Source organism: Dermacentor andersoni, chromosome 2 (genome assembly GCF_023375885.2).
Source record: "Dermacentor andersoni chromosome 2, qqDerAnde1_hic_scaffold, whole genome shotgun sequence".
Taxonomy (NCBI): domain Eukaryota; kingdom Metazoa; phylum Arthropoda; class Arachnida; order Ixodida; family Ixodidae; genus Dermacentor; species Dermacentor andersoni.
In genome coordinates, this window is record NC_092815.1 from 165,847,343 (window position 1) to 166,360,531 (window position 513,189).

Here is a 513,189-nt window from a genome sequence, read left to right on the forward strand (position 1 = left end):
GCTTTTTCTTTTCACGTCGCCACTGTGTAGACGACCTTCTGCGACGTCTGCTCGGCGAGACACAGACACCAAACCATTTAGGAAGACTCACATGGCCTGCGTCCACCTATTGCACCGGAAGTGTAATCCGATAGCTGTATTAGGACTATCGGCGTTACACTGCCTCCCGGATCAAATCGTGCCATAAACCACATTAGAACCATTGTGAGGGCACATCGGCCGACAAAATCGCGGCTCTTGCTTGGACAGTCCCCGTAATTGGCCCAGTTTGGCGTTTATATTTAGAAAAAACGCAAAAGGACAATGACGACAAAGCAACAAAGAACAAGCGCTCGTCCTCTATTTTTTTGTAGCCTTTCTCCTTTCCAGATTTTTTGAACATTGAATCTACCCCAGCTCGCCCAATTCGCCATTTTGCTGCACTTCAGTGTAACAGTGTCTGCGGGATAGACTAAGTTTTCATTGCACCGTTTACGGGATTGGCCCAGTATACTGCTGCGCTTGTGTGCGGGATCAGCACAACTTGTATTACACTCTGTCCTGGATTGACCTCATTTACTCGGTAAGAAACCGACGAACAGTCAGGAAATTTGTGCAGGGGGATTCGCATATGGCAAGAAAGACTCGATTAAACAATAAGCGAAGGCGTCTATCTCGTTGACCCCTCTGAGCGCATGAGTCAAGTGGCACAACTGTACACAATTTTAAAGCATCCTTACAACTTATACAAGCGAAATACCCGTAATCTCTCAGTACCGCGAACAGATTTTCTACTAGCCAGCAAGCAGTCTTTATATTGAGGTTATTGAAATTAATTCGCTAGCTATTCAGTGTGAGTACGTTGCCAATTTTGTACGAAATGCATGAGCCGAATTCAGCACTCTCATAGCCCATAGTCTGCGCCGCGCACGCTACCGACCTTGCAAGTACTACCAAGCGCAAACGTTGCGCAAAACCTCGCTGAAGAGTGCATCCAGCGTCCAAGTGGGTAACGAAGACGTGCCGTCACTTCTCCGCCCAGGTTGCGGCGATCCTCATCATGCTAGAGTAGGCAGTCCTTCGTACACACCCTCTCTCAAACGCAGGGCGTAGGATTGTGCATAAAGGCTGCCTACGCCAGCGTCTTGAGACGCATGGTAGCTTGCGGGGCCGTATTTCTTCGCTCAAGAATCAGTTACCTTGCATGCTCCGCCGAACCAATATGCCCAACCCGTGTTTAGTTAGAACGCCTACCCAAGACTTCAAGCGCCACCATAGACCTTGATATCGCTGTCAATCGTTTACCCTTGAGGCGACCCAACCAATCTTTTCTTTTTTTCTAACACTTTTTAAACAGATTCGTCGCAGAGGCGCGGGAGATAGGCGAACGCACACAAGAAAAGAAAAAAATATAGTGGTAGCAAGCGTAACTATTCTGTTTGACTTTAAGAACAAATTTTTCATTTTGGTACGCAAACCAAGCAAAGGTGTATCCATAACAAGAGCTTCGGCGGATTGTGGTAAAGATGACAAGACTACAATAAAATTTACCTTTCCTTCGTATTTCTTTCTTCGTACACTTTATTGTATGTAAAAGCTGAGCAATGTGCAGAATTTTTTCACTTTTTAATGTAGTAAAGCCGTTCATTGCATAATAATTCATCTCCCTTTCGGACATAGGTTATAGCTTCCCTACTTCTTCCTGCTTTGCAACACTTCTTGTTCTCTATTTTCTTTCCAGCTTACTGGCAACCAAATACGTAGACGGTTGTCGCGAGATGGGTACTGCTTTAATTTCTTTTTACTTTATGGAATATTGCATAGGGCGCTGCAGGATATTCCTGACCTTCAGCTTTACCAAACAACTCTTCTACAGTCTACCCGGAAATGTTTGCGCCTGTTTTATTCGGGAGATAGCCGATGTCCTAAATTATCTTCATTTGGCTGAGGGTAGAAGAGGGCGAACACAGTAAACTCGAGCATATTTCTCACATACTAATCAGTGGAAAGTCATTGCTAACAGGTATAAACAACCGTGATGCGACGCTGTCAACCAAAATAAAGGAACATATATTCTTTTGTCACTGCGTGAAACGCATTGAAAAGAGAATGTATGTTGACGCCACGTGTTCGGGGAGCGGTACGGTCGCACTCGCTAGGGTCGCGAAAGGCAGCTTTTCTAACCCCAAATCCAAAGGATTAGGACAACGACAAAGTGATTGCGCTGGCTAAAATGTCAGTAGCACGGACACCATGTTATTTGGGGGAACTTCACGGTGCTGCCTGTCACCGTAATCCGCATGGGGGCACAGGAAAACCGACTCTCGTGTTTTGGGGTATTTTGGGAACAGCACGCTGGGTTTCGGGAAAGCTGCGCAGCCGTCAATTATCGTTAATGAGCAGCGGACCGAACGCGGCACCGGGTATGCGCTACAGTGAAAGACCTTTAGCATCCGAAACCTTGACAGGCTGCCGCCAACGCCCGTCATGGGTACCAAACAGACTTCGGTACTATGCAAGAAACAAGACATAATTTATTCAACAGCCTAAGCCTGTATATTTATTGTGCGTACCCGTGTGTCATGCGATGTCTGCCGATTTCCGCATTAGTACACGCCATTACCCGCCGCATAATTTGTGGACTTCGCGAGATTTAGCTTTGCCGGAGCATTTTGCTTTGGAATGACACGCCTTTCTACTATTTATGTACAGAAACAAGTGGTGCCGTGAAAAATACGAAAAGGTTCTAATAGATATATTAAATTACATTGCAGCGTGCTTACTGCAAAAGTTTGTCGTATTTCTGAATGAAATAATTTTGGGGCTTTACGTGCCAAAACCACGATTTGAATATGAAGCACGCCATAGGGGTACTGGACTAATTTTGACCACAGTTGACAGGATACACTGCGGCCGGGATTTAATCCCTTGGCCTCGTGCTTAGCAGCGCAACACGATAGCCGCTAAACCACCGCGGCAGGCCTTAAGTTTCTCTTGAAAAAGGGTAGGCAATACTTAGGTAATAGTAAAGCCGTCTTTATTCATAGGATGGCCCGAAGGCCACCTGGGAGGGGAGTAAAAATATCTCCCCGGGCACATGTCTAGAGCTGGAAGTCTGAACTGTCCTCCTAGATGCAAGATGGGAGTGTGCCAAATCAAGTTCCGTTCTGCCATGTGTGTACGCTGCTCTCATCTCGCATCTTGACTTTCTCCACAGTCAGTGATATTCTTCCACGAGCTCATCACCTTTATGGCAGAAGGATCTGCTAATGGCCATTAGTAGGTTACACCTGACATGCTCTTTCGCTTCCGCATTTCGTTGGCGCGAGGTGTTAGGGTCTCCTCCTGTAAATGTAGCAACACAAGTTTCGCCTGTTCGCCGATGACGGATCCAGTCGACGTTAATCGGCGCACTTGTAACCTATCACAAGATAATGCAAATCGCCAATATCACGACATGACCGGCACCCATTTCGGAAAGTCCAGCAGTGACTTCTCATACTCCAGTGTTTGCACAGTTACACAGCAGTATATGAAAACAACTGATGTAAGTATTAATGTGATCTGTGGCTTTAACGACATAAGGGGGAAGAGACTCTATTTCGACCACCGGCTACATCAGCGCGTTGCCGTCAGTAAAACGCGAAATCACAATGAGCGAGGTGTGCTTTGAAGAACAGCAAATAAATTAACTTCGTCTGAGCGAACTTTAGTCAAAGTTTACGTCCTGTATACGTAGTAACACTAGCGCGACTTTCTACAAAAAGTGCTTCAAACGACTGTGATGTACCGATGAATTAGGGTGCCGTAAAAATTAAAACCAAGGGACAGTTAAGTTTTTTCCGACCTATTGTGTGCTTCCGCATTTGCATTTGCCTACGCGAGTAATATATATTTCCTTACAAAGACTCTACCTCTTCTCGCATCGTTCCACTCTATTTTGGAACCCGAGAACGTGCCTTGGCCCACAATATGAACTATAAAACACGCATAAGTTCTCATCGCTGCAAATTTTACTTTGTCCAGATCTACAACTGGCTACGAGTTGATCGGCGAGTGTTAAGGGAGCGGCAAAGGAAAGACGACACAAGAAACGTAAAGTTGACGTTACGAGGGTTGACGTGATCAGGTACAAGATACCAGTTGGGCGAGCAGGGGGAAGAACAGTGTCAAGAGGACAAACAATGATATGTTATGGTATCTCTGCAATTTCATCGTCTGTTCGAGTTCGTGGTCGCATGTTATTTATTTAAACCTGCATAGGAAACCAAAGTCCTTTGTCTAATAGCATAAGTAAGGAGGCTACTGACACATGTCCCTCGAGCCAAAATATTCCTTCAGCTTCGAAGCTTTCACGCGCGGTTGCATTCCCATTGCTGTTTACGACGGTTATCTTTTCAAACAACGGCACACAGCCACAGTCCCTGCAGTGTAAAGCTAAAGGACTTACCACGTTTAGCTTTGTACTCTCAGAGTGGCGTATTTTTATGGAACTGGCCTGTATATATATTTTAAGGCATTATTATCACAGCGTGTGATGAAGATATACAGATGAAATTTTATCAGCGTTACAAGCCCTTGGTTGCTAACACGTATGACTTGAAGTCAGCGCAAGGGAGACAACGAGCAATATACCAAGCACCCAACCCCCTTCAATATAGCTACAATATTTTTCTGTTGCATATCATTTGAAATCACTTTGACTTTTTGTGCAAGATTTCACTGCACATTTAAAACACTGACTTGATTAGACTTGCAAGCAAAAAACACAAAGCATACGGACACTAGCATTCCTAATTCTGATTCAAAATCTTTGAAAATGTTGACATTCCTCGGTCAAGATAGTTATTATACCGAAAAATTGATTGGATACAAAAGGTGTGCCTATAGTAAATATAAACAAAAGAAAGTGAGAAAACAAGAGAGTTACAATAGAAATAAGTTCCATAAATCAATATACTGAATTAAGATAAATATATCAGGTGTTTCTACAATACATGATTCGCTGACAGTCTGTTCTTTTTAGGATCACGTTCACTTACACTATAACCAGGCTACTAATTGCATTGTTCACTGACAGACGGCAAGAACGAATGATTAAAAGTCATGTATACAAGCGTTGTATTTACTTCCGACTAAAGTTTTGGGAACACACATAAGTTACACGACGCATTTTATTCCGTATACTTGTTGATGGGTGCAATATAGCTTCCTATTTTGCCGAAAAATGCGAGACTGACACGTGGATGCTTCGCAGGCACTTTGCAGCATGGATTTGTGCTTGCCGGTAGAGTGGACTGACAGTTCATGCAGCCAATAGCCGAAGCAAAGTCGAGTGTATGCAAACTAGAGGCCGAGAAGTCCTTGCTAAATAAATTTGGCTCTACACAATTTCCGCTCTGATTGGACAACGTTCAGTGACATTAACAATGCTTGTCCACAGCTTCACCTCGCTTCCTCTATACGTTGTCCACCAAAAGGCTGCTGCTCGCGCTAAGCTGCAACAGAGAAAGCCTACACAGAACTGCATGTAACATTCGTCTGTGGTCTGTGGCTAGGTTCTGCCAATCCAGTTTGCGAGCTCATGGCAACAGAAGCACTAGGTGCGACCACGTATAGGAATCGCGCCAGTGGCAGCGTGCACTTTCCGAAATTACCCTCTAACTGGAGCAAGAGCAGACACATTTTTCAAAGCAACGCCAGCAGAGAACAAACTACGCCAACGTCGTTGCTTGTGTGGCTGTGCTTTATCGAAATGCCCACGTCCGTCTCCTCTCGTTCAACTTCATAGCTTTCGCCGCAAGTAACATCAGAGAGCCACAATCGTGTGCTGTGAAAGCATTTTCAAGTCCATTGGTTCTCTTCTTGTCTGCTAGGGCACGTCCGCAGTAGGAATAGGCACGACGTGTCTAGGATTTTTGTTGTAGCGTTGAAAACGGCACGAAGTAGGGGTACACGTGGGACAAGATCACGCAGGAAAAGACGCACAAACAGGCACGCGCGCATGTGCGTTTGTGTGATATGTTCTATTTTTCGTGTCTCCTTCGGGCAGTTCAGATTAGTTTTGAGGCAAACAGTGGGTAAAAAAACACGCCAGAAAGTCGGATATAGCGGTGACTATGAACTGAAAGGCCTTTTTTAAGCCATGGTATGTGCCTGAATATATACGGGGCAAAAGCATGGAAGACATCAGAACTCCATCTAATAATTTTCATCCAGGTAGCTCACTTCACACCCATGCCACATGACAGGTTTGACCACCTTTCCCGACTGTGGTATTATATTTAGCAGCATTTGCTTCAACAAGAACACTAAATCACCCAGCATACCATCTTTAATGTGAGTGTACAGCTAACCGCAGCAACTTTGCTATGAAGAAAAGCTTTTGCAATGCCCGAAAGTTGCTATAGGGTTTTTATTTGTTTTTCCTTGAACTTCTACTTTACGCTTCCAGCTTTCTGGAGTTTCACTTTCTCCTTGTTGTGGCTGCAATCCTTTGCCCTTGTGTCACTCAGCGCGTTTCTACTTAGCCCCGACCATGGTGTCTGGAGTAATAGGCACAAAAAAAGTGATGAGTAACGAGCCGGCAAATGAAGAACAGAATATCAGAATCACGTTCTAGCGTCAGCGAAGATCTGTAAATCTTGAAACAAAATTTTGGAAGAATGAATGAATGAAGGTTTGATGTTCTATGGCGCAAGGGCCAAGTATGGCCAAAGAGCGCCATGTCCGTGGTAATGAGTTCGCAGTGTGATCATGACTTCTATGAAGTTGGTGTGACGTGGCTATAGAAGGGCCTTAAAAATGTTAGCGATAAAGTGCGTAAAATCGGTATAATAAGATTATGGCGATGACTTATAAGTGTACTATGAACATTAAGATGCATTTAAAAAGAATGATACGATGTGTAAAAATATATCAGGTGATATGAGATATGCTAGAGCACTACTGCCTCCTTAGAGCCCTTGAAACACAAGGGCCTGGAGGCATGTGCTATTCAAAACAATTATCGCAGCGGCATCCTCTGGAGCGAGGATGCTCTACGAATTGAATGGGCTTATAACGTGTAGAACTACATCCTTTAAGAAGTCGAGGACTGCCTTGGCGTTAAAAAGCGGTTCCTTACCAAGAAACATAGCCGGAAGTAGAGGGATGTAATAACGGTATGCAAGCGGAAAATGTTTCTTTCAGGTTCGGCTTTCCGACACTCCAAGGGGACATGGAGGACGGTCAGCCTCTCACCGCATCTACCACAGGATGGAGGTTCACTTCCAGTGAGTAGAAAATGATGGGTCCCAAATGCGTGTCCTATTCAGAGGCGACAGAATAGGACATCTGTTTCGCTGGGATTTTGTTGGGGAGGGCCCAAAACCTGACTGTAGCTTTATAACGTGCAGTTTATTATTTATTTCTGCGTCCCACATACATTGCCAGTGGTTTAGCAGTTTTTTTCGTATGTAACGATTCATGTCTGTGAGAGGCACCAAAGCAGTATTATTAACAGCAGGGGGTACAATTGACATGGCCATCTGGTCTGCCGGAACGTTACCTTCGATTCCCTTGTGGCCAGGTACCCAGCATATAATGATATGCTGGTTAGATAGATAAGCTTTGCACAGGTCGGAATAAACCTCAGTAAGTACAGGATTTTTCTGTTTGTAGGGTGACTTTAAGGCCTTCACCACACTTAGGGAGTCTGTATATATAACGGATTTTTGGAGTTTTGATTTCCTTATATGCTTTACAGCCGACCATAATGCGTAGGCCTCTGACGTAAAGATACTTGTTTCTGGGTGTAGTACATCAGATTCCGAGAAGGATGGACCGACGGCTGCATAGGACACTCCGGCATGTGACTTGGAAGCGTCTGTGTAGAACTCTGTGCACGAGTGTTTGTACTGAAGTCGTAGGAAATGCATTCTTATTTCGACCTCTGTAGCGTGTTTTGTGACTTTTAGAAAGGATACGCCACATTCTATCACCTGCCACTCCCAAGGAGGTAAGAGCTTGGTTAGGTGCATTAAGCGAAGCTCGAGGAGTGGGACATGCATTTCATCGCTAAGCTCCTTCACACGCAGCGAGAAAGGTTGTCTTATAGACAGACGGCTGCGGAAAAGTGTAGCACACGTCATATCGGTAACGGTATTAAAATATGGGTGTTCAGGATTTGAGTGCACTTTAAGGAAATATGTAAAGCTGATGTATGATCTCTGCAAGTGGAGCGGCCACTCACTCGATTCGGCATATAAGCTTTCAATCGGGCTTGTTCTGAAAGCGCCAGTGGCTAGGCGGATACCTAGATGATGGACAGGACCCAGCATCCTTAGCGCGCTCTGGGCGGCAGAGATATACACTACGGCCCCATAATCCAATCGTGACCGTATTAGGCTCTTGTAGCTATTCATTAGACACTTTCTGTCACTACCCCACGCAGTCTTAGATAGAAGTTTTATTAAGTTCATTGTTTTTAGACATTTTTCCTTCAGATATTTGATGTGTGGAATGAAAGTGAGTCTATCGTCAAGTATAATACCTAGGAATTTGTGCTCTTTGTTCAAGGTATTTCTTGTCCACACAGTTCTAAGCAAGGATTCGGGACCAAGCCTCTCTTTCGTGTAAAAAGAACACAAGAACTTTTGTTAAGATTGATTTTAAATCCGTTTTTCTCTACCCATTTTGATACTTTGTTCAAACCATGCTGTACCTGTCTGTCGCACACTGCGAGGTTACAGGATTTAAAAGCTATTTGAATGTCGTCCACATAGATAGAGTAAAAAATGGCCGGTGGTAATGAAGCACGAAGCGTGTTCTTCTTCACGATAAAGAGCGTGCAGCTAAGCACGCCTCCCTGGGGTACACCGCTTTCTTGTGTAAAGTACGTGACTGTACATTGCCGACTTTTACCCGGAATGTTCGATTGGACAAATAGCTTTCTATTATGTTTAGCATATTACCATGAATGCCCATTTCTGACACGTCTCTCAAGATTCCGTAGCGCCACGTTGTGTCGTATGCCTTCTCCATACCGGGGAATATAGATAGGAAAAACTGTTTGTGTACAAATGCGTCACGGATGTTTCCTTCAATACGTACGAGATGATCAGTTGTGGAGCGGCCCTCTTTGAAGCCACACTGATAGGGATTAAGCATTTTGCTCTGCTCAAGTAAATGAATGAGTCGCCGATTATTCATTTTTTCAAATACCTTACAAAGGCAACTTGTGAGGGCTATCGGACGGTAACTTGCCACTGAGGAAGGGTCTTTGCCTTGTTTCAAAACAGGGACCGCAATGGCTTCTTTCCATGCGGTTGGAAGGTATCCCACAGCCAAAATAGTGTTAAAAAGTGCGAGTAGTGTAACTTGCGTGTCATTGTGTAGGTTTTTGATCATTTCATGCATTATTCTGTCAGATCCAGGTGCAGAGCTCTTGCATGCGCTCAAGGCAGCTCTAAACTCTGCAATACTAAAAGGACGGTTGTAAAGGTCCATTCTGACGACATTTTCTGATGAAAGGCTTACATTCTTCTTTTTGTTTGTATTTGAGAAAGGATTGTGAATAATTTGTTGAACTTGACACGCTCTCAAAATGCCCCCCAAGTGAGTCTGCCTGGTCTTGCAGTGTATCGCCCTGTGTGTTTACAAGAGGGAGTGAATATGTTTGCCGCCCTCTAATCCTATCAACCCCGTTCCAGGCTTTCGCCTCATCTCTAATCGAGTTAATACTCGATAAAAACTTGTGCCTACTTTCTCTTCTGGCCTGTCGGTGGGTTCGCCTGCCTTGGGACTTTACTTTTTTAAAGTTGATAAGATTCTCTGCAGTGGGAGAAGCGCGTAGCAACCCCCACGCCTTGTTCTGTTTCTTACGGGCGATTCTGCATTCGCACTTCCACCACGGTACACGTCGTTTGAATGCCAAACCACCCACTTCGGATACGCATTTTGATGCGGCATCGATTATGAATGCTGTAAGATACTCCACAGCAGCATCAACTTCTAAAGAAGACATGTCAGCCCCTGAGATGCGAGTGAGAATTCGAAATTTCTCCCAGTCAGCTGTATCTATCTTCCACCCAGGAGCTTGTGGATGATATTCGTTTTCTTTAGATGTTCTTAGCAGTGTGGGGAAGTGGTCGCTCACGTAAGGATTGTTCGTAACTTCCCATTCGAGTTCGGGCAGTATAGACGGGGAAACTATACTAAGATGTATTGAAGAAAAGGTTCTGTTCGCTAGAGAGTAATATGTGAGTTCCTTCTTATTCAGCAAGCACGCACCTGAAGAAAAAAGTAACTGTTCAACAAGACGATCTCGCGCGTCTATGCGACAGTCGCCACACTGGCAGCTCTGCGCATTGAAATCGCCAAGAACAACATAAGGTTCTGGCAATTCGTCTATAAATGACTGAAATGTATGTTTGTTTAAATTGTAGTGTGGGGGTAGGTAAAGCGAGCAAATGGTGACGAGCTTCTTTAGAAGAACACCTCGAACCACCACTGCTTCGAGGGGCGTTTGTAGCTGTAAATGCTGACACGAAATACTTTTATGTATAAAAATGGCAACGCCGCCTGATGATACGACAGCATCATCGCGATCTTTGCGAAACGTGACATACGGTCGGAGAAAGTTCGTGTGTTGCGGTTTTAGGGGTGTTTCCTGTAGACACAGCACTTTTGGATTGTGTTTTTGGATAAGCTCTTGCACATCATCAAGGTTCCTAAGAAGACCTCTGACGTTCCATTGAAATATTTGTGTATCCATTTTGGAAATAAATAGGTGCTGTGTATACGGAAAGAGAAATATTAATTACGGAGATTTCAGACATTAGATTACACAGCTCTTTCGAGGCCCTGTAACCGGGGTTTTGCCCTTTCTGAAGCGTTCGAGGGAGCGTCGCTGCTCCTTAGGCGCTTGGTGCGCCTTGAGCATAGGTGTAGTGTCCATTGCCTCTTGTGAGGCGTCTGACACGTGCTCTTGCGAGCGAGAAGTTTTCCGAGAGAGTCCCGCCTTGCAGGGCAAGACCCCTGCGCCCAACAGCCCGGAGGTCCATGGGGCTTCCTGAGAGATTTGGCTACGCCAGATGTTGACAGCGCTGGACGAGGCCGGGGAGGTTGGGGCTGTCTCGGCTGCGCCCACCTTCGGGGTTGATGGTCCCTTCTGCTCGGTTGGTGGAGCAGCGCTAGCTGCGACCACCGTGGGGGCAGATGGCGTAACTGCCGACTCACTGCTTGTGGGTCGGACAGCCGCCGGAGGCCGTTGTGACGCTGCCCCCTGACGCGCCACTTCGGCAAAACTTTTCTTTGGCAGGTATGCAACCCACCTGCGTGCGTCTTTGAACGATATATTCTCTTTTACTTTTATCGTTACAATTTCTTTTTCCTTCTTCCAGGAGGGGCACGACCGCGAGTACGCGGCGTGATCCCCGTCACAGTTAGCACAGTGGAGAGAGTTCTTACAAGCTTCAGTGGCGTGTTCATGGGCACTGCATTTCGCACATGTTTGGCGGCCCAGGCAGCTCTGCGAACTGTGGCCGAAACGCTGGCATTTGAAACATCTTAGGGTATTTGTCACATATGGTCTGACACGGAGCTTGATGTACCCGGCCTCTACAGACTCGGGCAGAATACATGAATCAAATGTGAGTATTAGGTGCTTCGTTTGAATTTCTTTACCATCCCTTCTCATCTTAATTCGTCTGACATTGACAACATTCTGCTCTCTGAAGCCCTCCAAAAGCTCAGCCTCTGTCAGCTAGAGTAAATCATCATCCGAGACAACGCCGCGGGTGTTGTTCAGAGTGCGGTGTGGAGTTAATGTCAATGGAACATCCCCAAATGATACTAGACTGGGCAACTTTTCCTATTGTTTCGGATCATGCAGCTCTAACAGGAGATCACCACTTGCCAGCCTTGATACCTTGTAGCCTGGGCCAAGGACATCACTTAAGGACTTGGAAACTATAAAAGGGGAAAGTTTCGCACTTGTTTATCAGATTTTTCTGAATGGATCACATGGTACCGTGGGAAGTTCGGGCTTTGGCGTCCAAAGAACTGGAAAACATCTTCGGTGCGCCCTCTTTTCTGAGGGCGATCGGGATCGCGAGGAAAGGAGCTAGCCATAGACAAATTTATATTTCGGCAATAATGCCAGCCACCCACCGTGGAGCCCTACAAGGGGACGCTACAGGGACTGTATGAACAGGTCCTGTAAACGCCAGCTGTACGTCATCACTATAAGCAAATATGAAATAAGCTAGGTTGGCTATTCACACAAGGTTAACTCTTGCTGCCTGGAATAAGTAGAAGTAATCGGAAGCTAGGAGAAGCTAGGAAAGATGAAAAGTAAGAGAAAGACGAAGGCTGGAGGGAGAGAGAGACAGGAAAAGGCAACTACCGATTTGCCCCGGGTGGGTCAGTCCGGGGGTGCCGTCTATGTGAAGCAGAGGCCAAAGAGGTGTGTTGCCTCCGTCGAGGGGCCGTTAAAGTACAAACACCCGGCATCGGCTCAACCCCCAGGATCCCCTTTTCCCCGGACACGGCTAAGCCGCGCATGGTTAGACGCGGGAGGGTCCAACCCTCATGTGCTCGGCTACGTGGTGTGGCAACACACCAAACGCCTGCTTACGCAGACGGCCCTGCGGGGTTTTTGATAGATGTCTACACGTGCGTTGATAAATATTAACCTATTTGCCAGGTACCTCGCCCAAGTTTACAAATTCTAGTTTTGCAGTTCTTCATATTTGTAGTTGCGTGGTCTGCGCAGGTGGCTCTGTTGCTCCCGACATTTATATTAAAGAATTCAAAGTACGAAACCGCTCAAGAATTCGTATTTTACAGGCTGCTTCATTCAGATCATCTATTAAACTTTGCACGCGCTGCATTGAGCTCCGCACACACTAGTTTGACAGAATTTGTCCTTATACTCGTTCACGAACAGACCCGAAAGTTCTGGTATCCGTTGTTGCTTGGCGTACAAGGAGGTCTTACCGTTGCTGTACGTGCACTGAGTTCCAAGCCCTTTTATCAAATGAACCCTTTTGACAATTGCCATTTGTTGGGCGTGTTGGTAAATTGAAAGCATATTTAGCGCCAGCAAACAAGGACGGAAGGGAGACGACAACACAATGCGCTAACTTCAACAACTTGATTTTCAGGAAGTACACCTATATAAACCATGCACAGTGGCGCCACCTCATCCAAATCTTATCCATCCAAAAAAGCCGTCTCCTTATCTAACAGGTCGATTGAAGGGGCACTAACACACGTGTCTCTATTCCGCCAGATAGCCTGCGCTTCAATGATCTCTCGCACGTCTTTATCTTTATGCTTTGCAAGAACCCGACAGGATTCATAGACCGGCGCACAGCCGCATTCTTGACAGTGGGTTGACAGATGACCGATTTGCTTATTTTTCACAGTTTGGCAATGTTCCCGTAATCGGTCATTAAGACATCTCCCTGTCTGTCCGATGTATTTCTTCCCACAGGACAGCGGAAGCTCATATACAACACTTTCTGCGCATCCCACTGGCGCTTTCCGATGATTCGTAGAGCACCCGGCAGCTGGCTTACGGTACGGGTCTGTTAATCGACATATTTTTGCCAGCTTTTCTGGTGCGGAAAAGACCACTTTTGTGTCCACCCGGCTAGCCATTTTCTTAAGTTTATGTGCCGTTCTATGCAGGTAGGGCACTACCGCTACCTTCCTTCTACGCTCCGTCCCTTGATTTGCCGTGTCCTGAATTGTGCTATCCGACCTGCACCTTTTTAGCAGCCCCTCGACGACCGAAACTTGCACTGATTCCGGAAACCCTGCTGCTGATAGCCTTCCCGATTGATCCATAAGGCTCGTATAGATCTTGTGGTGGCAAGACTTCTTCAGAGCATTTCCAAACATAAGTTGGCAATGCTCCTCTTGACGAGCTTCGAGTGGGCTGACCTATATGATAACAGGGGCTTATTAGCTCTAGGTTTATACTCCCAAGACGTGTGCCGTTCCATGAACTCGAGCTGAATGTCTAGGAAGCGCAGCACGTTATTGGAGGGCTCTTCAATCGTGAGAGTAAGTGGGCTAAGGCCTGCAGAAAATACTTCGTAAAGCTTGCCTACCGTAAAATGTGCGTCAGGTTCAAAAAGAACGAGATAGTCGTCAACGTATCTGACAACTTTAACCACCCTGTGCTCCGACAAGGTACGGGACAGGATTCTGTTATGGTGAGCTAGAAAGATGTCACTTAGTATGGGCGCCAAACATGAACCGATGCAAACCCCTTGCTTTTGAATGAATATGTCGTCGTTCCATGCTGCATATGTAGAGTGAAGGTAGCAACTAAGCATGTCTAAAAAATCTTGAACGGACAAACCGGCTGAATTTTGGAACGGTACCACGCCATACTCGTCTATGCACTCTTCTACACAAGTAATTAGTTTCTTTTGAGGCAAGGAGTAGTACAAGTCCTTTATGTCAAAGGAGCAAGCTGATAAGCTTTTGTCAGAATTTCCTTTCAGGAAATCTACGATTTCTGCAGAGCCCCTAACCAAAAATGGGTCGTCAATATTAAGAATTCGCAGCTTATCTTGCAAGAAAAGAGCGAACTTTTTCTGCCAAGAACCTGTTTCTGAAACTATTACCCTTAATGGGTAATCGGGTTTGTGCGTCTTCGCACTAAACATAATTTGAAGGCAACCAGACTTTGCGTTGTCAATTTCACGAACCAAGTGACTAAGGTCTGCCTTCTTACAAAGACGCTTCGCTTCTAGCTTGATTTTTCGGAGAGACACATTACTACACTGGTCGAACACAGAGGCAATCGCAGAGCAGGCTTTCGTATTAAAATCACCTTCCTTGAGGACAACAAAGCCACCTTCCTTGTCCGCTGGCAAAACACACAGACCATTTTGCCTCAAAAACGAAGTTGCGCGCTTAACCGGTACACGTGAGACCATCGGTTTGTTGCGCGAAACCACATCGACCCCTTCAGAGATACATCGATTCACTTCACCTTGTGGGGCGCACTTTGAAATCCTTCGCACAATGCTCAGAAGTTCCGGTGCGCTCAACCTTGGTTCTACGGCGAACTTGGGGCCAAGTTCAAGAACACCTTCAACGTAGTCTGGAAGACTACGTTGAAGGTGCCCTACCACCATGAAGTGCCCTACCTGCATAGAACGGCACATAAACTTAAGAAAATGGCTAGCCGGGTGGACACAAAAGTGGTCTTTTCCGCACCAGAAAAGCTGGCAAAAATATGTCGATTAACAGACCCGTACCGTAAGCCAGCTGCCGGGTGCTCTACGAATCATCGGAAAGCGCCAGTGGGATGCGCAGAAAGTGTTGTATATGAGCTTCCGCTGTCCTGTGGGAAGAAATACATCGGACAGACAGGGAGATGTCTTAATGACCGATTACGGGAACATTGCCAAACTGTGAAAAATAAGCAAATCGGTCATCTGTCAACCCACTGTCAAGAATGCGGCTGTGCGCCGGTCTATGAATCCTGTCGGGTTCTTGCAAAGCACAAAGATAAAGACGTGCGAGAGATCATTGAAGCGCAGGCTATCTGGCGGAATAGAGACACGTGTGTTAGTGCCCCTTCAATCGACCTGTTAGATAAGGAGACGGCTTTTTTGGATGGATAAGATTTGGATGAGGTGGCGCCACTGTGCATGGTTTATATAGGTGTACTTCCTGAAAATCAAGTTGTTGAAGTTAGCGCATTGTGTTGTCGTCTCCCTTCCGTCCTTGTTTGCTGGCGCTAAATATGCTTTCCTTTTGACAAATTCCACATGCCTCGAGGCTTCAGTGCCCAAGAACAAGGGTGCTTTCACCGCTGCACGCTAAATGTAGCTTATGCTAATTTTGTTAAGCTCACAATTCAGTATACAGACTCGTCAGTGGGCTCTATTTATGGGGTTCCTGTGGCCTCGAAGGATATTTTATGTTAAATCTGCTACTGCTTCTCCGAGATGCCATTTGTGAACGCCGCAGTCTAACTTGGAAAAGCGTAAAGTTCTCAAACCATCGGCAGTATTAAGTGCGTTTACCACGCTACAAAATCCATCCTGGTTTTTCTAAGGCAAACACGTTCTGATAATGCTTTGTTAATACCTTTAGTACGTATACGCGCCCATGGATATGCTTAACTGTGTTTTTGAGATGACGGTATATATCAGGTATTTCACGCTTCACCTGCATGCCATCCGCCATACTTACATCTTAATTTTCTAAATACTATAAAGGGAGCATCTGTTTTTTACACGTACATATGCACTTCGCCAATTCTAGTGACAGCATTCGTTAAACAATGGAAAGGAAGGGGATTCTGTATTTCGGACTTTTGAAAGCTTCTTTCTTTATGATTTTGTGAGGCATTATTTAGCAAACATATCAAACATAGCTTTTTGTATGTCCTAATGTAGGTTCGCCCATAAGAATACACCGAACCCCTCCTCCCTCTGTTCCCCCTCTCCGCTGCGTCGCAACGTTGGGTCCCTCGCGCACGAGGGTTGACGGCGTGCTTCCTGCCCGCTTTCCTCTATTTCGCGCGGCCGAGGTTGTGCCGCCTACGTCGGCTCCCCTCACACGCCTTCACTCGCACATACAACGTAGGGCGCGCGGGGATCGTGCTATCGTCCTAGGACATTATACGGAACCTCACGGCGGCGACTGCCACGACGACGATGACGAAAATGTGTTTCGAGTGTACATAAGATATATATGGGAATAAAACTAAAAAAGAGTGGTTAAAATACTCATCCTTGAGGAAAGCTGCGTGTTGCAATATAAGTAGCAGACGCTTGGCCATTGGTGTTAAAACATAATCTGTCAAGAATATAATCGCCCGAAATTGACAATTAAGGAGTCAACAATAAAGTGCGCAAGCTCGATCAGAAGACGTAAATGGCTGACTACATCAAAAGTTTTGCTGAAGTCACGGTAAATAGCGTCTACTTGTCGCTTTTAGATGACCGACGCGGATTTATGTATCATGAAAGTTCCAAATTTCGGATAATGGAGCGGCGAGTGAGACTTCCATGCCGATTCCATGCAAAATACTGTGCAGAGCAAGTTCGAAAATCTTCGACGTGCCAAAAAGAAGAGAAATCGGGCGATAACTTGAGGCATCGGTTTTACAGCCAGACTTAAATACAGAAAAATACAAGCAATTTTCCACGTGCGAGGAAAAGGGGAAGTTTTCATAAAGTTGTTAAATATATAAGTCACTACTGGGACAAAAGAGCTGCCGTAAGGCTTTCGAATTACGGAGGGGATGCCATCAGGGCAGCAGGATAGTGACAACTTGAAGCGCTTAAGACACTCGCCGACGAGCTTTTCTTCAACCAACACAGCAATAGATGTAGGTACCGTCGTGCACACCAACGTTGCGACCTGAAGCTTTACATAAGGATGAGGAATGGGTACCAAAACAACCCGCAATTGCTTCGACTTCCACTCCGCTAGAGTTCAGCATGCGAAAGCACTCTCCACATTTACTGGAGAGCTCGCCGATTTACTTCCAAAATTCCGCCAGCCCCTTGCAGGCGCCATTTTCCAAGAATGTGATATATGAATACTGGTCCCGCTTGTAGAGGCGTTTGCAGAAGGTCGGAAACGAAAGAGGTATTCTGCTGTTCACTCATAGGGCACAGGACTTATGGATATTCGGTGCGCATGATCGTTACACTTTAAAGCAGTTATTAGTTCAGGTGACAACCAGTGAGGATACTTAGAGCGTTTCGCTCTTTAGTGGGGAACGTATTTGCGCATAATACTTAAAACAAGCTATTTAAGTTGAATTGGTTATGATCATCGGTTTTTTTCTGCAACCACTGACTAATCGGTGGCGGACCAGAAATCATATGAACTAGCATAATCAACACGCTTCCAAACCAAAACAACATAATTCATTTAGGCCAATGGAGGAGCTCTGCCTGAATGTTAACACGGATGCAGTAACCTTTAGTGACGGGTCAAACGTATCGGGACTTACGAGAGAAATGTCAGAACTTGAGACGTTTATAACTTGGACATGTAACTTGCCACGGAAATTGTCGAGCAAGTTATGCTGCTGAAAGGAACATCACAGAAAGTCCAATACCAGGCTGAATTTGTTCTTTATGTAATCACTACTGTGAAATTATATGAGCGGGTGTCGATCAATTCACGTGTAATCAAATTGCCCCTAAGAATTATTCTGTGATTGCTGTGGGAAGATACGTCACTTTCAATAGCAGAGATTACCTCGTCAAAAAAGACAGGAAAAATAATCTAGCCAAATTTACATATGTAAACTTTCTATGTCGTTACGCTGAACACACCTCAGTGAACTGTCAACAGCATTCAATTCGCTGCCACATTTTTAGAGCGCAGCTCTTAAGCACCCGACCCTGCCGCGAGTGTCGGCATCATCGCTCGTCGTCTTCGTAACCTAGCGAACGAGCACAGTGAGGGATAAAAGCGCGAACGCGGGGCGCGGATGGAATACGGCGATAGCGAAGAGAGTGCAAGGAGGAAATCGCAGTAGGAGGGTATGGCGAAAGCGTGAGAAGAAAAGCCTAGTGCCGCGCAAGACGGGCTTGGTGACGACGATGGCTACGAGATGGTGTCAGAGTAGCCCGTCTCGTTCACAGAATAGCCAGTTCACCGATGACCCCAGCGATACCATATATGGAAAAAAAGCGCTGCATGAGCGGAGGTGTGTCGGCGGGCGGCTGCTGTTACTCGCGCCCATGCGTCATCCACGTGCTGCTTCTCGCGATCTCTTCATTAGCGAGGCAGTCGCGCCGCGCTTCACTCCATTTGCATTCTGCTGCATGATACAGATTTTCCGGGCCTGCCAATAGGTCGCGAAGTATAAACACGTATACAGCCGCTCTCAACTTTTGCATTAGGGAGTATCGAAATCGTCGGTACATGTTCTTGTATATACAATGCAATCCGCGCATGTGGCAGAGGAGGAAGGTCTAGAACAAAAAGAAATTATATGAACAAGTCTGAGGCATTCTTATAAAAAAAAATAGGCTAAAGCGATTATTGCAAACACTTGAATGTACGGTGCCTGGTTATTTGCGCAGATGCACTGAAGTCCCTGCCACGGCGGAAGACATGGTAGTGTGAAGTGAAATTTCGTGTTCAGACTTTTTCCACCAGAGTCCAGTCCCGGGAAAAAAACTAAGGACACCAAAGTACTTCTTATGGGTTGTGAATGCGAAAGCAATAATGCGCAATTGAGCAACGGGGCGCGGTCCTTCGAGTTTTGCGCGGCGACTAATGTACCATAGCAGTACGTGCTGCCCCAGCCAGGAAGCAGCAGCAGCAGCAGCCTGCGGTGCCATCGCGGCATACCACCGAAGCACCGTTGCGCATTGGGCGAGGCGTCGCGGCGTTGCCCTCACCCTTCGCGTAAAATTTGGCGCGCTAGCCCTGCAGCTAGGGCGCTATAACGTAAAACTATTGCAAACTTTTCTATTCCAATTCTGCAGTCAGCCCTACGTGATTGGTTAATACCTTTATTGGACCACCCCCACATCGCCTGGCTGTCACGGGACTTCACGAAAACCTCGATTCCTACCCCTCTGATATGACGTGTGCACACTGATTATGCATGATTTCACCGAACGAAAGCAAAATAGTTATTTCTTATTCGACGCCTTTTCGCCCTTAGCCCTCAGCTATTGGTCAAAGGCTTTCGGGCTGCACCCACTTCACCTGCCTGTCACGCGACGTCACAAAACCGCAAAAAGTCACAGCGTCAAAGTGATGTGTACGCGTTGAAGATGCATTCATATGCCGAACAAAACTCAGTTTCCTTCTGAATAGCCACAGGCTGCCCCGTTCCGAAAGGCATAAAAGATGGCTGCCGCCTATCGCCCAGGCACTGGCTACTCGCACCTACCGGAAAGCATGGGTTTATTTACGTATAATAAATCTTTTTGAATGGCCGCGTAACGTTTTCGAGCACTTTCGGCACGTTTACGACCTCGTTTTGCCAACTCTTCTTTGCTGAGGATCCGTTTCAGCGGCATTCTTAAGCTTCCGTTGCATGCCGCTGCGATTTTCGACCAGCCAGCGCAATTTATTAAGGGAAAGCCAACCAATCGCAGACGCCGGTACCACCCTCTTCACATCACATCATCACTTTATTACCTTAACAACCCCGGTTAGGGGGTATTACATAAGGGGTGGGTTTACAAATCAAGGTTACAGAGAGTGATCTTCATGAGGAAAAAATGTAGTTAAGTTGTCCGCAAAAGTTGATGAACACGTGATGGCTGCAATGTCACGGGGAAGGCCATTCCAGTGCACTGCTGTGCGAAGAAAAAATGAGGCTGCAAACGTAGTGGTGCGAGCACGTGCGCGTGCGATTGAGTAAGGATGGGACGTACGGGGGGATGTGCGCGCCGGTGGGATGATATACGGTGTTTGATTGAGCGGACTGTGAAATAATTTGTGAAACAAACAAAGATAGGCGATGCGGCGACGCCCAGAAATATTAGCAAGATCAGTTTTAGGTTTTAGGGATGATATGCTTATGTCGTATGAATATGAAGAATGGATGAACCTAGTGGCACGATTTTGTACAGATTCTAGTTCGTTTCTTAAGTATGCCTGGTGCGGGCTCCAGATGGGCGCTGCATATTTTAGTTTCGATCTGATGAGTGATTTGTACGCGATAAGTTTTATGTCTGATGGTGCGTGACGCAAATGACGCTTTAAAAAACCGAGGAATCTGTTCGCGGATGATATGATGTTGCTGATGTGTGCGTTCCATGAAAGGTCAGAGGATAAGGTGACGCCTAGATATTTGTATGATTGAACTTGTTCGACAGTAGAGTGGGAGATTAGGTATGAGAATGATAAGGGATTAAGTTTGCGATGAAAGGAAACGAGCTTGCATTTAGTAGGATTAAGCTTCATTAACCAAAGATCACACCACTGTTGCACAAGGTTAAGCTCATGTTGGAGTGCAGTTTGATCAGAACTCTTTGTAATTGTGCGATAGATGACACAGTCGTCGGCAAATAAACGGATATGGGAGGATACATGTACAGGCAGGTCGCTAATATATATGAGGAATAAGAAGGGTGCGAGTACAGATCCTTGGGGGACGCTCGATGTTACAGGGAGGGAGCTGGAACGGCTACATTTAATTGAAACAAACTGGGAGCGTTTGTTAAGAAATGCTACGATCCATGTGAAAACGTTAGGGTGCAAATTCAGCTGAGAGAGCTTTAGTATAAGGCGTTTGTGTGGTACTGTATCGAATGCTTTTGCGAAGTCGAGAAAGATTGCATCGGTCTGAAGGTTGAGGCCGAGATTAGAGTGTAGATCATGAAGAAATATGGCAAGTTGGGTTTCACAAGATAAAGATTTACGGAATCAGTGCTGGGAAGGATGAAAAAAATTGTCCGCTTATGAATTTTCACTGCAGTGGCTCGGCCCCACCAAATCCCTCTCGACTTGAGCGGGCTCCTCGCCTCTTCTCAGCCAATTAGATAAGACAAAGCGCCCAGCGTAGGCAATGTTATTCGTTTTTCAAGCAAACAAAAGTGACCTCCTATGAATGAGGAGAGCGTTTTATTGGTCTGTTCAGACAACCCTGCGGGTGACCGCCCGATGCTTGCGTCGGCGGTCACTAATAACTCAAATTTGACGTCAGGAGATTCGAATAAAAACATGTTGGAATAGTTTTACGTTATGAGGCCCTAGATTCCTTTTTATTTGTTTTTATTTATGAATACTGCGGCCTTGAACACAAGGCCATTGCAGGTGGGTATACATATTTGTACATTAACATGTTGAAACAGAAATGAAATAAAGTTCAGTGTTTGACGGAAGCCCGTCTGGTCGGGATGAAACATGGTTAAAAGGTAAAAACCCCGGGGCACTTCGCCGACCAAACAAAGACTTAAAAGAAAACAAGACGTTTCGGCTCCCACACGGGAGCCTTGTTCACAGGTAAAATAAACGAAAGTGTTTGAGCAGCTCGCTTAAATAGTCTAGAACATGTGACGCAGGCAGCGCGCATACACTGACGGCAGATTGCCATCGCTCCTGTTCAGAGTGTGTGGCGTAGTCTGGATCATGAGGGACTCAAGATAAAGGCGTCGAGATAGCCCTTTTTCCCTGGCAAGGACACGTGCCTTCCCCCAGTCGATTGCGTGGCCGCTTGAAGTGGCATGCTCAGCCAAGGCACTGGATTTCACATTTTCTTTTTTTTTTTGACGGCATAATTGTGCTGTTTAAGACGCCTTTCAAAGTCACCAGTTTCGCCAATGTACACGTAGTCGCAATCCGCGCATGGGACAACGTACACAACACCTGGGAATTTCTCTTTTGGTAATTTGTCCTTAACATTGACGAGTGATTGCCGTAGTTTCTGGTTAGGAATGTGTGCCACTTGAACATTGTATGCACCTTGGGTGTTGGATCCCGGTCAAGTTGAACATACGTATTCGTGTCTTCTAACAGCGTCAAAATCTTCTGGGAGTAGTCGACTTTGTCCAACAGAACTCCAGACTGCGGGGCCCCCCTTCTTCGCCCCTGTCTTCAGAAGAGCGTTAAGCGGTGAAGAGGCTTCGCGGCAACTGCAAGGTCGTGATCCTTCCCGCAGACAAAGGGAACGCGACTGTTCTGTTGGACAAAGTCGACTACTCCCAGAAGATGTTGACGCTGTTAGAAGACACGAATACGTATGTTCAACTTGACCGGGATCCAACACCCAAGGTGCAAAGAGACTACCAGAAGCTTTTGGCCGATGTCTTTCGTGTGGTCCCCCCTGAACGCAAGTCACTGTATTTTAGATTACTTTGTCATAATGGTTCGGCCCCTGCTCTTTATGGCCTCCCCAAGGTTCACAAGCCAGGCGTTCCCATGCGTCCAATTGTAGATTTCACGCGTTCACCCCTGCACAAGCTATCAGGATTTTTACATCGTGTCATTTCGCCCCTCGTCGGACAACGTGCCACTCACATACGCAATTCCTACGACTTGATGGACAAAGTCCGTGACGTCGTACTGGACAAAAACGACATCCTGGTCTCCTTTGACGTGAAATCGCTTTTTACTAGTGTGCCAACGGAACTGGCCGTGGATGTATGCAGTACCGCTCTGGAGTCTGCTGCCACTCTACCCGAGAGATCGCCCATTGATGCACCGGACCTGGCTCGGCTGTTACAGTTCTGTTTGTCAAATACGTACTTTACGTTCCAAGAGTGTTTCTACAAACAGGTCCACGGAACGGCTATGGGAGCTTCCATATCGGTAATCGCCGCTAACTTGACAATGGAAGCACTTGAAAGTCGAGCACTCGCTTCGTTCAGCCCTGCTCCGAAGGCATTCTTTCGCTATGTGGACGACTGTTTCTGCATCATTCATAAAGAAGCAGTTCAGTCGTTCACTTCACACCTGAACAGCATGGAAGCAGCGATCCAGTTCACGGTAGAAGAGGAAGTCGACGGCAAGCTTCCGTTCCTTGATATGCTGATTGAAAGAAAGGGGCCTACTTTGTCGTTCGCAGTTTACAGAAAGCCAACTCACACAGGACGCTACTTGCACTTCGCCTCCTTGCAACCTGCTTCTCACAAAAGGGCAGTGGTTTCGACGCTCCTACGACGCGCGGAGAAAATCTGCACGAGGCAAGAAGACTACGCAGCCGACGTAAGCGTGTTACGGCGGGAACTATCAGCCTGTGGTTACCCGTGCTCTTTCTTGAATGCTGTCGAACGACAAATGGCACGCCCGCAGTTACCCCATGCTGCCTCTAGTCAAAAGCGCGCCGGAATACCCTATATCCCGTCCACGAGTGAAGCTCTAAGCCGTATTCTGCGTTCATACAATGTTCAAGTGGCACACATTCCTAACCAGAAACTACGGCAATCACTCGTCAATGTTAAGGACAAATTACCAAAAGAGAAATTCCCAGGTGTTGTGTACGTTGTCCCATGCGCGGATTGCGACTACGTGTACATTGGCGAAACTGGTGACTTTGAAAGGCGTCTTAAACAGCACAATTATGCCGTCAAAAAAAAAAAGAAAATGTGAAATCCAGTGCCTTGGCTGAGCATGCCACTTCAAGCGGCCACGCAATCGACTGGGGGAAGGCACGTGTCCTTGCCAGGGAAAAAGGGCTATCTCGACGCCTTTATCTTGAGTCCCTCATGATCCAGACTACGCCACACACTCTGAACAGGAGCGATGGCAATCTGCCGTCAGTGTATGCGCGCTGCCTGCGTCACATGTTCTAGACTATTTAAGCGAGCTGCTCAAACACTTTCGTTTATTTTACCTGTGAACAAGGCTCCCGTGTGGGAGCCGAAACGTCTTGTTTTCTTTTAAGTCTTTATTTGGTCGGCGAAGTGCCCCGGGTTTTTTACCTTTTAACCAGAAATGAAATACATTCAGGTAAAGGGAGGGGGGGGCTTCAACAACACACATACATAGCAGAAACTTGTTCATCAATGCAATCTTTTGCAAGAATCTAATAGAACAATAACTTAAATACAGGATTTACAAGCACCGAATGTGGCTTAACGCGCACACAAAAAATCAAATCCCTAATTACTGAATATGCGCCTCATAAAATAATAAAGAATTCTGAATCACTACACTGTCGGCTAGATTGTTCCAGTCGGTTCTAGGAGAATAGGAATATTTGTAATAGTTAGTTCTTGCTGATAATGGTTTTACTGAAAGAGAATGGCGCATGCCTGCAGTGTAACTTCTGAAATAACAAATTATTTGTGAAGTGCCAATACTGTAGGGCCCATTCCCCAACTGGAGGAATAATTTCAAGCGACAAATACGATTCCTATGAGTAACTAATGGTAAACCGCTTCTTCTAAGAAGATCCGTAATGGATGCACGTCCGTAGGCTTTATAAATAAACCTCACTGCTTTTTTTAACCTTGTCCAATTTGTAAATGTTAACTTTAGGTAAGGGGTCTCAGATTACAACAGCATATTCTAAGACTGGTCGTACAATAGCTTCTTAAGCAAGTAAGCGAGTTTCAGGGGTAGCATACCGTAATTCCCGCCTTAGAAAGAACAGTTTACGAAGAGCATTAGCGGAGGCGGTATCAATATGTTTACTCTAAGAAAGGTTATTAAAAATCCAGAGGTCCAGATGCTTGTAGCATGTGACTTCGGAAAGTGCGTGGCCAGTAATAATATACTGGTAACGGAGAGGCTTCTTTTTAAGTGTTATTCTCATATATACTGTTTTATCAAGATTTATTACCGTTTTTCACGTGTCACACAATTTTTTTTTTTACTTTTTCAAGATCGTTGTTAAGCCTAGTTTGATTCTCAGTAGAACTTATTCTTTCATAAACGACACAGTGATCAACATTTAACTTAACACGGATAAAAAGATCACGGACAATATCATTTATTGAAATAAGAAACAAAAGCGGTCCAAGAACAGATCCCTGGGGGACTCCGCACTCGACCGGCATGTTCTGGGAGTGGGCATGTTAAAAAGAAACAAACTGACGCCAGTTTTACAAGTAAGCCTCGATCGAGGCTATTAGCTTGTCATTTTTTATTATGAAACGTAATTTATGAATGAGCTTTCTGTGCGAAACCGTGTCGAAAGCTTTGCGAAAATGTTGCATCAGTTTGTTTGTGTTTGTTAGTTGCTTCTGAAAAAGCATGAATAATCTCTACCAGCTGTGTACATGTCGAGTATCCCCTTCTGATGTCATGTGGAACTTTTGATAGTGCGTTATGTTCTCCTAAAAAGTCAGCTAAATGTTTATGAATAATATGCTCAAGTAGCTTGCATGCAGTAGAAGTAAGTCAGATTGACCGATAATTTTGTATACATATTTTGTCACCACTTTTATGTAGATGTTTAATTCTTGCATCTCTCCGGTTACCTGGTTAAGTACCTTCCTGTAGCGACCTTCTGATTATCACACAATAATATTTAGATCACCATTTAGAATACTGCTTCTGAAAGGCATTGGGAATGTCAACTGGCCCGGGTGATTTCGTCCCATGAAGTTTTAGCAACCGGTTACACTCCATTTCCAGATATTATAACATCAAGGATAGTAGGTAAAGAGAAACTAAATGGTGGAAGATGACCATTGTCAGCAGTGAAAGCAGTTTTGGACAGGCTGGTAAAGGCAACGTACTCTGCAATATCATTCCGTAAACAAATGCCATTTATTGGAAACATGCCAGTTGAGCTAGAATTTGGAGTAATCACCCTACGAAATTTCTCAGACTAAGTTTTCATAAATGATGGGAGTTTTGTACTAAAATGGCTTTGTTTATCAAGTGCCATCTGATTTTTCAATTTTCAAGACACCTCTTCAAGAGGTGTTCAAGGATGCTCGCTGGTAAGTAGCGGTGATTTTGACGTTCCCCATTTCGCCAAAATTGGACCAATCAATTAAAGTTTAGGACTGTGCAAGCGACAGCTGACTTTGCCCGTTTCTTCGGGCGTTTTAACCAACGTTGCAAATGCAACAATTCTCTGCTAATGCAACGATTGCGATTACAGGATTTCTTGGTTGTTTTTTTAATGAAACGCTGAACACATTCATGAATAATGTTTTTAAAGACAAGCCACAAATTAGGGATACTGCAGGGTATGTATTTATAATCGTCGTAATGGAAGGCATGTCAATAATAGATTCATTATCTGCCGGTTGGAAATTTAGAAAGGTTTTATTACCCGGTAGGCGAAGATATTGTTTAGTGTCAATAAAACTGCCTTGTGGTGGTCTGATATACCAGTAGCAACACCGCAGGAACGCATTTTCTGCAATGTTACCATTTAGAAAAAAGAAATCGAATATATATGCTGAATTCTGCTGGATTCTTATACGCTCATTTACAACCTGCAAAGGATCCAAAATAAATACCAGGTCTAGCAGTTCCCTCTCCATCAACATGAATGATTGGGTTGAAAAATTGGGCCAATCAAAGTTGGGGAAATTGAAATCACCGGCCATAATTATTCTGTCTTCTGCTTTTACATAATATTGAAAATATTTTTAAGTGGTAAAAGATAGCGACAGAAGAGCTCGGAGGTCTATACACAGCTCCAAGAATATACCTAATATTATTTGAATAAATTTTGCAAAGTATGCCCTCGACTCCTGTGATGTCAGGTAACCTCATTAGTTGAAACAGTGGTTTAAATATTACAGCCACTCCTCCACCTCTCCTGTCGCGATCTTTCCTAAAAACATTTTAATTATTTGGGACAAATTCCCTGTCATATACATCTTCGCTTAACTACGTCTTAGTCAGCACCACAACGTCATGGTCATGGTCAAGTAAGAGACCCTCCAATTCAACCACTTTGTTCACAACACTACAACAGTTAAAATTTGAAACTGACAAATATCCTGCTTTCGATTTGTTATGTCATTTAGCTTTAAAAATTCTATACCGCTTTTTTCCCCTTGTCCCAGGCGAATAATGACCCGCCTACACCCAATTTATCAAATGTTCACTTTATCTTCGCACCTTTCACCCTTTCTTCTGCAGAACTTTCCTATAGTTCCTTCCTTGTTTGATGAACGCCAAGACAGAATACCTCGGAAAGTGATATTTTAGAGCCCTTGAGCTGAGGGGGGACATGCCTTCAGTATCGACATTTTTTCCGCAATAATCCAGAAACCTCGCAATTACGGAACGATAACCACTTTTTTTCGTTGCATATTTTTTTACCAACCTGTGGCACCTTTTGCCCGTTCTGCCAACGCCTCCCAGATAGCAGAGGTCCTGAGCACTTCGATCCATGACATCATGAATCGAAGTCCGACTGACATAGAATCGAATGGGGATGCTCGCTGGTAAGTAGCGGTGATTTTCACGTCCCCAATTTCGCCACACCAGGCTTGACAGCGTAAATTTCACTTCAAGTAGCATGACGTCACAAAGAAGAGTACACAGGCTTGCTACCTAGGAGGCGCTGGCTCTGCTCCATCGACGAGCGCTCGTGCTGAGAGTGAGGGTGGCGTGGAGTCACGGTGACACCCTCTTCTTTCGCACAACAATTCGCACACTTCAGGGCTGCAGATTCCTCATTTCGCCCTCTCTGCTTCGTCGTGGTGCAGCTCATGACGTGGCGCCGCAGACAATGGGAACTGCGTCGATGCGAGCTGTTGACGTGGCGTTGCAGCCAATTGCAATTCGAGTTTAAGTGGCGTTTTGCTGCTACAGACGACGGACGCGAGCTTTTTTAGCTCTGTAGATAACCTAACACTTTCGCATCGATAAAAAAAAATTGGAAAATAGACGAACTGAAAGTGCAGAAAAAGTTACGTGCTTTCGTGCTAAGCCCACGAGCGTGTTGGCGAAAGACGTGTGAATTGCACACCACTTTGATCCTTGGGGGTTTCTCGGAAGCATGAAGCATGCCGTTGTGTTGCACCACACGGAATGGCTTGAACACGCCTACCATTAGTAACATTGGCGGGTCGTTCAGACGCTTAAGGGCTACATCGTCGACGGCCTTATCGTCGCCAACGTGGAACGAGGCAACCTAATTATGCTTCGTTCCAGGCAATGGGTGGTGCTCCAATGTTTGGGAGGTGCACAGACAGAGCAGCAGACGATGTTCCACCAATAGTAACCATAATAATAATAATAAAAATCTTAATATTATATGAATATTTTAAATATTTTCCTAAGAAAAAACTACTTCAGTATCACTGCCACACCACATCTTGTTTTCAGGAAAACAAGGAAATGCATGTTCGTGATTCGATGCACATTTCATAATGTGTATGCTTACTTGTGCTTATCACGCGAGGTAAAGTAGAAATGTGTACCATTGTTGCTTTGAAAGGCTAATAGCCCAGAGAGTTCTGAAGACCATTTGAAAAGATTTTAATATGATGCGTGTTTCAAAAATATCTTGCATGCATTCTTAATTGTTCTAGAATGTACACTGTTGTGTTTATGCATACGATATTGGGTTCTATATTACTGTTGAAATAAGGCAAATACATTTTCCCCAACACTTTGTCGTGATATTTCCTTCGTACGTGCCCTGTTTGCTTTCACTTTACATTTCAATGCTTTACGAAAATTTTACAATCTTGCCCTGTTGCGGCCAATATGGTCATCAGTAACCGCAAATAAGATGAAATATTGTCCTTCTGCAGTTCATGATCATACGTTGCATAAACACGCGAATCTATGAGTTTTTATGTATGATGCGTAAATGTTCAGCTGCAGGGCTACACACCATAGCCGATTTTTTTGTAAAGCAAAACACATATTCCATAATTAGTCGTGCTGCTTACATGCTTCCGTTTTCACTGGCCGCAGCAAATTTTTTACACCGCCGCAATATATTTTCTTCCATTAGAATGGTTTGCATTTCGTGTGGCTTATTTTATTGGTTAGTGCCTGCCAGTCCCAATCTTGTCTTCAGACTGCCAAACAATATGATGTGGACAACTCACCGGCCTGCTGCGGTCGCATAATAGCTGCAAAGCCAACAGCGAAGGAACGAACAAAGTGCGACAAGAGAGCAAATAGAGACTATTATGGTGCTCAGAAACCGAGGCGGAGCAGCGGGGAAAAAGATGGAAACAGAGAACAAGAGAAAACAATGACGACACAATAGGAAAACAGACCTGGGAACATTATCAGCCAAGACCTCCCTAAGGGCTCTCGTTCTCTTGATCTCTCACTGCTAATGATCGTTCTCGGAAATTGTTTGCGCCAATTAGTGGCGTTGATACAGCAGTGACCCGAGGGTTTCGGCCTGCTGCCCTAATTGCTGATACTTCGGTGTCTCTGCCATTGCGAAGATTGGGAACGCTCAGCTGATAAAGAGTAAAGAAGGGACGAAAGGAGGAACAAAGCAAAAGATATGCGAAGCGCTCAACAATTAAAATGTATACATGTAGGTAGATAATGGGATAAGCGCTGGTATGTGCACGGTTTGGTGGTAGTGAGATAATGAGTGTCTTTATGCGAAGCCATACTCTACTACTCAGGTTACAGTGGGAACTGCGAGAATTTAGAAATGAGCAACAAGAGAAGTTCGCGGTCATTTACGAGCTACCCATCGTCATTCCATCAAACATTTTAGTATATCTGTATGGAATCGCAAAAGGCAAAATCGTAATGATGTACATTGTGAGATACGGTATTCGCAGCACCTAATGTGACCTGCTGAAAATTTATTAAACAATCAAATGAGAAATAGAGACAGCAACCGGTCCATTTAAGCATGCTTGTTTGTGCGAAGAATAGGGAGAAAATAAAGCACCTACGCAACAGTCGCTAGTAATCATTCACCAGATTTACGTGCTCCGTCTATTTTGTGAACTCTGTGTGTTCTGAACTCTGTTTCTTCTTAACATGTGTATTCTCAGTTTTCGTACCACATGTGATCAAGGACAAGCTGATGGTTAAAGTTGATATGAGTGGCGAATAATTACAATTATCTTGGTCACTACGGCAGTCGTTAGGATAGGGTTAATTGGGGTGTAACTGGAGTGTCAATATTTACACTGTCACTAGAAATGCCTGCGCAATGAGCAATCTGCGTTAAGCCAGCTTTCTAACTAAGTCCGAGAAGCAAGATTCTTCAAATTATTTTGCGTTTCCAGAGATTTTTTTTCTTTGGCAATGAGCGAAGAAAAAAATAGTCAGGGCACGAAGTACTCGAGCTATATATTGAGGGCACCCTTTATATGATGGCTCACTAATCTCTCGAGTCAGTTTCCTCCTTCCCCCGACTTCTGCCACCTTAGAAATTCCCAAGGCTAGAGCACGGCAGAGGTCACTAGGATTATGCCCAAGTAAACCTACAGCAAGAAAAATTCGCGCAACTAGAAGGCTGAACCACGGTTTTGGCAACAGCGAATAAGCGGTTCACCTGAATGCTCAGCAGCGGTTGAGAAACAAAGGAAGGGCAGGAAGGTTAACTAGAACAAAGTCGGGTGTGCTACGCTTAATTGTACAAACGAATTTCAAGAGGTATGAAGGGAGAATAATGGCGAGCGATACGAGCATCTGCGAACGAAATTCTGGGGCAGCTCACGTCAGTACCAAATCCTATCTGGTCGTATGGATGTGTGAGTCCCCCTTAAGAATAATGGCAATGGAAATAATGAGGCGCACGTAACCCATATCTTCAACTAGTTTATCGCCCTTTCGATTTGCCATCGCCGCCACCGCATTTATACGTTTGTAACGCGCAAGTATCGCTGATCTAGCGGCCGGGACCTATATCGCAGGGCTGTAGACTACAGCAAGTGAACTAGTACTCTGGCTACCTTTAGCACACGCGTTCCTTGGGAATACTGTCCAGTTATTTTTTGCTCTGACAGTGGTTTCGGCTTTGCAGTGTTTCTCACGCAATACACAATACCTTCCTCTACATAATATAACACCTATAGAAGCGCAGAAGGCTTGCGAATGTTTCTTCATAGCCGCGATTGTCGCTGGCAGATATGTCGATCCATCCAATCATAAACGAGCATGACTTGGTAAACGGAGGACGAAGCCATAACTGGTAAGACGGCTTTTTTTTCCACACCATTATAGGTCACCTGGTACGTAGATTTTCAAGCCAGGAGTGGCTGCTTGTCCACACGTGTTCCTTCGGGGTGATGCTTCACGTGTCAAATATGGCAGCGTGCAACGCACTTGTGGCGTGCATTCGTTATAAGTTTGCGTGGGCCATTTACGTAGCCGAAAGCGTAGTAAAATAAATTTGTTGTGGTCACTTCTTTCATTGACAGCCAGATGCAATGCGTTCTGTGCATGTTTCAGCAGGGACATTAGATGAACATGGTAATGAAGAGACAAATAGCTATCTCTCCTACCTATAGGACTATGTTACAACTTGCACAAAGCACATATTCGCTACCCAAGAAATAAGATTATACCTGGCTGACTGACAACTTCCGTTGTTGGTTAAATCTTGTTACAGTGACTAAGTCGTGGTTCAATGCGCTTAACAGGGCATCCAAACTGAATGGCTGCATATATTTATTCAACAGAGCAGGTGATGCATTGGAGGAGCAGCCAGGTTCGCAATGCAGAAAGTTGCAGAATCGTGAATGAAGTTACCGTACTTGCACCAGTAGATGAGGCACTGGACTTAGAAGACGATGATACTATATTATAACAGGATTTCGTCTTCCGCCGGCAAATGTCGCAAAGGTTTAAATTTTATTCATGCCTTTTAGGAATACGCCTCGTTCAACAGGTACGTTGACCTTGGAGGGATCTTTATTACAAAGAAAAAATATCTGACAAAAAGAATTTTAAAACAATTTATTCAACAAACTTGCGTTTTTATAATGGCATTAAAACAGCCACCCGAGTATGGTTCACCAGGTCAACTATTTAAGACATTTTCATCACTAAAGGAAACACGCATGTCACCAAGGCAGGTACAATTTGCTAAGATAATAGTGATCACGGCCAGGTACTCATATGGTACATATATTCAGCGCCAGTAAGCAAAGCTGCTTGAATGCTAAATTTCATTTAGCAAACTCTATCCCTGAGGGCACTTCATCTATTTCGATCCAAAATTCAAGAAACCAACTGGGATTCCGCTATCTATAAAATGACTGCAAAAGATGCGTTAAACGCGTTCATCAAGCTCTTCAGTGACAGCTGCTTTCAGATGAAGTTCTCTATACTCTTTAACCCTGAAATTATTAAGTTCCCGGCAGAAAAGGAATTGTACGAAATGTTAAATTGTTTTAGTCCTTGTAATCGAATACCACCAATATTTTGCGCGAACGGTGAAATTTCCATGAACTTCGTAATATGTTATGAATTTGCGATATCCTTTACTTAGGCCAAAAAATCTTGCACACATATTGAAAGAAACATAAATGAGTATGAGGCAATGTCTGGCTTCAGCTGCGAAAAACTGTTTGTGTTACACTAAGGATGATCGTAGATTTAACCAACGGCGGACATAGACTTTTTGGCAATCTATTACTTTTTAATATATTGAAAACAGCTGGCATTTTCGATCAGACAGAAGTTCGCAGATGCAAATGAAGACGAGCTGTCTGCCTTGCGCCTTGGTCGCATCCTTGGTTGCTACGTGTAATTTTTAATAAAATATTGACAACTTAAATCAAAAATTTGAAGCAAACAGTCACCATATTTTAAGTTCTTCTTTTCAATGCAACAAACCTTGTCAAATTTCGTGCAGTGGTTGCCGAGAAAAACGAATTCTCATTTTACATGTTTTTAGATAGGAGCGCCTGAGCTAAAGCTTCCTCTAAAGCCAGAAAAGAAACGAACAGGGCAAACCTGAGAAACCAACGCGAGCAAATGGACACGGAAGCTTTGAATTACCCTTGAGCTGACGCATATGGTCACAACAAGAACATCCTGTACATCAAATTTGCGATAAATGTACAGGCGAATGAAGATAAACTTCTTTGTAATATAAAGCTGTGAGTGAAGCTTACGATAACATTTTCCAAGCTTCATCGGCGTGCTCACATTGTCGTGCGTAATAAATAAAGAATTACGTTCCAGGAGCGACTTTATTGTTCAGTGAACCCCACAAAATTGGCAGTAAATGATAGAGTACTATCATGGACTACCCTATCAGATCGCCAGTCGAGGCATTATGCGTCCGCACCAGTCGAGTATGTGCATCCTAAAAACATTTCCTGTACTCGTGAACGCAGTTCATCAGATTGAAGTTTATTGTTTCATTTGTGGCATACAGTAGATGTCATGCAGAATGAGTTTCTACAGCGAGAAACTGCAGCGTTACCTTTTGTTATTGGTTACATAATAATATACAACTAAAAAGGCGTCAATGGCGGGTAGGAACAAAGGACAGTTACACAATTTGTACAATTTTAATGCAATAAAAGATATGGCAACACATCATAACATAAAAATGTACATAATGAGCAACAAAATGTTTAAAAAATAAACTTTTTTCACAAGCCAAATCGTTGTATTCTATATTAAACGTACTCATCCTTAAAAAAATGGCAAAGATATAGGTATTGGGGGACAACATTCAGATAATACCTATAAAAATAAAGCAGTTGCAAACTGAACCAATATCTGTTTGCTGTATTCTGTAAGAGCTTTGAAAATATATATTTTATTGTTATTTGACATTTTCTTTCTTTTTCGAGCAACGAAGCGATGTCTTATAACTCTATGCTGCTGTTGTAAAAAAAAACTTATTCGAAAAATATTAACACATAAGAGTTCAGTATTCCCGTGGCATCGCAGCAGCGGTTGGTGCAATTACAAAATGCAAAGTGTTGCACGCGCAAATAGGTTTCAATGTGTATGCACTGCCTGCTGGTATGACCGTAACAATAAAAGTTCAGAAATCTAAGAACAAATGGTGAAGGAATCTAGCCCTGCAGATTGGCCGGGCTCGAACCAATAGGTTTCTTTACCGCTTTCGCATGCAAACGAGATGTTTACACACCACTTGGCGAGCTGAGCTTGCCGCACACGCTACGGTACTCACTTCCGATGTGCAAGACGCCGCAGCAATACGAGGACAGATAGGAAGGGAGACAACACAAGCAATGCCTAGCAGTGGCTTCATTGAAGCAAGGCAATATAAATCGTGTACAACCTCACGCAAGCGTGCTATTCTCATTTTAAAGAGACTGATAAACAAGAAACCTTTCTTTTTATAACTTCATCAATAGTAGACTGCTATGAATCGAACGAAGAAACCGTACTCCATCAAACATTAAAATGGCGTTCCCACTTTAGCTCGAAAAAAATTTCTACACTTCAAATCTGGTATGCACTTTTCAGGAAACTGATTTCTCGTTAAAGCTTCTAGGGCGAATCAATCAATCATCTTTATTTATCATTCATTCATTTACAAAAAATGAACATTAGTACAAGAACTAAAAGCTGCTTTTTTGCAGCTTGACAAAGTTCTTGCCCATATCCATGACAACGGGGACAGAAGAATGTTTGTACACTTTAGTGTGTGCAATGTACAAATGTATAAGCATAAGCGAAATGTACAATCAGTGATACAAAGCAGTGTGCTAGTCAATACAAATGACATATATGATTATACAGTATATAACAGAAATACATAATATATTTTCAACTGCTGAGATATTTATCATATAACGTTTTCTTGACATGCAGAAACAGATAGCGAGTGAAGATCTGCATACATTTCTTGCAGGTGACATCCTATATGCGGAAATAGCGTCAAAACGAAAAACTACTTAATTTAAAGGAGGTAAGTAGTGACTTCCCTTAGCCAAAGTAACGTTAAAAAAAATAATAACTCAGTTTGAATAAGGAAGTCTCGTATTGTTTTCCTAGTAATGTCAGTTATCTCTATACCGTTTTCATGAAGTTTATTTAGTAAGGATGGCACGCGACTGGATAGACGATTTAATCCATAATTTCTACGGGAGAGTGGTAGCTGCCATCTCTTTCTTTCCCTAATGTTATAGGATATATCTGTTGGTTCTGTTAGGTTGCACAATCGCAAGAATGCTTCATTATTATACTTAAAGTAGCTCTGGTATTTTAGGACAAGGTTAACGTCATAGAAAATTGCTAGACAAATGATATTATACTTTGAAAATAATTCAGATGTAGGTGCGTCGAATGGCGCGTTTGCAATATGACGAACAAACAGTCTTTTTTTGGAGTAGTAATAATTTACTGATATTTTGCTTTGACGTGGTACCCCACACAAGGTGGCAATACATTAAATGTGATGAGAATAGTGCGTTATAAAGGATCAGCTTAACTTTAGATGGTATCGTCTCACGGAGTCTACAAAGCACGCCGCAAGCTTTGGCTAAACGGGATGCAATAAGTTCCACATGTTCATTCCACGTTAGTTTTTTATTAAATATAACACCCAAAGTTTTAACGTTAGGAACAACTTCAATTACTTCAGAACCAACCTGCAACAGTACGTCTTCACTCAGATGTTTTTGTGGAGGTGCAAAAATAACACCTTTTCGTTTTGTTGTATTTAATTTGAGAGCGTTAACCTTGCTCCATTCGGTCAATTGTTCCAGTGTGATATTTGCCAACAACGAGAGATCGCCGATATTGCGAGAATGAAAGAAGAGGCTGGTGTCGTCCGCATAAATGATGAAGTTAGCGTCATTAGAAATGTTGACAATGTCGTTAATATATATATATATATATATATATATATATATATATATATATATATATATATATATATATTATATATGCGTTAAGAGACAAAGCCGGCAATATCATTACTAATATGGATGAGATAGTTCAAGTGGCTGAGGAGTTCTATAGAGATTTATACAGTACCAGTGGCACCCACGACGATAATGGAAGAGAAAATAGTCTGGAGGAATTCGAAGTCCCAAAGGTAACGCCGGAAGAAGTAAAGAAAGCCTTGGGAGAAATGCAAAGGGGGAAGGCAGCTGGGGAGGATCAGGTAACAGCAGATTTGTTGAAGGATGGTGGGCAGATTGTTCTAGAGAAACTGGCCACCCTGTATACGCAATGCCTCATGACGTCGAGCGTACCGGAATCTTGGAAGAACGCTAACATTATCCTAATCCATAAGAAAGGGGACGCCAAAGACTTGAAAAATTATAGACCGATCAGCTTACTGTCCGTTGCCTACAAAATATTTACTAAGGTAATCGCAAATAGAATCAGGAACACCTTAGATTTCTGTCAAGCAAAGGACCAGGCAGGATTCCGTAAAGGCTACTCAACAATAGATCATATTCACACTATCAATCAGGTGATAGAGAAATGTGCGGAATATAACCAACCCTTATATATAGCTTTCATTGATTATGAGAAAGCGTTTGATTCTGTCGAAACCTCAGCAGTCATGGAGGCATTAAGGAATCAGGGTGTAGACGAGCCGTATGTAAAAATACTGAAAAATATCTATAGCGGCTCCACAGCCACCGTAGTCCTCCATAAAGAAAGCAACAAAATCCCAATAAAGAAAGGCGTCAGGCAGGGAGATACGATCTCTCCAATGCTATTCACAGCGTGTTTACAGGAGGTATTCAGAGACCTGGATTGGGAAGAATTGGGGATAAAAATTAATGGAGAATACCTTAGTAACTTGCGATTCGCTGATGATATTGCCTTGCTTAGTAACTCAGGGGACCAATTGCAATGCATGCTCACTGACCTGGAGAGGCAAAGCAGAAGAGTGGGTCTAAAAATTAATCTGCAGAAAACTAAAGTAATGTTTAACAGTCTCGGAAGAGAACAGCAATTTACAATAGGCAGCGAGGCACTGGAAGTCGTAAGGGAATACATCTACTTAGGCCAGGTAGTGACGGCGGATCCGGATCATGAGACGGAAATAATCAGAAGAATAAGAATGGGCTGGGGTGCGTTTGGCAGGCATTCTCAGATCATGAACAGCAGGTTGCCATTATCCCTCAAGAGAAAAGTGTATAATAGCTGTGTCTTACCAGTACTCACCTACGGGGCAGAAACCTGGAGGCTTACGAAAAGGGTTCTACTCAAATTGAGGACGACGCAACGAGCTATGGAAAGAAGAATGATAGGTGTAACGTTAAGGGATAAGAAAAGAGTAGATTGGGTGAGGGAACAAACGCGAGTTAATGACATCTTAGTTGAAATCAAGAAAAAGAAATGGGCATGGGCAGGACATGTAATGAGGAGGGAAGATAACCGATGGTCATTAAGGGTTACGGACTGGATCCGAAGGGAAGGGAAGCGTAGCAGGGGGCGGCAGAAAGTTAGGTGGGCGGATGAGATTAAGAAGTTTGCAGGGACGGCATGGCCGCAATTAGTACATGACCGGGGTTGTTGGAGAAGTATGGGAGAGGCCTTTGCCCTGCAGTGGGCGTAACCAGGCTGATGATGATGATGATGATGATGATATTAAACAATACTGGCCCTAGTATACTTTCTTGGCGAACGCCCTGTGAAATTTCCCGGAGACGCGAGTCTTCTGATGAAACCGAAACGAGTTGTTTTCTGTGATTGAGATACGATTGTAAGAGTTTAAGAGAAGTGCCCCTAAACCCATAATGTTCTAGTTTAGTAAGCAAAGTCTGGTGATTTAGCCTATCAAATGCTTTAGAGCAGTCCACGAAAATTCCTAGTTTTAGTTCCTTATGTTCAAAACCATTTAAAATGAACTCTTTTTGGGTTAGCAGAGCCAATTCAGTTGACATTCCCGCAAGGACCCAAATTTTTTATTTGATATGACGGAATGTTTATCACAAAAGGACTTTAGTCTTTTACAAATAACTTTTTCTAGTCCCTTGGATAGGACACGCAGTACTGATACTGGCCTGTAATTTGACAGCTTTTGTCACCGGATTTAAATAGGACTGTAACTTTCGCTTGTTGCATTTTTCTAGAAAAATTCCAGTTGACAGTGATAGGTTAAAAATATGAGTAAGTACTGGGAGCAAGAGATCAAGCACAAACCTAATAGGTCTTCTTTGAAGTCTGTTCACATCGCGGTATTTACTACTTTTTAGTGACATGAAAATTGCATAAACTTCATACGTATCTGAAGGTTTAAGAAAAGCTGTATGTTCGTTCCGTGCTGTGTCGTGAGTACTTTTTTCCAGACTTGTGTAGTAATCATTAAACGCATTTGCTAATTCTTTGCCTCTTAGCGTTCCATCTTCAACTACAAGTTCAAAGTCAACACTATTGTGGACATCGGAATGCAAAAAGCTTTTTAATTTCGCGTCATAATAGACTGCTCCCATTACTCACCTCTTGAAATAGGTTCTCGTAATGCAGCTATTTTGCATTTCGTATAAATTTCGTAACATAGTTCCGGTATTTCCTAAAGCCTGCAAGATCATCAGGGTTTCATGTTCTGACAAACTTATGATACAGTGAATCCTTCTCAAGGATCGTTCTAAGGCATTCGTCATTAATCCACGGTTCCTGTTTTTTAGTTGACTTCTTTACTCTTATATTTAAAGGAGTTGTCATACGCTTCCTTAAGGGAGCACATGAGTTTATCACATGCATCGTCAGCGTCCTGACATAGAAGCACCGAAGTCCAATCAATATTATTAATTTTTTTGCCGGAAAGTGTTTAGTATGTTGTAATTAATTTTCTGGAAAACAAATGACTGAGACTGACGAACTGGTTTTGAAGCCTGATGAAGCCTACAGAACACTTATATCGGCAAATGATCGCTCATATCAGCTGCAATCACTCCCGATTTGGTGGTATCTTCAGAACAGTTAGTGATGAATAGATCGAGTAGTGCTTCAGATGTATGACTTACACACGTAGGTTCTGTAATAACATTCCACCAATAAGAAGAGTGGAGGAGTAGTTGTAGTTCTTGGAATTGCGAAGTACTTTGCAAAAGATTTAACATTGAAATCCCCGTCCACGAAAGATTCATGTCGTTTAGACACACGAAGCTGAGAATCCTTTCAAAGAAGGTAATAATGTTATCGATCTTTCCATCAGGTGGGCGATACACAACCAGAAAAACGTATTTTTTGTACTGTAAGCTTAAAACTTCATAATCTCGCGTTATAGTAGAAAACTCAGGGATCAAGGTGCAAGAAAACTTATTCGATACTCACTGCAGCACGCCGCCTCCGCGACGGGAAGGCCTGTTTAAGAAAAAAGATTGATATCCAGGTAGGTGAAGAACGTCACTCTGTTGCTGGTACCAAGTCTCAGTAACCATTATCACATTAAATTGAAAAGAAAATTTGCTTAAAAACTTGGAATACTTATCGCACTTGTTCATTGCAGATTGCACATTCAAGTGCAAGAACGTCAAGTAGTTGCACTCGTGCGGCACTACAATGTCAGCAGGTGTATCCATTTACTAACAACAGATAAGATTAACGCGAACAAATAACAACAACGAGTTTAGCTAACAATGGTGGCACGTTGCATTTTGTCCAAGTCTGATTCAGACGAAATACGCAGGACAGGAGATGTGTCTTTCTGAAGTGCGAAAATCTTTCCGTTCTTAGCCCATGCGAAACGCCAGTTTACTTCTTTTTTCTTAGCAATGGCCATGCCTAGCAGCTTCTCGAGCTGCGGGCAGAGGTGCTCATTTATGTAAACAGACTGGTTGTCAGGAAATTCGATCTCATTCGTAGTGAGCCTGTGCTTCCTGGCCTTATTAAGGACTACATCGCGTTTAGCCCTGCTCTGGAAAACCACCACTATGATGGGATCAGAGTCAGAGTTTCGCGCCGGAATTTGGTGGCAGACTTCAATGTCCTCTTGTTTTATGGTCTCCCCGAGAACGTCGTCAACATTTCCAAGTATGCTTACGAGGCTCTCGGACCTCTCCTGCAGAATTCCTTTCACTTCAATATATTTATTTCTAGAATACTGCTCTTGTGCAACGATTTTCACAGCGCTTTCCTGCACATTCTTTTTCGACGCCTCAATTTCTTGCGCTAGCACTTGTTGTGTTTCTTTCAGTGCCACATTCTCATTTTTTACTTTACTGCATTCTTTCTTTAGAGCCCTAATTCTTTGTTTATAAAGTCCATGCTGTTCTGGAGCTCTCTTAATTCTTTGCGAAATTCGCGCTTCAGGTCAGCAATTTCAGTGGTCATAATGCAAACGTCAAAATCGGGACAAAAAACAGTCAACACAACGAGGCAGCACAGGCAGCAATGTACGTAACAATGCACTTTGAGAAGAATCCGAAAATTTCAAACCTGTAGAAATAAGCAGTACGGTTCAGAGTGTGCACTGTTTGCTGCCTCCGCTGCCAAGTGACTGCTGTGGTCGTCTGGGGGTCCTTTTAATGAGATCTAGGCAGTGACGACAAGGTCACGGGCTGTACGTTGATTCGGGATCCAGGCGGCGACGACAGGGTCACGTGGTTGTACGTTGATCCGCTTCTGCACTGTCAGTGCTGCTGCGCTCAGGACGCAGGCGCCAAAGATGCCCGTGACGAAAATCCCGAGGTGATGCCCAGCGATAGCTCCGAGAAGGCCTGTAGAAATAAGCAGTACGGTTCAGAGTGTGCATTGTTTGCTGTCTCCGCTGCCAAGTGACTGCCGTGGTCGTCTGGGTGTCCTTTTAACGGGATCTAGACGGTGACGACAAGGTCGTGGGTTGAACGTTGATTCGAGATCCAGGCGGCGACGACAGGGTCACGTGGTTGTACGCTGATCCGCTTCTGCACTGTCAGTGCTGCTGCGCTCAGGACGCAGGCGCCAAAGATGCCCGTGACGAAAATCCGGAGGTGATGCCCAGCGATAGCTCCGAAAACGCCTGTAGAAATAAGCAGTACGGTTCAGAGTGTGCACGGTTTGCTGCCTCCGCTGCCAAGTCAACGCCTGCCAAGAATGTCTTTGCCCCTGTCTTTTTGAGCCAAATTACGGCTGCAAATGCGAAGTCAACATATTCATTCCCAGCGGTAGACCTTTCGCGGAACAGCCCGGCCTTTTCTGCCGGTAGCTCAGCGGCACGGCGTTGTTGTCCGTTATTGAACATGGCGCATGTGCTTTACACGTCCATGGCGTACGAGTAACCAAATGTGATTTGTTTTCTATGGAGCCATAGAGACGAACGTCCGTCGAAATCCGCAGGGAAATGTAGCGCACGTATGGGGGAAAAGTATCTCGCTTTGAGCATTGTGAGGTGGCGGTGTTCTGATTCACATGTAACAAGGAAGCCACGACACGAATCCGACGGTGGTTCCACAGTCAGCCGGACGAATTTAGTGCTGCGACGGGAGAAATATCTGAACAGGTGTGGGGTTGATGTAGAAAGTAGTGTAAGGCACGTAGAATAGTACTTATATATGTAATTACCATTATGTATGCTATTTTGGCGAATAAAATACTGGCCAAGACTTTCTGATGCGCCCTCGTATTTTGAAGGTTTATTGCTAACACATGAGGCACCGCGCTTGTGATTCACGTATAAAACATACGCTGTTATCTCGCATTCACGAAAGCTGTTTTGCACCCCCAATCGCCACAGTAACATAAACATGCTTCTTCATTGATCTCTAGCGGAAATTGAGTGTTGGCTACGTGAACGTTGAGCTTTCTCTAATATCAGTCTTCATGCAGTATAATGGAAGCGCATAAATAAGACCGCTGGTACACTTAATATGAGGCGCTGTGTGCTTAATGACCCAAACGTCCCTTCTGGCTCGTTCCAAGTCTACTTGTCTTTAAAAGTGCATTAGACTGCTCGCGGCCGAGAATGCAAAACCAATTAGCACAACGTCACACACTGCTGCTACAGCAATATTGAAAGGCCACTCGAGCATCTAGTTTCGGCGTTTTCCAGTCTTCCTGGCTACGTTGCAAAACGTCGTGTTGAAGAATTGTATTATATCATTAAAATAGGCGCTTCACGAAATGCTTCGCTTAACAGATTCCAGCGCTTGTTGGATACGGATAATTTTGGTTTTTATCATATTGTCCGCAACGGCGCCTTTCTTTTTTTTCCGAAGAATTTCTCACTAGTGGTTGTTGTGCTTCGCCTACTGTTTCGTTCTCTCGTCCTGTCCTGGCGAAATAACTCTCTCAGGCGCTTCTATTTTCATTTGATGAAGGCGATGGTCGAGATGCACGGGTACTGTATTTTCGATGAGGGATAATGAGCGTAATGGGCAAGGATACTTGTTGAATGTTGTTTCAATAACTTCGAATGACAAAATTGCGAGCCAAGGAAGAAATACTATCGAGAGCCCAGTTTCCATAGAAAAGCACCGCATTGCTTTGAGCGGCGGTCTCCTCAGTTTCCGAAGGGGTCAAACACCCACCAGCAAGTCGCCTGTACAATGTCTTGTCTTGCTGTTGTGTAACACATATAGTTTTTAAACTGGATATATGATTTAGGACAGCCAATTCAATTAAGGTAACCTGTCATTGCCTGCCATCGGGTGTTTTATCATTTAAACAGCAACATCTTGAACTTCTTCGCTGTTCCGAAGCATATATATTCCTGCAATGTCCTTTAATATAGACCACCACAAACAACAAGAACTACAAAGATGACGACAAGACCAACAACAACATTGCTGCTTAGGTTCCAAAAGTTATAGGGTGGTTATCATCTTCAATAAGAATTACGTCTCTTCCCGTGTTAAGCATCCCTTACCGTTAAAAGACGTATTAGTTCTATGTGCAATGTGCCGTAAACGGAAACGTTTCACAGAAACTCCTCTGGGAGTTGTCTAAGTATGCTTAAGCATTGTGCCACTTTCTCATCTCCACGCAGCCCAGTGTCACTACCAATGTTACAAAATTTGATCCGGCCAGTCTAAACTACAGCGCTGCCACGACAAGAACCAGTGCGGACAGCGGCACAAGTTCGTGTTAACAAAAGTTGTGACGTCATGCTCATGACCGGTGGGGTGAGATAAGTAATATGGTCGCGACATAAAATTCGAACTAGAGCATGAAGGTGATATGGCTTCTGAAAAAAAATTCTGGGCGAGAAATACTTGGAGGAGTTGCCTGTGACTCAAGATCGAAATTTTATTTAATTGAAGACATTCTTGCAGCACGATTGTAGTTTCATAGAATAAGACGATTTGAGTTAATTTAGGTTAGTCCCTGTAATGTATTAGGATTTCTTGAAAGTAGTCCCATAAGGCATGGGGATATTTTAATTTCGGTTGTAAAACGGTTGTAAACAAGTAAGTTTAATGGATTTGGAGAGCAAGAAATGTTACTGCGGAAGTATTACAGCAAGTGGCTGAATTTGTTTATAATTTATTGCACAGATGATTACAGGTTAATTTCGACGTTATATGGAAACCCAAGTACTTATATGAACGTCTCCTTTCTAAATCGACGTTATTCATATAGTACACACGCAGGGTATAGTATGATAGGAATACTGTCATAACTGTAGACTTCCTTATGTTAAGTTAGATTCGCCGAAATCGGCACCGATTGGGGACGCTATTATTGAATTGAATTGGGGTTATTGATAGGAAAGACAGAGAGGTCGACCTCAGCTAGTGCGCTCTAGTCTGCTACTCTGCACTGGGGAAGAGGGAAGGGGAGTGAAAGTACTGGGATGGATGATGATAATAAGAGAAGTGGTGAGTGCTTATGTACATGAGACAGTTGTCTTGCTAGAGCCGCTCGTCGAGCTTGGTGTCCTGCAGAAACTTCAACAATACTTTTGTTGCACGTATTGAAATTGCAGTGTCAGGCCATGGGCCGAGGATAGCTTCCTCCGACAGTGGTTGCCTGCCAACGCTGGCTAAGACACTTTCTAACGTCCTTCGCTCCAGCATATATGCTGGGCAGTCGCACAGTAGGTGTTGCAGTGTTTCAGGCGTCTGGCAGTGATCACAATCAGGGCTGTTCGATTGGCCGATGAGGTGCGCGTAGCGACGGGTGAAAGCAACGCCGAGGCGAATCCTGTGTAGCAGTGATGTTTTGCTCCCTGTAAGCTTCGGGGGCAAACAGAATTTACCGTCGGGGTCAATCATGTGCAGACGTCTGTGAATGTTGTCATAGTGGGCTCTGTAAGCTTTTGTAAGGTCCTGCATGAGTGCCTTAATCATAGAGTTGGTGTCAGGTCGCGAGTAGGCAATCCGTACTTCATCAGAGGAAGAGGACGCCGATCTTTCCTCACTGTCAGCGAGTTCATTGGCAAAAACACCACAATGACTTGGCACCCATTGAAAGGTGATCACGTGGCCACTTAACACGGCACTGTGATGAAGTTCGACGATTTCCAGCACGAGCAGGTAGTATGGTCCGTACTTTAAAAAACATTTTAGCGCCTGTAGCGCTGATTTGGCATCGCACAATATCGTCCATTTATGAGGTGTCTGCGTTCTCATAAAACGGACACCCTCCCGTATTCTCACAAGTTCCGCTGCCGTAGATGTCGATTTGTGATCTAATCTAGATCGTTGAGTAATTCCAAGCTGTGGGATGACAAATACGGCCGTTGTGGCAGATGGCGTGACCGAACCATCGGTATATACTTGTACAGACCCACTATATAATGTAAATATATGGGACAGGGTGAGCTGTTTCAAGCCAATAGAGGAAACGTAAAATTTCTTCATGATTCCGGGTATCTGAAGCCTCACTAGTGGTCTTGGCAATGTCCATGGAGGTGTTGCGGGGAAATCGGTGGCCTGGAATCTTGCAGGTATAATACTCGCGTGACATGCAATAGCTTTAGAAAAACCGCAGTCAAGGTTAGTGCTTGGGAGTGTTGACAGTGGATGGTGTGGGTGTCTGGTTAGCAGGCGAAGATAGGTTCGCACAGGTTCACAAGACTTGTATATGTCGATTGGACGCAATTAATGTCTACCTGAAGCGGGGCCATGACACGATCGTTTATTCTGCAGAGAAATAACAAGCGAACATGTGCAAATAACACGTGTCAGACATTATTGCTGAAGGTAAGTCATTATAATATCTAAGGAATAATAGAGATAGCAGGACGAAGCTTTGTGGCACTCCGGTGTGCACGTCCCTATGAGGTGAGTTAGGACTATTAGCGGTTACGACCTGCGAACGATTCCCGAGAAATGGCTCAATGCACATTAGAAGGTTAACATTAAGATTTAATTTGCTTAGTTCATAAAATACAACATCATCATCATCATCATCAGCCTGGTTACGCCCACTGCAGGGCAAAGGCCTCTCCCATAATTTTCCAACTGCCCCGGTCATGTACTAATTGTGGCCATGTTGACCCTCCAAACTTCCTAATCTCATCTGTCCACCTAACTTTCTGTCGCCCCCTGCTACGCTTCCCTTCCCTCGGAATCCAGTGAGTAACCCTTAATGACCATCGGTTATCTTCCCTCCTCATTACCTGTCCTGCCCATGCCCATTTCTTTTTCTTGATTTCAACTAAGATGTCATTAACGCGCGTTTGTTCCCTAATCCAATCTGCTCTTTTCTTATCCCTTAATGTTACACCTATCCTTCTTCTTTCCATAGCTCGTTGCGTCGTCCTCAATTTAAGTAGAACCCTTTTCGTAAGCCTCCAGGTTTCTGCCCCGTACGTGAGTACTGGTAACACAAAGCTGTTATATATTTTCTCTTGAGGGATAATGGCAACCTGCTGTTCATGATCTGCGAATGCCTGCCAAACGCACCCCAGCCGATTCTTATTCTTCGGATTATTTCACTCTCATGATCCGGATCAGCAGTCACTACCTGTCCTAAGTAGATGTATTCCCTTACCACTTCCAGTGCCTCGCTACCTATCGTAAACTGCTGTTCCCTTCCAAGACTGTTAAACATTACTTTAGTTTTCTGCGGATTAATTTTTAGTCCCACCCTTCTGCTCTGCCTCTCCAGGTCAGTGAGCACGCATTGCAGTTGGTCCCCTGAGTTATTAAGCAAGGCAATATCATCAGCGAAGCGCAAGTTACTAAGGTATTCTCCATTTACTCTTATCCCCAATTGTTCCCAATCCAGGTTTCTGAATACCTCCTGTAAGCATGCTGTGAATAGCATTGGAGAGATCGTATCTCCCTGCCTGACGCCTTTCTTTATAGGGATTTTGTTGCTTTCTTTATGGAGGACTACAGTGGCTGTGGAGCCGCTATAGATATCTTTCAGTATTTTTACGTACGGCTCGTCTACACCCTGATTCCGCAATGCCTCCATGACTGCCGAGGTTTCGACTGAATCAAACGCTTTCTCATAATCAATGAAAGCTATATATAATGGTTGGTTATATTCCGCACATTCCTGTATCACCTGATTGATAGTGTGAATATGATCTATTCTTGAGTAGCCTTTACCGAATCCTGCCTGGTCCTTTGGTTGACGGAAGTCTAAGGTGTTCCCGATTCTATTTGCAATTACCTTTGTAAATACTTTGTAGGCAAAGGACAGTAAGCTGATCGGTCTATAATTTTTCAAGTCATTGGCGTCCCCTTTCTTATGGATTAGGATTATGTTAGCGTTCTTCCAAGATTCCGGTGTGCTCGAGGTCATGAGGCATTGTGTATACAGGGTGGCCAGTTTTTCTAGAACAATCTGCCCACCGTCCTTCAACAAATCTGCTGTTACCTGATCCTCCCCAGCTGCCTTCCCCCTTTGCATAGCTCCCAAGGCTTTCCTTAGTTCTTCAGGCGTTACTTGTGGGATTTCGAATTCCTCTAGACTATTCTCTCTTCCATTATCATCGTGGGTTCCATTCGTACTGTATAAATCTCTATAGAACTCCTCAGCCACTTGAACTATCTCATCCATATTAGTAATGATATTGCTGGCTTTGCCTCTTAACGCATACATCTGATTCTTGCCAATTCCTAGTTTCTTCTTCTCTGCTTTTAGGCTCCCTCCGTTCCTGAGGGCTTGTTCAATTCTATCCATATTATACTTCCTTATGTCAGCTGTCTTACGCTTGTTGATTAACTTCGAAAGTTCTGCCAGCTCTATTCTAGCTGTAGGGTTAGAGGCTTTCATACATTGGCGTTTCTTGATCAGATCTTTCGTCTCCTGCGATAGCTTACTGGTATCCTGTCTAACAGAGTTACCGCCGACTTCTATTGCACCCTCCTTAATGATGCCCACAAGATTGCCGTTCATTGCTTCAACACTAAGGTCCTCTTCCTGAGTTAAAGCCGAATACCTGTTCTGTAGCTTGATCTGGAATTCCTCTATTTTCCCTCTTACCGCTAACTCATTGATCGGCTTCTTATGTACCAGTTTCTTCCATTCCCTCCTCAAGTCTAGGCTAATTCGAGCTCTTACCATCCTGTGGTCACTGCAGCGCACCTTACCGAGCACGTCCACATCTTGTATGATGCCACTGTTAGCGCAGAGTATGAAGTCGATTTCATTTCTAGTCTCGCCGTTCGGGCTCCTCCTCGTCCACTTTCGACTATCCCGCTTGCGGAAGAATGTATTCATTATCCGCATATTATTCTGTTCCGCAAACTCTACTAATAACTCTCCCCTGCTATTCCTAGTCCTAGTGCCTGTGCCATATTCCCCCACTGCCTTCTCTCCAGCCTGCTTCTTGCCTACCTTGGCATTGAAATCGCCCATCAGTATAGTGTATTTTGTTTTCACTGTACCCATCGCCGATTCCACGTCTTCATAGAAGCTTTCGACTTTCTGGTCATCATGACTGGATGTAGGGGCGTAGACCTGTACAACCTTCATTTTGTACCTCTTATTAAGTTTCAGAACAAGACATGCCACCCTCGCGTTAATGCTATAGAATTCCTGTATGTTACCAGCCATATTCTTATTAATCAGGAATCCGACTCCTAGTTCTCGTCTCTCCGCTAAGCCCCGGTAGCACAGGACGTGCCCGCTTCTGAGCACTGTATATGCTTCTTTTGGACTCCTAACTTCACTGAGCCCTATTGTATCCCATTTACTGCCCTCTAATTCTTCCTATAGCACTGCTAGACTCGCCTCACTAGATAACGTTCTAGCGTTAAACGTTGCCAGTTTCATATTCCAACTGTCAAAATATTCCAAAATATAACATTATGGCCCAAATTGTCAAAATCTTAAGGAAACCCTTAGTAGATGCAATGGTCATAAGAATGACGGTCAAACAGATTGTGCAGTTTGGGAGTAAACGTTATTGATATAGCGAATCATGTGAGAATGATTTGCAAAACTCTTTACAGCGTAAAAATGAATTACACTTCGAAAAGCCCGCTAGCCATGATGTTCACGATGGCCCTGATTGTACAGGCGGGACCTGTGTGACGGAAGTTGCATCCACGAAAAGCGCATTGGTGTGGGAACCATGGCTGAAGTTGAAGTCCGACAATGGTGAAGCACGGCAAGTCGGGCTTTAAGGAGCAGAGGAGCGCCAAGCAAACGCAAGTGGATGGCATAAACGCAATGCATTCTGAAAACGTGCTGGTTAAGCACAACGGTGCCAGCGTTGATCCCGTGCCGACTTGAGTTATGCCCACACTTTTATCGACTACGCTGCAGTGGTAGAATGAGATGGTAGACCTAGTTGCCAAGTGCCGCCAAGTATCCGCTCAAAGTTATATTGACAAGAAAGATAGCTGTTTTAATGGTTGCTGTCTTGTAGATATCTTATTATATGTTCTGTGCGTACTTCTGATGATTTAATAACGCTGATGCCGAATAAGAGGCACAGGCTCCGATGACAGGCATCTATATTATAGGCTGAGATGAAATAGGATGAGAGGTATCTACATTCAAATGTGTTATCGTTTTTGAAAGATCGACCTGAATTGGTCAGTATATATCCTCATCACTGACAGCGAAAACAGCTTTTATATGCCGGGCATTTATATCCCTATATGAAAAAACATAGAAGAATTGTTTCGACAACTGTTTACTGTCTTGTCTTTTGACAAAGTGTATTCAAGGAAGTCCTGCTTAAGAATGCTTCACCGATGCAGTATGCCGAATTCAGTTTCTTCTACCAGCAGTACATCAGTAACTGTATAATAATGCTACAGGTCACTTGTCCCCCTATAATAACTTTGCACACGATCGCCATAGAGTTTCCTGCTTGTGCTCTTAATAAAAACATTGAGAAGCATGACGGGATGAAAGCTGAAAATAGTGCTCTGTCATGCTTCAAATGTTTTATGCGTATGATGAAAAACTGAATTCCATAAGCTTGCAGCATTCCAAATTATATTGCAGTGTGTTTAAGGACCAATTCGTCGCAGCTCTCTGTGTTGATAAGACACCAGTCATCAGTTGCACAGTGCAAGCAAGGACAATTTGAAATTCAAAAGTTTAGTACCAAATTGTCAGAGATCTTAATTAAAGAAGGAAACTGATAAAAACAAGGAAACGAATGGGTAAAATGTGCCGCTTCTCTACATGTTCAGTTATAACTAATGTGTAAGAAGTACTCTCAATGAAGTGATCACTTAGAAAGGCATGAAAATATTCGATTGGATTCATAGATTTTCAATGAATGAGATGGCAATGTGCGTTAATTGGCAAATTGAAAGGCTCTGCTCGCACTAATATAGACGCAGCATTTCTGTTCTTTTTCGTGAAGGCTAAGTTTGCACTTGGCGTTTTTTTTTAGTTGTTCAACACGTCCAGTTGTAATACTTTATTTCATTATGATTGTAACAAATGAATGAAGCTTTATTTTCCGTTGAACAATGAAGAAGGTTGAGGAAAAGCCGCTTCGAGAGGGCTTGAGAACCCTCAACTCCCTGACAACATATCACAGTGAGACAGCACAGCAAAATACACAACAAAAAACTAATATTAAATAAAGAGAATAGACAATAACGCATACATATGGTGCAGCATGTCAACACATACGATAAACACCGCTCTCACATCTGTACATTTATAAATACACAAATCTATAAAGCTTCCACTGAAATTTGTCAACAAGAACTAAGCAATGGCAATAACAACATAAGATTACAAGTTTAGAAATGCTGTAACACTTTAAGGCAAAGAAAGAAATACAAGATATCCTGTAAAAGTGCTTCGACATTGCACTCAGAACAAATAGTAAAGATATAAGTAAATAAATTACTTAATAATATTGCAGCCTAATCAGATTGCTTAAATAGTAATTTGCCTATGCCCCAGATACAAAATTCAATAATTAAGCAAGGCAAATTATGGTTCACAATGGCAGGTAACCATTTGCCCTTCCATGCGTGGAAAGGCAAACCGGAGCTTTTCAAGATTCGGTCCTCCGTGTCTCATAGGCGGAAGCACTTCTTGTTTACTGAAATAGTGAATTTAGAAAGAAGTTCCTTTCCCTAAGACTTAAGGAATACGCACGCGTTACCCTCTACTGATACACACCACTAAACTTTAACACGTTGTATCTCTTGGAACAAATTGGACGTGCGCTTGCAATAAGCGAGCTTTGCAGTTACCCGCAGGATTCTTTTTTAAGCTTTCATTATCTAGGATAGATCTCTGAATCAAACATTGCGCTTGCACAGCAGAGCAAGGAAGAGGAAAGCTGCTTTATGCTCTTGTGATATTGTACGTCTAGTAAGTAACGCTAAATAGAGTATCGTAAATTAATTTTCCATGTTCCTTAAATGTAAATCAACTTGCTGCACCACGAAGAACACGAAAATAGCTGACAGCAATTTATTGCGGCCCGATTGTATGAGGCAGATGCAGTGAAAACGGGAAGAAAATGCGAAATGCAAGTAATACGGGTTTCGCACGACGCACTGTTATTTGCGCTCAAGGCCGATCCGATTTGAATTTCTCGGTCTCTATTGGTTCTCTTGCGCAAGCTGCGCCATGGAGCCAATCGCAGTCGAGAATTTCAATCCGGATTGGGCTTGATCGCGATCGAAAGTGGTCGGGTGACACCCACATAATGTAGAATATTCGCAAATTATTCGCGTGATGACAATAACTTTACACAAGCAAAACACATACACGACGTGTTGCAACTAGCCAGATAATGAAAAAACACACTGCACTGACACGCCAGCAATTTGTTTGCTTAAAATGGGATCCTTTAGGAAGGAAAAAATATGAGGCTTTTTCCTACTTCTTCTGCGAAGGTGGGTTAATTAAGGTAGCAAAATTATGTGAATGGTTGCGTGCCAAAATAAAATGGCGGCAAAATGATTTGCGCACGCAGCAACATCCTCATCTTGAATGTGTAGGCCAGTGTGTCCGTCATTAAGCAGCTGAAATTAAGCACTTTGTGTTGGGGGTCTTCACCTGCTGTCTTCGAAGCCTTGCAATCGTCTTCTGGTACGTGGAAATTTGTCTTTGAATATGCATGATCTCCTGTGGCTGTAGAGTGTTTTATGAGGAAAGAGTGGAGATTCCTGCAACACGTAGAATGACAGGCAGAAGGTAAGCAATACGGGAGCCTTCAAAGCTTTACCACTGGTTAGATCCTACATTGAAGCTGCAGATTTCATCGAACTATGCCGCCTCTGGTTAGGCGGGGGTGGGTCTTTTACGAAAGCTTACTCATTTCCTATCGGAATGTCCGCCACACCGATCCGAGACTCGTGCAACTGTGAAGAGAGGATTGAGCACGTGTTGTGTTTTTTCTGATCTCTATGACAGCTAATGTGACGTTTATCAGAGGGTGTTAAACCGATTAGATAACAGACCATGTTCGGAGACTAAGGTCCTCAGACTATGGCCCAATGCGTCTCAGGCTTACAAAGTGACGCGGGCACCGCTATGTTTTATGAAAGTGACTGGCCTGAGTGACCAATCATAGGCGTGAAGTTATGGACATCCGCTTGTACTCACACCGATCGTGCCTTCTTCCCTCCCCCTCCTTTATTTTTCCCGCTAAACCCCTTCCCCTGTGCAGGGTAGCGAAAACCGGACGTGCGTCTGGTTGACCTCCCTAACTTTGCTTCCTTCCTTTTCATCATCCTTCATCATCCTTCAAAGCTCTAGAATTGAGATGCTGCGTTCCTTCGTGTAATGACTTTTTTTTTTTATCTAAGGTCAAGGAAGCACTGTTATAAATTCTATGAAATAACAAACTTTCAATGGTAAGGACTCCATGCACAATCAAAACACGAAAACACGTATCATTAGCCCCATACAAAACAGCTAACAGCGCTCGAACGCACATATACTACTACATAGGTTGAGAGAGCCTGCATTATTGCCTTACTGCAAATATTGCACGTGTACCACTTTAGAAATAGCTAAGTTTTTTTGCAATAATTGAGCTCTATACCTTTTCAGGAGTCGCTGCGCGTAACCTAGACCTCTCTGCACAGAACGGCATGTGCTCATAGGCCGCATTCTTAACGAACTGTTTTCTTTTCTAACTTCGTCATTGCATCGAACGTGCCTCGCAGCTCGGATGCTGCCGCGTCGCTGTTATCGCTAGCATCGTCACTCATTGCTGCGCAGATAAAAAAAAAATGGGAAATGAAAGTCAGCCAGAAATCGGGCAGCAGCTGGTTATGGCTTCAAGGCAGCCGTCACTCGTTAATGCGGCTAACAGTGACATAACGAAATACAAAGATAATAAGTCGTTGACTACGTGCGAAAGAACTTCCTGTGGCCTTACCATGAAACGGTAACGAAGCAGTAACGCCAGACGCTGGTAGAAGAACCCAACAACGATGCTCTGGTGCATTTTACAGAAAGGGCCCGGCGACGGGGCCTGACTAGGCCGACTAGGCTTCGCACGTGCTGGGTCGTGCCGCCTATCAAACTGGTAGCCGCAGCCGCAGCCACACTTTTCTTGATATGCTCTGCCACCTAGCTGAATCCGCGCAGCTCCTTAGCTCGGCCGCGAAACGGCCCGAGTGTGCACTCTTGTCGTTTACTATATTGCTCTATGCCAGCCAGACTAGACTGTGGAGCGTCCAATTTTCGCCGATGTAGCTTAACTGCGCCAAGCGTTGATCGCATCAGCATTACGCCTGACTATACCGCATCTTTACGGACTGGATTCCAAGGGAAGGGAAGCGTAGCAGGGGGTGGCAGAAAGTTAGGTGGGCTGATGAGATTAAGAAGTTTTCAGGGACAGCATGACCACAATTAGTACATGACCGGGGTGGTTGCAGAAGTATGGGAGATGCCTTTGCCCTGCAGTGGACGTAAACATGATGATGATGATGATGATGATGATGGTGGTAATGATGCCGCATCTTTAGCATGGCCAGCCATCCTGATGCGCTCCTCGAGCGGAGGCAGAACACATCGAGGCCCTGGTGTTGATCGTAGATAACTATATATACATAGAAAAGTGGCTGTACTCTGAGAATACATCGCATTAAAGGAACAACGTGGGCGCGCAAAGGCTTTGTCACAGCGCACGAAGCAGCTAACAAAGTGTACTAGCGCTGTGTCTAGTAGACGTGCGGGACCTGTTCGCTGATACACAGGAGCGGAATATGAGCAAGCAAAGCAGACGGCACGGGCGCTGGTTCTCCACATTATTCACTGTACGTCACTTCCGCCGGGCTATAATGGCGGCGATTTTTTCAGTTTCAATATAAAGAACATCAGTTTTTGCAAGGTCTTTGATGCATTGACCTGTACTTAAAGCATAAGATCTTGCACAGGGGATGCTGCAGCTGCCTTTTAACAGATATGTCATCTGAACATTGGGCATGATTCTTATCATAAGTAGCGCCATAAATGTTTTCTTTTTCAATAAACACTTAATAAGCTCGACCATGTAAAACAATAAAGGGAAATAAGCTGAATGATTCTACGAGTAAATGTAATTACACTTCTTGGCTCTTCAATAGGGATTTGTGCGACAAAAAATTCGCATAAACTCTTTTCTATGCAGAAAACGCCACAGCAACACCATGCCGTAGTGCACGCGCATCTCCATGTCCTTCTGCGAGGACATAGTAGTTGTAACTTGGGCACCATCGCGACGACAGCGGCGCAAAGAAGTGGTAAAATATAGTCATAGGAGGCGAGCGTAGTAAAATATTGCGTAAAAACCTCGGGTTACAAAAAACACGCCGCAAACCTAAAAGGAGTAGTTTATACGGAAGAGGTCAACGGATAGGAAAACTCAGCGAGCGGAAGCCTAGCGACCACAGGAAATCCACGTCATTAATTTTACCTAGATTCGTCTGGCTTTGCATTCTCGGCACGGCTTTTCGAATGCAATTCTTTCTAGCGTCACCTTTTCTCTTTCATTTCAGCCATTATCGCTTTTCTCCATCTCGCACTCTCTGGTTACCATGACGGCCCAAACTTCTTTATTTGAAAGGTGACAAACGTTCCCAACTGATGTTGCAAGAACGTCTTTATGTTGCATTTTCTTGACTTCATGCCGCTTCCTATGAAAAAAATTCAGTGGGGGTCGTTTATATTTCCAGAGGGGACTAAAAATAACGGTCGTAAATGCCAGAAATACAAGCATAAAGGTCAAGAAATAGTCGGCAGAAAAGTTTTTTCGCCTGTCAAACTGTATCCTATTGCAGCGTTAACATATGTGCATGTTTGATGTCCTTCCATAGACGAACCACAGACGAGAGCTGTCGCTCAATGACAAGCGCTAGAAGAGTTCATTGTTGGGCTAGCTGGTCGTCCATATTTGAAGTAGTAACTTAGTGCGAATAAAAACACGGGAACAAGAAAGACTGACAAGAAACACAGGACAAGACAGACGCATTGAGTTAGTACTTCAGATAAGAGAATATATATATGTACTATCCTTCCTTCCATTAAACAGCTGTGAGTAGCGCTTGTTCTTGTCCGTCTTTCTTGTCCCCGTGTTTTTATTCGCGCTAAGTTACTACTTCAAATATGACAAGCGCTGCTTGCACGCTCGACATGGCACTCGGTGACACCGGGCAGAGTGGTGAGATGCCTCAGTGCAAATAATGTACACTGGCTCCCACGTGATGGGATTGTAGCTAGCGTTTCATAGGGGCCTGCAGACCAATTATGAGTCTCTAAAGTATTAAGTTTGTAGCGATAATTAAGACGGCAACAACGAAGGCAACTTTGTACACTGAAAAATCTTGTTCAAGCTGTCTTCATTCGGCGAATGCGGTGCTGCTAAGAATGTTTACTTGGTCTGCTTAGTGGAAGTGGCATAGGACGTCTTCATTCCCCAAATAGCGCGGGTGTGGTGCACCAGGAGCAGTGTGAATGTCGGAAGTAAGTCTACTGGTGCTAAATAGATACCGACAAGCCAAGTAGATTTAGTGCTCTACCGATGTTTGTTTGGTTTTGGGTGTGCTTTTAATGCCAACGGCCACTATGAAAGCCATTGACCAATTGCGCACACAGCCGCAGCAAAACGTGTAAACTGGTGTAAAATCCGCGGATTTAGACGTGCTAACAGCTCCGGTACTTAAACATTAAAATGCATGCTGTAGACATGAAAGAAGCACACATGGCGCACTTAAGTTCTAGACCCAAAAAAGTGCAACTGTATATGCCGTGATTCAACAATTGTTTCATTCATTCATTCATTCATTCATTCATTCAGTTAATGCCTACACACAACGCTGCGGCTATGAGAGCTGCCGTATTAGAGGACTCCTGACTAATTTTGGCTTGCAGGATTTTTTTTAAATAGGTGGATTTCTTGATTTCTAGTTGCTTTGCTAGAACTCCACTGCGGTGACACGCGAGAAATAAAATTTATAGCTGCTTAGAGACAAGCAGCATGTGCATAATTACTTATAGCTTTGATTCGGTGACATTTTACTTCCGCACTAAGAAACGAACCCTCTCTTAGTGCGAACTTAAAAGTTCCAATTGCAACAGGTCTCAAAAAAAAGTTACTTTCCACACCAAGAATCGCACTTCCGATACGACTCTCTTCTCTGAGCCTTCCTATATGTCTTGAGCACTTGCATAACATAAGTGATAGCGGCGCATAAGATAATAGAGGTCAGCGCCTCAATATCAGAATAACCTTTTATGTGGAGCAATATTTGCTTGTTGTTCGAACCCAGAACTAGCAAACTACTGTTGCCGTATTGCTCTGCGCATTCAAGATTAGCCAAAAAGAGCGTTGTCAATATTTGCCTATTATACTGAAAAGTTAATTACGTTTTGCAACTAGTTAAGTTTACTGATGAATAGTTAATGAAACTAAATATCAATAAATATAAAACGACATACTCTCGCCATGGTGCTGTTTCTACGTTTTCCCATAAAATTAACACCTCTACTCTTTTCTCTGTCATGTCTTACAAATATTTGGATGTTTACATTACTAATAATCTTTCACGCCAAACTCACATCGAATACGCGAGTAATTCTGCAAACCGAACCGTTGGATTTCTCCGTCGCAATTTTTGTAGCGCCCCTCTGGCCTAAAGCTCAAATTGTAGAAAACACTTGTAAGATCAAAACTACAGTATGCTTCATCTACAGCACGGCTAACAAATTTACTCAAAAAAGTTATTCAAAACCGGTCCACGTGTTTTACTGCGTGTGATTATTCCAGAAGTGCAAGAATATCAGGCATCAAAAACTTCCCTAATTCTGCCAGACCTGTCATCAAGAGGGAAAGTCGCCTGGTTATCTCTCTTTCACAGAATGTATTTGACTCATCCTGAAGTGAAACACGACTTTGTTGTACCACTTCTTTACGTATCACCGCGAGTCGAGCACAACGCCAAGGTTGAAGTCTCAATTTGCCGTACAAACCTTTCCTAGCATTCATTTAGCAACTGAATGAAACCGCTTCCGCACCTCCGATGCCAGTACTACAGATCATTCATCTTTTCAAGCTGTTTTCTCTAAAATTGTATAAAATACTCATAAACCACTCCTCTCTTTAACACCACTAAGTATTGACATCATTTTAAATCAAATAAACACATTGTGTAAGCACACTATGTACACTAGCTTCGTACTGCATATTCAATGTGTTAAGAGATGCGGGCAGATCAGGATTGCCTCTTAAAAATGCCTTCTCAACACATCTGAGCAGTGCAAGGAAAATAATGGATGCAGAAAAAAAAACGCATGAAAGTTGCCGCTACAGCTCTTTATAATCATGGAATGACTCTTATATTAACAAAATCAGCCAACGAGCGACCGGTACAGTCGTCGTATATGCCTCCGTTAAAGTTGCGCAGCTTTGCAGACTGGCAGTCCGAAATGAGCGTTATAGCTCGTTATGGGCGTTATGGGCGCACACGTTATGGGCGTACAATGCCTAGTTTGCTGGATCCTGGTGTCATGGCGGCAGGATTTTGATAGGTCACACGGGCATATGCTCTTCGCTCAGCCCTGTGGTGAGACGGCCGTATCACCGAGTTATGCTCCTCTAGCACCCACAAGGAAAGCATAACACGGCCCGCAGGGGAGATGACAGGAATCTGTCATTGCATTTTACAAGCTCTTGGTGCAGGTGCAGGTGCATTAGTGCAGGTTCTTTCTACAAGCTCTTGGTGCAACAATGCATATTCGCATTGTTATTTGTCATAGTGAAGAACCAAGAACACTAGGAGCACTAGGAGCCAGATGAAATAATCTGGAGCACCATATTTCTGCAACGGCTCCAATTACGTCTTTGGACAAACTGATTAATACCGACACTGAAAGGTCGGCAGCGGCTGCACACCGTAGCATATTATGTTGAAAGCTTACTACTACGTCCGACCATAGCGGCAAATCATAGGGCATTAATGTCTGGCAGTAGAACTGTAAGGGGCTCCATCGTGAAAGGAATGTCATCTACTAGTTCATTCGCACCCACCGAGAAAAACCACATGGCATGATGTTACAAGAAACGCTCACACATACGGTCACCCCACCAGGCTATAAATCCCATACCCAGTATGGTGATGAGAATAGAGGCATGATCACGTTAGTCACTAACATATGTGCGTTCATAGACCACTATCTCAATCGTGAATCCAATAAGGCTGAACACTCGCTCATTGAATGCATCACCAGCGGACAGTGCAAGACCACTGTATTTATACTTAACATATACAGTACCCCCAAAGACCTCAGGCAAAGATTCGTGGCAGTCATCAACATGGTCACTAACAAGGCCAAGACATTCCTACTCCTGGTAGCCGGAGACTTCAACGCTCCGCATCAAGCATGGCGTTGCCCACAAGCTAACCACAGGGGCGTTGACCCATGGCGAGCCACAGTCAATAATAACCTCACACTTTAAACAGAGCCGACTTTTCCGACCAAGTTTGGCAGCTCCTGCACTACGGATACTACACCTGTTCTCTTCTTTATACGGAATGTAGAGGCCACCTCTTGGTTCAACCTTCGCGTGGACCTAGGAAGCCCTCACAATATCCTGGCCACCTCCGCCAACGTAAGAAGTGGTGACCTCAAAGAGTTCACTATTAGAGATAAGGATTACTTTCGAAAGATTAGGGAAGGGCGAGCACAAACACAGGACTCAGCACTTGGCCTAGAGCAGTGGGCTGAACGGTTAAAGTAAGATGTCAGGGGGCTACAAAGAAAGTGCAGACTGAACTGGAGGTGGGCAGGATGGATAGTCGCATCACTTATCTTCTAGAAGCTAAAACATCACAGGTAAACATATGCAAAAGGCAGGAACTTAACCGAAGGCTACGAAAAACGCGCAGCTCAACAAAACTATGGGAGAGCACTGCCAAACCCTGAGCAGACAACAGTGGAATGAGGGCTGCGATTCAGTGGATGGCCAGATGAGAGTTGGAGCTAAATGGAACCTACTCAAACATCCGCTCGATGACACCAATACCAAGTCAAAGCATAGACAAGTGATAGTGAAGGTTCAACAGGAGACACCAGAATCCGAGACAGTAAATACTGTACTTGAAAGACACGCTCGCAAGTGTCTGCCGCTGGGCAACTCTAGTGACGAAGACTATCCGCCTACAAAGGCTCATCTTGCCCCGAGCTAGATAACACCTTCAAGTCATGCGAAGTAAGAGAAGCCCTCTAGAATATAAATGGCAGGTAGACCCCTGGTCCTGATGGCATCCCCAACCAAGCCCTCACAAACCTGGACGACGGCTCCATAGAGCGGTTAACAGAGAAGATCAATAGAATGTGGGAACGAGGGATAGTCCCGGAGTCCTGAAAAATGGCCTCGGTCATCCTCCTTTCAAAGACTCGAAGACCCCCGAGTCTCGCAAACCTCACATCCATTTCACACACGTCCTTCGTGGGGAAGGTGGCAGAACATGTCATACTCAATCGCATCTACAAGCACATCGAGAAACAATGATTGTTTCCATACAAAACCAATGGCGTTTGTCCGGCCCTGACAGCGCAGGACGTGATGAAACTGATCAAGTGTCAAATCATTGACAACACCACAATATATATAAGAGACGTAGACCTGGAGAAGTCCTTTGACAATGTCTTCCATTACATTCTGAACTCCATCTCGGAGCTCAATTTGGGAGAGGCCTTCCACAGATACATAACATTTTTCTTCGGGGATCACAAGACCATGCTGAAAGTCGGCGACCTCAACGCCGACAATTTCCGTTTGGGCCTCAGAGGCATGCCACAAGGAGCGGTAGTTTCACTACTGCTTTTTAAAATTGCCATGAAAAAACTACCGCAAAGGCTCTGCAACATAAAAGGGATCGATCATACGCTCTACGCTGACGAAATCACAACCTTGTGCACCGGAGGAAGCGAAGGAGATGTCGAATTAAGCTTACAGGAGGCTGTAGATCAAAGAGAGATCTACCACTAAAATGCAAGGCTTAGACACTCCCGGAGCAAATCCGAGCGCCTCCACAGGCCAGTCAGGTGAGGTCCCAAACCTAGAGGCTGGAAACCGCTGCCTGAAATAGACACCAAACTCTGCACTAAAAGCGGCTTTACCATTCCCAGAGTGAGCACCATTCGGGTCCTGGGTACGTTCATCAAATGCAAATGCAGTAACAATACGACATTCAACAATCTAACAGCCGAGAGTGAGAACATGATCAGGATCATCAACAGAGTCTCGAAAAGGTGTGGAGGCCTTCAGGAAGACAAACTCCTCAAGTTATTCCACGCCTTCCTCATGAGTCATATAGTTTGTGTTAGCCATGCACAATTAGTATATCTCCCAGAAGAACAAAATTGATACGCTCATCAGAAAGAGTTTCAAAAGAACACTAGGCAGTCCGTTACGGGCAAGCATGGACCTCATTATGCAAATAGGAGTGCACAGCATATTGGAACAGATTCGAAGCCCAGGAATCTGCCCAACTGGCTCACCTATCCTGTATATTGGCTGTAAAGATTCTGGGGGTTATTGCCATCAACCCTAGTCTCATCAAAAAAAAAGAAGTATCAAATCAGAGAAGATCAAAGGAACAATATGCGAGTCGCACCGTTTCCCCGTAATCTTCATCCTCAACACAACGTAAGCAGATGCAGGGCAAGAGCCCTCGCCCTCCTCAAGGGTACCAAAGACAATACCATAGTGCTTAGTGATTTCGTTCAAAGTAGTGAGAGTGTCTTAAAACTCGAGAAACCCCGGACTCTGAGCCTGCCCCCGCTACCGCGCGCTGGGTTGTGCACTTGCTTGCGAGTGAGCGATGGCATTAAGAATGGGCAAGGAGTCGAGAAGTGAATCGGGGACGTGTGCCGGAAAGCACGTGATGGTTTGCGGAAAGATTATCTTGTTCTTGAGAATTTTGTGAGCCTCCTCGGCGATGGAACCTGAAGCGAAAGCCCTGACCGCCGATCTCGAATCCGTGAAGTTTTGTGTTCTGCTGTTATCTGGGAGGTGGCTATACCAACTGCGACCTGATCCACTCTGGATGGTGTTGAGTCCTTCAGGGAAACTGCGTTCAGTATCTGTCCCTTGTGAGTGACTAGGGCAATGGTGAAGTTAGACGACTGTCTATATTGGGCTGCGTCGACAAAACATGCCGAGTATACTCGGCATGTATTGCGCCAAAATGATTGCGAGCAGCACTGCTCATAGCAAATCCGCCAAGAGCTTCATTCCTCGCACGTTTCTACTTCTTTTTGTTCTTGTCATAAATGTCTTGGCACTGAACGGCTTTCAAAACTTACTATGCTAAATATTTCGTACCTTATAATGCATAACAATATTGATTTACGCACTGAATAAATATTCCTGAGCAGACGTCCGAATCCTATGAAGGCAGAAGAACATAAGGAGTAAAAACTACACTAAGCTTTTTTTAGTGATGGTGTTTTTGTGTATGCGAAAACTAAGCTCACAGTAACAATGCTCCGGTCATTGGAAAATTTTATTGCTTGATCCAGCTTAGCATGTAATGTAGGTCAGTGCCGCTGCCATGCATAATAATGACGCATATAATATAGTGAAATAACGTTCACTGAAAGCTGATGATTTCGGTCCTGTTTGCTTTCCGGATTTGCAACATAATATAGGGTGTTTAAATTGACTCCACGAGGGCAACAAAATACAGAAAAGCAAAAAATAACAACTTGTTCTCGGTAAAAGAATACAAGCTTATATGACAGAAGGGCACATACTATCTATACGTTTTGACGGACGCTAACTATAAGATTTCCCCTTTGTAGCTCTCATTTAAAATGGCGGTGTCCCGAATACCTCTCGCCGTGAGGCACAGCAACATGCAAGCCGCACCAGGCAGTATAGATATAAGGGCATAACTTTGCGATAGCCTTTGCACATTTATCGGAGCGTCAAGTTACCATCCTGAATGTCAGAGGTCTGATACGGACTGTGGCGACTTGTTTTCTGTACCTTTCTTTTATATCATGCTTCGCACAATTTATTTATAAGAGACATTATTATAAAGTTAGGCTCCACGGCGGATTAGAGTCGATACTGTTCTACTGTAGGGAAGAATGTTGGATGTCCAATTTTCAGTGGTAACAGCATTCCGATAAAGATGATTGGCAGACTAGCTATGTAACGCGTATTGGATGCACGTAAGACAACCTCAGTCTGTCTATGTTAGCCCCAGTTCCTCCAAAATCGCATGCCTGGGGCGTGAAATCCCAGAATTCAGTTGCGGCCTGATGTGGTCGAAATATGCTCGTCAAGTTCACTAAAACATCTCTTTACAGCGTGTTGATTTGGGAGGTGATTAGTGAATAATGGTATATTATTTACAACAGATGGTAGCATTTTTTAAGTTGTTATGAAAACAAGTAATATGCAGAAGTACGCTATACACGCGGCTGTAGAACGGATACAATTTGAAAAGGCGGCAGCACAAAAAGACACGGACGGAGACGAAACAAGGATGACCGCTTAACTTCCAACAACTTTGCGAATTATTCACGAATATATGCATGCCACCTTTGTAAATATGTACCAACACGCCCAATTCGCCACAATAAACGCATACAACTATGTGCACAAAGCGTTTGAAGAGTGTGTGCTGAGGTTGGCCTATTGCAGTAAAGTTAGGCGTAACTCTGTCACTATAGTGACTATACAACCAGTGCGTAACCAGTGATGACTAAATTCAACAAGTGTTCTGTAAATACTGGATTGAACACGCGCGCTACTACGTTCAAAAACTCAAATAAAGGGTATCCTAGATTGAAATGAATGGTTCACACATGAGCGAAATTTGGTCGATACGTATGTGTCCGTATTTTTTTTATTTTTCCTTGTGATGCCATTAAGCTTCAACTGCGCTGCACTGTCTGGCACTAACTCAATCACCACTCATATCGACACAAGCCTTCATCATTGTTTGAGTCATCTAATAATAAAAAAAAGTCGCAGATCCGCCCAAAGGGCGAAGAAGCATCGATTTCAATATAAAATTAGCACACTGGTATACGATGTAAAGGTAGTAGATTTATCGGCCGCATAATCCTCTAAAGATAAGCGTACTAACTTAAACAAACATGAACACACCTCACTCGATGACCGCGAAAACTCGCTGTCAGAACGCTGAAAAGAGGAAGCGCCGCAGCAGCCGCGAGTGTCATAACCATCGTGCTGCCTCTCACATCAACGCAAACTAAGCCGCAAAAAGACAGCGCGGGGCGAACTCTGGGCCCAAAGCAGATGGCTTTCAAAATACAGTGGCCCGCACCGGGGCGCACAGCTACGCAGCCGCCGCCGGAGCAGAACGCGCCCCCCTCCCTTCCCTGCATCCCAAGGGGTGCGCGCGACGGAAGACGGCGCCCTTACTCTCCGTTTTCAACCTTTGCATGACCGAGATGAAACCGCCATCACCGGCTCACTCACCACCGCACGCTTTCACTCATCCATAGAGTACGGCGCGTGGCGACTATTTTATCACCCTTGGATTTGATACGGAACTTCAGGGCGACGCCGACGGCAGAAATGCACTTCGAGTGTCCATATAATTGCAATCGCCATCAAACTTCCTTTTTCTCATTATGTCGGTTAAAGTTGTCGCCTTTATTGGCGCCGGCTACTTCCCTTCGGAGGAGAAGCGAAACTACAAGCATAAAAAGAAAGAAGCGGCAGTTTGTTTACAGGGGTCTAAAAGGACCTGTCTTTTCCAACCGCGCTTTAACACAAAAGGCTGACGTGATCAGAACATGGGATTGAGACCAAGGCAGCCACAGATTAATGTGACAAAAGGAAAGAACCACGTTATGCTGCTCGACTCTTCCTTAGGCAAGGCAATTATATGCGCCACTTCGTGCGTGCTTGGGACGGAGAATTACAGCCGCGGCAACGGAAGCAATAGAACTGAGTGTGCTCCAATTAATAGGCGGATTCTGTAATAAACGTGGGAACAATTCGGTGATGATGTGGCGGCATGAGCTATGAAGAGACCAGCGCGATCAACAGGGTAAAAGACCCAGTGCGGATGAACAGAGGACGAGCACTTAGGTGGTCCCGCCTATTGGCTATCAAGTCCTGCGCCTACCTCAACTCTGCAAGTAACTACTCAAGTAGGGCGTAGAGTCTGGCGTTGAGAGCAGCAGAACGCTGCAAGCGGCACTAAAAGACCAAGCGTTCATGCTCTGCCAGAAACGTGGCGAGAAAAACAATATACCTGAAAATCTTGTGAGAAGGAAGATTAGTCACGAGCACTTTATTTAGAGTTCGTAATATCACTTTAACATATTCTGACTTACACAATCGACTTTGAGGTTCATGTATAAACATATTTATTAGAGGAAACGAGAATTTTTCCAGACAGTTGTGACATCTCGTTCAGTCTCAAAATTGATGTCTCTGGCAGGTATCATTCCTTGTTGCGGCAGGGTTCCGACTGTAGTCCTCAAAATCTGCCGTATTTAACCTTTTTGGGCGAATAGCAGCATGAAACGACCATAACAACGTCCGTCCTTTCTCCAAGGGACGTACATTGCCTTATTTGAGGTGCGCATATGCAATGACCAGCAACCAAAATCCATCAACTAAGAATATCTTATTCAAAATGTAAGCGTATTATTATGAAACTCAAATAACGGATCTGTAAACCAAATCTCAGATATGTGGAAGTGAACTTAGCCAGGGGCGTTTGTAATTATCGCCGTAATGGGTTCCAAAGCATCTTGTTTCTCGAGTCACAAGCACATGAAGACATTTGTTTCCTAAGCATCGAGCGTGCTTGGCTATTTACTTGCGTTTTTATATATCACGTGGTATCTGCACTCGCAAAACTAACAAAGAAAACGAAGAATTTCCATATTATATGGTTGTATATCGTAGAGGCAGAGACCTATCCCGTTTTCTGCATTCTATATATAAGGAGATATACCCTATAGCTGATGTGATTTCCATTACATGCCTAGCCAATGGTGGAACATTTAAGGCATTCGAAAAAGCTATTTCTTGTGCTGGAAAAAGTCACATACGGGGTGGAGATGTGGCAGCCCATGAGATACCAAAAATATTCGTTTCAGTTGCACATATTCAGTCGTGATGTTTTTCTGTTCAATTCATTACATCTTATATATTATTACAGTAAATGTAGTGCATGAGTGGAGGAAGTGTGGGTGGAGAACACGAGGAAGAGGAGAAGGATGTTTTGCCCCGTCTCAGGCTCGCCTTCATTCCTTTTAAATAAAGCTCGTTTCTTTCGTGGCTTAGCAGTTTTTGTGGAGGAGCTGGGTATTTGATCTAATGACGGATCCGGAACCATTTATTCTTCACCGCAGTCGATTACGGATTTTTGATCGCTGTCTACAGCACATGGCCAAATTTGATTTTTGCCCTAGTGCTCTGAGCAGCATTGAGGGTTTCATGACTTTGCTTTCCGAAAGCTTCCTTGAACCGCTGAACATGTTTGCACAAACAATTAACCTATTTATGATTCTAAAAAGCACACAGTCACTTGATCATACGCTAAGGAGGATGAAGGCAAAAGCCTGCGCGCTCACAAGAAATTCATTAAGTTACTGGATGTTCCCATTCGAATGTATTGTTACTTCCTATTACTTGTGTTCTCCCACCAAGGGTAGTGGGTTCGAGTGCCTTAATGAACTCTACCTCAATTAACTCGGCTTTAATTAACTGAAAGACATAGGTCGCGGGTTCAGCTCCACTAATGGTCGCAGGTTCTGTTCACATCAATTTTGGTACCAGTTAATTTTGGTGCACGAGTACCTCAATTACCATCGCCCTTATTACAACCAAAAGTCCTACGTTGGAGCACCTTAATTACCTACCTTATTCAACGCTGATTAACTCCGTAAGTCCTGGTTTAGAGTGTCTTAATTACTATCAGTTAACTTCATCTTAATGAACAGCAAATGTCGTTGGTTCGCCTCCCACCAATGGTCATGGCTTTGGTGCCACTTTTTGAAGGCACACAGTTTTGGTGCCATAACTCTGGACGTTGGTTTTTTTCGGCCCATGAGCCATGTAAGGCTTCCAGCTTAATAATTATGAGATGCTGCAGCAGAAACAGCAGTCATTTGATGTTTGTAAGCAAAGTAAATTTTCTCTTATGGGCTTAAGTATAGAGTGCCGTCGTCTATTGCGTATCGTTTTTTTTTTTTCTGCAGCGCTAGAATCTTTTTTACATAAAAAATGTATGAACTTGCCGTCTCGCATGAACTCATGCATCTATAATTCCGTACCTTTGATGTCCGTGTTTTGTAAGGTCCATATTTATGCTAAGAAACTGCGCAATAAAGATCAATCAACTTCCTCAGGAACAAATACATTGATCAACTGTTGCTGTTGTCATCGCACAACCATACGAATACATCGACAATTAAGCCACCTCAAGCAGATGGAAAGTTATTTTCTGTGTGTAATTGAAACATGCAGAAATATTACGGTAAAGGCAACGAAGGCGGAGAAAAATATAACTGGCCACCAAGTGAGGGCACAGCCCAAATCTTCCTCATCACGCGTGCGGTTAGGTTGAACATAACTATTACCTTCACCTATGCTTCCTCTGGCTGCATTGTCTGTTTGTTCGCATGGTTGTGGCTAAAAATATATATTGCGCCTTTCGAATCATTTTTGCTCGTTGACAAAAAAAGATAATTCGGTTTTCCCTATTTATGATTTGCAGCTGAGTCTGGTTGAAGGTTCATTTCAAAAGCAAGGAAGTCAAGTTCTTCGCATTACAGGAATCGTAGGTTTGTGGAAACTGGATCTGTGCAAACACTGGGGTTTGCTACTGTAGATAATGTCCAAAAGAGTACAAGTGGGCGTCAAGTTACCCACTAAACTCTTCGAAGAGAAAGTCACATGGTGCTGCTTGTTATCACGTGTTACCCATCTAATTCGTTTACGAAAATTCACCGCCACGAGTACTTAACTAAAAAATTTACGGAAACTCATAGATTGCTTAGGTAGGTTCAACGAGAGCTTCGAAAGCTCCAAGAAAACTTCCGTCTCAATATATGTATTGCCTAAAAGCACATTGCAGTGTAGGTCACTGGTCGGTCAAGCAGCGAAGGCCTCACCTAGCGCATTATAAATCAGATATGTTATCCTAGGGCTCCATCCTCCGGCCAAACCATCTCATCGTGATACAAGAAAACAGGTAACTATATGACTGAGCCGCCTTTGATGACGTGCATGAATTATGCGGTAGAACGAACAGTGGTGACTGATGAAGCAGATTAATAAACTTACCCGCGGGGAGCTATAGCGTTCAGCAATCTCCTATCGTGTACCACGCGACAGAGAATGTCTTTAAGAGTAGTTTGTAATGACCGCAAAGGAATCTTCGCTTACTAATGTGATGCGAAGTCAATTGATCACACGTACTTTGTGAATTATTAGTGGAACGGGAGCGAAATATGCAGGGAGTCAGGCAGGTTAAGTTGCTTACTTTGTTTGCTAGAGCGAGAACTACGGCAGAGTAACTAGTTTGGCTTCTTGGTTGAACGTGAAAGAAGGCTACAGCGCGGGAACCGACGCAGCCAAAGGGGGCAAAGAAAGTACACAGACGCAACGCTGCGTCTGTATACTCTGTATTTTGACCACCTGGGGTTCCTTTAACGTGCACCTAAATCTAAGTGCACGGATATTTTCGCATTTCACCCCCACCGAAATGCGGCCGCCGTGGCCGGGATTCGATCCCTTGACCTCGTGCTCAGTAGTCCGACACCATGGCCACTGAGCAACCACGGCGGGTTCTCAACTAATACAATGAGATAAGCAATATTAATGGTGTATACGGGGTGTTCCAGTGAATACGTTAAAGAAAATTTTACAATTGCCTGTATCAGATGGCACAATTCTATTCCATGAGCTGGTCTACTCGAGCAGGCGGACATAGCCTGCACAACAAATTGAAATGCATAATGGACAAATTACCAAAATTTGACTATTAGGTTTTGAACTAATTGCCCTATGACACATATTGCAGGTTCAAAATTATAGCCGGGGAATTCGCAAGGCAGATTCACTTGGAACGAATTTTCGAACTTTGCACAGAAGTGCACTGGCGTTCTCAGACGCTTTCGCGCTTCAATACATAAAGCGACCTTTTGGTAAAAAGGTAAGTGGAACGACAAATGAGTTTTACCGCAACTTTGATGGCCAATTTCTCGTAAATGGTGTCAGCAGCGCCATTCTGTTTAAGTGGATTTGCCTTGCAGTCTCACCCGCTATAGTTTGCAAATTGCAATATATGCGTATGGTTATTAGCTGATAACTTAATTATGCAATTTTTGTTCATTTGTGGAAAAGACATTTCAAATTTTCTCCATCTGATGTCCGCCTCTTTGAGTAGATCAGATCATTTACTAGAATTGCGCTATCTGCCGCTGGAAACTTAAATATATTTTTGAAAGTGTTCGCTAAAACAACGTGCATTTAAATCATGCAGTTTGAAGCACTCGTAACCCTAAATTCGTATATATTACGCTCAGTAAGTAAGGCACAGAGTGAGAGATTATATTTTAGATCCAGTAAAGTACATTCGTTTGTAATTTGGGTATCTCTAGCAGGCTAGAGAAAATTTTACTTGAGACTACGAAGTGTACGCGATTGCAAATAAGCTTCATAAAGATAAACCTAAGCGTCCTAAGGGGGATTTGAATCCGAAAGTAAAAGAAATTATTGCAATCCCTTTTGTTATTTATTATACTACCAATACCTTTTAGTATCGGATATTCTAAGGGGCAGCCTTTGACGAACCATTGATGATTTGTTCTATATATTTATTGGACTCATCAGGACCATAGTGGTTCAGAGAATTAACGTGTATATTGTTCCACTCGTTCGCTTTGGCACAAAGAACAAGTTCACCTACGTTGCAGCGTGGGACGAAAAGGGATAAGTTTTTAGCATGGTTGGCATGGGTCATACGTTGTGACATGAAGCATGACAAAGGAGAGCGGCAAACCTTGTTAAAGAAGATGGAGTCACGATATTATCACTTTTTCTCTGAAAAATTAATGAAATTAGGATTGGATTTCGAACCTGTAAGACCTGTACATCAATATTTATCCGAACGCATGAGCCCAGCCACGCCATTATCAAAATATCTGAGTTTTTAGCAAATTCCTGTGCTAAATATATGTAGTGCCCTTCATTCCTTTGGTATATTATAGTGTATAATAATGTACAGTATAGTGCTAGAGAAATCCCTACTACTGTAGTTGTCAACAACTGAAGTCTCATCTAACAACAAAAATACGTGGGTAGTAAGACCAGACTAGCGTATGCGCCCCCCCTCCCCCCGTGTATATTAATGCGGAAATCTCCCATAATGCAGGCACATGAAAAAAAATTATAAGGCGTGTCTTCCCCGCATTTCACCGGATGACATGGAATCCGGTAGCGTGACCGGAGTCATAAACAACCAGCGGGCGCGTGTTCTCGCTGTGGGAAACATTATGACAGACACGCGCGCAGGGTTTCCCTTGGCAAGATATATCGCGGCGAGCAAACAACGATGCGAAGGCAGATATTACTGAACGTCACAGTGGGTCTAAGTTTCCTTTTTCTTACTGATCAGCAAACGTCACAACACGCCTATGTAGGTATGTTACATTGCTAGCATGATGGCAGAAGATCAACTTCATCGAGTTGCCAATTAACGCGAGTTGTGGGCCTCTCTAGACCGAGATTTGGGTTTATGTAGTATGCAGTTAAAATGAGATTGCTGCATAGCAGTAATCACGAAAACAACAAACTGCGCGATTGCAGGACAAAAAGAAGAAAAGCTGCATTACTGGCTACTAATTGTTGAGTTTTTTGCGCAGAAGGCAATATCATAAATCAAATACCGCACACTGAAGCACAAATCGAGAAAATAAGACAAGAATAGATGAAAACGGTACATTGACCTAAGGAATCAGCACTTGTCAACTGTTGACATACGGAACTGCTCATACCGCGCAAGTGAAGGAGAACTCACGCACTCCTGATGGGCTCAATAAGAACGAGGCTCTGGCGTGCCGGTGGGGTGACGCACCGCGGCACTGCACACTGCTGTGGTACCGATGCACGACAAACACACACGCGCACACACAAAAACACGCGCACACAATTGGCGATTATAGACTACGCAGGACTGGCCAAGAGTCGGGTGAGTTCGCAAGACAGTTCGCAAGATATAAAACGAAACTGGAACACAAAGGACTGAGCAGACATCGTCCATCTCCCCTTATACACCATTCTTATTGAAGAGCGCAAAAGACAGCGACAGCGACGGGTGCACGTACACAGCGTTGAACTTACAATTGGTAGTATTTATTTATTTATTTATTTATTTATTTATTTAAAAATACCTCACGTGCCTCGAAGTGAGGCATAGAGTAAGGGGGGGGGGGGCAGTACATAGAAAATACGTAGAATACATCTATAAACCGTATCTGTTTACAACCTACTACCGCAAGTGCAACCGAGATAAAAAAAAAATTATTTACTTCACAATTCACTAGGGAAAGGAAGAAACCATAATATAATACCAGAGAATAAATCACACAAATTGTTTTAAGTGAAGTCGTGTAATTAGCAAGATAAGAGTGTTAAAATTTTTTTTTGCATTTCCACTGTTTAAATACGGTGGCAACCAATCTCAAATGAAGATGACACCACCTGCAGGGCTACAGTGACTCATGCACAGCTGTGCTCGTGTTTCCTATTTAACTTCAAGAAAGCGTTTTCTTGAAGATAAATAGGAAACACGTGTACAGCAGTCCTTTGCGCTGTTCAAAAATAATTTTACACCAGCATGCCCAAGCATGGGCAATGTCTTTATATATCATCCTTCTTCTGGCAAAAAAGTGACTCTCTCTCATGTGCTCTACAAACCATCGTAATATTGTTACACACGTGGTGTTTAATGCAGAACCAGCTGAATCTGGTTGATAGGCGCGGTTGTTGAAGAGCGGTCTCGCGGCAGCTTGCCTAACGTCGTTCTCTTCTTTCTTTCATCTGGTTGTCTGCGCGGCAGGCGTGGTTCATGACAGCTTGTGACAATATTATAAATAAAAGAACGTTAGTTTCCATGGTAACAATTTTCTAGACCACGATACCAAAATATACGTACCAGTAATAATATTCATGCTGGCAAGAGAGAAAAGCTAGACACGTTTTGCCAGTAGCAGTCAAAGCGCACCAATAACCCAGGTGCCTGCGGACCTAGGCTACTATAGCAACTCTCAGAGTTAGCCCTTGAAAACCGAAAAAATATAAAAATCTCGGGGCTGCTTCAATATTCTGCAGTAAGCTAGCGTAAGCACTAGTTATATTATGCTTCTGGGCATGCTTACATAAAACGCTTTTCGACATGTTTTATCAAGGCACGTTTAGCCACATTTTCTTGTAAGTTACTTGAAATAACAGGAAAATACACAACGCAGCGTAGACTTCATCACGCCAGACAGCTTGCATTTCCTCCCAATCTCCACAGAAGCCGATTTCCTGGACTCAGGTTTGTGAGGGAACGAATTCCTTTTGTGGGAGGTTGTTTTTTCTTAATGGTGTCAGCATTTCGCTTATATATGGAGAGGAAAGCTTCATTCCGGCAATATAGTAACAATGCAAAGAACTTCGTAAAATGCTTCCTCAATGGTGTTTCATCCTAATATAGATGTTTGCCTGACTAGTTCCAAATAAACAACGCCCGGTTTCTATATAGACGATGCTAAACAGCTGGAACGGGAACATAGCGTTTCGAACACATCATAGATAAAGCCTCATCCTGTTTCCTAGCACCAACACTTGCAAGCCTCATTATGAATGCTTTAACTTTGCTGGAAAAAGCTTCTTGATGTGCGCAAGCTCGACTGCTGCTTCTCGTCGATGAGTGTTTCATAGCAGGCCACTGCCATCATCGTTTTCGCTTCAAAATATATCTATTCGAAGAAAGCAGAAATGGGGCTCTTGCGCTTATCAAACGCTTTATTTTGCCTCAGAAAACTACTTATGGATGTAAAATTTTTGGTAAACCTAGTGCACGTATAAACTGTAATGAGAAAACCGGAACTCTGCTTTCGCTTAGAGAGCAAATATTCCTGGCTTTTGGAAGCAAATCTCCGGCTGTTTCAAATCTGCCGTCCCGGCACAGCAATATCGGCCAGTGTCCCAAGCGGAAAGTAATGTTATTTGCTTACGAATACGCTGAGACAACCAGCTATAGATGAGTAGCGGCACTCAAGGCCCGCTGCGCTTTCTTCAAAAGTGTTTTCTCCCTTTCCCAACACTTGCGCCTTCCCATTTAGTTTGCTTTGGGTTCTGTGCCAAATCGAGGGATTTAAATTTCGGCCCCAAAAATCTGCTGCTTTTCACAATGCCCGAGAAAGCAAAAGGGGATTTGGATGACAGAATGAAATCGTTTTAGCATTCATCTTGCCATTTTTCATATGAATTTTGAAAACAATGGCGTGCATTTTACCGCCTCCATATAGTTGCCTTTTTTTTAAATTCCACTTTGTCTCCTGTTTCTATGCTTTAAGCATTCCGCTCTCAATCAGATTAAAGGCTCAGCGCACTTGGGAACAGTCGGTCCGATGTAGCAGCTGCTTCTCCCCCGTGTAACTCTCGGACTTTCTTTCTCGGCAGACAGTCGGCGATTTGCCTGCTATATTAATGTCATTGTTGAATTAAAACAGAAGTTAAGAGTACGAGAAAAAAAAAGAAGCAACAGATGTACATCACTGTTTGAAAGAATTAGCGCTGCCGCGATTGTTCATTTTTATACCCATTGTGAAACTTCACATGAACAGTCAATGACAATCTTGGGATGCTTATTTCGCGTCGCTGTGATACCACAGTGCCGTAACACACATTTAGTATTTGTATTGCAAATAATGAGTAAATATACACGTCAGAATTACGGAACTAATTGTGGCAACTGTCCTTTGGTCTGGTAAATCAGCATTTTCGCCATAGATACATTGAGGTTCATGATGGTGGATATCATCGTCCTCAAGTGAGTAACACAAAGCTGAAAGAACGCTTCATGAATGAAGAAACATTCATCTTGCCCTGTCATTGGACAAGGGAACAACGCATTTTCCGCCTTATACAAAGGTACAGCCGGGGCCCGGGTAAGGCATGTCTCTTGGTAAACCACCTGGACCGAGACGATTTTTTTTCTTCTACTGTGAGGCGTTATTTCTGAGAAACCAAAACGCGTACGGGCTTGCTTTGTAGCCTTTTATTACTGTTTGATGAGCAGCTGCTTGTACCAGATGCTGTCAGACGGTCGACAATTTTTCCTTTCAAGAATCTACCTCCAGCTTCCGGATTTCCGAAAAACTGCTTCGTCGCAAAGTGGGGATATTCGGGTACAGTGAATCGCATTCCGAATGAAAATATTTCATGTCGTTATGACACTTTCCGAGTGGCATGTACAGTATAGACGTCCCTTCCTAACAAAACTGGAGACTATTTCTCCAGTGAATTCCACCCCACCATTATAGGCGAAATCTTAAAAGATTAGAAAGGGCATTGATAGGATGGTAGATGACCTTTATTTGATGGCATTAAGTGAAGCGCAAGTGGCGACTTAAATGAAGTGTTTGCCAGCCATTAAAGGGAAATTATCACGAACGGTTCTTAATAACTCGTTGTGTTACCATCTGATGTTGGCACAAGATAAGGCATGCTAAACACGAAAAACCTAATGTGGCAGCAGTCGACATAAAACACGAAATATTAAGTACATATGGCATCGGGAAAAGCGTCCTGCACGGAAATTGATGTATTAAAACACAATTTATTAAGTGTTTATGCGGGAGGTTGTATGACGCGGAAGAAAGTCGCGTTGGTAGTGGTGGGAATGGCGATTGGATGTCCTGCCCACTACTGCAGCTGAAAGGATGTATGCAGGCGCAGTACTAGCCCAGTTCTGTTCGCTAAAGCTTTTGGTCGCAAAATTTGGCTATAGCTGGCAGCACTAACAAAGCTTCAGTGTGGATGAGCGATCGGGGGCGCTTTTCGGTGAGCGATTTGGGCTGACTGTTTCAAAATGAAACTTCGTGACTGCTTTGAGCTGATGACATATTGCCTTGCAATGTAACATTTTTTTTCACGGAACTGCATGGAACATTCCTGCTATAGATGAAAGGCGTCCAAAAGCTAGTTTCTGCTCTTCATGGTGCTTTTTGTTGGTGTTCGGTTTGCGTTCACTTGTTGGAGCTGTTCTTGTGCAACTCAGCTTTCTCCTATTCTTGTACTGGTTATAAAATGCATGCGTTTTTTACCTTCACGGAAATATATTTTAGCGTATGTAGTGCGATCTCCACGTAACAGAAGGACACCTCAGAAACAGCTAAGGATGGTCGCGTAAGTGCTAACTACAGTCCCAACCACGTTCATGTAATTATAAGCCTAAGTTGAGCTTTGTCGTGCCACATCTTATCGGCGCTTAAGATTTTATTTCCTGCTATTGAGTGATCGCACACCACCTCGTTCATGCTCCTCGGTGTCGCAAAGATAGAGGAACGATCAGCGGATCGCTACAAGCATTCGCTAAAGTGCTGCATTCGGATTTAACAGCGACCGCTTCATTTGTTTAAAACGACGCCAAATGTTTTTTGTAAAGTACTTGTAGCATAATTCGACCACAAAATTTGAGTTATTGTCAGGAACGGAAGGCGCCGCGATCACGCATCGTGCGTTTGACGCGTTGGTGTCTGTCGCTTTATGGCAACGCAAAGCGAAGCGAGTCTCTATAGCGCCAAGAAAATGCATACCGCCATTCGTAATTGCGCTACAGCCGTGGCACAAACATACCATAAAGGCTAAGTTCGCTGTAAACAAGTAACGCACATGTAAACAAGTTGCGGCTAGCAGATGACGCGACGCACTATCCCTACCATCGTAGTTCAGGCATTGCCCGCCAGGCAGCGACTCTGCTCCATCTCGCGTCCAACGTAGAGCGTCTCAGCAAACGTTAGCCAAGCTGTCAAAGAAAAATATATTTGTAAAAGACGGTAACCGATACAATCTGAAGACCTACGGTGTTAGGTCGTCAGACGTATTATGACTGAACACCATAAGTCTTGAAATCGTATCTTGCACTGTGATTCCCTATTGTCGTTTTATTTATTTCTTTTTCAGTTGAACGGGGTTCGGATAACTATAGATGGCACACACGGTATACCAACATGGGGTTCTGAACCGCGCCGGATATTCAGAGACTGTCTCGAACGAACTAGTCCCTTTGGCCGTCTGCTGTCTGCAATGTTCAGTCTGCAATTAGCCTTGGCCTGTCTCGAAGCATATATCCCCTCGCAAGCGCGCATGTTCAACAAGGATATCAAACAACCTGAGCGCTTGCTGCAACAAAAATGTTTTTGAGAGATCACACGTATTGTTCATACACACTTGAATATGAAATGTGCGGGCATCACTGCCCACTAAATATGATGTTTTATCGATGTGCACCGCATATGTGCATATCATTGTGCGCCTGTTTCCGTCTTGTGAGATTTTCTGTCTTGCTTATACAGTGTTTCTGACATATTAGGCTGTATTTATATGTGATTGACTTACGTACTTTGAGGAGTTATGCTATTCTACAGTGTGCCTTCTTCACCTGTGGAATTATGTGCTACTATGGATGTCATTCTGCTTATCGTGTGAAATGAAGTTGGTAATGCCAGCTCTTGCTCCTAGCATGTGCTCATTCGTTCATGTCCAAAACATTACTTCCGTCTTGAAACTGCGATGAACATTCCAATATGACAACTTCATCAAGATAATGAATATACTATTCGGTGGAACGCCATCTTATGAAAAGTATCAAATGTAAGCGTAAATCATAGTTAAGATTCACTTAAGTTTATGCGAGGGCCATGGTTATAAAGCGGAATCGAGAAATGCTGTATTGGAGGCAGAAATAGCAAATAACCCACCAGCACAGAGTCTAGGGAGCTTTGCTCGAATTGTTGTGACAAAAACAAACGGTTCGGCAGCTAACTTCGCCGTTACAATAATTTTTTTCTTCATAATATTCCTTGCTTATCATCACGATTAAGACTCAACCGATCTCAGTAATAACGTTAGGGGAGTCACGCTTGGAATACTTAAACAGCCCTCAAAGATAAAAAAAATTGAAATATAATATTTAATTATTCAGATTGTCTTATGCTTCCTAGTACAGATTATTCTATCGAACGTTCTGGAGAAGCGAATGCGTAAGTCCACTAGGTTTTCTTTTGTCTTTCAAGCTGCAATTTCTGCAACATTTTGATAGCGAGTCAGCCTGCAACAAAAAATCCTTTCTCGGCTCTGTGCGTTAAGTGCTGCTCGCACACAGTACGTTGCGCTTTTATTTATTTCCCTTTCTCAGGGGTATAGCACGCAGCACGTATTCTGCCTTTAATCGTATGTTTAAGCGCGATATTTTGCTTTGCTTGTTATTTAACTCATGGTATTCATTTACTCAATCCCCACGGTGATTTGTAGGTCCTGTGTCGTTTCATTTCAGTTGTGCTGAGAGCGCATGAGACAGACTCATGTCTGTCGCCGCATGATTGCAACGGCTACGTCTTCTTACTACGTTAATAACTAATACTGCATAAAAAGATACGACAGGTATATAAGTTTTTCTAACTTACAATGAAATCTGTGAAAATATGGCGGCACTGCATTCCTCATAATTTAAAAAAAAAATGTGTACGATTCTTGAAATGGCAAACTCAAAGCTGTACTGCGCTGTTTTGTATTCATTAGTATCCCTGGGAAAATTATGTCATGGACCTTGCGCTTATTCTTCTTTCTCGTTATTTACGAAACATGTTCTGAGAACAAGAAATAAAAGAAATACAAGGTGTAATGATATGGTGTCACGTTTAATTGCTCATTTTTACACACACGGCGCTTAGCACGATGCTCTGCAAATTTTAAATGCTCACTCGTGAGAGATCGCAAAAAGACGTCCGAATTTCCAATAAAGCTGCTTTTTTCGAACCGTTGCTTTGAGAATTTCACCTGCTTGTAAACAAACCAGACATCTTAAAACGTCGCCCGCATATAACTTTTTTCGAAACGATTGAGCAATTTTCTGCAAAGGCCTAATCGCATACCAGATCTGCGACTCCCCATGTACATTAGCCACAATGTTGCCCTTATTTGCACAAAATTTGGTGTCAGTGGTCAGTTATCTCAGCTCTTCCAGTACAGCTACCTGAATTTACGTCACTCTTAGAACACACCTACGATGCTTCGGAGTACTTGCCCCCGTGATTTACTGAAAATGCCATGATTTACCGTGGGATGCTTGGCTTTTCATAAACGGCACCTGTAACCTGTCCCATATTATCCCCAATTAAAAACCCGGTGTATTGAGAAGAATAGTAAACTGGGCGATTCAGTACCTCTTCATGGTTGCAGGGGCAGCGCTAAACTCACACGGGAAGAATGTGCTTTGCTTAGTTCTCTCAGTGCACTGGGGTAACTTAGAGTACGTAACACACGAAACGCATGGAATTAGGCAGAAATCGGGTAGTCAGTAATTATTCGTGAGGATAATACCTGTGCAAGAAGCGTTAAACTTTCCCACACATCACCCAAAGCATGGTCTCCCATTTCTACTTATCGTATTTGCACGGTTATAACGCGGACCTCCTTGTGAATAAAAAGTGCGTTGAAATAATCTGCATGCGCGTGACAATTCTAACTAACTTTACTCTATATAACCAATGAAACCGGTTCTTACTGAAAAAAAAAGAAAGCTCAATGCAAGTTAGCTAGCAGGACTGCGAAAGAATGGACGTTGTTTCTTTATGCCTTGGTCTGCAGTCACCTTATTCCAGTTTGCTATGCGTGCGGCATTTATAATACAATAAATGGAACTGAAGCTGACTTGCTGCCGTTGGTAGCGCACGTCACATTCCGATATCGACTATCCGCTAAGATTCAGCTGTGTGGGCTTCTTTGTGTCTGTGTGTTCAATAACGTTTTTTTTTTCAAAGCTACGCGTCCACTCAGCTTTCCGTACTTGATTGTGCGCAGTAAAATCAGCACCATGTTAACTTGTTTTTTAATCTTTGGGCAGTAATATAATTACGCGTTACAACAGAGGGCGCGGTAGAATCGTGCCAATGCGGTAATAGAAACTCGCAGAACGAGGCGCGCATACCTTTATCTTCGGAAAGATAAAAACTGGGCATTACCACCCTATAACGTCTTGAAGCCCTCGTTTAAGAAGTTTGAGGCAAACACTGTAATTTATCAGTAATACACTACTGCAAACTGGTTGGCTCATACTTGAATTTTAAATGTGATGCGCAAGATGCAAAAGAAAACAAAGAAAAAGGACAGCACAAAACGCAGGAACTACACTACGTTTCACACATCAGGTGCAACGCTGTGCAGGCTAGAAATACTTTCTGCAGTGGCTGCTCTCGCACTTAGAAACAGTTCGGTGTCTTTTGACCAATTTTTGTGAAAATGTTCTTAATCTACGGTCAGTTCCGAATGAAAATAAGACTTTACCCTTAGAAGCAGACAAACCATTCGCTCATTTGGCTGCTAACACGTTGTTTTATATTAATTTGCCTTTTGTTGTTTCTTATTTGCATCCCATCACGGTGACCTCTCGTTCATGCTCGCGCGAGCAAACGCCGCTGGCGCCTACCGAATCATACACTGAATGCGCGGAATCATAGAATTTGTAGACCGCACGACTTTCCTAGCTACCAAAGCGTTGCACCTGATGTATGAAGCGGAGTGTACTTCGCTTTGTCCGGTCCACTTTTTTTTCTTGTGCATCTTGCGGTGCAAGTTCATATTTAACGTAATTTATCCTCGCATAACTGCGTACATATGGACGTGGGTAATTGGGTTTCCCCATTTTCATTAAATCGATCTCAGTCAAAGATCTACTTTTCCTAGGAGTGTGTAATAAGTTCTACGCCGTTCGTAAAACATACTTATAACATTCTGGCGCACAAGGATACAAAATTTACCGCGAGATCTGTGTTAAATCTCCGTACTCTGAACTTCGCGGATAAGTCACCCATGACTGTACACTTTTTTTTTAATCAAATATAACCAAAGTAGCTTGTTTTGCTTTCAAAGTACACTGGAGATACCTACTTACAGTGAACCTTATCTGAATGAATGAATGAATGAATAAATGAATGTTTCATGTTTAATGGCGCAAGGGCCAGGTGAACCTTATCTGACGCACAAATATAATGAGATAACTGAGTACTGATTAAGCCAATATTTATAACTCTGACTCACACATTATGCTTAACAGGCCCCCCCAATTTCGTAAAATTTTACCCGCTGGGACGTTCAGTGCTCTCAGGATACTAGGAAATACTGTGAATGTAGGTGTATAACACTTCCCAAAACTTACTGAAGTATTTCCTCAAAAATTATGATTATTCTATGCGCACTTAACTTCGCAGGCAGGTTAGCCAGAACGTTAGTACTATTACCATGAATTTTCTTCCAAGAGACAGTCATAGTTCCCGAAAAATCGCAAGCCCTATGCTCTGCGCCATCCGTAAAGCACATTTATAACGGCCAAATGTGCTTCAGCACGTTGTTTACCGAAAAAGCCATGATGAATATCCGCGTTTTGAACTTCGACTACTCATTACCTTTTACTTGCCCCTCATATTACGAATAATAGCAGGATACTTCGTTTGTCAACCGGGAAACGTACTACAAACCTAGTCTGACACATGAAAGTACTAATCAAATGAGGGTTTAGCAGTTATTTGTAACATTAATAATTAGGCCAGGAACGGGAAGTTTTCTGAACATATCACCCCTAACATGGTCCCATTTCTATACAATGTGAACTACGTGTCGTTTACAGTTCTTCAAGACGCTGTCAACCATGGCCGGTAACTACCATATACAGTTCTCCAGCACTAGTTTCTGGAATCGTTCTTGATAGCTTGCGAAATTTTACTCATAAGGTGCGCCCAAACATCTATAAAGTTGCTGCAAGTTCATTTAATATATACGCGTTAATTTTCATCTATGAACTTTTCACCGAAACTTTGAATTCTGATGCATTACCTTGTGATTGGAAGGTGGGTAAAATAGGGCTGTTGCTTAAATCCCTTGATACTCAATCTGCGCTTGAAATGTAAGCCAACATTATTCACCAGTATCCCTTGTTAGGTCTTTGAACATGTAATATATTCTTATCTAATACTTTTTAACATATCTCGTCAGCATGGTTTCCTCAAGACATTCCCCTATTAAGAGAAAGCTTTAGCTCGGGCGCAACTCCGACGCCGCCTATTCAAGTACATGTAAAACGAAAAACGCGTTTCTCATTTTAATGAAATTTGTTGCATTTCAGAGAAAAGTTAAATTCTAGTGACTGTTGGAAGCGGAATTCGGATTTAGGGCCTGATTTTTATTAAAAGGATATTCAGAAGTTCGGAAGTTCGGAAAATATAGACGCATGTAGTTTGTAAATCAATAGCTCTGCGTCAAAAACAGATATCGCAGTTCTGTAAAGGTCAATTTGTTACGTCAATTTACGTGAATTTGTTACGTTCTATAGAAAGGTTCTGTGAAAGCTGTATTTTCATATTACTCAATTTTTTTATTCATGTGTAACATATCAATTTTGTCCGCTTTAGATGTACTATATGATGTAATTCACAGAATCGTGATATCATTTTTCCTTGCTGAGTTACAGAGTTGTAAGATTCACAGTTTCGTTTTCGGAAAATTTCAATTTTCATATACTATATGCTATACTATATAAAATTTACAATATAAACAAAATATTGGAAACCTACAGTCACTAGATTTAAATTTTTTTTCAAATGCAATAACCTTCGTCAAATTTAGTGCAATGGTTGCCGAGAAAAACGAATTCTCCTTTCGCATGTATTTAGATAGGAGCACCCGAGCTAAAGCTTCCCCTTAAACGCAAATAATTTCCTTTAGCAATGAATTCTTAGTAGCCATAGACTTGGGATAATATGTTGATTGTGCATTCTCAGCTTTTGTAAGGCTTTTGGTCCTGTCTGCCATGAACTATCTTAAATTTAGTAAACTATATTTTTAACCTAACACACTTTAACCTAACTTTTGTTTCACCGACAGCGATTTGTAACTGCTAAGGCTACAATTCTACTATCTGTCTCGTCCGTTCAAGAGTGGGTCGGGCTTCTGAGTTTGGGCCCCTTTTTCTCATTTAAGGAAAATATTCACCTGATTGTATTAACTCTTCGCCTAGGCTCTTTGCAGACGACTTCGTTGTATATCACGTATGACATTAAAGGTTACTTTCTCGAGGAAGTGACTGCTTACAGGTACTTAGATGTTCCCCTTAACTGTAACCTGTCTTGGCAACGCCAGAATAATTATATGGTTATAATGTTTATCCATGTTTCGGTACCTGTGCCGCTACTTTCCAAATGCCCCTTCTTCTCTTAAAGTGAGCCTTTATGCAAATTTCGTTATTTCCGAGCTAGAATACAGATAAGCTGTGTGGAACTCATATATTGAAAGTCTCACTAGTCCCCTTGAAGCTGAACAGAATCATAGAGCACATTTCATTTTCTATAACTAGTCCCTTCTTTCACACGTTTCATCTGTGAAAACAGCGCTACGGCTTCCATCGCTTTCTTCTCGTCGTTAAATTGCACGCCTCAGCTTATTCTGTAAGATTAGATTAGTAGATTAGATTGTAAGATTAGATTAGCAAGAGTTACTTTCCCATTATTCATTCATATCGTTTCGTTTCTTTCATAGTTATAAAATGTTTCTTCCTTGTTGTCATGCTAAACACATTCTTTCATTTCTCACACTTGTAATTATTGGAACCGCTTGCCCACGTCCAGTGTATCTTAGACGAATCCCAGTGATTTTACTTGTGCGAGGGAAAAACATGTTACCTGATACTTGTGCTTTTGTTTGTATTTAATTTTCCTAGTGCCTTTTGTTCACGCTATGGGCCCTGGACGATGACGAATTTACTGAATGCTAGAACGCATCTGTCCCGGCTAGCCAGTTTGCGTCAAATTTTCATCAGTCTCTGGGGCGGTTTCCGCGTCCTGGCTTGAGGCGATGGACCCGGAACGCCCCGCAGGCTCGTGCGGCAAGAAGTATGCGACCGCAAGCTCTTCCGTGACTCAAGGCACCTGGTGAAACAACAGTGAAGGCTCAAGAGAGGCGCCTACTCTCGTGTCCATGGATGCAGAGCCAATTGGTGGCCCGTCTGGCCAGAGCTCTACATTGACAAGTTCCTCAAGGAAACGAGGCACCTGGTCCAGCACCAGCGAAGACACAGAGGTCTACTCAATCACAGGTGACGACTCATCCGATGACAGCTGACAGATGGAGCCGCAGGTCCAAAAGGAGGCTTATCAAGGCGTCGTCACCAGCGAGTATATGAACCATGCAGGCAGGAAGTGAACGCTGGCCGCACACCGTCCTCTTCATGTCAGTTGATTTTTGCGTCAGCCTTCGAGTATTGAAAAGGCAAGCGTTCTCTGCTTTTCTTGAGGGATAGGCGCCAAACGAAATCAAGGTTGTGCGGATGAACGCACGAAAGAATGTTCTAGCTGTCGACACAACCCGTGGAACCACACTGGAGACGCTGAGACAGACAACCGATTTGGGCAACATAAAAGTACGACGGGTCATACCCATGGATGGGGCCAGCACAGTGGTGTCCTGCAGGTGTGGCCTACGGTAGTGACTCGGCAATTTGAAACTCGGACCGGCTAATTCTGATAAAACCGGCCTACAAGGAGCGGCCCTCACACACGTATTCCAACTCGGAAACAGCCGTTGCGTGAAGATAGTGTTTAAGGGGGATTCCATCCCTTAGCACTTTATGATCAGTTATTTCCGACCTGTATGGCGATTTGTCCCAAAGCCGCTTCAATGCCAGAAGTGCTTCAGTATCGGGCATGTTAAGGGCGTCTGCGCGAACCCGACAATGTGCCGCCGGTTCGCGGAGTCACACACGGTTGATGTTTGCCGTGCAACAAACTTTAGGTGTGGCAACAATGGAGGCATCCATGAAGCGACATCTAAAGAATGCCCAAGGATTAAAAAAGGGCTCGAAGTTCTGAAGCAACTGGTCAGGGATAACTCAACCCATAGAGAAATCTCCGAAAAAAATCCGGCATCGACGTCGTCATCGACGGAAACGGTCAAGACAGGGTGGAGTTCATGCACGGCATGCGCCAACGCCATCATCTTCAAATAGAACGCGCCAGAGCACAAGTAGGCCTCAGACTAAAAAGGCTGCCACCGTGGAAGAGTGGCCGGAGCTCACAAGGTCTTAGTCTTCTAAGGAGCCTCCACGCTTGATGTTCTCATCGAAGCCCGCTTCTGTTGGTGAGGTGTCAACAGTGGACTGCCAAATGATTCCGGTGCTGCGATCCATTGCGAATGTCATCAGCGCTATGCTGACAAACATTGACACCTACTCGAAGTGGGCTACAAACATCTACTCGAAGTGGGCTACAAGTTCTCGACGTGCTTAGCCCCGTCCTAGCAAGCCTTGAGTGAAACCATGACTGACAATCACCAGTCATTTTGTAAGGAGGTCAGAGGGAAGTCGATCCTTCAGTGGAACGCGAGAGGTCCAAGGTCTCGCATCGCCGATTTTCGTCAATTTGCTCTCACCAACCGATTTCCAATCATTGTCATCTGTGATTCAAGATTATCACATTGAATAAGACTATCCGGCTACAACACAATATTCTCATCGGTGGGTAGCAAAAGCGACAGCAAAAGTGGTACGGCCGTCGTGTTTATTCGCCGTGAGCTCACTACGTCGTCCATCCGGTGCAACCTCATGACGATAATCAGCATGTGTGCATGACTGCTAAAAATAGAAAAGTCACCTTTGCACTCTTGGGGTGTATCTGTCTCCATCAGGCCGATTTGACACCAAAAGACTAGAATACATCTTAAAAACACATACTGGTCCATGGATTATTATCGGAGACTGCAACGCACGCCATACCATTTGGAGAAGCTCAAAGGTTAACGCGACGGGATGACGACTAGCTTCATTAGTTTCCAGCAATTGTCTTTACCTGCTGAATGACGCGAGTACAACGTTTCTGCGGGGAATAACGTACAGCAGCTGCCTCAATTTTACTTTCGTCTCGCACGGCCTCGCCGCACGTGTTAAATGGTTTTTGGACATTGAAACGCACGGAAGCGACCACATCCCCATTTACCTCAAGATCAAGGGGATGTCTAACACGTATACCTCCACCACGATACTTAGATTGGAATACCTTTAAATCCCAGATTGAGGACACTTGTCACAAAGGCCTCTTTTGTGGACTTCAACAAGCTATCAAGAAAACGGCACACAGTCACGCGCACACTCACGTATTCTCCAAGGTATTCTGAATTCGACCTGGAATTGGAGCGGCTTCCTGCGATTTGCCGTCGTGCTGAAAGAAGATATCAACGCACTAAGTCAATTCAGGATCTAAGGACGGCCCGGTGGCAAAAGAAGATACAACGCCGCATGGATAAACTAGAGACACAATGATGGTCGAAATTTTGTGCGTCGCTAGATCCCAGAAAAGGGCTATCTGCAATAGGGAGAATCGTGCGAGGTCTACATTCTGTTCCGGAACAGTGTTTTCCGTTTAAGGCCTTAGCACTATTCCAGCGCCTACAAGACATTGATGTGGCAGAAGATTTCTGTGCTATGATTGCGGGCCAGCTAACTTGCACATGTTCGCTTGCATTGAACCGTATTCCAGATTGCCGAGAAACATGCATGGATCTGCCTGTCACGACGCAAGAGCTTGACGCGGCGCTCGTCCTTTGTATTCGGTTGTCGTCACCTGATCTGGATGACATATCTTACCGTATGATATGTCTCGTTGCTGAACGCGCACGTAGTGTGCTCCTTAATAGCTATAACGAGTCCTTGCAGGACGGCAAAGTTCCTCAAAATTAGACGATCAGCCGCCTGGTACCGCTTCTTAAGCCTGGCAAGTCTCCCTTAGAGATTACCTCATACCGACCATTTGCGCTGACAAGTTGCGTTGGGAAGGTAATGGAGCGAAGGAGCCTCGCCAGATTTGAGTGGTGCCTTGAACATTACGAAATCTACCCAGATGCCATGGCTGGCTTTCGACATCACCGATGTTCTATCGGCAACGTTATCGATCTGGTCACCTATGTTGAACACCAAAAGACGTGTAAGAAGTTATCTCTCGCAATGTTCTTAGATATAAAGGGAGCCTATGACAACGCTCTTCATGACGCCATGCTGGAAGCATTGGTATCAGTGGGCCTAGGCGGTCAATTATATCGTTCAACAGGCAGTTATTTACATAGGCGGACTCTATTTGTTAGCACCGAAGCTGGCCCAACCTCGCAATATTATACACACCATGGAGTTCCACAAGGCGGTGTCTTTAGTCCCACGCTTTTCAACCTTGTACTCATTGGTGTCGTGGAATGACTTCCAAACATAGTTAAAATATCAATGTATGCCGACATCTTCCTTTGGGCATCTGGTGTGACAGGGCCACAAGTACGCGCAAGGCTTCAAAAAGCTGCGACGTCAACATCGGCGTGCCTAAATGAACAAGACCTCAAGATCTCGCCAGAAAAATGCGCATTAGTCGCGTTTAGCCGAAAGCCAATGAGATCATGCGATGTCTCTATTGACGGTAAAAGCATACCTTATGTCAGGACGCACCGATTCTTGGCGTAATCATTCATCGTGACCTCTGCTGGAGTCCCCATGTGGCCTACCTAAGTAGCGCCTGACGGCTGTTTCTAATGTGTTCAAGTTTCTTGGAAGAAAAGCCTGGGGTACGTCAGTACATGCAATGATGCAACTATACAGGACGAGCTTTCTTGGGTATTTGCGATACAGCTTGCCTGTGCTGACCAACACCTGCAGAAGTAATATCAGTACACTCGAAGACGTCCAGGCTCAGGCACTTAGAGTGTATCTTGGATTGCCGCGGTGCTCGCCAGCAGCTGAAACAATTGCGATTGCTCATGATTTCCCAGCCAAGACCGATATAGTCATGGAAGCCTTCAGAGCACACGTAAGACACCTTGCTCGAGCCCCTGCCCATCATCTAGCCTCACTGCCAGAGGATCGACCACGTGCCTCCTTTTGTGAAACAGCCCTGCCCTATCATGCCTACCTTTCATCAGGCTGTACATCTCCAGCGAGAGTTCCGTTGCCCCCATGGTGCTTGTCTCAAGCAAAAATTCGACTAATGGTACCAGGAATACGAACAAAAGCCCAACTCTCCTCTCCAGCATTCAAGCAGCTTTCACTGATCTTGCTCTACGACGCAAACAACGAGCATCATCTATATACTGACGCTTCAACAGCGGTGAATGGGTCTGCGGGATCGATGATTTTCCTGCAAGAACATGCATTATAAAAATTCGACTATCTCACCAGACTACATCGACTGCCGAAGAGCTCACTGCTATTCGTTGTGCATTTCATGTAATTTCTGATAAACTACGCAAGAAATGGAGCGTGTTCAGTGACTCCAAGGCTGCTCTTCATTGTTTGGTTTCTGCCTTACGCCGCCGACCCCACGAATAACTAGTTCTAGAAATCCGACTGCTACTTCACCACCTCGTCGAGCAAAGACACGGCATCACGTTACAGTTGATCCCAAGCCACTGTGGCATAATGGGCAATGAACATGCCGACGCAACAGCACAATCAGCAGATGAGGAGGGCTTGCAAGACTCCATCTCAGTCTCAAGAGCAGACGCTGCAATGAAAATTTGTGTGCTTGCAAATGAAGCCATCAGAACTTTATATAACACACCAAGCTTGAAGCACACACGTCTACACCGACTGGACCCGTCTCTTTGACTTCAACCCCTATCTGGACTCTCTCGACTCGAGACAGCAGTAGTTCGCCGACTGTAGCTTTGTGTCGCTTACACAAGATCTTTCGCCTTCCAAGTCGGTATGGACGAGAGCGTGGCTTGCAGTCACTGCGGCGGCGAGGAGACCATAGAACATCTACTTTGGCACTGTCCTCAAGGCGCTGGCACGCCTTGAGGACAGGCCACTTTCAGAACAGTCAGTCTTGGAATCCCGACATGAAATCTCGTCACACCAAAAGTCGGTCAAGGCTTGGTTGACTTTTTTACGTGGCAGTGGCTTACTAGAAAGACTATAATTATCTCTTTCCGTCCCTTTTCATTTTTCAGTGCAGGGTAGCAAACCGGATGTTCTAACTCTGGTTAACCTCCCTGCCTTTTTCTCATTTGCATCTTTCTCTCTCTCTCTCTCTCTCTATGGGCCCTGAAGGCTATGGCCGCGTGTTTTCATTTCACGACATGTTATATGGCGTGGACAATCGCGTTCCAAAGGGCACGTTCTAAACGGAGTGCGTGGATGACGCCTGGGTGCAACCACGGCATACAGACATCCGCTCATGCAGTGCTTTGTTTTCATACAGACGACGCGCGCTACTCTGGTCCCATACCACAGCCATCGTCGCCACACAGCCAGTCTTGCACGGCACTACGCTTTTCTTCTCACACTTTCATTCCACCAATAACGAGAGCGGCACCTCATCTTGCCGAAGTCGTGCCGCCTGTGTCAGCGGCTACAACAAACAACCAAGGGAGCGTCACATCGAACTTCAATCGCAGGTACTCGCCATCGCCCCTTGCAGGAGCAGCGATTCCCGCCACATAGACTGGTATGGCGGACTGACCTCAGCAGGAGACTCCGAGGAAGAGCAGAGCTCTCCTCACTTCACGGCACCCTCGGACCCCCCCCCCCCCCCCCGTCGGAAGCGCAGATGACATCGAGGATGATTCCCCTCCGCTCCTCCTCCACTTTCCACCTCATGGTTCCGCTGCACCCTCCTCTTGCGCTTTGCTCCTCCTCTCTTTGCTATGACCTTTCTTTCATCTACCGCTGCGCTCCGCATTCGCTTTCATTCTTCGCGGCGCTCGTTCGCTCGTTTACGACAACGCTACCGACGCTCGCTGTAGGAACAGGGTAATAACAGCTGCGCCATAAAAGCCGTCCTATGGGTAGGACACCTGGAAGTCACACTGAGCTCTCACACCAGGTGACCTTGATCCGTTCTTGCACGTGCACATAATCTAGTTCTTTTTTGAAAGAGAGATTTGATGCAGACCAGACAGTAAGATACCACAAAATTATCACTTTGCAGTGAGGTAATGTAACAGTGAAGTAAAACTTGGTATCAAGCAAAGGGGAGGGGAGGACTGCTGCGTATGAGAATTCTTCCTTTATAACAGAATTATTTGCCGCGTCCTCCTTCACTGTTTAAAAAGATCAGTAATGTTATGTGTACTAGTCTTCTGCTCCATTTGTGAGTCGCATTCTGAAAGGGAAGAATCGCTAGCTGTGTGCTTCATTAGTTGGCGAAAAGCGGCGGCAAGGCTCTTCCGCTACTTTCAACCGACTGCAATTACCTCACGGAACAACACCGCGAACCCGGCTTTCTTTATTTCTGAAAATAGTCCTCTTTCAATCGCTGGTGTCACTAAATAATTCTCAGAACACGATAAGACACTTTGCAAACTGCTCCCAAATGACTTGGGACCCGACTAGAGAGCAAGAAGAATTTGTTCCGCTAGCTCTAAACGAGAGTGAAATGAGCTGCTGGAAGAACACGCATGCAGATTGCATCGTGAAAGCGTGTTAAACTTTGGATGAAACTGCGAAACCACACGGATCAATAGAGGGCAGCTTTACAGTTGAGAAGTAAACAGGAAAAAGGACCCGCTCTACATGCATAAATAATTAGGAAGAGCATGCCAAATGAAACGCTTTCCTTGTGCACGCTGAATACGCGAATCGTAAGACGCATCAGAGATTTATATCAGAGGGGCCAAATAATTAGTCGTGCATTTTTGCAAAGGGGAGAATAGTTCTACCTCGGCGATTTTTAATTTCATATGATCGTTCATTAAGGGAACTACCTTCGTCGCTGATGAACCGTGGCAAAGTACACTAATGCGCCGCATCAAAAGCGCTACGAAAACGTAGGCAGAAGCCCACGGCCTGCCAATTCGAGCGCCGATGAATAAATTGTAAACGTTACAGTGTTGATTGTGGGAAACTCATGGTTTGTTGGCGGCCAATATTTTTCTGATTTCTTAAGTGTTTCTCCTTTCCTCTTAAAGACATGCTTTCTGTACGCGTGCGTGATTCAGGGCAAGTGAATCGTTGGATGCTTGGGGGATACCTTCACTGCCGAGAATTGTGGCGCAACAACTTGAAGCCATCCTATTCTGCCTTTATTCCACTCTCCTGACATCAGATTCACGCAATGCTGGTTGAACAGCCCAAATAAACGCTGTCTTCGTTTATAGGATGTGACTTTTGTTTGCTTTCAAATCGAATAGCATTGCCTACTGCGACAGGTTTTACTTATCTAACTGACTGTGGAGAAGCGAGTTGCGCATAGCATAGGAAAGAGTTAAAGTGCGGCCGAGCTACATCGGTGAAAGTAGATAATTGGGCAAGGAGAGGGGTGCCGGCGCCTTCGACTGGTCCGATTCGCTTAAAATTGTCACTTAAACGAGTTCCCCGCGAAAACGTGTTCGCAGACTGATGTCGTATACGTGCTTGCGTCCTAGTCAAGTTATTGCAACGTCTCCTTTTGTTTTTGTTTTTCTTTTACTTTGCGTTTCTCGTTTTCATTTAAAGAATTACCTTTAGCTGCGTCCTGCCGCCCAATTCTTGGCCTATCTTCCTTAGTGGGTGTGAGCGATGACGTATTGCCACCATCATCATCATCCTCATACAAAAAAAATTATGGAGTTTTATGTGCCAAAACCACTTTCTGATTATGCGGCACGCTGTAGTGGAGGACTTCGGAAATTTTGACCACCTGGAGTTCTTTAACATGCACCTAAATCTAAGTGCACGGGTGTTTTCGCATTTCGCCCCCATCGAAATGCGGCCGCCGTGGTCGGGATTCGATCCCGCGTCCTCGTGCTCAGCAGCCCAACACCATAGCCACTGACCAAACACAGTGAGTCATCATCATCATCATACATGCCGAAAGGGCTCGGCTACGTTATAATGCCATGCGAAATTTTACACCGAAGCTGTTAGTCTCGAGTTGGTCGGGATATTTTCGGGAAATCCTCGCGGAAAATGAAAACATACCTTCAGCGATTTAAAAGAAACCTTCAGCGATTGAAGCGAAAAGTGCATACATTCTTTGATATCACGGATACAACATATATCACAGCATTCGTTTCCATACACAACAAGCGCAACACAAGCATCCAAACCACATCATTGATGATGCGACACTCCTGATAACAATGGGAAGTAGGTAGGGCTCCCCGCCTAAGTTTCCGGGTAAATATTATTGTTTCGCAATTTGGCGCGGCGAAAACAGCTTACGACATAGCGCGTGACGTCACTAGCCTTGCATATATGAAAGAACCAGCCTAGCAACTGATTTTATGGTTGTTGGAGCAGCGCTATGGGAAGGTAAAGTATAGTTATGACTTGCGAAAGCAGAGTCAAAGCGCGCAGCCGCAAAGGGAACATAAACCCTGCCAAAGATAATTCAGTCACGTTGATGATTCCAGTGATTCACCGGTACCCGAAGATGTATGTCCCCATATCCTTAATTCTGTGTTCTGCAACAACTTTGTCGTATGTAGTAAGCCTGTGCTTCCAACTCTCAAGTGTTGCCATTACCCACCTATGAACTTCATTCAACTTCAACCTCTTGGGGTCGAAAATGTAATTAAAGGTCTGAAGTTATCATCAAATCCTGGTGCTGATTTGGTTAACTCGAAATTTCTGAAAAACAGTGTTGTTTATTTTTCTGCTCTGCTTTCGAAAATTTTTCAGCAATACTTAGACACCCATCCGCAACCTGCAGATCGGAAGGTCGGGAAGGTGGTCCCACTTCATAAGTACGGTAGCAAACATTCGCCCCTAAACTACCGCCCCATTTCCCTCACCAGCATTCCTTGCAAGGTTCTTGAACATATTTTGTACTCACATTTAGGAAAACACTTAGGCAATAATTCATTTTTCACAAAAGCGCAACATGTTTTCCCAAAAAAACTTGTCTTGTGAAACTCAACTTTATTCTTTTACTCACAGCCTTCATCTTATTCTCGACAAAAGTTCATTCGCAGACTGTGCTTTCTTTGATTTCGCCAAGGCCTTCGACAAGGTTCGTCATCAATTGCTTCTATTTGAACTTAGTAAACTTAATCTTAATCCGAACCTCTTTGCATGGCTTGAGCATTTTCTCCTTAATCGGTCACAGTATATTGGGTCAAACAATCATATGTACCCGTCTAATCCTGTAGACTGTGGTGTGCCCCAAGGATCAGTTATAGGCCCTCTCCTTTTCTTAATTTACATTAACGATTTACCCAATGAGGTTTGTTCTAATATTTACCTTATCGCAGATGACAGTGTTATACTCCGTGAAATCTCGGACAAATCTGATAATAAATTCTTACATAACGATATGAACGCTATCTCGAACTGCTGTAACGTATGGTTAATGCAGCTTAACGCAAATAAATGTAAATATATGCGTGTAACTTGCAGCAATGTTCCTCCGCCGAACTATTACCTTGATGATACTCCACTAGAGGTCGTAACCTCCTATAAATGCCTAGGCGTCCACAGAACCTCGTCATTTTCCTGGTCGTTGCACATCGACAACGTAATTAAGAACACTAATCGGATCTAGGTTATCTTCGCCTAAAATTTTTCTTCTGCTCCTACATCATTAAAATTGATCCTTACAAAACGCTTATTAGGAGTAAAATGGAATACGCCTCATCCATCTGGGACCCACACCTCGAAACCCATATTCAATCACTTGAACTAATCCAAAACAATGCCGCACGTTTCATTCACAGCAATTGCAGCCGCGCATCAAGCGTCACTGCCATGAAAAACTCTTTTGTTGAATTCCAATAGCGGAGTCGGAGCAGCCGACGGACTCCGCGAGCGCGCACTCGACTCTGGCGTAGAGCAACGCCTCCAAATCCGCGAGTGGAACACAACCTGCGCCGCCGGAGCAAGGCGGAAGCGGTACTTCTATCTCCGAGTTACCCAGGATGCCTTGCGTGTTGTCATTTCCTTCCGCTGTTTGCTCCCAGCACCGCCGCACCGGTCACTTGTCTCTTCAGCGCCGTTCACCTGTTGTTTCTTTAAAAGTGCGGAATGGATATCTCGCCAAGCGTGCAGCAGCTTTTGCTTCCTCGCGAGTCGTGACCGGTGGCGCCTCCCAGCAGACAAACGTGGTAAAGGAAATACGTCACGCAGAGTTCCGGTCCACTCCGCCGATTTTGGCGGAGCATCTATTCCTGCTCCACGGAGTGACTCCCGCTCTGAATCCCCTCTGACTCTCTTATTGAAACACCTTACTCCCGCCCTCACTCTGTCATTGGAACAAACTTGCTCCGAAACGAGCAGAAAAATTTGCTCCGACTCCGCCATTGGAATTCAACATTTGTTGCTTGCTCCTCTCTCAGCCCGGCGTAAGTGTTTCCGCCTTGCTTTATTTCATAAACTATATTTCCAGAATTTTTACCTGCGCGATAATCTTATATCACCTCCTACCTACATTTACTCTCGCATTCATCACAGCCATAAGGTTGAAATCATTCAATGCCGCACCAGAACCTGTAACGAATCAATTATTCCTAGGACCTCTCAGGAATGGAACCACCTTCCCGGCGCAGTTGCCGCAATCAAGGACAACTCAAAGTTTAGTTCAGCCTTATCAGACATGATCGCTCCAGGATACGGTTAACTAATCAATTTTTGGTTAATAACTAGCCATTTGTTGCTCCTTCGTTATTTACTTGTGTATGTTTTTACCCATTCACCTCTGTAATATTTTGGTCTTGAGGGTAGAATAAAATAAAAAAATTAAAATTAAAAAATTGATAGTAATATGATCAGTGGTGGCATGCTACCCACCTAACTTAGCATTACTCCGCTACTACCATTATTCTAAAACAATGAAGCATTGTACATCCCCCTCAGCAGTTGTAGTGGTGGTTTTCAACAGCTTCGCTGGACATTTACGTTCGCTGTGCCAGGATGGCGAGTGCAGCTTTTATTAAACGAAAAGAAATAATTTCTCACATTCATCCGACAACTTCTAGTACACAATGCCCCAGCGATCATTGTTAGCCATCTAGTAGTTCATTGCAATGGCACATTCGAAGTACTTCCGGTAGTAGTTTATCTGCTCCTTGCGGAGCAAGCTTATTATCTTGGCAGAGTGACACTGCCTCCCGTATCTGATAGTCGTCTGAGTGGAAGAGATCCACCTCTACATCCACACCACCGCAATTCCCTTCATGTCACGCCACCCACAGCTAACGTATCACTATGCCACGCCCAGCCGTGAACATGAATCACGGTCTCTCGGAAGAAATTAGTAGCACTTCGCATCGTCAGCTTCAGCTACATCAACCATCACTCTCCGCAAGGATTAAAAGCGCAAGTTTCGAATCTACCAGCGGGGACTAAAGCACAGACGAAGCTTCGCCGGTTAGTGTATTCGAGCAAGCGTTTGACATCTTGTTTCGGCCGCCGGTCACGAGACCGAAAGTTATGCGTTTCGTCGACGATGTCCTTCTACCAGTATACGGATGAATAGGTAACAACGGTTGTTTTTCGAAGTTCGTATTTTAACAGCCTTTACAGCTGTTGATAAAATGCAGTTCGGAAGGCACTTCAGACTGTCCCGATGTGTTGCCACCGAACTGACATCTCCCATGTTTGCGACACACAATTATGGTGGACGAGAGAAGCAGACTTAGATGCAGTGGGACTTCCATTAGAGCGCACGAGGTAAAACACAAACAAGCTACTGCACACCACAGAACGCGCGCGCGAGTTCAGGCCGAAAAGGCCGAGAACGACAAAAAACGCGAAGAATGCTGGGCGCTGTATCGGTACCGGATAGGCGCTAGCCCCCCTCGCCTTCCCTGCCAATTACCCTTGCGGTAGTGCCTCTGTTTCAATCGCAGATTTCGTTCTGTTACCCCCCACCATAGCAGAGTCCTCCGGAGCAGAGTTCGTCACCCACTCGAACTCTGCCATTGTGATTCAATATTATATTCCTTTCTCATCGCCCTCCTCTGTCACATTACCCTCCCCCCCCCCCACGGTTTCCAGCTATTCCAACAATATTTCGACATTGTTCGGCGTATTAATGTGTTTTCATTCTGTACGTGTCACCCTAACGAGTAAGTTTCTGCGGTATTGGGACGTCGCGTGACCATCAGGCAAATTAGGCAGGGCGCGAATAGAATTTCATCGTACACGAAAGGCTAATGGTGACATAGCGTTGAATCGGAGTGAAGTGACATTTCGTTTTTTTTTCGGCCTAATCATGGATAATCAGTCTGTGCATGCATGTCGTCTTCACAAAGGGAGTTCTCTGCGGCTTTCGTGACGTCTAGTGACAAAAAGGTGAAGTGGGCGTCATCCCAAAAATGTTTGACCAATTTCGGAGGGCTGCAGAAGAAAAAGGCATAGAAACATATTGGAACAGCTTTACGTAATAGTTCCCCTGGCTCCCCCGAATTTTGGCTAATTTCGATGCGCTCGTTCTGCAGCTCTCCCCACAGTGTTTGTCTAAATGTACTAGTGCATTCTGCCACCGTCTCCACATCAGGTGAACTACTTCAAACGTCTATAGTTACCTGTATAGCCTGGCGGATAAAAATAAATATATAGCTTTCGTGTTTCGTTTTCTTTCCTCTGAATATAAAGTAACAGTGAAGATTCAATGAGAAATTAGTATTTCAATCCAGCACAAAAAGTAACACAAAATAAAGTGACGGAATGCCGAAGGGTAAATCTGCCGGCATTCAGTGTCCCTGCACTTCGAGCTGCTGAGTAATACAGCCTTTCTCTCTGATCTGCTTGCCTGCTTGCTATAGCTTCCGTGAAACGACTTTCATGAAAGACATAAGTCGCATTTTAGATCCCCTAACAACGAGAAATGTTTGGTGTACTGCGAGCTTTCTTTCCGAGAAATCCTTGCGAGCTTCCCTTGTGATTTTAGGCTTCCTTATCGTTTACAATTTTACCTTGAGTGACGGGAAGTATCTCTGCCGAAGCATCCAACGAAAACACTTTATAGTTTCCGTGTTCCAAAGTTGTTTTGTTTAGATAAGTTTGTTATGGTAGGTTTGGCGTTCCCATCATCTTACATGCCCAATTTCGATGAAGCAAGGGTCACGTTGAAACGCTGCGCTGCCATTTCTCCAAGTGGCTCTGCAGAGGAGCGGTTGCCATTGTTCGGGGTAGTTCCCACTACATGCGCTGGAACAACGTACAAGTATATTCGAATTTACTACGAACATGCTGAACTATGCAGAAAATATTAGTAAACACGAATGTAAAAACGAGTGCATAATGACCACTGTAATCTTGAGCAAGTTCAATTGCAGTGAATTTAGGCTTAGTTACAACAGTAAGTCAACTACGATATTACGAGCTATACGGTAGCGTTTTTGCATCTGCATCAATTTGAGCTGACTCAACAAATGTAATACGTTTACAATTTTTTATAATAAACCATGCGCAGGGAGCATCACTGTCCGATATTCATGGTGTCCTGCACGCATTAATTCAGATCGCCGCTGAAAATTGGTGTCGCCCTCCCACTGCATGTTTTTCATTCGTTCAAAAGTCGCGTAGTCATACTATTGTGTGCGTACCTGGTTTGTGATGCCGAACAAGTACAAAAATATTTGCTGTTTTAATCAAGTCTTCAAAGTTCTCCGAAACACAAAGTTCCAGTCTAGCTGCAATAACACATGAAACACGATACACAATCTTGCGAAGGAACATCTCTTGGTTTTCGGACGCCTCCATTGTACGTCGGGACAAGTATACCATGAGCAATGTGTTTAATTAAAATCAACGAGACCGTTCATTTATTGTCATAACATAATACAACAGTTCTGTAGATTTCCAGCTGCTGTGGAGAGTGAACATGGGCATTACAACATGTTAGTGCTAACTTCGATATTGTTTTACCCTTACCGAAGATAAACGTTTTCTTCGACGGCTTCTGCGAAAGTTCTACTTGCGGGTAAGGCAAGCAACTAACTTGTCTTGGATTCGACAGTTTTCACTATTGGCTCTCTAAGAAAGAACATACCAGATGAGCTGGTGCAGCTCATCTGGTAGGCTTAAGGCACGTTCAAAGGCATTTTCGTAGGCTTAAGGCCAGCCTTTCGCACGCACTCCCTTCTACCACTGCCATCGCCAGTTCTTCCTCCCTGCAGTTTTCTACACCTGAGCGGTACCAAGCCAGCAGATATACGTAGCCCGACATCAACTCACGCGGCGGCGTCGCTTCGTAGTCAATTGTTGCTCAAGACGCCCACCTGCCACTCGTGATTTACGTTGAAGTTAGCATACAGGACTCTGAAACGACCACTGCCTTTTATTTCGCTTGCACAACTGCCCTGAATAGGACGCCCCGGTTTAAACTTCAAGAGCATCCTTGCTCCTTTTGTGGTGAGCTCCTTGCTGTTCGAGAAGCGCTGTGCTCTGTGGCCGCCTTTCCCATGGTGCCCACAGCCCGCATCGTTGTCCGCACTGATGCCCTCCAGGTGACGCGGCTCGTGCGACACGTCAATCGCAGCCCTGAAATTTGTGAGCAGGTCCATCTTCTGGCGTCACGCATCCCGCAGCAAATACCTATCGAGTGGATCCCGCGCGACCGTCTGAGCTTCCAAAGCCGTGCGGATTCTCCGACCCGTCTAGCGATCTCTATATCGCCACTGCCTCAGCTACTACACCTAGATGATGTCACCTTTCTCTTAAGAATAAAGAAGCACCTCCGGCGCCGCCCACGGCGCTCTCATACCTCCGTGCGTGGTATCCCTCCCCCGCGGTCTAACCCGTTCAAAGGAGGTTGCGCTTCGGAGGATCCGTGCCGGGGCTGCCGTCACTCCTGCCGTGACTGGGAAGTTGCCGCACTTTCGCCAGTTACATCCTCGCCCTGAGTGTTCAGTCTGCAAGCCACGCAATGCTGAAGCTGAAATCCACCACCTGCTGTGGGTTTGCCCTGCATGGAAACCGACGAGGCTCGGGCACCTCGCAGCAGCAGTGGGACTTTCGCCGCATAATCCTAGATTACACTGCTTGGACGCAGGCACCACATTATCGATCGCTCCTGGACTTCATTACTGCCGCAAATGCTTTCTTCATTCCTTTAATCGTCCTTATTCGCCCACATCCCATACCCCTGTTGCCCTGAGGCATTAACCCGTGCTTTAAATAGAGACAAGTTTGTTTGCAATAAACAAAGATAAATTAACATAAAATTTCAGATTACTTAGGAACAGCCAAATTCTGGCATCTGTGTCACCAGATCAACAAAGGATAAGCGGTGTAGTTTTGTTTAGCTACAAAGTGTTAGGCTTGTGTGTCGGGTTGCTGTTGAGCCTAAATGTAACTTACGTAAAGTAAAATTGGGGCAGATAGTTAATAATGAGTTTCGCGTTAGGCTACGGAAAACCTAGTTAGGAAAACCATTGGTTACAGATGGAGCATTATTGAGCAAGCATATGATGCCGAGGTGTTATTGTGAGTAAACGTCTTTGAATGACACCAAAGGCTTCGGGAAGCAGAGATTCTGGGCAAGACGATCAAAGAGGCCGCCGCCCATAAGTGTCACAAACTGTTGTAAATATGGAGCGTGTGAAGCAGTTAGATAATAATAATTGACGTATTATGGTGCATATGATATAAAAAGATATTTATTTATCAGGCATGACTGTCACCAGATCCTAAGGAAATATTTAGAGAAACACAAACCGAACGGGCCATGATAGCTAGGTCGCTGTATTATTGTGCGGTTGAGCACGACTTCGCGCGTTCGAATCCCGGCTGCGGCGGCCGCCTTTCGATGAGGGCGGAATGCATAAGCGCTCAAGTAGTTAGATTTACGGGCACGTTAAACAACCCGAGGGGGTCAACATTATTCCAGCTCCTTCAACTACGGCATCGTTCATAGCGGCACAGTTACACTGGGATGATAGAGCCCATCAATTAATCAGTGGAACTCACTAGGTTGTAAGTTGAATCAATCAGTTTCCATGAACTCAGTCCTGAAATTTTCTCGAAACATCTATATATTTTATCGCTTGCATTGAAGCAGGTACGAAAGAAAGTAGGAAGAAATTGCTGGTCATTAAAGCTGTCAATAGGGTTAAGGGTACTATATTCAGAAGGGCGGCTTATGCCCCTCTCACTAAGAATAAAGACATTACCGCACATCTGCAACACATTTTTTTAAACATGGATAATCGCATTCTCTTCCCCTTATATGTTTGCCAGTAATCTGTGGGGCGACTTCTAGGAGTGGCGTCTTTGCCTCGCCTTGCAAAGTCACGGTATCTGGTGTTGTTGCATCTTTATTTATTTATTTTCTTCAATATACTGCAGGCCAATGTGGTGGCCCAAGCAGGTGTGGGTTACGTCCAACATGAATGTACAAAACAACAGACAACAAAAAGCAAAAAAGAAAAAAAAAGGAAAAAGAAAAGGAAAGTTTAAGAAGATTAGAAGTGGTAGTGTATTAAAGAGAACATCCTACATTGACCTGAATGTAGTTTCACTCTTTCTGATTATACATTACCGGTCCGCGACATTGAAAGTACAGCAAAAATTGTTCATCGCATTGCACAAGTAGGACACAGTCCAGGGCGACTATTTCTACCTTTTATTACGGTGAGAACGATAAGTCGCGCTACATTATTCTGATGCATTTCCCCATGCTGTTGCTTCATCTTAGATACTGTCAAGAGAAGCTCAAGCTTATTCCGCGTTGTAGAGAAGTCCTTATACGATTGTGATATTTATTTCTGATGACATGAACTTTGCAGTAACATCTATTACTGTCAGAGTAGTGTTTACATGAATGATTACTTTGAGTGGTATGAGGCGAAAGGTATAGGTACAAAAAGGTTCCACCTCCAAGTGTATCGTATGAGTAGGAAACTGAGATACATTTTTAACTAAAAGCGTTTTTACATAGTCCCAACGTTGCAGACATTAAAGAAAGCCGGTTTGACCCTTTCATGGTGTGATGTCGTCATATGTACGAGAGTTCAAATTAACGCACGCGCTCCAAAGTCGCGCATCTCCACTGCTCCTGTCTTCTCACGTCACCTTTGCTACCAATCTCAACCTAAATGGCCATGTCACATCGCACGGTCTTTTCTTGGAGCCCTTTATCTCAGAGCCACCCAATTTGATTTTGCAGGTACGTCAGAAACTAAATCCAAGGAGGGAATCTTCGCTGCTACACCTTCTGGATGCTTTCTCTTCTACTCATTTTCTCTCCAAAACTGTCTGAGCTCGTCACTTTGCAGCGACGTAGTTCTGTTGCAATGGAAGCTAGCAATGGTTTTGTTCGTTTCTGAGATGGGCCAGGCAGCTCCGCTTCGAACGCGGAGTAGTGGGCTTCCTTTTTATCTCGTCCCACTACATCCCTTATTTTTTGTTCTCCCCCTCTACTATCCGTCCCGCAACAACTCTTGTCGTGTTTTCTCGAATCTTTCGGCGTTGCAGGTGGCTTATTCTCCAACCTATCGCATCAGCCTCGGTCGTAATTACAGTAAATGCAGTTGAAAGATGTTATCTTCTGTGACAATACAAGAAACCTGGAATGTGCCAAACATTTTCTCGCACCGGATAGTAATAGCTCCAGTCAATTGGTCGTATTGAAGGTCTCGATGTTCGTCTTTGCAAAAGAGAGAATTTATATCTGCGGTCTTCAGTTTTCCAAACAGGCTGAGCCTCATGAACTTTGCAGCAATGTCACTGGTAGCAGATGATAGTGCAAAACGTGCCACATATGACTAAGTGGATTTCGTGGGGCAGAGTTTCCGATGCCGCCAACAAGCTGCATGCAGTCTTTAAAATGCATTCTCTATGATTGCGAGAACGGAGGGGTTTCTCAGGAAGGCGTCGCTGAAATGGTATGCGCTAGAGCCCCATCGATTGCACTTAAATTACTAATATCAGCCTCCTGCTGAAGTGCTCGTGCTTGCTCTGACGCCTCGGTCACTGACGAGGATTATTCGGGACCAAAATACATAGATTTCACGTGTCTTTGTGCATATCCTTCTGCGGATTTTTTATCGCTTATTACATTTTCTGCTGGTGTGCAATTGGCAAGCTTTTTTTGTTTGTAAGCATTAACGTGTTTTGTGAGCTTTTTGTTGGAGTGAACATCTGAAGGTGAGAGCGAGCAATCTTTGTTCCAGAACTATAATAACTGCGAATTGTATTCTATTCTGGAAACTGGACCTCCCGTGGGGAAGTGGAAAGGTCCAGTTTTCATTCCACCGCTTATATATCCAGGTTTAGCCTCTGGTCTCTACTAAAACCGCACTTTAGATTTTTATTGCGGGATTCCTTCGCTTCGTTTTTGAAATTTCCTGTTGGGCTACCCCGTTAGTAGGCGTCCCGCAAATCTTAAATAAAACTCATCAGCGGCATCAAGTAAACATCTAAAAAAACGCGCATAAGAGAACAATAATAAAGAGGAACGAGATGTGCCCAGTGACTTTCATTCCATGTAGGCGGAGCAGGTTTATCACCACCCCGCAACTCGGAATGCGCTGTGCCAGAGCATGAAGTCTTGGACGCCAGCGACGTTCAACACAGAGAGGGTTAAGCAGGCGTTTGCGAATCATGGTTGCTGCTGGTAGTAAGCTCGAGTCCATGCAGGTGAATAGGATTATTTCTTTTTTTTATTTTCTCGCCCAGGATCCAAGGATTCTAGCGATGACACCGCCGGACACTGTCGGACAATGCTGGACGTCTTGATGAACAGAAAAGTGAGCTCATAACAGCTAACAGCTATCACTACAAAAAGTTACGCTCTTCGCTTTTTGAATACGTCAGGAAAGAATGTTGCCATTTGAGTATTTCTCACGTTGGCTCAGCTGTTACCCTGGGAGCTTTATTTATGAAATGATCACGGTTTTTAGTTAATCGGAAATATTTTCTTTTAAACGACAATGTTATAACTAGGCCCCAGCCCCTTTTGCAGATAGGCTATGTTATTAGGCCGACATCAGAATGTAGCGAAATGTTTTCGTTGTGTACTCAAAGTCTGCTTACTTATGAGCTTTTCCAGTGAAACTTAACAGCAATTTATTTACTATTTAGTATATTAGTTATTAATTTGAACCCAAATACCCGCACCCCGGTTCCTAGGGCGAAGCTCGAGCCATAGACCAGAATGGTTTGGCACGCACGCAAATAAACAAACACGCAACCAAACGATGCTTTTCCAGGTTGGTTCCTATCTTAGGGTGGTTAGTTATTTAGGCTGGGGGTCGTAATATGTTTACGTATAAGATACCGTCCGACGGTGTTTTTCGACTGCCGGAACGGGCCTGATCGCGTATTACCTTGCACAAGAAGTAACAAATAGTGCAGAAGCAACGTCATGTGCGGCGTCTACTTAATTTATCCTGATGTGGACGGAGAATAGCAATACACAAGTTGAAGCAAGATGTGTCTCTTATCAAATGTATTAAACGCATGAATCGTTAGTCCGCCGCAATTTCAAAGTTCTGGCATACAGCCTATGCTTCCCGTTGCAAGGTTCAATTTTCTCCGAAAGCCGCCTGCCGTTGCAAGCGGCACATCGCGCAGTTTACTTTCTCCATCCATGCCTTTAGGCGCACATAGCTCTGTTCATAATAATCTTCTAGGTTTCGCCATGTGGGCTGTAAAAGAGCCGGCGAATATGCTTCTTGAGGCATAATAGGAATAGAAATGAAGCCATGCAGGGACGCAATTCTTGGAGAATAATGTGGGTTTCTTTCTTATTGCTTCTGCAGCCTAAGGCAAATACCGCGTTCTGTTCTCGCAGACATCTCAAGGGAATAAATGAAGCACTCTCTCAGTGCGTGAAATGTTTGCCAAGAAACCGCGATATAAAAGGCTGCACAGGCACATATTTTGTCATCCACCCTACGCGGCCGTTAAATGAGTTGTCAAAGAGTACAGCAGTGCATAATACCACTGGACAAACCTTGACCTTCCTATTATTACAATTTTCCTGTTCGAATGTACGACAGAATATTGTCACGTGGTGTCATATTGTCACATGTGTCAATATAATACTTCGTATGCGGAACCGTTCGCGGAGGCTGAATCCAATAGACGTTTAGTAAACACGGCAATACAATGCAGGATATAGCGCTGATGTTGCGAAATTACTCAGGTAAAAAAAAAGAAGAAGGAGCATTTCATAGAGCCGCTAGCTGGGGCATATTAGGCGTACTAGTTGGAAATTCGGCATTCCGTAGTATAAAATGATTACGTGTGTTTTGGGCACGATTTGGTAGAATTAGCTGTTTCCTAATGAATTGTTGTGCTTGCATTCACCGTAATTGCACGTTATTTCCGTTAGCCCCAAAACAACATTTTGTAAATTCATTTATTTTGTGTCTCTAACAACTAGTTATATTTGTCACCAAATTTCCCGCCCACGGTATGCCTAATTCAACGGTAATAAGATGCATCGACGCGTTTACTGGACTAATATCATATGCAGTAAATCTCGAGAAACCTGCTTTGGGGGAGAAAAGGCATAACCTATATTTCAATGACAACTCAACTCTTTGCTTCTCTTTTCTAGAGCTTTCGTTTTCAATGGTAGACGCGTGGGGAGCACGGCTTCCTCCACTTTCTCTTTTCGGTCCTCTCATTTGCTTATTGTCGCTGGCTTTTCTTAATTTCGTTCGTCACGATGCTCTTTTATATATAATAACCGCAGCCTGTCTTTAACCCTTGTCATCCAAGCATAGCACCTGGCGGCACGACAAGGCTCTTCGTGCACATAAATCTTCTCAACTGCAGCTTTGGCAAAATGCAAATTTAGTAGCTGGGTACCAACACATTGCGCAATAAGATGAAAAAAACACACATTTTACAAGATTTCAGTTATATTATTGTAGTGCATTTCCCAATCGTCCCCATTCGACACAAAGCACAGGTTCAGATTCTTGTTTCGTCATAGGAAGTATCCTTGGAAGTTTTCCTTTCATAATGGCTTGAGCAGCGATATCGCTCTTTTTTTTTTTTTAAATTGTCATGCTATCCCAGAAATGGCGCCACAGGAACATCAGTCGGCATTTGACGAACAAAAATTAAAAGTCGCAATTGGTTATATCTGGCGAGTAATGAGGGTGTGCCTGCACATTGATGAACTGCATGCTAAAATCTTCGCGCCCTAATAATCCAGAGTGCGCAGGGTAATTATCACATCACGGTGTAGCGTTAATCGTTCGACCAATCTGGCCGCTCGCAGCGCCCACAATCTTTAACAAGCTTCGAGACGTCCTCGTAGAAAGCAACACTGCGAGCTTGAGCTTCAGCTACTAAGCGTGGCACACAATTTCATACCAGTCAAAACACACCATCATCATGGCTTATATTTGGAAGTCATTTCTTTTTGTACTTTAGTGCACTGGCCTGACAGATGTCGTGTATATTCGAAATAGTTAAATGCAGAGTATTTCATTTTTTGAGCTGGACCAGATTTTTAAACATTGCCTATGGCAGATAACAGAATTCGAACTCTTGTCTACATTGCTCAATGAGGCAGCCATTAATTCTACGAGAAATCAAAATGGTCTATTGAATGAGTAACCTAATTACGCTAAATAACATTTTCATTAATTACATTACGCCACATATCTCAATTTACGAATGATATCCGCTGGATTCTCACGGCGTATCCAATTGGAACAAATTCTCTGGATAGCACCAGTTCCGAGATATTGAATTCCAAAATGTCACTCGAAAGGCATTGGTGTTCGAGTTACTTTCGTGCTTCAATCCATAAAACAGCGGTTTCATTAAAAAGTAATTGGAACGCCCATTCATTTGGTCAGGCTGGGAAATTAATATCTCGGTACTGATGCTTTCCAAAGAATTCGTTCCATATTGATACGCCTTGATAACTCACCGGCTAATTCGTAGTTCGAAATATGTCACGTAAAGTAATTAATTTGAAGCTAGTTAGCATAACTACAGTAATTATTCAATTGAACATTTCAATTTCTTGAAGAAAAAATGGCCGCCTCATCCAATAATTTGAGTCAAGGTTTAGAATTGCGCTATGTTCCATAGGTGATACATACAAAATTTGGTGCAGCTAAAAAAGAGCACCCTACATAGAAGGAAAAAAGAGGGAAACTGTTCACCATCGATATCACCACTCCGCATGGGCTGAAAAATAATAAACCATGGGTCACTAGTGCTACTTCCAGTCACAAAACGAGTGACCGTTCTTACATTCAGTTTCTCTACACATGCATGCAATTATCTACACGGCATCAGAGTTATTCTGATACCATCGCTTCTGAAGATTCCAAATTTTCATGTCATTGAGTCCACTTCTAGGAACTTCTAAGACAAAGATGCGCCCAGCAGGTTGTGGTTATTTTCCCCACCATGACCGTAACAAGTACTACATTCACGACCCAATGAAGAACATCCCTGGATACAAAGGACTAGCAGAGGAAAAATAAGGGGTACGTGCGTTGCCGGAGGCAATCAGGCACGTAAGACACTTTCGGCGCGCAATTATGCTGGGCGAGATCATGTTTTCGCCGTGTACCGCCGCTTCTAAAGTCTCGTCACTGGCTCGCTGTTAGCGCTGCAGTTCGAGAAAAAGAAAGCACCGCTAGATTGTGTTTCAGGGCTCACTTGCCACCAGAACCCACTCTACATGCTTCACGGTCTCCAGAGAAAAACCACTTCGTTGTTCTCGGAGGCGAACATTTTTTCGCGGATTCCTTCCAGCTTTCATTTTCGGTTCCTGATGAACTCAGCACTCAAGAATAGAACGAAGTTAACGCGAGCTGAAACCAAAGTAACGTGACGATGCGCAGTAAATACACTGAAAGCGCAAGAAGAAGGTGGAGGATACAAGGCCGCTTGTAGCCAAGAAAGTTCATACGCTACGCCTGTTCGCACGAGCACTTGCCAATCAATAGCAATGCTGGAAACGGAAGCTGGCTTGGTAATACTAAATAGAATTTACAAACGAAAAGCTCTGAGAATCCGGTTAATGAACTGCGTTTCTCGAATTCCGACAGGATAGAAGCGCTGCGTTTAGAAGCGGCTGCTGCATGAAATATAAGTTACTAACTCGAATGGAGCATTCATTTTACGCAGCGGGGCGCGGCAGTATGAGGTCAAGGCAGGAGTTTCTTTTAAGTTGCAGTTGATGACGACGTTCTTCCCCCTCACTTGGGCAAAAGTAATATTCAGAACGTCACGTGTAAACTTATGAACAGCTAGGTATAAACAAACTAAAACACACGCACGAAGGAGAAACGCATAAAAAGACTGCTTCTGCGTGGCTACAGCGCTGTGCTTACAACTCGGACTTTTAAAAATTTTACGCTGTGTTGGCCGCAACTAGTGTGGTCGCTGTATTCATGATCTAGGGTGGCAGAAATTCATCGCACTTCCTATAAGTCATTTAGCGAGAGGATGACGATTGGCACTTTGCGCACTAGCTCATGGAGTGGAAAACACTAGCCGCTCATTTGATATTGCTCTCGGGCTACTTGCACTGCCCTCTTTGATTTGACTTAATACAGATGCAGTTCACCCCGAGTTCATGGTTCTTCTGATTTTACTAGTTTTGAATCGCAGCTGTTGGTAGCTGCCGAGACACAGAGGTGTGCTACCTGATTTGTGGCGCGCCACCGGGCAGGTCGTCCACTCTCGTTAGAACTGCCACTATAGCTTTCATAAGGAAGTGACCTAAAAGTTAGAGGCTGTAGGTTTTTCAAGACACGTCAGCAGCTTTCTCTTGATGAGCATTTTCAAAAAAATTGTGGAATCTACGGGCGAACCCACTCTGTGTGCTACATCTATAATACAGGTTACCAGAATATTGAAAAATAAGTTTCCCATCAGCCCGTGCGCACTTTTCGGAAATAATTAGTGGCCCACAGCTGGCTGCAAAGCTCATGAGTCGCTGCGCTTGTCTCATTGATTTGAAAGTGACGGGAAACGCTTAGGTGAGGCTCTGTACTCGCACAAGGTCAACTAGTGTGGCGGCAAGCGTCGCGCATTCGAGTACTCGATCGCACGTTTCAATCTGCACATTTGAACAAGTTTTGTTGTGTTCATGAACAGCTGCGCACGACTTCAAAAATTGGTACAATTTACGCTGAGTGATCAGTGAAAATGCCCATATGATGGCCCGAAATGTTCCACGTAAATGACTAACAAGCGCAACCATGAAGAGCATAAATGAACATAATAATGAGCGCCCAATACAAAGCGGATTGCGTTTCGAAAGTCAGTAAAAGCTTGCGCATTGCGAGTGACGTTTTCAGTTGGAGTTGAGTTGTGCATTCCCCAATTGCTGTGCATCACTGCCATACTCACTGGTCTGCACATTGACGATTCTATAGCGTTAACATTTTTAGGGAAGTTTACCGTGTTAACGGGGCAGGATATGTTTGTACGCGTATAACCGTTTTCCCGCTAACCTGAGTAACTGTGTAGTCCATGGACAAATGGTTTGAGTATCGCTCTGCCGCGCTAAGGGCACAAGGTTGGAAACCACCGTCGCTCTGAATTGAGCCGCTGAGTATGTGGGAACGTGACACACGTCCCACTCTTCAACGTATTAATCACCGACATCGCTCACGGTAGATTCGCATTTCGTGCGCTAATTAGTGATAATAGCGGTCGCTCCGTGCGCCATACTCAAGGCCCATAACTTTCTTTTGTCTGGCAAGAAGGGTAGCGAAATCAGTACGCTTACAATCTCATCAATGTGCCGTGCTTAAGAGCATCCGACGCGGCAAGATTTTCAATGCACAGCTCATATTTCTGCACTCACTGCGCGCCTTGCATGTCTTTGTTCCATATTGCCGAGATGAAGAAGCGACAGCACTTCGGCAAATGCAAGACTCACTTGCATGCACTACTGAGACAATCCTAAGAGCGCACTTCCTGCAGATCAGATCATTAGAGCGGCACGCATTATCGTAATACGCAAGTGTGTCTTGCCCGTGCCGGATATAGCTGTTTGCCATAAAAAAGAGTTCGATTTTTTAAACGTTAAGAAAGGCACCCGGAAATCAAACATAACTCTCTTTATGGCGTGCTATTTCTTTACTTTCCATTCTCATGAAGTGGCAGCTCAAGTAGCGAACATCTTTTACTGCACTAGATTTAGTTAACATTTTATGCCGATATTTTCTTGATTGTGCTTTAAACATTTCTATTTTCCTGGAGTTTGTTCCTGAAAATGCATGATGTGGACATAGTTGAACTGATCGACGCACTGGGCGACGAGCTCTTTAAATACGTAAACGAAAATCCTCCTGCGAGCCATTTGGGCATATCTAGTTGCATAATTAATTAATTAATGAATATTTGCTCTTGAACGATTTCAACTTGATCCCAGTTTCTGCAAAGCTGCTGAAGTGAATGAAAATGTCTGTTATTATGCGTGTCAGCTAGAACATAATATATTTAATAGCAACGTTAGCTTTTTACTTAAGAGGAAGCTTTAGCTCGGGCCCAACTCCGACGCGGCCTATTCAAATACATGTAAAAACGCAAAAACGTTTTTCTGAGATAACCCCTGGACCAATTTTAATGAAATTTGTTGCATTTGAGAGAGGAAGTTAAATTCTAGTGACTGTTGGAAGCGGAATTTTGATTTAGGGCTTGAATTTTGTTAAACGGATTTTCAAAAATTCAGACGTTTGAAAAAAATAGAAGCACGAAGTTTACAAGCTAATAGCTCTGCATCAAGAGCAGATATCGGGATTCTGTAAACAGCATCCATTAGACCATTCAAAGCGGACAAATTTGATATGTCAGTTTACATCTTACGTGAATTTGTTACGTTGTTTACGAAGGTTCTGCAAAAGTTGTAATTACACATTACTCCATTTTTCAAGGTTCATGTCTAACATATCAATTTTGTCCGCTTTAGATGTGCTATCAGGTACAATTCACAGAATTGCGATTTAATTATTTCTTGCTGAGATACGGAGTTGTAAACTTGATAGTTTCGTTTTCTGAAAATTTGCGATTTTTGCCAAATGTTTATAAAAATTTGACGACCTAAATCGAAAATTCGAAACCAGCAGTCACCAGATTTTAAGGTTTTCTTTTAAATGCAGCAAACCCCGTCAAATTCGGTGCAGTGGTTGCCGAGAAAAATGAATTCTCCTTTTACATGTATTTAGATAGGAGCACCCGAGCTAAAGCTTCCTCTTAAGAGGGTTGTAAGAACAGATAGAAATACCGAATATCGAATACGTAGATCGCAGTCTACTAGTGCCCAGGTAAAATTAGGCAAGCAGACCAGGAGTATGGAGAAGAAATCTGTGGGACGTGTCGCAGGCGGCATGGTGAAAATAAAATAAAATTTTTCTAGCTGGTCAGTGGCGTCGTATGGGCTCTTTTTACGAGGAGGGGGCTTCACAAAAGTTGGTAAGCAATATGCATTCGATGGACGGTAACTTTAATATTATGAATAGATACGCTTTCACATTCTTCCACATAATCGCACTCTTTGCCATAAGTAACGGCAAGAGCCGGGGGATTTTGATGTCTGGTTACATTTTTAACTTCAATTGCTGTTATAACACCTTGCAGAGCATGCAGAAAAAAACATACGGGCCGGCCCTTGCGTTATGCACACTATGCTAAAAGACATGTTTACGTAGTAAAATAATATTACCTCTTAGAAATAGCTATGAGAAGGGTGTAAACTTGAAACCTCATATCGGCATTAACATAGGGCAAACGATGGCGATAATGCCAGTATTTAGTCCGAAGAGCAGTAGTCGCCCATTAAATGCAAATGTGTGCCTTTATTAACATTTCCATATCAAGAGTGTGCCAGCACAATACGTCACAATATTGACTGGTGTATATCTAAGTGCCATCGAAAACCACCGAAAGCATGCCCATACCTATTCCCTAACGCGTGATTGATGGCAAAGTTTACTGCTTATGGTGTATATGATGAAAGACAAATATACTGCAACAGGAAACACAAATAACGACAAAGAAAATACTAAATTTTGCGCAGATTACAGACAAATGTAAAAAAAAAAGAAACAAAGGACGTTCGTCTCTGCATGCATGCATATTTGTTTATGTTGTACACCAGCCACAAGCATGGAGTTTCAGCGGCAACGATAAATTTCCAACAGTACGTCCGTGTTGCGATTTCTTTATGTTTTTCTTTACCATTCTGTTCTGATCGCTACGCTTTGTGAACGCGAACATCATCATCTCGAGGAGGTGCGTTGTTTCGGCCTCGTTTATGCCAGCCGCATCAATCGTACGCAGAACGCCGAAGTTTCCGAGGCGGGACCAATGCCTCACCCGAAATTGCTGCAGAAGTCAAAGCGAGGCTTCCATTTCGAGTTCCACCTATTCGCTCTACCGCCAAGTCAGCCACAAGAAGGCAGATGGAAAAGAAACGGAACAGGTATGTGACATAACAAAAAAGCAGCTAACTCAATAACGGCTTCGCTGAAATCAGCCTGCAGAAGCTATTTCCAAACTTGGTTTCAAATAGAAAGAACGAAAGTAGATCGTTCCTGCTTTGAAACTTGGTCGAGATTTACAACTTCCGAGTGCAATCATTCTTTAAAGTTGTCTTTTTATGTGCAAACTCGGTATAGCTGCTCGAAAACGAAAGCTAAACAATACGCTCACTGGTTCAAAATGCAATTGGGCTTCAAAGCTCCTCGCTTGCGGCAGTTCGCTCTGCATGTGATTTGTAACCGCTCTTACTATGCGAACGAATTCTGTGTTTCTGTAGTTTTACTTTCCCAAACGAACGTCCAAAAACATTTCTTCGTAAATCATAGACACGTAGCCAGCAATGCATTGGAAGCTTTATCTATAAGTGTATTTGGTAGTGGGGCAAATAGTGGCAAAGCTACCGTAGGAAACACTTTTTTAAAAAGCAGAAAGATTGTGCTCAGTTTACGTTTACATTGGCTGGTGAGGACGAGCTCTACTTTAGACCTCAAAGCACTGCCGAATAACTAACCACGCTCCCCTTGGAAAGATATGCGAGGCACCACATACCACGCAAAACCTGTTCTCCGTATGCGGTTTGAAACAATTTAAGTTGACGTTTTCCTAAGCACTCTTATCTCTCTTGTCACTATTTTCTTTGTCGGAATTGAAAAGAAAAGGTAGCAGGCTTCTCCAGATACCAACCAGCATCGTTCGCAATAGTAACCAGGCTTTCAAATTCGATGCCAAATAAATGACGACAACATAAAGAAAGGATGAATAGCTTAGCCACACAAGCACTCATTTGGGTCACTTCTGTTCTTTTTTGAACCAGAGCGAAACAGCAGAAATGTTATGGTTGAAGGGTCGTACATGAAAGTACTTTATTCGTGCAACATCGCCATATATCGACAGTATATCAAAGAGGTAAATGACACATATTGAAAGGTTCCGTTGACTTCCCAAGCATACGTGGTCACTAATTTTTTCGCACTTGCAACGACACCTTGCCAATATGTCGGCTCACGCGTAAGATAACCGTTCAGCAGGAAGACGTGTAGAAAAGCAAACCGAAACCAGCTCCGGCATGTCATTTAAGCTACGGAAATTCTGACATTTGCTCGTGAAATTCATATTGATGTCCTGAGGCACTGGAACGAAGCTGTGATAATGCACTACTTTTATATTGAAAGGAAATAGGTATTTCGTAGGAAGATACGCGAAAAAAAAATGTCACATGCCTTTGTTAATTAGGCAATAAACAAAAATTTCTAAACACTCATTTTTCGTTTCTTAAAAGGGCCATATGAAAACCTTAAATAATGAAAAATAAGTCATAATTTCTACGAATTTTCTAATATCAGGCACTACGACTATATTATGTGTGGCACACCGAAAGTGTGTAGGTCTTTAATTACGTGCTTTTAATATCATAGCTACTACTTATGCAAGCCGCTGTATTACTGTCCCTTGTTTTATCGGTAAACAGGATTAGCGACGTTCCATTTATTTCACGAAAACAGTAAAATCTTCAGTATGATTTCCAATCAAAGTTTAGTCTGTATAGAATAATTACAGTTATGCTGAGAAGTACTTATGTGGTCGTTTCCTAGCTTTACGAGCCTTTATTACGAACTGGGTGGGAAGTTTTCCCAATGTCCTCAAAGAACTCAACGTGCAAACAAGTTGACAAAATGAGTGAGGTGCCTTAGGTATGATGTGCGGATGAAGTTTCCATTCGCTTAGTTAACTGCGTCCTTTGCAAACGGAACCCTCAGCGAGTCCTAAGAAGCATTATACGGTCTTTATTCAATGTGTTTACCAGTATCCTAAGAGAACTTACGTAACGCCACTTTATAACCAGTTCGTTGTGCGTTCGGTCAGTCAGTCGGTCGGTCCGCTGGATACGCCTGCACAGTCAGAAAAGTGTTATCTATCAAAGACGACTATTATTTTTTTATACATATGCAAATAAGAAGCTACAAGTTGTACAATTCTGGTATGGCCAGCCATTGTTGTATTACTTTTTTCTGATGTCCGCGTTGTAGAAGTTACGCTGCCATCCCGTTACCAGGCTCGTGCACCGTGCCCTATATATATATATATATATATATATATATATATATATATATATATATATATATATATATATATATATATATATATATATATCCGCCATTTTATGAAAGCCAATTCGGTGGCCTGAACACGTCTTTAGTAAACTTTCATGTACGTGTCGGGCCAATAGTGTTGTACCACAAGCATAATTTGAAACGCGCAGAAGAAGAGCTGGTCACAACAGCTGTTGTGCGTAAATAAGAGAAATGTACTGGCAATTGGTCTGTTGCCGCCATCTAAGCGCGGAAGCTGTTCTGACTGTATGTTTTAAAATCTGAATTAACCCACTGTTACAAAGGAAAGAGAATCTGGAAACAGAAGAACACGTTGAAAAAGCTTTCGAATTGTTCCCGCTTGAATTTAAACGCGTGGTAAATTTTGAAGCCTGAGTTAGGCCCGTTTAATCGTGAAATACCGTTAAGGGTATGTAACCGTGTTAGACTTGCTTGCATATGAAACTATGTCTCGGGGCTATCTAACATTCTCGTATCTACGGTATCGTCTGCGACTTTTCTGAATAGCAAGTTGACGTTTGTATAAATACTGAAATCACTTCAGCCAATTCATTAGGCTTTTCGAACGACGGGTGTACTCAGTCTTATCGCTATTCCTGGGTACAGGTTCACTTATGAAAGATTTCTTAAGTACTCTTGGCCATTGGCCGGCCGGCCAATGAAACTTATAGTATTAATGAAGCTCGGCTTATAAGTTAAGGAAATAGGGCCGTGAGTCAAGGGTGAGTCTCTGTTGCCTGATCCGTAGACTAGAACATCCTTGCCCGTTTTACAGCCAAGTGGTATAATTCCTGAGGAGAGTGGCTGTGAAAAAAATGAGACATAAATATGCTGCACAAATTGATTTCACATTTTTCAGAAGTTTCGAACTAATACGGTCCGTACCAGCTGTCTATGGAAGCTTCATTTGTAAAATATAGATGAAATGCCTTCTTCGAACAAAGTGACAGCCAGCATGAAAGTTTCTGAGTTAAAGGATGGTGACTGCGAAGTCGCGTCAAGTTCAGTAGTGAAGACAGATGCGAATGTGTTGCTAAATATTTCTGCACAATCATGGTCAGTAACTGCCTCGTGTGAATCGCTCGTCAATGTAATATCGGGAGGATGCGTAGGATTTCAGACTTGCAAGAATGGCTTAAGATTCTTGATTAGTAAGTTTGGTAACCCGATGTGTTGAAATGTGTATTTGGCGTTACGAATAGGAAGTAAGTAGTATTTTAGCATTTTTCGACTTCGAAGTACTTTTCCCATGCAGCAGGTGTATCATTGCCTTTAGCGGTACGAAAAAAAATCGTTTCTTGTTATTTTCAAGTTGTTTTAAGAGCAGGGTAAACCACTGTTTGTTGCGATTAGTGTGAAATGTAACCTTCAGGATCAACATATTAGTGAGATGATTTACTTTGTTCTTGAAAATCAACCTGTTTTCACGAATTAAGCGAGTACGAAATGCAGATTTGTACTCGGCAGAAAAGGTGTTCAGTGTTAAGCTATTACATTAGAGTTGCCCTTATCGTAGAGGCGTATTATTTTATTGGGCGTTTGTTTTTGAGTCGCGGTAAATGAAAATGGAGCATGTATGAATTTATGGACACTGATTTAAGGGAGGTAACTGATGGATGAGAGACTCTCGGGGCTATTGGTTAATATCAGATCGAGGATGTTTACTGATCCTGGCGAGACACGGGTTGGTTGAGAAACTAAATGTGTAAAGTTAAAATTTAAAACGACATCGATGAGGTTTTTCGCTTCTGCATGACACGTTATGGAATTGGTTATGTTTCTCCAATCAATGTCCAGATACACAAAATCACCAAAAATAAGAGTGCGGGCATTTGGGTAAGTGAAAAAAGTTTATCAATGATATTATTCAAATGACGAGGGAAGGCTGGATTAGCTTGCGGGGGTCTATAGCAAATGCCAAGCAGCACTGTTACGTATGGCATAAAGATGATTGATAGAAGCGTTAGCTTGGTTGCACTTCTTATTTATCGGCATTACGTTTTCTTTTTCTAGTTGTTCTGAGAATGGTTCCTGTTTTGAATATTAGAATAGTGATGCGTGAAAAACTAAAAGAAGAACTAACTTGTGGAACGCACAAAGCTTGAAAGAGCCAATCATGGAGACACACGAAGTCCCGGGAGAAGAAAAAGAAGAAGCGCGTCGTAGAACGAAGGCGAAGTTTTAGAAAGGGACGCGGGAAGTAGGTCGGCCACCGGACCGGAAGACGGGCCTTAAGGTTCCGGACCAGAGCCACCAGGGCTTCATACGACCGGGCAACCTGTCAGTGTTCCTGTACTTCGTCACTTCGCCTGGCCAAGGAATGCTACCCGATACCAGCGGACGCCCCCACCCGTTGGCAAAACGTCAGCTGCCGGACTACGGCCCCAAGCATGCGTACGGCTGTCTGGCCACGACGTCACGGGCTCCGGCCGCTAGGATTGTCAAGGTTTCCGCTGCAACGCCTGCGCCTCCTCAGCAGACTGGACGGTGCAGCGAGCCAGCCTCGACGACCCGTCGTTCCACCACGTGATCCGCCTAGGTGAGACCTCCGGCGATTACCACATTGCCTAGCTCTAGCAGTCATGCAGCCGGGAACTGTTCTACCTTTAACTGAACCGCATGCTTTGAGCTAATGTTCTTCGTACCGCATTGTGTTGCAGTCTTCTGTTAAGACTGGTAAAACATGTTACTTATTTATTTATTTATTTATTTATTTATTTATTTATTTATTCAATACTGCGGACAAGAGGACCAAGCAGGGTGAGCAAAACACAAAAGGTTATATACACAGAAGAACAAGATCAAACAAGGGTGTAACCCGTTTTTCAGACAAATTGTTTGGTGCAATTAGCTATGAGTTTAAGTACCTGCTATCATATTTTGTTTCCCGCGTATATTAAGATGTATTGTGCGTGCCAGCCTCCACAAACAACCTCGTCCTTCACTTGGTGCTCGGGGGTTCTGCCTCATTGACACGTTGCCATATAAACGAAAACAGACGTAACTGAACGTCATGCAGCGAGCAACTGAGGCGCACCGCATCCCGATTTCAGTAGCCCACTGCTCTTTCCTTCAAAGTCTAGAGCAATGCTTAGGCACGTCGACGTACTCTCGTAACCACTGCTGCTAAATGAAGCACCCGGTACGTTAAGGATTTTTGTTAGGAATGTTAAGGATTAGGTATGTTTGTGCTTATGTGAACATGCTGGTGGTATATCTAGAGGTGCAGATGGATACAGGCAAGAATAAAAGGTGGGAAGGAAGATCAAGTTTGGCTCCTTGGCTACCCTACACGTGGTGAAGGCTACGGGTGCTCTTTTCAGGTGCCGTACTATCTCAAGGAGGAGTAAGCAGGCGGAGAAATGCAGCGGCATATAGACGATTCCGGTTATTTGGGGGATGTTTGCTGTATCACTTCCGCGCCGAATGAAAGAATGTCAGAAAAGAAAACAGGCATCGCTGGAATCTATGGCTGGAGGAAGGCTCAAAGGTAACGAGACCTGCGGCGCAATAAGGGAAGCGCCACTTCCATCCCCACTCCGTATCGTTCACGTATTCAATGCTCACACTATGGGGTTGTGCAAAAGAAATGAGGGGACGTGATGCCGGAAGTGAGTGCCGCTTCCTCTGTCGGTTCTCTGCGAGACGAAGTGCTAGAGCTGTCCGACGGTCTTACTTGAGCCGCGTAATCAATTTAACGAGCGAGCTATATGTAGGATGGGGAGGCGCGAAACAGAGAAGTAAAACAACGAGGTAAACTCGCAATGTGATTCCTGTCCACGTTAACCGTGCAGCAGCGTTGTATAGTACATGGAGTATTGGTGCACTTGAAGGCTCCGTGGATCACCAGCAATGCGGGAATCGAGAAAGTTTCAAGGGGCATACGTAGTTCGCTGTGTCGGTGGCGAAATGGAGTTGGTAAAATATACGCGATAGTTACGCAAAGTGTGTGCATGGTCTAATAATCTCCACTGAAAGCGCTTTCCTAAAGTTCATACGAAACTATTGTCACGTGGAGTCACGTATGAAGAACGCAGTAGTAATACTATGAAAGACGAGACTAACCTTTAGTGGGCGAACCTGTGCCCACAAAAACAGGCTGCACTTAAAGAACGGCGAAAACGGCGAACGCAGTCGGCGATCGCCAAAATCTGATCAGTGGGTCAAGCGCGTCGGCTTTTATGGATCGGTCGTCGAATGTTCCAGACTAACCGCTGGGATCCGCATGCCCTCCACAAAGTTCTACACCATTCGCGTTGCGCATACATGCAATCAGATTACACAAGGTTCGGCGACAACAGACAGCGGATAGAAGTATCGATAACATTCTAGAAACTTCCGATACATGTAGACGCGTCCTGCGCAGAGTGATAACATTTCTTAGATGCTAAAGGCGCTCACCCGTAAAAGAAAAACGAGTTCACGTGTCACTATGCTTATGTAATCCCCTGCAATGGTCGAACCGCAGTTCTTATCTTTCCATGTAACCGTGAGTTCAATACATTAATCTTGGGACTCTATTACCTACATCTCTGTTAGAAAACTTTAGCCTGCAGTAGGCGAATTAGTGCTACCAGCCTTACGGAATACTAAAATACGAAATTTTTTACAAAGAGATAAAATGGGCTCTGCTTAGCACTAGCTCTCTGGCCTACCATTTTTCTTCAGAGAAAATTATTTATATTCAATTCTTGAAGTACAAAAACACCGCAAAAACTAAATTTTACATTGAGCATGAAGATGTTTGACATCTTACAGTGTTTTCACAGCGGCCGGAACTATAGAATTAATGTAATAGATATTGAGCGGTTTGTAGCAGGTAAACATTCGGTGCAGTATATTATATGGTGCACCATGTAATTGTGTGGATGTGTTTGTCCGTAGGTGTTGTGTGCGTTGTGCGCGTGTGTTGCAGAGGGCAAGCCAGTGCCATTGCGAGAGTTACAGGTTTTGTACCGAATGTCATTTTTAAATAAAATATTTATTCCTATCGCCAGTATTATGACTCACGTGTGAGAGGACATATGTGCAGGGTATGTTGACAGTAAAAAGAGCGTAAAGCTTACAATGGTCATTAGGCTAATTATAACATCAGCCACGAAGAAAATTCCGTATAAGCGAGAGAAGGCAGGCGCACTTTGTGTTCGCTTCAGCTTAAGAAAATACGTAAAGCAAACATACATCCTAAATAATCAGAGCTAAGTTGCCATGAGATATTGAAGAATGAATTTATTCATCCAGAATGAAAGTGTCAAAATATTCTGGGAAGATTATTCCGACGGAAGGCGAAAAATACAATCGATTTTTATTCGCTTACTTTCAGGGCTTTTTCCAAATGCTTTGATAAATTCCGTAATCGTTTTGTGTAATATCCTCGGGCCACGAAAGTATTTCTATAAATAAAGAAATACATTTAAATAATTAAATAAATAATTGTCATTTCTACTGAAATATTGTGTTATTCTTTCCTCTCAAAGAACAGACTCGTAACTACAAAACAAAGCACATCAAAATGGTAGGCAATTTTTTAAAGCGAACTCCGTTTCAATATATTGTTCCAAGAAATAGGCTCATCTAAGTCATTCAAGAAAAAAATGAATATTCATACAGGCATGTCATGTTCAACCAATATGTGCTTTTGAAAGTTTCATGGTGGCACATGCAAAGCAAGTGGAATATTAAAAGACTTAATTTTTCTGGAAAAAAAATATTATGCTAGCTTCCCTTGTTGCAGGCGCAAGACTGCTCATAAATGGTCTTGCATGTTTTGAGACGAAGGAACCTAATGTACAAATATTTATGATGTGTTTAAGATTGTTTGTATTCAATGTTATTACTGGAGATTACACGACCAGGAATAAAACCTTGTCGCAACACTACTTTCATTCCGAGCCTTTAGGGCAGGAATGGTAGTAAAGTCTGTACATATACTCAGATAGATGAAATGCTAAAGGCACTTGCAATTGCAGTTTTCGAAGTGTCCGTTTGTGAAGCACAGAAGAGGCCACGACTTAAGCGAATAATTGCGTAGTAAACTAATTTATTCACAAACTGCTGTTGCTACTTGAACTCTTCTCCGAAGTCCTTAAAGAAATATTTAACGAAGATAAAAGCCTTGCCTCCGATGAGACATTTGGTTAAGCAGCCACGTCGGCGTTTGCAGGGGATGATTATTCAAACTAGTTTCTACATGCGGGCGGCACTAAACAAGGAGATAGCTGACTGCCTCACAGCACGCTCAACAGCCACCCTAATCGCTCCGCAATGTCCGGAGATGACGGTTCGCCGGACTGCGTTATTGCCTCAGCAGAGATCCGGGGGTCCGACGCCGTTCAATTAAATTCGCGTTCATGATTAGCAAAAAGCAGAGCGTTGTTTGCCACGCCGCAATGACAGAATATCCTTTTGAATATAATGCATTTTATTCTTCTTGCGGCTTTCACTAAGATCAGACGCACTTTCTATGGCGTATGTGCACATAACTCAGTGCTGTCCTGCCCCCCCGCCCTCGCCCTGCTTAGACTAATTGTTCAGACTATATACCCGCCAACCGCTCGCTGAGGTGTGAGAGTTCTGCACGACGGTTCTCAGCAGAGATACTTGCCTCATGCTTTTTGGTAATTCCAAATTATTCCGGTACTACGTGCGACCGAATTGCTGAACCACCAACTGATTCGCCGCACAAAACCGTACAGCAAAACAAGTAGTCAATTACAATATTTGTGGGAACGAAATTAGGCCGTGCCGTGGTGAATAATGCACACCCTATTGATTCTCTGAAGCAATTCCAGCGGCCTTATTCTGAAATGATCCACTTCGGCGATACTATAGCTACAGTGATAGTTCGCCGTCAGGCGCGCGCTGATTGCCTGGTTCAGCAAAATCGGATGACGTAGCTCATCCGATTTTGCTTGAACAAACAATCAGCGCGCCCCTGACGGCGAACTATCGCCCAGGCGATAGTATCGCCGAAGTGGATCGATTGAGAATACGGCCCCATAATGGCTGTTTCTGGTCTTGTGCTGTCAGATCTCTCAACTCATTTTCGTCTTCTGATTCAAGGTTTAATTATCCGGCGTACAGTTTTACTCTTTTACGGGGCACCAACGAAGGTGCATTCATCTGCTTGATTTGGGAAGTAAAATAGTATTATCTTATTAGTGAATAGATGAAATAATTTTTCATTTCTTAGTTTTTTGTTAGTTTACCGTTAGGCATCTTGATAGGTGTAGTCTAATAGTTATCATGATAATAACAACAATGCTAACTTATGTGCCCGGGAACAACAGTGAGGCCTTCGTTTTGTCGCAGCGCCAACGGACGAAGATTTAGTTAAGATAAACAGGAGGAGTGCTGTTTCTCTAATAAAGATTGTATTAAAAAAGATCGCATATAGGCGATCGCAACATACATAGAAACCAAAAGAATAAGTGGCGCGATACAAATACGCAGGTTAACAAGGTTCAAAATCTAAAAGAAGGCAAAACAATAAAAAATATATTGCCAGGAAGAAACTGAACCACAAATGCAAAAACCAGAAATGTTTTAGTGTAACAAATTAGGTAGGTCGGCACACGTGCTAAGCAGACGTACGATAGTGAAATCAAAGCCTGACTCATGCATACGTCCCTCATTCATTTAATATAAAAAAGCTTCGATTATTTCCCTAGTTTTCTGACACCTACAGTATGTTTAGAAAGGTTTTCTATATCTACCAACATGGGTGCGCAGCCTCATGTTCGACAGTACACAAATTACCAATTGGCAAAACTAGGGCGGAAATCATTATGGTCGAAATTATCCCTAACAATTGGCTTAAGAGCAGTGTCTTCCTTTTAAACATATACAGCTCGCCGTCGGATCAACGGCAGGCATTCGCCACGATCATGACAAAGGCGGTGGCCCTGAGCAAGGGAGCCCCCATAGTGATAGCGGGTGACTTCAATGCCCCCCACAATGCCTGGGGATACCCCCGCCAATCCACCAAGGGCAATCTCCTTGTCCAGGCAGTTGCTGACTGCTCACTGGAATTGATTACGGATCCCCAATACCCGACGCGAACCGGCACGTCGGTAGTCCGAGACACCACTCCGGACCTGGCGTTCGTCAAGAACGCCCCCGGAGCAGGATGGCAAAATTTGCAAGAGAACCTGGGCAGCGACCACTTCATTGTGGAGATTACCCTAACGATTAGCACAGCCCCTACCAGGGAATTTAAAGTGACGGATTGGGATGCCTTCCGGAAAATACGGAAGGCGGACCAGACCGACTACGATAATCTCGATAGTCTGTTCACAAGACTACAGAAGGACGTACAAGCTGCGACCAAGGTGGTTAAGACAGACCTAAAGGTAGATCGTATGGACGCGCGCCTTGCGCATCTCCTAGAAGCCAAAAACTCCATCCTGCGCCGCTGGAGAACGCACAGACTCCACCGCCGGCTTCGTAAGAAAATTGCGGAGCTCAATCGTACAATTGAAACTCATTCCATCGAACTGTCCAAACAACAATGGAATGAAGTGTGCTCCTCGGTTGATGGGCAGATGAGAACGGGGGGCAAATGGAACCTGCTCAAACACTTACTCGACGATTCGCAAACCAAAAGCAATCAGAGACTAGCCATCGATCGCATAGTTAATAATCAAAAGGCGGCGGGTGTATTTGAACACGTCCTTTTGCAAGAGTTGGCCGAAAAGTATCTTCCGCTGGGCCACTCCGATGACGGGGATTATCCTTGTTATCAGGGGGGAGCGGTGGGGGAGCTCGACGCCCCCTTCACGGAATTCGAAATCTAGGAGGTGCTGCAAACGCTCAACGGTCGCTCTGCACCGGGCCCGGATGGCATCTCCAATAAGCTCCTCCGGAACTTGGACGAACAATCAGTTGCGCTGCTCACTGGGGAGGTCAATAAAATTTGGGAAACGGGCCTAGTCCCCGACTCCTGGAAGACAGCCTCAGTGGTGCTCATCCCGAAACCAGGCAAACCTCTTGCGCCGGAGAACATGCGGCCCATCTCGCTCACGTCCTGCGTGGGTAAGGTGGCCGAACATGTCATTCACAACCGCATATCTAGGCATATAGAAAATAATGAGTTATTCCCTCACAACATGGTCGGCTTTCGGCCGGCACTCTCCACGCAGGACGTCATGTTACTTATAAAGAGGCAAATCATTGATGTCGACACTAGAGACACTCGGGGCATCCTTGCTCTAGACTTGTCCAAGGCTTTTGATAACATCTCGCACCGGTTCGTACTAGACGCCATCTCAGATCTGTGTGTGTGTGTGTGTGTGTGTGTGTGTGTGTGTGTGTGTGTGTGTGTGCGTGTGTGCGTGCGTGCGTGGGTGCGTGCGTGTAACGAACTACCCAAGGACAGCAAGGTGCACGAGTCATGAAAGAGAAAGACGAAGAATAAAGGTAGTGTTCAGGTGACTGTTGTCCTACGTCCACAACCTCCTTCTCGCGTCACACAAGTCGACAGGATGCAGACCTGGGAGCCACCTCATCGGCCTCACATCATCATGCAAGTACTCAACACCACGCCCCGAGCCCCGAGCGCACAGCTCCACCACCGCCAACCAGCAGCATCATGACCGCATCACCGCAAGCCTTAGACATACCCAAGTACACCGGATCAGAGAACGATGGGCCCATGCAAGACTGGTTCCTTCTCTTCGAGCTCCACGCGTCCGCCGCATCATCCTCGGGGAAAGGCATATGGCAATGCCTTTCCAAGGCAAAGGCAATGATTACGTCTTCGGTGAGGCATTTCGCTTCTACCTCACGCACATATTTGAAAACGGTGGATCATGGATTAAAATTAAAGACAAAATGATCAGCCAAGTTGAAGTTTACGACCCCTCTCTTATCCACGAGCTGCAGACACTTCAACTGAGTCGCCGCAATCACACAGTTTCCAGGCAGCGATCATCATCATTCCTAAACAAACCCCTATTTTAACAGATGCTCGGCGAATTTTCCGTGCCAAAATTTCCCCACGAAGAGGACGCGCAGTCGCACGTTTAACATGAACTTGTCATCCCCGATAAAAGAAAAGCCACTGCGCACTAAACGATCCGCACACCTATTCGTTCCTTCGAACCCCAACATTGAACCAGGCTTTACCTCCGAAAATCAGTCAACAATGTGTAGTACGTCTTTAGCAAGCTGCAGCGCAGATGTCGTCGTTGAAGCTTTTGACAGATTCCACCGCTCATCTCGAATGCGCGGGCTACTACGTACTTTCAACTCACACGACTCTTGCATGAATCTTAGGCCGCAATGCATGTTTTACACGATTGAGCACGACGCCACGGCATCGCAGACAAGATGGCTTCTTTTTGAGAGAACATGATCGAGCCACATCCGCTGCGACATCTTCCAGCGCTCAATCACCAGGAATTCTAATCAGCGTGGACACAAACCAGTTGCAGCAACACGAATCGAGAAAATACAGCCGCAGTCAGTTGTTCCCGTGAAACAAAGCCAAATTGCTTACTGCCAAGACAGACACAGAATACGAGTACCCGCACCACCGCATGTAACTTTCAAGGTGAAGATATTTCGGGCAACGTACATATAGAGATCAATGTGCACCGCAACTCAAAAGGCTTCTTCTGCGTACTACATCTCAACAGCCCGCTGCCACGTCAGAAGCTTCGCACGCACCGCGCCGCATCGCATACTGTCAAATTGCAAAAGCGTGCATTATGAATGACATCGCAGGAGCCTCGGAAGAGTCTTGAGAAGCCTGGCAAACTGCGCTCGCCACCAGACAAGTCTCACAAAAAGGAGCAGCATACAAGCCACCCTTTCATCTCCACGTCAACTTGCGAAAGCAATCAAAGGCATATTCCAATAGATACGCTACATCAGCAACTGTCGCAACAACATCACAAAGATCAACATCAACAACACCAAGAACAGTTGCAACGAGGAATACGTCAGTGCGCAAGTCAACTAAACCCAAGGCTGACTCAACAAACACGACGTTTTGCAAGAAATAAACATCGCCGAGTACACCTTCAGCACCATACACCAGGACTGCTTCCACCACAAGGATTCCTGCGATGACGCTGTGCACGGCGACGGAAACAACATGGGCATTTCTCTGGCATACCGGACAAACTAAGATTTCGCCCCACTACTTAGACCACCGAATGTTTGGCGAGAGACTCCGCGTGTCCACAATACATGACGAGTAATCTGACGCCTTCTACATCCGCTTACCCACAGCTGCCATGTGTCCAAACCTTCCTAAATCGGGGCATGCGTATGTCGTCCGGAGTGCAACAGCCAGCCTCGGCCTCCAGAGCTCGGCTGGATGTCATCAGACTGCCAGGCTGCCGTCGTCCATGTGGGAAGTACCAGGGTATCATCGGCCCCTGTTGCTACGGCTCTCCCAGGGGAGAGAAGGGGGTTCATCACATGCTTCCCCCTCCCATGGAGAGGGGGAAGCATGTGACGAACCGTAAAAGGACAGTAAGGTGCACTAGTGATAAAAGAGAAAGACGAAGAACATAAGCAATGTTCGGGCGACCACGTTGTCCTATGTCCGCCACCTCCTGCTGGCGTCATATATATGCAACGCGCACAATTGGTGCAGGTGTGAAAAAGACCCTTCATTCCAGTAAACCTAATATTGCCTAAACCTAAAAAAGAATGATATGCTTGCGCGTTTGAATGATTCTACACAACGCCATTCTAATAGTGGAGCTATTCTAATTAAAACCTTCAATGTCTGTCTGGTGCCACGCAGGGGGCAGGTTCCAGAGCTCACCGCCACAGGGCGCACCAAGGTTAGGAACGTGGCCCCACCAGGATGACAGCGGACCAATCAGAGGGCGTGCTGGTGGAATCGTCCTGGTCAGCTGCCCTATGAGCCAGTGCGTAGGAGACAAAGCACTGGTCATACCGAGAGTTCCGCCACTTGAGTAATGTGGCACAAATATTTGCCGAGCCAAAAGTACACTTCTTTAATAGTTTCTTAGCTTCCTACACTGCTCGCTCGGCCATGCCGTTTGAGCTGAGATGGTATGGACTTGACTGAAGATGATGTCAGCCAACCTTACGAATGACACCATGAAACTGTTGGCTCCTGAAGGGTGGGCGATTGTCGATGCAGAGCAAAAATATCTGCGAAGGCAGAAACCACTTTTCAAAACGATGAAGACTGTAGATTCTCGATTTCAAAGATAAATGAGTAGAAATCAATGACGACCCTGTACTCACTACGGTTGCGGTAGCAAAGATCTGCGCCGATGAGTTCCCACGGTAAACTTGGCATTTCACGGGTCTAACAGCATTTGGGTATTTCTAAGTTTATGCTGCTCCCATAATTCAAAGCGTCGTGCGGTTTCTTCTATGTTACCATTCATGCCTGTCCAGAAAAGAACGAGAAGTGCGCGTGTCTTCGTTTTTTTCTGCTCGCACCTGCACAGTATGCAAACAAGAAATAATGTCACCGCGCATCTTGGTAGGGATAACGAGGTGGTTTAGATGCTTATTTTCTCATTTTTTTTCACTACGGCCATATAGCGTAGTCTATCTAACAGAAATTTTTATAGAAAGTCTATGGACAGTCTATAGGCATTTGTCTAGGAAGTTTATAGACTGTCTATACAAATTTCTTTAGACTGTCTATAGACAGTTTGTATAGTTATGGCTGTACACTTTTCATAGACTAGCCTATAAAAAGTTTGAGTCGATAGGCTGACTATAGACTGTCTAGGACGGTCTATAGATTTATGAAAATTCATGTTTGTAGACAATTGTCTGCAGAATGTCTATAGACAAGTGTATAGACTTATACAGTTCTACGTTTGTAGACTGAAGTATATAGGATGTCTGTAGACAAATGTCTATAGACAGTCTATATACATATGGTCATACACTTTTTATAGACTAGTCTATAAAAAGCCTGATTCTATAGACTGTCTGTAGATTAATGAAAATTGACGTTTGTAGACAAATGTCCGCAGAATGTTTATATAAAGAAGTGTATAGGATCATACAGTTCTACTTTTGTAGACTGAAGTCTATAGGATGGCTATAGACAAATGTCTATAGACTATTTAGAGACATTTTATAGACTTCATTCTACAAAAGTAGAACTGCATACAGTGCTACTTTTGTAGAGTAAGTCTATAAAATGTCTACAGACTATCTATAGACATTTCATAGACTTCAGTCTACAAAAATAGAGCTACATACAGTTCTACTATTGTAGGCTGAAGTCTATAAAATGTCCATAAGCAAATATCTACAGACTACGTATAGACATTTGTCTATAAAACATTCTATAGACTTCAGTCTAGAAAAACAGAACTATATAATTCTATACACATTTTTCTATGACATTCTGCAGACATTTGCCAACAAACATAAATTTTAAGTAATCTATAGATGGTCTATATACACAGACTATATATAGACAAGTCTACAAAGAGTGTATAAGGCCATAAGTCCAGAGCTATCTGTTATCTGCAAGGTAGTTTACATTTTTTTTACATATGGTAGCAAAAAATTTTGAATGTATTTATGCATGTGCATCTGTTGCTTTTCATGTGCCCTTATGCATCAAAGTTTGTAGATTAATAATTCTCCAGAACCAGCTGTACTGTTATATATGTTGCATCAACAGAAAGAATTGAACTGCCGAATAATGCAGTGCAAAAATGGAGAGAAGCGCACCGGCAATGAATCAACTGCTTTTATTACACGATACAATAGATGAATTTCTTAAAATTCATGACTTATGCTATTATGGAAAGAGACTAAATATTTACACTACTTCCCCTTGGCAAGCATGGTCGTCTGGCTGGCCTTGACGTTTGTGACTTGACAAAGATGCTGCAAGTGTATGCTGCAAATAAGTAGATGCAACAATATGAGGCAAAAATAAAAATTGCGTATTCTTTGTTCATTAAGCAGCTTCATAGATTTACTCAAATCATTTAAGTCAATGCTCAATGCGGTTTAAGTATGACTAATGGCTGCTTGTGAATACAAATCAGTACTATTATGCAATGTTTAATTTTATGGCATGATGAGCAATTAAAGAGTCAGAACTGCTGCTGGTGCTACAGCAAAAGTATGCTGCTTTTAAGACAAGTTCATATATGACAAATCATTGTAATAATCCAAAATGATCTCTATATCAATTGCTGAAACAAGGTTACCGAGTTGAAGTGTCTGTGCATTTTTTGGCTGGTAATTAAATATGCCCACGCACAGGAATATGCTCCTCAGTGTGACTGGAGTATTGACAGTATCATGCCAAAGATTGTTTTTATTTATCCTAATGCACATTTAAATGTCTTTCTCATACTCTTAAATGAATGGGTCATTGGCTATAACTTAAACAGAAGGCAGATGGATTAATTATATTGACATTGCTACACGTGTGTGGTATTTTATTGTTTGAACGAGGCGCGTGCACGCCATCACGCGAGAAAAGCGGAGGAAGAACGAACTGGGCTCGTGGTGGGATCCTAACTGGTCACCGCTGCAACCGCTGTTGTAAATATAACCTGTAAATAGTAACAATATGGTGCCTTAGTTTTTTACAGGTAATGAGGCCTCTTGGGCATGCTAACAGGTGTGCAAATTAGGTATACGACATGAGCACCCGAAATACCACGCGAGCACTTTGTGTCATGGCACGAAAGATATGCACCTCCTAGGAAACAAAACTGAAACTGTAGTTCGAATGAATGCTATCACAGGAAATTATTTTTGGCGCTCTCGAAGATGAAAAATTTTTCTAGAGTTTCGAGGTTCAGGACTTTTAGTTAACGCAAGAAAAAAAAAACAAATTAAGTAAGAAATGCCATGTCAGTATGCTTGACTTTCATGTTTTTTTTTCGATAAATGGGACCGATTTGCCTGAACTTTTTGTGAGGTGGAACATATTGAAAATAGATTTCTGGAAACTTTGTATGACATAACAAGACAGCATAACTATGTGATCATTTTAAAATTCCCCAATCTTTTTCCAAGCCTTGACTGGCTGTTCTAATGAAAATTCGCTGGCAATCTATGACGCCTGCAGCTTAAATGCAATAACAAAATTTATTGGTTTAATGCTTGCCAAGTACTGCCAGTCCATAATATTTAAATAAAATGAATAGCACGTCAGTCACTTGACATGCAGTGTTAGATTCAACTGAGTTGAGTCCCTTGTTTAATAAAACTGAGAAGGGCTTGGGAAAGTTCGTAATTGATGGCCACACGAGCACAGCACTGAAGACAAACAAGGACACAGAGACACACACGTAGAGCAAATGCAACAATGTGAGGGAAAACTATTCAAGAAGTTATTCTTACGGTTCAATATTAGTTTTCAATATAATTTCCTCCCATCACTTATGCCTCTAGTTAACTTTGTTTACCTCTGATTAAACACTCCAAGGCAATATGAATCAGTACCATTATGATGTTTCGTTGTGTTACAGTATGATGAGCAGTGATGAACCGTAATCGTCGCCGGTGCCAGCAATGGTACGTTTCGTTCCAAGACAGGTTCATGTGACACACAGTGTACTTACAAAAATAAAAGAAATGCGTGAATCCAGAACAATTTCTATAATAATAATTGCTGAAATAAAAACACCTGGCTGGATTGTGCGAATTTTTCAGGTATTAATGCAATATGCCCGTACCGAACGAACATTGTCAGCATAGTAACTGAAAACGGTAACAATAACGTTAAGAATTGCAGTTTATTTGCGCTTATAACAGTCTGCAAAAAATAAATTGGGGCGTACTGATAAGGTTACTTATCAACTAAAACGTTACGATCTCTTAGGTGTGTTGATAAGGGTAGAAACAGTGCAATGTCCACGAAATTCTTTGAATAATCTCTGCGTTACCTACTAAGAAAAGACCACCAAATGCATAATCTGGCTCTTTTTTCTTTTGTACAGCACATGTAGTATACAGTCTCTCCAAGATGACGGCACTAAATGCTATAGTAATAAAAGCGGAACCCTTATTACGCACGGCAAGGCCTGCGCCAGCAGCTGCCTAGTGATTAACAGCACGTAAACTGCATAACGCCGAAGCATCGAAAGGCGCTTAACGCTTTTCAAATAGCCCGAAAGATAACTTCGGCGGCTAAACTGTTTATAAAATGGGCAAAACAAATCTTCCAACTATCGTCAAACGCAATGCCTTCAGTTTGAAACGTTTAAATGTGCTTCCCCGAGCGACTAATTTATTGTTCTATAATTTTTTCGGCTAAGTTGCGAAGCTGCGAGTGACTGAGCTTATCGCAGGTTTCATGCTCCAAAAGCTTTTGTGGTTGCATATATTTACATTGGGTGAATCTATATATTTCTTAACGTCTCGTTTTTTGCTTGCGGTAGCTTCACAAAATTATTTAGATTGGTTGCAAGTTTAAGGACTACGGTGTTCAGTCATCATAGGTCGGCCGATTGAACACCGTAGCTCTTAAGCCTATCTTGCACCGTGCCTTTTTCGTTGAACAACTTGGCGAAGGTTATCTAGGAGACCCTATATGTATAAATACAAAAAAGGCAAACAAAGCTGCAGGAGGATGCCCATAGTGCATGACCTTGAAGAAAAGCTTTTATAGGCACATACATGAAAGCAAAGTTTTAAAAGCCACATAATGGAACTATTGCGCAGTGCTTTCAGCACCGCGTGTTTGTTTGCATTATACAGCGCTATACGTACATTTTTTTCGCAGTCTGCCAGATGTGTGCCGTGCACAATGAAGCAAGCGGTCCTCTAAATTTTCGGCAAACACGCGATGGGATTAGATGGAATTTGCTAAATGACTGTAAGAAGTTATAGATAACAAGCCCTAAAAAATTTAATTATCGGGTTCTACGTGCCAAATCGACTTTCTGATTATGAGGCACGCCGTAGTGGAGGACTCCGGAAATTTCGACCACCTGGGGTTCTTTAACGTGCACCTAAATCTAAGTATACGGGTGTTTTCGCATTTCGCCCCCATCGAAATGCGGCCGCCGTGGCCGGTATTCGACCCCCCGACCTCGTGCTCAGCAGCTCAACACCATAGCCACTGAGCAACCACGGCGGGTGTAACAAGCCTTGTACAACCTGTGTGCAGAATGCAGGCATTCAGACGGAGACATTACGACTTGTTGCTGCGTCAACCCCTTACAAAAATGACTTTAGACTGTCTATAGAAAGTCTATAGACTTTTCATAGACGACCTTTCCTTTCTATAGATTTAGACTTTTGTTGATACAAAGTCTATAGACTGTCTATGGACGAAAGTCGATAAAGTTTCTATTTCTTTTTGTCTATTCGCAGTCTATAGACGGTCTATAGAAAAAAGTTGATAAGGTGTTTGTTTCCTTTTTGTCTACTTCCCCTCTATAGAATACCTACAGACGAAAGTCGACACAGTCTCTATCTATATTTTTCCATACTTTGTCTATAGACTTTCTATAGACGAAAGTCGATAGGGTTTCTATTTCTTTTTGTCTACTCGCAGTCTATAGACGGTCTATAGAAAAAAGTCGATAAGGTGTTTGTTTCTTTTTTGTCTACTTCCCCTCTATGGACTACCTATAGACGAAAGTCGATACTGTTTCTATCCATTTTGCCCATACTTTGTCTATAGACTTTCTATAGACGAAAGTCGATAAGGTTTCTATTTCTTTTTGTCTACTCGCAGTCTATAGACGGTCTATAGAAAAAAGTCGATAAGGTGTTTGTTTCTTTTTTGCCTACTTCCCCTCTATGGACTACCTATAGACGAAAGTCGATACAGTTTCTATCCATTTTGTCCATACTTTGTCTATAGACTTTCTATAGACGAAAGTCGATAAGGTTTCTATTTGTTTTTGTCTACTCGCAGTCTATAGAAAAAAATCGATAAGGTGTCTGTTTCTTTTTGTCTATTTCCCCTCTATGGACTACTTTTAGACGAAAGTCGATACAGTGTCTATTTATTTTTGTCCATATACTTTGTATATAGACTTTCTATAGACGAAAGTCGATAAGATTTCAATTTCTTTTTATCTACTCGCAGTCTATAGAAAAAAATCGATAAGGTGTTTGTTTCTTCTTTGTCTATTGCCCCTCTATATGGACTACCTGTAGACGAAAGCCGATACAGTTTCTATTTATTTTTGTCCATACTTTGTCTATAGACTCTCTATATTATGGACAATAGTCGACAAGGTTTATATTTCTTTTTCTCTACTCCCGGTGTATTGAATGTCTATAGAAGAAAGTCGATAATGTGTAATTCCGAGTTCCCATACCCCTCGCCCTCTGCGAACGCGATGATATGGCACTGGTTCATGCACGACGGCACCGCAACTCCGGCGCGGCGGGCAAACCGTGCAGACTGCTAGTCTGCGTTCGGTGCAGCTGCCCCGAACGAGGATCGCGGCAGAGCAGGCACCGTCCGAGTCACCAAGGTCTTCCACGCACCCGAAGGCCCTAAACCTGGCTGCTTCCCGGACGTACACTTCGCGAAGACCAGGTGGTGAAGGTCAGATGGTGATGATGTGGCAAAGGTGGTGAATAAGTGGCGAAAGCCGGCAGACCAGGTGGTGAATTCACCACCTGGTCTGCCTCTGAGTTGTCGTGGTCTTGCATGTCTATAGATTAACAATAGACAAACATCGTTAATCTGGGCCCAACCCGTGTACGCTGTAACCAAGCGCAGGTACCGGTGGATAATACGTAGCTGCGTTTGATATAAGCCACTGAAGTTGTATACTGCTGAGATTGCTGTAGAGCCTATTTGTAGACATTAGTATACACATAGTGTATACCTCCGCATTTGTTGGCCACATGATATCATCTACGTAGCCGCTCTCGGCAATCCCAAGACCGTCTTCGCAGTTGTCGCATCACTTTTGCGGCAGCAGAATAAAGAAAGCAAAACGCCGATCCAATTGTTATAATAGATGTTATGAACGCCAGCTTCAGCTACAAGTGGATTCCAAACAGGCATCAAGCTAACAGCAAATACACTCGTAATGTTTGTAGCTGACAACGCGGACTTTGTGAATGTGCGATGAACCGATGTCGCGCATGTGGTGTTCGCGTTGTGCGTCGTCCGATTCTCGAATACATTTCACATTGTCTTCATATCTCGGCTGCGTCACTAACATCGGGCGGTTTTTTGTTGACTGATATCCTGCACTATAAACCCATCAAAGTTTCTCATTCACTTAAAATAGGTGCCAAATTCTCTAAAAATTTAATTAAATTATGGGGTTTTACGTGCCAAAACCACTTTCTGATTATGAGGCACGCCGTAGTGGAGGACTCCGGAAATTTCGACCACCTGGGGTTCTTTAACGTGCACCTAAATCTAAGTACACGGGTGTTTTCGCATTTCGCCCCCATCGAAATGCGGCCGCCGTGGCCGGGTTTGGATCCCGCGACCTCGTGCTCAGCAGCCCAACATCGTAGCCACTGAGCAACCACGGCGGGTGCCAAATTCCCTGAGCCCACCCAGTATTTCGCCGGCGGTATGCCTGCGCAGCCACGCATATGAGTACCTCAATGCTGTACTGATTGCTTTGACCTATCATCGGAACAGAAAATTAGCACTAACATACGTGCGGGCATCACATTTGGCAGTACGCTGGAAGATATGCTACAAGTACGCTGTATTACTAATCGACGCTGGCAATAATGCGTCTGAAACGTCTGAAGGGCCCTGTAACGGCTTTTACAAACAGCGCATTCATGTTAGCGTTCCAGTCCATACGATGCCCACAGCGTTTGTCATACAACCTGCCAGCGCATTTCCTTCGTCCATGAAAAAAAGATGAATAGTGGTGATAAAGATGAATAAGCCACCCGTTCCGGCGCGCATGGCGCGCAGGGAGAGAGAGAGAGAGACAAAAAAAAATGAAGGAGGAAAAGGCGCTCACACTCCTCCGAGCGCGCACGCCCTCGCGCGCGGGGCTCCTGCGCATGCTCGGAGCTCTTACGCATGCGCGGCGGTGCGCCGTCTCAACGAGTGCGCCAGGCACGTAAACGGTTGTACCGGTGTGCGGTGTCTGCCTGAACGTTGGTGTCTGTGTATGCGTGTCATCTTTGTGGCATCACGCGTCAACTACACTGAACGGTAAGCTTTAGCAAAGATGTCTTGCGTCAATAGCTCATGATTATGTGAGCGCATTTCGTAGCGCGAAGCGGCTGCATGTAGCGCAGGCGACTCGGGTATAGTGTCGGTTTGTCGTTGACATGGTTTGATAACGCGCTCTTGTTCTCGCTTCTACTATACGGAATGTTTTACGGCGAGTGAGCGATCGGGCTTGTTGATTTTAGCATTATAGTTTAGGTGCGTAAAGAAGGAAGTACACCACGTTTTAACTTGATACTGTATGTTGTGTATGTTGTGTACAGGCACGTACCCAAGGGGGGGCTCGGGGGGGCCCGGGCCCCCCCCCGAAATTAAGATGCATACCCCCCCCCTCCCCGCCCACGCCACCATTTCTCACACACATTCGTAATGCGCCGCCTAATCAATCTTGAGGCTTGACAGCTATTCGTCGGTCAACATTTTGCTGCCTTTCTCACTGCTTTTGGATGGCGGCAGTTATCGGCGTCTCCTGGGATGTTATGGCCAGTTTCCTCATCAATTCGGTGCTCGCGCGATTAACTCGAGATGTATTTAGTTGTCCCCGTCTATTCAAATGTCACGCCCATCGTTGTTGCTTCGTATATTCAACCTTCCTCGTTTAGACTGATCCAGAGGCCAGGAAAGGGATTCAGTTCGTGGTCAGCTGGTCTGCGTGCACGTGGAGCGAGTTGCGGCCAGAAAAAGTATCAATTGCCTTTAACTTTTCTTGTTGTTCCATTATTTCCTCGAGTGACGGCTCGCCGCGACGCTGACAGATCCTCGGAACAACATACCCGTGATATGGATTAGATAAGGTGGAAAATAATATGATGCGAGACAGCATTTATCATCAATCCCTGCAATAACCATTAAACTCATAGCCAATATGACAGTCACCCGTTAATTTGTCGGGTTTTTCCCTAATTCTACAGCTCTTTTCATGCAAAATTGCCAACTGGAAACAATACTCGCAAGGATTTGAGAAATTAAGCGATCTCCTAAGGGAGAGAGCCAAGGCAACAACCAAACAGGAAGGAAAAGCGAAAATTAACAATTGTAACCACTGTTTATGAAAATATTTATGGATCAACATCTTTTTATTCAAAAAGGAAGTAGAGAAAACGCCGCCGGAAGTGGAGGACAATTCCATGTGTTCTGAATGACGCTTCTACAGTTATCATTCGAGCCGCTTAACGTTGCCATTTCTCTGCTGTGCTTATGTAGATACTTTTCTAACCTTCCGCGGTGGGCGCAGTACGTGTAGAATTGCAGCTTCCTGCGCCATACGCGGTTGTACGAGGCTCGCGGGCACGCATCGTTACGTAGCTTCCCAAATAACAATACGAGTCGGTTGTGGCACTTGTTAGAGCCGTAAACAAGGGATCCAAAACAACTGAGATTGTTCCGCAAATATATATTTCTGTATATTTCTTCCAGACCTAATTCAAAAAGCGCTACTATAGTCGGATACAACTTAAGAGGAAGCTTTAGCTCGGGCCCAACTCCGACGCGGCCTATTCAAATACAGTGTAAAATGCAAAAAACGTTTTTCTGAGATAGCCCCTGGACCGATTTTAATAAAGTTTGTTGCATTTGAGAGAGACAGCTAAACTATAGTGACTGTTGGAAGCGGAATTTCGATTTAGGGCCTGAATTTTGTTAAAAAAGATTTTCAAATATTCGACAGTTTGAAAAAAATAGAAGCAAGAAGTTTACAAATCCATAGCTCTGCATGAAGAACAGATATGGCAGTTCTGTAAACGGCATCCATTAGACCATTCAAAGCGGAAAAATTTTATTTTATATATTATGTGAATTTGTTACGGTATTTACAAGGGTTCTGCAAAAGCTGTATTTCCATATTACTAAATTTTTTTTTAGATTCATGTGTAACATATCAATTTTGTACGCTTTAGATCTACTATTAGGGGCAATTTACAGAATTTCTCGTTGCCGAAAGACAGAGTTGCAAACTTGATAGTCTCGTTTTCCGACAATTTCCGATTTTTGCGAATCTTTAATAAAACATTGACAACCTAAAGGAAAAATTCGAAGCCAACGGTCACTGGAGTTTAAGTTTTTCTTTTAAATGCAACAAAGCTTGTCAAATTTGGTGCAGTGGTTGCTGAGAAAAACGAATTCTCCTTTTACATTACATATATTTAGATAGGAGCACCCGAGCTAAACCTTCCACTTAAATCTGCAATGAAGCGCCGCCCACGCCCTCATAACCGCCAGCCACTGCTCCTCCGCGAGGCTGCAAATAATTCGTACTTCAAACCTTTTCTGTTAACCAAATAAGGCGGTAACTATAAAAATAAAATTATTAGCGCGTAATTTTATACCTTTACCCTCGCCTATTATAGTGGAATGGCGAATGCCTAATTCATTATTGAAATGCAATAACATGCTCGCTTCGCTACAACTATTCGCTGTGAAGTTTCACTTCAGTTGGCAGTGAAGTTTCATGAGTAAAACGGGTTCAGCAGTGAAATGAACTGCACAGCCAATTTTGAAGAGTGAAATGCTCAGATTCCATACATTTTGTCCATGTCTGTTACACACCTCTTTGCTACCGCCGATGAAAAGACTCTTGAAGAATAGCAGACGCTCCGGAGGTATCAAGTACGACGCCATTTTGAAAAGGCCGCATGACAACGATTTTGTTTGTTTCTGTGATTGACTGGCGGAGTAACACAACTCCGCGCAGTCCGTGTGCCTTTGTTGTCAGCTGCTGTTTCTTAAAGTTCTAGTCTACTAAAGCAACATTTATGTTACACGTTCGCTTCTGTACTTGTTCTTGGCAGTTTTATTCCTGCGCTTCTTTCCTGCGCGAGTGCATTTGACTTGGTTCTTTGTTTGCCAAGTAAGGGAGAGGCGTATCGCACACGCGTACCTGTAAAATACACCTTATTTCATTTCTCTTTTGTGGGTTTACGCGTTTTTATGGCGAATGCTGGGCGCTATTCATATATAAAACTAGTAAAGGTAGCCCCCCCCCTCATTTGCACAGAAAAGTTACCTTGGGTTGGGCCCCGCCCGAAAAAAAATCCTGCGTACGTGCCTGGTTGTGTATGTTGTGCATTGTGTATGCTGGGCAGCCAGTGTGGTAGATCTCATTTCGTGGCGCTTGATCCGGCCGCGATGAATGCTGCGCCGCATTTGTAGTGAAATTCTCGTGACACGCTTTACGTATATATCTCGAAATTGTGTTAGCATCAAGAATGTTCAGACAGACACGTATAGTTGAATAACTGCTAACGTACTCGAATGAAAGGCCGTGTTTGCGGGGCATGCATCAGCAGTGTGTGCGCTGCCGTTTTCGCATTGTTTGGGAAGTTACCGCAAGTTAATTTTGGGAAGTTACCGCAAGCAAAACACGAGACTTGAAGAAATATGAAGCAAAAATCTCTAGATTCACCCAATCTATTTATATGCAACCACAAACGCTTTTGGAGCATGAAACCTGCGATAAGCTCAGTCACTTGCAGCTTCGCAACTTAGCCGAAAAAATTGGAGAACAATAAATTAGTCGCTCCGGGAAGCACCTTTACACGTTTCAAACTGAAGGCATTGCGTTTGACGGTAGTTGGAAGATTTGTTTTTTGTCTATTTTTTTAAACAGTTTAGCAGCAGAAGTTATCTTTCGAGCTATATATATATGAAAAGCGTTAAGCGCCTTTCGATGCTTCGGCGTTATGCAGTTTACGTGCTCTTAATCACTAGGCAGCTGCTGGCGCAGATTCGCATTGTGCCAGTCGTGCATGGTATGAAGCCCTTGTCGTGCGTAATAAGTGTTCCGGTTTTGATTACTGTTGCATGTAGTGCCGTCGTCTTGGACAGACTGCATACTATATGCGCTGTACAAAAGAAAAAAGAGCCAGATTATCAATTTGGTGGTCTTTTCTTAGTAGATAACGCACAGATTATTCAAATAATTCAGTGGACATTGCATTTGTTCTACCCTTATCAACACACCTAAGAGATTGTAACATGTTTTAGTTGGTAAGTAACCTGATCAGTACGCCCCCATTCATGTGCATTCTACTGAAAGTGTGGCAAATGTATTCATCTCGAAGTATGAGAAAAGAGACATTGCAGACTGTTCTAAGCGCAAATAAATTGCAAATGTTAACGTGATTGTTCAAAACTGCAGTCAGTATGCTGAGCATGTTCGTTCGGCACGGGCATATTGCATTAACACCTGAAAAATGTGCACAGTCCAGCCGGGTATCTTTGTTTCAACAATTATTATTATAGGAATCGTTTGGGATTCTCGCATTTCTTTTATTTTTATAAGTACACTGTGTGTCACATGAACCTGTCTTGAAACGAAACGTACCGTTGCTGGCACCGGCGACCATTACGGTTGTCTAACTGCTTATCACACTGTAATATAACGAGACATCATAATGGTACTGATTAATATTGCCATGTAGTCTTTAGTCAGAGGTAAAGTTAACTAGCATAAGTGATGAGAGCAAATTATATAAAAAAACTACTATTGAACCGTAAAAATAACTCATTGTATAGTTTCCCCTCACATTGTTGCATTTGTTTTACGTGTGTCTCTGTGTCTTCCGTGCTGTACTCGTGTGGCCATCAATTAGGAACTTGCGGAAGCCCTTGTCAGCTTTATTAAACAAGGGATTCAAGTCAGTTGCATCTAATACTACATGTCAAGTGACCGACGTGTTATTCGTTCTATCTAAATATTATGGACTGGCAGTACTTGGCAAGCATTAAACCACTATATTTTTCTATTGCACTTAAGCTGCAGGCGTCATAGATTGCCAGAAAATTTTCATGAAAACAGCCAGGGAATGCTTGGTAAAAGATCGGGAAATTTTAAAATGGCCACATAGGTATGCTGTCTTGTTATATGTCATACAAAGTTTCCAGAGAATCTCTGTGTTAAATATATATTTAAAACCTTTCACTTCATAAAAATTTAGGGAAATTGGTTCTATTTATTGAAAAAAAAAGAAAGTCAAGCATACTGACAAGGCATTTCTTACTCAATATGTTTTTTTTTTTGCTTTAACTAAACGTCCTGAACCTCGATAGCCTAGAAAAAATTTTCATCTTTCAAAGCACCTTAAATAATTTACTGTGATAGAATTCATTCGAACTATGCTATCAGTTCTGTTTCCTAGCAGGTGCATATCTGTCGTGCCATGACACAAAGTGCTCGTGTGGTATTTCGGGTGCTCATGTGGTATACCTAACTTGGAAACCTGTTAGCATGCCCAAGAGGCCTCATTACCTGTAAGAAATTAAGTGACCATATCAATACAATCAACCCATCTGCCTTCTGTTGAAGTTATGGCCAATTACCATTCATTTAAAAGTATGAGAAAGACATTTAAATGTGTATTAAGCAAAATAAATTACAATCTTAGGCGTGATACTGTGAATATTCCAGTCACGTCTTCTGAAAATATCCCTCTGCACGGGCATACTTAACTACCAGCCAAAAAAATGTACAGACAGCCCAACTGGGTAACGTTTCAGCAATAAATATAGAGACCATTTGGGATAAGTATATTAATGCATCAAATATGAACTTGTCATAAAAGGGAACATACTGTTGCTTCCACGAGCAGCAGTTGTGACTGTTTAATTGTTCACCATACCATGCAATAAAACATTGTATAAAGGTACTGATTTGTATTGACAAGCAGCCCTTAGTCATAGTTATAGTTAAACCGCATTAAGTATTGACTTAGATGGTTTGAGCAAATATATTAAGCTGCTTAATGAACATACAAAGAATACACACTTGTTATTTTTGCCTCATATTGCTGCATCTACTTATTTGCAGCATACACCTGCAGCACCTTTGGGACTAATGACACAAAGGTCAAGGCCAGCCTGGCGACCATGCTTGCCAAGGAGTAGTGTAAATATTTAATCTGTTTCCATAATTAGCATAAGATATGAATTTAAGGAATTCATATATTATATCGAGCAATAAAAACGGTTAATGCATTGCCGGTGCATTTGTTTTATTTTTTTGCACTGCATGATTCAACACTATATAAATTCTTTCTGTTTATGCAACATATATGAAAGTACAGCTAGTTCAGGAGCATTATTAATCTGCTAACGGTAATACATAGGTGCAGATGAAAAGGAACAGGTGCACATGCATAAATACATTCAAAACGTTTTGCTACCGCATGTAAAGAAAAATGTAAACTAACTTGTAGGTAGCCGCTATGGAGTTATGGCCTTATACAGTCTTTGTAGACTTGTCTATAAAATGTCTGTGTCTATAGAGTGTCTGTAGATTAATGAAAATGCATGTTTGTTGACAAATGTCTACAGAATGTCATAGAAAAAAGTGTATCGGATTATAAAGTTCTGTTTTTGTAGACTGAAGTCTATAGAATGTCTATAGACTATCTATATACATTTGTCTATAGACATTCCATAGACTTCAGTCTACAAAAGTAGAACTGTATATATAGTTCTACTTTTGTAGACTGAAGTGTATAAAATGTATACAGACAAATGACATCTATAGACATTCTATAGACTTCAGTTTACAAAAGTAGAACTGTAAGCCTATACACTTGTCCATCGACATTCTGCAGACAACTGTCTACAAACATGAATTTTAATTAATCCATAGACACTCTATAGACTCAGACTTTTTATAGACTAGTCCATAAAAAATGTATGGCCATAAGTCTATTGACAGTCTATAGACTCAGACTTTTTATAGACTAGTCTGTAAAAAGTATGGCCATAAGTCTATAGACTGTCTATATGTAGTGTATAGACAGTCTATACACTCAGACCTTTCATAGACTAGTTTATAAAAAATGTATGGCCATAAGTCTACAGACGGTCTATTGGCAGTCTATAGACTCAGACTTTTATAGACTAGTCTATAAAAAGTGTATGGCCATAAGTCTATAGACTCAGACTTCTTATAGACTAGTCTATAAAAAGTGTATGGCCATACGTCTATAGACAGTCTATAGACAATCTATAGACTCAGACTTTTTATAGACTAGTCTATAAAAAGTGTATGGCCATAAGTCTATAGACAGTCTATAGACAATCTATAGACTCAGACTTTTTATGGACTAGTCTATAGAAAGTATGGCCATAAGTCTATAGACTGTCTATAGACAGTGTATAGACTCTCTATAGACTCAGACTTTTTATAGACTAGTCTATAAAAAGTGTATGGCCATAAGTCTATAGACTGTCTATAGACTAGTCTAAAGAAATGTCTATAGACAGTCTATAGACTTCATAGACAAATGTCTATAGACTGTCTATGGACTTTCTATAAAAATTTTTGTAAGGGACTGACCCAGCCGGGGTTGCAAATTACAGTCTTATGTGCTAACTTGTAGAATTTAACACAGGGACTCTGGTTTGATTCCAAGAGCCACAATTACTATCCGCAATTATGACAGTGCCTCCATCTTCGTAGTGGTACAAGCTCCAACTGCAGATTAATACTAAAAGGTCAATATTTTGTTACACAAGCGTCAACTGAAAACTTCTTTTTCATTGCTTTGTAGTTTGTTTGAAGAATGTCTTAGCGTAGAACAACAGACAAGCACACAGTGGACAAGACAAGCAAGCGCAAGATGCTTAATTGTTTTCGTCCGTTACCACTTACATCTTTTTTTGTTCGATTGAAGCTACGTTTGAGGGCATCATATGAGCACTGCGCAAAAGTTATGAAGTCAAATTAGCAACGAAGTCTCCCGCTTAGCCTTTTAGACCTCCATCGACGACATGAATTTGCCTGATTGAGTCATACGTATGACAGTTGGCTCTATCGCAGTTATTGTATTCGCAAACTCGAGTAGATATAACCTTACGGGCCATAAAGAACAAGCCTTTCGCTGTATATAGGGATAGATTATGCGAGAGTTACGCATTGAGTTCTACTTCACAATATCTTCCGCATCGTACATTGTTTCAGCATGAAGAACACAACATGCCCTCCTTCGTGTAATGATAACAGAAAACTCGCAGTAAGGACTGCAAAAGACTAAGCAAAAAAAAGCAGAGAGAGAGAGAGAGAGCATCGACGCACACACAGCCGTCGCAAAAGACATGGCTGTCAGTCGGGAAGAGGCGGTGCCATACCGCAGCTGTTCCTCGAGTTTATTGGGCGCTTTGGGAAAACATAGGCACCTGCCGTACTCAGTTTGGGGTGTTCGGAAACGAGGAGAAAGCGAATAAACCAGCTTCCAGAATGACGGCAAAAACAAAAGAGGGACGGGTAAAACGAGGCAGCAAAAAATAAGAGCAAGGTTATGCTTGGGGCGCCTGAAACAATGGTGAGGGAGGGGAGCAGAGGTGCTCAGCGTGTGGAAAAAACGTGATGAAGATGGAAGATAGCTTCCAGACGCAGCCATGCCTGCGTAATCAAAACTGCCTCGCCACCGCAAACAACTCGTCCGCTTTGCCTTTGCGGGTGTGTGCTTCGGTGGGTTTATTTGCCTCTGTACTGCGTTGTTCCCTGTAATTTCGGCAGATGTAATTTGTTTCCCGTGCGCACGGAAGGAAGAAAATGCACGTGGCTTCTTTAAGGTGGGTGGGTTTTAATTAACGTACCAGATTGTGGGACTCTGAGGTATGGGGCAGCAGACTTGGATTTTGCGCTGTCGTGCAGGTATGACAACAAAATGACGGCAAGGAAGCTCTTATGAACCACGCGCCAAGTCAGGAAAGCAAACTCCGCCTCTACGAATTTAGATTTTGCCTTTTCTTGGGATCCTAGTTTTCGTACTCCAGTGTGTGCTGTTCTTTTTTGATAAAATTAAGTGGGAGATGGGCCTGCCTCTTCAGGACAAGTGGTGTTGTTACTAACGTTAAATTCAATAAGACTAAATAGGAAGGGGAACGCCGAATAGCCAGTTTAGATTTACTTTCCTCCATCAACAGGTGCTAGAATATATGACCTAATGTCAGTGAGCCTGTGTTCGTCATTTATCAATTAGAAAAAAGCAGCAACGAGCTATACCAGAAAAAGGTTCCTAAAAGAGAAGCATATCCCATGAACATTGCTGCTCATAAATACCCTAAATTCCGAATCTCCAGAAGACATGGTTGGTGATAAAGGTGCAGTTCGCAAGCGCATTCGTTCATAGTGCAGTGCTACAGTGGAAAATGTGCCATGTTTCGCTAGCTCTGTTCGAAAATGTCAAATATTCGGGATCGCCGAACTAGTGTTCTTTGTTGCGGAAAGGGCGACGAGTGGCAAGAACATTGCGAACCAGGAAGTGTCCCTATCACTTTCAGTGTCTCACAACAATTTAACTTCGAGTAAGACGAATTGCCTGTGACGCATTGCACCCAACAAAATTGTGAGCACTAGATCCATTTCGCTTTGTCATATTTCTCGAGAAAAATGCCGTAAATCTTTCACCATGTCTCATATGTAGTCACTGGAGATTGAGCAGTTCTAACGGCAATTGCTGCCGTTACGCTTGCCTAACCCTTTTTTTAGGCTCTGAATAATGCCGATGGTTTTCCTTCGCTCTCATTTCGTGCCCCACTGACATGCCATGCATGCCTTAAAAATGTTGGCAGTGCTTCTTATCATGCCTGTTTTCGTGGAAACCTCCAACATAACGCAACGCATTGAAATCGCTTTCACTGCTTCGCCTTCGTGTTACACTGCAGCGTTTTTTGCAGGAGTTTATTGTTCTATAAAATGCAGAATACAGGCTCGCTCACTCGCAGTCCTTGATTGCTCAAGATCTCCTGCTATATCATCGGACCATACCACGGTACACAAAGTTTCAGAAATAGGGTAGCGAAAACTGGGAAAATCATTTAGGTCAATCATAATTATGGACTACATTACACTGAGTTCTGTTTGCTTATAGATTCCTATGACTCTCGGCTATATTTACAGGTGTCATATCTGAATATGACATTTGATGATGAAGGGTAGAGATGCGCTCACTCGCACTACCTTGTTGGTATATATGGAGGGTCTATAAAGGCTGGTACCAACACACATATTTACAGCGATGTGCGGTGAGATACGGACCGGCGAAAGCCGAACTGGGGTGGACTAGTCAAAATTAACGCTTCGCTTCGAAACTTCAAAGACTGTCAGTTGTTGTGATCTATGAGGGGGGGGGAGAAGGAGGGGGGTCTTCGGCAGGGCGTTCGTAATAGGATACCCCACTGCTATGGGAACGTCATCGGTTCCTTAAGTTCAGTTGTTAGACCAAGAAAAATACATTATGTACAACCTCTATGGTACTTACAGTTTCAAACGCATTAAAGTGCGGGCGCTCCACGATCGGGCTGCGTATAGAGAGGGATAAGGATGAGCAGCGCACTGATGTAAACTAATGAGTCCGAGATAAGCAAAACCTACAACGTGGTCCATTAGATCACTCATCGTAAAAAGTCGCGCGACTTGAACACGGTCGACTGAAACAATACGCGCTCGTAAAAATTGTGAGCTTCAGACGAACGTGTAAAAGAAGACTTCAGCTTTCCTCCATATTTATGCTAAATTCTTGGTTTGTTGAGCGTTGGTTGCCAACCCGCGCTATCAGTCTTCTAGCGGTGACTGTCAGAGAGCGCTTACCTGCGGCACATCAGGAACCTGCTCAACCAGCACTATTTCTTGTTGCTGCGAAATCGGCTAGCGCAATGTTTAAAGTGTGCGGTGGCTGATTATCAGGTGCACATATGATTACGCCTTCAGTTTCGATTAAGCAGCGGCAACGTTGCCACATCTAAGAATTGGTACCCGCAAGAATGCTAAACTGATCATGCTGTGATGTACCAGTACTCAACCTGGCTGAAAACTTTGTCCATTACCTTATTAGGTGACGCAAATATTGCTGACTAGGAGCTCATGCGTTATTGAATAATATCATCTCAGAGCCCCAAATGCATGCAGTTTTCTGGTAAGAAAACTAATATTTAGGCATATCAGGTCCTGCTATTTTCCAAATGGTATATTCATATTCACAGTTTTATTTTCCTAATAACTGGTGCTACTTCATTCGCTCAAGTGTTGCGGCTTTAAAACAGAGGGAAAAGAAAAGTAAGCCAAACGGACGTCAATGCAGTGCACGAGTCTGACGAAATACTGAATAACAATAAAAGAGAAACAACGACCAGAAAAGCCAAAACGGAAGCGCGAAATTCATGCCCATGCACACGAGAAAGTTCGCATATAAGTGCAAACGTGCACTTGCACAGACGCCTAATGCGACTACGACAGCAACGACAAAAGTACGATGGCGAAAGTGATTGCATGTTAATTGGTACATTCCAATTTGTATTGGGCGGAGTAGGGGCGTGGTTGATTCCCCAGCAGTGTCTTGCCGATTGCGGCATTCTACTAGATGTGCTGTATTGGGGCGCGTGGAGCGGCCCGAGCGGTTTAATCCCTCGCCAATTTAGAAGCCCATTACGGGTCCATGCAGTACCAGTTAGCCGCATGACTGCAGTGTCCGCAAGGTGGATTTGTCACAGGGCCGCGATGCACGAGTTCGCGGCGTTTCGCGTTCCTAGTGATCCTGTGTAGAGTTTTGTACGCAGCTTCAGTGGGAAGGAGCTATCAACTCCGCTTTTATTCTTGCAGTCTCTGTGTCGGTCCTTTTCTTCTCCCCCCTTCCCTCCACGGCATGGACCAATGTTCAAAAACATTGAGGGCGCAATCAACCGGTTTTACAATCCTTTTTCGAGCAATCGTTGAATCTATCATTCTGTCGCAGCCAAATTACACTCACGTTAAATAAACCAATCTACCCAGCTATACTCTATAGAGTCTCGTAGAAGAGCGACCACCTTCTATTATTTGGGGCTTTGCAATGTGATGCCCTTATTATTTATCAATTATTTCGAATAATAATTTATCGCTGATACATCTTGTAAAATACATATGCGAACAGAAGCGTGCGGAGGAAGGGGATGCCAAGCGTTTACATTTATGATACAGAGCTGCAAGAAAAGCAGCACATTTGATGCACATTTGCAAGCTGTCGCGGCAGCATCCTGAAAACAATATTCCCTGTATTTCTTTTACCCACATGCCCACTTTTTTTTTACCCACTTTACCATATTGCGGTTTTGAAAAAGTAGCTCCAAGTGACTTAAAGCTTTTTCTTCCGGAAATTAAGCGATTAAGCAGACTATTAAGCAGACTCAACGTACCTGTTAGATTCTACGTGAATTGAAGCTTCTGTGAAATTGTTAATAAGTACCAAAAGCTAAATGCGATTCGTAAAATAACCATTACTGGCATTCTATATAACGCACAACCTCAGGCAATATTTGTGCTTACGCACCACACATGTCACAGTTTTAACGTCTTGCAACGCTTATAATAGCGCGCTGCACCGTTAACAAGCTATACCAAGAAGCAATCACTAGTTCATGCGAAGGAATACGATGAGACAGCAATGCATAGATGTGATGAAGACAGGTATTCATTCGGCATATGACGCAAATAATAGAGCGCAGGTAGCTTATGAAGGCGGCCAAAGTAAGCCGTCGACATCTGCAGGTAGTGAATCTTCTAGCGCATAATTGCACAGTGCCAAGCCATTCTTATCACTGATAAAACATTGGGAAATTGCAAAAAAAACGCTTTAAAATAGGCTTCAATACTATTTTTTTTTTCATTTCGTTTCATTTCTTCATTCGTTCAGAATTGGCTGCCAAACATGGAGGTACACAGAAGGGAATTTTGCATAAACGTCGTGTATGCTTGATTAGCTGTTCCGTGTTATCTTGCGAGTAAGCGGAGCCTTAAATATCAGCGGGCTTGCCGTAAGCACCAAGCTAAGGCTGCGACAAAACAAGTTACTGTACAGATTTTTCATAGCCTCTGACAGAGTACTGCTGTTTGCTACTCAGGGTAAGTGTCGGAGTCAGTTGAAAGTGAGCACAACAGTAAAAAGCGTTGAATAAAAATCAGTACAATTGTACATATTTTATCTTCTTTCATAACGATGTTTAACTCCTGAAGTCATTAGTGCAGAAGAAAGAATTCTTCGGCCAGTCAATGTATTTCGTTACTAGACTCAAGAAAGAAGCTAACATTACAGCGTGTCCTGAGTGGCTCCTGCCTTTTCGTAATCCCCTTCTCCAAATGTTTTTATCTTTTTTCATCTCCAGCTTTTTTGTGTAATACTGTTTTAGGCTGCAGGTCCTCCATTTGATGGTATAGCTGCTTTTACGGTTTCTACGATAGCTCTTGCCAAACTGCCTTTCACCTTAAAGGCAATTCTCGTAAGATCTTCATGATAAGGGACGCTCAGGGCGCACTTCTATTCTCTCGGCTAGCTTTATTGACTCAGACACTTGCTTAGCAAAAAGAAGAAAGAGGGGTAGTTTAGCCTGAGTGGCGCTATTTTTCTCGGGCACTTCCTTTTAGCTTAAAGTTCAAATACCGTTGAGCCTGGTACCATTCAGTAGCAAGGCCACACGCCTGAATCCTTGGAAGAGGGAAGTACGTCACTGGGGGATGCTTACTTACCCGACACGCAGTTCAATACCTTCATATATAACACGACTGTTTGCTGCACATGCGTACGAAGAGAAAAGTAATTTTTGCATACATAGCGTAGTTTCTATCCAGCTCGAGAAACTCGAACAGACAAAAGACGTCTTAAAGATGAATGGTCATTAGGACCACTGCAAGGCAGTGCTGCGCGAGCGTTTGTACTTGTGTGACCTGTGGAATCACGAATCTCTAAAACTTATCGTATCTCATTACAGTATTTTTCCTCTAGGATAACTTTCTATTTGCGAATCTAAGAAAATCGTTTATCTGAATGCCTTACCGCAACTACTTGATCAAAAGAAAGTGGCTTAGAAAGCGTAATGACAAGACAATAGACCAGGGGCGGAATTCACAAAGCCTCTCATTTGTAAGTAGTTTTTACCATTGACCGACACTCTTGCGAAAGGAAGTTGTGAAGCACCTGAATTGGCTTAAATTTGGTCTTACAAACAGTTATAGTGGAAGACGTTCTCGTGAATACGGACCCAGGGCTATAGCGGTGTCACTTTGTCCAGTGTGCTGCAGAGCCAATATAACAGAACTGTCAGGAGCCACCCTTGCGATATTGGCGTCTTCATTCCTTCCGAAATTGGCGTCTTCATTGACAAACCACTCGCCGCAAGAAACCCTACACCGAGCAGCGTCAGGTTGGCAGCAGACGCGTTGGAAGTGATGACAACCACACCTCGGGAAATTGCGAAATTATTTGCAAGAGGGCCTTACGTTGTCACGTAGAGCGCCCAGACACATGACGAAAAAGTAATATCACACGGCTGAAGACGACAAGCCACCTTCTTTGGTGCGTTCATTGAGTCATACGCCAAAAAATGGTCCAAATTGAACGAATAAAAGAGTGAGGTAGTCACTTACGGAAGTAATTCTACACAACCCCTCGCCGAGCTTAAACGAATGAATTTGAGGTTGCAAATAATGCAATACGTTCACCGTCTCAACAAGGCATGCCAGAAGAGTGGTCGTTTATTGTGTTAATGGTAGCATGGCCACACTTGAGAATGAGACCCCAAACGTATCGGCGAAGCAGGCTACCAATAACACCAGACCTAGAAGACACATTTCGCTTTAAAAGCGAAAGCCTTAAGACGAAAGCCTTTCTAGGCTCATGGTGAATTTTGTGTCAGCAGACATGACCGCCGGAGGGTTCGCCGAAGCGTCATCACGCCATATCAAGACATATTAAAGAGAGATTAAAGAATGAAAATGATTGACAGTGACAGTTAGTGAACGATAGAGTTGTAATAGAGATTGTAGAAGTTAATAATGACTCATAATAGCTATTAAGTATTACTAATGACTACGAAATGACCATTAAGTCTAACCACGGCTTGTAATGACCACAATTGATTACGAATGACTGAAATGCTTACTAGTGAGTAGTAATGACTAATAATGACTTAAATGACTTGTAATGACTAGTAATGACTATGAAATTACCGATATGTCTAACGGCAACATGTAATGACTACAATGGATTATAAATGACAAAAATGCTCATTAATGACCAGTAATGACCAATAAGTCTAACGACGAATTGTAACGTCTACAATTGATTTGAAATGACTAAAAATGATTAGTAATGACCAGTAACGACTAATAATGTTTCAAATTACTTGTAATAACTAATGATGACTAGGATATGACCAACGTGTCTAACGACGGCTTGTAATGACCACAATTGATTACAAATGACTAATAATGACTGAAATGACTTGTAATGACTAGTAACGACTACGAAATGACAATATGTCTACAACAACTTGTAACGACTACAATTCATTAGAAATGAATAAAATGCTTAGTGATTACCAGTAATGACTAATAATGACTGTAATGACTTGTAATGACTACTAATGACTATGATATGACCAACATGCCTAACGACGGCTTGTAATGGCCGCAATTGATTACAAATGACTAAAGAAGCTTAGTGGTGAGCAGTACTGACTAAAAGAAAGAAAAGAAAGAGAAGAGGCAAAGAGAAAGAGACGAATTATAAGAGGAAGAAAAGTAGGCTTTCGCCGTTCACCTCTTAGGGAGATTTTAAGAGACCCTGTAATTTTTTTTTTCCTTTATCACTCCATAACGATCCCGAACCAAGCTTTGTAGCCCACCAAAACCATATTAGCGCATGGGCACGCGCTTTAATTCCCCCGTACTATGTTTCTTTATGGAATGACTTGACGAGGAAAGGTGATCTTAGGCAGGCATCATTTTCATGTCACACTTGCCTTTATGCGTAATGACTGCTGGAAAAATCGAAGTACACTCGAGGAGATGAACCAACTTACCGGACATTATCCATATTGTCATCAGGATAATGAGCCGTTGGACGAACCACGCTAGCTACGGACTTGCCCGGCAACTACTATTACTCGGTGTTGCTACGTAGTGCAAGCTCGATTAGCGCCTAGAACTAATATTGTCCACTAATTTAGCTTAATAAACTATCCTGTTGACCGCTCCTTTCTGCTTGTTAATAGTCAATTCCTCTTCCCTGATATGATCGAAAAGGGTGATACTTTCGCACACTCCTTCATAGGCCTGCAAGTCCGCTCTGCTTGAAAAAAGACGATTTCGTTGCTTAACCTATTTTCTTCTCCAACCGCGCATATTAAGCCTTCTTTGAGCAGAGGAGAATAATGTTTGTGGTAGGAGAGGAGAAACTTTTGTTCACGGCTGTTGTGTATGGTGTCACGACGCGATGGAATCAAACCCCTGCAGACTAGGTTCATCGTTGCAGTAAATATATTTTGCCAGATGAATTAGACTATACAACCATTTGCAATATGATACGATGGAGTAAAGCTAAGCAAAAAAGATTGCTTTTAATAAATAGAAAATAGGTTTTTCTTAGATATTTCGCTTCATTTAAAAGAACAAAAAGTACGGAGAATCCTACTGGCAATTTGAAATGCATCCGAAGCCATGATTTTGTGAAGCGCCTAATTAATTACTGTACTAGTTAATGAGACTTGTACAATTGTGCTTATTTTCATCTTATACAATGTGTAATTTCATGCAATGTTTATTCTAAAGCACTACACCGTTCATAAACGATGCCAAGAGAGAACGAAAGCAAGGAGTGGAAAGGCAGGGAAATTCAACCAGATGTCAATCCGCTTTGCCACCTGACACTCGTGGTATGGAAAAGGGAGAATATTTGTAGGGACGAGGAAGAATGTCAGGACTGTGTGCTGGCAAGATATTTATAGGACTACAAACAACCGATCAAAAAGGTGAACGTGAGATACTGCGGTAGGAAAGGAAAGCTTTCTGTGCCACGGGATGCATGTGGCCACGGACCAAGTACCATTGACTCGGATAGCGGTCTTAAGTTTTTCCGGTCTGAAGTTTTCAGGAGAGAGAACCGATGGACGTCGTAGGGACGACAGATGCACAACAAGTGTTCAATGGTTTCATCACACGTGCGCGGGCACCAATTCCTGCCATCGCCCATTCTATTACGACAGGAGTAAGTGTTCGTAAACGCCACTCCCAGCCGGGGCAGCAACTATGCCAAAAAACAGACATCAAACCATAGTCCTGTGCAGTGTGAACTATCGATGCAGCCGCCTCACGAGGACGAGTCTAAAGCTGCAAAAGGGGGGGAGTGACGTCAACAGGAGGGACCCATTCAGCCGCTCGTCCTGAACCGTGTAGCAATTCAACCACCGCCACATATAGTAGGAGTGTGCCACCCGCGTGTCACGAAACCTCCGCTTTCTGCTGAGTCACACCCTGTTGTGACTTTTAATTAGCTGTGTAAAACAGGATTAGAAATGGTGCCTCGGGGATTTATTCCGCTGATGAGGTTGAACGGTGGAAGCGTTGCGACCGCGATCAGGCCCGTGGCTGCTATGCACAGAATATTGCGGAAGAGCGGCAAGACCTCAGTAAATTGCGTAGTATTATTCTAAGAATGCAAAGCTATCGTAGAATTTGGACAATTATTTTCCGATGGCGTCTGCCGCTACATTTAGTAAAGCTTAGCGATGAACGTTCTTGAAGCCTGCTGCTGCGGTATTCCATATAATATTCTCTACAGCCCATAATCTGTCCAAAAGCTTTCACCGTTTTTGTGGGAGACCTGTGTACCATTTAAGCTGTGTCCAATTTACAGCCCGACTCACGAGCGCTATTCAATACTCCTTGATTATACAGCACTCATCGTGTATTTTTCAAAACCATTTGTGCCAGTGGTATTTTAGCTAACATGATACGTCGACGAATTGTTCTTCAATAGCTGGTGAACGATGCTTTCCAAATTACGACAAACGCTACGACTTGATTAGAATGAACACCATTGCTATAGGGGGGAGGGGGCGTAGCTGTATTGAACGAATGTCCCGACGTCGCTATTGACTCGTATAGGCATGTTGCAGAGCGCATCTTATGTACCTGTTTCTAAGGCAAGCTGCAGCTTAATTGTGCAGTTATGGTATTTTTCCCGTGGCATAGTAGAGGCGAGTGAGGGTTATTAAAGTAAAGCTCTCTTCGGCAACCCTCCACAAATATTGTTCACTGTGGCGGTTGTAATGGCAGCTACTGTTTGTTGCTGTCGTTCTTTGTTTTATCCTGCCTGGCCGAAAGACTAACTCACACATTGTGCAGAAGTCGTATACAGTGAACTGGTCTATATGCAGCCTATTCCGCACTTCTTGAGCAGATGTGTTGATTGCGGCTCTTGTGCGTATGGAATTGCGCAATGAAACGACAAGTGGTACCTAAATATTCTCACTCCTACAAACACCTTCAAGCACATGATTCCTTCAATAAAGCTGACCTTTCTATGAATCTCTATTTCTGTAAATGTTGAATTTGTCCTGTACAAAGTGCTTATCCGCAAGATGGCATGATGAAACGGTGGCCGCTCCCGACGACAGTGTAATACTGAGTCGTGTGGGTGAGAAGGGTGGTGTGGGGTATGTTTCCACGTCTTGCTGGTTTACTGAGCAAGCGTGTGGCGAAACGTGTTGCAGAAGATTAAAAGTGTGGTGGCATGTATTTTCAGAGGTGAGAGACTTTTTCTTCTGACAGATTCCAAGACGTGCATTGGATCTTCGTAACTTGTAGTCTTTGGTTCGACGCTACTACCACCCCCCCTGCACGTCAGTGCACTGGAGGGACCCTATATATCTACCACTTATCGCGATCGAAAACCAACGCTACGCGAGCGAAGATATGGCATAGGAAGAACGGTAGAACTCAGTAAAAACTCTTGCTCTTTCTCCTCTTCAGTATCACGCGTTTTCTACTTTATGCTTGAGCAACTCCCAACCAACTACTGCCAATAACAAGCCACAAAATAAACCTCTGAAGCATCGCGAACCCTTTGCCAGTGTAACTCGAAACGCATCAGAGAAAAAACAGTGTGGCTCCCGAAGAACATTTAATTACAGGAGCTTAGATGGAAAGAGGGTGAATTTCATTGAAAGTGGGTCACGCGTGTAATTGCGTGCGCACAAGGTAACGTGCGCAGGACATGCCTGTGGTATAGAACCAGAAAAAAGAAAACCAGACCGCATCAACCATAAGGCGAAGCTCGAGAAATTGAATTAGGCACATCTGCCGGCTATGTATTTGTATTTTACACGAGAAGTTTGTCTCTAACGGATCGAGTTCGTCCGAAGGGTGTAATACGCAGGCTGCAATCTGCATATGCGCCACCATTACGTGCAGTTATCTTTCTTATGCGCTGTATCCGCGCTGTAAGTTGGTCATTATTTTTGGTATTGTCGCCCTAGCCGTTTCATTATCCCGAAGTTATACCAAAACACCAGCTTGGGAACTTTCTTGCTTGATGCAACTTCCCGTTTTCTCTGTCCATTTTTTTTAGGTATGGGCATGAGCTTTTCTGCACGCGGGTGGAAAACACTGCACGTCAATTCTGCGATCAATATTGATTTCTGCTAAGCATACACCGTTTGATCACGCAACTTACCGTGATTCTCTGCGTAATGCAGGGTCTATACATACACCGTGCCACTGTGACGCACGCCATCTCACACTAACGTTTATTTTGGTGCCTTTGCTTTCGCTTTATTTTTCTTGGAATATATGCATGAGTGCATTATAGTCGGAACGAGATTTTGTTTGCCTTATGCATAAAAAGCACACAATTACGTAGACCTTGATAAATCAGTGCCGCCTTCAATAGGCTTCATACCTAAGTGTGCCTGGCGGCGGTGGTAAATCACTAACATCGTTGCTTTATTGAGCTAAATTTATGAAACATTTTAACAGCACTAGTTCGACCGGTACACAGAGCGTACATATATTGGAATACATCCGGCAGAAATCGTGCCAAACAGAACTCAACTGCGCATGCATGCCAGTTGAGCTGTGACTAAGGCACTTTGTTTTTTTGTTTCTTCATTACCGCCTTCGTCTAAGTAGGTAATTTAAGTAAGACCAAAGGCCAGAGTAAATCATTGCAAATCCGTGTATTGGGGCGTTGTCCTGCTTGTTTCTGTGTTTTCGCGTTTTACGTATTCCTTTTCATGCAATGAATCTGCACTGATTAATATTCTCGTCCTAATTAGCGCTAACGTCGTTATTGGCTCCTTTCTTTATGACAAATAATTCAAAACCGTTCTATACTGTGATAACATATGTATCCTACAATAAGTGGCATGTACAGTCAGCTGGCATTACCAAGAGCACTTTCGCCTGTTTTCACAAAAATAAACAGTAAATTTATGTGTAGATATGTTATATCCTTCAATCGCAAGAAAATGTTGTATACCAAGACCCAAACTGCTATAGTTCGTGTATAAATTTTGCGGCAGTGTGTCCTTCTGCTAGTGCAGTTTCTTGATAGATTTGTCGCGCAAAAAAATATATATAATGAAAAAGTGTGAGGCAGAATGCTTCCTCTAATAAAAGAGAGCAAGTTTCTCAGCGGCAATTTGGAACTCATTGATCTTCACTGCAGCCCTTTGTGGCGTAGTGCTATCCAACTATCCAGTACGATAAAAAAATCATACTTTCTGAGTGTTCATTCAGCACGTTTCGTAAACGCCCAGCGACGCCCTCTTCGTCCGCCTCCCATCTCCTACGCTCTCTAGAATTCAAAAACCCAGAATAAAAACGGCCTATAAAGCGCGTAATTCATGACCGGGTCACTATCAAACCTCAATAAGTTCTTCATATTTTTTTCGTGCGAAAGAAAACTAAGGAAAACAACACTTCGGAGGTAATTTTTTTCCTCCAAGGGACCACATATGCTTTTCTTGTCGCAAACGCAATTTGGCTCTATGGACGCATGTCTAACGGACTGTGGAAGGGTGGTTTGTTTATTATTCCACCAGTTTTTCCGGGTTCAACGCCCCGGGCCCCAGGAACCGCAGACTGATACCCCAGCTCTTTGCGTAGGAAACAACCGCACTGAATGAGCAACAGCAAAAACGAGCCACTAGAGGCCCGTAAGCGGACAGCAGTCAACTGCGAATGCCTGTCAGTGCATCCGCGCCGTCGCTAATGAGTCCACATTAATGTATAATGCCGAGCAAACGGGGGTGCCGCCTTGGAGCCTTATTGCGCGTTTTGTCCAGGAGCGAGGCCATGAAGCCCGCAGTGAGAAAAAGAGTTTGTTTGATTGTTTTTTTTTTGTCGTTTTATTTTTCTTGTAGTTCGCTATATTGTTGCTGTTTCGCCTCAGTGTTTCTCACTCTTTTTATCATGTCATTGTGAATGCCATACTTAGACGGGCGCTTTGCGTAATATCTTGCTTTTTTCGCTTGCAGGTAGGTACCGATGTGATGTTGCTCGATCGCGGACTAGTGCCTGCTGTGCGTACCGCGCTACGATGGAGCTTTTGACATGTCTGTACGACACTGGTCCAAGCGAGATACCTTTATTAACTTAGTTGTATCTTTCGTGTTAGTAATGTATCTACGGGATGTCCTAAGGGTATCATTCTATCTACCATCGCGTTCACCGAAGTCGTCAAGCCAGCGTGCTGCCAAACCAGTCCTAATTAAAAGCACGCACTCACCCCTTTTCTCCGAATTTAAGAGGCCTTGCAAGAAAATTTATGTATGCATGCGTGATGTGTGATACATGCATATGTGATGCACTTATGTCCGGTGCATACATGCACGAGCCGGAAGACGCTTGATTTAGCAGACATGCGTATACGAGTAAGTACAATTTTCGCAAAGAAAAATTTTAAATGTCCCACAAGCACGCAATGTTGACCGCCCACAAGAAACTGTCAAGTGGTTTGCATTCGTCCAAGGTATACCGTAACGTATGTGTAAAAGCGCAATCTAGAAACTTAAAATTCAGAAACTGACATCTAACTAAATTTGAGGAAATTTACATGTAAGCGGAAGTATCGCAAAGTCGTCGATTCTTTTACCTAACAGTGTCTAACTGTTGAAATGAAATGTAAACTTTATGACTTATATCGATAATCATTCGCAGACTTCTCGACGAGAAATGTAGTAAATTTGGCTGTATTGAGTGCATTTGGCTGAAATTTACGGTATAACTACAATCGCATAAAGGTACTGCCATTCTAAGTGCATCTAGTTACTGCAATTGACAAAGCAGTCTTGTTTGTTTTTGGCCAATTATCTAATTCTCATTATTAAGGAAACCTACTCGTCTTGATTCGTTTTTTTCTTTCCTCGACTTCACCAGAACTAGGGAAGGACATAGAACTGGCTGAAAGAAAAAGTTGGAAAATCGTGATGTTTAGGAAGCAGATTCATTACATTGTGTGCACTTGAAATGTTCGCAAGTAGCATCCTCAGTCAGCTGTGAAAGCATCGCAAAAAATTAGCTCTGTACCAGTTTAAGGTTGCTGAATTTTGCAGTGAGATCTTACTCCTGTTAATTAAAAACGGAGTTAGTTCGCAAATAGCCCATTTCTGTGAGTCTACACACTACATATAAAATTTAGGGTTTGGTGGAATCACATATGGTCGGCAAAACACATAATCAGAAAGGCGATATGATCCAAGAAATATTTAGTGAAAAATTACCAGTCGTAACGGCCCCCACACTGGAGCCTCGTTCAGAATCTGTTCACGCTTGTGAACAAGGCTGCCGTCTTGGAGACCAAACTTTTTTTCACTTTTTCACTTATTATTTCTTGGCCCGTGTCTCCTTTTTTCACAATTCCTACTAATTTTCTACTTCTGACAGTAGCATAGTCAATGTAGCGTTCAGATCACGTGAGTGACGCTATCTGCACCCTGCTCAAGACAAAAAAATGAACTACGTATATGACGCCTCTGAACCTTGAAAACGCTATTTGATGACTTCTTGGTAAATATGGCAAAGCCTAATAACCTGCACCTTTCAGAGAGCGTTGCAGAGTTCCATAACTTGCATGGTCAGTCGTATAGTGTTCTATATGTAAAATTCCCTTTCTCTTCTGTGTATACCTCGGACACTTGGGCAGAACAACATGCATACAGTTTTTACTATGTACTACTTGGAACGTTATGCAGTACTCAAGCACTGACAGGAGCTTCATGAACCCCACATGGTGCAACATGTAACCCGTTAAGCTTACGTGACATGAACTACCCCTGCTGCTAATGATTTCTTATTATGCTTTTGAAACGTTGAATATGAAGTTTAGTGATAGCCTGGTGACTCAATTTTGTCCATTTTGTAATTTGTGAGCTTTGCAGTCATTGTTTTATGAAAATGGTAGTTTAGAATACAGCTCATGATCAGCGGCCATCAGCCTGCGCTTGCATTACTACAATGCGTCCTTCAGGAATCATATCAAAACACGATATAAACAGGAAAGCTTTCGCGTGTGCCAACAAGGGCGCAACTTTCCCGACACGGACTTTGCAGGTATGTCTTTCTCATCATTGTGAAACGTGGGTGGGCGGATGCACGTCACCTTGGAGATGGTAAGCACGAATGATTTCGTGAAGACGGCATGCCTTGCTGGGCGAGGAATCCTTCCATTTCTCCTTGACTCTTACCAAGCTTAGGAAAACGCTAGTTGACAAAAACTGTCCAGTCTGCAGCACAATCGCATGAGATGTGACCCACCTCAACCTAATCATAGGTGGAAATAGTCTAAGCACATAACAAACACTAAGAAACACTGAGCAAATGACAAGGAAATTGTCAAGTCTAATTGCAGCAACTTCCTCAAAGAGGCACACGTTGCTCACTGTGAGGTGAAACTTCTTTTGCAGAAAAATTTTTTTCTGGCATATAAGTTGCTGTCACTCAATATGAAGGAATATGGCACTGATAACTTCAAAGGAACTTCATATACTTCAGAAAAGAAGTTACGAAATATAAGCAATGCGGTATATGACTCCACTTGAGCATCCCTGCTGTTCCAAAGAGGACGCTTCTTGCAAGTATGTTATATTTACAAATAACGCGTAGACTGAAAGTACAGAATGGAAGAAAATATTGTTATATGTTATCTTCAGGGAATAGCGCTATTCTGTAAAGAAAGAAGTCATACACACAACAAGAAGCTCTAATGCGTGGCACATATACTCTTGCAGAAGAATACATGGTAAACAAATGAAAAACCGCACTCTATTTAAACTACTAAATTTATGCCTCGGTAGTAACCTCAACCGCGTTCAGATAACAAAAAAAAAAAAGAAGACATGCGATTTTTCGCATTACTTAAAGTCTTCAAAGCAATGTTTTGTTGCTTCTTGTTCTTACTGTATTTCTCCATAGTCATTCTACATGTATTGGTGTTTGTGTTACAGATGGATATGGTTTTTTTTTTCATGCCATATTGCAGTTACGCTGTGTATCCGAGCCTGAGCCATTTTCTAATTGTATGTTCCAACTGCAGTATTAGGTAGTGGAATGCTGTGACCTGTTATTGCTCCGTAATTATTATTATTCTGATCTGTCACGTTTGAGTATGTTTGCCTTGCTCACGCTAATACTGGAAGTCAGAGAAACAAAATGTACTTTCGTTCACGAAGGAACGAGCTAGTCCAGCATGCCCTAACTTTTTCCCTCCACTTTTCCCATCGACGCCAAGGCTACATAAAGTTTATTATTATTATTATTATTATTATTATTATAAATGTGGGCGGTGGAAAGAGTCCTTGTTCCGAATTACGCAGACGCAGTAGTTTCGCACGAACGCATGGCGGTTTCACGTGGACGCATGGCAGTGATCGACGCCTGAATAGATTTGCGCTAATTAGATAGCTGCTGCAGACATTGTGTGAGCTCTGACTGCGGTGCCTGAAGCCTGGAAGAAGTTTCACAAGGCTCGCGCATACGAGAGATAAAGAGAGGCAAGAACGACTGGGTGTAGTGAGATGAGGGAAACGCGACGGCCTAAAAAGAACTCTCACGTCAGTGTTAAGAAGAACTCAACACCAATAATGTTGAATCCGGTAAGTAACGTTGACGTGCAGGCAGCTTCATGGAAATCTGAGATTTTTTTTATGGGGTTTTACGTGCCAAAACCACTTTCTGATTATGAGGCACGCCGTAGTGGGGGACTCCGGAAATTTTGACCACCTGGGGTTCTTTAACGTGCACATAAATCTAAGTACACGGGTGTTTTCGCATGTCGCCCCCCATCGTAATGCGGCCGCCGTGGCCGGGATTCGATCCCGCGACCTCGTGCTCAGCAGCCTAACACCATAGCCACTGAGCAACCACGGCGGGTGAAATCTGAGATCAGTTATTGTTATGTCATATATATGTCAGCGGAGAAGTACCTATGTCAATACTGCTGCACGATAATTAATTTCTATGTTGCTCCACGTTTTCTGAAACACAAACGTTATTGCCTGCGTCATATGACACAGAAACAACCGAAAAAAAGTCTTATACGCAAGCTACTTCTTTTTATGAACAATGTTTTTGTTTCGCATTGACTGTCATGAATTACTATAGAGGAGCTATTTCAATGAAGGCAGAAAAGTAGAACTGCACTGGCGCACTCCAGCTTACTGCTCTGCGCTGTGGGAGGGGAATGGGGACATAAAGGTATGATGAAGGATGATGATCATATAAAACAGGGATTCACAACGGGGAAGACAAGTCGAACATTCTGTTGGTAATCAAGACAGCCTATAAATGTCTTTCGGTGATGTCATCGAAGAAAGCCATTCAGTTAAGATCCCGGCTAGAGTCCCTGAATCAAAAGAAACTTTCACAAAAAACGCGCATCCAAAAGGCTGGTATGCGGGCTTCTGCTGCATGAGCACTACAAGTTGAAAGTAAAAAAAAGGCTTTGCAGCACGGAAAGATCTGTAATAAGCGGTTTCAGTGACGCGAGCACATCGACAGCGCTTTTAGCGGGTAGAGTCTGGAGACTAGAGAGAAAAACACGCATTGATTCTAGCAGATGCTGCAACATATTTCAACGCATTCTTTTTCATAATTCATGTTTCCTTGTTTTGCTTGTAGTATCTCCAGCTTTATTGCCTTATCATTGGCTTCACGTAAATGACCACTACGGCACGATAGCATGCCCATCAATATCGTCATCCTCGGCAGCAGCAGCAACAGCAGCAGCAGCCAATTTTTACGCACTGGCTGACTAAGGCCGCACTCAGCGATCTACAATTATCCATCCTTTATGCTAGCTGGTTCAAACTTTATTCTTCATTTCGTCACTCTACCTTATCTTGTGCTGTAATGCTATCTTACTGCGCTTCCGTTCTCATGGCAGACGTACTGCAACTCTAATGAATCTAAAGAGCAGCAAAGGCCACTTCGTGTCAGAATCTGCCGGGGACAACGAATATTAAATATCCCCTGCTCTTACCTTGAGTTCACAATAGGAGTGGTTACTTGCCTCAACGCAGACACAGGGAAATGCAGTCGGGGTGCTTGTACCCCGCTATGCTGTTCTTAAGCGGCTGGGGGGCGCTTCTTTCTCAAGCATTGTTTACCTTGGCGAACGAATTGAGAATCCTCTCTTCGCGAGAATTTCTCTTGTATTTTTTTGAAGAATGCAAACTTTCTCTTGCATCTGAGGGCCGCCGCTTCGTGAGAGACAGGACGATGGAGATATCTGAAAGAACACGCATTGCAATAGGCTGTGTCATGTTTATCCCCGCAACAGTGGCAAGTCACTTCACTTCTACTCGGCTCGCTAACGTGGTCTATCTTGAGACATTTTGAGCACTGCAGAGGCCTCAAAACAATAGGTGAGACATGGTGTACCTCGAAACCCGCGGTGCAGACGATGGTAAAGTCGAAGAAACAAAAATTAATTAGATGTGCCGGGAATTCCCCAAGTGGAGAATCCCTAAATGCTCATCTACGAACTGAAAAGACTCTTGAGGCCCGTATACTTGATTTCCCCATCTATGTCTCCATCTGAAATCACACCATTCGTTGACACCTTACCGTAACTTAGAAATGTAAGGACGAGGATAGCGCGTAATCCCGGAAGGGTCTGTATCATCTTCAGTATTGCAGATTTTACAGCGGAGCTGTTGTACCCTAGGTTCTGGCGGTTCGCATGCGCAGGCTAAAAAGACGGTGGCCACCCCAGAGCTAAAAGAGCTGGCGCATTAGGCAAAGGCGTATGGCCGAGTATGCCCCAGCGGCGGTTAATCGGGACACGTGTCAAAACGCATTACGAGAAAAAAGATGTGTTAAAAAAAGTAAAACCGGAGTAGACACTGTTTAGTACGAACTGCAATTTGACGTCATGGGCTCTATGGGCAAACTGTGCAACCTTTTCTCAGTTCCCTTCCACGCGTGATATGGGTAGGCCGCGTGCTGTGAGGACTTCGGAAGAACAGCGCGCCTACGAAGAGCACCGTCGTGAACAGAAATGGGAATGTGCGCGGCGAAGGCAGGCGGCAAGTAATACGGACGTAGATCGTGCCGCAAACGCCAAGTGTTTGCACATTTGGTTGCATCACCTCTACCGACTCCACTCCCATTGTAGTGGTGGGTTATTTCAACATAGACGTGTCTCGGCCAGACGGAAAGTGGTTCGTGGCGTTTCTCTGGAAAAGTTCGGCATTCAATGTTACACAAACATCAGTGTGGCCACGACGCGTCATCGATCTTCTACAGACCTCACATTGGCCAAGAACCTTTCCAGTGTCGCTACAGTGCCACTGGCCTCATGTAATAGTGACCATAAAGCGGTAATCACCTTGGTGACCAAATGTAAATCCAAGAAAGCAAAGAAAAGAAGATTAAAAATAAGCGAAAAAGCATTGACCACGCAATTTAATAAAACCAAATAGTCTACGTATTTATTATCAACATAGTTATCACAATGTATAGTTTCACTGGTCAGCCACCTTCACGGATTGGATAGGCCCTGAATTTGTTTTTGTATTGTTCTAGCGCCAGGATGTTCTTTCGAACGTTGATCTCGATTTTATTGATTTTCTCAGTGGCCCCACTTCCAAAGTTTTCTATTATAAACTGCCTGTCCAGTAAGTACAGGTTGTGTGAGGCTTTGAGCGGGACGTAAGAAACCACGAAAGATTGATGCTCCCTGGTATTAGATAAAATAAGGTCACTCGAAATCCGGCGCAACTTGTTCTTCAACCGCAGCCCATGGCTATAGTCTATTCGCTTTAAGAGATGCTAACTTCCGGCGTTGAGGTGTCGCATGCAGAAATTGAGCTTGCCCGAGTTTCCAAAGGCACTTCACCCAAGCATGAAAGATGAAGTAGACCCATGATCTTGTTCAGGTTGTCGTGGGAGCGTCTTGTTGCTCATCCTTGATAAAAGTGCTTTGACGAAAATGGCAAAAAGGAACTAACAAACTTCATAACACCAAAAGGACTGGAGTACCGGTGAGCCTTTGGCACTTGTTTCTCTTCCACGATTTCTTCCACGATTCCACGTTTCTCTTCCAAGACACTTACTTTGATGCTCATGAGATCACGCAACCTGATGTCTTTTCTTTCTTTTGAATATTATTCTTTTATTTTTTTTCTACTTCTGCCCGCGCGCCTCCTTCTTAGGTTTGCCTTCGATCCTTCCAGTGCCCAGAAAACTAACGTGTAGGAGATGCCAGCTAACCTCTCTGTTTTTCAATAAACAACTTTCTCTCGCTCTGTAGGAGACTCGCCTCTGCTACCTTGCAAACAGGCGCACCTGAACCTTTGTTCGCTGCAGTAAAGCAAGTCACTTTGTCAATATAAAAACAGCCCTACAGCATTTCCCATGTGGACGAAAAACAATTCAGGAAGCTCGGAGACGGGGAAACTCTCACCATAAGCTTTCGCCAAAGCTATTTGCTGTGTATGCGTTCAGTTATTTATTTGCCTCGAAATTCTGATGGAGCTTCTTCCGGCGAACGGTTTCGCGCCCCCGATGATGGAATTTGATGACACGCGTCAGATACGAGCGACGGAAGCTATTTGTAAACCAAAGTAGTTCCGCTCAGCTACAACCTGCTATACAGAAGCTCCGGAATGACGTCGTCTCCTGACTTAAACAACGACTAAAGAAGAGATTGTAACCAATCACTTTCGCTGAAAAAACATGTGCCACGCGCTGTCGTCGCCCTTCAAAGCGAACGTGCAGAGAAACGATTTATGTATTTATTGTGGAACAACCTCGTGTCACGAGTGCAAGTTAGGATGGCGCACCCATCCTAACAGCGTGACCACCCAAGTATGTTTTGAGCGTCGTTCAACACCTAATGTATCGGCGGGGCACTTGCTTGTACTTTAATGATTTCCAGGTGCTTTGCTACGTGCACACACAGTGTTCCCTGGCTCTCTTCCGCTTTCTTCTTTCTGTTCCCCTTTTCCGTTCCCCCAATCTAGGGTAGCGAACGGCACATTCGTCTGGTGGACCTCCCTGCCTTTCCTCTCTTTATTTTCTTTCTGTATCTCTCTCGTTCAACACCCTGTTTTCTGCTGCAAACAGCACGCTCTAGCTGGGACAGTGCAAGTATATCTATAAGTATTCAGAAAAGATCATCACAACAACAAAACTTGGTTATTTTCTGCGGCGAAAGTAACAGCTACAGGAAATTACAAGGTATCAAGTTTCTTTATTATTCTTGAGTGAGTGAGTGAATAAACTTTTATTTGGTCCAACAAAATGCGTTAAAACGCGCACCCGGCTAATCCCATGACGGGACTCACAGATCTAGTCTGCCTGCCCGATCACGGGCGCGCTGGTCGGCCAGGATTTGGTCCTCAAAGACGGGACTTCTCAGGAGCGCATCCCACTCTTCCTTGGTGAACTTTGGGCCCAGCGACCGGCACTCCCAGAGCATATGACCCAAAGTAGCAACCTCACCACAGGCCACGCAAGAACAATTATGATAAATCTTGGGATATATGCTGCTAAAGGACGCCGGATGTGGGAAGGAGTTCGTTTGCAGGAGTCCGAGTGTGACCGCCTGCGGCCTGCTTAGCTTGGAGTGAGGCAGCGGGAAAACCCTTCTCGCTAAATAAAGGAATTTAGTAAGTTCGTTGTGCGTTATAGGAGCGTCTCTGTGTCCGGGGAGAGAGTCGCCCGATCCGAGGCCAGCGCGGTCGGTAAAGCCACGCGCAGCCTCGTGAGCAGATTCGCTGAGGTTCAGAGGAACCCCCTCAATCGCCTCGACGTGTGCAGGGAACCAAAGGATGGAGAGAATAGAGGTGTTACCGTGTTTGGCGCCTTTCAGAATTTGAATTGCCTGCCGGGCTAGCCGGCCTTTCTGGAATGCACAGATGGCCACTTTCGAATCGCTATACACCATTTCTCTCCGACCGTCTTGCATGGCGAGTGCAATGGCCACTTGCTCGGCCACCTCGGGGTTCGTCATCCGGACGGAAGCACAGTTGATCACTTTGCCCAGCGTGTCCACGACGGAAACCGCCAAAGCCTTGCCGTTTCGGCATGCATCTGCGTCCACGAAGCTTGCTTCGATATTGTCCTTGTTTATTTGCTTCAGTATATTCAATGCTCTTGCCTTGCGATGACCTGCATTGTGATAGAGATGAACGTAGCAGCGCAAAGGGGCGACCACAATCTTCTCCCCTATTTTGGGGGGGATTTGGGTGTTTTCAGCCAAGTTCTTGGTGGGTGCGAGTCCGATCTCCTCGAGGATATAACTGCCGGCCGGCGTGGTGGACAGCCGAGTTAGCTGGGCCCGTTCCTGAGCCTCGGCTATGCGTTCTGACGAATAGCCCGAGGGCTCTCTCGATGAATTTTCTAATGAGGGCATTGAGCTTTTCCCGCTCGGCTCTGAGTCAGTTATGCATTGACACCGTGTAGGTGAAGTGACACAGCACAAAGGAGTTGATGAGCCGAAGCCGGTTGTCCTCCTTGAGGCCACGATGTCTGTTCGTGACCCTTCGGATGAAGCGAAAAGCATTCTCGGTTTCGCAATTATATTGCGTAACAGAGTGCCGTTGCCGCCGCGTGATTCTATGAACATACCCAGGACTCTGACGGTGTCAACCCTCGGTATCGGGTTACCGCTCCGAGTGAACAGGTGAATCTCACTTTCCGAGAGACCGGTTTCCAGCTCTTGGGTATGCGGCCTTTTTCTTTTCTATAAAGCAGAAGCTAAGATTTGGTCGGGGAGCCTCTGAGTCCGATGGGTAGCAGGTACTGCTCCGTGACGTCTACCGCCTCTTGCATGGCGCTTTCTACTTGCCCTTCTCTACCGCCGGTGCACCAGATCGTGATGTCGTCGGCGTAGATGGTGTGTTTGATACCTTCGACTTGGGCCAGATTCCTCGTGGGGCCGATCATGCAGACGTTGAAGAGAGCAGGTGAAATGACCGAGTTTTGCGGCGTGCCTCGTGGGCCCAGGAGCACCTCGTCGGAGACAAAGTCGCCGATCCGCAGCTTCGCTTTCCTCCCCGTTAGGAACGAATGGACGTAGTTATATAGTATGGGGCCCAGCTCGAGGTCTGCGAAGGAGGCCAGAATGTATTCGTGGAGAACGTTGTCAAACGCTTTCTCGAGATCGAGTCCGAGCAGGGCCCTGGTGTCCCTGGTACTGCCGTCGATGATTTGATGTTTGATCATCTTCATGGCGTCCTGCGACGAGATGCCGGCACGGAAGCCAATCATGTTGTGAGTATAGATGTTGTTCTCTTCGAGATGTCTGTTTAGTCTGTTAAGGACGACGTGATCCGCCACTTTCCCGACGCAGGAGGTGAGAGAGATGGATCGGTTGTCCACGTTCGGAGCCTTGCCGGGTTTGGAGATCAGGACGACGTTGGTCGTCTTCCATTGCCCTGGGACGCTGCCGTTTTTCCACGTCTCGCTGATCTTCTCGGTGAGGTATCTGATCAAACGATCGTGAAGATTCCGCAGCATCTTGTTGGTGATTCTGCCGGCACCTGGCGCACACTTCTCCTTGAACGCAAAAATGGCTTGTCTAATTTCCCCCACGGTGAAGTCTTCGTCCAATTCTGGACGGGCTGGGCTGAGGTAGTCGGGAAACCGGTCTTCCTCGTCTCCGTGCTTTACGGGGAGGTACTTCTGCATGAGCTTGGCAACCAGCTCGTCCCGGCAACAGGATGTGGTAGCTTCCTTCAGGGCTCTGGCAAGCGTGTGTCTCTGACTGGATCCGGTGCTGCCCTCGTTGAGAAGATGTCTTAGCATGCCCCAGGACTTGCCGTTACGCATGTGCCCGTCAATCGAGTCACACACCTCGTCCCATTGCTGCTTACCGATGGTCCGACAGTGATCTTCGATAGCCTTGTTAAGCTCGGAGATCTTTTCCTCAATCTTCGGTTAAACCTTTGCCCTACCATCTTAGAAGCAGCGCCTGCTTGGGCTCGATGATATGGGCTAGCCTGCTGTGTAGCTTCTCTACCTCCAGGTTACTGACAATCGTCTTAGTGGATGACTCGGCATCACTCTCGATTCGCTCGAACCAATCTTCCAGGTCTTTGGGGACGGGTGCGTTGTTGCTGCCGCGGAGCTTGCGAAAAAGGTGCCAGTCCGTGACAGTGAATTCTCTAGATTTTCTTCGGGGGACTTCGAAGTGGGTCTCGAGCACGTAATGGTTGCTACCAAAATTTATTGCGGTGTTACTTTACTCGGCTCCCTCGACGTTCTTCACGAACGCCAGATAGGGGGGGGTGTCCCGGCTCACCGAGTTGCCGATTCGGGTGGGGAATGCCTTGTCCGTGATGAGCGTGAGGTCCATTTCGCTGGCGTTCTGTCGCAGACCCCGGCCCTTGCTCGTGTCGTATACGTACCCCCCACTCCGTACGGTGCGTTGAAATCCCCGACGACGACCGCGGGATGGGTGCCGGCCAGTTCGACGGAATTCTTGAGTATCGTTTTGAACTGCTGTCGCGAGTCCCTACGATTGCTGTAGATGTTGAGTATAAAACGCTGTTTCTCAGCTAGTAACGTTGTCTCGTATTGAACAGAACCTCCGCCATGACGTATTCGACATTGAAACTCGCCAGCTTCAGGTCGTGAGACAAGTGTGTAAGCCACCTGTCAACTAACGTGCATACTCCCCGAACTTCGGGCTGCACGGAGACGGCACAATAACCAGAGAGGGATGGGGCTGAGACGACGGTTTCCTGTAATGCTATTACTTGTGATTTGTTAGGTAGCGATCTAAAATATCGCTGCATCGGAACCCTCTTATGGGAGTACTCCCTGCAGTTCCATTGCCAAATTTTGAACTCCTCTTTTGAACTATCCATGATTAGATAAATTGTCTGGGGTACCGCTGTAAGCACAGGTGCATGTAAAAATTTACCCCCATTCTGACGCGCCGATGTGCTCGTAGCCCAGATTTGAGTCCCCGACGCGTTCGGAACAATGACCTGCATCGGAGTTACGGACGAATTATTTGGGATCGCCAGACGCTCGAGGGCGTCCATGCGATCGGCCAGCGCGCATAGGCCTCTCTTCGGGTCTCCTAGGGCGACTTGCACCTGTGCTAAGCCTTGCTGTAACTGCTGCACGCTCTTAGTTAGCGTGGCCAGCATGCCTTTGATCTGATTAGTTTGCGAATCTGAATCTACCTTACTGGAAGCTGCCCTACGCGTGGCGGCCCCGACCGAGCCGCAAGCCGGAACTGGTGCTTCTGTTGGCCGTCGGCGCCGACGCGTTGGCCGAAGCACTGTGACTAATTACCAATTTATTAATCTCTGTCATTTCGCTTCGCACACAATATTACGACCAGCAGCAATATACTAAGGAGATAATCAACATATCAAGTTGAGATTGGTTCAAACGTTAGAAATGCTAGATCCCTTTGTTACCGTCTTTCCTTTACGGGAAGCAGTTGCTGTGCCGTCATCAAACAGCACCTCGCATACCCCACCTTCACTGGCATGCGCAAAACCTAGCACCCGCTATCGCCGGAACCCGCGACTAGTGGTATGTGCGATAAGATATAAATATATGTTTTCTGGCAAATATGTCCAGCGAAAAACAAAACACAAGGAAACATCGAAACTGGAGGTTTTCTCCATACGACGCCCTGCGGCTAGCTCACTCTTTCTTCAGAGAACCTTTGTGTGTGTGTCTATATATCTATATATATATATATATATATATATATATATATATATATATATATATCGCGGTATGGCAAAACGCTTTTCACAAGCGCTATAGCACACTTTCCTTGTCTGTGGGCATTGTGAATGCGACTGCGCCCGGGCGCGTTGCCGGATTTGTTTTCTGCTTTCACGTACGGGTTACGCGCAAGGTGACATGAAGCGCTTCGGGTAAACAGACACGGAAAGTTGGAAAACTGATCAAACCATTTCTGATTTGATTTTCAAATGTACACATTGAAGTCTCTAAGGATGATAACACGGCTAAACCACGCAATGTGCGCGGTCATGATCTCGATATCACACTTCGATGTGCCTGGAGATATTTAAACAGTGGCTATCACAATTCCGTCTTCCCTTCGTATCGCGCAGACATCCCCACAGACGGTGACATTGGTCCTCTTGCGAGTGAAAGGCGTATGGTTGTACGTAATTTTTTTCCTTTGCGTATAAAGCAATGCCTCCTGCTCGTGAGCCCATGTAATGCTCACTGCCCATCGACTTGAAACAATGCATCTTAGCTGATTTATTATTATTATTATTATTATTATTATTATTATTATTATTATTATTATTATTAGGCGTGGAATGCATGAAGCCTGCTTGACCTGTGGACGGATTGGCCAGGTATTGCACAACCTAGGCGAACGGCCCACATTTGAGTACACGGACACAACAAATGCAGTACTGGTTAGAGATACACGGCTTCGCGGTACACACGCCCCCATATTGTATTTTATAAGCTGTATATATATATATATATATATATATATATATATATATATATATATATATATATATATATATGTGGTTTCTACGCCTAGTCGGAGCCAAGGCCGAGGTAGAGGCGCGTCCAAGGTCACGCCTTTTGTCGCCGATGCCCGCCCACCCACATGCGCCCTCTCGCAGGCCGCTGTTGTCGCGGTCCCCCCTTGCTCCGCGCGCACGCCCCCTGGCACGCGGCTACTGGCTTAGCACCTCCTCTCCTTGCTCCACTCCCCGGTAATGGTGTGCGCCACACACACACAAAGATGACGTATAGTGCGGTTTGAACTAGAGAAGGGACGCGCGGACGCCCGCTTAACAGACCGCCGAGACCAAGTGGCATCTATGGTAGGACCGACACTTGGAGGACGCAGACGCGTACTTTCACAAGCACTCTGCCGGAGACGAATTTAGCGCTGCGTGTCGTGTCCGCGACCGCCTCTGGTTCCTATCGTACGTTGTCATGGTGTCGCGGCCCGCGTATGTGTGGCGGTCCTCGAGTGACCGGTTTTCTTTGAGTTCCTTGGGGCATTGTGCCACGCACAGGGGAGAAATGCTTCGCATTCATTTTGATATTGATCTTCAACAGCTTCTTTCTTATTATTTCCTCCAATGCAAGGCGTATTTTTACATGAACTCCAATTTCGTTGTCAAACAAACGAACCTTAAGGCCATCATTAGGTTGTTTATATTGAATGCCTTATGGTGCTCTTATCTACGTTTTGATTTTGTGCACATGTCCTGATTTTATTAAACCACCTTTATTAACTGTTAACTAATGTACTTGTTTATTGTTTTTCTGGTGACCGCGTTTCAACGGCTCATCATCATCATCATCATCATCATCATCATCCTGGCTACGCCCACTGCAGGGAAAAGGCCTCTCCCATACTTCTACAACTACAGTGGTCATGTGCCAATTGTGCTCATGTTGTCCCTGCAAACTTCCTAATTTCATCCATCCACCCAACTTACTGCCGCACCCTGCTACGCTTCCCTTCTCCTGGAATTCAGTCCGTAACATTTATTGCCCGTCGGTTATCTTCCCTAGTCATTACATGCCCTGCCCATGCCCATTTGTTTTTCTTGATGTCAACTAAGATGTCACTAACTCGCGTTTGTTCCGTCACCCAATCTGCACTCTTCTTATCCACCCCCCCCCCCTTAACGTTACTCCCATCCTTCTTCTTTCTATACCTCGTTGCGTCGTCCTCAATTTAACCTTTTCCTAAGCCTCAGTTTTCTGCCCCGTAGGTGAGTACTGGCAACACACAGCTCTTATACACTTTTATCTTGAGGGATAATGGCAACCTGCTGTTCATGTTCCGAGAATGCCTGCCGAGCCCAGCCCATTCTTATTCTTCCGATTATTTCAGTCTCATGATCCGGATCCGCGGTCACTATCTTCGCTAAGTCGATCTATTCCTTTATCACTTCTACTGTCTCGCTACCTATCGTAAACTGCTGTTCTCTTCCGAGACTGTTAAACATTACTTTAGTTTACTGCAGATTAATTTTTAGACCCACCCTTCTGCTTTGCCTGTCCAGGTCAGTGAGCATGCAATGCAATTGGCCCCCTGATTTACTAAGCAAGGCAATATCATCAGCGAATCGCGTTACCAAGGTATTCTCCATTAACTGTTGTCCCCACTTCTTCCCCATCCAGGTCTCTGAATCCATCCTGTAAACATGCTGTGAATCGCATTGGAGGGATCGAATCTCCCTGCCTGACGCCCTTCATTATTGGGATTTCGTTGCTTTCTTTATGAAGGACTACGGCCTCTGTGGAGCCGCTGCAGATATCTTTCAGTATTTTCAAATACGGCTCGTCTACAGCCTGATTCCGCAATGCCTGCATGACTGCTGAGGTTTCCACTGAATCAAACGCTATCTCGTAATTAATGAAAGCTATATAAAAGGGTTGGTTATATTTCGCACATTTCTCTATCATCTGAGTGATAGTGTGGATATGGTCTATTGTTGGGTAGCCTTTACGAAAACCTGCCTCGTTCTTTGGTTGACAGAAGTCTAAGTGTTCCTGATTCTATTTGCGATAACCAAAGTAACTCTTTGTAGCCAACGGACAGTAAGCTGATCGGTCTATAATTTTTCAAGTCTTTGGCGTCCCCTTTCTTATGGATTAGGATTATGTTAGCGTTCTTCCAAGATTCCGGTACGTTCGAGGTCATGAGGCATTGTGTATATAGGGTGGCCAGTCTTTCTAGAACAATGTTCCCACCATCTTTCAACAAATCTGCTGTTGCCTGATCCTCCCCAGCTGCCTTCCTCCTTTGCATAGCTCCCAAAGCTTTCTATATACTTCTTCCGGCGTTATTTGTGGGATGTCCACTTCCCCTAGACTATTCCTTCTTCCATTATCGTCCTGAGTGCCACTCGTATTGTATAAAACTCTATAGAACTACTCAGCCGCTTCAACTATCTTAAACACATTAGTAATGATAATGCCGGCTTTGTCTCTAAAAGCATACATCTGATTCTTGCCTATTTCTAGTTTCTTCTTCACTGCTTTTAGGCTTCCTCTGTTCCTGAGAGCATGCTCAATTCTATCCATATCATACTTCCTTACGTCAGCTATATTACGCTTGTTGATTAACTTCGAAAGTTCTGCCAGTTCTATTCTAGCGGTAGCTATCGTTCACCGCAAGACCCCGCATGCATGTATCAGAAAACCTTCGGTCGTTATCGCTGATTCCATCTGTTGTCTATGTTATAGCCGAACATTGCGTTATCATATTGCATGCCGACGAGATTATTCTCACATATTCTGCAAGGCACGCTAGCATCATGTGATAACGCTGGAGTCTTCGACGGGCCGTGTCTACGTAATGGACGCGCTTAACCTACAAATGAAAATTTGGCGATAAACGACTGTGCTCTCTGCTACTGTTGCGTTTTAAGGGTAATTCGCTTTTTCTGTCACATGTTTACGTATTCAATATTTAGTTTCGTGGGTCACAGTTTTTCCTCCTGCTGTGTGCGTTGTCACTACGATGTGACAATAATAAAATGCAATTTATTTAAGGATCTCGTGCATACGAAGTTATAGGAACTATGACATACCTAATTCATTATTCAGTGATTTTTGAAATGCACCATGGTTAATGCGGCCTTCGTAGTGAGTTGTAGTATGTATGTGTTCCTCTCGTACGTAGAAAATCTGCAGTGTTCATTAGGTTGTGAAGAGAGAGAGAGAGAAAACAAGGGTAGGAAAGGCAGGGAGGTCAACCAGAACAGCATCCGGTTTGCTACCCTACACTGGGGGTGGGGGAAAGGGGAATAGAAAGAGGAAGAAAGGGAGAGAGGAAGCACTGAGTACGTGTGGGAGCGACACCATACACAAGGACACTATAAACGGTCTGTTAAGCCCGTGCACTTCAAGTACCGCACTAGTGCACGAATCGCTTTTCGAGCCAGTGACGGGTGTGGCCACGGTCCGAGTATCTTTGACTCGGTGAAACATCTCGAGTCCAGTCTGCGTAAAGTTGCCCGCAGAGAGAGGCGTTGGACATCGTAGCGAGGGCAGGTACACAATAGGTGCTCGATGGTCTCCTCGCACCCACAGGAGTCGCACATCGGGCTCTTGGCCATTCCCATACGGTAGGAGTATGCGTTCGTGAACGCCACTCCCAGCCACAAGCGACACAACAAGGTTGCTTCGCCGCGGGGAAGCTAGATGGCAGTTGTAGCCGTAGCGTGGGGTCCAGTTTACGTAATCTGCAATTTAGGCCACTTGAAATCCAGAGATCTTGGGATTTCTTACGCGCAAGTTGGCGAAGTTCTCTGGCAGCGTCCGACCTCGCCAAAGGTGTTGGACGCCTCTTGGTATCTTCGTGGGCACACCGGGCAGCCTTGTCAGCTAGGTTGTTGCCGACGATGCCACAGTGAGCAGGAATCCACTGAAATATAATGTGGTGTCCACTTTCCAGAGCTTTCCACTGCACCATCATTAGGTTGTGAAAACGAATAGAAATATGAATAGACAGGATGAGAAGTCGCACCTTCTCTATATGGGTATTTTGTCTTTTCTATATGGGCATTGCGGGAGCATTGTGAGAGGGTGGACCTGAGCAGGATATGGAGGGGACATGGCAGAGTGTTTCTCATAGCCCGTTCGGTTCATTTCATTCACCAGCAATCATGAGGCAATGTTTTGCTATGATATGGAGAAAGTGTACGTGAGTAATAGATGACGTATTAATATAAGTTTTACAACTGCACAGAAAAAAAAAAAATATATATATATATATATATATATATATATATATATATATATATATATATATATACATAAAGAGAGAGGGAGAGAGATGTGGCTTCCATAAAGTTCAAGACGCCGGACCAGATGTAACATATGCAGGAAAGAGACGACGGACCTTTTGGAAGTCAGAGATGTTTACTTAACGCTTTCAGCTACTGGACCAGCCTTCGTCCGAATAATGCAACGCATTACTGTACTCTGACGAAGGCTGGTGCACCAGCCAAAATATACACGACGTTTCAGCGGACCCTTTCGAAAATCTTTAAAAGTTGCCTGTGGCAGATATCACAATTCTAGTTCATGAGCTGGTCTACTCGAGGCGGCGGACAATACTTGCAGAAAAATTTGAGATCCAAGATCAAGTAATTATTAAAAATTAACTAATTAAGTTTTTACCTATGGCCCATATTGCAATTTACAAATTATAGCCGTGGAGCTCGCAAGGCGGATCCACTTGGAACGAATTTTCAAGATGACACCAGTTTCGAGATATAAATTCCCGAAGTTTGCGGACAAATGCATTGGCCTTCCAGTTAATTTCTTAACAAAACGTCGTTTCATGCACTGAAGCACACAAGTAACTGGAACGCACATGCATTTTTCCGCAAAGTTTGCGAATTTATATCTCGAAATGTGTATCGTCCGGAGAATTCGTTCCAAGAGGATGCGCTTGCAAAATCCATTGTTAGAATTTGTAATTTGCAATATGGGCCATACGATAATTAGCTATAAAGTTAATTAGGAAATTCTTCTTAATTAGTCGATTTGGCATTTCAATTTTTTGTGCAAATAGTATCCGCCACATCAACTAGACCGGCATATATATATATATATATATATATATATATATATACATATATATATATATATATATACATATATATATATATATATATGTGTGTGTGTGTGTGTGTGTGTGTGTGTGTGTGTGTGTGTGTGTGTGTGTGGGTGGGTGTGTGTGTAATGTTGTTTCAATAATCTGCGTCAGTATTATTGATGTTTAGAAAAAGCACACAAGAAATGTTTATTCATGGAGCTTTTTGGTATGGATAATGGAGTACGTCAATAACCTACGTTTGAAGGTAGTGTTGTCCTTTGTCTATTTGTGCAGCATGGCGAGCTATAGCTGTAAAAAACTGCGGGCAATATTGATGGCTCGAACATTCAAAGTCAGCGGTATAGTTTAGTAGGCAATAAACTCAAGTTTTCCTACCCTTCAAGAACAGTGAGAGTTCTTTATTCGTAGTCTGCGTCCTGAATGTCTCAAGGAATAGATTTGCCTAGAAGTAACCACAGCGGGTTCAAACAGCAAAAACAAATTGCCAGGGCGAATATAGCATAAATGAATTCTGGGCTTTTACGTGCCAAAACCACGATTTCGTTACGAGGCATACCGCAGTGGAGAACTCCGGATTGATTTTGACCGCCAGGGGAATTCTTAACGTGTCACCAGTGTACCGGACATGGGCGTTTTCGCATTTCGTCCCCATCGAAGTGCGGCCGCCGCGCCCGGGATTACGATCCTGGGACCTCTTGCTTCGCAGCGTAACACCGCAGCCATTAAGCCACTGCGGCGGATGCGAGTAGAACAGGCTTGAAGCTCATGTGACAGTAACTCCCGAGGTCGTGATCTGCACCTCACTGATTTTATTTACAGGGGACATTTGTCATCTGTGCATTCTGCCAAAAGAAAATTAGTGGGCTGGAGCTTGTAGGGTAACAAAGTAACATGGGAGAATGCAAACGACTGCGCAACGATGGATTAAATGGCAAATAAAATCCGTGCCTGCTAGAGGCACGCACGTGATTGGGTTGATTATGGAGCAAAAGTAGTTTGCTGATACTCTAGTTGATGGTTATTTATTTATTTATTTATTCATACCGTTATTATTAAATTTATATTCATATTTACAATTATAACTTATTTATTTATTCATTTATATTTTACTGACTACTCACATACTCACTCACATATGTATTACCTTTACTTAGTTACTTATGTACCTATATAGCAAATTATGTACTCAAATATACTCTGTACTGCTACACTTCAGCACGTCTTGATCAGAAATGGTAATCAAAACAGGGGATAGAGGAATACAACATGAAAAAAGAAAGAGTACAGCCTATAAAAAACATATAGTGAAGTTGTAGGCAGTAAAAACTGGAATGCGATGCACATGTCACGCCTGGCGCATGATAACATAAAAAGGAACTCAGAAAAAAAAATACAAGCTAGGAAAGTAGACGAGAAAGCACTGAGAAAGCACCATTATGAAAAGAGCATAAAGAAAACCACAATGTCTTTTGTTTTAGATGACGCGATAAAAATATTTTTATTTTACATTATAAGGCGCGTTTGTTAAACTAGAAACGGAAGGGCACTCGGCTACATCTCTGGGTGAGCTGTTTCTCTTATGTTTGCTTCAGGTAAAAAAAAAAGATGACTGTTCAAAAATATTAGTTCGGCAATCGAAATCACTGAATTCTCAGTGTAAACATAAAGGTTGATGTACAAAAACAAAAAAAATCGATGTTTTTTCTTAATTTCAAGTTTGTCATAACACATAAAATAAAGGGCAATAAAACTAAAGTGGGGAGTAGGTAATGTAATACTAGAGCAAATGACCTTTCGCGTGTTATAGTTACACAATGGGCTCCAAGAGAAAGAAAGAACTGGTAGAGATTAGGTGGAATGATAACATTATGACATCTGGCAGGCATCATGGTGCTTCCTGATGCCAGACTTGAGTTACTGGAATTTGCCTGAAAAGGTTTTCATCGTGAAGTGAAGAAGAAATACAGGGCAGATGATGATGTCAGTAATAGCCCATTCAGTATTCAAAAAGAATCCCGCGAAAATAAAAGCCGGCACAAAATATCAACGCTATCCCAAACACTTATATATTATCAGCAACAGTGAGCGCCAGTTTTTTTCCCTTCCCTTCGGCCTCTAGGTAACCGACGAAGTAAAACTGGCACAGAAGCATCACATGATACTGAGAAGGTGGAGGAAATAGCTGCAATAAGGACCAACGTCTCGCAGAACGAACCTAATATTCGCAACTTTCGAGCTCTAAGAGTGCAGCGTGACGTCACATTAGAGAATAAGAGATAAAGGAAAACCAAGGTATGTGCCTTTGATTCTCGCAGGGATACGATCCAAAGAGTGGACTGGCATAAATTTCAGTCTATTATGGAAGACCACTGCGACGCCAATCCATCTTTCGACTTGGAAGAGGCAATCAAGAGCGCGGTGCAAGACACTATGCGCACTCTCACATGCTTTTCGAAACTGAACGAATTTGATGTGGAACTAGAACGACTTCGAGCAATCCGACGACGTGCTGAACGAAGATACCGACGTACGAAAACAATGGACGATTTACGGACCGCCAGGCGCACACAAAAGAAGATACAGCGCCGGTTAGACAAGCTCGAATCGCAACGTTGGACTGCCTTCTGTGAGTCGCTAGATCCGCGCAAGCCTTTATCGCAACTATGGAGAACGGTGCGCGGTCTCCGGACACTCCCCGTACAGCGATTCCCATTCAAGGCGCTTGCCCTCTCTCAAAAGAGATCGGAGATTGACGTGGCAGAGGATTTCTGCGCCAGATTATCCGGCCAACTCACAGCTACCAACATTCCATCGCCTTCGAGCAGCTGTCCGCCACCACGTGATCACCGGTTGGATCTACCATTCTCGATCCACGAACTTAAGGCAGCATTAGCTTTGTGTAGCCGCACATCAGCGCCAGGGCCTGATGGAATTTCCTACCGAGCTCTGTGTCACCTGGGGGAGCGAGCGAGAGGAGTTCTTCTTGAGGTGTACAATGAATCTTGGAGAAATGGCACGCTACCAACAACCTGGAAGACAAGTCGCCTTGTTCCACTGCTGAAGCCTGGCAAGTCGCCGTTGGAGCTCTCATCATATCGCCCGATCGCTTTGGCGAGCTGTGTGGGCAAAGTGATGGAGAGGATGGTCCTAGGACGCCTGGAGTGGTACTTGGAGTACCACAACACCTACCCAGATGCCATGGCGGGCTTCCGACGTGGTCGATCATCGATCGATAACGTCGTCGACCTGGTCACCTACATTCAACATGAGAAATGCCGTAAGCGTCTCTGCGCTTCCTTATTCCTCGACGTTAAAGGGGCGTATGACAACGTTACGCATGAAGCCATCCTCTCTGCTCTCGCAGAGGTAGGAGTGGGTGGTCGGATGTTTAAATGGATACGGAGTTATTTATCCATGCGATCCTTTTTTGTAAACACCGAAGAAGGCCATACTTGTCTACATTATAGCTCCCGCGGCGTCCCCCAGGGCGGTGTACTTAGCCCTGTGTTATTTAATATAACACTAATTGCTCTCCTTGAGCACGTGCCAACTGCAGTCAGGCTATCAATGTACGCGGATGACATCTGCATATGGACGTCTGCAGTAACACGCCTACAGTTGCGAGCGAGAATTCAGAGAGCCGCTACACAAACTGTTCTCTACCTTCGTAATCGAGGCCTGGAAATTTCCTCAGAGAAATGCGCACTAGTGCCATTTACGCGCAAACCCATGGCCAACTACAATGTAACGATAAATGGCCAAATAATACGACGGGTCCGATCGTACAAGTTCCTAGGTGTCATAATCGACAGGGACTTGTCATGGAGCCCACACGTGTCATACGTGAAAAAACGGTTGACAGGCATCTGTCACCTCTTCAAGTTTTTCGCTGGCAAGACCTGGGGAATGTCGCCAAGTGCGATGTTGCAACTGTACAGGGTGCTTTTCCTAGGATTTCTGCGATACAGCTTGCCAGCAATAAACAACACAGGTAAAACAAATCTACGCACAATACAAAGTCTTCAGGGTCAAGTGCTCCGGATTTGTCTAGGCCTGCCTCAGAGTGCTTCAACAGTGGCTACGATAGCCATCGCTGGAGATCACCTTGTCAGGACCCACATTGAAATTGAAGTACTCAGGACCCATATAAGGCATCTGACCAGGACTCCTCGTCACCACTTGGCCTCCCTAACAGCGGACAGACCACACAGATCTTTCAGCCGGAGGATAACCGCACATGATGAATCCTTGCCAGCTTGTTTCACCCCGGCTGCGAGACCTTCGATTCCTCCATGGTGCCTCGCTCAGCCAAAAATCAACCTCACGATACCTGGTATCTCGAAAAAAGCTGATCTATCATCGCCAGCCCTTAGACAGCTCACGCTACTACATTTGTACGAGAATTACCGTGATTCTACGCATATTTACACTGATGGATCTGTCCTTCCAAGTAGCTCCGCGGCGGCAATCGTCATACCAGCGAAAGCTACAACAATCAAATTTAAGACGACCAACGCTACAACATCGACGGCAGCAGAGCTCGCAGCGCTCTTTACTGCCCTTCATCACATTGGTGATGAACCACCACATAAATGGACAATATTCTGCGATTCGAAGGCGGCACTGCAGTCTCTACTGTCACCTTTACGACGCGGACCACACGAACAACTAATATTCCATATTACAGAGACGTTGCAACATATAAGTGAAGCAGGCCATGAGATAACCTTTCAGTGGCTTCCAAGTCACTGCGGGATCATCGGCAATGAACGGGCGGATCACGCTGCCCGCTCAGCCCATACTGAGGAGCGCCACGTCCCAATTCCTCATTCTAGAACTGACGCAGCACGGAAGCTCCGCCTACTTGCTCGGCAGTGCACCGCGTCGCAATGGAATGAGCCACATTTAAGAAACACGCGACTGTACTCACTTGATCCAACACTAAGTCTTCGAGCGCCATCACAGCTTCGCCGTAGAGACGCCACGCTTCTATATCGACTTTGGTTGGGCGTTGCCTTTACTAAAGCCTATGCATTCCGCATAGGGATGACCGGCAGCCCAACCTGTGACCACTGCGGCCATGAGGAATCAATTGGCCATATATTGTGTGCCTGCCCGCAGTACAGTACACAGAGGGCACGCCTTCGCCACGAACTTGACCAACTGGACGACCAAGCGTTATCCGAAAAACGAATTCTACAACATCGAAAAGACCTACCGTCACAGAACAAGGCCGTGCAAGCGCTATTGCGCTTTTTGCGATCTACCGGCCTGTGTGAACGACTTTAACTGGAACGCCTTTTGTGTGTGTGTGCCTCCATGTGTGCGTGTTTTTTTTTTTTCCTTTTTTTTGCGTTTTCCTCTCTGTCATCTTTCTAACCCCTATCCCCCATCCCCAGTGTAGGGTAGCAAACCGGAGACTCATATCTGGTTAACCTCCCTGCCTTTCCTTTTTATTCTCTCTCTCTCTCTCTATAGCGTCTCTTTACTTTCTGGGCACGAACCTCTCTCTCTCTTGAGACCATCCCTTCAAACGTGCGTCGCAGAACTAACCGAGTTATATACGACCAGCAAGGGAACAAACCAGCAAAAAACATGCTGGCTGTATTACTAACTGTCGTAGTGAAGTGTGCATTACGCTGGAAAAGCGACACCAGCTAGCGAACTCTGAGTCGGCGCCGCTGATCCTATTACGTCTTATGGCCAGCTTACATAAGTTCTCCGTTTCCCCGGGGCAGAATAATTTGGGATAGTTGGCGTCTTTCCTGGGCAATGAGCATTCGTGCAGTTTAACGATGCTGTGAAGCTGGTCTCAGGCGAAATGATTCGGCCAAGTGCAACCAAGAGCAATGTAGATACGGCCATCGCGGGTGTCATTTGTGGTAGCGGTCAAAAACACCTATGAGCTACGTCGACTCTAACCTGTGCACTAACTCTCGTTACCATTCCAACGCTCCATATACTTAATTAGGAGAGTCCCGCACCGCATCAGTATCATACGCGTGCCGCTAATGAGCTTCCTAGGACTAACGAACTTAGCGTCACACTTAATCCCCATTTCCTGCCGGCGGTCTCTTTGGACCCGGTTAAGCGTCTTGGTTTGGTCGCCTACGTGGTATGAACGACGGATCTGGAGTGAATGTGATACACATCTAGCCAGCTCAAATGTATCATACTTCCTCATTGTAATATGCCTTTCTGATTGCGTATCAAATGTATTACATTTTCCTGAATAATCAAAGTCACTACTCCGAAAAAGCGGATGCTTCTGACATTTCTTAAGTGGTGCGCAGAACTCCACACAAGCTGTTACATCTGGCATGCATAGTGAGACTTCCGTTCATCCAGTGCCACCATCGTCAGTGGCACCAAGAGATCCTGCGCATCTGATTGGCTCAGCTGGATAGCCACGCCTTATTCTGTAGTCAGTACTCTCGGTCCATGGTTGTGCTAGGACACAGGTGGATATTCGCAGTATTTTGTGGCTTCTTTAAAATAGTGGCGCTCTACAGTCTCCCTGAATGCCTATCGCGAACCGATGTGTTGAGAATCTGGCTTTGTACTTTTGATGTGAGCATCTACCATTTTGTTTTTGTTTTTCAAGTATTATTTGTGTATGTGGAAGAGGTTGGCATCACGGATTGTGCTCCTTTTCGCTTAGTGCAGGCAAGGATTAGGGAAGAATATTGCACCGCACCAACGAGGCAAAGGAGCACCAACGAAACAAACATGACAATAATAAATGATCTAGAAATTCTGAATGTACGAATGAAAAGTTAACAGACAGTTCGAATTGGCACATGGAACTTCTCAACACGTAGAAACGGCACCACAACTAATGGAAGTTTCTAAGAGATAAATTCAAAATAAAATTAGAACTCTCCCTTGCCTTTGACCAAGTTCAAATGAGCATATCATACAGATGATAATTTTTAAGGTTAACGTCATTTTTTAAACATCGCCTGTGCCATATTGCCTAATTGTACTTGAGCTGGATTATTCCAAGAGGCGAATATTGCTAGCACGAGAAATCCGAGCAAATATTAAACAAATTAACAAAAATTCCATAATTACCTTTTTAATTCATTAGTTTACGACACTTATTGCAATTTAGGAATTGTAGCCGGCGAGTTTGCAAGACGTATCAACTTGAAATGGGTTTCCTGGATGATACCTCTCTTGAGATAATATATCCCAATCTGTGGGACGAAACACACGGCCGTTCCATGTGCATTTGCGTTACAACGCATAAAATTGCGTTTTGTTAAAAGATAAAGTGGGACAGTGCATTTTTAAGGGGAATTTGATGACGTATATTTTGAAACTAGCGTCATTCTGAAAATTCATTCTAAATAAATCCGCCAAGGAGTTTCACCGGCTAGAATTCCTAAATCGCACAATGCGCTGTAAAGCAATTAATCAAGAAGTTACTTAGTAATTTGGTAAATAATTACTTATGTATTTTGATTAATTGTGTAAGTTATGTCCACCTCTCTGAATAATCCTGCTCAAGAGCAAGAAGTATGTTATCTGCAAGCGGCCATTTTTTTTAAATCGAATAAAACCTAAGGGTTATTGTCCTACATAGTACAGTATGAAGAAAGTTACAAAAAGTTGTGAATATACAACGAATCTTCTACGCTCATTTCGCAGATGCTTTCAAGTGCAGTAAAGGAATATTTTATGTAATATATAATTGATGAAAATATTTTCTTGCTCTCAAATGTACTGTTATTGACTGATACACATATTGACGGTAGTGATCTGCTGCATTGCCCACTGTATGCAAGATTGTTTTTCTGTTTAGCTTTCGACGTAGTGAATTACAGATGTTCTGACAATATGTTCTGTTATTAGACGTGAGGGCGTCGCCGATGTGTTGCACAATCCGGCTGTGCATAGAGCATGACATGTTGAGCCCAATTTATGGAATCTTTCCCTCAGCCAATATATTTCTTTTCTCTTGCCTTAGTGCTTTTGATTTTCTTCACATGTTTCAGCTTCTCGCGTTTCTTATTGTGCTTGTGAGACCATCGACCTAGTGGTGGCCTAAATTCTTAGTCACACTATTTTAAAAAAGAAGAGACTATTCATAAATGTTTCTCCAGCAGATTCGGCAACGTTGTGTTAGTAACAATGACAGTTGAACGAGAAGGTAAAGGTTCGTTTCTTGCAAACGGCGCCACAAAATGACAACGAATATGGAATGACAGAAGATTAAGTAGGACTATGAGTCATCACACGTGGTGATGGTCAGTCACGTATTGCCTTGCTCTGCAAGGAGTGCGGCTGCACAACCGAGTTCAACAGAGCCCGTGTTGTCTCCAGGCTTCATAACCAGACAACTCATGATAACATCGAGGCATGAGGCATGCATAACAAAAATTATTGTGTAATATATTTACATGATAGAGTGTAAACCTGCGACTGAACGAGGACGTAGACAGAAACAGACGCACAGAGACTGCACTAACTGTAGCGCTGTCTCTGTGTTTCTCTTTCTTTCTACGCGCTCGTTCAATCGCCCTTATACACTCTATCACGGATTGAAACCAACTAGCCCGCCAACGGGTTTTAACAAATATATTTCAAACTAATGTGCTGAAAAACAGTAATTTTTTATTTCAATCTCCACTTTTTCTTGTTTCTTTAACCACCTTTGGGTATATGTGGTCCTGCCTTTTGCGAATAAACTTCAGTTAAGGATGATGCCTTTGTTCGTAGTGTTATTCCGTGTTCCTGTCTTTCGTTGGTGCCATTTCAAAGAAATGAACGTCTCTTTGTTGCTACAGATAGAGCTGCATATTTGAAGCAAGTGAAGGAACGGGAGTTTGCCTTGCGCCTTCTCGTGCCCGTTACAGCAGGTGAGAGAGATTGGTTTGCGTAAAACAATCTGCTCACAATATTTAGTATGTTAGTCACTGTGCAACTCAATGCAAATCACAATAGGATTACGTATTCGCGTGTAAGCTTGCTCCAACGGGCAAGTCTAATTTTTACGCTCCTTTTCAAACATGCAATTTCAACGGCCCGCGAGCGCGAGAACATGCATCAACAAAAACGGTAACTGGAAGCGTCATGTTTCTACGCACAAAACAAAACACACAGTGAACCAAGTTGATTGCATGCTGCAACAATGGCATGCTTGTTTCTGTTAGTGGACCAGCTCTTGTTTCACAAGTAGAGCTTTCCGGTAATTAATTGAATGTAGAAGGCACTGGAGTGACAGGCTAACACCACGTGTACTTTTCTTTCAGATTTTCCCGCTTACGTTAGAAGTTCTTGTAGCTCATAGCAAAGAGTATGAAATAAAAAGTAGGTGGAAGCTCAGAAGATATCAAGTTGGTGCAAACTAGCTTTTGCGAGGAACAGGGCCCTGAACGTAGAGACATCGAGAACAGGAAAAAAAAGTTCTACAAACGTAGAAGGGGAAAGGTCACCTTGGAAAACCTCGGGCGGAAATTCAGCCTCTCACTTTCATTCACCTCATTGTGAAATGCTTACAGCAGGCGTGCTGACAGCGCTCTTGTAAAAAGCAAATTACTACACTTTTGCTTTCGACTTGTACTTTCTATATCTTTAATTGCCATGCTTGGAGTGCTGCTTCTGCCCATCCGACATCCCGTGAGCTTAGCAGTGATGGGTTTCCAGAGTCAGTGATGCAGTAAGGGAGCAAACAAAGTGTGTTGCAAGTGCACCTACTGGTCTGGACACATTTATTTATCTTGGTGGTAACAACAGAAGCAAACTGCGCCTCTAATAGAAACATGATACATATAAAGTTAAAGGACACCTGTTTCGTGTAAACGCGGATGGCGTTCTGTCGCTTCCACGCTTGCTCATTAAGAAGCAAAGTGCTTATGCACAGGGTGCTAGCTAACAAGCACTGGTATCCTTTATTTTTTTTCGAAGAGGCAATGATTTTACGCAAGAAATACAAAGAGCAGTACGGAATATTCTCGTGAAAGTCCCATTAATTTTGTCTCCTAATATCTAACTAACTAAGGAAAAGCAATCAGCTAATTTTGATAGTGTTCCAGTCGTCAAAATTGCAAATTAGGTATTGTTGAGAATCTCAGGAGATGTCAGACTTGGACGTTTCTAGCAATGCGCTCATCAAGGGTTTAGCTTTTCTAGTAGAAAGGAAAAGCCCGCGGAATGTTAAAAGACACCATGCAACTACGTATCTACGGCCACGGGGCAGCACAGCTATCAGAAATCTCCGTAGGCAAGTAAGCTGTTCACCTCAGGCTCCCCGCTCAGTGCAATCCGGTTCCGTGATCTTTGGAAGCAATAATTGCTGTCAACTGATGGTGTTCCGTCAAATCAACACACCCGCTCCGCCCAATTCGTTGCGGCGGCTGATATGTGTTGTTATTTGATATTTTTCATTTACCTCATCACACATGTGACATAACGGTCGATTTGTCTGGCATTTATCGACATTCGTACTATTCTGCACATATTTCTGACATTCGATCACCGAACGAAACAAAACGGGATGGTATGTGTAGAAGACCTATCTTGGCCTGCTTTACTGTTACTTCGTGCAGTGTCGTTTTCAATCGTGCATATTATTTCTCAACGGTAAGCACTGTTTTGCAGAAAAATCAGGAAATCCACCTCAACATAAATTGATGATATTGCATGGCAGCAATGCCCACCGTTCTACTGCACCGCGCGATGACGCGCCTGGTGCGGCTCCTGTTATAGCCAGAAATTCGTAACCGGTGGGGGAAAGGGTACCCATATCATGAGATTTGAAGGTGGTGATTAATGTCCTGCGTGCAGGCAGCTACACTTTATGCTGTCTTTCTCGCAGAAAGAGAGATTCCAACAACATACTCGCCTCTAATTTACCAGTAGCAGAGCAGCTACAATAGCGGAGCTTGTTGTAGCTGCTGCTTTGGTTTCCAAACCAAAGGGCTGAAAATTACGTTTGTGACTCACAACATGTAACAGAGCAGGGTGACTCTTAAGTGCTACTCGTGGACTTTAAGAGAGTGAAGTTGCCCCTGACATCCGGGATCATTTCCTTTGTCCCGATTGTGCGTCATATTTATTGCAGCGCTGCGTACAATGCTATGTGATGCTGTGGCAAAGTGTGCGCGCAGAATGATGCTTAGTGATACGCAAATGTAGAGTGAGCGGGATTTGCTATATTGTTTTCCTTCTGCAGCAATGCTATAGCTTATGTCGAATCCGGGTTGAGTCATAGATTTTCAGCCCCTCTTGTGGAACCTGCAGTTCTTGATGAACGTGGACGCTGCGACTGTTCCGTGGGTATATCACGGCGAATGTCAGAATATAATATTTAATTATTTTACTCCCAAATTATGTCTAATGAAGGGCACTTCCTTCGCAATAATCTGGCTTAATAATTCTTGTTTCTGCAAGGACTCGTCCAGGACATTCAAGGGTAAATGTTTTAGGTCGCATCGAAGCTTATTTTTGGCGTTTTCATGCTCAATAATGAAAGATGGATAAAATACAGAACACTGAAAAAGCCCCGCTTTAGCCTACAATCCACTTGTTAACGTCTGTCATCGGGGCACACTGGGCAACTCGTTAGAAAGATGCTGGCTGTTTTTTTTATTGTGAAACAAATCCTATGCCTCTTTTTTGCAAAACGCAGTACATCTGCGATAAAATATTTTTGCTGAAAAGGAAACAAAAGTTGCGTTTATGGGATCGTGCGGAAAGCTGTTTTTAGATAATAATGAAGAAGAGGCCGAGCGGATAAAAAAGATCCAATTGAACAGAAATTAGTTCTGTTGTTGGCCGTAAATATAACACAAGAAAAAAAGAACGACCAGCAACAAGAACACCAACACAACAGTCGTTCGAATGATATATTCTTGCTTTGACATAAAAAAGTACAAGTTATTTTAGATGAGTGGATCTTATAGATCGCAAGAAAAGAGCAGCAACGACACTTTACCAAACCTGCAAGAGCTATGCTGGAACCGGAAAGAAGGAAACTGGGAGTTCACAGTTATTCCTTATGTGCACAACATACCGCTGGCCCGAAAAACGGGGTAAAGCGCTATTACGTGCCCGTGGTATTTCTTGCACCAAATAGGCTCAGCCGCATTTGCATCATTAGGCACAATAGGGCACAGGCCATATCATTGGGTAATAGAAAAGGCAGCCAGAAGCATGTGAATCGCTTTCTCCATTGTGTTTCAAGAGTGGTGTACAAGATTCCCCTTTCCTGTGGCCATAAGTACATTACCAAACAGGCCGATCTGTTAACCTCGGCCTTAAAGAACACAAAAATTCATTAAATGGCGCGTCGTCCTCTCATCTTTCCTTACATTATCGATCGTGCCAGTGTGAAGGCCTCTTCGAAAATGCGCTCATTTCGTCCCGTCAGCGTGACCAAATCCCATGCATAACGTGAGAAGCCTATCATATGTTCAGAAACGCCGCACTGTGCGTAAGCCAGCCATCGTTATTACGGCATGACAGATATTTCAATTTCATTAAACGATGCTGAACACGTGCCTTGGATGTATACTTGCTGTACGTCGTCTTTACATGCGCGATGCATCTATCTTCTATACATGTATACGTTTTCACATTTGCAGTGAAGATTAGTCGTGAGTGACCGCGTGTGCTATGCGTTGCTTTTCTTCGTCCGGTGTCTTTCTTTTGCGTAAAGATTTATAATTATGCAACCCCAACTAGCCGAACTAGCCGTGCGAGAGCTATGATGGTTGTGCGACATATACCTAAATGGCTTGTATTTTTACAGTGTGTGGTGATGTTAATTCTTACCGCTGTTTAAATCACCGCGAGTTCTTGAACAGACGTGGCGTTGCAGACATCGTGTGGCAGCTGCCAGCGGCCATTCATTTTCTTATATCTGCAAGTTACGCGACTTTATTGCACGAGCTTTCCTTCAGCTACGAAGTCGTAGAAGAGTTGGGGAGAGAGCGTAAACTTTATTTTCAAATCAATAAGATTTGAGTCCGGCGTCTTTTTAGTGGGTCTTGGCACCCGCCGCGAACGCCGTTCCGATACCTTGTCTCGAAGCGGCTTCCTCGGCTCGCTGGACGGCCCAGAGTTGTGCTGTCAGGTTTGAGGTTCCAGCCCGAGTGGAGGCTGGCGGTGGAAGAGATGAAGGGGTCGGTACTGTCAGATTTATTTGTTAAGTGCTGACATTCCCATAACATGTGATTAAGTGTGGCAACCTCGCAGAGTTGGGTAACTATCATGGGTTTTTTTCTTCCCCCATCATTCCAAATACAACTCTTATATATACTGAATTCTTTCGTACTTCTTATACCTGCTTTCAATATTTCTCATAAAATCGTCCAAAAAATAGCAACCTCTTCGTATCCGTAAAATTTTATGACGCGGCAATGAGGAAATAGAGGACTCTTTATTAAAAGCGAATGTGATATTGAAGGGCAATTGCTATGGATCGAGGCAGGGCCAAAGCTTACAGAATGTTGGTTTAGTCCTTAACGGCATAAAAAAAACACCTTCGTCGAATGTTATTTTAAGGTCCGCAAAGCAAGATGCACGATTCTAAACCACAACTTTTTATGCTTTTACTTAGTCTTGAATGTAACGTTGTGCTCTCAGCTAGCAAAGAAAAAGCACGTGAGACTGGCTGAGTTGTGTAATATTTCTACCCGGCGTTCTCGCGCACTGAAGCTAGCCGGCTAGAAGTTGGTTTGGCAGATTTACTGTATTTGAACAAATGTTAAGCTTCGAAGTTGATTTTTGCATGCCATGCTTTGCGCGTGGGCTCCTACGAACTTACTATACTTACTTACATGGGCTCCTACGATCTAGTGCATCCAATCCTACTGGATTCAGTGAACTTGGATCCAGAGTGAGTACCTGTCTTTCAGTAAAACATCGTCTTTTCGCATTTGACGGGAACAAAGATACAAATGAACGATGAGGTACTTCGCAGGACGTGTATTTACCTAGAGCAATGTTTTACGGAAGTTAATCAAACCATTTGTACTTTTTCCACCTTGCGGAGCGTGTTGTGCTGCGCGAGATATAAATCTGCCGATATATTCAGAAGTGTGGCGCCTTTTTCGACGTGCAGGAAGGGCTTGGCTTTTCTTGAAGCTCAAGAGCCAAATAAATGCGGCATGCATTGACATCAGAAAAGCGTAAAGATAACAATGGCACTGCATATTATGAGTGAAGATTATTTGAAGCGTGTAAATTTGCTGTACACTTAGGGAGATAAAATGCCGTGAGAACTGCAATATTTTATCACCGTTATTATTCCTACTTCTATTACATTTACAGAAGTTAAGTTGCCTGTTGTTTTTCACAAGACATCATACCTGTTGGCCAACATTTTTCTTTAGAACATCGATGAACCGCAATACTCAACGCTTCTTTTTTAGCATTCTATCTACACAGGGCTCAGTGATAGATCTGCTAGAATGCTAAGTAACAGCGACAGGAAAACATGTGAAAACAATATTTTGAAAGGGTGAACAAACTGGCCAGTCGTTCAAAGATAATTTTTTAGGCCATGTGCGATGAATGATTCCGACCCAAAGTTGATGACTGGGAGAGCAGAGATCTTTTTCTTTGCGTTATAAATCGCACTTGTTTAGGTTATTTTAGTAAAACATGCTTCTTGTACTTCACTGGAAATTCCCCACGTTGTGCACCATTTGTATAAATATGTAAATAATATATTAGAAGCACCTCTCTGGTAATGTTGTCCCTTGGCATTTCTTTAGGTTTATTGCTAGACTGAATATTTGTTTATGCGAGTAAGAGCGACGAACAAGAAAGTAAAAACACTGACCGTAAATATTATACTTATGATTGGTGCGCAGACCTTTCCATTAAAACATCCTGGATGAAAATTGCAGCACTATATTTATGGTAGTGACAGCAGGAATTAGCTTTTGTATTCTTTTTTTTTAATGGTCTCTTTCTTTTGTTTTTTGATGACAAAAAAAAAAAAACAACTCTCCTTGACAATCATCCTGGCGCCTTGTCGAACATTTGTTTGGAAATTGGCAAGAAATATAGCAGACAGTTTTGTGAGGGCTTCGTACGGTCCTTGATTGGACAAACATTTAGTCGCAATATTGTGGCTTATATCGCTAGGCGCAACCTACGTCGAGACGTAAAAAGGCGAAAAATGACAACACCACTACTGCTACCTAGCTAAACCAGGTATTACAGAAAGCAATTTGTGTGCGGGGAACATTAATAATGCTCGCAATCAGTTTTCAATGAGAGCTTCATGATAACGGCAGCAAGATCACAATGTTTCAACCATGCGGCCCTGCTGCCTTCATAAATCTTGATTAAAATCACCTCACGCAGAAAACGCGTTTTCGTTTAAAAAGATAAGGAGAGATACGACTTGTGGGGTAGCTGCGTCAAATTTTAGGAAATTCAACACAGTAGAGAGATCGAGGGCGCCACAAACGAAAACTATTGCCGAGAAAGTGGATTTTGATAATAAGACTTTCTTAGAGGTAATACATCGTCTTGGAAGCAAGACATATGGCGCGTTTTTATAGCCTAGAATTAAAAAAAAAGCATCTCCAGACCAGTTTCCTCACTTGTCGCCTGTACGTTGAACGCACGTAGTGCTGGGACCATTTCCTTTTTATTTCCTACAATCTGGGTCCCTATAACGTAAAACTATTCCAATATGTTTCTATTCCAATCTCCTGACGTGAAATTTGCGTAACCGCCGACGCAAGCACCGGGTGGTCACCCGCAGGATTGTCTGAACAGACCAATCAAACGCTCTCCTCGCTGATAGGAGGTAACTTTTGTTTGCTTGAAAAACAAATAACGTTGCCTAAACTGAGCGGCTTGTCGTATCTAATTGGCGGGCAAGAGGCGAGGAGAACGCTCAAGTGTAGAGGGATTCACCGGGGCAGAGCCAGTGCGCTGAAAATCGATAACCGGATGAAGAGGGTGGTGCTGGCGTGTGCGATTGGTCGGCTTTCCTTTACTTAGCTTGTGGTGGCTGGTTGAAAATCACGGCGGCATGCAACGGAAGCTTAAGAATGACGCTAAAACTGACCCTCAGCACAGAAGAGGTTACAGAATAAGGTGGTAAGCGTGCCGAAAGGGCTCGAAAACGTTACACGGTCACGCAAGAAGTTTTATTATACGCAAATACACCCATGCTCTCTGCCAGGTGTGAGTAGCCAGATCGGCGGCGGCCATCTTTTATTCCTTTCGGAACGAGGCAGCCTGCGGCTACTCCGAAGAAAATTCACTTTTTTTCGGCATATTAATGCATATTTATCGCGTACACGTCACTTTGACGCGGTGAGTTTGTGCGGTTTTGTGACGTTGCGTGACAGGCAGGTGAAGTGGGTGCAGCCCGAAGACTTTTTACCAATAGCCCACGGCTAATGGCGAAAAGGGGTCGAATCAGAAATAACTGTGTTTCTTTTTTCTGTCAAATCATGCATAATCAGTGTGTACACATCATATCAGATGGGGAGGTATCGCGGTTTTCGTGACGTCGCGTGACAGACAGGTGAAGTGGGCGTGGTGGAAAAAAGTTTTTGACCAATCGTGGAAGGCTCATGGCTGAATTGGAATAGAAAAGTTTGGAATAGTCTTACGTTATAGCGCCCCTGTGTACCAACGTTGGTACATGTTGCTGGTAAACATGCAGAAAATTAAGTGACAATGTATTTTGGTGCCAGTTAAATAATTTACTGTACTACCTAACTTCGCTAACTGACCTTTACTAGACATACTGTCTACCATTGCTAGAAAATTAACGCAAAGGAGGAATAGCATTAAAATGCATATATATTTTCGTACTGTTGTCAGTGATATTTCGGTTCAGCGAAACAGCTGAAGTTTGGCACGCAATCAAGCGAGGTGCGTATTATAGCCAAGCACTAATGATTTACAGCAACCAGTTAAAAAAAAAAGCTCAGTTGAGGATATCCGGATTTTTACAGCAGTCAGAAAATGCACGTTTGGCGCTGCGAATACTAGGTACATTAAAATACCGTCATGCAAGCAGCGCGCTTGGTGGCTTTGGCTCGGCCATGAGAGCACCAAACCACTACCTGAGAAGCTAGTGCGAGCCGCGGAAAAAAAGGTGGTCACACTCCGTGCTTTCATTGTGGATTTCGCCGCTTAGCGATCTTATTTCTACTCGACCTTACAATCTCACATTCTTTGGTTCCACTTTTACGCAATTTTTCTTTCTACTATTGTGGAAGCCTCAGATGAAATGATCGTGTGAGGCTTCCCGGAAGGCAAGTCCAATCTGTTTATAGCCGGAACAATTTTTCTGAAAGGCAATAAAAGCCTTGTTTCTCTTTCTTGGGCGTCCTACTGAGAAATTGGAATCACGTTGCCCACTGTCCCCATTCCGTTGATCGCGATCCTGTACACAAGAATTTGTATCATTTCTCTAGAGGCAGGTATCTTTAGCTGCGGACTCCAGGTAACTGGTCGAAAAATAACGAAGGAACAGCCGTAATTTCTCTTTGCCGGCTCTCGTCCCACGCTTGATGCCCGTCTTCGCTTGGCATAGTTTCGTCGCCAGCTACCCCATCATCAAATTCGCAGCCCAGCGAGGGCTGTGCAGTCGGTAGAGGGAACAATGACGGTGACGGCTGCTTGGAAATAGGCGTACAAAACATGTACACTACATGTAGGAATTACAGTATGTGCCTCTTTTGTTGCAATGACACACCCAATTTGGACGACTGGCCAAGAGTAAACGAAACACACTGAGAGGCACATATCGAATGGCTAAATCATAGAAAATTATTCAAATCAACAAATCCTCTGACTGCACTGTTCCATTAGCACATAAGTGTGTTTGGGAGATACCTATGAGCCGACTATATCATTTTTTTCCTATGCAAAACACTAGGTGCGCTTGCACGCACTTATTTAGCGGTGGCCGTACAAGCTTTATTTAAGCCTGTTCCCTCGTGCCTGCATTCGGCACACAAATTTGCTTATATATCGAAAGGAATTCACTCACCATCCCAGCCCAGTGAAAATGGATGTCCAGCAGAGTTGCTCAAAGCCACCACTAAAGCTGCTGCGTATGCGGGGTATGCAAGGCTTTATTGTTCGATTCCTCCTCCGGCCCATTATTCATCCACAGAAGCACGTGGACGTGCTGACTTGCCCTGTGCTTGAATACCACGGCAATACCAGCAGCGGCGCTGCGGCGCTGCTGGTCGTATTGCCATTTGTTTTCCCTTTGCCGCTCCTCCTATTTACGCTACCGCTCGGGAGCTCTACTACGCGTTGCGTACCAATCGCCGTGCTGCAACAACTATCAAATATTTGGTAGGCTGGTTCCTTTATGTATGAAAAGCTAGTGATGTCACTCCCCACGTCGCAAGCTGCCGTCACCGCGGCAGCTTGTGCAACGCTAATCTTCACCGGGAAGCGTCTGCAGGGATTTCTACGTGGTTCGCATTGTTAGCAGGTGCGCCTTATCATCAATTATGCGGTTCGGATGCTTGCATTGCACTTCTTTTTGTTAAAGTGAATGCTGTTCTACATGCTGTATGCGTGATTCCAAAGAATGTATGCACTTTTCGCTTCACTTTGCTCTAGGTTTTCTTTTTTCGTGTGCATGACGCTGCGAAAGATCCCGACCAACTAGAAGCTAATAACCTGTCAAGCCGGTAAGTGCATTTACGGAGAGCGTCAGTCGGTTGAAGTGTACTTTGCCAAATCCAACCATCTTAAATAGAGTGTCACTTGCAGAAGAGTGCACTCCTGTTGGAAAGCGTTCCGGGAACGCACTTTCGTGGCCAAGTGCGTAGTCACGATGCCAACGGTTTCGACGGTACAAAGTGTAATTCGTAAAAAAAATGACACAGAAGTTAATCTTAGTTGTTGAGCAGCTCTTATAATAAAAAGTATTTTCGTTTCTTTTTGGTGAGAAAGACATATTGCTTGTTTTTATATATGATGCAACGTAAAATAGTCACGTTTTCAAAGTTCTCTTTAAAATTTTTAATCTGCATCTTATTTTTAATATTAATCTTAATATGTATCGCCACTTTTCTTTTACTGCGTCCGCTCTGTTTAACACTGCATAGCCTAAAGTTTTACTCAGGGTCCCGTTTGCATTGCCCGTAAGTGCACTTAACTTGCCCTCTTGACAGGGGTATAACAGCTTCGCTGTAAAAGATACCTGTTGAGGTACTGACAACTCAGGAGCAGGCAGCAGCAGCCACGCCAAACCCTCCCGCTAAAGGCTGCTAAAGGAAGTGCTTTGCCAGAGGCAAAGAATTGGGGAAGAATGTATTTCCGGCAGACGCCACCTGAAATTTTATAAATAGCATTTCAAAGCAAGTTGTCATTATAGATCACATGCAGCCTGAAAGACCAATCGTTTCTTTTGGTTCCACCGTGGTGCCTTTGTGGCTATGGCGTTGCGCTGCTATGCATGGGGTCATGGGGTAAATCTTGTTGTGGGGGAAGGAGACAGTAGTACTTTTTATAGCAACTTATTTTGCATGTGCGCCGCGATTTGTGCGCTGAGTAGATTCAGGAGTCTTGGCAAAACAGAAACCAAAGCGAAGAAGACGAGCCTAGGGCAGGTGATACAGGAGCTGGAGGAAAAAGACCGAAAGAAAACAAGTGCTGCGCGGAGAACGTGCGGGGGGCCTCGGTAATTAGCAGCTCTAGCTGCGAAGTACCGCGGCCCGCCGGACGAAGTCGCCACTAGGGAAGATGAACTCGTGCTGTTGTTCCTGCTGCAATCATTTGACCAGAACGTGGCTACGCGGGCCACATGCGGGGCCGGTCCCGGGAATAATTAGGAGACCTACTGAGCGCCTCCTGCCAGGCCACAGCTACATAGGGCCATGTCTTGAAAGAGGTCTACCGAGGCCCTGTCGCCGTGGGTCGTCCCTGGGTCGCGGTCCTCGTGACCTGCTGTTGCTCATCACTGTTGAGACCTCAACGTAGGCAGGCACCGCATATTGTAGCGCAGCCGTCTGCTAGCGACGGTCCGAGCTGTAGCAATCGTGCCACCTCTGCCTCAGCTGGGGTCGTCGACCGTAGCAAGCAACGACAAGCAAGCTGTCCCGTCCATTGAAACTCTAAGACGACGTTTACGGTTTTCCAAGCGAAGCTTGTATTGGCTGACAAATGGCGTTTTCCTGGTCACGCAAAAAAAAACCCGCCTGCTCCCAGAGCGGAGCAGTTGCGGGAAAGAGTGGGTTGATGAGTTGGCAGCTACGTCGGTGCTGAAGCGTGAGTCATTAGCAAGGATTCCAGCTGCATAGGCGCGCGCTCCCGCCGCGGGCACAACCAGTCAGAGCCGTTTCGATTCCGCAGGGGAGGGAAAGTGCAGCAAAGGGTTTCGCGTGCGCTGCGCCGGCTTCGTATCCGCTCAGTTCAATTCAGAAAGCGTATGGCACGGCCACGCGTTGTGCGTTCCCCCGAGGAACAGGCAGCATTCTACGATCGGCAGAAAGAACTCGTCCGTTAAGGGGCTCCCCGTCGGTGCGCCAATCCAGCCGTTAAAACCTCCCGAGCCCAGGCATTCTGACAGCAACGGGAAGACAATCCTGAGCTGATGGAGCGGGCGGCCGAACCAATCCGCCACCGCGACCTGTGGGTTACGTAACCGTGACGAAGGTCAGGTGCACGCAGAACAAGCTTCGCTTACCCTCATTTTCTGCTAGGGGAAGGGTATGAGACTTCTTTAACTCTAGGTGTGCCGAACGTTGATCTGGTACTGCTTTTGTTATCTCACTGTCCGTTCCTGGTTTTGGCGTCGCGTCTGTCGCTCGAGTGCAACTTCATGTTCGACACTGTTTTCTTAGAGCGCGTCCCTCGTGCGCCTGTTCCTACAGCGAGCGTTGGCATGGTTCCTTGGCGTCCTCGTAGTGGGGCGAACAAGTGGAGGAAAGGATGAAAGAGCGGACACGGAGCGCGGATGGAAAACAGGGACGGCGAGGATAGCGCGAGGAGAAAAGCGAAGGGTGCAGCGGAACCATGTGGCGAATAGCGGAAGAGGAAGATATAGCGAAAGTGTGAGAATAAAAGCGTAGTGCTACTCAAGACGGGCTTGGCGACGACGATTGCTTCGAGATGGCGCCAGAGTAGCATACGCCGTCTGTTCACCGATGACACCACCAATAGCACATATGGAAACAAAGTGCTGCATAAGTGGAGGTCTGTCTGCGGCGGCTGCTGTAATTCGCACCACTATTCACCAAAGCGCTGCCTTTCCCGGTCTCCATATTAGCGAGGCAGTCACGCCACACTTCACTCCATTTTCGACGTGCCGCACGAGACCTAATGGCCGCGCCATCCAGTATATCGCGAAATGGAAGCACATGTTGAGCTGCACACAAATTTCGCATTAGGGAGTATCGCAATCGTCGGTGAACATTTTTTCCCTTCTTTGCTCATCATTCGTGGAAAATATAAATTTCAATTTGACGTGCCTCCTAGAGTGTCGTTTGCGTCCTTTCTCGTCCCCGAACACGCGAACTATTTTCGAACCTCCTTAACCATCTCACCGGGAACACGGCGGCAGCTTTCAATTGGGGCAAAATGGAAAACCGCCCCTATTAGGTGTGCAATAAAGAGCTATGTAGTGAAAATTAATCCGGAATCTCCCACTACGGCGTGCCTCGTGTCACATCGTGGTATTGGCGGGTGATACCCCAGAATTTATTTATTAAATTTAGCTTAATAGAGAAGCGAAGTTCTTGCAGACATTCCTTGAATATTTTAGAACTTTCACTGAGTGTCTCCTGTGGTACCCTCGCTTGAATCGTTCACATAATAAAATTATGAAATTGTGTTTGCAACCCACAAAGCATACTGCCTTTTAGTTAAGTATTTACATATGAGACGAGGCAGCAGATGACACTATGACCACGAATTGTTGCATTTCTCTTTTCTGTACTCACCGTGTTGCAGACACAGTGATATTTACCCTGATAATGTCTTTGTTGTATTGACCTACCTGAATCGCAAGCGTTCATTCAAGCTTGTCTTTCGAGAATACCAAGGCGCTGTCGTCCCAGGTCTCTCCAGGGTTGACTCATTCCCTATTCCTCTTTATTGTAATCTTTCTGGGTACCTTGGTACCGTATAGCATTGCTTTCCTGGATACAATAATGCACCCTTCGCACTATGTGCTTGATAAAGTTATTTATTGTTTCGCTAACACTATAAGGACTTTTTCCATTGACGCGATAAGAATTCACTGTCTATTTAGCAGTAAATATGAGAGAAATGTGTAATCATTGCCTGGCACCTGTTTGAGGTCCCGGATCCCGGATAAAAATCCCGTTCACCGCACTGCCAAATGTTGTGCGGGAGCTCAGTTGACCGATATGCTGCCTGTTCGAGGAGCAAAGTGCGACTGACGGTGGGCTGGAGCACACAGCTGTCTTGTACATTATGTATGTATGTGCGTATAAATATTAGTAATGCAATGAAAGACTTTCAACAAGTATGGTGGCAATCTGAAAGTCAACTTGCACTTTATTGTCAACGATTTCAACATGAAACCAAACATAAAGGTAGGGAGGTGAGAACGAACATGTGTGGCACATTCTGCGTATAAATATAATATAGATTAAATACGCGTCTGTCCAGCACAATAAGCAACCGAACTCACGTCAAAACGACACACATGGGTTGCTGGACACATGTGCAGATTTTCTTTATTTTCCTTCTCGCGTTCAACTTCCTACATTCCTGACGCGTTCCTTGGTTTTTAAAGGTTTCACATCACGGGCAAAATCTAACGATAAGCGCGCTCATGTAACGATAACTATAACGTGGTGATGAGAGTGACGGCAACGTCCATGTCTCAACGGCAAATATCAACACACTTGTCCGCACACTGGTGAGGAAAGAAGGGGCACATGGAAATTTAGTCGCCTGCTGTGATCAGGCAAAATAGTCTGGCGAGCTTCACAGACGCTAGGAGATTGGCGAGGGTACAGACCGCAGGCATATAAAAATAACATTTCTCGGACCATTTTTTAAGCGTCGATCATTAGCCATACGGCACAGGCGACGACCTTTGTTGTTCGTGGCAGACGTTTCCTTTCAGTTGACTGTACCACTTTTGACGGCTTCAATAATATACTGCCTTTATGCTCCAAATCTTACGATTACGCTTTTTTTCTTCGCTTGCTCGCTTCAGACTCTTCCATCATAGTTTGTGTACACGACACCTGTGTAGAAGAGGAAAAAAAGAAAAGGACAAGTGATTATCGAAGTGGGTAGCAAATAAGCACAAAGAGTTTGCGGCAACTGATAGCCTATAAATAATGCATAGCTATATGACCTCATCGGGACCGCACATACCCTTGTATACATTATTTTGCAAAGTATTACATTAGATACAAACGGATGTTGTTCGTTTTAGAATTCAAGTGGACAACTGAATTAGCCAAGTTTCGAATATTTTCGGATACCTCTAACAGGCACACAAACTGTCTGTAAGAAGTGGTATAATCATCATTAAAATAGAAGTGTTCCCGAAGACTGTAACCAGGCTTAAGGACAGTCGGAGTTTCCGTTGTGGTATCGTGCCTGCAAGGCGAAGCGACTTCAGTGCTTCATCTTCTACCCTATGTAGATCCCTTGAGAAGTGCAAGAGGGCATACCCAAAATAGCTTTCACGAAGTCATGGTAACAAAAGAAGTATATCTAGCATGGGTGAGTTTAATGAGATTAAATGTTCGAAAAAGATCCTTGTCACATCTTGGCATGTGAAATTAATATCCGCAGATCGACTAGTCGTTGCTTAAAAATGAATTCGGTGTTCCCGGTTATGTTGCACAGACTGTATGTACGAGTACTTTAGTATTATATATGCATAACTTATCTGCCCTCCCCTCACACAACGCCCCACTTACTATGGGTATTTAAGTTGATAACATAATATGAATAAACTTATTGCACTTCCTTACCGTATGACAGAGCTACTACTGAACTGCTTAGCGACCATTTACTGTAGAGGCAAAAATTTCTTAGAAAAAATCAACTACTTCCATCCAATTGAACTCAATCAAAGGCTAAGACATGAGACAAGTTGCACCAAAGTTACACCATGATGTAGGAAGAAAGAAAGGATGCACAAGAACGCGCAAGGGCGTTTCCGAGGACGCGTTATGATGTCAACTTACATTTTTCAGTGAGCAGCGCACATTATGAAGCATTTATTCTGTCTTCTGCTTTACGGTATGGCAATGCGAGCTTGTACGACACGCCGCAAGTCTCTATGAGTATCGATGTGTCCGTGTCACTTGTGGTTGATGACACAGGTATGTACGAACAAATTGTCAGTCGTTCAGCAGGAAAGCTTCCGCGTGTCCGAGTCTCTGAATTTTCAAGGACGAGCACATCTATTTCCGACGACATGGGAATGCACAAGCTACCGTGTCTGAAACAGCACTCGTAGGCGAATCTTTGCAGCACTGCCCAATTTTTTCCAGTTTTCTCGCGGCACACACACACACACACACACTTGAGCAGGGGCCGCGCCTCTTTGGCAGGGCACCGTTTCCACTTGTTAATTCAGTTGATTGCAGAAAAGGACACACGGGAAGGAAGATTCAAATAAAGAAGGGCGTGTAGAGTGACCATACACAATAGCATCAGCTTTCCAACATGTCCACTTTTACTGATCGTAAGTCATCACTCGCGCCGTTCAGGCCGTTCATAACACGTGGTCAGCACGTCCGTAACGCGGTCTAATGTTCATGTTTGTCTCACAACTCGATAAAAAAATATTTAAAAAATGAAATAACCAAGAAAAGAAGCTTGCTCAGGCGAATGATTCGATGAGCGCAGCCGGTAACTTGGAGCTTCTTCATTTCATTTTTGGAGACACAGACTTTACAGGTGCTGATTTCTTCTTATGCAGCGATGAAAGAGTGTCAATGAAAGCGAACAATCAGGCGAGATATGGCACTCCGGTGTGCCTGCCTCCTGCTGGCGTTCTATTGCGTCAATTTGCAGGCTGGGGACAGTGCGGCTGCAGTGCGCCCCTTGCTCATAGGCCGGTGCTCTTCTTGACGATCCAAACTTGGTTGTCTTCCTTCGGGTAAACGGAGGAAATTTGCAGCTGCATGGCCTCTTGCGTACTTGCGGTCGTTGTAGATGGGCAAGCGTCTGTCTCCGTAGCGTCTTTCTTGGCCGCTCGACCTGCGCAAGCGGTAAAAAAAAAAATGAAAAGTTGTGCAAGCCATCCACGACGATTGGTAATGTAAGCGAACGGCTCAACAAAGTTTCGAGGACTACTTGCTTCAGTAAACAGATGATCATCATTAAAGACTACAATTGTTGCAGTGAGGACATTCAGGTATGCACATCCTTTCTTGGTTAGAGAATGGAACCTATAACCAGCGCAACTGTAGCGGTGCTACAACCCTCTCCTGCAACCGCGACAGCGGCAGAGGGTGGCGGGAGAAGAGGAGGCTTGTCCTTCCCGAGCACTCCACCAGAGTGTGTAGACCTTCAGACGCCCTGAAACTCTCGCGCCACAGCCCGTACGTCTCAAATCAGGCGTTCGGTAGAGAACGCGCTCACCTACTCGGTTGTGCGTGAGTACGCTCCCTTTGCAGTGGCGTCTTGGTAGTGGTGGTGAAAGTCTAACACCACCGACCGCCAGTTAGAAACCATAAAAACGGTCGAGAAAGCCAAAAAAAAGAAAAAGAACCTATCCGCATTGAGAGCTTAGTAGTTTTGCCCTAAGGGGCGAATCATTGCGAGCGAAAACAACGTTTAGGTTTGTGCCGAAGCCCTTCAGCCGGTGGTTTATAAACGCGCGGGGGCAAGACGTTTCGGCGACATAGCACGTGATGCAACTACAGCCGCGCGGCAGATTCAGCGTGCAGACAGCTACGAGCTTGTCACCGCATCAGTGTTCTGAGGCATCTCGCAGCACGGCCAGACTAGACTTCGGAACACGTGATATGAATTCAGTCCGACCGTGCTACGAGGTGCCTTAGAACACTGGGGTCGTGCGAATATCATAGCTGCCACAGCTGCCAACAGCACCACGGCGGCGTTACAGGCGTTCCGCGTCGATGGTATAGGAGATAATGCTGAAGGAAGACGACCGGTGTTTTTTAGCTAAATATTTTTTCTAGCTCATTGTATGGTGCACCACAATTTTGCTGCACAGCAAAAAACGTGAGACTGTGCTGGCTTCGCTTCACAGTATTTTGCAAGCAAGCGCACTGCACGTCCCTCTGTTTTGGGGGGAGCTGCTCTCGCGAGCAGCACACTCACCATCGATACCGTGACCGAAAAACCGCGACGATTTCGATGGCGAAAGCCTGCTTCGAGCGTCCGTATCATTGTTACCACAGTAAAATATTTGAAGGAACGTTAAGAAGCGCCAACGAAGCATGTCGAGTTTGTTTAGAAACGGTTTCTGCACGGTGGTGCAGGTTTCTGCACGGTGGTGCAGTTTTGTGTCATTTTCTTTTTGTTCGATATATAATGCGCAACCGAAAAGCGAGATGCTGAAAGAAAGTTCCAGCAATGGATTGGACCTCGCCCACTTTCTCTACTTTCTTCAGAAATTAAGCATGCGAAGTTAGTAATTTTTTCTAGCAATATGGGTGATGGCGTTCGTAGGTAATAAATGAGCATCTAATATACAGCACGATTACTTTCAAGTTTTGCGAAATTATTTAAAAATTGCATGTCGCAGATGACATAATTCTTCTTATTGAGCTGGATTATACGAAGAGGTGGACTTTACTAGCACGAGAAATCGAAACACAAGTTCAAGAAATTAGCGAAAATTGATTAATGAGCTTCTTAATGGCACTGTGCGACACATGCCGCAATTTGCGAATTGTAGCCTGTGAGTTTGCAAGACGCATCCACTTGAAATGAATCGCCAAAAGTATACGAGTTTCGAGATACCATTTCCCAAAGTGTGAGACGAAATACATGCGTGTTCCAGTTATTTTTGTGCTTAGATACATAAAAGGGCGTTCTGTTGAAGTGGACCAGCAGTGCATTCTTACGGCCAGTTTTACGGCGCATATGTCGAAACTGGCGTCATTCTGCAAATAATTCCAAATGAACTTGTCTGACAATCTCACCGGCCACAATACGTAAATTTCAATATGTGCCGCGAAACTAATTAATTAGGATGTTGAGCCAATTTTTGTTCATTAGCTGAATATGTGTTTGGTCTCTCGCGCAAATAATGTTCGCCTCTGTGAGCAATCTAGCCCAATGACTAGTATTACGTTATCTGGGACAGGCGATATAAAAAATGCATAAATATTAGAAAGGTGATCACCCGTATTGCATACTGAACGTGAGCAAAGCACAATTTCACACGTTGGCACTGCGCCAAGTAGAACCAATACGATGACGTAATTCTTCACATACGAGGGTATATACATTGTACCTTTATAACAGCGAAATCAACGGTAACAACACGATCGTTCTACTAACGAAGACAAAGAAATCAGCTCCGACATGAAAAACACCTCCATTTATTGGAGGGGTTGGAAATGTGCGCACGGCCTAGGTGTTTAGTTACAATAAAACGCAGCGTTGAGACATCCACTACAAAGCAAAGAGGCAGGCACATTTGTTTTCGGACCACCATTTCTGTCTGTACCGAAGCGGACGCCAGGCTCTGCTTCCCCCATGAGGCGAGCCATGGAGTATCTCAAGGAGCTTTGCTCGCACCGTGATGCTGAAGGATGCGAACGAAAGGAAAAAAAAAAATGAGGAATACATGCGGCTTTATTGAATGGGGAAGGGCGAATGAAGTACGCTTTGAAATTGTGAGCCTCTTTCGCGGGTCTGTATCTGCTCCGTTATTGTTAATCAGAGAGAGCGCTTTGTTCTTCGAAGCATCATATAGGAAGCAGAATGGACCACCTGTACCATGTCTTCCTTTGTATTTCCGACGATAGAGCGTCGCGCCTCGTCGATTTCTTTGTGTAGACTTTGTTAGAAGCCGGCAGACGCGCTTTAACATGACAATAGAAAGGAAACACAAAGAAAACTGCACCCTTTTCTGTGCTGGCCTTTGATTGAATGTTGTAAGGGGTGCTAGCGAACCATTCTCTGAAGAACGACGCAGGAGTACTTGGGCTCGCATAGGAAACTATAATTTACATTTGAATTCAACAGCATTGTAAACCTGGTGAATTTCAAATTAAGAATTGTGCGAAAGCTGGTATCGCGCCAACTTTCTTTCTCCTTTAATTGAGTGATTTATTTCTGTAATTTGTATTTCTTCAAGTAATTGGTCGGGTCGTTGTTTATGAGCAAACAAAGTCTGTTTAGAAGATGAGCTCCACAAGGGCATACTGCTCAAATCAATGATCATCTTCGCTAAGTGCAAAACATCATTCTACAACAAAACCATCATCATCATCATCATCAGCCTGGTTACGCCCACTGTAGGGCAAAGGCCTCTCCCATACTTCTCCAACTGCCCCGGTACTGTACTAATCGTGGCCATGTTGTCCCTGCAAACTTCTTAATCTCATCCGCCCTCCTAACTTGCTGCCACACCCTGCTACGCTTCCCATTCCTTGTAATCCAGTCCGTAACCCTTATTGACCATCGGTTATATTCCCTCCTCATTACATGCCCTGCCCATGCCCATTTCTTTTTCTTGATTTCAACTAAGACGTCATTAACTCGCGTTTGTTCCCTCACCCAATCTGCTCTTTTCTTATCCCTTAACGTTGCACCCATCATTCTTCTTTCCATAGCTCGTTGCGTCCTCCTCAATTTAAGTAAAACCCGTTTCGTAAGCCTGCAGGTTTCTGCCCCGTACGTGAGTACTGGTAAGACACAGCTAGAACAAAATAGCTATAGCCAAGCAAAATTCAGCGAACATGTCGCTGGGCTATAGCTGGCGCATATTTCTTGAGAGGCAAACCGTTCTCAAGGTCTCCGTTTTTCCATCTCCGTAATAATTCCTATTTCCTTCCCTGTAATTTGCCGTCCTTCTCCCCAACTTCTCTTGCACGTGCTGCGGTCCACGTGCCGGTAGGCCTTCGTCGTGAAACGGCGACAGTGCTTTACACTTTTAGTTTGCTTCACCAATTGTCACTTCACTTCTCACTTCTCACTTCACTGAAATACCACTGTATTTAATACAGTCAGGACGTACCCTAGATACCAAGGTTAGGTGCAGACCTGGCGTATCCCAACAAGCTGGCATAAGCTATACAATCATTCTGCATGGAAAGAGATGCACTGGTTTACCAGCGGCTTCGAGGATGAAGTTTGCTCCAGTTCTCGCAAGCAACTCCCGATGTGTTCATGATGTATGCGCTAACCAGGCGTCATAGTATAGTAATGCATGCTTTTTTTTCATGCGGTTTGAACTTCAAAAATAATAAATTCGAAATTGCGACGCATATTCCCCTGATGATATATATATATATATAAATACCCGGTGTCTCTGCAGTCGCCTACATTCTACCGTGCATCGGGAAAGGGATGACAGATGGAAAAGCATTAGAAGATGTATATATATATATATATATATATATATATATATATATATATATATATATATATATATATATATATATATATAGACGGAACTATTATCAGCACTAGTCAAAGTTATCAAAGCGGCATGAACATGTTTAACAACTTAGGTTAACATGACGAGCCTAATCAGCTTGCTCGATAGTGGGTTAAACCTGTCGAGTCAGCCGCAGGTGCTTTGAATATCATGTAGAGAACAGCTATACCTTCGCTACAGAAAACCCGTACTCTTCTATTTTTATTATTATTTAGGACTAAAAACCTGTACTCACGCTTGTTGAAGAAATCACTTCTTCTCAGCTTCACCACCGCAAGCACGATGAGTGGCAACAGGCAGAGTAGGGCCACACCCACGACCACCGCGAGGAGCAAGACGTTCGAGTAGATTTTCGCCGCGCTGCCTGCATCCAAAAGGCCCGATCCATTTATGAGTTCCAAGATAACAATAACCCATTACTGCTTCTACTGCATTAAACCTGGTGAATAATATGCACTGCATTATTATTGCGTGTATAACCCGTAATAAGAATGCAAAAAAAAAAGAAACCTAAATCGGGGTGCGAGTTATACGCGAATTACCCAATGAAGTGTGGCTTCACGGTAATGTGGGATGCGAATTTCGCGTTTAGATGTGGATTCACGGCAGAACAAATGGGCGCTGCTTTAGGTTCAGGTTTCCCGCCATTTAGTTTTGTTATTCATTAGGGTACCGCAACCTATTCCCAACTTTGCATGTTGAAGATTCCCTCTCCCCTCCATCATAGCCCAGTCTCCTCTTCTTTATCAAACGCCACTTTGCGTTTAGCAGTTAGCGAATAGTGCACGCAGCGTCGGCAGTCTAGTACTCGGATCACGATAAGCTGCTCTCAACGGTCATTCTGTGATAGCGGAAGCCTATGATAAACATGGTAAAAGCAGCGCAAGAAAAAAAAAGAACGGCCACGCAAGAGAGGCGCTAACAGTTGTTAGTTCAGCGCCTGCCTTGTGTATTTCTCTGCCTTGTGCTGCCCTTGTTTTTGCGCTGCTTTTTACCGTGAAGGTAAACCAACTCGCTCAATTTTACACTCTATTGTTGATGATAAAGCTCACACGACGGAGCAAGACGCAATTTGGCTTTCTGAGTGCGTATCACGCCTCCATACGTGCGTCACCCGTGACTGCGGTGCTCCCTTGGTCCGCGCAGAGCGCTTCCTCATACGGCTTGGACGCGTTTCCTCCTTGGCTCATGCGCGGGCTGCTCCGTCTGCACTGTTTTCTTCTCGTCGTGCGAATGCTAGCCTGAAAGCTGCGAAGTGATCTGATTCACGTCACATGTCACGAGACTGATTCGTCCGCGACCACGTCCGTTTTGCGAATTCAGCTTTATCAGCATCACCGATGAGGAGGGGGAGAAGAGCCGCTGGGTGAAGATACGACGTGGACGGGTCGCGCATCTGCGAACGCCAACTTATTCGAAGAATTTTAAAGCTGTTATATGCAGATATTTCCGCGTGTTATACGCGCGGAGTTTTCTTTTTCTTTCCGGGTTTTTGCAACTGGAGAGCCGGTTATGCGCTGTGGCAGGTTAAACGCGGAGAAATACGGTACATCAGAATTAAGAAACTACCCCTAGCCAAATATAATCGGAAAGAACGAGCATCAACACATTTATCGGAAATCTATGTCCTATCTAACAGAAAAATACATAGCCATTGTTGCTCTGGAAACAATCTTCGAATTGGTCTTTCAGAAAAAATGTGCGGCGGGAGCTGGTTACGGAAGGTGTAACAAGTTCATAAACATGTTACTTTCACATCACAAGCATTGAGTAAGCGCACCAAATTTACTAAGGTGTTTTTTGTTTGTTTATTAGCTTACACTGATTGTCTGGTTGAGAAATACGTTTGGCTCGTTCTGTGATGCAAGCGTAACCACAAGCATACATATCATACAGCCTGCAGTTAAGGATTATTTTGTGAAGAGTACAGGTTTGCTTTCGTGCAGAGCACATTTGATAGCAAAGTGCAGTGTTTCTACCGGCTATACTCTTTCTTAGCATCACTAGTGCCAACGAATATGGCACAAGTAAACAGAGGGCGAGCCAAGCAATGAAATTCATGGAGGTGAACCAGATGCACGTTGAGTTTGCTACCCTGCACTTGAGGGAAAGAGAAAGAGGGGGACAATGTAAATGCCACCAGTATTTACGATAATAATAGCTTGGGGCAGCCTCTTTTCCAGGAGCTACTAACAACTGCAGAAACAAATAACTCTTGGACGAAAAGAAATCTTTTTTTTTTTTTGTTTCGGCTTGCGTCAAGTTCCTAAAAGCTCTGAAAAGCAAAAAAAAAAAAAAATGTCATAAAGCGCAAGTCTATAAATGCTCCGCCCCAGATTACGAAACTTGATTACACAATCAAGAATGACGGCATGAAATTTTAAAGAAACTTTTGCTAGTTGGAGCTGAAATAAGTGCTCTCCATTGCTAAAGCAGTGTTTCAAGCTTTTAGAGCTGTTATGATAGCTTTTTCAAGTTTGCTGCAATTGAAATGTCTTTCTGCGGGGTCATAATCTACACCACTACCTGAATCGCGACATAGGATACGCGACAATTTTAGTTTTTAAATTCGCAGCCGTGTATTTATTTGGAAAAGTATGGTTTATTTACGCATACCTTGTGTAAACAAAGGCTTAGAAAATAAATGTTCATGCAATCAGGGGATAAATGCGACTACATTTTATCATGTATATCAGAGTGGTTCCCCTTTCCTAAAAAAGATAGATAGTGTGCAACAAAAAAAAGGGGGGGGGGGAAGGCATACATTCCGCCACGTACTGAATGCTGCGGCAGTGTCATCACATCACATGACGTTGCGTTGTTACCGGTATATGGGCGGTTACACAACAATTAATTGTTTAACAGTAGTACAGTCACGACTTGCTTGTCAAGTTATTCAAGGGAGTTACAACGTGTCTAAACCGTCTTTTTTATTAGCCTGTAATGATATATTGTATATGAAGATCTATACCACGAAATATTATTCTGGTGGAGCCAGTTTACGTAAACTAATAGCTACGCTCTTCCTCATGCAGGCGTAATTCTTGTTTTCGGATTGGAACAAAACCAGAATACTGCATAGAAATTTGTCATTAATCCTAGAGTAGCACGGACCTACCCGGTGATATGTTATATAGCTATGCTACGCAGAATATGCATCGTGTATTGCTAACTGCAGTGACCACTGTAGAAGTTACCGTTCAGGTTCAGACCACTTAACTGACACACACACAATGGCCGAGCTTCATGAAATTTTCTTAGTCGAAATGGCTAACAATCACTCACATACACACGAAGACACACACACGCATGCACGCAAACACGTAAATCATACAGCCCAGTTGACTTGTATCTTACCCGACTTGGTGAGCTTCCCTACTAGAGGCATGATAGGTGGCAGAATGGTGAGCTCGGGGCTGCGGCCGCGCTCATTCACAGCTGATACAACCAGGAAATACTCTACGCCGGGAAGGAGGTCGTGAACCTGTTAAGTTGAAAAAAAAAAATAAACCATGTATTGCGTCTTTTGACGCAGCACATATGAAGTTTCGTTGACATTCGCTATCTGAATAAGACTGTGGATTATGGAGGGATAAAGTGCTGAGTGCATTCATTTCCACTTTTCTCACCAGGAGGACCTCACGGATGAACCCACCTCTCTCTTGAAGCAAGCCCGACACTCACCGAATTTTTGTAGAACGTGGGAGCGTGCGCATCGTTTGTTCCTTTCGTTTAACAGAAGTCGCTGGTTGGACCCACCGATGCAAGCTAACTGAGATGCACCACAACGAAAGACTGCAATGCTAGAACATTTGAAGTGTTCTGCCGGCTTATAGGTAAGTGCTTCACTGAACGCTGCTGGTCTAGTAGCGGGTTATATAAAGGAACAAAAAACAATCAGTGCATTTAACCCATGTGATTTACCAATGCCCGCTTGATTCTTAAGTTTCTCTAATAAGCAGAACCGCGGATGACAGTATTATTTTCCCATAAATCACAATCAGCATTATTCACTGTTGTGGCCCCTGGCAGGCTATCATAGTTAGGGAAGGTGGAGATGGCCACGCGTCGGCATTACAACCAAGTATGAAAATTACATTGCTGGAAATTTCAGATAAATATATCTTTTTTTTTTATAATGCGCTTGGCTTCTGTGGTGTCGGATCTTTGTCGATATGCTACCGCGATACTCTGTGTGAGCCTGAAAAGAGGCGTGTGCGCTTACCCAAAAGTCTGGTTTGTCGGCAGTGAAGTTAGCAGACACAGTGGCTGTCAGCACATCATGCACGGAGAGCACGAAGTGGGCCGGCAGGTGTCCGTCCGAGCCCGCCTGGCACTCAAGGTGTAGCGATCCCTCGGTCTGGTTTGTGATGGAGCAGTTCTCTACGGGCCCCGGAGGACCTGCTTCCAGGCGGGCCGACAATATGGCGAGAAGAAAACGTGAGCGGGGAAATGGGAACAATGAACAATAAACATGGCATGAGACAAGCAATGCGAATAAACATAATAACATGGAAATAATAACGTGCAAGACTTTGAATTCTCGACAAAGGGAAAGTCTGTTTTGCTTTACCGCATCACAATTACACTATTCACGAAAGGGCTGATGTTCTAGCACGTCGCATTTCTATCAGTGACGAATGGTGAAAGGAAAAAATTCTACAAAGACGAAAAAGGAGCAGATTCGCTGTACGATTCCATACGATTCCACAGATTCTGTACGACGCATATGGGTGACATAACTATATTTGTCTCTGCCTGACACGAAGTGACATCGTACCTGAGCCAGCAGTAGAAATTGTTATTGCACGCAAGGTTGCCTGCACCTTTCTCTCCTCAAAAATGTGTTGACGGGCGAACTTATCAGAAGAAATGTGGGCGTCTCTAGGTGGTCAGAAGTTTGTCGCTTCGGCTCTTGGAAGCGAATACTTCTTAGTTGGCTATACGGGCACGTAATTGGTATTGTGCAAAATGCGTCACAGAAGATTAGCAGCCTCAGGTAATTTATATTACCACCTCTGAGAAGCCTGGCTTCGCATAGATCACAAGATGTGCATTGGATTCGCACAATCTTTTTCCGCTTGTTATTAGCAGACACTGCGCTTCACGCTAATGGTTCATTTTGGTGAAGAACCAAACCGCAAACTATTACTTATCCAAAGCTCAGCGCCATGCATATGTTCATAGATTCCTGCTAATTCGTTGAATTTCACACAGACCTCATTTCTAATGTGACAAATTCAGCTTCGACTTTTATTTGTTACAAAAATAACCCACGTAACTTTCACCGCAAGTAATATGGTTGAATTTGCGCATAGAATCGGCGTATTGTTTGTTTTCTTGTTGGGAAATTTTAAGAGCTTAGTTTTCAGTGGATGTCGCGTTTTTCAAGCGCACTCTAAAAAAATGTGTTTGCGTAGCATAGCGCAATATTGCACGGATTTCTGCTACAAAACAGTATTCAGAACCGCAGTATTAAGCGGCTCCTTTGTAGCGATATCTGAATCAATAAATTATTTGAACATTGTATGATACATGAGTTGTCCTTAAGCTAACGGGATCCCTCGATAAATTAAATAGCACAGCTGTCCTTAGGCTAACATAGTCAATATATAAATTAAGAGCAACCGCATCTTTGATGTAAAAACTATCCTTTACATATATATGCCAATTTCACGTGACACAGATAAGACGGTGAAGTTGCGTAAGTAGGGTTGCCAACTCTCCTGACTTTTGAGTAGGTGTCTCGAGTACTGAGTTGACCAAGTTCAGATTGAAAACGTCCTGACTTTTGCTTTCTTTTTCTGAATAAGAATCAATAAGCCGAATTCATTTTTATAATGCATGACAGCTGGGTTGTACATTGGTTTTTTTTTTTTTGCTTTCTGTTATATTGTCATAAACGCAAAGGCCGCTCTGTTTCGTCGCGGTTGTAGTTCTGTTGTAGGATTACGTGGTCCGTATATTTCTGCCCATATTCGTAGCCGGGATAGTTAGGCAACTAGTGATCCTTTCTTGTTGTAATTGGCGACATGGCTGGACAAAAAAATGAAATGTACAACCTTGTTGCACGTACCGACAAAGCTCCTGTCATAGACAGGGTCTGTAATCTTCAACTGCCTGCCTCCTCGCCCCCTCCCCCTGCTATTCCGACTGCGTCCACTCTAAAGCCGGTAACCATACGCGTAAACGACATCTCACGCCATTCGAAAGCGCTGGGGCTCCGTCATATCACTCACGGCCTTCCACGAACGCAGTAGCTGTTGCGTTGCATCAGAACCAGAGCGTGGAGCCAGCATAGCGTGAAATGACGTGCAAAAACTACGGTCTAACAGTTAAAATTTCCGCACATATAAGTTGTTTTCCATTCCAGTAATATCAATGCAAGGTAACTTTTCATTTATTATCAGTGATTATTAAGCTTGAAAGCTACTTTGCGGCTCCCATCTCCGTGTGCTGTATTTATATTTGATATCGAACCCGCCGTCGCCCTCGTGCCTTCCCCTCCGCAAGAAAGCCGTTGCGGAGCTCCCTTGAACAGCGTCGCTGTAAAATACCCGTAATTGCCTAAATTTGCGAGACATTTCTAACGGCAATCGGCTCACTTACAGAGTGAGCTAGCGGTTAGATAACTCACCTGCTTGGACGACATGAAAGACGCACGGCTGTCGCTGCTTTCCAATGCGGTTGAACGCCGTGCAAAGTAGGGTCCCGTACTCTGTGTGGCTGTGAGGGATGTATCGGGCGACGCTGTGCGTGCCCTCCGCCCAGAAGCTCTTGAGGGGCCGCTGTTGGAGCGTGCTGTTGAAGCGCCACTCGAACGTCACATTGCTCGGGTCTGCCTCGACCTCGCAATGCACCTCGACCTCCTGGTGCCGTGACGCGGCATACACCACGTGCTGGTTGGCCTTGCACAAGGGGGCGTCTGCGCCGTCGCCAAGCAGAAATGACAAACAGAAAGTTTCGCGACGTCAAATTAAAGGTCTAACTGTTCAGTCTTACGGCAGAGTTTATAACGCCAAACCAGCGTGAAAAATTGCGGCTAATGCGTACTAATGGCGGCAAATCTATGTACTACGAGTGACGCACACAGCAGACATTTTATCTCCTCGTATTGTTAGTAACTCTGAAGAGAGTTGTTAAATCGATTGAAAAGCGCAGATTTTGAACGGAACACCTTGGATACTGACTGGTTTAGAGGGGTTTCTGCTCAATTGGTTTTAAGCCTAATAATGTGAATCTTAAGGGGATGGGGACTCAAGAGTAAACTTTAAAGGAGTACTGAGACAAAAAATCTTTCCGCGGTTTTCTTTATGTAAATGTCCACTCAATATTTGGTACGAAGCATGAATTATTCGAAAGCGGCAGCAACAACAACAACAACAAAAATGCTAGGGCACCTAAGCACTTTTTATGAGTTACGAAAGCGAGAACAGTACGTGCTGCCCGAGCCATCAAGCAACCGCAGCAGCCCAAAGGCCACCAACTTCCTGCGCGACCAGAGACCAAGGAATCAGCGTCGACGTGCAAAGCCGGCAGGAGCGTGCCGCCGCTAACACCAGTGTGGGTGAGAGAGAGAGAGAGAGAGACGCGGACCGCGCGCCGTGCTTCCTAGAGTGAAGCGTGCTTCCTAGAACGCGCGCTTCACGCGACTTCCTCCCCCCGTGGCGTCGTATCTGCTCTGTAGAGGCGCGCTAGTGACGTGGCGTCGCGCCGATGCCCTCACACCTCACTTGGCGCGCAAGCGCAGCAGCCACGAACAGCGACATAATGCGCAGTTAGCTCGAGCACCACGGGCAACGAACAAGAGTACGCGCAGTGCGTGCGCCACGAGCAACGAGAGAAAATCATGCGCAGTACGGACGGCTTCGCCCGCTCTGATCCGTCGAGGTTCGCTCGTGATGTGGCGTCGTAGCCAATGGAAATGTAGGTGCCGCTTGGCTGCTACAGAGGCGGGCTTTTCTGCTTAGTGGGTTATCTGATGCTTTCGCATTGATATTTATTGAAGCCAGGTTTACGCGAAACTCTAAAAACGTGTCTAGTGGCAAAGTGCAGTGCGGATTACGTCATGAAGGAGGCTATCACGCCATCTAAAGCGAATGGGCGATCAAGCAGTATCGCAAAGAAAACAACAGCCGAGAATGGTGGGTCGAAGGCTGTATAGCGACCGCGCTCCCGTAAGTCGTCATAAGTGTCCCTTCCGATAGTGCGATTTTCTTGATAGTACAGGCAAACCTGCATTCGTCTTTTGTCCAGCCGAGTGTTGAATTGATTCGGCTTTGGGCAGCACGCACCCTGCGTACGGGTACGCGTCTGTGATGTCTGGTTCCACGAGAGCACCACGTCAGATTTCAGTGACGTCATCAAACTCCTTTTAAACAAACGAAGTCTGTGCTGGCTTGGTTGCTGCGGCATTTCTATGGCGAGCACGAGGTAGCGGGTTCAATCCTGGTGAGTGGGCCGCAGTCAGGTGGGGGCGCAAAGCAAAAGCGCGCGCGTACCGTGCACTAAACGCACCCTCCTTTAGCAAAATTATTCACAAGCTTTCCACGACGGCGTCTCACATATCCACTGTGAAGATTCCGGACAATAAACCTAAGAATTTATTTTTTAACGTCGGTGGAATCTTTGCTCTTCGTACACTTCTTAAAATGGTGACATTAATAGGCAACGTGAATAAATATTAGTCACGATACGTTCAAATTCAGCCGCCATAGCGTAATTACTGGGTCGAAGGCTATACAATCACGAAATAGAAACGAGACAAAGTTACTGCTTCAAATATTCTCGTGTACTTCATAGCAATTTCCTCTGAAAATTCTTTTTTTCAAATCGTCTTACGTACTTTTTAGCATCTGTTTATAAGCCCAGGATAAGAAGGTGGTTATTACACTAACTAACCTTCTATGCGTTCCTATCGTCACCTCTAGCAAAATTTTGTCAGAAATACACTCATCAAGAAAACAAAACAGAAGCAGATGGGTTGGCGTCAAAAATAAGGTCAGCCTACCTTATGTAGCCACTCTCAAGAAAGAAGTCACTTTCTAGAAAAGTACCGGAGACAGTGAAGAATTGTAGGAGCTTTACATGTAAGTATAAGTTCGCGGCAGGAGCTACAGTATTGCTGGCTTATACGACCCTGTGGCACACAACCCTTTCTTACCACTTTATAACAAACCCTGCAATGTTACGCAGGGTAACCAAGTTGAGCCTTCGGAGGCTCTCAGAGTGCCACCATCTAGAGCAATGAAACAGCACTGAGACCAGGAATAAAGTTACGTTCTTGCTAGGCCATTTCAAGAAACCTGCTACGCCTGAGCTTTCCATCAAAATCCCCTTTTACGGTCCACTGAGTTGTTTTTTTCTTCTTTTTTATTACCACGCCAAGTTCACCGTCATGGCGTTGAAGGCTTAAGAAGAATGTGCGAGCTGGAAATGGAGTAGGACGACTTCTCGCTATACTCTCGCTAACACAAAGAACAGGAATCCTCGTAAAAGAAAGTCGTAGCGCCAGCACATCGTTGTGCGAAATTTTTACGTTTAGTTCCCCCAACCTCTTTACGCGGGCCAGACTCTTGTATTACAATGCAAAGGGAACAAAGCACATCAGCAACAAACGTATGCGAACCGGCACCTCAGCTTTGACTGATGGCCTGAACTCCGGAAGGAAGTTTCAAAACGCACGCTTCAGACATTTGAAAGGAAGCGCAATGCTGCCATGGAAGTGCTTCTAGACGACGAAGGGAGTTTCTCAGTTTCTCTCATGCTTACTTCCCGTCTGTGCACAGCCAACTGCAACGAGCCGAGAATGATCATTCAAAGTTCTATACAGCACAACCCAAGAAAGAAATAAAATGTCGAGGCCATCTAGCACCAGCAGAAAAGCCTGAATAACTTCAACTGTAAAGTATATTAAATATCTATATAAACAATTAGCATGTTGCTGTGCGTCTATTTTGGTTTATTTTGTACTAATCATTCGATCTAAGCGAGTGACTGGCAGAACATGTCGTTTTGTCGCTATCTTTATATTTTCCATCTTTTAAGACATTTGCGAAAGGTTCCGTACTACCGAATTGTTTTTACATGAACTCATATAAACATTATTTGTTGGTTCAACAATTTATTGCAGAAGGGCTGAAAATTGAGCCTGTTGGTGCATTTCGAAACTCATTTGCAGGAGCGCTAAACGGCGGGAGAGGGACACGGCTGCGCGACATCTTTGATCGATGCGTTGACCGTTTGGCGTCACAGCAAAATGATTTTAACTATTTGCACGTCGTATTGTAGTTTACGTTACTTTAAATAAAAAATGCTTGATAGTCTGCGCTCTTGTGTTGTATTTCCTTGTCCGATCGTGTAGCGTTCCAACATAAAAGTTTCAAAACAATTTGTTGCTTGTGAAGAATATGTCAACTCAATGAATGCCAACATTTCAACATTCATCCGAATATGTCACTCACTCCCGCACTTGCACGAGCCATAGGTATACCTACTGTTGTCTACTTGTACTCTCCTGAATGCGCACTCTTTAAGAGTACCATACAACGTGCCTATATCTGTGGAGTCACGATAGGTTACGATTGCATGAAGAGCTTTAAGCTGGCATGGTGGCGTAGCGGCTATGATGTTGCGCTGCTAAGCACGAGATGGCGGGACCGAATCTCAGCCGGGGGGACCGCATTTCGATGGGGATGAAATACAAAAAGGCCCGTGTTCCGTTAATTGGGGGCAGGTCATAGATCCCCTGGTGGTCACAATTATTTAGGAGTCCCGAACTACGACATACCAAATCATCGAATGGCGATTTTAGCACGTAAAATTAATTCATTCAAGTTCTTTAGCTTCCGGCGAAAAATTCGTAGATAAGACGACTTTTTTAGTCAATCTGCGCTCGTAACGAGACCGCTCAAATCACGAACTAAAATAAACCGCAGCCTTGAACAACAACGCTTGTTTTTTTTTGCTTTGTACACGTCACTTTGACGAAGTGATAGTTCGCATTTTTGTGACGTCGCGTGAGAGAACGGCGATTTGGGTGCAGCCCGAAAGCTTTTGTCCCAATAGGAGAGGGCTAACGGCAAAACAGATGTAGAATTAGAAGTAATTGTTCTAATTTTTTTCACTATGTAATCAAGCATAATCAGTGTGCGCGCGTAACATCAGATTAGGAGTTTTTGCGGATTTCGTGACCTCACGTGACAGACAGACGAAGTAGAAGTGGCCCATAACATGTTTCGTGGAAAGCTTATTGCAGAAATGCAAGAGAAACAGTTTGAAATGGCTTTACTTTATGGCGCCACTGCTATGCACCGGTACATTCTGTTTAACTTTTTTCTATTCAATGGTGCACGCGCGGATTCACTGATACGAAAACAGAAGTGCGTCACTGAAGCCCCTTCTTAGTCGTGCACGTGTTGCTCTTCCAACCGGGCTTTGAGTGCGTAGCATTATATAGCGAGTCGGTCAAAAAATTCAGTGTGAAGCCAGAAAAAAAAACATTTCCCAATACAGGACGATAATGTGCAGTTTTAAGCCCATTGTAGGCGTGGTTCGTAGCTGGCAGCCGAAGTACACTCAGTATAGTAACAAACTGCCCTTTATCCGTAGTAACAATACGCGCGCCGGTGCAGAATATCCTACTAGCCTGTCCACTTTCTCCTTTTTATTTGCGCCACACGTACAAAGGCTCCGTTAAACCCAGGAAAGAAATACCGAAGCCTATACTAAAGGGCCTATGCCTTACCACTGAGAATGGAGGGAGACTAAACGGGACCCCAAACTAAAGGTTGTGCCACTCATGCATTACTTACGCGTGCATGTGCAGCCGTCCCCCCTACGCTGCCTGTGACATCATTAATTGGTTGTGCCGCGCCTAGCATCACATAAACAAATTTAACGGAACCTCCTTGAACGTGAAATATCGAGTATATGCGTATGATTATGAGGAGGTCGACGCCATGTAGCATGTACATGTGGAGTGATGTGAATACGTGCATCTTTCTACTTGTTCCCCTCACGCATATATAAATAATTAATGTATACTACTTCAGAACAGTCGCCTCACACATCATTACCGCTCATAAGTAAAGTGTCAAGTCAAGTGAAGTTTATTTCCAACACCGAGTCGGAGGTTCTTGGCGAAAAGATGTCGCAGACATCTTGAGAGTGCCCAAAGACCCATCAAATAGCAGCAGGCAGATTGCAAAATAATCATCTGAAACGCTGTAGAAAAATGTAGGCATGAAATATAATTCACGCAACGCAACACCTTTAGTGCACAAAATAATTGCATATAATACAGATGTCACAAAATTTTTGTAAACACTTGTGCAAAGGCAACAAAAATAATTTTATACATCAAATGAAATATATATCAAGATAGCAAAGAAAGATGTTGTTCGAGTGGTTCTTACATGTTTAAAAGCATATTTCGCACATATTTCTTGAATTTACATTCTGGTAGTTCGAATTTGGTACAAGTTAAGAATCTGTTCAGTATTGCTGGTATCTCATATTGAATATGACATTCTCCGTAGCTTGTACGGGAAAAAGGAACTGGTATGGATTGATTTCGAAGAGAGTATCGGGGGGAGCTATCAAATGAATGCTCATAAAGCTTGTTTTTCTTTGTATAAAGTAGTAGTTTATATATATAAAGATCACTTGCTCTAGTAATATCGTGCTTTATGAACAGCTGATGAGTACGTAGTTCGCGAGGGTGCCCATTAAAGATTTCAAATATTCTGAGAACCTTTTTCTGCAACACCTCAAGTCTGTTTAGGTTCTGAACAGACCTTTTTGCCCATGCGCGCAGTAAGACAAGCGAGAGTAGAAGTGGCCGTAATGTATAGCTTTCTTCAGCCATAATGGAACTAGGTTTGATAACCTGTACAGACAGCCTACAGTTTTGCCCAATTCAGAAGAGTGCCTTGACACATGGGTATTCCACGACATGTTTTCCTCGAACCAAACACCTAGAAATTTTTGCGCGCGAACGCACTCTGACGTTGTGCCTCGAAAGGAGAATTTCAGATTAATACATGGTTTGTTCGTAGGCCTAAAAACAACGTATATTGTTTTACGTGCGTTTAATGCAAATTTCTTTTCATTTAGCCACACTTTCAAATGCCTTAAATAATTCCTTACAGTAAGTTGGAGACTTTTCATTGAATAAGCACTAATAAAGACATTCATGTCATCGGCATATATAACTAGTTTTTCTGTGCAAGGGATATTACATATAGCATTAATATAAACTATGAATAATAAGGGTCCTAAGATCAAACCTTGTGGAACGCCTTGCTTAAGTTAAATTTCTGCTGACGTTAAGATTCCGACTTTAACATATTGTTTTCTGGCACATTACACATCACCCGCCGCGTGGGCTTAGCGGTTGTGGGGTTGCGTTGCTAAGCACGAGGTCGCGGGATCAAATCCCAACCGTGGCGGCCGCATTTAAATAGGGGAAAAACTGGGGGCACGTTAATGACCCTTTGGTCATCAAAATTAATCCGGAGTCCCCCACTGCGGCGTGCCTCATAATCAATTCGTGGTTTTGGCACGTAAGCACTCCAGAATTGAATAATTCTCGCAACTCAATCTGCACCACACCGACCACCATACAATGGTACGCATACGTGGACCGTTTGCGCTGAGGGAAGTTCGGCTGAAGTTTTTTGTAAACAAGACCACGCAGATAACACATGCAGGGCTAGCGTCTTCCTGAAGTCAACAGCCTAGCACACGACGCGGTCACTAGAGTGCGCTTTGTGCACATGCGCGCACCAGTGCCGATATCTCTGCTTTTCGTCGTTATATAAAGCATTGGCCTACCATTGATGCTAGCGCGATAATTATAAAAATCCGAGAGACTATACATAGATTGAGCTGCAGGTGAAGAAAAAATATCAGATGGTCATTTACCTTGGCTGCTTCTAATCGCTACGGTTATATTTGGACTTTAAGCTCAATAAGTTGATTCCGGTATTCAGCAGTCTCAAAACTGCCCGTGCTTTGCAAAGGGTAGGTCGTAGGGTAGAGTCGGAGGGATGTCGATTTGGCTGGAGCCCTCACATACTGTCGTTTTCTTTCAGAGGTGTAAAGAGGTACTGTGTACTTTATTGTGACTGCTCAATATTAAATTTACAACGTGTTAGTGATTTTTGTAAATAACGTACAACAGATTCAGTGGATTATAGCCAGTGAGAACGCAATAGCCGCTTCCCAGGAATGTGCGATCAGCATAAGTTGACAAGCTAACAGGCAATAACTGATGAAAGCTTGCTAAGCATTAATTACGTGATAGTGCGATGCATGCAATCGCTCTGTGGTTGGATTCTAAGCATGCAGCAGCCCCAGGTGTAAATTTTGGTGTCTGAGTGAGGCAATGGTTATAGATTCATGTGAATAAGGAAAGAGCCCAACACATCGGCATAGCTTCGCAAGCGTTTGCATTCGGATTTCTGCTAAGTTCTATTTAAAGGTACGCAAGATACGCCAGATAGCCGCCCAGCCATTATCTGCAGAATCGGTCGCTCGGTACTCCGGATGACAAGAAAAGAATTATGGCAGTTTCGAAATTCGCGCCCATGGAAGATATTCAAGATTTCATACGAAATTTCATTCCCCAATTAGCTCTCGCGTGTGCGGTAGTTTCATTATATTGCAATTCACAATCAAGAGCAGCGGGAGTCAGAGAACTGGCCAATGAAGCAGCTCCCTTAGCAAAAAATGTTTGATGAATACTGGCTGTCAACTAAAGTCCCAAATCCTCGTGACCACTGCTTACCACTAGAAAGCACCACATGTAGAAGAAACCACGAACACTGCTGTTGGCATTTCTATCCAATTTGATAGTGCAGTAATGTGGAAAGTTGGCCTAGTTGGTGAATATTCATCATACCTCGCTGGTGAAGCGGCGCAATTGACACGGACACAGTGAAGACACACACGTCACACACGTGTCATCTTTTCTTGTGTGTCTTCACTGCGTCCGTGTCAAGCGCGCTGCTTCACCAGCAAGGTATAATAATTTGATAGTGCCTTACTCGATGCGTGCTCCTGAGTGAATCAACAGACACTGTTGCCGTGGGATGTACTAACTACACATCTATGTGCATCGAGTCAACAATTCTAACCGCTTTAATTAGATATGGTTCTCGTATCGCGGAAGGTTTTCATCGGCTACAGGGTGCCCCTAGGCTAGCTTTGGTACAGTGGTTCTCGTAGTTATTTCTTTTCATTTGCCTGCTTGGTAAATTCTGTAGTTAGTGGCGCATTTATTCATCTAGTTAGCAATTTATTTCTTTGACCTACGTTTTAAAGCATCTATTTCCCTACGAGCGGCGCTGTAGTGGTGGGGTTGGGAATAATTTTTCTAATTCCGCATTCACCAATGTGCATAATATTTATCATAATAGAAGGTTCATGCAATGCTGAGGAAAGCTCTTACAGCTTCTAATTGTGATGATTATAATAAGTTCCATGCCCTCGCGCAAAAAGTATAATAAATGCTAAATAAATAATTGTACGTTTAACGTCCTGCTGCATGATCCGCAACATGCAAAAGGAAATCTACTCCATGAAATTGAGATAGTAAATATTTCTATAACGATTTGTAAGGGAATTCATTGCAGCTCTATTTGTACCGGAAGAACGGCACAATGCTGGTATAGGTTTAACAGCAATCAAGGGGTTAGGAACAGACACTTTAACAGAGAATACAAAAGACTACAAGCCATTTTGAGTACTTCGTGATTCCTCCATATGAGAGAAATCGGCTAAAGCTACAGAAAACAAATGTATATCTAGCCTTAGATGGAGATGTCACAATGTAACAATGCGTGGAAACAAATGATAACAGGCGGACATGTAACGGCCACCTCACGCCAACGAGCAAGGACAGCTAGCCTTGCGCAAGAAAGAACCGTAAAGGGGCCGTCACGAAACGTTAAGCAAGATGCCTTGAGGCGCTGCGACACTAAACCCGTTCAACCTTGTTATCGGAAAACGAGCAATAAACTCTGTCCCTCTTATCACCGCACTATTACGGGACCGGAGCTCCCCTCCGCGCCCGTTTCGTTTGGCCGTTCTTTCCCTTTTCGATAATAAAAAACTAGCAGGCTTTCTGCCGTTGTCCCCTTTTTTTTTCACCCGTTTCACATTCCTGCCCTGTAGGACGGGAAGGACATTCGTCCTGAAAGCGCATTTCGCAATTCACCCTCTCTCACGAAATAATGTACCTGCCAAGTACTGCATATGTCCACTTATTACGACGTAAATCATTCGAAGCCACCGAACGATTTCCTCGCTTGCTACATGTGCTGCTTAACAGCGACAGGAAAACTCCACGAAAGGGTATCAAGCCTTTCCGGAAGGCTTTTTCTTGAGCAAACAGCTGGACGCGAGTGTGGACGCAAAGACGTAAATTAAGCTGCGGCAATTTGGCCTTTGAGGCATCCTCATAATTCAATAAAATAAAATTGAATTCTCTGCAAACGAAGGATGCCAACCCTACTGCTGCGCGGCATAACATATAGAAGCAAACATCTATAAGTTCCCAATAGAGCCATATCACGAACAGTAACGCTATGCCACCGCTGCAGCAGCGCCACGCAGTGCATCGGGGCCCCAGTAATTCCTGTCGCCGCTGTTCTCTCTTTTTTTTCTCGTAGCCTTCGTACGGGCATTTCAGCTAGACATCGGGCGATTTTTATCGAGTGGATCGACCTATATTCGTAGTTGACGACGACTATGTTTACCCGTTTCGCACTAGGATGGTTCAACAGTAGCAGAAGGCATAAATTTATCTGGTTTTATACCTTTCCAACCGATAAACACGAGCTGAAACAATGTATCCGGAATATCAGCAGGGCAGCGGGAACGTCTCCAGACGCACCAATATACCCTCGCCCGACTCCTTCGTCTCCCTCGTAACGCCGACCGCTTCTGGGGGAGAAAAAGTCCCATGCCCCAGGGAAGTTTCTGGGTTACAACTGGGGGAGCAGGACACCTAGCGCAGCGGAAGCGGCTAGATCGACAGAACACCAAGTGACGGCGGACGCCGGAAGCCGCCGCTTTTACCGCAGCTAAATTCGTAAACATCTTGGTTCTCTGCTTCCTGAAGGCTCATGAAAGGTGCAGGAAGCCCGCGCATTTACCTTCGGAAGATCCAATAACGCATTTGGTTTGCTTTTTTTCTTACCACTGTATGGCTGTGACGGGTTTGCGCATGTGCGATGGTGTGCCTCTGATGTAGTTGGTATTCAGGTACGTGTTCTAAAAAAAAATTACATTCAGTTTTGCTGCTTCGTTTTGCGTGCAAGAACCTGAATTTGATTTTCAGGCACGTGGTAGTGAGGGACTCCGATATAATTTTGACCACCCAGGGTTCATTAGCGTGCGCCCAATCCACGGTAAACGGGCGTTCATTGCCATTCGCCCGCATGGAAATGCGGCCCCCGACACCCCGCGACCTCTCGTTTAGCAACTCCACGCCGAATCCACTATGCCAATAGTGTGGGTGAGCTACCTAAGCGCTCTCGGAAGCTAGACAGTGCCCGTGTGTAGCACCTAAGTAGGGGCTAGACCAGGACCTCGTCGCAACTTCACGTATAGAAAGCTCGCAGCGCTTAAAGTTCGTCCACTCTTTGCGTGCCGTGCGCGTGCGCACACTTGCAGCAACCTGCGTATTCGTTCTGATAATTTATAAAGGTTTAGCGCTTGCCGCTGCTCTTTCTTCGACCAGACTCGTTGTATTGACGCAGAAAAGTTCGCACTAGAACGTTTTCTTATCTGAAAGCGTGGCCGCGTTTCGGATTTTCTCGCGGAGCGATTCGAACGGCAACCGCGGCTAACGAAGGCGCCTGGCGGGCGCCGCTGCGATCAGAGGATTACTAACGTGATGGTGGCGCTTAACTGAGGAAAAACTGACCCATGCGTGTCAACGCTGTGTGCATTAAACTATGCACGGGAATGTCTTCGAGTCTTCATTACCGCCATTTATTTTTATCCAAAGTTGTACTTCTACGTAACGGAGTAAGAAAGAGGTAAAAGAAAAAAATCTTATACTGACCTACATACAGGTTTATTGGGCGCCGTGCATATTATCACTTGATGCTGTAGAACTTCAAATTTTGACTGGTTAACATCCCTGCCTTCCTGTACTCTTATCTCTCTCTCTATCTCTCTCAAATTAAAAGCGCGCGCAGCTTTATTGTGGACGCCATTAGACGAAGGGTGGCGTAACTGGTCTATCACTGGCAGCTACCTGAAGTGCATTGCGCAAGTAGCGAGAACCGAGTGAGTTGGAATATGCTCATGATATGTCTGTTGTTGCGCTGACAAATCATGAGATACCAGACAGCCTGTCACATAGTGATGACTTCGCTTGTGACACAGTGACGACTGTTGCCGCCGCTGCCCTTGCGTCACTGCGAGGCTGCCGCTGTGCGACAATACACTTGAGGGTTCTTCGTAGACGACACGATTGGGTCTGTATTGCCAATAGTTACCCTCGTGCGCAAACACAATTATTTCCCGTCATTAGAACACAGTTGACAAAGTGGCTGATCGTACATGTTCCGCCTTGAGAAATGGATTGCATCAAATGCGGGATACTATTCGCCGAAGAAAGATACTACGTCCAGTGTGTTAAAGACGTTCATGGAATTCTTACTAATTTCACCAAAGCACATATTTAAACTCTACATTTGGGGAGTCGAGCTCTATAATTTTGCATTTTCTTTTAAGAATTTCAAGCACGTTTGGATAACTCTACAGTGTTCATGTTGGAATAAGAACCAAGCACTGCCAAAAGCATGAGTCCAGAAATAATCTCTTTAGTGGGCGAACGTGTCTTGAGGAAAAGAAGCAACGCTCAAAGCGCCAGTGAACGATGGCACTGGCCGTAGAACTTTACGCACGCATCAAGTACGTGCACTATTTGTACGTGTCCCACTGCACACTTCTCAGTTGTCGCTTGCTTGCGCGTACAATAGAAAATCCTCAGTGCAATTCTCGTAGCACTGGCAATCGTAATATACAGGATCGTTTCCTCATAGAATCAGCGATAACAATGCAGAAATACTTAATACAGAATACAGTGCGTAGAGATAATTGAATGACTGCAATAGTCCAGTACAAAACGGTCACAGGCAGAAATTGAAACAATGTACACACGACAATGCAATGTAGCAAAGGGTAAAGTTTGCCTAGTTAGTTATTGTTTATTAACGAATACGCTCAGATTTACGAAAGGAATAAAGTGATATCCACTCAGCTGTCGCAAGAAGCTACAATATAAACCGATACGGATTTTTGAGATGAGAAACATTTATCTCAGCGAAAAACGTTCTTGCTCGTCCGAGATAAAAGCCGTGACTAAAGCATTTTCGGGCTGATTGCGTCGCCATTCGAGTTAACCAGGAAGCGAAAGATTGCAGGAAGAGGTTGAATTAGTCGACAACTCAAAGCACATTGACGCTGAATAAGGCAAGGGAATTCTGCGGAAGTCTGTGCTTGCAGCTTCTTGCTACAGTTAGCTGAATAACAATTTATCCCTTTCATAATCCTTCATTTGTATTCAGCGGGCTTTAGTGAACCCAGCTGCCATGTTCAAATTCGGCTTCATTAAGAATACAGTACTTTTTTCTATTCGGCAGATTCTGCCAAAGTAAACACCAACTTCGCACATATTCTCGGAATGCTCGACGTTCGGCTGCTTGGTGATTTTTACGATAAAATAAAAGCAATTAAGCTTCAAATATATAAAACAGTATGCGACGAGGTACCGTCGCTCACTACGCTGAAACATTTATAGTTTCCAAGTTGTCACTTGTTCCTAGCTATTGCAATTTTAGAGAAATGTTTACTATACGTATAAACAGATGTTTATGCTTATATGACTGATACCTGAGTTTACACTCTCGAGCACAAATAGCAAGAAAAGTGCCTTGAATAAGCTTTGCTCGTTGCCTATATAGCAATATGCTTTCAAATTACACGCACGAACCTGTAGCCATGAAGCCTCTTTCCCCTGTGAAGTGGTTGGAATATAAAACATAGTGACGTTGAAAAATACAGCGCCAAACCTGTGAATAACTTAAAGGGAAGCTGAAAGGTTTTCCAGAAAAAATGAGTGAACATCTGTACATAATGGTTTTCAACCCTCCGAATTCGAATATCGTATCGAAATTGAGCGAAAGAAAGCGCAAATATATTTTATTTCGACGAAAAATGCAGCAGCGGACGCGCCCAGCTCGCGCGTCTCGTTTCCGCCTGTGATTGGTCGGGCGCCTCGTGACGTCAACTCTAGTAACCGACCGCTGCCGCTACACATGAAGCGCGGTGCCAGGTAGTTTGGTGCTGTTTTTCTGAGACGGTAATGGAAAATTTAGAGAGATTGCGTTTTTCTGAGGAGTTCGGCGTTACTCCCTACATGTGCGAGCCGATTGCGAAGAGCCGGCCTCTCGAAGAAGCAAACGATGCTGGTGCGAGCAGTGCTTTCGACGCGAACGAAAGCAAAGTCTTGGGATCTCCTCGTGTTGGAAATGCTCTTCGGTGAGTATGTTTTTTGCAAATCGATCTAGTGATCTCGCCGATCTTTCGCCGACCTAGTGAGCTCGTTTCCGGTCAAACAACTGTAATGTTGTGTTCCTGAATGCCTCCTCGTGGAACGTAAGCGGGGATGCGATCGTCGGCATTTGTGCGCTGTCCAAAGCTGTCGGCAATCTACAAAGACGGTTTAAACGCGTGAAAAGCTTCCCGGTTCATGCAGTACGTGTAGTGACCTTCATCTGTTGACTACAACGTTGACTACCACTCACGTTAATTACCACTCACGTTGACTACCACGCACGTTGACTACTACTCTACATACACGCAGACGCACCAACAAAGAAATGCAGGGTCGATCGAAGCAGATTACGATGGCACGCACGCAGAAACAAGCGCGGTCAGGCATGGTCGCGGACGCTGCGAAGGAACGAAACACTAGAGTTGACGTCACAACACCGCGGTTTCCGGTCTCCGCTCGCATCGTCAGCGTCAGCAGCAGCGCGCGGCATTCGACGGGGGGCGGAGCTACAGCGCAATTTCAACCGACGATTACGTCACTCCAAGCGATCTAGTGATCTCGCCGATCTTTCGCCGACCTAGTGAGCTCGTTTCCGGTCAAACAACTGTAATGTTGTGTTCCTGAATGCCTCCTCGTGGAACGTAAGCGGGGATGCGATCGTCGGCATTTGTGCGCTGTCCAAAGCTGTCGGCAATCTACAAAGACGGTTTAAACGCGTGAAAAGCTTCCCGGTTCATGCAGTACGTGTAGTGACCTTCATCTGTTGACTACAACGTTGACTACCACTCACGTTAATTACCACTCACGTTGACTACCACGCACGTTGACTACTACTCTACATACACGCAGACGCACCAACAAAGAAATGCAGGGTCGATCGAAGCAGATTACGATGGCACGCACGCAGAAACAAGCGCGGTCAGGCATGGTCGCGGACGCTGCGAAGGAACGAAACACTAGAGTTGACATCACAACACCGCGGTTTCCGGTCTCCGCTCGCATCGTCAGCGTCAGCAGCAGCGCGCGGCATTCGACGGGGGGCGGAGCTACAGCGCAATTTCAACCGACGATTACGTCACTCCTAATTGAAATCCCCCCCCCCCCAAATTTTACCTACATGGTTTATAAGGTTCCCGCATCCGTATATGAGCGTCTTATTGAATTCGACAGACTCTTCAGCTTCCCTTTAACATTTTACTGGGCGAACTGTGCCCTCAAAAGCAAGTTACACTCAAAGCCCAACGACAGCGGCAAATACAGACGGCGATCATCGAAATTTGATCTGCCGGCCAAGGACGTCGGCATTTATACATGAGTCATCGAAGTTTCCAGAGTAATCGCTTGTGTTCGCGTGTGTTCCGGAAAATACCGCACAATCCGCGTCCCGTACAAAATCTGATTACGCAATCTTAGGTGATAACAGACGACGCATAGAAACATCGATAACATTCCACTAAGTTCCAATCACGCATGCGCGTCTTGCACCGAGTGAGAAGCTTAGGTTTTCAGTGGGTGAAATGCAGTCCCCGAGAGAAGAATAAATAATACACGTGTCAGTATGTTTCTTTGTCTCCCGTGCCTAATAATAGTGTTGACGACCAAGAAACCAAGCGGTTAGCCATGGCCCTTTTTATTCTTTATTCTATAGCAGCAAGCAGAGAGTCACTTTAGTTCTAGAAGCTTCCGTACCGTTAGTACTAACAATAATGATCCTATAAAGCACGGGAGCTACATGCCATATGAATGAGCTAAGAATGGCACGCGCATAGTAGAAGTGCTGAAACGACTCGAACAACAAGGGAAGCTAAAGCTACAGATAGAATAGTGTGTAAATAACAAATTCTGACCTTATTAATTGACGAATGTATTTAGAAGAAATAAAGATGAGGTCCATTGAACTATTTTGATGGAAATGAATTTCAAGGTATCATAACATCGATTGACGCTGCTCTAGTTCATTGCCTTCGCTACCCGGTATGGCTGTGGCATTTGCAGCGTATCGGTTTCGAGGGCCCCAGAAATCATCATGGTAAGAAAACAAGTACCGAAAGAGGATGATGACATGCAGTGCATTCAGAAGGCAGAAATCACTCTGGCAACCGGCTCTTGATCCCCTGTAAATGTCACGTGGTAACGAGCACTCATGAATATAATAAACATTATTATTATTATTATTATTATTATTATTATTATTATTATTATTATTATTATTATTATTATTATTATTATTATTATTATTAATATTATTATATTCGTAATTAGTAGTAGTGTTGAGTGGTAGACAAGCACTCACGCTGAACGCGCAGCTGGAGCGTCTCGCCCTGCGTCCGACCTTCGGCATTCGCAGCGCTGCACGAGTACAGGCCCGAGTGGAGCGTCTGCACTCGCTGGATGACCAAGAAGTTCTTGGAGACGAGCACGTTCTCCGAGGCCTGCAGCTCTTGCGCGTTGAACTGCCAGGCCACTTCGTCTACCGGAGGATTGGCATCCACGCGACACTCCAGGTACACGTCGTTGTTCTCCTGGATGTTGTCCAGGCTTAGCTTGGTGCCCAGCTGGAGCGATATCTTCGGTTTGTCTGCAACAGTGGGGGAGAAGAAGTACACGCTCAGCATGCAGACCGACTGAGAGAGCATTCCTTATGTTAATGAAATTGTAGCGCAACACAAAGGATGGCTAAAAACTGGCTAGACAATGGAAAAAAAATAGAAAATGCCTGAGAACCCCAAATTAATGAAGGTTAATGCAAAACCAGAAAGAGAAACGTCTTCCCTCGAATAGTCGTAGCAGTCAACGTTATTGCAATGAATGAATAAAAAACAACAAAGGCCTAGTTCCATTTTCTCTCTGCAAACGTGTGCCTAAGGTAGTTTCAAATTTATTCGCAACTTCGTCATCAATCCCATCATAATTGTCATGCCGATGACGTCCACAAGAAATGTCCTTTCCTAATCTTTTCTTGGCTGACTGGCAAAAGTTCTTTGTTTTCATATACCTCTGCTATATAGTGTAAAACCTTTTAGAAAATGTCCGCGCCAGAATACACGCTCCTTATCCTTGCTAAAGACTTCAATCTCTTTGCTTCGGCTGAAATTTCCAGACAATAGGAAAATTAGCGAACCGATTCGTTTTCATTGCCGTTGAAGTACAATTACTATTTTTTTCTATTAATAGTTTCTTGTGGACTAGTTGGTTCATATTTTAAGTATTAATGTGCACACAAGATGCACAACAAAAGAAAAGGGTCTGCAATGTTCAGTCCTGTTTTCTTTTTCTTGTGCATCTTGCGCAGCATCATAATAATTATATTTCTCCATTCATATTCGTTTTGCAGTGACGGACGCCAATTTGACATTGACAGGAGACTGCCAATGCAACATTTGGTTGCCATCGGCCACAATGACTCACCGTCATTGCAACGACATAAAGTAGTTCGTGTTTCGTAGTCAGGTTTTTGTGCATCATTCCACTGCACGTAGTGGGGCGGGGGGGGGGGGGGGAGGTGTATGTTGCACTTTGGTTTTTTAAGTAGCTAAACACCTAATGTATATCACCCTTCAATATTTGAAATGGAGCCAATTACCAAAATTTTCTTCGCAGCTTGCCCAATAATTCTGATAGCTCACCATATATATTCACATTTCTAGGTCTCAATATATCCGCAAAACTCTGGTACTTCTTGTTAATCCTGACTGCAACATTCCCAACCAATGATGTGCTTTTTCGTTTATTACATACGTAGAGTTATTAGGAAGCTTTTCTTTCAATTTCTAGATAGCGAAGTTTGTTTTCATTTTATGTTTACGTTACTCATACTCGGCATGCATTGACAAGGCGGAATATAACAGCTGCATCAAACTTACTATGTGTCACTGTCTTTCGTTACTGTTATGACAACCTTTATAAAGGTTTTTATAACAATTAGTCATAAATATTCAAGACGTCTTCAAGGCTGGCCAACGCTATGTAATTATAATACTTGCATGAGATGGGGCCCTATAACGTAAAAATATTCCGATATGTTCTTATTCCTATCTCCCAACGTTAAATTTACGTAACTACCAATGGAAGCATGCGGCGGCGACCAGAAGCGTTGCCTTAACAGTCCAATCACTCCCCTCGTTTATAGGCGGTAACTTTTGTTTGCTTTCAGAATGTACAACATTGCCTAGATTGATCGGTTTTTCTTTTCTAATTGGCTGACAAGAGGCAAGGAGCACGCTCAAATGGAGAGGGTTTCGATGGGGCTGAGCCAGCGCATTGAAAATCTATAACCGGATGAAGAGGGCGGTGCTTGCGTCTGCGATTGGTCCGCTTCCCCTCCTTCAGCTTGCGGTGACTTGTCGAAAATCGAGGCGGTGTTCAACGGAAGGTTAAAAATGCTGTCAAAACGGATCCTCCACAAAGACGGGAAGGCATAGCGACGTCGCATGAGTGCCTAAAGGGCTCGATAACGTTATACTGCCACGCAAACATTTCTATTTTATGCCAATAAATTCTTGCACCCGAGCTGCTCCGAATAGACAGTGCCAGGAGGATCAGTGGGCAGCCATCTTCTATTCCTTTCGGAACGGGGCAGTCTCCGGCTACTTAGAAAGAAAATCAGTTTTGTTCACGTTGAAAATTTTAATTTTGTTCACGTCATTTTGATGCATTCATTTCTCGTGGTTTTGTGACGTCGCGTGACAGACAGCTGAAGTGGGTGTAACCGGAAACCTTTTGACCGATAGCAGACGGCTAATGGCAAAAAGCGTAGAATCAGAAATAATTATTTTTCTTTTGTTTGGTCGAATCACGCACAAACAGTGCGTAAACGTCATATCAGATGAGAAACTGTCGCGGTTTTCGTGACGCAACGCGACAGACACGCGAAGTTCTTGACCAAAAAATTTTTGACCAATGACGGAGAGCTGATTGCAGAAGTGGAAAAGAAAACTTTGGAATAACTTTAAGTTATAGCACCTATGATTAGGCGTATGAAATGAAATAGTTAAAAAGAGCAGTACACATATAATTTCATTTTGCAAAGCTAAACCAAAAGCGAGATCATCAATGGTATATGCGTCACCTTAGAAGTTACAGGAAAAAACTAGATTTTCAGCTGATTCTTCACAATGAGCATGTTTACAAAACTTATGGCAGCACATAAGTATTCAGTTGGCGTCGATATACTTTGTGCAACGTGAACAGTGTTCGATGAAGAGGCGTTGTGATCATCTTCAAGCGATATGCAAGTCTTACTTAGTGAACGCAAAACATTTGTCTTCAAGGGACGAATGGTTCACATGCTTGTTTATTTTCCCTATATTAGAAAGTTAGGATTCGCGTACTCTGGGAGCTGCGACTCACACTGGATATCCATGGTCCACGTGTCCTCCTCCACGCTCTCCGTCATGGTCGGGTTCTTGGCGCGGCAGGCGAGGCTGGAGCCATGGTCGTCTCTCGAGGGGGTAAAAGACACCACGCTCGTGGTCATATTGCCGTCCGTCGACAGGTAGACGAATGTGTGATTGAGCTCACTCAGACCCTTCCACCAGGTGACCACAGGCGGGGGCCTAGAGCCCCACACTTCACAGGCAATCTCGGCTGGCAGGCCTGCCGAGATTGGGATCTCGGTACGCCTGATCTTCACCGATGTGGGACGCACTGCGTAGTGAAAAATTTCAAGAGAGCAGTGAGGAAGCGTCACGACGTGCCGCTAGTACATAAGTCGACAATGAAAAAATATATATGCCAATGCGAATTTAGGTGTCGACTTTCGCTTGGTCAAACGACAGACGCCGGCTTTTTCGCTCAATGGGCCATTTCGTCGTTTCGCACGAAACGTACGCCAAATAGAGTCTCTTTAGTGAAATGGGTCGTAGAAAAATGTCAGAAACACGTACTGGTGTTTCGGGACTTGCGTAGAACGCTTCTTCCCAATGAGCCAGTCATCCGAATATTAGGTCATGCAAATTCTAGAACATCAATATGTTTGGTTACATTGGCCAATAACCTACTTTATTAGGTTTTGGCATCATTGGGTTCTTTCTTTTGCACATTAGTTTACGCTATATTCACTTTGCTATTTAGAACCTGTGGGGCTAATGACAACAATGAAACCGTATCTACGCACTAAGTAGCATTCGCATAGCAATGAACTTGGCATGTAAAAATTTGGGTGCATTCATTGAGGTAGCAAATCTTATTTATAATTTTTTTTATGTAGTTCTTGAATCGCACAGCGGTCGGTCAGCACTTACTGGTGGGGAAATTAAATTGCTGCCCTAGCGAAGGATCTGTCGTAGTAGCAGAGGCCAATTTGAAGACCATGCTTTTGTCTATTGTGAACATCGGGAGGTATTGCAACAGCCGAAAATACGTCGTGGTCTCGCTGCACCTTTATGCATTTGCGTCTGCATCTCAGTAATCAGTCAACTTTTTTTTTTCTGCCGGAGCTCTCTAGTTTGTGCTACTTTTATTGTGCGAGAGAAAAAATGTCCAACACAATTCAAAGTCGGCACTGATGCTGCGTCTTTGGCTACCAGATCACACGGAGCAAGATTTCTATCTGATGCGTTTTTCAACCGTTTTGAAGCAGACGACACAGTGGTGGCACAGCACTTCCTGACGTCACACACTACATGTCAGTGGTAGCGATTCCTGTCAGTGGGAGGTGCTTAGATGCAGTAATTTCAAACTGAAATTTGAAGTTAATGCGGGCGTTCAAATGCCAGTTTTTTTATTGCGAAGCAATACTACTTTAGGTCGCACTTCAGCCCGTTCCGTGGCGAGGCGGTGGTAGGCACCATTGGCCTTTAGCGTGACCTCGCTGCGTGACGTCACACCATGTGACCTAGAGTGACGTCACAGAAGCTGTGTAAAACGGGGCCCCATCTCACGCCGTCGCGAGGCGAGGCGGTAGCCACCAACGGCAGCCTAACTCCCACTCCTCTCACCAGGGGCGCTACGGTCGGTGTGACGTCACACCAGCTGTGTAAAAACGGGGCCCCATCTCACGCCGTCGCGAGGCGAGGCGGTAGCCACCAACGGCGGCCTAACTCCCGCTCCTCTCACCAGGGGCACTACGGTCAGAGTGACGTTACACCAGTTGTATAAAACAGCTCCGCTCCTCTCGCCAAGGCAGTCATACAGCCAGATGTTACGATGGTGCCTACGAACAAGGCAGCTCGGCAGAATGCAAAGAGGAAGCATCAGCGAGCTACGGAGACGGAAGAAGAACGAGAAGAACGACTTTCTAAGCGGCGTGCCCAGTATGCAGCTCGGCGACAACGTGCAACCTCCTCTGTGGAATCAGCAGAAGCATAGGAAGAAATTATGAGTTTGCCCGACAGTGAGTCTCCTTCTACTAGTTCAGAACGCTGGAACGCGACTAAACGGCAGAGGCGTGTCCAAGAAACCCCGGAACAGCGGCAGACGCGGCTCGAGAAGGAACGTGCGTTTCGAGAGAAGGAAAACGAAGAGCGACATCAACGGACGCCGGGGCTTCGTTCAAAGCGGCGGACATTTTGGCCCGTTCAGCGCCGCCGATACGCCTCCCCGCCAAGCGCGTCCAGGCGTGTTTCAGTGCCACGTGTCTTCGTGTGTGCGTGTGTGTGTGTGTGCCCACGCTTGTCAAAGCGCGGCAGCCGGGGAGAGGAGCTCCCCAAGAGTGAAGCGAGGAGGTCTGACCACGGCGCCGGCCTGGCGATGCGTCACTACACTCGTCTCAACCTGTCTCTCAGCGTGTCCGTGGCGCCGTCACGTGCGCCGGTGACGAGGCGTTCCTTCTCGCCCTCAACTCCGAGACTATAAGAGCAGCTGCCCCCGGACGCCGAGAGAGAGGCTCCGATTTCTTCTGTCGAGTTACGTGCTCTCCCGTCTCTCACTTCGGTCGACCTGACCGCCCGCTCTTTTGCGATGTTAGAATAAACCAGTTGTTCTGTTACCAGTCGACTCGTGCTTTGCCGAGACCTTCGGATGCTTCCAGTGCCCCAGGCCGCCAGGCCAACGCTACCCTTGGGGCTTGCGACCCGATTGCAACAACGGGTGTCAGCGCTGAGTTTGCAACAACTCGTGCCAGCGGTGCGATTCTTACAGCTGGTTGCCAGCGGTGAGATCGCGACAACGGAGGCCAGCAGCGAAGATATGCGGTTGACTGTATGCTGAGCAGCACAACGACCATCCGGGAGCAGTGCAACGAGCCCTGTGTGATGACTGGTTGCCTGCAGCGGAACGACTGCGCTGAATTCTTGGCTGCGAGGTTTGGTGAGTGCGGGACTTTCTTCTACTGAGTTTTGCCAGGCTTTTGTTAGTGTCAGAAACAGAGCTGGTAATTGTGGTTGTCGTTGCTGCCGGGTTAGTTTGCGGCAAGACAATAGTAGGCAGTAGAGAAAGCAGCATTCAGAGCAGCCATGGATTTGAAGTCGTTGCGCAAACCGATATTGCTGGAGCTTGCAAGAGAGTTGGGTCTGGATGTCTCAGACAAACTCAGAAAACCAGAACTGCTAAGGGCTATTCTCGAGTTAGAAGATGAGGATGACGAGCTGTCGGAATGCCTTGAGACCATTGAGGAGCGGGCAAAAAGACAGGAGCGCGAACTTAAAGAACAGAAAGAGAGACAGGAGCGCGAACTTCAAGAGCAAAAAGAGAAACAGGAGCGCGAACTTAAAGAACAGAAACAGGAGCGCGAACGAAAAGAACAAAAAGAAAAAGAAGAGCGCGACCGTCAACACGCTTTGGAAATGAAGCGTCTCGAGGTAGAGATGGAACGCGCTCGTAATGGAAGTCAGGCACACGGTGCAGGAGAACGAGTATTGTTCAAAATGACTGACCTGATGCGGCCGTTTAAGCTTGGAGAGGACATTGGTTTGTTCCTGGTTAACTTTGAGCGAACGTGCGAGAAGCAGGGGTTCTCTCGGGAAACGTGGCCACAGCGCTTGCTCACTTTGTTACCCGGCGAGGCGGCCGACGTAGTCGCTCGCTTGAAGAGAGAGGAGGCAGAGGATTTCGACCAAGTGAAATCGAGTCTGCTAAAAAAGTACAGGCTGTCAGCGGAGGCGTTCCGTCGGAAGTTTCGGGAAAACGAGAAAGGCAGAAGTGAGTCATATACAGAGTTTGCCTACAGGCTTATGTCAAACATGCAGGAGTGGCTCAAAGAAGAGAAAGCGTTTGGTGACCACGAGAAAGTTCTGCAGTGTTTCGGGCTAGAACAGTTTTATAGTCGGTTACCTGAGAACGTGCGGTACTGGGTACTGGGTACGTGCGGTACTGGATAGGCCAGACGTTAGTACGGTGGCTAGAGCCGCCGAGCTAGCCGAGGAGTTTGTGACGCGTCGGGCTCGCGGAGCTAAGGACGGTCAAAAGGGTGAATTTGGCTCCAAGTTTGAGAGGCCTAAGTTCACGCCCATGAGAGCAAAGGGGGAAACACGTAGTTCGGATGCAAGTGAAAGCAGTCCGACCGAACGTAAGGAGACGGCGGCAGCCGAAGCCGAACGCAGAAAGCGGTTCGAGACGAGGCAAGCGCGCGTTTGTTATACGTGCCAGAAGCCTGGTCACTTTTCGGCGCAGTGTCCAGAAACAAAAACAAAAGTCGTGTTTTTGTCTTTATGCAGCACTGACGAGAACATGAAGCTTCTCGAGCCTTACATGCGAGACCTCCTCGTGAACGGGAAAGAGTGCCGAGTGCTTCGCGATTCCGCAGCTACAATGGATGTAGTTCACCCCTCTTACGTAGAACCCGATATGTTCACGGGCGAGTGCGCATGGATCAAGCAAGCCGTGGAAGCTCACAGCGTGTGTCTGCCCGTAGCAAAAGTGCTGATTGAAGGACCTTTCGGAGCGCTTGAGACGGAGGCGGCAGTGTCATCTATGCTGCCCCCCCAGTACCCGTACCTATTTTCGAACAGGTCCGATCACCTCCTGCGCGAGAAGGGGCTTTTGTTTGGTGAGGCTAGCGTTCAGGCCTTAACCAGATCGAAGGTTCGGGAGCTCGCTGCAAAGGCAGTAGTTGCGGGGCCGACGTTGTCGAACAATGAGAAAGAGTCAGAAGCGCAGCAAGCTGGTATTCAGAGCACGCCCGAACTGAATAAAATTGAGCCTGTAGCGTTAAAGGCACCAGATACTGGAGAGGAAAATCCCGATGCGGGAAAGTTAGGAGAGCTATCTGCAGATTTGCTCATCGCGCCTACGTCAGATGGACTTAATAGGTTGCTAAAAGTCAGCCGGTCGGCTTTGATAGCCGAGCTAAAAAACGATGGCAGCCTAGAAAACATACGCTGCATTGTCAAGGAAGGTGTCGCCAAGAAAAATGCTCGCTTTGTGGAAAGAGGTGGGGTCCTGTACCGAAAGTATCTAGACCGCAGAGGAGTGGAGTTCGATCAGCTGATCGTGCCTCAATGCTACCGTCAGGATCTGTTGCGCTTGTCGCATGGGGGTTCGTGGTCCGGACACCTAGGAGTTAAGAAAACTAAGGACCGTCTCTTGCAGGAGTACTATTGGCCAGGGTGTTTTCGGGACGCAGACCACTTTGTGAAGACATGTGACACCTGTCAGCGGGTGGGCAAACCAGGGGACAAATCGAGGGCGCCGTTGAAGTTGGTACCTATCATTACGGAGCCTTTTAGACGGCTCGTTATTGATACAGTGGGACCTCTGCCGGTAACAGCCACGGGGTACAGACACATTTTGACTGTGATCTGCCCAGCGACAAAGTTCCCTGAAGCAGTGCCGCTTAAAGAACTAAGCTCAGTTGAGATAGTCAATGCACTACTGTCCATATTTGCGCGAGTTGGTTTTCCTGCGGAAATCCAGTCAGATCAGGGCACGGTGTTTACGAGCCCTTTGACGACAGCCTTTCTCGAAAGGTGTGGGGTAAAGCTGTTAGACAGCTCAGTGTACCACCCACAGTCGAATTCCGTTGAGAAGCTCCACTCCGTCATGAAGCGCGTGTTGAGAGCATTGTGTTTTGAACATCAAACTGACTGGGAGCTGTGTCTGCCTGGGGTGAAGTTTGCATTAAGGACCGCGCCGCATGCGGCTACGGGGTTTTCGCCAGCTGAGCTAGTGTACGGTCGCTCGCTGCGTTCTCCGCTTCGCATGCTGCGAGACGGATCACTGCCCTCTCCAATGGCTGCAGACCATCTCTTCCACAAATGGCCGCATCCTGCGCTGGAGCCTCGCTTTGCAACAACATTCCTTTGAGGTGCGTTACAAAAAGGGGAGTCTCAACGGTAACGCCGATGGCTTAAGTCGAAGCCCCTAACGTGGGAATCAGCCTCAAAATTGTTTGTTACTGATGTTTTTCTTCCTGAGGCAGGATTTTTTTAACATATTGCTTTTGTGTAGTGTTTCAAAGTGATGATGTGCTTTCTAGTGCAATTTTCCGATTTGTGGACGCGTTCTGAGTGCTGCTAAACTACTGTAAGGAACTAGGCAGTAGTATAAAAAGGGAAAGAGCCTGGCAGGGCTTAGTGAGGGTTGTGCCGTGCTTGCTGACTGAGCGGTTGAGTTTCGGCGTAGTTCTAACGCTTGCCGGGAACGAGAACAAAAATGTCAACTCTCCCGAAGTCACTTTGCAGTGTCCTGTGTGAACCTGAACGAGAGAACGAGGCCTTCTCTGTGCGCTGCGCTCAAGAAACGCCGAAGGACGACCGACTTCGGTTATGAGCATCATCAAGCGACATCCCTCCGGACAGCGGATGCAGTCCCCTGACCATCGGGATCTCCTTCCCCCGGCGGGGCGGTCTGTTACGTTTCGCCTACGACGCGCGGTATAGCCGGCGCGGATGCAACGGACGCCGGGGCTTCGTTCAAAGCGGCGGACATTTCGGCCCGTTCAGCGCCGCCGATACGCCTCCCCGCCAAGCGCGTCCAGGCGTGTTTCAGTGCCACGTGTCTTCGTGTGTGCGTGTGTGTGTGTGTGCCCACGCTTGTCAAAGTGCGGCAGCCGGGGAGAGGAGCTCCCCAAGAGTGAAGCGAGGAGGTCTGACCACGGCGCCGGCCTGGCGATGCGTCACTACACTCGTCTCAACCTGTCTCTCAGCGTGTCCGTGGCGCCGTCACGTGCGCCGGTGACGAGGCGTTCCTTCTCGCCCTCAACTCCGAGACTATAAGAGCAGCTGCCCCCGGACGCCGAGAGAGAGGCTCCGATTTCTTCTGTCGAGTTACGTGCTCTCCCGTCTCTCACTTCGGTCGACCTGACCGCCCGCTCTTTTGCGATGTTAGAATAAACCAGTTGTTCTGTTACCAGTCGACTCATGCTTTGCCGAGACCTTCGGATGCTTCCAGTGCCCCAGGCCGCCAGGCCAACGCTACCCTTGGGGCTTGCGACCCGATTGCAACAACGGGTGTCAGCGCTGAGTTTGCAACAACTCGTGCCAGCGGTGCGATTCCTACACGCGCTACAAGAACGACATTGTAAGACGCAAGATGGGTCTACCGCCGGACCCCGGGGCAACCAGCGACACGCCGGACACGCAGATGCACAAGTGGGGCAAAGTTAAGATAACCGACGAACGATGGGGGTGTTATGCAGACAACTTGCCCATCTACAACGTGGCCGAAACATACAAGCTACCGCTAATGCATCGTGAAGATGACGAGGAGACGTACAACAAACTGTATCGCATTTTGGACGGGGACAATAACCCCAACATTTATTCGGCGTAACGCTACCGTACTTTAAAGAACGCTACTGCAAGCACCGAGTGGGCATATCTTACGACGCGGAGAAAATTGAGTGTTATCGCACCGTCGGCCAATCGATACTGGAAGATTTTGTAATGGGCACGCTGGTGAGGGAAATGTTTGTTGGCACACACGGATTCGACGGATGACTTCCTCTTAGATGATTCACTGTAAGCAGTAACACTAGCATAATCCAAGACTACCACCAGCCAAACTACCAGCTGATCCGAGAATAACACACTATTGCTTCGCAATCACCAGGCTTAACCAAGCTAAGCCACGGCCGTTTTTTTTTTCTTTTTCTTATTTTATGTCTAACCATAATGACCAGTCTACTTCTATGCAGTTAAAATGATAAAATGCTTAATGGCGTTTGAAAAGCTGTACATTGCTGCTTGTTTGTAAGCTTATAAGGCCCCATGTTGGGGTACATGGCAATGCTTATCTACTCTAAGGACTCAAAGCGATAAAACCATATATCTAAGAGTTACTTTACATTTCTGCTACTTACAAATATGGGCCGTTATGCCACTGAGTGCATCAGCCTATAGAAAAAAAGAAAGAAATGACGACCTGTTGAGCGCATGCGTAAAGAACATAAAATCCTAGGCCACCTAAGCAGCCTTATGAGTTTGAATTCGAAAGCATTAATGTCCAGTGGAACGTTCCTGTGCGGTCCTACGTGTTATGAACTCCTGCTGGGCAAACGAGCGCGTTTAAACACTCGGCCAACGCCTCCTAGATAACACAAAGCCAGTGTACTTCAATCCTTGACGTCATGCTACCTCGCCCGACTGGTTTGGTGCGTTTTGATTGGGCTTTACCGAGGCACACTGAGAACGTAGGCGACAGCTTGCACGGCAAAGGAATACGGGGATAACACAGGCGACCGAAAGCGAGAGCGAGGGTTGCGTGGCGTCGCGGCGATGCCCTCTCCCCTCCGGCAACACCTGGCGCGCTAGCGAGGTAGCAGATATTCGTCTTTGCCCGCTCTGCGCAGTCGCAGCCAATGGGAATTTAGGTGTCGGCTTTCACTTGTCCACATGACGGATGCCGGCTTTTTCACTCAATGGGCCATTTGATTGTTTCGCAACAAGAGTACGCAAAATAGAGTGTCCAAATTGTAATAATGCATGGAGATGTATTGAAAACAAGTCTGAATATCGATTGCTTGATGGCATGTTTCGGTCCTGTTTACGTGAGCAAACTGCAAATTCGCCATCAACATTATGGACCAACGTGAACGCTTGTTTGCTCCATCGCAGTTAAGTAGGGAAGAAAATGTCATATGCCACAGCACGTCAAAGCACAATCATTTTGAAACATGCACGTTTGTAACTTGTATCTGCAAACATCTTCCATAGCAAGGTATCACACCACGAGGGAAAGTAGCGTGTCGCTTGAAGTGCACGCAATGGGATACATTTTTGATCGCTGGAGCTTCTTTCTAACCCTTTACTTCACAAACTAAACAAGTAAAAAATTTCCTTTATCTGCATAAAAAACACAATGAATTGCTTTTGTTTCATGACAAGGAATAGCCGACGCCTTTGCTCAAACGAAAATCCGTTATGCTCTCCGCCCAGAAGGCTTCACGTGCAAAAGAGTTATTCTACTTAGAAATACGAATGCATGCTCTACAAAACAGCTTTGCCAAAAGGAAATTACTTTCAGCTAAACGTGCTGAATCTAAATGATAAAATCGTCCTTGCAAGCTGTAGCACTCAAGAAGTTATTAAATGTTTGTTGCATATTTTACAGGAAAACTCAAGCCTTCGCGTGCAGCAGAACTTAGGAGCACGCAATCTTCAAAAAAAAAACCGGACGGCAAGCAAGAGCAATATTGTGGTGGATGCAAATTGCATCCACCACAATATCAAGAAACGATCAAAGCTATCCTGTCGCAAGGGCTCACTTTCATGTTTTATATTCGTACAATGTCTGTGCAATATTGCGTGCACGTGTAGCTGGTTTTGCAACAGAAGGATTCACAGAACATGTCGTCAGAGACATTTCTCCTTATGAAATTCACGGCATTTATTACTTCATTGCAGGCTAAAAAAAATGCATGCGTGGTGGTCGATATACTGACCGCGAGGTCTTCCAGCAAAACGGATCAATACAGCTCCTTTCAATTAAACACGAACTAAACGTCACATTATACGTAATTGAAGGCCGGATATTGTTTATTCCGTCACGACATGCGTGCAAGCGGATAAGAAATTATCATTATTGCGATCTCTGGTGTATCTGTAAGCATTTCTTTGCTGTCGCAATCGTTTCTGCATAGTAGAGCCATCACAAACCTGCCGCGCCTCCCTCCCCTCTTCTATGCACTTAACGTAAATGCGCTCCGCGCAAGTTTATTTATTTCTGCCTTATGCAATGTGTCATCTCTTGTACGTTACTATCTCATGCAGAGATGGCCTGAGCCACTAAGATGGTCCGGAAACAATGCTTCGCTTTAAAAGCCATTATAGAGTTTATCATGGCCATGGCAGAGAGCCTTGGCCGAACACGCCACCGCTGTCTACTTCAGTCATATTGTTACGGCGCAAACAAGAGTGGCGCCAGTGAGAAAAAGACAATTCGATGTGTCTGGGTGGAACCGGCCTCGACAGCCATCTTGTTTATGCATCGTTATGCCTCTTGTAAACATTGTAAAGACATCCTTGTATGTGACTTCTGCAACGCAACAATATTATCTATGGAGGAAAATCGACCTTTTTCAGACATTATTGCAGAAGTCGTGTTGACAGAACCATACAAAGTCGAAAGACATAGAATATGTACTCCGTTATGAGTGCGATTAGGTTAGCACGCATATCAACACACATGGCATTTTCCTTTCGAAATCCTTTTTTTTTAATATTCACGGCTGAAGAAAGAAACGAAAAACTACAGAGAATAATAGGGCATGAACAAGACTTTCATAAACGGTCTGACTCGGCTTCCACGTATCTGTTACATGATTCTGAGTTATCTATGCCTTGCATTTGACACACGTACAATAGTTATCTTTTCCTAATGTCTTTTTTGTAGTTTTACTAAATACGCCTAGAGATTAAAAAGGACGAAAATCTTTCCCAACAGCCAACAATACTGAAAACAAGTTATACGTTTTCCCGGAGGTTGCTCTTTGCTCACCAGTACGCCATGGGAATCTGTACTGCGCTGTACTCTGTAACAAGCATTCGTACGCTCGAGGCGAACCTTATAATACGCACCAGGCACGTACCCAGTGGGGAGGATGGGGTTTAGGAGGTCCCGCCCATGCCACCACTCCTTACCCCCATTCCTAAAGTGCTGCCAAATCAATCTTGAGAGTTGACAGTTATTCGGCGGTCAATATTTTGCTGCCTTTGTCACTCCTTTTGGATGACGGTAAATATCGAAACCTCCTCGGATGTGAAGGCAGTTTTCTGATCGATTCGGTGCCCGTGCGAATAACTCGAGATGCGCTCAGTTGTCACTATCTAGGAGCAGTCACGCGCATCGCTGTTGCTTCGTTAGTTCAACCTTTTTTTGTTTAGACTGATCCAGGCACCAGGAAAGGAATTCAGTTCGTAGTCAGCTAGCTAGTATGCTCGTGGAACGAGTTGCGGCTGAAGAAAACACCAGTTGCGTTTAACTTTCTTTTTCTTCCTTATTTCCTCGAGTGACGGATGGCCGCTATGCTGGCAGATTCTCGGAACCATACACCCACGTTATGGTTGAGATAAGGTAGAAAATTAAATAATGCGAAATAGCGTCAAACATCAAAACCTGCAATAACCGATGAACCTATAAGCAATATGACTGTCACCCGTTACCTTGTCTGGATTTTCCCTAATTGTACAGCGCTTCCTTTGCAAAATTGGCCACTGAAAACAAGAGGCGCAAGGAGTTGTGAAATTAAGCGACCTACAAAGGGGAAGAACCAAGGCAACAACCAAATAGGATGTAAAAGCGAAAATTAACAAATTTAATGGCTGCTTGCGAAAAGATTAATGGACCAACACATTTTTATTGAAAAGGGAAGTAGAGAAGACGCCACCGGTAGTGGCGAACAACTCCGTGTATTTTGAATGACACTTCCACAGTAATCGTGCGAGCCGCCTGACGTAGCCACTTCTCTGCTGCGCTTAAGTGGCTCTTTTTCTGATTTACAATGGTGGACGCAGTACGTCTAGAGCCGCAGCGTCCTGCGCACTACGCGGTTGTACGGGACTAGTGACCACGCATCGTTACGCAACTTCCCGAATAACAATACGAGTCGGCTTTGGCACTGAACTTGATAGAGCAGTAAATGAGGGATTCAAAAGAACCTGTTATTGTTCTGCAAATATACATTTCTCTATAATTCTTCCGGATCTAATTAAAAAAACGCTACCAAAAATCTTTATCTTACACTTTCGCTTGTTTACGCGTGCTTGGAAGTGTCCTTCCTGGGTTTCTTTCCTGCGCGAGTCCATTTGATGTGGTTCCTTGTTCGCCAAGTAAACGAGAGCTGTATCTCATAGACTTACTTGTGAGATACACCTTATTTCATTTCTCTATTGTGTGTTTACGCGTCTTTATGGCGAATGCTGGGCATTATTCACGTTTGTCCTAGTAAAGGTACGCCCTGCATTTGCATACGAAAGTCGCCTTGGATTGCCCCCCTCTCCCCCCCCCCCCCACGAAAGAAAATCGTGGGTACGTGCCTGACACGCACAAAAACCATCCCATTCGGAGTGTGCCTAGCAACCGAGGTCTTGTCCATGCAATCAAGGGAATGAACCCAAGCGACTCACGGTTGAGGTCCAGCGTGACGGATGTGTCGGCTGGCGACGATATGTTGTTGAACGCTGTGCAGTAGAGCGTCGAACGCAGGTCCTCCCTCCTCAACGAGTGAATGAGAAGCGTCGAGGTGGTGAGCTGTGCTTCGGACGAGGGGCGCACCTCGGCCATCATCCCGTCCGGCATGCCGCTCCACACAAGTGTTGGCTTGGGTTTTCCTACGAGAGGAGAATGGACACTCGGTTACCGTCTGTGCTTGTGCAGGGAAGATGTTCAGCGAGCAGCTGACGATTATTGAATTGGTAATCTCACAGTAACTCCGGAACTCGGTTGCCAAACCCTTCATGAGAATGTGCAGCATATAGACATCAATGGGCTTTCCTACACGGGCCTATGGAACATACCAGCGTAATTAAACCCAAAACCTATGGGTCGTTAAAAGCAATACCTTGCGCATTTAATATGAGCAATATCTGGATGCATCCACGTCACAATTTTCGCGGGCGATGAGCGCCTACTGCAAGAATGTGAAATGTTGAATGTTCCAACTGAATATGCCAGCGGTGAATCCACTTTTCTTCCCGTCGCGTATGCAACGACGGTTGAGACTATACGTAGAGTTATAATTTAGCAGAATAAAGCAGATTAAAGCAGATTTAGCAGATTAAAGACGCTAGCGAAGGAACCAGTTAGTTTGTTCTCACGAAGAATATCTAAAAATAGAAACTCCAAGGTTTACCTTCGATATCTGAGAAGTCTTCTGGGCAACTTAGATTATAGTTTGTGTCTCAAAGAGCACAGCACCAGACAGTGCCGTTTTTTGCAGCCATCTGCTTTCGAATAAGATGCATTTTCTACCCCAGTTCGCTATTTCAACGGCACTTTATTAGAGGCCTTGTCATAGGGACCATACGTCATTGCTGATGGCAATTGACCAGTCTGTGCGCATTACCCTGCGTCGCTCGTTCTGCCAATTATTACAATGACAGGTAGCCAAATGTGTAATAGAGTTTTTTCCAGGTCCTTAAAGAAGACGAACAACTTACTTCCTGGGCTGATACAGTCAAAACACTGAATGATTATTTGTTGCTTCATGCACATCGTTGTGTTCAATAAATATGGCGTTTTTGCGTACATTCATAAATAGCTTACACCATATTCTGTATACCTTCGCAAAATGTCATGTCTTCACATTGCATTCTAATCTCTTAATTTAAGATCATGAAAGCAATTTTTCAAATGAATGGTCACAGTGTTTCATTACTAAATTGTCAATAATTTCATGAACAAACCACCGCATGACTAATCAAGGATGTCCAATATTTTTTTTTTTTTAGTTTGCAGAATCAATATCTGGTTTAAAGTGAATATATTGGCAACATTAGATAGTACTTTATCACAACATACATGAAACACCACACATTATTTTATGGATGCATCATGATAAATAAAAGTTCGCGAAAAGTGGGAGTGCAGGAACTCGTCGAGGCACTGTTCCGTATCAGGTGCCATGAAGTTTAGGGAAAACTTTCCAAATTTACTTGTTCCTTGTGTAGGTTTGCTGTGCGTATAAAGGTTGAAATTACTATTGTTTGCATTCGTGCGGAAACCTCCAATTTTCTTCTATCTAACAGTAACTCTACTTGTGCATCTTTCTCAAGAAAGTATTTACATAAAGGTGAGTTGTTGGCGCGTACCTATCACGTCGCCCAGAACACACCTGGGAAAGTCATGGCGGCATTCACTGCACCAAGTTGTTTTGCGCACAGTTGCAAATAATATCTTCTGGCCATAAGTGATGTTGAATAAAATCGAAGCACCTTAAGCTGTATACGAAGAAGACCGCCGTAGCTCCACCGCCATTTTTGTTATTAACATGCAAGATCAACAGCAAGCAATATTACTCCAAATTCGCCTGATAATGCTCTGATATCTCCTAAAAGAAGGTAATAAGAACGTACATTTACAGTTTTGGCCACAACGCTTCAATTCAATGTAGCTTTCGATAGCTAAAAACTAAAAAAATAAGGATGGTATTTTGCTATTTACTTTTTCTGATAACTTTCTGCAACACAGCTGCCGACCAGTCGAACTAATCTGCCTTTCCGGGTTTCTTCAAACAATGGTTCTTTGCCCCAGAATATGTAATGAAGAGACATCCCACTCACCGCCATAGACGACGCACACCAACGCCAGAGTGCTGCCCTCATTGAACGGACCAATCGTCCCTCGAAGTTCGTTGCCTTCACCGTCTCGTATCACTGGCGGCTCAGGCGGTGCTGCAGTGAAGGGAAAATAAACGAGGCGCATTTTCGGTTAGCACTCTCTCCCGAGGAAACGCAACGAAGCACTTAACGTTGCTTAACACATGTAGAACAATACAGTCATCATCGAATAATTGCAGATTGTGCGATCGCAAGTAAGGTTCAAGTTACAAGCAGTGTGTGACCGTATCCCACCATAAAACCATTGCTCGTAATTCTGAGGAGCAAGCATCGCACTTACGCTTCAAAAATATTCGCCTCTTATCTCGGATAAGGAGGTGCGTAAGCATTTCATGGCCACTCTGTGCGGTGTACAAATATATATATATATATATATATATATATATTCCCTTTACATAATTTTGTTATGCTAGCTAGCTTTCAAAGTGGTAATTCATACCGCGTATATTCATTTCACAAGAGTTCAAGCGAACAGTTATTTCAAGCAGGCGTTATCACGTATATTCTCTTTTCTCTCAATTATATAACATGTTGGGAGGATACTTTCACTATTTAAGGCTTCAACTGCACAATATATAGCACTTATCACAGGTGAAAAAATGTATGCGTCCAAGCATTCGGAAGGAGCGTCAATGGCGTTTGCATTGCTGCGGATACACTTTAATAACTCGAAAAGCCGTCAACATCTTTTACTTTTTACCCAACATTGCTTGCTAACGCCCACTTTACCGAATTTTTCTTTCGAAACCGCCCTTATAGAAAAAAAGAAGAAACCTGACTAGGTACTTAACGTTAACCTGCGAATATCTTCTGTCACCTCTGAGGTTACAGTGCATTCAGAATTTTCAGTTGCCTAAAAAAGTTATTGCTCCCAAACTGACACAGGTCACAACAAACTTCTTTCCTCGGCCAGGCAGATAAATGTTCAACAGGAAAAATGCAGCAGTGCAATGCCAATATCGAAAAGAATCAAAGTTCATCCGTCGCAGCCTATACATATGTTTATATGAGCGGCATCGCTTTCTTCATAAGTCCCAACTCGCCTCTGCGGGGTTAAGGAAGCCCCGACAAAGGAGAGGGAATATTTGAGATCCTGATATGCACCATCGACTAGTATCATATTGCGATGTGGGTTTCTTTTTCACCCACGTAATTTAGTACACAAAGACATGCATTGTTCTAACGGAATGTAACGCGCCAAGGATATTACAATTTATGGCATCCCCTACGGACTATTCTAGGGCTCTTTCGAAGGCGCCATGCTACGTGGCTATGAGACTGGTCGTTAACGTAATACTGACGCCACCTGTACAAGCCGAGTTCCCACAAGTGACTTGAACTGAAGACAGCGCAAACAAAAAAATGCGCGCTAGTTAGACCTTTTCATTCCGGCAGTATTACATTGCTGACAAGAAAACTCACGGGATGGTTAATGATGAGCAAAGCGAGTGCCTAAGCGTTAGCTTCAATGCCAGATAAGTCTTCTCCATGACAGTTCATTCTAAAAGATGTTTTATAGCGTTGTCGTTTATTCTACGACGCATTTCTCCGATGCTCGAGTTCTTAGCGGCTTTCTAAATATACACTGGCAAATCCGAAGGCGGTATGACGACGACGGCACGGCAACAACTGGATGACTGATTCTAAATTGTGGCCTGATATAACGACCACAGCGTTACCGCGAACGCAAGGTGACGAGTGCATGACAACTATGGTATGACGATAGTCGGATGAAGAAGCTGGAATGACCACAATGGAACGACCACAACGGCATCGCGACTACGCCGTGACGATGACGGTATGCCGAGAACCGCATCGCTCACAATTAAGACGACGTTTACAGGAGAAGGCCATCACAGTCAGAATTTAATGATGCAAGCGTGATTACAATGGAATGACCAAGAAGAAATGACGTCGATGGAACGATGACGTGCGTCAACGTGGAGCTTCAACGGTCGTGATACGCGGAAGGCGACACCACCTGGTGGTGTAGAAAGCGCCTTCTGGTGGCTCTCTTGTCTATCTGACCTCTCTCGCTCGCTTTTCTCCGTGGCGAAAGAGTGAACGGCGCAAAACTGAGAAACGAGCTAAGAGAAGCGAACACCTTAAAACAAAAACGATTTTAGTGGGTATCTGTCCATTGAGACTATATTTACATTGTAATAGAGAAACGTTTTTTGTTAAAGATGTACAGAATATATCTGCCGGATATGTTTTCCCAATCTTTGGAGAACGCTTGCGCAAAACCAGTGGTAATCGCTTAATGTACAGTGCTCACGGAATGAAACGCAACTGCGATCATTTAGTAGAACGCTGCATATATGCAGAGAAGTCGAGAGTACCATGTCATGTCGCTAGGAATCTGGTCACCAAAGGTAACTCGGACTCCGCTCTAAGTGTACGCACCAAAATTACGTCGATGTGACACAAACTGCAGCCGGTGGAAACGAAAGTATGGGCATTAGTTAGCCCTAAATTGACGCGTTTCATTCCGTGAGCACTGTACATCGCAGTTGCAAAATGCGTCATGCTGGCGAATGTCCTGCGCACAAACCAGTTTTAGCAACATATAGAAACACAGCCATGAGGTGCACAGAGGCTGGAAAAGAGCGCCAGCTTTTGGCAGGCTCTCAGACATGTGTTTCGATATACTAAGGTAAATATGGCAGCTTTATACACTTTGTTGTAAAGCGCAAAAGCATTCTTTTTTTAGAAGTTTCACACACATACAAAAAAAGGCTTGAAAATGGCTGAAATTAAGCCACCATGTGACGATGAGCAAGAAAGTCGTGCTCGTCACTGTATTACTCCGTCATTGATTGAAGAAATAATGGCAACTGCCAGCGTCGATTCTTATTGGTAGCCTCTCAAACAGCTTGCCTGTTACGCCATTTTCTTCACGTTGTTGACTCTGTGGAGCTGAAACCCGCAAGTCTAGTTCAGTGCTCAGGCCCTCCCTAGTGCCATGTTACGCGCCTATGCTCACCGGCAGCATCTCATTCTGGGTACTTCTGCTTTATCACCATACAGAAGTCTACTCTCATTCATATTTGGCATCTGTTCAGGCTCTGCACCCTTTATTTCGTACTCATAGCCGATGGCCATCGCTACTGTCCACTTTCACTATCGCCACTGGAAAGCCAGACGTTCACACGAAAATCATAACAGTACCCTACAAGAACCAGGAAACAGAAAAGTCAGCGACACCAAAAACACAGTTTACCCTCCCAGTACAATTCCAAAGACACCTCGTATGTACTATGTGTAACTCGCAAGGCCTTCTCAAACATTATTCCAGTGACTCACTTACATTAAAGCAATCTAGGCACCCACCAGTCACCTACAGACACCACGGTGTCAAGAAGAAAACAAGCGTTCTCTATTTTAGTGTCCACCAACTAATTCACGCTCTCTGCGCAGCGTTTCACGTGCACGTTCGTGCACGTGCATATCCACTTCTGCACAATGTATAACGCAGACCTGGCCACCGGTCAAAGGAGACGGTGCTGTTCGATAACATTTACCGGTTATTCGTTCGACGTGAAGTTCTGTGCAAGCAAGCGTTCACTCACATGAATTCGAACAGACGCCAAAACTACCTGGCCCCACTTTTCACAAGCAGCGATTGTTATTGTCACTGAAGCGCGCAGATTACTTCAGTCGAGGGGTGGCGCTGTCATCGATCTTCAGGAATTCAGCTGGCATGTGTACTGGAGGAACTTTCTAGAATACAGTGATAAGCCGTCCAGATCAACAGTGTGCCTAAGTTTCAAGTGCCGCTATCAGCGCGGACGTTCCTTCTTTACTCTATAAGTCAGATAAACCGAGAACGATTTATCTACCGAGTGGTACAATAAGGATGCTTGATAGTCTGCCGCACGATTTTTCTTTCGCTACCCGTTCGTGCCCTTCGTTCGACCCCTGGTCGGTACGCAACAAAAAGGGGTCATGACCTCTGACGCCACTCGGCAAAAAGCAATAATGGCGCGAAATGACGCAGAAGCAGAATAAATGGCGTCTTGTAAAAAATAAAGGCGGATATGGTCGATCAGAGGGATAGTAGCTAGAAGCGGAGGAACCAAAAATAAGGCGTTCAAGTGACGCCCGCTAAAAGGAGAAAGGAGAGGAAGATATCGCCTTCAATTTCCGCTCGATTCTTCCTGCTCTCCACAAGCGTTTTTTGGTATGCTCTTGTGTGGCCTTCTTGATCTTAGCATTTATTTTGTCTATTATCCGCCTCTGCATCGCCTCTGAATTCTCCACTTTCCTTCTTCGCTTGCAGCGCCTTAACGGCTAGGGGTAAAGACCTTTGTCATTTGACCAATGACGAACGCTAATGCCAGAGGTGCGTCGGTGGCCATTTCGTTTTTCCTCTTTTGCCTTCGGCGGCAGATTCGATTTTTCGTTGCACATATTTAGTATGGCTTGCCCTCTTTCGGCATGGCACATTGTTGTTTCAGGAGGAGCGATGACACAGGAGCGACAAAAATTTGGGCACAAGAATTGCAACACCGAAGGGCTCAACTGAATTTGGTCTTATTAAAGTACAATTCTTTTATCGCGAATGATGCAGGTGAAAAAAAGGACGCTAGAAGGAAATATTCCGAAATGAACATCTAAGATAACACTTTTAGGTTTTAAGTCAGAACTTATCAGCGACCGCCACATTCAAGACAAAACATGCGTAGAAAAAGTAGCAGAAACCAAAAGCCGTCTCTTTCTTTTTTTTTTTTTTTTTGATCAGCACAGCATGGAACTCCGCACATTGCGCACAGCCATAAAATTTCGTGAGTTAAACTACGTCCTGAAACAAAATCGAACGCGCGCGTTCATGAAAAGTACACCTCCATCACAATTTTCTGCATTATGCATTTTGTGCAAATAATACGACTTTTAGACCTCAGAGGAACCAGTTTGGGAGGTAACGCTGGAAAGTTATCCTATGCATTTGCAATGCTGTGTGAATTTGCCAACTATTACGCTGCAAAAGGTTACGATTTTCAAGTGTCAGGGGAACTAGTAAGTGAGGCGATACTGGCAATTTATCCCATGCATTTCCAACACTTTGTTACTTTGCGGACATTGATTTGTCGTTTAGCAATTCAAAGGCTCTGGGTGCGGCTTTCTTTCCTTTCGTCCACCAATTGGGCTTGTCACCAATGCACCATAATTCCGATGCCATTAAATAATTTTGGCACGCATTGCTATAAAAGAATAAAACTGCTAAATTACTTGAACCTTATAGTTGGCGCACTCCTTAAAATCAAATGTACAATAAATTGTATTTCGTTTTTGCGTAGTGTAAAAGAAAATTATAACGCATCATCGCACCAGTGTTGTGACTACCGAGCCTTAAACAATAAAATGCTCTTTCACAGATGAATATATGCGCGTTCATTGAGGCATTCTCGGTTGTATACGCCATGCTCTTCTTCAGCACTACCCAGCAAAGTTCCTAGAGTACATCAATTCACCGTTGAACTCAAGCTAAATGATTAATAGCCTAATTACCTGTATAAAGGTCGAATATTAGATGGCCCAAATGTGCGCCGGCGCTTTGCTTGTATGAAAACTGCAAAACTTATGTGCATTTTCGAACTGAAACATACTTACTGGCTCCTTGAGTGCTTCCGTTAATATACTGTACTGTAAAGTACTTCACCAAATTTCCCTTACGGCCGTTACCAACAACGAGATAGCAACGTATGCCTTTGTGTACTTACTGATGTTATTAATATGCAGTCACTTAGATGTTCCTGTACCAAAAATGAGGAGGGCGGTATATGAAATAAGTTTGCAACTAGACATAGCCTCACCAGTAATTCCTTCGAAATATTTGATAGTATAATGGTCGCTTCAATTATTTCAATTATGCAGATATTCTCGACGAACGTATACAAATTTAGCCGTTTAAGTAAGGGAGATTACTAAAAAGAACCGATAGTTATTGACTATTTTTCGAGCATGACTCTGGACAGAGCGCACTGTGTGAAAGACGAAAGTCTTTGACAAGCGTTTGCTGAAGTACTGAGTTTCTAGGTATTCTTCACTAGTAAAGAACCAATGAAAATTTATGCTACGTTATCTTCCGGCGTAGACGTCACCGTGGTATTGCGCTGGCGGGGAAGAGCATTTTCTTTTCTTGACACCTTGCCTTCTGCCGTTTGCACTGTAAGTCGCACTTAACTTAACTTTACTTAACTTAACTTCCCCTAGAGTTAGGATATCACATGATTTAACCTAAAGAGGGACAGATATAGGGTGAACAAGATTTGCTTTTTTACTAAGGATTTCAACCTTTTTTTAATTTTTACGTGAATATATATATATATAAGTTGGAACATAAAAAAAAACATAATTCTTTGTCCATAGCGAAGCGTTGAAGTTATCGAAGAAACACAACAGTGACTAAATGGAGCAGCTAAATAATTTCACGCATTCCCAGGTCAGTTTTATGTTTAAGGAATTGTGGCTCAGAAATATGAACAGCATCACGTTACAACCTGCTGCGAGCAGGTGAACGAAGGTTAAAAGTTTACATAAAGTATAAAAAAGAAAATCTGGTGCTTGTGTCATGCGCATACGAAACCATTAAGAGGAAGCTTTAGCTCGGGCCCAACTCCGACGCGGCCTATTCAAATACATGTAAAACGCAAAAACGTTTTTCTGACACAACCCCTGGACCTAGTTTAATGAAATTTGCTGAATTTGAGAGAGAAAGTTAAATTCTAGTGACTGTTGGAAGCGGAATTTCGATTTAGGACCTAAATTTTGTTAAAAAGAATTTTAAATATTCGACCGTATGAAAAAAATAGAAGCACGAAGTTTACAAGTTCATAGCTCTGCCTCAAGAACAGATATCGCGGTTCTGTAAACGGCATCCATTAGACCATTCAAAGCGGACAAATTCAATATGTCATTTTATATTTTAGGTGAATTTGTTACGTTGGTTACAAGGGTTCTGCAAAAGCTGTATTTCCATGTTACTTAAGTTTTTTATATTCATGTGTAACGTATCAATTTTGTCCGCTTTAGATGTACTATCAGATGCAACTCACAGAATTGTATTATACTTCTTCGTTGTTGAGTTGCAGAGTTGTAAACTTCATAGTGTCATTTTTTGAAAATGTTCAATTTTTGTCAACATATAATAAAAAATTGACGACCTAAATCGAAAATTCGAAACCAACATTCACTAAATTTTAAGCTTTTCTTTTAAATGCAACAAACTTCGTCAAATTTGGTGCAGTGTTTGCCGAGAGAAATCAATTCTCCTTTTAAATGTATTTAGATAGGAGCACCTGAGCTAAAGCTTCCTCTTAAGCCCTTCAGATAACATTTGAAACGATGACGAAGCCCTACGTAGCTAATTATTCTGGTTGGAACCTCTTTTATCTTTGGTTGTTTCCTAATGTCTCTGAATTGTGAACCACTTTTAACCTTGCAAGTTGGCCATTGGTTCAGTGAACAGTTAAAGTGAACTCTTCAAATCGAATTAGTAATTAGGAAAACACCATTTGAAGTAATAATGGCAAGCTTAAAGGCCCCTCGCCAGGTCTGACCATATTGAGCTTACAAGCGCCATGCATAGAATGCGTGCTAATAATCGTGTCTGCTAAGTATTACACTACATCGCTACGCACTACGAAAAGAGCTTAAATTTCAAACCGGGTGCTATTTGCCTTTCTTCTCGCTGTTCACGTATATCGCACAAGTGTTCCTACGCGTATCGCACTGCTGTGAGTTCCTCGTAGGGACACGTGACTTCTAGAAATACTGCGAATATATTGCTTTAATAGACAAACTATAGTATGGAGAAATAATGAAACGCACAGACCGAATGTCTGTGTGTTCTTGTTTTACTTCGCACCGCAGCAAGAGTACTTCCGTTTTGTATGATTGTTCCCACGACATGCAGTCGCGAGCGCAGACAACAAAAGTAGGTCATTTTCTACTATGTTCCAGCACCCGATCATTTTCTAGGAACCGCTTGTGTCTGCCATAGCATTCGTGTAGCGCTAACTCACACCGCTAGTCAGGTGTTCTCGTGCAGAGCGCGGAAAAGCGTGGGCTGCGCGAAAGGAGACAAACGCGACAGCTCGCGCACGACGCCGTCAGCGGAAGTGCGCCGCACAGCAAACACGCAAGGAAATACAAACTGAAGGCAAGGCGCGTGACCGATGCGTCACGCGATCCTCGAGCACCAGTACGGGAGAACGCTGGAAAGGAATTTCGCTGGCGGAGGCTAGACGGGGCAAGTGGAGAGAGTGCCTCTCATGGCAGTGGCCCTCGCCTCGCGAAATCATCAACTTGCGACACTGAAATATTATATCTCGGCTATTAATGAACCAATTTGAAAAATTCTTGCGGGAGAACGCTCCCTAGAATTAACACGGCAAGCTGGGCGAGTTGGTGATTGAACAGTTGGTGACTGAATTGCAAGATAGGTTAACACCCTTGTAAACGTCACTTTACACCTGTTTACATTTCCCGTATATTATAGTCTCTTGTTTGAAAAAATCAACCATATGTTAGTCTGCACTCGTATTGTGTACTTCCTCTCGTCTTTCGTCCGGGTTGCGCTGCCCACTCATAGGAGCATGCTCCCTATAAGCTCACGTAACAATTTTAAGCTTATAACTGACATTTGCTATGCCGCCTGGCGAGGGGCCTTTTAAACTATAGACGACAGATTGTTTAATTCTTTAAATGAGGTTCGTAAATGTAGAGCCCCTGACATTTCTGACGAGAAAGTGAGGAGTTGGACTAATGACTATAGAAAAGTGCTATCCAGGCTTAAGCGAATCCTATAGCGGGTCTGTGAAACTCCGTAAGCAGGCTTGCCCACACAACTTACTTTGGCTAAGCAAAATTGCTTTCCAGCTGATAGGCACGTGCCTGTTCGAGGGAAAATCGGAGGCCACTCGGCAAGTCCTAATGGATTGCGAAAGTATTCACCCATTAAGGCCCGTAGGTAAAGTACACATTCCAGAAGCGCTTGTATTTAAAGTGGGCGGAAAGATCAACCGGTCAGCAGTCGAGATAACAAAGAGACGTTTAGAGTACTGGTGAAAAAAAAATAGGGACTAGTTTTATATGACCAGATCCGTTAAAGACAGGTAACGGCACAGTATACAAGATTTGAGGGAGACTACGAAGATGAAGGCGATGTACACAAAACTGCTAGAGTAAGAATGATCTATCGGATACCTCAATATCTCAAGTGGGCGGCTAGGTGACTATTTGTGACCGACCATTTGCAAGCTGGGTGCCAATAAATCGTCATCATCAGCAGTAGCAGCAGCAGTAATAAATCTGAGTGACACATTTTCAAAGTTTAGGTGGCGGGAAGAATAGACGGTAGTAGGAATGGTGTCAGCAGCCCAAATGTTGAAACCTATATTACGATTCTAACGCGCAGACCGCCATCCAGGTTACGTAGTGTTAGGTGAGCGCCAAAGCCACCTTACCAAATTTCGCGTATACCCTATAACACGGTTATCTCAATTGCGCGATACACAAGAGCACTGCCTGTTGAAAACGGCACCTAACAACTCCGAATCATACAGTGCGCTACCGAGGTGCTATGGAAGGCCAAAGAGACCAGTGTTCTCCAAGGCGCTTCAGCCAATGCACTCACCGACGACATGAAGCCGCACCGTCGAGTTCCTGCGGGCGCCGTCCCGGTACACTGCCGTGCACGTGTACATACCGGCGTCCTCGAAGCGTACACTGTTGACCTTGAGACTGGCCGGGTGGCCGATGATGGAAAAGTAGGCACGCCCCACCCATCCTTGTCCTGCTGAGCGGCTCACCTGCGTGCGCGGACATGAATTTCAGATAGTTTTAGCTTCTCCGTAAGCGTATTCGCACTTGCGGAGTACCGGTTTATTCAATAGCTGCAAATTAGCAACAATGCTGCTCGCGACATCTTGTGATAAAGAGTTTAAATAACGAGCACACAAAGCCAATACTGCCGTTACCAAAGTTTTCTACCTAAATGTAGGAGTAAAGCGCTGTAATGACTTAATCTTTAACGTGCAGTGATTTCGTGATTTTCCTTGAATGAGAAGACTAACGCAACAATTTCTTTGAGATGCACTGTAGTTAAAGCTATGTGTCACAACATGTGACTACCATCACTGCTACTGTTTTACGCTACTTCCGTACCCGGTTTCGCGGACCGTGGAATACGCAAAAGGCAAGAAGATTACGGACAACCTAGTACTTTTATACAGCTGAAGCAACATTGCAGTCGCTTTTGCGCACTATTTGGTATTTTTTGTGTTACTTCGGTGAATTAAAGGGCTTGTTTGCCTGTGTAATCTCAATTTTTGTTGATTCTGTGAATTGGTAGAGCCTAATCTCTCGACAGCTAGGTGAATGTTACTCTCTAAACATGTGCATGAATTACTGACAATGCACTGCTGCGTCACACAGGATATTACCTTCCGCTGCTGAACAGATTGCCATTGCCATGGTCTGGTACCCGGCCACAGAGAATGAGGGAAGATTTGGTCCTCGCTGTCAGCTTTGTACATTCATTGAATAAATATAGCTGAAGAAACTAGGCGCTTGCATCAGAGACATGCTGTGCGTATTATCGTTCTTTCGCCGTACTCGCCACTGAACCTGAAAATTCGGATCTATTGTATGTGCGCGGGAAAGTGGAAATTTCTGACGCCCCAACGCAACTTATAGTGAAAACCCGTCTATTGTCGGAAAATAAATGTACAAATGGAGGTAAACTTATGCAGGACTACGCCAGATACTTTTCATGGTCGAGAAGGAACTCTTGATAGTTGACCTGGCTTGGTTCTGCTTGACGAGTGACCTCCAAGTGCTGAGGCAAAAATTCGTCTTCTCTGCGGCTATGTGGCAAACTTTTGCGCAAATTCCAACACTCCAGTGTTCGGAGGCGAGTTTCACCCGTGCACACGGCGCCCGAATTGAACGGGAAGACAGACCGACGCACAAATGCACCGCCGAGAAATGAGAATGCGGGGGGCTATTCGCGGAACCAGATGGCGCCACTAACTCCCGCAGGCTCCTAACGTAGTATAAGAGCTCGTTCCAGGGAATTCTCAAGAGTGGCAGAGACGAACAAGCGGTTAACGCAATACAATTTATTGTAAGCCCTGATGTGACCTTGCGCAGTGACGCTGTATTCCGCAGGCACACCCCTGAAGACGAAGAAGACCGGCTACTGTGCTAACGGTGGAGCGCTCATCTGGGTGCTTCTTGTTTTCCGGCCGTCCAGCTCAACAAATTCAGGCTCTCATATTATCACAGAGGCAAGCTCTGCGATTGTGCGTTATTCTCTAACTTTATGGAAAGCACATTTCTCTATACGGAAACGCGAATACCATGTTTAAAAAGAAGATTCAGGTTCCTTACAGTGAAAACGTACCAGAAACTTACGATACCCCAAAACAAAGATTAATGTATGTTTTTATTACTGAACTAAGTACATTGTATCGTAATATTTGACCGCGACTACACGCACACCCGTCTGATCATATTCGTACCGGTACAGCTAACAACACTGAATGGGCAAATTCAACGTATTCACCCAAGTCAATTCAACGTACGCCTTCAGCTTGAATTTGACGGTATTTTCCGATAAGATGGTATACTATTGCCATCTCAATATGTAAATGGCCAATTACAAGATTATCTTTCTCACCTGGAACGAAGCAATGGCCACTGATGGTTCAATGCCAGACTAGAAGGCGGGGGAAGGCATTTTCTCTTCTCCTCTTAGTCCTTCTGTACTCGATTTCGGGATTTTACGCCTATATTTTTTGAACCAGAACCATTGGTGATTATTCTAGCACTACGCAAACTTCCTGCGAATCAATCCCTTAGCTGTCGTAGATAAAGATACTCTGTTCGTGCCTTTGTCGCTTTCCAAGGCTATAAATGCAGGCATCTTCAGTGTGTTCTAAAATTTATTCCCTACAACTTTACGAAAAAATTATGTACTGTGGGTTCCAGGCCTCCGTGGTGTATACTTAAACGCAATGGCAGATTATCCAGAGCGTCTCTAAGTGGACCTTTGATTCTTATTTTACCGGATACAACTTACGTTACTGCGTAGGGATACAAGAAATTATGCCTACAAAATTATTTTAAGAAGTTATCGCTGATAACATCTTCAGACTTTCATCATCTAAGTTTTTAGATGGAATAAAGAGTGGTGTCCTTCTTGGGAATTGGAAGTTCAGTACACCAGATCACGCTGTCGCACCCCACAAATGAATTTTTGTATACATAGAGCTTGTCCGATGATGTCCCCTCTGTGTCAGAACTGTAAAGAAATTGAATCGATAGCGCATCTATTTTTATCGTGCTGACGATATTCGAACCTGAAAATGAGATTACTCGAAGCTCCACTTGCAAAATTGACTTAGGAATAAATATACCGGTAATGACATCATCTGGGGTCTCGACAGTGGGTTATAGCCACAAAGACTAGTTGCGCAGTGTTTGATTCGTTAAGTGTAACAGAACGATTGCCCTGCTGATTATTGTAGCTTTTTTCCACCTATCTTATCACCACTCACTTCATTTAAACTCATTTCTTCAAATTTTTATTATCATTGTCTTTATTCTCTCCTTATTTATGACTGCTTCAAAATTTGTCGTCAGATTGACTGCCCCCTCGCATGTCAAGTCATGTCTCGACGGTGCCGACGGAAGACTGCAAGCACGCATAATCGCTGCTACTTGCAGTGTTTCCTCTTATCCATGCCTCAGTGGCATCATAATTTCAATGTCGGGCTTTTATGCTGGAGGTACTGTGCTCCAATCCAGACAGCGAACAATTATAATAATGTTTATCTAGTTATTCATAACGCAGTGTTTTTCTTTAGATTATCACATTGCAAAGTCACAAGGCCATTTGAAGCCAGAAGGATGAATTTTAGGCAAAGCCGTGTACTAGCCCTCATTCCTACGCTAGGTGAACTGCGTTGATTTCAGCTGCCATAAGCACTAGCGGCGCAGTTGCCTCTAGTAATCACATGAAACTCTATGGGGCCTCCTATACTGAAGATTATGCGGATTGCCACTACTTAAACAGTGGACGTTTCCATTATAGGCAGCCCCTTCCTCAAACGACATGCGAAGGGCTTAAATTCCTTCAGTGCGCAAGCACTGCACAATTTTTGGCGCACTGTATTATATTTGGCGCACTATATTTGGCGCACTGATGAAATAGGTGAACGTATAAAGATGAATTGGAGGCTTCGGATATCTTCGCCACAACATATACTTTAAGAAAATAAACAATACAGAAAAAGAAGCACTCCGGCTTGATGTAATAACTCCTAGGTTGCCGTCTAAATGAGAGGTATGTGAATTTTCCAAGCTACCTAACGTACTGAAAGGTTCTTTCCTATGTTGCACACTTCTCCACCATAAGCGCCAGGAAATCATGCTGTCGAATAGGTTATGCAGCAAAAGTGGATGCCCCTCCCCCCCCCCATGACAGACTACACTTAGAAAAAGAAAGCTTCTTGAATCATGACTAGCCATTGGGCCACCTCACGCGAACAAAACTGATGCACTCCTCACATGTATTTTGTGAAGGCGGCACAATATTCAATAAATAACAGCAATTTTCAATATCTCGTGAACGCTTGAAAATTGTCATATAAATTCTATACAGTACTCTGTACTCCATTCAATTGATTACAACACGTGTTTTTTGCTGCGTATATAAACCGTCATGTACCTAATCCTTCTTTAGCTTCAAAATACAGTTTTTTGAACATCTGTAAAACAATTGGTGGTCCAATGAAAAAAAATCTCGCTAAAGTAGGGCGGGGAACTTAACGCGCGCGTTCTGTTGCGCAAGAGGCGTCCCTTAAACTGCTTTCGCAGTTGGGACTTGGAAATGTCTCTTTCGGCAGTTGCTAGGCAATATTCACACAGTGAAATGGTAGCCTTACAACAGCATTTATGTACTTCGGTCGAACTTGAAGCTGTAAGGGCTGCTCGTTGCAGTAACGTGAAAAGCAACTACGAATCGCTGCCGTGCGTGACCGTATTCGTTGAAGTCGTAACGGCGCATTTCATTGATTGAAATGGGCGGGTAATAGAGCAGGCGCGAGACTAAGGAGAGGGAAAAGGCAGGGGTGGGGACAGTTGCGGTTCCCTGTCAATACCAAGGCAAAGTGCTGGTGTAACGCACTGGCGAGTCCGTGAATGATTTATAAGAATGAAGTTGGAAATGTTGGCTACTACTGTTTCACTGGCTCAAATAAAACAAAAACCCCAAAATTCTTGATTCACAGCCGAACAGCAGGCTATACTAAAAATGATCGCGGCAATAAAGCGTCTTTCGTAAGGCTGTTTACTATTTGGGGACATACTGTGCACCAATGCTTACGCAGTCGTTATTGAAGAAATACAGCACCCAAGTGAGACACTGTGCACGTCTTGCAAAAATATAAACACACTTGAGTCAACCAAATAACTGAAAACATCAAATGTAGCATATATACAAAAATGTATACACAGACAACGATGAACTATACATAGATACAATATCTCTTTCAGCAAAGACGCAGAAGAATTCTCTAACAGTTAATGCAGATATGATATCACCTTTAGTAAAGCAAGTTACGAAAGCTTTTAGAGCCAATTGCTGTAATGACGCATTACGACTGGGCCCAAGGCACCCACCTGCAGCAAGTTATTCCCTCGTCCACCCGCGCTTCCTCCCGCGGCACCGTTGCCACCCGCGGCTCCGACAGTTGTCTCCCTGCTGAGCGCCGGGTCCGGCCCGAAATCCACCGTGTAGATGGGCTCGCGGCTGGCCATGGCTGCACGGAAACCGTATCCCAGCGAGGAGGCAGCGCCGGGGGAGCCGCTGTGAAGCTCGCGCTCGGGGGCGTGGTACCAGTGCACGAAAGCGAGCGAGTCATTTGACAGGGCGTCGCGCAGGTCGCACGGCAACTCCGTCTGGTGGCCTTCGCGCGCGACGAGGCGCTTCGAAGTGCCTGCACGTGTTGGGGAAATTGAAAAGAGAACAAAAGTAAAACATTGAGAGGCAAGTTCGCAAGCCAAGACGCAGTGCTTGTAGTACAACAGAGAGGAAAAATATCAGAGAAAGAGTAAGGGAGGTCAGCCAGACGAGCAGCCGGTTTGCTTTCCCAAACTGGAGGTAAGGAAAAGGGGGGAACGAAATAAGGAAAGGGGGGGGGGCAGTGTGTCCTTCGTGCAGTGCGGAAAGATGCACAGGAGGACTACAAGTGGCATCTCGGCCCGGTGGTTTGTGGTAAAGTTGCTACGAAATCGACTGTCAGCAAACTGCAAAGATTTCATAAAGCAAAAGTAATCAGGTGTTCTACAATCCCATCAGCCCAATTCATATTTATCGTGAAGGGCTTTATGTCTTTAATTACAGACCGCGGAAAATGTTTTCTTTTTCCGCTGGGCTCGAACCTGACAGCACAACTCTGGGCCGTCCAGCGAGTCGAGGAAGCCGCTTCGAGACAAGGTCTCGGAACCGCGCCCGCGGCGGGTGCCCAGACCCACTAAAAAGACGCCGGACTATATTCTTATTGAGTTGAAAATAAAGTTTACGCTCTCTATACTGGGCGTGTGACGAATACAGACTCTGAGTCACCTGAGGTGCCCTATTTGCGCTTCATTCTACGGCTCTTAAGAAGCTCTCAATAGGAGTAACGTGTTAACTCCATAGTCAGAATGGTTGTCATCATTACAATCCTTCAGCAGAATAAGGATTGCACGCCTATTGTGGGAAATTAATCTAGACGATGGGTTTTGATGAATAAAGAACTCCTGTAAGGCATGGTACTTTTGCCTACTTCTTTGTTAGCTAAACCTAAGAGCTGAGGCCTTGTAAGCGGTTGCGAGAAATCTAGAACAACAACTGTACAGTCACGAAGTTCTCCGCCAAAAGGAGTGCCCATTTTATTTCTTTTTCTTTTAGGCGATATATAAAAAAAAAAACAAGCCATTACTTTTCCATCCTCCTTACCGAAACAGGGCAAAAGAGATGGCCGTCCGACCAGACATTCTGTGACAATGGTTTAATTAAGTTAGGCCGCAACATATTATTGTGAAGAATGTTTCAAGTTTCTGTGCGTATGGGTTTACCTCTATGCGAGACCAGCAGTGTATATCGTCCCTTGCTTTCGTACATGGTGCTATCTTCTTTTACTTTACAGTTTTTGCACGGTTATTCAACTTTCAGGCACACTGTTTCTTTTTTTAAACTTCTGTCTTATGTATAGCCAGGATACCACTGCTTCTCGCAAGTTTTTAAGAAATGCGAAAAGGTGCCTCATTACTTTAACACCAAAGGCACCAACGATTTGAAGCCCCAGGCTGCCCCATTCTTGAATATATAACCGATGTTTAGAAGTGGCAAAAAAACTTTACCTTGCGGAGGATAATTAAAAACGCTTCTGTGCGGCAAGAACATTCAGAACAAGCAACCATTGGAGCTCATCTCCTCCTGCATTATATACATCCCTGAGAAAACGTATAACGCCATACCGAATTTGCTCTTTGATTTTTCAGTTCCCAGTGAGAATGGCATACCATATGAAATCTTCATAATGTTAACTATGCATGGGCCATTTGGAAGATGCGCATGGTCGGGCTGCACGCAGATGTTAACGTATGCCCAGCCCGAGAATATAGATAATGCAAGAGGAGACCAGCACAAATGGCTGCTTTTTCTGAACGATATTGTTGCAATGGAGCGTTTTCTATGCTTCTGCGCAAAGTAAAGAGTGTTTGCCGTTCGTAAACATTGGTTAGTGTCATCTTCTTTCCAAAGTCTATCATTTTTGTGTTTTATGCACGCAATAAAAAAGAGACATGTTGCGCGTTGGATCGAAGCTTGACCTTTAAAAGGGGCTGGTCCAAGGATCTAAACTTGTCATAGTGCCTTGTTTACTTGAGACATTCACACAAATTTATTTATTTATTTATTTATTTATTTATTTATTTATTTATCTCCAGATCAAAGGGCCTCGAGGGGCTTAGACATGAGGGGTGGGGATGTACAGTCGTGGAGGAGCTGTTCAACGATGTGTTTGCAATGAATAGCGCTCGAATGAAGTGTATCAAATACATGTAAAACGCAGAAATGCATTTATCACAAAACCCATGGACCAATTTGGATGAGAGTGCTTGCAATCGGAATATAAAGTTCGATTTTAGCGACTGTTTCAACTTAGTTTTTGTTTAGGTACTCGAATTTTTTTAAATTCCCAGTAACTTGTGCGTGAAAGAAAGAGAAGCTTGCAGCTTATGAATTCATAACTCTAAAAACACGATATATTTTTGTTTTCTGTACTTTTGCGGTTGTGAACAATTTTCATAAAACCATTGACGACCTGAATTGAAATTTTGCTTCCAACAGTCAAAAGATTCTATGATCATCATCATCATCATCGTCGTCATCCTCGTCGTCATCATTATTATCATAATCTCATCGTCGTCGTCGTCATCATCATCATCATCATCATATTTTATCACCACTGCAGGACGAAGGTCTCTCCCTGCGATCTCCAATTTCACCTGTCCTGTGTTCTTCTAAGAAAAAAAAAAATCTCATCAACTTTTGTGCATTGGTGACCAAAAATAATTTTTCTTATGCAACGTCTTTATATAGGATCCATCAATGTAAATCCCCTTATAAGTTCTGTCATAGTGGAGGTGTAGGAATATTAAGAGAAGATTAATAATGCAGCGCTGTTTTGTATGGATTCTAGCGTTTAGCATGGTTTGTGTGGGGAGCCCTGATAGCACAGGCATACTTGACTTCAGGGCTAACGGAATACTTTAGTAAGCTATACATTTGACAGGAGAGGGAACAGGTCGAAAAAGGCGGTGAAGGCATCTAAGTCAGCATCATACGTTACACTGTGAATATTGGTGGCCCAGGACATATTGGGGCACAGACCAAGTCTAATGTACTAGCAGAAGCTAACTGATGAGACAACGAAGCGAAATATGGCATATTCGCTAAGGAGATGGGGTAACCAAAGGTGGAAACATAAAAGGGATGACGCGTTAGTATTCAAGGTCGATACTACTTTGAAGCAGAGAAGGCTGATATCATATTGAAGGGTTAAAAAATCATTAACGTTATATTGGCAATAGAGCGCACCGTTATCAGCAAATAACCGTGTTTCCTAACAAAGGTTAATTGGCAGGTCGTTAATTTATGTAAGAAAGAACAAGGCACTAATCGCAGTTCCTTAAAGAACACGATAAATTGCGTAGATGGATTGTTGGTGGCTGGTAAGGAATCTTCGTATGTGATCGAATGCACGATGATGGAGATTTAGTAGCGGCAGTTTTTTGAAACAACTGGTGGTGAGGTACGTTGTCGAAGCCTTTTGCGAAGTCAAAAACAGAACATTAACTTCAGTGTTAGTGTCCAGTCTAGAGGTGATATCATTAATAAAGTGCTCAGGATCTATGTCGCATGAAACACCTTTTTTAGAAGCCACGCTGGTTTGGGCGAACTAATTTAACGGAAATTCTTGAGCCGTGGTGGTCATCAAATAACAGTAATTATTCGTGTAAGGCGAAGCTCTTACGGAGATGGTGAACACATATCTAGGCACCAAGAGCGGAGCTGTAATATTTCTACATAAAAGTGGTCGCTGTGAATACACAATTACGTAATTGCTTCTTATTCAGCCCTACATTTGCCACACCTGTGCAAGAACTCTACATGAGTAAGACTTTTCTCCACACAAGAAGCAGCCGAGGGTGATGAAACTTCTCACGCAACAAAACATTATCTTCACGTGAGACCTATTTTCAGTGAACAACAAATCTCAGGTTCTGTGGAGCTTGAGTAGGCGCAGTAACTCGACGACACAGGATGACCGTGTCACAATGCCGAGCCGAATCCGTAGCTTCTAAAAATGTACACATTCTCATAATAACGTTATATGCAATGCACAGCTTTCGGTATACAGAGAGTATATTGTATGGATTTTGTTACAGTCTTCCGCACACAAGGTGCTTTTCAGTTACTGGTCTCGTTCTACTACTTCCTAGCATCAGCTGAGGGTCTGTCTCGTTGTTATACTGGCTTGCCTGTTCAGTGCCGACATAGAAAATAAAAATAACCGTTTCTCCGTTTCCACAAGGTTCTTGTAAACGTTGACTTGCCTGTTGTTTCATGACAAAATTCATGCAACGCCCGCTCGACGCCTGATACCCAGCTCTGTGTTTGAAGTAGAGTTTTAAGTAGAAGCAGCCAAGAGAATAAGGCACGCGTTCGTTCATCCTGAGTGCATCGTAATGAGCACTTTTGAATTACAGGCACAAGGAGCGAGGTATTTAGTGGAGTTATTACTTGAAGTTTGATTACCTTACCATATCTGTAGACTATGGGAAGCAGTGCTAGAGTGTAGGGGCTACACCGCAAGCATGTGAGAACGGTTTGCTTTCTAGACGGTATAGGCCGACGGACGTTCACGACAAGAAAGTGTTCACCGTGGCAGTATTTTACATAAAGAAGGCCGGCAACTGTTGTAACGTTGATGTTAGGCAAGTTGACAAGGGTTTCTGTCGCATCGAGTATAGTCTGCGCTCAAATAAGAGGTCTGACAATTCAGTTGCATAACTGCGTTCCATAGAAGACCACTTCTATATTGACGGCCTGGTCGCAGTTCAGCGTCTCAAATAAGTAACGACAACATTTCGTGTTTATGAGGAGATGCACACAATTAACAATTCTACAGGTATGGAAGTTACTGCCCACCGGGTTGCAGCACATGGTGTGACCACAACAATGACCTTGGGAATCGCATTGCTCACTCTTTCTCTACTTCCGTAACTCCACCTCTTTTCCTTCGCTCTGGCCCCCGCTATCATTTCATTGCCCGAAAATCCGCCCTCCGGCATGACATGCGTTCCCTCATGCCCCGCGTATCTGCTTCCTTCCCGCAAATTTTCTCCAGCGGAGGAAGTCTCTCTCCGGAGGATTCAGACCCGAGGTGGTCCTTACACCAACCATAACTTGTGCTTCGAGTCAACCACACGAATACATTCTCCAATGTCTGAAGTGCTCCACTCCTGCGCCCGCAGCGGATGTCAGCCATCTACTTTAGACGTTTCGTGGAACAAAGACAGTTCACAAAGTGTTCTTAAATGTGCAAAATTTGACAATGATCAAGTTGAAGACTACGAAATATTGATTATGAACAACACATTTTATGTCACTGTTGCGATATCTCTATAAAACTTGCCTGTATCCTTATATTTACCTCCACTGTAACGTTATGCCGCGTGGCAACCCAAGCGAAAGAAAAAAAAAACGTTGTAACGAAGTCATGTTGGCTAAAGATGATGATTAACTTATACTAAAAATGATCAGTTCACCGCCAAAAGAGCATTATCTCCACATTTTCTATTTTGTTCCCTCAAAGCGCTAAGCCCGTGTTACTTCACGTGAACAGGCGCAGACAGATCCATAACAAAAACGAACACGAAAGAGAACGTACCTCTATTGCTATGAAGAGCAGCATGATTTAGAAAGAAAAGTGAGTAAATTATATTGCACTGTGCTCAAAGAAGGCCCCTTTTGTGTCTAGCCATGAGTATGCATGCTTAGTTAAATTCCACTCAGAACAGTTGCCGCTGGTGTATTCCCTCATGAAAGTTTGTTGGTCACCTATAGCCAAAAAGTTCTAATAATTGAAATATTTCTATGAATGCCTTCAGCTAATCACATTATTTCTGAATAAGTGCAATACTCTAGCAAAAATACTTCAGCAACAAAGCCGCTTACGCGTACGCAAGAACAGTGTCACGGAAATAAGAAAGAGTCTAATACATCGTTTTGGCAGAACATTGATATGTACCATTGATTATTGGCACCGAACGAGGTAAAGTATAAGCATGACGAATGAAAAAAAAAAACATGTGCTGATCTAACGCACAATTTCTCTGAACATAAGCATTATATTGCTCTAAATTATTTTGCATGGTCCATCATCAACTGCACAAAAACGGCGATTGAATTACGCGGTATTGAAAGGACGTATGTGAGAAACAGTGCTGCACATTTCACAGCAAGACCTACGTCATTTGATTTCCCTATTTGGTTTTTAAGATGACGTTCTCTCGAACAAGTTATTTTCTTGGGGGGGGGGGGAGGGGGGGGGGTAAGTTGCAGACGCACAAGTGTTTGTCACTCCAGTCAATGTATCATAGGGATTCTTACAACATTACATAGAAAAAAATCTGGTTCCACCATCTGTGCGAGTTTCCCAATGGGAACTGTGCCACTGTGGTTGTCACCTGTGGATATCCGAAGCCTCTCTTGAACGTGGCTGACAATAAAACATGGTTATGTCTGAAATTTTGCTTACTTGCAATGAAATGATCCTTTCACGTATTCGTTGGCACGCCATAACTCTTTCGTTATTGTTTATTCACGCTTATTGCAACAAGGAATTAAAAAAAGAGAACAGTCAATTGAACCTGACACAGAGGTGCAGTGAACGCAGACCATGTGATTTTCCTTCCAACCTTATTGGCCACTGATGCTGTTACCTTTTCATACAATTGCACAACTCAGTACGAGTTCGCATGGTTCAATAAAGGAAATGCTTTCTCATAATAACAAAATTGCATTTTAAGCACTGTTTTAACAAAAGAATGTGTTGTAACAGACGGTATGCTGTGGTTAGACACATCTTCCCGATGTCCTTGTTCACCTCGAAAGCTTCCAATATGAAACCGCCATATTCCCAAATTCCATGAAAACAACAGCATACTGCAGCGCCGCATTTCTCTCTGAGTAAATATTCACAAAAAGACAAAACAAGAGAACGCTAGGCACTCTGTAATTTTGTCCTGTGCTGAAGCTTTATTTACATTATACTGCGGATTCAGCCGCAACGCTATTCTGACTTCGTTTCATAAGCGGAGATGCAACGCAGTAGTCGCGTGAATTCCAAGATTAAACGCACGTGTTGCAGTTCTCACGAATGGATCGATAGCGTGCGGCCCGCAATCATTACCGGACAAAACGAACCTCGTAGTGACTTAACCATCTCAACATACGCGTCGTACATTAGGTGTCTGCATACGGCATTGGGTAGGAACGTAAACATTTAGACACCGAATGAGCGATGCTTGTGTATCGATTGTTCTTGCGTGCCAAAACTACACATACACACGCACACACACAAAAAAAGAGACCTGTCTTCTCGTGCCTACTACTCACAACGAGCTGTTCGAAATCGAGAAAAAGAAATGCAAATCGTGATCCGATTTGTAAACAGAGGCTACTTTCGAGCTTTAGGCCCTCGAATACACGAGATACGTTAACGCAAGCTCGCTGTAAATTTCAGAGCGTGAACTGATTTTGTAATGCAAGCGTCCATGTCAGATCTATTCCGCGTTCAACAGCGAGTTCACAATACCTCATGGCGACTATCTTGCGCGGTGAACGCAACGAAAAGTGCTCCTTTTTTTTTACTACATGTCGCGGCAATTGAAATCTCGTAACTGTGTTTGCTGTCTTCTTGCTTACGTCGGGCCTTACTGCTGAGCCTTGATCGAGATGATTCCATCTTCAGGCTACATCACATTCCTAAGATTCCCTTTTTCACCCTCTAACGCAAAAAAAACGGCCCACTGCTCACTACCACCGCTGGGATGCAAACTCAAGCCCATCGAACAGTGAGCATATCGGAGCGGAACACTCAAACCACTCGCACATTCTGCGGCGTGTTGTGCGGCAGACATACTCTGTCAGTGTTGGCGTTCGAGCATGTATATTGCAGGCAGCCGCAGACAACGCTGTGGTGGTTCCCGTATTCCCAAGCACTGCAAAGCAGTTCTTGGGAATACGCTGGTGCCCGCTGTGATTAGGCGTTTGTTGCAGCAAATGAGCTCGTAGTCAGAAGAATTAATAAATGTTTGATGGTTGTGTTGTAATGCTGCATTTCAAATGAGGTGTAGAAAAGTGGAACACGCACCAAAAACATTGCTCGAAGTTCTGTTTTTATTTCTAATATAAATTCACGTCTTCACCAGATGATAAGTCGTCGAGTTCTGGATTTCGTGTTCTTGTAGTATAGATCGTGCTGTAATATGTGCTATATCGAAGTTAAAAGTAAAATTTATATGAACCAGAATATGGTGCCTTGCGCAATTTTCATCGATGACACGAAGTTTGCAGGTAAGCATCAATACGTTTGCGCTGTTTTTATAGCAAGCTGCATTTCGTCGTGCAATGCATGGTACCCGCATATCGTCTGTTCTGCATCTGTTCGGAGAAAGTGGCACTGGCTGGAGTTATTCATCACTGTGAATAGAATGAGGAAACATTAGCGTATTCATACGAACGAGAAGTAGAACTGAGGGACCCGATCTTTGTTAGCTACAACCATATGAAGGCAAGGGATAATCAAGCCAAGCAAATCATAGGAGAAATTATTCGTAGGTCTTAATTGAAGCGTAGAAAATGCTAAGCTAACGGGAAATGGAAGTCGACGAAAATACAACTTGACGCCTGTAGGAGTTAAAGCCACAATTTGCGCATTACGTGTGCTTTTCACCACTAATCATGCTACGGTGACGGCAGTTCTCACGTCTGCGTGGACGAGAGTTTATGCTTACAAGGTGTAACGCGGGACAGTGTTACCCGGCACCACTCAAGGCCATGGTGGCGAATGTGGGACATCGTTTTGACAAATGGCATATTGAAGGTGAAGTTTTAGGAGCAAGCAGCTGGCCATGAGACCCTCGCACGCTACCTGAAAACATCAACCCAGCCGCAGTCAAGACTTCCACTCATGCAGTGAACGATATGGGAATTCGAAGAGCCCGATTTGGGTTAGACACAACCACATGAATCGAATAGCCAACGTACTTTACTGCATCTACACTTACACCTTGACTTCATGGGAGAAGACGCCGCATATGATGATTTGAACTGCCTCAAAACAAGAAGGTTACGCGGAGTTTAGTTCCCAGCTATTGCAGCTGCAGCAGCGCACGATTCATATCGGCATCCTTATGCACTATTTCGTTGCGTTTTTCTTCCACTGCACGTACGTGCTTATCACGCTGCCAGAAAACGCGAACGCGAGTAAACAATCTAGGAAGCGCATTGATTTTTTTGACGTCCCCTTCTATTTGAACCATTTGTTTCATTCATTTGCAGACGCTTGGTCTTGGAACTGTAAAGCATTAGGCGCGCGGTCACGTCATAGCGCCATAACAGATAGCGAGGAAATAAATGGGAATGTGTATGAGGTTTTATCACACGGCATGCTCCTTGCTCCCTCTTGTTTTTCACTGTTTTCTCGTGCCCCCATTCTTATCAAGGGCGCGCTATTCGCGTCGTTCAGGCCGCTTTCCCCGATAGGTGACGGCTCGGTGGCCGATGAATCAATGAAGGCATTAGAGCCCCCATAGGTCGCAAAATGTTTTGGAAGAACACAGTGGCATCAGCTTCATTGTCGTCAGTTTACCAGCGTCAATCGAAGCTGCTTTTAAGGTATGCGCAACCATCCGAGACAACTCCTATGCTATGTGCTAGAATGAAGCATGATCTGCTGTGCAGATAAGAAGGTATTAATAGCATGGTTGAGTAGCAAATAAAACAACTCCTTACAAATATTGATACTCTGGCATGAAACATGTGGAAACACGAGTGACTTTGTAGAACATGTTTAAATGTTGCCGAAACGCCTTCATAATTTTTTACACACCATGATCACAGTAAGGCCTTTGTGAACAATGCCACTTTTGTCTGAGAGTTTGCTCTTGTCAGGAGGTGAATAATCAAGCGCTACAGCAAAAAGAAGACGCATAAATGCGTCGAACGCATTCACTGACGAACGGCTCTTGCAATGGCCATGTTGCAAACCATGTTTTCAGCCTTTGGAAATAGCGCTTTCATTTAAGCATTTGCTTATATCGGACAAAATGCTTTAAGCGAAAGGTTTACAAACTATATAACTACTAAGAATGGCACTATTTCACAGTGGCCCAAATTTGTTCGATAAAGATGACACCATGTTGTTACGGGGGTGTACACTATACGATTCTTATCCCTTTTATTATTGTTATGATATAAGGGGATGTTGACGCACAATTTAAGGCGCCGGCTACTCCTTAGCTCTTGAGTGGTTCTGTCTTACAACATACGGGGTTCAAGATTACATATCAAATAACCTTTTCACATAAGCACCAGGACTTGTCACGCAGCGTTTTCACAGTAACACTACGACGTAAGAAACTCGTGGTACATGCAATATACAAGTTAAATGTCTCTACAGTTCTGTAGGGAAAACTCTCAAAGATTGAAATGATACCGTCGCCTAATAACACAGTCCCTAGTGAGCGGGTGTCACATACGTCTTGTAAATGCATTATGGCATATAGTCACAAGAGAACAGTCAACATAATATAATTCACAAACACATACATATATACAGCTACACTGAAATGAAAGGAACAATAAAAGCGTTAATAACGGCCAACGATGCCGCTGTCTTCAAGAAAAGTATTTAGTGCTTTTAAAGCGCTCTTCTGCAAGGACGTTGTTGGCCAAGGACCCAACGTTTCATTAAACTGAAAGGTCCACCATCTAATGTAATTGGGGTGATTTCAGTCGTCGTCTTGGTGTATCGTCATGCGGGCACTCTAGATGGAGGTGATATATATCTTCGTCTACAAATCGACAGTCACATTCGCGGGTTTCCGAACAGCCAATTCTGTGTAAAATGGTTTCTGTAGGCAGTGCCTAGCATTTATCGATGAATAAGAGTTTCCGTATTTCTGTTAATGACAATGAAACTTTGAATTCAATAAACGGGTCAATATTATTCTTATATATTTTCAGCCTCAGCCAATAAAAATTTGAATTCAGCAAACGGGTCGATATTATTCTTGTATACTTTCAGCCTCTGCCAATAAAAATAACAAATGCTATTTCTATGATCATGTTTCGGTGGCAAGGCAAGAAGCCCGACAAAGCAACTGACCGAAAGCAGATGTGAAAAATAACATAGGAGAACTTAAGCAGCCGCCCCTACCCTCGCAAAATGCAGATTCACAAAAACTGCTGAAAATATCCAGCTGAAAGCAGCAATAAAGCTTGCTCTACGATTGGCGTAAATTTCATCATTAGCTGGTGCCTAATTAACTAGTTTTTACAGAGATAACAAAGACAGCAGTGCATGTAAGAGTGGTTTGATCCCTCCCTACGGAGCGGATGTCCATGAGGGTGCCTAGCGAGAGTGAGGGAAAACAGGGGGAAGGAGGGAGATTGAAATTCAAGATGGTGAGCAAAACGAGAACAAGGCGAAAGCAGGAGCCAACGTTTCGACAGGTGGGCATGTCTTCCTGAAGGCAACATGTGCTGTCCTCGCCACAGTATGTATAGGTGGGGTTCTTCTAAAGGGAAGATGGCGTAATGCGGGTGGTTGCGGCAAGGAGCGAAGGTGTGTTAGCGGCGAGGGTGTCGAATTGAGAATTAAGTAGTGCTGTGCACAAGGCCAGTGACACGGCCGCCTGTCAATCGCATGTCAACGGCCGTGTGTCAGCCGGCGTGTCACCGGCGTGCACAGCACCCCACTAGTACCTGTTTCGCTGGTGGTCGTGGGCTATAGTGTCTATGAAAGAAATAGAAGGAGCGGCAGAAACCGGTGCTCGTGAAAAAAAAGATAATAAAAGAAAATGCCTAAATGGAATAAACAAATAAAAGGAAGAAAACGGGAAGAAGAAAAGAAACGCCAAGAAATCAAACAAAGTGTTGTCGCCTACAGCTTGAAATTTAGCAAAGCAAATAGATTCTAAAGCTCTTTCTGAAACGTTTATGCATATTGGTTGCAATATCTTGAACTTATGAATAAGGTATGATTCTCTCTATTTTATTTCTCCTTCCGAAGGGAAATTAGACGGTAAGATGTAGAGCTTAAGTTCATGAGAGGTATGACTTGGTTGGTTGAAATGCTCGGCGGCGGCTTTGTCAAGTTTTTTAGCTGTGTCCGCGCGATGCCCGTTTAGTCTGATGTTTATTGATTGCGTCGTTTTACCGATATATTCTTTCTTACTGAAGGATCATTAAAGCGTATAAATCACATCCGAACTTGTACAAGTAAAGCTAGATTTGACTTCGTGTGTATAACAATTTCCGGTGCTTATAAGTTTAATGTCGCTTTGAAGGTGCCTGCAGGTTTTGCACTTTGGGCGACAACATGCTTTTATTGCGGGGGAAAGATGTTGGCTGACTTTTGCGTGCACTAACATGTCTCTAAAGTTCCTAACGGTGAAAATGCATGCTGCTGTCCGAGCGCTGCCGATGAGAAAAAGAACGCCCTGCCGCCTCCTCGTCGCCAGTCACGATAGAGTCGACCTTGTTCACCAAACGCATGCTTGAGAGCAGCACAATTCCGCTGCGCAAACGCTCCTTCACGTGGCTTTTTTCATATCTAACGGGCTTTCTTTGCATACCGAAAAAAAAAAGAAAGGACTACGCAAGATATATCGTAAAGGAAACAACCATATCTGTGGTTTCTGAAGGTGCTCTACAAATCTGCGTTTCAATCTTGGGATCCTCAGCCCATAATTAAAAAGTTGCGTAACTGAACTTAATTAATTAGTGAGTTATGAGGAAAAAAAATGTATGAGTTAATATAGGCTATCAAGAATAGTATGCGTTCGGTTCAATTCACTTTCTGTTTTATGTTATTAGGCTCTTGTTCACAGCAAATTTTTAAATTCTTGGCACAAGTTATGTGGGACCCTCTGTATACTCATGCTAGTCACATCACTTGACAAAGTACGCCTTCATGGTAGAAATAGCTTTGAGAAAGTCGCCTCACTATTGTGTCTTCGCTGGGTTTAAACAATATCAAATGCATTTTCTCTAGAACCTACTCAAATATATATATATATATATATATATATATATATATATATATATATATATATATATATATATATATATATATACGTACTCATTTCTATTGCTCCAGTGACCGCGTCTCACGCACCAAGAAATGTTAATCGTAGTCGCTCCGTGTAGGGTGCGCCTGCATGTATCGTAAGTGTATCGAATGTTATAGATGTTCCTGCCCATTGTCCGTAGTCACCGACTCTTGAGTAATTTGATTGTACGCACGACGCGAACTGTGTAGTACATTCTGGAGGTGCCGCGGAAAACAGCAATTACGCTTGAACCTGCCACGACTTATGTGTAAGAGCCGACGCGCTTGACTTGCAGATCGCAGACCAAATTTTCGACGATGCCTGACTTGGCTCGCCGCTATCGCTATTCATGGGAATTACTTGCTTTGCTGCAAACAAGGGCCCTATAACATAAGACTATTCCAATATCTTTTTATTCTAATCTTCTGACGTCAAATTAACGTAACCGCTGACGCAATGCATCGGGCGGTCACCCGCAGGGTTGTCTGAACAGACCAATCAAACGCTCTCCTCGTTCATAGGAGGTTACTTTTGCTTGGTTTAAAAAACGAATCACATTGCCTACACTGAGCGGCTCATCAAATTGGCTGATAAGAGGCAAGGAGCACGCTTAAGTGGAGAGGGATTCACTGGGGCCGAGCCACTGCACTGAAAATCGATAACTCGACAAAAAGGGTGGTGCCGGCGTCTGCGATTGACCCGCTTTCCCTTACTTAGCTTGCGGCGGATGGTCGAAAATTGCGGTGGCATGCAACGGAAGTTTAAGAATGACGCTAAAACGGATCCTCAGCAAAGAAGAGTTGGCACAACGAGGTTGTAAACATGCCGAAATTGCTCAAAAACGTTACACGGCTACGCAAAAACATTTATTATACGCAAATAAACCCGTGCTCTCCCGCAAGTGCGAGAAGCCAGTGCCTGAGCAATCGGCGACAGCCATCTTTTATTCCTTTCGGAACGGGGCAGCTTGTGGCTATTCAAAAGAAAATTGAGTTTTGTTCAGCGTATTAATGTATTTTTAGTGCGTGCATGTCACTTTGACGCGGTGAGTTCTTTCGGTTTTGAGACGTCGCCTGACAGGCAGGTGCAGTGGGTGGAGCCCGAAGGCTTTTGACCAATAGCCGAAAGCTAATGGCGAAAAGGCGTCGAATCAGAAATAACAATTTTTCTTTTGTTCGGTCAAATTATGCATAATCAGTGTGCAAACGTCATACCAGATGGGGAGCTATCACGGTTTTCGTGACTTCGTGCGACCGACAGGTGAAGCGGGGTGGTCGAAAAAAGTTTTTGACCAATCCCGGAGGGCCGATTGCAGAATTGTAAGAGAAAAATTTGGAATAGGTTTACGTTATAGCGCCACAAGTTCGCACAATAATGCGTTAAAATTATAATGCACAGTTTTTACAGTACGTCGTTCTTCACCATCACTACAGCGTGACCATATATATATATATATATATGATCATCATTTATTGACCCTTAAGGACCCTTTTCAGGGTATTACATAAGGGGGGGGGGGGGGCAAAAGCATCAAGAAACACTATGGTCATTATTATACAACGGTTAACTCATTAGTATAACGGTAAACAAAACTTAGTGTACATGCTAGTAGACGACGGGCAAGAAAAATTTTTAAAAATACAAAAATAAAGTAAGGTACGAACCGGAAGAAGAAATGGCAACACAACCGGCAATATAAGAGAAAAGTGAAAAAAAAAAGAACTTAGACGTTAGAGTAACAGCATAGTACTGGTAGGTTAAGGGTTTAGAAAACATGACAAGAGGTGTCTAAATTTATCCGGATTACTTTCATTTACTATGCTGTTGGGTAGCGCGTCCCACAATTCAATAGCACTGGGTAAGAAAGATTTGTTAAAGGCATTAGAGGAACCATGGAGACGTTGTCGACTCAGGTTGTTAAAGAGTCGCTTAGAAAAGCGGTTGGGCGGAAGTAAGAGAGTGTTCCTGAGATGTGGAAAATTGTAATAGAGTTTGTGGAAAAGGGAAAGTTGTGAAATCTTCCTACGAAGTGTGATGATTTGATGCCGCCTATACTTGTATGCCAGTATCTATACTTGTATGTATATATATATACATATGTGGGGAGTGAAATTTCACCGGTGTAAAGCGCATGCTTTGTAGCCATGGGATTATTGGAAAACATTAAAAAAGAAAACATGGCCAAGTAAGCTATTGCTGGGTGTTAAAGCTGAGAAAACATTCTCTAACACGTGTCGATGCGCTCGTTTGCAATGATGGTGAAGGTAGGGACCCCATTATTGACGTTATCTTTTGATATAACAAAACCTGTGTGCTTGATTACAAGACGCACTATAAAAAATGTCGTAAGTTTTGCTTTTATAAAGGATGTCTATTGTACACACACACAAAATGCAACTATTACATTTTCGTTACTGTGGCTCACGGCTTTTATTGAAAATAGAAGGAAAGATGTTTAGTTCTCTATTATGGTGATAGCTACTGCTTTTCACGTAAAAAATACTTATTTGACGAAATATTGTAGATCCAGGAAGTATGGCCTATGTCGAAAAGTCTAGGCTAGGCTAGTATAGACTAGTCAACAGCACTACATGTAGACTAGGCGACAGCTGGTGCTAGATACACTGACACTGTTCCAGCTGGTGCTGGAACAGTAAAGACAAACGACGAGGGGAGCTGGCACTACAGACTATACCGAGTGCCGAGCACACGCGTATGACGAATTACGAACAAGTAAACGTGGACGTAATGTCCGAGACAAACATGCATATAAAGATAATCGTCTTCAGTTTCGGTCGTGTGAAGCACTAGGTTGTACAAGATATCGATTCCAAGTTTCATGATCCGTGATGGCGATACGTGAGTGCGCCCACGTTTTATGCGATTATCGAACGCAAATAAGAACCAATAACAAATGTGGCTTGCCGATTTCTGCTCGTACATTGTACAACCTGCTGCAACTCGCTCGATCGATCGTTGCACTTATCTCTATGCTGCTCAAGTTGATGCGCCACGTTTTGCCGTTTATGGCATTCAGATCAGGCAAGCTTCACGGCGATTCCATATTTGTTTTACTTGGTGTCATTTCGGCAAAAGCTAAGTATCTGTTATCTCGGATACGTGCCTCATGTCGGACGTCATTATATGGACCATCAGCACATACGAACAAGGAAAACAACAACAGATAATTAGAATCCTGCATTTGAGAAAGGTCTGCAAACACCAGTGATATAGTACATTCGCGGGCAAATATATCACCGTTTCCATAGCAAACTTTTGTGTACAGGTCCAGGAATTTTGGACATTGCTTAATTCGGCCATCTGTAGACTTTCACCACAGCGCACTAACATAACTAAATTTACAACATTCGATATATATATATATAGATATATATATATATGTACTTCTTTTAGAAGGCCTCCTCACTTCCAACAACTTATAGCTACCACTGTACAGAGGGTACGTCCTTTTATTACCATGCATATCTACAGCACACTGCCGTAACGTCATTGCTGAGTTTCAGCAGTGCTTTAGTTTAAGATTAGCGGACTGCTTTAGCGCTACGCAAACATCGTGACTAACTTCCTCAAAAACATATATTATTTGAACGGCGTACCCTCTCGATATTTCTAAGTGAAAGTTGTTAAACTTGGGGTCGTGTTTGCTCATTTTTCTAGGAAGCTGACCGTTGAGTTACGCTGGTGAACTCCGTTGAAGTTCAACAAATGGCCACAGCAGAAATGTACGAAAAAAAAAAACTAGGCATGCGAGCGAAACTACCGTAGAGGTAACGAAACAACCTAAAATTTTTATACACTGACTTAGTTATATACATAGATATATAACATCCTAGTGTAGAATTTCAATTCCACACTATGCTCTCGGTAATTTTTATTAGAGGCCAATGAAGTTCGGAAATGTTGCTGCGTAAAATGAAATGACTGCCTGAAAAATTCCTGCATAACTGTAAATAAGCCTTACCCGTATTCCATCAGGTAACTAAGCTGTAAGGTGGTTTACAGCAGCGCACGTCAGAAATAACAACAAGATTGCCTAAAAACCAAATTGGCAAGCTTTCCTGTACTAAATAATAGTGACGAATCTAACGGTACCCTGGCAACCACAAGAAAAAAAAAAACATCGTACAAAAATATAAAGCTAAAGTCGCCGCCTTCTTTGGCTTCACCATTAGTTTATGTGCTTTTCGCCGCGTTATTTCTGATAGGTTTCATGCTAACGATAATATACGGTACTGTTCTTCTTTTAATGGAACTATTCCAACATTACCCCCCTTCCATTGTGAAAGTTTGCAAAACAAGCTAGCTAATTTAAGCGACCCTAAGTAAAGAGAGCAATAGATTGAGCTATAATAATAAATCAAGCTTTTAAAATACCCCTGCACCTCCCAAAAAAGCAACACTTAGGCCAGAGTGTCTTCAGAAGCAAGAAAAGTCGCAAAAGGAAAAGACAGGCAGTGGGGTGCACCTTGAAGTTGCAGTCTCACGGCAGAATGACGTGATTGCTTTGGATGAGATATTCTCGGACCGAGTTAATATTTTTGTTATTCGGCAAAGAACATTGAATTACGACAAGCCAGGCATTGAACAAGAAGAGTTTTAAGGATTGTTACTGCGTCGGATGATCCAAAATACAATAACATACTTTGAAATTTCCGATGTCTAACTGCCACTGCGTACCAGCACGAAGTTATAAAAAAAATAGGTGTCAGGCCTTAATTATTAAAAATAATCAACCTGTTTTATCCATACTACGAAAATAAACTTGTTAATGGGTTGGGGAGGGGAGGGCTAATTTAAACGATATTTGGTGCGAAGAAGAGCGCTAAAGTTGTGCGAAAATGCAGCTGAGAACATGACAGAAAGCAGCTTGATCTGCAGCTGAGGCTTATTGAAATAGAGTTGCAATAAATCTACATATCTCTTATACTTGTATTTTATCCTCAGTATTGCCATAATAGCGGAATAATAAAATAGAAACAGTTGTAAGCGATCGTCCAAACTAACCAGAAAACTTGACAGATATAACGGTAACTTGCCGCTGAAGTTATTTGTAATACTGCGATAGCAATTATATGGGCATTTCATGCACATTTTTGCTGTCGCCATCGCCAACGCCGTGATGTTCTGTGTAAAGTCCAAGGGTGATAACACCGCCGCCGCGCGCCCTACTCTCCATATGCGAGGGCAAGCGTGCGAAGGAAGCCGATGGTCACAGCTCAATATCGACCGCGCGAAAGGGAGGAAAGCGGGGAAGAAGCGTGAAGTCTTTCGCCGCGCGCAACACACCCAAGGTTGCGAGGCCCGGGGGTGAGGGGAGGCAGGGTGCATTGTTCTACTCCGGCTGTAACTGCGCAAGTGGTGGCTGCGCGCGGTCGCGCGGCCTTATCCTGAGAGCGTTCTGCGTTGGGGGCAGAGTCTAGGTGCGTGGGTGGCTCGTACCTTTGTGCGTGCTGTGTGTTCTCTTTGCGTTAAAGTGATAGACAGCCCGAAGATCACTCCGCTCGCTGCTGCTGCCGCGTTTCCTCACGCCAGCGTTCTGACAACGAGTGTCCGCGGTCATCTAGTGTGATGGGTTCATGTTTGCTGTGTGCGCTCTTACCGTACTTGTTAATTTAGTTAGCAAGCGGGTGTTTACAAGTTGACACGGCCGATAGAAGCACTATCCGCACTTCGTATGGCTGTCTCCTAATTTGCTATCACAATCGATGCTTCGGCTTTCGGGCGAAGCTGCGACTTTTTATGGCGCAACAAACGTCATTTTAGCTATATTAGTCATGCCAGCTCAATCCTACTACATTATTGGAATAGAGCACTGAACCGCCGTGGCAAGCGAGCTTCTTTTTTGGGATGTTCTCTCCTGGCTGCACTTCGGTATACACTGCAGCGCTTGTCTTTGTATACAAGCTTAAACTAGAGTTTGGAAAGAATGGCTCATGGGTACAAACTTATTGTTCCTATGTTTGGTGTATTTTTAACTGCGTGGTACGAACGCTCCAGAACCAAATATACTTGCTCTTGGGGAACGACAAAACAAAAGGTGAAAGCCGTTCGATGACAGTGGCGCGACCTCGAATCACGGAGGTTAACGACTACTGATGACCGCCAACGCATTCGGCGGCGCCTAATGAAGCTGCGTGGCCTTCCCAGCTGTCGGGATAGCCACACACCACGGCCTTCGCCGCAATGCCTTTGTTCTTTCGTAAGTTTACTTATTTTTTGCGACGCCGATTAACTTCTACGCGACACAAGATAATGTGCTCGGTAAGTCATTACTTACAGCCCCAGCTGTCATCAGCCTGCCAACCAATTCTTCTTGAATGGTTTTTTGCTGTTTTTGTTTTCCCGTGTCCGCCTTTTAATATGTGCGATGCTATATAGCATGAAATAAAAAGAGCTTTCTATATCGCACTGTAGTGTAAAAAAAAGCGATATCGGAGGATATTAAGGCTTGCAGGCGTTATCTTTAATTATGAATTGGAGTTCATTACCAAGCAGGATACTAACTTTACTTTATTGAGAGCTGTCAAAAAGGAACTTTCAACGCTGCTAATTCATTACCACACAAAAGATGTAGGTCACGGCGCTAACTAAGAATCCTTGCTGTAGCAATTCCTGGCTTTTGCCAAGAGTTAAATCAAAAGCGCTTCGCGATGGCTCTATTCTGCAACTGCGGAGTAAAGTGAAATAAATCAGGAGGAAGTTGATTGAATGACCCACCGCTTACAATGCCTATATATATATATATATATATATATATATATATATATATATATATATATATATATATATATATATATATATATATAAATATGTGGGGGGGTGGGCCTTGACAATTTATTTTCATTAAGCCTGACATAACATAACCCATTCAATCGTCAGCACGCCCCTGCAACATCACATCTGTGCCACAAAATCTGTCACCCACGCTCAACTGCATCACTGCATCAAGTAGGGGGCAGCGCTAGCGAATCAATGTAAGGAAAAAAACAAGTCAAGCAAAAGCCCATGCAAATGAAAGCAGCTCGGTTCTTTGGATCCTCGCAGCCGCACATCCTACTCCCCTCCTACACGAGGGCGGAACGTAGACGACGTGAGAAAAAGCTGCCTTCTCTCCGCGCACCATTTCTTCATGTTCCAAGGGATCCCTATTTGTTTTCGTCTAGTTTTGCCCTCGACACTTTAACTACTAGGATCGAACCAGTCTTTCGAAACGGAAAGGAAAAGTTTTGGCGCTGCCTGGCGTGACCAGGCGGCTAGCGCACCTCTTGAAAAGCTTCTGTCTTCTCGTGCGCATAATGAACCACGCATGTCTTTGTGAGGGTGTTCCGCAGAGAGTGATTCTTGTCTCGTATAGGTACGTTAAGGGGCCCAACCTACTTAGTGACGCTGTCGTGCGACCTTCGAATTATCTGTCTGCAGTACGCGAGGGGAACGAAATCCGCTTTGCAAGTAGTTCTTGCTGCGATTCCCAAAACTTCGTATCCGCCTGAGCTTTTGCAAAATAAATTAGTTCACTTCGTATTTGTCAGTGAGCTTTTGAGATAAGTTAATCAGCCAGAACATTTGGTGCGTGACAGACTGACGCCTTATTTAATATTTTCTGATAAACTACCCTTTCCGAAGTTCTTTTAATAGTAGAACAAATTTGGCAGCCCAAGGAAGCATTTTCGGGCGACATTTCGCTCTTTTCAATATTTTTTATTCAGTGTGTCAAAACAGAATGCTTCGCTTTTTCACAAATACGGCATGAATTTGGTCTTGAGGGCAGCCAAGTTCCAAGCGGAGGCCTCACGAAGTAATGGATTAACCATGACGGCTAATGACGGTTACAATCTCTATATGTTTGTAGCAAACAAAATGCTGCGCCTAGATGGACACGTGATCATTATTGGACCAAGTTATTTCGGCGTACACCTTCGTCAACAGCTCACACTTTGACGAACGATTTCCGCATTACTTCTAATATTGGTTGTCACTTCCCTGTAACTTTAGCGCTTTGCATTTCCATCTATTTTTTCTCAAAATAGATGGAATCAATATATACGTTTAAAGTTGTTTCTAATAGTGAAAGCTACATCTTGGAGAACCATTCGGTACCAGACAAATATCGCAAAGGAAGTATCAAAGAGAAGGCCCACGCTTCAAGAGCATCTCGATTAGGTTTGAAAGGAACGCCGAAGAAAGCACAAATTATAGTGACTAGATTATAGTGACTACAGTATTTATTCTAGGCACTTATTCGCGGTACTAGAGCGAAGGAGGGCCCCCACCCACACGAGTATGGTCGTTTCTGTACATTACAAGAATGTTCGTCGTGGGGCACGTCTTCCTCCGTCAGCCTCTCCTACAAGCCAACCGTATGTACAGAATGGACCGGCAAACAGAAGGACGACCGCCGATCGAAGAACAAGAGTATACACCCATTTTATGCTGCCGTTCGGTTCGTTTTGCGTTCTACGAGCCGTTCTCTGGTGATCCCATTTATGGCAACGTAACGCGCGGTGCACCTTTCTGTATCGACCTCCGATGTCGCATGAAGTCTGTGAACCTAAGGGAGGAAGCAAAATGCAAGAGATGCGTTTCGCCGTGAGTCTAATAGTAATACTCTGCTCTGTGATCTGCCCTGCAATCTTCGAACCATGCCTACCGTCCAAGGTTTGAAGATTTGCTTTCGCTCTCTTTTTCACGAGACTCTGGATCTCTCACGATGCTCAGAGCCCAGGCTTTCATTTTTCTTTATTTCTTGCTTCTGATGCAGTACAACGCACACTCTTTGAGATATTCATCTCAAAAAATAGACATCCATCTTTTCGTTTCCGCTATAAAGATGTTTCCAGTCTGCATTCGTTTATTCTCTGCTTTTATCTAAACAAGTTCTGGCTCTCGTGCAATCAACAATACGTTATTATTATGTTAGGTTGAATTAATAAATTACGCTGTTGGATCCACAGAAATATGAACTATGAGCGCTGTCTTGGTATTTCAGAAAATCCGAATGAAGCACGCTTGTGCTTGTTCATATATGACATGGTCATCGCATGTCAAGTTAAAGTTCACCGGTAACTAGTGAATTTCACGGTCCTAGGCCATCGGAAACGCAATGAAAATAATTGAACGCACTTTACCATTTGTTTAACGGGACCGGCGTCATAAACGTGTACAAAGTGCTGCGTTCGGTAGAGTAATGTAATCGCAACCCACCTCCATAGTTGTATTTGTGTGCACATTGTTAGTATATATATGTGCTTAGGGTCGACTGGTGTATCGTACTTGTTTTTATTGTGGGATTGTGTGAGCGTGCGCGCGCGCGCGTGTGTGTGTGTGTTGTTAAGAATGGCGAGCTGCAAGGAAAAATTGCCACCCAATTACGACTGGGGGACAAGGCGCGCATCCCCCACTCTCCGTCGCTGCAGCTAGACTGCGTTCGAAGAAGCGGGCTTTGTGCTGAAAACCGCCTCCATCCACGAGCCCCATCTCCGTTGTGACGAAACGGGTTCGACGGACGAACTATTGTGCCCGAGGTCCCCAGCGCGAACCTGATTTTGCTACGCATGAGCAAGCCGCAGCGGGACAACGGCCTACCCAGAATGTCTCCGAGCTTCCCGGAACGACTCCCCTCTGACGGCGGCTCCAGTCCTTCGCACCTGTGTGTTTGCGTGTGTGTAGGCGTAAAAGATACTGCGGAACGGCGCCCCTCTGTCGTCGGCCCCAGTCCTTCGCACCTGTGTGTTTGCGTGTGTGTGTGGGCGTAAACGATACTGCGGAACGACGCCCCTCTGTCGTCGGCTCCAGACCTTCGCTCGCGGGAGGCGGCTAGTTTTACGATGACGAAACGAACATTCGCTGCCTTGCATCGCCGGAGGACCTAGTGTTTAAAAACGGCTGTTGGGCGGAGGCTCGACACACTTCTCTCGTGCAGTCAGGTTGGACTGACACCCTTTCTCTTGAGCAGTCATGTTGGACTGACACTCTTTTTCTTAAGCAGTCATGTTAGACTGATTTAATTTCTGTAAATAAACCCATTTTCCTCGTTCTCGATGAGAAGCAGTTCTTCCCTTCATCAACGTCCTCAGCGTGTTTAAGTTGGACGACGGCATGGGCCAGCTACCTTCGAATTCATGCCGGACTCCAATCTTGGCAACGGATCTCGAGCGATGGGATTGAGCCCCCAATCCTAACAGTGTGTGTGTGTGTGTGTGCGTGTGTGTGTGTGTGTGTGTGTGTGTGTGTGTGTGTGTGTGTGTGTGTGTGTGTGTGTGTGTGTGTGTGTGTGTGTGTGTGTGTGTGTGTGTGTGTGTGTGTGTGTGTGTGTGTGTGTTTGTGTGTGTGTGTGTGTGTGATGCAGTGCACTTTTGACTTACGCACCTTTTGACTTACGCCGTGTATTATGTCGTCTGCATATTTTCTGCGTCTGTACGCCCGTTCATCTTGGATCTTCCGTAAGCGTTCGGAACTATAACTACACGTCGATGTGTCACGATTGAGTACAGTGTGTGGCCCTATCTGTTCTCGAGCTTTTGGCTCTGACATGACAGAAGTTTCAGTGTACTCTCTTTTGCATTTCCGCTCGGTTTCCTTGTCCTGTGACGTTACGTGCTAGTTCTGCTAATCACAATCTTCTTTCATTTTTGTAATAATACTCATACGTGAATTTGAGTAGCCGTCAACTTCTTATAGGTAACCAAATCTCTTGTTTTATGTTCAGTTGAGCAAAAATAATCATTACGTTTTATTTTAAAAGGGTTATGAATTCAACCTACCAAATTTAGCAAACTATGTCCGAATAAACGGCTGATATAAGCGCAAATAAAGTGAAGCCCACACCCATATTCTTGTACCGGCGTTAGAATAACTGTGTTCTTCGATTTTTCTTGTTGTTAACATGCGTTTCTCCGCAGGATAATTGCCACAACTATTGTAGAATCTGAAAGCGGAGGAACTTTCGCTAAGGAGGATATGGGCTCGGTGCCTTGTGCCCGTTATACATTTGAGTGAGGTCGCGTCGTCTTTTATGAAGCCTTTTATTTCAAACTTGCAGCGGGTGGAAGGGAAATCTCAGCAAGGATATTAGAGCTTTCACCCCACGCGCCGCCTACAGTTGAAGAGCTTCATCAAGGACGACGCCATCTGACCCAAATGTATCACACCGGCACAAGACACTGATGTGTGACACCTGCTCTGAACCCTCCCAACCTTACCAGGTACGCAACCTATCCGAGGGCCCTTGCTCAGATGGTGTGGCTTCAACAGTGCCTTGCATGCTCAATTCAACATGCCGATGCAAGAAAGATTACTCTCGTTATAGGTTCACTATCGAACGTCCCGCACTTCCTAGTGCGGGATGTTCAATATATATATATATATATATATATATATATATATATATATATATTGATTCCACATACCAATTTCTTCTCTCATAAGAGTTTCCTTTCAGTGTTACAATTTCTTGACGCTTACTTTGATTGGTTTATGATGAAGCGGCATGAGTTAAACATTCTGTATGTTGTGCGTTAATAACAGACTTTATTTGCGAATCGTTTCTCGATCTTGTTGCTGTTACGCTTAGTATTCGTTTATTCGTTTCCTGCGATATCCTGTTTCTACAGGACGCCTTTCTTCTACCGGCATCAACACAAGAAGCTAAGGAAACAGCCAATACCAATTTTATGAAAACGGGTAAATTACAACTGCAGAGCTTTCTCACAGCTCTCGCCTAAGATATTCATACGACCTTTTAGGAACCGACAGCATGTGTCGTTATGTTTAGCATGTTCCTATCAATTTTGATAAAGCCGTGCAGTAAAATCCTTCCAATCAACATTGAGGCTTCAAAGATAACTCCTTCCGGGCAGCGCACTCTCCCTTTTCCGCACGAAGAAGAGGAGAGTATCTCTTTGGCTACAGTCCTTCCTTCGTATACGTTGATTAGTACTGTAGTAATCATGAATCGTTTTCTACTCGCACAGGTTACCACTAGTCCGACACTCTGCCCCAAGCTGTTACATCAGCGAGAGTTCGCGTTTGCCCCGGAGGTCCGCAGTGTCACCCGCAATCTATTCTGTGGCGTGTCTCGGGCAGAAAGCGAGACCGTACCGCGCGTTCCTTCACCAGGTAATCTAATACTAGCAAGCCAGACATGGCCAATAATTGAATTCCTTTCGGCGCGCTGCATAAGTTAATGCGAGACAGACAGTCCTCAGTGACGTCCGGCACAGACGGCCGCGAGCGTATTGAATGTCGCCATGTGCCACGGTTGCTTCGTTGCTGGAAAGCTGCTCAGCCAATATTGCGTCGCCGTTGTAACTTCCATTCATGTAACGCAGGAACGTTGCCTGGAGCGTGTTCTACAGGGGCTGCACGGCACTTTTAGGTTGACGGTTGTGAATACTGTTCTTTTTCACACCTAATAAATAACAAAGATCGAATAAAGGCACTAGCTGAAATTACGCTTTAGAGGACAACAAACATAAAAGATACTAAAGGACAATACAATTCCCCAACGATTACGACAGTCACCAATGAGAATTTTGAGCGCAGCTGTTTAGGTGTTTTAAATTCTCCGTATACTGGCGCAAAGATTTTGCTTCTCAACGCCAGGGTCCTCTGGGTGCTGGCGCTGAGCCTCTGCTCGGCAGCTAGTTTAGCAACTGCGGTAGACGAAGTACGACCACCAGTTTCGTGGCTCATTGTTCAGAAAGAACCGGCTGACGCTATTTTGTATCGTGACTATATTGTTACAAGGCAGTAAACGTGAAGAACAATACAGTGGCGAAACTTTGAGTAAGAAACGTAACTGTTCATTTGGCGAACTAGTGCCCAGTAAAACAAGTAAAACTCAAGCACAACGATAGCGGCGAGCAGACTCGGTGGTAGTCGGAAATGTGATCTGCGGGCCAAGCGCGTCGGCTTTTGTACATGACTCGTCGAAGGTTCCAGTGTAGTCGCTGGTGCCCGCGTGGCTTCTAGAAACTACAAAATAATTCGCGTCGCGCATGCAGTCAGAATACAAAACTTACAAACCATGGCAATCGAGGCAACCGCGAATGATACCAAACCAAGCAAACCAAACAAGCGCAAGCGAGAGCTGAGGCGAGCCGACGACAGTACGAAACGAGCGATCGGACGGGTACGCATGACCCGAGTTTCCCGCGCGCAGGTCACTGAAGGGCCTGCTCTCATTGGTATCTGCCGTTCACGGCTCGCGTCTTCCATCTCTCGCTCCGCGTTCGCTCTTTCTTCTTTCGCTGTGCTCGTTAATCGGTTAGGTCTCCGATGCCGATTCGCAGGAACGGACTCCTAAGAGCTGCGCTCTAAAAATTGATGTAGCACTTAATCAGCAATAAACGTTGGCGTGCGACCACAAGTACCCCAATGTCGACGGACCTATGTCATATAAAGCATAAGCGAGGCGTGTAAAGAAGAGGCTTATGCTTTTTATATGATGTAGACACCATCACGGCTCCAGAAAGCTTCTAGGTCATCAGCTGCCTTGTATATACGAGTTTTGCTTCGGTAACGCACTACGACATTCTCGGAGTCGTCATCGACAGTGAATTGTTTTGGTCGAAGCACATCTCTGCATTAAGAAAAAAGCTGGACAGCTTTACTCAAATCATTCGACATATGTCTGAAAAATCGTGGGGGCCATCCAAATCATCTCTTCTATAGAAGAGATGGAAGAGTTGTATACAGCTCTACCAGGCACTTTTTGTTGGCTACCTCGGCTACAGTGCGCCTGTACTTTCTCGGGTCAGTACAACTGCTGTACGCACATTTGAACGTGTTCAGGCTCGCGCACTCAGAATTTTCCTAGGACTACCACGATTTGCGTGCACTTGGGGCACTATTGCAAAGGCACATGCGTGACCCGCCCGAGTTTATCTGCAACATGAGCCATTGCGAGTGCGTCTAAGGCTACTGAATAGACACAGGAAGAATCCACTGACGAACGTCATAAACATACGGCCTGTCGCCGCCTACTCAGAAGCCTTGTTGTCACAGCAAGAATTATTACCCTCAGATTTCAAACCGCATGGCATACCAGAAGTTATACTCTGGACGATGACAAAGCCAACGGTGAGACTCAATCCCTGGAATAACGAAGAAGTCGAAAATGCCGCTTGCTGGGCTGAAGCATTTCGCGTTATCCTACATTGCTTGCATGTATGGATACACCCAACATGTTTTTGCAGATGGTTCAGTGACAAAGACCTCTTCCGCGGCAGATTACACGGTAGCTGGTATGGGGATCGCACAACGGTTCAAGATAAGACACCGAATGTCGTCTACAGCAGCTGAGTTGACTGGAGTTCGAGAAGCAATCCACCGCACACGGCAACAAAGCCGCGAGAAGTGGACAGTGTTCTGTGACTCAAAACCAGCACTGCAACTCATCACTAATTGTACGAATCACATATCCGCATGTAGACCTCTGGTTTATGATATCATGTCTCTGCTTGCTGAGGCGTCTCAATCTGGGTATACCATCGTGCTGCCGTGGATTTCTAGCCATTGTGGAATAGCTGGAAAGGAACAACCTGACGCGGAAGCAAAAAAGGCGCACACTGGCGGGAACATTATAAGAATTCAATTTTGCCGTTATGACATCAACGCCTTGCTCCACAACTCCATGAAAGCCTCTATGGCGTTACAATGGGATAACCCTGAACATCAGCACGAGCGCCTTTATAGAATTGACGCTAGCTTATGATTCCGGCTTCCACTTGGGTTGCGGAGAAGCCAGGAAGCACTCATCCATCGATTACGTCTCGTTGTGGCATACACTCACCGATACCTTCACACGATTGGACAAGCGTGGGACCCTGACTGTAGCGTCCGTCACATTCCCGAAACAATAGCTCACGTACTTTGCGTATGGCCTCAATATGGGGCCGAGCAAAGAACACTCAAGTCCACTGTTGGCTGCTTGGACTCCCGCCCCTTTTCGGAAAAAATGCTTTTAAGCACGTGGAGAAGAGCTGACCATGCCCAACGTGCCATAAAGTTACTCTTGAACTTTCTACGTGAGACTAGTTTAGATGATCGCCTCCAGAACCTGTGCGGCGTGCAGATATTGCGAAATGTGTTTGCGCGATAACTGTTTGTGTGGAAAAGATTACTCTTGCATGTATTTTGTCCACAGCGTGCACCCGCGTATTGGACAACGTGTTTATAGTAGTTTATTGTACCATAACATAATCACCTGCCCCCTACCTTTCCCTGTATTTCCCACTTCCCCTTTCCCCAATGAGGAGGCGCTGGCTAGAGACACGCTCTCTAAGCCCACCTCTCCTCCTTTTTCTTCAATAAAATCTACTCCTTCACCTCCTCCTGCTTTCGATCCATTCGCAATCAACATGCTATAACTACTATCGCTCACGGTACGGTCTGCAGGCAATAAACCGAAATGTCAGATCTTCCTTGAAGTCTTTGGAAAAGGAGGCAAGAAATATCGATCCACTTGCAAAGTTCCTGGAGCATGCTTTCTTGCTATTTGTCAATGCACACCGCGCGATATGCTTCATCTATGCAAACAAATACTGCACGGGACATGTAAGTCGAGAACTAAAGGTGTGCAACTGAAACGCTAAGTTTACCCAAACTTACAAAGCTCAATCATCCGTTAGCTTGCTCATTCGCTCACTCTCTATCTCACTATGCTCCCTCCCTCCCTACACCCCTCACTCGTTGACTTCCTGCCTCCCTCCTTCCCACACTCACTCACTCACTCACTCACTCACTCACTCACTCACTCACTCACTCACTCACTCACTCACTCACTCACTCACTCACTCACTCACTCACTCACTCACTCACGTGTGAACTAATTGTTCCTTCCCACTTTTTTGCACGCACAACTGATTTGCGTTTCTTGCAAACCGGCGCGTTGTGCGAAGTCAACTAGGTGTATATTGATCAGTGACCTTGGTTTAGATTCCTATAAAACAAGAGTGGCGGACGCGTAGACTATTAAGTGCTCATAGAATTTCACACGCAGAAAGACAGGTTGTAAATATGACTGGTTTGGCAGTTCACGTATTAGCCAAACAGGAGTCCTCGCTGCTAATTTATCTTAAATGTCACATTCAAACAGAAGGCCTTTATTAATAGTGAAGCGCTTCTCAGTGCCTAAGAAACAGTTTTAAACCTAATGAGCGTAACAACGGCGCATTAGCGCTTTATTGCGTAACTTCAGAGAGGCTTGATTTCTGGAAGCTCATGACCAACCTTGAGCACTACTCATTGAAACATCAATTAATGCGTTAGTTCAGAGTTACAAGTGGTTCTTATGAAGGAAGAGATTGTAAGAACGAACTCCACGGTCTTCGTGGCGAATCAGAAGTCAAGCAAGCAGCGGCTCAAAAGCAACCACTTTTTATGTAGGAAAAGCGTTACTAAACACGCTACGAGACCTTCTCAAGCGCGTTCTGTTAAGCAAGGAAAGCAGCAACACAGATACGTGAAGCAGTTCCTAATGAAACGTTGCATCGAAGCAAACCATCTTCGCCTAGTAATGGCGGCTTTCCGTCTTCACGAATGTGTGTGACATAGCTTCAAAAAAGAAAAAAAAAACGTAGGTGAGCGCTGCCTATTCCCCGCCAAAAAAGGTCATCTGGAAATCTATCTGAACGTATATCGAAGTGCTTGGGAAGCACCAGTTTTAACTTTAAATTATCTTGTTTTTCTTTGAAACCAGAGTTTTTAGGCTACGGTAATATGAAATAACCAGGGGCCGAATTCACAAAGCTTTTCTTTCGTAAGTGCTTTTTTTACGAGCATTAAACAGCGCTATACAACAGGACGAAGAGAAGGACACCGACCACAGTGCTCTGGTCCATGTCCTTCTTTTCGTCTTGTTGTTTAGCTCTTGTGACTTCTCCCAATCCTGAACCAACTAGCCCAAATGCGTACTCTTCTGCAGCTGTTCATTGGCTGGTCGCCTTCGCTAACCTGTCCTGCATCACTACTGAGTGGCACGAACGCTTTTAGCGTAAGAACATTTCGTGGATACGGGCCCACGAGTCTAAATAGGACAAAAAACACATCCTTCTTTTAAGCGTAGCTTAGAAACTTCCTGTTCACCCAGCGCTAAATACCTTAACGGCGAACTGCGTTTTCGATCAGCACAAAATGTTTGTATTCTTTTTAATATTATTGTTGCTCCTTTCATTTATTTTACCCTTTATCCTAATTTATATTTTGATCTCTTTTTTTCCCCCTGACTCATCCGCCATCACAAAGTGCACCTGTGCCGACTCTCGCGATAATTTCTCGGAACGTAACACCACCTTCCCACTAATATGCCCCTAAGTTCTGCGCTACCTTGAGCGCTCGCAGCCTGCACTGGTCTGGTGTGGAGGCTGCGTGCTAAAGAATTTGCAATTATGCCAAGGAATTCTCGACATGGAAAATTTCTACAATGACCCTGTCGCAAAAAGAATGGGAAAAACACGGTGACTGTGGAGAACTACACGCCCTGTACTAAGTGAAAACGTGGAAGAATTCCTAGCCGCGCTCTCTAACTTCCGTACCGAAAGATGTGGTGCTCCGGCTCGTTTAATACTGCACGAAATAATTGTTGCCTCAGTACGTCTCGGGTCTCATCGTATCACAGCGCTTTCCCGCACCTCTAAGCAGTGCCCAAGCGGCTTTCTGTCTCCTAGTCCAGAGATAAGCATTGGAGCGGGAGGCATCTCGAACACATGTTTAGGCTGCTTTATAGAAGAGGTCCAGCGTTAAATTAACAAGACCAGAGGTGAGAGCTCTCCGACACGAATTCCTTGCAGTTTTAGCGGTAGACGTTTTGCAGTTAAGTGTCTGGCGGTTACACTTCCGCTGTGCTTGAGGGAAGGGGATGGCCTCTTAACACACGTCGGTGTATTTTATTCCTCTTGGATATTCGTCAGATAAGGTACCTGTTTTATAGGACGAAGGAAAATATCAGATAACGAAGGTGACCGTAAGACTAGGCCTGCAAAAGACAAGCGGTCTCTTTTTGTTTCGCACAATTATTTTGTAAACTCAATATACAAGCCTTTCCGGCATGAGAAATCGGTGCCTTTAATTCTGTGCCTTAAAATGTGAACGGATGCTAATGGCGCTTTTTCTCTAAGAAGAAATAGACGCAAAATGAAGCCTGTAAAAGTGAGGAATAAATATTTGTACCAAAGGTGGCGGGAGGTTTGTACTTGTTCATTTTCGTTGGTGTACGTTAGAGGGCAAAGCGTGTTACGGCAGGTTTTACTTCATTAATTTCTTATGGCGGCCTTGTACTCTAGGCATAGTATATCGAGGTAAAAAAGTTAACATGGCGTTATTTGCAATGCTCCTTATGTTTTATGGCTAATTCTGGTTCAAAACGTCACTGTATGCCAGTTCTGAGTTGTGCGGTATCTGCATGCTCACTGGCTTGAAGCACGCGCACACACGCACGCAAGTGCAAATGCAAATGTGACAACAGAAAATGCTTCAAATAAGAGTGTTCTTTATACGTGGGCGGCGTAAACCTGAAATTTCCCTGAATACATATTTTTTCTTGAACTTTAGTATTCCAATGCAGCAAAAGCCAACATAACAAGTACATTTCGATAGCAGAAACGGTGTAACAAACAAATGTGCGCGTTGAAGTTCACTCTATATGATTCCCCAGATTCCTGTGTCATTCATACTTAGTCTCCTCTGAAACAAATTGTATTTGTTTATATGATGCGAACAAAAAAAGAAAGGAAACCAAGAAGGCATTGGAAAAAGTGATGTTTCATTGAAAAAAAAAATTGTTATTAAGACAAAGGGAATTGTTCGCTTGGACAGAAATCAAAGAGGCGAGTCCTCGTAATTGGACCCAGTAGCTATTATTTGTTCGCCTTGGCATTTTCAGCCATATCCAAACACAATAGCCCAGTGGCTATGGCATCTTTTTTTTTTTTTTTTTTCGGAGCACGCGTTCGGAGGTGCGATTCCGAGATCCGTTGCCCCTTATCGGTTGGATAAAATTTTCAAAAAAAAAACGAACACACACACGCATACAAAGTTGCGTATCGAGACCTGTGGCTGGGTAGAAAAAACTGAGGGCTGTCAAGCAGAATACCGAAACCCTCAACTTTGGCCTATTTGCTAGACCATGTCTTCCTTTTAGGGCGTTAAATCGCTATCAACTGCTACTATTACAAATTCCAAACACACGGCGTTTTCTTTTTTTTTTTTGCCATTTAATCTTACTACTTAATTAGCTACCCTAACCTCCGTAGAATGGTATTCCTCCAGAATATAGCATTCAGAATATGTAAACACACGGACACTGAATAATGTGGCACTTATAGAGTCCGTGGCTTCGAGTTGTCGACTAATTTGGCGTTGCTCTGTGATCTGCTACTCTCCTAGTTAGCTTAGACGGTAGAGTGACCAACCACGAAAAAACTTAGCTTTCTGGTTTTATCTCCGGACCAAGACAAATTTTGCGCAGCAGCTAAAGTTCCTTTCTCGAAAACCACTATGGCTTTTTGTTTCTCTTTATTTCTTATTGTTTTATTATTATTTATTTCCGTTTCGATCTACGGCAGGGTGGAGGACAAGTTTTTCCTCTCAGGAGCTTTCCTTCATCTTATGGACCTCCGTAGGACTCATTTGCTATTACTTTCATAATAATTCTTGTTCAATGTGACGACATACGAAATGACAAGAGAACCCACAACTATGTCTGACCACGTCCTTGTTGGATCATGCATTGTGGTTCGCTGCCATGAAAGTTCGTCTACGTCTTACAGAGAGTGAATGATAGCAATAGCAACAAGGGCTGCTACAGTAAATGTCATGCCAAGTCTCAAAAAAGGCTGCAAACTTCAACAGAGGGGCCTCTGCCTGTCCATTCTGGCAGACTCGACTTCCCGGTGGACGTCAAATATCTGAGGAATAATGTCAGTGGGTGCATCTATCGTGCACCGATGCCAGTTAAAGTGTCTACTATCATTTAAGATAAATTGAGATTCAATAACATAAGGTAAATCAAGGTATCATCTTTAAGAAATCGTAAGAAAGAAAAATATTCCTTTAGAATTAGACGATGCTGTGTTTGAGTGGGCGGGGAATAAAACTACTGCATTGCTTTATGAAAATGAGGCCTCGTCGCTTTTTTGCTGGCAGCAAAAATATGTCTAAAAGTGCAAAAGCAGGCATGCAAGCGACGAACTCAAACAGGCGCCGGCGAGTGCCGCCATATTTCTTTGTAATTCACTCCTGGACTTCTAAATCGCGGTCAGTAAAGTTGATTTCCCAATTCTGGCTAGGTATTTGATGCTACGCTAAGCGCCAGAATTGTCCAGCTCCATCCGCAACACCTTGCTCCGCCTACAAGAATTTTTCGTGCTTATGTGGACGCGGCAACTAAATAAACTGTTAAAGATGAAATAAAACCAGCGGTACAGCTGGCACCGACCAGTAGGCCTTTTCATTGGTGCAACCAATAAATCCGTGAGGCTCATGGGAGCATCACAAAATACAGTTCGGAATAATTCTGAGCTATATAGAGGCGCTTCCAACACAATATACTCAGAAAAAGAGGGTCTGTTGCCAGGCATAACTAATTCTTAAGCTTCACAAAACTTCCTGTGCACATACCAAAAAATATTATTATGCATCGTAATTAGTCTCAGTAATTAACAGCGGTTCCGCCCGGTGTTGCCCTGACTTCGTGATTACCTCATATATCTATGCCTTACCTATGACGACTGCAGCTGCGGATAGCGGTCCCCGCCGTTTTGTTCGGGGGACGTTAGGCGGCTGCGCGACGCGTGAGCAGGGCGTCGAGGAAGACTGGCTTCTTTGCGTTTCTTCATCGCGTGTAGCTTCATTGCTTGGCATGTTTAGTGCCGGTGTTCCCAAAAGACGGCACTAATGGACGGGAAAGCCGAGGGAGATCCCAAGTATAGGGCGACCCAAAGAGATGACAGTGTTCTGCCGTAAACTTAACCTAACGACAAAGATCATTTTGTTCCGGTATGTAGAGACAGTGGCCTAAGACATGGGTCTCCTTTGATTAGGCGCGTTCCACCGGTAAAAGGGAAAGGTATCACATAATGCGTGCTTCCGTGGCTTTAGCATAATCACACAGGAGGTGCGAGAACAGCGCGACGATGAGTGCGCCAATAACCACGCCTCAGTAGCAACAGCCTTCCCGAAGAGTCACTTTCCTGGTGGAATCCTTCGTATAAGATTCACGCAGCGTGTTCCTCGAGAAATCAGGAAGCGCGCTAGTTGGCACAGAACCTCAGAAGCCGGACAAGGCGACCACACAATGTCCTCCGGCGAGCACGTGTGCGTCAGCGTCTATTTACCATACCGACCTCCCACGGGCACGTCACACGAGCAACAATGTGCACACAAAGAATGAAGGACGTGGTGGCAAAAGAACCGAGCGCCCAGGCGGTGTCGAGGGAGGCAAGATATTACGGCTAACCGAGAAGGAAGAGCGCACACACTCAAAGCTCGGCACAGAGAGATGAGCAAAGGGTGAAAGCGTGCGCCCCAACAAATACCAAGCGCTACCTATGTGCCTTATCCATCACGGCGAGTAACATCATTGAGGGCTCCCTCCCCCCCCCCCTCCCCACCCCGCGAGCCGTCCGGTTCTTCCATTATTCATGGGTCGAGCAGTTCGTCCATTAGCAGGGAATGTGGGGGCTGTATTCGTTATTACCTTCAGTTATTTTTTTTTTGCATTTCTTTCTTCGCCACCTCTCGTAGCAAAAGAGCACGCCGTCCTCTCCCCTCCACGTCAGCCTTTTTTGCGAGATGACTTTGTCACCTAGATTCTTGCTTGGTGTCCAAAGTACAGTTATCTCTGCCAGCGTAGTGGCAACGTGCCGATTGGGGGTGAGTTAAGCGAATGTATGCACGCGGAGTGATGTGAACAACGAAATTGCTGTCTTCCGAGGCTGAGAGCTTCAATGGTGCATGGGCTTCATTTAATGAGAATACCGACCACCGATCAAACGGCTTCTAGACAAAAAAGTCACAGGCCTGTGCGGCACACGGGGCACAGTCAAAGCATAAGCTGCAGGAGCGGCTCCATAGGCGTTCCATTTTAGGGACCACGCACTACACGGTCTTCGCGGCGAAACCTCTTAGCGTCCTTTCACGAGAACGATTTGAACTGTTCGCCTGGCGTCGACGGCAAGCTGCGGATTGTGCTGCGGCTTGTCTTGGTCTCTGCCCAGCAGTCTACTGAGGCCCATGTTGCCTGGTTGCAGCCGCGTGCTGTGCTCCACAATTCGCCTCTTTAGCAGCGGTTCGTAGCTTGCGAGGAGGCGCCATATACCGTCTACCGAAGGGCAAACACAGGTACCCAGACCAACAGCGTGGCTGTCACGTTCTGCCGCGCTCTAGAAAAAAGCATGCCGCTCACGATTACGCCACACTAGCGTCAAAATTTTGTAATGAAATCATTCCCAGCACGTTGCGGATCAAATTATATCGCCGGCTTTGCCGTCCACCAGTGCTCAACGGTAATAATTAATCAAAAATGACGCGACCGGTTCACTAGTAAGCTTGGATTTGTGTTCGAGTCGTTTTATTCCGCCCAAGTGTATTTGTGAAGGTCTGCCGCTTGTCCAACATGTGGACCCGATATTTTCAACCAGTTTCCAAAAGTTTCGGTAACGCTTCGCTCGGAATATCCCGGCAAGGGCCGCTGCCGCTGTCACTGCGCAGTAATCGAAAGTCGCTCTCATGGCGTCTTTCGAGAAAAGACGCAAGAAAAGCATCTTGTTCGAAACTATGCTACACCCACACTCGAATTTAGCGATGAGGACTCGAGTTACGATTCCGAAGGTGACAGTAAAGCAGATTCAAGCTTTGACGGTGACGATCTTTTGAGTCAGCATGGGACATTCGCAGCTGTTCACCGGCGAGTTCCCTTTACGGTCTTGAATGGTCTTCTTCCTTGTGCGCGCTTATCTGCCGATCTTTCTGCACGACCTCAGACCTCTACTGATTATCTCCACGGTGTATACTTCGCTTGGTTATGATGTGATGTCATCGGCAGCAGAGAAACTTCCGTTCACGCAAAGAAGGCCGCCAGTAGCACATCTCGGCCCATCACTACTGATAAGCGCAAGATAGTTTACAATGGCGTGGGATTTCTTTGTACACTTCTTCTCTGCAGAGGAGATAAGGACAATGTGCAAAAATGTAACCATATGCTTGGATGCATAATCTTGTAGTTGCCCGCTACGCTGACAGCGATCGGTCCTGGAAGAGGTGCGTGACTCAAGGCGAACTGAAGTTCGTTCCTTGGACTTCTCATCGGACCATCCTCAGAAGATGCTGAAGAGGCGGAACTGCAAAATGTGTTGCGAGGACCACAAGGTTGAGCAAAAATTATACGTTTTGTGGGAAAGATGTGGAGTGCACCTATGCTTCACCAAAACCAAGAATTGCTAAACCGCATGGCATGAGCGATGAATTAGTCTTAGTTTCTTTTCTGTATCCGAACAACAGCGGTGTACTGAGCATTTATTTTTTCAGACACTATTCCTGGGTTATTTATCTTTGAAACGCGTATTCTGAATTTTCTTTGATATTATTATTTTTGTAGACATCATGTTTTTTCATTATTGCGTTGACAACTGGCAGCAAAAATGGCGCTTTCTAGAATTTTTATGTTTTACTTAAATATTTTGTTTGGCAACGTATGTTTTTGGAAAGAGCATTTCAATATGCATAATATGTGATGCTGCAATGTGTGATGGAATAATATATGTTTTGGTAAATAATTTTTTTTCCGAGACCTACAAAAAACGGCCATTTTTGCGCGGTTGTAGCCGCCGCCGCCGCCGGGGTTCGACCCTGCGACCTCGTGCTTAGCAACGCAATACCATAGCCGTTAATCCACCGTGTGGAGTCCGAGGATATTTCAAGAACCGGATCCAGAGCCTCGCTTGTTTTACTTCGAGCTTGACTTGAGTTGCGGTGCGCCAAGGAAGCGCGCAATCACTCTTGTTCACTGGCCTGTTTTCAGGCATACTCTTACACAGGAAAGAGGCGTGAAGTTTAAAGGCCATGGTTAAATGCTTGTGTAGGGCACTGCGCGTGAGAAATCGAAGAAGTATCTGTCTTGATTCGCTATAGCTGGGCAACGGAAGTTCCTACGAATTCGTTCCAAGTGGATCCGTCTTGCGAACTACCCGGCAGCAAATTTGTAAATTGTAATATCTGGCATAAGTTAAATATTTAAAGACTTCATTACTGAATGCTTGTTAATAAGATGATGACGAATTTTAATTTCTCGTGCTAGTAATGCTCACCTCTTCGAGTAGACCAGATCAAGGGCTAGAATGGTTTTGCCTGCCTTAGGCGACCTTTAGAAATTCCCTAAGGTCTTCGCAGAAATACTCGGTCGAGTTTTGTCTAAAGCTACCTATTAAGCCGACTTTTGACCTTCCAGGGTCTCTCTCAGGACACCTAAAGATTCAGTACTCCTGGGAGCAGCCAATGATATCTTCAAAGCCGCGTGTACACGAACGTTTTAGCCAACCACCCTGACTGCGGGGCTCGCTGTGTTTTAATGATACTGCCTGGCAATTCTTACGATAAACACTTGGTTGCAAACGCTTCTCTGCTATATTAGGTTCAGAAAGATGCCGAGAGCTCCTGGTTCCAATATTTTAGTTTTAGGGCCACCAAAAGGTATAATTTTACAATGTGGCCAATTCCTTTAGAGTGCCCGTAACCCACAGTAAACGACTTCTTTCTCTCTTAATTTCGCAAGCCTTTCTACGGGCCCTCTCTACTCTTTGCAGAGCACTTTCCTAGAAAGCACGTTCGTAGACAAAATGGCGGCGAACGTGACACTGACGCTTCTTCTCTTGTTTGAATGCGCCATCAACTTCCGGTTGGCCGAACTCTGCATTTTATGGCTGCACGCGGGCGCTGCCGCACGCGCAGCAGGATACGTGCGACAGGATGTCAGATAAGCAGATTGCATACGACAGGCAAGCGAGACGAGGAAAAGCCGGCGTGGAACTGCATGGCAAAGCTGTGCTTGCAAAGGAATGTCAACTGGTGTCTTTTCCAGATGGGCCAATCGACAGCTTTTTACCATAGTGGCATCGCGTCCATTGTTTTTTCATGCTGGTGTCACGACACGTGAAGGATAGACCTGAAACCCAGCATTTCGGGGTGGGGCTTCTGGTCCGTCTGGTAAACGGCACATGATTACAACTGGAATGTGTGGATTCCTCGCGGGACGTAGCGATTGCATGTTCGCAAAAGATAATCATCATGCTATTTGTACACGATGCATGTGTTCCTTTAAAATGTGCTTAAAAGTGTCGTAGGTGGTTTAGTAGCGCGCCAAGGGGTGGCGCTGTCGTTCTATGGTCGCTGAAGTCAAAGAAATACATTGAGCATAGGACATCCAACAGTGATTACGCATTCGAAATTAAAATTTTTCAACGCAGTTTCCTATAACCACAGTATTTTACACCTGTAATGAATGCATCGCCGTCAACTACGTCGTCTTCATAAGTGTAAAGTCCAAGAAAAGTAGCCAAGCCTTTCGCTGAATATAGAACGTATGATGTAGCGTTAGATTTTCGTATCTGCAGTAGTAAATAAAATAATATCCCACCCGCAAAATGATGTAACGTTACGTGCGCCTAAGAAGGAAGTATTACTAACTTGTATTGAAATACAAGCTTGTTGTTGGTGAAATGAGGCTCGACCGGTATGTTTCTTCAAGTAATTGTGCTGTCGTATACCCGGGTTGCCAAAGAAGATAGAGCATACAAATTTAAAAGATAATGATTTTCTTCTTTGAGTAAGTGGTTCCAGATCGGCCAACTTTGGCATTGCTGACGGTGAATCATTTCATTTGAACCGCTTGCAGGCGTAACGGACAGCTAACCTTCGCATTTTTAGGGTCCCAAACCACACTGCCACATACCAATGATGATGTGATAGATGTTTCCTAGGTCATGAGCCTTAGTGAAGGAGAGGAGTCGCCAAACTTGTTTTAAAAGGCCGAATTTTTTTGGGCTGTAGAGCTTGAGTTGTCTATATGGGTCATCCAGTTAAGAATGCCTGTTAAAGTCAGACTGGGATATTTGAATCTCATTACTTTAATAGGGTTATTTATACGGCAGGGACAACGAAGTTTGTTAATCTCATTGGTAACGCACATGTGCACAACTCTTGTGCAGATAATTACCATTTCCCATCTTTTGCGCCAATCAGCCAGTTTATTCAGTTTACACGGACTGCATTGACAGGCGTAAAAATTACCCAATCATCAGCAAATAATTTCAAAGATACAGACGATTGAACCACGTCTACAATAATATTATTGTAAATATTAAACAGGAGTGGTCCTACAACAGACCCCTGCGGAACATAGCATACATCTAAAAACAGTGAACAGGATCCGTCGACGTCAACGTCCTGTTTGGTGTTGGATAGATTGGTGGTAATTCAGTTTATTATTTGAGATGACAAACTGATTCTTTTCATTTTCAACATTAACTTTGATTGTGCTACCCTGTCAAGTGGTTTGGAAAACTATTATAGCATGAAGCCGATCTGGCAGCCTCTATCAAGGACCTTGGAAAAGAGAGAGAGAGAAAGAAAGCAGGGACAGGAAAGGCAGGGAGTTCAACCAGAAGAGCACCCGGTTTGCTTCGCTACACTGGGGGTGGGGGTAATGGGAATAGAACGAGGAAAAAGGGAGAGGGTAAGCACTGAGTGCGTGTGTGGGGGGGGGGGGGGGGGGCACTATACACAAGGACACTATAAACGGTCTCTTAAGCCGGTGCACTTCAAGTATTGCACTAGTGCACGAATCGCTTTTCGTGCCAGTTACGGGTGTGACCACGGTGTGAGTATCTGACTCGGTGAACGGTTCAGAGTCCAGTCAGTGTAGAGTTGCCCGCAGAGAGAGGCGTACATCGTAGCGAGGGCAGCTACACAATAGGCGCTCGATGGTTTCCTCGCACCAACAGGAGTCGCACATCGGGCTCTCAACCATTGCTAAATTGTAGGAGTATACGTCCGAGAACGCCACTCCCAGCCACAAGCGGCACAGCAAGGTTCGTTCGCCGCGGGAAAGGCTAGATGGCAGTTGTAGCCGTAGTGTTGGGTCCAGTTTATGTCAACGGCAATTGAAGGCACTTCCACTTCAAACATATTGTGACTTTTTGCGCGCCAATAGGCAAAGTTCCCTGGCAGCTTCCGACCTCACCAAAGTTGTTGGACCCTTCTGGGAATCTTCGTGGGCAGACCGGGCAGCCTTGTCAGCTAGGTTGTGGCCGACGATGCCACAGTGAGCAGGAATCCAATGAAATATAATGCGGTGTCCTCTTTCTAGAGCACCCGCCGCGGTTGCTCAGTGGCTATGGTGTTAGGCTGCTGAGTACAAGGTCACGGGATCGAATCCCGGCCACGGCGGCCACATTTCGATGGGGGCGCAATGCGAAAACACCCGTGTACTTAGATTTAGGTGCACGTTAAAGAACCCCAGGTGGTCGAAATTTCCGGAGTCCTCCGTCCAGAAGGCCCGCGATGTGGCTGAAGGGCTCGGTCTGACAGTCCCAACGTGGGAGCGGCCCGCGTCAACGTATGGTTGACCTTCAGGACCCAATAAAGTTCTCCATACCATACCATACCATACCTCCACTACGGCGTGCCTCATAATCAGAAAGTGGTTTTGGCACGTAAAACCCCATGATTAATTAATTAATTAATCTTTCTAGAGCATGGTGGTGCAGTTCCCTGATGTCAGATATCATCTGCTCGTAAGTTCTGTGATGTAATGCAGAGTTGATACTGTGAAGAGCAGCCTTAGAAACACAAAATACGACCCACTCCTCTGTTGGCTCTTCGGGGACGTACGTCATAGCGGCATGGAGAGCTGCAAGTTCTGCCGACGTAGATGTAGTCACGTGTGACAATTTGAATCTAATTGTAACCTGCTTAGCTGTAACGAGGAATGCGGCAGTTGAGCTGGTAGGTGAGGTCAAACCATCGGTACTTATGTGTGTGTGGTCATTATACGCCGGGTGCAGTAGTAGGAGCGCAAGTTGCTTCAGAGCCGACGATGCATGATGGGACTTTTTTGTACTTCCAGAAATAGCAAAACTCACTTGAGGCTGTCGCAGGCCCCACAGGGGAGATGAAGGCTTCGCCACCGGTGCAAAAGATGATGGTATAAGATGAGCTCTAATCACTCGTGAAAAGGTCGCTTGAGGCCTCTCGGTTGGTAGGGAGGCCAAATGATGGTCAGGGATCCTTGACAGATGGCGAATGTGCGCTCTGAGAGAGTCGAGAGCTACATGTGTCTGGATTATATGGTCTCCCGCGATGACAATTGTTTCTGCTGTTAAGGTGCGCCGAGGCAGCAGCAAACACGTGCGTAGGGCTAGACCTTGTATGCTCTCCAAAGCGCGAAAGTTCATCTTGCATGTATTTGAAAACACTGGTAGACTCTAACGTATGAGTCCGAGAAACAGTACCTTGTACAGCTGCATCATAGAATGGACTGGTGTACCGCAGTTCTTCCCGCAGAGAAATTTGAAGGCCTGAGCAACGGCAACTAACTTCTTCAGATACACGCATTGAGGGCTCCACGAGAGGTTGCGTTCAATGATGACACCCAGAAAGCGATGCGTCTTAACATAGGATACATCTTGAGCATTGACGAAAGAGGACACAATGACATTTGTTTGCACGTACAGCCAATCAATGCGCGCTTTCCAGTAGACACACCGAGGCTTTGTGCTCGGAGATAAGACGCCGTCATGGTTGCTGGCCGCTGAAGCCTGGCTCGTGCCTGAGGGCGAGTCACCGCAGATGCCTAGATGCAAATGTCACCAGCGTATGACATGAACTGTCTGCGGTAGGTACTCCGCTAGTCCTACCAGGACGAGGTTGACCAAAATAAGGCTCAACATTCCACCCTGCGGCACACCAGGGCAGATGTAATGTTCTGAGGTTGGGCCGTCTTTGGTCTGTAAGAAAATCAGCTCTTAGTAATATAGTCCCGAATCCATTGATGCATCCGGCCACCAACTCCAACAGCCTCCAGTGAGTTCAGTATGTCCTCATGGGCGACATTGTCGTATGCTCCTTTGATATCTAGAAAAAGTGCCACTGATAGGCGCTTGAGACTTTTCTTTACTTAAGACCCAGGTTACAAAGTCAATGACGTTGTCGATAGATGAGCGACCTCGACGAAAGCCCGGCATGGCGTCCGGATAGATGTCGAATCGCTCTAGGCACCATTCCGCACGAGCAAGAATCATTCTTTCCATCACTTTGCCGACGCAGCTCGAAAGTGCAGTCGGACGATATGATGAGAGCTCAAGCGGAAACTTTCCAGGTTTCAGAATGGGAATCAAGCGGCTCGATTTACGTTATTTAGGAACAGCGTTGTTCTGCCAACACTCATTGTAGTAGTTGAGCAGCTCATCACGTGCGTCATGTCCAAGGTGGCATAGGGCAGCATACGTGATGCCATCAGGTCCTAGTGACGAAGAACGCCTGCAGGTCGCCAACGCAGCATCCAGCTCTTCGAGTGAAAATAGCACGTTTATTTCTGGTACACGTGCCTCAGAGATGTCCTTCAGTGCTGCGTCAGTAATGATGGCCACGAACCCAGAAACCCGTGCACAGAACTCTTCAACCACTTCATGTTCCTAGCGGAGTTAGTAGAGGGCCAGAGCAGCAAAGGGCTTCCTTTGATGCGGAGATTAGCGAAGACCCCTAATCGTTCTCCACATGTGCGAGAGCGATTTTCGGGGATCAAGTGACTGACAGAAAGTTTTCCATCGCTTGTCTTCCAATTTATCCATGCGACACTGAACTTTCTTTTGCATGCGCCGTGAAGCCCTCAGATCAAAGACGGACTTCGTGCGCCGATACATCCTCTCCCTCTGTGGGCGTGCCGTACGCAGCCGTTCCAGTTCCATGTCCAAGTTTCTTCGCCTTGCTGAACTTGTAAGCGAGCAGATGGATGTTTTCAATGCCTCTGCGGTTGCATCTTCGATAGTGTGTGAAAGGCCTTCCGATATGCGTGATTCATATCCTTCTTAAAATTTGACCAATCAACTGTACGCAAGACAGTAGAGGAGCGTTGCTCAACTCCTCTAATATTTATGTATGCTGGAATATGGTCGCTTCCGTGTGTTTTTATGTCCGTAAACCATTGGACACTCGAGGCAAAGCGCCGTGACACCAAAGTTAAGTCCAAACAGCTACTATAGGTCGTGCCTCGAAGAAATATTGGGCTGCTGTCATTTATAGAGCACAGATCATGGTCAGAAGCAAAGGAGGCGAGACTCCTGCCTTTCGAATCCATTTTAGTGCTTCGCCATAGCTGGTGATGAGCATTGAAGTCCCCTGTGATAACTCAGGCGCGATTGTTCATTTCTAATATGTTCTTATGTTGTTCGCCGTCAAAGTGACTCACTGGGGATGTGTAGGCTCCAATTAGCGTAAATGACACATCCTTCTTTGACATTCAGGCGCACATATTGGTTTCCTTCATGAGGCTCTACAACGTTAGCGGCATATGTAAAGTCCGTGCGGATGTAGATGATTACTTTAGTGCTCGCACCGCATGTGGACGAGATGAAAGATTCGTAACCGGACAGTCTGAGTGGAGTTGATGTATTTGGTACGCAAATGACGAGTATGGGGAAGCGACTTGTAAATATAGATTAGCGAAAGTCTGCTTGCTATACGGATCCCTTGACCCCTGGCATTCCACTGAAAGATCGGCGCACTTTTAACTTCGGTGCGGAAGGGGACTATTGGTCGAGCCATGATGCTTAAACGATGCTAGGCAGCACTGAATTTAGTGCATCCAGTAATTACAGAGCCCTTCGAGCTGCTTGTGTTCAGTATGATGCGCATTGTATTAAATAACGATCGTAGCCTATCAGCCACCTGCCTGTCTTGGTCGCACAAGTCACTGACAGTAGACGTCGGAGGTGCCCCAGCAAAAGTTAGCTGTAATTCTGTTGGTGAATGCTGTCGTTTCGGTAGAGCCTGCCAAGATTATGCAGATGTGGTCTTGTCAGTGGCATTGTTCTTCGCGGTCCTTTGCAGAGTGTTTGGCTTGGGCGGTAGAGGATGAGGTGGTGTTGTAGCAAGTGGCATGCCCGTCGCAGAGGCAACAGTCTTCCTTGAGGAGCACCGGCGATGGGAACGTCGCTTGCTGATTTTATCGGCGGCTTCGCGATAAGATGAATGATCTCTGGCCACCTCTTTCAAAATAGTCATTTCCTTCTTAGTGTGTGGGCATTTCTTCGATGAAGCGTCATGTGATCATCCGCAGTTTGAACACATCATTACAGCCGCGCCACATTTATTTGCAGCGTGGGGCTCGCCGAAGCGGGGGCATGCTGCCTCATTTTCGCAGACGCTGCTCACGTGTCCCAGTTTCATGCATTTGCGGCACTGAAGAGGTTTCGCAATGAAAGACCACACTGCATGTCTGAAGTGTCCCACCTTAAGATGCGAGAGTATGCATGTACCCTTGAGATCAATCTTCACGCAGTGTGAACTGCCTAGCCATTTAGCATCAACAATGACCTCATCATTGGCTGGCTTGATAAGAATCGGCAAGACGTTATTAAGGATGGCGACGTCTACGTCGTAGATAACACCGATGATTACGTCAGATCCTAGAGGGATGTAACAGCGCACCTGCATGCCATCGAGGTCTGTTACGCTGCGTAGAGTGGTCATAGCAGCCGCATGCTGGACATAAACCGCCAGTAGATTTTATCGGGTGTTCACTCGAATGTCCGATATTTCATTTAGCACCAGGGCTTCCAGTGACATCGACACAGATTGCCTGTTAAGTAGGTTCATGTTGACGGTGGGAAACAGGGGCACAAATATGATGGTATTGGCGTCCGGCCTCTGCGTGTGTCTTACTGTTTGCATGCTTAACGATGAGGACGTCCTGGGGTTCCTTCTCTTCGGTCTGCGGATCTGCACAAGCTGCAAGTCGTCATCGGAAGTGTGCTCACTGCTGAGAAAGTAAGCATGGGCGTCCTCGTTGTCGCTGTCACTCTGCTGACCGATCCGCATCCTGGAGGCGGCCGCCGCTGACACCGCCGTCGCCGGCAGGCGTGCGGGGTCGTCCACTTCCATCACGACCGAGCAGGGAGCGAGGACGAGCGGATGATCTAGGTTTTCACAGAGATAAACCAGAGGGAGAAAGAACAGCGCTGTATCAAAAAAACACTAAATCGTCATCCACCTTGGAGAATTCATTAACTGTTGCAATCAACTGAATTATTGTCGTGTATTTATGCCTAAAACATGTCGCGCTTCAGTTTGAATGCTTTCTTACATGAAGCGTTCATTAATATATTTGATATTACATGCTCAAGCACCTAACAGGAATTAGAAATGATGGATATTGGACGATAATTTCGGGTTTGTAATGGAGAACTCTTCCTTAAAACAGGGACGACTCTTGCGAAACGCCAATCGTCAGGTAGCGTGGCAGAATTGATGGGCGTCAGAAAAATATATTGCTTATAGGCGAGCCACATGGTCAGAATATGTTTTTAGGAACTTATTTGGAATATTATGCGGCCCAGGCAGCGTTTTAGTGTCTAAGTGCAATAGAAGTTGGGTAAAGGAAACAACAGGAATGCTGATATTGTTAATATATTCGTTATGATTGGATACATTCTCAAGAAGTGTTCGAAGACCTATATCCACGTTAATCTACCGAGAAAGCACTTGGTAATCGAAAATAAAAGGGATTCTCTGAGACGCAGGCTCCGTGAAATGTAGTCGCCAACCGCTTTCGTAGTCATTCAGATTATGCGCTTCACTTTCACACGTACAGTTTGCACACCGTGTCAACTTTTCTTGAAGCTCAACGTTGGTGACTGATTAGAAAATGTAACCAGCCTTGACTATGAGAGCTCACACTCCTGTTAGAAAGTCAAGTCACCTCTACCGCAGATCGGCATAGGCTTGAAAATTAAGAAAACGTGTCGCAAAAGTGCAGTAACCTAGTAACTACGACCCGTGTTGTGGATATCGCTTACAAATAGAAATAAACCATCTTCAGGGAGAGAATGACTTTTTCGCCGCTCTCCACACAAGACGCCTGGCAGCCCACTGCGTCTGTGGGCGTGGCTCACCGCCTCACATACGGGACCAGCCTTCAAAAATTTATGGCGGCTTCAAAATTCATAAAAGTGCATAATGCTCTCGAGGTTTTATGTCTGTCCTTGACGCGAGCATGCAAGCCTCGCCTAATTTTACAACATCGTCCACGAGTGCTGCGTAGAAGAGAGGGCGAAAAACAAGACTTGAAAAAAAGGCAGGTTGGTTAACAAGGCTGAGCTCGGTTGGCCTGCCTGCTTTGTGTCAGGGAGAAGAAGGACATGGCCAATGAGAAGGAGGTGAGTTGACAATTTGCATGGACGCACACATACAATGAACCGTTTATCATTTATTTCATTACAAGCGGACATACAGGTTGGTGCGTATTAAGAAGGGCAGCTGCAATTTAGTGGGAAGGATAAAAACTCTCTAAGACTGTTGCAAGCCACTTGTGCACTGTGCCTTGGTCGAATGTGGAGTGTTGTAGAAGAAACTTTTTTTTTTCTTTCATTTCCTTTTTTTTCCATAGCATAGACGCAGGAAGATGGCTTATTATTGTGGCCGAGTTTGACACACTCGGTGTTCTCCTTTCGCTGCCCTTCCAGACGCGACATAGAAGGGGCGTCACTTTGCCGCAGAGAAGGACAGTGAGAAAGCGCGGCCATTGAACACCATGGCATTGATGGAGTGCTCCGGTTTAATGCACCCAGAAAAGGAGGCACTTAGGTGCGTTCACAACGAGTCTAGTGTGAGGTCACTTGCGCGACGCTTGGTTGGTGAATGGCAATCTGGTGCGCAATATTTCTCCAGCACATAGAAAAGGTGACACTTATGGCTCAAGCGTTCTTTGCAATATGCGTAAATAGACTTTAACTTTGAAGTGAGAAGTGAGATACACTTTGGACACTATAAACCTTGAAAGGTTCCTTGGTTGCGGACTGAGACAGATGGGATAAAAGACAACGCTTCCATCAAACGCCTTTGAAGGAATGACCTCTCCAGCGAGCGCAGAGCGCAGTCATAGAGGCAAAATCTATCGTTAGTGAGGCAAGCTTATTCAGTATGTTTTCACTCAGTATCTCCCCTACAATGCTTATGACACAGGTCTGAAAGGCGATACTCAAAGTCTTCACGGCACTTTCGGAAAGGCTTTGCAAGAAGTGCTGGAATTAAGAGGAAGCTTTAGTTCAGGGGCTCCTATCTAAATACATGGCAGTAGATTAATCGTTTTTCTCGCGAACCACTGCACAAGATATGATGAGGCCTGTTGAACTAGAAAAAAACAATATAGTGACTGTGGGAACCAGATTTTCCATTCAGACTGTAAACTTTTTCTATAAAAATTGTTTAAAACTGCAATATTTCAGGAAACCACAGTTTTGACTTTCCAACTGTGTCACTCAGCAATGAATGACAATATTGCTATTCGCTAAACTGAATCTAATAATACATCTGAAGGGGACCAAATTGCTGTTCTATACACCCCAGTATATATAGCATTATGTTGTGAGTAGGACTTTGCAAGACTTTCGCAAACATTGCACCAAATTGATATCACATGTAAATTCCGTATCATATTTTTCGGCGTTAGTTGCTCCAACGAATTCATTTTAGAGAAATTTGATGACTCTTTTGGTGAAGAGTTACCCATTTGAAAATTTCAGGCTTCTTCTTTTTCAACTTTATGATTTGCAGCTTTTTTTGTAAAATTTCCCATACCTTGAATTCAAATTTCGCTTTTGACAGACACTAAAACTTGACATTTCGTCTCAAATACAATCAGTTTTATTCACACAAGCTGAATGATTGTTTCATAAAAGCGTTTCCGCATATTACAAGTCCTCGAATAAGAAAATTGGAGTTGGCTTTAGGATGAATATTTCTCTTGAGGTTCCCACGTGTGTTATTCAAAACATTTGAGTCAGCCCCACTGATTACTTGCACAAACGTGCAACCAACTATACGCATCATGATCATGTACTCCCTGCATGCGCATGTCTAACCCATTAATCACTCGTCCTGCTGCAGGACATTCACTCGACAATGTACTCCTGTGTCTATAGCGCTCCATATAAAACCGAGTACTTTTCTAAGCTTACGAAGATGAGGCGTAAGAGTATCTCCATTCGTATCCGAATGACATGCCAGCGCATGTTCTATAACGACCATTTCAGCTATACTCTCGCAGCACGACACCTGAAATTCTATTTGAAGATAACGATTACATTTTTTTTCGCGCGAATTCCGTTACAAGTGTATTTCGCAATCCGATTGCTAAGGACAGAAAAAAAGTTTTCTTTCTCCAACAAGGGAAAAATACAAACGCCTAGGACACAACGACCTTCGAAATCGTTGAAATTCATTATTTAACAGCAGATCGGAAAGCAAGTGCGTGAATATTTGTTAGTGTTCTCATTTTTATTGAATTTTTTATTAGGTATTAAGGGAAGAAATTGCTGCCATTTTCAAGCACACTTCACAGGCTCCCGTGATTTGATCGTCCAATTTCGTAATAACGTACGATCCAATAGGAAAAACGAAAGTAAACATAGGCCAAGCTGCAAACGAAAGACTTCCCCGTAAACGGCGCTAAAACGCAAAGTTTATTCGGCGACAAAGAGAGAATTTTTCCCCAGAGTCTCATTTGTCCTTTTCCGTCGCGCCAGCGATGAGGCTCGCGGGAAGCGAGGTCACCTCCCATGTGGGTCGCAGCGAAAACATGGTTTGCGAAACATTGTGCCACTTTCTTTTTCGCTAAAGGTTTCGTTCCTTTTTTTGTTCGTTGCACAAATCTTTGCTTCTGATAGGTCTGCCGTAGTTTTCGTTTCATATTTATTTAACTTTTCTCCGACTGCAATATGCGATATATTGAAACGTGCAGAGTCTGCGTTCCCTTAATCGAGAGAACCATGAGCTCGGCTTGTGCTCACCGAACCCTGTCAATGTTGCAGGCCTTTGCACTGAGCTTGCATTCTGCACATCGGAGAGCTGAATACAGTAGAAAGCATATTCTGCGTTATACGTTGTTGGTCAAATACATACGTCCGGCAATGTTCTTGTAAGCTGATGACTTTTGTTATAAGCACATAAAAGAAATGTGTATGCCCTTTAGAGACACTGGCACATGAATGTATGAAGGACTCGCGAAATTACAATCGCAAGAGGTAAAAAAAACCTATGTGGTTAAAATAGCTTTGATCATAAATTGTAACCAACTTGCATAAACCAGTATTCTTCTTGCTTAAAGTGTGCACTACATTATGGACAATGACGCAGGCTACCAGGCTAGACTTAAACGGATCGTTTGCATATCTAAAGCTGCTCATATTTTTGCAAACTGCCGTACACATACAGGCCCAGCAAAACAGCGATATGTAGCCTGTTCTGAAAACGCTATCTTTCGTGTGGCTTGAGTCAGAACCAAGATGCCTAGATTCCTACCTCTAGCGTTTTAATCCGAGGAAATTGTTTATTGAGCCGTTAAAGCACGTACTATGAAAATTAAAATACATTAGTACTTACGGCACTGGTGAACCTCACGGTTGACATTTAAAACTGTGAACACAACACCACCCCCTTTCCCCCCTTCCCCGACTGATTATTTCAACATCGGCTTATTTGGTCAACTGATACAGAAGCCTGGAATTGTATAAACCAGTGCTATGTGACAACTAACAAAGTACGTAGCATCGTTTTTCTCGTACGCTTGAATAATAATTGAGGCTTTAATGGCAGGTCACATTGTTCATATCTTTATTACCGCTCTAAGTATAACAAAAAGGTGGCATTTAATTGTTGCCTTTTTCGAGTGAGTAGACGGAATGCGCTTGTATAGGGGAAGCACCCGTTTAACATGGGCCAGGCTACTGAGACCGCAGAACTGACTAGTGTTGACGGTGTTGTTTAATTTTACCTCTAATAAAGGACAAACGCAGGCGTGTGTTCAGGAATTCATGTGCTACGCTGTCGGTGTTGACGTTCTCTACACTACCTAATTAAACAAGGTCTTATTTCGCGGCGATTCTCTTCAATTTATCGCTCTTCCTCCAATTCACGCCTTCTTTATCACCACAATGAGCCGCTCTACAGCGGATCGTAAGATGTTATATGCTCTCAGAACAAAAAAAGTAATTGGAAGATAAATTTTATAAATTACATGATTGCTGTGGTGCTTGGATTCAGTTCAAGTAAGTTCTTCTATTGGAAGGACATTAAATATGCATAAACATATAGCTGCACTCGTTTTTCATGAACACTGCATGATGCCCCCTAATATCTGAATTAGACGCCAATAAAAAGAGTTTTATGGCGTGGTTCACCATCAAATTCCTGTAACAGAACTGACGTCAGCACAAACGCATACAATATGCTCTCTCTTGGAAGGGATGGTGCCGCCATCTAGGAGTCGTGAAGCGAAGTGCTGCATTTTGATGCTAACGATCGCCGACGGTGAGCGCTTCGGTAGTCTCAGTACAGCGGATGTTCCCGGCGGTGTAGCCTGGTGTAGGCGGTGTAGGCCTTCTGCTGAGGTGACTACGCAGTTTCAGGACATGGTTCGTATTTCACGTCAGATTAGCCTGCAACAACTCGTCGCCTACGGAGTGATGCTTCTACGAGCATCAGCAGTACTTACCACTATACGCCACCTACTGCTTCGCTTGCGATGGCTAAGAAAACTAAGAAAACAGCTGCGCTAAGCGACGCCGAAAGGCAACGACGCCGACGGGCGAATTTCACTTTGGTCCGGCGAGAGACACGCCGGCGTGAAACAGAACGCCTTCGTGAGTTTGCGGCGCACGCCGTGAACTCTGCCACTCGCATTCTTAAAGCTGAGCGCATCGCCACAAAACTGGCTTCCCAAGACACTACGGAGCCGGACCAAAATGGTCGTACCTCCGCGGAAGCGGCTCCGCATCGGGACGCCGTTCGCCACTAGAACGCCGAGCTCCAGGCAAACCTGCAAAGCGGTCGCCGATCCGCAAATCATGCTCGTTTCGTTGCTGCGGACCGTAAGTTCACAAGGCAATTCACTAACAACTCGTACGGTTTCACTTGTGCGGTTCGCGAATGCCTGTGGTTTATGGAGAATTTTCGGAGTGCTCCGGCTCGTGCAATAAGCAGCTTCTGAGGAGACCCGCTTCAGTTGCGTGTCCTACTAGTTCCCATGAAAGAGGGATCAACCATATATTTTCAAGAAAGCTTGCTTTGGAAAATACCAGAAAAGCGTCGCAGAAAAAAAGGCGTCAAAAATTCGTAGAAGCAACCCATTTTTAACTAGCAGCAGCAGCAGCAATGCACAAATTAATTTACCACGTTGCGTAATGCGCGGGAAGTTAGCTCGACTTATGAACAGTTTCCGAGACATCGTGTAACGTGTGACCTATTTTGTACTATGAGCGTCCTGATACATATGGAACCATCACACATGCGTTCCCTTAGATTCTGGTGTAGGTTACTCTGAACAGCAAAGACTACGCAAGGCGTACGTGTTACACACGATCACCTGCAAGAATCAAAGGAAACACAGCAAGTAAGATATGATAAGTTGAAAGGGAATACATTTAGCAGCAAATATTTAGTCTGTACTTATTCAGAATTCGTGTAAGCAAGGACGTTACTTCCAAGTTCTTGTCCCTTCAATACCGGGTCACACCAACTCTGCAACACGCCTCCTTAATTCACTATTTCAAGGTTAAAGTCCATTCTATATATTTCGGTATGCCAACTTACAGTTCAAGTCCTCTATCTCCCACAGCAATGAATATTGGACAGCAAAAAATATTGTGTAGCAAGAATGTTTTCTTTTTATATCTATGAACCAGACATCCTCAGAAACACATTATATAATTCCCTCCTCAGCAAAGTGCCCCAAAGCTGGACTAGAATGCATTGACAACATGTGACAGTACGCGTATAGGCGAAATTGTGCGTTCGTGAATAAAATTGCTCTGATACATCCGTGGACAGTCAAAAATATGAAGATATCACTGTGCACTGTTACACATGGTTCATAGCTGTACAACACGTACTGAACAAACCGTACAAATTGGAGACAACCTTCCTCTTTTTTCGTTTTTTGACATTTTATCAGGAGTCTAGAAAGTTGTTCTCTGGTTGAACAAAACTTGATGGCTGTGTACATTCGTTTTGCGAATGGGTTATTATGCAATGTTTCTTTTTGATGCTGTGTTCTTTATCTTTCTTCGGGTCATATACGGCAGTTAGTTTTTACCCAACGCACATCGCAAAGACGGGAGAACTAAAACAATGAAAGAAACGCTGAAAAAGAAATGACCACATCCAACGCAATGCTGAAAAGTAAATCAGGCGAGGCTTGTTTGAGTTACCGTGGTAGCTACAATAGCGAGTAACAAGCGCAGCCTCCCCACCTCAAGGTGTTGACTAACCTGCGTCACGAGGACCAAGGAGAAGTATAATGCGTGTCCAGGTAAGAATGCTGCTGAGAGATGTATGCACAGCGAAGTAAACCAGACATCTAGATGCAATTAGGACTTCGTGCCTCTGGTGTCACAGTAGCACATTGATCTTGAGGGGTTTTGCCAGAAATGGGCGTACGCCCAAAGGTGCATGCCCAGTGCCAAAGTTGTCTGTTCGGGCACATATCCAGAGTGACCATGTACACAGCGACCAAAGTTTTCTTACTAGACCCGACGGCAGTCCGCACATACTCGATGGCACAAGTTCTCTCTCTCTCGCTCTCTCTCTCTCTCTCTATATATATATATGTACACACAAATCTATGCCGAATTTCGGGGACAAGACAAACAAAAGCAACAATACAAAAAAGTCAAGAAATACGCGGTGAATATTCGCAACGCTATGGTTGCGGAGAAATACTGGAGAAAACGACAACATGAAAAGCGTGAGGAAGAACAAAGCTGGAATGAAATCAACTGTCTAGATAACGTGAAAGAAAAATAGCAAAGGTCAGGAGGAGGACGACGGCCCCCTGCGCGGGTTCCAATCGGAAAGCTGTCGGCCCCTGCTTTTTGTCACGCGGATGGACATGATTAGTGGCCGCTGCCCGTTTCACTTCCACTCCCGTCTGTACCAAGTTCTGGCATCGTATTTCTCGGTAATTCGACGTATGCAGGGAGGCCTCGAATTTCCACCTGCCGTATTTTTTTTGTCGCTTTCTCTTCCAGGTGGGCACAAACACGACTGCGTAGTTTCTTCTTTTCTCACTTACTTGTTTCATTTGCCACTTTACACCTTTCTTTGGTTGAAGAGTTCTACTTCTCGAATGAGTGAGGATGTTTTCTTTTTTTCTTGTTGACATCGTTGTTCCAGTTTTATTACCCGTTTTCACGCTTTTTCTTTGCATTCTGGTCGCTGTAGTTACAAGAATTGCGGCAGCGTTTCTTCCATTATACAAAACCATGAAAATATTGTGAACCAACCCAATTTTTTTTCTCATTCTCAAATTTGTCATAAGATACTCATTTTATTAGAATAAATATGCATTTCGTGGAGGAAAGTTATCAAATGTATATTGAATAACAATAAAGCTTAGTATTTAAGCCTCATAAAGTACACAGTCAAAATTAAAAAAAAAAAATAGAATATTGCGGCACGCAACACAGTCGTGGTAGTTTTAAAGCATGCGCATTCGGGGGTATACATGTAACTTACCCCGGATTAAAAAAGCGGATCTAATATGCTACCACCTGTTTGCTTTTTTGCTTTTTCAATATGGCCCGTGATGATATATTTATGACTGGTCGCTGTTCTGGCGTATTATTTTCCCCTGAATAAAGATACTGGCATCGGTAGATCCCGTGTTTAGGAAGTTTATATAGAGGCTCATTTCATCCTGGAATGTGTGAGATCTACAGCCTGTCGTATTTGGCCGACCAAGTTACATCTGCCTGTAAAAACACCCTCATAGCGATTAGGCCATCTTGGTGACACACGCTGCAAGTATACAACGATAAGTTGTTTTCCAAGTGCCAACCAGCTTATGACACATGGATAGCTAAGCAGGTAGGCACACTCCAGGCGTGTTTTTGCCGTCACCGTGAGGTTCCGTAGAAAGTCGAAGGACAATAACACCGTCGCCGCGCGCTGTATGTGCGAGTAAGATCACGCGAGGGTATACCCGAAGATCGCGGCTCAATCCGGGAGAAAAGGTGATAAATAGCGCGCCGTCTTCCGTCGCGCGAAAGACAGTATGGGCAATGGGAAGGAGGGAGGGTGCCGGTGTTGTTCTCCGGCAGCAGCTTGGTATTTCGCGACCACGTGCAAGGGGAACCTATACGATCGCGCATTCTATCTTGAAAGCGATCTGCAGGTGGCTCATACTTTTGTACGTGCTGTGTTATCGCCGATCAGTTTGCGTTGACACGACAGAAAGCACGAAGGTCACTTTGCTCGCTACTGCTGCCACGCTTCCTCGCGCAACCGTTTTGACGGCGAGTGCCCTCGGTCACCGAGTGCGATGTGTTCATGTTTGCCTGTGCGCCCGGACCATATTTGTTTATTTACTTACCATCTATTTTTGCGTACTGCAGCTCAGCATGTGATGTAGTATGTAAACTAAAATTTAGTTACTAAGCTCCCATTTTCTTTTTTTCAAATTTACACGGTCGACAAAACTACTCTCCCTACTTCGTACAGGTGTATACTAATTTGCTATCGCAGTGTATGCTTCGCCTTTCGGGCGAAACTGCGACTTTTTTCTAACATATTTTATGACTGCAGAACGAAAAACAAAATACTGCAAATAGGCTTTCAATTTTAAGTTTAAAAAGAACCTCACGCGGTACGATTGATGGCAGCTAACACTGGCTTAAACATGCGGTGAAGTGTCGGCACGATTTGCGATGTGTTGAACTCCAAAGTGTCGCCTTATCGACCGCTATTGTGCTCTTTCGTAGCATGCAACCCTAGCGGCTTGATTACTTCTGAAATAGGGATGCGTAATAAATGTATGAGCTCTAGTAGAAGTAGCACTATACCGCATGGGTGGGACAAAAGGGCAAGTTGCTTAAATAAATAAAAATTCCCTTTCCACGGAAAGTGAACGTGATTAAAGAACGGTGTTTCCTAGCCTTACAGTGTTGTTCGTCGTGCCAAATTTAAAACGCGTACCACGCTTGCGCCTCCCGGCTTTTAGACAAACCAAGTCTAAATCTACACGAGTTCTTGTCCATTCCAAAGAACAGCAAATCGCAAACCTTCAGCACACTGAAACTTCTCGTACAGTTGACCCTCTTTAATCGAAACATCACGACAACAGGTGAGTAAGATCCGTCTATTGGCAGTTCCATTTACTACTGAGAGATTTAGCTGAAAGTTACTTAAGATGCTCTTTTGCAACTGGCCGATACTTTATTGCCAACATCAGATAACAGGTTTATAAGATGTGATTACAAAGCTTTTTCTTAAAAAGTTGCAACTTGCAAACAGCCGCCGACTTGAGCTAGCAGCATGACACGTAACTAGAAGAAGACAAAATTATCTGATATATAGCCGTTTTACTACATATTTATAATATTTTTATTATATATCTAGCCGTATTATTAAGCAACTGATCTCGAAGTCATCAATAACTGACATTTGTTTCCAATGTGAGATAAATAAGAGTTCAATATTTCCTATGCAAACAAAGTACACCAGCCTCGATCATGGTAGAGGCATAGTAACCACGGCTGCCGAGGCACCAACAAAACCCGTCTTGTGAAAACGTAGAGAACTGACCAGAAAACATTAAAAATCAGGAAAGGTACAGACAGCTATGCGTAATGGGATGCCGTTGAGATTGGTCGCTTATTTTCATTCTGGGTAAATAATTTTAGTTCCATTTACGCCGAGTTGTAAAAGAAATGTGGTCCTCCATAAGGAACTTTTTTTCTATTCTCCTAATAAACAGCCAACCCAACAGACTACTGGTGTTCTGCTTAAGTCGCAATACCATTTAAAAGGCTTTCATTTACTGAGATTTTACTGTATTTTGGAGCTCAATACTAACACTAAGAATGAAACTGGAGACAAGCATAACCTCTGACATGCAAATAGAGTTATGAACATTGAACGTCTAGAAATGTAGTTTGCCATAAAGTAATCCCCCAAGAAGACTAGCTATCCCTCCAATCACGTTTGATGTATGCGCCATGAGGACAGCATATCCTTGAGGAAAACCTAATAAATTAGGTGATGCCACACATTTCGCGACACACTTAATGGTCAAGAGAGCATGACGCTAATGTTCGGGGTAGCCTCGATGGGCACTTACATGGCCACTGCATAAACTCTGATTGCGTTCCGACAGGGAATGACTTTGTAATTGCAAATGACTTTGGTTACATTACAAAGCTTTTTCTTAAAAAGTTGCAACTTGCAAACAGCAGCCGACTTGAGCTAGAAGCATGACACGTAACTAGAAGAAGACAAAATTATCTGATTTATAGCCGTTTTACTACATATGTATACTATTTTTATTATGTATCTAGCCGTATTATTAAGCAACTGATCTCGAAGTCATCAATAACTGACATTTGTCTCCAATGTGAGATAAATAAGAGTTCAATATTTCCTATGCAAACAAAGTACACCAGCCTCGATCATGGTAGAGTCATAGTAACCACGGCTGCCGAGGCACCAACAAAACCCGTCTTGTGAAAACGTAGAGAACTGACCAGAAAACATTAAAAATCAGGAAAGGTACAGGCAGCTATGCGTAATGGGATGCCGTTGAGATTGGTCGCTTAGTTTCATTCTGGGTAAATAATTTTAGTTCCACTTACGCCGAGTTGTGAAAGAAATGTGGTCCTCCGTAACGAACTTTTTTTCTATTCTCCTAATAAACAGCCAACCCAACAGACTAATGGTGTTCTGCTTAAGTCGGAATTCCATTTAAAAGGCTTTCATTTACTGAGATTTTACTGTATTTTGGAGCTCAATACTAACACTAAGAATGAAACTGGAGACAAGCATAACCTGTGACATGGAAATAGAGTTATGAACATTGAACGTCTAGAAATGTAGTTTGCCATAAAGTAATCCCCCAAGAAGACTTGCTATCCCTCCAATCTCGTTTGATGTATGCGCCATGAGGACAGCATATCCTTGAGGAAAACCTAATAAATTAGGTGATGCCACACATTTCGCGACACACTTAATGGTCAAGAGAGCATGACGCTAATGTTCGGGGTAGCGTCGATGGGCACTTACATGGCCACTGCATCAACTCTGATTGCGTTCCGACGGGGAATGACTTTGTAATTGCACCGTTGCTAAACTTGTCAAGGAAACAATTTTCTTTCGTAGGACAGGAGAATAGCTGTGGGTCATACTTGATTGTGTGCTGAAAAAACCTTGTCAACTTACGTGCTTCTTGATATACATATTAGCTTTGTTTTCGATTTTTTTCTTAGTACATTCGTGTGTTTTAGGTTTGTGCCTGCTACCGGTGTAATGGTTGCTGATGGTGTTTAGTGAATACATTTCTTTTCTTTTATCGCTTGTTTAAATAGTACAATCCTATGTGCTTGGGCTCGATTATTCCAAACGGCGGACATTACTTACACGAGAAATTGAAATGCATAGTCGAATATTTACGAAATTATAATAATTCCGTTTTAAGTAGGTATCTACAGGTATGCGTCGTAAATAAGGAATTGTAGAGGTCACTTAAGAAAACGTACTTACTTGGAGCAAATATATTCTCAGGATGACACCAATTGGGATATATTCATTCCCAATGTGCGCAACGAAAAACATTACCGTTGCAATTGTCTCTGTGGTTCAATGCATAAAACGGCGTTATGTTAAAAAAGTGATGCGGAATTTTTATCATAAGTTGGACAACGCATATCTCCCAAACACTGTCATGCTAAGAATTAATTCCAAGTGCATATGCTAGGTTATCTCAACGGCTACAATTATTTTATTGAAATATGTCCAGTAGAGCAAATATTTAACAACTTTAGGAGTGTTTCTTTATTTAATTGAGCTAAATAGTGAAAGCAAAATGAAGCCGGAAATCTTTGCATTCAAACCTGCACTTTCATGTGCTTCGCACGGACCGCCAGGTACGTCAAAATTAGTCTAAGCTGAAAGGACGTGTTAGAAGAGCACGTTCAAAACCAAAAGCAAGACACCTCTTTCGTCTGTGGCAATCAATACGTGCCGAATTCACTTATTGGAACGCTTGCAAGGGACCACGCCACTACGCCGTTGGTATGACGTCTGCTATGAGAGTGCCTGCGTGAGCACGTTGCCTAGTATAACTTGTCTTCACTTGCGATGCCGCCACTGGCCATGGACTACGCTGGCTATGAAGAAGTTGGCGACAAGTCAGTAACTTAGGCAGGATCTTCCGAAGGTGCACTCACCGACAAAATAGTAAGAGGCACGAAAACACCTCGCCGGGCTACGCGGTGCGTCAGTGCTACCAGGAAAGCAGTGCTACGGTTCCTAGACGCGCATATACGTAAATAAACATGCGCAGGCATAGTGGCGCTGGGAGAGTGGCTTCGTGTCGTCTGCTAAATATCTTCCCATACAGTCAGTTACGCACTGTACAGGTCTCGGTGTGCTGACACCCCTGTGTTTTTTTACATCCGGCCCGCAAACGCAAACCTGGATTTGGGTTTGTTTACCGCAGAGAAATCTCAGCCGGGAGTTATCCGCAATTGTGAAAAAAGAGCAACTTGCGTTATATTGAGCAGATAAGTAAACTCAAATATTTGGAAGTCAGCGCCTTGTGTGCTGTGTAGATGTCTTTGTAACAGCTCACCGACCACAATTTATTGTGAAATGACGGAATACCGCTTCACAAAAATCTATGGCCTTTTTACTACATAGACTGGTATTTGGCAGTAGATCAATGTAGCAGCGTTGTGGTGCGTTGCCTCTGCATTCAACCTTTATTTAGAGCTCGATGAACGTTATCGTTCTCCCCTTTAGCAGTAAGGCTTCTTACGAATTTGAAGGGCAAATAAGTAAAGAAATCTACGTCTTGAGAAACAACACTGGAACCATTACATCAAGAAAAATAACAGAAAAAAAGAAATATTTTCAAGTTGTGTTCAGAAAGGGGCAGAAAGCAGTTTCTTAAAGGCTGTTTCTTTTATTTACATTTGCTAGAAAATGAGAAAGCAGGCCTTACGGTGAAGCAAGCTTCTGGTCTCGCCTGCTTATTCTGTACCAAAACAATTTCAGCAAGCATTTACAAGCCAAAAAAAGCGACTGACCGAAAACGTACATATTGTCGCTGCGTTTATTCTAACCCAACAATGCACGCACAGTTTTCACGACGTGGATCAAAACGTCATTTGTCCTTTCACTGCACCGCTTGAAATACCGAGCATGTGGGCTCTAAGAGCGCTTGCAGAATCAGTTATGTATAAAAGGGCAGTGCGATACACAAACAAAATAAAACCGCAGGTACTGTAACCTATTTGGTTTCTATCATTATTTGGGAACTCGTAAGCCCGAAAATCCCACGTGAACGCATAAGCGACTTTTTGAGGGCATGCCTCCGGCGCCTGGTGTGGTCCTCTGTTCAAGATAACCGAGGAAATGGAAAAAGAGAAGAAAAGATAGGAAGGTCAGCCACTGTAAAACTGGCTTCCTACCCTGTGCTGCGATAAGTGGTAAAGAGAATTAAAGAAGGTGGATAAAATACAAGGCAAAATTAAAACAAAAATTAAACTACACACAAAAAAGAGCAAATAAAAACTATTTGTTGCGCACATTATGAAAAAATGAACATGGTTGTTCAAATTAGCAGCTCACTGTCTTCATATGTTGAAGTACTCATTACTGATTCAAATATATGGAAATGCTGAAAGAAACAATTTATTGGCACAAAACTTGGACACAGAGCTGTGCTGGGTTAAAAAGGCCATGTTGCCGTGAAGACGCAACCAACAAGCGAGTATTGGCGTAGGAGCGCTGGGAAGTCCGATCGATAGACTAGCAGAGACATGTTTAAGGCTCGTGGATGAAGTGCAAGCGAAAAATGAAGATGGGAAAGCTGATGTTTACGTCTAATAAGCTTGTGGAACATCGCCCTTGAAGTCGCAGAGCAGAACGTTTTCGGAGCTGAGAGCCTGCATTAAATGAGGAGTACGGTTGTATTTGTTAAATATATCTTAGATTAATAAACCTTTCACAAATCTACCAAAGGAGATTAGTGTGATTAGAGCGATGTGTATAAGATATGGTTGCGTGCAATAATTTGGTTACGTGCGATGTTATTCAGGATGGCAGGAAGCGTTGTGGAGCTCCATTTAGTTCCAGGAAGAACAGCGAACGCAAGTGCCACACATTTAATAGATCTGGAATTACGGATGACACTGCAAAGCAAGCTGAAGCAAACCTTCGCTGACGCTTAACTGCTGTTGAAAGAAACGATTATTTTTACTTATTCAAACACTGTACCATATTCTCCTACTGGCATGCTTTAAAGTTCCCTCTATTGCACCTGATCCTGTTATTCCGCATTCATACTTCATCATAATTTATGCAGGGTTAATTCGCGCCATATATATTTTGGTACATTCCCGAAGCGTGTATTCCATCCACTTCAAGAAAGACACGAAGCATTTGCGTGTAGGTAGACGCATTTATTAGGGGCGCCGTTAACGTAAAGCTTATGGTGGCTTTTTAATTCCATATTTATTTCGCTCGTATTGGCAGTGTCCTAGAGGCTTCATCGAAAAATGTAAAAGAAAGTGAGTATAAAGTACAAACCCATCATTCACAAAATGACGACTATGTATAATCCTTATATTGATAATACGCCGTCTCTGTAATCCCACTGAGTTGCTCGTTAAAACACTGTTCGTTGAATTAGGCTATCACAACATTCACAGATCCATATTTTAGTACAAACAGCCTGCAGAAAAACACCTCAGCCATGCTTTCTTCCCGCGTGACTGGCTGCTTCGTGTTAAGACGTTCACTTTGCCCCGCCACAAGAACATACAGCTTGCAGATGTTTCCGTTTGCACCTTTCTGAAGGAACGTGCTCGATGTGCCGGACCAGAGGAGCAGCGGATGCGGCCTTCTCGGCATGGAGGTGAGTCACATACAGACCAACCATTGTGCAGTCAGCAGAGCGTTCAATCGGAGTGAGCGCGAGGGGAACGGAAAGCGAAGGGAAAAGTTGGTAAAATAAAAATAAAAATGTATTTTAATTTCTAACCAAAAGAGCCGTAAGACGTAAAAAATCAAAGAAAATAAAACTCAACCAGGCAAACAAAATTGTATTAGGGAAACGTGCCGGAAACCAAACCTATAAATTCCACCGTTTCCGCGGTAACCGTGTTCTCGCAAAAAGGAAACAGTCGCTGAAAGGCAAGTGGCAGACGTGCTCGATAAAACCAATGGCAAGCAGCGGGTTGAAATGGTGCGCGGGTGTCATTGTATTCGTTCAACTTTGTCTGGCTTTACTTTGCTTTCTTCGGAATTTTATTCGTGTGCAGCTCCGAATTCTTGTTCTGGTGCGGTCAGGCGTGACCCTCATTCCCACTTTGGTCCCAAACAGGCAGAAAGGATAGTAACCCTCTGGTTTCTTTCTTTATTTTTTTGCCACCACCAACTGATGAGGTTATAAGTTGGCCTCTCGCCTTCAACAACGAAAACTTCGCTGTCTTGTGGCTCTTTCCTTTTTCATTTCCGACTCTTGCATTCAATCTCTCCGCCTCTGATGTTGGAGCGTTGACAGCTTTTAAGGTAACAACTTAGTGTGATTATCAATATATCTTCTTACAAAAAGAAAGGCTGTTCTGCGGCCAGGGCTACAATCTTTATTTTGACAATACGTTTGGTGTCCATAGACTAGGACAAAATATTATCTGGTTGCCATGATTGTTTAAAGGAAAATGTCTTTAATTGCTATGCGATCTGGTTAAAAAAAAATCTTCCACCATATGTTCTCAAGCAGAAATATTTTTGCTGTTTGTTTTTTGAAAGGGCTACCGAGTTCTTAAGTGCTTCTCAATTCGCAATTGATGTCATTCCACAGACTTTGTGCCACAGGAAAGGCTACATCAAGCAAGCAATAGACGCGTATAGCAATACATTTTGGAATGAAATGCATTCATGGCCTACACATGTACGCAATGTGCGCATTTCTTGCGAATAGGAAGAAGCGTCTAGTGAAATAGAGCTTGAATATACCAGACGTCTTTTTTATATCATAGGGAATTTTTAAAGATCAAGTGTGGTCAACATGCATGATTATAGTCATTGAGCTGGATTAATCCAATGGGCAGACATTAGTTACACGAGAATTCGAAGCCCACATTCGACAATTTAAAAAAAAATATTAATTAATGTTTTTAAGCCCTTTATTTTCGGCACATATCGCAATTTACGAATTGTGGCCGCTGAGTTCACAAGGGGTATCCACTTCTAAAGAACTTTCAGGATAACACATACCCGTTTCGAGACGTTCATTACCTAAGTGTGCGACAGAATACATTGGCATTCCAGTTACTTTTGTGCTTCGATGCATAAAACGGCAGCTTGTTTAAAAAACGTGAATCAATACTGCATCTTTCGCTCAAGTTTGACGGCGCATATGTCGAAACCCGTGGGGCTCTTAGATGTCATTGTAAGTGGATTTGTCTTGCAAGGTCACTGGCTAGAATTCATCAACTAAAATGTTTGTCGAAAAACCCAAAAATATAATTTTGAGAATATGTTGATTACACATAATTATTACTGCACCCTAAAATTTGAGATATTCAGAAACCTCTTTATTGAAAGGCAGAACACTTAGGTGGCGAATATTCGCCTGCATGTTATATTCCGCAGCTAATGAGGTGAATGACAAGAAATGCGTAAAAGAAAGCTAGCAGTTTAAAGAAATAAATTAAGGGAAGAAATATGTAGATATTGCGACCTTGTCAGGAGAATACGAACTTTTGATCTGCGTGTCACGTGTATGTGGCGTGTTCTTGACATTTCCTGTCACACAAGGGAAATCTCCCAATGTAACGAGATAAATGAAAGTTCACTGATGAAAATGGCAGAATGCGTTGCAAGCCTAGGTTACAGATCGCAAATTAAGTTACACGAGGGAGGCGCTGACGATTAAATATCAAAGGAGTACCCATAAAAGTACCTACGCTAGTTTTTCGGAACATATGCACACAAAATAGAGTGAACCTGCAACTGCTAAAGCGCGATACATGTAAAGCGCACTGCGAGGCGTGGTATCTGGCTAAGCTTTAACACGCTCGCTGTTGCGCATCCCCATCGCTAGAACATCGTCCCCATTTCCACGAGTCGAAATGTGTCCATTTTATTTCACGCTCTATTTCTTTTGTCAGACACGTGTAGACACGCTTTCCTTTGTTTGCCACTACCGTTTCGTTTGTCGCCAAGCAGTTTCGTGGTGTTTCATATGACGAAAGAGGAGCTAGGCCGGATAAAAAGGACACCTCGTCCCTCGGGGCGTTTTTGTCCTTCACGCTTCTCCGCTTATCTTGCCCATTTTTTTTCTTTCGCGTCATTGTCTCGTGTTCTAGAACTAGTGTCCCGGAACAAGCCACTGGCTTCAATCCCTGTCTTCCGTTGGCTCGGCCACGCGCTCCTTACACGTGTCGACGGGTGGGCGCGGCGACAAACAAGTGCTCCCTCATGGCACACACGGGCCGAGGACAATGGAGTCCACAGAGCGTTCGCGTTTCACCCTGTTTTTGTCGCGTTCGCGGGTCTTTCTGATTAAATCGGTTGTTTAGCCAAATATGTTTTTTTTTTTGCATTTCTTTTCGTATTAGCGATGGCGCATTTATTCTTTGGGACTCTTATGAGAACGAACCAAGCTGGAATGAAGAAGCGCTTGTGTGCAATCGCTTGAGTGCACGTTGAAGAAACCGAGATGGTCGAAATTGAGCCCTAGCCCTTCACCATTGAGACTCTTCAAGCCCCTGCGTGAGTTTCGGACTTTAAGCAGCAAGGATCACCGTTCAATCAATCATATCTCACCTCGCTCTACAGCTCTTTATAGTGAACGCCAACCAGTGACACTTAGGAGTGCGCCCAAGCTGGGTTCAAAGAGGTCCACTAAAAGCGCATACCCATGGGAAACGCCCACGTTTTCAGACTACATTGCATTCACGGTGGGTACACATTGACAGACTGCACTATCTTCGAGATCGGCCCATGAATATCGCCAGGTAATTGTGACAGAAAACTGCGCTGAAGACGCAAAGAATGTTTCGCGTTGAAAGACTGAGCAGTGCTTTCTTAAAAGCGAGCATCTGCTCATTGCTGATGGGTTTTGCGATCGCCTTCAGCCATGTGCAATTGCTTTAAATATAGCAGCAGTTCTATTAGAACATAGTATGCTTCAAGTATGATATCCAGGGGGTGAAGACGAAATGTCTTTTGGGGCGCGAAGAACGGATTGCAAATTAGTGAGGGCGCAAGGGGTGTTATGGACACTACTTGCATTACAGCTATGAGGGTAAGCTAGCGGTGGGTATACAGAAATATCTTTCTTTGTTTTTAACCCCTAATCCTCACAGTTCTTAACCCTCATAAGTCTAACACTCCGCTTAACACGAACTGCCACTACCTATCGCTCTGAGTACTGTGGCTAGGGAATCTGTTTCTTCTTACCCCTATCTCGGCTTTCACAAAACTTCAGATCTTAACTGGAAGTTACACATTACCAGTATTGTTAGCAATGCTAACCAAATGCTAGGATACCTTTGTCGTTGTTTCTTTTCATCTCCTTCTGATGCAATATTACTCCTCTACAAAATTCTTGTCAGAAGCAAACTTGAATACAGCGACCATTGTATGGGATTCATTTTCTAATAAACTTGCGACTGTACTTAAACTTCTTCAGAAAAACGGTGCAAGATTTCTCACTAACAATTAGTTCCGCACAGGTAGAGACAAATTCATCAATTGTGCTCTCGAGTTGGCTTCACTTGCATCTTACCACAACATCCCTAATAGTTTCTTCGCTTCAGGAAATCTATTAACATATCCCACAGGTGAAACACGATTTAGTGTTCACACCTACTTATATTTATTTAAGCACTGATCATCGTAATAATGTTGCTATTACGCCTATCGCACAAGGCGTTGGTCCTACCCATTTATGCCACTAAATAGCTTATAAGCAAGCGCATGCGACCGCCGTACCATTTTAACTAACGCTGACATTATTAATGCGAATGGCGAAAAAACGAGAATAAATACAAAGAAACCTTGCCATCAGAAGTTACTGCTTGTTTGATCCAATAAAGCAGTATTATTCATAAACCGTACTTCCGTCAAGTGCTTGCGTCCACCAAAAGCACGTTACCTTCAATCAATTCTAGTCCTACCTTTTGCTGAGGAAAATAAGTTCTGAATTTGCCCGTCTGCGATGCAATGAGTAGCATTTGCTAGTTTTCGGCAATACTTAAATTCAGCGACGGCCATGCTGTGTCCTCAATAATACATCACTTTGTGAAACCCGGCGCAGGTATTTGTTGTATTCGCCTGTGTATTTTTAATGGCTATGCTGCTAGTGCACAAATAGCATAAAAGCATTAAATTGTGACCTCGTTATCTTTCCCTGAGCGAAAGCGAAGTATTGCAAGCTACACATGATATTTTGAATGCGTTTCGCATGATCGCTCAACATCTGTGCTTTTAATAGATGCTTCATCGAATACAGATTCGTCCAAACCATAAGGAAGCTAGTCTGAAACGCGCCTTATGAAACTGCTTAGACACAAAACTCAATGTACAGCATCCCGATCGAAAATATAAATTACGCAGTCCCTATACGACCTAACATGCTTGAAGCTTGTGCTGACGATCGACCATGGGTAATATTTAGGATGACGCATTGTCGCTCATCGACGTGTTCAAGGCCGCCGATGTTGATGTGCCTGGTTAGCTATCATATTGCAACGTGCTAGAACATTTTGGAAGTACACGTTTTGGAACAGCTTAAAAGTTACAAGCCGACTCCGACTAAAGATTAGGCGAGATGGGTGGGCGGCAACGACCGCACTATAGCTGTGAAGATTGCCCAGTGGTATACGACAGCACGTACGGAGGCCTACTGGTGGGGGCGGGTGGTGGGAGGGAGGGGGGGGGGGGCAGGGCACGGTTGCCTCATTGATCTCCGCGCTTTGGCTGCACAAGGCACGGCTTTGAAAGCGGGGTTTCGAAGGTGACACGCATCGCAGGCCATGCGGCGCCACCATGACGACAACATGCGCCGGCGTGGCGGCGGTGGTTGTCACAGTGGGTGAACCTTTCCACGAACTGGCCTGCGAGTGCGCCCTTGTTCGTTGTTCTACCGCCAACCTGTTCGTGTTTTGCTTTCGCAACTCCCCTTTTCTCCCTAGAAATTTTGCTTCGCGCTCGCAGTCATATTTTCTCTTTCGCTTGCTGTCCTGTTAGGATGTTTTGGCCTTGTACTCTTTTAGGATCTACTTTCGCAAACTACTATAGCCTGCTTTTATTTCTTTATTCGCGGACTCTGAGAATGAATGTCTGGCACGCGAACGTTTCTTAAATTATTGGCGCCAAAAGAGCGGTACGTGCCCAGACATGTGCACTTTAAATGTACGCACCAAGGGCGAGGAAAGCTACAAAAAAAGCTATATATAGGTCAATGAAAGCACGTATGTAGGCCATTACTGTTGCAAACTTGTTTTACTGCTTTGAGTCTCGTGTCACCAATTACTTTAGCCTCAGGAGCGATCTATAGCAATATATCGTGCCTACGCAATCGTTGCTCGACCGTCGCCATACGACTACATAGCGGCCGACACTTTGGTGCGTGTCACTGACTTATGCGCGAATACCGATACGCGCATTTGTATTCTAAGAGTGCTATGGATGATTTCTTCCCTCGTTTTCTGAAACAAGATTGCATTTCGCCATTGTTCGCCTAGAAACAAATAATAATATCGCATTCTTGGTCCGTATTACGCAGTTTTCTATTTTGCGCCACGGTTATCCTGCGATTGAATTTAGAAAGAAAAATATTTCTTATAAAACGCCTCCTTGCCATTGACTGGCGACATTCACTAATGAGGTGCCGAGCATCAGCATTGGTTGGGTCTTCCTCCTGAGAACAATTCAAGCGTAAGCACGTTTTGTGAACACGGGTTCTGGTTATTCTGGATTTCAATTGCGCGCAAATAAAAAAACAACTATCCACGTCTCTACGCAACTCGCTTCTTCGACGGTGACGCTCAGGCACAACGAGGATTTCTCTAACTTCTTTGGCAAGCTGCTCCAGAAAGTTGCCGAATATCTCATTTGGCAATCTAAACCTAAATAAAAGCACCATATTGCTGCAAAAGCTGCACTGTAACTATGAAGGGAAAATGGCTATACTTTCTATAATGTTAGAACAAAAGTGCGCATCGCTGTATTCATTATTAACCGCAGCGTGACAGAACAAAAACGCACACAACCGAGCTCAGGACGTAAAGCGCTGACTCTCGACTGAAAACTACTAAGCGTGCGCGTGTGTTTCATATTGACACCAAGAATTGAGTAATAAATATGAAAACACACAGTTATCATACTTTTTTTACACGCATATGTGACTTTGGTGATGTTTATTAACTTTCCGCCATGTATGTATATAAAACATTCCTATATGAATAAACAAGCAGACGATAGCCTGTCCCTGTATTGCGTTTCTGATAGGTCACGAAGATGCGCCATCTTTATCCGTAAGAAAAATCAATGCGACAGCCATTGCGTGCTCTGGTTAGAAACACCTTTTGATCTTTAGTTGAATCGGAATCAGGCACGTACCCGAGGTGGGGCCCACTTCCCCCCTCCCCCCGAAATTAAGGAACATACACCCCCCGCCCCTCCGCCCACGTCACCACTCCTCACACACATTTCTAAAGCGCCTCCAAATCAATCTGTAGACTTCACAACTATTCGGCGCTCAACATTTTGCTGCCTTTTTCACTCATTTCGGATGGCGGTAGTTATCGGCATCTCCTGGGGTGTGAAGGCCAGTTTTATCATCGATTTGGTGCCAGCGCGTTTAAGTCGAGCTGCGTTCAGTTGTCACCATCTATTCAACGGCCACGCGCATCGCTGTTGCTTCGTTAGTTCAACCTTCTTTGCTTGGCGTGATCCAGGGACCAAGAAAGGGGTTCGGTTCGTAGTCAGCTTATCTGTACTCTCGTGGAACGGGTTGCGGCCGGAGGAAATGCCACTTGCCTTCAACTTTTCGTTTTGCTTCATTATTTCCTCGAGTGGCGGCTCGCCGCTACGCTGGAAGATCCTCGCAACCGTACACCCGTGGTATCGGTTAGATAACGCGCAAAATAAAGTCATGCGAAACAGCGTGCATCATCTAACTCTGCAAAAAGTTACACTCACAAGAAATATGAATGGCACCCGTTACCTCGTCTGGTTTCTCCCTAATACTTCAGCATATTTCCACCGAAGTTGGCAACTGGAAACAAGAGTCGCAACAAGTTGAGAAATCAAGCGATCTCCTAAGGGAGAGAGCCGAGGCAGCAGCCAAACAGTAAGTAAAAGTAAAAATTAACAAATGTACCCGTTGTTTGTGAAAGCGTTTATGGATAAACATCTTTTTATTTAAAAAGGAAGTTGAGAAAATGCCGCTAGAAGTGGAGAATGATTCCGTGTGTTTTGAATGAGGCTTCTACAATTATCAGTCGAGCCGCCTGACAAAGACAGGTATCTGCTGTGCTTATGTGGATGTTCTTGTAACTTTCCGCAGTGATTGCTGTACGACTAGCACCGCAGCGGCCTGCGCTCTACGCGGTTGTACGGGACTGGCGGCCACGCAACTTCCTAAATAACAATACGAGTCGGTTTTGCCACTTAGCTTTGTAGAGCAGTAAATGATAGATCCAAACGGACTGTAGTTGTTCAGCAAATATATATTTCTCTAAAATTCTTTCACAGCTAATTAAGACAAACGCAACTAAAAATTTCTATTTTACACTTTCGCTCGTTTAATTGTTCTTGGCAGTGTTCTTCCTGCGCTTCTTTCCTGCACGAGTCCATGTGACGTGGTTCCTCCTTTTCCAAGTAAAGGAGACGTGTATCTCACAAGCGTGCCTGTGAAATACACGTTATTTCATTTCTGTTGTGATGGTTTACACGTCTTTATGGCGAACGGTGGGCATTATTCACATTTGTACTAGTAAAGATACAACCCCCCTTTGATTTGCACGGAAAAGTTACCTTGTGTTGCCCCCCCCCCTTCCCCCACCGAAAAAGAATCCTGAGTACATGCCTTATCAGAATAATGCTACATCCTTCTCAGTCAAAGTGACAAGCGCCTGGCTAACGCAACGGAAAATTAAAAAGCCCTGGATTGACACCGCCCTACTAAAACGCATCAAGAAGAAAAATAATATCTTCCACAAATTCATAAAGTGCAAAGACGGTGACTTGTTCAAAAAATTTTAAAAATATCGCAATCAATTAAACGCTCATATAAAGAAAGCCAAACTTGCATATTATGAAGCAATGTTTGCTAGGATAAGAATGGATCCGGCAAAGATCTGGAGACAGGTAAATTACCTTACTGGCAGAAAACCATCACCGGTTAAGGCTGATGAAATAGTAATCAATGACTCTATAGGAGGCAAGACGCTAGCAGATGAAATTAACGAGTATTTCATTAATGCAGCCGTACCCCAGCCGTCTATTCAACAAAGTGGGCTCTACTGGCCTTCTCGTCGAGTAAATTTATTTGTGTTGGATGCCGTTACCGAAAGAGAAATCAATGGTCTTATAATACGCTTAAAAAATAATGTCGCAAGTGGGTATGATGAAATTAAAGTTGAACCTGTAAAGCGAGTGTCATTAATTATCAGCCCTGTCCTAGCCTATCTCATTAGTCTCACATTTTCTACTGGAGTCTTCCCAGATAGATTAAAACTGGCCAAAGTAATTCCAATACACAAAGGAAGTAGAATTGACGATATTACGAATTACCGGCCAATCTCAGTGCTACCGGTGTTTTCAGAGATTTACTAATTGTCAATCAATAACAGGCTGTCAAAATATCTAACCAAGTATCATATAATATCACCCCCACAGTATGGGTTTCAGAAAAATAAGACAACTCAGGACGCTCTTCTTGCCGTCAAGCAGCAAATAATCAGAAATTTTGAAGATCACCTCTTCACCTTAGGAATATTTCTCGATCTGCGCAAAGCTTTTGATTCCGTTGACCACGAAATCTTGGCTATAAAATTAGATTGTTATGGAATTCGTGGTATCACATTGGACCTTATCAAGAGCTACTTATCGTTTCGGCATCAGTTTGTTAATATAGACTGTGGTTCTTCAAAACAGCTTGACATTAAACTAGGTGTCCCGCAAGGTTCGATATTAGGCCCGTTACTTTTCCTCTTATATGTGAATGACATTACGAAACTACAAAGCACACCCACAATAACTATGTTTCCAGATGACACTAGTTTATTCTTTACAGGTAGAACCCTGCATGACATTGAACAATCGGCCAATCTGTATTTAAATGATTTATCCACATGGTTGCAACAAAACAAACTTCAGTACAATGCCGTAAAAACAAAGTACATGATATTTAAGCCAATCAATAAGCATAAAAAATGATTAACTTACAGTGCAGAGGACATAACTTAGAACAAGTAAGTGTGCAGAAGTTCCTTGGGTATGGTTTAGTGAAGAGTTGTCTTGGACCCCTCATGTCAATCATCTGCTCTCCGAACTCGCGAAGTCTGTTGGATGTACTAGAAAAATAGCTCCTCTTCTACCTCTTTGGCTAAAGCAATCACTATACTACTCCCTGTTCTATGCTAAACTTTTGTATGGCATTCTGGTCTGGGAGACAACGACAAAAGGGAACTACGATAGGCTACAACTGTTGCAAAAACGTGTCCTCCGGATTTTTGTGAACTACACAGGCCCTATTATTTTGTTGCCGACGCAACCATTTTTCCTAGATTCGATCTTTTACCTGCAAACAAAGTCTATTTATGGATACTGGCACAGCGAATTTATAAACAGAAACTCCACAGTGTTTACACACCTTTCTTGGCGCAATATGATATCCGTAACCCCAAACGCAGAAATAAAAAAAGTCAGAACAAATTATGGAAAACAAGATCTGGAATATCAGGTAATAGACATGTTAAATAACTGTGCTTCTATTTTGGATTTCTGCCTACCCAGAAACACGTTCAAACGTGAACTGCGGTCAATTTTGTTTTCCGTCGATTTTGTTCTCCCTTGATATTGTTATGTTACAATGATAAATGTAAACTTCCGTTTCAGTTGTTGACTTCCTTTTAAGTATTTTTGTAAATATGAGCGAATCTTCAATATGATTTTTAAAAAATAAACTGTCCATAGTGCTTAAGAACACCCATATTGTATAGGATGTATGGTGTATGTATGGTGTAGGCTGTATGCGTGTACTATCTGTAACGCCGCTTCTCTTTTGTTACCAGCTCTCTGCTGTACTGCTGTAGACTGCTCCTTTTGTTACGGGGGCAGAGACCTCGTCAGGCAATCATGCCTTTAGTCTCTGCCACCCGCCGGATGATGTGATTTTCCTGCAAATAAAAACTGACTGACTGACTGACTTCGTTGCGGTGAAGACGGCGGCGGATGTGCTGTAATTATATCACACGGTCTATTTTGGAAGAGCCTGCTAACGTTTTATACACTGAATTGCTTTAAAATGCAATTAGCAGAGTAATTTCTAGACCACGGGCTGATGCAGTGACTCGTGGCTGTGGTGTCCGAGTAGAAGGAACAATGTTTACCAGCAGAGTTCATAAACCATTTATGAAATTACCAGTGTGGGAGATATTAATGCATTTTATTAAATATTAATCTCACTGGTTCCATGCTTACGAATGATGCCACTGTTGAGAGCCAGCAGCCTGCATTGGAAACTCTTGTTTATTTCTATACGGCAGCTATAAAGCGCGCTTTGGTTAAAAAGGAAAGGAATAGTAGTGCGAAAACAAACTAGGATCAGATGAGAGCACAGGCCTGGCACTAACCGGCGCGCCTGCCTAAGCACTGGGAGCACCTCGCTCCACCCTCCTGCCCCCCCCCCCCTCTGTTATTTGTTTTCTTGTCCAATAGAGGGCAGTTTGTTTACACTTTCAGTCATGCTCTTTGATGCTCTTAGTATTCTAAAAAACATTATATACGTTGATAACGAGAAAGTATTTGCATGAGCTAGGGTTTGGGATGCGAACAATTTAATATTAGCGCTCTCATTTTTGCCGGGGTGTACGCAGCAAATCTCGCTCGATATCATGCGTGTCTAGACGGGGGATTAGATCATACAAGCCCTGAAAAATCTGCCCAAGAACAAATTCAAATGAGAACCGCCAACAAAACGAAATTCTCTGACACGCGCTAAAGTTGGAAGCACTTAAACCATCGAACTATTGCAATTTGACTCGTGGGGTTGCCAAATGCGCAAGCTCCTATCATAATGTGCAGGTTACCCCGGCGTATACTAAATTTTTTAAAATTTGCGATCACGACAGCTAAGTCAGTAATTTACTTTGTTTCGAAATATTTACCAACGTTTATATTAGAGTACGCCGAGAATAGCAGTGAGCCATGTATTGACGCATAAAAGATCGCAGATTACCAGGAAGCCTAGTTAATAAGCACATTACTCTATCTCGGTAAAGGCTTAAGCCTAATTATCTGTGCCACTCGCAGCGCCAAGAATATAAACCTGCATTACCGCTACGCTATATCTACCGAATTAAAAAAACTACACTCTTTTATAGCCCCAAACGTCGCGATATAAAGCTCTAGTGCCAGTTGTTGTCTATGACGTCGTAAGTGGGCTTACACACAACATTAAGTTTATCATTAGTGCTTCTTGCAAAAATAGCAATACTGGAGCATCGCTCACGTTAACCAAGCAAAAGGGGGTCAGGTTACCTCAAGCCACGTCTGTGCGGATTTTTTCCCTCATCCACCTCCATTTTCCACTCGTCTGTACGCGTGTGTGTGTAAATGGAAATCAATTAAATCAAATCAAATAAGCTAGGGAAACACGCAGTAAAACCGTGATGGCAATGCTTAGGTGTGTACAATTGAGCGCAGTCTCGGTTGTTCGAGATGTGCGGAGTTTCAGAACGCGTAGCTTTCGTCTTCACACCTATTTTGATGAAGTGAACATATTGCAAACGATTTTTGTCAAATGGGTACACCTATTTTGCTCGATAAGATACCTTTAGGACAACACAACATGCACTGAAAATGATCTGTTGTGTGAAGCTCATTGTTTTGTTGCGTAATGGTTTTTTTCTCGTAAGCACGAGGCAGTGATTGTTTAGGAGTGCTTAGTCTGCATAGTGTATAGTGGGTTCCAGTGAAAGACATTCTCAAAGCAGTATTATTGATGCACAAGCACAAGCCGGCTACATACACACATTTCAGTGCAAGGTGTACCCTTTACCGAACATACTTTCGCAACACATTTAGCAAATTATTCAATATAGGTTCAATGCATTTCATGAAGTTCCTGCTGCATAGTGTACTTCATCGAGTCAGCGCACAAGAAAAGAAGAAGGGAACGCAAAAATTACTTGATGCAAACTTTCGAACTCAGGGGTCCTATAATGTAAAACTATTCCCCAATATTTTTATTTCAATCTGCTGGTGTCAAATTTACATAACCACCGACGCAAGCATCGGGCGGTGACCCACAGCGTTGCCTGAACAGCCCAATCAAACGATGTCCTCGAGGTCACTTTTGTTTGCTTTCAAAACGAATAACATTGTCTACATTGAGCGGTTTTTATTATCTAATTGGCTGACAAGAGGCGAGGGGCATGCTCAAGTGGAGAGGGTTTCGATGGCGCCGAGAGAGCACACTGAATATATATAAACGGATGAAGAGGGAGGTGCCGGCGTATGCGATTGGTCCGCTTCCCTTGCTTAGCTTGTGGTAGCTGGATGAAAATCGTGGCGGCATGCAACGGAAGCTTGAAAAGGATGCTAAATGAATCCTCAGCAAAGAAGAGTTGGCAGAACGAGGTCGTAAACATGCCGAAAGTGCTCGAAAACATTACACAGGCACGCAAAAGCTTTATTTTAATAAAATAAACCGATGCTCTTCGGCAAGTGCGAGTAGCCAGTGCCTGAGCGATCGGCAACAGCCATCTTCTATTCCTTTCGGAACGGGGCAGTCTCCAGCTAATTCGAAAAAAGAACAGTTTTGTTTGGCATATTAATGCATTTTTAATGCGCCCACGCTATTTTGAAACAATGCGTTTTCACAGTTTTGTGACGTCGAGTGACAGACAGGGGAAGTGGGTGCAGCCTGAAACGTTTTGACCAATAGCAGATGGGGAAATCACGAAAAGCTATCGAATCAGAAATAATTCTTTTTCTTTTTTCCGGTCGAATCATGCATAATCAGCGTGGACACGTTACGTCTGACTGGGCGCTATCGCGGTTTTCGTGATATCGCATGACACACAGGCGAAGTGGCACTTTTTTCGACCAATCGCGCTTGGCTAATTTCAGAATTGGAATAGAACAGTTTGGAATAGCTTCACGTTATAGGGTCCCTGGCTTCAAACTAAAGCTGTTTATCTCCAAAATCATCAGCTTGCGCCTGATACCATTGAAGCATCGTTTAAAATGTGTTGTCGAAGGTGTGACGACCCTTTTATGGGGACTTTCTTCACCATGAATGCAAAACGCAATCTATAGTTTCTGCTGATGATTGGGAAATTGAATAGGCAGCGGACAAGCACCTTGAGAAATTACATATACTCCTGTAGCCGGGCTTTCCAAATAAAAAGCAATTAATTCTGGGATTTTACGTTCCAACATCCCGAATTGATTATGAGCTATGCCGTAGCGGAGTACTCCGGTATAATTTTGACCACTTGGGGCTCATGCCGCCAATGCGCGGGACACGGGCATTGTTGCATTTTACCTCTATCGAAATGCGGCCGCCTCAGCCGAGATTTTGATCCCACCCCGTCGTACCTGTAGCAGCGCAACACAAGAGAAACTAAGCGACGGCGGTAGGTACCAGCATTTCAATGCGCTGATCATTTTAAACGCGTTGCTTACTTGCCAAACGCCACTACCAGAGACCACCAAATAAATCCAGTATTTGCTGCTACACACATTTAGGTGGGCCGTGCTGCGAACAAGGCCACTGAACGAGCGGATATCCGCACTGAGGACAGGAAGTCGGGCAGTGTGGAATAAATCCGGCGAGCCCACAGACGCGGAGAGCGAAGCGTTCATATGAAAGAACTGCATATAACACGCTGCGCAGAGAAGCGCATGCACTTTGCGTACAAGCAGACGGCGCCAAAGCGTGTAATCAAAGCACCGCAAACAAAATCTAGTGCGAGAAGCTTCGGTGTGTAGGCGCGTAATCTCCCAAGGACGAAAAACAGCCTAGTGCCCGTTGCGTTGCGTCTTCCTTTTGTCAATATGTTTATGCGGCACTGCGACCATCGAGAGTGCAACATCGAAACTCTTCAACCAAAATCGCGTAAGCGAAAACGTGAAAAGAGACAAAACGAGCTGCTACCACGGTAAATTCACTTGGTACCGAAGCATCCATAGAAGCCCCTGCACTCAAAACACGGCGGCTCATCCGCGGTCGGAACAAAAATTAATTTGACGCCATTTCCGTCAGACATACTGGAGCTGTACATTCAAATGACCAACAATTTGACTCAAGGGTTGTTTCCAGCTCTTAGTGCGCGAAGCGATGCAGCAGAACGTCAGCCACACGGTTGTCAAAATCGCGCCTATGCATAGAACATTATTTTTGTGGATACCGAAGAAAAATTTTAGTCATCAGTGCTGGTCTCATCGTCCGATCCCCGGCCCGTAGGCCAACACAGTCACACGAAGGCAGCTAAAGTAAACAATTATGAGGCGATCGTAACTAATTTTGACGGAACACGTTGAACAACAATGAAACACACACACACACACACAAACTCACACACACACACACACACACCCACGCGCGTGCACACGCTTCGCACGCATTATGGTTTCAGAGGCAGCATGCGCATACGTAAGTAGCGAAATTTGAACCCATTCTATGCGCAAGAAGCGTTTATTTCCTTATTACTTTGCGGCCGCGGATGCGCGAAGGCGAGCTTTCTGGATCTCGTTGTTTCGTTCCGCCGCACGGCGGGCGCCGCTGCTGCCGCGGAGACGACCGCCATATGGTGTTGGTGCAAAAAAAAAAAGCAGGGCAGCACGGTGCGCGCACTCGGATATGACCGGTTGGTCTATTAGAGCGCACTCACAGTCACGAAACCCGGCGTGGTTTGCGAAGGAAATCAGTCCTTTTTTTTAACAAAAGGGAAGGAACTACGGGCTAGATTGAAGAAAAAGGGGGAGCAAAGTACTAGAGAAAGCTAAAGTAGATGAAGTGACACTTTTCGAGAGTCCATTTCTTGGCTGTTGGCACCATTATATTATATGCTGTTTAAGAAATTGATCCACGAATGATAACGGAACCAGCTGCACCGGTAGCTCAATGGCTATGTCGTTTCGCTACTGGGCTTGAGAATGTGAAATCTACTCTGGGCTGCAGAGGTCTGATTTGGACGAGGGTGCGAAATGCTAGAACGCTCACTTAATTAGGTATGGCTGAACGTTAAAGAATTCCATGTGGCCTAAATAATTCCGAAGCTCTCCAGTATGGCCTCTCGCATAGACCCAGTCTTGTGGCCTTACAATGCTAAAATCAATCAATCAATCAATCAATCAATCAATCAATCAATCAATCAATCAATCAATCAATCAATTCGTGGTATCGCAGCTGACAGCTGTGACCGAGGAAGGGAACCAACTGCCTTAACGGTTAACTGGGCAAAAAACAAAAAAGGAGTGCTGATATGTCTGAATGCCGCGTGGTTTACCAAGGGCAAATTGCTTAAAAGCTTGGCAATGTACCTCACGGGCCTATTTCCGCTGAAATTCATACTTAATATCGATGTCAATGAGAAGAGCCACGATATTCTAAACCTAAACAAAGAAACTTCCAATAGTAAACAATACAATTTCGCTCCACGAAAAAAAAAATTATTATTTGAGAGCTGAAGTTGTATTCCCGCCACTGCAGCCATCATTTGCGTATATTTCAGGGCATACGCGCTTCGCAGGATGTGCGAGACCGCCAACTACCTTTTCTACGTTTCGATAACCCTCCCTCTTCCCCCCCCCCCCCTCCGTCTCAACTAATAGGCTCAAATGCTCAAAAGCTATCACTATGCCGAAACTGGTCCAAGGATGCCTTTGCTGACCCCTGCAACTAACTCGCACAAGGAACGGTTACCAATAGCGCTCGAAGGAAACGCTCCACAGAACTCGAGGGGTAGTAAGCAGTACACCAAAGCATTACGAACTTTTAACAACGTTCCATTCCGAACACGGACAAGCAACCTTGGGCTTGTGTGCATTCTTGTATCGTTGTACCCTATATGCTGGCTAATGGAATTGCGTCCACACACACCATTTGTCCAACACGTGGCGAAACACCCTAACAATCATCACGATTGAAATCACATGGAGTACAAACAAGTAACAGCGTGTGCGGAATCGTGACAATGCGAGGTGATGCCTCACTGTTAACATTTCGATCGTTAATGATGAGAAATAAATGAAAGAAAGGAGAAATACGCAGACGTATCGATTGAAACATTTGTGCAAAGCATTATATTCCCCTTGCGCTGGAACAAAGTAGACGATAAACAGGTCTCGAATGTCTGCGGGAGAGTAGAGGCATGCTATGTATATATAAGGGTGAAAGGACGCAGATGATAAAAATACAGGCTTGTATATAGATAAGCCAAACAAATCAGAAGGGTGGGAGGGTGTTGAATGTAAGGCTTTGAAAACCTGCAAAGAAAAAACCTCAATGCACTAAGCGCCGCGGGCTATGGACGCATATCCCACAAATGAGCGGCCATATCAACCCGGGTGCCTGGTAGTATAGCGAACTTATGGGTCATTTCCCGCTCGAGGTGACATTACCACGGCCAGTCCACTAACCGTCGTTGCAGTTATTTGGGCTCGTCGACCAGCAGCGAACTCCACAGAGCACGCACCAACTAATTCGTGTTAGTAACGCGACCTCGGTTGGCTGTAAGCAGCGGGGACAATCTACTTTCGTGTGCGAAACAAACCACGCGCGATTTGTCCAAGCAAATGTTAGACCCGCAGGCCAAATTCCTTCTCTCGCCTAATTAGGTCGTACCCTGACTCGTCCGGCAATTTAGATGCTCAATGACGCGACGTATAATCCCGCACGAAGGGGGTGCAAATGCGAAGTTCTGCTGTGATTACTTGGATTCTGTTGGCTGGGGAGCCCTGCACAGGATGGATTCTTTTATGAGAGCAACCTTGAAAACCATCAAATCTTCTTGCGCGTATCATTCACGAGCAATATTAGCAGTAAATCAATAGTTACATACTGAGCAGTTGTGATTGTCGATAGGGCTGGCACCTACTGACTATGATGCTGCTTGCTCTGGGCAGAAAAGCGCACAGCAAGCGCTTTCACAGCTCTTGCAGATTCATGCATTCATGAACATTTGTGTTAGACGAGAACACTCGTTGCTTATTGTGCAGTATCGAGACGACAACAACGAGCAATACTCCACCGCGGGGGTCTGGAGATTGAAGAATAAAGTGAAGGATAGAATAAAATAGAACGGAGGAATGGTTCGTACCATGTTCAATAGGTTCCTTACATTTTGGCACAGCCCACCAGTTTGAAACCCGGTGCGGGTTTGAAGGACACTCAGGAATATTGACGAAACTTCAGAGAACTGTCGGGCCAAGAGAAAGTGTCTTTACCGGCTCGGGTGAGTCTTCCGCACTTTCTGAGACACCGAACTGCGTTTACAGCAGGGAAAATGCCCCTGACACTTTCTTTAACTGCAAAGGTACGGCAGACACCTGTGAACCATTATAGCGCATCTAGGTATGTTCTAATAGGCGATCAGGTGAACCGCTTTCGGCCCATGCTTTTGCGTCGATCCTGGCGCACATACATTAGAAGCAATCGACGCAGATTGACCAACAGACGTACCTGATAAACATTGTAACGCAGGCTTTACAGCACAAAAGCATTCCAAGGAGCGATTTCGGAAAGCCGGACAATATATATGTTACATCAACTGCTACGGCTAACTATACAATAATTACTACGAGTACGATTGCTGCTATAATAAACCGGACAGAGATAAAGAAAGAAGATAAAATCTCCCTGCATTCCTAAGACGAACAGCTAGAACTTGGTTTGTCTTGAGGATTACAAACAACATCAACGCCCTAAGGAGTGAGTGGAAAAGTAACTTTCTCATTTCAAATTAAGCCAACCCAATAGAGCGGTAGAACAAGGCCATATGCTTTTGATGCGAAAGTGCAAGCCACCAGAATTATTTTTCTGAAAAGCGAATCTTACTTCAGCTCACCAATGCAAGCCTTCTTGATACCTTGGCGCTATTGCTTATCATTCATAGAAGAATAAAAAGACTACAAGAAGCATATACAGGCAAAGTACCCCAAGACATTGGAAGACCTCTTGCAACCAATGAACAGTGTTGCCTTTAATTCTGGACAATTACACAGTAGCAGAGCGTCCAAGTTAGAAGAGGTGTAGATTTTGTTCTCACTGACCACAGTGCCGTGAGACGCCAGGAGAAAAGAAACGAAAATGGACCCCACGTGCTGTTGAGAAAAAAAGCTGGTTAACTCACACGAACCAATGTTCTTCACCCATACATGAAGATCAACGGGAGAGATGTCCCAGTCTTAGGAGATACGGAGGTATCAGTGAGCCATATATATTAATGGGGGTATGACATATAACGACCAAGTTAGCGCAGGTAAAGGGAGGAGAAGGTAAGAGAAAACAGAAGGCAGGGAGATTAACCAGAATAACGTCCGGTTGGCTACCCTACACCGGCCGAATGGGAAAGGGGAAAACAATGATGACAGGGACAGAGAGGAAGGAAAGAAGGAAATTAGCGGTGAGTTCGCTGACGCGTGCGGTCTAATAGTAATTGCACTAATAGTCACAGACATCACACAAACCCGTCGTCCTCAACAAGCACAAATGTGCCTTCATCGCTTTGCGGGCCGACGAGCGATGGGGGCGGTGTTCCAGCAGCACCTGCTCAGAAAGCGGCCGATTGTCCAGTTTTTGGAACACGTTAGCAAGTTCTTCTCTTACAGGGGCATATCGTGGACAGCGGCACAGCTGGTGGTCGATATTTTCTTCGGTGCCGCAGACCTAGCATGCTTCAATGTCGGTCACTCCAAGTATTGTAGAGTATGCCTTTGTAAAGGCAACTAACTAGCAACCAAAGGTGACAGAGAATCGTAGCTTCAGGTCGAGGAAGTCCAAATGGCGGTCGGAGTTGCAGTGAGGGGTTTAATCGATGCAGTCCTGTAAGTCTTGAGTTTGGCGAGTTCCACTCGGTCAGTGAGAGACTGCGTACCACGTGTCGAAGCTTCCTTGCGGCGTCTGTCCCCGAAAACAGAATTGGAACGCTGTGCTCTTCTTGATGTGATGTGCGAGCAGCGTTACAGGTGGAATCATTGCCAGTGATTCCACAATGGTCAGTTACCCACTGAAAGATAAGCTCGTGATTTCTTTGTTGGACGTGATGGTGAAGGTTCACGATTTCGTATGTCAGCTGTTCATGACATCCGCGTCGGAGAACTGACTGTGTGCACTGTAATGCCGGTTTTGAATCAGAGAACACAGCCCATTTTCTAGGTTTTTCAAGGGCAGGTAAAAGTATTGAAGTAAGACTATGGTTTTACCAGGCGAATTATACGTCAGTGGACCATAGTATTTGTAGGCTTACAAGACTGTGTAATGGAAGTTAAAGCATTGGTTATGAAGGAAGTGAGGTTTTTGTTAGTACTGATGAGATCTAACATGAAACGTGTGAAGCTTAACATATATTGAAGAAACGAGTAACCTGCATCGTTTCACAAGAGCTAAACAAATTAAAATGTTTGAAAGCCAAGCCGGCATAACTGTTGGGTATTCGGACCTCATAAGCGTTGAAGCTTACCTTCCATCAACATCTGTCATACAGATCAGCTAAATGAGAACGAGCTCAAAGCAGGCTCCCGCTTAACAGGAGCCTGCTTAACAGATGCTTAACCGGAATTCCACAAAAGGTGTAGCATAAACAACAACAAAAAGAACAACCAAAGATGACTGTAACGCACATAGCCTTAGCGTGACGTCCTTTAACAATACCAAACTCAGAAGGAAGAATAAAGAAAAAAAATACTTTCGCAATGTAGAGCTATGCATCTTAGCTCTTTAGTTACGACACAGCATAGCGTTGCAAAATATGCGATGACAAAACAAAAAGGAGAAGAAAAAAAGAACAAAAATAAAGAATCAGCGTTGGTTCTAAGCGCTCTTTATTGTGTAGTGCACCGGTCTATCTGTGCCAAAGCGAAAGACTGTCGCCGAGTGAAGCGCACTTGGAAACACGTAATGAGACGAGCCCCGAACATACAAATAAATGGGAACAGTTTTATCGGAAAAATACCAGTGCGCTGATGGCAAGATACGCCGTGGAGAGGCAGGAAGCGAGCGGTGCTCCTCTTTTCCAGCTACTTGCCTCGTTTCATGTGAGTGTAACCTTTGGTGCTTTTATTTTTATTTTCTTCATATTTTGTTTACTAGATTCCTTCGAAACGTTTCCTTATTCTTTACATGGTCCCTTTAAGTCTTAGAAAGCAAATATAGTGATATGAGTAAAGTTAACAGCGTCGTTGCTTTACTTTTTCAAGCACTCTGGTATTGCTCCAATTGGGCCCTTGGAGGCTGCGTTCGACCGTATGTGCTGTTTTAAAAGCCTCCACCACGCGTCCTTCAAGGTCAGATATTTCCGGAAGAAGAAGGCTATCTATCCGTTCACTAGGTCACCGACAAGACCCATTGACTTTCAACAAACAAACAAACAAACACACAAACCAAAACCTGGCAGAGCGAGAAGCAAGAATTGAGCAGCGTGGGATTTGGAAATACACGCTCAGTACAAACCCGCTGCATCCCACGCAAGGGTGCCTCCTGATCAGTTGTTTTGTTTTATTGGTAAATGTAAAGAAAAAGGTGGTTCAACGTTTCGAATGAACGTGCACCTCTTCTCCCTAGTTTTATTTGACTCCGACGTCCTGATACGCCTAGGAACAACACCACCAACGTCATCTACTAGCTATAATGTACAATCCTTTAGTCTTCATTACTTTATACTTCACTGCGCCAACTATTCCTTGTAAAAAATAATATTTTTTTTATAAAAAAAACTTATGCTACCCTGAGCTTAGTAATCCAGCAGACTAACCTATTCATATCAGCAAAGGTTACGATAGAGATGTGCTTTGGGGAAGTCCTGAACGAAAAAAAAAAACGAAATACCTGGTGAAGTAGGACGCAAAGCCACGGCATTAATTGAAAACAGGAGAATTGGTGTCCATATACATTCCTTGAGCAGTGTGCTTCCAGTATTCCCGATTTTCCCGGCCTCGAGGACGCGCCGCCGTTGAGCAAAGATGGCGGCCGGACCGAGGACTCCATCGATGCCACACAAGAAGGAAAGAACTAGACGAGATCATTGCGCAACAGCACTGAAGCGAAGCAGATTTGCCCTACTCGTGATCGACACGACGGGCACGCGGTATGTTTGGGTGCTCGCACTTAGTATGCAGAGCTAAGGCAGGGGAGCCGAACCAGTGGACATTGATTAAGAACTACCGGAAACCAAACACTCTCCACTAATATGCCGAGTCACAGAGATCACGTGTTGAGCCGGTGCTGTGACGTACAAAGCGAAAGGAACGGCTTTGCGGAGAGGTCGCTTTGCACGGCTGGCCGCGTCACATAACGTTTCCTTCAAGATCTTTTTCTTCCTCAATAATCAATGTACAGCTTGAGTGAAACATGAGGTCTTTTCTCGATTGTAACATTAAATCGCGGTGCGTTGTTGAAGGCAAGTTTTTTGTGTTGGTCAAGCCGGCTGTGAGTGCTGAAGTGAACATGAAGAAAGGACGATGCAGTCGAAGTTATCGGCCGATGTTTGCAAATGTCGGCCGCGCAAGTGGAGCTAACTGTTTTTGTACAGTGGGAAGGTTAGAGAAATGCAAGCACGTCTACGGTGTACGCTGACATACTGCTTCAATGAGGAATACTTTATTTGGACAATTTGAGCAACACGCAAGGCAGCTAACTGACATGACTGTCCGCGGTGACTGGCGTGCCTCTCAGTGCAAAATCTAAGCAAGTACGTTTAAGACGTTCTCAATTTAGCAAGAGCGTGTCTTTCTAACTCATCAATTGCGATATGTTGTTAGGAGGTACAGGCGTATACGCATACTAGCGAAAATGCCTAACGGTCATCTGCTAATGCGCGGATAATCTTTAATCGAGACGTATCCCTTCACGATGCCGCTGATTCCCGCGTTAGAAGCCACGAGAGCGCAAGGAAGAATAACGCACGTTGCTTCATGGTCGTCTGATATTTCGTGTAAGGATTGAATGTGTAAGAGCATCACGTTGCTGATGCCTGGATGTAAACTAATCAGTACAACAAGTTAGGAAGTCATATCTCCATATTGGTGTTAAGTACGAGCTTAAAGTAAATGTTCATTTACTTAACCTTTCCATCATTTAAGCTTATATGGTTATGTTCTCTTAGGTAGGGACTTACCCAGTTACCTCATCACCTGAGATGCACTGATGTGGGATGTGGCTGGGTATGGAAAAAGAAGTCGGTGCAAGATATGGACTAGGCGGTAAAAGTGCTAGAGCTGTGCCATGTTTCCACGACCTCCCTCATATTTTATGCACACACGGCAACATAAAGGGACCACATAAAGGCGTTGCTGGGTCATATTTATTGCCGCTGTCTAAGTGTTTTGCTTTGCATGCCATTCGTCCACAAATAAACGTCTCGTTCTTCCTAAAATGCAGAATTGACGCAATGATTTTAGAACACATGCGATTCTTCAGCATCTTCCTGTTAGCTTAACCTAACCGTGCAATCACTAGGGGTAGGGGGGGGGGGGGGGGGTTTAAATAAGCCACTTGCGAGGATCGATAGAAAGAACTGTATTTTAAATCCGGCAAAGTTTAACGGCACAGGCTCAGGTCTTCCATGAGAGGACTTCGAGGCCTTGCCTCGTCGCCGCCTGTCTGGCCTGCTGGAGTGCGGATACTCTATGGACTTCATCCGAGCCGCCGTTCACACGCCACTCGGCGTATTGGATCGTTTGCACGAAGTATGCAGTTAGCGACGTTGGCCGACATTGTCACAAAGAACATGAAAGACATACTGGAGAACATTTTACTTAGGTGTGTTATTCATTCATGCTAGGCTTTGCGTATAATTCAAGGTTTATTATCGCTGAGACATGCTCCATCAATCATTTCTGCGCGAAAGCGGGCCAAGTTAGCGAGAAAGCTATCTGCTAGTAATCGACGTCGAAAACTAAAATGATTGTGCGTTTATAATTGGAGCAATGTAGGTGATCGGGCAAAGCAATATAATCAGCATCGTTACTGGAAATTAGTTCATTTAAGGCGCCTCAAAGTTGTGAGCGACCACCACGCCTTGTGTAGGCTGGCAAACTTAAGATACCCTTCAGGCCGCCTAGCACGGTGGAGTCGTAGATTACAAGAATTAGACGTCTCCATCGTCTACAAGTGCAGGCGGAAACGCTCTGATGCGATTGCCTGTCTCACGCCCCCACCGACCCGCCCCCGCCAGACGACCCAGACGACGACACCTTGCGGGGTCACCGAACCTTGCTTAATCTAATTGTACGTGCAACGCAAACTGTGTAGTACCTTCTGGAAGGCACGCGGACGCCAATGCTTACGCTAGACGCTTCTTTGAGTCACGTGCGAAAGCCGACGAGCTTGACCCGCAGATCATATTTTCGACGATAGCTGACTTCCCTCACCACTATCGTTGTGCTCGAGAGTTACTTGTGTTCCTGAGCTCCACAAGTTTGCTCAATAAAGAATTAAATTTGTAACTCCCATTTTGGGCACCGCGTTGTTCTTCAGCGTCAGTGCAACGTGACATTATGGTCGTCGTGATTCCTTCTCGGTCTTTCCAATGTCTTCCTTCCATGTTCATCATGTGAGTGTCGACATGCCGTCGTGGTCACACACCATAGTCCTCGCCCAGCCTTCGACATATGGGCCATTGTCATCATGTCGTCGACGTCATACTACCTTCGTCATTCTATCGACATCAGGGCTACTGCAGATTCGAGACCCTCGCTATGATATCATTAGATAGCACGCGAATACTTTCTAGCCACTGCTTGCACTCCTAAGTTTGCTGGTTCATGACGCTATCGCTCAAAAGAGGATGTTCCGCATCCCGCCTTGGCTTAGTGGGGCTTGGTAACACTCTCACGGCTAAATCTATTAAATACTAAAACATAAATACCCAAGCTAGTGGAACGATTAATAGCCGTCACCACAGCACTATTGGCAGTGAAATGCACGCGTAATGCGGAGGTTGTGGGTTCGGCTCCCACCAGTGGCATCATGCGCTTTCGTCCATTTTCATTTACATTTTCTTTATAATTTTATATATGTGAATTTCAACCACTGTTAATTTCTCCGATGCTCGCCTTGACTTCATTTTCTGTTGGTTGTGCGTGGTCATGATTAACAAAATTGAGCGGCTCGGTTTCCTTTCTTTTCTCATATATATATATATATATATATATATATATATATATATATATATATATATATATATATATATATATATATAGACAATGCGGGAGCAATGAATTGTAATTATTGAATTAAAGAAAAATGGCAATAAGAATCAAAATGGATGAAAAATAACTGTCGGAAGCTAAGGGAACTATCCTATGTCTTCACATTACGCGAAGACGTGGAAAACATATTCATTTCCAATTATTTATTGTTTCTTTGATGGAATTAGTAAGTACAAGTAATTTGTGCTGTGTTGTCCTTGGTGTCTTTGCTTGTTGGCGTCTTATTATGCGATTAATAAATATCGAGCCCCACCGGTTCCCTTTCTTCTCGTTTTATACACTTCGAGGGTCTCAAATCCGGCAACATTGATGCCTTCAGGTGCTCGTGACGCCTGCGGAAGAAAAGATTTTTCGCGTCCGCCTCCAATGTTTGTAAGTGGTGGCGCTGGCGAACACTCACAGGGTTAGTTCTAGTGGTAAAACATAAATACCCGAGAAAGTGGATGGGAAAACAGCGCCGCGGTAACTTAACAGGTAAGAGCATCGCGCGCGTAATGCGAAGACGTGAGTTAGTAGTCCATCTACGGCCAGTCGTTTTTTTCATGCACTTTCATTTCCATTAAATACTCTTTTTTGTTAGCAATAACTTGGTGTGTTTTACACTGACCATTTACGATTTCATGAAGTAGCTCAAATTCGCAGAAAGGACAGCATTTTACCTTATTGTAGTGTACACTTATCGGCAGATTTCATCAAGCCTTTAACCTGAATATATAGGCTACGTAAAGATTCTTTTGCATATAACGGTATAGAGATACACTTACAAATGGAAGGATGATTTTTTTAGTCTAATAGGGAACGCACGATTTTCTCAAGGGCAGTATATTTTGACACCGGCAGGGATGGCCCTGTTCATGCTTTCTGACTCTGCGCCCATAAAAGTGTGAGTCCTCGTTCCTAGAGGTTGAGGAGCGGCCGCGAAAGTTCTCCCCACCGTCGAGCATGAACAGTGTTCGGCTCCCTTTTAATTTCACACCATCTCTTCGTTTGACAGTTAAGAACGCCGAGTACGTCAAGACGACGAAGAAAAGACCGCAGAAAAAAATAAAAACACACGTATTTACCTCTTCAATTTTCTAAAATCACGAACGTCCAATATGGGAAGTCGAGGCATTAAAAAAGGGAGGGCTGTTGCAGAAATATTGTCAATTCTACCTATCTTTCTTTTTGTCATCTTTAAATGAACTTTTTCTTCCTCCACGTTCACACAATATCTGAGAGGGGACAGTAACAAGTGGAGGGAATGCTTCTCTCTACACGTTACCTAAACGGCAATCATGGCACTTGTTTCCTCTTCAGGAGGGCGTGAAGGAGATGGTCCGTGCTGCAAATAAGCGCATCGGCCGGTGAACAAGATAAGTATCCAGAGACCGATGGCGTGGGTCTCAGATATCGGCGCTAATGCGTGGGACCACGAGCGTCGCCGGTTCCGAGCTCAATTAAATTTCAAATCTGGGGTGATAAAACGAAAAATAAACATACGAAGCAGCAAATGAAGCCATGGGAGCCCAACCACCACTTTCCGTTCTTTCGATAAGACAGAACACAGAGCTGGAATCTATAATGGAAGCGGACAAAGCATTCACTAAGCAACGCCACCAGGCTGAGATGGTATGAGCGACGCGCTTAGGACGAAAGGTAGTTTGGCGGTAACGATCGCGCAAGGGTGACGACTCTGAAAAATGTAAGAATAAAACGTAGTGCAAAAAGTGACGAGATGGATTTAAAGGAATGAAAGAAACCAGTTCCGAAAGTAGCCCCGATTGTAAGAAAAAAGCTCAGAAGATTAAGAAAGCGCTCCTTTCCTTATTACGATCGTTTTTGTTTTTGGAAAAATGAACGAAAGACTCCCCAAAATGATATTTTATTGCCTCAAAGACAAAACGCCCGTTGAAAATGAAGTTAAACGGAGGAATGCCTTATTTTAATACTAGATATCGGCAGCCTTTTGGGTCATATGGCGTAGGCTTTATGTAAGCCGCACACTTTGATCGAAGAGAAATACATAATCACGAAAGAGTTGAATATGGTGAACCGTGCTGTCTAGTTTTCATCGGCTGTCCAACGGAAGCATAAGCATATTATTTGTAAACCTCACGGACAAATTCATGTGCTATGGCACGGACACTAGCTAACGAACTCATTTCAAAGTAGTAAGGAGAGTTTATATTCCTTAAGAAGTAGTTCTTATGTTCTTTTGTTTTTTTTTAGACAAATGTGTTAACATTTAGGTTCAACCAGTCCTGCGCTCTCGAAAGGACGATGAGTAAACACAAAATGTTTCATTTCATGAAAGTGTGCTAACAGAAAGAGCACTAGTTCGCCCATGCGTACGGTGACAGTATGTATAATGCGGCTTCAACGCTACTCCTTAGAAAGTACAAGCAATAACTACCAGAGCCCATGTGACGATGGTTGCGAGTGTCAGTGCGGGGGCATCACGAATGAAGACTCTCCTTAAGGCAGTTTCGCCATCACATCATCATCATTATCAGCCTCGTTACTTCCGCTGCAGGGCAAAGACCTCTCCCGTACTTCTCCAACTACCTTGGTCATGTACTAATTGTGGCCATGTTGTCCCTGCAAACTGCTTAATCTCATCCGCCCACCTAACTTTCTGCCGCCCCCTGCTACGATTCCCTTCCCTTAGAATCCAGTCTGTAACACTTAATGACCATCGGTTATCTTTCCTCCTCAATACATGTCCTGTCCATGCCCATTTCGTTTTCTTGATTTCAACTAAGATGTCATTAACTCGCGTTTGTTCCCTCACCCAATCTGCTCCTTTATATCCCTTAACGTTGCACCCATAATTTTTTTATTGCTCGTTGCACCCGCAGGGCGCGACCGCCTTACAAGATACAACGACCTTGTAAAGTCATTTTACCTCGCAAGAAGAACCTTCCCCACCCCTCACCGCAAGTTAAACAGGGCACAGGCAACCACCCTTCGCCTGCTACAGACGAATACATACCCCTCCCTCACACGCTATCACGCTATATACCCCGACATCTACCCGAGCCAGACGTGCAAGGTCTGTAAAACTGAATCGGCAACACTCCCCCACATGCTATGGGAGTGCAAAGATCAATACCAAGAGCTTAATCCCGTGACCCTCTCGTCGAGATGGCACGCCGCCCTGCGCAGCTCCCATCTCGACGACCAACCCTGGGCGACCCAGCAGGCCTCCGAAGCGGCGAAGAGGCAAGACCTCGACGTCCCATCGTGGGAGGCCTAGGCCCAGCCGACAGAACTGCTGGTGTTCATTAAAGTTTACTCTCTCTCTCTCTCTCTCGTTGCGTCGTCCTCAATTTAAGTAGCACCCTTTTCGTAAGCCTCCAGGTTTCTGCCCCCTACGTGAGTAGTGGTAAGACACAGCTGTTATACACTTTTCTCTTGAGGGATAGTGGCAACCTGCTGTTCATGATCTGAGAATGCCTGCAAAACGCACCCAAACTATTACGTGCATGTACACAAAAACTTCGCTGGCTAGACCACAATAGCGGACATGCAGGGCTTCACACTCCAGTGTTCAGCTACAACAGTCGCACGCGCCAACTTAATAGGTTAGCGCATATAGAGGGTCATTACCAGAAACAGCTACCAATGTAAAACGATGTCCAGACTATGCGGGCGGGCACCGAGAAAACACAGCTTTTTTGTACTCTGAATGCCCGCTTTGACGATGCCGACAACCGTTTAAGGCGAAATAATCTTGTGTTTACAGCTTCCCTGATACAGCAAGCATCAGAGACATTGGCCGCGTCTAAAGAAACAATTTTGTGTTTGTGTTGAGATCGCCTGAGCGTGCCATTTAAGCCTCAAGGTATAAAGCAAGGACATCGTTTTGGCCGCTATTGTGCTAATCGCCGGCGCACACTAACTGCAACATTTGCCCAATATATTAAAAAAAAATGTCTTCCCAAATGGGCGCAATCTCAGAGCCACTGACTTCAGTATCGGTGAAGATTTTTTGTCGGAAATTAGGAAATCCTGCAAGGAACTTTTTCGAAAGCCAAATATGTGCCGTTTTCCTACAGCTTTAAAACAGTTTTCACTGGTTCTAAGCGTTATGTATTCGATGACACATCGCAAACTGTGAAGGAAATACAGCAGTCATGACATCACCAAAACATAAGCCACCCCGTTCGAATGATACCTATATCGAATGCTTCCAGTTCAGTAATTTATGCTAACATACGAAGCTCAAATCCAAAACAAGAAAACGTATCTCACCTGGTACTATCCTCGAACGTTAACGTTCTTGTAGTAACGGAAACGTGGCTTAGTAACGACATCTATGACTCAGGAGTGCTGGCGGATTACCGACCTTTGGCGTCCTTCAAAAAGGTCGTGCCCGTATTAGAAAAGGAGGCATGCTTATTACCATAAAGTTTCCTAGAAGTATTGCAGGGAACTCTTGCGCTGCGATCGTTATGCCACCATGGGACTGATGTGTAGTGCATTGGTTTGTCTCATCTTCGTGGTTTTGGCTTCAGATCTTCCTGTAGCTTTGTTTCATCATCATCCTGTAACTTCGTTTATTATGCTTTATCTGGCCTTCACTTCACATAAATTGCTAAGAAATTTAAAATTTTCTTTAAATTCAGAAGGTAATAAGGTTCTGCAAGTACTCATAATCACTGCTAATTGCAGTGGTTCTGCTTGTCGATGCGTCCGCGGCATAATTCTTTCAATATCGGGCTTGTGTTCTAGAGATACTGTGGTCTAAAGCGGCTGTCAGAAAATTTTAATATTTGCTTAATTACTTATAATGCGTTATATCCTTGAAAGTGATAGCTATTCAAAGTCACGAAGACATCTAAAGCCAGAACTACAAAGTTTAGCTAAACACATGTAATACCCGCCACTGCCATGCTGGCTGTAGTGCCCTGCTTGCACCTACCGTAGACACTAGCGCCACAGTTCTCTCTGGTAATTCTATGAAACTCTATGCTTATCGCCATTAATCAACTGTTGTCGTGATCCGCTGTCAACATCACGTCAGAATTAAAAGTACTCTTCATCCAATGCCATACCTCTCCACAATCTGTAATTTCAAGTGCATGTTATATGCCCTCCTGCAATAGTGCCAATTTCGCTGGAAATCTAAGCAATGCAATATGTGTGCTTTAATTTGCTCTCGCTATCTTGATGCAGACTTCCTTTTTTTGTAACCGCCCTGCCTTTCCCGTTTCTTCTGCCTCTGTCGCCCTCTCTCTTTCTCTCTCTCTCTTTTGGAGACTAATTTTTCGGATATTGGTTAGTGCAACAGAGTGCAATCCCTAGTAAATCAAACCGAAACGACATGCTCTCAGGGCGTTTGCCTCAACTTTAATTCAACTCGGAGCCAACGCACGATACACAAAAGACTGCAAACACCCTGGATTTAGTTCTAGTCAACCATCCCGTGAGTTTGTCGTCCATCAGCTTTCTTGAAAAAATTCGTCACCTACAAGTAATCCATGCTTCTTTTCGCTTTGCCCCAGCTCTGCGGCAAAAGCTCGAAAATTCTAACCGCTTTTACGACCATGGTTACTACGAAGCAAAATGTGAAAATTTGCATAATTTTGTGTTTTCCTTCAAAGTGATGTTTCAGAACGGCAGCATTCAATAATATTGGCTTATATTTAAAGAGAAAGAAAACAATTTAGCAAATAGCTTCGTAATTATAATTACCTTTCCAACGGAGGGGCAAGTACCCCGGTTTAAGAATGTGTTAAAGGGCTGAGAAAACACAAATAAACTTATTTATCTTGCTGCAAAATGCAAGACGAGTACATTTGCATGGGCTAAATACTAAGCTGCCGGATGCGCATAACTATAAACAATTCGCCTGGTGAAAGATACATTCTTTGGTGATAACCTTTGGAAGCGATTAATGAATAACACAAAAAGAATGCAAGACAAGGTGAAAGGGTAGACGATGTTGGATAGTGACGGTGACAAGAACTTTATTAGAGTGTCCTGAGGAACTCGATTGGGGGACGATGTTGGAGTGTTCGAATATTCTTAATGCAGCCCTTGACTCTGTTTATATAGAAGAACCTAGCACGTCCCTTTCTTTCCTCACGTACTAATGCATGAAGTGTTATGCCAACGATCACATTTTTCTCAAACAGCATTTCATCGTTAATTGACCGTGTTAAACACAGATCGTTAGCCGGGGTAGATGACATTATTTCAAAACTGTTAAAGAATACTAAACAGGCGAACGTGGTGTTCCTGATTGCCTGCTCTCGCAGTCACATTTAATTGGTGTAATGCCATATGACTGAAATATGGGGCAGGTAGTTTCCATCCACAAATCAGGTGACCGGAATTTCCCGCTTAGATGTCACCTGATTTCATCAATTAGTGTACCCTGTAAGGTCATGGAAAACGTAATGTACACAGAAATCATGAAGTTTCTTGAGCTGAGTAAATATTTTTATTCTTTACAGCATGGGTTCCGCAGAGGCTTTGCCTATGAAACACGTCTCGCCATTTTCCTGCATGATGTTTACAGAAGTTTCGATTCTGACCTCCAAACAGACGCAATATTTCTAGGTTTTGCAAAAGTGTTCGACAAGGTACCACACTAGCGTGTATATTATTATTAAAGCTTTCTCTTGGGAACCTTAACTACGATGGATCGAAGCGCACCTGACAAATCAATCTCAGTTTGTTACAGTTAACCACTGCGCATCTAATCCCCTACCGGCGATTTCTGGTGTACCGCAAGGATCTGTTCTTGGGTGCCTATTCGTCTTGATATACAATAATGACTTGCCTCTACGCGTGTCTCGCAAACTTCGTTAGTTCGCAGACGACTGTGTCATTTATCGAAGAGTTACCAGCACATGAAATCAAGACTTCTGGACATCCACTTACTATAGCAGCAGTGTTACCAATCCTTAAAGAACTTAACCAAAGAAATGGAACTTAATGGTAGCATGTCACTGCGATCACTTTCCTTACATATTCACAATCAATAACATTACCCTGTGCCCTGCGGAGTCCTACTACTAGCTAGGCGTCACCATATATAACGATTTATCCTGGTGCACACACGTCCCTAACACCGTTCCCATCTCCTACCAAATCACTATGTTTTCTGAGGTGTCATTTAAGATATTGTCCTACCAGCCTATAGTCGGACCGGGACTGAAGTATGCATCCACCATATAGAATACACCCCAAACATATATTATAAACACGCTCGAATTCGCTCAAACCCGTGCCGCAAAGTTACGCCGTATTCATATGGCGTAACAACATCTAACAAAGAAAGGAGTTGGACTGGCATCACCTTTGTACGCGCCGGCGTACTGGAATCTTTGCAACCCTCTAAAAGCTTTATCACAGCTCGCTTATTTAACCACGGTATCTCGTCCCCGCAGCCCGAACATCTCACCGTACATGGCACAATTTTCAAGTGGGTTGCCCTCGTAGGGGCACTGCTACATTGTATGCCTCCGTGTGTGCCTGCTTTTTTTTTTAACGTTTTCCTCTCTGTCCTCTTTCTAACCCCTATGTTTCATCCCCAGTGTAGGGTAGCGAACCGGATACTGATATCTGGTTAACCTCCCTGCCTTTCCTCTTTATCTCGCTCTCACTTCTTCCTGCCTCATTCTTTTGTTCTGCAAAAACAAAGTGGAACAACCAGCCCCAACACATCGCCTCCATCATTGGCCCTTGTGCGTTTATAATCTGTGCCGCTGCGCACGTTTGACAACCAAATTTTGACTTACTTTAACGCACTCATCAGCTCGTCCACTCTTAGTTTGTGTTATTCGGGTATATATATTTCACGCTAATGTATGAACACTTTATCTGATGTAGCTTTCCTGCCATCTTTCTTTCTCTTTTTGCTAGTGCGTTCAATTATGTACTATGCAAATAGTGTAATGATGTATTCCAACCCGTTATACAATACCCCTGTCAAAGAATCTTAAAGGTAATAAAGTATAGTGAAGACACGCAACTGTGGCGGGTCATTTAACACTGTCAGGGCCTATGGCGGCGCTGAGGAAGGAAAATAGCCTGTTCAAGAAACTAATAACAATGTATGAATAACTTGCACATTGACATGAACATGCTTCTTCAAAAGCTCGTAATGTCATGTAACCAGTAAAATTCGCGACTTCACTTCGTGGATGTACGTACAAGCGGCCACAAATGTTTACCGACCACGGGACCTCAGAAGACGTTCAATTTCTTAGCAGCCTGTCACAGTAGTCACTAAAAGTGAATACCATAATCTGGTTCACGTATCCTAGTAGAGGCTGTAAATGCACATACTTAGCTTCGTTGTGAGCCTGCGCAGATATTGTTTTTTCTCAGATTTCGTCTTCCGTAAATTTTTATGACGGAGTGTACATTACTCCAAATTGGCAATTACACTTGTCCGTAATATGGTGGGCCTAAAGAGAGGAGCCAGTTGGTTTCCAGCTTCTTACTTGTCATTTTGAAGGCAGCTCCAAACAGCCACCGGCAACCTGACGCATGCTTATAAAGCGCGTCATACTAGTGTACGCATACCCGTCATCCGCAGGTACTTTCAATTTTTCAAGTTACCATCGCTTCTACACCTCTGTACATACTAGAGCTCATTAACCTGTGCTAAGTAGAGATCATTTATCTGTATATTTGGCCACGTTCATCGCCTCACAAGTCCTTATTGTCATAATGCTCGGTGAAAATGAAGAGTTAGTCCTCAGAAGTTTGAAGGCCCGGGAAGTCGAGAATCGTTGCGTTTTTTTTTTTTTTTTAATATGCGTAGTGCATGGGTGAAGAAGTGCTTATTCCATAACAATTTCCGGAGGCAATTCGATTGCCTTTAGATGCCGAACATTCCTTTATATTTTGATACATAGCAAAAAAAAACTAGCCCGCAGTCCTTTCATCTTCAAACTTTCCGGCAAATCCACCTCTGCTAGTTGTAGCTCTTCTTTGTGCGCACTTCTTCCATTTCTTTGGCCACACGATGGTCTTCTTCTTTTGTTCTGGTTCTAGCTGCGCATCATCCTGTATTTATGAGCTCTCGCCCGACAGGCACGTACTCATAGCTCGCCGGTAAATCTTCAGCTGAGCACTCGAAACTCGAAGTGACTTGGAACACGTTCTCCACCCGGCAAGAGCACAACTCGAGAGCCGTGAGCCCGACCTCGGTTGTCTTGTCACCTGCTTTTCTCTTGTTTATTTATTTTTCTCTCCCCAGCATGGTCTCGCACATCTGTTATGGATGGGCTCTGCGCATTTTTTTCTCGCAGCAGTTGTTGCCTCAGTACAGACACTTTTCGCACGTGGTGCATTACCTTGAGAAGATGCTGTTCGCGTTTTTTTTTTTTCTCTCCCCGTTTTGAGCTTTTACGCTTCTACGCTTTCTCTTTTCGTGTACACATTTTTGACGACATACTTGAAAACTTCGCGTGCCATGAAAAAGCGTGGCAGTACTCCTTTCATGTGCTCGCTCTCTTATTCTACGTTTTTGTACATTAGAAGCCATAAAACTTGTGAAATATGAACGCCAGCCTCAAGAGGCCTCCCGTCATGGCGGCGGGCAAGGAAGGAGGAACGTCGCCATCCCGCGTCTTCGCCTACAGCGTCGCGTTGCGTTATACGTTAGCACAGCCAGTTAGCTGCGTGTAAAGGTTTAGTGAACTTTACATCGCTGGCAATGAGCGTCAGAAATGTAGGAATGTTTTTGCTGTAGAACGCGTAGTCACAGCTATAGACTATAAAAAAATGTGCAACTGTCTTCAAGACTGCAAGCTTTAGAAAGCATTGCGCACTGAATTAGGCGGAGTGCACCAAACATCAGCAAGCACAGAAGATAGAAGAGTATTACATAACTGTGAGAAGTTAGGTTGAATCAAATATAACGCGACGCAGGTGGTGCTGCGGAAGATATTCATAAATATTTTGTCTGTAAATGCGAGTAAATTGTTTGGAATGTTCTCTCGTCACCTCTTGGGGATCAGTAGACAGGCATTATGTTAAATAAATATACCCTTACGATTCAGGGAGACCCACGTGCATGCATACGCGCTTTTGTTCAATAAAAATTATCCTTGTAGTTTTCACACATTAAGTACAGAAACGACGTTGGCCTAGCATGGTATAGATCCTGCGAAGCTTCGAGAAGCTATGAACACTAAGAGACACATTCAGTCTTTCTGAAAACTTTTAATCCCTAAGAGCATGCTGTTGTGTTTATCAAACCATTTCTCAACGGTCACTTGTAGTAGTGTACCTGGCCAGCATTCCCAGTTTCTTAATGAATTCGGTATATTTATCCAATTAGTCCCTCATGAGTCGATATCTTACGTTAGCTTGACGACACAATATTGACACGTGTACTTATCTTTATCGGGCAACCACGTTTCGCCACCTAACATATGTAATCGCACAGCGTGGGACGCGTCTGCATGTATCCGAAGTTTCTGGAAAGTTATCGATGCTTCTACCCGGCTCCCTGTTGTCGCCGAACCTTATGTTATCTGATTTCATCACCTGACGCGAATGGTGTAGAACTTTATGGAAGGCACGCGGGTCCTGAACGATTAGACTGGAACATTCGACGACTGCTCTATAAAAGCCGACACGCTTGACCCGCTGATCAGATTTCCGACGATCGCCGACCGTGTTCGCCGCTATCGTTGTGCTTTAAGTGTAGCCTGTTCTTGTGGGCACAGGTTCGCCCAATAAAAGTTAGTTTTTGCCTTTCACAGTATCGCTACTGTGTTCTTAACGTCACCACCACGTGACAATATTTAAAGAAACAAAATATGATGGGGCGCTCATGCAGCGAAACCTGGAAACATAAAGAAAGTCCTTTGTGTTTAATTCCGATAGTACAGTTATACGTGTGATAAAAGTTCCCTTCCTAGCGAGATGAAGATAATTAGGATCACCGTTTTTTTTTTTTTGTCTAGTTGGTTCGTCGTAGTAATTGAGGCCATAGCGCTGAAATGGCACAGACAAGAAAGACGACAGGAGGTGGGCTAACAATTGCCTGATTTTATTTTCGAAGAACATGGTACTTATATCGACAAACAAATACAAAGTAGGAATCATCGCATGTGCAAATCTAAATTTTCCAGGTAGGCAATTACTCTTCAGCTCAGAGTAATCGACGGGGCACTCATGCAGTTAGCACCCCCTTTCGCGATGAAGCTTGCTTCGACAAGTTCTCGCGTATCTTTATCCTGATTTATATACACGAAAGAACTGTTTCACGACTGTTCTATCATGTATAGAAATACGGATAAGGAAACTCGGTAATTTGTCGAAGGAAGCTTCATTGGCTAAGAGGCTGCTAGCTGTGTCAGCGTCCCGTCAATTACACTGAGTAGAAGAGATTTTGACTATCTCGAAAATGATGCTTTACATGTGTGGTGATTTTCATGTTGTATTCGTTTTGTCGATGTCAGCACTATGCTATTCGGAAATTAAATCAGGCGATTGTTAGCCCACCTCCTGGCGCCTTTCTTGCGCGCATAAATTCAGGGCTATCACCGTAATTATGGCAATTATTAAGTTGTAAGCGCTCGCTTCGGCTGATTGTTTGTGAGGCTGATGTTCCTGCCTTATTCTCATAGTACGAAGTTTTTTGCTCAGTTTATGGTGTAGTGCAGTCAACTACGCATAATCCTAGTTGAGCATTGAGCCTTTCACCTTTGTCTGTCTCGTAACTTCTTGTTTCAAAGACCAATGACTCCGAGTGTTCTGTGCACATTACATGCAATATGACTGTTCTGGGGACGGTTTCTGTGAAATATCAGCGCATATGGTAAAACCAAGGCTATCATCATCTGATGTTGAAGTATCAGATAAAGTATAAGAAGGCAGTTTCTCTTTACAAAAGAAGTAGGTGGAGGGGGGAGGCAAAGCGAGGGGAAGATAAGATATCACGTTACCGGTTATCTAGATGGTCCAAACCATTTCCACAGATTTCCTTGAGGCGCCATGTATGCACTAAAGTGTACCTCACTATATTGAATTACCGAGTACTCTTCCTGCTGATATTATCTAGGATATAAGCAGCTCAGATAAACAATTACGTCAAATATCTGATGATGACGTTCAATAGTAATGCGTATAGCAATCGAGCAACGTAGCCACAGGCCATGTTCTTGAAGGCATGTTTATTTAACACAAGTATTGGTTATTCTGAATTATTTAGTTAATTCTACTAGGTAGCATATACTGCGATATCCTCCAACTTTGCAATGACACTCGCTTGCCAAGGCCGCCCATGATAATGGAAGCATCACGACGACTGTATGACGCCGACACAGGGATAATGAAATGACGAAGAAAGGATGGTATTGATAGGACAAAGGTGTACAATGGCGATGGCATGATGATAATGAGATGGCGATTCCTGAATTATGACTATGGTATAACGACGACAACATGACTACGATGTCAGGAAAATGAGTTGGCGTGACGACGACGGTATGAAGACAACCGGATGAAGAAGCGAGAATGACGAGGATGGCACGACGAAGATGGCATGACAACGACAGTGCGACAGCGGATGCAGGACAGCGTCTGCGTGACGACAACACAGTGACAATGATGGCACGACTACTACGGCATAATCACGATTGAATGACGACAGTGTAAATACGATAGAATAACAAACAAGGAATGACGAAGACAAAGGTGGTGTGACGACGACAGCTAGAGGACAATGAGATGACGGTCCTGAAGTGATAACGATGGTGAAACGACAGCGTGACGACGACGGCTCGACGACAACGATATGACAACGACGCCATGACGAGAGGCAGAAATCAAAATTACGATGACGGAAACGACAGCGACACCATCCCTACAACATCATGATGGCAAATGCATGATGATGGCTGTATGAAGACGATGCAATGGAACGACGACGAGTTATGATCACAATGGCGTTACGATGTCTGTATTACGAAACCTATGTAACGGCGATGGCATAAAGAAGATGGCATGCCGAGAGTTGCGTGGCTTAGTTGGAGTGACGATGACGGCACGACCATGACAGCATAAAGACGATTGTCTCACACTGGAGGGACGATAGTGACTGAAGATGACAACGTGCAAAGAGTGGCAGAATTCAGATGCAATGAGGAAATATGATCGACATACCAAGCAGAAGAAAGATTGACGTCGATGGAACGACGAAGGCGGTATGACGAAGACGGAATGATGAGAATAGATGAGATAGATGACAATGGATGATAACAGCCTTGGAGTCAGCTCTTCCATCGGCGTCTCCTGTCCGCGTTTCATGAACTTTGAGTGAGAAAGGAAAATATATTTCGTTTTATTATTCATGATTTTTTTCGTTAACTGCAATGGCTTCAGTAAAAGATAAATGGCGTCACCGCTATGCTAGGACGAATAAGCTTAGTGGAGGCCATCTGCGAAGAATCGTGAAGCAGCCGCCTGCAGGAATTTCATGCATTTGGAACGACATTCGGCACGTTGAAATTTAAGAGCAAAGCCAGCGCGTGGTAGAATTTCGAAGAACGGGACCTGCGTTTTCTCCATAGTGTCGTGTGGTAGCGTCACTTTTTCTTTACTGATTTACTGCCTGCGTATTTGTATCTCTCGGATTACATTGGTTTGGCTTCTTCCACCCCCACCCCCTCATTGCTTCCACGTTTGCTTCTCATTGTATGACTGGAATGCTACGGTAGCCTCCTGTGAAAAGTTGTTTCAAAGAATTCAGCCTTGCTCTTTAGGGTCACCTGTTATGTTGTCGCCTGGCTGTCTAGCACTTCCCTCCTATTCTTTCCTTTATTTGATTTCTTCGTAAATCACTGATTCCTCTTTCTTGCGTTAAATAAGAATTTCTCATCCCCCATAGCGTAATATTAGGCAACAAAAAAAATGCGTACATCATTCTCAAAAAAAAAAAGATTAGCAGGTGAATAAATATTTGTCCTGGTCCGGGAATAAAGAGCTAACCTATTTTCAGAGCGGTTGTTCCACCATCTCACCTAACCAATCGGCAACAACATTACGGCGTAAGAGCAAACCAGTTGACAAGATTATCACGAATGGGAAGCGTGAGAGCAATGCCTTAGCACTCACCTTGCTTCCTTTCCTTTTAAGGTGAATGCTTTAAGTGGCTCATGCGCCCGATGGCCTTGAAAAAAAGAAACACGGCGTCGAGCCGAATGGCAAAAGAAACTATGAACACCAGCAATGGCTCATACCCCCTAAGCATCCAAAAATGCAATGGCTCATCCCTCTCGTGAGGCAGAGGCTACAAGCACTCAGCAAAGGGAAGCGTACATTGCATACATTCATTGGAATCACGCACACAACGTACAGAAAGGCGGCGTCTAGTTGAGCGGTACAAAATTTGCCAGGCTTAGCTTGGTTAAGCCAAGAATGCGTTGCATATTGTGTTGGGGCCCAGCTTTTCCTCCGGCTGTCGTGACGTCACGTCACGTGGTTGCGCTAAAGGTCAATGGTGGCTGCCCGGCCGCGCCCAAGGGCTGAACTGAGTGAGTGCAATATGCAACGCATAAAACTATGGCTCATACCCCCAATGGTGGCTGCCCGGCCGCGCCCAAGGGCTGAACTGAGTGACTGCAATATGCAACGCATAAAAATCACATCACCTTCTCAATGGTCCATGCCTCCGTGAGCAAGCAATAATACAATGGCTCATATCCTCCGGTGGGTGAGGCCACAAGCGCCCACCGAAGTGATGTGAACCGTGCATACATTCAGTATATCACTCTTCCAAATCACCGAACAGTATGCGTTTCGACCACCTGCTGAGAGGATGCAGTGTAAGGTCGAAGAGAAACCTCGTTGACGAGAGTATGACCCCGCCGTACCAGCCCACGAAGCCGCCGCTAAGCGTTGAAAACAAGCCGAAGAAGCCGAAGTAAGACAGCTGCGATGCGTCGGTGCGAGGAGACGCAGCCGGCTTTTGCCTTCACGGGTTTCAGGCGCGTAACATGCAGCCGAAATTTTTTATTTCCCTTTTGCCCGAAATGGTCATAATATTTCTGGTCTGAAATTGTTTGAACCGACTAGCCCAGTCACACGTGCTACTGAATTGTCGACAAAAGCAGCTCAGCTTCGCATTCGTTTTCACCGTGAAAGTGCACAAGCTTCCTGTACAAGCTTCCTTATACAAGAGTTTTTGCACAAGCTTCCTTGTACGGGATCTAATTGCCTCAACAACTACAAAGTCGGCACTTTGCTTTTCAGAATCCAGAAGCCGAAAGTGATCAGGCCTTCCGTCACCGCCCTTTACTGTCACTGAACGTAGCACAAAGTAATTCAAAGAAGTCGTTAGAGTCGGTCATCTTAATAAATTTTTGCGAGCAGCTGCCATGTTATCGCAAAATCTATCGTCTGTACGTTTTTCACCATACATTTCACCATCCTTACCTTTGTGACGACCTTATTTTATCTCCTGATTACATGTTACATCGCATACATAATGGTTACAAGGTTGGCATTCCATCCTGCAGAACTATCACTTTTGTTCGGTCATTATCGGCTTCGATCAAAGTGTAGCGGGTCCTTCCTACCCCACACGTCCCAAATAGTGGTATCGCCTTCCTGCGCACATTGCTGCCATAGTAAAGTATGACCTATTCAAGAATTCCGTAGCTAATAATGTAGAATGCAGCTGCCCATACTGTATACCACTTTAACTGTTCGTTTTGTTTTTAGCTATATTCTGAAATAATTACCAGGCCATGCAATTTTCAGCGAACATTGTATACTGAGTAACGTTTAACGGAAGTTGCATTGCTCTACTATTTGTTTGTATTGTTCTACCCACACCTCTCTTTGATACCGCTGTCGTTAACAACACGCACGGCAGCAGTGCTCAACCACTAGTATGGTAAGAAAGGACCTTATAAGGTCCCATGGTTTGTAATTACCCTAGGCCAATAAGTGAAGCAGGACCGCAGTAATTAGAATAGTCCTGGCCGACACCATTGAGCATGGCTGCGCCTAACGTAATCTCTACATACACTATTTTTCGCTGGAGAGACAGAGTAAGCAATTACTGTGTTCTTTCGCTACAAAAAAATAAAACAAAATAAAAGAGCAGCAGGAAGCGCTAATGTTGCCTCACGTTAAGCAAAAAAAGCATTTTGGAATATTTTTTTTGGTTGAGCCACGAAGGCTCAGATCGGCATTTTGCACTAGTATGCCCTATAGGCAATAAATTCCTCTATAATGATCGAACGAAGACTAAAATGGATCTCTGTCACCCAGGTTTTTGCGTTTGGTTGAAAACAAAAACCTGAGACGGCTTTTAGGGGCATAGAGCCATATTGTGAGAACTCGAAGATAGAGACGCACCCCTTTCTGTTCGGAACATTCCCAATTCCTGAGGGAATCATGGCCAAATGCCGAAATTGTGCCCCTCGGTTTCCTTTCTTCTCGTTAATTACATTAAAAGCGTCTCGAATCCAGCCGCGCTGATGCTTTCAGGTAGCATGCGTGGGTTTATTGACCAATAGCCGTCACCTAAGTAGACCACGCACTCGTGACGCCTGCGGCAGAAAAGATGTTCCACATCCACCTCCAAGGTTTTTGAGTGATGGCGCTGGCTAACACTCCCAGGGTTAGTTATATCAGTAAAACATAAGTACCCCAGAAAGCGAATGGGGAAATGGCGCCACTGTAGTTCAGTTGGTAAGAGCATCGCACGCGTAATTCGAACGTGGGTTCGTATCCCACGTGCGGCCAGTTGTTTTTTCAGCCACTTTCATGTTCATTAGTTTATAATTTATTTAATTCCATAGGTAAGTAAAAGTGATTTGCTCTAAATTCCTTTATGTTGTACTTGGTGTCGATGTTTCTTGGCTTCTTATGACATAATTAATGTTTCTTTTGAGGCATTTTGTGGTTAACGAAATAAACTTTAACCTATCGTTGCCCCTACGTGGTGCGGTACAAAATAATGTCTGCGAATTTAGGCGCTCCATCCTTGTTTTTGTTTTCCTGAATTAGAAGTCTGGAGTACTGTTGAAGAGCGGTAGTTTTAATGAACAATAACCGAAGTAAAGCTGCGTATATGCAAGTGGTGAAATTGTGCGAAATTGTATAAAGTAAGGTATGATAAGTGCGGTGACAAAATTGACGATTGAACATTAGCAGGTAATTCAGTTCGAAAGTTGTCTTCTGGACTTGATATCGATGCGGATCCGCAGGCGTGTCAGTGTGGTTTACTGGTGAGCAAACAATTTCGCATGTAAATTATTAGTTTAGGGTGCGTTATCACAACACGCTGGAGAAACCAGTCATTGATAGTGCCTATTACACTTTAGGATCTCGCGCTATACTTAATTAACAGATACATTTAACATAGTGTGCGCGCGAATCTACGGCAGTGGCTAATATCACGCTTTCGGAAGATCGCTGCATCAAGGAAACAACAATACGGCATAACCTTCTTGTTCATGGTGATAAAGAAAATGTCAGAGTTGAATATGACGCACTACGCAGTTATAATAGGGCAGAATTCTTCAAGAAATTGCGCCTTAGTGTTAGGGGAATTTCATAGACCACACCGACAGTCAGCATCACCATGCTTACCCGCAAGTTTGCATTTGTTTGCATTTTCGTAAACAACACTTCAAAATGACTTGCTTGCTGTATAAAGTTATTTAAGCAAAGCGAATGGCACACTACTAGCTGATACCGTAGTTTAGCCTATTAGCTAAAAGTTGAGTTGTCAGGGTTTCTTGCCACTGTTGGCTAGCGGCCAGCGCTCTTTCGGGAACATGCAAAATATTTAGAACTTCTGAAAGGCAGTAGCAATGTCGCAGAAATATAAGAAAATTTGAAACTAGCTTAAATGAGTCCATATTTATACTTCCGATCCTGCAGCACCAGTCATAATTAGCCAGAAAAACGAGTTTTTCCATGGCCTGGTGTACTGCCGTTGTCAACCTCATTCAGGCTTCATGTAAAGAACGCGCGAAATTTCTGTACCCATTCATCGAAAATAGCACAGCGAAAAGCATTGAACGCACTTGAACACTTTTACGAAGAGACGGGCATCCTTACCAAGTACCAGATATCGCACTGAATAGTCACACGATGTTATATAACTTGCTTCTATAATTTGTAATTATTAGCGCTTGTGTATTACGTGTTGTACTTTTTTCTTGTATTCTTTAAGTGCATTTCTTTAACTCTGTGTAATTCTTCACCTGCTTATATGCTCATCGCAGTCTACATCACGGGCATGTGTGTGTTTGTGACTGTTTACAAGCTAACTGTGGTGGAAGTTAAATTTGACTTTTATATTTATATGTTCATGGGCGTATCGGACTGTGTGCTGTGGATTTCTCACCCTATGACGTGGTTTCTTTTCACTTTCCTACATATATTTTTATAGTGTTCTTTCCGCTATGCGAACAGGAGTAGCCATCACCATTATAAGGTGACTGCGTCTCTTTCATTTATTTTCATTTCAATAAAGAAAACTGAGAAGAAGGTAAGTATGCCTACTTACATTATCGTCAAGGACAGTATAATTGGTAAGACGAGTATGACTCATCCAGCACTCACCTGAAAGAGATACGAAAAGAAATGTTAGCGAAAAGGAAACATACCGCGCGAAGCGCAGGGAAACGCTCAACAGCTTAAGCCGATGCTCACTACATATATGTCGGCAAACGAGCGCTAAAGTTTGATGATGGGCTAAACTTAGCAAAGATTTTAACACTTACAATAATATCAACAGTCACAAGAGTACAAAAAATTACATTGATTGCAGTGTGAACAGTCGCTACAAGAAAAAGTTTCGCACCATGTTACACTCCCGTAACAACTTGAAGGCGAAAGCCTGCTGCACACTTGGCAATGCACCGTCTCGCATCGTCGCGTTCTGTTTGCGCAGTTCGGCTTCTCCGGCAAGTTTTCGTCGCTTAGCTGTAGTCGGCGCGCTCGGATAACGGGCTCAGACTCGCGCCAACGCCGTTTCTTTTCGAGTTTACGTTGTACCTTGTTGGTGGGAATTGAACCGTATTCTGTTTTGTGTCTTGTACATGGGATTGCACTGATTCTGTGCACTGCTTACTGGGTGTTTCTAGCCTCAGCCTTAGGGAGGTATGAGTCATTACTTATGAGGGTATGAGCGATTGAGAAGGTGATGTATTTTTTTTGTACCACTTGACTATACGTCACGTTTCTGTACGCTGTATGAGTGATTCCAACGAATGTCTGCACTGTATGCTTCACTTTGCTGAGTGCTTGAAGCCTTTGCATTACGAGAGGGATGAGGGATTGCATTCTTCGGTTGCGTAAGGAGGTATGAGCCATTGCTGATTATGTTAGTTGTTGTACCACTGCACCGGACGACGCGTATTTTTCCATCGGAGGTATGAGCCACCTAAATCTTTCGTCTTCACGTTGTCGACGTTTTAATATCAATGTAGTCCTTATAACTTTGTGTACAGTACCAGGAAATGTGCCACAATTGCACATGTCTATCACAGAAAAGGTGTTTCTGCCTGTCTTAAAGTGAAATGCATTGAAATGGGGCATCTATGCAAAATTCAGAGCGTCTCGAAAGGTTGCGGCGCCTTTTAGGCTTCCTTACTAGGAATTCGCCATTGTTCCTTCTGTGTTAATTGCGTTCCGTGATTATACCACGAAATATCTTGGCACCATTCTTTTCTGCTGCTGTTGGTGACCGACCTTTAACACGGGTATGGAGTGTCAATAGTGATGGAGATCAACAAGATTACCTCATTATTTCAACATCAAGAAGGGGACTGACGGGTGGAGTAGCACAGTGTGCTAACAAATGTTATAAAAAGCGAAAAGGTGCCTTTATGAGGCACCTTCACCCTATTTATGACTCTCATTAAATAAAGCAATATCAGAATGTGCAACGTTCTCGCTCATAAGAGAGGATATTTTCTCTTGTCGACGCTGTATATAGCAATGGAAGATCGTTGGAAAGCGGCCGGTCTCTTTTCTGCTTTATCGGGAAACGTCTGCCGTAGGCAAGAATTGAACACGCAGTGTCGTTCACGGGCACATATGGCCACAGGCTTACATGATGTGTGCACACGATAAGCGTAAATCAAAGCAAAATAACGCTGGCGATAAAATGGAGCGAGTGCCGTTTCCAACGGGCCTTGGTTGGGTACAGGCGAATTACATTTTATGTTCCCGTACATCCGGAACAGCATATTCCATGCCTTCTCAAATGCCTGCTTTGCAGGCAAGCTCTTATTTCCGCGAGGAAAGTGAATTATCATCATCAAGTGGAGGCGAGTAAACAAGGACATGCCAGTGCTAGCGCGTCCTCATCTAAAAAAAAAAAAAAAACACGCCGCAGCATGCGTACACTTCGAGAAATTGCCGCGCAAGATAATATTAAGGCTTGCGTAATGAGGGAATGCTGGTGGCTAAAGTGCTTTGCAGGAAGCCGTCCATTTTGAAGATTACCTCGTGTCCAGCCAAGTCAGCACTTCATTTGAAACACGGGCACTGTTAGACAGAAACGCTGTTCAGATTGTGGAGATATCTTCGAGAAAGTGATGATAAAATTTTATAGTTGTACTGTGAGTGACGTAGTTGCAAGCGTGGTGTCAAATTTTACTATATACGGGTCACCTGAGGATTTGCTGCGGATGCGTAACAATTGCTGTAAATGTATTATTTGGTTTATCTGGTAGAAAATTAGTAGGACTAGACGGTGCGCTTTGTTAAACATTCTGGTAACATCCCACAGCCGTGGAGCAATAGGTGGAGTTCCCATAAATGTGCAAGTGTCGTGAAAGTGTCGCAAGATAGTTTACTATTACGAAAAAATATTAACATTTTCGGCGCAAACAAACGTGTTGGCATTTCGACTTGAAGCTGAAAAAGCATACTTGAAGCTAGCCACGCATACAAGAACCATCTAGCCACGCACTACATAGCCAATAGTTAAATGTTCGTTTCAAGGGTGAGAAAATATCAATTTATCAAAGTTTAAACCTAGAGATCGTGCTTTGGAGGACACCGCCATTATAAAGTGTCCAGTCATGCACCCAGGGACAAGCAACCGCAAGTTCAACGTCGACGGCATTCAGGAAAGATAAAAACTTCCTTCTTACACGGTTCACGTAGCCGTATTGATATCGCTCCAGAGAATGACTGCAGGTTTCGAAAGAGAAATTCAGTGATAGAGTTCACCCGGCGGAACTTAGAACAGAAATGGGTAAGATGAAGCGTATTATGAGTACTAACTTAACTGTATATGTGTCTCTCATTTTGGGAAGTCACACACTATTCCTTTTTAATGCGAAGTATTCTTTCAGAACTTTAGACACTTCGAGTGTGTCCGTCCGTCCGTCCGTCCGTCCGTCCGTCCGTCCGTCCGTCCGTCCGTCCGTCCGTCCGTCCGTCCATCCATCCATCCATCCATCCATCCATCCATCCATCCATCCATCCATCCATCCATCCATCCACCTTGTTACTCACTCACCCACCCACACACCATTATATTGGTGTATAAATTACTATATATTGTTGTATAAATTGATGATTAGCTGCCAAAGAAAAGTGATGGAAAAGTGCTTATTTCTTTAATGACGTATTGAAGCTGCTTGACATTGTGTGCTCTACCCACTCAACTTATTAGGCATTTTAGTGCGGGATGCTTGCAGTGCCCCTGTTTCTCATAGGCGGCAAGGTTTACCGACCCTTTCGCCGTTGACAACGAGAGACCCTGGAACACTTTGCCACAGGCTTTTCGCTCGCTCCTGCCAAGTCACGTGCGACACAATCTGTCTCTTTTCTCATCTCGAACAATGTCTGTGTTTTTGTTCGCTCAGTACGTCAGCACTATCGTGGCTTAGGCCAGTTAGTTGAAATTGTTGTGAAAGTACTAAGAATCACAACACAGAGACGCCGAATTCGCGCATTATGTGCGCTTACGATTGTGGCTTATCTTAGCACGATACTAACGTTGTAGCTCGGGCACTGTGTTGCGCCAATTTTTCGTGCTGTGTTGCCACAATAAGGCAAGCAGCTCATAAACGTTAGCGATTAAATCAATGAACAGGTTTCGCTAAAAATTATCAGCCGGGATCCTGAATGCGCAGTGAAGATGCACAAATATACAGCTCTCAACTGTCTGTGACGACTGTCGCATTGAGCAAATCATCGGCTTTCCTCGCTACATCTTCCAAAGGCAGTCCTTCGTGACAGCGTTAGCCACGCCTTGGCGACCAGCCGCTTTGTGGGCCGACGATCTTGGAGTGCCGGCCAAAATGGTCTTCACACTAGAACGCCGCTAACGCACTACTCAGGTTCCTCCAGTTAAGCGACGTAGTTGAACGACTATGACAGAATTTACATGTTCACTTATATATATATATGAAGAAACGAAACTGAGGGGCCCAATTTTTATTGGACAAATGATAAGAAGCCAACAAACAATGACACGAAGGACAGCACCGGGGAAATTATTTCTAGTTCATAATTAAATTGAAGAATTTATGATTTGATGCATTGTGGCAGCAGGTAGCAAATACCTGAGCCATAGTAGCCATAGTAAGCACTCTGACTCGCATTTACAATCGATTCCAAATACTTGTACTATAGTGTCTGCTATTTCTCGAGAACGTGTTTTTGATACGCTTGCCGACTACTCTCAGGTTTCTTAGTGTATATAGCCACTCACCCATAACCCTAATGTGCCAGGTGCTGTTCTAGACATAATCACGGATTGAGGCTGCAAAGCAAACAGCATCCCGTTTGATTAAATATAACGTATGTAGGTCCCATGAAACTGGAATAATGAGAAACATGGAGATGCGTATAATGGAGAACAGGGGCCTCATTTTCATGCTTGTTGGAAAATGAAACGGATGGGTTGTATAGCCGTGAGTGACCGAGCAAAATACCGCCATCGAGGGATAAGGGTCTGGCGGTCTAAATATGATCTCAGCCCTCTGCAAACAAGCGTATTTGTATCCTGCTTTCACGGGAACGCGGTCACCACCAGCTGTGAAGGGAACACTCGCCCTCGTTCGCATCATGAGATTGGCACAGCAATTGATTCACCACGGCTGATAATTTGGCAATTTCCATGAATACCTCTACGGCTGACGAGGTTGAAATATGGGAGATAGCTGTAAATATGCCTAACTAATCAATTTTCTGCAAATAAAAAGGAATGCAAACGCTATAAGGTCTCTTTTATTAAATTCACGTTCATAATACCAGCATCTGAAACTCAGTTTATGCTGTAAGTGTTCGACGTTTCAAATTGTGCTATCCAGCTAATTCGTATTTAATAGTGTTATGTGAAGCGCGAAATAATGTGGCGTTGCAAAAATTGTGACCAGGAGTTTAGATATCGGACGTAAAATTATTCCAAATTGTTTCTGTTCCGTTTTTGCCGTTAGGCCTCCATGATAGGTGAAACATTTTTTGGTGCAAGCCCACTTGGTTTGTCTGTAACACGACGTCACAAAAACTGGGAACATTCTGCATCAGATATGAAACGTACACACTGATTATGCATAATTAGGACGAACAAAAGAAAAAAAAAACGTTATTTCTGATTCAACGCCCTTTAAGCCATAGTCCTCCGCTATTCGTCAACATTTTTTCGGGCAGCGCCCACTTCGCCTATCTGTCACGAGGCATCACGAAACCGCCGAAACTCACCACCTCAAAGTGATGTGTACGCACTAACGATACATTAATATGAAGAAAGTAACTGATGTTTTTATTCACAGTTGAAGACTTGGGGATGGGGGGATAGGGGGTGATTCCGTTTAGAGAAGAAGATGGTCGCCCACTGATCGCTCTGGCACTGGCGAGGCCACGCTGCTGGCGGTTCACTCTACATTCAAACAACAGTGACTTCATACAAACGAGGAGAGCTTGTGATTGAGCTGTCCAAATAAGGCTGCGAGTTGCTGCCAGATAAATGCGTCGCCGGTTATGCAAACTGGACGTCAGAAGATTAGAACAAAGTCAGAATGGAATGGTTTTGGCGTGTTACTCGGAGATGCATCTGACCTATTAGCCTGTAGAGCTCAGCAAAGGAAAACAGCGCTTGGTGCTCCGACAACACTATAGGGCTCATACAAGCACTCAGTTTTGCATGCACATAATGTCGAATGTTTTTCTCACAGGCGTATCCCACGGCAGTGGGCTCACGGGTAAAACTTTTCATACATTGTCGGCGTTCCACCTAGTTCTAATACAAATTTTTCGCGCATTGTGATTGCTCAGACGTAGGGACGTCTTATAAAATAGCCCCAACAAAAACATTGACCCAACGCGGCGGTCGGTGGATTCACGTTAATGCGGATGTAGGGCCAAACTGGTTTTTTTTTTTTCGACGTGCAGGGCCTAAATACAAGCACGTAAAGCACTTGGCAAGTGCACCGTACAGCCTAACTTTTCAGTAGCTGTGGCGTGCTAAATTTATTCCAACGGGCGGTGCGCATTGTTTCTGCTTTCATCAGTCCGTTGGCGATCGTGCTTGAGCATAGACGGTTTGCAGGACGTTCGCACTTGCACTTCATATTGAACGGTTACTTTGCATTATCGATCTGTTTCCTCAGCGCTCAATTTATCGATTCGTTTTCGGCGCACAACATCAGTTGAAGTGAGGCCTTTTTGCAATATCGATTTGCAAATTGGCCGCATTCGCTCACCGCGAACACGGTGCGTGCCCGGCCAATTTCTACTGGATGGCAAATGCGAGGTGTCGTTGGTGCCACCAGGCAATCGATGGACTCTCGAGTCAAGTAGTGTGGAAACCGCATCAATACCATAATTACTACAAGCGCGCTTGTCGAGGCGTCTCTAGAGTCCAGAGCCCTTTAGAAAACGACATAATGAGCACAGGAAGCCAGAAGGTACTCGGACAGGCACACACACACACACACACACACACACACACACACACACACACACACACACACACACACACACACACACACACACGCACGCACGCACGCACGCACACACACACACACACACACACACACACACACACACGCACACACACAGGCGCGCGCGCGCGTGCGCACTGCAAGATGCGCAAGAAATTGAACCTGCGGCAGCAAGCAGAATACACACAAGCTCTAAATACCTGCTCCTAAGCTTACGTAATACGTGACGCCAATCGTTAAAGGAATGCTTCTTGTATGCTGACTGTCGTTAGCGGTGCCGACTAATACTACTATGCCAAATATGACGCACGTACACAAATACTTCAACAAAGTGGCCGAGAGTATGGCTGTGGTGGAAAACTAATCGGTAAACACGGCGCATATATAGCGCGATATGAGAGTTCCGCACCTTCATCCTGGATGGTATTGTTTTGTACACATTCAGTTCGCGTTACTATTTCCACAATTGCGTTGTTCAGCACGGCAAACGAAATTTAGAATGTAGAAAAATGGACAGAAGTCTCTTTTTTCGACCACCCGAGTCCAAACAGAAAAGACAAAGGCCCATCGCTATCGAACGCGCTCCTGCGCGCGGCAGTATCATGCTCTTCGCATGCTTGTCCAATGCAAGAGCATTGGAAGTTCTACACAATTAAGCGTAACAAATAATTTCTACTCTGCTTCCTGTGGTTTCACTGTGTGTGTATCGTGCGACTGTGAACCAAGAAAGAAAGAACAGTTTTTGGAAATCCTTTTCCTCCGGTCCACTAGAACTGAGCAATTAAAAGGCAGATGTGGAATGTATATACCACAAAGCATCGTATAGGGTATGGACATACTAAGGGGCTCAATGAAATGACATTTATTTATTTCATAAAAGAAGCGAAGCTCACTCATTCCGGTTGAAGCTTATCGAATCTTGCAGCTTTTTAAGCTCTTAATATACTCATTCAATCTCGCACACCTCTGTATGCTACTCGGCACTGGGAATGGGGTCAGGGATTGATGTGATATAAGAAAGAGTGGACACAATCAAGAAAAGAATGAAATAACACGGGATTATCAAGACGGACCCGCTATTCAGTACTTGTGAGATGATTCAAACGTGAAGTTAGCTCATTTTAATCTGTACAAACATTTCCTTCTATTCCCTCTCAACTACTGTCATCAGTGGTCGTCGTGGCAGGAGTGATCCTTGCACGTTGGAGTTGACCCATGGGCCTACTGTTCCCAAGCAAGGAGCGTATCAAGTCACTTCCTCTGATGGTATTCTTCAACGGAGCACGTCGTTTCTCGGAATGTGAGTAGTCTCGAGGCGGGTGGCAGCTTTCGTATCCGCGTGAATCGAACTTTCTCAAGACCCGAACCGAGCACAACAAAATGTGCTCGGTTAGTTTGAACTGCTAGGAACTATTCGACAGATTGCTTTTGTTGCTCGAAGAAATGTAGGTAGATCTGTTCGGACGCCTGGGTACACGTGCGAACAGCAGAGCCGAACGTGCCGGCGAGAAGGTGGTGTCAATGGACATTCTCCTCAGACGTGTACTTCCAAGGAGGAAGGACGCCCTTCCGCTCTCCAATCCCCTGTTGCCATGGCGACGGTGATGTCAGCGCCATTCCTCCCCTTCTCCGCATCCATCTCGCCTCCCTCGTGTAGTGTGACGGCTAAGCGGTTGTATGTGGGATACCAGTGATGGCCGTGAAAGCAGAATAAAATGCTTGCTTTAAAAAAAAGATGAGTATATGGGAATTGTGAAGGAACTGAGAAGGTTGCAGATGTTCATATGGCGTCAGCGAGCCGGGAGGTATTATTGGAAATATAAGGCGAAAAATTCATGAACGCGTGTGAGGCTTTGCGCCTTTCGGTGAGTTCGCAGGCACCAGAAGTCGTTCACATCACCCCTTGAAGTCAGATGCGTCGGTGGCATCTCAAAGCGGGGACCCTGCACAAGAAGCAGATGCGCCGGAAGAATTCTATACTTCGCAGCCAATGACACAAGAGAGGGGCCTAGTCTTTGACAATAATTCTTGATTAAGAATAGATGCATGTTAGGGAGACTAGCAGTTTGGAGAGACGCGCGCTTTTTTGCCAAAATCAATCATCGTTAAAAGGAAACGTGAATAACACGTGAACAGATACATCAACAAGCTTTTTAAAGCAAAGCTTTCTTGCCGAGTTCGATGCACTTTTTCTTACGTATCAGGTCGCAGAAGCCGAACGTGTTTATCGAGATGCTGTCACCATCTGGGAACGGTGTAACGAAGAAATACTTTACGAGTTTACCGTTTCAGTCATAAACTTTCGTGCAGTAATTATTAAGGATTACTGTGGCGCTATATATAGGGGAGCTAAAAGCAAGACAATGCCGTCAGTACGTGAATGATGGTGTTTACATGGATTTACCTAAGCATCGACCTTATGGATTCAAATGACTTTGTGACTTCACAAACTCTTCATTTTACAAAGTATGGCGTTACACATAAATGACATACCCATTAATAAATATTTGTAAAGAATGAAAGGTAAAAAGAAAAAAAGATAAAAGGGCATGGGCAGGACATGTAATGAGGAGGGAGGATAACCGATGGTCATTAAGGGTTACGGACTGGATTCCAAGGGAAGGGAAGCGTAGCAGGGGGCGGTAGAAAGTTAGGTCGGCGGATGAGATTAAGAAGTTTGCAGCAATTAGTACATGACCGGGGTAGTTGGAGAAGTACGGGAGGGGCCTTTGCCCTGCTATGGGCATAACCATGATGATGATGATGATGATGGTGATGATGATGATGATGATGATGATGATGATGATATAAGGCATGAGCAACATTGGTGTTGGAAGAGTGGTTGGATGTGCGTGGTTCGGAATTAGGTTCGAACTAGTTTTCCTGAAGGGACGTCTGACGTCGGATTTTTCGATACAGGAAGGGGGGGGGGGGAGGAATCCTTAACGCTATCGCGTTAAAATTGACTGAAGTTATGATTGGAACACAGATGCTGTAGCAAACAATCCTGATATTGAAACTATCACGCAGGCACGTATGCGTTGACAGGTTTCGTAGAACACGCTTTCTCTCTGGCAAGCCTGCTCGTTAAGACGATCGGCGCGTTTTCAGACCCTTGGCAAAATTAATTCGCAATGGGAGCAACCGCTTGCCCCGTATCGCATTCCCGTTTCTCGATTTTTTATAGTACGTGGCAGTCGGGTTAAATATTTACACCGCGCCTGACAATGTCCTTCGATCTAAAAATGGGAGCATCTTTTACCTCCGTGTGAAGGTTGTTTGGGAGGATAGTCAGACTACTTTTTTACTCCCTTCCCAATGGTTTGGCAGCTATTCCTCAGAGTTCTTCCTGAGAGGTCACTAGTCGTGGCGCCGAGTGTCGTATTTTCAAGAATATGTCGCCTCATCTTGAATCGGTGGAACCATATTTCCTGGCAGCGTAGAAGACAAAGACGGCACAGCGTCGCGGTGGCTGGCTTGCCACGGCAGCTCAAGCTTGGGCGGAAGATAAGCAGGCGTACTGCTTGCATGCACGCGTAAACAAACAAATGCGGCCATGCTCCGTACACAGCTTTCACTCCTCAGCCAACTAACAGTCATAGATTGTTCAGTTGTGCGCGCAAGCAAGCACTTACGAGATACGCATTGCCTTGCGTGCTTCTCTTCGACCACCCGCTAAAGTCAATAGAGCAATATTTTGGCCGTTGCACTGCCACGGTATGTTTTCCCATAGCGTGGCTGCGCCTTTCGCCGAGTATAGGATTCACTGGAAGGGACGGCGCTTGTCAGGGATTGAGGAAGTGTAGTGGTGGCATTTAATCGCGCGGTCTTGAGCGAGGTTCTAGGTCACGTGGGTGTGAACTGCACATGGATGGTTTCTATAAACGTGATTGAAAACTCAGTACGTCGTAAAGTCGGCTAATGACATCCTTGTACATTATATATATATATATATATATATATATATATATATATATAGATCATCGGCCTATTTTATCTCCACTGCTCGACGAAGGCCTCTCTCCGCGATCTTCAATTACCCCTGTCCTGCGCCAACCGATTCCAACAAGCACCCGCAAATTTCCTAATTTCGTCGCACCACCTAGTCTTCTGCCGTTCTCTATTGCCCTTCTCTTCTCTTGGTACCCATTCTGTCACCCTAATGGTCCAACGTTTATCTACTCCACGCACTACATGACCTGCCAAGCGCCATTTTTTTTCTCTTCATGTCACATAGAATGCCGTCTATACCCGTTTGCTCTCTGATCCAAACCGCTCTCTTTTTGTCTCTTAAAGTTATGCATAGAATTCTTCATTCCATCGCTCTTTGCGCAGGCCTTAATTTGTTCTCAAGTTTCTTTGTCTGAATCCAAGTCTCTGCCCGATATGTCAACACCGGTAAAATGCACTGATTGTATACCTTCCTTTTCAATGATAACGGTAAGCTTCCAGTCAGCAGCTCACGATGTCTGCCGTATGCGATCCAACCCATTTTTATTCTTCTGTGAATTTTCTTCTCATGGTCCGGGTTCCCTTTGATTAGTTGACCGAGGTAAACGTACTCCTTCACAAACTCTAGAGGCTGACTGGTGATCCTGAATTCTTGTTCCCTTGCCCGGCTATTCTTCATTATCATTGTCTTCTGCATATTAATTTTCCGCCCCGCTCTTGCACTCTCTCTGTTAAGGTCCTCAATCATTTGTTGTAACTAGTCTGCAGTGTTGCTGAATAGAACAATGTCATCGGCAAACCGAAGGCTGCTGAGGTATTCGCCGTCGCTCCTTACTCCCAAACCTACGCAGTTTAATAGCTTGAATATTTCTTCCAAGCGCGCAGTGAATAGAATTAGAGAGATTCTGTCTCTTTGTCTGACTCCTTTCTTTATAGGTATCTTCCTACTTTTCTTGTGCAGAATTAAGGTGGCTGTGGAACCTCTGTAGATATTTTCCAAGGTATTTACGTAAGCGGTCTGTACTCCTTGATTACGCAATGCCTCTATGACTGCTAGTACCTCTACTGAATCAAATGCTTTTTCGTAATCTATGAAAGCCATATAAAGAGGCTTATTGTACTCTGCGGATTTCTCAATAACCTGATTAATAACATGGATGAGATCCGCTGCAGAGAATCCCTTGCTGAAGCCCGCCTGTTCCCTTGGTTGATTAAAGTCCAGTGTTGCCCTTATCCTATCGGAGATTATTCAGGTAAATATTTTATATAATACTGTGAGTAAGCTAATAGGCCTATAATTTTTCAGTTCTTTAATGTCTCCCTTGATTAGTATAATGTTTGCATTCTTCCAGTTTTCTGGGACCCTTGCAGTTGACAGACATTTCCTATAGAGAGCCGCCAGTTTTTCAAGCATTGCGTCTCCTCCATCTTTGATTAAATCTACTGTTATTCCATCTTCAACAGCCGCTTTTCCCTGTTTTATGTCATTCAAGGCCCTTCTGACCTCACCTCTAGTTATAGGATGAAATTCTGTATCCTGTTTAGTATCATTTCGAATGGAGTTCTCCTAAGACCTCTAGGTACTGTAGAGGTCAGTATATAATTCTTCCGCTTCATTTATTATACCTTCGAGATTACTGATGATATTACCTTGCTTCCCTTTCAGTGCATACATCTTGGTTTGTCCTATGCCAAGTTTCCCTCTCACTGATTTCAGGCTGCGACCATTTTTCATGGCTTCCTCAGTCTTTCTCACGTTATAATTTCTAATATCACGTATTTTCGCCCTGTTTATCAGTTTTGACAGTTCCGCGAATTCTATTTTATCTCTTCAGTTGGACACTTTCATTCTTTGTCGTTTCTTTATTAGGTCTTTTGTGATTTGGAAGAACTTGCCTACTGGTCGCCTTGGTGCCTTCCTTCCCACTTCAGATGCTGCCTCTGAAGCCAGCCTCCTTACGGTTTTGTTCATTAGCTCTATGTCATCATCATCACTTCTCTGATCTAAGGCTACAAATTTGTTTGCAAGTACAAGTCAAGATTTGTATGCTTTTACCCTTACTGCCTCTATGTTCACCTACCTGTCAACCTTTAATTGCCGAACTATGTCGAGTGAGGCTAGCTTAGCAGTACTGTTCGAAGAACTATCAGATATTGTTTGGGATATCATCGGCCTTGGGGAGGTTAGAAGAACTAGTGAGGCTTATACGTTGCTGAGTAACAGCCATGTCCTCTGCTATAGAGGTCTCCCTGATAAGAAGCATACGGAGTAGGATTCTTAATCCATAAGGACATAGCGGGCAACATTGACGAATTCTACAGCATTAATGAGAGGGTAGCCGTAGTCGTAATCAAACTTAATAAGAAGTATAGATTAAAGGTAGTACAAGCCTACGCTCTAACATCCAGCCACGACGATGAGCAAAATAGATCAGTTTTATGAAGATGTTGAATTAGCGATGAGAAAAGTGGAAACTCGATATATAGTAGTAATGAGTGACTTCAACGTAAAAGTGGGAAAAATCAGGTGGGTGAACAGGCAATTGGCAACAACGGCGTCGATTCGAAAAACGCTAGAGGAGAGATGCTGGTAGAATTCGCAGGAAGAAATTAGCTGAGAATAATGAAGACCTTTTTCAGGAAGCGTAGCAACAGAAAGTGGACCTGGAAAAGTTCTAATGGTGAAGCAAGAAATGAAATTGATTTCATACTTTGTGCCGATCCCAGCATTGTGCAGGATGTAGAAGTGACAGGTAGGGTAAAGTGCAGTGATCATAGGTTAGTGAGGGCTAGGATATATATATATATATATATATAGGACATAGTGCACGTACATATGCATATATAATATCCAGCCTGTCCATTATTGAGCACAAATACAATCATTTCTTTGTCTAACAGGCTGCTCGTGATGTTTTCTGGCAGTTACTGCTCCTTCTTGACACTGGAAGTTATGTTTCTATAACGAGTGCTGCGCTCCAGTGCCGACTAGAAGAAAAAAAGAAATACTTATGCCCGCCTTGTCACCTGCAATTATTGTAGCTCACGGAAGCCACAAACACATGTTTCATGAGCCAGTCACATAAAGATTGCGCATCTTTACATAGATTTCTACCGGAGTTGAGTCTGCCAGTCAGACTATTTACGACATGTGAACGCCTTGGCTCAAAAGGTACGCGAAAGTCGATGACGAATTTGCGTGTCCAAGTGAACAGTCATGGCGCGGAGTGACGCAGATTACCAACTTTCGAAAAGGGCCTCGTGCAGAGCTGCGCTATGATAATTAATACGCGCTTTCATGGCAACGTGTGTCGTTCTCAAAAGATCTACTTTCTAAAGCGTGGCAATAAAGTACGAAATAAAGGCCCAACAATGCGTAGAAACCATTGGAGGGGATTGTCAAAGTACGCCAATAGCTTCTGATGAAATCAGAAATGAAACGTACGCAATAGTACAACTTCAGAAGTGTACTACTGACGAACAAAACCTTGCTTTTTTTTTTGTACAGTTTGCTCTGTATAGCTATTGACACAAGGCGGTGGCTTAGCGGCTTCGGGGTGTCTTTCTGAGCTTGAGGTCACAGGTGCGACGCCGGTGGCATTTCGATTGAGGTGTGAAGTGAAAGACGCTTGTGTATTTCTATTAAGGCAGACACTAACGTAGTGTATATATATATATATATATATATATATATATATATATATATATATATATATATATATATATATATATATATATATATATACACTACTAGGCTGATTTTTTTTTTATTTGCTGCTTTTTTCGTTACAATAGCGATTACGTTTTTCTTCTGCCAGCCCGCTATCGCTACATTGTCCTCCCGTCTCGGTTTATTCCGATAGCTATTATACAGATGCTCGCGGTGAGTTTACACCGTCCGTTGTCCTGTTACCTGTACTATTAAGACAGCTGTCCTGCTATCAAATGCGTATGTGCGGCCCTCGCGCGAACGGTTAGAAGCTCTCCGGAGACGCAAACACGCGTTCGTCCGTGAAAACCGCATAAGCCAACATGTAGACGAAGTCTCCCGCTTCGCTCAATCGGCTCTGCCAGATCCAGGACAGGGTTATGGCTTCCGTTGCGGGCAATAATGTTGTGCCACTCCATGGTGCATGCACTGGTTTGGGCACAACGTACAGTAAACGTCAAGCTAAATCTGTCTGACCTTTTCAATGGACCCTGACAAAGGTAAACGATTTTTATTCGAGATCATCTTTAGAACCAACGAAGTGCGACCCTCGTTACGCCTGGGGCAGCAGTGCTCGTGACGTCAGCGCTGCGAGGTACCTAAACCTTGCTACCGACTTTAAATATTTCGCTCTTTGGGAGAGACTACCATTTTTTTTAAGAGAGGTGTGACAAGTGGAAGATTTCGACGTCACAGGTCATCGTAGTGTGCCATGGCGGGATAGTGTACCATCCTTTCTAAGGACGTTCGGAAAAGATACGGGAGATAGTGACAATAACGTTTATTATAATACAGCCCTTTGACCGGAGCTATAAAACGCGCCGCTCAACATGTACTGCTGGCAAAAGCGGGTTCATATCACGCAGTTTTAGCAGCTCCTGCATCAAAACTCTCGCTTCTTATATAAATACTTCGTCTGAACACCCTTCCAGGATTCCAGTCTCGGTCTACATTACCATTTCCCCAAGGCACCGCCATCTCCTTTAACGCTTTTTGATGTGTCACTTCAAGAGTGAAGCAATCACCAATGCCATTTTAGCAACAGAAGAATAACCGTCTGGAGGATCTGGTTCTCCCGACATGTTCTCATTACTGAGCTCGGATGAAGCTCACGAATAGGGAACTGGAAGACAACCCTCGTGGTTTCGCCGTTTAATGGCTTCGCTTAATACCAATTTCGAGAATGGAGGGGGCTCTCTTTCTCAGTTTCTTGTTGTTGCGTGCTTTCATTTTTCCCCATTCTTTTTTTTTTATCCTCGTGAACGCGAGCGTGATTTATGTCTCAACGAACGAACGTAATAACCTGAAGTGCGAGAGCCGATTATTCTTTCTTGTTTTATTTTAGCCAATAAGAGAAGCATCGTGCGCTTTTGCTTCCTAGCACTAGTTATAGTCAGCCTATTTCCGCCAGCGCTAAGACAATTATTGGCCTTTAGTATTGACAATTGCTTTTCCGTGAAGCAAATTCGCCTTGCAACGCAATACTACGCCACATTAGGGTTATTACTTCAACGAGCAATATAATGCCTTGAGTTAAAATGGTAAATGTTCCCTGTGCAATGAAACTGGGCCCTTAGTAGAATCTAAAAGGATAGGTTAAATTATTTTGAATTATCTTCCCGTGGTAGCAGCGAGATTACAACGTCAATGTAACTCAGCAGAATAACTTTTAAAATGTGTTACTGCATCCTGTTGACGAAGACTAACCCATTCACTCGTGATGGCGCATCGGGTTTACAGTAAGACTTTACGACTCGGCTTCTTGAAATTCTAATACTCTGGAGCGCAAATGAAATAAAATGCAGAATAACTAAGTCTACCAGGCTAGAATATGGTTGCATGTTAGGACAGATGAGCGAATACTTCAACAATAATACGTACACTCCGAAACGCGAGAAGTTAACTTCTCAGCTTGTATAAAGTGTAATCGTTAAGTTCCCTACTCAACAATCGAGAGTGAGAGTAGATTACTTTACCGACTCTAGCCGAAATATAGCAGTGATAAAATACTTAGCCCTTCGCAATAGAGTGTTGCTTATGACAACTTACGCAGCGAGGAAGCTACCGAACAAAGTGCTTCGCTGTAGTGCTCACTACAGTTTACACGGGCGATCGCTAGCGAAAACGATAGGTGGCCTTGCCCAGCCCTTTCCGGAGCAAACAATCCTGAAGGGCCGGTTAGTGCGGTTGCCGCAGCATAAACGTGTGAAGGCACTTTGGAAGTTTCGACACTGATGAAACTTTTGAAACTATGATACATCCGCTTGCCTCAGTCACTTTTATTGCCGACATACATAGCTTCCGCCAATTTTTAAAATGTTCTCATGTTTGTTTTTCTTTTTTACGCGTATTTTTTACATCTATATGTCCCCTTGGCCTCCCGCGAGTGTAGGGTGAGAAACAGGATTATTTCTAGCCTATAAATTCAATACAGTAGGATCTCACAATAAAATCAATAGCTCATAGTCATGTTAGTGTTTGGTTCTTTTAAAAAAACTTCACTACCGGGAGTAGTATTCTGTAAACGGACTCACCAAAAAAGAAATGATCTGCTTGAGGCCACATGCACTAAACAATCTCTGAGGTCATGGAAAGCAGTAAAACGGACAGGTTCGGCTGAATTGCCAGTTCGTTACCTAAATGTTCACTCAATCAGTACGCTGCAGAACCCAAACATCGTTAAACGTACAAAACCAGGACGTATTCGTGACACACCGCTCGCACCAACAGCCAATGACGAATGCTTTATCGACGCCTTAGGTTATAGCGACACAGTATAATAGGTGTTGCTGGTCTAGTTCTGTCGTTCTGCATCACGGACCATAAGAACTGCGAACAATTAGCGCGAATCTAGACTTAAAAGAATAATAAACAGAGGAAGGAACTATAATACCTTTAATACTTTTGTTATAGGTATAGACCCTATCAATGGCGAGTGCCGCAAGAAAGCCTCGTGATAGAAGTTTTGGTTCGCTGGTAGCGCTGCAGTAGCTCAGACTCGCTAAGCGCGCGTCTCCCATGCGATGAACCGCACTGCTTTAACGAACAAAGAAGTTGGTCCTATAGCTGGTGTGCCGGGCGGGTGGGCAGTGCCTAGCAGTAATTACCCGCGCCGACGCGTAAACAGTGGGCATTCAACGGTGGAGGCCACTTTCCTGCGGCAGCTCGGCCATTACGCGTGACCTCAATTACTAATCATGTTCGCAGACGTCGTTTTGCGTTCCACAGCCCGAATACCGTCCCATTCACCACACTGCCACAACGGTTCTGTTAACCCGATATACCGGGTTTACCGTAATCACCAGAGCCATTACATGTTTTGGAGGCGCTATTAGTGTACAGGTAGCCGCAAAGAGCAAACTTTTGCTTATACTGCTGATCATTTTCAGGATGCTGACGTGCGTGAACCTTCTCGTACTACTGCATTACTTAAACGAAATTATTGAAGCAAAGCGCGGAGAGTGGGTTCCCCATTAATATATACATGTAGGATAGCATCTGATTTTAAACCAAACTTACTCTATACCTTTTTAATAAGACAAATTCAAACCAGGCAATTATGATTGAAGGAAAATGCGTCATCGGTCATATTTTCTAACATTTTGACTTTCTAGTAATCAAGGAAGTACTCCAAATAATAAAGACTTACGAGCTTGAAGGAACGTTTTCTAGAGCAAGCTATCACTCCCGCACCTACTGGCAACAGCTTCACTGTTTCCTCTTGATGCGTCATATAGAAAGCAATAAGAGATAATCAAAGTGCATCTGGGACAAATATTTCGCCCAAATTAGAGCTTTATATATTTTCCGATACTTCACATAGTTTACCTTTACTTCTCATCGGGCACCGAACCACTTGGAATGATGGCGGGACATATCTGCAATTCCGGCATAGAACGGCAAACAGTCCAAACTGGACAAAAAAAAAATTAAGGGAATGTGTGACACGGGCCCTGTGTCGCCTTTGTCGTGCTTTACTCTAAATTTTCGTCCCGGTTTTGTGCTGTTTGCCGTATTAGTCATACCAGCAAATGCCAGGAACAATCATTTTGCGCTGCCAACGTGCATATCCTTGTCGATCAAGCTGCTCGAAGTGGGATGCCAATACGATAACTCGGCTCGTATTATGTAACGATACATCTTGTCCCCCACTGGTATTGTCCTTTCTAATTAGTTGGCACGAAGCAGTAACCCCGCTATCGGCGAGATCGGTGACTCAGCGAGACGGGTGATACAAAGTGAGTAAAACCATATACGAAACGAATCCTTAAATATTACGGCCCCGGAGTGAGGAGACGGAGTGAGCGAGAAGTTGACCGGAAGCTTGTGTGGTATTAGGATGTGGCAGTGTGCATGTTGTTTACATGCACTGAGGGCATGCCCTTTCTGAACGGTTCCTTGCTGGATATAACTACTTTAAGATAAAAATGTAACAAAAGACTTCAGAGGCTGCTTTGCGTAATTATATAGCAGCATCTGCTACGCCACGTTCACCTAAAATCATCGAGTACACAATGACACGTTCCGCTAAACACATCTCCAATTCATAAATTTTCATACACAACAGAGGTCATAGCGGAGATTTGTAAAACAATAACGCTGTACGGCCAAGACTTCGGCAAAAAACACACAAACAAAAAAACAATGTGCTAGTCGTCCCACAATTTGTTGATATAACCAATAGCTGCTGTCGAATTTCTTCTTTTTTTTTTAAATGGCCTCTGTGATAGTGAGCACAGTATCACAGAGGCCATCTCCAATTGAGCACAGTAACAAACCAAACGCCAGCTGTAACTATTATTGCCATGGTGGCCTCCAAAAATGCATAAGGAATTCAAGTGTACAATTTTTGCCTTGTAATTGGCGGCGGATGCCGTTTGCTCATAATGAGCGAATCACAGAATGTCGCCCAAAGCCTAATGTTTTACGGCTGAGCGATCCTGCGGAACTGACAACGTGTAACGAATACGTCGCATTTAAGCGGCGCTCTACTAGGCACACTCACACACGCAAACTAGCAGGCACTCGCCCGCAAACATGGACGCAGGCACGTCCGAAGCAGTGAAAGCAGCAAACTAACAAGCCTATAAAGGTTAATATTTAATTTTCAATATCTACCACGCCGTTCCTCACACCGCTTGCTATAGTGCCGCTCTTCCTTGCTGGCTTGTCGCTAGACATGTTGAATCTTGCTCGGCTGCGATTACTCAGTCTCTCTTTCTTTTTACAGAAAAACGTTGAATGGACCAGATTTTCCAGATTGGCTGAAGAGCAGTAAAAGAAGGAAGACGTAGGTGTTGCGCCGCTTACAAGCAGGTGTATTGTGCAGTCGGTTAAGTACTTACTCGTTCCTCTTCAGGCGTAGGTTTTATTACAGCGTACCCCTACGTGCTTGGCGTGGCCGCGTGGTGGCGTCGCTGCTCCTGTTATCTGCTGGGTTGGTCAATATGTCACATGATTATATTTAGGTATCTCTATGCGAAGTTTACATGGGCGCCGAATAATAGGTCCATTAAGCGGCCTTATTTGTAACTCTTGTATGCCAAGCGACAATGTGGCGCGAGTAAGCGCCCCTCGGATCTGCCTGATAAAAAAAAATTCCTACATAAAATCTGAGAGACTCATATGTATCCCTTAGGCACAACGACCTCATAATAGAACAGAGCTTCATGCTTGAGGAAATTTCTATTTACTCGATTTTTTTGGTACAGCCATTTGAAAAGTACCTCCGGGTGTTCGACCATTCTTCATCGGTCCTCGAGATTGTGTATGCGCTGCTGCAGCACAACATTCACGGTATCCCAAGATGTCAAAGGATGTGTGTCGTACATTCCCGTGCAAACATCTGTCATCACCATCCTTTCTCGACAAGCATTATGCTGTGCCATGGTCTTCGTGACGTCGCTGTGTGGATACATGACAGTGTGCATCCGCCTCATTTGGTACTGCAATTTTGGCATTGCTTGCGAGCTGTGTAGGGCACAAGCATGTCAACTGCATGTCTTTTTTTTTCTGTACGTGTGGTATGTCCGTGGGGCAGATCTCTGTGCTCTAACGTTAGCGTAGTTCGGAGTGCATTACAATGATGCTGACCTTATTTGGATGCATACAAATGCACCAACAAGGGTATTTTTGCTTCATGTAACTTCAACAAAAGTGCTCTTTGTGCATGCTTTCTGGCCTTCATTGCGGAACTCGCTGTCGTAACGGTGCTTCGATTTTCCTTTCCAGTTGGATATAGGCTGGTACAAAAATATATTTTACCTCGACGCCAGTAGCGAGTTGTCGTCGAAGTAAAACGGCAGCACTGCACTCGTAAAAACCGAGCGTGACTCGCCTAAATGGAGACGTCTGGCCACTTTGCGTGATGTGCTGGTTTCAGAAACATCTTCACGTCTGGCTAATGTACGCTGCGTCTAGTCTAGAGCTAACAGAGACTCTAACAAAAATTAGCTATAATTTATATGTCCTGGGGGTTAGAAGTTTTATAGCCTTGTACGATACAACAACGGCGCAATTTCGCGGCCTTAAGAAGCAGGGGACCATAATGTGTTTCTGTCACATCCTTCTTCGTGCGACTGAAGCTGCAGTGAATGCTATTACTGTGTATCATTCTTGAGACTAACGTAGTGCAAAATCATGCCTAGCTATCTATGGTTGCATGCAAGGTTTAACAAGCAAAACAAAGTGCGCCAATTACGAACCCTGCTTCCGGCTTTCAAGTGGGTAATTTGAACGGTTACGCACTGTTACATGTGCTCTTAAGCGTTCATACACGACGTATAACGGAGGTTTCTCAACGTTACCGCTTATCTATTATGCACAATAAAGAAAGTGTGGAAACACTGTGCCCTTTATTCTTTCCATCACACTATCATCGTCTCTCTGAATATGTGCTATTTCAGCAATATTTGTTTTCTACTATAAAATTATTGCTCAGTTCATGTTTGCTATACTGATCAATATTAATGAGAAACATAGAAAATTGACTGCTTGTCCCAACGACTGCGTCTTCGTTGATAATAATTGGCAGTTCTTTGTTATCTGTAACGGAATATTCATCGCTCGGTATATGGTACTGTACGGCTTTTACCTGAAGTAGACATTTTGCATCAGAGAACAGAGCCAGTTTTGTTAAGAGTGTGGTGACTTTTGATGATTCTTCTCTTTCTTCAACTCCAAGGAAAATATGGTACTGCATTATGTGAAGAATTCCAAGCGTAAGCTTGACTGTTTCCTTTTATTGTGTCTAGCGAGTAATTACCATCACCTGCGGCACAAAGTCATCATTCCACACTTCCTCATTTGGTTATTGCATCCCTAATTACAGTTCTTGATATCACTGCGCGATCTAGCTCACAAAGTTTGCTATTAAGGTGAACCCTAGTTCTTCTTGATAGAGACAGCGCTGGGACCACAAAAAAGTGTTCTAATCAGAAACAGTGCTGGATGCAGCAAAATAATTAAAAGAAAGCCAAGTCAAAATTAAAAACAAGGAAAGACAGCAGAGCACCGTGGTCGGTGCAGGCGTGGTTCTGGCCGTTCCTTTTAAGGCCGTCACTGCGACAGCAGACTCCACCCTTCAGACCCAGGTGCGGGAGTCGCATTACACAATGCCCCCTAATTCCACCCTTAATTAAAATTGATCCAGCTTAAAGGAGTCCTGTGCCCTCTCTCTCTCATCTTCTGCAGCAAGCGGGAATAAAGGGGAGAGAATCAAAAGGCCTGAGCCAGATATTAGGTTAAATAAGTCATGTGAAACCCATCTCCGACGAAGAGGACCGTACAGGTTCTTTGTGGCGGCAACGCAGCGCATATTGCGTAAGCGGTGGCACTGCCTGGAAGTGATCCCACCTCTTTGCTAGATTCTTGCTTGCGAAACGTGCCTTTCGCCTATCTTTGTGCGCGACAAAATGACACTCTTGCTTTGGAATCTTGATATTGTATTTTTCTCTGATATTCACATGATCGCTAGCTTTTGAATCTTTCTTTTTTATTTTGCCATCTTTATTTTGCCAGACCTGATGACGGCCGACGGCTGAGTTTTATTATTCCAGCTTAAAAACTGAAGCTGCCACCGCAAGGATCAAGGCACCGCGATCGACGGATGACCATACCTCTCACTTAGGCTATAGAGATATGTGCCACCTTTCTTGGTGTTTTTTCAAGGCTACTTTTATGCGCCGCGGCTTACTGTTGACCCTCAGGTTCTATGTGCTTTTCTTTTTTTAACTCGTGTTTTCCTCGTAGCTATCGGCATCCTTCTAGTATATGACTGAAGTTGGTGTGATCGCCTTCGTGCATTCATGCAAAAAAGTTACCGGAAACAAAATTAGCGGAGTGCTTTTGTGAGTCGGACTTCATTCCCTCGCTCCAAGCAATGCTGATTTAAATGCAAATAAACTCCACACCGGCCGTGGTTGCTTAGTGGTTATGGTGTTGGGTTGCTAAGCACGAGGTCGCGGGATCGAATCCGGGCCACGGCGGCCGCATTTCGGCGGGGGCGATATGCGAAAACACTCGTGTACTTAGATTGAGGCTTACGTTGAACAGCACGAATTTCCGGAGCCTCTCACCACGACGGGCCTTATGATCAGATAGTGGTTAGAGCACGTAAAACTCCCTAATTTGATTTTTTTAATAAGCCCAGAAATACTTTTGTTCACACGTACAGACAGGCTAATTTGGTTGAGTAGTCACTAGGACATTTACAGTAGTTATGCCAATCTTTTTTGTGAAAAGACCGTGGGGGTTCAGAGTATGGTTTTAAATCTTTGGAAATGGGCAGGTTAGTGTCCTACATTGGTCTCTTTCCCTTAGAAAAACTGATTGTATTTCTTTTCTTTCTTCTATTCTACCGTGTATCCTGAGATACAGTGACACTAATCTCCATAATTACCGTCACTAAATAAGAATTCCTAATTAAGGCCGCCTCATACATTACTAATGACAATGACTCAATTTCCTTAGTTCCGACATTCCCGATGATTGCGCACATTCGAAATGAGCACCGCGGCGAGGCGGGACATTAAAAAACTAGACAGCTTATTTATTTATTCAGGAATTACTTCCACGGAAAATTCGGGGCCTTTCAAGTCTCCTCACCAGTTATTTGATATTGATGAACCAAGATTCGTTGCGATAGTGCCTTGCATCTCGAACGAAAGCTTTTTTGTAACCATCGTCTCTCGAGCATGAATTTGATCTTTCTTTTTCAATACGGATCACTATTACAGAATAAATAATCTCTTTCTGAGTCGATTGTTTGTAATTAGAAAATCTTTATAGTAGGAGACCCAAGTCGCTTTAGATGTACACCAGTCAAAATTTAAAGGAAAACGCGTTTTTCTTGAAGTGACGTAGCATATTCGAAATACAAGATTTAGCAACATTTCAAGAGCACTACACAAGTACTGTTATGTTAAGACGAGCTTTAGTCATACTTGAATCACGAATACGTAAAAAAATCTGTAAATGACGCATACAGTAAAAACTAGCATCACACTATTTGAAATTTGGGATCTACAGCAAAGCATCTTTCGCTGAGGACAACACCCCGAAGCAGTTGCCGTGCGCCAGATACTTTCCTTCGCACTCTATCACTCATGCGATACCAGACAAGCACCTATTCGTTGCGAAATTGCATGCACCTGCATATTCCTCGCGTGGCACTACCGTTCACCATGTACCGCTACGCAGAAATATATCGAACGCCAGAGCTCTCTGCGAAATAGGAAATATTCCATTCACTGATTTATCACTATGTTGTCATTCTGCTGCCAGCAAAAACATTACCTTCCCGTCCAACGCTTCGCGAACGAAGCCCAATGTCGTCTTTGTCTCCTGCAAAGTACTTTTGGTACTTTGGCTTGTTCCAAAAGAAAGTCAGCTAGCACTCATTCGTTTTTTTCCTTCTGTGTAGTGCTTGTGTTTGGCCCGCATGGGAAATAGCTCACATGCAGCCATCCAGCGAACAACGTTCTCTCGCCACATGCTAGATATATCGATGCTTAGCTGCAGGGTAAAAGAAGCGGATGGAGAAATGCTGCGAGTAAAGGTTCGAAGCAAAATTTCACGCGCTCGATATCCCCAATTTCTCCGACCATCATCACCATTGTGTGATGCCGGTTTACGGTGGGAAACTCGTCCCCATTCCTCCCTTCGACCGCACGGCCCGCCATCGATCATCCGTCCAGTTGTCGCAGGCGTGTTTCTCCATGAACGGGGGGTGCAGATAGACAACGCGCGTATCGAAACACGGCGGACATTATTTCACGGCTGTGGCGCAAAGTAGGCCAGCCGCAAGAAAACAAGAACGATGGAAACAACGAAATCGAAAGCGCATGTTGTATTTTAGCAATGGTCGGAATCGGTGGTACATTGTCGTAGCCCTGCATACTGACACACGTCGATTTAGTTCTTTGTATATATAGAAAAAGGACATACCCAGTAATAATTTTTTTACGCGTATGGAACTACAAGGAGAAAATATAACGAAAACGTACCTGAATATCGCCAGTTTTCAACTTACCTAGCAAGCCCCAACTTTTATTTTCTGTGATAAAGCATACCGGGACAATTTCGCCGGTAGTTTAATCTCTTATCAAAGGAAAAAATAAACAGATTTGACTCCGATAAAATTGATAAAATTTGAGCTGTATTCACGTTTTCACATTCTGTTCGCATATTTCCGTGTGACATTTATTTTTCTTTATATTGGCTGCCGCAATTTATGGACACTACAAGCAAGTTTTCTCCATCGCCGTCACGCTGTAGATATGTATAACATATATACATATACAAATATAAAAACATCAATCATGCTTTACAACGGGTGGATTCGAACAAAAGAGGTTCAGCCCATAAGCCTGATATTCTAACGGCTAGGTCTCAAGCATTTGTCTGAGCAGTTTTGTAGCTGCCAGGGTGCTGTTCTTTCTGCCCAGTAGGAGTTGCCTTGGGCGCTGCGTCGTACCAATATGTCGTACCTATGTGTATTTTAATTACTGTGCTTGGAATCGTTGCTGTCGTTTTTGTCCGTAACTACTCGTGGCTGACACCCACTATGGGTGATCGGCTGTCAAATGCGTAGATCATATACCTTCTTTTTCTTTTTACTCGAAAACATTATTGCCAATATCTGAATTAACGAAGCTTTTCTCACGTCAGTGCTATTTGCTATTGGCCAGTCACCTTGGTTAAGAATACGTGCGGTGTCCGGATGGGACGGATGTTTTTCGTACGAAGAATTTTAGCATACGAGCTTTATTCTGAATACGGGCGCAGTTTAAGGAGAAGGTTTGGATCAGGAGCTTCTGTCTAAACATACGGGAAACGAGAAATCACTTTCTCGGAAACCACTGTAGCAAATGTGATGAGGTTTGTTGTACCAAAAAGAAAAAGTGAGGATCTAGCGACTGTTGGTGGCGGATTTTGGATTTTCGCTTATAATAAAAAATTTTTGTAATGTTAACATTTTCAAAAATAAAACTACCAACTTTACAGCTCTGTAAGACAGCGGTAAAAATGACCTCGCAACTCTGCACATTGCACCAAATACTACATCAAAAACTGACAAATTATATGTATAATACACGGCTGTCAAATACACAATAAACACACGAGAAAACGACTTTTGCAAAACCATCGTAAGCAGACAAATTCAGACAAAATATTAATTATTTATGAAATTGGTACACCTCGGATGTACTGGCAGATGCAATTTACAGAACCGCCGGGTTACAGATTTATACACTTCACGCTTGTTTTATTGCTGTTTTTTTTTTTTCAGACTTACATTTTTTGGAAGTTTTGGAAGAAAGTCGGGCTTAAACCAAAATTCAGCTTCAAAGAGTCACAAAAATTTATTGTTTGCTCTCAAATTCGGCAAATTTCACTAAAATCAGCCCTGGTGGTACCTCAGAGAAGCATTTCTACGTTTTACATGTACTATTTGCAAAGGCGGCGTCAGATTTCGAGCCAAGCTAAAGCTTCCTCTTAACACCGATTGTTTACACGTGTTGATATTTTGTGGTTTCTCGCACTTTCGTTTCTTGGAGGAGGAGGAGGTTGAGGAGGAGGAGGAAAGGCAGGGAGGCCAACAAGACGTGCGCCGGGTTTGCTACCCTTCGCAAGAATCGACAGCGCTGCCACTACGTGTTTTTTCGCAATCAAAACTAATGTCCTCCTTCTACTGTTCGACATTTCACCTTTGCTTTAAGCGTTTTGATTTCCATTTACTCTGCTGTATTAACCAGCTTAATCTCCTATACATTTCTTTAAACTAGTGGACAGCGAGCTACGCGTACGTAAACGCTGCTGAGAAAAGCAGTTGCTGCCCTGACGAAGATGAATACTCTGGTAAATATGTTTGCAGAAACTATATTCTTTACTCGACCAGTGTGAACAACTTCAAGTCGCCATGTTTTAGTGAACTTTAACCTTCTTTAAATTTATTTGAGTAATATTTCAAGTACACGAGCGCTTATACAATCGTAAATTCAGTAAGGTTACCGGTGGCGGTTCCGATTTGCTTTCTTAAAATTTTGGTTCGCGCAAAAAATTCTAGCGATTGGCAATGCTCAAAGAAAAATAACGAGTCGCAGTTTCGCCCGCAAGTTGAAGTATCAGCTCCGACAACAAATTAGTGCAGCGCTATACGAAGTAAGGACAGTAGTTTTATCGGCACTGTAAACTTGGAAACATTCGCTAAGACCACCAACAACCATGTTGTTAGCGTGCACAAGTAAACGTGAACACACCTCAGTCAATCAGCGCGGACACTGGCTGTCAAAGCGCTGGCGTGAGCAAGGGCGGTGGCAGCAGCGTGCGGGCTACCACTTGAACACAAGTGCGGCGAGAGCACAGCGCGCACGAAGTTACGAGCCGTCTGAAGATGACTTTCAATATACGGCGGGCGCGACCGCGCGCGGCCGTGCTACGCACTTGTTGGCGGAGTCGAAGCCCCCTTCCCACCCGCGTTCTCCTTCCCGCACTGTCTTCCTCCTTTCCTCCATATATGGCGAGCGAGATTGGGCCGCGATCGTCAGTTGCCCTTGCGCCTGGCCGCGAAATGGGCAGTCACTGCCGCAGTACTGCGGCAGCCCTTCCATTCTCACATGGCCTTTCGCGAGACTGCGGGCGCTATTCTGGACATTCCGCCATTTTCTTCGATGCATGACGTAGGCGCGACGCAAATAAAACGGCGCTGGTGGCCCCGTTTTGCTTACGTAACGTGACGCCAACTTGACGTTTCGCCTAAGAAATTGAAATGAAGGCACTGAATATAGCGTTATCGGTAAAGCGAAACAGTTTTCCTCCGCAGTAAAAATAAAGCAGCTATCTCAAAGCGTATGATTATTCCGTCGAAAACGCTTCTCGCTTCCGTCGTCTGCTGCGTACAAGCCATCGTCTGCTTCAATAGCTAGGATGCGTGTCCCCGAAAAAAGGAATGAGTCATCGCATGTTGGCGCCAACGCGCTTGTTTTCTTGCTTGAGTCAACATACTCGACCTACCAGTGGTGATGCGCGCACGTTCTAGGCCACGTTATCGCTATCTCGTGAAACGGAAGTGACTCAGCCCGACTCGGCTGGCTGAGAAACGGCCGATATCACCGATAGCGTTGCGCGCGCCAGAGATATCCACTAGAGCGACGCAAGCGCCGGCGCTGCCATCTCTTGTTCATTTCGCTGGTTACTCGCACCGAGGGAGGAAACTTCAAGGCGCCGCCTTGCGTACATTTCTTTTTATAAATTAGAAAGAGGCCGTTGTCATAAATTTTTATTGTGCGAAAAGACATTAATCTTGATTACAATACAAATGCAGTAGTGAAAAGTGGACAACATTGCCGAAAGTTTGCTATGTTCAGCCAATATTATTTCGTATAAACGCGTTATTTTAAAGAATGATTGCCCCAAACACAAATGCCAACACCACCCGAGAGCGATGCGAATACTATGAGCACGCGTTATGAACAAAAGATTTTCGTGGCGCCAAACGACGGGGGAAATGTGGCGATACGCATTCCTCTCGGCTGCCATTGCATATGGCTGCCCATTAGCATAATTCGCGCGGCTCATCGCACCAAAAATTATGGCGGAAAATCTCAGCAATGGCGGCCCAGCGCAACGTCACGGATCGTCAAAATGACGTTTACGAAATTGCCCTTCCTGTGACGCTCCTCACGAGATATTCCTTCAGCCAATCAGCAAGCTGGCATGGCGCATATCTTGGATCGCCCCCACATATTCGCGCAATTGCAGATGCATTGCACTGGCTTCTGCACGCTACCGCTCACATTCTTTTTGAAGCGCTAACATCGCAATATAGCTGCCAAGGACCAAAAAAATGTATTAGTCCATAAAATTTGCAGCTCCACGTCACGTTTCGTCATCTTGATTAAAACGCAAAATTGCATTTTTGCAATACTTCCGCTTCCCGGCACCAATTTCAATACACGTGACCTCTCGACAGCCAATCAGAGAGTAAACATGGCGGATAATGGCGGCCGTGCAGCCGCCATGCGTGTCCAGAATAGCGCCCTGGAAACGGCGAGATTACTTTCTGCTTTCTTCGTTCGCCCGCGCCAGATTGAGCCATGATCTCTGGCTTCCCTCGCATGCTTTCACCCGCACATACAGCATACCACGCGGGCCGACGGTGTTATCACCCTTGGATTTTATACCGAGTTTCACGGCGACATGACGCCGACGGCAAGAATGCGCCTGTAGTGTTCGTATAATTGCTATCGCAGTAAAAAAAACAAGAACACTGTGTGTGAAAAGGTTGTGCTAAGTTACATTTAAATTGTAGCAGTTGGAAGTGCTGAATTGAAAAAAAAGAAACTGAGTGTGAAAAGTGCGTGAACACTCCTGCCCCCGCTTCGCCCCCCTGTGTTCCCCGTACTATTACAACCATAAATAAATGGGTGATTAGCGTCCAGTAAACTGTACAAGCAATCTGACAAGGCGGACAAGCCCAAACCCAGTAATACACTAGGCTGAAGTGGTCACTCGGTACATTGTAACCGAAAGCACGGATCTAGGATTCCGCCTTGTAAGATAATGCTGAAATGCGCACGAAAAAAAAGTAAAATGAAGAGACTATTCGTGCTGATTACGTATACGTGCGATCGTGACTGAAAACGTCCAAAGTACAACCAAACAATGCCGATTAAGTAGGGGGACTAAATAAGTTTCGCCTCTTATTCGAAACGTTCTCCTCTATAATTCATCGCGACCATTATCTCCCCACGGGTTTTGAATTGCCATATGGGAAGCAGTCAAATTTTGGCAAAATACGTAATGCGAAATTGCGCGCTGCTGCCACGCTCCTGACACAGCGTTGTCATTCGAAAATATTTCCATATATTCAGCGAGTCACAACAAGCGGCGCCATAGCTAGAAAACTTTCGTTGCGGAGCAACACCCATGTTGTCACAAGGCGTGCCCGAGGAGGTGCCTCCTACTAAAATGCGACCGGATTGGCTATCGTGAGATCGGGCAGACAAGTGCGGTTGGGTGGTGCACTGCTGCTCCCGCTTCATGCTTTAAAGTGCCCAGTAAGGGCGTGGCCCCAGATCTCTGCCGCTGGCCCACTGCGCACGGCGCTTTTATCACAGTGTAGCGTGTGCAGATGTCCCCACTCCGGCATTTAGTTGAAAACTGATGGGCGTTACTATCTGGAAGCGTACTACATCTGAAAGCATACCGGCCCTTCCTCCATATGTAAATTCGGAACATTTCCTCGTCAGAGCACGTAACCAACGGGGCATGCTTCGATGCGCACGAAAGGAACAACTCCACCAAGATTTGTTCCAGATAAAGCAATGGCAAGCCTGGACGCTTATATTTCGTTTGATAGTGACGTTATGCTGCGTGGCAACCAAAGTGAACAAAAAGCAAAATAAAGGTTAGACGGCATGAAAAGTATCCGGCAGTTTAGCTCACATTAGACTTTTGAGCGTTCAGTCCTTCTTTCACCCTCGTTTCACGCATATTTAGTTATTTCATTTTTTTTTTCTGAGTTTTTTATCTCTCGTCGTAACGTCAGAGGTTTGCCGTGCTGATTCGTCGTTCTAGTTTTCTACACAGCGTAGCAACAGAACGAAAGACCGCAGAAGAGGGCGCACGAAGCTCTGAGTTGCAATAATTTCCTGAACAAGGCGCCGATGGGGCGAACCAGCAAAAAAGTTGCGGCACGTTGGGAGCCCAGGGGTGAGTTAGTTGACATGATTACCTACTCACCTCTTTTTTTATCGCGCTTGTTTCGTTTTCTCGCTTTGGTCTGTTTACGAGTATATGTCTGCTCATGCGGAATAAATAGGTTGTTGTAACTCGTTTTCTTCTTACCTTGTAATATGGTGTAGTGTTCACAATACAAGATTTTGACTTTCAGGGCGCCTTTTTTTTTTTGGGGGGGGGGGGGGCACGTTTCTTGCAACGCGTTACTGCCAGGGATATTAAAACTGGAAATGAACGCACACATCACACTAATGTAGCTTTTTTTTTCTTTCTTTTTTTGCGGTCACTGCATAGAGCGGGTACTTGCGGTGCAAAAGAAACGATGGTGCAAACGCATTGATGGCGTAAACAGCACCTCGAACATCGGCGCAAGCGACCCGCGATGACGACTGAAGAACAATCAAGTTGCGATTTCAACAGACGCTCGCTTCCATATTCTGAAGGCGTGTTCCTGTTGTGTTCTTGGCAGGATCATTTTCGAAATCGTTACGGTTAATGTTGTCTTTGTCTGTAATTGTTCCCTAATATAACGCGGCCTTTCCTGCCTTCTTTTGCATTACATTTAGTGTTCACCCCTTCCCTGCGACGATACACCTACACTCTTAAACAAAATTACACCGCTTGGGTCGTATCTTGCTACGCAACTGTAATCGTCATCTGTGTTGTCCGTATTTTCTTGCTTTAGCGCCCCGAGCCTGGTAATTCCAAGTCCCGAACGGCATACGCGTTATCAATACGACAGAGCTTTCTCGACAGGAAAGTAGCGAGTGCAGCGTTTTCAAGAAAGGAAACGCAAGCAACACTGATGACGATTATCGTTGTTTGGCAAGATACGACCGAAAGGGTGTAGTACATTTGTTTAAGAGTGTACCACGCAGTGAATGCGCCACTGCCAGATTTGTCGTGCGTGACGACGGCATGTTTCGTTTCATTCAGTCCAGCCCCGCGCTATCTAGCAGTGCATCAGCGTGTGCTACGTGAACGCTTGCACAGCCCCGAGATGAGTTTCATTTCGGACAGAAAAACCGGGATGGATAAAAGACAGCAGCTGTCTATAGATAAGTGAATTCCGTTTACGGAAGTGTTTCTATCATAGAACGCTTGTACCTTTGTCTCGCTTTGTTTATTTCCAAACTCTTGGAGCTGCCGCTCCCTTGTTGCGGCAATGGATGAAGAAGCCCTCGAAGACCTTCCTGGAGTCAAGCCATCACGTGGTGTCGCGTCCAGGAAACGTGGAAATGCGTCAAGTGACACGGACAGCGAGGCAACCGAATTGTACTCGGACAGCGTCGACTCGTCGGACGACGATTTCACACTTGTCATGAGCCGAACCACAAAAAGAAGACTGCTACGGAGGTCATCGTCGCCAAGTGTCTCCACCGTGAAGACAACACCACAGCGCTGGCCGTACACCATGCTCTTCATGCCTGTGGACCCAGTGTCCAATCTGCGACTCCTATACAGGCAAGTCCTTTCTGCGTTTCTTGAGGGAATCGCGCCAAACGAGATAAAGGACGTGAGAATAAACTCCCGGAAGAATGTCCTAGCAGTAGATGTTCTACACCGTAGTGCACTGCAAAGCCTACGGCACGTAACGGAGATCGACAAAATACAAGTGCGATCCATCATACCTACAGGCTGCAATGGCACTGTCGGCGTCATTTATGATGTCGATATTTCTATACCAACCGACGACTTACCTATATTAATAAAGCCAACTACAGAAGGCACTCTTATCACGCACATCACAAGACTTGGCAACACACGTTGCCTGAAGCTGTGGTTTGATGGCGACAGCCTTCCCTCACACGTCTAAGCTGGCCACGTCCGCCATCCAGTCCGCCCATACGTACCGAAGCCCCTGCAGTGCTACAAATGCTGCAAGATGGGCCACGTAAAAGGTGTCTGTAGGAATAAACTCGTGTGCCCACGGTGCGCTGAATCTCATTCAGCAGATGCCTGCCGCGCAACTGTGTTGAAGTGCCCTAACTGCCATGGTACTCATGAGGCCTCATCCAATGATTGCCCGCGGGTGAGGAACGAGCGAGCAGTGCTCAAACGTATGGTACGGGACCATTCAACACACAGAGATGCTGCCGCTACTCTCAGGCGACGACGACATCGCCATCGAAGAGCATCACGAAGAGTAACATCTACTGAAAGATATACACCATCATCTTCCGGCAAAGCGGCTACCGTATCAACGCCGACTTCCACAAAGACAGACACTGCGAAAACGAAGAAAGGGGCAAGACTTGCACCTCCTGAAGAGTGGCCAACACTTCCACGAGCACAACCTGCATCGGAGTCACATCAAATTGCGCCGCCCTCAATGACCTCACGAACGGAGGATGCGACGACGACTGAGGATCGCCAAGTCATAGTGATGCTAAAATCACTTATGGACGCCATGCGTATTCTACTGAGCACCAGGAAAACCCCGTCTGCACAGAGCGCATTGCAGGTGCTGGACACCTTGAGTCCGGTGCTTGCGGCTCTAGGGTAAAACCGCGGCCCGAAAATTGCCGTCGTTTCAAGAGGAGGTCAAGAATGCATCTGTCTTTCAGTGGAACGCCAGAGGGCTTAAGTCACGCATGTCCGACTTCAGACAGTTTGTATTTACGCACCAATTCCCCATTATCGTGATTTGCGAACCCAACCTATCAGCTCCCATCAGACTGTCCGGGTATGAGTGCTTTATGTCCTCTGCCCACGGAGAGTGCAGCAAGGTCGTTGTGTTTAAACGCCGTGACTTGACTTATGTACATCACACAGTGCCTCCTGACGAAGCAAATCAATACGTTTGCTTAACGGTGAAGAAGAAAAAGCTCATCTTCACAATTCTTGGGGCCTATTTATCTCCAACAAGCCGTCTGGATTGTGAGCGTTTACGGGGAATTTTGACGTCGACTCCACAGCCGTGGGTGCTCACTGGTGACTTTAACGCCCATTACCTATGGGGAAGCTCCAAAGTGAACTCTAGAGGCAGAACATTGGTGTCCTTTGCCTATGAACTCGAAGTTTGCCTCTCAAACGATGGAAGCCCTACTTTTCTGCGTGGATCAGCGTATAGTAGCTGCTTGGACCTTACCTTCGTTTCACGTTCGCTTTCGAGAAGAGTGCACTGGTTTTCGGATTTAGAAACGCGGGGTAGCGACCACATCCCAACCTATTTGAAGATCGAAGGCTTGACTAGCTCCAAGTCCTCCAGAACCGTACAGTGCACCGATTGGCCTAAATACAAAATAATTATGGAAGACTGTTGTCGTGACGGCACCTCCTATAACCTACAGGGCGCGATAAAGGATGCCATACATACAACCACGCATTTGCTTTCGAAGAGTTCTTCCCGCACCGATTTCGACATCGATCTAGCGAAACTTCGAGCAATTCGCCGTCGTGCGGAGCGAAGATATAGACGCACGAAGTCCAATTATGATTTGAGATTGGCTAGACGAACACAAACGAAAATACAGCGTCACATGAACAAGCTGGCTTCGCGACAATGGGTATCCTTTTGCGAGTCCCTGGATCCGCGAAAACATTTGTTGCTTATATGGAGGACTGTTCGTGGCCTTCGCACAACCTTTGGTCAGCGCCACCCGTTTAGATCTCTGGCACTCCATCTACAATGTAGAGATATTGATGTCGCTGAATCTTTCTGCAGAAAGATTGCTGGCGAAGCAAATTCCGATGGAACGGGTACGGGAACGCTCGACCACCCACCGTTCTCACGCGATCCCCGCATGGAATGCCCTTTTTCTATGGCTTTGTGCAGGCGTTCTTCAGCGCCAGGACCTGACGGCATTACATACCGTGCCCTGTGTAAGCTAGGAGACCAAGCTCGGAAGGCACTCTTGCTCCTGTACAACGACTCCTGGCAGACGGGTACGGTTCCGCAAGAATGGAAGTCAACTCGCCTCATTCCACTTCTGAAAGCTGGCAAGTCGCCTTTGGACATTTCCTCAAACCGTCCGATAGCACTTGCCAGCTGTGTTGGAAAAACAATGGAAAGAATGATTTTAACACGTCTACAATGGTACTTAGAGTACTATGAAATCTACCCAGATGCTATGGCCGGATTCAGACGCGGTCGTTCGTCAACAGACAACGTTGTTGACTTGATAACATTTGTGCAACACCAAAAGGCATGTAAGCGACTATCTGCTGCTCTGTTTCTAGACGTTAAAGGGGCTTATGATAATGTCACCCATGAAGCCATCCTTAGCACGTTAGAAGCCGTCGGACTTGGTGGTAAGATGTATATGTGGGTGTGCAGCTACTTACAGAAGAGACCATTCTATGTAGACACAGAAAATGGCCCGACATCCGAGCATTACGGTAGCCGAGGAGTCCCTCAAGGCGGAGTGCTTAGCCCGACTCTTTTCAATCTCACCCTCTGTGGATTAGTTGACAACCTGCCAAGCACCGTACGACTTTCCATCTATGCGGACGACATCTGCATTTGGACATCAAGTGTGACACGACTTCAGCTTCGCGCTCGGCTTCAGAAGGCTGCCACAATGACACCTTGCTACCTTCGTGAACAAGGACTCGAAATTTCATGCGGAAAGTGCGCAATGGTGGCATTCACGTGGAAGCCAATGTCTGGTTACGGCGTATCTATTAACGGACAACTTATACCATACAGCAGAAGTCACAGGTTCTTGGGAGTCGTAATTGACAGAGACCTGTCTTGGACTCCGCACGTCAATTACGTGAAAAAGCGGCTGACTGCTATCTGTCACCTGTTCAGGTTCCTTGCAGGAAGAAGTTGGGGAGTATCTGTACACGCTATGTTATAGCTGTACATGGCGTTGTTCGTTGGATTCCTGCGATACAGCCTGCCTGCAATATCCAACACCTGCAAGTCTAACCTGCGTACGATACAGAGTATTCAAGCCCAAGCCCTTAAGATATGTCTTGGCTTACCACGCAGTGCATCAATGGCTGAAACCATTGCCCTTGCGCAGGATTACCCAATCACGACGCACATTACCTTTGAGACAATGCGTATGCACCTCAGGCATTATGCTAGGACCCCTTCCCACCACTTGGCGAGCCTCACTGCTGCAAGGCCCTGCTCGAGATTTAGCGGCATTGTCAGTGCACATCGTGCGTCGTTTACTTCAGGGTACGCACCTGCGGCCAAGCCAGCGTTTCCTCCGTGGTGTTTGAGCCGTCCACAAGTACATCTAATGATTCCAGGACTACAGAAGAAGACAGATCTACCGGCCTCTGCTCTAAAACAGTTGAAATTACTTCTTTTACATGAAAAGTACAGCAACCACGTGCACATCTAAACCGATGGATCAACTACGTCGTGCAGTTCCGGTGGTGCCATGGTGATACCAACGCGAGGAATGACACTGCGCTTCAAGACATCGCATGTCACGACCTCAACGGCGGCAGAACTAACGGCGCTGCGTCGAGCGCTGGAATTCATTGAATCTGAAAGAGCTAGAAAATGGGCTGTGTTCTGTGATTCGAAACCGGCATTACAGTGCACGCAGTCAGTTCTCCGACACGGATGCCATGACCAACTGACATGCGAAATCGCGCAACTTTACCATCATGTCCAACAAAAAGGTCACGAGGTCGTTTTTCAATGGGTACCTGGCCATTGTGGAATCAGTGGCAATGATTCCGCCGATAACGCTGCTCGCACAGCACATCATGAACAGCAGAGCGTTCCAATTCCGCTTTCGAGGACAGACGCCACTAGGCAGCTTCGATACCTGGCACGCAGTCTCACACTGACCGAGTGGAACTCGCCAAACTTACGACTCACACGACTGCATCGACTAAACCCCTCCCTGCAACTCCGGCCTCCGCTCGGACTTCCTCGACGTGAAGCTACGCTTCTCTGTCGCCTTTGGTTAGGAGTTGCCTTCACAAAGGCATACTCCACATTTATTGGACAGACTGACAGTGGAGCATGCGAGGTCTGTGGCACGGAAGAAAACATCGACCACCTACTGTGCCACTGTCCACGATACACCCCTGAGAGACAAGAACTTGCCAAAGCTTTTCAAAAACTGGACAATGGGCCGCTTTCTGTGCAGGTGCTGCTGGAACACCGCCCCCATCGCCCGTCGGCCCATAAAGCGGTGAAGGCACTTTTGTGCTTCTTAAGGACGACGGGCTTGTGCGACCAACTCTGACTATTAATGCCATTTCTGTAAGGCCACACACGTCAGCGAACTTACTGCAATTTCCTTCTTTCCTTCCCTCCTCTCTCTCCCTGTTATCTTTGTTTTCCCCCTTTCCCTTTCCCCCGGTGTAGGGTAGCCAACCGGACATAGAGAGAGCAAATGATAAAGGAAAGGTAGGGAGGTTAACCAGGACTGAGCCCGGTTGGCTACCCTACACTGGGGAAAGGGAACAGGGGACGGAAAGATTAAAAGAAGAAGAGAAAGTTTACTGGGTATATCGTTCGGTCACTCAGTTCGGATCACAAACGCTGACTCAAACCAGTAGCCTTCAAATATCGCAGCAGAGCTTTTGTGGCCTTTTGTAGCTGCGATATGCGAGGCCATGGTCCTAAGATCTTCTTCAAGGTGAACGGTGTTCTATCTAGCTGATTGAGAGCTGTGCAGAGGTCATGTCTTTCGTTTTGAAAAGATGGGCAGTAGCACAGTAGATGTTCTATAGTTTCCTCGGCACCGCAGGCATTACAGTCGGTGCCCAACCGGACATGATTCTGGTTAACCTCCCAGCCTTCTTCTTATCTCTTTTCGTTCCCCGCGCCCTCCCGTTTTACCTTACCGGTAAGAATAGCAATATCTCAAATTCTCGGAGCCGTTTTGCCGTTCCATCGCGGCAGACGCGTAAAGTGGTGCTAATGGAGGCAGTGAAAAATGGCTCGACCGGGACCAATGATAATAACAAACGGAAAAGCCGAACGTGGCGACCGCCTTTTGTGCCCTAGATACGCATGAAGCATAGTTTTCTTTATCAATTAAAACCGACGACAAATAGTCTGACTCCTTATTTAGTGCACTCAATGTGATGCAGAGTTGTGAAACCCGTTAAGAATAATACGGCACGCTGCTATATAATTAACTACTTCACCGCTTGCTGATGGCAAATTCCTTAGAGATTACACTCACTACGGAAAACAAAAGAACGTTAGTGGCTGTGCTCAAGTTAAGGCTAATCGAGGCCTCAACTATCATTTCGCCTTGGAGTAACAGTTCGGTGTAAGAAAGAAGCGATAAGTAACGCGCGAGCGCATGGTCGCTGACATCGTACGGTAGTGATTAGGACGCGTCGCGGCCGCAATTGTAAACAAAGAGGCAAAGCGGTGCAATTGTCCTAGCGATCGCGCACCCTATTGTTAACATTTCGTTCGACCACTTTTTTTTTTCTTTGGAACTCCTCAAATAGAGTAGGTGCGCCTGATACCTGTGCTGCAATATGCCATGCGTGAGTCTACTACAATGCGATCGATGCTGTAGCGTTTCGCCATATTATTGGTGTCCTGCCGTGAACGTAGGGATGTACGATCGTCCCGAGAAAACTTGATCTTGCCTACAAACCTGAGCCAGCAGATTTTGTGCGAAGCAGATATCTTTTGCCGTGGATGGCTCCAACTGGCACGAAGGAATCAAACAGCTTCGATAGCGCTCAGCCTGTTCTTATTGCATGCTTGGCGTAGGTGTTCGCTCCCCACAGCTCTGTGGTTAGCCGCGCAGGCATGAAACTCCCTCCCAGCGCGGGCTGCGCCAACAGTCGCGATTAGGTTAAAGCTTTAGATCGAAGCCGGCTAAGGTTCCCCTGTGCAAGTGAATGTAATAAGCTAAAATGCTTTTATGACATAACCGCTGGACCAATTTTAATAAGTACGTTATCTTGCACTTCACAGAGAAAGTTCCATTCTAGTGAATCTAGAAAACGCAAGCTTAATTTTCGACCTCGAATAGAAACAAAGTGCCGCAAATTGCAATAAAATAGAAGCATGAAATGTAAGCTCCATAACAGTGGAAAAAAAAACAAGTATCGCAGTTCTGTAAACTGCACTGTTAGAGCATCCCAAGCGAACAAATATAATATATGAGTTGGCAGATTACGTTAAACTGTTTAAATGCCTACAACTCCATTGCAAACATTTTACGCATAAATTAGTGGTATATTTCAAAGCAGTGTATCCAACAACCGTTTTTGGGTACTTTTAGACACTAAATGGGGGTGCAGGCAGCAGTCAAATTCAAAACAGTGGCTGCCAAGGAAAACGATTTCTGCTCCCATGCATTTAGGTAGGAGCAGCCACTTGTTTGCGTTTTCTATAATTTAATCCTCGAGAGCAAAATATTGTGTTTCTGAAAACGAAATCTTCAGTCAAATATCATGTGCTACATCATAGCGTTGATGTTTTTTTTCTGCACGACCAATCTCAAAGGGTTGCCGGAAATGGGTGCCATCGCACCAGACATAAATGCAGCCCGTGCTCCAAATTTTGGCCGCAGCGCATCGTTATTAGCACAGAACGAGAATGGTCGCCTCTCCTTTCGTGAAGCTCAGGGCATTACGTCCCAGGCCAGTGAAGTGCTGGCGGCGTCATGTGGTCGATGAAAAATGCTATGACGCAAGCGATTTTTCTCCAGATGTCACCGTGGGAAAGCTAACTTGTTGAAAGATGGCCTGCAAAAAGCTACTACTAAAGCGTAATTTCCAGCGGCAAACATCGAGCACTTAAGAGTTAAAGTTTAATTGATGTTGCAAGCGTGTGCCGACTGGATGCCAGAAACCCGGCCTGTATGCAAGCATGCTCAGCCCCTTCTCGGCTCTTCGGAGTCGGTACTTGCGGGAGATAGGACAGAGGCCGATAGGCGCCGGAAAATGTCATATACTCTACTAAAATTCATCAAGCTAAAGTCTCTGCTCAATCACATATACGTCACGAAAATAATGTCTGCAATAAGATACCGTTACCTGCGCACAGAATAAAACTACGGTTTAATTCGGCGGCGTTCTTCAGGAAATATTATCCTTAAAATTCAATGAGTGGGTCAGAACCGTAACCAAGACCATTGTCCAAACTTTGGCTTATGTAAGTGACGTAGACAGCTTCTCTTCGTGTAGGTTACAGTGGCCTCATTAGTATAAGAAAATTACTGGCACTTTTACAGGCAACCGAAGTAGACGGACGGCGGACAATTTGGAAGCTGTCTCCCTGTAGGCCATGGCCAAGTCAACTGGTAAAACACCCGCGTATTCGCTAGTTGTATCACGCGCTCCACTTTCTCCCCTCATAAATTTCTTCTGCTCCTTCTTTTTTTCTTTTGCTTCCTCTGGTATTCCCTAAGCCTTTTCTTTTGTATAATCCCTTAGCCTTTTCTCGGTAAATAATCAAAACAACAGAACGACAATTTGCATTGGCAATAGCTTTGTCGATACATAAGGTAACATTGGCACTTTTCTTAGCGTCGCTTTCTCGCTTGGCATGCGTTAGGGTTATGTCGGCAGGATACGAGCTCCACGTATGCCCAAATTGGTCGCTTGCTTTAATATGACCAGAAGAAAGGGGGTTAACCGAGGGGCCCGATTTTATTGGTCATAGCATAAGAAGCCAAAAAACACTGACACCAAGGAAAACATAGCGGAAATTATTTGTGCTTATTAAATGAAATAAAGAAACTATAAATTAATGGAAATTAAAGTGGATGAAAAAAACTACTTGCCGCAGGTGGGGAACGATCCCAAAATATTCGCATCAGGTGGCGTTGTTAAGCGAAGGCTAAGGAATCGTTCCACACCTGCGGCAAGTTGTTTTTTCATCCACTTTAATTTCCATTACTTGATAGTTTCTTCATTTCATTCATTAAGAACAAATAATTTCCCCTATGTTTTCCTTGGTGTCAGTGTTTGTTGGCTTCTTATGCTATTTCCTTAAAATAAAGCATTCAAGGCAAAGCCTTCCTGGTCCTTGCTGATAGCGGCTGCTGATCCTCGGCGCTGCGGCTGTCTTGCCGAATCGCTCTAACAAAGAAAATGAAAGAAATGAATACGTGCACGAAGGGGGCGATCTAATGCCAGCCCTCTTGCAAGACAGCCTCATGCGCAAACAGTTAGGCAACGACCGTTTTAAGGCGAAGCTTTTCTGGACGCTCCCGGACTTTACTGACCGCGGTTGCTGGGTGCTGTTTCTGTCCTGCCGAATAGCTCATAGTTAACAGAAATGAATTTCGTGTGCGATTGTGGGACAGAAGCCAGGCCACTATCACAACAGCTCGATGCCCTAAATATTAGGCCCACAATCGCGCTCATACTTCTACAGTGCCAACTCCCACTAGCTCTTTCAAATGATCTGCCACATTGGCAAACATGAGTGTGAAAGAGTACACGCGTACGTGCACCAGTTTCGCTTACGCCAGAGGCCAAGAAATCAAATGGGCAAATTTAAAGCATTTCATTAACCATTTGACGAACGCTTAGCTTCACAAAGATTCTATGATAGGCTTTTAATCTGCATATTTTCTTTTATTACGCCGCAACACCACGTGCTCTTCTCGTGCCAGCCACAAAGAGTCATTACAGACGGTTACAAGCACGTAAGTGTGCCGAGAAGCACATGCGAATGCGTCACTTTCCATTTGGCCGCATGCGCTGGAAAGAAATAAGGGCGAATAATAGTACATGATACTACACATAAGCCCACAAACGAGAATGTGAGCACAGAACCGCAGCAGCAGATAAGAGACTGAGATATCAATAAATGGCAACCAAGCAGCAGCAGCCACTCTAGTAGGATTGATAGCTTCCCTTCTCCCTATTCGAGGGCAAAATACTTACCATGCAGCATGTACAAAAGCAGCTAACTAACTGAATAAAAAAACACATAAATAAAAGAACTAAATGATTAATACCACCAGCGGATGGTGACTCCAGAGAAGCAATTAAGTGCGAAAAGTTGTTTAGGTATACGAAAAAGAGAAACGAAATAACACATACGAGCCTTTATTATACATACATACACGCATATATATATATATATATATATATATATATATATATATATATATATATATATATATATATATATATATATATAGGATTGTGTAACTTACCTACATGTGGCAACTGAACGGATTATATTACCCTTTGCCGTAATATTCGTACGCCTACCCCGAAGCTGGCAAAACTGTATTATGGAAACTAACGTACACTTTGAAATAATGCACACCTTTATGAGAAAGAGCCAATGTAAATCGCTTCGTAACACACCCTTAAACACAGGAAGAGTAGAGGCGTGCGAGCTGTAGACATGTACATTAACACGGTTATTTCATTTTTGAAGGCGTAAATTATTTAAGAGTGAGCCCCCTTAGTTCTGTGCCACCTTATCTGAATGGGCTCATGCTCGTTGGAAGAAAGTTCTCTAGAGGTTCATCAGTCTTGCGGGTTGAGAATATAGGCCTAAGAGAAACGGTTTAATCGATCTGCCTAAATCAGCATCACTCACCTGATTTTTACCCCCCCCCCCCCCCCCCCCTATGACCGCAACTACAAGTTGAACTAGAGCGGGGCTAGTTCGTTGTGCAACATTTCGAGAAAACCTTTTGCCGCAAGAGGATCGATGTGCGACAAAACAACAAAACACTACGTCTGGAGCCACGTCTATACGAACCACAGCCGCGGATGACCGGCTCGGCTACTGAAGGTGCCGCGTTTCGATCCCCATCACACAATACCCACTGGATCAGAAGACGGGTATACAATCGACCTCTGTTAGGCGTTTGGCTCTACAAGGGGTTCGTTGAATATTAGAGTTGCAAAGACTGCCGCGCTTGCAGTGCGAGAACTTGAACAAGGAATGGGCAATTCAACTATAAGTGCGTTCGTCATTGTCTGTTCGTTGTTTGTCTCTGGCCAAACTTTGCGCTAAGTTACCATAGTCAGTACGTCTCATGGAGTTAGCACTACCAGTGCGAGCTTTTTGTGAACTTTAATAACAAAGCGGAATAGCAAGTTTCTATTTTAAGAACAGCTGGCTCGTATGACACACTGGTCACAAAACTGGTCACTTGACCATACGGAACATCTGGGCGTGATAACTCACATATACGCACAGATGCACAAAAGACAGCGCTGAGCCTGACGAGCGTAGGTATAGATCACTGGCCACTTTAAAAAGAAGCGAACAAGGTAGCTTCTCCTACATACATAATTATTGGTGCTCAGATGGTTTCTAAACGACGCTGTATATGGTTATTATACCGTGGAATGTGAGAAGAAGGCGAGGTGAACATGGCGGTGTGTGAACAGAGTTCGCCTCATTGTTTTTCTAAGTAACGCATGGCATAAAAAGAGCCTCTTTCTCCTTTAATTCTCCCTTTCCTTTCCAAAAAAGCAACGTTTCGTGGTTCCTCCCTGGATATAGGGCAACGGTCTTCGTCAGAGCCGTCCAGCCATCTAAACACGTTATTCACGCCAGTGAATAGATGACCTGTGCGTTAGGGTCTTCACGCATCGAACGATCCATAGCAGAGACCGCTGTGGCACTAAAACAAGCGTAAGCTCCTTTGGTTCGATACTTTTTTTTACGCCTGCTTTACTTTGCGTGTCATGACAGAGCACGGAGGAGCGTCGACAGCGCTTTGGTGTCAGCGCATCTGTTTGCCTACCATGACAAAGCGACCGCGGCGAAAAGAGAAGAGCAGAGCAAAACCAGGGCGGTGGAATAGGGTTGTAAAGGGCCGCCTGGAGGCGCGACAAGCAATGCTTTGTGAGCGCGCCGGTGTTGTCAGAGAGCGCAGCACGGCCATTCGCGGCGGCCATTCAACGCACACGGCTTTTATGCTGACGCGGAATTAATTAAAGTGGCGTCAACTTTCGCGCTTATCTCTCGCACACGCACCCGTAATGATGTTGTGCTCCTACTTCGCTTCTTTTATTTTCTGATTCCGTTTTGTGAAGATAGTATCGCACTTCGTATCTGGACCTTCCCACGGTTTCTGTCCAGGCTATTCTACTCTTCTGATGTATCTACACAATCTTCTCTTCTTTATACGCTTTGACATGGCTGCCGCGCCATGAGGTCCCTAAATTGCAAGCATTCATGCCTTTCTGTTTTTTTTTGCTTTTGTTTCACACTGCGGAGTGCAGAAGCACTGTAATGATGCGACAAAAAAAGTATTTCCTCGCTGGGACTGTCTGATGATAGCGCAGTGTACTCATCAAAATGAGGATAGAAAGAAGACACGTAAATAATGAGCCAAAGTGCAAACACGTTCCAATGGGGTTTAATAGACTGAACTTTATTTTGGTGAACGTGCTTAGGAATACTAGAATATTTAGTCACGTTAACGTCAAAGTTAGCGCCAGTCGAATTCAGGAAGCTTCCCACGATTGCGTGCGCTTTTGAGAATGAAGAGTTGTTCGTGAATAACTAGACGTGATAATAAAGTGAAAAAGGTACGTAACTTAACAAACCTAGCCAAACTTGTCACCGTTCTGCGTAACCGCAGTTCGGTACTCGAATAAAAAAGGCAGGATCATTTCCTTCCATTGCTTCCGTTTCTTGCAGTTATATCTCAATTCAACGTTATGCACCAGGAACTAAAAGGTCATCTTCGGGCAAGCGAACAAAATTCCGCATCATTCGCTTCAGCGATAATTTGTTTGTCTTTCTCTCGATGCCCGCAGAGAGAGAGAGAGAGAGAGGGAGAGAGAGAGGGTGGGAAAGACAGGGAGGTTAAGCCGAAAAGCTTTTGTTTTACTACCTGCACTGGGGAAAGGGGGAGGGAAAATGAAAGGTGGAAGTAATCGCGAGAAGATGGAGCAAAGACGCGAAAGGAAAAAAGAATAGAAGAGGTGGGGAACGTCCGTCAGATCTAGAGTCTCTCTAATAGTCCAATCGAACGCAAGAACTTCAAGAGTGTCTTGGCCGGCTTGTGGTGTGACGACTGTATAGGCCGCCATTCCAGGACTATGTGTCCCGAAAGTGGCCAGTCGTCAAGCCGGGGTATCGCTGTTTTGAGTGAGTGCCTGCGTGCGCTTTATGGGGCACAATGGCAAAGAACGTATTGAATAGTTCCCTCGCTGCAACAGTGGTCACACGCTGCAGTATCTTCCCTTTTGAAGCGGAGAGCAATGGATTTTATGAAAGCGGCGCCAAGCCACAATTCGCAAAGTGCTGCTATCTAGGGTCGGGATAGTCCAGATGGAGAGCGAAGTCGAACGCACGGGTGCAGTCGACGCAGACTTGTGTGCTGAAAACGAAGTGTCTTCCAGAAAAAATTGTACGGCATCATTCGCAAGCACTCATGGTTTCGCTGCCACATCTGTTATTGGCAGCAGGATTAGCTCCGGCACGCCGCTTCCTGAAGAGATCGAGCAGCTTCATTAGCCCACAGTGACCGCCGTTGAAATATCGCATCATTTCTTTGATTGACGAGGCGATTTAGGAGCTCTTGGATTTCTCGAAGTTGTAAATTGTACGGTCCAGGGCGTCCATCTGAATGCACGCAACGTAGATATAGCTGCATTGGAATCACTGAAAACACTCCATCCATGAGATGGTTCCTCATGAATTCTAAGTGCGCAACGAAGAGTAGCAAGCTACGCTACTGCCAATGTCGTCTGCTGAGATCTTTGGTGGGATGTGTGGTTAAGGCCATGACCGTAAGACGTTGACATTCGCAGGATAAATCATTATTCTTGCGAACCCGTTCACGATGTTTGAGTCATCATTGTACAGGTGGGCATTCGTTGCATTTTTGTTCTGCGGAAAAGTGTTCCATTACCTGCTGTATAAACAACATAACAGTAAAAGTGATGTTGTATGGTATATAGGATGCCCTAAATAGTATTGCCTACATTGAGCAATTTTTCTTATCCAATTGGCTGAGAAGAGGCGAGGAGCATGCTCAAGTGGAGAGAGCTTGTATGGGGCCGAGCCACCTCAGTCAATGTAGATAAGCGGATGTTGAGGGTGGTGCCGGCATATGCGATTGATCCGCTTCCCCTTACTTAGCTTGCGCCGGCTAGCCGAAAGCTGCGTTGGTGTGTAATAGAAGTGTAAATATGCCGCTAAAACGGATCCTCAGCAAAGGATAGTTGGCAGGGCGATGTATACGTGCCTCAAGGTCTTCATAACATTATAGTGCCACGCAAAACGTCTTATTATACGCAAATAAATTCATGCCCCCGGCAGGTCTGAATAGTCAGTGCCACAGCGATCGGCGGACAGCCATCTTCTATTCCTTTCGGAAAGGGGCAGACTTCGGCTATACAGAAAATATTTCGGTTTTGTTCCGCATATTATTGTACCTTTTAACGCTGTCATGTCAAGTTGATGCGGTGAGTTGTTGCGGTTTTATGACGCCGCGTGACAGACAGGCGAAGTAGGCGCAGCCCGAAAACGTTTCACCAATAGCAATTGGTCAAATGACACTTTTTTCGCTCATGACAAAAAGAGGCATCGGATCAGGAATTATTTTTCTTTCGTTCGGTCTACTCCTGCGTAATCATTGTTGACATATCCCATAAGATGGGGCGTTCTTGCGGTTTTCGTGGCGTCAAGTGACATACAGGTGCAGGGGGGATGGTTCTAACATTTTTTTAACAATGGTGGAGGGCTCATTGCAGAATCTGAATGGAAAAATTTGGAGTAGCTTTACGTTATAGTACCCTAGCTTGGGTAACGTTTGCTGGGATCCACGGTATGTAGTTATGTGATCATGGGCGCTACAAAGTAAAGCTATTCCAAACTTTTCTATACGAATTCTGCTACCAGCCCTTTGCGATTGGTCAAACATTTTTGAACCACCCCCAATTCACCTGTCTGTCACGCAACGTCACGAAAACTGCTATAGCTCGCCATATGATATGCCACGTACCCACTGATAATGCATGATTGGACCGAACAAAAGGAAAACAGTTATTTCTAATTCGACGCCTTTTCACCATTAGCCGTCGGCTATATGTCAAAAGTTTTAGGGCTGCACCCACTCCACCTGCCTGTCACGCGACGTCACTAGACCCCGAAAATTCACCGCGTCAAAGTGATGTGTACGCGATAAAGATGCATTATTATGCCGAAAAAAAAAACAAATTTGTTTTGTTTTTTTCTGAATAGCCGCAGGCTGCCCTGTTCCGAAAGGAATAAAAGACGTCAGCCGCTGATCGCTCGCGCACCGTATACTCGCACCTGCCGGAGAGCATGTGTTTATTTGCATACAATAAAACTTTTTGCGTGGCCATGTAACGTCATCGAGCACTTTCGGCACGTTTACGACCTCGTTCTGCCAACTCTTCTTTGCTGAGGATCCGTTTTAGTGGCATTGTTAACCTTCCGTTGCATGCCGCCGCGATTTTCGACCAGCCACCGCAAGTTACCTAGGGAAAGCGGACGAATTTCAGACGCCGGGACCACCCTCTTCATGCGGTTATCGATTTTTAATGCACTGGCGCGGCCCCATCGAATCCCTCTCCACTTGAGCGTGCTTCCCGGCTCTTGTCAACCAATTAGATAAGACAAGCCCCTCATCGTAGACAATGTTATTCGTTTTTAAAGCAAACAAAAGTAACCTCCTATAAACGAAGGAGCGTTTGATTGGCGTGTTCAGACAACCATGCGGGTCATCACCCGATGCTTGCGTCGGTGTTGACGCAAATTTGACGTCAGAAGATTGGAACGAAAAATACTAGAATAAGGTTGCATCCCATGTTGTCTTAAGGGTCCCATGTTGTCTTAAGGATTTCCAGGGGACAATATTTGGAGCGCTATAACGTCAACCTACTCCAAACTGTTTCTGCCACATTTTTTTCATTCAATGTTCGACCATTCGTAAAAAAATTTACAGCCCACATTCACTTCGCTTCTATGTCACATGGCGTCACGAAAACCACGAGAACTTCCCATCTCATATGACGTGTACACACAATTTATGCATGATTTTATGCACGTGCACTGATGCACATGTACGCTTTTAAGGATCCAGTATTATGTAGAAAAAAACTAAAGCTTTGTGAGATAGCCGGAGACTGTCTCTTTTCAAAAACAATGGAAGATGGCTGTCCGCCGACTGCTATGGCAATGACTACTCGAAGCTTCTGCAGATAATGTTACGCTGGCGATTGATTTGCATGTGATAAAAGTTTTTCGAGACAGTATGACGTGGTCGAGCCCGTTTGGCAGGTATACGACATCGCCTTTCCCGCTATTCTTCACTGAGAATCCGTTTTACCGGGATTATAACATTCCGTTGCCCATCGTCGCAATTTTCAAGCATAGCTGCTTGACGTGCAGAGTTATGACTTTCACTCGATACCACTCACACAGACCAGCCACAAACTGCCTACGAATCGTTCTTTCACATATTCGCAAACAACATCAACACGATCAAGATAAATGACTGCAAAACCTTTCGTATATAATATAACGAAATAATACGAAAACGTCTGGCACCAACATATCGTGCCACAACGCGGCTAACATGCTTTCTTTTTCTGTTTGCACACAGGCTAAGCGGCTACGCATCAAAGCTACATGGGGCTAAAGTATGTTCACTTTAGGTTTAACAGCAAAATACTACAGTACAAAACTAACAATAGGAAAATAATAGGCTCCGTGCGCAGCGTCTTTCTGGCATCGAGACAGGAAGGCAGAGCGGACGAGGCAGAAGCAGCCAAGCAGCAACCATACCTAGTGGACCGCGACGCGAACCCATTTCAGAAGCTGGCCGCCCTACCGCCATACAAAAAAAGAAGGCGCTGTATGAAGGCGGTCAAGTGAGAAGCACTCAGCATGCATCGCCTCGCTTCCTCGACGTTTTCCTTTAAACTTTCGGTGGTTTATCTTCCCCTTATTTCTGCTCATATACGAGATAAGGCTTGTTCTTTCTTACTCCCGTTGTTTCTTGTTTCGGTGTTCTTTCTTGCTTCTTGGACTAGCCCATGCGTGCCAACTTGCCCCAGAGGCAACGCACAGCTTATATGGGAGCCACAGTATGCATAGGGCACACAATGAAAGACTGTTATGCTCAGGATATTTCGCTCCCCTGTTTGACTCGATTTCTTGTTGTATAAGTCTTGGTTCTTCAGGCATACGGGCTCCTGCTTTCTGCAGAAACCATGCACCTCTGAAAAAAAAAATAGAAGTGTGCCGGTGGAACGCGATAGCGTGCATAATTGGAGTGGGAACGCAAGCATCGCGGCATCATGATAACCTAAGCTGGTGCCACTATTAAACAAGAATCTCGATAAGAAATAGGCTATGTACAGGTTATATCACAAAGTGGTGTTCGATCAACTTTCAAATTACGGAATTTTATAGTCAGCACACTGCCTTTTATTGTACCTCTCTGTTGTTGTTGTTGCTGCTGTTTGAAGAAGGGTAAAGGTCACAGGTGATGTGTAAGGAAAGTTCAGTCTGTGCGTCGATCGCGAGTTTTGCAGCAAATTACTTATGCAAGAGCTCCAAAGCGTTATAAGTATGTTTTACGAACGGCTTGAAATGGTTGTTCGCTGTCCAGAAACCACCATAACTGGCATTGAGTTAGCACTTCAAGAGAATAGGCTACAAAATGCGGCCGAAATGTCTGCGAATGCGTCTGAAAAGTGTGTTGGTAAACACGGTTTCTGTAGCATATATCTTCGTGTAGTGCTTTAAAGCAAAACACAGCTGTAATAACGCAATAATCCCCGTTCTCCTGTCAGGACCGAAAGTGCCAACCACTTCCTATACTTGACAATAACGGGATTTGCATTACATCTGACGCGATCACAAAATATAACGTGCATTAGTTATGCCTTATGCAGTAAAGAAATAGAAGATGACTGTTCGGAGGCGCCGCCTAGAACGGATTTCCTCGCGTTTATTAAAAATGAAGTTTGAAGCGCGACATGAAGCGACAATTGGAGAGTTGTAAGCTAAACGCCACGCACAAAATTTTATCTATTGTTGGGCACCTTTGAGTTTAAGCAAAACTGTGTTTACGCACGTCGTTCTATTCTGTTATGGTTCCCCGCATGAGTGTAGCAAATATATTACTCTTTGATCGTAAGTACACCACTGCAGCCACGAATATAATCTGTATCGCGTGCTGCAGAGAAAAGTAATAGAAAGGCGGCTCGTAGAGGCCGTCAGCTGTTGAACACAGGGGCGGCCATTCTGCGGGCATGAGATAGATGGAATGCGGAATCAACGCTTTTGTTGCTATGGCTTTAAAAATCAACGTTCGCGAAGCACTTTTGTATTCCAAGGTTATAAAACATTTTTTTTAAGTAGGAAGTTTGCTAATAATAAAAGCGTTTCTGTCATATTCAAGTTAGACAACACCTTTAAGTAATATAAACGATCCCAGAGAAACTATAGAATACAATAATCTAAGTTAGGGAATAGCTTTCTTGTCCTGATCAATGTTCCGTAGATTACAGAAATGCAAAGAATGCGGAGACATTCCGTGAAGGCATTATTAATTTTCAATGATGCGTGTAGAATTTGTTGTACAATGTTTTGCACGAATAAAGGCAAATACTGTCGCCGAACAATCAATGATGTTGGTTTGATTGTTGCTGCATTACTGATACTGACTGCCTGGCTGTAACCATAGCCGATTGCACACACCTCAACTAAAGAGTCATTACCTAAGTATTTCTTAACATAATTAATAACGGAACAGTTGGTAATGGTTCGCGACATGATGTTTCGGGGCGCGGAACATTTTCCTCTGGTCCAACCCTTCTCCTGTGCCGCACCTTACTTCGTAGCATAATTTTGTTCAGCTTTTCCGGCACGTAGATGATGATGAGGTTGAAAAGGTCAGCGAGCTACCGCAAACTACACAGAGGAGCGTACCGTTCTGAAACTCCGGCGTTTACGTGGGTGACGCTCCAACCGCTCGAAGACGCTGGCGCAGCAATCCTCCTTTGGTCGCCTACAGATATTTCCGCTCCGATGGCTCGGCACCACCAAAGCCTTGCTCATCTTTGTGCCCTTCTCGCCTCTCGTCAGCAAGCTAGAGCAGGAAAAACCTGCCAATATAAGCAATAATATTTGCTAAAAACCAACCAAAAGGCAGCTCCTGTAGGCAATGCGAGAATTTGATTGGCCTGTTCAAAAAACGCTGCGGATCTTCACTTATGCATGCGTCGGCGGTTACGTAAGCTTCTCGTAAGGAGGCCGGGATAAAGTTCCTATGCAATAGCCTTACATTACAGCGTGCACTTTTACCTCCCGAGAAGATAGCGTAAGCGGCTAGCAATCTCAGCTAAAGACCCAAGACCTAGAAAACCGCTGGGGTAGCACCGTGTTTACGGCATTGTGCAGATGACCATGAGGTCGTGGATTCGATTCCTGGTTGTGGCGGCCGCGTTTCAGTGGGGTGAAATGCACACTCCCTAGTCTACTTAGACATAGCTTAACGCTGAACAGCTGCAGGTGGTGAAAGGTATTGCGCAGGCCTCCACAACGGCGTATCTTACAGCCCTAGAGATGCTTTGGGACCCAAGTAATAAATTAATTAATCGAAGACCAAGAAGATCACTGCAGCGAAAGGTCCAGAGAAAGTAAAACGCATCTACAATGACACTGTGGTATCTACCTATAATACTTATACATGTATTAAACGAGAAGAAAGGGAATTAACCGAGGGGCCCGATTTTTATTAGTCGTATCATAAGAAGCCAACCAACACTGACACCAAGGACAACATAGGGAAGGTACTTGTGCTTAATAAAGGAAATAAGAAACGATAAATTAATGGAAACAAAAGCGGATGAAAAAGCAGCCTGCCAAAGGGAGGACGATCCCTTTATTAAGCACTAGTAATTTATTACATTATGTTTATTACGTAACGAGGGTCTCGAATCCCCGCAACCTTTATACCTTCAGGTAGCATGTGTGGGTTTATTGACCACCCGCCTTCACCCAAAAAGATCTCGTTCTCGCGACACCTGTGGCAGAAAGGACGTTCCACGTCCGCCGCCAAGGTTTGTGAGTGGTGGCGCTGACTAACACTCCCAGGGTTCTACTAGGAAACATAAATACCCAAGAAACTGGATGGGAAAATGGCGCCGCGGTAGCTCAATTGGTAGAGCATCGCACGCGAAATTAGAAGGTTCTGGGATCGTTCCCCACCTGCGGCAAGTTGTTTCTTCATCCACTTTCATTTCCATTAGCTTATCGTTTCTTTATTTCCTTTATTTATTGAAAAAACTTGCCGCACTTGCGCGTGACCTGACATTAGCCCAGTGCAATTCATCCGATTTCACAAGTGCACGCCTCCATACTCTGGACCCTAATTTACAGCTCCATACTCCGCCCGAGCTTCCACGACGTGACTGCACCCTTCTTATCCGTCTATGGCTTGGAGTAGCATTTTCAAATGCCTACTCTTTCCTTATCGGAATGGCCAACAGCCCACTGTGTGACTTCGGCGGGTGCAACAAAACGATCGAGCATCTTCTTTGTCAGTGCTCTCGTTTTAACCCACAAAGAACTGTCCTCTCAGCCACCTTAGACAAACTGGACAAGCGCCCAATGACAGAAAACAAGATCCTTGGAACCTGGCCTACGCGAACATCAGCGCGATCCGCTATGAAGGCGCTGCTGCGATACTTGAAAGACACGGGACTTTCTGACAAATTGTGACAGTACACTGTATGGCGCAGGACTGTACGGTGACACTGCGTAAGACTAGGAATGCCTTTGCGGGTTGCGTGACAGTGCCCACAGAAATAGTTCGTGTGTACGTGCGTGTGTGTGCTTAGGTTTTTTTTTTCCTTTTTTTATCCTTCTTTCTTTCTCACCTATTGCATCCCCTTTCCCCTCCCCCAGTACAGGGTAGCCAACCGGAGATAATCTCTGGTTAACCTCCCTGTGTTTCCTTTGCCTTTCTCTCTATCTCTATCTATTTCCTTTATTAGGCACAAGTAATTTCCCCTATGTTGTTTTTGGCGTCAGTGATTGTTGCTTCTTATGATTGTAGATGTTTTAATTTCATTTCGCTGAACATTTTCATTATTGCTGCGATTGCGCTACTTCAATGAAACTTAAACTTTCCTTCAGGTATGGTTCGTTCTTAGAAAAATATAGCTGGTTCTATATCGTGTTTTTTAACATCTTCGCTTTCCGCTTGAACCCAAGAGTTATTTATGTATGCTTTTCCCCGGCGACACATTAAGCTGTGCGACGAAGCCGTCTGGCAGGGTAGTTTTTACTTCTTACCTTTTCGTTAATTCTCAGGCATTGGTGATGTCTCCGACACATACTTTATTGGAGGGGTTTAAAGAAGAAATGTACACAATAAGAAGAGAAGTGCGGCCCAATAACGTAAAACTATTCCAATATGTTTTTATGCCAATCTCCTGACGGCAAATTTGCGCAACCCCTGACGCAAGCATCGGGTGGCGACCCGCAGCGTTGCCTGAACAGCCCAATCAAACGTTCTCCTCGTTTATAGACCGTTTTATTGCGGGCGCCCCCATACTGCGATCACAGCGCCATCTATTGTCTGGCGCCATACTGGTATGTGGGATCGCGCTTTCGGATGCACGGCGAACGGGGTGTTGACGAGTGGCAAGGTTTCGCGCACTCCCGAGAGGCGTCAACAAGTTGTTTGGATTGGGAAACTTCTTAGCGTGTCGTCACTAAGGTTTTGGCTTCGATATAGCTGCAATATCGAACGGTGACGGGCCTATAGAGGCGTTCCCGCAGTTCTGCCCACGATAAGAATAGGAGGCGAGTCAGGTTTGAACATGGTCGATACGTAAGGTATACATGTGGCGTGTTATTGTTGTATGTCGACCTTTGAACTCTATTAAGGTATCACTCGATCAGGCGAGAACAATCAGAGATGTCTTCTTGTGTCATGCGGTGTGCCGCACCAGCGTACACCCCAATTTAGGTGACTGTGAAGCTTCGAGCAAACACGTTTCGCTAGCTTTCGTGCTCCTAAACTTTTTGCGACACAATTTTCAAAACATTGTTTATCTGGCACCCGGGCACCAAGCTTTACGAAAAAGAGAACTGTAAGATAACTCGATTTTAAGATGAATAAAATGAGCTTATAATAGTGGCCGCGAATACATCACGATCAACCAGACGCACGCGACACGTTGATAGATTATGCGCGCTCTTAGGCCTCTAATAGTGCTTGTGCGTGCAAGGGCATGTCGCCTACTCGAGAGAGCTCAATAACGAACAAGTACTCTTTGCAACGGCTACCTTATGTTATGCAGTAATACAGCGCGCGAAGAGTGGCGTCGACAGCTTGCCGGTGAGATTTGGAAGCACGGGAGAGCCCAGGTGAACCAGCGCCGGCCGGCACACAATAGGCACGGCTTTGGTTACAGAATGGAAAAGAACACACCTTGATTTGTTAGTCGGCACGTACTGATTTCATAATACGCCTTCGGTCAACTTACACCAGAACGTTGGTTGCAAAGCATGATAATCTTAGAACACGTTTCAACCGAATAAGTTCAATATGCTGCACGAAGAAATTGTTAACTTCATCCATTCGCAATAGTTGACAGACTCGAACACGCACCTTTCTTTCATATCCCAGTTTGACCACGGGTGCCGAATTCCGAGTTCGTCTCTAAGCGCTCACTCGGAGCAACACCTTCCGAACATAAGCGCGATGGCATCAAGTGCTTTGCGTTTACGCTGGCAATACAAAGCGGACGCTTCTCTGCTATCGCAGCGGCCGTGTCCGCGAGGTTCCCGAAGTGCCCGTCCACGATCCCTTGCTTCCCAAAATTATTTTTGCAACCGCATACAGCAGAGTGCTTGCCCGTTGATATTGCGTCATATGAAAACGCACAAATACCAGACAAAACACGTTAGAATCGCACTAATTCCCAATTAAACCACTACCTTTGCAAGCTGCCGCTGGTAGGAAACAGAACCCGGACATACCAGTGCGAGGAGGAGAGCGGCGCGGCGCGCTGGTTCGAGGCTACGTTACTCCTCGCTGATAAAATGGTCTTTTGGAGGTTACTTTTGTTTGCTTTCAAAACGAATAACATTGCCCACATTGAGCGGGTTTTCCTATCTAATTGGCTGAAAAGAGGAGAGGAGCACGCTCAATTTCATAGGGTTTTGATGGGGCCTAGCCAGCGCACTCAAAAAAGATAACCGGATGAAGAGGATGGTGCGTTCGTCTGTGATTGGTCCGCTTTCCCTTACTTAGCTTGCGGTGGCTTGTCTAAAATGCGGCGGCGTGCAACAAATAGTTTAAGATGCTGCTAAAACAGATCCTCAGCAAAAAAGAGTTCGCACAACCACGTCGTATACGTGCCGAAAGGGTTCGATAACGCTATGCGGCCACACAAAAAGTTTTGTTACACGCAAATAAGACTTTTCTCTCCGGTAGATGGAAGAGGCCACTGCCTGAGCCATCGGTGGCAGCCACCTTCTATTCCTTTCAGAACGGGGCACTCTCCGGCTATTAAGAAAAAGAAATCCAGTTTTGATCGGCATATTAATGCAACTTAAACGCGTACACGTCACTCTGACGCAAAGAGTTTTCGCGGTTTTGTGACGTTGTGTGATAGACAGGTCAAGTGGGTGCAGCCTGAAACTGTTTAACCACTAGTAGAGGGTTAATGGCGAAAAGACGTCAAATCAGAAATATATATTTTTCTTTTGTTCGGTCGAATCATCCATAATTAGAATATACACGTCATGCCAGATTGCGGGCTATTGCGGATTTCGAGACGTCGCATGATAGAAAAACAAACTGGGGGTGGTCCAAGAAAGTTTTTGGCCAATGACGATGGCTGGTTGTAGGACTGGAATAGAAAAGTTTGGAATAGCTTTACGTATAGCTCCCCTGATTTGACACTGTTTGCCAGTTCACAACATCTCGTCTAGAAGGAAAGCAGTTGATAGAAAAATATGTGAGCAGCATAGGAGCGATGTTAGGAATTTTCTGTCTCTGAACTCCTTTATTGCAACAGCAGTTGATTCTCCCACGAACACCGGCGTCTTCCTTGGTTGCTTGATTGCTGCTACGATATTGCCGCTATGTTCATTGTGAAGCTGATCACGAAGTCTTCGTCCTCCCTAGTAGTGCTTGAAGTGCCTTCCAAGATACAAGCACAGATTACCCCACTCATAGAGTCAGCGTTACGTAAACAGCCGATCAGAGATCGCCAAGTGCGAACGTTACGCAATAGCTCTGATAGATTCACTCCCCTCTTAATTTTGATGTCCGCCGGTTTCGTCACTGGAATGTCACAATCCTCTGCGACAAAATTAAAAATAAATAAATTAAAAATTTTACTTTGCCACGATGGTTAAAAAGTTACGACCAAGACATTGGCACTCCATAATTCTACCTCTCAGGTACTTTTTCCTTTCTTTCATGGCATTTATTTCCGGCACAAATGACTCTTGCGTAAACTTAAACAGATAAACGAGTTAATGACCCTACCATTTGCACAGTTATGGACACAAAGCGCATCGCATAGTTCCTATTCATACTTCAAAATTTCTGCACGGGAAGCTGTTGATCTTCTCAAGAAACACTACTATGGTCGCAGGCAAATACCACCTTGCCATTACAAAATGTCAACTTGGACGAGATTCAATTTGCGCATATAGATGTTCCACTTGGGCGATGATTTGAATGGAGTTATTTTCTGAGGAAATTATAGATTCGGCCTTCTTAAATTACATTTTCCAATCTTGTATATTACGTTTCTGATCATAGAAATACATAGGGTGTATAAGGCATGGAACGAAAGGCATAGCTCTGTCACCTTATCTCGTATATGGTGTTTAGTTTAGCTGGCTGAACAACGTAAGTGAGCACTGCGTAGGCAACACGCAATTCATTCCACCTAAACGGCCTTAAAAAGACTCCAAAGACACGGTATGGTTGCTGCAGCAGTGGAAATTACTTATTCTGGAGAGCGTAATCGAGGCCATTGTTGGCCAAGGCCCGCTCAGCTGGCGCCCGCGTCTTCGTTCCCTCCTAACACGTCGTTTTCCCAGTTGCGCAGGCGGTCTTTGTTTAGGGTCTCTTCTACAGGGCATCTACTTGGTTTTCGCTTGTGCTCTTCTTCTTCGAGCGCTGGGCTTCTTCTCATAATTGCTGGGAGGCACTGATGTCATCTTGTTTCCTTCATGTACATCGCCAGGCCCATTTGCACACGCGTCGTGGCTCCTTCATGTGAATTATCAACAGTTGGTTAAGAAGCGGAGCGGTGACAAGCTGTCGCCTCTGCGGCCTGGGACCGTCGAGCTCGACAGATTGCAGAGCAGAGAGCAGCACAAGGTGCGGCTCGTCGGCGACTGCAGGAATAAATTTTGGCTCGTAATCTTGAAACAGGCACCAAGATGCTCCGACGACACAACCCTGAGGTACTTGCAGCTGAAGGCGAGGCCTGACAACATCATCGCGGCCCCATCAGCGTCTCTTGACAACTCCGACGACAATATCCTGATGTATGGCAACATGAAAACGAGGCCAAGAAACTCTGCCTAAACGACCCGACAACACTCACAGAGTCGCGTCCGAGCTTTGTGTTTATACAAATAAAAACGCCAATGATTGCTCACTGCATGCCCTTCGCCACATATTTTACAGCACGCAAGGCATTCCTAACTACGTTTCAATAAGCCTATACACATTTCCTTAATACAGATGTAAGCGTAGACAAGAAAGTTACGCACTAATACATATGAAGTATTGTTTCGAGCAACGTCCAAGGGAGACCAGATCACAATTGAAACGCTTGTCGACACACCTTTCATTGAGATCGGCATTGAAAATGACCGCTTAATGAAAGGTGCCAAATACAAAAATGCATATCAAAGTGCATCCTCTAGTATTTATCGAGAATGGCCGTGTTGGAAGTGGCGTTTATCAATGACCCAATAATAGCGTAGGCGAAAGATTTATTCACAAAAGGTCTAACGAATACGACAGTAAGATGTCGAAGGTCTGCTTTATTAGAGACCAGGAGCTGACTCCGGATAGGTAAGAGGAGTAAAAAGAAACGTTTTTCTGCTTGAACACCAATAGGCAAACCTTGCACAGATTAATACGACTGAGATTTCTTTCGCTTATCGAAAGTAGCTTTCTCGCTCTGATTTACTAATGTTCACTTCAGCAAACGAGGGCGAATCCCAGGGGAATGAAATGCCTTTAGGCCCACTACGATACGACAATGACTACACAGCACGACGAACGCTCAACAAAAATTGGCTGCTTCGCCCAAAGGCGAATCATTGAAAGCGATGGTCAGGTTTAGCGTTGCGCTGAAGGCGTCTAAGAATGCTGGCGTTATGAGGAGCGCCGCCAGCGGCGTTGCCGATGTCGCACCTCGAATGTGCGTACAATGAAACCGAAGGGAAACGCTAGCCTTTTGTTAATATCCACAGAAAGGATAAGGTAGACTTAGTTTGATGTTCACTGTCCGATCCACTCACGCCACTGTATCATGTACCGCGGTGTAGTATGTCCATAGCTGCTTCAGCAGGAACACATGCGTGTATGCGCACAGTGTACAGCGCTCGTGCCAACAATGGAATCCACAAAGCTGAACCAGCTCCGGCCGAACTGATTGAGCGGGCCGATTGTTACGGCCTTTTTGCCTTCGTCGATTTTTCAGCCAAACGCAGTGCGAGTTCCTGAAGACATTCTAAGGCCACACGCCCTGACCACGAATGTCGCGTTATCGACACGCATCGATGGCGTGACAGCGCGTCGCCGACGGCGTCAAGGCGCTTCGAGTGCCCGTACGATTCCTATCGCAATCAAACTGATGTTCGGAGGCAGCAATTACTACTGTCGCATAAAAAGGACCCTATCGAGGAATAAACCTCAAAATAGCTCTGCCGAACGCGGGCGCTTGCGTGAGTTGAGCATTACTTTGTTCTGCAGTCCTATGGTAGTATAAAGTCTCAATGATGTGTGGTTTCGACGGAAAATTGTGTGTTTGAAACAGAGAGGACATCATTATCACAAGCAAGTTACCCCAAAAAAGCTTAGCCAGAGGCTGAGGCCAACAAAAATCTAAATCGAAAACGTTGAAGAAACGAAGCAGATTATGATGTCTACGTTACGAAGAAAGAAAGAAACTTCAGTTATCCTGGCTCCTAATCTTTGTACCCGGTAGAATATTCGCAACATGCAAACTACCACCATAGGATTTTTCACCTTTGGCTCTGCCTCAGTATAGGCACTCTCCGAGGAAGTGTTTTTCACAATTCAATATCCCGGGCACTCGGGTCGAGATCTAATGTAACACTGGAAAATAGCTCCTATGTTTCACCTGCTTACGACATCCGCCAAATACTAATGCTTTAGATATGGTACCTAACCATGCCTCTTATCCTATCGAATTTTTAACGTCATGTTCCACATCGAGAGCCCAATGCACAAAGCTTTTCGTTCGTAAGTGCTTTTTGCCATTGGTCACTTGCCATTGCTAAAAATAAGCCGAACGTTAGGAATGAAAGCATTTGCTCTTACGAAGAATTCTACCATAAGAGCCTTTTGTGCATATGGGGCCTTCAGTTATAGAACAGCAGAGGGAGTGGCCTCCCTTCGCGCTTATTGTCTATCGACAAATAACAACGCAGCAAAGCTTACAAACCGGTCTCGCTATCTTCAGCTAGGTGCATCCAAAAGACCGAACCTCAGCATTGATTTATTACTGAAGAGCAGCTGATTTACGGTTCTCACTACCAATGTAAATTTTGTTAGTACATGTTGTATACAACGTCGGACATGTGACGTGATTCTTTACTTGAACGCCATCAAAGTGCGGGATTTATTCATCAGTGACTATGAAATCAGCCATTGAATTTCATATGTTTGCCTACCTTAAGTTGATCATGCCCACCAGGTACGGGAACGAGTCTGTACAGTCTTGGAAGCGCGAATCACCTGAATTCGGTATAGCATACCCAGACGCGCAGCGGGCTAGGCGACTCGAGTAGGGTACTGTGCTATTGTTGGAGATAATGCTCTTTCCAGGGTACATGTCCATCCTTGCTGGTGAGACTAATACACTTCTTTTGTACACGTAAGCTAGAATTTGTGCGCCTACCCAAAGTACTTCACGTTGTATTACACAACTCTCAAAATTACCATTCATGTTTTCTTTCTCGTTTTCTAAAAAAAAAAGCCAGAAATCAATTTTTTCGAGTCTGTCTGTCTGTCTGTTTACGCCTGCAGGGCTAGCGGTACGTACGAAATTGAGCTGCAAGGTAAATGCTCACGTTCTCGTTACCAGCGTGGGCACGGCATCGTCATCATTCGAATTATGTCATCCGAGTGTCATCTGTGATTTCTTGCGTGCTACCTGCGCCGAGCCAGTGGACTCGCTTAAGAGCATCCACGTATGTGGGCTGCGGAACATCAGGTTGTGGTAGCCTCCACACGAACAAATCATTTTCCCGCGTTTCCGATGTGTCACACGCCGTGCACGACAAACAGTTGTTGACGCTCACAAAGAAGCTCTCGGAAGACTGCAGCTTCGTCGATAAATGCGTCAACTCATACATCAGAGAGTTTTAGAATAGGGGCCCCCAACATTGTGGGCCCCTATTTTAATACTATCTATTGCGTTCCTAAGAGGTTTACATTAGCGTACTTGTCTGGTAAAACTAGGCGCAGAGGAAGGGGAATATGTTCGTAATAATCGAGCAGCTAAGCAAGCCCACGTTCTTCCTGACCCTTAGCGTGTTCGAGCTCCATAATGAGGGCCTGCTCGATGTCATTGAGAGAGTGAAAGAGCCGGTCGACGCACGCCTCCGCTGCGTCGATGCCATAGCCAGCTACGTGCAAAATGCTGTGCATAACTTGGATTCCCAGAGTAAGTGGTATCTGTATTTCTTTCTGGCCTTTCCAAAATACATCAGTAGTATATCATAAAGGCCCCCAAAAAGTAACTCTAATTATACATCCAGCACATTCTGTTCATCGTGGATCTATGGTCGATCCTCGGTATTTTACGCGTGTAGTCTCATATGGACCTCTACGTAGGTGCCTTGATTCATTTCCAAGCGCAACAACGAGTATGTTTGTATGTTGTTGGCCTTATGAGCAATACATGAGTCATATATTAGAGGAAAGCTGTTTATGGCTAGGCTGCCGTGGATTTTTGTTCTGCGTTAACAAAACCTATCGTCATTGGCAATGGATCATACCCGGATAAGCAAGCAAAAATGCAATGACTCATCCCTCTCGAGGACATATATATATATATATATATATATATATATATATATATATATATATATATACATAGTCGTCTACGCGGATGTACATAAAATTCTGTGCCACCTCCGCGCCGTATGCTAAACAGCTTCGCTGGTCATCCACCTTCACGGAGTGGAATGACTCATGATTTTTTCTTCGAATTCCCTTTTTCCTTTACTTGCATAAAGAATGTTTTCGATTTATAATTTTGGCATAAATTCGTGACAAGCTACAGAGCGAAGGATCACTTAGTGGTTACGCTTCTGTATGCGTAACAGGCGACGCCCTCTTCCTGGAAACGCTACATTACGCAGAAAGAATTTCCATTCTTGCAGCAGTGCACATTGCCTGCGTTGTGCGTGCGCTGGTTTGGCTCGGCAGGTTTATCCCAGCTGGCCAAACCAAAGCGCGTGCCGTGCACGCTAAGGCGCACAATATGGACGATTGTAACGCACATGGTAAATGCGGTGACACGATCGAAATATCTCAAAGTAGGGCAACAAGTACCCCTTACTGACTAACAGCCATAGCAAGCGGCAAAGATAATCACTACTAAGATGTGCGGTTGTGTCGCTGGAGAACTCGCGTGATGAGCAGCAACAAGCGCATTGCACGCGAAAGACATTACTGGTGCTTTACGTCAGAAGCACACGCGACACTGGACTGAACGTGAAGGGAATGACGATGGCCAGATTCGAGAAGCCGAAAAAAATAAGGCAAGCAAGTGTGCAAACAATGAGAGATAAACTTTGCTTGCTTTTGACGCTCCATGCGGTCAACGCCGAATATATATATATATATATATATATATATATATATATATATATATATATATATATATATATATATATATATATATATATATATATATATATATATATATATATATATATATATATATATATATTTGTGTGTGTGTGTGTGTGTGTGTGTGTGTGTGTGTGTGTGTGTGTGTGTGTGCGTGTGTGCGTGTGTGTGTGTGTGTGTGGCCGCAATACCTCCCACCTCTTAGCGGTCCCCCAGTGGGCCAGAAAATCAATGCCTGAATGGTCACGGCCACGTGCGCGAAGTCGTAGGCATGACTAGGAGGATCTTTATTGAGAACTGTCTTGATAGAGTTATGAAAGAGCGAGAACCACGTGACTGCGAATTAGAAACGCGTTCGCGCATTCCATTTTTTTAAAATTTTTAAACACTTGCCTTGCACCATCAACGAACACAGATTTGTTTGATACAAGATAAGAATGCCGGAAGTGCAAGAATGTCAACCGCTAGGCAGACGTGTCCCATTAAAATGTCACCTGCAGGTTCGTACGATAAATGTACTTAAGAATTGCGTAATAAGTTATAATAGTATTTATCTTGATTAGAACATTTAATTACCTGTAGTGAAACAATACAAGTTAAAGCGTTGGGCACATGCGAGTGACCCATCGAAAAGGCTCCTGGTATATAAAGCTCTTGAGCACTTAATTAAAATATTTTCTGCAGAAGGGGCACTTCGCTCACGCAAATCCAATTTCGCACGCGCGCCAGCCTTGTTGTCCAGTTAATTTTCACCAAATTTTATTTCCGTTGCTGGTACAGCTCTTACAGGAACATCTAACCCCTGATTGTCCCATTCTAGAACTGGGCAGATGTCAACAATATTACTAAATGTCAACCATGGGACTCGTTTAGTTCACCGAGCACACCGCGGGTGTCTTGTTTAAGGCATGAAAATGAGAATTCAGGAATTACTTGCAGTGCTCAAAAAGAAAAAAATCTTCCGCGCGTGACCCATAATCTAACCCCGCTCAGTATCACGCCCAGTCTTGCTTGAAGCTTTGCGGATAACGGCCGCGTAATGTTATTATGCACTCGTTTAGAAAATTATAGCAAATTTGGTATATATATGATGTCTTTCAAACTTTTCCCAAAGACCACTCACACCACGCCATTTATTACACCTAACTATCAGCACTGTAACATTGTAGTTCTGTGAAAACATTCCGCAAACTTTCTACGTGGTTCTTAAAACACGATTCTTACGCACTGGACCGCTTCTATAAACGTTTTTCTGCCTTGTGGTAATAAACTTACACATATTAAACCTTGGTTGTGCATCATCCACAAGATGCTTCTTACTTAGAACAAATATAAAGAACAACAACATTCCTTGTTGACTTTACAATCAAGACCAGGAAAAGCAATTCGCCTCATATACCGCAAGAAATTAAGAAAGAAAAAAATGAGTATTTAATAGTTCATATATCATAACTACCCTAAGAATTTCAACCTTTCGGCACACATTACCAGTAACGTGGCCCATTTCTGCTTTAAAGTAATATGCACGGCACCTTTGGATATACCAAAGGAGCGGGGAAACGCTGCAACCGCTTTAAATATTGTCTCTAAACCGATAAAAAGCAAAAATTTAGCAATCTTATTTTATTTGGTCCCTAAATAAAATTTGTATGCACATTTCCCCCCCCCCCCCCCGCCTCCTAGCTAACAACTAAGACTTTATTTAATGGTAAATTCGGTGAATGGTTCATTTCTCCCGGCCACCTCGAAAACACGCAAATAACATTTTCGAGCGCTTGAAGTAGCACTAACACGTTCAGTGAAAAGGCTCCTATGACGGCCACAGGCAGCGAAGTAATAAATATGTGCTTGTCATCAATACATCTAATTTCACTGAAACTTCTTAAAGTGAAAAAGGAAAGGTACACGTCGACGAAGCAAACAAAGCAAAAAAGAAAAAGATAGGTAACCTGGGAATTACAAAATGATAACGCAAACTCGCGAACTACTTATGACGTTTGATCCTTTCCCTACCGGGACGATGGTCCACGCGCCAACGTCAGCCGGACAGCGCGGCGCGGTACCCATAAGCGGGGATCTGGCCTCCTTCCGCGTCGTTCATTCCGGATTCCTGCTCGATTCGTGCCTGTGCCAGCTAGTGCGAAAAAAAAGAGCTGTCGACGACCGCAGTGATGGCCTACTCGACAGCTGGCACGAATTGCCCGGGGGCCACTTTTCGCGTCTCTCGCTCGCACCTTTCTTCTCCCGTCACCGTCTTCCCTCTCCTTCGGGATTTACTTCGCGCCGTCATCCCCTGTGCCTGTCACTCGCGCCTCTACGTCTCGACTTCGTGGCGCTGGAATTGCGCATGCATGTCCTCGGCTACAGCAGCGTTGATGTCTGCCTCGTCGAGCAGGCCCCTATGCATCCAAAAATGCAAGAAACTGAATGTGCGGCAGGAGCAACACGTCCTTTTCCAAAGAAGGTCACCTCCATTAAAACCTCCCATTAGGCTGAATTTATATATATTTATTTCAAACGTCCTATTATCCCTCCCTTAAGTCCGTCTTAGAGCAGGCGCATGCAATGCGACAGAATTTGTGCCGCTTGATGAAGCAAAAAAAAAAAAAAAATTGTCATCCATACCAGAGCGACACCAACCTACAAAGAAAACTTTCCAGCTTTGTGTGTCTCTCGTTCTTTTCGCCACTTCATAACCCTACAACAGTGCAGGATAGCCAACTGGAAGCGCTTATGATCAACGTCCCTGGATTTCCTTATTCTCTCTCACTTGTAGTTTCGGACAACTGTCGCATTGATGACTATCTTCACCTGTAATGAAACTTCACCTCGCTTGGTGATTTCTCCAGAACTTACTTACTTTATTCACCATCCCTGCGCTACCAGCGGGTAATTAGGCCTCGCTTGGCGGTCTCCTAGCAGCCTGTTTAGTAGTGAATTTTGTAGAGCAACTGCCCTGCGACGTGATCAGTCAAGGATGCGCTGCTCGTACCAAGATGAATTTTTCTTCAACTACGAAACTTTCTAACCGACAAACACAATATGGGCTTTCCTCTGTAACTTTTTGGTGCTCTAGGATAGACGAAAATTTCTGCCTGCAAGTGTGACGAAATTGGTTTCAGCTTACGAAATTATTTATTTGATCTGATCATTTTGTGTTCTTCCGCTTCAATTTATTGACTGATCTGGACGCGCACTGTCATCGGTGAGCCTTCTGGTTAGCTCATACTATCAAGTGACTGCCCCCGAAGAAAGGCTGTTACTTCTTGAACTTAACACGCGAGTTTCTTTTCTTCCTGCCGTGAGAGGAATGATTTTTTAAACAGCAACGTCGGAGGCTCTATCTCGCCCTTCCTTACTGCAAAACGCGAGTATACTATCTCTGAGGAAGGCTTCATCCCCGTGAGCTTCAGTGTGTTTCGTAACATTTAGCACCATAATTAAACGGATTTCCTCCAGTGCCGAGAAGACAACTCGTTTCGGATTTCGCCGCGCGTCGGCAAAGCCGCGCCAACGCCCACGACGCGAACATGTTGACAGTAAAGACCGCTTGCGTGAAAAGACCACGTTCGCGTGAGCTGCGGGAACAAACCCTGGACGCCTAATGAGTGCGCCACGACGTGCCACGCACCTGTCGTAGCTACACAATTCACGCATCGCCTGACGCGTTGTTGGTGTTTTGCCACCGGTGGGGAAGTGATCATTTGAGACCACTACCACTGCGACAATCGCTGCCGAGTAGGTAGCACGCCGCGACCCCATAGCCAAATTATCTTACTAGTTATGGTACACTCTCTTTTACGCCATTGGCTCAACTTGTTTGGTCTGCATATTTCATTTTTTTGATGTATATTAAATGAGCCTTCCACTCCCTCCTAGAAATTGCTACAAAGGAAACCCATACGTGTTCCTCGAAGCAAAAGCCTCGCATTTGAAGGAAATTTGTCCTGGTCCGGGGCTCGAATCCAGGACCGGATTGACTGTTATCGCGAGGCTGAACTATTTGGTGAACACACGTGAGCTACTTGCGTGTATACACAACTTGACTATGGTGAATGTATGATGAAGAAAAAAAAATTATGCGTTACCAGACAGCCAAACTGTCTTCGAAACTTGAGGTTCACAAGTTATGATAATCGGGAACTTGTTCTCAAACACAGCGCCGAAATTCTGACATCCGTGACTATAGACCTTTGGTGTTCCATTGATGCATAAAAGCGCACTTGTTTCCTGTCAGAACTGTCACAGTGGTTGTGGATGGCACGGCATCTTGTTACTATACCGTAAGTACTGCTTCAAGGAATCTATAACTTCCAGTGCGGTTTTGGCAGATGGTGTTTGCATAATATTCAAGGGTAAGCGGATAACACTCACGAGCCACCAAGTACAGCATGGACCTGGACATCTTGGGCAGCTTGATTATCTGCAGTCCAAGTAGCGCTTAGTGATAGTAGGTGATGTCACTCCTCTGAGACGTGTGCCTGTACTGGTGCAGGCCAAGGAGCGTCAGATTCTCTTTTCTGAGCCTCGCTATTCTTCTGATCATGTAGGTGTAGGGTGCTTGGCGGTATTGGCGGTTTCTTGCTTTCTTGGGAGCGCGCAGTTGATTGGAACGGCATCTTTTAAGAGTCGTTACCGCTTCCATCTGTGACGAGTCGTACCTTCACCATTTGTCTCAAGATGCTCTTCTCCTTTTGATTAGCAGGCAGTCGTTTGATGAGGCATCATCATGTCCACTGCAGATTCTGCATTTCAAGGTAGTCGCTATGCAAGACTATGCTGTGTGGGGTTCGGCGCAAAGCGGGCAAGTTGGTTTGTTGTTACACACGCCACTCACGTGGCACATTTTCAGGCACTTGTGGTATCGACGAGGCCTCGGGATATAGCTTCGAACGACATGACGAACAAGACCAACCTTCAAATGTGAAGGAATTTGGCTAACTTGCACTATGACCGTCGTGTCAGTAACTGATTTGACTAGGGCAGGAAGGTCGGAAGGAATAGAAACGTCTACATCATATATGACGCCCGTTTTCCAGCCTCTGTCCTGCGTGATTTAAGCACAGACTTTGATGTCGCCAAGCTCCGTGGCAGTACGCAATGCATATAAAGCGGCCGGGTAATCGACGTCTACTGCCAGGACACTATTACGTGGATTAAACCGAATGTCGTTTATCTTATTTGGCACAAGAGCTTCAAGACTTGCTCAGATGACTTGCCGATTCATACACCCTAGGTTTTTCTAAGAATCTACGGGAAGAAGCAGTATACTGTGGCGCACCGGTTCACAGGAAGCCTTCACGGTTGACGTACTTCCTGGCGAAGACCCATTGAGGATCATCCTCTTCGCCTTAAGCTTCGCCATAGGGACGAAGTCGTAGTCGCTGTCATCGCTACTCATCATCTCGGCTGATCTGCATCCTTGAGGACGGCGTCGAAGACAATGCGATGTCGGTACTGTGCACAACGGAGTCAAGATCCATCGCCCCCCACAGGAAGGCGATTACCCCCCGAAAATAGCAAAACACAAAAACTCCGCATACAGAGAGAGCCGCATTCCACGGTAGAAACACTTCGTCGTCTTCCTTTTACTGATAATTCTTATTATTAAGAATAGCAGTACAGGTGACCGAAACTTGGGAAACCATGTACATTATTACCCATGGGCAAAACAAACACTAATGCCTTCCGTTGCCACACCGTCACGGATCATCAGAAGTTGGGATCAATCAGCAGAAAAAAAAAAGGGGGGGGGGGGGGGGGGGGAGGATACGAAACACAGAAATCATTAGGCGTTCAGACCAGCGTAATTGGCCAACGTGCTGATAGCGGCTGTGCGCGAGCCAAAGCCTACTAAACCACTGCGGAACTCATATTTAACTTTAGCCATGCCTTCACCTTAACAACGAAACAAGAACAAAGGCCAGCAAAAGTGACACTGCCCACATTCACGCCGCTTATGACCCCGTACATTTAATCTAAGCTATCCCTGTCGATATTTCTCATTTTCGTTCCTCGTTATTGTTGAATTATTATTCAATATCGTACCACGACATGGTAAAGAGAAATTTCAGCGACGGCCTAAGTAAAGTTGCGGTTGAATGTATCCTCAAGTTAACAATTCTTGCAACCTTTACAACTGCTTTGGCAGTCTTTCATCATTTTCGTTTTCTGCAGTTGGTACAAGTACACCTGCTATAACGCAAACCGAAATGCTGCCAGCTTTGATATCTATCTTACTTATCTTATGAAATTCTTGGAGAAAACGTGTGTCAAGTACATGGTTTACTAGTTTGGGAAAACTTACATTATCGTAGCTGCCGCCATAGAAGCGCTCTATGAAATGAATAGAGGATATAGCGTGTGTAGACACAAATCGCCGCTGCTATTAGTGTCTCTTTTTTGAGGGAGGCGAGTGTACTTATTTTCGAACGTTAGGCCATACATGTTTTCGCAAAAGCTTACCGAGATCTGCGCGACATTCAGCAGGCGCATATCATAGCCAGCAAGCAGCTGTTATAGAGAGGCTTCAGTAATGATGCATGGGAATAAGGTTCTGCATTTGTATGTTTTTTCTCTATAGTTCTGCGTTGGTGAATGCTTCATGTCCCTTGAAAGACACTTGGCAGCATTTTTGCGCTACTGTGTTGCTGTAGTCATCAACCATGTCGCTGAAATAAGTATCTCATATAGAGCGACATAACATGTTCTGCAGGATTTATGTCCTGCGGAAATCTTACTGCGCTGCAGTTAAGGTGTCTCAAAAAAACATTCCCTGACCTTGAGTTTGCTGCGAATTGTAGTGTAACTTAGTATATATTGTATTCTAGAGTATGCTTGCTTGAAATACAAGAAAACCGTGAGTGACTGCAGTGTAACCTTAGTGGACGCTACTTGCTGCGCAAGTTCTGCGTGTTATGAAGAACAGCGGCCTACTTTGAACTTGAAGTGAATTATGCGTCGGTGCGCTCAGACGTTTACTTGGTTTTCAAAGTATTAGCTTCTCTTGTTTAATCGTTGATTTCATTGAGCCGGGCTCTCTATGCTATGCATTGCTTGTCTGAAAGAAAAGAAGGGCGATCATCACTCATACTGCCAATGCCTCTTAAACACAGACATAATGAAAAAAAGGAATGTGATGGCCGCGCCCCACTCTTCAATAGAGCACAGAAGCCAACCGACGAAAAACATTCGTAAAGAAATTATCGCGATCATAGTCGTCGCATGTCTCCACATATATTCCAACTTTCTCCGCGAGGATTTTCGTCTTGTTCTTCCTCAATTATTTGTACATTTTCAATGAAAGGCACGACAAAAGGTTCACTGTGGCACATCAACTTGACGCTTTGCTCCGGTGCCACCATGTCGTCCGAAGACAGGGCGCTCTGGCGGGAATTTAGCAGAGCGCCGTCTTTCTGGGGCTGTTAAATTTGGTGGGATAGGTTGTTACATTGTGGAAGCAAGAGCATAGTTGAAGGGCAAGGTTTCATCTGACAATTCTCCATCTCGACGGCCAGGTCTGATGGCAAACGTTGTACAACTTCTCGTTGCAAGTTAGGGCCCAACAGACGCCCTGTAGCGCAAATAAAATTAAAGAAAGAGCAATTCTCTTGGCAGACGTGAAAACAAGAATTGAACATCAACGGACACAGCGCCGCCCTTCGATATGTGCAGAATGCTCGAGAGCAAGCCTTGATCACAGCCCAAAAGCAAAGCACGGAGAATGATTGCTCTGATGCAGAAAAAAAAAAAACAACAAGCTCTTTGGTGGAGCGGCCGAAATTCTTCAGAGTAGCCATTCGAAGTGCCGTCAAAAGCATCCGCGATGCAGAAAGTCACCTTGACATGGCTGACACGACCGAGAAAGAAAACAAGTGTGTCAGAGCAAGAAAAGTGTAGAAGCTTTGCTGAGCAACCCACTCTTGGGTGGTGGCAGCTAACGCGAAAAGAGGGTAGATAGGTCGAATTGTTTCCCGCGACAATCCCTCTTGCAGCTATCGCAGGAGCCGTCAAGAGATCGCCAGCAGCAGCTGCCACTGGGTTGGAGAGTGTTCTTAGAAAGGTCTGCTAGGCGTGGCTTTTTAGTGAGGCTCACGAGCCTCGGAGGCGAGTGCTCTTCGTTTCTGCGATATTTCCTGTCCACTTCGGTCCTTTCCTTGCTGTGCAAGAGACAAGATCACACGACGAGAACAAATACGAACAGGAAAAAAAAACACCACAATCGTGCCGTTGAAGAAAGCGTTCACTTTGTTGTTACGAAGAGCGCCTAGACCAACCTAACCTAATGGACGCTGGTAAAATCTGGCACTCTAGGTACGTTTTCAAACTGTCCATATGCGTTAGCCTCGCACAAACGCAACCGTGCCATTTCGTCTCACGGATTGTGGTGGCGCTGGCTGAGATCTATGACTGCAACAGATGACGTGAACTGCTCGTAAGCATTATAGGATGCGTACAGTAGCGAACGAAAATATATTATGTTTCGCATTTGGTTGGGAGCGAGTGTGCTCAGAATGTTGGCGCTGCATTATGCGAGATTGTTAACTTAGGACAGTAGTGTCTGGAACGCGCACTGCCACCGCACTTTATTCACAACGCATAGCCCACCCGCTGTGCAACCGTGTACGCAATTCACGTATTCCAAGAATGCCAAGCTACTGGCGGCGCTCATGATCCTAGCGTTTTCAGATGCCTGGTAGCGGCCAGGGCGATGTTCCTTCTGCCCAGCGAAAGTTGCCTTGCGTGCTGCTTCGAACCATGTCCCGCCCACATATACTTACCACACCGACCAAGGCTTTCAAACCTTCCTACCACTGTCAGGGCTTCACGTTTCGGGCTAAACTACCAACCTTTGAGCGTTTTTATCATTTTCATAGCCTGCGGTTGGCACAAGCTATCCTGCAAATACGCAAACAAAATTGCGGCCACCTTCGATGTCCATCTTATGTGTCATGATTCCCCTTGGATAAAACGTGCGTCAAGGACCTCGCGGTGCAGTCCCAAAGGACAGATTTGGATAAAGTCAAGTTAAGTGACGGTGCCAGAGAGCTCGACCTTCCACTTTTTTCCCCTTAATTTGAATGCTGCCCATTTCGGTGTTATCCCGCATGAGTCTGCGTTTTTTTTCTCTCGTCTTTTGATCTCTTGTTATATAATAAACCTGCGGGAGCATACAAACCTTTTGCTCCACTAGCCTTCCTACCTATTAATAGGTAGGAAGGCTAGTGGACGCGTGCCCGTATTTTCACTAGCACAGTTTCCTTGTAATACATCATAATAACGTGCAAATTATGTAGTGCCAAGTCAGTGCGTATTCAGGAGACTACTGCCACGGTCTAGCCGTTTGGCATAACGCCGCACCATCAATCTGAGCCCATCAGCTCACAGGACCAAAATTCAAAACATTTTTGTTCATTACTGAATACTAAAAGTGACAAATGTTCACTCCGTGTTAGGTGAGTAGAGTGCCTACCAGAAGAATTAACCCGGTGCGGAAAGAATACAAGCTGGTCTGGCTGAAAAAGAAAAGATAAACAAAAAATGTGCCTGCTATTCAATAAGATAACATGGTGGAAGTGCAGCCTGTGCGCTAAATACAACAAATTAGTTGTGCGAAAGCCCGTAAGAAGGGCGGTGTTGGCTCATGAAAAGGTAATCATCATTCACCGGACTGAAGCACAACACTGCATTCAGGTCGATTAACGTTTTGCTTATTATGTGCTAAGCATAACGCGCTCAAGGCCTTCTCAACAAGACGGAATTCGAAAGCCGGCCATGACAGCAAAGTAAGACACTCTGCATATGTGGTTCGAGTGACACAAGCAAAAGGAGAGTAAGCGATGTGAAGCACACGAGGCTTCGCTGAGAAATAGCTTTCAGTCATTTTAAGGAAGCAAGAAGAAGCATGGCGACATACCTGATGCCCGGAGAATACTTTGCTTGAAGCGTCAAAAAAAGAAAAGAGAAAGAAACGTCAACTGAACATTGAAATTAAATCCTAGCTTGTTGGAATGACTACCATCAAGCTGCAGAGGAAACTCCCGTTACGTAAGGAGGCGCGAGAACAGTTCTGAAGCGTAGGAAATATAAAAACAAAAGAAGAAACGTTCTCGTTATCATTGCGGCGAAGAGATTATAGAAATAACCCCCAAAGATATAAATCAGAACAGAAATAGCAACCATATGGAAATTCAGGAAGAGGCGCAAAAGGAAGAGGAAGGAAATTACAGAGTCAGCTAGACAGCGAAGGCAAGAGAAGAGAACAAGAGAAACGAATGTAGGAGCCACACCAGCTGCGGTGATGTGTGATCCCTTCACGTCGAGGACGACAACCGAAGCGCCACCGCTTTCCAGGCGCTGCAGCGCAGAAGCCTTTACTCGGGTGCTCTTTATTTCTTTTTTTTTTTCTTCTATAGTTCCGTTCACTCTGCATTCTAGCGCGGTTCGCGCAGATGCGGTGGCGCAAAAGAATGAAATAAGCAGGGTGGTAACGGCATCGCGGACAGCTGCCATGAATTGCGCAGGGGCCACTTTTTCCCAGCTCACGCGCGTTCTTTACCCGTCCCGCATGGTCCGTGCTCGTCCGTCGGCAGTTACCTCACATTCCACATAGCCGGTCCTGTCGGCTTGCAATACGCGGCCCGGCCTAGGAAGCGTGCGCTCGTAGTTTCGGGTGTCTCGTTGATGACAGCTGGGGCGATGTGAGCCACTGGTTAGAAGAGAAGCGCGGACACGTAAATGTGCGGAAGTGACTTTCCGTTTGAAACGTAGTTTCCGTCAGGATGAGTTTCCCCGTCGTTTCAGCCAACTCGCGGTTCTTATGCTGTTATTATGCATACTACCTCCCCTCCCCCTCTACCCACGCACACACACACACGCTTTCTATTCGCCTCGCATTCATACGAGGCAAAATGCGACAAAAATTCCTCATGTTCATCCAACCGACCACTTTTCTCAGCGCCATCGCTGACCACACTCATTTCCCCGTCGGAACACCCTTTCTAAATCCTGCACATTCCAAGCTCGTCTCACCGTTTGTATTTTGTGGTTATTTGTGGTGTCCTGGCACAGCGCTCAGCAGTTGTCCAGAATACCAGATGAAGGGGAGCGTTTCTTCGGGCGCTTGATATCAGAGCGTACACGTCGTTTCCGTTTACCTGAACAGCTACTGTGGAACGGCAGCACCAATCTCTATTTCTATCCTCCTTTCCTTCTTTTTTCTTTCTGATTGTAATCTTTCTAAGGCGGTGTCAGTTCCTTGTGTGCTGAAATAATGAAAAAAAAATCCAGATCACATGTTTGAGCTTACACGTGGCACGAATCTTTCGTGAATCCGTTGATTAAATACACTGCAACATACTCTCGTGCGTCGTTAAGGCATCGCAGTTCCTTCTACGTAACCTACCTGCACAAGCGCTGGTTATGTTTATGCAGTCCAAATGTCGCAACTTTATTTCGATTAAATATCTGTATAAGCAGTCCTCCGCTTCGAAGTTATGCCGAATTGCAAACGTCAGTCAAGGCGAATGCACACATGGGGACGTCTGCTCCGTGATGTAACGAGATCGAATGCATTGTGTGATGCTTGTTGAAGGAAAAATGGCGATTGCATGAGTACTTGCAGAGATGCACGACATATATCTTGCTACACTTTAGAGTTCTGTATACGTTTTGCGTCTCATGGGTCATACCCAATAGCTAAATGAAATAAAATAAAATAAATAGCTGAATCCGACGAATCAAAGGCGCCGTTCCGTTAGGCTGTATCTGAAGGAGTTTCCCTCAGACGATATTATCGCAGGAGCGCTTTAACGTAAAGCTACTCGGGCCTCCGGAGTGCGATACAAGCACGCTTTTTTTTTTTTTTTTACTGCGACGGTAAATGCCTCCGGGCATATAGGGGTATGGGATGGAAGTGAATAAGGATGATTAAATGAATGAAAAAAGATTCGCTGACCTAATGAAGTCCAAGAGGGATCGATAATGCGGTCCCTGCGTCCAAGCAGTGTAATTGCTCGGATTATACGGCGAAAGTCCCGCTACAAGCACGCTTCTCCGACGCCACGGTGGCTCCACGGTTCTATTTTAATAAATGTGTACCTACTGCATATGTCACTACACGTCACATGACAGCCATCTGGCTGGTTAAGCGTGTGCCTTGGTGCGTGCGTTGTTGGGCACCTGATGGCGCAGCCAATGGGTAGGAGGTGGCGCCACATCAATAGTGCATGGAATGAATGTATAAAACAAAAACTCAGTCCAGTTCCTTTCTGCGAAGACGGATGACCAGGGAAGCTGTTTACATGGGCCCTCGATGGTGAACTACATCTCCGCCGCGTGTCGGCCCAGCATTGCACTAACTTCGGCATCGGCGCACGCATCTGAAGTGCTTAGTACCTGCTTCAACTGCGCTGGTGCTCGGCCCCGCATTGCGATATCTTCGGGACCGGCCCAGGCATGCGGAATGCTTAAGGCGTTCACCTCCGCGGCGGGTCGCCTCAGCATTGCACTACCTTCCGGATGGCCCAAGCATGGGGAGTTTTGTGTCTACACACGGGCACGATCGTGGGGGAACTAGCCCTTAACAGCTTCTCTGTAAATTTGGTTACGTCCTTGTGTTATTTATTTATTTATTCATTTAAACAATTATTGACGACGGACGAACGCGGGAGCAGTCGAACGAGCGCGTTCGCGTGGTAGCGCCGATGGGAGCCAACAAGCCAGCTATGAAACAAGATGACGACGCCGGAGCCAATACTGATGATGATAGTTTTGTACGTGTCTACACATGACTGACGGATTGATTGATTGATTGATTGATTGATTGATTGATTGATTGATTGATTGATTGATTGATTGATTGATTGATGCTTTATTGGTTTATCACATGGACATGATCCTGGGGGAACTAGCCCTTAACAGCTTTGCTGTAAAAAAGCATTATTGTCCAATTGAATGGCACTGAATGTTTCTGCGAATCATGAACTCCTCACGGGCAAGCGAGCGCGTTCGGACGCTTGGCGCATTTTCATTTGGCCTTACCGAGGAGCAGCTAAAACGGAAGCCATTGCTTGCGCGGACAAGGAATGCACATAAGAGAACATTTCGCTAAAGCGACTATAATGCTTTCGCATTCCCATTTGTAAGCAACCTAGCAGTAACACGCTACGATGAATAGATTGAACTGTGTTTAAAGAACCTACTAGAAGATACTTGTCAGAAAGGTCTCCCATTTGGACTGCAATAATCTATTAAAGAAGCGCCGCAGACCACTATGCGCGCGCCCATTCGCTCACCTAAGTACTCCCAATCGGACCTAGAATTCGAGCGACATTGCGCGATTCGTCGTCGCGCCGAACGAAGGTACAGACGCACAAAGTCGTTTTGCGATGTAAACACTCCGTGGCGCACTTAAAGAAGAATTTGGTGGACGCTTAAGCTTCACCTTTAAGAGTGGAACGCAATGGCATTCAAAGACCCCTTACTGCTTTTCATGCTTCTCGGCAACTGCAGCTTATGTAACCGTAACGTTCACCGGGAAACGCGGGCTGCGAACGCTATGCACGAAGGCGAACTTTCTGGCAGAAACGCCACCTCTTGCGTTGGTCTATCTCCTGTTCTTGTTTCGCACTTTTAATATTTGAGTCTGAGAAGATCTACCATAAAGGAGATGCGCTGTCGGTGTTTTTCTTTTCTATTACATTTGTTTGTGGGCTACCGTTCCAAAAATTCCGAGAAATGACTTTGTAAAGAATGAAGGAAAAGGTGCGAGATACCTTGGTGGTAGAGAAGTGGTTGGGTATGCGTGGTTCTTGCGAAACTATTTTGTCGAAGAGACGTCCAACGACGACGCGGGACGCCGACGCCGTATGTTTTTCGACACGGGCTCCTTAACGCTAACGTGTTAAAATAATGTGAGTCCCTTGATCCCCTATGCAGTAGCGAAACTTTGTGTGAGGAAGACGAAGTGCCTTTCAGGCAGAACACCGAGTCTTCCAGCTCTACTTATTTTGTGGATTTTTTTTTACTTTGCCAGTGAACTGCTATTTCCTCCTTAACTGCGATGGAGATGGAGTCTCACGCGCGTCCGCCGGACTCGGCAGTGCCCGCGACGGCTGCCTCCAGGAAGCGCAACGGCACCGAGAGCGACACTGACAGCGACGACACCATGCAGTACTATGTCAGCGGTGAAGATTCTTGTGACGACGCCTTCGAGCTGGTGCGGAGTCGTAAAGCAAAACGAAGGTTTCTCAGCGCATCCTCGAATTCGAGTGAGTCCACCGTGAGATCTTCGCGGAATACCGAGGAGCTCACCATCCTGTTCCCGCCAGTTCTCGCTACTGACAACCTGAGACGCCTCAACAGGCAAGCCGTGTCTTCACATCTAGAGGCACTGGTTCCGAATGAAATCAAAGACATCAGAGTGAACACCCGTAAGAACGTCCTAGCAATTGACGTAGAACACGCGGCTGCGTTGGATTCCTTGCGCAATGTCACGGAACTTGACGGGATGAAAGTCCGCCCTCATATTCCGCTGGGCAAACAAATCAGTAGTGGCGTAATTTACGATGTTGCCGACTCCGATCTGTCGATCTTAATCAAGCCAGCTACAGAAAACACCATCATCACAAACGCGTTTCGTCCCGGCACGTCACGGTGTGTCAAAATCTTATTTAAAGGCGAATCCCTACCATCGCATGTAAAAGTGGGCCACTTCCGACACGCAGTTCGCCCCTTCATACCAAAACCGCTGCAGTGCTGGAAGTGCATGAAGTTTGGGCATGTGAGTAGTGTGTGCAAGAACACTACCGTCTGTTCTCGCTGCACTGGGCCTCACACCACTAACACGTGCGAAGCCAGTGTGCTGAAGTGCACAAACTGCAGCGGCCCTCACGATGCCTCCTCGAAGGAATGCCCGTTAGTTCGCAAGGAAATGGCAATATTGAGGAAAATGGTTAGAGACCACTCGTCTCACCGAGAAGCAGCAACATCTATTAGGCGGCGACGATCGCGTCGCCGACGTCGATCACGAACCTCCAAAGCCTCTGCAGAGCGCCAACCACGTACACTGCCACCCACTCTTCCGCCCAGGCCAAACGCAGTCAGCTCAAAGGACAAAGATGCAACGAACAGCCCTGCTGCTGACGCGTGGCCTGCACTCCCGAGGCTACATGCTCCTACTGAGCGAAATCAGACGTCTACAGCAAGGGACACTTCGACTGTTCCTGAAAAACTGACGGACCAAGATCAACAAATTGTTGTCATGATCAGCTCTCTGGTGAGTGCTATTCGTGTTCTTCTGGACAAGATACAGACACCAACAGCTCGAAGTGCGTTGCAAGTGCTGGATGCCATCAATCCGGTTCTAGCGAGCCTTCAGAAGTCCAGTGCTTGAGAACTTCTACAGCAGAACCATGGCTCATCGACAGCAACAGCGATCGTTCCGGGATGATGTGAGAAGTGCCTCCATATTCCAATGGAATGCGAGAGGCCTAAGGTCACGTATTTCGGATTTTCGACAGTTCGTGTTTGACTACCACTTTCCTATACTGGTGATCTGTGAACCGAACTTATCAGCCTCCATAAGACTATCAGGATATGAACCTTTTGTTTCAACAACGTGTGCCCGTAGTAGTAAGGTTCTGGTTTATATTCGCAAGGACCTAACGTATTTTTCGCAACCCGTAGCGCCACACGACGGTAACCAATACGTCTGTGTTAGTGTGAAAAAGAAGAGGCTGTCTTTTACTATTATTGGCGTCTACCTATCCCCAACAAGTCAGTTTGACAGCAAAAGACTAGAAGATATTATGGCTACTACTCCCGGTCCTTGGATAATAACAGGGGACTTCAACGCTCACCACCATATATGGGGAAGCTCCAGGATAAATTCGAGGGGCAGGTCACTAATATCCTTTGCATCAGGCCACAACCTGTGTCTTCTAAATGACGGAAGTCCGACATTTCTGCGAGGAACAACGTACAGTAGCTGCCTTGACTTGACTTTGGTGTCACGTTGCCTGACTTCGAGCGTGCAGTGGTTCACTGATATTGAAACCCATGGAAGTGATCATATTCCGACCTATGTGAGAATCAATGGTCTAGACGCCGCATTACCGGATGTATCTCGTCAAATCGATTGGTCAGTCTTTCAAGATCGAGTAGAAGACACCTGCAAGAAACATATCGCACGCAGATTAGAAGACATAATTGCAGACGCAATGCAAGATTGCACGCGTTGCTTCACACATTCGAAAAAGCGTACAGAGAATGACATTGAATTGGAAAGGCTTCGTACAATACGCCGCCGTGCTGAAAGGAGGTACAGGCGCACAAAGTCAATTCTTGACCTCAGAGAAGCTCGGCGCATGCAAAAGAAGATAAGACGCCGAATGGATAAGCTAGCGGATCAAAGATGGAAATGCTTTTGCGAGTCACTTGACCCCCGCAAGCCATTGTCCCGTGTGTGGCGTACCCTACGGGGTCTTTGCTCAAGACCCCAGCAACGACACCCTTTTAACGCCCTCGCTCTCTATCAAAACCGCCGCGAGATAGACGTTGCAGAGGAATTTTGCGCGCAAATCGCCGGCGGCACAGTTTTAGTCCCTGACATGGCTTTAAGCGACATCCCTGGTCCACGAGATACTAGCATGGAGGTTCCATTCTCTATGGAAGAATTAGAAGCTGCTATGGCGCTCTGTAGGTGTTCGTCTTCACCAGGGCCCGATGGCATAACATATACTGCTTTGCGCCACCTAGGCCGAGAAGCACGAAGAGAACTCCTCAGCCTTTTTAATAGTTCATGGCAAGATGGTGTCGTCCCACAGGAGTGGAAACGCAGCCGCCTGGTACCGCTACTAAAAGCAGGAAAGTCGCCGCTCGAACTGGCATCGTATCGGCCTATAGCACTTGCAAGCTGCGTCGGGAAACTCATGGAACGCATGATCCTCATGCGTCTCGAATGGTACCTAGAACACCACAAGATTTACCCTGATTCTATGGCGGGATTTCGACGAGGCCGTTCATCGATTTACAGCGTCATCGATTTAGTGTCATCTGTAGAACAGCAAAAATCTTCGAAACGATTATCAGTAGCGCTCTTTCTGGACGTGAAAGGCGCTTACGACAACGTTTCCCATCAACCCATTCTAGACGCACTTTTAACAATTGAACTAGGAGGGCGAGTATATCGATGGATCAGAAACTACTTGACACAAAGGTCCATGTTCGTACGTACGGAAGATGGTCCCACTACCGACCATTACACATGCCGAGGAGTTCCCCAAGGTGGGGTTCTAAGCCCTATTCTTTTCAACCTCGCGCTTCTTGGGCTGGCCGAACCCCTACCGGAAACAGTGAGTGTCTCAATCTACGCCGACGACATCTGCATCTGGTCATCAGCGGTCACTCGTCTGCAGGTTCGCGCAAGGCTACAGAAAGCAGCAACACAGGCATCTCACTATCTTCACACACAAGGCCTTACCTTTAAAACTGAAGGTAGCGCTAAAAAGGACGGACACACGATGAAAAGACGACATGTGTCGTCTTTTCATCGTGTGTCCGTCCTTTTTAGCGCTACCTTCAGTTTTAAAGAATGCATCACCAACTAGCCCAAAACCAAGTTTTATTGAAGGCCTTACCATCTCTACAGAAAAATGTGCGTTAGTCGCTTTCACACGAAAACCAATGTCTCATTATCCAGTGTGCATTAATGGCCAGCCTATCTCCTACAAGAGAAATCATCGGTTTTTGGGTGTCATTGTGGACCGGGACCTCTCTTGGAGCCCTCATGTTGCCCACTTGAAGAAGAAGCTCACATCTATTGTTCATGTCTTCAAGTTTATCGCCGGGAAAACATGGGGATCCTCAGTGGGCTCCATGCTACAGTTATATCGAGCACTTTTCATCGGATTGCTACGTTACAGTTCTCCCGTGCTTGCTAAAACATGCAAGTCAAATCTTCGAGAACTACAGAGCGTGCAAGCACAGGCACTACGTGTTTGCCTAGGACTTCCGCGGAGCGCCTCAACAGCAGGAATCATTATAATGGCTCGAGACCATCCGATCGCGACTTACATTAGCATCGACACGCTTAGGGCCCATGTTCGTCATGTTTCACGCATGCAATCAAGCTCTCTTGCCTGCCTGCCAGAACGACGACCACAGGCGTCCTTCTCCAACGAGGTCAGCATCCATCGTGCCTGTCTACCATCGGGCTTCACACCCTCAGCACGTTCAACCTCAGCTTTGTGGTGTTTAGAACAACCTCAAGTGCGTCTCACGGTTCTAGGGATAAGGAAAAAGACCGACCTGCCTACCTTGGCCCTGAAGCAAGCAGCTCTGGATTGTTTGAACACTTTCTACTTTGACCGAGTCCACATATATACGGATGGCTCTTCCACTCAGACCAGCTCCACCGGCGCAGTGGTTATACCATCACGATCAATTAGCGTCCGATACAAGATTTCTCATATGACAACATCGACCGCATCGGAGCTTGTTGCCCTCCGAGGTGCCGTGGATTACATTAACAATGAACCCGCTAATCGGTGGGCAATATTCTGCGATTCGAAGGTGGCCTTACAATGTCTTCCGTCATCTCTTCGTCGCGGGTCGTGTGAACAACTAGTGTCGGAGATACGAGAAATGCACCATCGTATGATAGCGAACGGACCCGACGTCGTGTTTCAGTGGCTGCCTGGCCACTGCGGTATCTCCGGCAACGACCTCGCTGACGAAGCTGCTAGGAAAGCACACGAAGGAGCAACCCTTGTTTCTGTACCTTTATCGCGGACCGACGCAGCCCAACACCTAAGCAAGGTAGCACACCGTATGACATTAGAGAAGTGGCACACACCTGAATTCACCCAAGAACGATTGCATTCCCTCGACCCCTCTATGCAACTGCGGCTGTTACCAGGGCTTCTGCGAAATGAAGAAACAATGCTGTGCCGCTTACGCTTGGGCGTCGCATTCACCAATGCATATACGGTTTTGATTGGAATGACTGATAGCGCCGACTGTAATGCCTGCGGTGCCGAGGAAACTATAGAACATCTGCTGTGCTACTGCCCATCTTTTCTAAACGAAAGACATGACCTCTGCACAGCTCTCAATCAGCTAGATAGAACACCGTTCACCTTGAAGAAGATCTTGGGACCATGGCCTCGCATATCGCAGCTACAAAAGGCCACAAAAGCTCTGCTGCGATATTTGAAGGCTACTGGTTTGAGTCAGCGTTCGTGATCCGAACTGAGTGACCGAACGATATACCCGTAGACTTTCTCTTCTTCTTTTAATCTTTCCGTCCCCTTTTCCCTTTCCCCAGTGTAGGGTAGCCAACCGGGCTCAGTCCTGGTTAACCTCCCTACCTTTCCTTTATCATTTGCTCTCTCTCTCTCTCGTGTGATGGCAAACGACGCCATACAATCATTGTGGAACTCACGTAGTTTACAGCGCATGCGTCTTCAGCGACTAGGCCCCTGTCTTCAACTTTGTCCTCCACCTGGACTATCCCGACCCGAGACAACGGTTCTCTACCGACTATGGCTTAGTGTCGCTTTTACAATGTCCTTTGATTTCGGCATCAAAAGGGAAGATAGTGCTGCGTGTGACCACTGCGGCAACGAGGAAACTATCGAACACGTTCTTTACCATTGTCCATTTTAGAAGCCGAAGAGATAGCCATCGCCTTCGCTATAAGAGAAGGCATAGAGCGCAATGCTCCACTAACAATAGTCACAGATTCTCAGGCTGCATGTAGGAACTATCAGAGGGCACGAATCGGCGCGAGGGCACGCCGGATACTTACCGAAATAAACAGAGACCTTGACATCAGGTATACCCAAACGATAACATGGGCCCCGGGACATGAGGGTGTTACTGGGAACCTCCATGCAGATGAGGCGGCTCGAGGTTTCACTAATTGCCGAGCTGCCCATGGCAACATGGTGGAGGAGCCGACACCCATCGATCCAAGTTATAAAGCGATCTTGCAACACTACAGGGAATTCAGAAGGCTCTACCCAGCCCCACATAGGAACCTTTCAGCCGTGGACTGGGCGACGTTACGCAGGCTCCAAACGGACACATACATAATCCTACATAGAGAGAGAGATAGAGGAAAGGGGAAAGGCAGGGAGGTTAACCAGAGGGGAAGATCCGGTTTGCTATCCTACGCTGGGGAAAGAGGGGAGGGGGAGGTAAAGTGATAATAAAGTAGAGATAAAGAAAGAAAGGAGCACAAACGTACAATCACAGTTGGTCACTGTCGCCGCACACGGTCACCGCACAGCACAGTAGCACTTGCAGCACTATGAACATCTGTTCATGCTACAGCCGCTTGTCCAATTCTGCAGCCCTTAAATACTGCAACAGTGCTCTCATCGCCTTGTGCTGCGATGGCTTGTGATGGCGGCATTTTAATATAACTTCCTCTGTTAGAGGTATTCGGTCAAAGCACCCTATCGCGTTTGCGAGCTATCGTCTCTGTAAATTATAGCGAGGACAGTCACAGAGAAGGTGCTGAAGAGTCTCCTCGTTACCACAGTTATCACACGAGGCGTCGTCGGCCCATCCGACTTGGAAAGCAAAGGACTTGGCGAACACTACCCCTAGCCATATTCGACAAAGCAGGGTAGCTTCGCGACGGCAGAGTCCAGCTGCATGGAATGCAAAGGCGTAGTGAGGAGTCTAGGTTGTGCAGCCGGTTGTTTTGAAAACTTCCTGCATTCCACAAGGAGAACGTTATATCTCGGCTGAGCATTCGAAGTTTTCTTGCGGCATCTGTCCTTGATAATGTTATCGACTTGCACATATACTACCCAACAGCATACAAGGACATATGCCCGTGGTGTGGGAGCACACCAACGCTCTACCACATCATATGGGAGTGCACAGCTCACGCAGAAGAACAAGAAGATAATAACACGATAGCGAGGTGGGAGGCATTGCTATCCAGCTCCGCTCTCGGGGATCAGCTCAGGCTCGTCCGGAGGGCAGAAAGGATGGCGTGGGCCAGCGGTGCCATGGAATAGGGCCCCGACCACACGGCATTACCCCGTTTTAGGGGTAACGAAGTTCTTTCTACCAATAAAGTTTTGTTCTCCTTCTTATTCTCCCCGATACAGTGCGCACAGGCTGTCACTCGCGACTGCGCTGGCGCCTTTTGATGACCGGTCGCTCTCGGAGCAGACAGTCCCGGAATGCCAAACTATACAGTCGCCCCACCACAAGACAGTCAAGGCACTCTTGATATTTGTGCGTTCGAGGGGCTTACAAGAGGGACTCTAATTTTCACAAAGATTCCCAACCTCCTGTGTTTATTTATGTTGTCCTTGCATTTTTCTCCGCTGGTCTTTCCGTCTTTCGTTTCCACTTAAATTTGCATCAATGCAGGGTAGCAAACCCGAATCTACTCCGGTTAACCTCTCTACCTTTCCCATCCAGTTTATATATATTTTTCTAAGCAGACTCAAGTGTTTCTGTCTACTGTTTTTTTTTTCTTTTTATAGGAAACCCTGTTCCTGAAGCAATAGAGGATGTGTACCCACCGAAAAATCAGGCGCTTACTACTCGGGGCTGACCGACAGAATGTATTGATTTGCGTGTAATAAAGAGCATTGTGGGGCAGTATAACGTTTTCGAGCCTTTCAGGAACTTGTACAACATCGCCCGGAAAAGTGTTATTCGCTGAGGATCATTTTAATTACATTTTCAGGCTTCCGGTAGACGCCGCTCACGATTTCCTACCAGCCACCTCAGGCTAAGCAACGGCAAGCCGGCCAATCGCAGACATCGGCGTCACACTCCCCTTGCGGTTATCTACTTTCACTGTGCTAGCTCGAACCCACTGAACCTTCTCCACTCCTGCCTGCTCTTCGCATCTCGCCAGCCAATTACACAATATAGATCTGTCAAGGAAAGCAATGTACACCGCTTTCAATGTAAACAAACGCGACCTGCCTTAAATGAGGAAAGGGTTACAATGGGTGGTTAAAGCTATGCCTCGCGTCACCGCCGAATCCTTATGTTGGCGGTTATGTAAATTTCACGTCAGGAGACTGGCATAAAACCATATTGGAATCGTTTTACATTGTTTACTGATGTTTGCGATTTATGCCGCCATTAATTTTTTATTACGCAGAACAGAAATGATTATATATATATATATATATATATATATATATATATATATATATATATATATATATATATGTGTGTGTGTGTGTGTGTGTTTATGTGTATGTGTGTGTGTGTGTGCGTGCGTGCGTGCGTGCGTTAGTGCGTGTGTGTACGGTAGTCATTATAAGGATTTACAGATAAGTTTGTAGTTTTACAGAGGTCCTACAGATTTTTTGGAGATCACTTATGGCAGATATCATTACTTGAGCGGGAATACTCAAAGGGGCGTACCCCACTTGCGCGGGAAGCCGAAATACATAATCAAGCAGTAGGCTAAAATTCCCGAATTCCCTTACTAATTATTTAGCTTACTGCACATAATGCAATGTATGAATTGCAGCTGGTTAGTTTTCAAGCCAGTCTAGAGTTAACAGCTGTCTTTGCACCCGTGTGACACGTGAGGACAGCGGGAAGCTATGCGCCATTACAACTGCACCAGCACCGACGGCTGAAGGCTGCGCCAGCCATGCTGCTTTCTCTACTGCATATTGTCGTCACGCTTCTATCAAGCCCCTGCCTTTTAATATGCTCAGTAAGGGTGCACTTAGAAGTGTGCGTCTTTTGTACTTACAGGCATGGTCGTGTAAACCATTCCCTGAACAACACAACGCACAAAAAATTTGGTCTGATCAACTTATCACTGTAGACACTTATATCGATTCCTCGTACTGAAGTCAATTTTACTACAAATGTTTTGTTATATTGTTTTGTGAAGCCATACTTAACAGAGTTAGCTGATCGCCAAAGCAATTTCCCTGAGCAGTACTTCTAGTACATGTCGGTGTATGTCAGAGTTGACAAGCTGAGAGAGCTTGCTAGCGAGGTCCTGTTTTCTTTCATACTTTCCAAGAGGGAGGGCGTGAACATGCAAACGAGTAGGTAGCTCTGTGCAATGTTCCCTATAGCATTGAAACCCATTTACCAGTGCCGTTTCGTGTTGTTACCCTAACCCCAAAACAAAATATTTCTTGTTCATTATTTTCCTCGTGGCTGCTGCGCTTTCGAACATCAAAGAAAGATAAATGAATGTAAGGCAAACTTCACTTTTTGTTCTTTCTCAATTCCCACCTGGATCTTCACAGTGTCTCTAAACCCTTCCGTTCCTACATACTAACTCTTACATTGTCAGAATTCTTATAAATCTCCCTCTCTGAAACGTGCCCATCATTATTTTTTTTACATTTATTTATAAGCGCCATCATTCCGAACTGATCTACATTCTAACACTTCAGCCGTCTTACACGTCAGGGCAGGACACGCTGCCGTTGTATCGCTTCTTGTTTGAATTTCATCCACTTTCTGATTCTAGCCTCACCTCGCGATTATATTCAAGGATTTCGGTGGCACGACCGCCTTGAGAAACCTTCGGAGTTCAGCGGAGAAGAAGAAATACAAATTTCTCTGCACCAAAAGCGGTGCAATGGGTCGCCCCGTTAAACAGAAAAAGTGACAGGGACACCCGTCATAGCCTCGACGATTCCGTCCGGCCTCCTGCATTTCTATTCCGATCGCTCATGCCGACTTGCTCCCTTCCATCCTAAACAGATGTTCACCTGCCTTACTGCTCATGCAAACGTTTCCTGAAACTTTCCTGTGCTACGTGGACTGTGAACTTACCCGTACGTTTCATTTAACCAGTTTTTCTGTTCTTTTTTCTAAATATTCCATGTCGTTCTTTTTTTCGGTAATCTTTAATGCCACCAAGGTACATGTGGACACATTATAAAATTGGTGAGAGAAAAAAGGAAACAACAAGAACTACAACAGCAAATATATCACATAAACAAGAATGCATATTTCGAAGCATTAGAGCGTTATGTTAAAAGGCAGAACTATTTTTCTTTTTCCCAAAAGCTCCCTACAAGGTTGTTTACTTTTGCTATAGTGATTTACGGAACGAATATTTCAGGAGTGCACAGTTCTGCCTAGACTAAACTAGAGTAATTTGCTTTTCAATAATTTGGAGTTTACGCCCAGCGTCCGTAAAACGATAGAACCGACAATGTGGCACTTGTTAGGGAAGGTAGGTGCGCGCACTGACAGAAACCTAATGCAGCCTGCAGCTTAGCCGTAGAAATCTATGCACTGACTTCGCGAAATAAATGCGTCCACTACAAAGATACGTTCACGCAGATCGAGCTATTTTTCGTACGTGCGGATAATATTTTTTTTAGAAGGATATCGACATTTTTCATAACAATCCCCAATGTAGACGAAAAGTCATTGCAACCATATTTCACTTGTCTGTTTATAATACGAACCGTTCTGTGCGAACCCATATGGATATTGCTGACCGTGGCGACTGTTGTGGTGCCAGAGCTTTCTTTTTTTTGCTTTTACTTAGTTTTTAATTCAAAACGCTATTCCATGAAAATTCGTATATTGTTTGCTCAACGTTTTAGGAGTGATGCGGGAGCGTAAGCAATACTGTGTTGCAAACATAGAGCATTCATCGCAGAGAACACCTTGCTGTCATACTTTCACTAGGAGGTGGTCTCAGTAAAAAAAAAACATGTAGAAAATGAAAACGCCTAATTCTACCTCGATTTCTTAACATTGTCTGGCAGAAACGCTTTACGTTTTTGACAGCACGGCATTTTTTTTTACTTCATAAAATTCTTTTAGCGAAAAGGTTCGGTAAAAACGAGCCTTCTCAACGATATGGGCAGCCGGGAGACGCGACGAATCTATTCTGATCACGCCGCGTTGGCTAATTGACGTTTATAGCGAAATAGCTATTCTGTATGGACGCTCGAGGCGCATTTGTGCCATCGCCACTGGCGCCGTTGTTGTAGTGCCTTTTCTCTATAGACGACGCCTGCTTTCTTTGGCGCGTTTGCGATCAGTAGGCTCCCAGACACCCCAAGTGCGCATGGCTTCAAAAGCTACGCAGTCAAGTGGCCGCGCCACAACGCTCCGTTCAGTCTGTTCTGTCGGAACCAGAGTGGCGTCCTAACTTCAACTGTTGGCATTGCACTTAGGCTGCTGTTGTGCGCACACATATTAGCGTTCCTACTGAGAGGCTGTGTGCATACCACACCGTGGTAAACGAAAGTGAAATTAAACTTTTGTAATCCATTTTTTTTTTCAAGGAGGGCAGGGGTTACGATGCTGACCATTGCCGACGTCTTTTTTTTCCAGGTCTTATCTCCTGCATCATCCATATTTGACACCTACACCAATACTGGCACGCCCCTTATTACGCCAGCGTTCTGAGACTCCTTCAGGACAACGATAAACATTGGTATCGCTCTGAATGTGCTTGCCATGTCCCATTCTGGGATGAGACATGGTCGCATAGCAGTGGTGTGGGTAGGCTTTTTTGTTGTGTTTTTTGTGCGTTGATTATTGACTATAAACCCTGCTATGTTCTTCGTTTTATACGCATGTTTGGCGGAGATTCGTGGATTGTATTCGTCGTAAATTTTAGTTGTAAGACCAGCGTTGACCTGTCCTTTAATTTTGCTTTTATTGGCGTCTGTACTTGCTAGAACCCCCTATACGTTCGCCTTGCACCAACTGGCCCTTCAAACTACACTACTAGAATGAGAAAACTGACTTTGCTAGTTCACCGTAATGTCTCAGAAGCTAGCTATGCTGCCATTGGGAAATAATAACAGACTGTAAGCACAAGCGAGGTCGGTGCAGTGGGCGAAAGTACTATTTTCTGCCATGAATGCAAAGCATGTGGCTGGGAGATTGGTCACCGGATAGAGAAAAAAACAATGCGCTTCTTAAAATGAAACTGCGGTGTTGTTGAACAGCCGACGTCAACCGTCACAGAAAATTAGCATTAGCGCAAGAAGTACTGTAAACAAATCTGAGAAAGAGTGGGAACATAAACACAATATGTGGGCAGACTATGCAACGAGAGCGGCAGTAGTATAAGAGCAGTACTTGCTGCTTACCAAATATTAAACTGGAGCAAAAACAAGAAATACAAGAGTGTCATACAATTGAGGCAGAAAGAAAAAAATAAAGGAGGCAAAAGAAATATTGAAAAGATGAAAGCGAAGGCCACCAACTGCGGTGATCTGCGATTCTTTCTTATGCACAAAGGGATCCCATTCGCTGCCCTTCGCGGGATCGTTCAGCAAAATCATCCTCGCGAAAGAACATTTCCTACATTTTTTAGGTGCCGAGATTCAACCGTCAGTTATTGTACATACAAAAAAAAAAGGAAAATAAGAAACGAAAGGGTTCCGCCGTAGGCATCGACGAGACAGCTTCCACAACGAATTTCACATAGCCGCTTTGTGGGTCTCTAGCGCCGAAGTACGCAGTCGCCGTCATGATAGGGCCGCAGTTGTACTTCTCTCGCGCAAACCTTTAATGCCTGCCTCTTCTTGGTTTCGAGCGTTGAAATTTGTGCATTGGTTCTTTTGGATGGAGCGCTCATTTACTGCTTTGAAAGCGGGCGTCGGTGCCTCGTTACAAGAACTGACACACGTTAATGTGGCACTGCAGCCTTTACGCCTGACAGAAACGTCTCTCTTCTCCAAACACAACCTTCGAGCGATCGCTCTATTCTGTTTATTATCTTCTTATTGCGCTTGCTGCTTTACTTAGCTTTCGGAGGGAAGAATGTGTTGCTACGCCATTTTTATTCAAGTTGTTGCTCACTGTCGGTCACCATGTTGACTGGGATACGGTTTCCCATTTCTAACACTTCTGTCTGTGAGAGTGCAAATCGGAAAAGCCTGTCCTAAAATTGGTCATTGCTTCAGGGCCTCAGAGTAAAAGCCGATTATGGTGACCTGGCTTACACAAGCTCATGCAATCATTATGGAGTCCGTTTTCCGTAACACACTGTCTAGAAATCAGCCACAGCGATCGCAGTGTCTGACAGATCGTAAATTTAGGAACTGACAGCATTCCTTATTTGACCTACATCAACGTGTCGTTTTGGCAGAAAGCATTCTGTGATCGAGGCGCATCTGCTATTTTTCTAAGCAGGGAATATCTGCACAAAATTGTACAAGACGCTGAATTCGCCACTTTGCGCCAGACAAAGCTATTTCCCTGACATTGCTAGGCTGTCCTCTGCACCTCTACCATCACCTAAACTGTTTAATTTGCCCTGAGTATGCCTATGAACTCGAGGAGTACGTCGCTCTGTGCCTGTCTCACAGTAGACCAGAAAATTCAATCGAAGTCAATCGTAAATAGCTCAGTCGCCGCATACGGTATCTCTGTCTCTTGCGTTTCTTAAATCTTGCATCAAAGAACGTCACAATAATAACAAAAATAGCCGATGCCAGTCACAATGATTCATATGAATAGTTTCACAATACCTTTACCTCAATAAAGATTCTTAAGATAAAATTATGAGGCCGTATGAACATATGCCAGTGATGAAGAAAGCTACCTTAGGCTTAGTGACAGCAAGTTAGTGGCGGTGTCTTACGAAGCATTCATTCAGTATTGAAATGTCGGGGAACGAAATATCAAGTCAGCAGTTCTTTTTTTGCAGGTCGCCTCCGTGACCCTACAGTGAAATGCGGCTCCACTGCTGGAAGTATTTCGGAGCTGTTTATATTTAGAACGCTGGGTGACCTGCGCGAATATGGTAGTATTTTTGTATGCTGAGTCGTGTTCAACAGCAAGCCACATTTATTCCTTTTTGTGAAGGTTATTCCTGCTGAATGTTGCGTTAAGAAGAGTGCCCAATATCTTAGTCGTTCTTGAATCTTGCGCCATTTACGTCACAAAGCATCCTTTAATCTTCTCTGGTTAGTTGAATTCACCGTTCCTTTGACAGCATGGGCGCGTCAGGTTGCGGATATATCTTGTAAATGCTTTGTGTTTCCTTTCCTTGAATACCAGTCAACCTCCTCGTCTCGGCTCGTTTCACAGTTGTATTAAGGAATTCTTTCTAGTGGTGTTACTTCTCCCACAACTCTCCCCTGTCCGCTTAGAAGTAAACAAAGCGAGGAATTATTCTGGACTGACGACGAAACACGCAAGTGCGCTCAAAAGAAAAACGACCCCGGCCGCTTTCACCACGGCGAAGAGCGCTTGCATTTTTTGTTTTCTTTTGCTTCTTTTTAATACGCTCTCTACTCCATCTTATATGTCCGAAACCGATGCTCGAGTGCTTTAAAACTATATCTACTCTTGCGTGTTGTATTTGACATTGACATTGCCCATTTCTATCTTCTTTCGCAGGTATATATTCTTTAGTATTGCATTTATGTGGTCTAGCACTAAATATTCCAAGAGTGCGTGGTTTTCCCTGCGGGTCGTGAAAAAAAAGACATTTAAAAAGCCTCATCATTACGGACACTAGAAAGAACACAACACAAAATATCACGAAGCAATATAACCTGGTGTTGTACATAAGGAAGAAACCCGAAATTTTGCGCAACAGACGGCAGGGCTACAAGGGAAGATAAGTTTGTAAATCCAGTAAATAAAGCAAAAGGTGAATATGACAGCGTAAGATATTATTGCATAATGAAATGAAAATATATGTAACAGGCTGAACGTTGAATATTAGTTCAAAAGCGCTATTCACGTTATTATTGATTTGGTATGTTCTGTTTAATTTATAACATTTCCTTTATTTTTCTTTCATTTTTTACTTACTAGCGCACGAGTTAAGAAAATTCCCCGTAGTGGATTCAGCCATAACTTTAGGCACCAAACCAGACCAAATCTTGGGGTTCACGAGCTAAGTGCCATCTTGGCAGCCGCTAAAGTCATTGTAAATATTCTCTAAATGCACTTCCTGCTTCTCTTTTCGCTGTAACCTTTTTCGGTTCAGGGGCGGGATCTCTACTCCCCACAATACTCCATAGCGGATACTCCCTAGTTGTCCCTGCAATGCCAACCAAAGGCGTGAATGCACCTGAGCCTATATCAACCTCATTGTCACCTGGACGCAACCGAGAGAACCAGCTACCTTTCCTGACACCAATTCGATTGAAATCGAGGACTGATTAGAGACGTACGAGTATGTGAGCTTGTATAAACGAAGGGACCCAACTGTCACGCTGGCTAATGTGATATTCTAGCTCACCAGCAAAGTGAAGACTTCATTTCACTGCCATGGGGAAGAAATAACTATACGGACAATATGCAAGGGAAACAAGGAACGTCAGCGCGTCGCCCAGCGTGACGTCGCTCGCGTTACCAGACGTACACCGAATCTCAGCTTATATACATAATTCTCTGACGTGCTCGCACTTTGCCGCAAGGTGGATCCGAAGATGCCCGAAGCTGATAAGGCTACGCATGTAATTTAAGGGCTTAGCAGACGATACGCGTCACCTTTTTAATTTATTGCGATATCAATTATATGGACACTCCAGGTGTATTTCTGCCGTCGCCGTGAGGTTCCGTATAAGGCCCAAGGACGACCAAATCATGGCGGCGTACCGCATGCTGTATGTTCGAGTGAAAGCGTGGTAAAATGAGCCGACTATCGGGACTTAATCTTGTGCAAGCAGAGAGAAAGCGCGCCCTTTTCGGCCACTGTGCCAGCCATCATTGTCGAATACCGGGGTTTTGAGGAAGCCAAGAACCACACTGCTGTTGCGTCCGCCTGCAAATACCGCCGCAGAACGCGCTCGCCGAATCATTCTGCTGACCTTCTCAGTGATGCTACCGCTGTGGGCCCATTGCACTGAACTGCGTTGAGAGGTGGAACTACTCTGCTACATCCTGCTATACTTCAGCAAAATATTAGAAATCCGCGCCCAGTGTGCGCCGAAAGGGTTGCTCGCGCTTCCAGAAACGGAATTCTGTCCTCAAGCGCCGTTTCACTGCACCATCTAAAGAGGCATCGCGTGGACCAGCGGCTGCATTAACTCAACAGTGGGTCGAGTCAAAGGATCGTACTGATGTTTATTCCGCGGGTTACTGTCTATGTTCAATACCTTCCAACCCGACGCGTGCGGGATGCTTGCTCAGGCAACAGGATAACCTCTGTTTTCTGGCGGCATCGAGCGATCGCGCTGCTGGCACCAAGCCAGACCCTGCGCTTCTTTAGGCATGGCCAATGTAAAATGGTGACCAAAATTTCGGACGCTGTATGGTGTCCAGCTCGATTTTTCGACCATAACGCGCACATTGGCGCAGACAAGACGACCGTGAACAACTTTTGCGCTATTCAAGTTGTCGCCTATCCCCCACTTTTCTTGGCGGGGCGATTTCACGGCGTACGGCCACTAGCAAGATTTTGAACAATTCGCCAGCAAACAGCTACTTTCGCCGCTGGATACTGAGTAAGCAGCGCTGGTTAAACCTTGCTGCATCGTATAGGGCCATGACAAGCGTTCACTGCCAGCTGACGCGGTGGTGGGCAGGTCGTTGCGGTGAGATGGCCCACAGTATGTTGTTCGGGCCAGTAAAACCCTTAGTTGATTTGGCGTGAGATCACGGCCTTGACTGGGGGCTGGAGGCCGAGATTGGGTCCGCAAGTGACACGCCGGCAACTACCGCGAATGCATTCAGGAAGTTTGTTTTTTGCGCGTACTTGAGGGAATGGCGAAGGCTCGCGTGGAGCAAGAGATATCCAGACTGAATTCGCGGATCACACAGCCTCATCTGACTGCACTACATGCGCAGAGTCAAAGGTCACGCTCACGTATCTGCACATCGCGGCGGTGCTCGACGCATATCGAGCTACTTGACGAGCGAATTTGAACCGCTCCGGCAGTGTTTATGCCGCTCGTGGTCCCTACTTCAAAACAGTGATCCATATTAAAGCACATATATATAGGAGCAACATCATGATGAAGGTATTAAAAGCGCCTCTGAATTCCGCACGTACCACGTTCAAGCGCTTCCATGCTTTTTTAAGCACATCTCGGGACACCACCACTTCGTCGCAGTCCGCCGTAAGGACTGCGATAAAAAAACAAAGGAAAGCTCATTTTTAGTATTTGAATTTATGAGCCAGCGACAACTTACTGCTTTCACATGCATTGCCGACTGTAAGGTCCCCATATAAGATCGTCTGCAGTCGCTTTCATAATCCGGATCCGAAAGTCCGTTTTACCGCTCGAAAACCAGCTCCGAACCGAGTTGGGCCAGGAGCATAACTAAGTTTTGTACACATCACCCACCGTCTGTGGCACGGAAGAAAACATCGACCACCTGCTGTGCCACTGCCCATGATACACCCCTGAGAGACAAGAACTTGCCAAAGCTTTTCAAAAACTGGACAATCGGCCGCTTTCTGTGCAGGTGCTGCTGGAACACCGCCCCCATCGCCCGTCGGCCCATAAAGCGGTGAAGGCACTTTTGTGCTTCTTAAGGACAACGGGCTTGTGCGACCAACTCTGACTATTAATGCAATTTCTGTAAGGCCACACACGTCAGCGAACTCACTGCAATTTCCTTCTTTCCTTCCCTCCTCTCTCTCCCTGTTACCTTTGTTTTCCCCCTTTCCCTTTCCCCCGGTGTAGGGTAGCCAACCGGACATGATTCTGGTTAACCTCCCTGCCTTCTTCTTATCTCTTTTCCTCCTCCCATCACCCACCGTGAAATAGAAGCAGCGTCTGCAATCGCTACCCCAGTTATTGGCCCCGATGATCGCCATGCGACCGTCTCAGTGATCCTGAGCGCAGTGCACCAAGAATTGGGCAACGTTGTCTTGACCAACCACTGCTCCATTAGTCGGCCCGACTACACTCCATCAAACCGCGTGACACGAAACCGAAACCTGCATGTTCCTATGCGGTATCGGAACCGGGCCTAACGGCGCACTCCAGAGGATGAGTCTGTATGCTGTACTTGTGGTCGTAATGCCCATACTTGGCGTTCGCGTCACTGCCGGATTTCGCCCCACATTCAACCTGATCGTCCGTCTCGTGCTATATATATATATATATATATATATATATATATATATATATATATATATATATATATATATATATATATATACTTCTTCCTGCGAAGTAAGCTTGAATAAAATAGAAGGCTTTGGTCTACTGAATTGTCGCTCATATTGCCATGGGCACGCAATGTGCAATTTAATCTCCCTCTGAAAGCATTTGTTGCCAAAGCGAATATAAAACGCACACTTCATGAAGCTGTGGCTCATCTGTCATTCACGAAGGTGAAATTAATTTCCCAAATACATCTGTTTTGTGACACTATCCACAAGTAAAAAAAAAAAAAGAGTACGAGCGCTTAATATTTCTCATATTTACTTCAAACGCGCAGAAAGATGTTGACTCAAATCCGTCAACAATCACCAACAGCATGCGTACTTGAAAGAAACACCGATGTTTTATGACGTTGTTGTTGTTATTTTACGAAATAAATAAAAAAATAAGGTTTTAGTTCTACCAATCGGGGAATACCCTTGCTTGTTCCAATGCCCTTCCGGTGCGTTGGAACAAAGTTGGGCGATCGCCTTGCAAGAGTGACTGCATATTTAGGACACACTATCGATAATTGAACGACTGACCAGTTATATAGAACTGCGGGAGACTTATGTTGGTTATGTTTGTTATTTGTGCAAGCTATATTTGAACCTGCCCAAGTGCTATCGCGACGAATTGTGTACTACATGCCGCTACATGCCTAGCACTATCACTGGGTGGCAGCATACTAAATATTCCCGGTATGATGTGGGTATGTGGTTTTTATTATTCACAGCGAACGGCTTGGTGCATGTGATTCCATGGTAAATCTATATGACACTTGCACAAGAAAGCATCTCGTATTGGTTGGATGTGCGTCTTTTAGACATTCGACTTTCATTTGCCTAGCTCTGATATGGAGAGCTAAGGGGTGAAACAGGGTCACTTATGCTATAGTTGAGGCACTACGCAGGTGTGGGAGCTTAAAGTTTACACGTCAGCACTTTCGCGACGAATGTGGACGAAGTGTCTTTGAATCACGTTTTGACGCTTCTACGAAACTTGTAGCTTCTGAGGTGTTCAGCATTGTCGCTTTTTTTTTTTTGGTGAGCTGTGTTTAATATGACGTTAGTTCCTCCTGGCGGCACCGTATAATCCTCATCTTTGGCGCGAAAGTTGTGCAAGAAAGCCCCCGAAAATGCCTACGGCTAAAACCAAAACTTGCACAGTGAAATCCAACACGGCGTCTGCAATATATAAAAAACATCACTGAGAAGACGCAAACGGGCACCCTCTTATTTTACTCACACACAGCCCTAGCCAACAGCGAAAGAAACAAACACACCACAGAAACATGCACACATTAGCGTAAAGTAGGAGAAGTCATATGGTTTCCATCATCGCTACACGAGAATCAGTACGAGGCTCCAGGTTTTTCGGAAAAGAAATCAGCAAGGTCGTCTTTGCATAGGAGAAGCGCCGGAATCTGCCGAAGTAGAAGGCCGGCATAAAGAATGCGCCCACATTGCTGTAGTTCTAAAAGAAGTGCTTATATCCTGCTGATAGACAGGTTGTTATACTGGTCAATGCCCCAAAACAAGAAAACAATTAGGCGCAAATACTGCTTCTCATACCAATACCGCGAATTGATAAATGTTGCTCACTCAATCATAACCATACTCTGCGTAATTGACGCAATCTTTTTCTTCAGAATGATATTTCGCACTGTTTACCTGATTATAATTTTACCTTGCCTTTGCATTCTTTTCAATGTTATAGAAAATTTTCATATGGTTAACGTCCCATAAATGCATAGCAGGTTGATACCGACGCCATGGTGGTGGTTTATATTTCACTGCTTATTATTTTTTGCCTAACCCCTATAGCATAGCACGCAGACGGTGTAGCACTCCGCCACCGTCTGAGCGCCACAGTCGATCTCAGGAGTCGAAACAGTGACCTTGTGCTCAGCAGAGAGTAGCCGTAGCCACAGAGGCAGCGCAAGTGATGTATCGAATGTACTTCATTGCCTGTACGTATAATCTGCATGCAAACTGTGTAAATATGTGCTTGAACTGATAAGAAATCATGAACGCTAAGCAAGAGCGGGTAGCATCATATTCAGGTCAAGGTCATGTCGCAGCATCTCCCAAAATCATGTCGTGGTAACATGTCACCCAGAAGAAAGACCGCAGGGCTTCAGCGATGTCCTGTGTGTGTATGACGGGTACACCCTGTGTCCTTACGCATTATTTTTCAGCTTTCAGCATGAACGTCGCCCTCGCACCATCACCGCCTTTGGAAGATGCGACATTTAGTGTAAAAGAAACAAGATCTTGGGACCATGGCCTCGCATATCGCAGCTACAAAAGGCCACAAAAGCGCTGCTGCGATATTTGAAAGATACAGGATTGAGTCAGCGTCTGTGATCCGGACTGAGTGACTGAACGATATCCCCGGTGGACTTTCTCTTCTTTCTTTAATCTTTCCGTCCCCGTTTCCCTTTCCCCAGTGTAGGGTAGCCAACCGGGCTCAGTCCTGGTTAACCTCCCTACCTTTCATTTATCATTTGCTCTCTCTCTCTCTAGTGTAAAAGAAATTCACAAATTTCGTAGGGGCGTTATATATATATGTAGGCCGCTGATCGCGCTGACATCTTTTTATCGAAGTGCTGCTTGCCTTTCCGTAATAATGGTCGCGTAACGGCCGACTAGTGTCTTACATTTACTGATCTTTCGCTAGCTTTGCTACCTCAGCACCTCCAGTAGCCCACGACAATATTAACAAATATATTAGGGTAGAAGACCAGAGACTAATATCCGGCTAATCTCCCTGCCTTTCATCATCATCTCTCTCTAATAAGGTGATAATCGTCATTACTGTTTTCCAAATGTTTGTAAACTTCAGGCGTAGCCGCTGCGCCCCAGGCAGCAGCCGAATGGCGTTCGAGGGCTCCCCGTTCGCGTCTCTCGCAGCCTGCCACGGGATGAGGCTTCAGCAAGTGCGTGCGGTGCTTTACGATGCAATGCACGCGCGGCGTGACAGGCGTCCCAATCTACTCTTCCGTGCCAGCGGACGGGGACAGCTGCATCCTATCACAACATCGGCTGGTGTGCGGGCCACGTATACGTCCCCTTGGGCAGCAGGCAGCGTTGGACGGTGCGAACGCTGGAACAACGGAACCTCTTTCTGTCCCTCTGTGTCTTTGATGTCTTTACCACCCTTCCAAATAAACTCCACGCATGCCAGAAGCGCAGCTTTACTTCGCTGAAACTCTTGCGTTTCAACGTTTGCTAATCATTTTGAGCATTTATTAGGTGCCTGGGTCGAAGGTCAAGAGAACAAAAAAAGAAAAAAAAAATCAACGCTTACTTTTGCCCAGAGTTCGTGCGACTGCTCACTCATAAGTGCCTTACAGCAGCAATCCTAACCAACGATTTACTTCAGAGGCGGTGCTTCTACGTCAAAGTGGCTTAGCGACGCAACGTCGAGACAGGTGATCGTGCTCCTCCACACGACGGCCTCCCGGACTCTTGCCCCTAAAACATTGGTGTCGCAGTCAGACGCAACACGGTCACTATCGTCCAATATTAGGAGGCCCTCAGTAACGCGAGACAAACAGGCGCATTCCGAGCACCCCTGCTACACGTGAAGAAAGCCACCAGATTGGACGCGCACCCGGGGAGACAGTAGTGAACGCGCGAATTAGCCAGTGACTAGGGAGTCACTCAACGTGTTTGATAGGAACCCCTACGTATACACCTTTCAAATCTTCAACCGATCATCTTCACCTAAGAAAAATTCCCAATTCCCGCTTCTGACATAGGCCAGTGCTTATTAGCAATATTAACAAAAAATATGTGCATTTTTCTGCTATTCACTCTTGTCTTTGAACTGATTGGCTTCTTCCCGTTTCACGCCGTCACACTTGAACTGCCGGAAAGACGATATAGTAAGTTGAATTTCCTATGTGTGCATTCGCTGGGACGAAAGCTTTCTAAAAAATAGAGCATGAGGGATAGAGATGAAAGGAAAAACAGAAGCAGGGAGTATACCTACATTGAAATTATACTGTTTGCTACACTACGCTAGCCAATGGCAAATGATGTGGTTAAAGGATAAGAAGAGTGCGGATATAGAGCACGCACACACAATCACAGCCGGTCCCGATTCGCCGACGCCATCACAGTACAGGGTGACGTGCAGCACAATGAAAGCCAAATTGGGCTAGGGCCGTTTGTGCAGGCCTGTAGCTTTGGCTGTGCCTTGACTGTTTCTTCGCAAACTATGCGCAAGAATATTCAAGAAAACAGGTGCGTGGCATATTTCGCTCAGAAGACATAAAGCAACCACCTCCGTATTCGCGCGTCAACAACCCAGTTTTTTTCAATACAGATTAGGTAAATTAACGTGACTGTCAAAAATTTTCTCCTCAACTTGAAAAAATGCCCTTCAGTGCTGCATTTCCTGGTTCTTAAAATTCCAGGCATGAATTTTCGCAAAGATCACCTCGAGGAATCTGACAGATACTGTGAAAGTTGAAGTGCTACTTCTGCATAAATCTAAGTGCAACACCGTCTTCACTATGCCGCAAGAAAGCGACGTCAGCATTTCAGATCAATTTCACAACGAACAAGACGGGGTGGCGGTGGTACTTCATTTAACATTCGCGCACATGGAAACGAAAGTTCGTTTAAGTATACATCAGACAAGACGTTGTTACTGTGCTAGCCACAATTATAGGTGGTACATATCGTGAGCGTTGGCGCTGTGTTATTGCAATGCTATGCCAAGTTCTAATGGCATAGGCGTTGTTATTGCGCTAAGAACACTCTTAAGCGCTACATTTTTCTATTTAGTCTATTTTATTGTGCTCTTAAAAGTGCTTTTTCGGCCGATGTCTGTTATCTGAAGTGCTTATTATACGTGATGAAATTTATGAGCGCATTAAGTAACAACAATATCTGACAATTAAAGAGTACACGCTAACTCCTCAGCAATACTTATTACGGAGATACACTTGAAAGGAGACAGGCTACCATGATCCAGAACAAATGCATTGGAATGAGCTTGCTGATCTGGAATAATTTTTCGGAATTTTGAGGTCCTTTTTTACATACCCTGGGTAAGTGATAGATTGTTTGAAATTTAAAACGCTGATCAGGGCGCTTTAATATTCACTGCGAAAGGAAAATCCCCAGAGCAAATATCCAACGATATTGCCTATTCAGGTACCACTTTTTCTGTTATGAGCAGAAAGAAAAGGCGGCGTTTTGTCCAAACCACAGTGACGGTAAGCAGAAAAGTATTTTTTAGTGTTGAATGCGGCACTGGAAGCAAACAAGCAAACTACGAAACGAACAAAAAGAGCAGAAACGAAATACTATTTTATAGTCTGGTAAGACATGCGGCTGAAGTAAAGTTTTTTTTTATCTTTCCTTTTACATTTGCCTGTTCCGCATTAAAAAAAAAAATATTTTTCAATACGGACAACTTATTCGTCTTTCTCGAGCTTGCCAACATACACAGTAATCTCTACATCAAAAAAGAGTACATTAAAAAAAATTAACATTAGAAAAAAGAAGTTCGTGATATCTTGCACCTTTATTCTTTCTCCTCTCCCAAACGTTCGGAGTTTTTTTTTAAGCACTCTCATATATTGAAGCACCACGCGAAACGGATGTTTACGGCCCTGCAAGATAAAAAACAAAAGCAAAGAAAGGACTGATGCTGCCCTGCATGAGTACCGCATTTCGGCTTTACGGCAAAACAGAAATAAACAAAGAACGGTCATGAGGCAAGGCCTGAGAACTCAACACGACAACTGTGCAGGAATGTTTCGCATGCCTAAGGCAAAGAAAAAAAAATGATCAAATGATATGTGTCAGGCACAAACTTCCAAATTCTCTGCAGGTGAACATTCCCTATCCGGAAAAGCCGTCAGTCAAGACAAGATATGGTGATAAAAAAGCAACGGTAGGCAGGTGCATTATCTTCAAACAACATTTTAAGCATTGAGAACGTAACCATCCGTCTGCACACTATACTTTACTGCAAAAAACGCATAAAATATAAACAAAACAATTCTACGCTACAAAAATATCAAACATTCCGGCGTCGGGCAGTTTGCGTGCATTTTCCTGTCAACGATACCGAAAGGCTTCAAAGCATTCAGACGATCATTTTATATGTTTAGGCGATAGCGAATGCGCATGCCGGAAGCGTTCTTGCTTCTATTTTACGCTGTTTCTACCTGTTTTCTTTTCTTTTACAGCCATGACGGGATTTGCTCCGTCGAGTGCGTTTAAAGTGAAGCAGGAGATATGCGGTTTAACGCGAAAAGACGGCTAGCTGTGCATAAAACAAATTTAATGCAAATAACATTCCGCTTGGACAGAACATAACTGTTCTTTCTGGCACGGAACAACACATAACAGGAACAGGAAAGGTAAACTGAGATGTCGAAACAGGTCGCCTGCACTTATACAAAGAAATGAGTCAACGCGTGGAGCAATAACAGGCATTATACCTTGGAAACATTTTTAAGGAGGCGCCAGTACGCATTTTTTGCCAGGCGTCCGTGTTTTATAAGGTAAATAAAGTAAATTAAAATTGATGTCGCATATTCTCCCTTGAATTGCCGCAGAACTAGAGTGCTGCATTTCTTGTATAATACAATTTCAGTCATGGAATTCGGTGAAGGAAGCACACCCTAAATATTCCAGTGTACACGCTGAGAACTTCAATGTTGCTCTGGAGTCATAACGAAAAAAAAAAAACTAAAAGGATACACTCGGCTTAAACACAAAAGGGGTGTCTTTCTGACCCCAAAATTAAGAAACAAACTGTGCACAAGAAAAGCGAAGGAAGGTGCACAAACTGGTCCCTTGATACAGAAAGTTAGTCAACATGTGGAGTGATAAGAACTATTATTTCTTGAGAACTCTTCAAAAGACATCAGCGCAATCCTTCCTCAAGCGTTCCAGAATATGTCCAAATATGATACCGTGGAACTAGGTCAACATCTGTGTTATGCTTCTAAAAGCAACGCTAAAACACGATAAAGAAGATAAAAACATACATTACGGCAATCACAAAGAAGAAAGAAAATAAACGCTTCATATGCGCGTAAACTTCCATATTATGTAGAATTTCCTTGGGCTTATGTATGTTTAGACGTTTATATATCGCTTAAAACGACCCGAGCTCCCACAAAAACGTGCTATCATAGCGCGCGCAATGCAAACCTGCTGCGTCATACATCACGCGCAAGCTTCAATGGCTTGTCGCTACGCTAGCACTCCTGAAGGCAGTGCGCTGTGTTAATACGCCGCTAAATGCTACATTATGCTAGTAGTAGAGATTGGAAGTGCATGCACGTACCGGGTGTTTAGGCGAGCACTGTCAAAGGTTTTTAACAATTGGCTGTGGCAGATAGCACAATTCTAGTCCATTAGCTGGTGCAATCGAAGAGGCCGACAACAGTTTCGCGAAAAATTGAAATTCATAATCGACTGATTCCCAAATATTACTTAATGAAGCTTTTAATTAATTACCCATTGCAATTTACGATTCAGGTATTTAGGAGTTTGCTGGTTGGGGAGCTCGCTAGCTTGGGACTTCGCAAGGCGGATTCACCACGAACGAATTCTCAAATTGAAACCAGTTTAGTAATTCCCGAACTTTGCGGAGAAATTCATTGGTGTTGCTATTACTTTGTGCCTCAATGTATAAAATAACGTTTTGTTAAGAAAGTAAGGTGAACAATAGTGCATTTTTACCGTAACATTAACGGCGAATACCTCCTAATTGGTGTCATCCACACAAGTCTATTCAAGTGGATGTGCGTTGCACTCTAACCGGCTTAAATTTCTAAATTGCAATATGTGCCTTAAGGAAATCAGTTAAAACCTAATTAGTGATTATATGTTAAATAGTGGATTATGCATTTAAATTTGTTTTTGCAAGCAATGTCTACCTCTGAGAGTAGATCAGCTTATGGATAGGATTGTGCAATCTGCAGCAGGTAGTCTAAAAAAAAGGTTTGGAAGTGTTCGCTGAAGCACCACACGCATATACATATATATATATATGTTGAGAAAGAAAGACGCCCAGGAGGCAATAGGGTAATTTACTTGCACTTACTAAATGAAAAAAACAAATCATAAATTAAGAGAAATGAAAGTGGGCAAAAAAAAAAAACTGTCCTAGGTGGGATACGAACCCACGTCTTCGCATTGCGCCAGCCATGCTCATCTACTTGAGCTACTGCAGTGCCGTTTTCCTATCCACTTTCTAGGGTATTTATGTTTTTACCACTAGAACTCACCCTGGGAGTGTTAGCCAGCGCAAGGCAGACAAACAGACGCACAGTTTATTTCGCATTCAGTTTTTACAACGAAGAAGGAATGCAAGGACTGTGCGCCACTACTCACAAACATCGGCGGTGGATGTGGAACATATTTTTCTGTCGTAGGCGTCCCGAGCACGTGATCTATTTGGGAGACGGAAACTGAGCAATAAGCTCACACATGCCGCCTGAAGGCATAAATGTTGCCGCATTGTGAGAATGTCATCGCAATGGCAAACTGTCTATGGCGTTGCGTTGCGAGAACTCGCGAGGTGATGGGTTCAACCCCAGACGGGGCGACCGCTATTCGAACGAGGCGAAGTGCAAAAGCGCTCACGTACCAAAATTTTAGCATACGTTAAATAAGACCAAGACCGTTATAAGACCGTTAAATAGGATGCAGCGGTGGCGTAGAGGTAGAACACCCGCCTCGCGTACAAGAGGTCCGTGGCTCGAATCCCGGTGCCGCGCAATTTTCCACCGGATTAAAAAAAGAAAAAAATCCGCGTGTTGATAAAATTGCATAAACAGGCCTGGAGTGTGGCCTGATCGCGGTGACCAGAACCGGTAACGCACTCCCTCACCAGAGTAGGATTGGCCACCCTGGTGCAGTACTTGGCCACAGCCTCCTATATAAAGCAACAAAATCCCAATAAAGAAAGGCGTCAGGCAGGGAGATACGATCTCTCCGATGCTATTCACAGCGTGTTTACAGGAGGTATTCAGAGACCTGGATTGGGAAGAATTGGGGATAAGAGTTAATGGAGAATACCTTAGTAACTTGCGATTCGCTGATGATATTGCCTTGCTTAGTAACTCAGGGGACCAACTGCAATGCATGCTCACTGACCTGGAGAGGCAAAGCCGAAGGGTGGGTCTAAAAATCTGCAGAAAACTAAAGTAATGTTTAACAGTCTCGGAAGGGAACGGCAGTTTACAATAGGCACTGAGGCACTGGAAGTGGTAAGGGAATACATCTACTTAGGACAGATAGTGACTGCGGATCCGGATCATGAGACTGAAATAATCAGAAGAATAAGAATGGGCTGGGGTGCGTTTGGCAGGCATTCTCAGATCATGAACAGCAGGTTGCCATTATCCCTCAAGAGAAAAGTTTATAACAGCTGTGTCTTCTAAGTACTCACGTACGGGGAAGAAACCTGGAGGCTTACGAAAAGGGCTCTACTTAAATTAAGGATGACGCAACGAGCTATGGAAAGAAGAATGATAGGTGTAACGTTAAGGGATAAGAAAAGAGCAGATTGGGTGAGGGAACAAACGCGAGTTAATGATATCTTAGTTCAAATCAAGAAAAAGAAATTGGCATGGGCAGGACACGTAATGAGGAGGGAAGATAACCGATGGTCATTAAGAGTTACGGAATGGATTCCAAGGGAAGGAAAGCGTAGTAGAGGGTGGCAGAAAGTTAGGTGGGCGGATGAGATTAAGAAGTTTGCAGGGACAACATGGCCACAATTAGTACATGACCGGGGTAGTTGGAGAAGTATGGGAGAGGCCTTTGCCGTGCAGTGGGCATAACCAGGCTGATGATGATGATGATGAAATAAGACCCGCCGGTCAAAATTACTCCGCCGTCTCCCGCTACGGCGTGCCTCATAATCAGATCGCGATTTCAGCAAGTAACACGCGAGAATAGAATATGTATGTACAAAAAGATAACAGTCTTGACGAAAAAGGTTGTCGAAGGGCTTAGCGCTCCGACACCCCGCTGCTATCGAGCCTCGGAGGCCAAGTCGTTGAGATTAAAGCAGCCAAGCGGCAGCAGCGATGCCTAGTGGACCGCGACTAGAAGTAATTTTAAAGGCAGGCGATAGTTCAAGCATCGCGAAAGTCGCTGCATCAAGGCGGTCAAGGGAGAAGCACGCCGCAGGCCTCATCTCCCTTCGCTCTCCATGCATGATCGCTTTTGTCTACGCCATCACCCACACGCCTCACTATTCTTTCTTCTGCACAGCAGCAGGCAGCCTTAATCTGCCTTGGATATCCGCCTTTGTTTTGTTGTTTTCTTTATTGTGCTCGCGGTAGCTGCCGTGTAGCAATTTGCGGATCTCACGTAATTTAGCGCTTACTGCGTGAGACATTTTCGGTATTGTTCATATTTATTTTACGCTAGACACAGTGTTTGCGAGTGAAAGGAGGCACACAAAGGAAGGACACGTAGACAAAGCGCTTGTTTGTGTGATTGTGTGTGTCCCCTTGCTTCCTATGCCTCTTTCTGCGCCCATAAAGAAAAATTTAGCAGACACCATGAGCTAGTTCAATAAAAAGTCAAGTGATGTTTTGTCCAAACTTGCGTTGAATTTTATGAGCTTTCAGAATGCAAGGTTCTTATTCCCTCTCTGAATTACAAGGATGATTGCAGTAGAAATTACTCTGAAATGTGGGACCCCAGCTTCACGATATGGCTAGAAGAAAAAAAGCTTAGTTTGTTTTCTCTTCCTGGGCTGATGTGACTTTGGAAGCCGAAATACGAACTTTATTGCTCTCCGTTGAGACTTGCCGGCACTCAAAACACGATTGCGTTTGCAAAGTGGCAGGTTTTCACAGATAACTGCCGTTTTTTTTTTTTTTTTACATTCGCCAGCTCATTCAATTGTGCGAAAAGTAATTTTGAGTTTGTCAAATACGAACACAGACATAACAAAAGTTCAGGCGAGCTCTGTGCGCGATCTTTCTGTCTTTTTTAATCATTGTTCTTTGTAAAATAATTGGGTCAACAGTATGTTTGTTCTATGCGAAACGTCCAGCTGCATATATTACGACATTATGCCTTGGACCGTTCTTGACCTGTGTTTTGTCAGAAATTATTCTTGGGCGAGTTAACAGTTAGTATCTTGAGGTACAACAAAAAGGAAGAGAGCGAGAGAGAAAGCGGACGACAGAAGAAGAGAACTTATGCAAAACATGAGCTAGACATACGTCTGACCTGAATTCTTCGAAAAATATTCGCATGCTGACCAGAGCACACGCGTAGACGCGTTGTCAGTGTCGTAATAAACAAAAATACGTAAACCTATATATCGCCCAAAACAACATACCAGAAAAGATTAATTCTTTAGTGTGTCAGGAGGAGTGAAAGCGCAGTCAAGTACACTTGGAGACCAACTTCTATATTATGACACGCCTTCACGATACCTCTTTCGGGTTTCGTTCCTACTTCCATTGCAATAGAAACATCGGCAAAACGCGCAATGAAGCAGCTTATCTCAGCGTGCCTCGGTAGGTGCCCCGCCATGCTACTCAGGACCAAGTTATAATGGTCACGCAATCTATCATTCAGGCTACCTCCCGACTGCGTGATCATTCGAAGTGAGTAACGAAACTCTGGGACAATTGAAAACAAAATGCCTTGTTGCTGTTTGAGAGCTCGGTGTTTGCCACCAGAAACAAAAAATTAGTCAATAAAGGAGAGGGTGTTACAATTACTCGTAAATGTGACACTCCCAAGCACGAGCATAGATTGGACAGAGAAATTTTGCGCTCAATCTTTCTGCTTTCTTTTTCTGTTTTTTTTTGCAATCAGGACTATTATTGCGCTAAATGAAGTGCTTAATTTTCTGTTTATAGTAACCTTAGAGAAAATGGCTGTCTTTGAACAATGGGCGGCTGTCAATAATTTACTTAGCGAGTAGCTTCGAAGAAAGAGCTGAAAACGAAACTGTTCTTGGACGATGACATGAAACAATGGCCTTGTGCAAGAAGATTCCTACTTTCTACCTCATACCATCTCTTTTCGGTGCGTGTTTTCTGCAATTCTTTGAAAACAGCCTTTAAGATCTGTGAGTATTGCTTCACCCAGTACAACTTCTGTTCAGGGCATAGCAACCTTGCACCATGCGCTCGGGATTCCAATTGTTATATGTTGACGGGTAACCTGTCAATTACAAAGTAAATGTTGCCAACTTGCCACTTTTCAAATGTGGTAAAAACTTTCTGGTGACACTTGTCCTTGAATGTGGTAAAAACTTTCTGGTGACACTTGTCCTTGTCTGCCCCATGTTTAAAAAAGAACATTGTTCTGGGTGCGGCCTCCTATGACTCGGAATTTAATTTTTTTTGTTTATTATTGATCTATACGAGATTCCATCACTGCAATTTGGACAATGAAATAAACTTCAATATCAGAAATGAGGTTTAACAGAAGAAAAAAAATATTCGAATGTTTCACCAGAGGAGTTTCGCTCTGGTTCTTTTACTGCCAAATCTAGTGATTAGTCTTGCCTACGAGCAGACACACTTCAGTCACGTTCACAGAATGGATCTACCCACACAAAAGTAAGCGGGGTGCATGTGACCCTTTCCGTATAATCTTTCTGTTTTAGTCTACAATGAAGGCGCGCAGTAGCACAATCGCTAAGAGAATCGCTACTGGCGTAACAATCAACAGAGGTCAACGAAATACTATTGGCCTATGTCCCTGTTCCTTAAGGCACCTGAAGTGACTCATTCTATATATACAAATGTTACGAAGTCTTCAAATGAAGTTACCCCAAATGTGAACAAAGACTTGCATTTTCTCTTAATATCATTTATCTGTCCCTCCCAAAGTACTGCTGGAAAATAAACTGACAGCACCCATCAGTAAAGAGCACTGGAAACAAAACAACAGTGTTGCAGGAAGCGGATATCTCTTCAATTCATATTCGACAGTTAGAAACTGCTCATCTTGACCTGCCAAATAATTCGAACCAGTTAATGCTCTCAAAACACTTCATTTATAAGAACAATATGAAAGAGTTAGAATGCTGCTGAAGGAAAAAAATAACATCTCAAATTGTTAAACTAAAAGGAATGCCATTGCAAGCGAAGTGATGCCAGAATAGCTGCTGTCGATCATACCTCTTTAAAGAAGCTGTGCACCAGCTGTAAACGTGCATTAATTACCTGATTATTGAGAACGATTTGTATGAAGAGTATTGGTTTAGAATGACGACTCAATTGTACTATACTTTGCTTAGGAAAGACAATTATCTGCGAGAAGGCAGCCTAAATAGAAGGCGTCATGCTGAGGCAAACCAAATGCTCGTCGAGACTTCACTGGTAGGCATTAGGTTCCATTATTTCTTTCTCCTTGTCATGAAGCATGCAGTTGAGAGCGTGTCTGGTTGCACGCACAAAACACATCCGCGAAGGCAGTCAGAAGTCCCGGTTTGAAAGCATAAACGTTTGGTGACGTATATAAAGCAAAGCAATTGAAGGCGCACTAAGCACGTTATGCAAATAAAAATAAAAAAGAAAGACACCAGAGGCCCTCGAAGCAAAACAGCAGCGTTGAAAGGCTACTGTCATCTGGCCAAACAGAAAAATATCCTGTTGCGCAAGGAACCGGCTGACCAGTTTAGACGAGCAGGGTAGATGTAGATCCACAACAAAGAAAGGTCCTGTGACGACAGCAGCAGCAAAAGAATAGCAAGAAAACGTGATTTGCATCGCATTTCACGAGCAGGCAGCGTAACGAAGACCAAAAACAGTGTACAGAGGAAAGTGCCGAGAGTGAGGTAGACGAAAGAAAGTAAAACACATTCAAAAGTAAAACATAGGCGCCGGCTGCATCGATGTGTGATCCTCTCTTGGATGGGACGGCAGCCCGAGCGCTCGCCTTGGCTTTATACGCTATAGAACATGGTATGCGTAAGATGGCACACTTTGTCTTCCCTTTCGTTCATTCTATTTTGGATCACCCAGTAAAAAAAAAAGAAATTGAGGTCCCTGCGGCGATGGCGTAGCGGACAGCTGCCACGAATGGCCCGAAGCAACATTTTTAAGCTGAAGCGCCTTTCTTGACAACCCCTGTCCTCTTCCTTCTGCAAACCACCAACTCTCACGCTCCTTGGCGCGCCCTGCTCACATCTCCCCGTTTCCCCCACCGGTTTTCGTAGCGTGCGTGCCTGCTTCTGGGCTGGTGCGCGCATGTGTGCCTGGGAGAGTAAGTTGGCCTTTGTTTATGAAGAAAAGGCACACAAATGTCTGAGTGCCTCTTCTCCACCTACATGTCGTTACCGTCAGTCTAGTGATAGTTTCGTTTGAACTGCCTTTGTCCCTTTGCTTTTTTTTATATTTTCGCCATTTGCTCTCACTAGCAGCCGAAACGACACACGATTAAATCACTTCATGTTTTCAGTAGGGCGAAAGCGTTACGGTCCTTCTCCTCTCTGCGCATTTTGACACTAAATCTCGCTACGAAATTCCATGAAATATAGAGAGGTTGAGCAATCTGCTAGTATCTATTGACTCTTTATTGCTTATATGGTCGGGGTGCCGTTTAGGAGATTGGAGGTATGTTGAGAATACCCGTTTAGTGCATGATTTTAGCCCGCTGAAGTGTGCGATACACAGGTTGCTTTCTGGTGCCTTCAGCAACAGAGATCAGACACAAGGGTGCCGATAACTTGCGAATTGCCAACGTCGAGGTTTGTTCTTCGCACAGAAATAACTGGACTCTCCATTCCCCTTACGCCACGTGGCCGGTCACGCAACCTCTGGAAACTACGCAGATGTTGCGGTAGGCTGGATGAGCAATGGGTCTGTAGACTTCACGTGTTCACATAGGAGCACACTATAGCATATGCAAAAAAATCTTTTTTTTAATCCTCCCACGTCCGGCCTTCTGGCTATACAATACCTCCCCACTCCCCGCCCCCGTTGAAGAAGTCCAATTTCGCCACGCCGCAACAAAGGCAAAGGTTTGTTTCAACATGCACCTTATTCCTAACAGACGCAACTAAAGTGCCAGCTTTCGCATTTGCGCGAAATTCGTTGCTGAAGAAAAAGGCGGCACGCAGTTTCTAACTTTGCAGGCAGAAAGGAAAACGAAAAATGGCGTTCCGTTTGGCTAATTTCTTTCTATTCTTTGAAAGCGCGCCCGCTTTGATGCCTGGAAAGCCCGCGCCTTATTCGTATTTGCATGCAGTGAGTTCTCTTGTCAGCGTTCGCAGAATTCAGTTTGCGCAAATGTGATTCCCTTGTTCAAGCTTCTGAAGGGTGAATCCGTGTGATAGAACCACTGGGAGAAGTTTAATATAATGTGGGCGAGATTGTACGTACACAAATATACCCTGTGGTGGCGCAACATTTTCAGGATGCCGACTACGAGACTAAAATTAAGTAATGTTCAAATACGTAATTTCGGTGCCCATGGAAGCCTAGCTTAGACGCTTCGTATGCAGTCCAATAATTCTATAAGCTTGTCTGCAGGATTTGTCACAAAATAACTCGGTATTTAACGCAATCCAGACATATTTTGTGAGATTTTTGTAGAGTTGTTGGAATAACGCACGGAACGTTTCAATAGGACCGGAGTTGCCTAGAGCTGTAAATTAAATTTTGTTATTGATACTGCGACCCGACTAAGGCATCTCGCAGGAACAGGTTAGAAATAAACATGACAGAATACACATACTACACAAAGATAAGTTCAGCAGCCGTATATAGCGGCTTCATATTCCTTCAGTGACAAACGCCTGATATGACCAAGCTACAGGTTCGAAATTCCAGTAGCACCAAGGAAGATGCCATGCCGAAGTCTCAATAGTTATTGCATCAATTGGTACAACATTAGAGGGAAATAAAGTCTAGTCAGAGATGATCAGCAGCAATTGATGTTGCGATGAGTACCGTTATGTAGATTCTAGAGTAATTACAAATGGCGCCAATTCGACTTAAAAGGCGTATGTTCTTGCTTTACCACAAATCCAAGGTTCACCAGTGCTGATTATTTCTTCCGCCCACTTTTCCTTTACAAACCACAGCCAATTGTGGACATCGCGGAACTTCGGTAAGAAGCCGCTGTACTGATCGTATGGTGCTGATAGCCACAAGAACACGACGCGCGAAAATGAGTACCTTCTGCTGCATACGCAACCAACTCCACTTGATTGGAGTTAGGCATATGTTGAATTACTCGAAGAAGAAAGTATGTCGAAGAAGTACGTCGAATTTACACGTTTTCTTTTGTAAGCGGTCCTTGCTGCTTCTCAATTAACTTCGACAATAATATGCCTAACATCAGAATTGGCTCGTATCTGCTCTTCTGAGCAGTTTTAGCCTTTGCCCTTTTTTGCTTTGTTTGTGCATATGGGCCTTGGATTTCTTGGGCAATCGTATTCTTAATAATGGTAAGGTGAAACATAAAGGTGTACAACAGGTCATTTATATTTCGTTGAACATGGCTGAAACCATTTACCCACACAAATTTTTCCATGGAAATATATGCAATACTTTATTTCAGGCATTTCCAACAGTGAATTTTTATGCAGGTTGTTTATTTATTTGTACTCTTCATATCGCACCTATATTGTTCGACACTGGAAGGCAAGGCGGTATTTAAACATCAGTTAATATGCTCAATGTTAACATTGATGAGTCACGCATTTCTGGGTGCTAAAGGAACTGTATTCAAGTCCTCTTATTCTTGTTATTCCACGAATGTAATAAAACAACAGTAGTCGATTAATCCGCCACGCAATATATCCTGTAATATAAGCAGTCCCAAGCAGAAAGCTTTGCTGATAAAGTTGCCTTGCTTTTACTGATTTATTTATTTATATGCTTATTTGCAATACTGTCAGTCTCAGTGAGACCAAAGCAGGTGTGCATTGTGTTACACAGTTTCACAAAAAGAAAGAAGCGTCTTACGTTCCATGGTACTGTAAAAAAAGAAAAAAGAGCACTGAAAGAATCCCCAATGACGATGTGAAATACAATACTTTTGGTTAGTATATTGCCACTTATCAACGAATATAGTAATACTAAAATTGGTATAAACGATTGCGAATGAATGACCGCTGTAAATTACAGAAGTTACACATATGCGCCGATGTGTCCCTTCCTTGTCATTTACTAATATAGAAGCTCTTTCTTTAGGACGCAACATTCGGGAATGTCTTGGTCGTCTTTTACGCGTGTATACAATTTTGGCATTTTTATCTCCCCAGAAACAACAACGGTACAATAGAAAAACATATCTGAAAATTGTAGATAGGCAACGATTCTCAAAACTTTGATTCGGTTTTGCTACAAGCTCTCCAACTGCACTTCAACTTTCAGGCATATTATTTAATACAGAGTACAACTCAGCCAACACCACCACCAATTCAGAACCAAACTGAAGTGGAACAAAAGAAAACAGCGGTAACTTCACCACAATGGGTGTGAGCTTCAAAATAGTATAACAAGCGCTCCCGCATTGAACTTGAGATGTGCAAAAACCTCATGGCACTGCAAAAGCAACAACAAAAATAGTAAAATAGCATATTCAGTTCTTTCTCACAAGAGCTTCCAAGTCACTCTGTTTAGAACATCTTCACTGCTGCAGAGACTACTCGGCTAATGACCCAACTAGAGGAACATAAATCATGTCTTATAAATAAACGGTAACGAACAGTCGACGTGCTCATAGGCAGCACAGCACACTGAAGAGCACAGCTGCTCTCTCGCATTGCCTGCCATTAATACTAATGCACCAAAAAATTTAGTGAGGCGCACCCAATTTTTCTGTGAAGTAAGCACAGATATCTCAAACAACGTTTCTTGCAATGTGCTGTTCAAAACGCCTGTTTCTTGTAGTGATAAGCTTTGTACTCTTGAGTGCTTTAAGAACAGCTCAGTTGTGTGGCTACAGTATAATAAATAAGTCGCACTTTCACCCGAATGGCAAAGCATCAATTGCGACAAAAGAATAGTTGACAGCCTTACGAATTAAGGATAGTAGTTTTATCGCCCATATAACTTTCTAAGCATTTGTTTACTAACTAAATTAACAGGCATGGTGTCACTGGCGCACAAGCAAACGTGAACACACCTCACTCGATGATGGTAGGAACTTACTTCCAAAACGTTGGGGTGAGAAAGCGCTGCAGTATCAGCGAGCGAATTGACCTGCGTGTTGCCTTTCGCTTCAACGCTGACTAAGCGATGAAAACACAGCGCGCATGGAGCTATCGGCACTCGCCTCATGCACTCTGTCCCCGTCACAGATTGCTTTCAAGTAGGGCCTGCGCGGCTACGCGCGGCCGCGCCATACGCATCATCATCATCATTAGCCTGGTTACGCCCACTGCAGGGCAAAGGCCTCTCTCATACTTCTCCAACTACCCCGGTCATGTGCTAACTGTGGCCATGTTGTCCCTGCAAACTTCTTAATCTCATCCGCCCACCTAACTTTCTGCCACCCCCTGCTACTCTTCCCTTCCCTTGGAATCCAGTCCGTAACCCTTAATGACCATCGGTTATCTTCCCTCCTCATACGCAGCAGCCACTGGAGTACAACGCCGTCCCGTCCCCTTCCCAAGGCGCCTTATGCGTGACGGAAGACGGCGCATTTCCTCACTGCTTTCTACCCTTGCGCAATCGAGATTGAGCCGCCATGGCCGGCTCACCCTCGCACGCTTTCACTTGCACGTTCAGCATACGGCGCGCGGCAGCGATGTTATCGCACTTAGAGTTTATACGGAGTCTCATGGCGAGGACGACAAAATGTGCCTGGAGCGTTCATATAATTTAAATCGTAATAAAACTTCGAAAGAAAATTACGTGAAAGAGAAAACTTCCATAAGCAGGACTTGTGAAGTTTGTTGTTACATGTTTGGGTCGATAAAGAGGAGGCGAAAGACGAGAGAGAAATACAGGGAGGCTAGTAAGTGCAAGTAAATAAGCGCGAAGCAAACCACCACGCACAAAGCGACACAGGACGAGACACGGCAAGAAAATTTCGAACAATAAACACTCGTAGCACTGCGTCCATTGGGTACGCAATGGCGTTGCCTGCGCAAGAGTGTTATGTTCGGCATAGCGAACGCAACCACAACGGTATGTGATGGATATGTGTATACCGAGTGGACACGCATTCCATTCTTCATCCCATGCTCTCACTTGCGTCTCGGCAAGGAATTATTCATGATGGGCGCTTCTTATCGAATAGCTAAACGTTCGGTAAGTGTGACTCTCAGACCCACGTATGTATGACACCAGTTCTCGCACTGGGTAATTAGGGCAGAAAACACAAATGTTCGTGTCAGCGAGCACACGCTGCGGCACGGACACCCCCCCCCCCCCCCCCCACACACAAACACACATAGATAACAAAGAATACAAATTGTAAGCACGAATATTACAAACTTCAAGAAATCGGACGGATATGTAATTCCACGGTATGCTTGCAACATTTGTGTGACGTCTATGCGATGTAGTACACGAATACCCCATTTCAGATCATATTGACTACGGTTATTTGATAGCGAGTTCTACTTCACAGGAAATAACTTACCGTGTGATTTCATTCTTATTCTTTATTTCTTTTTTTTTTACGAGAGACATCCTTAGAATCAGTCAGAGGAGGTCACTTGCTAAAAGCGTAGATAGCAAAACGTTATTGGATTAACGCTTACATCATTCCAACTTTACTAGCCACGCGCCTTACTTTAGCACCACTGCGCAGGGAAAGGAAGCTAATGCTGGATCATGCATTTGTGGTCAGCGCAGAAACAGGCGTTATCGTGCCACGCGCGACACAATCGCAGCTAAATTTATCCTGGTGCGAGGAGTTCAGAGAGTCGTAGCGCGGCAATGTATACGTTTCTCTGTCCCAGCAGGAATGTTCGTTCTTCAGAGAGCTTACTATGCTATAGTAGGTATAATTTGTCGGACTCGAACCTGTGCTCCCCAAGAGTTATAAGTCTTCCATGTGCGAAATTTGTTGCAGAAATTTCCTGATTGCTCGGCTACGGCCCCCCTGCGTTCAAAACGCATAGTCCAGAAATAGCGTGAAGAGGTTCAGACGTTAAGGCTCAGATGTGAAGAGGCCAGCGTTTAAAATTTATATACTAGAAATAGCGTTAAGAGGCTGAGAAAGCAGGACAAAGGGATCTCCAAGCTCTTTGACCACGCTGGAACCTGTCCGTTTCCTTTAAGGAGTGCAAGCGCAGAAGATTTAGGCAAACGCTGAAGGCCAACAATCTAATAGCGCGGCATGCTCGAATGTCGTAGGGCATTCTAGGGCGCCGCCAGGGGCTATAATGTTTAACCCAGTACTAAAATATACTTTACAAAAGAAATATGCCCACTGCGATCAAAAGAGAGCACAACAATACAAGAACGCAAGATACCCACTAGCTGTACCAGTTTGGCGTATAACCTCCGTAATGCGTGAATAAATGTAACTTGTGTATGTGATTACGTTATTTCTGTGCCCTAGTGCCTAAACATTCTTTGCAGAACGCAAAAGAAGGTTCACGCACCCTACAGCGGGCTCCTTCACAGATACAGCCAACCCGACTTTTTTTCAGCTGCGAGGCATTCAACTCTGCTTCCAATTTAAGGTCCCTACAGAACACGCGGCACCAGCTACGCCTACTCGAATGTGCTTAAAACAGCGGTGGCACTGTTTTTACATAGTCTTCAGATCTGCCGTTGTATACGCATGACAATTAGCGAATTCGACTCGGTGTGCCCTACTCTTAATATGGCCGCCAAAAAAGGATCGTCTCAGAATTGGAAACAAAGACTCTGGCACACCTCAAGCAATGCCTGTTATCGTCCCCTTTAGTTCGTTTATTCGTGTCAGTTGTCACACTGTTATGTTGTATTCATTTCCATTGTTAAGGCTATTTCTCTGCATTGAATGCGTCGCACAACGTGCGCTTGAGAGAGCAGATTGCGCTTCGGTGCCTTACAGGAAACGAGGACAGCTTTAATGTTCGGATATTTTTCGGATATTGTGTTCATTTTTGCTCATATCTCATCACATGCGATCTGTACCAGCGGTATATCACGGGCAGAGCGCCGCTCACAGTATTGACGAAGCGCGAAAGAAAATAACATTGGTATATGATTCTTTCGTTATACGGGCCACTCATGTGATATGAAGAACTTACAACACTGCGTCGTGAGACTTCGCACCTAAATTATGCGCTTTGACGACCGGGAGAAATAAAATGTGACGATGAGTACCCAGTCGAGTTGGCGTCAGCAGTCTTATCAAGTAAGCGACTTATACGTACATGCGCTCACGCTCGCAGTCGTCACGAAGCAATCCCTGCGAAACATAATTCGCCATACACACGCACAAAAAGACAGTGCTCGCTAAAGGCGTTATGAAACGGACGAAAGAAAAGCGACACCTTCTCACCTCTCGAATGCATCGACGACACTTCCGGCGCGCCCAAGACGAGCGCCAGCGCTGCCAGCACCACAACGTTCGCCGTGTTCAGCGCTCGCGGTCGACGCCGACGCCAGTTCGAGGAAGTGGGTCCGCGAATATCCGTTGTCGTCCAGCTTGGCCGATATCCACAGCAGGCGGCGACAACGCACGTCGCTGAAGACGCTGATGCCATCCCGCACACCGAGACGACGATGCACTAGGCCCCATGGGGGCCTGCCACTGTGGGGCGGCTTCTCTGCAGTCCTCTCGTCAGCTACATCCCGGCACAGAGACCGTTGGGCTAAGAACTATGACACCTGCTCGAGGAAACACGATAAGGAGACTAACACAGTTACTTTTTTTGCCGCCTCTTGTGCACTTTTCTACCAATCTACATGCTTATGCGAGCGCGCAAACTTCGTCCAATGTCGACCGGCAGATATATACAGTCACGCTTCTGCCTGAACTGATTTTCAAACTTTCAACCGAAACTAAAGCGCGGTTCACGAACCAATACCAAGTGCACATGCAAGATATGCATCTCGCGACATGCCGCACAGTGAATGGCGCCAGACAGAAGCGCAGATAAAAAAAGGACGCTGTAACCAAATGACACGAGACGCAAAAGCCCAGAGTAGAACTACGAATTCACACGATCCGATGTATCCCTTGAACGAGCGCGATAATCCTCAGCAGTGCGAATTCACGTCGCAGGGCATCACTGGCCCCGCGCACCATCCCGCAGCCACTTTGGCGACATTTCCCACGCCACACACTGGTGAGTTCACGCGAGGAGCCAAGGCAGGACAGCGCTTAAAGTTTCGCGCACTGCATACATACACAGATTTAAAAAAAAAAGCGTACACAACGCTTTTCACACGCCGGCACTTTCAGCAGGCGCTTTCTCCAATATTCGATAGCATCGTGACACCTGAAGAGATGAAGGGTGACTTGAGCTCACAGATGGAGGGCGAAAAAAAAAAAAAGGGCGAGGAGAAAACGCGCCTCCTGCAAAATTCCTCTTCTCGGCGCTCGTCGCGAGAGATATCGCCGTTGCACGGAGCTCTGGTCCGGGAGCGTCGCGCCGAACTCTTTGGGGGCCGCGAACCGGCACCGGCGCCAGCGCCGTGCGTTCCCATAAACGCTCGGGAGTTGAGAATTGATCGCGCCACAGCATTGGTGCGCCATCTGTGAGTCGCAGCTTAAGCTCCGTGGGTTTATTTCGCGGGACAAACGCAGACTTTCGGACGACGCTTACTGAAGGTGAACCCGGGCATAACTCGGCCAAGGGTTGCTTGCACCAAAAACGACTATTAAATATCATCTAGTTACTTCAGATTTCTTTTTTTCTTCGTCTTACCTCCTTTGGCACCGCAGAAGGCAGACAGGTTCTTATGCATAGACACTGCGGCATGTTCAAAGCTTATTAAGTCTTTTTCTTCCTTTCCCGATATTCTTTCGCCTAGCAACTGATGAAACGTTTCTTTCAACGTAGACTTCTCATCATATTACGGCGTAAAGCTGCCTGCATATGACTATCCCCACAAGCTCAGCTATACCCTTTCTATACAACGCATTTTTCAGGTGTTCTTTGCTATTTTCGGTCGTTTACAAAGTAAGAGGCATATTTTCCATGGGTACATATTTTAGACACGGTTATTCATAAGGCTGACGAGAAGCAGAAAAGTACGAACATGATACACTAACAAATGGAAATGCTTCCACCTTAAGAAGTCTGAATTTGGCGAGCACTAGCGCCTTGTAATATAGCAAGATCACTAAGAAGTCACTAATTAGCTGTCCCAACACCTCCAGTTCCCACTTCGTATGTGGGATTATATCTGCATTAATCAAACATATTATATTTTGCGTCGCAATCTAAAGGTATTCTTCGTATTGCGGAAGGTGATGCCGGCCACGACGGCAAGAAGTCGGTCATCGGCTGACCTGAAGAGAGGTGATGGCGGTTTAGGAGAAGCCACGTCAGCCGGTTAGGACCGGTCACCAAGCGTGGGAAGGCAAGTGTTTGTTAAAAGTAACATGTGCGTTCCATCAGTGCTCTAATAAGGGCCCAAAACCCAGTGTTTTATACGGTGATAGCATATAGAGCACATCCTACAGGCGTCGAAGAAACTGTGCGGCGGTTAGTAAATTACTTCGTGGTATCAATTTATTTTGCAACAAACGAACTGTTAAATAATTATTGACGGCTTTCTTTCGGAGCCTAGAAACGTTTCACTATTTACAGCGCGTCGGATCCTCGCCTGAAACTTCTCTCGTACCATGAAACACCAAGAAATGCTCGGCTACCATGAGCCTTCGCCGTGCCAAGACAAGTTGGTAATGATTACAAGTTCGCAAAAGAACTGTATGTTAAAATTTCGGGATCTGGACGAGCTCCATGCGTAGAGCTAATAGCAAGATAACGCGACGGCTAGATTCCAGTAACGGGAACAAGTACTTTCCTTTATTCGGAAAAAAAAGCACGACGTGTAATGTGGGAGCGAATATGGTGAAAACAAAAAATTTCTCGAAAAGAAAAGAATTCAATATCCACGATTACATATACAGTTAACTGACATCATACTTAAAATGTGGCCATGTCAGTGAAGGGTGGCGGCCACAGCACGCCTACTGAGAAAGGGAACGTTGTTTCAACTACATATCGAGGAAGTGGGATCGAATTTGACGTCACAATGAACACGCCTTCGTAGAGTGCATTACACAGCGACTGGCGATTGGGCCGTTTGTACGTACTCTCATGGATTCACAGAGGGACAGACGCGGGCGCAGGGAGGTCTCGTTCTGTCTTATGCAGTGTCATAATTATGTTGGCGGTGCTTATTTTTCATGAGTTACGTCATGCGTGACGCTGCGCAGAATGTGCGGCTGCATGAATATAACAAATAGTTACACCATTCGATAAAACGCGATGAAGCGATGTGCTTTTATGTTGGGAATGTTGAATGTGGTGTATCAGTAAGATAAATAAGACGTGTGTGCGTGTGTGTGTCTTGCAGGAGAACCCACATTTAAAAAGAGAAACGATTCTGAGTTCACGCCATATCAGTGTTTTCAATATTGTAAGCACGCAACAATGCATGGAAAATAAAACAAAACAAAATGCAAGTGGTTGTCCTATTTGATTTGCTTTTGTTTCCCGTGAAGTTGCGAACGCCCATTCTACCGATAAATATCGGAAGTATGTTTTAGGGCACCAAGTTGCACCATTTGTTATGGCCATTTTATGCCAATATTTATGTTTTGTGCTTCTGCTACGGTGACTCATGAGATGAATGAATTATTAACTAAATCGGTCAGTAGATCGATCGATCACACACTCAAACGAGCTGATATGGCATTTAGGCCTAAAGAGTTACCACTGCAGGATCGGAAGGAACAAGTTACAAATCAGCGCTTTCAATGAGCCTTCGTTTATTTTTTGACAAGATTACAAATAGGTCGTCGTGAAAAGTCTGGCACCTGAGTCATTTGCGAAATTGAAAGCACAGTACGAAAGTCTCGCTGTAGCATCAATGAACCGCTGCTTCTTGCGCAATTCTTTTACAGGAATTATAAATGCGCCGAGGATTATAATTTCACAGACGTAATTGCGGTGCTTCTAGGAATTAAACACCCAGCTTCCTGCAACTGTGCGTAAAAAGACGTGCCACACAATAAAAAGAAAAAAAAAGGAGATTTCGAAACTGACAGACTACGCAACTTCCTGAAAGGAAGGCTCGTGTGTCGCGTTGCGCCACATCTTGCATGGCTTTCATTTATGTCGTCAGCATGGCAGCACCTCTTCAGGTGACCATATTCCGGAAAGAGTGACGCAACGACACACTGCGTTGGATCGGAAGTACTCCATGAAAACCTGTAATAAAGGTGTTCATCCCGCCACTGAAACAAAATTGGTGCCAGCCGGCAGCCCGCTATGCCTATTTTGCTTGTCAGTGACAGTGCCTGACGTTTCAACGGCTCCTTGCACTTGTTTCTCTACATGGTGAGATGTAATCGCTTCCAATAAATGTCCCAATTTCCGCAACACGTGTAAGCGAATTCCGTTACTGGAGACTGTCGCTGTTCATAAACAGCGTTAATCATTAACAAATTGTTAAACAAATCGTTCATTAGTCGTAAACATATCCGTAGAAGAAAACATTCCCAACAGCAGTGCATGATCTGTTCATGTGGATGGTTGCATCTATATTTGTTTTCAGAGATTGTCTAAAAGAGGCCAGGATGTTGATATTTTGCTGACTGAAACGCATCATCGGTACATGTTTTTTCTCGATAGCAGCTTACTCGGTGTGCTTACCGTTTTAGAACTCATGTGTGGCACGCGGCATCTTGCAATACAAAAACAGGGTTCTCGGGGATTGAGAGCTATATGGGGTATTGGTGGACGCATATTTGTTCAGAAAAAGGACATCGCACTAGAACTTTTGGTGGATTAAGGGACTGCTCGACTGATTGATCTGTGGGGCATCTCGAAGCCTCACTATAGGACAGACGCCATATAGCGTGGGACTCGCGAATGATTTTGACCACTGGAACGTTACTGCGTAGCCTACTGTAGATTACACGAGCGTCTCTCCACTGTGTAAATGTTGCCACCGTGGTTGGAAATTGGAGTCACATGCGGATGCTGAGCAGCAGAATGTAACAGACGCTCAACCCCTGCGCCAGATCAGGGGAAACGGGAATTAAAGAAACTAGAGAAACTGTAGGCATTACGAAAAAGGCATTGGTTGTCAAAAGACCTGAAACTGTCCTCTTATGTGAATGATACTGCAAGGAGCTCACAGAAAAGTCCAGAATTCTCACAAAGCTCGTGAAAAGGGCAATACAAACACTAGACGATGATTTTTTTCTATTTAAATTTTTTTTTCACTCTGAATATATGACAAAAGCAAGGGGTGAAACTGAGGACTACGTTCAGGTGACGTCTACTCAAGATAAGGACACCGCTTGTTGTCGTACTTGCTTGGCTCTGTTGAATGCTATTCTTCTAGTCAGGATGCTTCGTCGAAACTTTTATATAGGGACAGACAGTGCCGCGTGAGGCGCTGGTGCAAATAGAAGGTCATAACTCTGCCACGCTCACATGGCCAGGCTAGCGTGAGTACTGTAAATTTTCATCTGGAAAGGTGCCTCCCTCATTTAGTTCAGGATGTTTCAAGATTGAAGATTTTACGCTAACCTTACGTTAACTTTACGTTAACAGCGTTATGTAATAATCCTGCTTTTGTGTCTTATTGCTGGCACAATAAGACACAAAATTGTCGTTCAAATGGTTCAACACGTGAGCATTACTCGTCGCAAACCTTATGTATCCAACAAGACGCCTGCAGAACGCTACAGTGTTTCTTAACGACGCCTACCACTTGTAATTACACGCCTAATTTCTCACTATGTGTTTTGCGTCAATCGCGTATACGTTCACTTTCGTACACCTTCTTGACCTTGTCTTTTGGTGACGTTCCTCCGTACGACTTATCATACCACTCGTTGACAGCTCTGCATTCATTTTAAGCTGTAGTTACACGCACTTTCACAACACTTGTCTGAACTTGTGAAATACCCCTGGAAGTCTCCTCGGTCAACCGGTGCGCGCCACAGCGCGATTCACATTTCTTCCCTTCTTCTAGACTCCAGACCTGGCACTGAATAGATGTTTACCTCTCCGTCTCTCTCCCTACACCTAATATGTAACCTCACACCACCCTCCTTCTGGTTCACACAACTTCTCTAGCCTCTTTTTGCTTCATGGCTCATCTTCTCTTCTGACACGACACACTTTCCTGCTACTCTCCGCTGTTCTTTCCTCTTCGACGCCTCGAGATAACCGGCGGACGCTGAGGGTTTTTGGTTTGCGTGATCGTGTCAATTCTGACGCATTAAAAGTTTCCGTGAACCTTGTCGCGTGATAGCGCTTTGCCACGCCCTTCCTCGAAACCGTTCATTTATTAAAGTGTGTCACAGATCTCCCACTGAGGCGAACGCAAGTACTACGAACAATTGTAGCAGGACCATTTGTACACCGAACCGTTGTAGAAGTCGGGCGGCTCGTTCTAAGCAGCATATGCGTGGCGCACATATTAAAATTCAAGCTTTCAGTTTGGAGAATCAACTTTGTAAAACCATTCAGAGATGGTGTTGAATGTCCTAAACATAGGACTGTAAAAATAGGACTCTAGTGGACAGCTTTGTAGCCCGAGACCTTGCGCTTATGTGCGGAACGGTGTAGCGACTGAACCGAAATGATAGATAAATAATATTGTCGTCGTAAACAAGATGAAGTTGACGATTGAAAGAGTGAAATAAATCTTAACTCACTTTCTACACTTGACAAGTCAGCCGCGCGGGGAAATCATTATTTTGAAAGCTTCTTGGGTAGGAATTTCAATCTGTGCTAGCTACGCATCCACTTGCAGGACAATCTGTTTGCTTTACTGAAAGGCTAGAGTCGTCGCGCTCTTAAAGCTCTCACCTGAAGGTAACTGCTGTGAAGAACTCTGATATCAGTGGACTGTACAGTGCCACGAGACCAGGTTGTTCTTTTGGCTTAGGCAAGTAAGTAACACCGACAGGCCGTCGAAAATCTCGGGAATAGGGTCTACACTTTGAGCATAGAGCGCTCACAATACAGTGGAACGTTTGCGTTCACTGCGCACGCGTTACACAAATAACATCTCTGACATACCATGTTTTCCAGATATGTGAACCTGTTTCTAGTCAAAAGTGAATAATGTCTCTCGGCGCAAAATGCCTCGCTTCCAGCTCTCTGGCGGAGTCTGCATTGGAAGAGAAACAAAACGGAGGTACGTTTTCGTCGGCGCCTTTGCAACCGGACCGACACGCAGTCATACAACAAATGATATAAAATCGGATCTCTCACAAAGCTCCACTGTCACGACAAGGGCAGATGTGCACAGAGCTCAAAAATGTAAACTCGAACAGCAACGAACGCATTTTACACAAAAATATGTGAAAGTACGAAATGGAATCACTCTGTATCCGGTTTTTAATCATGCAGTAGTCCCGAGTCTACGTTTTCGAGTCTGAAATAAGCTCTCTATAAAAATGTAGGTCAGCTTGCAAACATAACAATGGATTAGAGTAGTTGCGATATTGCTCGCACTTCAATTTTGAGCGCCCTGAAATCGAGCGGCGAAATGCATGCTGCGCCGGCAATGTTTACGCGCCTCTAATGGCACTCGGCCGTTACACAGCTCAAAGTGCACCCAGCACGCATATGGCGTTCGTCCAGAGTCTGCTGCAATGCCCTTCTATGGACCCCCGTCACTGTGCTTCCACTGTGGGCGACGTATGATGAACTTTCATAGCATTAAGAGGGATTTTCACGAGCAGAAGACAGATATTGATGGTCCCTGCATCTAGAAAAGTAAATAATGTCAGTGGCATAGCGAGAAAGGCATCACGTACTCGTGACGCCTGCGGCAGAAAGGATGTTCCACATCCGCCGCCAAGGTTTGTGAGTAGTGGCTCTGGCTAACACTCCCAGGGCTAGTTCTAGTAGTAACGCATAAATACCCCGCAAAGTGGGTGGGAGAACAGCACCGCAGTAGCTCAATTCGTAGAGCATCGCACGCGTAATGCGAAGACGTGGGATCGTTCCCCACCTGCAGCAAGTTGCTTTTTCATCCACTTTCATTTCCATTATATTTATCATTTCTTTAATTCAATCAGTAAGTACAAGTAATTTCCCCTGTGGGTCCTTGGCCCCTTTGTTTCTTGGTTTCGTATGCGGCTCCTCCGTAAAGTGTCCCACGCGCATAATTAAAAAAAGTCCATAGGAAAGATAGCTACAAACCCGTGAAAAGCTCAGCGCTGTTTGTCTTCAAGGCATGCGGCATACAGGACTCGAGACTTCTCGCAGCCTACACCTACTACCATATCTTGAAGTAAAGCGACAAAATGTCGCTTGTGTGATATCGGCCACAGTCCGTAAAGTGAATAACAAACCGCAGCACTTAACGAAGAGCGAAATTCTGCCATCCATGTCGCACAGACCTAGTGCAAAAGGTATCTAACCTTTCTGACAAAAGGTATCCAACCAGCTTGTTCGATTTTGGACGCACACTGCCCTATATGACAAAAATAATGCTCTTTGTCCTTTGTCGCCTACTCAAAGCGATGCACAATGGTTACTCCAGGCAACTTAATAACAGAGATTGTTTCAGCAAAAGGACTGCCTCAGCGTATTTCGCAGAAAGTAAGAGAAAGAAAAATGTATACAAAGGTGCCGTCGGAAAAACGATACAAGAACGCATCGATTGTTTGAAACGGTAGACACACCTGAATTTATGCGGATCAGAAGCACCTCTCTGTGCCTTTGTCGCTGATGGTGCCGGCACTACCCGGGCAGAAGAAGACATGCGGGTTAGAATATTACATTACGAGAACTTTTTAAAGCACCAAAGAGGGAGAGTAAAACGCCCTCTGTGACGCGTGTGGACTGTGCGGTGTGTGCGAGCGAAGAAAGGGGCGCTCAGCACGCCAGAAAATTTCACCACAGCGGCACCAATGTGGACATAGAACCTAGGATTGGTGCCATTATTAGGAGTTACTTAAAGAAACGATAAAAGAAATGAAAGACCAAGAGCAGGTTTCCCAACTTTTCATATTCGTCCATTCCAACGCCCTTCACGCTTCTGACATCATCTTCTCTGCATAAGTTGTGTTGATTGTGATATTTAAAGTGAGTCTGCCGGCATAAGGAGTTTTCTTACGTAACCTTGGTCGAATTTAGTTCATGCTGTGTTCTCAAAAAGAAAGCGCTAAACAATCAACGCGAAGGGGAAGAAGATGATACATCGAAAAAATAAGGAAAGGAATGAAATGACAGTCGTTGTTGGCGCTATAATCCGTCATGAAACTTGAAGAACAAAGAAGGTACCCTCATAGATGAGTACCACGGGCATTTCTCTTTTCCTTTGGCATTGTTGATGATGCTCGCTGCGCTGAAATTTTGCAAAGGCATCGACAGAGACGTTGCCGGTCATTAATTGAGTTTATGCCACAGTTTCAAGGATACTGTGATAAATGTTGTGCGAAATACCAGTCTTACTCCCCACCACGTCTATTCGAGCCAATGACGACACAGCGATCGCTCATTAGTATTTTTTTTTAGTTTTTGTTATCTTTCATCCGTAATTGCTAGACTTCTTTCGTCATAGACTGCTCTTTGCAAGGACGAATTTCTTGCGACAGCGGCCGTTAAATGCGGACGTTTGTGATAGCTCGCACAAAGAACGCACCCGAACATAACCAGTAAGATAGATTAAAACATAATCCATTTCAGCGACTGCAGAGATCTGTTTTCTACACTATAACAGTTTTACTATACGGCTAAATATATCGACATTTTTTTTTCGAGTGCATGACCTCTAACTCAGCTCATCGCCGCCACCGCTACACGAAGAATGCGTAGAACATGATTCTGAATGACATGAAGGACATGACGAAGGTTATGGAACGTTTCAACCACTGACAGCCTTGTTGAAGAGCATCCACCGCAGCATGTGGGAGGCAGGTGCTGCCGCCGGGGACTAACCCGATAAATAGGTGCAAGCGCGTTTCTGGCCTGGTGGTCGACGAATATGGGACTTCAACGCTTGGAAAGGGGTGTTTGTCCCAAACCCGAAGGCGCCAACACTTCAATAGGTGCATTTGGGACGCCATGTGGAAAATTACCGCCATGGGATCGACCCAAACCTCCTCCTTTTTTGTGCTCACAGTGATTTCGACGGGAATTTGGGGCGCAGGCTCCTTTCTTAAGCGCATCGCCCTTGAAAAAAGCCGAATGCCAGGCCGGGGTACCATTGTGCCTATGTAAGATCCAGTGGGTGCCCGGCGTTGGTGGGAATCGAACTCGCTACCTCCCGCAGCCGAGGCTGGCGCTGTACGACTAGGTCACAGTTATACACTCGAAGTCAGTACATCAGGAAGATGTTAGAACAGAGTAGAACACAGTTGATGAAAACAACTTAGCACACTATCACACCTTATAAAATACCGTCTCTTTGGCCCTTATGGGCCCTTGCGCCATTAAACCCCATATATCATCAGAAGGCGGATGTGGCAATCCTTGGTTACTAATGCTGCGTGGTCAGTGCCCTACAGCGAATGCTTGACGAAACGGAAAGAATTTACTAGAAATGGCAAGTCTTTCCCTAATCATCATATACACATATACATAGATAGAAAATCCACAGGTAAACATAATTGTTGGTTATACCTGTGTGACATGTACATACAAGAATATAGAAGGCCTGAATGGCTGTCGCAGAGTCTATAAACAAAATTCGTCAATATTTTTGTATTTCCGATGCAGAGTATATGGGATGAGGCCAACAACGTCAATGTCCCCCGCCCCCGTAAAAGAAAGCCCAATTTGGCTTAACGTGATTCTCACTGTTTTTCCTCCAACTTAATGTCGCCAGCAGGTTCCAAGATGACTTCTACTCTTTTTGCTGACTCTGATGGCCATATAGTTTTTCTCCCGATATTTAGTTTGTACGAAACAGTGCCGTGGCTCTTGTTCTGCGCCAAGTCAGGAAAAATGTACGTCGACGACCTAGTAGTATGCAGGAATGCAAAAAAAAAAAAAATGCATATTCCAGATTTGTTCTATTTCCAAATATACTATAATGGAATACAGCTTAGCAACGTACGCGACTAGGATTGTTGATCCTTGGTGATTTAAATATTGCAGCGTCTAAAGGAACGAGGAAGACAAAGGTTTAGTGCTTGTGTGTGCTTTACACCCTTCTGCTTGCGTGTGCTGTGAATACAGGAGTCATTAACCTCCATAAATCTGGGAAGGTTTCTAGGAGCCCCATCTGTGGTTGATGCACAGTTAACCTTCTAACGACGAGACATATGAGCACACAGAAAAAAAAAAAACGTTTATTTTCTATGTAAATGCGCAAAACACATAAGAACAAGCATAAACAACAAAAATTTTTAAAGAAATTTTGAAATGTTTTCAGTAATAGGGAAGGAAACTGAAAGTGGGCTTCACCTAAAGCCAATAGACAACTTTCGGCATATGTGAACCGTAGGTATACATTTCATTTTCTGTACATCAGATATGTAACACCAGTGTAGCTGCATATCCAAAGCACCAAAGCTTAAATCGAGCTTGTGCAGGGCGTCACCAAAATTCCCGACTACACATGATATTGCGCATTCCAAATAGTGTCAATCAAGCCTGTAAAGACACGTCCCCTTCTATTTTGTAAGGATGTTCTGATAAGCATGCGGTAAGCCTTGAAACCACTAACCAAACACTCAATGGTTCACTGTCACACGCATGAAAAAGAAAAGAAATGTTTGTGTGGGTCATGGTCATGCCAAGAATTGGAACCTTCGCCATCGACGCGACAACCGTCATACCCTACGAACATGACGTACTTGCAACGCAGCTAGCCGACGATGGAAGTGGATGAACTGCCAGCGATGATAATTTATTAGTTTCAGTTTTTCGGTTGAATGTTTGTTTACGCAGGGCGTCTGTAGTGATGCCATAATGACGGAATGAGGAATTGTGCACAAATACCAAAGACGCAAACGCCAATAAAATAAAGGTTTACGTCGACGAAATTGGTAGCTTGACTACCACAAGAAGACTCTTCGATGACAAATCTATGACAGCAAAGCGCTGTCTTTTTGAGATCACTGCGCTGAAAACTGCGATGAAAACTGTGCACGAAATGGTAGCGAGCACTATACTAGCTAAAGGTGCTCGAAATTTTGTCTTTAGAGCACCTACATACGACTATGGTAACTAACCCATCTCATTCGAAGTTTGAGAACCCCACCTTAGCTGCGTTCCCTCTTACGCTGTTAAATAGCGTCTCTCTCGAGGTGCCAAGTAGGACATTGTTTTTGCCTCTTTCTCTGAAGAGTTCCTACTCATTCAATGACATGACAGGTCCCGGGTAAGTCTACTACTAAATGACTGTTTTATTTCGAGTGCCACAATTCTTAGGAGTCCGTAGCGTGTACACGGTAGCTCAATTATTTGTCCACCATTGTGCCTACTTTGTTCAAGTTAAACTGTAGTTTTATATCGTCTCATATAACTTCTAATATGCTATATTACTGAATGCTGGCTGAATACTACTGAAGCTGGCTTAGTTGGTGCGCCAAAAACTGATTATGCTGTCAAATTCATTGGCTGGGCACTTGGACAAAATTAAGTTGTCCACCCTCTCCCAACTCCTAATTTTTAGTTAAGTTTTTAGAAGAACTAGCCTGCCAAGAGATGTTGCATCGGTCATATTTTTTAACGCGAATGAATTTTTTTTTCGTAGGGTCGTTTATGCTGAATACAGTTTCCCGGAGCATTTTGTTCGCCTGAGTTGGATGGCAATGGTTTGCATCCTGCTACCCCTTACATTTCGGAGAAGCCTGAAGTTAAGAATTTGGACTTTTCCGTTTCTGTATACTTGTCCGAGGTCGTCAACAATCCAACGTATGAAAAGAAGCGCTCAGCCGATCTGTTTGGAATACACGCAAAGCCTCCTAGACTTTGCTAATCTTTCGGATGGCGCATTTTATCATCGATATTTGGTTTTGCATTGCGGCAATTTAACGAATGGATTGTGCCTATAGGTAGTGGTGCCGGCTAGTTGACGCCTGTGATATGAGTAGAGCGCTTAAAAAGATTGTGATTGCAGAAACAACCATTAGAAAGAATACGCAATGACGCCATCTTTAAACTTCGCCTGCACAAAATAAAACGGTCTCACAAAATGAAATTGGACAAAATATATACATATTTAGCCCGCTTCTAAACAAGTTTGTCTTGAGCGCCACATTTCATACACTGCACTAGAGTGAACAGAGACAGTATATCTAAAGAAACACCAAAACGCAAGAATCGGATAAACAATTAGGTGTGATGTTCCTAAGCTACGAGAGCAATGCACGCAAGAAGGAGAAGAAAGACTAGATAGATTAAACGTACCAGATTCTGTTGCAGCGACTTTTGTTATTTCCAATTCCTTTAAAAACTGTACTATTGCTCCTGCCGCAAAAGCTCGCAATTTTTTCGATAGCTATGCACACAAGATTTTAACTAATTATAGTGGTCGCCAACCCAAAGCAAATAACTTTGGCAAAAGCCTCGTACACTGATCGTGACATACTATACAATGCAAGAGAAGATGTTCAATGTATTTCGTCAGCTTCTTCACCATCAGTGTGCCCGGCATTTTACGTCCAGTCTTGCGTAACCCCTCCAAATACCGTTATATCTGGCCACCATGCATCACAAAGCAGAAAAAAACAGATATTTCAGTGCCGAGTACTTTTCAGTCCCGGAGCTGCCACGTGCTCTGCAGTAGACCTGATCCAAAGGTTTGACCGAACTGACTTACTTTCGAGCTAACCTACACAAGCTTCTTGTATCTCGTAAATTCTAGGAAGCATATTGGAAAAAAAGAGAGAATAAACCTAAAACTTGTAACAATGAAATCAAAGCTGAACAGTAAATGAATAAAGTTGGGGCAAAGATACTGGAAATCTCGCAACAGAGGACACAAAATTTGCCACGCTTTAGGGCAACAACGACTCCCGCGACTATAGAGGCGCCCAATATCTGTTGCGTTGTGGTAGCGCTCCGCCAAGGGTTGGCCAATGAATTGGGCCTGTGTTGGTGTCTCTCGGCAAAGATGGGCACGTAGGACACTTACTGCCAAAGTATCACGTACGGACCAATATATTTTTTTCCTCATTTTCGTTGGCACAACCGTAATCGCCCTCAAATTTCAACAAAAAGTAAAATGTTCATTTATGCAGAACCAAGATCCCAGCGTAGTGGCTTTCACTAACGACACTCTTGTGAGGATTGCCTGCGTACCTTACAACACTGCCTTCCTCCCCAGTGCGTACATCGAGATACCTTTTAAGTGTCGCTGCTGTTGTGTTCACAAGAAAAACGGGGATAGATGACCAATTAATTTTTTGAAAAGCAATATTTAGTAAACATAAGCAGTGTAGAAAAGGCTGCAGGACCGCACTGATTGTAAACGGCCAACACGTTGTGTTTACGGTAATTGTGCAAGCATATTAAAGCTTCAGAGCAAAGGAACCCACAAGTAATCAATTACTTCTGAGTAATTCTTCAGCTACCTTCATGGTACAGCCATAGATAATATTCTTTCACTACTATATTCTGCGAAATAATTGTAATTGTAATCGGTTACCCGTCTTTCTCTAATATGTACAAGTCTTCGTGGCGCCTGTGTAAAGTAGTCAAACTTTGCCGAATGGACGCTGCTCGGCAGTCACAAGTTGAGAAAATTTGGATATTAACACCTTTGCAGAACTTGCTAATATGTATCCATCTCGAGTAAGGAGACAGGAAACATACAAGGCTAATCAGGCCAGGCGCTATGATTTCTCAAGTTTTCGGTTTATATGCACTGTCACTGAAAACATCTCCCACTGTAGAAGCCTAATAGCGCAACGTACTTTTTTATATCCGAATAGTGGCTTGCCATAGCTGCCAACCCATTTGCTTTCGTGGGAACGTCGTTTTCCAATAATTCGCACGTACTTCGCATTTCGGGTCCTTTTGTTGTTTTTCGCAACAGACGCGATGGTCTCACGATTCTATCGAGCCGCCGTTAGTTCCGATCCGCAATTCACTTCAGCTCCGTGCCTTTCTTAAACACCTTTATTTTCTAGTCTTGGTTCCTTAAGCGCAGGAATACCACCCTGCCAGCCTCAGTGATAGCGGAACTCGGAGCCCGAAATAATGACCTTTCCGCGACGCTCATTATAAGTCGCTGGGAACAACTCCGGAATCACGGGGGCATCGCATAAGATAGGCGCTCTCTCGTTCTGGGCCCACGTGGCTACGTCCATCGTGCTGTGCGCTGGGTTTCATCGGTAGCTTCTTTGTCGAAAGAGGTAAGCGGACATCGGCTGCTCGTCGACGTCTCTGCGCTGGTCTGGTTAGTTCGGCGATGAGTTTTCGGTCTAGCATCTCCCAATTCCCTGAGTCCCTTGTAGCTTCGACAAAGCACCGCCTGCCGGGCATCGCACTTCTCTCCCTTCAGGGCAGACCTTTCCTGTCTGCTGGCCGATGCTTCTTGGTTGGTAAAGATTGGTTCCCTTATACGCCGCCTCTTCAGCACCTGCCGTCTGCGAGCGGTGTTCGTGCTAATTCAAAGCACTCGAAGTAGGAACTATTTATAGGAAAGCAATTATTTTGCATCCGGGGTACGCTGGCGAATTGTAGGAAGGTTGGTCCAGTCTTCTGCTATCCTCCGTGTGCCGTGTTGCTTAATCTAGATCGGTCAGAGGAACACGGTTTGCGCTTGTTGCCAGTGTAGACGGCAGCTAGCGCAGTGCAGACATTAGAATGTGGCTCAATGGTGGTTTAGTTGGAGCGCTGCCACAACGTCCTAAAAATATTTCGTTGGCGAAGAGAACTATAGTCCCCATTTTCTGCCAAATCCTGAATTGCGGTGGCTGTAGAATAGTCCATGATAGAGCGTATAAGCGCCACTGAGCGAGGACGTATAGAAAGAAACAGATACACAGCGACAGCGCATCACTGTTATCTGTTTCTTTCTACGTCCTCGTTCAGTCGTCCCTATAGACTCTATCACGAACTCTAACCAACTAGCCCGCGAACGTGTTGTAACCATGTAGAATAATATTCGAATCAAAATAGTTCAAGCCAGCGTCAATCCTGATGATTGTAAGTATTCTTCTATGATATACTATTGATTTAGAGGAATGCCAAGCTTTTCCATATCGTAAGCCTAAGTGTGTGTTGTAGTGCTTGCGAAATCTGTATAAGCACATGAAGTGTAAATTTATTCGGCATTGTAAAAAGGTACAGTAAGCTACACTTCCTCCTGAATTCCTTGCTGAAATAAAACGAATACCATACATGAAATATTCTAGATTGAGTATTCCTTAATTGCTGATATGCGTGAGATAACGCTAATTTCTCTTAGAGCTTTAAAGCGTGAATTTTGTAGCATGACTAGCTCAACAGCTTGCTCCTGTAGATTTCAGGCAAATATTACATGCTAAACAACTGTGTACATGGGTAGTGAATATATGTTTTGTAATAAGTAGTATTACAGTAGTAATGAAAAGATTGGAAAACATGAATACACTTGTTGCTACATTAAGCCAATGCTGCCAGCGTTGCTTTAATTAGAAAGAAGGTTGAAAAAGAAAGAAAGAGTGAACTTTACGACCTAAATAAGAAAATTTCTTTAGAGAATTTAGCTGCTGAAACCACGATATGATTATGAGGCACGCCGCAGTGGGAGACTCCGGAAGGATTTTGACCACTTGGGGTTCCTTAATGTTCGCTCAATGCGCAGTTACACGGGCATTTTTGCAATTTGCTCTGATCGAATTGCAGCTGCCTCGGCCGGTATTTGACTCCGCGCCTTCGAGCTTAGCGGTGAGACGCCAAAGCCACTGCGCCACCACGGCAATTGTGCCCTGCATAGACTTGACAATACATGACTAGCCTATACGATGAAGGCATTCCCACGGAATAGCGCATATCTTTATTCCTCGGAACAGATGATTGTCTGAATGGCTTCGATTGTTTTGTCTAACATCACGGCTTGTTTTTAGCCATGTGTGCTATAGGGGGTTTCCACAAACCGTGTCACAACAATGTACACATTCGCACATTGCAGAGAACTTCGCTGCACGTACTTATTGTTGCTCACAATATATTCTCTCATTGTAGCCTAGAGCGTTCAGAATTTCTGCCTATGGATTGGATGCCAACCTCGAACGCAGGCATCATTCGATATAAGCGCACATTTGGAACCAGTTAAATGAAATATAAAACTATTTCAAGTACAACTCGTAACTTGAACGACCAGACGCTTAACAGCCGGAATCATTCCGTGGTGCAAGCGAAGTGGTATTTATAACGTCGTACAATTTCGAGGTGTCAGAAGGCGTACTTTACTACAGCCCCAGAGACAAAGTAGTACAGCCAAACACAAAAGAGGAATACTTCTGATCATGGAAGGCTGCATCAACTACAAAATAAAAGCCTTTACAGCAAAATGATGTCAAAAGTTTAAAGGCGTTCCACTCCTCTTGGATGGGTAAGACATATAGTAAGTTTACAATTGAAATGGGCGCCGAGGAAGTTAACGAGAGAGGGGGGGAGGGGAGTACTTTGGTTATTTTAGTGACGCATTCGCCAAGACAGTGCGCGTGCATCTATTCCCTTCGTCGAGAGTCCTAGAGGAGGGCGAATCTCTTCCGAGTTTAGAGGCATGCCCGTACGTGTGTACAACATTCCTGAACTTTCAGCGAGGCGAGCAATGCGGAGGCATATTTGGAGAGAATCCGCGGCTGCGTTATTTCTGAACGCGAGTTGAGTCTGGAGGGGAATTCAAAGTCCAGGTTCAGGAAGCATGCGAAAGACAAAATGAACTGCCGAAAAAGAGATGAGGCACCGCCGCTGCACCAACCTCACTCGACGAATGGCGGGTTCAGCACTCGTGAAGCTTGTTACCTCCTCACCCCCTTCTCATGCCGTTTGTCACAACTGTTTTTTCCCCCGCATGTCACCGTTTTTCACATAAAGTTCTGAGTGCAATTCACAGGGACACTGCTACTTTCTACCGAACACTCTCCACAGAGTAAGCAGGAAAACAACGGGAACAGAATGCAGGAAAACACACGAGCACTGACTGCTGTAGACAGCATATATCTTCTTTTCAGCCTTTTTTATGTATACGCATGCTCCCCTCTCACCCCTCCTTCAACGGCCGCAATGTCTCTTCATTCCAAGCTGCAATATTTTGCTGCCGCTTTACCGCTGTCTTTCGTGGGTGGTCTCTGTCTTCCGCTAAATAAAAGAAAAAAGAAGGACGGTGCTGGGGGACAGAATAACAGCAACCGGACATCTTGAGTGCATGATGATACGCACACGTACCTCTTTTTGAATGCCATGCCATTTGCTCAAAAGGTACGTATTTTTGCCAGGCGTGTGAACGACGTGACTCTACTTGTAGCCTATTTATCTGAACACTATAGAAAATAGAAAGGATGAGTCGTCAGATTGAACATAAATAAAATACCTTATGCCTTCCGGAACACCGGTAGAACGCGGTATTGCGTATCACTTAAAAGAAATCATATTCTATCAATTTTTTTCAGTATTCGTTACCCGTGACACGTGGTGTTACTTTTGCTTCTCTATTTCGACACTTGTTTCGAGTGAATGCATTGTTTTAGAAAATTTAGCTTGTATTCTTCTTTCACGTGTGGCTTCTGCCACATGTTGAACATTCGTTGTGTTTATTACGTATTATGATGGGCTTCATTCGACTTTGCAATATTTCTACGAATTTCAATGTACATCTACATTTCTCATGGGCTGAAAATTGGATAAAGAACAAAAGGCGAAATTGGTCATCCACCCGGCAGTAGCACACAGCTACGAAAAAAACGCGTACATAATTTTCAGAGACAAAGAGATCCCTATAGGTTTGGATATGCTATATTTTGTTTTAGCCACATGACCACCCCAGAGAAATATAAAGCAACGAAAGGAAAAGCAGGGAGGTGAAACGCGAGCATCGGCTTTCTTACCCTACACGGTGAGTAAGGAAAATGGGGAACAGACAGAGGAAAGAAGGACGGTCCGCTCCCTCAACTGCACCGTTGCGTGGATAGCACTTTGCGTCAGCGACTGATGGCGCCGCGGTCCGAGTATGTTTTACTGAGAAAATGGTCTCGATACTCTATGGTATTGCGTTGTGCAGAGAAAGATGCGTTGAACGTCGTAGCAACAAGAGATAAAGGACAGGTGCCCAATGGCATGCTCTCTTTTAATGCTCTCAGAAGTAAGGACTCGTAAACAACACTGCCTGTCATAGGCCATACAAGAACGTTGCCTCGCAGCGGGAAAGGCTACGTGTCGAAAGATCCAGCAAAGAGTCCTGCTTACGCAGTCGGCAGTTAAAGACAATCGGATAACTCCAGTGAACTTGTGTATTTATTTTCTGGCAAGCAAAGTTCCCTTGCAGCATCCGTTTTTGTCCAAGGTTTTGGCGGCATTCGGATGTTCTTTGTGGGTAGACCGGGCAGCCTTGTAAGCAAAGTGGTTGCCGAAGATGGTACAGTGAGCTGTTTCCAGAACACGTTGGTGCATTTCCCTAATGTCGGACACCATCTACTAGTATGCTGAGCGGCGTGAAATGTTATAGAGGCTGTGAAGAGCTCCTTTGAAAGCACAAAGCATGAACTATTTCTGTGCCCCTTCACTTGTGATGTAGTGACCAGAGGCAAGAAACGCGACATGTTCCGCGGTCTGCAGATGTAGTTTCGTGTGCCAGCATAAATTTAACTGTGATCTGTGAAGCCGGAACCACGAAAGCGCATGCTTAGCTGGTGGGCGAGGTCCAACTGTCGGTACCTACGAGTTTGGTCAATAGTGACCTACACTTATGCTCTCAAATCTTGATTTCTGAAAGTTATTTATCGACAGTTTATCCGTTTCTCTACGTTCCCTTTTAAGTAAAATGCGTGTGTCCCGTCATTCCCGCCACATGGCTTTTGCCAAGCCTAGATACATACGTGAAGCCATCTCTTGACATTACTTAAAAATCACCTTGAATGTCTTAACAACACTTTGTTCCATGTCAAAGCAAAGCTGTTTTTTACCGTGAGGTAAACAGTGAAGCTGCAGAGGACCATTTGTGGACTGTAGAAAAATAAGGGGATATTTGCGATGGTTCCAGGAACGGAAAAAATTAAGACATTGCTTTGGCACATCACAAGACATCAAAGAAGGCGTGGTCAACACATTGGAGGAAATTTTAAATAAGGTAGGAAAATATGACTTTACTCATGTTATTTAGCTTTGTTAGAAATAGTGGCAGTCGTGCATCTCATTTATTTGGGAGCAAACAACAATGAATAAAAGTGCCGATGAATAGTTTTTTTTCAAATACAGATTTCCGGGAATGATTGTGAGTCCTTATAGAATAACCGGTTGAATGTATCCTGTTGCGGTATCTCTCATGCAGTAATGCAGTGTCATTTGATTCAGAGCCAGTGACGAATGATTGGCCATCTTTTTGCTGCTTCTAAAATAGCTAGGTTCGCAGGAGGCTGTCGTAGGGACCACAGGAGGGATAAGTTGTCAGTATGCAATCATGACCATCCCCATTCACTCGTGAAAAGGTCGCTTGAGTTCTTTCTGCCTGAAGGGAAGCCACCATATGGTCCTTTCTATATGTGACATTGTTTTTCGAAGGTCAAATGACCGGAATAACGATTTGTATCGCTTGTTTGCCAGTTGGCCAATAGGACGCTACACTTTCCATTGTATGTGTACTGAAGCCCTGAGATCTAGAACAAACATCGTCTGCCGATACCTTCCTTGCAACTGTCGACATGCTCTATGCAACGTCTCAAGTCTTACATCAAAGTCTGTGCTCTTTGCTGACAGTGTAATCGAGTCGTTGAAGGATAGCATTACGTCTGCAATTGTAGCTTCTATATTGTGTGAAAAACGTTCCCGATTGTGTCATCCATATGGTCCTGAAGCCTTGACCAATCAATTGTACGCAAGGTAGAAGAGAAGGTCGATCAACTGCGATAATCTGAGATATGTCACGTTACGGTCCCTCCAGTGTGTCTCTGAGTCTGTACATCATCGGATATCCGAAGCGAAGCACCATGACACCAAAATCAATCAACGCCTATGGCTGCTACATTGCCAAGCTCGGCAACTGAGATGGGCTGCCCCCATTAAAGCTATATGTATATAAGTCGGCGGCAAATTAGCGAGCCTGCTCCATCGGGCGTCAATCTTGGTGCTACTCCATAGCTGGCTATGCGCGTTGAATTCGCCCATTATAAGCTGGAGAGTAGTGATCGTTAGAAGTATTCATTTAGACCCCTTGGTGTCAAAGTGGTCCGTTGGGGATATGTAGACTCGACTAAGTGTGAAGGACACAATGCTTGTTTTTACATGCAGAAAGCATTATTGTTTTTTCTTTCCTGAAGTACTACCACGTACGCGATCTACGCAATATCCCTGCGCACGTAGGGGATTACATTGCTGCGTGTACTGCACGCGGTTGAGATAAAACACTTGCAATTAGACTGTCTCAGCGAAACTTATGTAGTTCGTTCACAAATGATAAGGATGAGTAAGCCCGTTGTCGAATCTAATTGAGGGAAGTTTGATATGGGGGTTCTGAGACCTTAGATATTTTATTGGGAAATCGTCACCTTCCTGGCTGTGGACGAGGCAGTCGCGTTTACACGAGGCTTTCAAACAGTGGATTAGGAACATCCAGCACTTGCAGTGCACTTCGTGCTGGAGGAGCTTACAGATTACTCAAGAGTATGGGAAGGGTATGCATGACAGACGGAAGCATGAAAACGAATTCCCTGTCTTCTTCGGGTAATTTGTTTGGAACCACTGATTTGGACTCTACCGTGGCTCTTGGTATCTCTGAAGTGGCTGTGTCTGAGGCTTTGGTGGGGCCTGTTGAAGCTTCACTGTACATACTCTCCGAGAGGACCTTGTTCTCAGAGCTAGACTCAACTCCGGCAGGCCTAAGGGGCAGACGAAGAGGTGGCTTCAGATGTGCCATACGCGTCTCAGAGGTCGTGACGATCCTTGAAGTCTGAGTGGGTTACGAGCGTTGTGTTTTAATGGTGGCCACTACATCCCAACGAGACGATTGATCTGATGCCTTTTGTCTCAAAGCAGCAATTGTCTTTTTTATTGTGGGGCGATACTTCGATGAAGTGTCATAGGAACTGAGGCATGTGGAACATTCGGGGGCTGTGGCTGCACAGGTATCTGTAGCATGGGGCTCAGCGCAAAGTGGGCAATGTGTCGAGTTCTTGCACACCATGTTCACGTGCCCTAGCTTCATGCACTTGAGCCACTAAAGGGCTGTTGGGACAATTGGTCTCACGGAATGTAAAAATTGGCCCTCCTCGACAAGAGAAGAAGGAAGTTTTCCCCTTATACAACCTTCACCCAGACTTGTTGAGGTGAGAAACACGGGTAATGACGACACGAGTATGCTCGGCAAGTTCGCGATTGGGATGGACACGTCCATGTCGTAGATGCCCCCGGAAATGGTGCTACTGCCCAGCGGGATTCGAGAGTGACCCTTCGTGCCTTCAAGGTCTATAACTGTGCTTAGAGCATAGCAGCACTTGAAATGCAACTTCGACGGCCAGGAGATTTTTTCTTGTTCACGTTGATGCTGAAATCCGTGATATCGTTTGGTACCACAGCTTCCAGAAGCACCGAGGCAGATTACCTGTTGAGTCATCGCAAGTTATCGATAGACAGTTCCGGCACAAAAATGACGGTGTTGGTTTGAATACTCCGAGCGGGTTGTACTGTTGACGTATACTTGAGGACAGGGTGGCACTGGTGTTCCTTCGCTGGACCTTGCGGCTCCGCACAAATTCAAAGTCACCATCGGACCGATCCCCTTGGCTGAGCGACTAGACACGAATGTCTTCGCTGCCGGTGTCGCTCTGAATGCCGGCGATCTTCTTAGACACAGCCGCCGCTTAAGCGGCCATCACGGGCAAAGGCGCGGGGACGTCAGTTTAATTCCACGCTGCAAATCAGGCGGATATATCCACAGATATACGCAGGAATGAAGCGAAAACAGCTGAACTACAAAAAATAGCGCTCTGTCTTGCAGTCATTTTGTCTTCGTGTTCCAAGCTAATAAATATATTTGCTCACAGGCAGCTCTCACACATGTATATGCGGTTTCCTGCGTACCGACACTTTCGCATAATTAGATGTACACTTTTTTATTTCACATTAAGGAATGTTCTATGAAATTTTTTATCTATTGTGAAGTTTAAAACCAAAGACTGTGCTATGTGGCAGCAAAATAGGAACATTGAATACCCATACAGGTAACATTAGGCGGGGAGCTCTAACCTTCACGAGTGGCTTATGCATTTTTCCAAAGAAGTACATGTGCTCTCTTCTTTTCTTGTGAATATTCCTAGTGGCCAGAATGTCTTTAAAAATGATCGCTCTCCATTTCATCCTCAAACTCATCAGTGGAAGAGGCAGTCTATTTATGATGACAAAATGTGTAATGCTATCAAGCTACAGCAGAATTGCAAATATAAACAAGAACGATCTAGCAGTATGACGTCAAAGGCCATGCTGAACTTGTTGCACATTCGTGTAAGTACCAGTGCTTCTCGTGGAATAAAAAAAAATAACAGTGACTCCACTCTGTGAAGATGCAATGGTAGCGAAAGGTGATGAAAGTCAAATATCTCAAAGCGAAGAGCAAAGTGCTTTTGCTGCCATTCTATCTTCACAGAGCGGAATGGTTATGATTTGTTCTTTCAGCATCGCGGGAACGTTCTTCGTCAGTGGTCGCTTCATGCCGGCGCCTTTTACGTGCTCGTTGCTGTTCCATCCGGCGCTCCTCGTATGCATCTTGTTCTTCGGATGTATGAACTATACGTGTCCGCCCTTTCGATAATGCAGCTGTTTTATTGCTGATGCCTCCCCTGCTTATATACTGCGATAACATTGACGTCACGCTATCTTTCACGTCGAACGTTCTAATCTGTTCCGCATTTTGACATCTACGCCACCGCACTGCACCCGTACGTGATCACACACAAAGCAAACAATAAAACTCATTGTATATGGGTTTGTTAGAAATCGCTAAGTCTGTTTCTCTTGCGAGACACCGAAAAAGCTACGGATGGTTACCTATAAACAGCTTTCACTGTAAAAAATTTCGACAGCTGCTTTAACGTACTGGGGTAGTTAGCGAATTAAATAAAAAAGTGTTTTGACAGTTACGTGACGAAGCACCTTAGATACAAACATGAAAAAAAAAACAAGTACCCATTCATACGCACAGATTTATAATTAAATTGCGGGTTCTAATATCAGAAAGCACCTCAAATTGTGGGATACGATGGGTAGGTTGGACAAGTGAAACCATTTCTCCTTTATAGGGATCATGAACCAGCATCCAGCACATGGGGTCGTGTAATATAAAACTATTTCATTCTGATATTATTCTAATATTCTTCCGTCAAATTTACGTCACCGGCTCCTCAATCATTAGACCGTGACCGGACCGGTAGCGTCGTTCAACAGTTCAATGAAGCGCTCTCTTCCCTTACAGAAGCTCGCCTATGTTTGTTTCAAAGCAAATAATATTGCCCCCTTCAAATTTTTTTATGAGTTGCTGACCACAGATTAGGAATTGGCAAAATCGAAAACGTTTCGGTGGATCCGAGCTAAAGTAGTGAGAATGGATAGCAGGACAAGGAATGTGGTGCCGGCGTCTGCGGTTGGTCCGCTCTTCCTCGCCTCGCTGGCCATGGCTGGTCGACGACGTGTAACGGAAGGTTAAAAATACGGCCTAACGCATATCCCCAGCCACAAAGAAATGACACAGCGATATCGCATACGTGCCAAACGTGCATATATGTTATAGAATAACACAGAAATTCGTAATTAACGAAGGGAAATCTGTTCTCCCTGGAAGCCCCGAGCAGGCAGTGCCAAAGAGATTGGTGGGCAGCCATCGCTTATTCCTTTTGGAACGGGGCAGTCTCCGGTTATTCATAAAAAATAATTTTTGTTTCGCCTAATAAAGAATCTTTACTGCGCACACGTCACCGTGTGTGTTATTTTGATGTTTTTCGACGTCGCGGTACAGACAGGTGAAGAGGGCTAGGCATGAAAAATTTGACCTATAATCGAGGGCTAATGGCGAAAAAGGCGTGCAGTTGAAAGGGGTTGTTTTTTTGTTTTTTTTCTTCCTAATTATGCATAATCGGTTTGTACAGGTAACATCAGATGGGGAGCTTGCACAGTTTGCTGACGTCGCTTTACAGACAGGTGGAGGGGTGGTCCGAAAATTGAGTGACCAATCGTGGAGGGCTAGCGGCAGATATAGAATAGAACCAGATTGGAATCGCTTTATGGTATAGCACTCATGGTACACGAATGTATTTATACTTCGCTCAAATGACAATGGGGCCGCCATGGATGGAAAAAGTCCACTACTGGCCACTCAGTAGGATACGGCATTAGCAATTGAATTATCACGGTGGGTAACAAAGAAGAGAAACCAACGTTCAAAATAAGAAAACAGTGTATATCTTTCATAATTTAAAATATTCTATTCTGGCCTCTTTTATAGCTATGTGGTGTTTTTGCTATAGCCCCCGTTTAATTGGTCTTGTTCTGTAAATCCATCGCAACAACACATCAGCTTCTTCGACACATGTCATTCTTGCAACAATGTGCTTCAGCGGCAGCCCACTCACTGCGGCATTGTAGGCAACGTTCGTTGTCGGTGCACTCATTGCAAGTCGTCCCCCACGTTTTCTGCTAGGAATGGGTTAGCTCTCGTGACCTCGTAAATGCCGTCGCATGCTGCTCCTAGGGCCATCTCACGTGCTGCGAGGAGACAATGCGGAGTATTTCGAATTACTGATTCAAAATATGATTTTCTCATTCCGTGTGGCACTGCGAGGAGTCACGATAAATGTACATGCCATATTTGGTGACACGTCGCCTAAAGGTACTACTTCTTACCAATACTTACCAGTGCGTACAAGTACGTGGGCTTGGTGGCTCGACCACGAAAGAGTGCGCTAAACTGCTCCTGTTCAATATGCAGGTGTTCATCATCGCACTGATCGGCGCAGCCGTGCCCACTACCATTTCGGCTGTACCGCGCATGACCTCAAACTGCCTGGAACCGTGCCTTGGCCGTAGCCCTGCTGCCTTTCGCCAAGTCACGCTAGCCACCCCACCGCTTCTACGAGCGCAACCTGTGACAGGCTTGACCAACCCTGCCACCAGGGAGGGGCCTACGTCAGCAACATCCGTCAGCGGGTCAGTTTTAAAAGAGCAACAAACACTCGCGCGCCAACCTGTGGGCTCGGTGGCTGAGCCACGAGACAGTCTGCAAGACTGCTGCTGCTCAATATGCAGGTCAGTCAATGTTGGAGTCTTTACGCTAAGAAATCAAGCGACTATGTTTCGGCACTGTTGCCGAGCCCCCAGTGTCTGTTTGCCATCACTATGCATTGTATCCTTGTCTCACGCTTCTTCCTGCTACTGTCGGGCGACATAGAAACTAACCGCTGTCCTGACTTTAACGCCGTACTAACTGAACTAAAGAAGCTATCCGCTGGGCAATTGCAGTTAATTGACGAGGTCACAGGTTTAAAAAGCGAACTAGTCGAGACTAACAGATCGATCCCCGAACTAAACAGAGGAATGCATGTCATCCAGAGCCACTGTCAACACACAGAGGACCTGCAGCGGCAGATTGAAACATTAAAGACTTCTGCGGCCGTGACGACACGGGCAATCTCCAATATAGAAGCGCGGATCGATGACGCAGAAAATCGAGTCCGCCGCAGCAACCTAATCTTCTTCTGTATCCCCGCCCTAAGTTCATCTGAATCCGCCGCCCAGGCAGAGGAAAAAAAAAAAAAACATTCGGCTTTGCGCAGCCCAATTAAACAGAAGCGTAAATCTTGAGGAGATCGAACATGCGCATCGTCTCCGCCGCCATTCCAATAACCGAAACCGCCCTTTCATTACAAAATTCCTTTTTCAAAAATAAAAGAAAAGATTCTGTCTAATGGACGGAAGTTGAAAGAGTGGAACTATAGAATTGGGGAAGACTACTCTAGTACTGTACAAAATGCCCGGAAATTCTTTTGGCTTTTGTAGGACCAAATCAGTTCCATTTTCATTACGCCACAATAGTTTTTTTATAGGGTCTGCTAAGTACAAGTACGACGAAACTGCGATATGAGTAAAAGAAATACCATAGCAATCGCTACATCACCGTCATTCAACGCAGCGTTCGATAACGACAACCCGCCCTAACACTACTATTTCAGCAATCTGTTCTAACATACGTATATATCTTCCTTTCCAAACGTGACGCTGTATCTAATCTGGTTATATCATATGGATGTAAATTGTTGATGCTTACCGAAACCTGGCTAACCGATGACACATCCGACGCGGAGGTCATAGATGACCTACCTGGTTTCCATGTTTTACGTAACCATCGCCAGCACTCTAGAGGCGCCGGTGCTCATAGCCGTTAGTAATACGATACGCTGGTCCGTTGTTCACAACCCAAGTGACCTTGAAATATTATGGCTACTCTTTCGTGCAAACCTACAAACTATTTTACTTGGCGTTTCCTACTGAGCCCCGCGAGCATATGTCTACTGAGAAGCTAAACTGCGTCCTAGATGTACTAATGAAGAAATACGCCAACGCTCAGATTTTGCTCTTCGGACACGTTAACTTCCCTAATATCAATTGGGATAGCTATCCACCTTCGTCACATAGTATAACCGAAAATTATTGCTTTGAAGTCTGCTTTGATTTCAACTTAACCCAGTTAGTTTTAGAACCAACACACGTAGTGAAGGACTCGACCAACGTTTTAGATGTCATATTAACTAACAATCCATCTAGCCTATCTTCTATATCTTATCTCCGGGAAATTGGCGACCATGAAGTAATTCACACTGTCTTTAATTTTATCTTTCCAAAACGAGAATCATGAAATAAAATAAAACATTTACACGACAAAGGCAACTACGAAGCCATTAAGAACGAACTCATGTCCTTTTACCCCACTTTAAGGGATGAATTCTATAACCGCACACTTGAAGCAAGTTGGTCGATCTTCCAACAAAAAATCACTGGCCTTGCTACTAACCATTCCAGTACGGACTAACAGCAATAAACCTTGGTTCACAAAAGAAAATTTACTGTAGAAAAAAAAACTATTTTTTTCGTTCCCCAAAGCAAAACAATTGTTCTGTGGCCTCGTGCAAATATTACGAGGCAGAGAAAACATCTCTCAGCTATACGTCGCGAAAAGCACCCCTTTTTCCATGACACGTTGCCTCGTGTACTAAGCAGTAACCTTCAGAAATTCTGGAAATTTCTAAAGCCCAAGACACCGGATGCTATCCTTATCGTCGACCACAACGATATAACAACAACAGTGTTTCGAACCATTTCGACGTACGTTTTCATCGGTATTCACCACTGAACCTGATGCTCCGTTACCTATACCACCTTTACCTGTGCAATCTGTTATGGTACCCATCAAATTCACTGAACGTGGCATATCGGTAATAATTGAAAAGCTAAAACTCTCATCATGATCTGGCGCGGATGGCATCAACTCTAAACTGTTAAAAATACTAACCACATATGCTCAGCGTACATCAGATTGACCATATCTCAGTCTTTATCCTCCTCTAGCATCCCCGTTGCCCGGAAGAAAGGGCAGGTCGTTCCTATCTCGAAATCGTTTAATAAAAACTCACCTCTTAGCTACCGACTGATTTTCCTAACCAGCGTACCCTGCAAAATAATGCAGCACGTCATTTTCACCCAAATTATGCACTTCCTTGACACTAACAACTTCTTTCACCCATCCCAGCATAGCTTCCGTGAAGGTAGGTCGTGCGAAACGCAAATTGTTGTGTTCGTTAATGATTTACACATTAATCTCGATGCTAACACCCAAATCAATGCCATTTTTCTGGATTAGGCTAAAGCATTTGACAAGTTACCCACCAACGCTTATTATTCAAGCTCTCCCAGCTGAAACTGCACCCTGACATGTTAAATTGGGTTATTGAATTTCTCACTAACCGATCACAGTCAGTGCATGTCAATATTTACACTTCCGCGCCCCTCCCTGTAACATCTGGCGTCCCACAAAGTAGCATTCTAGGCCCCCTACTTCTTTCTTATTGATATTAACGACCTTCCTCTTCATGCTTCCTCTCAAAACCGTATGTTTGCTGACGATTGTGTCATCTACCGCATAATTAATAATGACTCTGACCACAGTATTTTACAAAATGACCTTAACAAAGTACAAGACTGGTGCAACGACTGGCTAATGACTCTTCACCCCAATAAATGTAATATGCTTCACTCGCCGCCAGCAGCCCTTATACTCCCCGTATAATATTACTAATACTACCTTAGAAAAAGTCGACACACTTCATTACCTCGGCGTCACCCTTTCACACGAGTCAGACTGGTCTACTCATGCAACGCGCATTACTGCCTCCGCTAACCTAACATTACGATTCATGAAACGCCATTTGCGTCATGCACCCCATCACGGTAAACTACTAGCATTCGTGACGCTCTTACGTCCCAAACTTGAATACGCTTTCCCCATCTGGTCACCACACCTAATCTACCTTGTCAATGCACTCGAAAGAATTCAGAATCGTGCGGCAAGATTAATTCATTCTTCGTATTCTTATAACAGCAGCGTATCACTACTAAAATCACAGTCCGCCTTAAGCAGGCTATCATCAAGGGGTCGCATTGATTCGTTAATCCTCTTTCATAAGTGTTATTAGCGCTCGCTTCGTCATGCACCATATGTGTTGGCCCCACCCCCTCGCCATTCCCAGGGTTCAGGGCATTCCTTGCAAGTAAGCGGTCCACGCAGCCATACTACAACCTTCTTTGCATCTTTCTTTTGCCGATCAGCAACCGACTGGAACGGCCTGCCCCGTCACATCGCCAAAATCACCTGTTCATCGACGTTTGCGGTTAAGCTTAATACTAATATTGTTCATTGAACTCGTGTGGCCACTAATAAGAATAAGCAACATTCGTAAACCGCAGCCCGTATGTAATGCCCCCAGTGAGGGGTCATTAAGGAAATAAAAGTGAAGTAGTACTTCTTACCAAAACTGCAATTAACGCGATCTCCAGTAAGTAAAGAAATACGCGGCAGAATGTGGGGATCGAACCTCGGTCCTCCTGCACAAGGGCTCGGTGCTGTAAGCGTTAGGCCCCAACCGCACGAATGTGACAGGTGCGATGAGGTACGTTTTACGCGTCAGTACGCGCTTTGCGGCCGCCAACAGCTATTCTCGACCCTGCTTTCAATTTCCGTTTCAGTTACTCTGGAATGCACCACGTACTAGGACCTCGGTGAGGTGCTACTGGTGCTTCACACGTAATGAACGCTCTGCTACTCCAAATTATCCTCGGTTTAATGTTCTTCCTCCACTAAGCTAAATGGAGCTTAGCGCCGGCTTTCGACCGAGTAAAACAAAACGTTCCTCAAGAATGGCCATGGAATAGCTGCGAAACACATGGATTACTTCTGTCGAGGCATGGCACTGGCATCAACTTTCTGGACTACGGGTGGAGGGCTGAGTGTACGAGCGAAAGACTACGGGGATTTCTGCCTGCGCTGGAGACGTTAGTTTGACCTATGCACTTTATACTTGACCGCTACAATGTATGCGTGTGCAGTGTGGGGGTGTGCACTATGTGCACTTCGATCCTTTCATGAATAATTTCTTGTAATCTGCAGTGGCGTCTTAGCGTGTCGCGGGATGAATATCTCCCGAAGACATTAAGGGATCGGTCTCGCTTTTCCCTAGTGTACTATCGCGGCCACCCAAGTGGGAATAATATTGAAAGGTGAAGAACCGGGACGGAATTTTGTGTTCTTTTATGAGGCTCTGATTTACCTGCAAATGATTAGGTTTCTGAAGAACTCATAGGGCGAAACAAAACACATGTTGCAAGACGGCGTACGCCTTACTGACATAAACGATTATTCGCAGGAAACAAAAAAGGTAGTTCCTTGAGCCTACGAAATGATTCCATTTCGCGCTGTATACTGTTCACAATATTCAGCGTACCGCAGTGTGTATGTTAATTCTGAAAAAGAAATAAATAAGACGTGGTTTTATATTCAGTAGTTCTTTTATCTTTGCGTAGGCGTATTTTGTCTATGCGGGATGTGGACCATAACATTTGGGCCAATGTGTGCATAATGAAAAGAGCAAGATAAATTTTACGCTTATGCAGTTTCCCAACGCAATGGCAATATATAGCGACAGCGCTAATCTATAGAGTCCAAGACGATGAGTGCAGTAAAAGATAAGGATGGCATGAGTAGTTTGTGAGTGTGCATGATGATCAAATCAGGGGCACAGTAAGAAATACCAAGGCCCTTGCATTGGAAACCTCGTACGAAAGGAACGCACATAAAGAAAACGAAACGAAAACACATACAGTGCTGAAGCAGTGAGTGCTGTCGCCCTTCCTTGTCCGTTCTATATGGGAGCATGGATAAAAACTACGTCAAAAACCCTAGATACAACTGCAGATTCGCACAACGCGCACGTTAGCTTCGTTGGAAATGAAGACAGCGAATTGAGAGGAGTCCCGATTGCCCCCGTGTCTTATGAGCGACATGATGCCCACCATCCCATTCCCCCTGTCATTAGGACGTCCGCCCTCCACCTAACCCTTGCGCGACGCTCGCGTTCTTTATCGCCGGACGAGGAGGAGGAGAGGGGGCCAAATGAGGGCAGAACAGTGCTGCTGTAGGAAGCGGCTGCTCCATATCACCCTCGTGGGCCACCGATTAATAAATAGATAAGAGTGACAAATTGCAGTCCCCGCTCCTCTGCAACGAGAGGCCGAGCTCGACCTACTATAGCTTTCACTCGCACTATATACCTTATCGTCATTGGCTCTGGTCGTACCCCGTTCATCACCAAAATCTCGATCGATGTGCTCTCACCGACTGCTGTTTCACGGTGCTTCATTGGGCCAGGATCCGATGCTCGGGGCTGCTCTCGCTGGCTGCATGGCGGCACCGACCTCGCACACGGTGGGCACTCGCTAGTTTTTCTTGCTCCGTGAAAAACACACCGGTTAATTTCCCAACCCGTTTTGTTGAGGTGCCCCAATAGCAGTTCTTGAGGCTGAATCGAATACGAATAAACCAGTGCCAGAAGTGAATGCACTCGAATCAAATATCGAATGTTCTTCAAAATAGTCTGTGGAATAGGTAGAGCCTCCTCACGCCTAATTTTCACGTCCTGTTATTTGAAGCAAAGTTGATGTGATTCATCATCATCATCATCATCATCATCATCATCATCATCATCATCATCATCATCATCATCATCATCATCATCAGCCTAGTTACGCCCACTGCAGGGCAAAGGCTACTCCCATACTTCTCCAGCTACCCTGGTCATGTACTAATTGTGGCCATGTTGTCCCTGCAAACGTCTTAATGTCATCCGCCCACCTAACTTTCTGCCGCCCCCTACTACGCTTCCCTTCCCTTGGAATCCAGTCCGTAACCCTTAATGACCATCGGTTATCTTCCCTCCTCATTACATGTCCGGCCCATGCCCATTTCTTTTTCTTGATTTCAACTAAGATGTCATTTACCCGCGTTTGTTCCCTCACCCAATCTGCTCTTTTCTTATCCCTTAACGTTACACCTATCATTCTTCTTTCCATAGCTCGCTGCGTCGTCATCAATTTCAGCAGAACCCTTTTCGTAAGCCTCCAGGTTTCTGCCCCGTACGTGAGTACTGGTAAGACACAGCTGTTATACACTTTCCTCTTGAGGGATAGCGGCAACCTGCTGTTCATGATTTGAGAATGCCTGCCAAACGCACCCCAGCCCATTCTTATTCTTCTGGTTATTTCAGTCTCATGATCCGGGTCCGTGGTCACTACCTGCCCTAAGTAGATGTATTGCCTTACCACTTCGAGTGCCTCGCTACCTATCGTAGACTGCTGTTCTCTCCTGAGACTGTTAAGCATTACTTTAGTTTTCTGTAGATCAATTTTCAGACCCACCCTTCTGCTTTGCCTCTCCAGGTCAGTGAGCATGCATTGCAATTGATCTCCTGAGTTACTAAGCAAGGCAATATCATCAGCGAATCGCAAGTTGCTAAGGTATTCTCCATCAACTTTTATCCCCAATTCTTCCCACTCCAGGTCTCTGAATACCTCCTGTAAACATGCTGTGAATAGCATTGGAGATATTGTATCTCCCTGTCTGACGCCTCTCTTTATTGGGATTTTGTTGCTTTCTTTGGGGAGGATTACGGTGGCTGTGGAACCGCTATAGATATCTTCCAGTATCTTTACATATGGCTGATCTACACCCTGATTCCGTAGTGCCTTCATGACTGCTGAGGTTTCGACTGAATCGAATGCTTTTTCGTAATCAATGAAGGCTATATATAAGGGTTGGTTATATTCCGCACATTTCTTTATCACCTGATTGATAGTGTGAATATGGTCTATTGTTGAGTAGCCCTTACGGAATCCTGCCTGGTCCTTTGGTTGACAGAAATCTAAGGTATTCCTGATTCTATTTGCGATTACCTTAGTAAATACTTTGTAGGCAACCGACAGTAAGCTGATCGGTCTATAATTTTTCAAGTCTTTGGCGTCCCCTTTCTTATGGATTAGGATTATGTTAGCGTTCTTCCAAGATTCCGGTACGTTTGAGGTCATGAGGCATTGTGTATATAGGGCGGCCAATCTTTCTAGGACAGTGTTCCCACCATTCTTCAACAAATCTGCTGTTACCTGATCCTCCCCAGCTGCCTTCCCCCTTTGCATAGCTCCCAAGGCGTTCTTTACCTCTTCCGGTGTTACTTGTGGGATTTCAAGTTCCTCTAGCCTATTCTCTCTCACCTTATCGTCATGGGTGTTACTGGTACTTTATAAATCTCTATAAAACTCTTCAGCCACTTGAACTATCTCATCCATATTAGTAACGATATTGCCGGCTTTGTCTCTTAACGCACACATCCGATTCTTGCCTATTCCTAGTTTCTTCTTCACTCCTCTTAGGTTTCCTCCGTTCCTGAGAGCCTGTTCAATTCTATCCATATTATAGGTCCTTATGTGCGCTGTCTTACGCTTGTTGATTAACTTAGAAAGTTCTGCCAGCTCTATTCTAGCTGTAGGATTAGAGGCTTTCATACATTGGCGTTTTTTGATCAGATCTTTTGTCTCCTGCGATAGCTTATTGGTTTCCTGTTTAACGGCATTACCACCGACTTCTATTGCGCACTCCTTAATGATGCCCATAAGATTGTCGTTCATTGCTTCAACACTATGGTCCTCTTCCTGGGTTAAAGCCGAATACCTGTTCTGTAGCTTGATCCGGAATTCCTCTAGTTTCCCTCTTACCGCTAACTCATTGATTGGCTTCTTATGTACCAGTTTCTTCCGTTCCCTCCTCAAGTCAAGGCTAATTCGAGTTCTTACCATCCTATGGTCACTGCAGCGCACCTTGCCGAGCACGTCTACATCTTGTATGATGCCAGGGTTCGCGCAGAGTATGAAGTCGATTTCATTTCTAGTCTCACCATTCAGGCTCCTCCACGTCCGCTTTCGGCTAACCCGCTTGCGGAAAAAGGTATTCATTATCCGCATTATATTCTGTTCTGCAAACTCTACTAATAACTCTCCTCTGCTATTCCTAGAGCCTATGCCATATTCCCCCACTGACTTGTCTCCGGCCTGCTTCTTGCCTACCCTGGCATTGAAATCGCCCATAAGTATACTGTATTTTGTTTTGACTTTACCCATCGCCGATTCCACGTCTTCATAGAAGCTTTCGACTTCCTGGTCATCATGACTAGATGTAGGAGCGTAGACCTGTACAACCTTCATTTTGTACCTCTTATTAAGTTTCACAACAATACATGCCACCCTCTCCTTAATGCTATAGAATTGCTGTATGTTCCCAGCTATGTTCTTATTAATCAGGAATCCGACTCCTAGTTCTCGTCTCTCTGCTAAGCCCCGGTAGCACAGGACGTGCCCGCTTTTTAGCGCTGTATATGCTTCTTTTGGCCTCTTAACTTCACTGAGCCCTATTATATCTCATTTACTGCCCTCTAATTCCTCCAATAGGACTGCTAGACACGCCTCACTAGATAACGTTCTAGCGTTAAACGTTGCCAGGTTCATATTCCAATGGCGGCCTGTCCGGAGCCAGGGATTCTTAGCACCCTCTGCAGCGTCGGAGGTCTGACCGCCGCCGTGGTCAGTTGCTTCGCAGCTGCTGGGGACTGAGGGCCGGGGTTTGATTGTTGGGTTCATATAGGAGGTTGTGGCCAAGTACTGCACCAGGGTGGCCAATCCTGCTCTGGTGAGAGAGTGCGTTACCGGTTCTGGTCACCGGGATCAGGCCGCACTCCAGGCCTGTTTGTGCAATTTCTCAACACACGGTTTTTTTTTTGTATTTTCTGGTGGGGAATTGTGCGGCATCGGGATTTGAATCACGGTCCTCTTGCACGGGAGGCGGATACTCTACCGTCCCCGCAGGAGTTAAATTAAAAATTAAATTATGGGGTTTTACGTGACAAAACCACTTTCTGATTATGAGGCACGCCGTAGTGGAGGACTCCGGAAATTTCGACCACCTGGGGTTCTTTAACGTGCACGTAAATCTAAGTACACGGGTGTTTTCGCATTTCGCCCCCATCGAAATGCGGCCGCCGTGGCCGGGATATGATCCCGCGACCTCTTGCTCAGCAGTCTAACACCATAGCCGCTGAGTAACCACGGCGGGTCCCGCAGGAGTTGTACGCCTCATTTAACCTAGAGTGGTGTCCTATTTGATCAGTCAAGGTGGACCAATCTGAGCTCGGTTATACCGCACGGATGGCACTCGGCTAGAGAACCTGGTATTTATGACCTGCACATGTGTGGCCATACATAATTGAAGATATATATGGTTTTTCTTTCTTTTTTTAGGAGGGTACCCGTACAGGGGTAAAATAAAGGAAAAGGCATTAAAAAGAAAGAAAGAAAATAGAAAGGAAAAGCGGAAAGAAAAAGGAACATGACAGGCGATTACACTGTACATTATCAATAATGCTTTCTTAAAAGCACGAAGGGAGCGCTAGGAACGACTAAGCAAATTCGTCGCATGATTCCGCATCTGAGGAGCATACGCAGTCATGCATTATGCTATAAAGATTATGAAGACAACGTTCTGTGCCGACTAATGCTTGTGTACACCTTCGCGAATGAATCAGATATGTCTGGCTTCTGTGACGATGGCGGAGCGCAGAGCAACTCTATGTTTATCTCGAATTGTACAAAAATAACAGTGTCAATGGTGTATTAGATGCTGAAACTCTCTTTCTTATATCCTTGACATTTACGTAAACTTTAAAACATTACTGTACTCCATAGCAGGACATTCCTAGTGCAGCGTTTCATTTGTTACTGGAAGGGTATTTTGTGCTAAATGTACACTTTACAGTGCTTAACAGTGCTGAAACAATTAATCTTTTCAAGCAGCTAAAAGCAATCAGGGTTTATTTCCCAGTGCCTTGTTGAGCCAAGTCATCGTCCAAGAAAGTCGAATGGGGCGCTTAGGTTATGCATGTCATCCTACTGCTTCATTTTTATAGCGTCCGCAATGATGAAGGGGAGATGCTGAGCTGTTTATTTCATTTTGTATCTTAACTTCTTACAAGTGACATCGTTTAATTATTTAGGCTCGGGGCTGTTTTGCAGATCAGCTGTCAAGCGTCAGCTCATTAAAGTGCGTATGCCGATCGTTGTCCTTCAGACGCATCTTCTTTCTTCATTAGAATGGCTTCCGGCGCAATATTGTGCGCACTAAGTCTTGCACTGTTTCATGCTGTGTCATTGGAAATAAATATTCGCGTCTCATGTCGAACAATCTCCTACCAATAAGAAGACACCATTTATGGCGCCGATGACGCGCCTATGTCTTAGTGTGGGGAGACACGATAATTTGCGCTTCACCTGGATACTGCTTTATAGATGAACTACAAAGCGTGTCGAAAGCGCGTTTAGCAGCTAGATGTGCCAACGTGATCCTCAGGGAATTGTTGTTCACGGTGGTTGTGTCGGTGGAGTATATTGATTGAAATAGATTGATTTTGAAAAAGAAAGCATAGACAGCAAATAAAAGGAGAAAAATAAACATCGCCGAGAGGTAACAGCTTTGACTAACAGCATGTAGATTCGAATCGCGATGGATTGCTGTGCGTCTTTTATTTCTTCGCTTCATTTATTTATAAGCACCTCGAACAGCACTTCGGCATTACTTTGGCGGTGATCCAAAAGGTGAGGATAGGGACAGAATAAAATGTATTGCGGTAAAAAGAAAACGTACTGCGCATTTCGGCAAAACGCTCATTAGGAGATAGGGTGCAATTCCAAAAACTAGTACTCATTTATATAAGGGTGCATTAGGTCACTATAGCCCCTTTCGTCTGGCTGTAAGGAGCTGAAAAGGCGCAGCTTTTCCTAGCGGTAGATGATGCCACTGTTGTGTAAATTATGTTTCAATGAAATGCATTCTGATTTATAACGATCTGAGGACTCAGGCACCGCATTTAAAAAACATTACCACACAACATCAACTGCCGAATGCCGTGTCTAAAGAGCATTTTTATTGCGAATGATCGTCGTTAGCCGTGAAAGTATCGATGGCTGAGTGACGCATCTTATGGCCGCTGTGGATGTAATGAAAGATGTCAAACTGTTGCTTCAATTTTATGCTTTAGTGTGTACAGTTGAGAACATAATGTACTCGAGAGTTATTGCAAAAACATTTGGGAAAAA

The 513,189-nt window shown here is 44.5% G+C and overlaps 1 protein-coding gene and 1 long non-coding RNA gene across 3 annotated transcripts; one reads left to right on the plus strand and one right to left on the minus strand.

The window, feature by feature from the left end:
* Positions 1 to 131,670: 131,670 nt before the first annotated feature.
* On the plus strand, positions 131,671 to 137,819 carry LOC129387426 (uncharacterized). The gene is made up of 2 exons (XR_008614653.1): positions 131,671 to 131,831; positions 137,653 to 137,819. It is a non-coding gene; the product is annotated as an uncharacterized lncRNA (long non-coding RNA).
* Positions 137,820 to 194,147: 56,328 nt separating this feature from the next.
* Positions 194,148 to 476,969, minus strand: LOC126540503 (neural cell adhesion molecule 2-like). Of its 2 annotated transcripts, none has more exons than XM_055076069.2 (13): positions 475,656 to 476,969; positions 256,158 to 256,474; positions 251,107 to 251,281; positions 241,410 to 241,520; positions 239,256 to 239,459; positions 227,164 to 227,460; positions 224,108 to 224,392; positions 207,874 to 208,161; positions 205,462 to 205,640; positions 204,594 to 204,720; positions 201,472 to 201,600; positions 195,832 to 196,852; positions 194,148 to 194,874 (listed from the first exon to the last, which is right to left on the minus strand). In XM_055076069.2, the coding sequence occupies exons 1-12, from the start codon at positions 475,858 to 475,860 to the stop codon at positions 196,701 to 196,703; spliced, it is 2,469 nt and encodes an 822-aa protein (XP_054932044.1). In that variant the 5' UTR covers positions 475,861 to 476,969; the 3' UTR covers positions 194,148 to 194,874; positions 195,832 to 196,700. The 2 variants fall into 2 exon arrangements, with proteins under 2 accessions (XP_054932044.1, XP_054932045.1); XM_055076070.2 differs by having other exon boundaries at positions 205,462 to 205,637; positions 475,656 to 476,968.
* Between the last annotated feature and the right edge of the window lie 36,220 nt (positions 476,970 to 513,189).

Excerpts from the sequence above, each read along its gene's own strand:
- LOC126540503 (XM_055076069.2), bottom strand. The coding sequence starts at position 475,860 with ATGGCATCAGCGTCTTCAGCGACGTGCGTTGTCGCCGCCTGCTGTGGA. Across the intron at positions 241,521-251,106 it reads GGTGCGGCTTCATGTCGTCG|CACCGCCTGAGCCGCCAGTG; the intron begins GTGAGTGCATTG and ends CCTTCACTGCAG. Across the intron at positions 239,460-241,409 it reads GGTGTGCGTCGTCTATGGCG|GAAAACCCAAGCCAACACTT; the intron begins GTGAGTGGGATG and ends CTCCTCTCGTAG.